The following is a 576,716-nucleotide window of genomic DNA, read 5'->3' as shown; positions in this document are numbered from 1 at the left end:
CTCTTGACCTAGCAATCGTGTTCACAAAAATCCTCCTATAGGCAGCTTGGCACTTACCTCGCAGACACCTGTAGTTACTCAATTTATTTTAGGTGGGAAGGCCCAGTGGTTGATGCAGGGTTGTCTCTGTGTGAGACAGAATCTCGTCTTTTTTTTTTTTTAACTTTTTATTTATTTATTTATTTGAGATAAGCAGGGAGAGCAAGCAGCAGGCAGAGGGAGAGGGAGAAGCAGGCTCCACGCTGAGCAGGGAGCCAGCCGCTGGGCTCAATCCCAGGACCTAGGATCATAATCTGAGCTGAAGGCAGAAGCTCAACCCACTGAGCCACCCAGGTCCCCCTCTCCTGTGCAGTCTTGAAAAGGTAATAAGAAATGTCAAAATATAGGGGAGCCTGGGTCGTTTAGTTGGTCATGTGTCCCAACTCTTGATCACAGTTCAGGTCTCAATCTCAACAGTTTTGAGTTCAAGAAATAACTGGTCCAAGAAATAACTTATACAAGGTGGAATATGATTATATAGAAGAATTTTACTTGAAGGATTTTCTGAGGGGCTTCAGAAGAGATTACAACCTGTTAGGGTGAGATTTTCCTGTGGATCACCTCCCTTGCCTGGCTAATATATGAAAAGTCATTTATGTTGTTACATTGTAATCAGGGTTGAAGATCTCTAATTCTTTCCCAGTTACTCTAGTTTTATTTGATTAGCCCTACAACAAATATATAACCATCACTGAATGACTTGATTAGAGAGCTTGACCTGGGTATTTGTACATTCTTTTTTTGCAGTTAGCACTAATCAGTAGAAATTCTATGTCTCACACTTTGGAATGACATCTCCACCCATACCTACCACTAGGAAACTTGAGTTAGAATGCTAATGGTTAACAAAAGAAAAGCAGTAATTTTTTAAATTTTATTTTTATATATTTTTTAATTTGGGCACTCTTACTGTTGTGAAAGGAGTGTTTTAGTTTAAATGTTAAACTATTAACTATTAAATGTTAAACTATTGTTAAAATATAAGAACTTAATTAGTTTTGGGCAGTGCCTGAATCCGTTTCATTTTACTAATAAATCTTAATTAAATCTTTTTAAAAGTCAACTTATATTTTCTTTTGCAACCTATAGAAATACAACAGACCTTCATATTTGACAGGGTTTCTGTTGATGAGTTTTTAAAATGACTATGCTTATAAAACAACTTCTTTCAATAAAGTTATTTTATAACTGGGTGTAATACGTAGAAGGGTGTGTGTTGGTCCTCTGGGGCTTTTGTGCCCTGCCTGCAAATGTAAGTTCTGGGCTGAGTGATCACATGTTTGGAGTCAGGACTCTGCCTGCTGTTTGTTCTTGGTGATATAACTTGGCTTCTTCCCTGAGAAAGGGGTGGAGATCTTTCACTGTCCTTGCCTTTGGTTTTGGCAACCTTTGAGATCCAAAGCATTTTAGAATTGATTCTTGAATTCAGAAAGCTCAGTTCACACAATAACTTTCTTTAAGAGTATGTCTTGTTTAAGGAGGTGTTTTGCTTATTAAAGTGATATAATTTAAGTCCAGATAGTTTTGGAATTCTGAATTAAGGATTCAAACAATGACATTGTTTTGGTTATTCTCTAAAGTACTATGAATGTGTCTTCTAGTGCTCCTTTTGAGTGTAGTGCAAAGGGCTATTTTTTAGGGCTGGCTCTCTGGTAGCAGCTGCTACTCTGCAAACCTTATTGTTACATTGTTGACCTTTGTCATCAGGAATGCCCCTAGAGAAAACAGACTCCTTAATTGTTTTTCTTAAGCTCTTATGAAGTTTGTGATATGTCCTTTCAAGTTACTTTTGGTTACTTTCTTAAGTATACTTTGTTTACATTTAATTTGGAGGCCCCATCTTTTTAGCTTTATCATAAATTGTCAGTTCTGAGTTCCTGGTAGGTTGTAAAAAAGAATTGCCCTTTCCCTGTTATCCTGTTCTGCAGGAAGCCTTTGTGGTTTAGATTCACAATTTCCCATTGTTGCTAGTTGCTGTTGTCTCCTCCCTTCTGTCCCCTCCCCTCCCCGCAACTCTAGCTCTTCCCTTGGTCTTCCTCATTCCTGGTTTTTCCTTGCCCCATAAATGCCCTTGGGATTGCTGGAGTTTGAACATGTTGTCTGGTAAGTTATTGTCTGTGTGGCAAAACTGCAAGTAGATGGAGGGATTTCGTCTTTGTGTCTGGTCATTCTTTGTGAAGTGTTGCTTTTAACAGCAAAGGTTTAAACTTTGAAATTGAGGTTGTAGGGCTCTCTTCACTTTCAGGAGGGCTTCTGTCATACACTGTTGTTTTTGCTCTTCTCTCCTGTCTATTTCAATTGTTAAGGCTTTGGAACTTGATTTTTATTACTGCTTTAAAAAACATTCTCATAGATTTTCTTGAGCTCATTAAGATTAAAGCAGATGGTATGGGTTTAATATTTTAAGTTTCCTTCAAATGGAAGTATATTTATTTTCAGTATTAACATACTGATAAAAGTAATAATGAAGAAAAGATCTATTTTGTGGCTGAGGGGGAAAGTAGCATTTGCTTCTAGACTCAGAATGATTCTTTTTTCCTCTCAGCAGAATGTTTTTGGCAAAATTCACTAAGATTTTAGTATTATGTTCTTAATTCTGGGAAATGGTTTGCTGAATACTTCAGGATAACAAATGCTTCTGGGAATTATTTTTGGGGGAAGTTAGATTTGTTTATTAGCTCCTGCAATAAAATCTCCAAGATCTATAATCCTTTCGAGAGTAAAATATTAATATTTAGTGTTCAGATTGAGTCGAAGAATATCACCTTAATAATGGACTTTCTTATTTTTTTGGATTGTATGTTTTGATCCTCAACTAAGAAGCTGTACGTGCACACACCTTTGGTTCTCCAAAAGTATTGCTAATTAAAGTCATTTTTATGGTAGACAGTGTAAGGGAAAACTTGTTCGTGGGATGTTATTACTGTTCATTTGAGTCATTTATTCAAGTGATAGGTGTGCTTGTACTATAATGATTTCCTGAGTTTCTATGATGTGGCAGGTGCTAGTTCCTATGCTAAGTACTTTGTATTTACTTCTGATCCCACATAGTAGCATTGTCCCTCTGGGAAGCAGTCATGCATAGGTAGAAGGGACATGGGTTTTTATTTTCTGCAAAATGAGAACAGTCCTTATTTGGCAGATTAGTTGTGGGAATTAAAGGACATGCCATGTGTATGGTGCCTAGCTCAGAGTTGGTTTTCATTAAGTGGTGACTGCTATTATAATTTTATAGTTAAATAACTTGCTGAAGATCTCTCAGTTTTGAGTGTTAGAGCTAGGATTTGAACTGACTCAAAACCTGGAGTCTGGTAGTATGTTTTTGTTTGAGTATTGCAAAGGCTTTTCAAGTAGATTTCAGTGGATCCCTGTCCATTCCTCCACCTCCTGCCCCTGTAGAGTTGGGGTTCTTTATAGATGCCCTTCTTTTCTTGATATCTTCTGTCACCTTCCCAGTCATGTGCTTGGTCTCTCACACTGGAATTGCTTGTGCCATTCAGTACCAGTGTTCTCCCAGCAGTAATGAGTCAAGCCGGTGCAGTCAGTGGCTTCCCTTCCTATTTTCCTCTTGTTGATAGAGCCATCATGCTTTCATTATTGTTTGTGCCAAAAGAATTTGGGTAGTGGTGTATTTATAATGATTCCTAAATAGTGCATAGCTGCAATCATGCCCTTGAATTTAGAAAAATTAGGGGCTTAAACAATTAAGGGAAAAAATTTCTAGCTCTAAGTTATTGAGCCAGAGGACAATACATGGCAACTTCATGCAACTCATAGTTATCATTTTGCCTAATATAGTTATCATTCTGGGGTCTAATTTAATTGCTATGAGTCTCTTTCCTTTAACCCCTGCTGTTACTGGTTTGATGCCATTAGCAGTGTGTTTTATAATTTTTTATTTTATTTTATTTATTTGACTGAGAGAAACTAGGCAGAGAGGCAGGCAGAGAGAGAGGAGGAAGCAGGCTCCCCGCGGAGCAGAGAGCCCGACGCGGGGCTCGATCCCAGGACCCTGGGATCACGACCCGAGCTGAAGGCAGAGGTCTTAACCCACTGAGCCACCCAGGCGCCCCAGCAGTGTGTTTTAGAGAGAATATTCTGTTAATCCTTCTGGCCATAAAGAAGAGTATCTTTATTCCACAGACCTTTTGGAAACAAAGTGTGTGATTTAGGTATGGTATAATTTATACAGTAGATTCAGGGAAGAAATAGAGAGATGATTTATCATTCTTATAACTGAGTTAATCTCTAAACTGAAAAACATGTTTCACAAAGTTTAGTTCTTCATTTATTCTTTTATTTAACAAGTATTGAGCATCTCTTGAGTGTAAGGCAGTGTAACTTCCTATATTGTATTCTAATAAAGTACAGATATATTGGTTAAGTACTGATTAATGAAGTGCCTGAGGGAGGGAATATGTCCCAATTGGTAAGAAGCAGTATTTAGACAATTCTTTGGAAAATGATTTAATATAAATGACTCTTGCTTCCTAATAGGTGTGACTATCATTAGTCTCTATTACTGTAAGTTACCAGCAGAATGGCTTTTTCAAACAGTTTTCCTGAGTGGAAAGGATTACTTATATTAGGTGGCATTGGGAAGATGGGAGTGGGAAAGGGAGTAATATTCCTTATTGAGCAAAATGCTGGATATGTACACAGAACACACATTTGTGTGTGTGTGTGTGTGTGTGTTTTAATTTATTTATTCATTTGACAGACAGAGAAGCAGGCAGAGAGAGAGGAGGAAGCAGGCTCCCTGCTGAGCAGAGAGCCCAATGTGGGGCTCGATCCCAGGACCCTGGGATCACGACCTGAGCCGAAGGCAGAGGCTTTAACCCACTGAGCCACCCAGGTGCCCCTTTTGTGTGTGTTTTAAGGGGATTAGTGGTAGATGAGGTTGGAAATTGTACATGGGTTATTTAAGGCCAAGGAGTTTTGACTATGTTTTGTCACTGAAATTTTCTAAGCTAAACAGTGATAGATCAGAGTTTGCTTTTGGTAGTGTTTTGTAGACAGGATTAGAAAGGTAATGGAAGTCAATACAGTAGTTCATGTAAATTGTATTGAGAATGCATTATTTTTAGATTACATTTGCCCTCATTTTGATGTGGTTGTGTTTGTGCTATCAATTATAGTTTAATGTCATAGGATTTTGTTTTTATTTTTTTTTATTTTTAATTTTTTTAAAAGATTTTATTTATTTATTTGACAGAGAGAGATCACAAGTAGGCAGAGAGGCAGGCAGAGAGAGAGAGAGAGAGAGAGAGAGGAAAGCAGGCTCTCCGCTCAGCAAAGAGCCCGTTGTGGGACTCGATCTCAGGACCCTGGGATCATGACCTGAGCCGAAGGCAGCGGCTTAACCCACTGAGCCACCCAGGCGCCCAGGATTTTGTTTTTAAAGATTTTGTTTATTTATTTGACAGACAGATCACAAGTAGGCAGAGAAGCAGGCAGACAGAGAGGAAGGGAAGCAGGCCCCCTGCTGAGCAGAGAGCCCGATGCGGGACTCGATCCCAGGACCCTGAGATCATGACCTGAGCCGAAGGCAGCGGCTTAACCCACTGAGCCACCCAGGCGCCCTGTCATAGGATTTTTACATTAAGTTTATGTGTGTATGTTTGTGTGTGTAAAAGAGAAAGGAAGAAGGAAGGAGAGAGGTATAGGGGATGGCCAGTTAGGATTATTTACTTTTTTTTTTTTTTTTAAGATTTTACTCATTTATTTGACAGAGGGAGATCACAAGTAGGCAGATGGCAGGCAGAGAGAGAGGGGGAAGCAGGCTCCCTGTTGAGCAGAGAGCCCAGTGTGGGGCTTGATCCCAGGACCCTGAGATCATGACCTGAGCCGAAGGCAGAGGCTTCAGCCCACTGAGCCACCCAGGTGCCCCAAAATTGATTTACTTTTTTTTAAAAGTACACTCTGTGCCCAATGTGAAGTTTGAACTCAAGATCCTAAGATCAAGAGTTACATGCTCTATCAACTGAGCCAGCCAGGTGCCCCCTCCAGCCATCATAATCAGAGCTCCTATTTTGTGTTGTTCCCAAGAATTTTGCATATATAATTTTGTTGAGTACTCTCAACAGATTACCTTTACTGTAGGCAGTAAATGATCTGAAAGTGATGGAGCAGGTTGTGGAATGTAGATTCATCTTATTCTTTATCATTATCATCAAAGCATTTATGTCTCACTAATACCAGGTACTGGGCTAATTATACATGTGTGCATTATCCTCATAACAATCCCATAACTTAGATGTTATTTATTAATCCCAGTTTATTGATCAGGTACCTGAGACTTCAGTAACTGATTCAGTAACTTGGTCTTGATGTTGTAAGTTGTTAGATGGTAGAGTCCAGACCTGTTCCACCTTCTAACTCTGGATCCCTAAGTTGTATAATTCACATTGTGTTCCCTGGGAATGGTACCCCTTGGATGTCCATTGTGAGCATGGTGTTTCCTGAGGTTATGCAATGTAGTTGGCCCTGCAGAGGCTGCACTTTTAACTACTCTGTTCTTTTTACTATCACGCTGCCTCCCTCAGAAGTCATTAAATATCTATACAGCTCCCAGATCCTTATAAGGATGGACTAAGTAGCCTGCAACTATTATTTCTTGATTTTTCAGTCATAGCAAAGTGAAACATATCTTCTTGTTCTTTTATTTTCTTCCCAACTGGTTTTGGGAAATTTGCTGTAAATGACAGTTTTCTAAGTTTTTATGAAAGGAAAAAATAAGGCTTTCTGTTTTTTTATCAGCATACAGTTCTTCTTGTTGTACATGATGTAATAATTTGAAGCTGCCCAAGTCCAACCCTCAGGAAATTGTTCGGGTTGAGTAACTGTATTCACTGGGGAGTTTAAGATAACCAGCCCATAAATCAACAAATAACTTAGCTTTTTTTAAATGGTTGTAGATGCTTATCCATCTTTATTTTCAAGCTTGAATCAGAAGCAAATATTGATTTAATTGGTATATCTCGATTAGAAAAAATCTGCAGTATCTCAAGCTAGCTATGGGCATTTGGGGGGCTCTTTTACTTAAGGAAAGTTAGAATTTATTAGGGTGTTGGGATTGGTTGTTCTAGGTTATTCCTTCAAACAAAAATTTTCTCTTTCAATTAAACTTTTCAATGATTCAGTGCCTATTATATTCAACCTCTGTAAAAAGATGCCCTTAAGGAATATATGTTATAGTCCATGTACACAAATAGCTGTAACATGAGGGAGGATGGGAATGCTCCACATGTACTGGGAGCACAAAAGAAGATGAAATGAGTGAAAATGGAAAGGTGGGAGAGGGAGGGAATCTGGGAAGGCTTTTTTTTTTAAAAATTTTTATTTATTTATTTGAGAGGGAGAGAGAGAGCAGACTCTCTGCTGAGCAGGGACCCCAATGTGGGGCTCAGTCCCAGCACCCTGGGATCATGACCTGAACTAAAGGCAGGTGTGTAACCGACTAAGACATCCAGGCGCCCCCTGGGAAGGCTTTTGATGCAGCTTTTACTTGTAGGATACTTACGACTTTTTTTTTTTTTTTTTTTTAGATACTTATGATTTTTAACAAGAAGAAATGGATAGGAAAGGCGTTGCTGGTGGAGGCAATATTAGAGCCAAGGCACTGAGAAAGTAGAGACAGAGTGTATCATTACACAGAAAAGAATCCAGCTTACTTGGAAAGTATGAGTGAGGGACACATAATAGGTGCTTAGTGAAATGTCTGATCAATGAATGAGTGAGTAGAAGTTGTGGCTGAAAATCGTGGTAAGATCTAATTTCAAACTTTGTGCAGGCGCCAGACATACTGAATTCAATCTACAAATAAAAGTTAATTTTATACTGGCAGAGTATGTGAATATAGAAATATGCAGTATAAAAGTCACAATCATGAGCATGAGTCAATAAGGAAAAAATGCTCTCAAAGTAGGTCCAGTTGACTGCTTTTTTTTTCTTGAAGTTTGCTATTTTTCATGATTTTGCCCTCTTAGTATTAGAATGAAAAGACAAGAAAAAGTTAAGAGAGAGAAACTTGTAAAAAATCCATCCATTAATTTTCCCCTTCGTGAATTAGAAAATTACCATTTTTCTCTAGCCAAAAGAATGCCCCTTCTGGGAGCCATTGAAGATTTTTGAAAAGGGGAGTAATGTGATATTTTAGGAGTCCTGTGGTAGCTATATGTGGGATTGGAGGCTTGGCAGTGAATCAGTAATGTGGTGACTTGGTCCAGAGGTGGTGAGGATCTGAACCTTAGCAGCATCCACAGTGAGAATAGAATGAAAGGAAATAGATATCCAAATCAACTCCCTTATTTCTTTTTTTTTCTTTTTTCTTTTTTTATTAGAGAGACAGAGATCACAAGTCGGGTGGGGCAGAGACAGAGGGAGAGAGAATCCTGAAGCAGACTCCCTACCAAGCTTGAAGCCCAATGCGGGGCTCGACAGGACCCTGAGATCATGACCTGAGCTGAAACCAAGTGTCAACTGCTTAACTGACTGAGCCACTCAGGTGCCCCTAGCCCCCTATTTCTAAATAAAAAATAGTTATCAATTATTAATTTTTTAAGATTGTATTTATTTATTTGACAGAGAACATAAGCAGAGGGGAATGGCAGGCAGAGGGAGAGGGAGAAGCAGGCTCCCTGCTGAGTAAAAAGCCCAACACTGGGCTCATTTCCAGGACCCTGGGACCATGACCCGAACTGAAAGCAGATGCTTAACTGACAGCCACCCAGGAGCCCCAGAAATAGTTATCAATTATTGGACAACTTTCATATCTTTGGTGTCTTAGGTGTCGTCAGTGATTGGTTACCTCTGGTCCAGAGTCATTTCATTGTATCTTTAGGTCAAATGAGTTTAAATTCCACTTTTGGCTTTACTTTATGTAAGATGATGAATTATAGATAATATATATATGAATTATGGATAATTTAGAAAATAGACAAAAGGATAAAAAAATCCATAATTCCATCACCCTAATAATACTTTTTAAAATTTTTAATTAAAATATTTTAAAATTTTTACTTGAAAAATCTTTTAATTTTTTAAATATTTACTTGAATTTATAAACTTTTATAATAGTTTATTTTAGGCAAATCACGCTCTGAGAAACAGGTTCCTAAACTAATAGAACAACCCATTAACTGCTGTGCTGTGTACCCAACATAATGAACCCAGAGGTTTCACAAGAGAGCTTCATTGGCCTCTGGTTTACCAGGATCACAAACTATGTCAATGCCTTCTCTTTTCCTGTAAATCTTAGTCCACCTACCTTTATACATATAGATATTAACCTTCCAAATGCCTCAGTTCCCTGCTGGGCCCAAGGTTCCATCTCCTTCAGTGAATTATTTGCACAATTTAAAGTGGTTTTTTTTTTTTTTTTTTTTTTTTTTTACTTTGAACCAATTTTGGACTTAAGTTGCAGAAATAATTCAGAGAAAGGAATTTTCATATTTCCTTCAGCCAGCTTCCTCTAATGTCATTTTTTTTTAATTAAAGAGTTTTGTTTATTTATTTTTATTTAAAGATTTTTATTTATTTGACAGAGAGATAGCGAGAGAGGGAACACAGCAGGAGGAGTGGGAGAGGGAGAAACGCCTCCCGCCGAGCAGAGAGCCCGATGGAGGTCTCGATCCCAGGACCCCAGGATTATGACCCAAGCCGAAGGCAGATGCTTAACAACTGAGCCACTCAGGTGCCCCAAGACTTTTATTTATTAATCTGAGAAGAGAGGACAAGCAGAGAGAGCAGCAGGCAGAGGGAGAGGATGAAGGAGAAGCAGACTCCCTACTGAGGAGGGAGCCCCATGCGGAGCTCGATCCCAGGACCCTAGGACCATGACCTGAGCTGAAGGCAAATGCTTAACCGACTTAGCCACCCCGGTGCCCCTAATGTTATAAGTACAATGATGAGAACCAGGAAGTTAATATTGGTATAGTACTGCCAATAATTGAAGACCTTTTTCAAATTTCACAGGTTTGTCCACCGGTGTTCTTTTCTTTCTTTCTTTCTTTTTTAAAAAGATTTTATTTATTTATTCGACAGAGAGAGATCACAGGTAGATAGAGAGGCAGGCAGAGAGAGAGAGGGAAGCAGGCTCCCCGCCGAGCAGAGAGCCCCATGCGGAACTCGATCCCAGGACCCCGGGATCATGACCTGAGCCGAAGGCAGCGGCTTAACCCACTGAGCCACCCAGGTGCCCCCTGGTGTTCTTTTCTATTCCAGGATCCTGTCTAGGTTCTCACATTGCATTTTAGGTGTTGTTATTCCTTAATTTCCTGGATTCTTTTTAATAATTTTTTTTTTTTTTATTTAAAGATTTTATTTATTTATTTGAGAGAGAGAGACAGTGAGAGAGAGCACGAGCGAGGAGAAGGTCAGAGAGCGAAGCAGACTCCCCATGGAGCTGGGAGCCTGATGTGGGACTCGATCCCGGGACTCCAGGATCACGCCCTGAGCCGAAGGCAGTCGTCCAACCAACTGCGCCACCCAGGCGTCCCAATTTCCTGGATTCTGTAAACATTTCTGTCTCTCTTTGTCTTTTATAACCTTGATGTTTTTGGAGAGTATTGATCACTTGTTTTGTCAGCTGTCCCTGAATTTGGACTTTTCTGGTGTTTTTTTCATGAGTGGACTGAGACCATATGGTTTAGATAAGAATACTATAAATAATGTTTTGTCTTCAGTGTATTATTACCATGGGATACATGATGTTAGTATATATTATTGCCGGTGATGTGGACCTTGATCTCTTGGTTAAGGTGGTTTCTACCAGGTTGCTCCATGGTAAAGTTACTGTCTTTTCCTTGTAGATAATAGTATCTTGGTGGGGATACTTTGATACTATCATTTTCATAAATGTCATATTCTCTACACTTGAAATTAGTAATGTTTACTTAGAGACATCATTGAACTTTATTATGAAATAAATCCCCTTAAGGAGACCTATCCCCTTCTAAGCTTCCTGTGCCTTATATCTGGTTTCGTCAAAGGATCCCCAGGCTCTGCAGCAACAAATCCTTTCTAGTCTTCATTGATCTCAGCGATATTCATGTCACATTCATAATGAGGTCTCCAATGTTAGTTACCTGTAGATCTCTGAACCTTGTTTACCTCACTGTTTCTTAGGGTGACAGGCTTTTCCTGGCTCAGTGTTCCTCTAAGCCTCATCTCTCTTTATGGATAAGCCAGTTTCATTTCAACAAATATTTGAATGCCTGTTTTGGGTTTTTTAGGAACAGAGGCAGAGAGAAGCTGACTTTGTTGATGAAGAATGCAGTAGGGGATAATTAGAGTGGCTTTGGCTATAGCCTGGTTTATTACTTTGGTCTGAGAAAAATGGCAGCAAATTTTGAGGTACTGGATATACTCTTGTGAAGTAATTGTTCTTTGTATTTCATTAATACAGAGAATAAAATGTTTTTCTAAATTTAATTGGCTTCTGGAGCATTACTTCTAATGCTGGCAATCTTAAGCTATGGTCTTTTAAATTTAGCCCTGTCATTTTTATTCTGTCAGCTGTGGGTCCTCAGTGGAATTATTACAGCGGGCTCAAGAATGAAAAATCCAGGGACACCTGGGTGGCTCAGTTAAGCTGCTGCCTTCAGCTCAGGTCATGATCCCAGGGTCCTAGGATTGAGTCCCGAGAGCAGGGAGCCTGCTTCTCTGCCTCTGCCTGCCACTCTGCCTGCTTGTGTGCGCGCGCTCTCTCTCTCTCTGTGACAAATTAAATAAATAAATAAATAAAATCTTAAAAAAAAAAAAAAAGAATGCAAAATCCAAATGTGCATCAACAGTATAATTTAGCTATTTAGTGCTGTTGAACTTTATACAATGAAAAACACATACTACATGTTACTTTAATTAAAATATAAATTAATATTGCTGAATTTAAAGTAGCTTTTTGAATTACATATTTTCTCAATAATATATACTTTAGAAACCTAGTTTCTGTAATATAACTCATATTACCCAGATATATATAACTCAGATTCTAGGGGCCTGGAAGCTCATATAATTGAGGGGTTCCTGTTTAAGGAAAACATTTTATAAAAGTAAAAATTAGGTATTGGACCTTGATGCCCTGTGTAAGAGATGGAATCTGAAGCTTAATCTTCCCTAGTTTCTTTGTAAATCTGCCTCTAATTGTGGGGGTCTGCAAAAAGGTTAGGACTCAGTTTTCTATCATCTCACACATGGAAAAGTTTTTAGCTTGCTCATAGGAAGCTAGTGTGTTCAGATCGGGAACAATGTGGGACATACAATTTAGTATCTCTACTACACAAGGAAATAATAGGTAATAAGGTAACATGCTTCTTTCCCAATTTTGGCTTCTAGTTTCCTAGAAGTTTACGTGATATTAGAGACAACAAAGGAAAGCAGGCTGTTTTGATGTAGTAAGTTCCAGGAGCTGTGTAGTAATAATGATTAAATAAGTATAAAGAAAATTAAAGGTTAAATAAATACAAATATTTATGTTCAGATTTTCTATTTCTTCATGATTCAGTCTTGGTGGGTTGTATATTTCTAGGAATTTATCCAGGTCTTCTAGGTTATCCAGTTTGTTGGCATATATTTTTTTAATAGTAGTTTCTTTTCTTTCTTTTTTTTTTTTTAAGATTTTATTTTTTATTTGACAGAGAGGGACACAGCGAGAAAGGGAACACAAGCCGGGGAGTGGGAGAGCAGAGACCCCAATTCTGGGCTCAATCCCAGGACCCTGGGATCATGACCTGAGCCCAAGCCAGATGCTTGGGCTGGCTGAGCCACCCAGGCATTGCTTAAATAAATCAAAAGAAAAAGGGGGAAAAAAAAAAAAGAACTTCTTCCCTAGAATCTCACCAGCCCAAAGCTGTGTAATGTCTCTTAAAATGTTTATAGTGATGGTGAGGAAAAGTCAGAAGTTTTAACTGAGTCATATTAATACAAAAATACCTTCCTTGATAAGATAAAACAATTAATTTGGAAAGTTAAGAAATATATAGCTCATACTTTATATATATCTGTAGAGTCACAATTTATAAACAGAAAGATGGATTATATGACAAATGGAAAAAACTTTGATAAACTTTTGTGATACTATGGGTGCTTGGGTGGCTCAAGTCGGTTAAACATCTACCTTTGGTTCAGGTGATAATCCCAGGGTTCTGGTATTGAGTCCTGCATTGGGCTCCCTGCTTTGCAGGGAGCCTGCTTCTCCCTCTGCCTCACCCTTTCTCTTTCTCTCTGTCTCTCATGAATAAATAAATAAAATCTTCAAAAAATTATTTGTGATAATATGTCTGGCAATAACAGATATATGGATATAACACAATTGGCTTCTGACCTCTATCCAGTCCCTGTTCTCAAATGGGGTGCGATAAAACTCTGTACCCTTTAGGGATGGAGGGTAACATAGGTAGGGGGAGGATCATAGAAACATTGGTATAAGGGAAACATTGATCTTAAATAATGGAAAATTTTGGGGCACCTTGGTGGCTGGGTTGGTTAAGCCTCTGACTCCGGATTTGGTCTCAGGTCATGATCTCAGGGTCTGAGATTGAACCCTGCTTTAGGGCTTCATGCTCAGTGGAGTGTCTGCTGGAGATTTTCTCCTTACTCCCTCTGCCCCTCCCCACACTGTGTATGTAAATAAATTTAAATAAATTTAAATTTAAATAAAAATTTTAAATAAATTTAATAAAATTTAAATTAAATTTTAAATTAATTAAAATTTTTAATTAAAATGATTTAATTTTTAAATTAAAATTAATTTTAAATTTTTAAATTAAATTAAATTAAAAATTTGAAATAAATAAATTTAAATTTAAATAAAATTTAAATAGATCTTTTGAAAACATATAGGAGTTAAGTGGGTGCTATATCTTCAGGCTCGGGGTAGTCAAGGAATTTTTTTTAAGAAATTTTATTTATTTATATGAGGGAGAGAGAGAGCGCACAGCAGGGAGAGGGCAGAGGGAGAGGGAGAGGGAGAAGCAGGGAGCTGAATTCAGTGCTTGATCCCAGGACCCTGGAATCATGACCTGAGCCAAAGGCAGAAGCTTAACCCACTGAGCTGCCCAGGCATGCCTGTCATTTCATTTTATAAGTTCTCTTTCTTATTAATGCATCCAGTGACTCTAGGATCATGTAGCATCAAGGTAGCCAGTGTTAAGTGCTGCAGAAAAATTAAGAAGAATGAGGCCTATGGAAAAGCCAGTAGGTTTTGCAATTAGATTTATTTATTTATTTATTATTATTATTATTTTTTTAAAGATTTTATTTATTTATTTGACAGACAGAGATCACAAGTAGGCAGAGAGACAGGCAGAGAGAGAGGGGAAAGCAGGCTCCCCGCTGAGCAGAGAGCCCGATGTGGGGCTCGATCCCAGGACCCTGGGATCATGGCCTGAACTGAAGGCAGAGGCTTTAACCCACTGAGCCACCCAGGCGCCCCTAGGAGATTTCTTTAAATGGAGATATTCCGTGAAGTAAGATTTTGGTGGTGGTGGAGTAAAGATCAGTACCATGTCCTGAAGAGATTGATGGTGAGCATGTAGAGGTAGCAGCTGTAAATTATTAATTGTAGAGACATTTAGCAGTGAAAGGTCCAAAAAAATTTGGGACAGTAGGCATAGGAGTTAATAAATTCAAGGTGGTCTTTTTTGTTGCTGTTTTTGTTTTTCAAGAATATAGGGTATCTCTGTGTGGATGTCTTTAAAGGGAAAAGAACTCATGAAGAGGAAATGTTAGAAAGTAATGGTAATAACAATCATTTATACAGTAATTACTATATGCTAGACATCGAATTAGTACTTTGCATAAATTAATTTTAATTCTTATAATAACAAACAAGATACTATAGATGTAGTTGGGGATTATTGACATATGGAATTGAGGTAGTTGCTCATTGATTTATCAGGGCAATATAGTTTCCTTTTTTTTTTTTTTTTTAGATTTTATTTGTTATTTATTTGAGAGAGAGACAGAGGTAGAGCGAGCACGAGCAGGGAGGAGAGGGAGAAGCAGGCTCCCCCTGAGCAGGGAGCCTGATGTCCTGAGAGCCCACCCCAGGACACAGGGATCATGATCTGAGCCAAAAGGCAACACTTATAGTTTCTTGAGTAAGTTATAAGTAAACTGCAAATTATAAGTAAACCAGCAATATATATATACAAGTTATAATTGAGTAAATTGTAAGTAAACTGCTATCTAGAATAATAGAAACTAGAAACATGAGCCACTTTCCTGGTTAATTGTTTGGATATCTCAGTGGAGTGCCAGTTTGACTTCCTAGTGTTTGTATTACTTTTGGCGTTAATCACTTTTAATGGGGCTACTGTTCCTTCATTAGAAACTCAGATACTCATCATGGTTTTTCCATTTGAATCATTTATCACTTGGACATGGTCATTCTTTGTAGACCTTCTAAAATGTTACACTGTTCCTTGTAGTAGGTTCAACTGTTTGCCTTTTTACAAATAGAAAGTTAAACTTCGTATTTTAAAAATAACTGTAAAAAAAAATTAAATAAAATTCAAATGTTTCTCCAAGCACGTAAATTGTTCTGATATATCCCTTGTCTTATGTGAGGCCTGCTGTTCTTTTTATATAATTAGAGGAATTATTCCTGGTGGCTTACCACTTTGTAGTATCCTGAGGTCCCCAAACCAGAATTTACTTTCATACTTCTAGGCATTGCGGTTTACTCATTCAGTGGAATTCGTTATTCATCCTCTGTTTTGCAAACTTGCTAGAACGTTGGCATGCTTATTAGTAAATCTTAACCAGCGTGTTAAATCTGTATTGTGCCATTGTTTTACAGAGCCCCCAAAACAAAGTTCAGGATGTTTAAGTAGTTAGGATTATACAAAGTAGTAAAAATGTGGAAATTGAACCCATGTCTTCTACCTCCAAGCTTAGTCTTGGTCCCATTTGTATAATATCGTAATTATTCAACATCACTTGTTCTTAGAACAACTAGACATTATACTGTATTTTAAACTCTCCTTTTCATAGAAATAGTATTAAAGCTTTATTCCATTCTATTTTACCCTCATATCTATACTGTTTTGAATTTATCTTTCTCTTTTTCTCCTTTTTCTTTTTTTCAAATTTTAATTTGGGATTGCTAATATTTTCTGGCTATTATCTACCAGCTTAATGATTTTAGTCATTTTTGCATTAAATCATGAATACTGTGTACCTTACAAAGTAATTTCTACATAATTTTAAATTCTTTTTTTTTGCAGATATCAGTTCTCTTTCAACTTAAAAAAATGGCTTAAAACTTACAGTAAAGTTACAAGTTACAAGAAATGGTACAAAGAATTCCCATATCCCTTTTAGCCACATTTACCTGTTGTCAACATTATTGCTATATTTGCTCTACCATTCTCCCTTTCTTTCCATATTTACAAATATTCACATACCCACACCCATATATATATATATATATGATTTTCTTCTGAACCATTTCAGAATAAGGTGCAGACATGCTCTTTTACCTCTAAATACTTGAATATTGCCTAAGAAGTTCTTTTTAAAAATAGGTTTTTAGATTGATGTGGGTAAAACTTTTAATTGACTTTGTCATATATCTTACTAGATGGCACAGTAGAAGAATTATGTTGTTTGGTGTTGGACCTACAACTTAAGTGAAATGTTTTGTCATCAGTATTTCTTGGGATCATTTGTTACTCCCTCGCTTGGCCCTATTCTTTCTGGCTCTCACCTCTAGTTTCTGACACACCTAGAGCCAGTGTGAGAGCTTTTTGCCTTACCCTACATAATGCTGTCATTCAGAGCCTGAGAATCTTTTTTTCTGTGACTGCTTTTTTTTTTCTCTTGGCTCCTTGAACTCAGGGGTATGTATCATAGGGCAGCCTGAGTTTCAGTAAGCTCCTAATGTGGATACTGGAAACCCTACCTGTCTGCCAAGTCCTTTTGGCTGTGAGCAAAGTAGAGGCTTGGTACTTGTCATTCCTTTGCAGCAGTTGAGCTGAAGGAATGCTGCCTGGCTTGTTGAAGTTGCTTAGTAGCTCTGAATGGGGTGTGTATGAGGGTGTGTATAGAGAGTTGAGGGTCTTTTAATCTGTGTGGGAGATACGGGATCCTTCCTGGTGCCATGCTAATCATTAGGGAGTATTTATTGAGTTCCTCCTTATGATTAGCACTATGATAGGAGCTTTTGAAAGTCTAATAAAATACACAATTAAAGTCACAGATTTATAATAGTTAAAAAAATTCTAGTTCTGCCACTTACTAGTTGATTTGGGCAAGTTAAGTCTCACTGCTGTTCTGTAAAGTGGAACTGTTAACACCTCATAATAGAGCTATTGTAAAGAGTAAATAAAGAATGTTAAGTATAGTGTTTAGTATTTGTCTGACACTAGTTAGTATTTCATTTCATACAGTCATTCGGGATATATGACTGATACCATATAAAACAAATAGAGAGTAATAAAAACAAATAGAGAATAATATGACACTACAGTGTGTAGTCAAATACTTTAATTGTGACATGTAGATTATAAATAGTCTGGGAATTTAGAGAAGGGAAAGAACAGTCTTGTGCAACCATTTAATGTTCCTGTGCCTCAGTTTTTCCACTGGATATACTGGGTAGTGCTAGGTGATCTCTTAAAGAATGATTAAAATGCTTTAGCATTTTTTGCTTTTTAGGTGGTTCATTTGATGATAGGAACTCAGGAAGGGAGAAGCGTGGGGAACTGTTGGAAACCAAATTTAATACTTAACATTCTTAATTTTTTCCTTATATGGACATGGCAGCCTTAAAGGAAAGCTTAAAGCTGGAGATAGTATTTCCTTCCAGGAAAGGTGTCTGCTTTGGTATTTCTACCCTGTTGCTTCACTGGCATTTTTAATTAGTTGAAAACTAATGTTGATCAATGAATGGCCACTGATTATGAGTGCCTCAGATTTAATCTGAGAATTAAATTATTTGTAACCCAAATTATCTCTCTGATCCTCTGGCAAAAATAAAACACACAAACAGGGCAGGAGATTTAGTTCTCTAGGACTTGATGTTAAGGACATATGGCTTACTTGCCTTGAGTGTTTCTGTGAGATGGGACATCTTTCCTCAGAATAGAGTCCAGACTGATAACTTGGCCTTCCCCGCCTTTAAACAGGCTTTCATAGCCATGAACATGTAAACGTAAAACACCTTTAAAAATTTCTTTATTTATAATATCTAACAGAAACTGTTCCAATACTTCATCTGGTACATGTTTACTTGGTAATATTTTTGTTACTCTGATTTTGGAAAGTTGGTGTTTTGTTTTTGTCCCAATCAACTTTCTTCTAGAAAATTTCAGAGAAGTTTCCTGTGAAAGTAAATCTGCTTATACCTTTTTTTTTCCTTTCCTCTTTGGCTTCTCCTTTTTATTGTTGTTAAGGTTTTTTGGGTTTCGTTGTTGTTGTTGTTGTTGTTGTTGGGGTTTTTCTTGGGGGGGGTGGTGGTGGGTCATTGTTTGCCAAGGTTTCAAGTTTATAGTGAGAGGTGAGGCAACGTTGATCTTGGCAGAATAGCACAAAGCCAGTAGAGTCATTAAGTGACGCAAGCTTTTAGTTGTTTTTTTTTTTTTTTCTTTTTGTTAAAGCTCTCTGGCAGAGCTGGCTATTCTAGTCACAAAGGAAAAGAAGAGAAGAGACATCTGAAATTCTGGATGGAATGATAGAAGACTTTAGGGGTGTAGTAAAAAAAGAACAGCAGCAATTAGGAAAAAAAACCGTGAATAATTCTAACATATTTCTTAACCTTTGTGGATTTTATGTCAGTTGTTTAGAACTTGAGTTTTTACTTTAGATGATGATGGGACAAGGAATACAGAACGTGAGGAGGGTTGCATTGGATTCTTGCTTATTTGTCTGCTTCTCCTTCCAGTTGGGAAAATTCTTCAGTCTGTAAGAAGCATCATCAACAAGTCTAAGAAATACATCCTACCGTGATCCTGGATTCTGCTGGAGTTGAGGACTACAGCCACTTCACCACTATTTTATGGAGGCAATTCAAGAAAAATAGAAGGACACAATACCTAAGGATTTCTCTGTTTATGTTAGTACTGTGCCATGTTAAATTTTGGGCATTGTTTGGAGCAAGTTGGGGATGGCTCTGTCATGTGGATCTAAGAAGATACCTGAGTTCCTTGAGCTACACAGATGATGTTTGGAAGGTTGTACACTCAAAGTATTTCAACATAAATTCATTGAATTCTGGATTCTTTTTTTTACAAGTCAGGACTTCAGCAGACAGAAACTTTTTCCCAAAAAGATACAAAGCCTTTTCTGAGTTTTCAAGCTAAATGTGAACAATAATGTCTTGGAAAAGAAATTATTTTTCAGGGGGCCGTGGTAGTGTCCAAGGGATGTTTGCACCTCGAAGCTCAACCTCCATAGCCCCCAGCAAAGGCCTCAGTAATGAGCCAGGACAAAACAGCTGCTTCCTCAACAGTGCCCTGCAGGTAAGGGCAATTTCTTTCTTTCTGGTGAACTTTGATTCTTGGTTGCTGGTGCTATGTTTACAATAACTCTTTTTTTTTTTTAAGGATTTTATTTATTTATTTGATAGAGTGAGCACAAGTAGGCAGAGAGGTAGGGGGAAAAGGCTCCCCGCAGAGCAGAGTCTGATGTCGGGATCAATCCCCCAATAACTCTTCTAAATATAATCCTTGATGTCTCTGTTTAAGGTTGGCAGACCGAGATCATTTTTAAGCCTATCTGTGTGATCTTAGGCAAGGTACTTATCTCTTCGAATAATTACATTATTTGTAGGAAAAAGGGATTAATAATGATAACAGAAATAATAACTGTGACTATTACTACTTACCTGCCTGAGGGGAAAGTCCATGGACTAGATGATCTTAATACTTGTTTATTGGTGCACCTGGGTATCTCAGTCGTTAAGCGTCTGCCTTTGGCTCAGGTCGTGATCCCAGGGTCCTGGGATCGAGCCCCACATTGGGCTCCCAGTTCTGCGAGCCTGCTTCTCCCTCTTCTTCTGCCTGCTGCTCCCCCTGCTGTGCTCTCTCTCTGTCAAATAAATAAATAAAATCTTAAAATAAAAATACTTGTTTGTTGACTTTCTTTTTGCTTCCTTTTTTACCTTTTGAGACCAAACTGTATCGCTCTACTTGCTTTTCTCTAGTAAAGAAAGCAAAGTTCTTTCCACTAGTCAAAGACTTCTAGGTATATTACTTTTGTCTTCATTAGAAGGCTCTTAGCATTCAGGCTCTTAGCATATACACTGAATGGAGTCCAGTCTTTGTCCATTTCTTCTTCTCCTTCCTCTGAGCTCTCTTGTAGTGGTTCATGATTGGTGTCTGGTCAGATATGCTTGAACAAACGTAGTGGAAAGTAATTCCCCTAAGGTGTGATTGTCTATACTAGATTTTCCCTTCTGGTATTGGTTGCCACACTAGTGAGAGCAGAATCCCAAAGCTTCTTGTCTGCCTGCCTTCTTTGCTTTGTCATGCACATAGAATGTTAAGTTCATCCCCTTTGGCCTAACTTTCAAGCAATTACTTTCCCTTCTTTTCTCCTCCTCAGAATAAGAGTAAATGAAATTTGCCACCCAAGATAATTATGCTCGGGTAAAATATTAGTGTTATTGTTCAGATGTAATGAGAAAAGAAGTTGCTATGAGACACATCTGTAGTCATTATCTATGTTTTTTTAAATTCTTAACTCTAAGATCAAATGGAGGCTTTTTGTAGAGTAATGAAGTATTTCCTCCCTTTTTTGCCAGGTTTTATGGCACTTGGACATCTTCCGACGTAGCTTTAGGCAGCTTACAACTCACAAGTGCATGGGTGATTCCTGCATCTTTTGTGCTCTCAAGGTAAGGTTTTCAAATCTGTTTCTTCTCACCACCATTAGGCTGTCACATGATCAATATTGAGGTAGTTTGGTTAATCAGAGTGATGCTAAAGAATTTCTTATTAGTGCAAAGATGAATATGATTAGTTTTTCTTGCTTTGAGAAATTGTTACTTGGCTTAGGTTGTCTGTTTTTTGGAAACTTTCTTGTCCATACAGCTCTATTTAATATGATAGGATTTTATTCAAATGTACTTAGACTTTGAGTATTACCTGAAGAGATAATTCTAAATTTTTATTTCGAAAGAATAAACAGCCAGGTATTTTTAGTGGAATTAACTTTTGTCTGTTAAAGCTAAATTTAGCAACAAACTCTTCCTATTGAAAAAAGCCAGTACTAACATTTTTTTATTCCCTGATGTTTCCCATTACCACATTTAATAGATTCATTATACCCATTCGTGACCCCGTTGTCTGACTTCCAAGTTTTTCATTTCTGAATAAAATGAAACCCAAGGATTCAGAGTATGCTGCAATAGAGGAAGAACTAGGTTGTATAAAAGGCTCCATTCTCATTTACTTTATCTGTTGTCCAACATTGAGCTTCTCTGTGTTTTTTTTTTGGTTTGTATGTACAATGGATTATTTATGGCTGGATGAGTCTGCATGAGTTCTGATAAGCATACAGTGTCATTTTTCAGACTCAAGAAGTCATTCTTGGTTTGTGACAGGGATGCTTGAGTGTGGTCATTATAGATTTAATTTAGTTGTTTTTACATCTTGGAGTAAGAACTATTACAAAAATCCAGGAAATTTTCCCAGTTATTTCAGGTGTTCACAACAACTGATTTGAAACAGTTTTTTGAGCAGCATCACTTTGGAGTTTTAAGTCCATGTTGGGCAGATATCTTTAGAAAGAGATGACTGAGTCTTCTGAACATTTTATCGCCTGGGTCACAAATATCTTTTTTCTTTCCCCCTTGGAAGCACTGGAATTTTTAGCAAAATATATGTTATTGATTAATTGGGAGTTCAAATGTGAATTTTAATGAAACCAAATCTTTTACAAATTGTAACATTTCTGACTGCCCATTCCGACAGAAGTCCATCCACAAGAGTATTTGGCTTGATTTTCTGAAGGGCATATTAACATTAAATATCTAATTTTGGGTCAGCAAGAAATATAGTGGTCCTCTGGCCAGCAAATCCAAGAAAAGTCTAGTTCATGGCATTAAAATCCCAAGTAAGGTACTTGCTAGAGAAATTTGAATCCTGGAGAAATCTCTGGTAGAAGAATCTCTTGAAACTAGAAGCTCTCATCTGTACCAGGAAGTAATGATAGAACTTATACGACCCTTGACGTGACTTTGATTAGTCAGGACTGTGTCATCCTCTTCATTGACCAAGGTGGGATTCTCTGATGAACTGGCTGTACCAGTGTTGTTATGTTTTAATTTTCAGAAGTACAAATTGTTATTATGATATAAATTAGTATCATTATAGAAGCCAAATAGATGAAGAAAACCAACAATGGGACTTCATGGGATACCTTCTGAGATACCCAAGTAAGAAAGGAGGATATTTTTCAACTTATGAGGCTGAGGATATATCTTGGGACTCTTTCAGAGAAGCAGTTGCTTATGGCAGATGGGTAAATGGGCTTGGGGAATCAAAGGCTCTGTTTTAGATATTCATAATTCTGAGGAGTTCTAGTATTTTCCTCATCACATCATTGTCTGAGCTATCAATGAGGTTTATTTTCCTTCACTGCTTCTTTTGTTATATTGGGAATATATAAAAATTTTGATGTTTTCCCGTAAAGTGCTTTTCAGTCCCTCAGTGCTATATAAGTATTAAATAATTAAGTTTGCATTCTTTTAATTGTTGTATACCTCATTTGAAAATTATAAATAGACTTATATTGCAAGTGGATTAATTTGACTGTGTGGATGAACTGAACGTGGTTCTAAGAATTGAGAAATTTAAATTTAAATTAGAATAGAATTTAAATTTAAATTTAAATTTAAATTAAAATAGAATAGTCATATTCCTTCATCCAGGAGGATTTCATTTTCTGAGAGAAGAGAAGGAATGTTGAGTGTTTGGAAGAGTAAATCTGGGATGGACCATCAGCACCTGGAATGTCTCTTTTTTGTTCCCTACTTTAATTTAATTTTATTTTTTTTTTTAAAGAAAACGAGATGGGGGCAGGGCAGAGGGAAAGGTAGGGAGAGAATCTTAAGCAGTCTCCACACCCAGCAGGAGACAACCCTGAGATCATGACCTGACCCAAAATCAAGGGTTGGATGCTTACCTGAGCCACCCATGTGCCCCTAAAAATATTTTTATGGAATATGAAATAATATGATTCATCATTGAACTAGATTCTAGTCAGTATAATAAGACAAAAGGATAAACATTAGAAAGCAGCAAAGGTATTATTTACAGATGATATGATTGGCTATTAAAAAAATCTCAAAGTATCTGCTGATTTAGCAGTGGAATCAATAAGAGGATTTAGCATGTTGTTGCCTGTAAGATTAAGGTGTAACATTCAATTGTATTTCTGTGTACTAGCAACTAACAGAAAATGCAACTTAAAAAGAGTTTTTATAATAATAACCAAGTATATAAAGTACATATGAATAAATCTAATGAAAAGATAGGACATTTATATAAAATCTCCACAGAGATCCAGTATAATGAATAATCACAAAATGAATATCTTGTAACAACTCTTTGGGTGAAAATAGAATACTGTCAGTACCATAGACATTCACCCTCCCTTCTTTCTCAGTCATATCTCCGTCTTTCTCCCAGGAGTGGTCACTTTTCTGATGTTTGTGGTAATCACTTCCTTGTTTTATGTGATTAGTTTTCCTACCTATGTATCCATTCTTTTTTTTTTTTAAAGATTTTATTTATTTACTCGACAGAGAGAAATCACAAGTAGACAGAGAGGCAGGCGGAGAGAGGGAAGCAGGCTCCCTGCTGAGCAGAGAGCCCGATGTGGGACTCGATCCCAGGACCCTGAGATCATGACCTGAGCCGAAGGCAGCAGCTTAACCCACTGAGCCACCCAGGCGCCCCTTATGTATCCATTCTTAAACAATCTAATTTAAAAATTATCTGTTTTTTAAAAAATTACTTCACTGGAAATGGAATCATTTTTAAAAGATTTATTTATTTTAGAGAGATAGAGGGAGTGCAACAGCACAGGGGAGTGGAATAAATGGGATGGTCAGAGGGAAAGAGACTCTTAAGCAGACTGAACTGAGCCTGGGTCCATCTCAGGACTCTGAGATCATTACCTGAGCTGAAACCAAGAGTCCGTCGCTTAAATGACTATGCCACTTAGGTGCCCTGTAAATGGAATCATTTTATATAAATTCATGTGTGTGTGTGTGTGTGTGTGTGTGTGTGTGTTCTTCAGTGCAGTAATATGTTTATAAGAGCATCATATTTTTATGTGCAGGTTGACTTTGTTCATCTTCATTTTTTTTTTTTTTTTTAAAGATTTTCTACTTATTGGGTTAAGCCGCTGCCTTTGGCTCAGGTCATGATCTCAGGGTCCTGGGATCGAGTCCCGCATTGGGCTCTCTGCTCAGCAGGGAGCCTGCTTCCTCCTCTCTCTCTCTCTGCCTGCCTCTGCCTACCTGTGATCTCTCTCTGTCAAATAAATAAATAAAATCTTTAAAAAAAAAAAAAAAGATTTTCTACTTATTTGACAGAGAGAGAAAGAAATCACAAATAGGCAGAGAGGCAGGTAGAGAGAGAGAGGGGAGGAAGCAGGCTCCCTGCGGAGCTGGAGCAGAGAGCCTGATGCGGGGCTCGATCCCAGAATCCTGGGATCATGACCTGAGCTGAAGGCAGAGGCTTTAACCCACTGAGCCACCCAGGCGCCCCCATCTTCATTATTATATGGTATTTCATTGTGTAAAGAAACCAGTTTGTTTATTCCGTTGCTGGTAGTCATTTGGATTATTTACTGTTTTTAATTTTTTATGAACAATATTGCCAAGAACATTCTTGTATATATCTACATATGTATATGTACATTTTTTGCATATATGCCCAGGAATAGAATTACTGCATCATAGGATATGTAGATCTTCAATTTTTTTTTTTTTTTTTAGTAATGCGAACTGTCTTCCAGTATTTCCATAAGTCAGTATATTCTGACTGTCAGGTTTGTCCTGGAAGTTGAGAAAATTCAGTTCTGAAATCCTTTTTTTTAAGATTTTATTTATTTATTTGACAGAAAGAGACACAGCAAAAGAGGGAACACAAGCAGGGGGAGTGGGAGAGGGAGAAGCAGGCTCCCTGCTGAGCAGGGAGTGGGATGCAGGGCTCTATCCCAGGACCCTGGGATCATGACCTGAACCAAAGGCAGACGCTTAACTGACTGAGCCAATCAGGTGTCCCTAATTTTTCCATTTCTTAAATTGGGTGGTGGACACATGGGCATTTCTTTATTATTATTTGACTAAATATATATATCATGCTTGTTTATAATTTAAATTATGGTTTTTATTTTTATTTAAAAAAAATTTTATTTATTTGACAGAGAGACACATTGAGAAAGGGATCACAAGCAGGGGGAGTGGGAGAGGGAGAAGCAGGCCTCCCACTGAGCAGGGAGCCCAACATGGGGCTCGATCCGAACCTGAGCCAAAGGCAGACACTTTTTAACTGAGTCACCCAGGTGCCCCAAATGATGATTTTTTTTTTTTTTAAAGATTATTTATTTATTTATTTGTCAGAGAGAGCGAGCACAGGCAGACAGAGAGGCAGGCAGAGGCAGAGGGAGAAGCAGGCTCCCTGCCGAGCAAGGAGCCCGATGTGGGACTCGATCCCAGGACGCTGGGATCATGACCTGAGCCGAAGGCAGCTGCTTAACCAACCGAGCCACCCAGGCGTCCCCCAAATGATGGTTTTTATTATTTCTACTACAGGGGTGCCTCGCAGGCTCAGTCAGTAGAGTGTGCAACTCTTGATCTCAGGGTTCAAGCCCTGCGTAGGGTATAGAAATCACTTAAAATCTTGACAACAGCAGCAAACAAACTATAGTCATTTTAGAAAGCACAAGTAAAGTATAAAGAGGAAGGCTGAAAGTTGACTGAATTGCATCTCAGAGATTGTCATTTCCCTTTATGCCTCTCTTCTGGTCAATGATATTTCTAGTAATAAGTCTTTCCATCCGCTTACAATAAAAAGAATACTTTTTTTCCAGACCCCTGAGTTGCCTCTCTCTCTAGTGTCATCCTATTTCATTTGTTCTAACCTCAGAATATGCTGGAGTGCTGTTTTGAAGTTACTCCCTTTTTGTATAACCTTGAAGGGTCTCCCTATTAACTCTTAAATCACTTAAAAATGTATGATTATAGGCATTTAAAAAACTAGTTTCATACTTTCTTTTCCCTTTCTTTCCTTCCTCAGACACTCTCCATTTCAGCTATGATAGCCAATGGTACGCTCTCTATACCTGCCTCTTAGACGTTGCAGATGTTAGTCACTTTGCCTGGATCCCTTGGCGCCAAATCAGTAACAACAATAAAACAACACATCCCTTTTAAACTCAACCACATCTAGTCCTTTCAGAACTCCAATTCAGAAACTTATCTTCTTACCCCCAACCCCAGAAATATATCTTCTTTTTTTTTAGTTAAAGATTTTATTTATTTATTTGAGTGAGAGAGAGCACAAGAGGGGAGAAGGTCAGAGGGAGAAGCAGACTCCCTGAAGAGCTGGCAGCCCGATGGGGGACTCCATCCTGGGATTCCGGCATCACGACCTGAGCAGAAGGCAATGGCTTAACCAACTTAGCCACCTAGGCGCCCCAGAAATGTATCTTCTTAAGGAAGTTTAAAAAATATTGCCTCTATCTAGACCCATGATTGTGGTACTTAATAGTATTTAGCATAGCTGGATGAGTTTTTGGGAAGGTGGTTCAGCATTTCCTCCCTGTTGGTATTCCTTACAGTGCTTGCACCATAATGTAAACACTTAACTTTTCTGGGTTCATATATATATTTTTAAGTATTTCTTAATTTTAATTATAAAGTTTTGGGTATTTGCCTTTTTCTTCTCTTTTTTTCTTTTTGTCTTTTATGTGCTCTCTCACTCTTGTTCTACTTGAGATTGTCATTGTGACTTTTAGTTTTACACTTTTTTTTAAGTAGGTCTACTTAATCTGGGAGTTTATGCCTCATTTAATTAGGGAAGGGTGAGATGTATGTGTTTGGTGGGGGTATGGGGATTTGATAGTGGGAAGATCTGCTGAAGAGTCCAAAGCCTCGGGTTCTGTCAACAAAGCAGTTACCTGGTATCCTATAATTATAAATTACATTAAATTACTTTGTGGTGTCCCAGTGTGGGTGTAGTTCTATATATTTAAATCCCATTTTTTCCCTCTGCCTCCTATTTAGAAATTAGAGGAATGTTTGGTGAAGCAAATAAGAATTCCTTTTTCCTGGTACTTCGTGTCCTATTTGCATTCTTTAGTGCTAAGGTTTTTTTTTTTCTTCTTTTTTTTTTAAAAAAGATTTTCTTTATTTATTTGACATACAGAGATCACAAGTAGGTAGAGAGGCAGGCAGAGAGAGAGGAGGAGGCAAGTTCCCTGCTAAGCAGAGAGCCCGATGAGGGGCTCCATCCCAGGAACCTGGGATCATGACCTGAGCCGAAGGCAGAGGCTTTAACCCACTGAGCCACCCCAGGCGCCCAGTTCTAAGTTTGAAATGTGAAATTCTTATATCATAGATTTTTTTTTCAAAATAGAAAACTCCAGAGTTCTTGAATTTGAAGTACTGTAGAAGAACTTGCCAGTTCTATAAAGTCAGACTTCTTTATGTTGGTACATAATTGTTTAGCTCTAGAACACAGTATTAAGAACAAGAGGAGACACAAACATGTTCCTAGATGAATCAGAAACTAGCCAACTTTCCCTTAATCTAATGTTTTGGATGAAGGATTTGCCCTTCTGAGTCTAGCTAGAAGATATATATCCCTGCTTTTTCTCCATTTTTTACTTTACCTTGCACCAACCGTTAAAATGCCTTTACTGTTGGTCTTATATGAACACCTTTTATATAATATTTTGCTTTTTCTTCTGCTCTCCGAATGTTTGTCGGTATTTTTGTGCCTTGTGACCTTGGCCAGGTACCATCGTATATGTTGTACCCAGAGCTTACAATTGCTTTTTGGTGGTTTATACATAATATTTAGGATAATTTATTTATTTTGGTTCTATAAAATGTACTAGGTTTTTTTTTTTCTATTTTACTTTATACTAAGTTCCTAAAGTAATTTCAGCCTTGAAATCTTGCATGCAAATTATTAATGATGCTTTCATTAAAAAAGAATTTGTGTCAGTGTATGTCTTCTTACTTTAAACCATAATGCTGATTTAGCAAAGAGAAGCGATTTGTGTGCTGATTACCCTGTTTCTTCTGAATCCACAAATATATTCCCATCTAGTTTTACTAAAAGATATTTCCTGACCTGAACTGTTGTCATGCCTATAGCCCAGAGCTCTTATTTATTATTCATATTGAATCTGCCCTTTTGCCCCCAGCCCCCAGGGTATGATTTTACTTTGGTGTTGGCTTATTTATTTATCTCTGTCCAGGGGAGGAAATCCGTCCTCTGTACTTAGTATGCCACAAAGATTTTGTTCTCCTTCCAGGGATTGTGCTAGAGGCTTTGCAGTGTGCCAAGACGTAGGACAGAGTGTTTTTTGTTATAGGCAAAGGAGAATGCCTCATTGATTGATTAAATTCAACAAATCTTCTCAATTAGTGATTTTTCTTTTAAGAATGCTAGTACAAGGCATCAAAGCCAGGGAATGATGGTGATGGTGAGGGTAGATGGGGAGGAAATAGGTTCTTGTATATAAGGTGTTGTGTAATGTTAGTCTGTATTGGTAGAGCAGTAAGACTTTTGAAAGGGGCAGAAAAATCTGTGTTCTATTGATAGCCCACCTGTTAATTGGGGGGAGATTTGAGAGTGCAGAGAATGAATACCTCAATATATTTTATGTATGTATCATATAGTTGTTCCTCTATTGGGTATTGAAGCACAAGCACAGGAAGTAAAGTGGTGTAAGAAATTACTCATTGTTCATGATCAGTTCACTCCTTTTTTTGGTAGATTATTAGAATAGAAGGTTCTTCATTGTCTAATAGTCATGGTCAGTATCAGAGCAGTAGTAAATCCATTATGCTGGACTATTTAAACCAGGAAATTAGATTTCTTTCTATTTATGTATTTATGTATGTATGTATGTATTTGACAGAGACAGCGAGAGAGGGAACGCAAGCAAGGGGAGTGGGAGAAGGAGAAGCAGGCTTCCCGTGGAGCAGGGGAGCCGGATGCGGGGCTCAATCCCAGGACCCTGAGCTAAAGAGATGCCCAAAGACTAAGCCATCCAGGTGCCCCAAAACCAGGAAATTAGATTTCTAATATGTTCCCTGGAAATTTTAGCTGGTAATAAACAGTCCTCACGTGAAGAAGGTATATCCTTATGTCTAATACATATATCATCTTGAGTTGAACTTGAGTTGAACTTCTTTGTTTTGCTTATCTATGGGATATGAGTGTATATGTGTGGTCTTTTGGTTAACCTTTCTTAGTCTTAAAATCCTAGTAGGCTGTACCAAAATATTCTCAACTAATTTAACCATTGACATAACTTGGATAGTATAAAGTTGAGTCTTTCACCCTTTTTAAAATTTGGGGTTTAGAATTTTGCATAATATTCAAATAGAGGGACATGGCTGCAAGGAAAAACATAGTAGATCGTCATGATTCTTTCCTTTCCACAGTTTATGGCAGAACCTGAAACTTAAACAATCTCAGAATCATTGTGCATATCCAGAAGGGTCCCCCTTTTCATTTCCCTTGTGGGGTAAGTGGTTATGGTATTGATTCTCAAAATTTGATTTAAATACTGTTGGTAATCTCTAAGGTCCTGCAGTTTTGATCTTGACAAAAATTAGCAAATTGACTATTATATTTTGTAAAACCTCACCATTAGTTAATGATTTCCCACTTTAAGCAATACCATCCTCTGGTGAATTTGGCCTGTCTGTTCTGTGGCTCTCTGTCCAGTGTCTTTTTTTTTTTTTTTTAAGAGGTAGGGTTTTTTTTTGGTGTTATTGTTTTAAAGATTTTATTTATTTATTTGACAGACAGAGATTCAAGTAGGCAGAGAGGCAGGCAGAGAAAGAGAGGGGGAAGCAGGCCAGACCCTGGGATCATGACCTGAGCTGAGGGCAGAGGCTTTAACCCACTGAGCCATGCAGGCGCCCCTCTCTGTCCAGTATCTTGAAGTCTTGGTGTTTCTTTCTGTATCTCTGTGTGTATGTGGGTTTCTATCTCTTTTGTACTGGTCGCAGAAATGAGTGTGATAGGTAGCTTATGATGGTCTTAACTTTGCCACTGCAAGTCCACAAAGTATTGGGTTATGGACTCAAAAGAGTGCAAATAAAGCCCATGGGAAGATATGGTATTGGTAGCTGAATGTACTTAAAAGGACTGGTATAGGATATGCAGATAATTACCTAATTGTGAAGTCCAGAAAAGGTAGGTATTTTTAGACATATGGTTCAGGAATCCTAGTAGAGAAACTAACCAGCTGTTCTCTGCCTTTTCCAATGTTGGAGCAAGAGTTTCTATTAAATTGACTGGATATTTGATGATATTAAGGAATTATTATTACCTTTTTCTAAGTGTGGTAATTACATTATGGTTATGTTTTAAACAAAAAGAGTTCTTTTTTTTTTTAGAGGCATGCCCTGAAATGTTTACAGATGAATAATGTCTGGTATTTGCTTCAAAATGATCTGGGAATGGGGTAAGTGGGTGGGTTGTATATATGAGATGAGATTGGCCACAGGCTGATAATTGTTGAAGATAGATAATAGGTACATGGCAGTTTGTTGTGGTATTTTGTCTACTCTAGTATGTTTGAGATTTTCTGCAATAAAATGTTAAAAATCCAATATTATTGTTTTGGGTGCCAAAATGGCAAATATTTACCTATTATTCTCTTCTTGAAAAAGAAAGTTCAAGAGTCCTTTGAACACATAAAACTAGTGAAAAGTTCTCTTTGCTAGTAGTCTTCAAGGAGTAGTAGCTCTTTTATCTTTCTTTCAGAGGATTGTGTTTACAAACAGGCTTGATTGGCCACATTCAGGTTTATAAGTTAAGTCTCTGATTTCCAGGAAGTGTGGAGAAAAGGAGAGCCAAAATAATGAGAGATTTGGGAAGCCCAGGTCAAGAAGAGAAAACCTAAGAACTGAGTTAGTAGCAGTGCATAAAGTATGTTGTGCCTTTGCAAAAGTTATTGTTGGACACCCTTCAGGGATGAGTTGGACTGCTAACTTTCCAAAAACCTAGGGCCCATAAAGCATCAGATTTAGTGATGGCCCTTTTCCTTGATCCCCATCTTCTCTACTCATGACTTCTTTTAGATGTAAGGCTATGAAGTCCTGAGAGAGAAATAAATAGCTGTTCGCTGCCTAAAGACAAAAGTCTGTGTTTTAGGGGAAAAAACTTAAGCAACAGCTGCATTTGTAGATGCCAAAGCACAAAGACTTTCTGTCTTTATGGTACTTTTATCTTATTTACATGGTTTTTACTAATCCAAATAATTATGTGCTCATGTGGATAGAATTGTTTGCTCCATGATCCAAGAGAAATGGGTGGGGAAGCACCTGCTTTTAGTCATTAAAATCTTATTGCTTTTGCACTGCATCCAAGAAAATACTTAACAGACAAAAAGTAATTTGCCTTTTCCTGAGAATAAAAAGGAAGACCTCTTTGGTTTCACTTTGTGAAGAAGAGCTGAGTGAAACCTCAAAGGTGGGTTTTCTCTGTTTATTGAAATGAAACCATCAGGGATCCCATAGGGAAAAGTGATTCCTGGGTTTGGGTTCTTCCTGCCCTTTCTCACTCCCTGCCACAGAACTCAGCAATTGGAAGAATACCAGTTTTTGTTCCTTATTGGTGCTACCACCTGTTCTTATTGCTGAACTAAATGTTCTTGGCTTTCTTTGGTGTGAACAGGATCTCCCTCTGGGAAAGGTGGGAGGAGGGTGAAAAAGGGAACAGGAGGAGGCCCGTTCCAGCCCTTTTGCTCATGTGAGAGGGACACACAGGGGTTAGTGTGCTGCCCTAACAGAGGGGCTTTGTGCTACAGCTTCTTCCAGAGCTGCAGCTCCACAGATGCATGCTGGGAGAGCTCAGGCTGCTTCATCCCTGATACACTTGCTTTTTCCTAACAATAGCAGAGCAAGACTGATAATAATAGTTACAATAAAATAAAGAGGATGCAGGCATTCTGAATACATTCAGATATTCATTGTGTATGGAGACTGTTACCTGTAATTAAGAGATGAGAAAAGTGTATAGTTTAGAGACATGATGACACTGAACACAAGTCGGATTTGTTACTACATATCCACCATGCATGTAGGCAGAGCTCTGACTTTAGATTTCCCTTTCTGTGCTGAAACCTTTCTTAGGTAGTCATGGGAAATCTGCCTCTTTAAGTAAGAGCAACAGAAAGAGAAAAGTTTGGTCCTTCCTACCCAGATTTCAGAGACTGGGGAGGTAGCTTAAAGTAGATGCATTTCTGACCCAAGGTCGGTGGCAGACAGGCTCCTTAGTAACCTAAAATATAATGACAACAACAACAACAACAATGGCAGCTAATACTTAGCATTTATACAGCCAGGCAATAGTCTAAGGTATAGATAGAGATACAGATAATGTATTTAATCTGTAAATAACCGTAGGAGGTAAATACTATTGCTAATCCTCTTTTAAAAGAGGAAACTGAAGCCTAGAAAGTTAAGTAGCTTTTCTAAGGTCATAGAGATGGTAAATAACAGGATTGGGATTATGAACCCATGTAGTCTGGTTCCAGAGTCCATGCTTTTAACCATTACTCTATACCATCTCTCAGTGGAATCCTGTCCTTTCTCAAGCAGGGTCATCTGAACCACAGACCACACAACATGACTGGAGTGACTATTTTAATTCTCTTTGGTTAATAACATAACTACTGCTATGCATAGGAGAGAAGTTAGTTCATTAGGAATTGTTGATGCCTTAAAGTATTATGGCTTAATTCTTGAGGGACCTCAGCTGAGAAAGACTAATGGGGCTGTAGTTGGCAAATATTACATTTGTACAGAACTGTCATGAAGCCAGTTTTGGACTCTGGACAAAGAACCAAACCTCATCCATCCCATTCTCTAGAGATAGAGCCTTTGTTAGCAGTAATATCTTAGCATTAACCATTGAGAATGGCAAGTTGGGATGTGATAATGGTCACTTAGTGTTTTCAGTGGTCAAGCCACCATTACTTGAGAAGCAGTCACTGCTTCTTTGGCCACCTTTTCCTTTGTTTCTCTGTTCCTCTGTTTCAGAATCCTGTAGGTCACTTGGTATAGATATCTAGTTGTCCTCTGAGAATGTTTAACTGTGGACCTAGATCATTCCTTTAGATCTAGTTTAAGGGTCAATGATAGACATTTTTCTATTTCCAGCAACAAATTATGGAAGGTCCTGCCTTGCCTTTACCTGCTCTTAAATATATTTATGAAAAATGTCTAGGTTAATCCAAAATAACTTAGAGTACTTATAAAGATTTCTTCTAGTTCCTAGCTCATAAAACAATACTAAATATGTATTATTAGTACTGTCTCCCCCATATCATATAGAATCCTTTGTAGGGAATAATAGCAGGTTATGTAGCAAATTGTTCTTGAGCTGTTTTGGGGGTAAATGTTCAATGTGTATGAGGAGGAACAGTGTTACTGAGAGAATAGAATGAGGAAAAAAACAGTTCTAACTTGAAGTTAGCAGAATGAGGTTAAATCCCATTTTGTATTACCAGTTATATTACCTTAAGAAAATAATTTCAACTTTTCTAGGTGCTTTTTTATTGGCTTTTAAAAAAGAGGGGACTAGGGATACTTGGGTGTCAGTAGGTTAAGTGTCTGACTCTTTAAGATTTTTTTTTTTAATTTATTTGACACACACACACACAGAGGTCACAAGTAGGCAGAGAGGCAGGCAGAGAGAGAGGGGGAAGCAGGCTCCCTGATGTGGGGCTCGATCCCAGGACCCTGAGACCATGACCTGAGCCGAAGGCAGAGGCTTTAGCCTACTTAGCCACGCAGGCGCCCCAAGTGTCTGACTCTTGATCTCAGCTCAGGTCTTGATCTCTGGGTCATGGGTTCAGGCCCCATATTGGGCTCCCCACTGGGCATGGAGCCTACTTAAAAAAAAGAGGGGACTTAATAATATCTTAATAAGATCTACCCATATCACATCATCCGTCCATCCATCCATCCATCTATCCATCCATCCAAAACTAGTTATTGGTTGCCCTCTATATGCCAGTATCCTTCTAGGTGCTGGGAATAATATAGCAGGGAATTAAAGGACAAAAATTTTCTGTCCTCACACTTAAATTCTAGAGAGTGTTGTCAGATAATAAGTAAGTAAAATATATGGTATTACAGATGTTATAATACATGCCACAGAGAAAAATAAAACAGGTGAGGGTGGAAGGTTTGAGGAAGAGGGGGTGGCGCTTGCAATTTTAAATAGAGTGATCAGGGGATGCCTGGATGGCTCAGTTGGTTAAGCATCTCCCTTTGGCTCAGGTCACGATCCCAGAGTCCTGGGATCAAGTCCTCATTGGGCTCCTTGCTCAGTGGGGAGCCTGCTTCTCCCTGTGCCTGCCACTTCCCCTACTTTTGCTCTCTCTCTTTTCGACAAAATCTTTGAAAGAAAGAAAGAAAGAAAGTAAGAAAAGGAAAAAGAAAGAGAGGTAAATCAGTCAGGAAATACTATATAGTGAGGGTAGTATTTGGATGAAAATCTGATATGTGAGTGGCTGAGCTGCTTATAGTTCAAGTAAAATGAGGACCAAGAATTGACTATTCTAGGTTGATGAGGCCTCCTATTCTTACATCATATAAGTAGGTTTATAAAATGGTCTCGTTTCTGGTCTCATTAGTAAGTCTGAAAAATAACCAAGGGTTTCTTTTTATATGAAGAAATTACTATCAAGAATGTTAAGTAAGTTATACTCTTTGGTGTGTCAATATGTAACACATCATTGAATTTATTGTTTGTCTGGGTGTTTTAGTGAGGATCTGGGCCACGTGATGGCCCATATTGTAGTTTTTATGGAGAATGTCTAAAACATATTCTGGACCATATTCTAGTTTTTGTGGGGAATGTCTAATACTACTTGAGAAGGACTCATCAAGCCAGGTGCCACTTGTTGCCACTCTGTTTCCATTCTCTGGATATCACATTTATTATTGTTTCAGATCAGGTAAAGATGGAGGAGATAGATACATTTAATTACACCAAAATTTAAAAACTGTTCTACATAAAAGACACTAGAAGACTGCAAGAAGATATTTGCCACAAGTCATATTCACAAAAGATCCAGAAAAACTAAATGTAGTTAGAAAGACTCAAATTAACGAGTCTGAGTGTATTAATTAATTGCTGACAAGGAGATGGGGAAATTTATGTATATTCATTTACTGGTAGAAGTAGAAGTTGACATAGCTTCTCTGTAACGGCATCAAGTTAGCGACTGCCAAAATATCTGTCAATAAAGAAATAGATAAATAGATGTCACATAGACATCTGATCAAATACAGTAGAGCAGGGAAAAAGAATGAATTGTGTGTGTGTGCGCGCGCGCTCGTGTGTGTGTATAAATTATGGACAGTTCTCAAAAATAACGCTGAATTTAAAAAAGTAAAAGTGTGATATTTTGTATATAAATAAAAATATACATAAAAGTATACTCTGTATTTAAGGGTATATATATATATATGTACATGTGTATACACACACACATACACAAACACAAATACACAGGTATATAGAAGTATTAAAAAACAGAAGACTGCGCAACAAACTCATGATAGTGAGTAGTGGCTGGTAGAGAGTGGGTGATCTTAAATGGGACTTCATCTGTAGATTTGAACATGTTGAACATGTTGAACGTGTTGTCGTGTTTATTTCTGGGTATTAGACAAGTTGGTCTTTGTTTTATTATTGTCCTTTGAGTAATCCTAAATTAGGAGAAGGGGGCCAAGTTTCATAGGATGAGTCCTCAGAGAATTATTTACCAAACCATTTATATATAAGGTCCTTATTTACTATGGATCTTCCACCTCTGTATCAGAGGAAATGAGGTAACCCTATAGTACATTAACTCATGACAGTGGTCTCTCCTAATGTGTTCTTTTTTTTTTTTTTTTTAAAGATTTTATTTATTTATTTGACAGAGAGAGATCACAAGTAGGCAGAGAGGCAGGCAGAGAGAGAGGAAGGGAAGCAGGTCCCCTGCTGAGCAGAGAGCCCGATGCGGGACTCGATCCCAGGACCCTGAGATCATGACCTGAGCCGAAGGTAGCGGCTTAACCCACTGAGCCACCCAGGTGCCCCTCCTAATGTGTTCTTGATGGTATCACAGTCAGATGGGAGAGCAAGGATCCCTGCTAGCACAGATCATGCCCTTTATTCTGACTCTTGATTTTTTACTTTGTTGCTAACTTCAAGCATGTCAACTCATGGAAAGTACATTGGTTCCATTGTCAAAAGCACGGAGACGCTAGCTTGACAGACTGGGATATGTAGAAGCTTAATAATAACAACACTATGCTTTTTTCCTTTGTCTAACCTCTTCCCTACAGGGAATCTTTAACCAGTTTCAGTGTAGTAGTGAAAAAGTGCTTCCATCTGACACTCTCCGCAGTGCTCTGGCAAAGACTTTCCAGGATGAACAGCGTTTCCAGCTGGGAATTATGGATGATGCTGCGGAGTGCTTTGTAAGTGTTGGCCTCTGGACCTCTTTGATATGAGGTGAGACTGTTGATGGTCTCCATCAAGGACTGGGTACTTTACTGTAGTATTTACTCTGCCCTTGTATCTACAATTAGAACTAGGATTAGAACTAGGAATTTCCGGAGTTTTTCAGAGCTCTTGGGTGTCTCTGCTAATGAAGTAGGAATTGCATAATGGGTTTATTCTTTTTCCTTTGGGTTTAGAGTAGTTTTGTGCTTGCCATTGCATAAAACAGTGGCTCTTGCCTTCAGAGGAGAAGGACTCATTAAAGTACAAATTGCTGTGTCCCACTCCCTTGAGTTTCTGATTCAGTAGTTCTGGATTAGGGTCCAAGAATATCTAGCTCTAACAAGTTTCCAGGTGATGCTAATACTAATGCTGTTGGTCTGGGGACCACTGTACTTTGTGAACTCCTGCATTACTAATAATAATTAAACAGAGAATAGCTGAGTCCCTAACACAAGTGTAATACGCTGTTTAGGTAGCTACGTTGCTCCCAGTGACTTTAGTAGAAGACTCTTCGAAACTCTGGGTTTTAATTCTATCCATCAGCCTTCAAAAGACTGTGTATCCATTTAAAAAAATCTATATTAAAAAATATAGAGTGATCTATATTCCATTACAGGGTAAAATGTCACCAGAATCAGAGTTACTCCTGAGAAACTGGATCATATACTGCTGGTGGGAATGTAAAATGGTATAGCCACCATGGAAAACAGTTTGGCAGTTTCTTAAAAAACTAAACTTGCAAATTATCATATGGTTTAGCAGTTGCATTACTGGACTTGTATCCCAGAGAAATGAAAACTTAAGTTTATACAAAAACCTGTACATGAATGTTCATAGAATCTTTATTTATAATAGTCCCAAATTGGAAACAACCCAATGCCCTTAATGGTGTATAGTGAAACAAACTTTGATACTTCCATACCAGGGAATACTATGCAGTAATAAAAAGGAATGACTGATTTACACATCAACTTGAATGGATTTAAAGGGAATTATGTTGAGGGGGAAAAAAACACAGTATCAAAAGGTTAAATACCTACCATATGCTCCCATTTATGTACTATTCCGAAATAACAAGCTTATAGAGATACGCGAATAGATAAGTGGTTACTAGGTGTCAGAGTGGAATTGGGTGGGTAAGGCTGTAAAGGAATAATGTGAGGGAACCTTGTGATGAAACAGTTTTATATTTTGATTGCATGGTTGTTATATGACTCTATACACGTGAGGAAATTGCATAGAGTTTAGACACAAATAAGTGTATGTAAAACTGGTGAAATCTAAATAAACTCTGTAGACTGTATTGATGTCCATTTCTTGGTTTGGTTATTGTAGTATAGTTATGTAAGATGTTACCACTGGAGGAAAGTTGGTGAAGGGTATATGGACCCCCTACATAATTTTTTGAAACTTCCTATGAATTTATAGTTACTTAAAATTAAAATTTTTTTTAAAGTAGAGGGATTCTTACCTTCCAAGAGGATTATTATTTCTCTGAGTAAACTGCCTACCAATTTGTGCATTTTTCACAAGTATCACTGATACACTGCTTTTGTTTTTTCCCTATTAGGAAAACCTCCTGATGAGAATTCACTTCCAGATTGCTGACGAAACCAAAGAGGATATATGTACTGCCCAACACTGCATCTCCCACCAGAAATTTGCAATGACATTGTTTGAACAGGTGAACCTTATCTCTATCTACATCACTTCTTCTTCAAGAACACTTTATGCTGGGATGTGGGGTATTAGATGGGTGCCAAAACAATTAATGACTGTGGCTGCTTGGTTTTGCTTTTTTACCTGGGCCCAGTGTGTATGTACTAGCTGTGGTGCCACTTCTGATCCACTGCCTTTCATCCAGATGGTACATTACATCTCCACTACTTCCCTTTGGTGAGTCTTAAAGGGTTCTCTGTTTGTACCCTTAGGTACTTCGTAAGTGATTGAGTTTTCACTGATGGCATCCATATAGCTTTTATTTTTATTGCTAAGACCATGCTATATTGTAGGAACTCAGAACAACTTTAAAGTAACCTTTGTTCTTTTCCCTCCTCTCCCAACTTTTCTTAGGTTCAGTTCTGGTCAACAAGGTGGGAGGTGAAATGGGGATTCTATGAGCTTTGGATTTTGGGACAGGCGCTCATTGTGTTTGGGACAGTGAAGCTGGTCAGGACAAGGGCTTTGGTATAGTGGGCATAGTGGGCAAAGGAAGAAAATCAAACATGTGAGTTAGGAGTTTGTATGAATAATCTATTTGATTTAGTTATAACTCTGAGTAACTTCTACCATTATCTTCTACCTTTCCATTCCCTATCTTGAAGCAATCAGGCTATTTGTATGCTGGAAAGACGAGAAAAACCCTCACCAAGCATGTTTGGTGAGCTGCTGCAAAATGCTAGCACCATGGGGGATCTGCGGAACTGTCCGGTGAGTTAAGTCAGGGGTAGAGTTTAGAGTTGGGAGAGGAGCCCTAAGATTAGTGGAATTGAGACAGAGCCAGCGGGAAACATCTCAAACTAGTCTTATATATGTATTTCAGAGCAACTGTGGAGAAAGGATTCGGATTCGCCGTGTGTTGATGAATGCTCCACAGATTATCACAATTGGGCTGGTATGGGACTCAGACCACTCAGACTTGGCAGAGGATGTCATTCACAGCCTGGGTACCTGCCTTAAGCTTGGTGATGTAAGTATTAGTTACCTTTGTCTCTGACTTGGAGTTCATGTATCTTAGTATTGCTTAAGTGCAGTGAACACTAAACACAAAGGTATATCCTAAATGACAAATATTATAGAGTTTTGGACAAGTATACTTATTATATGTGTACACATACATGTGCATGCATGTACCTGCTCACATACCTCCTTTGGGTAGATGGGAAAGGCTTTTAGGAAAAATGGGATTACGTTGGCCTTGAGAGACAGGATGTATAGAGCTTAGCTACTGATAAAAATCAAGCAGTTTATAGAGTTATTATGTGCCCTACTCATTATTTATACCCATGTAGAGTAGGAAGGTGTATTTAGCCACAGGTGGAAATAAGGTCAAAAAAGTGAGGGGCCCTGGGTGGCTCAGTGGGTTAAGCCGCTGCCTTCGGCTCAGGTCATGATCTCAGGGTCCTGGGATCGAGTCCTGCATCGGGCTCTTTGCTCAGCAGGGAGCCTGCTTCCCTCTACCTCTCTCTCTGCCTGCCTCTCTGTCTACTTGTGATCTCTCTCTGTCAAATAAATAAGTAAAATCTTAAAAAAAAAAAAAAAGTGAGCAGGCCTGACTAGAGCTGCTATGAGAGGTGAAGGGGTTAAAGTTGGTGACCTGAGTTTTATAATACAAAATTTACAGTGAGGAACCAATGTCTGTTGAGAAGATAAGGAAGTAGCTTGGAAGAAAATTGAGTGGTTTAGTGGTTTTCTGTGCATCTATTCAGAGAAATAGGGAAAAAGACTTCAAGCCTGTTGTCCTTAACTTTGTCAGCTCCATGCCCTAGTAGGTACAGCCAGGGTTTTCCTTCAGTTCAAGAGAAGAGCCAGAAATTCTGTAGTTTCCTTTCTACTGGTTTCTTTCTCTTACAGTCCTGTGAGTGAGGAAATCTCTTGTCATTCTTGAATGTCACTAAGCTGCAACTAATAAATGAACTGTCTGGGACCTTATTTTAGGTCTCCTTCCCAAGGAATCTCTGTAGGTTATACACAATTAAATCTCCTTTTTCTAAATTTCTGTAGTCTACATCTTCTGTATTGTTCTAGTTTTGTTTTATTTTTATGATTTTCTCACTCATATAAGTTTCTCAAGGCAAATATCCTTTTCTTCACATTTTTTTGTGTATGTCTTAGAACCTATGGCACTGCTAGACATCTACAAATTGAAGTACTGATAACCAGCATGGTGGTATTGCTCCTTTTAAGGGCATTGTTACCCCTTAGTTAGGGTCTCTGCAGGAAATTTATATTTGTGGCACCAGCTGATAAGTAACTTTTGAAACTTGAGTGTTTTTGTTTTGTTTTGTGTTTTTCAACTTTGATTCCTCTTATGATAAGCATCAGCAATAAAATATTATTGAAAGTATGAAGAAACATCACCACCTTACCAGTTTACTGCCACTATCTTTCTTGTGTTTTGTCTTTTTAGGTTCATTTCTTTTTTTTTTTCCAATTTATTTATTTTCAGAAAAACAGTATTCATTATTTTTTCACCACACCCAGTGCTCCATGCAATCCGTGCCCTCTATGATACCCACCACCTGGTAACCCAACCTCCCACCCCCCCTGCCACTTCAAACCCCTCAGATTGTTTTTCAGAGTCCATAGTTTCTCTTGGTTCACCTCCCCTTCCAATTTACCCCAACTCCCTTCTCCTCTCTAACACCCTTTGTCCTCCATGCTATTTGTTATGCTCCACAAATAAGTGAAACCATATGATAATTGACTCTCTCTGCTTGACTTATTTCACTCAGCATAATCTCTTCCAGTCCCGTTTATGTTGCTACAAAAGTTGGGTATTCATCCTTTCTAATGGAGGCATAATACTCCATAGTGTATATGGACCACATCTTCCTTATCCATTCATCCGTTGAAGGGCATCTTGGTTCTTTCCATAGTTTGGCGACCGTGGCCATTGCTGCTATAAACATTGGGGTACAGATGGCCCTTCTTTTCATGACATCTGTATCCTTGGGGTAAATACCCAGGAGTGCAATTGCAGGGTCATAGGGAAGCTCTATTTTTAATTTCTTGAGGAATCTCCACACTGTTCTCCAAAGAGGCTGCACCAACTTGCATTCCCACCAACAGTGTAAGAGGGTTCCCCTTTCTCCACATCCCCTCCAACACATGTTGTTTCCTGTCTTGCTAATTTTGGCCATTCTAACTGGTGTAAGGTGATATCTCAATGTGGTTTTAATTTGAATCTCCCTGAGGGCTAATGATGATGAACATTTTTTCATGTGTCTGATAGCCATTTGTATGTCTTTTTTTTTTTTTTTTTTTAAGATTTTATTTATTTATTTGACAGAGAGATCACAAGTAGGCAGAGAGGCAGGCAGAGAGAGAGAGGGAAGCAGGCTCCCCGCTGAGCAGAGAGCCCGATGCGGGGCTCGATCCCAGGACCCTGAGATCATGACCTGAGCTGAAGGCAGAGGCTTTAACCCACTGAGCCACCCAGGCGCCCCCATTTGTATGTCTTGATTGGAGAAGTGTCTGTTCATATCTTCTGCCCATTTTTTGATATGTTGGCCTGTTTCGTGTTTGTTGAGTTTGAGGAGTTCATTATAGATCCTGGATATCAACCTTTTGTCTGTACTGTCATTTGCAAATATCTTCTCCCATTTTTAGGTTCATTTCTGATGATTAGTATAGACTAGGGAGAACTTTAGACTGAAGAGTGGAGAAACAAGTCAGTACCTCAATAAGAAATGATGGAGTCTGCGGAGAGGTGATTTAAGAGGGTTGAGTATGTGACTGTTTTTTCCATTATCTTCTTTCCCCCACAGCTGTTTTTCAGAGTGACAGATGACCGGGCCAAGCAGTCTGAATTGTACTTAGTAGGAATGATCTGTTACTATGGCAAACATTATTCTACATTCTTTTTCCAAACAAAGATCCGCAAATGGATGTATTTTGATGATGCTCATGTCAAGGAGGTAGGAATATTTAAGCCCTTCTTAAAGTGTTTGGTGGCTGCAACCAAAAAAACTAGGATAATTACTTGTCTTCTTGTCTTCAGTGTTTATTTTCATTGTTTGATGTCTGTTTACCTATCTGTTGAATTTATGAGAGGGTCAGTCTTGTCTTCTCCAAATAGATGGCAAGTTTCTCAAAGATAGGATGGATATATTTTCTGTTATTTTCTCTGACTTCTCACCATGCAGTCAGTACAGTTCTGCGTTTATAGTTGACAACGGGTTTTTTTTTTTAATGTATTAATTGGTTGATTTGAGTGAGAACAGTTTAAAGCCTCAAATTAGGCTAGAAGGTTAGCATGAAATTCAGAATTTCAGAGTTCGTATTATCAGTGGGTAATCCTTTGTCCCAGAGCTGCTATCAATTATTCTCTGATTATTACCTCCCTGAAGTACCTTAACATGTTTTGGGAATAGTGTAGGAAAGAAAAAATGGGGCTATGAGAATATTTAAAGCTGGAAACTTGTTACTGTTTAAGTCACAGAGTCCATGACTGAAGTATTTAAGGTGATCTGTATAAGTTAGGAAGCTTTGTGAGGTAAGATTAGCAGGAGGAGACTCCTGACTATAATTTACAGCAATCCATGGACATTAAGAAGTGTCCTCTACAAATAGTAAAGTCTGTCACATTTCTTGATTGTCTCTGTTTTGCCGTTGTAGTTTTGGGGAATTTATATGAATTCTTTGAGCTTTAGCATTTTTATTTGAAAAATAATACTTGCCTTATAAGATTTTAAATGAGATTTATATGTAAAAAGGATTTTTTTAGTTAAAATAACTTAGTTATAAATGTAATGAACATCTATTATGAAATTAGCACTATGCTAGTTGTTCAGCTCTTAAGAACACACCATCTCAGAATGTGACTGGTTCAAATTTAAGAGAGGGTGAGTGGGGCGCCTGGGTGGCTTAGTGGGTTAAGCTGCTGCCTTCGGCTCAGGTCATGACCTCAGAGTCCTGGGATCGAGTCCCGCATCGGGCTCTCTGCTCAGCAGGGAGCCTGCTTCCCTCTCTCTCTCTCTGCCTGCCTCTCTGCCTACTTGTGATTTCTCTCTGTCAAATAAATAAATAAAATCTTTTAAAAAAAAAAAAAAAAAGAGAGAGGGTGAGTTTAGGGATTTGATTGGATTGTTTCCATGCCTCTCCTGTCACTCTTTTGCACTGCTTTGGCAGTGCTGAATCCAGCTCAAAGCTAAGGCCGAGGTTCAGCTGTCTATTCTAAGCAGTTTGACATTTTATGTCCTGCCATGTGTGAACTCTGAAATGGAATGTCATTTATTCAAAGGCAGTCTGTGAGAGTTTCTGCCTGCTGTTTAGCTTCATAAAAGTGATTTTAATATTTAGATGAAAATTATATAATTTATAGAAATGATAGAATTGCAAATTTCAAGCAAGGGCTTTAATCTGTGAAAAGAAATTGATCACCAAAGCAGCTGAAGTCCCCTCACATAGCATGTTTACCTTTGAGAGCTTTCATTTATATTTGACAACTAAATTGATGTTTCACAGGAATAAAAGTAATTTTATTCATCATTTCTACCTCTTACAGGGTTTTACGCTTTCTAAAAGGATTTAACAACAACAACAACAAAAGATTTAACAAAAAATTTATAAAATTTAGGTCTAAGGTCTCTTTTGTGGTTTCTTTACCCAATTTTTGTCTTTTTGTCATTCTTATTTTCTTTAGAAAAACAGAATGGGAAGATATGTTTTGGATTGTGGATACAAAATATAACTGTCATATTCTTCTGATTGTTTCTGGTTCAGATTGGGCCCAAATGGAAGGATGTGGTGACCAAATGCATCAAGGGGCATTATCAGCCTTTGCTACTGCTTTATGCAGACCCACAGGGTACCCCAGTGTCTACCCAGGACCTGCCTCCCCAGGTTGAGTTCCAGTCATACAGCAGAACATGCTATGATAGTGAAGATTCAGGTGAGCAGTCTAGCTCTTTACTTCTTCCTTCTTCCTTCCAATGTGATCACTGGACAGTTATGACTCATACTTAAATCATGAGCCCAACACAATAGCCTAGCCTATAGATAGAGGATCCGTTAGAGATGGAAAGAAGTGCCAGCTCGTGCTGAAGCCCAAGGTGTGCCAGGCTTTGTTTCCTTCCGCCTTCAAGAATGTTGTTGCCTAAGTCACCTGGCCCTGATTCAAAAGTGAGAAGGCAATTAGGTTGATTTAGCTTGAAGTAATTAGTTTGTGAGGGAGACTCAGTGTTTAACCTTCTAATAATGTAAGATGACTGATTTCTTGCTGTCAATTTAACAATGACTTCAGCAAATTGTTAAGACTGAGAAAAATTTTATGTGTTACTACAAGACTAGTCATTTTGTTTGGGATAAGAGATTTTTGTTTTAAAATGCCAAGTGTAGTAGCAGTATCCTTCAGCCTATGAATCAGATTTTCACTTCTAATTCAACTGTTTGCAACTTAAATCACGTTTTCCTGTAGAAACAATTTGCAGCTTGATGGCTGAAGTCTCAGGATAGCTCAAAGAGGCTTATAATGTATTAGAAATATAACCCTAATAGTTTCGGCTTGTTTTCTAAAAAGGAGGAAAAAGAAATATCCTTTTCATTTTCTAGATCTAGGATTGCTCTGGAGTATAGTTTTGAAAGAGAAGATGCTTGTTCTTGAAATTTTTTCCCATACCTTTTGTGCTTCCCTCCCGCTTAGCATCTGGTGTTCTTCCCAACCATGTACCTACTCAGACCTTTTTCTCCCTTCAGTCAAACACACATTTCCCCTTTTGTGCTTTTCTGAGCAAGTTGTTCAGAGAAAAGTAATCTGATTGAACTAATTTACTCCAAAGGATATATAACAGCCCTAGGGCGCCTGGTGCCTGGGTGGCTCAGTCTTTAAGCCTCTGCCTTCAGCTCCTGCCTACATCAGTCTCCTTGCTCAGCGGGGTGCCTGCTTCTCCTTCTCCCACTCCCCCTGCTTGTGTTCCCTCTCTTGCTATCTCTCTGTCAGATAAATAAAATCTTTATAAGTAAGTAAGTAAATACATAAATAACGGCCCCATAATTTATCAGATATATTAAAAATGCTTACAATGTCAATCAAATTTTTTTTTTTAAGTGACATTTCTGGCAGTGTAGGAGAAAAATGATGGGCTGGGAGGCAACTGGTTATGTATGCCAGGTTGGCCTGGGACTCTCCATCCAAATAGATCTTACTTTTCACAACTTTTTCCTTTCTTCCACTTTCCCCCATAGGTTTTCTAAAAGCCCCACAGTTTTTCACAGTGGCAGGCAAAGTGAGGGCTTCAGCAAGGTAGGGGCAGGAGTGGGAGGAATTGTTTGTATGTCTGGGTTATCTGGAAGTTGGGTGTTGGGAAGAACGGCTCTGGTATATCCTTCTCACTCTTCAATTTAGGAATTCTTGCCTTATGGACCCTTGTTGCCATCCAACTCTTTGCCTTCCCTCTGTCACTGTCCTCTCTTTCCTTACTTTTGTGTATGTGTCTCCTCCTTCCCTCAGGGAGGGAGCCCTCCATCTCAAGTGACACTCGAACAGATTCCTCAACGGAGAGCTATCCCTACAAACATTCCCACCATGAGTCTGTGGTCAGTCACTTCTCTTCTGATTCTCAGGGGACAGTCATCTATAATGTGGAGAATGATTCCACGTCTCAGAGCAGTCGGGACACAGGTAGGGAGTTATACAGTGGACGCTGCTTGCCTGATTCAGTTCCTACATAGAGATTCTCCCAGGGAAAAGAAACTGGGGCAAGTTAGAAATGTTAGTCATGGAAAGGGAGAAAGGCACAGAACTTGGGTAATTGACTGGGATGAAAAGAAGCAACACAACTCTGAATGAAACAATGATAACTCCATTACACATATGCCTATTAACACCAGCATGTCAGTAAGAATGATTGTAATGTGATTATTGATGTGATTGCTTATTTCAAAATCTGCTTTTTGTTCTTACTATATTCTCGATCCCTGTCCTTCTCATAGTTTCCCAGTAACATTTGTTGCCTCGCTCCTCATCATGTTTTCATGTCAGGCATTATCCCAAGTGGAGGGCTTTAAGAGAAGGGGCATGTTTATGGGCATGGCACACTTGCTCATCACCTTGCTGGACTTCATGAAGGACAGAAAAGCAAAAGAAGGAAAGCTAGCCTGTTTGTTACTGTGCTTTCCATGCAGAGAACATTCTTGAACTGTTCTGTTAATCTGTAGAAGAATGTGCCTGTTGTCAGTGGAAGAAATCAGTACAGAGCATGAAAGGAAAAGAAGCGCATAACTCACTGCTGAGATGAAAGGTTTATCACCTAATGCATAGAACAGTGCCCATACTCTTAGAGACTTGGGAATTAGTGAGCTCATGGCTTCAGATTGGTGGTTCCTACTCTGTGCTTGACTTTTTTTTGAGGTTTTTATTTAAATTCCAGCTGTTAACATACAGTATGATACTAGTTTCAGGTATACAATATAGTGATTCAACACCCGTCATACAGCACCTGGTGCCCATCACAATGAGTGGCACTCCTTAATCCCCATCACCTATTTCACCTTTTCTATAAATATTTGTAGTATGTATCTCTAAAACAAGAAATCATTTTTAAAAATGTCATTATCACACTTAAAAATATTAATAGTTCCTAAAAACTAAATAACCAATGAGTGTTCAAAAACACAAGTATCTTATAATTTTTTTAAAATTTTTTATCATTTTTAATGGTTTATGTGCTTTATTCTGAATCCAAGTGAGACCTACACTTAATAAGTCTTTTACATTTCTTTTAAGCTATAGGTTTCTCTATTTTTCCTTGTAGCTGATTGTTGAATAACTAGGTATAGTTTGTCCTATAGATTGCCTACATTCTGAAGTTTGCTGATTATATTCCTAAGGTAAACTCTAGCATGTTTCTCTGTTCTCTGTATTTCTTGTAAATTGGCAGTTGGATCTGGAGGTTTGGTTAGATTCATGTTGAATTTCTTTTGATGACTATTGCATTAGGTGATTACTTTGATTTTTTTTTTTTTTTAGACTGTATTTCTGAAACTGTGAATCAGGGAGAAGCCAAATAACAGGATAAACAAGGCATATTTTCCAGGAGAGTCAGGTTTATATTAAAGGTTTGTGAATGGCCAGGGGTAGGGGAGTGTACTCCCATTGGTGTAACATTTGCAGATTTAGTTGCTCCAAGTGATTTCCTTCTTTCTGAAATCTTTCCTTTGGGCCCGGAGGTAACAAAGGATCAGATAAAAGCAATAGAAGATTACGTTGGTTAATTTCTTGAAAATAGGTAGCATATCACTACCCCTGCTGGTACATGAATTTGTACAAAAATTTTCATATATTAACTTATGAAAACAAATTAGTGCTTGGTGCATTTGAAAACCTAGAGGATTTTCTCTAAATCTGTTTTCTAATTTAATTCAGTTGCTTAATTCACCTTTGGCTTCCAGCATTTTAGATTGATTATATCCTTTATAATCTGACCTTTGCTGTTATCATATCATACATTTACATTCTGTGGCCATGAAGCAGGGCAAGTCATGTAAAAGAGCCGATATCTCCTGGGCTTCCCAGTGATCAGTACTGAGGAATTATGAAGTGTAATCTCTGGGTAAAGCCAGGTTTGGTAAAGCACTCTTTGGAGATGGGAATAAGAATTATTCAAAGTTCAAATGCCCTTCTAAATGATTCACATTTAAAGAAGATTTAGAACTGAATCTTAAAGCCACCCACAATCAGAGCGCTCTTGTGGGCAAAGGCTGGGGAACCTGGGCAATACCAGATGTAATAAAAAATTAGGCTTTACTTAGTATGTGTTGGTAAATGAAAGGGAGGCTCTATCTTTTATTTATTTTAGTGAAAATATGTTGATACATGACATTTTTATACAATCTTTACAACTGTCACCTTTTAAAAATTACCAAGTAATGTGTCCTTTCTGGGTCACTGGGAAAGATTATGAGCAGAATCAAGACTGGTAATTGGTCAGGAGACATTGTCAATTTGCAGGCTTCCATTTAAATACTTGAGCTTCTCTGCATTTATCTGTATTCCTGCTACACTTAAATCAGATAGCCTTGGCCTCTACAGCTTCTGATTCATGGGTATACTAAATTTGTAGCACTATTATGAATCCCAGAGGGAGACTAGTTTCTCAAGAGGATGGAGGTCAGTCTCAGAAACCAGCTTACCCCCATTTCCTTGTTCTTTCAGGACACCTGACTGATAGTGAATGTAATCAGAAACTCACATCCAAGAAAGGATCACTGATAGAACGCAAGAGGAGCTCTGGCCGGGTTAGGAGGAAAGGCGATGAGCCACAGGCCTCAGGGTACCACAGTGAAGGCAAGCCATTCTGCACTGTTTGTCTTTCTTCATTCACTCTGGCAAACTTGTGTCGTACTCCAGACTGGCTTTTCTTTTCTGCTTTCACACTTTGGGGTCTGGGTATCTGTGATCATTTTAAACATTTATGTTTATTTAATTCTTTGTGTTTTTAGGAGAAACACTGAAAGAGAAACAGGCCCCTAGGAATGCCTCTAAACCATCCAGCAGCACCAATAGACTAAGGGATTTTAAAGAGACAGTCAGCAATATGATTCACAACAGACCATCCCTGGCTTCTCAGACCAACCTAGGATCCCCGTGTGTGGGGAAGGGAGGAGACCCGACTGACAAAAAGCCTCCTAGGAACCTGTCTTTACACTGTCGTGACTGGGAAGTAGAGAGTACCAGCAGTGAGTCAAAATCCAGTTCTTCTAGCAAGTATCGTCCAACATGGAGACCCAAACGAGAGTCTCTGAATATTGACAGTATCTTTAGTAAGGACAAAAGGAAGCACTGTGGCTATACCCAGCTTAGCCCCTTTTCTGAGGATTCAGGTGAGGAGATAATTAGGGAAGAATTGGGCTTTTGAATAAAGTTGACTTACGTATTTAAAAAACCTGGATTTTCTGGTATACTTAGCAAGGTACATTTTTATGCTGATGCTTTTGGAGATAGGAGTTCAGTGAAGGAGTAGCTGGAGGGAGGGTTTGGTTATGTCTTAATTTGAAGCCGATGCTAAAAATACCTCCTTTTCCATACTTGTCCTTTGATCCGGATAGCTAAAGAATTTACGCCAGATGAACTAAGCAAGCCACCTGCTTACGACGTTAAAACTGGTGGACCAAGCCCCCAGTATAAGCCCTGGGGCCCCGCACGGCCAGGCTCTCACCTTTTAGAACAGCACCCTCGCCTAATACAGCGAATGGAGTCTGGCTATGAGAGCAGTGAGAGGAACAGCAACAGCCCTGTCAGCCTGGATGCAGCCCTGCCTGAGAGCTCCAGTGTCTGCAGGTATTGTTTGGCCTTTGAATAGCAGCATTGTCCCTTGCAGCAATGTGAGCCACCAGGAGGCTTTTCAACTCACAGGGGTGGAGAAATGGAATTTATTAACAATCAACTTTCTTTCTTTCTTTTTTTAAAAATTGAAATAAAGTTGATATACCATGTATTAGTTTTAGGTGTACAACATAGTGATTGGACAATTCTGTATATTACACTGTGCTCACAGCAATACATATGGTGACCATCTGTCACCATAGAATGTTATTACAATATTATTGACTATATTCTCTATGCTGTACTTTTTATCCCCCATGTGATTGTATCTCTTAATCTCCTTCTGTTATTTCACCCTTCCCCCAACATTCTTCCCTTCCACAACCACCAGTTTGTTTTTGTATTTGTGATTCTGTTTCTGTTTTTTATTTGTTTGTTCATTTGTTTTGTCTTTTAGGTCCCACATCTAAGTGAAATCATTTAGTATTTGTCTTTCTCTGACTTATTTCACTTAGCATAACAGAACCTGCTGGGTCCATCCATGTTGTTGTAAATGGCAAAATTCCATTATTTTTTATGGCTCAGGAATATTCTGTTGTGCACATATACCTTATCTTCTTTTCCATTCATCTCTTTTTTAAAAATTTTTTAATTTTTAGTTTTAAATTTTTTTAAAGATTTACTTATTTATTTGACAGATAACAAGTAGGCAGAGAGGCAGGCAGAGGGAGAGGAGGAAGCAGGCTTCCTTCTGAGCAGAGAGCCTGATATGGGGCTTGATCCCAGTACCCTGGGATCATGACCCAAGCCGAAAGTAGAGGCTTTAACCCACTGAGCCACCCAGGTGACCCTCCATTCATCTTTTTTTTTTTTTTTTAAATTTTATTTATTTATTTGAGAGAGACAGTGAGAGAGAGCATGAGCAAGGAGGTCAGAGGGAGAAACAGACTCCCCATGGAGCTGGGAGCCCGATGCCAGACTCGATCCCAGGACTCCGGGATCATGACCTGAGCTGAAGGCAGTCGTCCAACCAACTGAGCCACCCAGGTGTCCCCCTCCATTCATCTTTTAATGGACATTTAGGTTGCTAACATAGGTTGGCTGTTGAAAATAATGCTACCCTAAACATGGTGGGGATGCTCTGTCAGCTTTCTATGACAACAGCACCCTCTGCTGGAAGAAGGAGCAAAGGCATTTGAGAAAGGAGAGAGCTTGATTATGTGTAAAATTACTCAGTAAATAACTTGTAATGGAAGAATTAGTGAATCAAAATATAGTTCTATGATCAGAGAGAAAATACAGTTGTTATTTATTCTTCCATTTAGCATGGTTTCTTTCTTTCTTTTTTTTTTTTTTAAGATTTTATTTATTTGACAGAGATCACAAGTAGGAAGAGAGGCAGGCAGAGAGAGAGAGGAGGAAGTAGGTTTCCTGCTGAGCAGAGAGCCCGATGGGGGGCTTGATTCCAGGACCCTGAGACCGTGACCTGAGCCGAAGGCAGAGGCTCAACCCACTGAGCCACTCAGGCTCCCCTGCTTTCTTCTTTTTTTTTTTTTTTTTAAGATTTTATTTATTTGACAGAGAGAGGTCACAAGTAGGCAGAGAGGCAGGCAGAGAGAGAGGAGGAAGCAGGCTCCCTGCTGAGCAGAGAGCCCGATGCAGGACTAGATCCCAGGACCCCGAGATCATGACCTGAGCCGAAGGCAGCGGCTCAACCCACTGAGCCACCCAGGCGCCCCTGGTTTCTTCTTTTCAAGAGTCACAGGGATTCTGTGTTTTGTAAGTCAGTGATACTCATAATTCCAAAAGGTAATAATAATGATTTAATAGTGTTCATTGTACCTTATTCCTGGGGCACAGTTTGCTTTATAAATTTCAGGTTTTCATATGCTGTTTCTACTGAGTTGCCACAGAGGCAAATTTCTTAACAGAGTTGCTGTTTGCAAAGAGTGACTATATCTTCTACAAGGGTGTTAGTTACATCCTCATATTTTCCCATTGCTTATCGCTCAGCATGGGATCCAGAACTGTCCAATAACCTATTAAGTTTACACATGAGGGGGTGCCTGGGTGGCTCAGTGGATTAAGTCGCTGCCTTCGGCTCAGGTCATGATCTCAGGGTCCTGGGATTGAGCCGCGCATCGGGCTCTCTGCTCGGCGGGGAATCTGCTTCCCCCTCTCTCTCTGCCTGACTCTCTGCCTACTTGTGATCGCTCTCTCTGTCAAATAAATAAATAAAATCTTAAAAAAAAATTTACACATGAGAAGATGGCTGCAGAGGTATAAGAAAGAGGAAGGCAATTCATATGAGAACTTATGTTTATTAATATATTTAATAAATTTTGTGCCAGATAGTGCTAGATGCACAAAATATAAATGAGGTGAGATAAGATGGGGGAACTACTTTCAGAAATAGTTTAGCAGGTACTTTAACTATATATTAGCTCAATGTTTTATTGTTGTTTTTTAAAAAGATTTTTTATTTATTTAGGACACCTGGGTGGCTCAGATGGTTAAGCATCTGCCTTCAGCTCAGGTCATGATCCCAGGGTCCTGGGATCAAGTCCTGCATTTGGCTCCCTGCTTCTTGGGGAGCCTGGTTCTCCCTTTGCCTCTGCCTCTGCCGCTCTCTCTCTGTCTCTCATGAATAAATAAATAAAATTTTTTAAAGTATTTTATTTATTTTTTAAAACATATTTTATTTATTTGAAGATTTTATTTATTTATTAGAGAGAGAGGGAGCGCAAGCACAAGCAGGGGAAGCAGCAGGCAGAGGGAGAGGCAGGGTACCTGCTAAGCAGAGAGCCTGACGTGGGACTCGATCCTAAGACCCTGAGATCATAACCCAAGCTGAAGGCAAATGCTTGACTGACTGAGCTACCCAGGAGCCCCTGTTTTTTGTTTTTTTGAGGGAATTTAGTTGTAGGAATGTTGCAAGTTATCACCCTTCTGATGTTTTCACTAAACTCTGGTTTGCTTTTGAAGGGATCCAAGTGCTAAGAGATCAGCTGGGTTGGCACCTTCCTGGCGTCATATCCCAAAGTCTCACAGCAGTAGCATACTGGAGGCAGACTCCATAGCATCCAGGAGTAACTGGACAAAGAATCAGCCCTTCTCAGGTAAGCAGAAAGACACTGGATTTCGAGGGCTAGATTTGACTGCCAATTCTATTTGGAAAATAGCCTTATCTGAGCCCATCTGAAATTAGAGGGCAGTTGTATCTTAAATTTTCCATCAGTATGTAAATATGGAGGCATTTGAGCCATTCCATCTTTAGATTTTTCTGTTTTTTGTCCTTCATCATGGCTTGTCTGTTTGTTCTTTACTATTTGGGGAGAGCCCTTGTGGGAATAAGAAGGAACAGAAATATGGTGAACAGTGTCAGTAGCACCTGTAATCCTCAGAAGAATAAGTTCTCAGGTTTTTTCCCTTGGTATAGAGGAAGCCTCATGAGAATGGATTTCTCATTGTTTAGTTCTATGAGTTGAGATGACAAAGGGTGACATGAAGGCTATGGGTGAAACTAGGGAGTAAGTAGGTCAGACCTATCCTTATCCCTGCCTCTATATCCTATCCAGTATTCCTGTTTTCTTTTCCCTAATTGAGTGCCTTATGTCCTTATATTCCCTCCTCCCTTTTTTTGTAAGAGTGCATGGGCAGGGGGAGGGCAGAGGGAGAAAGAGTCTTAAGCGGACTCTACACTGAGTGCCGAGCTCAATCCCATGACCCTGAGATCATGACCTGAGCTGACACCAAGAATCCGATGCTTAACTGACTGTATCACCCAGGTGCCCCTACAAACTCTCTGTTTTACTGGATGTTTTACCAACTCTTTAAAGAGATACTGGAAGTTAAGGCCGAGAAATTGACTTGCTTGAAGATTCCCAATGAATTAGTGGCAACACATAGCTGAGAATGCTGTCTGTTAAGAGCATAGATTATGAATTTAAGCTATTTGACTTTAGTTCAGCTCTACCATTTATCATCTTTGTCACCTTAGGCAAGTTATTTGTTTATTCTCTTCGTGTCTCTGTTTTTTTATTCCTAAAATGTGGGCGATAATAGTATCTATTTCATAGGTTGTCATAAGAATTAAATGAAATAATATATGTAAAAGTACTTAAAACTATCCATCACAGTTTTAAATGCTCACAGTAAATGCTCAACCAAATGTTATTTTTCACATTGTTATTGTTCTAATAAAGCCACTCAATAAGTATATTACCATCATCGTTATAATCCATAGCCCAGATTTCACCCTGAATCTGAGGTAGACAGCACTGTCCAGAACATGAACCCCAAACTGAATCGAGTTCCAAAGGAAAGGCAATGTAGTGGCCATAAATGCAGCAAGTGCCTAGTCTTATTTATGGAAATGTGACAATTTTCTCTTCCCCCTTGCTTATATTTAGGTGGGGAGATATCTTCCAAAAGTGAACTGGATGAACTGCAGGAGGAAGTGGCCAGGAGGGCCCAGGAACAGGAACTTCGAAGGAAACGGGAGAAGGAATTAGAGGCAGCTAAAGGGTTTAATCCTCATCCCAGCCGCTTCATGGACTTGGATGAACTGCAGAATCAGGGTAATTGTTGTGAGCATAGGTTGTGGGTGATGGGGACAGAGAGAGAAGGGAGGGGAAATATTCAGACCTGTAAATTCCTAAACTATTTAGCTAAGTTGTATTTTATTTTATTTATTTATTTTTTAAAAATTTATTTATTTATTTATTTATTTGACAGAGATCACAAGTAGGCAGAGAGGTGGGCAGAGAGAGAGGAGGAAGCAGGCTCCCTGTGGAGCAGAGAGCCTGATGTGGGACTTGATCCCAGGCCCCTGTGACGATGACCCGAGCTGAAGGCAGAGGCCTTAACCCACTGAGCCATCCAGGCACTCCTAGCTAAGTTGTATTTTATCATAATTCACTCATTTTAGTGAGAACTAGGGAAAATAGGTGAAAAGTCTATTAATTGGGAGACAGGCACTGATTTTGGGTTTACCTATTTTTTTTTTTTTTAAAGATTTTTTCTTTATTTATCTGACAGAGATCACAAGTAGGCAGAGAGGCAGGCAGAGAGAGAGGAGGAAGTAGGCTCCATGCAGAGCAGAGAGCCCGATGCGGGGCTCGATCCCAGGACCCTGGGATCATGACCTGAGCCAAAGGCAGAGGCTTAACCCACTGAGCCACCCAGGCGCCCCTTGGGTTTACCTATTGAAAGTCTATAGTTTAGGGATAGTGTATTGTTCACGAAAAATATTTCCCATGATATCTGTAGAAGGTATAAATAAAACTAGTCATAATTCAGAAACAGCACAACAGGGCAGTGGGTGAGCTACATTGATGAGGGAAATTCTGCTTGCTGGGCAGAAATATACTCTTGAAATTGCCCATCTGGAGCTTCAGGGAAGTAAGTCTACCAAATAGGTTCTAAGAACACAAAGCTTGATTGCCTTTTGATCCTCTGATGATTCGTTTCCCAATTTCATACACTTTACAAGGCTTCATCAACTGCCCCACTCTAGTTACTTTTCTTCTTCAATTACTTTAGGATGTCATTTTGTATCAGAGGAGACTAGTCTTCAGAATAGGAGTTTAAAAAGACTGAGGTATATATCTTAATTAGACTCCTGAAACTTAGATCTCTGTTTTTCTTTCTATGAAATGAATTTATTGTTCTTATTATTCAGAATCCCCAGGTGTAACAAACTATGGATACTATAGCAGTGCAAAGAACAGGGGTCAGTGCTGTTTTGGATGGTTGCTTTCTTGTTGACCATTTCCTACTTTTTGTCAACAGAGAAGCTTAGTGGGCTAATTTAGGGCCTATTTGGGGACCATTTTTCTTCTCTAATCCTGCTGTCTTTTGATTTGAGGAAATTGTTGCTTTATATTTCCCAAGGCATTGTATCTGTTTCCAAGTTAGTTTTAAATTTCTAGTTCCTTAGTTGTCCCTATATTTGGATAATTTGGATAGTCTTCCTTTTCATCCTTAAGCTATGTCATGTTTGGGTCTCGGGTTTTTATTGTTTCTGAAGGAGGAATCTTGTCATCTCCTTCCCTTACTTTTTTTCCTTCCTCTTTTAGTTGGGCAGTACATGAAAGTTGAGAGAGAATCCTTCTGGCCACATTTCATTGGCAGTTCTCCGTATACTTTGATTCACAATCTCCTGGAAGAGCAAGGAATGGAGTACTAAGATTCTAAGATAGAATTAAAATCTAGTATGGTGATTGATCAACTGTAGTTTGACTATATGTCTATAGAGAACTTTTTTGTTTTAATGGCTCTCACTACCATCTCTGATTATAAAGATTATATAGATTTAAAAAAAATTTTTTTAAGATTTTTATTTATTTATTTATTTATTTATTAAAAAGATTTTATTTATTTATTTGACAGAGAGAGATCACAAGTAGGCAGAGAGGCACGCACAGAGAGAAAGAGAGAGAGGAGGAAGCAGGCTCCCTGCTGAGCAGAGAGCCCGATGCGGGACTCGATCCCAGGACCCTGAGATCATGACCCGAGCCGAAGGCAGCAGCTTAATCCACTGAGCCACGATTTTTATTTATTTATTTGACCGAGATCACAAGTAGGCAGAGGGGCAGGCAGAGAGAGAGGGGGAAGCCAACTCCCCGCTGAGCAGAGAGCCCCATGCGGAGCTCGATCCCAGGACCCTGAGATTATGACCTGAGCTGAAGGCAGAGGCTTAACCCACTGAGCCACCCTGGCGCCCCAAGATTATATAGATTAAGTCAATGTTAAATATTACAAGAAAACTTTAGGCTGTATCTCTTGATGGATCTGAATCCCAGGTTCTTCTGAACAAACTTAGTACTTCCACAGCCTTCTCATTGCTCTCTAAAAGCCATGGTGATTTAAGGAGTGAATATTAGGGGTTTGGAAGAGCCTTTCTTATCCAGCTGGAGGTAGGTGGAGGATGGGGACATTATGAGAGAAATGCCTCCGACATTTTGATATTTTTTCTTGTGAGCTTGTGAAAACTCATCATTAATCCCAATCGAGGGTGAATTTACAATACAGCTTACTACCAATTTATGGTTATGAGTGAGTAAAAGCCAAGGGGGAACATAAACTTGAGTGTTCTTTTACAAAAGTTGGCCTTACAGTACTTTCTTGATTTTTCATCTGGCACTGTACTTGAACTCTTTTGCGCCTGCTTTGGTAGACATTTGCTTTCACAGGAGGAAGGAGTATTTCATGCTCAGTGTATGGGAAAGTGACTCCTGCAGTCAGCTTAGGAAGGAAGGGTATGATGAGAAAAATACTTATCACTGCTGATGGAACATATGTGCTTGCATACCAACAAGGGTTGTTCAACTGCCCTGGTAGGTGTATTAAGTTTAGGAACTATAGAGCACCTGTACCCAAGAGGTATACTAATTTTTCAGTTGTGGGTGGCACAGAGGGGACTGAATTGATGTAGGAAAGAAATTTTACAGATGGGTTTCCACAGAATGAAAGTGAAGCCACTTTTGCCTTAACACAGCAGTAGAGGTCTCCATGGAGGTCTGGGACATTCTGACACTGGCTGGCAAGATGTATCTTGTTGCACTGTGGAAAAACAGATCAGTTACAGGCATAAGAGTCCACCCTTCTGCTATAGACAATACTTTGGTCTTTTCTTGAGGGTCCTCTTAAGAGCTCTTGGAATTGGAATATGTGGTGGATAATGACATACTCCTCTTTCATGGCCTTGGCATGTCTTGGTTAAGGCAAAAACGATGTCCTACATGTTTCAGAGAATTCTTCATGGCAGTGAAGAGTTAGAATAAAGGTAGATCAAGGCTCAGCAAGGAGCTGTGTGCACTGAAGGGAAACGTCACTACATAGAAAAAGTTGGAACAAACTATAATAAAAATGAAAAGTGCTGGCCCTTTCAGGGAGGAGTGACGGCTTTGAGAGGTCCTTGCAAGAGGCAGATTCAGTGTTTGAAGAGTCGCTGCATCTGGAACAGAAGGGAGACTGTGCTGCAGCTTTGGCTTTCTGTAACGAAGCTATCTGTAAGTAACTCTAACTGCTATAGCTATGGCAATTTTAACTAACTTTGCGATAGGTATCATTAGAGTCATCACTCAGATGGGATGAAAACAGCTTTTATGTCTCCTCACTGTCACTGTCCCAAACTGAGTTCCTTTAGGCTATCTTTGCCCTTCGGATAAGTGTGCCACATGCTGTCACTGTGGCCTATGGATATTTACTGGAATAACTTAAGTCGGAGTCCACAGATGAACTATCCAGTCATGCCTACCTACCTTCTTATCCCAAGATAAAGTTAGACCTCAGATTTGAGGTTAGTCTGCTCTTTCTCTAGTCACTGACTAGGTAGGTGGAGCTTATGGCAAGAGGAAATGAATATATTGACCTCGACTTCCCAGGCCTGTGACTTTGCACCAGATATTTGATTTGTGTTTCTGCCCTGCTTTCCTGGTATGCTGCACCATAAAGTTACAGTGAAGGACTAAGGCTTAGAATTTGTATTTGGTTCTTAAATGTGACCCACAAGAAGCTGTGTTCTGTAAAGACAGATGCAGATTTGGATCTTATTTCTGCTGTTGGCTGTCGGGAAGGGGAAGTTGGGAGCAAAGTGTGGAGACCAGAGTCGGACAGGTCAGTTGCCAAGGACGAGAGTGACAGTCTCTAAGATGGAAGCACCAGTTTCTCTTCCTGACTCATTTTAGTTTAGCTTTTTGTTTGTTTGTTTGTTTTTTTAAATTCGAATTAACCTGTTTGGCCTCCATGGCTTCCATGAATGTTCCTTAGAGCCAGAGAAGCTCTGTACCCTGGACAGTATGTGCATGGTCCACGCCTTGCATTCCTGCTGCATATTTTGAGTTTTACTGCATATCTTTGCTCATTTTTGGTTCAATTTTATTTTTATTTTTGTTTGTGTTTTGTGTTCTGTTTCTGCTATATTTTCTTTTGCATTTTAGCTAAACTAAGACTTGCCCTGCATGGTGCCAGCTCTAGCACGCACAGCAGAGCCCTAGTCGATAAGAAGTTGCAAATCAGTATTCGAAAAGCACGGAGCCTGCAGGAACGCATGCAGCAGCAGCAATCTTCGGCGCAGTCGTCGCAGCCCTCAGCCTGCCTCCCCTCTCAGGGGGCGGCCCTCCCTCAGCCAACAAGGTAGTGCCTGCGATCCACTGTAGTTTATGGACACCAGGGGAGGAAATGACCACGGGTGCTCCATAGTCAGAGCTCTCCTTGTCTTGGTGTCTGTATACAGAGGACAGAGAAGAGTCCTCTGGAAAGATTTGCTTCTCAGGTCAGACATACTGTGGAAAGCTCATCCCACTGCTGGTCCTTTTCTTAATAGTTCATAGAAAGATACAGAAAGTATGGCATAATCAATAGACTGTCCTTATTTCCTGTGGGTGAGTTTGTCCTGGGACTTGTGTAATAACATGATTATTAAATCTGTACATATTATGTTTTCAGACATGGCAATCTGAGCTCTATTGTAATAGAAACCATGTGAGTTTTGGGGGGATTTCAGAGCTTCCTGTCTCTGGTGGAAGCAGAGAAAGCAGTCTTTGCTCTGACTGAACCATAGAGAAGAGACACAAAGATTCCTTTTGTTTTGCTTTGCTATGGGCAGCAATAGGAAAAAACTTCCTGGGGCCACTCATGTAGTTTTCACACTTTAGCTCTTGAATTTGGTTCTATTCAACATACATAGATTTAAGTCAAAACTAATTTTGGCTGTTCATAAGCCTACATAGTTCTCAGAATATAAATATTATAAAAACAGCTAACATTTATTGAACATTTTTTTAAAAGATTTTATTTATTTATTTTTAGAGAGAGCAGGCGAGCAGGAGAGAGCTGGGGGAGTGCAGAGGGAGAGGGAAAGAGAATCCCACGCACACTCCACATGGAATGCAGGGCCCAATGTAGGGCTCAGTCCCACCACCCCAAGATCATGACCCAAGCTGAAATCAAGAGTCAGATGCTCTTGGGACGCCTGGGTGGCTCAGTTGGTTAAGCAGCTGCCTTCGGCTCAGGTCATGATCTCAGCGTCCTGGGATCGAGTCCCACATCGGGATCCTTGCTCAGCAGGGAGCCTGCTTCTACCTCTGCCTCTGCCTGCCATTCTGTCTGCCTGTGCTCGCTCTCTCCCTCTCTCTCACTCTGATAAATAAATAAAATCTTTAAAAAAAAAAAAAAAGAGTCAGATGCTCAACTGACTGAGCCACCGAGGCACCCCGATTTATTGTCCAGGCACTAAGCTAAGTACTTCAGTTCTCACAATAACCTTAGGAGATCAGGACTGTTACTTAGCGATATTTTCTGAAAGAGGAAACTCAAGCTCAGGGAGTATAATATACGTAAGGCACCCAAGATTCCTCAGCTAGTAAGTGGTAGAGGTGTGGACTTCAGATCCAGGTCTGTTTCACTCCATTGGGTCTCCTCCATAAGTATAATGATACGTTCTTCATAATATTGTAAGGGTAACTGGGTGGCTATGACTACAAAAGTTGATAGTATATTATCATTCAAATTTAATGCTAATAGCTAGGATCTTCCTTTTTCTTCTTTTCTCCTACAGTTTACTCTAATTGTTGAATACTGATCTGAGAACCTGATGAGAGATTTGTTTGAATATAAGCAATTTAGGCAGCTAAACTCTTTCTAGAAAACTTAATGCCACTTAATATATGTGAGTAATTGAGGCTTTTATTTAAGTGCATCTAACAGAGTTTTTTAGGTCAGAAATACAAAACAATTAGTAAGAAACCTAGTAAATGCGGTTAATTTCTTAGTCTTACTCCCAGTCTCAAGAGAGTCACAATTCATTACTTTGGGAAAATATCTCAGTGAATAATAAAACCAAATCCACATTATGAAAACACACTTGAAGTGGCTGAATTCTGTATAATCCCATGAACCTGAATTACACTGTACTCTGTAAATGTGCCTTTTGGTTCTTTTGGCTGGTGTGCCTCTCAGGACCCCAGGTATGAGTGATTTCTAGGCTTTGCTCCCTCCATGTCATCTGCATGTGGGATTAGCAATTTTTATTTTTTAATTTACAAGAAGAATATGATCGGAATGGGACTTTAAAGGCAGTGAAGACTATTGACAAGGACTTCCACTTAATATTACTGTGTGGAACTTTGGTGAGGGCATTTAATAAAAAGGATTAATATTACCTAGAGCTTAGGTGTGAGCTGACCATGTGCCTGCCTTCTCTTGTGAACCTCTGAACTGTTGACTCTACTTGTGCTTGTCTTTTTGTTTATTTTTACCATCCCCTTTGTGGATGGCTAGAAATGGGAACCAAATGAACAGATCTTTTTGTAAGTGATCTTGTCATTTAAGGCAGCTTATGACTGTTTCTCTCCATTTATTTCAGTGAACAGCCTATCCCGCTCCAAGTATTGTTAAGCCAGGAGGCTCAACTGGAACCCTGCACGAATACAGAGTTTGGGGCCAGTTCTTTCATCCACTCACCTGCTTCCTGCCATGAGTCGCACTCATCACTATTCCCAGAGTCATCTGCCTTGTCTGCCTCACAGCACAATTCCCCTAGTAGGTCTGCCTCAAACCTTCTGACTTCAGTTGAGGAGGACAGCATTGACCCCTCTGCACTCCACAGGCAGGCCTTACCTAAAACACCAGGGAGGACTGAGAAGAATGCTCATTATGGTTGGGAACCATTGGATATACCAGAGGGTAAGCTGCAAGGCTACAGGGTTGACAACAGCAGCTGTACCAGGTTCCCTCCACAAGAAGGAAGAGGCATTGCTCAAGAACAGCTATTCCAAGAAAAGAAAGATCCTCCTGTCTCATCCCAGGTGATGCCTTGGTCACGCTCAGCTGGAACAGATACCTCTGAGAGAGGAGATGCATACAGCCTAGGCTGTAGTCCTTCCAGTTCATCAGCTCAGCCCAGCCTTCCCCTGTACAGGGCCTGCCACCCCGTAATGCCTGCTGCTTCCTCACCTATGCTTCACTCTCCTGATACTGTGCAGAAAACTAACCAATGCCTCCAAGCCCAAAGCCTCAAAACTTTGTTGACTTCAAAAGTGGATGGAGGCAGTGAGGATCCCTATAAGCCAGAGTTTCCCAGTACAAAGGGGCTTGTCCGCTCACTAGCAGAGCAGTTCCAGAGGATGCAAGGTGCCTCCACAAGGGATGGCATAGGTTCCCAGGATAGAAGTTTGACAAATAGTCTAAGGAAGAACTCTTCCCCTTCTGACTGTAAGCCTCCCTTCCTCCAGGGTCAAGGGAAAGGCCACTGGCCTTGGGCAAAACAGCAGTCCTCCTTGGGTGGTAAGGACAGACTACCTTCCTGGGAAGAGCCGGCTAATTATCCTTCTGTTTCCATGAACTTTGGGCAGCCTAATAGTGAAACTTCTAGGGGAAGACAGCCCAGGTTGGCAGAACGAAGCATGAACCAAGGAAAGCCATTTCAAGTGAGAGATGCTAGGCCTAAGGAATTAGGCAGCAGTGTTGACTTGGGGACTTCCTTGCCTTTAGACTCTTGGGTGAATGTCACGAGGCTCTGTGATTCACAACTTAAACATGGGGTCCCTGGGCCAGGAATGAAGTCCTCCCCCCATGATTCCCATACCTGTGTAGCCTATCCGGAAAAAACCCACATCCTTTTGCATCCACATTGGAACCAAGACACAGAGCAGGAAACCTCAGAATTGGAGTCTCTCTACCAAGCTAGTCTTCAGGCTTCTCAAGCTGGCTGTTCTGGATGGGGGCAGCAAGATGTGGCCTGGCACTCCTTTAACCAAACAGGTAGGGATGCAACCATGGGCAGGGGGAGTGGGGGACATATAAAAGCTGAAAGTGAGAGGACAAGATCAGAAGAGGGATGGTAGTCTGTCCAAATAACATCCCCAGCTTAGGAGGTAGTAGCAGATCTTCTGATTTTATTCATAAAGACTTTAGGACAAGAGCTAGACTTTTTTCTAGCTCGAGTAGAATCATTCATTGTCAATGAATATATGCCCAGGGCTTCAGCAGTATGCAGTGCTAAAGAGTGGTTCATAGGTCTTTGAGAGGGACTCAGAATGAAATAGGGGAGAATGAGAAAAAAAAAAAGTTATCCTTCTATGGCTTAGGAGCTTGAATCCAAGATCCAGTTTCCAGATCCAGCTTGTAAAAGGGATGCCCACATTGAGCCATATCTCCCAATGTGGCATTGCCAGATCATACTGAGCCAGAAATATTAGGTTCTTCCTTGATCTCTTCAGGAACTACCAGGTATAGAATTTTCAAGATTGTATGCCTGTTCACTGACTACCCCTTAGATTATATTGTGTAAAGAATGAAGTCTACACCTTAAGTGGACTTCACAGACGTAGTTCTGGAAACTGAAGACATGAAGAATATATATAACTTTGAGGTACTTGAGAACACCAAAGCCTGAACTGTTCTCCTGGTTCCATCATTAACTGTCAGCATAAATTTGGACAAGTCACTTACTATCCCATGGCCAACTTTTTACCTGTAAAATTAGAGAATGGGTTCAGTGATTTTTTTTTTAAAGATGTCTTCCTACTCTTAAAATGACATATGTGATTCTTGAAATTGAATTCATAGAATTTTATCTTTAGCTTGGTATGACAGTTTCCATAACAGCACAGGTTCCTTGCATGCTGCCAACTGATGTTTAAATACAGCCATACGAGTATTTATTGAGTACCTAGGAGCTGTTCCTAGAAGCTGTTAGTGGGGGGATATCCTATAAATATAAGATTTGGTATTAAGGTATGTTTTTTAGGATATGGATCATAGTGTAGACTTTGCAGTACTGTTTATTAAGTGCTCCCTAGGTACACGGGACAGAGTAGTATGGGAAAAATTCCAAAGAATGAGGAAAAGTTAATACTACCTCAATTAGCTTTCTGTGTGAGGGAGAAAGAATATACAAATGTCAAGTATTTTATGCATCATAATAAACACATATAAAAGAATATATTGCAATTAAAATTACACTGAATGTCAAGCAATTATATTACCAAAAAACCCCAAACAGAAAGCTTACATTACCTAAAATAGGAAAATTTTCATTGTAGATGCTTTTGAAAATACATAAAGTAACAAAAATCATCGATAATCCCACTCGTAATTCAATTAGCTTACTTCTGGCTTTGTTTTTTTATGCGTATGTTGTCGCAACGGGGCCAGCTCAACGAATCGACCAGGTAACCGTGAGGGCTAAGAGGATGATGAAAAAAAGTAAAGAGACAAAGAGATGGGGGCAGGAGGGACACTGAAGATGATGTCCAACAGTGCCAGTTTTATTCCACATCTTACAAGCATTTATAAGGCAGACCAGAATAGGAGGAGTAATACATCAGTACCTCTTCAGATGACCGCAAGTTCCTATAACAGGTTTACATTAACTACAAGCAAACCTCGTGAGGCCAGGTAGTTTCTGCTAAAGGCATTAGCAAGACAATTAACCAGGGAATGGGTTATGGGAGGTGCAGAACCAAAGGACTAACTAAGAACTCAGGACTTTGGCCACATTGTTCCCTCCTGTAGGGAGAGTGTGTGGGAAGTCACATAGGCGAGCGCACGACACATAGCACAGACCCTTTCTCAGTGCACAGTCAACTTTCCCGTCCTTAACCTTGTCAAGGTTTCCGGACTTGGAAGGAGACACAAGTCAGGGCCTGGTTTGGTCCTCGACTCCAACCATGCCGTGGCCTCCAACAATATATACGATATATTTATTTATTGTTCTTACAAAATCATTACAATATATGTATGTGGTTTATTCTCATGATATTTTTAGATTATATTCATAAGCATTTTCCTTTTGAAAAAACTACTTTTTAAGGACTGGCAATATGCTGCATATGAATATACTGTAATACATTCAATCATTTTACTATACTTAATATACTTCAAATTTTTAGATAAATAGATGATGACTATCTTTATATGTAAGTGTTTGGCCACAATTCTGATTAGCTCCTCAGAATAAATTTCCAGAAGGATAATAACTAGTTGAAGGTTATATACATTTATAAGTCTCTTGATATGTACTGGTAAATTAGCCTTCAGGAAAATTATGATTCCAAAAACAATTTGAAAGAGTACCTACTAAACATTACTGTTTTGCTTAAGAGGGAACAAAAATTAATTAAAAAAAAATCCATCTGATGAGTCAGTCCTCAAAATCCTTGTCAAACCAAACTAGCCTTTATTTTTACATAAAGAAGTGATCAGGAGGAATAAATCAGGAAGTAGGTAATGAAGGGAAATGTCAACTAGGATCTTTGTATGATAGAATGTATCTCTAGGGGAGTCCCTCTTTATCTTATTGTAAAACATTTTTTTTTTAAGATTTTGTTTATTTATTTGACAGAGAGAGAGAGATCACAAGTAGGCAGAGAGAGAGGCAGAGAGAGAGGAAGGGAAGCAGGCTCCCTGCCTAGCAGAGAGCCTGATGCGGGGCTCGATCCCAGGACCCTGGGATCATGACCTGAGCCGAAGGCAGAGGCTTTAACCCACTGAGCCACCAGGTGCCCCTCGTAAAGCATTTTTTAAGTACAAAGGTACTTTCTCACCCCAGCTTTATTGATATAATTGACAAATAACATTGTATAAGGTTAAGGTGTACAGTGTGAAGGTTTGACACATAGGTATTGTGAAATGATTACCACAATAATGCTAGTTGACACAACCATCACCACAGATAAATTATAGTTTTTTTTTTTTGGTAAGGACATTTAAGAACTAGTCTCTTAGCAACTTTCAGATAAATAACACAATATTGTTAATTACAGTCACAATCCTGTACATTAGATTCCCAGGATTTATTCATCTTATAACTGGAAGATTATATCCTTTGACCATCACCTCCCCATTTCCCTATCGACCAGATGCTATCAACTACCATTCTGTGTTTCAGTAATTCGTCTCTTTTTAGATTCCACATATAAGTAAGATCATGTAGTATTTGTTTTTCTCTTCTTACTTAAAAAAAAGCTTTACTGATATTTAATTTACATACCATACAATTCACCTACTTAGTATGTATAATTCTGTTTTTTAAGAGTATTCACAGAATTATCCATCCATCACCACAATCAGTTTTAAAGTGTTTTCATCACCCCATAGGGCACCTGGGTGTCTCAGTGGGTTAAGCATTGGACTCTTGATTTTAGCTCAGGTCATGATCTCAGGGCTATGAGATCAAGCCCCACATCTGTGCTCAGTGTGGAGTTTGCTTGAGATTCTCTCCTACTCTATACTCTCCCTCTCGCCCAGCACATGCTCTCTCTCTTTAAAATAAATAAATAAAATGTTTAAAGTGTTTTCACCACCCCGAAAAGAAACCCAGTACCCATTAGTAGTCATTCCCCATTTCCCCTTACCCCTCTCTCCTCCGGCCCTAGGCAATCTGTAATCCATTTTCTGTCTATAGATTTGCCTGTTTTGGACATATGATATAATGGAATTTTACAGTATATGGTGTTTTGTGAGCAGATTAATTTTCATATTATAGTTTCTTTTTTTTTTAAGTATTTTATTCATTTATTTGAAAATAGAGAGAGTGAGAGCAGGAACAGAAGCAGGGGGAGTGGGAGAGAGAGAAGTGGGCTTCCTGCCAAGCAGGGAGTTCGAAGTAGGGCTTGATCCCAGGACCCCAGGACCATGAGCTGAGCTGAAGGCAGATGCTTAATGATTGAGCCACCAAGGTGCCCCTAATTTTGCCATTATAGTTTCTAAAGAATTATATAAATATTGCCCTTGACATATATTTCTAAATTTCATAGGATTTTGAAGTTAGGCAGACATCATCTTAAAAATAACTTTTTGTTATAGAAAATTTCAAATGCATTCAAGAGTAATGAGTTAATGTTACAATAGTCCTCCAATAAGCCAGTACTTATCAGTAGCTTCCGCAGTGATTATCTTAACCATTTATCAACATATGGCCAATTCTGATATAGCTATAGTGCCTCCCTCTCCCCCTACATTTCCCCTCCCTACTGGATTATTTTACTATTTATTTATTTAATTATTTAATTTAAAATGTTTTATTTATTTATTTATTTCCTTAAGTTATCTCTATATCCAGTATGGGGCTCAAGCTCATGATCCTGAGATCAAGAATTGTGCAAAGTAGAGTTGTGTAGAGTCAGCCAGGTACCCCTCTACTGAATTATTTTAAAGCAAATCCCAGACATTTTATTATTCCATGCATAAACAATTTGGAATGCATCTCTAAGAAATAAAGACTTTTTTTTTGTAAGGCAAAACTATAATATTATACCTAAAAAATTAACAATAATTTTAATATAATACAGTAACTAGCCAGTATTCACATTTTTTCAGTTGTCCCATAAATGCCTTTTCATAGTTAGTTTATTTCAAATTAGTATTCAAACAAGATCTACACATTGCATTTTGTTGATTTGTTTCAAGGCTTTATTAGCCTATAAAATTCCGGTCTTTTTTTCCTCTTGTCAAAGGGGAAATTTGGCCATTTGTCAAGTCCACATTCTAGATTTTACTAATTATATTCTAGTAGTTTTAAAAACATGTTCTTTTTAAAAACATGTTCTTCCACCCAATTTTTTGTAATCTGGTAGTTTAGGGGTAGAGGCTTGATTAAAGTCAGGTTCAATTTTTTTCTTAAGTTTTATTGTATTAAGTAATCTCTGCACCCAAGTGGGGCTTAACTCACTACCCCAAGATCAAGAGTTATGCGCTCCTCTAGTCAGACAACCCTCAGTTGTGTTTTCTTTTCTTTTTTTTTTCTTTCCTTTTTTTCTTTTTTGTTAAAAAGAATATCTTAGAGGTGGTACTTTGTATTTCTTCTTTTTTAAAAAAATATTTATTTATTTGAGAGAGTGTGTGTGCATGCATGAGCAGGGGCAGGGGCAGAGGGTGAGTGAGACAGAATCTCAAACAGACTCCCCGCTGAGCAGGGAGCCCGACACGGGGGGCTTTAATCTCAGGACCCTGAAAGCATGACCCCAGCTGAAATCAAGAGTCAGATGCTTAACCACTTAGCCACCCAGGTGCCCTACTTTGTATTTCTTCTTATATCAGGAAGTGTATGAGGTCTAGTAGTTTTTCTTCTTGTAACTGTTGATCCATGAGTAGACATCATCCTAACTCTGTCTTCTAGCAAATCCATATATCCCCTCAACAGTACTTCTTAAAGGTGGTCATCTTCACCTCTGCTGAAGTATCTTTAAAACAACCAGCCTATTCCCTTCAGGAGGTTCCAGCAGCCACCTCCTTGTCTAGTAATCAGACTTTATTAGAAGAACATCACATTCTAACGATTACAGCTGTAATTCTTAAATCTGGCTGCCCATAATAGTCACCCAAGGAGTGGCTTTTTAAAAAACAGAGAAATAATTTTATATAAATGGGATGACAGCACACATGCTGTTTTTATTGCAGACATTTTCTTATTTATTTCTCCTCCTGTTACATAAATTCCTACCTTTTATCCTCCACCTTCTAGGGAATAATGTAATGTGCATATTTTTGTATTTTTCTGTTCATATAATCCTATGTAGACCTACATATACAGTAGGGTTTTTTGCCTTGGGATAGTAATACAGATTCCTTTTTTCCTTTTAAGTTAACAATCCTTCATGAAAATTCCTCCAGGTCATCTAGTTTAACTCAGTTCATTCTTTTTAGTGAGTGGCTGGGAATATTTGATATTGGAGATATCTTAGTGTAAGTCATTCTGCTATCTATGGGCATTACTTCATTTCTAGTTTTTTGGCTGCTACAAATAATGCCTCAGTAAACTGGTATTTTTGTTTCTTATTCCTAGGAGTAGAATTGTTGGATAAAAGGGTAAATCATATTTTCAATTTTAATGGATATTTTTAAACAGGTTTTTTTAGGAGGACTATAACTTTTCAAATTTCCTTCAACAATGTTTGGGGATATTCTCCTATACTTTTTGGGGAAGCCTTTGTTTTATTTATTTTTAAAGATTTTATTTTTAAATAATCTCTATGCCCAACTCCTAACCTAGAGATCAAGAGTCACATGTTCCAGTAACTTAGCAGCCAGGTGCCCCTCCAGGAAGCCTTTTATTTTATTTTATTTTTTTTTAAGATTTTATTTATCCATTTGACAGAGAGAGATCACAAGTAGGCAGAGAGGCAGGCAGAGAGAGAGAGGAGGAAGCAGGCTCCCTGCCGAGCAGAGAGCCCGATGCGGGACTCGATCCCAGGACTCTGGGATCATGACCTGAGCCGAAGGCAGCGGCTTAACCCACTGAGCCACCCAGGCGCCCCCAGGAAGCCTTTTAAAAATAAGTATTCCCAGGCTCACCACAAAGATTCTGATTCAGCAGGGCTGTGGAGAGATAGAGGAATCTGTATTTTTACAGCTCCTAGATGAATCTGAGGTGGTATTAGAACTTCTATACCAGAAAATACTAAAAATAATATTTTAGTTTGGCATTAGGAATATCCTCCTTTAGCCAGATACATGTATTAGGATCAAAATATCAAATCAAGATGTGAATTGGTGATAGACATACATTAAATGTAGGTCAAGGGCATGTGCGTTTTCAGAATGGAAGGCTTAATTAGTTGTATTGGGGCGAGCCCCTTGGGAGTCACATACCCAGTTTGAGCAGTTCTTAATAATCTAGCAAAATTTTTAGGAAGAGATAAGCATTTAGTGATTGTTTAGAATTTAAGCAGTTAATGATTGAGAGAATCTGATGGGGAAATACAAGGGTGTTACATTCAAAATGTCATTGAAGAGTTCTTGTTCATAGTAATAGGAAGTGAAATCAAGAGACTTGAATTTTAATTCTGATTAAACTACTTACTACCTTTCAAACCCTAGAACTCATTTTCCTGTTATATAAAATGAGGAGGTTTGATAAATGATTATTATATTCATCTCAATTTCTAAATCGACTGAAGATAATGTTCCCTTTGTCATCACAGACACTCTAGAGAACAACTGTGTTAGACAGTTTCCTCTGTATATATTATAAGTCTTGGGCACAAGTCCGACAGAAGCAAAGCTGATTGTGTTTAAAAAATTGAAATGAGGCAAGATGGGACATTCAGCTGTCTTTCTACAGAACCCCTTCTGTACAAGTTCTTCAAGGCTTGTGTCCTGAGACCCTTGTTGGCCTATAGGAAGCTATGAATATTCTGAAATTGTTTCTACATTATAGGAGCACATCTCTATTCATTTCAGGAATACATATTTGTTATTTCATGAAAAGAATTCCTGAGAGTTTTTTGTTTGTTTGGTTGTTTTTTTGTTTTTGTTTTTGTTTTTTGCTGTCAGGCTGACATTAGGCTCCAAGATGGCTTCAACTTGTATTTATGTTTTCCTCCTCAGGCTCTGCAGATGGTGTGGGGAGGAGGTTGCACTCAGCCCCTGGCCTTGGTCTCTCAAAGACCCCAACAGCAGAAATGGAGCACAGTCTCCATGAAACCAGCACAGTGCCTGCTTCTGCTTCTCAGGTAGCAGCCTCAGGTCCTACAGTGCTGGCATGGGGTGGTGCGTTGGGAAAGGAAGTGTGGAAAGATATGAGTGGTAGGGTTGGTGGTAAGGCAGGAGCATGGTAATGTGGGGCTGTTGGAAGAGAACAAGGTCTATGATTGGACTTCTTTTAAATGAGAGGAGATTGCCATATGGCCACTACCTTTCAAATATATCTAATTCAGGTTGCTAGTAGTGAGGTCTTACCCTATTTTCTCCCATACCCCTGGGGACGGGGTCTGTGGGAAAACCATAGGTCTGGTGTTTTGTGTCTGCCTGTGTGTGTCTGTGTGTTTGAAGGCTGCACCTTGCCGAGGCCCCAGGAGGGAATATGGGGAGGATGATCAATACGGTGCAGAGAACTTTCACCGCATCTCACGCAGTCTCAGTGGCACCGTTGTCTCAGAGAGGGACGAGGCTCCAGTCTCTTCCCACAGTTTTGTAAGTAGAATCAGGGTCTGTCTATTCAGAGCACCCTCTTTCTTTTGCTAAGATAAAAATACAGTGTAGGTAGAGGGGCAGGGGAAACTAAAAGTTGTAATTTGGGAGAAGGCCATGTGCATTCAGCAAAAATGATGACACAGTCATTACTTTATAGACACACATTTTGTTGGAGCCCAGAGGAATGTCCCTTCGTAGCAGTTATGGAAGGTATATTACAGGGTTCCCTAGGGTGAAAAGAGTCCTGGTAGCCTAGTAGCCTTGAGTCTCAGAAGCAATAGCTGCCGATTGGGTCAAAACCCGTTGCACTAATCAAGGGAAGAGAGAAGACATGGGATGGGATATTGTTTTTGCCTTTTCCTCCCCATTCCAGTATAAGATTGAGTGGGGTCTAGTATGCTTTCATGCTAAAATAAAGCAGGTGCATTAGCAAGAAAAGGAAAGTGATATAAAACAGCCGTCCTCGAGGCTTTTCATATAGAATCAATGCAGTGATCTGTAGGTGAAAGGGACAGGGACACAGAAGTCAGCAGAAATCAATAACTCAAATATTTTCAGTGACTGGGTTTATAAATTATCCCTTTGAGAATTCTAAACACTTGCCCAAGGCAAGTTGAGTTTTGATTACAATGGAGGTCAGGGTGCAAAGCTCCAGTGTGTTAAAGCTTATTCACCAGGTAAGTTCAATAAAAATTGAAAAACCAGTTTTAAATACATGATAAAAAAATTAAATGGTATAAAGGATATATAGTAAAAACTAAGTCTCTGTCCTACTAGGCCTTCAGATCCAGTTTCCCTCCCAAGTAACAGTCATGTTTTTCCAATTTATTGTTCAAAATTTCCTAAACAACTCTAAACACCTTGCCATTCTTTTTGGGTTAGGTGGTTGTTTCTGCCTAGCATTTGTTCTTATGTACTGTTAGTGAATTTAATGGCAGATTGTTATTTTTCTAGGGAGTTGGCTTCCTCTCTCCTGACTTCTATATATCATTAATTTATTCACTGATTCATTCTTTAAAACAAATGCTGTTTGGGCATGTGTTCTAGGTATTGTGCCAAGTGCTGGGGATACAGTGGTGGGTGAGCTAGATGTAGTCCCTGATGTCATTTGCCTTTACAGTCTACCTGGGGAGACAGATAAATAATTATAATATAATAGGATTTAATGCTATGGAAGCATAATAGAAGGGACAACTAAACCAGATTTGAGGGATCAAGGAAGCTTCCTGAAGGAAGTAAAGCAACTATAGCAGGTAAAGGAACTTGAAGCAGATACTCACTGAATCAAAAGCAACTCATTTGGTATGCAGAATTAAATTCTGGGGAGGGAAGGACAGTGTTGACAAATGAGACTGGAAAGAATATAAACAAGAGTCCTATCATGAACCACCGTATGGAGTTTGGGAGGACAGAGAGAAATGGACATGTTGGAAAGCCAAAGAGGAAGTGAAAATCATTGGGATTTGGTGCCTGATTGGATATATGGAGAGGAGAATCATGGAGAATCAACCCAAGAATTATGGGTTGATAATGATGTATTTGAGGGAAGAGATATGTATAATTTTGGATATATTATGCTTGTGATATCTGGTAGGCCTTTGGATGTAACACTTTTAAAGCTTGAAATCAAGATTCAAGAATCATAGCCATTGAAAGAGGAAAAGAATATTGTGAAAAGAGGAGAGAAGCCAGGACATATCCCTGATGAGTATTATATTTAAGTGGTTCATCTGAAGAACCCTTAAAAGAGTGAGGACCAGAGAGATCAAAGGGAAACTAGGAAAGTGTGGCATCACTTTCTTCTGTGCAGGAGAAAGGAATGGTTGTCTATGTCACATACTGAGAGGATTGGCACCTGGTCCTTAGGCTGTATGGTAAATGTCTCTATAATGTACCATGCTGTGGTAGGTACTATGAGCATGGCCTGATGAAATAATTCTGCCCTTTATTGGCTTACAACCTAGTTGGGAAATAAGATATACTGGTATGTAGATTATTTTATTTGATTTATTATTTGTTAGGTGCGTGTAATGTTCCAGGTCCTGTTGAGGGTGCTGGGAATACTGGAGTAAAAAGAAATATATTCTACCCGGGGAGAAAGACAATAAGCAAGAAAACACCAAACAATGTGTAATTGGGAAGAATAGAACAAGGCAAGGGGAGAAGGACTAAAGAGGTAATAGTGGTTATTCTCAGTGGTTATTGAAGGAAGTCAGCTCTAAGAAAATAACATTTGATCAGAGACTTCAGTGATATGATAGTGTGAGCCATGAAGACTATTCCAGGTAACAGAAACAGTTAAGTGAAAAAGCCCCGAGTTGGAATAATCTTGGTGTGTTTGAAGGAACATTAAGAAGGTTGTAGTGAAAAATGGTAAAGATAAAGTGAGAAAGGAATAGTAGAGATAAAGTGAGAAAGATCAGCATTGCTAGCACATAGCAACTTGCAGGCCACTATAAGGAAGTAGCAGGCTTGGAGATAGGAAGATCCGATTGGAGGCTGTTGCCCTGGTCCGCTTGAGCTTAAATATAAAAACTGTAGGTAGAAATGGTATTTCTTGACAAAGGCAACTAGTGGAATCATGGATGAGAAGTGCAAAAGTAAGGGCAATGTCAACATTTGAATCTAGGGGACTTAGGAAAATGTGGTACCAGGAGGTGCAGCTTGGAAGGATGTTGGTTTGATTTTGGACGTATTAGTGTTTTAAGTGTTAAAGGGGATATTTCTGAGACTTTGCCACGAAAATGAGATGAGTGGAGTACAGAACAGGACATAAGCATCAGTGATTACAAACTTGAGTGGCAGAAGACTGGAGTGTAGCAGTGACAGGAGAGAAGGTGGAGTAGTAGAATTCCTGATTATACATTTAGGGAGATACATTTTTAGTTCCCAGTATTTAAAGTGTATAGAATTTTCTTTTTCAGTCTTTGGGCTTTCTGATTTTTCTTTTCTCTTTCTTATTTCTCTATTTTTAAATTTCTATCTCAACCTGATTCTAGTGTTAGCATTAAAGAGTTTGCCAAAGACCTAGATGGTAGGGTTGGGAAGATGAGGGCTATGAGAGAGACAGGTTAATGGAAGAGGATCTGCAGTTCCATGTCTCCAGTTCCTAGCCGTCTAGCGATATTCCTAGAGGGGCTGATGGAAAGAGTGACTGAGTAAATTGGGTCCCTCTATAGAGCTAGGCATATTGGTACTCCAGTTCCCTCCATCTCTCCCTGCTTGCCTTCCTGTGTTTACCCAACCATATCCGACTGTGTGTTAATCCTCATCTTTATGTTTTTTTGTTTTTTGTCTTGTCTCACTATAAGGATTCATCAAACGCGAGGAAAAAGCCTTTGGAAACCGGGCACCGTTGTTCCAGCTCCTCTTCCCTCCCTGTCATCCATGACCCTCCTGTGTTTCTCCTTGGTCCCCAAATGTACCCACCCCAACCACAGTTCCTGTCCCCAGATGTCTTGATGCCCAGCATGGCAGGGGAGCCCCATAGTCCCCCAGGTAACTCTCCCCAAATCTAATTATCATGTGCCATAATGTGGTACCTTTCTAGAGACAACCTAGAAAGATAAAATCAGTACACATATGGGGGCAGGGTGGAGTCCCAAGGTAGGTAGTAAAGGGATATGAACTACCACTTTAAGATCAAACATTGGTCAAGATGAATTGTGATTGAATCATCAATACTCAGTTAATATGGTTGGCTGGTGTAGATCCTTAGTCTAACTACCCAAGAGAATGAACAGGGTCTATCGTGGTAAGACAAGCTTTTAAACAACCAAGAGGAGTTAATATCGAGTCTTTAGGATCTTCCCAAAACAGAAAGTATCATCTCTATTAGCTAGTTTCTCTCCTACTATCCCCTGAGTCTCAGCTGAGGGATAGTCTAGAAGGACAAAGTAAATGGGAGACCTGGAAACACCTTGTATATGGAATACCTATGTGGTGTATACAGACCCAGACAATCTTGGGAAAGGTGGATGGCATCCTTCTGGCTTTCTTTAACCCTCCATAGTAAGATTTGCTATGTTTCTTTCTCACAAAGAGGCTGAGTCTACTTAAAGCAGGGATTCTAAGTGGGAAAGGGAAAGTACTACTGGCATCCAGTGAGTGGAAGCCAGGGATACTGCTAAATATCCTACAGTGCACAGGGCAGGGAGGTCCTCCATGACCCTCCCCCCCAAAAAAAAGTAGTATCAGCTCAAAGTATCAGTAATGTTGAGATTGAGAAACCCTAGTTTACAGAGGTAAATGCCCTGGGGCAGGGTGTGGTAGTGGTTCTAGAACCAAAGGTAAGAGTTGTATTCTAGGTATATGTCCACATTTCAGGGAGGTTTGGATAAGCGGGCCTTCTGGATAGATGAACTTCCTGTTACTCAGTGGAGCAGCCAGGTAGTCCCCCGTGTTTGGCAATTGTTACGGGCATCTATCCCATTAGGCAACATTTAGTGTAGCCTATAGTGAACATAGGAGAGAGAGAAGGCAGCTCTCTGTTCCTAAAGAGCTCAGAGCTGTAATAATCAGGATATACATACATACAGGAGTATACTAAGGATGTTGATGGGTTATAAAATAAAGAATTGAAAGTATTTTTTATAAGTGATTTTTCTTTCTTTCTTTCTCTCTCTCTATTTTTTTTTTTTTTTTTTTTTGTTGTTGTTGTTGTTGGGTGCCTGGGTGGCTCAGGCACTTGGGCGTTCCAACTCTTGTTTTCAGCTCAGGTCTTGATCTCCCGGTCATGAGTTCAACCCCTGCATTGCCTTCCATGCTGGGTGTGGAGCCTACTTTAAAAAAAAAAAAATAGAAGTGACTTTTTAAGATTATGTATTTTGTTTCATTTAAGTAAAGGGGAATTAATGTATAGAAAAGGCATTCCACACTGTGTATGTGGTAGGAGTAGTGTGAACAAAAACAGAGATCTCAGGGACTGAGCAAGAATGTGAGCAGAAACAGATTAACTGGAGTAAAAGTACATATTAAGAAAAGCAGAGTGATGTTTTGGAGTGGTGGCTCTAAGAGTAGAGTTGTTACAGTGAGTTATGTATTTGTAATATTAGGGAGCCGTTCTTCGTGGGGTGGAGGAAGAATTATAGTAGAGTGAGATAGAAGTTATGACAACATTTGCCCAGGTTGGATGTGAGAGACTTGATTTTGATGTATATTAAGAATTTTTAAAAAAGATTTTATTTATTTGAGAGAGAGAAAGCAAGAAAGCACAAGCAGGCAGAGCAGCAGGCAGAGGGAGATGGAGAAGCAGGTTACCCACTGAGGAGGGAGCCCTGATGTGGGGCTTGATCCCAGGACCCTGCAATCATGTCCTGAGCATAACCAACTGAGCCACCCAGGCTCCCCTAAGAATTTTTAAAAATGAAATTAAAAGCAGAGCTAGACTTCTTCCTTCCCATATGTGTATGGTCTTATGGCTACAGGGAGTTGAGAGGAATAGTCAGGAATGTCCTTTGGGAAGGAGAATGGTTTACTGAAGATGCTTTATCTTTGGTTTCTTTTTCTCTTCCCAGGAACTTCGAGGAGTGTCCAGCAGTTTCTGGCTGTGTGTGACAGGGGTGAAACTTGCCAGGGGGTCAAGTACACAGGAAGAACTCTGAACTACCAGAGTCTCCCCCATCGTTCCAGAACAGATGCCTCTTGGGGGCCATGGTCAGACACCAACCAGCATATTGGGGCCAGATTCCTGAGTACTCCAGGGTGCAAGCCTCAGCTGACACACACTGCCACACTACCAGAAAGACGCCAGGGCCTTCAGGTTCCTCATGCTCAGTCCTGGGGGGATATTTTCCATTCTTCCTCTCACCCTCCCATTGTTTACCCTGTGTCTCCACCATCAAGCAGTCTTCATGTACCCCTGAGGTCAACTTGGAATTTGGGTCCTGTTCCTGATTCTCGAGTCCCTGGTCCTCGAAGAGTAGATATGCCCCCAGATGATGACTGGAGGCAAACCAGTTATGCCCCGCAGTCTGGGCCCAGGAGGACAGGGGGAGAGGAGTTTCTGTTTGTTCTAGCGGATGCTCCTGGAAGAGAGCAGATAAGGGCAAGGGCCCTGCAGCACAATAGATGGTAAGGGTTACCTCTTTCCCTTCCTGGAGTCACAGCTTTCTCCATTAGACTGTACTGTGGAGGAGTTAGCACGCATCCCTCCAAGGTTCTGCTAGTCTCATCTCAACATAGAGTTGGCAGTTTCTCCTAGGGATAACTGGAACCCCTAACAAGACCTGGCTTCTTGAGGGGAATATTTGAAATTCCAATTTCCATTCACCTAGCAAAAGGAAGCAACTGCTGTTTAGGGTTTTATTTGAGCCACTTTAAAGATGAATCCATATTACCTTGGACACTAGCCATTCCTTAGGGTCTTAGGGTCACCATTTTATTCCTGGATCCTTTATGCCCCCACATGCACCTGAGCCTTCATCCTCTTTTCCCTACTATACTGCCAACTTCTGTTCTTTGTTTTACCCACCTATCCGTATTACCTGACCTTCTGTCTTCCCCATACCCCATCCTTGGAGGGGCATGTAGCTGTGTGGTCACGGTACTGACCATATCATTCAGGGAAGCCTACCTGCCAGGTATTATGGGCTGTCAGCCTTCCCTGTCCCCCCAAACCTTAGGCCTAGAATTCAGAGCTGCCAACATTAACACTTGTCCTTCTGAACAGATGGAGTCAGGCACACTAACACACCTTCCTGTCCTCAGCAGCAGAGCCATTACTGCCACTTGCTCAGTCACTGTTGTAAACCCTCAGAGTCAGCTAAACTATTTTAGGGCCAAACATACTGTTTTTGTAAAGTATTTTTCATTAATAAATCTTTAAGATAGTTGTATTTAATTCCTTGTCATTTGTCTGATTTAATGCCTTTTGTATGCTCTTGCTCTTTTATATTGGGGGTGGGGGGAAGGCCTGAAGAAGCAAAAAATACAAATTCCCAGTGGCCTGGGGCTCCCAAAGAGAGAGCCATGGCACAAACATACATCTATATATAAGTGTGAGTGTGAGTGTGGCTTTTGATGAAGGTGAGGAGCTAAATAGTTTTAAGGATAATTGAAGGAAATATACTGAAGGTAGGAATCAATGGGCCCCTAAAGTGGAGTGACTTTCCTTGTTATTACTGCTGCTAGTATATTTCTTATTCCTTTCCAGCTTAGAGGCCCTCCGTATATTACATACTTCCTCCTTTCCTCCTTAGGGTGATTTTCTTGGGATTCAGACCCTCTTAGAAACTCACTCCTGATCTATGTACAAGTTTGTGATATGCCTCCTATCCCTTCCTTGTTCTCTTCCCATCGCTGCCCCTTCCCTTGCCTGCATTGTGGAATTTCTGCACTTCTCTGGTGGTTCTCAAATCTTTGAAACAGGTGGTTGTTGACAGTGAAGTGGAATAACTATTGCTCAGAAAGGTCCATTTTCACCTCTGCCTCACTCCCAAATTCTCCCTCTAAAAGATATTTTGTGGGCTCCCTTTACAAAGAATACCCTTTGGACACTTACCTCCTTTTTTACCTTTTACTCCTCTTTTACCTCAAATCATTAAGATTGACAGAAAGAAGAGGTAGAATGTTTTTCTTTGAGGCCTTTGGACCACTGCTTAACATCCTCCATTGTGAGCAGATTCTGAGTACATTTAGTATTCATCAGGAAGATGGGCAGGAATTTCTCACCCCACTTGGATCCTATGCCATCAAGACATAGATCTTAGTGGATACAGTGGCCTCTGTCCACGATTCAGTACATCTCTTACTGTCATACACCTTCTAATGTTGATTAAACCATCAGTCAGTTCTTGTCCCACCATCCCTTTTCCCATGAAGGTCCATCTCTATAAAGTTTCCATAAGTCAGCTGGGCTCAGATTTTGTATGTGCACAAAAGTATCATGTGAAGTATTATAAGAAACAAATTTCCAATTTCCAATTCTCTATATACTCCTCTGCCTTCCAAATCTCTGTTTTCTGAGTGGATCGAGAGGCAGGCTGTGTCCTTTTCAGGTGAATTCTGTACACTTTGAACATCTCTTGGTGTCATCCCTTCCTTTCCCCTTACCTGCTTTTGATTTTGGAGCCTATTCTGCTCTACCTATATTTTAATTCTGTACCTTCAGACTCTTGACAGTTCCAGGCTCCAAACATAAGGGCCAGCTTCTCAAACTCCATTTTGAACAGTCACTTCTCTCTAGAACCTGCAATGCCTTGTCTATTTTCCGGTCCGTTACCAGCCCAAGTACCCAGATTTGGTAGCCAAACTGTTATACATTTTTTTCTCTACTACTAGATTCTAAGGTTTAAGTCTCCCCATCATATCGGGAGCTCCAAGAGAACCAGTGTTACGTTTCCTAGCACTTATTCACTGCAGCTACTAGCAAAAGATAGTCCGCCCTCTTCACTCTCTATTGTTTCTGCCTGCCCAGAATTTTAACCTGATCCCTTGGCCTCGTCCTGTTTCTCTCCCAGCCTCAGTAATTTTGCCCAGGTCCCTAGAGTCTGCCCCGCCCCCGCCCCCGCAAAGCGCGGTGCATGCCGGTCTTAGCCCCTCTGTAGGGAAAGGGTCCGCCATGTTCCCCGGCGGCACCGCCGCTTGGCTCTGGTAGCCGCCGCCCCCGCCCCCAACCCCGCCCGGCCCAGCGCCTAGCCGAGCCCCGGGCCCAGCATGGCCGCCCCGGAGCCGGCCCGGGCTGCACCGCCCCCACCCCCGCCCCCGCCGCCCCCTCCCGGGGCTGACCGCGTCGTCAAAGGTGAGAGGTGGACGAAGCCCTGGGGGCCTGGCCTGAGGAGCTGTGTGTGAGGGCGGGCGGGAGACCGTCCCCTCCGGAGCGGGCCCGGAAGGGCGGGCGAGTGACTGGCTGTCTCCCTTGGGGAGTGGCCCCTGGGCGGGCCCCTGCTGGGCTGGGCTGAATCGGTAGCGGTGGCTCCACGGTCTCTCATGACTTCAGGCCCGAGACCGGGGTTTAGCTCTTGTGGTCTCCTAGCCTTAGGGGTGAGTCTCCTAGCCGCATTGAGCCCTTTTCTTTTTTTCTCCTGGGCCTGTCAGAATGGCCCAGAGGCCGCGATTAGCTTCCTACCCGGCGACAGCTGCACGCCGGGCTTCCCTGGGCGGACCGAGGGGCTTGGAGACCTTCAGCCACGCGGGGCCGGGCGATGAGCAGTCAGAAATCACCTCGGCTTTGGCCCACGCCTGCTCCCCTGTGACAGCCGTCAGCCCGATTCGCGCCTAGTTAGCGCCAGCCGCAGGGGTTCGCGCTTGGCCCTCAGGTGTCACTCCACGCGGAAACTGGGGGAACCATGTGGGATTGGACAAGGGTGAAGAGACAGGCAGGATTTGGGGGACCCGGCTTTAAGTGCCGAATAGATGGAAATAAGGCAGCATAAAAGGAAAACGGCTTGTGGATAGAAAAAACCATTTACTTAGAAAACCGGCCAACACTGGTCAAAGGCCAAAAGGGGTTACCCCTCACCTTGCGAACAAACACCCATAGAAGAAAAAATTAAATATTTCTCAGCTGGGACAGAATTTATGTGTACCCACAACGGATCAGCAGATTAATTTAAAATAGAATACTGAGGGGAAATTGTTGCTTAAGATTTCCATGCTCTCACAGAGCCATCAACTTGAAACACCGATGTGGAGGTGAAAAACAATCTGAAATGGTTATTCTTTACTGTGTAGCTTGGTTAATAAATTGACATCATTTTAGAATAAAGTTTTCTTTGTTGTATTACGTTTCTTTTGGAAGGCTAGATACTTCTTGTTTTCATTCAGCTTCTCAAATATACTGGCACAATGTTTAAACACTGTTAGTCCAGTTTTTGAAATTTGACCAGGTATGTTTCTATTAAAATACTTAAAAACAAGAAAGCCTTTTCCTTTGTGTTTTTTATTTTAACTTTAAAAAAATTTTTTTTAATTCATTTTATTTTTTTAAAGATTTTATTTATTTGACAGACAGAGATCACAAGTAGGCAGAGAGAGAGGAAGGGAAGCAGGTTCCCTGCCGAGCAGAGAGCCCTATGGAGCTCCATCCCAGGACCCTGGGATCATGACCTGAGCCAAAGGCAGAGGCGTTAATACACTGAGCCACCCAGGTGCCCCTATTTTAATTTTTCAATTTGAGCCTCCTTTAATAATAACCCTGATCTGTATCCAGGCTTGTGTAGACAATTTTTTTTTAAAGGTTTTATTTATTTATTTGACAGAGAGAGATTACAAGAAGGCAGAGAGGCAGGCAGAGAGAGAGGAGGAAGCAGGCTCCCCGCTGAGCAGAGAGCCCGATACGGGACTCGATCCCAGGACCCTGAGATCATGACCTGAGCCGAAGGCAGCGGCTTAACCCACTGAGCCACCCAGGCGCCCCATGTAGACAATTTTTAAAAGTTAGTAGTATATCCAGTTGGACCAGGCCTTGGAATGAGCTGAATAAGGAGTTTATGGAATCCTTGTCCTGATAAATCTTTATAAAAAGAGTAGGGGGGAGAAAAAAAAAAAAAAAAAAAGATTGGTAGTTCAGACTGGTTGTCCTAACATGAAATCCCTGAAGTTCTGTGGGGATTGGGGAACAGAGACATGGGCTGCCTCTTCATTTTCTGACTATATTCATGTTGTATTTTCATTCCCAGAGGTACTTTTCACCTTTCTATTAGATAGGACAACTAGTCACATTCCCGAGCAACTTTGTGCTCTCATTATGCTTGTGAATCTTCTTGGTTTTTTTTTTGTCATATATATGATAATGTTTTCCTGTATTGTACTGCTTTAATACAGTAAAAATAAGTTTCCAAACATAAGGCATATTCCCTTAAGGGTGAGTTGTGAATCCAAGATGGTCACATTTGTAGATTATTGATATGGAATAAAAGTCATTTGATTTAGGTAAATAGGAAAGGAGCTTGTTGGTGTAGAAAATTATAGTTAAATAGAGCTCATAGGAGTAACATCTCATGTGCTTATTATATTCTTCACCAAGACAACTTTCATTTCTTTATGGAATTTGTTAGCAGCTGGAATGCCTGATAAGGATCACATGTTTAGAGATGGTGGCCACAGACTGGTTTGCACTGCTCATGGAGTCTCCGTTCTGGCTTCCTCAAAAATTAATGGGAAATACACCTTTTATACAGAATTCTGGTTTTGGATTTTATCTTCAGGGTTCTTGCCTACCTTCTTTGAATAATTGTACAATCATGTTATATTTGATGATAGAGAACACTCTTGTCAGAACATACATGACCACAGTGCTCCTTAAACTTAAGTTCAACTTAAGAAAATCTTGTAAGTTTAGTATGTGCTAATTTTGTATCTGTATCATTTCATAGTAGTAATATCATGGAGACCATTGTTGGTATTGAATACAAGTAGTCTTTTATTCCCTGAACCTTTTCCTTGTTTCTAAATTTTATACTTTTATACTTTTTAGTCAGAAGGCCTGTATTTTATGGTCATGATAGTTTCAAAAGGGCTGTATATCTTTCTGTGTTTAATTCATGTGTCTAAAGTTCATATGAAGTTTGAAATCTTGGAATATTATAGGTGATTCATGTATTAATTTAATTAGCTTTTCACTGACATTAAAATTATTAATGGTGATTCCGTATTGCTGATTATGGGTGATTAGGTTTCCTGGCTAGTGAAAGCATTTTTTTTTTTTTTTTTCCAGATTGTATTTATTAGAGAGCAAGAAAACATGGGAGGATAGGGACAGAAGGAGGGGGATGAGCAGACTCCCTGCTGAAAATGGAACCGATGCTGGGTTTGATCCCAGGACCCCAGGATCATGACCTGAGTGGAAGGCAGAACCCCCCGGGCTCCCCACCAATTTTATTTCTGAGCCTACTCAAGCTGTTGCTGGCTTAGGTCAAATTCTTGTGTTTGAAAGTTGCTGTAGCCCAGTGGTTTAGGTGAGATAGTATGCCCTCTTAAGTATTTCCCATTATACATTTTTCTATTCTTCCACTAAGATAAGTTGGAAATAAGAAAAAGGAAAGAAACTAAGAAAAAGGGCTAATTGTATCTGCATGAGTGCCTTAACTGCCACATCAGCAAAATTGCTATGGGTAATTAAAGCATAAAACCCTGAATTTATGTATATTGCTCTCTCTCCCTCCTTCCCCAATTTACTTGACTTGAATTATCCAGATACTACCCTACCTTTTATTTCCAGGTACTTTAAAAATGTACTTTCTATATAGATGTGGTCTCAGATTTGTAAAACTGTATTGTCTCTTGAGATCATTGAATCTGTTAGTCTTGATAAAAGAATCCACCTTTATCATTTAGAGAGCATTGTCTATATCGTATATGTTCATTTTAGTATGTACACTGTGACTTTCCTTTGCATTCAGTATATTTTCTTTATTTCCTAGGTTATATTAACCTTATCTCTTAAATTATCAGACTTTCAGATTGAACCAAAATGCTGAAGAGTGTGTGTGTGTGTGTGTGTGTTAAGTTTTTAAGCTGATATATTTCAAATAGGCAGCTTTGCAGTTCATTTCTATTCTCTTGCCAGCTGCCCTGCTTATAAGTCTGAGGTCATTTGGCTCAAGTGTTTTCCAGTAGGTAGCTTTATTAGGATTGCTTATTTTCATTACAGATTGTTAGATGACCCACATAGGTCTTTAGGTCACATGGCTACTTCAGTGTTTATTGCTAGTTCTATTTCATCATATTTTAAAACAACTTGAATTTTAATTTTTTGTTTACTAAATGTATTTTGTGGACTTACCTGTCTAAAAAGATAACTCTTGAAAATGATTTTTCTTTTTTCCTTCCACCCCCATTAAACTGTTAAGCATTCTAAAATAAATCTTCAGTACCATGTGTCCTAGAGAAAGCAAAGGAACAGAGAAAATAGTGTCTGTGAGTGTGTGTATATGAGAGAGACAGACAGAAAGAGATGGAGGGAGGAAGGGAAGGAGAGAGAACATTGTGGTAACAAGTCATCTTAGAAGGAAAATGCCAAGGAAGGAATATAGCTGCTCAGTAGTAAGGCAAAAGCTTTAGATTGCAGTTATTGAATGAATTAGCAAGAGCTATTAGGAAAAGTTTGATGAAAAGAATCTTGATTTATTAAATGAGGTGTATTTTAGTACCAATCATATGACTTCATTTTATCATAAAAATGTTTATTTATACACAGATAAAATTAAGTGAAGATAATTGGGCATCCTTCTATGTTATGTAATATTTATTTTGGAACATCATAGTAATCAAATAGCAAATATTTATTAAATGCCTGCTGTATGCTAAAAACTGTAGGGAGACAACAGAAGTATAAAAAAAATGAGGGGCGCCTGGGTGCCTCAGTCGTTAAGCATCTGCCTTTGGCTCAGGTCATGATCCCAGGATCCTGGGATCGAGTTCGACATTGAGCTCCCTGCTCTGCAGGAAACCTGCTTCTCCCTCTCCCATTCACCCCACTTGTGTTCCCTCTCTCACTGTGTCTCTCTGTGTCAAATAAATAAAATCTTCTAAAAAAAAAGAAAAACCGTCTTAGTCCTTGGAGAAAAAAGTATTCATGAAAAGTTATTTGTATATGTCATAAGGGTGGGTGCCATTAATAATTGCCAGATAAGTGACTTGAGCCAGTAAGGGAGTTCAAAGGAGGTACTGATGACTCTGGAGTGGAGTGGTCTAACGAGAGTTTATATAAGGAAGAAGGAGGTCTTGAAGGAAGGGTAGGATTTAAATAGCCAGAGAATTGGGACCATCTATGTGCAACATTTATTGAGTACCTGCTTTGTACCAAAGCATAATAGGCATTGAGGAGACACAATTGAATTAGACATAATTAAGTAAAATTGTCTTGGAGTGCTGGCAGTCTAGTGGGGGAGGCATTATTGCAACTAAATAATATAACAAGGTATGTATGAAGTGCTATTGGAACTGTAAAGAAGAAGTTGACTTTTTCTTATTTGGAGAGAAAGCATCAATGAGAGTATTATGTTTTGAGGTAGGGCTTGAAGGGTGAGTAGAATTTTTCCTAACAGAAGGTAGGACTGGAGTAGAGGAAACAGCAGCAGAAAGGCATGGATGGAGTTTGGGAAAAAAGCTTGAAATTGTGTGCCAGTAGTGTGTAAATGCTTGGCTGTGAGTGGCAAGAGATGACGTTAGAAACCATCTTTGGTACACTAAGTTGAGGAACTGAAACTAAAGCTCTCAAGCAGTATAGCCTCTGGATGATGAAGAGGCTTTGGAGTTCAATAGTCTAGGTTTGAATCCTAGGTTACCTTAATAACCTTTTCACTGTGGACGAGATACTTAATATCACCAACCTTCAGTGTTCGCATTGGTAAAATTGAATTAATAAAGTACTTTTCAGGGTTTTTGAAGGATTAATGGTGATGGTCCATGTAAAGTATGTACCTCAGTGCATGGCGTGGCACATGATTGTCTCTTGCACTTATTGAATCTGTTAGTCTTAGTATAAGAATCCACCTTTATCACTTAGAGGGCATTGTCTGTATTGTGTGTATGTTCATTTTAGTACACACACTGTGACTTTCCTTTGCATTTGATATATTTATTTCCTAGGTTATATTAACCTTTTCTTAAATTAACCAGTGGTAGCCATCATCATATTTATTGAAGGTTTTAAAATAGAAGATTGACCCAATATCTTGGTTTTTGAAATGTAACATGGCATTATATAGAACAAAATATTAGAAGGGGAGAGACTTTAATCAGGGTGTCAGATTAATTATTAAATTTTAGCAAGAGAATTCTGAGTGTTGTAGAGTGGGCAAAATTGAAAAGATTGTAGTAATTCTAGGTGGAGGGGGAGTCCTTTTTCAGCATCTTAGGACCAAAGTAGTCCAAGTGCAGAATAACCAAAGCATGCATTAAGGGAAAGAGAGAAACCATATATGACGCAAATTCTGAATAATTTTAGAAGTAGATATATTGGGGTGCCTGGGTGGCTCAGTTGGTTAGGTATCTGCCTTTGGCTTAGGTCATGATCCTGGGGTCCTGAGATCAAGCCCAGCAAGGAGCTCCCTGCTCAGCGGGGAGCATGCTTCTCCCTCTCCCTCTGCTGCTTTTCGCTATATATGGGCCCATGCTCGCTCGCTCGTGCTCGCTCTCTCTTTAAATATTTTTTAGAAAAGTAGATATATTGGATCAGTTATTGGGTATGCTAACGGGTGGAAGACCAAAACTTTTTAAGGAAAGGATCAGACTAATTTTGCTTTAGGGATTGGTTAAATTGAGCAATTGTAGTTAGAGGCAAAGATTGGAAAGAAATGTAAAAGACTGAAATGGTCAAAGAGGGAAGGATCTTGGAAATGCGTTTGTGGCTACCCCCTCCACCTTTATTTTTTAGTTCTTAAGAAACTACCCCAAAGTTTTGATTAGGTTAATCTAGCAGTGTTTTGTACAAACAAGAGGGAGGGAAAGTAGAACTGAGTTCGGTTTTTTTTTTTAGTTAGATTTCTTTTAGTACACAAAGCAATAAGTACTTGAACTAGCATTGCAGCAATGGAGAGGTAAGAAAATGAAGAAAATTTGAAGAATCAGTAGGACTTGGAGTCTTGGAAGAGAACAATAACACCAAAATTTCAAGTTCCAGTGTGAGAGAGGTGATAACCATGTCAAAAATAAGACATGAAGGGGAACCAATTTTGAGGGAAAGGTGCTATATTAAATAACCACCACAGATTAAAAGGATCCCAAGGGGATACCTTGAAATTTTGAGGACTGTACTGTAGGATTTATTGAATCTTTTTTTTTTTTTTTTAGAGCATGTGGTCAATGCATGGCACCAGAATGGGATTATACCCATTTTCATGATGAGGAAACTTTTGATGACTCTTTGAGCCAGAAGACATTGTCATTTTGTTGGTATAAGACAGATTGTATTGGAGTAGTATTCTGAAGACCTCAATTTCAACCATGGTTCTACCCCTTACTAGTTGAAACACCTTGAGAAAGCCATTTAAGTTCTCTGAACCTCTTTTTATTTATTTATTTATTTATTTGACGCGGGGCAGTGGGGGGGGATAGATCACAAGTAGGCAGAGAGGCAGGCAGAGAGAGAGTAGGAAGCAGGCTCCCCGCCCAGCAGAGAGCCTGATGAGGGGCTCGATCCCAGGACCCTGGGATCATGACCTGAGCTGAAGGCAGAGGCTTAACCCACTGAGCTACCCAGGTGCCCCAAATTTTCTGAACCTCTTATCCCATTTATGAAATGGGGATAAAACCTGCCCTACCAAACTTCCAGGATGCCTCTGAAAATCTTACAGGTTTATGTATGTCAAAGTACATACTTCGTAAACTGCAAATAAAGCAGTATAAATATATTGTCATTGCTATATAAATTAGTGTCCAGATACACAAGTGTTTTAGAAACTATATCATTAATTCAGTAAATATTGATTAATAGCAATGTTTTAATCCCCAGATATGTGGTGATGAAAGACATAGCTCCCTCCCTTCAAAGAGTTCATAAGCACATGGGGGAGATATTTTTACAGTGCAGTTAGTAAGTGCCATGATATAGATGTGGATTATAGGCTATGATATAGGACCACAATGGAAGGGACACCATTAACTTAGTCTGAGAACATGAGGAAAAGTTTTCAAGAATCGGAACACTGAAATGAGGTTTAAGGACAAGAAGTTAATTAAAAGAAAAAATGGTAATAGTGTACCCCCAAACAGGGCATGAAAAAGTAACAGAGATTTTTAAAAAATGATATAATTTTAAAAAGGAAAATAAAGTTTCTGGAGTGTAGAAAGTATCTGGAATGTGAGGTAGTGACAAGATGAGGGTTGGAAATGTAGGCAAGGTTCAGATTACAAGGGATCTTGCATGCCATCTGAAGATAAAGAATTAGGATTTTGTATACTCAAGCCAGTTCTGAAACAAGAGGAGGTTAAGATTTGAATTTTAGAAAGAATATACTGACTGTAGTAGAGTAGGCAAAATTTGAAAGATTGTGTAATTCTAGGGGAAAATATCTTTACTCAGTGTCTCAGGACCAAAGGAACAGATCAGAGAATTATATAGGAGTTATTGGCCATGTAGGGTGAGGAATAAAGGGAATTCTAGGATAATTCCTAGTTGGGTAATTATTGGTAATGGTTTAGAGGGAAAAATCATATCCTAAATTCTGTACATAATAAGTTTGAGATATGTATTGAACATCCAAGTACAGATATTTGATAGTTTACAAAGGATCTGGAGTTTAGGGGAGAGATCTAGACTGAGCAATCTACTTGAGGGTCCTCAAAATGTACATTTTAGTTGAAACTATGGTTATGAATGAGATCACTAGTTCAGAGCAGTTGATAGGCGGGCCAAGGACAGAATCATAGGACACGCATTTAAGGATCAGGTAAAAGACTAGAAATAGACCAATCTGTGACCAGAGAAGTATAAGAAAGTATAAGAAAGACCAGGTGAGTGATTTCAAGAACCCGAAAGAGGAGAGAGTTATAGTGGAGGAATAGAGCAGAAGCCAGAAAAATATGGACTGAGGAAAATAGACGAAAGTGAGAAAATGAAGATCCCCATTGTAGATTTGAACACCCTTTCAAGAAGCTTAATTGTCAAAAAGGATATATATGGCAGAAGCAGGGATGAGTCAGGGTTACTTGTTTGGATTTTTAGATCTTAAAGATGTGTAAGTATGTTTATATGGTCAAAGGAAAGACCCAGTGGGGAGTCAGGCAGAGGAAGCAATAAGACCTTGGGAGGGATGGGGAGGGTGACTGAAGTTAAGAGGTTGGGAGAGTGGGATGCAGGAACCAAATAGGGTGTTTAGTAAAGGACAGGAGGAATACCTCTTCCTTGAAATGGGGAGAAATTTAAAAACACATACTGGTGTAGATGTGGATGGAGAGGAGCAAGAAAGTGAAGTTTGGTCTGAAAGCCTCAATTTTCTCTGAAATTGGACACAAAATTGATAACCGAGTAAGAGATAAGGTTGAGTGAAGGGTTCAAGAAAGAGGAGGCCATTTGAAATCTCCCCTGAGGAGTATGTGAGAGAGAATATTTAATAGGATTGCTGAGAAATGCACATAACTAAGGTGAAGACCATGAATTTGTAGTAGCCATTTTGGGCCATTTTGATGGGCCATTTTGATGACTTTTTATACTAAGCACCCAAGTTTAGAAGCCAACTCATCCAAGAACTGCAGTTTTCACTTGTTGGTGGAATAGGACAAAAGGGCAGACAATTTAGGATGTTGTTTAAAAAGTGGGTAGATGATGGAACACCTTTGAAATTGTAAGAAGCAAAGGAGTCCAGAAGGGAGTTGATAAGGAGGGCTGTCCAGTTTCTTTCTTTCTCCTTTCTTCCTTCCTTCCTTCTTTCTTTCTTTTTTTAGAGATTTTACTTATTTATGTATTTATTAGAGAGAGTGAGTGGAGGTAGGAGCAGAGGGAGAGGGACAAGAAGACTCTTGTGCTGTGCTCCACACCCGATATGGGGCTCAATCTCAGGATTCCAAGATCATGATCTGTGCCGAAATTAAGAGTCGCTTAACAGACTGAACCACCCAGGCACCCCTCCAGTTTCTTAATGAATTGAAGAACAGATGGAGTAATGGGAGTGGAACTGAAAGGATAGGAGGTTTTAATCATGGAGCGAGAGATTGGAGTCCAGAATTTAAGAGGCAGAGCAGTAATTATGGCCAAGGCTGAGGAATTGAAAAACATCTCAGTGCCTTTTTTTTTTTTTTAAGGTTTTATTTATTTGACAAGAGAGAGATCACAGGCAGAGAGGCTGGCAGAGAGAGAGAGGGAAGCAGGCTCCCTGCTGAGCAGAGAGCCTGATGGCGGGGCTCAATCCCAGGACCCTGAGATCATGACCTGAGCTGAAGGCAGAGGCTTAACCCACTGAGCCACCTAGGTGCCCCAGAACATCTCAGTTCTTAAGTTTTACATAGATCATCCCACATGGACTTTGATGATGGGCTTGAGTGGAGAAGGCTTGTTGAAGGCTTGGAAGCCAGGAACCAGAGTTTTGTGTGAGAGTTGACTAGAAGTTTAGTAGATGGCAGGGACAAGGATAAATTAGCTGGAAGGCATGAACCCCAAAGGAGACGATACTTTTTTTCTTCTTTGGAGTGATGAACTGGAAGTGGTAATGTGGAGCTGCACCAAGACCAAAGCCTTCTCTGGTGAGAATAGTAGAGTGTGGAAAAATGTGCAGCATCCATTTTGAAAAAAAGTGTCTGAAAAATGCTGTCCTTCAGGGTAGCTAAGATTTAATTAAGCTAGAGAGATGATAGCATTACATGAAGATCTTAAGAGGGGTGTGTGTGTGTGTGTGTGTGTGTGTGTGTGTAGGGGGAGATCGTTGAGTTAAAAAACATAAAATGGGTATTCAAAATGAAAAGGATTAAGGGGAAGGAGAACTGCCAGAGATGGCCTGGTATAAAAGAAGTACAGAGAAAAATTCAGAAACATAGATGATGGGAGGGACTTTATTTGGACAGTTACCAATAATGGTAATGATGAGAGGCCCAAGTTTCTGATTGATACTTTATAGGAAAGTCTTTCAGTTGACGTAGGTTGCAGGCACTCCACTTGGTGTTGGGGGCCTCATGGGACTAATAATTTGTAGCCTTTGCTTAGAGTTGGGGTACAGGTTTAGTTAATTTCTAGGATCCCTTGCCCAGTAGTAGAAAAAGAAGTATCTGTGGCCTTCCCCCATCCCTGATCAATATGGATCCCTGATTTATTTTTCCAATTGCCTAAATTAAAACTTCCTATAGAGGGCCGCCTGGGTGGCTCAGTGGGTTGAGCCTCTGCCTTCAGCTCAGGTCATGATCTCAGGGTCCTGGGATCGAGCCCCACATCGTCTGCTCAGCGGGGAGCCTGCTTCCCCCTCTCTCTCTGCCTACTTGTGATCTCTCTCTGTCTATCAAATAAATAAATAAAAATCTTTAAAAAAACCCCAAAACTTCCTATAGACATTTTTTAAGCCACTTTACATTAAATCTGGATGAAATTAGCTTGTGGATGTTATTGATTACTATACAAATATGCGCTTCATTCCAAAATTTAGGTTAAAGGGAATTTTCCAACAGACCAGTTATATCAAAATGAATACTACTAAATCAGGTTTTCTGGTGTTGGAAACTTGGTGATTTGTGATTATCTTGTAGCTCTTTAGCTTATTACAACTAATCCTTCTTTTAGGCCACGTTAGTTTTTGACTGTTTACATTATATTTACATATATTTATGTTCTGCTTTTTCCCTATCACAAATATAGAAGAGTAGGAAAAGTAGGCTGAAAATAAGGAGAGGGCACCTGGGTGGCTCTGTTGGTTGTGTTTACCTTCCACGAAGGTCATGATCACAGGGTCATGGGATCAAGTCTTACATTGGGCTCCCTGCTGAGCAGGGAGTGTGCTTCTCCCTCTGCCTTCACCTCATGTCGACCTCTCATGCATGTGTGCATGCAAAAATAAATAGAATCTTTTAAGAAAGAAGAGAAAAAAATATACAGGAAGAAAATCCTAGAAAAGCAGGAATAATTTGCTGAAGATGAATTAGAAATAAAAAGAAAAACCATTTAAAAGCCTGAAAATAGATGGGAATACTTTAAAATGCCTTAGGAATTACAAAACAAAGTAATAGTTGAGAATATTAATTTTTTTTAAAGATTTAATTTATTTATTTGACCGAGAGAGATCACAAGTAGGAAGAGAGGCAGGCAGAGAGAGGAGGAAGCAGGCTCCCCGCTGAGCAGAGAGCCCGATGCGGGACTCGATCCCAGGACCCTGAGATCATGACCCGAGCCGAAGGCAGCTGCTTAACCCACTGAGCCACCCAGGTGCCCCGAGAATATTAATTTTTAATGAAAAAACTTTTTTTTTTTTTTAAAGATTTTATTTATTTATTTGAGAGAGAGCACAAGCAGGGTCAGAGGGAGGAGAAGCAGACTCCCCACTAAGCAGGAAGCCTGATAAGGGACTCGATCCCAGGACTCTGAGCTGGGATCCTGACCGGAGTCAAAGGCAGATGTCAAACAGACCCAGCCCCACAGGTGGCCGAGAAAAACGTTTTTAATTCTCTAGACCGGCAGGGTTAATAATTATCCTCTATTAGCTAAATCCTATTTGGTTGGCTTTCTTTTGCCTGGTCAGATCACCTGCCACAGCTCCTTTCTCCAACTTCCAGAGAGGATGTCCCTTTTCCCTCTTATATCTTTCCGCATGACTTTTCTTATGTACTGACATACCAAAATGTAGTCTTAATGATGAAGTCTTAGAATATAGATGAGGTTCAATGACATAGAGTTTGGAGCTGATGGACAAGAAAGAGTTCTTGAGATGTCTTTGGTGCAAAATGGTGGTTTATTAAAGCACAGGGACAGGACCCGTGGGCAGAAAGAGCTGCTGCCCTGGGTTTGTGAGGAGTGGTCCATTATATACTTGTAAGTTGGGAAGGGGGTTAGGGATGGCAGAAGTCTAAGGAAGTTTGGAAGCAAGGTTTCTTGGACCTTGAGGGGCTAGCCATTGTTTAGGAAGAAGGTTATTGATTACCAGTAATAAAACCTTTTTGGAGACCCTTTAGATACATATCAGTGGGCTTGGGAATGATCATCACACTATCTTAAAGGGTTTAGAGATAAAGTTTTCAAAGTAATTGTTGAAGTAGACTTAGTAGGATCCTGGTTGGGTATAGGGGCCTGTCAGGCTAGGATTGCCCTTTGCCCTTAGGAAAGCTCCAGGTGGAAGCGCTTGTGTCCCTAGAGGAATGTTTCTCTGCCTGTTTTAAGGGCTTGTCAGTGGATAAGGAAATAAAATAATTTTTCTTCTGCCTCTGTTTCCCACATCATTTAGAAACTTCATTTTCTACTTTTAGTGTTGTGTTGTTAGAACAACACTCATCTGTAGTTTTCACCTTTCATTTATGGTGGCAGTTCGGTAAAGAACCCTTACACAATATATCCATTCCTTAAAATGTATCCCAGCTAGTTTTGAAATGTAAAAGTATGCCTTGGGATGCCTGGGTGGCTCACTTGTTTGAACGATTTACCCCTCTGCCTTCTCCTGAGGTCATGATCTCTGGGCTCCCTGCTCAGTGGGGAGTCTGCTGTTCCCTCTCCTTGTGCCCCTCCTCCACTCATGCTGTCTCCCTCAAATGGATAAATAACATATTTTAAAAAGAAAAAAAGCATGCCTTGAGTTGAAGAAGGGGAAGAGCATAGATCTATAGATGATTTACCCATGAGCGAGAAGGCAACGATACTTTTTTTCAGGTGAATAAAGACATTCTGGTTGTTGGTTAAAAAGTGGCAACACCTCAGTGTGAATTGCAGTGGGACATTCACAAAGTGTATGAAAACATTCAGTAACATTGGTGACTGGTTGAGTTGAGAGGATGGGGAATGGTGTCCCAGTTGGGTTTTTAGGAAGTTGTATATTTTGAATAGAATTCAGCCAGTAGTAAAATTGTGTTGTTATTAGAAAGTGTACATAATGTTGAATGCATCATCTTGAACGGTATCTGTTTTCCTGAATAGAGTGATAAAAAAATTCTCTTGGCCTGTTGAGAGAATTATGATTCCATCTTAATCTCAAAAATTCATACTTGAGATATTTAACCTTTTCATTTTTATAATGTCCCAAAGTAACTTGTGATTTCTTTAGTAATCAGTTATTAAAATCTGTAGGTTTTTTTTTTAAAAGATTTTATTTATTTATTTGTTTGACAGAGATCACAGATAGGCAGAGAAGTAGGCAGAGAGAGAGGAGGAAGCAGGTTCCCTCTGAGCAGAGAGCCCGATGCGGGCTCTGGGATCATGACCTGAGCCGAAGGCAGAGGCTTTAACCCACTGAGCCACCCAGGTGCCCCTAAAATCTGTAGTTTTTAAACAGTTGATTTACTGATAGGGTCAAATTTGGTTTATTTACTCTCTGGCTAGAGAAAAAAATAACTTTAACAGAGGTTTTTTTTTTTTTTTTTTAATTAGAATGTAGACATACTATATTTGGGGGAACAGAATGTATTTTAATGTTTTGTTCCAAATGTGGTGAAAAGTAGTGGAAATTAATATGTTCTAATGAGAAAATAAGGAAGTTCAAATTTTATTTATTAAGTGTCAAAGAAAGCAAGAGGAATTGGTGATTTCAAAGCCTTTTAGAATTGGTTGACATCCTTCTGCCTTAATTCTTATTTCACTTCTAAAATATTTTTTAAAGATTATTTATTTATTTATTTATTTGACACAGAGAGAGAGAGAGAGAGAGAGAGCACAAGTAGGGGGAGCAGCAGGCAGAGGGAGAGGTTCGCAGGCTACCCGCTGAACAGAGAGAGCCTAATGTGGGCTCCATCCCAGGACTCTGGGATCATGACCTGAGCCAAAGGCAGCCGCTTAACTGACTGAGCCACCCAGGTGCCCCACTTCTAAAGTATTGAGTTCTTGGGGCGCCTGGGTGGCTTAATTGTTAAGCGGCTGCCTTTGGCTCAGGTCATGATCCCAGGGTCCTGGAATCTAACACCGCATCAGGCTCCCTGCTGGTCGGGAAATCGCTCTTCCCTCTACCACTCCTCTTGCTTGTGTTCCCTCTAGAGGTCTCTGTCAAGTAGATAAATTAAAAAAAAAAAAAAAAAAAAGAAGTATTAAGTTCTTCCTAATTTGTTTTCCTGGTAAACTAGAACATAGTTACTTATTATTCTTTCTCAGGTCATTGATATAATTCTTTTTTTTTTTTGTAAAGATTGTATTTACTCATTGACAGAGAGAGATCACAAGTAGGCAGCAGAGGCAGGTAGAGAGAGAGGGAGAAGAAGCAGGCTTCCCGGGGAGCAGAGATTCCCAGGACCCTGAGATCATGACCTGAGCTGAAAGCCAAGGCTTAACCCACTGAGCCACCCAGGTGCCCCAAAGTCATCGGTATAATTCTAACCCAGGCTCCTGTTTTTAGTTTTTTTTTTTTTTTGTTTAAGTTGAAATGTGAAGAAGCAGTTGGTCCTATACATTTGCAGTCTCCTATATAATAATTGACTATTACAGTGATGATTCTGAAACATCAGGAAAATACTATATACTGAATGCCTGAATATAAAGTGTTTTTTCTAAAACAATTTTTATTTCAGAGAAGAGAGAGCTGCCTTAATTTGAGTCTGTATATAGACTTCTACTATAAATTTCTCTATTTTTTTCTTTATTTTGAAAAACAAAGTACTCTTTGGTAAAGAGCCTAAAACTGCTTCAAACTGATTTTGATTGTATGATAAAGTCACTTGTTGGAGTCAGTGAAAAAGGAATCTAATAAATTTAATATAGTAATTTTTCCTAGGTATATGACCTCAAAATTGTGCTAGATACTATTGAAAATAGACCTTATAGTTCTCCATTCCATTTAACAAATATCAGTTTGAAAGAGTACAGTTGGTAATTAATATATATGGGAACTGTGGCTTGGGATAAATTTGCAGTGATTGCATTTTATGTATATTTAAAAAGTGTGTATCAAACAAATGGAAGTGAAGATTTGCCTTTGAAAACAATGTTAGATGACTCAAAAATGACTCCAATGATAAGGAATACCCTGATGTCAAAGATGTGCATAAAGATTTTGAATGTAGGTGGTTTGTGATTCATGGAGTAGGAGGAAAAGCAGTATTTCAAAATTATCATGATTTATTAATGTTGTTTTAAATGCATATGTGCATCTAAATTAAATTGTATAAGTATTTGACTTTTATCTATAGCTCTAAAAGTTTCTTTTCAAGTTGGCCAGAAAATATTGCTTTTAACTTTCTAGGAAACATGGTAGTTCACCTTATATTTGGGAATTCTTCCTATTCAGGCTTATGTGGTAATAAGTTCACATTTATTGTAATTCATTAAGGTAAAGAGTGTGTAATACGATACGTGAGTTCTGCTAAAAAATGTTATGGCTTAAAGAAAACTTTAGTTATCCTGAAAGAGCTTTTAATTTTTGAGGCAGTTCATTCTCTAATAATTCTCAACAAAGAACATGTTATTATACATAGATTAATAAAAGTATAATTTGATTACTCTTTTTAAAAAACCCTTAAAAATATTAACACCTCTATCCAGTAAATAAAGAAGAAATAAAAACTCCAGCTTTTCAGGTTTTACTTTTATTTACCTAGATCCATTAATAGTTTTTATGTTACTGTATTAACAGTGATTTATGTTTTATTAATTAAAAAAAATTGCAGCTGTACCCTTTCCCCCAACCCATCGCTTGACATCTGAAGAAGTATTTGATATGGATGGGATACCCAGGGTTGATGTTCTGAAGAACCACTTAGTAAAAGAAGGTCGGGTAGATGAAGAAATTGCACTTAGAATTATCAATGAGGGTGCTGCCATCCTTCGGAGAGAGAAAACCATGATAGAAGTAGAGGCTCCAATAACAGGTACACTTGTTTAAGTTTTGGATATTATTTTTTTAATTATACCGTTATTTAGTTGCTCGGATCTAAGGCTGTTTACTTTTTAATCTATGGTATACTAAAATAATATTACAAGGACATTATCTTGAATTTTGAGATAATTTTTTGTAATTTTTTTGGTTTTTGCCTATTTTCAGTGAATAAACATGATCTTAAGTAACCTGGGTGCAGAAGTTGGTCTAACTCGCTTTTGTGAAGGTTTCATCAGTTGTGTTGGCCATAATTCAGTTTGATTCAACAAATTCTTATTTACTTTGCTTTCAATTATTAGGGGCAAATACCTCAGTGTAACATAGCAGTCAATAGAAAGTATTGCATTAGGATGGAGATTTTACTACCACCATTATAAATTTTGTAATCCTAAGACCTACACTTGGCTTCTTAAAGAGGAGCTTTATAAATTTAGGTGAAAATTCTATCACTGACTTCAAATTTCATTATTTTGATTATATCTTGTTCTAGATCTTGAGCACATAAACACTTGGGTACACATCATCCCTATTAGGACTCTTCATAGATACTAAGACTTCCTGCTGAGACCTTTTCTTGATAGAATTTACATTATTTCTTATGTAAAAGAAATTAGAATTTAAGTAAAATTTGTTATTTCAGAGATTTTTTTTTCATATCTAATAATCTTCTTGTTTCAGTGTGTGGTGACATCCATGGCCAATTTTTTGATCTGATGAAACTTTTTGAAGTAGGAGGATCACCTGCTAATACACGATACCTTTTTCTTGGTGATTATGTGGACAGAGGTTATTTTAGTATAGAGGTAATAATCATATACTATCATTTGATTTGCTTTGAAGTGTTACCATAGATGATTTCCATTAATTCCTAGTAAAGTAAGTTACTTAAATTACCTATATTGGGTTCTTTTTAATACCTCTGCTATTCTGAACTTTTTAGGTAAAACTACTACTTATTCTCTTCTGCTTTTCAAACTCTTTTATTTTCTTTGTATTACTCTGTTTATGCAATTATAATTGCCATTTTTCCCAGCAGAAATTATATGTAAACTGAGGGTTCTTTATTGTCCTGTTATCTAGTGGCCCTGAGGACCTAGTGCTATTTCTCTCTCTTGCCCCTAAAGGCATTACCCCATGTGAAAAAAGATTAATTGAATTTTTTCTGATTAAATAAAATACACTATAATGCTTTTAAGACTTAAACCCTAGTGCTTCTATTCCACCTTCTATAGCTATTAAGACCCAAGTCTTTTGTGGGTTGTGAAAGTATTCATTTCTTTTAAAAAACAAGAGGCATTAAAATGACCTGTTGATCATTACTTAACAGCTCATGGTTCTTTTTGCTTCATTTATTTCTCTAATTATATAAAAAAAAAAGTAAATGTAGACCTATTTGCATTTTTTAATATACACATTTCTCTTTCTTTTTTTTAAATGAAAATGTGGCCATATTGTAATGTTGTTCTGTAACTTTTTTCATATATCCCTATACTGTGATGTCTTTCCAGGTCAGTATATATAAATTTATAGAATTTTTAATAGCCACATTGTATTCTATTGAATAAATAAACCACAGTTAAATATTGTTAGACACTTAAGGTGTTCTTAATTTTTTTCCATTACAAATGATGCTTCAGTGAGTCTGATTATTTATACATTTTTGCACACTTGCTGAATTATTTCTGTGGGGCAGATTCTTGGAGTTAAAATTGCTGGATGAAAGCTCTACTAATAGATATTTCTGTGGTGTTGAGTATTTACTGTGTTCCAAGTATATCCTAAGCACTTAACACACATTAATCCTCACAACACTATGACATAAGTACTATTATTTTATCCATTTTATAGATGAGGAAACTGAGGCTTGGAGAAGTTAAATAGCTTCCCCAAGGACACGTTGTTAGTAAGCAGTGCAGCCAGTCTTATTCTAAGGCTATACTCTTTTTTTTAAGATTTTATTTTATTTTTAAAGAGAGAGCAAGCAAGGGAGAGGGCAGAGGGAGATGGAGAGAGAGGATCTCCAGCACACTTCACAAGGAGCTTGCAGCCCGATGTGGGGCTCCATCTTCTGACCTTGAGATCATGACCTAAGCTGAAATCAGAAATCAATCATTTAGCCAACTGAGCCATCCAGGCACCTCCTAAGCCTGTACTCTTAACCACCTTTCCCAGTAATTGAATCTTTACCTGGTGAATTTCCATGCTGGTTCCTGTTGTTTATATCTTCTCCAGTATTTTTAACCTCCTTTCTCAGGTATACTAGGACTCATGGTGAGGAAAGGAGTTCAGTGTTCTGTCTGCTCAAATTCCCTAAGGAATTTTGTTACCTCTGAGTTCTTCTTCCTTTATTCATAGTTCCATCACCACTATACCTCAAACTTTCCTCAAAGCTTCAAGGAAACCAGAAAATGACCCTTCTTAATGAAAAAAATAAGGGCCTTTGACAGAAACAATAAAATGAACAATTTTAGAAAGTTTTTTTGGTAACTAAGCATATTGGTGTTTGTGTCCTTGTATTCGAGTGTTTTGTGGCTGACTCTTTTAATAGATTTTATTTTTGAAAAGGAAAATAATAATCAAAATAAGCAAAAGAGAGAGGTAGAATTTAGTATTTCTCTGGCTTAATTTCTTTTTTTCCTTGTGAAAAAAATGTAGGTGTGAATAGTTATACATTTTAATATACTTAACTGGTTAAAAATAAAGTTTGTTTCCTTTTTGTTTATAATTCTATAAACCAGGCCAATTTCTGTATGAAATATCTTTCCTTTTTTTTTTTTTTAAAGATTTTATTTATTGAGAGAGCACAAACAGGAGTAGGGGGAGGAGGGAAGGCCAGAGACAGAGGGAGACAAAATCCCAAGCAGACTCCATGCCAGAAATGGAGCCCAACTTGGAGCTCTTCTATCCCATGACCTTGAGGTCTCCACCTAAGCTGAAATCAAGAGTCCAACGCTTAACTGACTGAGTCACCTAGGTGCCCTGATTTCCTTTTTTTTTTTAACCAAATAAGTAAAATGTGAGTTTCTTATGTTAAATCTATTTAGAGGGGTACCTGGCTGGCTCAGTTGTAGAGAGTATGGCTCTTGATCATGAGGTTATGAGTTTGAACCACGTGTTGGGTGTAGAAAGTGCTTAAAAATAAGTCTTAAAAAAAATACACACACACACATAAATCTATTTAGAGAAAAGTGTCTGCTATACTGTTTGCTTTAATATTATTCTTATTTATTTGGATCAGTTTAGGTAATAAGTACCTACTTCAGGTAAGGCAGCAAGTATAACCAACAAAATAACATAAAACAAGGTTATTGCCTTCAGAGGGCTGGATGGCATAATGCTTAAGATCAGAGGGTCGGAATCCCGTCTCTATTATTTAAAAGTTTTGTGATTTCAGACAAATTACTTGAACTCTTTGCTTCAGTTTCCTTATTTGTAAAATAGAGATTATATTACGTACTTTATAGGGTTGTTTGAGGAATAAACGAGGAGTATTAAATACATGTCACTTGATACATTGTAAGTACTCAATAAATGGTCAATGCTATTATTTTTGACATGATTATTATTTATTGATATACTTAAGAAGGACACCAGTCTGCTAATTGTTTTTAATAGCAAACAATCTATAAATCTAAAGTAATTACCTAAACAGTTTAAGTCATTCATTCAACAGATATTTGTTACTCTGTTTTTTGCTAGGTACTTTTCTAGAAGTGGAGGGTGAGAAGTGAGTAAGATGACAAAGTCCCCGATTTCATGGAGCTTATATTTTAGTAAAGGACAAAGAGAAAAAGGTAGTAAAGAGTAATAGAGATTGTAAGGACAATAGGTGTAAGGACAATAGGGTTAGAGGAAAATGAGCAAATAAACAACTTAGTTAAATAAAAATAAAAGATAAATTTTCTCAAAACATTTTCTTTTGCAGTGTGTCTTATATTTATGGGTCCTGAAGATTCTGTACCCAAGCACATTATTTCTTCTGCGAGGCAATCATGAATGCAGACACCTTACTGAATATTTTACCTTTAAGCAGGAATGTGAGTACTGTCATGAGAAATATTTTCATTTCCTCAGTATTCCTGTGGAGTGATATGGCTAGAAAGACCTTACAGTATAACAGAAGAATTTTGTGTCCAAACATACAAAGCTTTGAAGATTATTGTTTAGAGAGTTTTTTAGTGTTTAATGGTGTTTTATTCAGATGTTTTCATTTCAGGGTTTCCTATTAAGTTTGATTTTATAAATATATTTAGAAATGGCTTTGGGTTATATAGCTTTAATGTTTAAGTGATTTTTTTTTTCTAACAGGAAGAATAAAAACCAAAAAGAAAAAAATAATTGTTGTTGCATTGGAGATTTTTGTCCCCCAATATTGAAGCTCTCCCATGAAGATTCTTAAATTATTCATCTTGTCCTCATTTCAGATTGTTTCAAACATGCTATTGATGAATTGAAATTCTTAACCTACAGTGTTTACCCTATTTCTCTCTTAAATTATTGTGGCAATGGCAATCTAATAACCAGAAGCAAGAATATTATATAGAGCAGTATTTGACCTTTTTTCACACCTCTTAACTGTATGCTTATTAAGTTAATATTCATGACTACAATAATTCTTAGAGTTAAGTTCTAAAAATAGAAATAATTTCAGAATTATAGAGACTCAAACATGATCCACTAAAGATCATATTACTAGAGACTTCCAGTAAAAAGAGAAAAATATAATGGTGAGTAATGGCAGAGAACACAAAGTCATATAACTTCAGGGATCAGGTGGGTAACCTAAATGAATAGGTTATGAATAACAACAATAAAAGTAATGAAATAATAAAATAGTAAAAAATGAAGTAATAAATGAATAAAAGATGAGACCTGGAAAGTGCATACTTGACCTAAAAGCAATTAATTTAAATTTTTTATTAAACCTCAATGCTGGAAAACAGTTAACAGACTACCAGTTTAGAACCTCTGGTTGCTGTTAAAAGATTTTTCTCGTATTTTTGTGGCTTTTTAAAAATTTAATTTTTAAAATTAAATTATTTGAGATGAGTGAGTGAGAGAGAACATGAGCAGGTGGGGAGAGGCAGAAGGAGAGGGAGAAGTAGACTCCCCACTGAGCGGGGACCCCCCAATATGGGACTGGATCCCAGGTGACCGGAGCCGAAGGCAGACGCTTAATGAACTGAGCCACCCAGGCGCCCCAGATTTTCTCATATTTGAATGTTACTATATTCAAAAGGGGAAAAGGAACTAAGCTCTTTTTTCTTTAGATAATTAATAAAACAAACTACCCACCAAAATTGCAGCAAAAATGTAAAATAGCCAGGAATTTTAATAATAGAAAGGAGCAAAGGGATGTGTATGATAATCTTCTTAAACGTAAATGACAGTTGGATTTAGTGGAGTTTTGTCTCTCTGGTGTTATTTTGGCTTCATGCTTCACTGTCCATTTTAAGCATTCATTGTAGATTAGAGGAACCCCTCTGTTCTTCCAGTATATGAATAAATTATCTTTTTTTTTTTTAATTGGGTGGACCTTGGGTTTTGTTGTGATGTTGGAGTAGTCCTGCCTATAACAAAGTAGTCACTGACTCTTAGAATAAAATAAAGTATTAAAACTAAGCTTTAAGTATACTTCTAATTTAGCCTTACTTGGCCTGTAAAGGTAAAGGGTTGAGATGATTTTAGGGATTTGACTTAATTTATTATAAGTAATATTTTATGATGATCTGCTGCATGCCCAAATTTAGAAGCAGCTAATATTTTGTCTTGGAAGACCAGTACTGCCTCTTTTACTGATTCTCATAGGGCAAGATGCTTGCCTTTTAAAAAAATGATTGTATACAATAAAATTCACTCTTTCTAGTGTTGAGTTCTCAGTTTTGACAAATGCATAGAACTGCCCATCCCCCACAGTCATGATACAGAAAAGTTTCATCATCTCATAAATTCCTTCTTGCTCCCTTTTCATAATCACCCCCATACTCATTGTCAACCCCTGGCTACCACTTGGCTGTTTTCTGTGTCTGTAGTTTTCTTGCCTTGGTTTTAATAGTCAATTTATGTATCTATGTATCTTCAAAATAATAGTAATGTGATTATCAATTATTTTTTCTTTTTCTAGGCAAAATTAAATATTCAGAAAGAGTCTATGAAGCTTGTATGGAAGCTTTTGATAGCCTGCCTCTCGCTGCACTTTTAAATCAACAATTTCTTTGTGTTCATGGTGGACTTTCACCAGAAATACACACACTGGATGATATTAGGAGAGTGAGTATATATTGCAGTTCCAAGGTTGATTCCTATTTATAGTACTTTGTTGGGTAGACAGTAGAAGCTTCAAACTACTCTTCACTGCCAAGATTAGGTAATGGTAAAAAAAAATTAATATACTGATATTTTAAGGAAATATCTTCTAACCATTCAGAACAATGTAGTATGGACAGTATTCAAAGTTGGTACCACTTTCCTGTGTCCATTCTATTCTCACTTTTTGACAAGTTATTTCTGTTCTTTGTTTCTTTCTTTTCTTTATTTCACAGTTAGATAGATTCAAAGAGCCACCTGCATTTGGACCAATGTGTGACTTGCTATGGTCCGATCCTTCTGAAGATTTTGGAAATGAAAAATCACAGGAACATTTTAGTCACAATACAGTTCGAGGATGTTCTTATTTTTATAAGTAAGGAAAAATATCCAAGATTAAACACATTTTAGTTGTTAAAATAGCAGATGTTTCATATAGAAAACCATTATTTTACTTAATTTACTTTTTTCCCCCTACAGCTATCCAGCAGTGTGTGAATTTTTGCAAAACAATAATTTGTTATCGATTATTAGAGCTCATGAAGCTCAAGATGCAGGGTAAGAATTCTGTTTCCCTGGCCCAAATTAACACCTTATGTACAAATCAAACTTAGTAACTCATGATTGATGCTTTACGATGCATATTAAGCTATTTGTTTTACAGCTATAGAATGTACAGAAAAAGTCAAACTACAGGGTTCCCTTCATTAATAACAATTTTTTCGGCACCTAATTACTTAGATGTCTACAATAATAAAGGTAAGATATTGTTGATAAAAAATTGTTAAACAACTTAGCATTTTAATTGACTTTAAAAAAAAAATAATAGAAAAGAGGCATTGTTTGAAACTGTAACTATCCAAATCTTGTTATAAAAAAGTGTAAGATATAAGGGAGGGGAGAAAACAAGAAATAAAAATCCAAAATGTAAAACTTAAATCATATGTAGTAACCATTCCACAACTTGGCACTCATAGAAGCTATCTTACAAAAAAATGTTCTGAATTAAGTCAAGAAACAACACATGATTTTCTCAGACTCCCCTTTCTTAAATCTTTCCCCTTGTAATCAAGAGAATGTTTTCTTATTTACATAAAGCTGTTGCTGCTTTGACCATTTCATGTATTTACACTGTATAGTTAGTTTATCATGTTTCTTGATAACATGGTTTATGTTCACTGATGTAGGTTCTTTTCCCCTTTCTTATTCCCTGCTTTCACCTCTTATCATTGCCCCCTGAAGATTAATAGTTGAATCGTCTTTGATCAGTTCACTCTGACCTCTCAGATATATTCCTCCATTTTTTCTTACATCTTTTTTCTTTATGTGCTGTTCCACCAGTTTCCATTCCCTTTCCTTCTGTCTGGATTTGATCTGTTTATAATAATTTGGTTTCATTTAACTTTGAACATAGCTTATTGACAGATAATGCCAAAGGATCTTAATCTAGTTAAGTGTGTGCCAAGGAAATTGAAGATGAGCTTGGGTATGTTTATGTAGTGCACATTTTCAGAAGAGGAAATTAAGAAGCCATCTCCTATTCTGTCTTGACATGTCTGGAATTCAGTTGACTATGCCATAGTTTCTAGGGTCACTGGAGCAGATGTGCCAGGAGGAAAGAACAGAAGGTTAAAGACTTTTAAAAGTATTAGAGAGATAATGAGGTCATTGCTAAATATGGGTCATGGAGTTCAAAAGAGGAACAGAAGAGTTTTTTTTTAGTTATTGGAGATGATGGTTAAAAGATTAAAACATTTGCCTGAGATCAAATGGTAACATGCTATATAACTTTGATACAGAATATGTTACAAAAACTCAATATTATATTAATTATCCAAAAAACCCTGTACCTTGACTGAGTTGCTCATCTTCAGAAACTACTGTCAATGCAGCCTTTAAGGATTATGCCAGTGCTAAAATATTCTTTTAAATTACAGAATTTCAAATTATAAATTTCAAAACTTCTAGAGAAGTTACCTAATGATGTATGGCTTCATTTTTGAGGAGAATGTATCTAAGTTTTGACCCCATTTTTAAGAACAGAATAGAGGGCTACATTTACCTTTGTACCAATGCTCTAATGCCTCATCCGTAACCTCCCCTTGTCAGTATTACAGGACCTAGTGTTCAGTGCTCAGTTGATTATTGTCTAATTGGTTGTCCTCTGTTAGTTTGATTTAGGGTGCTAAAGGAATCACTTTTCTGAGTATTCAGAAAAGAAACTCAAACCATTGAATCTGTCTTGTCAAAATCAAATGTCTCTTAGTAGTGATTAAGTCTGTATATAGTGTTAATGATTTGAGTGCTTACATGGTATGGATATGTTTGTAATGTTTCATTTCACCTGGAAGGCAATTTTCTAGATTCTCTATTTTGCTTTAAAGCTTAAAACTTAGTATCATTCCTTAATTTCTGATGCTAAATTTAAAGTACTTTTATTTCATAAGGGAAGCAAGCATATTACTTGTGCCTTTGTATTAGCCAGAATCCCAAATCTTGGAATTTAATATCTGCATTTTTGTGCTTTTCATTAAAATGGAAAAAAAAAGTAACCACATAATTATTATATCTACAAAGCATTTTATACTTTTATATACCTTCATGTGAAATAGATCCTCTGATCGTATAACAAACATCTGAGGTAGTCAAGGTGGACATATTAGTCCTGTATTATAAATGAGAAACAGATTAGTTAAATAATTTACCAAGCATTGCAAAGCTAGTATGTGTTGCAGCTTAGATTGGAATCTAGCCTATCTAACCCAGTATTCCATAAAATAGTATAACCAGTGACTGAAATCTCTGTAGTTAATTTAAGATATTATTTCTTTTAATGTATTGAAACATTAGAAAGATACTTGAAATTGAGATGAGTATGTTACCTTTGTGTTATTTGGTTATAATATTTTCTTTTTGGCATTTTAGTGGAGTTTTTTCTTTCTTTTTTTTTTTTAAGATTTTATTCATTTATTTGAGAGAGAGAGTGTGAGAGAGAATGAGAGAGGAGAAGGTCAGAGGGAGAAGCAGACTCCCCATGGAGCTGGGAGCCCAATATGGGACTCAGTCCCGGGACTCTGGGGTCATGACCTGACCCACAGGCAATTGCTTAACCAACTGAACCACCCTGGCAGCCCCAGTGGAATTTTTTCTAAATGAAATAAAACATTTCTTTGTAGTAGTTTCACTTGATTTCCCATATTAAGTGAAATAAATACATTCATACAGTCATAAAAAACTGCTTTTTTTCTGGGTTTGTTTTTGTTTTTTCCTTCATTCCCATCAGCAATGCTTTTCAGGTTGCCTGTAACTAAAAAGATCCTCTTAAATTCCTTCAACTTGTAGGAACTTTTAAACCTAGAAAATTGCTTATTGCCATTCTGTGTTTCCTCTAAAAATTGAGTTTTCACAATTTTGGATATAGTAAAAGTGCATGTTCATCACTGAATTGTAAAGTAAAGCAAACAGCTTAGAAATCTGGAAATTTCATTAATAATAAATAGAGATCTGACTATGCTCTACATAAAAGTGTGTTAAAAACAAAAATGTGTTTTTACTAACAATTAGTACCTGTCTCCCTCTACTAGTCCTCATTCAACTCACACCTTGATTCCCCACTCCTTTAAAAACAGTATTTTTTTTTTTTTTTTTTTGCTTTTATGTGTTATAGAGTTTTGGAGCTAAAGACAAGTTGTTAAATTCACATTCAAACTTATCTTACAGCTGCTGTATTAAAGTATGAAAATAATGTGATGAATATTCGACAGTTTAACTGTTCTCCACATCCTTACTGGTTGCCCAATTTTATGGATGTCTTCACATGGTCGTTACCATTTGTTGGAGAAAAAGGTATTTTTTTTTTTAATGTTTTATTACTGTCACATTTACTCCAGTTTACTACTGGAGGCACATACTTGATAAAGGAAACTGAAGTCTGGTTTCACTATGGGTTCAGCTCTACTTGTGTCAGTGGGTGTGGATATGAGAGCCTCAAAGATATTTTGGTTAGCTGTTTATAGCCCCCATGTGAGGGTGTCTGGGGGACTGGAAGAAGACTTATAAATAGCCTGATGTTGTCTTCAGCTGTTGGGTTTTCTTTCTGTTTTTCTTTAGCTTACATCTTTTATGAAAGAATGGAAGGATGGCTTTGCTTTAGAATGGACACTTTTGCACATTTTAACACCACTTTTGGGGATGTCAGAGTAATTGATAGAAGGATTTAATAACCCTAGTTTTGGGCAGTGTTAGTCATAGCAGTTCTGTACTCTGAGAAAAATGATGAGAAGTTCAGGTTCAAATCTAATACTTCTTCTCCCATGTAAAAAATACGTATACAAATTTAGTGGTAATGCTTTATGATAATTTCTATTAATAATATATTAGTATATATTTAAATGGCTTTTTAAGAGAAATGCTATTTAAGAAATTTGTGGGGGGGTGCCTGGGTGGCTCAGTGGATTAAGCCTCTGTCTTTGGCTCAGGTTATGATCTCAGGGTCCTGGGATCAAGCCCTGCATCCAGCTCTCTGCTCAGCGGGGAGCCTACTTCCCTCTCTTTCTCTGTCTGCCTCTCTGCCTACTTGTGATCTCTTGCTCTGTCAAATAAATAAATAAAATCTTAAAAAAAAGAAAAATTTTTTTTCTAGTTGTATAGAATTTTTAGTATTTCCTTATTTCATCACATTCTCCTTTTCCATTTTAGTGCTGATTTTTCCACAAGGCAATGCCTCAGTTTCCATATCTGGAAAATAAGATTATGAGAATACAGACATGATTATAAAACATTTTGTTCTAGATCCCTTTTTTTTTTTTTCTCACCTCTTCCATGTTACAAATGTTCCTTTCTGTTTGGGATATGTTACTTCTGCCAATGCAGTTTTGGGTTCTAAAATACAGAGTTAATACTTAAACTCTGTATATTAAACAGATTTTTTGAAGATTGCCTCTGGTCTTCATCAGTTACTCAGTAGGTCAACATTAAGCTAATATGGAGATAGAATTACCCACTTTAGCATTTGAGACGGGGGCCAGTAAAGGGCTTAGGTGCAAGGGATGCATTACACTTATAACCTTCTATCTTTGGTGTATGAGAAATAGTTCAATCATAGCATCATCGGGCTAAAGGAAATTTAAGAATTCATCTTGCTCATTCTCCTGCCTTCGGGCTAGACTGCAACTCAACTGTTTTAATGTAATATAAGTAGGGTGGGGGGGGTAAGAATGGGGAGCATAGAAGGAAAATGGACATTTCGTAAATTCTAATTTGATTCTCTAATGCTTCCACAATAAGGAAACACTTCAGTTATTACTAGTCTAAATATTAGTGCTATCAGTGTTTATTTTTTTTTTAAAGATTTTATTTATTTATTTGACAGAGAGAGATCACAAATAGGCAGAGAGGCAGGCAGAGAGAGAGAGGAGGAAGCAGGCTCCCTGCTGAGCAGGGAGCCCGATGCGGGACTCGATCCCAGGACCCTGAGATCACGACCCGAGCCGAAGGCAGCAGCCTAACCCACTGAGCCACCCAGGCGCCCCAGTGCTATCAGTGTTTAAACAAGGAAAGAAATAGAGATAATAGGGGCACCTGGGTGGCTCAGTGGGTAGGCCTCTCTGCCTTTGGCTTAGGTTATGATCTCAGGGTTCTGGGATCAAGCCCCGCATTGGGCTCTCTGTTCAGCAGGGAGCCTGCTTCCCCCAACTCTCACTGCCTGCCTCTCTGCGTACTTGTGATCTTTCTTTCTCTCTCTCTGTCAAATAAATAAATAAAATCTTTTTAAAAAGAAAGAAATAGAGATAATAGCTTCTCTTAACTAATGCACCTATCAAAAACCAGGACATCATAGAATTTTAGAACTAATAGTGAACTTCATGTAGTCTGGCTCCTTTTGAGAGATGAGAAAATTTAATCTAGTTTCTGTGGATATCTCATAAGTGAAGATGGTGAATCAGGTTTCTATATGCTCCTATATTTGAAATCTGCTACTACGTAATCTTTTTGTTCTTTTTTTGCCACTCTAAATCATCTTATAAGATGAGGAAGTATTCAGACCTTTTGACCAGTTTTGTTTTTTTCCTGTGGATCTTCTCCAAATTATTCATGTCTTTCTAAAAATGTGAAGCTCGGATTTGAATATGTACACAAATAGAATCCTAACCAATGTTGAGCACAGTAAGATTTTTTTCACTCTTTGCATATTTTTCCATTTTAATATCTGTTAGTTGTTTATACAGCCTAACTAGTTGATTCTAATGAAAATTTTCTTTTGTTGTGAATAGCAAATGACATCTCATTTGTTCCACTTTGAAAAAGCCAGTTTGACTCTGATCTAGTCTCTGAAAAGCAACTGACCTAAGCCAGAGGCTTCTTTAGAGTCTGATTTAATCCTAACGTTAGATGAAATCTGTAGTTTTTAACCTTTTAGAGGCTTTGCTTTTTTTTAAAGATTTATGTATTTATTTGAGAGAAAGAGTGTGTGTGAAGGTGCATGTGTGCAAGTTCAGGGATGGGGAGAGGGAGAGAATCCTCAAGCAGACTGCTGAGCATGGAGCATATTGTGGGGCTAGATCTCATAACCTTGAGATCATGACCTGAGCTGAACTTGATGTTTAACTTAACCAGCTTAACTGACAGAGCCACCCAGGTGCACCTGGGGCTTTTTATTTCTTTTTCTTTTTCTTTAAAAAAAAAATCCTATGTTGGAAAATTTCCACCATGCACAAAGGCCGGGTGAATAATATGGTGAATTGCTGTGTACCAGTTACTCAGCTCCAACATTTATCAAATCATGGCCAACGTTGTGTCATTTATTATCTCCATCCACTACTCCCCATCCTACACTTTAATTATTTTGGGTCATATTTCAGCTATTTCTTTTATAGCTATAAATAGCTATAAATATTTTATATAGCTATAAATATTTTAGAATGAATCTCTAAAAGGTAAGGACTCTTTCTTATTATTAAAGTAACTACACAAAAAACTTTTGTTAATTTCTTAACACATACCTTTTTGAGAATCTGATTAAAGTTATATGGACTTTTGTCCCAGAAAAATTCATACACAAATACATGTATATTTGTACATAAACATAACATTGTCAGGGTCGTTGTAGATCTGAAGTGAATTGGTAACCTCCCTCAGGTTTACTGATCCCAATTTAAGAACTCTGTTCTAGAGGATCCAATATAGTGTGATCTTCCATAGAAGGTCATACATGTAAGATTTATTCATTTAGTAGATTTTTTTGGGGGAAGTCTGTTTTATTCAAGTTACTAAGGATACAAAAACACAAGTAAGATAGAGGTCTTTACAGGTTAATAGAGGACTTAAGATACATAAATAATAACAAAAATATAATATTAGGTAAGTGCTCCTAGAGAGATACAGTTTTATCGGAATTGAGAGGAGGGGTTGATTATATTTATTGAAGGTATCAAAGTAGCATTTGAACCAAGGCTTGAAGAATGGTGGAATTGGAATTGTGCTGGTAGATAGGGGCGAGAGAATTCTAGGTAAGAGAACTTTCTAAGCCTGAGTCAGAAAGCAAGAGAGTGTAAGACCACTAACAAGTGTTGAGGGGTTTAGATTGATTTACAGTTAAGATGTATGAAGGACAATAGTAGAAAAAGAATGAAAAGTTAAATCAGGACTAGATGATGAGGATCTTGATCACCACGCAGGTTTGGAGCTTTGATAAATGGTGGGAAGCAACTGAAACAGAATATGACCATGATAGTCATTCAGAAAAATTGGTGAAATGGACTGGAAGAAAGACTCAAAATTGAGAGACCTGTTACGAAGCTCCATTAAGACTCAAATGGATATATAATGAAGCCCTGGTAGCGTGAGAAATAGAGAGCAAGGGAAAACTAAAGAGGTAAAATCAGTAAGACTTAACAAGATTGCATGCTGCGGGGGAAGGAATGGTTGAAGATGACTTGGATATTTTAAGTCTGATGATGATATTGCCATTAACACTCTCTGATGAAAACCTGCTATTTTAGCAACCCTTCACTCCAGTTGTAGCTGCTCTTGATCTTCACTGGGATTGCTTGGGTTGGCCTTTGACCATATCATTTTCTTATGTCTGGTAACCAACATACCTTCAGATTCCTTTCTCTTTTTCTTTTTTTTCTACTTCACTTATCTTATAAATCTTATCCCCAGTAAATGCAACCATCCATTTTCTCCATTCAGAGTATAGAGCACTGCTAGAGATACTTACATAGCCTTATGCAGCGGTATCACCCTTTGTTTGCTAGCATTGGCTGAGCTCTTGACAGTACCCCAAAATTCTTAGTGTCACTAGTCTTCTTCCTTTACCCTTAGGATATACTCTCAGTTTAATTTTTTTTTCTCTTAAACATTCTTTTTGTAGCCATTTCTCTTACTCTCAGAAGAAACATATACCGCTAGTGGGAGTTTTCTCCATTTACTGTTCCCTTGCTTTATAAACTGCACTCATCTTGAATTCTGGTCTTGTTGAAGAGGTGACCCTTCCATTTAGAGCTAGAACTACTTCTTCTTCTTCTTCTTCTTTTTTTTTTTTTTCCTTAAGATTTTATTTATTTATTTGACAGAGAGAGAGATCACAAGTAGGCAGAGAGGCAGCAGAGATAGAAGGGGTAGCAGGCTCCCTGCTGAGCAGAGAGCCCGATGCGGGGCTTGATCCCAGCACCCTGAGATCATGATCCAAGCCAAAGGCAGGGTTAACCGACTGAGCCATCCAGGCGCTCCATGGCGGCTAGAACTTCTAACTTGACTCTGGATTCCATTATGCTTCTACTTTTTTAGGAACCTTGTTTCATCTGTTAGGTCTTCTGTGTCTTCAAACTCTCTCTACTAAGTTTATATAAATTGTTCAAATCCATCTGATCTTTATTTTAAAGATAAATAACATTTCCCCCATTTGTTATTTTTCCTTGTCTACTACTATGCTATTACTTTCTTGCCTTTCCTTTAGAGGATGAAAAGTGCTATATGCCTAAAAGCTACTATTTATTATTCATAAATGACTTCTCGTAGTTTTGAAGATAAACCTTAACCTGTCGCACAAGGTCTTTGGATCTTCCCTACTTTCTCTTTAGTCTCATTTCTCTCCTTCTTGTCTTAGTCTCTGTTTCTAGCCATAACACAGCATAACTGATTCCTGAATATGTTATGCTCAATTATGTTTCATGTTTTCCTAATTTGTCTTTATTTTTTCAAAACAGTTTTACTGAGATATAGTTTATGTCCCATATAGTTAACCTGTTTAAGTCCTACAATTCAATGGTTTTTAGTATATTTGTGGAGTTGTACAATGATCATTACAGTAATTTTTGAAACATTTTTATCATCCTTCCCAAGAAGCTCTGTGTCCTTAGCAGTCACTCCCCATTTCCTCCTACCTGTCCTTGCTGGCCCTAGGCAACTGTTTTGCCTAATTTGGACATTTCATGTAAGATAATTTGTGATCTTTTGTGATTAGTATCTTTCTATAATGTAGTCAAAGTTTATCCATGTTTTAGTAATTTGTTCCTCTTTGTGACCAAATAATATTCTATGTATATACCACTTTTTAAAAAATTTAGTCTATTTTTTTTTTAAAGATTTTATTTATTTATTTGCCAGAGAGGGAGAGCGAGAGCACACACACAGGCAGAGTGGCAGGCAGAGGCAGAGAGAGAAGCAGACTCCCCGCTGAGCAAGGAGCCCGATGTGGGACTCGATCCTAGGACCCTAGGATCATGACCTGAGCCGAAGGCAATGGCTTAACCAACTGAGCCACCCAGGTGTTCCTGGATAGACCACTTTTAAAATAGAAAATTTATTTTGGGTGAGGAGGGTAAAGAAAAGTTTAATTGTAGTATAGTTAATAATCAGTGCTACATTAGTTTCAGGTGTACAATATAGTGATCAACAGTCCCATTTACTATTCAGTGCTCATCAAGATAAGTGTGGTCTTAATCCCCTTTACCTGTTTTACCTGTTGCCCTCTCCCCGCTAGCCCCACCAGCCACCTTCTGTCTGGTAACCATTAATTTGTTTTCTATAGTTAAGAGTCTGTGTTTCGGTTTTTCGCTTTTTTTCCTTTGTTCATTTGTTTTATTTCTTAAACTCCACATATGGGTCTTTCTCTGATTGGCTTATTTCACTTAGCATTATAGTCTCTAAATTCATTCATGTTGTTGCAAATGGCAAGATGTCATTCTTTTTTATAAATGGATAATATTCCATTGTGTATATTTGTGTGTGTTTGTATATTTATACTTATTTATCCATTCATCTGTCGAGGGACACTTGGGCTGCTTCCATAATTTGGCTGTTGTAAATAATGTTGCTGTAAACATAGGGGGGCAGGTATCGCTTTGTATTAGTGTTTTTGCATTTTGGGGGTACTCAGTAGTGCGATTACTAGATTGTAGAGTAGTTCAATTTTTAACTTTTTGAGGAACCTCCATACTCCAGCGTGGCTGCACCAGTTTGCAATTACCATTAGCAATGTAAGAGGGTTCCTTTTTCTGTGTGTCCTCACCAACACATGTCGTTTCTTGTGTTTTTGATATTAGCTTTCTGACAGTTATGAGGTGATATCTCCTGTAGTTTTGATTTGCATTTCCCTGATGATGAATGATGTTGAGCATCTTTTCATGTGTCTGTTGGCCATCTGGATGTCTTCTTTGGAGAGATATGTTTATATCGTCTGCTCATTTTTTAATTGGATTTTTTGGGTTTTTTTGGGTGTTGAATTATATAAGTTCTTTATATATACTAGCCCTTTATCAGATATGTAATTTGCATATATCTTCTCTCACTCAGTAGGATTGTGGGTTTAATCTGCATTTCCCTGATGATGAGTGATATTGTTTACCACATTTTGTTTATCCATTCATTATCTGCAAAACATTTTATTACTTCCACTTTTTAACTATTATCTATAATGCTGCAATGAACATTCATGTACAAGTTTTTGTTTGAACATGTGTTTATTTTCGTATGTGTAGAACTGGGAGTCACATGGTAACTCTATGTTTAACCTTTTGAGGTCTGTTTTTCAGAGCAGCTGTATAGTCCCACTGGCATTGCACAACAGTGCCATTTTTTTCAAATTCTTGCCAACATTTGTAATTGTGTATTTTTTATTATAGCCATCATATTGGATGTGAAGTTGTATCTCATGGTTTTGATTTGCATTTCCCTAATGAATGATGGTGTTGAGTATACTTGTATGTGCTTATTGGCCATTTGCTTATCTTCTTTGAAGAAATGTTTATTTAAATAATGTGTTTATTAGAAAAAGAATTTTTTTTTAGAAAAAGAATTTTTAATTGAAGTATAGTTGGCATACAATATTAGTTTCAGGTGTACAGCATAGTGATTTGACAATTTGACAATTATATACATTATGAAAAGCTTATCATAAATATAGTTAACTACCTGTCACCATACAAAGCTATTATAATATTATTGAGTATATTCCCTATGCTGCACTTTTCATCCCTATGACTTATTTCTTTTATAACTCTGGCAGTTTGTACTTCTTAATCCCTTTCACCTATCTTGCCTATCTCCCATCCCCTCTCTGCCAATGATGAGTTTCTTCTCTGTATTTATGAGTCTCTTTCTGTTTTTTAGTTTCTATGCACAAGTGAAATAGCATGATATTTGTCTTTTCTGTCTGACTTATTTCAGTTAGCATAACATCCCATACATTTATCTATGTTGGAGAAGATTTCCATGTTGGCAAGATTTCATTCCTTTTTTTATGGCTGAGTAATATTTCACTGTGTATACATACCACATCTTCTTTAAACTTTCATCTATCAGTGGACACTTAGATTGTTTCTATATATTGGCTATTTAAAATAATGCTGCAGTAAACATAAGAGTACATATATTTTTTTGAATTTGTGTTTTTGTTTTCTTCAGGTAAGTCCTTGGAAGTAGAATTACTGGATCATATAGTATTTGTTTTTAATTTTTTGAGGAATCTCCGTACTGTTTTCCATAGTGACTGCACCAGTTTTCATTCCTCCCAGTAGTACATGAGTTCCCTTTTCTCTACATTTTTGCCAATACTTGCTGCTTATCTTTTTGATAACAAGCCTTTCTGACTAGTGTGAAGTAATATTTCATTATGGTTTTCATTTGTATTTCCCTGATGGTTAGTGATTGTGAACATCTTTTCAAGTGTCTGTTGGCCATCTGTATGTCTTTTTTGGAAAAATATTTATTCAAGTCCTCTGCCCATTTTTTAATAGGATTGTTTGGGGTTTTGGTGTTGAGTTGTATGAGTTCTTTATATATTTTAGATACTAACCTCTCATTGGATATATCATTTGCAAATATCTTCTCCATTCAATAGGTTGCCTTTTCATTTTTTTCTTAAAGATTTTGTTTGTTTGTCAGAGAGAGAGAGAGAGCACAAGCAGGGGGAGCTGGAGAGGGAGAAGCAGGCTCCCTACTGGGCAGCCCCCCTCCATTTGGGACTTGATCCCAGGACCCTGAGATCATGATCTGAGCTGAAGGCAGATGCCCTAATGACTGAAACACACAGGCGTTCTGGTTGCCTTTTCATTTTGTTGATGGTTTCCTTCACTGTGCAAAAGCTTTTTAGTTTGCTACAGTCCTGATTGTTTATTTTTGCTTTTGTTTCTGTTGCTTGAGGAGAGAACTAGAAAAATATTGCTAAGGCCCACCTCTAAGAGTTTGCTGGCTGTTTTCTTTGAGTTTTATGGTTTCGGGTCTGTCTTTTAGGTCTTTAATCCATTTTGAGCTTTTTTTTTTTTTTTTTAAAGATTTTATTTATTTGACAGAGAGAAATCACAAGTAGATGGAGAGGCAGGCAGAGAGAGAGAGAGGGAAGCAGGCTCCCTGCTGAGCAGAGAGCCCGATGCGGGACTCGATCCCAGGACCCTGAGATCACGACCTGAGCCGAAGGCAGCGGCTTAACCCACTGAGCCACCCAGGCGCCCTGAGCTTATTTTTTGTATATGGTATAAGAAAGAGGTCCAGTTTCTTTCTTTCTTTCTTTCTTTTTTTTTTTTTTGGCATGTAGCTTTCCAGTTTTCCCAACATCATTTATTCAAGAGACAGTCTTCTCTATCATGTATTCTTGTCTCATTTTTTATAGATTAATTGACAGTATAAGCATGGATTTATTCCTAGGCTTTCTATGCTGTTTCATTGGTCTGTATGTCTTTTTTGTGCCAGTACCATTCTGTTTGATTATCATAACCTTGAAGTATATGGGCCATTTGTTTATCTTCTTTGAAGAAACATTCATTTAAATCTGTGTTTATTTTTAAAGTGGTTTTCTTTTTAATCTCCTTTTATTTTTTTAATCACTGAGTTGTAAGAGTTCCTTGTGTATTTTAGATGCAAGTTCCTTATAAGATATATCATTTGTAAGTATTTCTCCTTGTTCCTTGAGTTGTCTTTTCACTTTCTTGATGGTGTCCTTTGAAGCATAAGAGTTTTAAATTTTGATGAATTCCACATTCAGAATTTGATGAATTTATTTTTTGTTATTGTTGCATGTGTTTTGGGGGGTCATGTTTAATAAACTGTTGCCCAATCCAAACTAATGATTTTCCTCTATGATATCTTCTAAGACTTTTATAGTTTAACTTTTATATGAAGGCCTTTGATCTTTTTTGTTTTTGTTTTTGAGGGAGAGACAGACAGTTGGGAGGGTGAGGGTAAGGGGCAGATGGAGAGGGAGAGAGAGAATCCCAAGCAGGCTCCATATCCAGTACAGAGCCAGATGTGAGGCTCAGCCTCACAACCCTGAGATCTTGACCTGAGCTAATCTGAAATCAAGAGTTGGACACTTAATCGACTAAACCACTCAGGTTCTCTGGTCTTTGATTCATTTTTAGTTAATATTTGTATATGGTGTATAGTGAGGGGTTCAGCTTCATCCTTTCGCATGTGAATATTCAGTTGTCCCAGCCCCAGTTGTTGAAAAGACTGTTTTTTCCCCACACTGAATTGTTTTGGAACCCTTGTTGAAAATCAGTTGAATTAAAATGTGAGGTTTTATTTCTGGACTCTTAGTTCTGTTCCATTGATCTATAATGACTACTTCATACTTTTTCTAACCTATGATTAGAAAGCCTTATCTGCGCTCTCCACCTGACAAACTCCTATTGCATGATTCGTCTACCAGAAGCCTTCCTTTTCCCTATAGGTCTTTTTGTATAACTGCATTATTATAGTATAGGGTTTATCACTTTACTGTGGTATGTGTGTGCATATATATATCTGCATATAAATAACTCCTTTAGTAGTTAGTAAACTTCTGCAAGGTAGAGACAGGACCTTCTGTATCTGATTTCCAGAGCATTAGTACAGTGCCTGGCATGTGGTGTGCTATTAATATATTTATAGGAGGAATAATAGGAGCAGTATTGAATTTTGTTTTGGATATGTTCATTTCTAGGTATCATTAGGACATCCAGGGGCTAATATTTAATAGGCATTTTTATTTATTAATTGAAACTTGCTTATACCTTTCTTTTTTAAAATACTCATTTGTCAAATATTTATTGGATGCCTATTGTCTATCAATCACTGTATTAGACTCTGAGGTACAATAGTAAACAAAACATCATCCTGCATTTATGAAGCTTTCATTTTTAGTAGGAGAAACATGCAATATAAAATGGCTGAAGATGGTTAGCAATAAAACCATCAGGGAAATCCGGAGACTGAAGGAGAGGTCAACACTAGTGATACAGACTTCGGAATCATCTTCACAAAGGTGATACTTGAAACTGTATAGTTACAGATGGAATGGCCAGGAGCATATAAATCACCAAAAGACTGTGGAGAGAGAGTCTTGAGAATATCTAAAGTTGGGGGGAAATAGTCTGAAATGTAGGAACACCAAAAGAGTAGAACCCTGCAAACTAAGGGAAAACAAAAGGGAAAAATACATAGAATGGTAAAGGAGTAAGCCTAAGAAAGAACCACGGGTTCAGGTTGTTAGTCATTAGTAATCTTAAGAATTAAGTTTTAGGGGACCTGCTAGAGTCCGTTTTTAAAAAATTGAATTCTGGGTACTCCTTGGTGGCTCGGTTGATGAATCATCTGATGGGTCATCCTCCCAGGGTTGTGACATTTGAGCCCCATATCTGGCTTCACACCAAAAGTGAAGCCTGCTTAGGATTCTCTCTCTCCTTCTCCCTCTGACCCTCCCCACCCATGCTCTTGCTCTTAAAAAAAATAGTAATAATAATAATTCTAGAGCTTTTTTAAAACAGTGAAACTGTGCTGTGAGTTTTTTCTTACTCTGTAAGGAAATGCTGTATCCATAGATGAAGAATTTAAATGTATACATTTTGATGTTATTCATGTCTGGGGGGCTTCATTTTTTGTGTAGAATCTCTCTAAGACTTGTAATCCATTAAATTTCTTTCATTTTTAAGACCTTGTGTTTTTTTTTGTTTTTTTTTTTTAAGATTTTATTTATTTGAGAGAGAAAAAGAGAGAACACGTGAGCTGAGGGAAGGGCAGAGAGGGAGGAAGAGGAAGAGGGAAAGAATCCCAAGTAGACTCTGTGCTGAGCTTGGAGCCCAACTTGAGGCTCAGTCTCAAGACCCCGAGGAGTGCCTGGGTGGCTCAGTGGGTTAAAACTCCGCCTTCGGCTCAGGTCATGATCTCAGGGTCCTGCAAGCCGCCTATGGGCTCAGCACGGAGCCTGTTTCCCCCTCCCCCTCTGCCTGCCTGTCTGACTGCTTGTGATCTATCTCTTTCTCTGTCAAATAAATAAATAAAATCTTTAAAAAAAAAAAAAAAAAAAAAAGAGAGAGACCCTGAGATCATGATGTGAGCCAAAACAGAGTTGGATGCTTAACTGACTTCAGCCACCCACATGCCCCAAACCTTGGTATTTTTTTAGTTTCTTCATTCTTGCTCTCAGAATGTATGTCTTCTTGGGTTAAAAATCATTGACCATTGTATGAATAATTGGTATGTGTACTTATGGACAGTTGAATTTGGTCCACTAACTTGTAACTGTTCTTTTTTCTTTTTTCATTTTTGAATAGTGACAGAAATGTTGGTAAATGTTCTGAGTATTTGCTCTGATGATGAACTGATGACTGAAGGTGAAGACCAGTTTGATGGTATGATTTTTCATTTTACTGTTTTTTTATTGTGAAATGGTATCTTTTAACTGCCCAGCTTCAGTACACACTCTTTTGTGATGAAATGTAGTTATTGTTCTCAAATGGCTATGCCAATTGATAAGAGTCAAGACACTTTTTTAGACACTGTTTTAAGATTTTTTTCTTAGCGATTTTACCTTTTTTCAGTTGGTATGGGGAAGATGAATTTTGGGAAAAGGGAAATTTGGAAGAACAGAAGGAAAGGAAAATTGAAAGTACTAAAGAATGTGGTTCTTCATAAATATGGACACTGCTTAGAGGGAGAATAAAAATGCTTTTTGTTTCATTGGTACAATCTTCTTAGTGCATCAGAAACATACCAGAACCCCCAGTGTTGTTGTCACTGTTTTTTTCCCAAAAACTAAAGTAGGCTGTTCCCAACCTATGAGTGGTTGTGTTCTACAAGACCACTTACTGGTTTAATTTGATTTTCAGAAGCATCTTTTCCATAGAAACAAGGTTAAATATGGCTGTTTGCTCTTCTGTAAGCCAACCAGTGCACTGATGTACATTTATAGTATAATTTAATACCATAAAAACAAAATTCCTTTTATTTTTATGTCTTGAAATTTTTATTTAAAACTTTTAAAATATTTTTTAAACTTTAAGTCATTGAGAAACAAAAACGTAAACATCTTAAAGCTGAGAACTATTTATTTCTTTCTTTCTATATGCTGCTCACATCTTTGTTGCAGCATTCTTTTCATAGTTGTAATCCGTATGTAATTGTTTCCATATATTAAACATGGTCTACATTTTGGTACAACTTAATAGCTACATATTTCTAAGTATATTAATATTCCATAATTTTCATAGTTAATCTCGTGTTTTTGTCATTTGCGTTGCTTTCAGTTGTCCTTATTATGAATAGCATGCAATGCATATGTTTATACAATAGTTTTTTTCTTGGGATAAATATCTTGAAGAGAATTATGGACTTAAATATGTGTTTTAGCTTCCTTATTTTAGCTATGAACTGCCAGATTACTTTGCAGAAGAATTGGACCAATAATGAAGTACTTTTAGCAATGAATCCATTGACCTCTTTCTCCACAATCCCAGCTCATTGAGTTTTGGTCGTTTTTACTTATTTTGCTTGGTAGTTACGTAGTAGTGAACTACACTTGGTTTAACTTAAGATTTCTTTGATTTTCTAATGATTTTTAGTTAAAAAAAATTACTGTCTACTTTTTCAAGTGTATAAACTGTATATCTTATTTGACTACTTAATTAAGTCAATCTGAGTAAAAGCTATTTAGAAATTTCTCTGCTTGCAAACAGATTTAATTCTTAAACACTTTTGTAAGCCCATTTGTTAAAAGTACAAAGTGACTGTACAAGTGTCTGCTACTGCCATCTGTTGGTGGCAAGCAAAGATACGCTTTTTTTTGTTAACTGAATAAGTTTTTTTTGGTTAACTGAAATAAATTATACCATTCGTTTTTAGTTTCGATAATAGGCCTTAATGAATAATATTTTTTTATTTTAGTTCTCCTTTTGTTTGTGTGGAAGTTTTAGCTCTACCATATTTCATTGTATTTGTCTTTTATGTAAAATTTTTAAGTAGTTGCAGTTAAATACTTTTTCCCTATTCTGCCACCTTTTCCCTTTTCTCTTGTTAGACTAGGTCTGGGTTCAGACTCTAGTTTCTCATAGTTGTTATATGACCTCAGGCAAATTTTTTAGCTTCTGAGTCTTATTTTTTTTTATCTTCAAAATGAAGATAATGGTACCTACTTCATAATCTTACAGGTGTTGATATAATGACTGAAATAATTTTTGGTTCATAGTTTACTTATTTCTTCAGATAAAGTTTTCTGTTATATGTCAAATTCTGTGAAATATCAAGTAATAGTTTTAATAGGTATCTCATTAAATCTATATCTGCATTTAGGAGGTTTTATTTTATTGTTCCAGTTTTTAGTATATGTGCTGCCAAAGCGGGCACTAGGAAGTTTTAATATTTACTTCTCTAAACTCAGATCAAGATCTCTTGCTCTATATAATTAGTTCATCTACTATAATTACTACATTTAATATATTTAATGTACAGTTATTCCATTTAAAAATCACATAATTTTTCTCTGAAAAAATCTGTTATTGTCAAGTTAAATTAATACTATAGGATTTTATATCCTTATATTATTACAACTGGTGTCTTCTAACATATATTCTGTGTGTGAGGTATATATTATATATTTGTGGGTTTATCTTATGACAACTTGGATCAGCAGAATTATTTCCTACAGTAATTTTTATTTAGTTTTCCTTAACTTTTAAAAATGTCATTTGCATAAAGCTGATACTGTTATTTATTTTTCTACATATTTTTTAATTTTTAAAAATTTGTATCAATATCATTAATAGTGATTTTTTAAAAATGTATTTTAAGTAGTAATGACAGGTAATGATTTAGTCCTCTTCCTATAAAAAAAAATTTCCTTGTTAAGTCTGTTACATTTGGTTTAGATACTTTATACGAGGACAGTGGCTGAATCACTTTTGGGATTCAACCAGGAATATGTATAAAATTTTACTACATTCCAAATGAGATTTTATGTATCTAATTAACATTTTCCTCTCAGTGATAAATCATGCTTATTTATCCACTTGTTATATCATTCTTTCACTCCAAAGATGAATTAAGTTTGCTCATTAAAGAGATTTTGTAGGTGTGTAATTTTGGAGAAGTTAACTTAACTTCCCAGGATCTTTTCATCCATGGATTGAAGGAGTAGAAAGGAAATAATTTTAAAATTTGGTAAGCTGTCATTTATGACAGTGTTTCTATGTGAAAATACACTGAGTTCCAGCTTTGAATACTAGAAATAAATCTCCCTTCACTGCCAACATAGCAGGTATAATTACTCCTCATTTCTTCACCCTTCCATACCAAATATTAGAAGTAGATACTCCAAGAAAATTTTAAGAATATGAATCTGGGAGTTTGTATGGAGGAATGAGAATGGCTTGGGGGAGACCATTGAGGAATGGAGGAAATGGGAGATTAGGGTAGATACTAGGATGGGATAGGGAAAAGAGCTGCTGGAACTGGGTTTATTTCCCTTCCTTAGTCGTATTCCCATATTTCTTTCCCTTATCTCTGTACATCTTTTCTCCTTTCCTTTCACTATGATAGCATGCCTTTCATCCTCTCCTTCCTTGTTTCCTGTTCAGCAGTAGAACCATTCAATGAGCTGGGCACAGGGAGAAATCTGACTTAGAAAGAAAACTTGATGGTGTAGGTATTGTTGTGGAGGCAGAATAAGAGTTTAGCTTTTCTGTGGGGAAAGGGAGAGAGCAGGAATGAAGATATCCCAGTGGCAGGAAGGAAAGAATAGTTTTTGCATATTTAAGGTGAGATTGGGTAAAGGAGTAAGACTTAAGTGATGATCCTTGGTATTCTGTGGTGTTTAATGTATACGTGGAGTTATTTTTAAAGGTAAAAATTTGCCTTTAAACAAAACAATTTGCCTTCAAACAAAACATTCCATGTGTAAGTGCACAGAGCATTCCTTTTAGAGGTATTATTTAATCATTAAAGAAAATTTCTGAACACTGATTTCTGTGATATTTAGAATGCATACTGTTTCTTTCAGATATTTATCTTTTTTCTTGAGTTTGGTAAAGGAAATACAGAATCCACATGTGTTACAGTTTTACTAAACTAAAACTTTGCGTTTCCTGTAATGGAATTATGTATCTCTGCATTAGAATGGAGGATATGGAAAGCTCAAATGAAACATTTCTGCTGCCTACTCTTAGAGCTATTACTTGCTTTGAAGCAGTCTGTTGCTATTTCTGCAAAAATGATGTCCCTCCAGCTCCCAGATTGGATTGGGAACGAAAGCACATACTGTTGATCCTGAGTATGTGCAAAAGTTCTACAATTCAGATTCAAGAAATTATGTGTTCTTGTTATTATGGAGTGTGGGAGGCTTAGCCTTTCCATTATTCTAAGTGGGTAAGATTTTCCATTGAGGTAGTTTATAAAGTTACCTACATTTTTCTGTATATACTACAGATTTTGCAGATGTTGGTGTCCTTGAAGAACCACATGAGTTTGTATATCATTTGTGTCATTACCCTTCACTTAACATACTCCCATGGGTGACACATTTCCTTAGGGGTATCAGTATAAATGTGTGATTGTTGTTTGCCACAGTCTTTTATCAGTCTTATGTGTTTTCACGTGTTTTTTTTTTCTGTCCCTAATTTGTCTACTTTCATCAAATATTATAGTCATTCTGTCCATAATTTCTTCTGACCACATATCTTTTAAGAAATCTTTCCTTTAGAGTCCTACCCAGTGGCATCCCTCTTTTATTCACCAGATCCTACAGTACTACATTTTTCAAATTTCGAATATGAGGGCCTTCATTTTTCTCCCTTTCTTTCTACATTCATTCTTCAGTACCACTGCCAAGTTAAATCTCTATCTTTTTATTTGTCTCAACCACCTTTTCTCCATCATTCACTTCCTTTTTTCTGGACTCTCCATCTGAAGAACGGCTCATATATGGCAATAAAAAAGGTACAGACCAGACAGAGTAACATTGTTTTGAAATATGACTTCATAAGTTATCCTCATGTCCATGTAAGTTAGCACATTCATTGAGTACTGTTTATGCAGAGTCCTTTTGGGCCTTGTGCAAATTTAGTGTAAGTGCTGTCTGAGATAGAATTTGATGTTTTTAGAAGTCATATTCCAAGATATCTGTCTTTCTGTGCATGGAAATATTTTTCCCTCTTTTTCATTCCTCTTGATTTAAAATTTCATTCTTTTGCTTATTTGTAATGTTTTGTACTTTTCCCTGCATGATTAGGGGTGTTTGATTGTCTGTCTTATTCCCCAGAGTAATTTTACTGTGGACATTTACTTTACTATTATGCATGATGTGTTTGTAGACTGATTTAAAATCCTGACTTGTATAGTGTTTTTATATTCCAGTGATTTTTTAAACTTGAAATCAGTACAGTTTACATATTATTCAGTTTTACAGATATATAAATTAAGGCCGAAAATATGAATGTACCTCATTGCAGCCATCCTCCCCTATCCCCATACTCCTCTCCCCCAGTCTAGCTATTTTTAAAATTCCATCAATTTTAAATCAATGTTTATGTTCATTAATTCAAAGAAATCAGACTTACCTTATGTCCTTGGACAAAACCATTAATAAACTTAGTTTTGTCATCTCTAAAATGAGGAGATTAAACTTTGCATTATTCCTAATGTCTCTTCAAATTCTAATGTTCTATGATGCTGGGACTTTTAGTAATTTTTTTTTTTGCATCCTAAAAATAGCTGCATAGTACCATAGCACCTATGCAGTTTTGAACTTGCAAGAGCTGTAGCTTCAGTGCTCATAATACTACCCTTTGGAGCATCATAAACATGGTCATGGAGCCTGTTTTCTCTAAAATATGTCTTTTGTTCTTGTCTTTGAAATTGGATTTCTTTTCTGTTTCCTTGCAGTAAGGTCCAGTCATCATCTTAGTTTTTAATTATATGGTATTTGTGGGCTGCTTGAATTTTAAATGAGATGCTCTACACCAGAAAACTTAACGGTTGTTCAGACCTCTGTATATCCACGGCCCCTTTTAGTCTAGTCTTTTTAGCCTTTCCTTTACTTTCTCCTCAACCATGGTGCTTCTCTATGTGTTTTCATCATGCTGAAGCACAGCTCTAAGGAACCACACTATTGGGTCCAGAGTGATTCTAGTTGCTGTATATGAGATAACAGGACTGGGATGTTGTTGTTCTTTCTGGAGGCCAGGGGAAGGAAGATATAACTTTTGGGTTTTTGCTGAAGATCAAGTTATTATGTTCTATTATTCTCTTCTGTGTTGGTGATAGGCAGTACAGCTAACCCTATAGAGAGGAAACATGAGTGATCCTTTGGCCATGTTTTTTAGGGAATCTTTTCTCATTGTTCACTCTCCTTGTGTCATACTCATCTAGGGATGTAAGAACTTATATATATATTTGCATGATCTTGAGGACATTTAGTCCATGAGGTTAAGATGTGCATTATAATTGATATGCTGGTATGGTCCTTAGTTCATTGTCGTCTGCACAGTAGTTATCTCATACCATTGTTTTTAAACCCACTTTGAACAAGGAACTTACTCTGTCTTAGTAAGATGGGATATTTCCAGCCTGCATGTCAGAGGCTTTTATAACAGAAGCCTATACAGAGTTATTACCAATTCTTGTCTGTTAGTCTGCATGCATAGGCCCTCATGAGAATTAAAGACTATAGGATTGTTACCCTTTTTTCCCCCCTCTGGTTTGTGTTACAAGTTGGGTTCTAGTTTCTTTCCCATTGCTGTTTTAATGACTAGCAGTAGTGTGAGAGTCATGTTTGTGGATTACTTTTCATTTGTATCTGTATCAGACCCCAGTATTAGACCAGTGCTAAGTTAAACATTGAAGGAGTGAGAGGCTTTCTGGCATGAGTTCACCTAGTCTCCTCCATGTGAGCTGGTGGCAGAGGGTTTGATGTGTTAAGATGAGCGTGGTATAGTTAATAGAATGATGCAAGTGTGGATGCCCTAAACTTGAGTCTTTTTTTCTATTTATTCCATTGAAAGTAGGTTCAGCTGCAGCCCGGAAAGAAATCATAAGAAACAAAATTCGAGCAATTGGCAAGATGGCAAGGGTCTTCTCTGTTCTCAGGTAATGATATATTTTCCTGATTATTTGCTTTACAGAAATTCTTTTATTGTACTTTGCTATAAGCAGACATCCAAAAGCAATTTAGTAACATTCTTCTTATAAAGAAGTTAGTTTTACATTTACATAGTGAAGAGGGGTACACAATTCCCTTTGAAACTAGGGTTTTTGACCCTTGTGATTACTATTGCTCACTTTGAGTATGTGTTACCTTTCTGTGATGAAAGCACTAGTTCTACACCTTGAAAATTAGAGTAGGATACGGAGAGGGTACCTTTTAGAGTATGCCTGATGGACTTACTCGTCCATATAGGAAGTTCCTTTTGTTGGAGCCACAATCTTCTTAGGGTGAATTTAGGAAGACTAGGTTTAAAGGCGCATGTAAATGGGTCAGTCCTTAAAAATGTGTTTGCAGGGGCACCTGGGTGGCTCAGTGGGTTAAAGCCTCTGCCTTCGACTCAGGTCATGGTCTCAGGGTCCTGGGATCGAGCCCCACATCAGGCTCTCTGTTCAGCGGGGAGCCTGCTTCCCTTCCTGTCTCTGCCTGCCTCTCTGCCTACTTGTGATCTCTATCTTCAAATAATAAAATTTTTAAAAAAATGTGTTTGCAAAACTGGTTATATCAGACATTTGAACTTTATGCCATAGAAATAACCATATTTTCTTGTGGTGCCTGGGTGGCTCAATCATTAAGCATCTGCCTTTGGCTCAGGCCATGATCCCAGGGTCCTGGGATCGAGCCCTGCATTGGGCTCCCTGTTCAGTGGGAAGCCTGCTTCTCCCTCTCCCATGCCCCCTGCTTGTGTTCCCTCTCTCTGTCTCTCTGTGTCAAATAAATAAATAATCTTTGAGATTTTATTTATTTATTTGAGAGAGAGAGAGAGTGCGCGCGTGAGAGAGAGCATGGGAAGGAGGAGGGTCAAAGGGAGAAGCAGACTCCCTGCTCTGGAGTCTGATAGGGAACTTGATCCTGGGACTCCAGGATCATAACCTGAGCAGAAGGCAGTCGCTTAACCAACTGAGCCACCCAGGTGCCCCCAAAATCTTTAACTTAAAAAAAAAAAAAAAAAGTATTTTCTCAATTGTATGATTCTCCTTGATGATCAATCTCATCATATATTTAATAAAGCTTCTTAGGAAAAACAATATACGCCTCACTTGTAAGGCGTACCCTCTTATCTCAAACATTTAAAATATGGAAGAGAATATCTTGGACTTGAGGAAAATACTTTTGGTAATAACATTGAATGTCATAAATTATTTACATGGCCTAACCTCTGGGCCCCATCTCCTCTTTTAAACTACATACTTTTTTTTTTTTTTTTTTTAAGATTTTATTATTTGACAGAGATCACAAGTAGGCAGAGAGGCAGGCAGAGAGAGAGGGGGAAGCAGGCTCCCTGCCAAGCAGAGCATCTGATGTGGGGCTCAATCCCAGGACCCGGGGGTCATGACTTGAGCTGAAGGCAGAGGCTTTAACTCAGTGAGCCACCCAAGTGCCCTTGTTGGAAGTCTCTGATGTTTTTTGTTATGTCTCTTTGCTATAGGGAGGAGAGTGAAAGTGTGCTGACACTCAAGGGCCTGACTCCCACAGGGATGTTGCCTAGTGGAGTGTTGGCTGGAGGACGACAGACCCTGCAAAGTGGTAATGATGTTATGCAACTTGCTGTGCCTCAGATGGACTGGGGCACACCTCACTCTTTTGCTAACAATACACATAATGCATGCAGGGAATTCCTTCTGCTTTTTAGTTCCTGTCTCAGCAGCTGACACAGGCAGAATACTATATGGTAGGGAGTGTCTGCTTAATAACATGACCAGGGCAGAAAATTGATAGAATAGGTAATAGGTATTACTTTAAACTGAAAATAATGGTCAGTCTCTCAGCTTTCAGTGAAATGATATGGGAACGGCTCATATCATAATGTCTAAATATTTATTTATTTTTGTTTGTCTAATGCACACTTTTCTTTTAAAAGCCCCAGTTTCAGAATGTCAATCAAGGATATCCATATTACTAAAATGGAAATGTAATTCCAAGTTTCTTATTTTTTATTTTTTTAATTTATGTAATTGTATTAGACTGTGCTTATATTTTCAGATACTTAATTTTAGAATTAACAGTCTGCTTGGGCCCCAAACATTACTTATGCACTTCACTTGCCAAAAGATTTTGTGCAAGGTTTTGTACCCTGGTAAATGATGCCAAAGTTTGTTTTCTGTGGTGTTTGTCAAATGTTCTATGTATAATTGACTGTCTGTAACATGCTGTTTTCTTCCTCTGCAGATGTAGCTGCTTTCCTAAATCTGTCTGTCTTTCTTTAGGTTAGCTGTATGTCTGTAAAACTATGTTAAATTAAATTACTCTACCAGACGCTTGTCTGTCTTTTGATGTAGAAGCAACTTTGTAGCACCCTGTTTTGAGGTTTGCTGCATTTGTTGCTGTACTTTGTGCATTCTGAACATGAATGTAACGTTAGATATTAAGTCATTGTTATAAGGGGTTGAACTTAAATCCTGTAAGTCAAAATTGAAAGGGTGTTATTAAGTGTGCCTTTATTTTGCATGAAAATAAAAAGAATTATACGTAAAGCATTCCTGTAATCTGGCTCATTGAATATTTTATATTTAAAAAAAAACTTATTTTTTTGGCGTAAATATTTGTGTAAATACTGGGTTAACTTTTGAAAGCCCATTACATATTAAGTAGAAGAGTGATGTGAATGTTTTAGAGTATACACAAAAACTCAAAGTCCAGATTTCTTTCCCTTGTGGTTGGAAAGCAAAAAATGTGATATGGAATAGATTTAATCTATGTTTTATTGTAGCCACTTTTGACAGCCCTCCAGGGGTCATTGCTCTGTTGAAACAGGCAGGAACAGATCTGATGTTTTCTTTAGTCATGACTAACTTGATTCCTGGTGTTAAAATTAGTGAATTTTTTTAAAACAAAAAATAAATAATTCAAATTTTTGAATAAATTTAAAGTAGATTGACTTTTCACAGTCTCATTTCACTCAGTCTCATATTAAATGCCTAAATAAATAAGCACATTTTTCCTGTAGTAAATAATTTCTCCTTCTAGCCTATACATGTTCTTTTTTATATGTTAGTGTGTTGTCTGCTACCACCACTGGTATATGTGAGAAGTACAGCTATGTTTTAAAATGATAGTTTCAAATTTTCATTCTGAGTGAGGTTTCCTTTTTTTTTTTTTTTTATTAAAAGAAAACCTGCTTTGATTTTCTTTATATTCCTTGCTCTTCATTTTTCTTACTATATTGTAGACATTAGCAAAGTGAGCTAAAAAGAATTTCGCTAAAACTAAGCCCTTAAACATTCAAGAAAACTAGCAAAAATAAGTGTTAATAGAAAAGGATGAACTTTAGTAGTTTGAAATATGTTATATTCTTTCTCTTTTTTGTTCATGAAAGAAAAAAATGAAAGGCCTTATGCTTTAATAAATCTCCAGTGCAGTCATCTCTGTTATCCTTGGATATATTATTACTTTGATGTTATATCTACAGCAAACCTTTCTTTCAGATGTCACAATTAGTACCTGCTAATTACATGCTTTGTTGGCAGCTCAATACTTCTCATTCTTAATTTGCATGCAGCCTGAAGCTCAGTCTTCCAACTTTGACCTTACCTCCAGCTGCAGGAAAGGTTTGAAGGACAGCTTTCCTATAGGGATTGTATTCCCACAAAGAGTGAGTTACAGGACAGTGCTGAGTTTAAGGGGTCTAATTTGGGAAACTAGATAGCTCCTTAGCTGTGCCAGCGATGGCTCTTCATAGTGTGGAGCAATTTTCCTAGCATAATAAGATAAACCCATTTTAAAGCACATAACAAGACTCATACAGAAGCTGCATCTGAGTGATTTAAATTTTTTTTCTAACATCATAGAGACATGTTCTCTGATACGAATAACTCAGAGTTAAATATTACAAAAAGAAGGTTTTCAAAGTCGAATACCTCAGTCCTGTCTTCAGAAAATAGTCCAGTTGTCTTCTCAATAACTTTAATTTAGATTTCTTGAGTGTTTTCACAAACTACACAGCTCTTTTGGACTAGGAATTGATATATCTTATGTACATTTTTTTCAAGGAAATTTATTTGGGAGCTAGCCCTATAATGCTACCTTCACCAGGACATATATGGGAAAATATGTGGCCATCTCTTTAAGTAATGCCAAGTTCTTCTTCATTATTTATCCCATGTAGTATTGAGGAACACAGTTTGTGACAGCACTGAACATAAACTTACTAAGGCCCTGTCAGAATGCCCTATAAAACTGAAAACAAATAGAGGAAAAACAGTGTCTTTCAGATTGAACTTTGCAATTATAAAATCTCTTTCCAGCTTAATGCTTAAGCTTCAAATGACCTTTTATTCAATTTTAAACATTCATGCTTGACATGGTATGCAATTTTGAGTGTGATATGTATTTTGTGTCCTCAAAAGGATTAGGAGCATTTAGAAGCTCTAGAAAGAGCAGAGAATATCATTTGACCCAGAACGTGCTTTCACTTGTAATAGAATGGTTTCAGAAGTATGTTGTTACATTTCATAATTTGAAAAATTTATTAATAGACTTTTAAACTACTGATGCACTCAGATACTAATTCTTACAGTAATATCAGGTTTTATTTTTAATTTATTCCCATATATAATACAAGTTATAAAATATTTCATATAAAATCACTTCTGTTACCGTAAGCTCTTTAAAACATTCTGATAGGCATTTATTTTTTTTACCCATTCAATGTCTAAATTATTAAGAAAATAGTCCATATTTTGAAGAATAGAAATTGTAGGGCAGTTCAAGAAGAGGTGGGTCATTTATCCCAGTTTTCTGTGTGGGAAGATACAAAGAATATATTCCAGGTGTACAGAGCTAGGTTTTTTTAAAATGGTGATTTGTACAGTGGGTATACAATAAGTATGTCTGCTTGGATTTGTGATACAGTTTAACAGTTAAGGAAAGTTAATTCTTTTTTATTAGTGTTCATCCTACTTTTTTTGGGTCCCCAACTCACTTTACTATCTGGTTAAGATTAATGAATTTCTAATTTAGATCTACTTTAATTCCCTAGATTAATCAGCTTTCTTTCACATTAATAACTGCTTTGGACAAAATTTATTATTTCTAAAATTTATTATTTCTAATTGGCCTTCTAGAAGAAGCAAAATAGAAAGGAGGGGCTTATTATTATAAATATTCTGAGTGTGTGCACTTTGGGTAAAAAATGGAGAATTTGCAATATTGTCAGGCAACATTGTCCTCTGCAGTCTTTGATCCTGGTCCTCAGCGTGAGTGCTGTGTACAGTTTGAACCCAGAAATGAGCCAAAAGGATGTTTCACTACAAAATGTCTGACTAAATAATGTTGTGATTCTTTAAATGGGCCAGAGACAAGCTATACTACTAAGAGTGCATTTCTCCCTTATATGACCTATGTATATGTCCATATCATACAGTAATTAGGATTTATTGCCTGTAAGACCTTACTTTTATCTTGATTCCTCTCTTGGTAGATGGGCTTGAAAAGATATATATTGTCCTTTTTATCCTCATTTGAGAATGCATGCTATTAGTACCTGTGGCAGATTTGAGTTCATGATAAACTGTACATAAATAGCTTTTTTAAAAAGGCTATAGATATTAGTATCTTTAGATATTTGGGATACCAGTTTTAGAATAGAAAGGAAGTTCCTGGAAGACAAGAAGGGTCTTTTTAGGTTATCCACAATCAACAGAGCTACAGAACTGTTCTGCTTAGAGTAATTCACCAGGTTTATAGCCCTTAAGTTTCATTGTGGCCGTACCAATGTCTGCAGCTTTTGCTATGCCTTGTGAATTAGAAGCAAAAGGAAAAGCATTACTGACCCTTCTACTTTATATCTTGTGGAACAATTGATAATGAGAATTGTTTCAGTTAGATGGGGGAGGGGGGAGAATCTTCTGTTTGCTCTTCTGCTACAATTCTGCCATCATATTTTAACCATAGAGAATTCCCTTGTGATTGTGATGGATGTGATATAATAAATATGTTGAAAAGTTCTAAGGCCATCAAAATACTGAATTCACAATAGGTAATTAATACTGGAGTGCATTTGCATGGGTGCTGAGGTGTCTGTGTTTATATTAGGTCCATGTGTTCTGTGCTCTGAGCAGTGTTGTCATAGTGCTGTGTGTAAACTGTGCTGTGTCAGGAATTGGGGGATTGGATGGGGCTTTCTAATATGGTTACTATTTGTGTTAAATTGTAAATGATGATGTAGTATGGGATACTGTGATATTTTACGTGATCATTGCCTTTTCTGCTGTACAATATGACCCTTCTCATCTCTCTCATTCATTTTGCATGCCTCTGCTCACTTCTGTACAGCCACAGTTGAGGCTATTGAGGCTGAAAAAGGTACGATCAGAGTCCTTGCGCTGGGCAGAGATCTGTGGTGTGTGGGTGGGCATCAGAGAATGTCCTATGGGTGTGTTTTACTCCTAGTTTGCACAGCCCAAGATGAATCAGACTCACTGACTCATCAAGTTTAATAGTCACATTCCTCTTTTTTTTTCTTTTCCTTTCTTTTCTTTTCCTTTTTTTAAAAATTTTTTTAATTACAAGGACCAATTTCCATAGTGATAATCTGGTTTTTCCCTTTTCCAGTATTGTGCACAACCAGCATTTACCATTCCTGAATTCTTTAGAGTGCAGCATGTTATGCTATATTATTATAGCATTTGAAGTGCAAAGAAAGGTCTATTCTACATTTTGCATGTTTCTATGCTATTTAGATAATTTTTTCCCCAAATGAAACCCCCTCTAGGTATAGGTTTGAGTTGGTTTTTACTCGTTTTCAGTAATTCACCTGAGAGTACAGGAGCTGTCACTCTGATTTTTTTTTTTTTTTTTGCTGTTTGGCCTAGAGTTTGCTGATAATATTTATTCATATATATCATATGTTGGCTTGATATAACATCGCTAAATGCTTTGCTGCCCCAACCATTTATTTGGTTCACATGCACAGACTTTGAGTCCCAGGAATTGCACATATTATAAAGCAACCAGATTATAACCAGTGGTATGGAAATCTTTTGTATGTACAGTTTAATAGTAGAAAAAGCATCATTCCAGATTAAGTGAATGAGAAATTAAAACAATTGGAGGAGGACTGTCATTTACTTTGATTTGGGTTTCCAAAGAACATGCAGTGAATGGCCATTGAATTAAGGAAGACATTTCTTAAAAATATGAAACTGAATGCTTTTTACTATCAGCCAAATACAGATCTAACTCCTGGAGGCATTTCCCACCTTTTTCATTTCATTCTGGTGGTGATAGGGTGATGATACCTTGACCTCCAAGATAGTTCTGATCTGCTAAATTTTAACATACTTTGCCTCTTTCTCCTCCCAAGCCCTTGGTACAGATTTGTATGTCAAGGTTAACCTTGTTTAGCCTCCTCACTTGCCCTTACTCTTGTTGCTGCCTTACTGTGATAGTCACTGGTGATTTTAAGGTCTGAGGTAGGAGAAACTTGGTATAGTAGAAGTCAGACTGAGACCCTGAGACCATTGCCTGTAAGTTAATTTGGGGGCCAGGGAAGGGTTATTTTTGTGAGTTCTCTTTTAAAAGCTATGCTAACACTTGTCATCTATGAAGCTATTGTGTTTATATTTAGGTTTAAAGATTTCACATTTTAAGGGGAAGTCTGGAATGGGGGTAGGATTCAGTTAAAATAAGATTTAAATATTGCTACATACAGCTAATTTCTTTCTTCTTAAAAATCATTATTTATGTTTGTGAAATCTCAGAAATGTTTTTCTATTACTGACTTTCAAATTTGCATTTTGTTAAGCAATACGAGGATTCTCTCCACCACATAGAATCTGCAGTTTTGAAGAGGCAAAGGGTTTGGATAGGATCAATGAGAGAATGCCACCCCGGAAAGATGCTGTACAGCAAGATGGTTTCAATTCCCTGAACACCGCACATGCCACTGAGAACCACGGGACTGGCAACCATAGTGCCCAGTGACCCACGGCTTCCCAGGGACTCTCACATCTCGGGCCCCAAATGGACAGATCACCCCCAGGATCTGGAGGGGTCGGCCAAGCTGACTGTAAATGTCACAGTCCCTCTGGAGAAACCATTCTGCTTTTTGAGACCCCAACCCCCTTCCTGGATGGAGGCTTGAGGGCCCTGGGACATGTGGTGATATCTGATAAGATTGAGTCTTCGCTGCCAAGGTGGAGAGCAGTGAGCAAGGGGCTTGGGGCAATTTCCAGTGGAGGGCAACTATACCTCCATTTATGCTTGTGGTTCACACATTTAAGTTTACAAATGAGATTTCTTTTCCCCTCAGTAGAATTAGATTTTGTTTTTTAACCATGACTTCAAATGCAATCCTAAGAGCTAATGTGGACTTTTTTTTCCCCCCATGAAATGTCTTTAAAGGATGAATTAGCATGGTCTTAAAATACATTTCTGAGGTTACTAAGCTGTATTTTGAATTATGGGCAAAATGCTGAGAAAACCAGTTGGCATTTATACAAATGCTGACCTCAGGTCTATAGTTCTTAAATGTGGCTAATTCTGTAATATAGTCTTGGTATTTTTCAATTATGAATGCATAACCTATTTCTAGGCAGACACTCTTGAACACAAATCCAAAAACTAATTTAGAATCTTTTTTGCCCAGATCTTTTGAAATTTACACCCCAGAGATTTAAGAAGAAAACCTCTAAATTTCAAAATTATGAAGAATTACAGAATTACTCATTTAAGGTACTTTAAAAGAAGTTTGTACATTGTCAAAGTAAATTTTAATTCAAATCATGTCTGTAAAACTTGACGTATTTTGTGTATGCATGTTTTCATTTTGCAAATATTTAATATATAGACCTATGATGTACAGGTACGACATGTATAGGTTACCTAGATGTTATGAGAAATTTTAGTTTATTGTGAGTACTCAAGTTGCTTAAATAGCCACCAGGGTGATTTGCTGCTGGCTTTCTATCATTTTTATGTTTTGATGCAAAGGAAATTTTAAAATGTTCTGGAAGTGTTTTTGATTAAGCAATGCAGCATAGAAGCAATGGTTCTGTTCAATCATTCAGATATTAGTGGAAGCATAAAAGTCAAGATTGCATGTTGAACCTTTTCTTTTGATAGTTACAGAACTGCTTGGTTAAACTAAATGGAACCATGTGCTAATTTTTCACAATTATTGACCTGTATTGATTGCCACTGTAGTTTGGTATTTCCCTTTACTTTGGTGGCCTGCTTCCCTCATGCCCTGGAATACAACTCAGAGCTCCAGGCAGCGGAACCATTTATTGTTTTGTTTGCCAGAAAGTGCACCCTGTATGGTCTCCTGTCTAAGTTGGAAATATTATGCATGTGCAGGACTATTCGAGTATTTTATAAACAGTAGCACACAATAAATTCCATGCATGGGCCGCTGCTCCTATCTCTGTGTTGGGTTTTATTTGGAACATGTAGTCTGATTTGACGTCATGCAAATCAGAAAATCCTGTTAATAGGTCTGGGATATAGCCTTCAGAGATTATCTCGTGGATGGTTCATGGTAATTTGATAAATTGAATTCTTGTCTTCATAAATTTTCTTTTTTTTTTTTAACTTTGGTTACATTTGTCTTACATAAGCATTAATAACTGAAAACTAGAGTACTTTGGTGCCTATTATAGGCCTCCTAAATCTAATATTTAAAATCATTATTTCATTTAACTTTTAGTTGAAAGAAAATGTTACTATGTAGAGTTTTATTATAGTAGTATTGGGAATTTATTGGGTGTTTTAACAATAAGAGAAAGAATATTCATGATACTGTATTTTCTTGCCATCACGTTCCTTTCTTTTCTATAATCAAAATAAGAATGAAATTTTGCAAATTGAGGGAAATTAGGATATTGCTCAACATTTTTTAATATAATCATATAGTGACTTAACAGTTTTCAACAATAATTATAAAAGATGCACCTTACAAAGCATTCATTTAATTTGAACTGTATATACTTGCCTTATTCCAGGTAGCAAACAGAACTCAAATTGTTGATTATTACAGCTTGCAGTTGCTGTATTGTCAGCTTGCATACATAGCAGTCCTTGAACTATCCTTAATGCTACTGTGCACTGCATACCTTTAAAGGTTCTTTTGGATGTTACTGTTTTATGAAAACTCTGCATCTCTAAATTAAGAGCTTAACTAGTATATCTGAGGATATACTAGTTCCTCAGACCTTAGGTCCACCACTGGGATTCTTGGGTAAACATAAAACATCATTAACAAACTAGGGTTGATGGTAAAGATTAAAAAGAAGAAGAAAGTGAGAGAAAGGAACAGAATGCTGAAAAGTGGTATATAGTAAGAGTGGTAGAAAAATCACCCAGTGCCTCACAGACCACTTCCTAACTGTTGAATAAGAACCTCTTTCTAGTCCTTCTTCGTAACTGTGCACCACAGAAGTGTTTTTTAAGGTTTCACTATGAACCTTAGAAACATTTTAAGGCTTTTTAAAAAATGTAACTTATGATGAAAGCAAACTGAAAAGTTCAGATCTTTCTAAATTGTAAATTTGAATGTCTACCAAAGCTAGTAGTAGTGATGGTAAAATATAAATTAATATCCAGTATCAATTTTTTCTATATATTATATCCCTTTATATTCAAAGATGACACTTCTGAGTTAGAGAAGGCCATCTCTGACTTCCTGTGCCTTCTGCAGTTTAGCCATCATTCACAGAACTCATAACCTTTAAAAGTACTGTCAGTTAAATTTGAAATAGGCCTGAAATCTTTGCTTAAAATGAATTGCTCCTGTTTTACTCAGGATTTTTGCGTATTGCTACTGACTTTCTTTCCTCCACAGCTATTCTGAATAATATGTAATGTTTCATTGTATCCTTAACACTTTTACTTTCCCTGTGTGTAGTTAATTTCTACAGTTTGGTGCTCCTTTAGAATCCATCCTCTGCATCTATTCATATGTAAATTTTTGATTTGCCACATTCCAGGACCTCAAATTGACTGTAAGTTGTTCTGTTCCTCAGTTCAGTGATGTTCACAGAGGCAGGTAAGTGACATAGCTAGGACCAGGTATAAGCAGAAAGTCAGGTCTTGCAGTCGTGTAGGACCACTGCCCTTCTGGTAGACTCTGGAGCTTGATAAGTGAAAAGGAGCTCAGAATGTGTAATCAGGTTCCCTGGATCAGCATTCATTGTAGGAAGGAATAAGATGTATGAATTCATTCTTTTATATTTTCTGTTCCTAGAAATTGTGTATTTTCAGCCAATAATATTTTGGTTTTGTTTACTCTATTCCTCTATTTATTCCTCTTTTGAAATAAGTAAGTGAAGTGTGCCTGATGATATTTACTCAGAAAGTACCTTGCTCTCCTTTCAGAGAAAGTGAATTTTACAAATTAATTATTTCCCCTACAATTGATTTCCTTCTGTACCATTAAATGACCATTTGTATTCTTCTATCTTAGGTATTATATTTTGTTTAAGCCCAGATTAATCATTGTTGAGTTGTGTTTGAGCAGTGTTTGTTATACTTAAAGGGACTTTGGGCTTGGGTTAACTCATCCTGGGTCTGGATTGACATCCAGAACTCCAGGAATTCTGTTGATCTGAGCTAGTGCCTACCTTTCCAACCAAATAATGACTTCTGAACTAATCCCAGGATTTTTGTTTTTGTTTTGTTTTTAAATTTTTTTTTTTTTCCTCTGACTCTCTGGGCTGAGAGCAGAAATGCTGCCTTAGTGAGAGAGGTTCAGGAAGCAACAGGTTTCATCTTTCCTTAGCCTGCCTAGCCTTTGGTGAGTTTGGGAGTGTTGACAGAGTTCTTAGCCTTCTTGGCAGAGAAGGAAGGTCAGAAGGAGAGAAGTCCACGGGCAGAGGGCCAGGTCTCTCCTTACCTCGTTAGGGATAGCGTTGTCTGTCTGGTTGGCAGGACACACCTAATCACAGAGCCTCAGCATTTCAGCAGTTTGCAAAGGGAAGTGATATGAGGGGACAGCTGCAAGTCAGCTACAACCTAGATAGGAGGAGGTGAAGCATTTACTTCACTTGGAAGAAAGAGAGAAGGAAGGAAACCGAGGGCTTAGCAGGGTAAGTTGCTTTTCCATCAAACCATCTGCTTGCTTAGTTTATAGTTGAGTAAAACATTTATCACCCCTGGGAGTGTTAATCACTGATTAAGCAGCCGAATGTGCTTCATAATAGCAATATTCTCAATATATTCCTCCTTTTCTCTTTCTCTTTCCCAGCTCCTTCTAAGATCCCCCAATGACTAGAATCATTTCCCCCTTTCCCTACCTCTCCAAAGGGTGAATTAGAGAAAATTAGATGGTCCTTCCTGTTCTGGAGATAGTGAGAAGGTAACTGGTTTGGGTGAAACTTGAGGCTTTTGGTGATGAAGGAGAAAAATGGGAGACCTGGTCTAGGAATAAGCTAATATTGGAGGGAATTTGGAAATGAAAGATAAGAGTTTTTCTAGACCGTGCAGACTGTCTCCTCTTTAGTCCTTAGTGTTGGTGTTTTCTCTCTTACGAGAATAAATTAGAGCCCAAGTTATTGGGGATGGCTAGAAAAAAGTTGAAGCGATTCCTTGTAGGTGAGGTAGACTCTGATATCTGCAAAATTCTGAAAGCTTATTATATATAATTCCTTCCAGCTTCTCCCTGTCCTGTCTGGTTTTTTGCCTTCATTTCTCTCAGTCCTATTCCTTTCCCCTCAAACTTGGAGGATCCTGGGGCTCATTGCAGGGAAGTTAGAACCAGGGAAGCTGGGTCTGGTCCTAGGGTACACAAACTCAGATATGAACCTCATGTAGATACAAATGCACCCTTCTTACCTTACCTTACTCTACCTTCTTCCTAGAAATTTAGTTCATTTGTATCATTAACCTTCTCTAGACACAGAGGAAACTATCAAGGATTCATCACCACCACTCCTCCCCAAACTGATCTCTGCACTTCCCAGCCAGTTCAGCCAACCCCCCAGAGAGCCAAGAGTTAATCTTCCATTGGAGAAAGACGTCTTTGGAAAGGCAGATTGAGTTAGGAAGTACATTTCTGGTCCTAATTGGCTTCCATTGCAGCACAAAAGCTAGTTGAACATCAGGAATATATATTTATTATTACTGCTGGGATTTAAGACTCTTGACCTACCTCAAATCAAAGATAATTTTTCTCTATATCTTTCAAGAAAGATTAATCCATTCTTTCAAGGTTCAAGAAGGTATCTTGCCTAAAGAGGCTGGGTAGCTAGAGCAGAGGAATGCTTCTCAAGTTGCAGTGATTTTGGAAATTGGATGAGAATGTGTAGTGATTAAAAATGGAAAGAAGGAGCGCCTGGGTGGCTTTGTCAGTTGAGTGTTCAGCTCTTGATTTCAGCTCAGGTCATGATCTTGGGGTTACAAGATTGAGCTTCAAGTTGGGCTCTGCACTGAGTGTGGGGTCTGCTCAAAATTCTCTCCCTCTCCCTTTGCCCCTTCCTGGCTACTCAAACAGGCTTGCTCTCTTAAAAATATAGATAGATAGATAGATAGGAAGGATAGATAGATAAATGAAATAAAGCGTATATTTTTTAAAAGTGGAGGAAGAGTCAGGTCAGTTGTTGGAAATGGCGTACTCAGGTGTGAAGGCATCCTTTAGTAAAGGGACATGACCCTTAAATCTTAAAATAATCTATCACCTTGAGGTCTAATTTCTTCTGTATTGGCGAGAATGTAGAAGATATATGCAGATAAGCTTAGCTATTCCTGTTCTGTAGACTCTGAAAATATCCATTTATCTGTGGGATGAGGGGAGAGATTACAGGGGTACAGTGAGAGGATGAAAGAGAAGTACAAAGGAAAATACAGATTAGTTCCCTCATTAACTAAGGACAACAGTTTGCAAGAGCCATGTTGTAAAATAATAGACTTTTTTAAAGTTTTCATTTTAATTCCAGTTAGTTAACATGCAGTGTTATATTAGTTTCAGGTGTACTGGGTGATTCTGGGAAGTTTTTGTTTGTTCTGCCACTTACACCTCAGCCGAATGATGATTCTTGGAGTTTTTTCCCTAACAGATCTGGTCCAGAAGGATTAAATGTCAGACTATTTTTGGAACAAAACCTGATCCCTGATTTGTACTTTAATAGTTACCTTATTCACAATAAAACCAATCACTGTTAGCATTTTTATCCTCTACCATTTTCCTGTCCCTAGAGGCAGTTAATCTGAGGGTTAATAATTTTTTAGCTTCCCCGAGATGCCTGGGTGGCTGAGTTAGTTAAGCATCTGCCTTGTGGTTATGATTTCAGGGTCCTGGGACTGAATCCTGCATTGGGCTCCTTGCTCAGCGGGGAGCCAGGCTGCTGCTTCTGCCTACTGCTCCCTCTGCTTGGGCAGGCACTTGCGCGCACACTATCTTTCTCTGACAAATAAAATCTCTTTAAAAATAATTTTTTAGCTTCTCAATCTCTACAGATACCTTTTTTTATTTTTTAATTGAGCTGAAATTCACATAACATAAAATTAATCCTTTTAAAATGAGCATGTTATGTCATACATTCACATTGTTACGCAACCATGACCTCTATCTAGTTCCAAAACATTTTCACCATCTCAAAAGAAAAATCTATAACCATTTAACAGTCACTCCCCATCCCTCCCTCTTCCATCCAGCCCCTGGCAGCCGTGAATCTGCTTTCTCTTTGGATTTACCTTTTCTCAATATTTCATATAAACAGAATCATGTAACGTATGATCTTTTGTGTCTGGCTTTCAGTTAGCATAATGTTTTTGAGGTTCACCCACATTATAGCATATTATTAGTACTTCATTTCTTTTGATGGTGTCCTATCTGAGAAATTGCCAAATCCATATTATGACACTTTTCCGTATGTGTTCTTCTAAGACTTTATAGTTTTAATTCTTACATTGATGTTATACTTAATAATCAAACTCATACCATTCTATTTCATTAATTCCTAGAGTGTTCCCATCTACAGTTCTATGCTCATGCTCTTCTCTGTGCTTAGAATTCCTTTTTCTGTCTCCATTTATTCAAAGTATTACCATCATTAATGGGTCTGTTCTGACTGCTCTATGCTTTATAAAGTTGTCTACAGCTAACTAACTGAGGAGACTCCTTCTGATCTGCTTTAGTTTCACTTTTCTTACAGGATTTATATACTGCCTTATATTATAATTTACATTTGATCCCTCTTTAAGACATTTACATATTAAGTATATTTTGTGTATGTTTCCCTTATAATATTTTATAAATGATTATATGTGTTTAGCAATAAATATTTTTTGAATAAATGGATGTTTTTATTTTTCCCAATATAGTTCCTTTTGTTTACTCATTCCTTTGGGAAGGAATGGGAGAAGACGAGGAGGGAAAGGAGAAGATCAGAGTTCCTCCTAGGTAGTGGGTAGATAATGGGATTAGTTCTACTTTAAAGCTCAGTTCTTTAGGAAATTTTCCTCATAATTTGCATAACTTGCTTTGACTACATAAATCTTAATATTGTGGTGCTGATTTTGTATTGCATTTAATTTCTACTTCTGGGCTGAGTGCTTAAAAATGTGATGATAGATCTTCTAAAATGAATGTTTTATTTCCCTAGCTAGGTGAGGTTGACTGATTCTCCAAATAGTTGGTAGTTTTGAACAACCAAAATTTCTGTTGCTTTTTCCTCCCTTATTTTAAGTTGATTTTTTTTCAATGCATTAATAATATATGAATATATTCTTAGTATTCAAGAGTCAAACATTACAGATAAGTCTAAAGTTCCTTTTGATTAACCCAGTTCCTATCCCATTATTTCTTTCCCTCCGAGTTAATCATTGTTATTGTTTTTTTTTTTTTTAAGATTTTATTTATTTATTTGAGAGAGAGAGAAAGCATGAGAGGAGAGGGGTCAGCGGGAGAAGCAGACTTGCTGCTGAGCAGGGAGCCCGATGTGGAACTTGATCCCAGGACTCCAGACCTGGGCCAAAAGCAGTCGCTTAACCAACTGAGCCACCCAGGCGCCTCTGTTACTGGTTTTATATGAGCCCTGCCAGACCTTTTTCTATGCATTTACTTATATACATAGTTTATATTTCATGTAGAACTTCATATGTGATACATATATAATTATGTTGATATACAATTATTTTCCTCCTGTTTTTTATAACTGCCTGTGATGATCAATCATCAGTAGATCCTAAGTAAATCTTACTGATAGCTAGGTCTGAGAGACTGTAATGAAAATTGAAAGGTCAAACATATGAAAACACATTGTACTTGTCTAGCTTGCAAAATTTCATTCTATATCTGTTCTACATATAGTCCCAGGTATCAGTGGACAGCCATGGCTCCAAGATCCCGGCAACGAAGGCACAAGAAACCCCCTTCATCGGTGACTCCCATGGTTGTGACCCCACCCACAGTTGTGACCTCTGTGCCTCTGACCCTCTCAAAACCTGACCCTAGCATTGATGCACTTGGCTTCTTCTCCTTGGAGAATAATGTTCCTGGTCTATCCCAGCTAATCCTTCAAAAGCTAAACATGAAAAGCTATGAAGAATACAAGTGAGTGTCTAGCTCTGTGGAAGAGTAATATATTATCTCTGGGAGAAGTGATTTCAGAAAGCAAGAAGGGAATAGAACTTGGGGAATATGGAGCATTTACAATGAGGGAGTTTCTCATCCTGACTTTTGCAAGTTTTATTACTATAGAAGAAATATAATATGCTCATGTGAGAAATAGTGGGAATAGATGGAAATATATAGGAAACAAGGTATAGGTCATGAATGATTCTGGAGATACTCTTTTTCCTATTGCTACTTCTCCATGCCATTTCTGCAGGTTGGTGCTAGATGGGGGTGCTTCTGTATCAGGCTTTGGATTTCGATGTCTTCGAGAAATGTTCCAGAAGATGGAGGACACATTCCAATTCTGTGCTCACTGTAGAGCTCTTCCTAGTGGCCTTTCAGACTCCAAGGTCCTGCGGCAGTGCAAGAGGTGACTAGTTGGGGGCTAATAGGAAAGTCATCCAGAAATCATCCTATTCTAAGACTTCATTGCAGGAGGAAAGGTCTAAGAGTTTTCAGAATAACTTTGGGCTCACTTCTCATTTTGTGGGATCCAGACCACAGAAAGATTAGAAAAGGACTGGGCTCCTGTTTACTTTGGGTGTTAGGGAAAGTCAGACAATGGTCCAGTAGTCCCCCTTATGTGCAGTTTCAAGTTCTACAGTTTCAGTTATGTGTGGTCAACCACAGTCTGGAAGCAGATGACCTCCTCTGGCTATTATCACAAAGTTAATAGCGTAATGCTGAGTCACAGTACCTACGTCATTCACCTCACTTCATCTTACCATGTTGGAGGCATTTTATTTTATCATCTCACATCACAAGAAGAAAGGTCAGTATAGTACAATAAGATACTTTGAGAGAAAGACCACATTCATATAACATTTATTATAGTATAATTATTTTATTATGTTATTGTCATTAATCTTTTACTGTGCCTAATTTATAAACTTTATCATAGGTATGTATATGCAGGAAAATACATAGTATATATAGGGTTTGGTACTGTCCATGAGTTCAGGCATCCACTGGAGTCTTAGAACATTTTCCCTGTGGAGAAGGGAATAATCTGTATAATCTACTGTATAATTTTCTCCACTTCCCTCCTCTTGAGTATTCAATGGATAAGATCCTGTCTGTTCTGGGGAGGTTGGGGTTGAGTCACACCTGTGATAAAAGGGCAGCTGCAAACTCCTAATGTTTTTTTTTTTTTTTTTTCTGTAAGGGATGTAAAAAGTGTGTTGTTCCAGATACAGACTGAAGTGTACTCTGACCCAAGAGAATAATTACATTCCTAGTCTCTCATGCCTCCTCTGCCAAATGTAATCTCCAAAATTGGTGCATTAGCTCTAACTCCTCTCCGTACTTCCCTACTCAGTGATCTTTCTTCCTCGATATAGCAAGTGTCAGTTCCCTTCCCTAGACATCCCCCAATCACCTTTGAGGTGTAGGATCATCTATTTCTGGGGCTAATCTTTCAGGTGCAGAAATGTCTATTACTGTGGTCCAGAGTGCCAGAAGTCAGACTGGCCAGAGCACAGGAAGGTTTGTCAAGAGCTGCGTCTGGTAGCTGTGGACCGTCTCATGGAATGGCTTCTAGTCACAGGTGAAGTGGTGGTGCTGGAAAACTCTGTCACAGCAGTCATAGTTGGTTATACTTGGAAAAAGATAAGAACGCATGTTGTTATGAGGAAAACATGAGAAACTCAGTGGGGCAGTCCTGGTCACAAGTAGGAAGAGTAAATTTTGGAAAGAATACTGAAGCCAGGAAAGGTTTAGGTCACTCTTATCCCTTCTTTCTACAGGTGCTTTTGTCCTACCTTCAGGACCTTGGCCATGCGTGGCTGAAGTTGTACAGGGTTGGGATACCTGGTTTTCTATGCGGCATTTACAGCTAGAAGCTACACTGGATGCTGTACTAGGTAGTCATGCCATGAACACCCTGTGGGCCAACGTAGGACAGCCAAGGCCAGACCCAGATGTCCTGCGGGGCTCTTTGAAGCGGCTGCTGACAGATGCCCTATCACGGCCCTTGACACTGGGCCTTGGGCTTCGGGCCTTGGGGATAGATATTGGGAAGACTGGGGGAAGCACAGTGCATGTGGTTGGTGCTTCCCATGTGGAGACATTCCTCACTCGCCCTGGGGACTACGATGAGCTTGGCTACATGTTTCCTGGACACCTAGGCCTCCGTGTGATCATGGTGGGTATAGACGTATCTGCTAACTTTATACAGAGCACCTCAACTTCCCCCCTGGAACCTGGCACAGTTCAACTTAGTGGCCATAGGGGCCTCTATCATGACTTCTGGGAGGAACAGGTAGAGACTGGACAGATAGCCCATCCAGATTTGGTGGTGGCATTCCATCCAGGTAAGAGTCATTCAGGGGAATACTGGTTGGCTTTTCAGGGAATTTTCCATCCTGATTCTTATATCTCCTCTATTTGGAACCCCATTCATTTGGTCTGATTAAACATACTATGATGACAACCTTGGTTGATCATTAGCCATACATGCCATACCTTGGTTCAGAATTTTCCACTGCAGAACCTGGGGTGGATGGTGGTGGTAAATGAGCACTGGAGGTGAGCAAGGTGAAGGGATGGGTGGACACAAAAAAGTAAATTGCTTAGGGTCTACCTCAGCCTTTCTCTTCTCTATATCCATTTCTGTTATTTTTTTCCCCATAGGTTTTCATGCTTCCCCAGATTTGATGGAGGCTTGGCTGCCCACCCTCCTGCTACTTCGTGATTATGAGATCCCTACATTGATCACTGTTTACAGGTTCCAACCTCTTCATATTTGTGATACCTCCCTCCCTCACTCATACCTCTCTCTGTATAGATGAGCTCATTTCTCTCCCCCTTCCTCATCTTCTGTCTTCTGGTGAGGATTTTCTTCCTTTCCAATCCCCTTGGAACCAAGTCCTATGCTAGTTAATCTGGTACTCAGTGAGACATTTGGGAGAGAAGGATACCCTGGCCTGTCTAGCCTTAGGTAATTTGGGGGATTACTGAGTCCAGAAGTATCAAGTTCTGAGGAATTTCTCTCCTATGTCTCTCATAATTAGCAGAGCAATTTCTTTTTTCCTCTCTCTTTTTTAAAATCTGTCTCCTATAGCCATCAGGAGTTGGCGGCTTCTTTGCAGATTCTGGTGGACCTGGATACACACGTCACTGCCTATGGAGCTAACCCTTTCGCATCCCTCAAACCTGAACAGGTCTATTCCAACCCCAACAAGCAACCAGTATACTGCAGTGCCTACTATATCATGTTTCTTGGAAGTTCCTGCCAGCTGGATAGGACGCAACTGGAAGAGAAAGTAGATGGTGGGGTTTAAATAGCTGAGGCAGATCCTGACCGGACTTTTAGAAAATTGGGAGGTTGTGATGAAAGTACCCTGCTGATGTCAGGTTGTTGCCAACCTTGAATCCACTATATTTTAAACCTTGGCGACTTGTCTAGGTAAAGAATCTAAGCTGAATGAGAGTTCCTATATGATTTGACTCTTTTCTAAGAGATTAGCCACAAGTAGCTTCCAGAGACAGGATTCTAGATTTAATGTGTGGCAAGAAGCCCTAGAATCACTCTCCAGAGCCTAGAATTCCTGACATTTTCCTTTGTGAGAAAGTTGTACCTTTTGACTTGAATCAGATGCTGCCAAGGAAAAGAATGGCACCTTCTTTTTTCTGGAAAAAGACTTTCTTATCCGGCAATCTGGGCTGAAAAATGGAGAGGTGTTAATGACTTTAAGTGGTACAAGAATAGGCAATAGAGAAGTGGCCAGGAACATGAGAGAGATTGTGAGGATTGGCATATTGTTCTATTTCCTGGCCTTTTCTAAGTAAATATCTTATTTTCTTCTTGCTTGGGGCCTTCTAGCCCTAGAGCAGCTTTTTGCCTTGTGTTGTATTTAAATATTCCAGGGTAGGAGCACCTGGGTGTGCAGTCATTGTTGAGTTTCTCACTCTTGAGCATAAACTCTGCTCTGGTCACAATCTCAGGGTCATGGGATTGATCCCTGCATTGGGCTCCATGCTCAGGGAGAATCTGCTTGATATTCTCTCTCCCTGTCCCTCCTCCCCTGCCGCTTGTACTCTCTAAAATAAATAAATCTTCCAAAAAATTAAAAATAAATATCCCAGGGTCTATTGGACTTCAGTTGAATAAACTGGAGTTATTTGTCATTACCTAGTTTATACCACAATAAACTCAGATTGGGGCTTCTTAAGTTACTTGTTTGTCCTATGTCCTATTCACTGGCAAGTATTACTTGTCTAGTCAGAATACCTCAAGACTGGAGGTTTCTCTCTTGCCAAAGGAGTGATTAACACCAGCTCTCTGTTTGGGTCTGCTACTCTGCCACATCATATCTCATGCCATCCTTCTCTTACCACATTCTCAAAATTAGGATATTCCTTAAGTATTCGTTCCTACAGCCTTGCCATGACCTCAGCCTCCCATCCCTAACCTTAACACACACATATATATACTTATTGCCAGTCTGATAGGGGTAATGTTAGAATTCATGTGTTCTGGGGTACCTAGGTGGCTCAATTGGTTAAATGTTTGACTGTTAATTTTGGCTCATGTCATGATCTCAGGGTTGTGGGATTGAGCCCCATGTTGGGTTCTACACTGGGCATGGAGCCTACCTTTAAAAAAAAAAAAAAAAAGAGTTCAGTAAAAACCTTTGCAAAGTTGGAGGACTCACGCATTTCAATTGCAAAGTTTACTACAAAACAATGGTAATCAAGACAGTGTGGTACTTGCCTAGGATAGACCTATAGATATAGATAGATATAAATAGATACTTATATAGATAGATATAGATAGAGCTATATATAGATATAGATAGATCAATGACATCAAATTGATATGCAATAAATAAATTGAGAAGAAATAACATTTATGCACAATTGATTTTTGACAAGAGTAATAAAACAATTCAATGGGAAAAGAACAGACTTTTTAATAGCTGGTGCTGGAACAACAGGATTCCACATGCAAAAGGAGGAAGTTGGACCCTAAGTTCTAACTAAGAGAATTTCTTCTTAGTTAGAGAACTGAGTTCTCTCAATAGCAACTGAAAAATTTAATATAGCATACTAACCAACTAACCAATGTTAACATCAGTTAGTTAGTTGGTGAGCTGAAGTTAGTTTTCAATTCAGTGAAATTATAATATTAAAAAGTTTATTCTGAGGTGCCTGGGTGGCTCAGTCATTAAGCATCTAAGCATCTAACTAACTAGTCAGTAACTAACTCCAGTCCAGCTGAAGTTGGACCCCCCCCAACACACACACAACACACAAAAATTAACTCAAAATGGATCAAAGACCTAAAACTATTCAACTCTTAGAAGAAAACATAAGGGTAAATCTCTGTGAAGCTGGATTGGGCAATGGCTTATTAAATATGATATCAAACCTATAAGCAACCAAAATAAAAATAGATAAATTAGGCTTTATCAAATTTAAAAACTATTGAAAGGACACCATCAAGAAAGTTAAAAGAATGTAAGAAAATATTAGTAATCCACATATCTGATAATGGACTTATATCCAGAATATATATTAAAGAACGGTCACAACCTAACAATAAAAGAACAAAAAAATCCAATTACAAAATAGGCAAATATCTGAATAGGTATTTCCCCAAAGAAGATATACAAATGATCAATAAGCATATGAAAAGGTGCTTAACATCTTTAGTCATCAGGAAATAAAAGTCAAAACCACAATGAATTAGCACTTCATCCATTAAAACAAGGATAATTAAAAAGAGAAATAAGTTTTGGTGGTGTAGAGCAATTGTAACCCTCATACACTCTTGGTGGGGATATAAAATGATGTAGCCATTTTGGAATACCGTCTGGCAGTTACTCAAGAAGTTAAACATTGAGTTACCATTTGATCCAGCCATTATCCTCCTTGGTATGTCCCATGAGAAATGAAATCATGTGCACAAATGATCATAGCTGCATTATTCACAATAGTCAAAAGATAAAAACCCAAATGTCCATCAACTTATGAATGGATAAGTAAAATGTAGTATATCCATGTAATGAAATATTGGCCTTACAAGGGAATTACTGATTCATGCTACAACATGGATGAACCTTGAAAACATGTTCGTTGATGTTCATGTTAAGTGGAAGAAGTCACAAACACCACATAATATATGAATACATTTATATGAAATGTCTAGAATAGACATCTATGAAACCAAAGTAGATTAGTGGCAGCATATGGACGAGGGGGATGAGGAAATTGAGGTAATGGGTTAAGGGTGTGGTTTTATTTTGGAGGTGATGTAAATGTTCTAAAATTTATTCTGATGGTGATATGGCTGAACATATTAAAAACCCTTGAATTGTACTGGGTGGACTAGATCTTCATAAAGCTGTTACCAAAAAAAATTTTTTTGACTTAGTGTAGGTAGGGGTGCCTGGGTGGCTCAGTTGATTTAAGTGTCCATGTCTTGATTTTGGCTCAGGTCATGATCTCAGGGTTGTGGATTGAGCTTGGGCTCTGTGCTGGGCAGAGTGTGCTTGAGGTGCTCTCTCCCTTCTCTTTCTGCCCCTCCCCCCTGGGGGGGAAAATCTTAGAAACTGTAAAAATGGGGAATATTGGCTAAGCATTTAATGCAATGCCTAGCACATAGTTCATACTTAATAAATGATACCTATTGTTAAATCCATACCATTTTAATTTTACACAGCAACATAAACCTTGAGCTAGCATACTGTGTAAGTATTGATTTGATGATGGAAAAACCAATTGGATGTGTCATGGTTCAGACAAGATAATGCGGGTGCCAGATAAGGTAATAGTGTTAGGTCCGTGGTCAAAGGAACGAGACTGATATAAAGCAAAGGTCAAGCAAAGCTTTATTTCGCGCCAAGCATCGAGAATCAAACCGACTGGTTCGGGGCCACCTTTACAGAGAGGGGGGACCCCCCCCAAGCCTCCTCACAGACTAACTTTTATAGAGCAAAGGCCATGTGGTTGGGCCTGGCCACACCCAGGTGGCCAATGAGATTGCAACACACAGAGAAAGCTGCACAGTCATGCTAGGTCACACACGGGTGGCCAATTGAATTACAGTTCACCCCATAGTAGCTATTTGAACTAGCCTATCATCTTGGTCAGAATTGGCGCCCAAAAGGTGCCCCAAAGGTGGGGCCCCCTTCCTTGGTAGCTAGGGAGACAGTATGTGTGCTCCACTGATTGGATGTCTCCACCTGGCCCAACTCATCCCCCCATTCAGGCTCCGTTGTCTCCACCTGACCTGACCCGCCCTTGTATTTGGGCTCTGTTATCAGGGACTGGTCGACTAGTAGAATGCTACTGGTTTCCCCGACTTGCTTTTAAGTAAGTTCCCGGTTGGGGGGCGGGGTAGGGTCAGTTTAAGTTTTACTGCCTAAGCAACAAAATGGCTGTTCAACCGAGATGGAGCCTCCCTTACTAAATAGGCCCTTACAATAGTAGGAGGCATGGAAAGGGAAGAGGTAATTTCTAACAAGTAAATTGTGACATTTTATAGAAAAAGCATGAAAGTAAACTCTATAGGGTTTGGTTATTGATTATGATGGGTGAAGTGTTATAGATCTCTCAGAATCAGATTAGGAGAGAGAAACCACACAGTAACAAGTGACACAAAATTTCCAATTTAGTCATCTGGTGGTGAGAGTACATAAAAGTTGAAATGCCTACCTTCATGCCAACTGCTGAGAAATCTGAGACGGCTTCTGCCCTTAAAGTGCTTCCAATTTAATAGAAGAAGACTGACTTAAGGGAAATGAAAAACCATTAAAAATCCTGTAGGATAGTACTAAATTGAATTCTGTTTTTTTTTAAAATTTATTTATTTAACAGAGATCACAAGTAGGCAGAGAGGCAGGCAGAGAGAGAGGAAGGGAAGCAGGCTCCCTGCTGAGCAGAGAGCCAGTGGGGGCTCGATCCTAGGACCCTGGGATCATGACCTGAGCTGAAGGCAGAGGCTTCAACCCACTGAACCACCCAGGCGCCCCCTAAATTGGATTTTGACATGCTCATCTCAGCAGGTCTATCAGAGCCATTTTTCCTCCAGTATGAGATATAGCTCTGCTTATTTGATCACTTGGCTTGGGTTTTGGTTTTTGCCAAAACTTGGTTTTTGCCTTGGGTTTTGCCGGCCATTCATTTGGGGGAATAATTTTTCTAGAGAATAAATTGGTCCATGTCATTCCCTTGATTCAACTTCTCCAGTACCTTCCCACTGGAACCAGAATAAAATCCAAATTCCTGGCCCACCCTCAAGAGGAAGCTTTTGAGTAGAAAAGCAAGTAGAGTGACAAGTTGGTAGTTCCCAGACTTAAGTGTGCTAGAACCACCTGGATGGTTTGTTAAACAAATTACTTGGCTCCACCCCAGAGTTTGAGTCAGTAGATTTAAGGTGGAGCCCCAAATCTGCGTTTCTATCAAGTTTCCTAGTCAAATTGCTGCTACTTGTATGAGGACCATACTTGGAGAACCACTGTAAAAGCTTAACTGGTTTTTGCTCTGAAATAAACTTTAATAAGTTTAAGATATCGGTCTGAGCCTCTGAAATGACCTCAAACGTTTAATGCTAGTGTTTGTGTCAGCTGTTAGGGCTCTAGTATAAGGGAACCTAGAATCACCCAACGACCCGTCTGGAGTGGTTTTGATTTATAATGCATCTCGAGTTCTGACTGTCTAGGATTCCAGTAAGTTTTCATTCATTTCATAGGGATCTAACAAAAGACACGGTCTTTATCTCAATGAGGACGGTACATCAGAGGCCGAGAGGCTGCACCTGGCCTTGATGGTGCGTGGCCCTTCTCAACCGCCCGTCACAGGAAGGGCTGTGGGATTCCTTAAAACCGCTGTGACTTGAGAGAGCCCTAAAGGGATTGGGAATGGTCCCTGGGGCGGAGAAATGTGATAAAACTGGCTGGTCCAGCAAGAGGGTGCGTCTCCTCCCGCAGGTGGGGTGGAGCGGCGCGGTAAGAGCGGGGCTGAGCCGCGTGCCGCCCCCTCCAGCTGCAGGGGCGTTCCCAGCTGCCGCGGCGATCCTAACGGCTCGGGCGGAGGCCCCTGGCGCTCCGCCTCCCGGGGCCCTCCCCCGGCTCCATCTTGCCGGCGACCAGGGTTGGGCTGTGACGCTGCTCCCTCGGGTCAGGTGAGGAACGGCGCCCCCTACCCTTTGTGTGCCCCTTTCCTGGGTCACCTCGCTCCTTCCAGCTCTGAGGTGCGCCATCTGGGAGATGGCGGGGCCCGGCGTGTGTCCCCGCGATAAGGGTTCCGTAGAGGTGCCTGCGGGCCTCCGGGGCGGCGGGCGTCTCCGCGTGTGGGTCTCAGGATCCTGGCTCCTCTCGCGGGGGCTTTCCGGCGAAGGCGCACGCCTTGGGGTAGACGAGGCGGCCGGCTTCCGTGCCACTCGGATGCGATGTTCGGAGAACAGAGGGAGCAGTGACACCCCGCGCGCAGGCAGGTGGACCACAGGTGGAGGCACTGAGGCCAGAGGATGGCCGTGCTGAAGTGACCTCGAGGAAGGCTGAGTAGGGAAACCAGCAAGGAGCAACGAAAGCTGTCTGGCTGGTGACTAGATTTTCCGGTGACACAGCAAATTTTGGGAAATTTGACCTGTGCTTCACTAGGCCTGGGACAGAATGCGTAAGCCTAAAATTGTACGTTGTCTCAAGTTTATAGTCTTGAAGCTGTTCTAGGAAATAGCATTCCAGATTTGGTTCCTCTTCCCTGAACAGCCGCAGAAGTGTGCTGATATCCGGCCCGTCTGTCCTGAGCGAACACTTCCCATACAGCGTGAGGTGGCCGATGTCCACCATGAAAAGTGACGGAAATGAGAAGTCCTAACTACCTTTAAACACCCTAGTATCTTCTATCTGATAGGAAGCTGATCTGATAATGTGATAATTAGAGTGTAATGAATTACGTCTCAGGCATAGAAGGAGTTTCAAGCACTAGTGGCTGGGAGAAGAGAGAATGTTGGCCACTCCAGATTTAAGCTGCTTTTTAGTCCTCACTGGCAATGGTTGACTACCCTGTCCCTTACTCTAGTTTTTTATCCAAAGACCCTTTATGACTGATTTAAGTCGGCCTTCCCACCAAGAGGCAGGTTTGGGGAAATTGTAGTAGCTCCTGTTGGCCATTTTCATTTGCCCTTTCTGTTTCATAGATCTGCGATAGCTGCTTCTTGTGTTCCTGGGCTTCCTGCCATCTTCAGACTCCTATAGTGAGACCCAACCCTTTTAGTAGCTGACTCACTGGGTGGAGTTGGTTTGGAGAACCAAGAATGATTTCTAGTCTTTTAAAAGTAGTTACGGATGGAGAAAGTTAAAAAGGATATATAAGATTTTGTTTGCCAGTATAGTCTTATTACTCCTTGGTCAAAATGAGTAATTTATTGAGTCACCTTGGAATTTGTTTATTTTTTTGAAAAAGCTTTTTAAATCTACCTTTTGAATAGATGATAAATACACAACTCCAAAAGGGCTAAAAGTACACTGAAAATTGATTTTCCTTCTCAGTATGCCTCAATTGCCTCCTTGGAGGCAGCTACTGGTTTCTACCTTTTTTTTTTTTTTTTTAAAGATTTTATTTATTTATTTGACAGAGAGAGATCACAAGTAGGCAGAGAGGCAGGCAGAGAGAGAGAGAGGAGGAAGCAGGCTCCCCGCTGAGCAGAGAGCCCGATGCGGGGCTCAATCCCAGGACCCTGAGATCATGACCTGAGCCAAAGGCAGTGGCTTAACCCACTGAGCCACCCAGGCACCCCTGGTTGCTACCTTTTTGAGGATACCTTCAGAGATACTCTCTTATACATACAAGCAAGTAAATGTATTTTCTACACTTATAATTGGCAGTTTATGCAGTTTTTACCTTGCCTTTTCCCCCTACTTATTGTGGTTTAGAGATGGTTTCATATATGAGTTAAAAAATACGATTCATAGACCAGGAACATCAGCATCACCTGGAAGAATCTCATGTCCCATCTCAGAAATGAAGCAGAATTTGGGTTTTTAACAAGATCCCCAAGTTATTCACATACACATTAAAGTTGAAGAAGAAAAAAAAAATAAACGTTGCAGAAGTACTGTTTTGTCTAGTACGTTGTTCAAAGAAGGGAGAGAGATTTGAGCTTGGTAAGTCAGGGAAGGGGAGTGAGCCCAGGCGTGAGGGCCAAGTCAGTTAGTAACAGTGGCTGAAGAAAAGGCATTTGGGAATGGTTCAAGTGGTAGAGATTTCACATTGGAGGTTAGATATTGTTAAGAGATAAAGTGAGTAGATAAATTGGAGCCAGTACTAAGAAGACCTGAATGTCAGTTCTATGAATTTTCATGTGATACTCCAGCAGCAGTCTTTGAGGACTTTTGACTTGAAGAGTGATATACTGAGGGAGGAGCATTTCAGGAAAATTTTAAGTGTGAGAGTATATGCAAGGACATAAATAGAAAAGTAATTTTAGTAAAATAAGCACCAAGTGATGAACACCTGGTCTAAGGATATGACCATGAGAACAGAAATTACGGGAAGAGTAGAAGAGGCATTTCAAAGGAAAAAGAAAAACATTGGGTTATTTACTGTACTTAGTAATACGTAATTTAAATAGTGGTACTAGTAACCGGATTTTTTCCCTCAGGTTTTTGTTGAAATCCCAATCAGCCAACATACATACGGTATTAGTTTCAGGTGTAGACTTTAGTCATTCATCACAACACCGTGTGCTTATCACAAGGGCCATCCTCAACACCCATCATCTGTTTAACACCCCACCCTCCTGCCCAGTAAGCATCACTTTGTTCTCTATAGTTGAGTCTGTTTCTTGGTTAGATAGAGGATATTAAGAGTGATCTGGTGGGGAAAAAATGAGTATTTAATTCCACACCAATACTGGAGGTCTCCTAGCTGGCTTCTTTCTTAATATAGTCCTCATTCTTTTTTCATAATTGTCCATCTTACAATTATATCCCACCTTTTGCTTTGCACATGGTAGTGTTCAACTTCCCCGCCAATGTATCCATCACCTTTAAAAACAGTTTAAACCTCTGATCATCCTTTAACTCTCCAGTCTTAGTACAGTGTTTTAAGGTAGATGCTAAAAAAATGATTATTTGACTTTATGTAGATATATTTGCCAGGCATATTGTATCTGATCACCAGTAGTTTTTTTAAAGAAATGGTCAGGCTCTGAAACAGTATTGTTTCGAATGTTTGTTTTTTCCCCCTCTGTTTATTTTTATTGTTTTAGGTTAGTGGTATTTTCTTCAAATGCAAAAGGCATTTACACACATACATAGGTATGTGTATATATTTGTGGCTTTTTTCTTCACCCTGGCTATATTTGTTTTACATGGGCTGTGTTTTATTTATTTTAGTTTAAATTCTATTAGTTAACATACAGTATATTATTAGTTTCAGAAGTAGAGGTCAGTGATTCATCAGTTGTGTATAACATCCAGTGCTCCTCACATCACCAGTTACCCCCCCCTCCCCTCTAGCAACCCTCAGTTTCCTATGATTAAGAGTCTCATGGTTTGTATGAGCTGTCTTTTTTAAAAAAACCTTTATTATGGAAAAATTTAAACATGCAAGAGTGGACAGAAGAGTGTATTGAATACCCACATACTTGTCACCCAGCATAAATAATTCACTCGTGATGATCCAGTTTCATCTATACTCCTGCCCAACCCTGTCATATTATTTTGAAGTGATTCCAGGATATTACAGCATTTTATATATATTCAATGTGTATCTCTAAAAGATCAGATGCTTCACAAAAATCATACCAATATGACAGCTAAATATGTAATAATTTCTTAATATCATCAGATAAATAGGTTATTGTTTGCATTTCCAAAGAGGAATGAGTTCCTTTTGAAGAAAAACACTTTGAATTCATTATTCTTTTTAGAGAGGGAGAGAAAGAATCTTAAGTAGGCTCCACGCCTAACACAGAGCTCAATCTCACAACCTGGAGATCATGACCTGAGCTAAAATCGAGAGTCAGACACTTAAACAACTGTGCTACCCAGGCATCCCTCAGTATGGACTATAATTCAGGAAAACCATAGAGTTGATAAAAGGAGATTTCTCAAAGATTGCAGATAATAAATGAAGAAAAAAATGATAGAATTAGATCTAGGCATTGATTCTCAACCATGAAAAAGAAAGACGGCTGATCATTTATGTGTTCCCTGATAGAAGCAAACAATATTTTCTAAGTATGCCTGCCAAAAAAGTAATCTGATCAACCTTCTAGACCTGACTACAAATTTGTAGTAAGTAAATAACTGTTAAAGATTATCATGGAGAGTCAATTGGCAAAATCCAGATAGAGGGAGATTTCAAGACAAACTGTCAGTTCCTTCAACAAGTAAGCTGCGCGGAAAAAAAAATAGGAGAGGTGAGGCTTTTACAAGAGATTTAAGAGACATGCCAAATGAATAGACTATATGGACCTTATTTGTATACTGATTTGAACAACCAAACTGTGAAAATTATTTTAAGACATTTGGGTAAATTTGAACACTGAGTGGACATCTGATAATAGGAAATTAAATTTTTAAGATACAGTATTGGTAAATAACTATGGCTTAAAAGAGTCTTCTTTTTACAGATAGTATATTGACATATTTATGAGTAAAGGGATATGATGTCTAGGGAATTGCTTTAAAGTGATCTAGGGAAGGGGCACCTGGGTGGCTCAGTCAGTTAAGTGGCTGACTTTGGCTCAGGTCATGATCTCAGAGTCCTGAGATCAAGACCCATGTGGGCTCTGTGCTCCATGGGGAGTCTGCTTGTCCTCTCCTACGCACCCCCACCCCACCCCCCGCTTATGCTCTCTCTCAAATAGATAAAATCTTAAAAAAAAAAAAAAAACCTAGGGAAGGGTACCAGTGCAATAGAATTAACTATGACTTCATAATTATTGAAACTGAATATGAAGGTTATGTGAACTTTCATTATATCAGGTTGAACCACAACAAATTTGTATGTTAAAACAGGATTTCAGTAATGCCATGTAGTTCAATCTAACAGTATTCTAAAATTTTTGAATTTTCCATAATAAACAAGTACAAAATAAAAAACAGTAAAAATACTTAAAAGACAATAGAAATTTGAACACTGACATATTGATGATATTATGGTTTTATTTTAAAAACAGCCCTGTTAATTAAAAAAAGTTATGTTTGTAGGTATATAGAGTGAAGCATGTATAGGTTAAAATGGTAACATGCCTGGGATTTGCTTCAGAAAAATCCAGTGGAGTGATAGGAGATGAGTGAGAGTACTGAGAAAAAAATTGGCCATGAATTAGTAATTACTGCAGCTGAGTGTTGAATCTTTGGGGTTTCTTACACCACTAACTTTCCTTTTGATTAAGTTACAAAAAGGTTTGTGTGACTATGGAATGCTAACTTCCCCCCCCCCCAAAGATTGTATTTATTTATTCGACAGAGCAGGACAGCGAGAGAAGGAGAAGCAGGCTCCCTGCTGAGCAAGGAGCCTGAGGTGGGGCTGGATCCCAGGACCCTGGGATCAGGACCTGAGCCGAAGGCAGATACTTAACCAACTGAGCCACCCAGCACCCCCAGAATGTTAACTCTTAACCATTGTTTCCCATAATGTTGCATCACCAAATAAGGGGATATCTGTGGCACCTGAAAAGCCTTTATTTTAATATGTACATGTTCATTTTAATGTTACCTTCTCAAGAAGCTATCATAAGTTTTCCATTTATGGAAGTGATATGAAGTAATCATAAAATAAATTTAAGTGAAAAATTATTTGGCTTAAAAGATAGTCTGTAAATATTCCACAAGTAATAGTACTAGTAGTATTCAGATATGACAGATTGTGTGGTATGAGGAGAATGAAGTTGGAACACTTACTATGCTTTACTGATTATACTGGTGTGAATGGTGAAACGAAGAAGCATTTTACAAACTTTGCTTATACCTTTACTATCTACCCATTGAATGCCTGACAGACTCTTTTGAGAGAAGGTATAAAACTGTATGACAATATATATCTTCAAAGGACTTAACCCTTACAAAAAAAATTACAGAGGACTTTTTTTGTTGTTACAGAATGTCATACCCAGGCTATCCCCCAACAGGCTACCCACCTTTCCCTGGATATCCTGTAAGTATTGCCACTTTAAACAGTCACATAGCTTGTGTACTCGGAACCAGCATTGTATAAGACTAGTCCGTGACAGATGTTACTGGTTCGCTAGAACAGGGGTCATAATCTCAATTGCCCAGAGATACTGAGTAAAAGAAGTGTGTTGGGTGGGTATTATGGATGAATGAGAGGGCACTTGCCTCACTAAGGAAAGCCAGCAGCTACTCGCTGTAGCCCAAGCCATGGTGGGAGGCTGACTCAGTGTTGCTAATACCCCATTTCTTCAAGTAAAACCTGAAATGTGGATTTGATGTGAAATTGCCTCATCTTTTTGAAGTGGAAAATTAATATTTTTAAAGGTTAAGTGTTGTATGAGCCAATAACATATATGTAAGTTAAATCCATCCCATGAGTCACTGGTTTTTAACCTTTGTGTTAGAAAGTTTAAAATAATTAAGAAGGGCTTGACTCAGCAAATTGCAGTAGATTAAAGGTCCCTGGATTTGTATTTCTGAGACTGAGTATTTGAAATTCATTTCATAAATGTGCTACTAGGTTCTGCCTTGTTGATGTCTGGACTGTGAGGACTAAACTCACAGCTGAGACATTTAAGTGAGAATTATGCATTTCAGTTTTATACTCCCTAACTGTGTAAGGCTTCTTTCTAACTCTGGAAGAATACAAAGAGAGGCCTATGCAGGTTAATGAGAATGTGTGAGTCCTTTAGTAAAATGAATAAATAGCTCTCCTGAATTTATCATAGGAGTGAATGAGAATTATGACTATGTTCCCAGGCTCCTATATCCTGAACTGGACTCTGGCCACCATTTTGTCAGTGTGGGTTAATTTCTGAAACTACAACCCCAACCTCTAAGTGACTTTACACAATAAAAACTTATTTCTTACTACTTTAGTTCCTAGAAATCAGTGGTGGGAAGGTGGGAAGGTGGGAAGGTGGGAGGGTGGGAGGAATCAAGGAGGCTTTAGTCCATGTAGTCTCTCAGGTTCCCAGGCCCCTTCCACACACTGGCTCTTCCATCCTCTAGTGCCATAGAGTCTTCCCCTGGATTCTCTGCTTCCATTTGGCCAATGAAGGAAAAGAGGATGAGAGCATATAGAGGATTGCACAGGTTTTTAGGGGCCAGGCTGGAAGTGGTGTATATCACTTCTGTCTCTGCTCATTCACCAATACTCAGTCATATTCTACTTAACTGCAGGGGAGTCTGGGAAAGGTAGTCTAGCTTTATGGCCAGAGGAGAAAGTTCGGTGAATATGTGACAGTCTCTGCCACTCTCAGACATTGTCTAGTCTGAACTGGGCTCCAAAATGTCACACCCTATGTATGACTCAGGTCAGTTTTCTTCTTTCTTTTTTTTTTTTTTCCTATTATGCAACAGGTTCAGGTGTGTTACAAGAGAGCTGTGAATTCTCTTTAGGGTAGAGAGCTATATCTTTCTCATATTTCCAGGTGCTAGAAAAATGAAGAAACTGATGAGCTTTATTAGTTTTTCTGGAAGCCTTGAGGTTTGTAGAGAGTCTAGTTCTTACTCCCCAATAGAGAAACAGACCCCTCTTGCCTGACACTGAATTTAAGTAAAATTTAACTGAGTTCTGATAAGCAAGTGTCCTGACTGGTAAACTAGTAGAAGATACTGAGACTTTTAGTGGGATTTTTAAGATGTAAAAGAAAATCTAGACCTTAACAATTACTGCTGTTTCTTTTTTTTTAGGTGGGTCATATTTCTGTGTAATCACATTCATTTGAAAAATTTTCTTATTTTTGCAGCCTGCAGGTCAGGAGTCGTCTTTTCCCCCTCCGGGTCAGTATCCTTATCCTAGTGGCTTTCCTCCAGTGGGAGGAGGGGCCTACCCCCCAGCCCCAAGTAGTGGCTACCCTGGAGCTGGAGGCTACCCCGCCCCTGGAGGTTATCCAGCCCCCGGAGGTTATCCTGGTGCCCCACCACCAGGGGGAGCTCCATCCTATCCAGGAGGTGAGTAATGGGTTGTGGCATTAGTGATGATTTGGGTTGCCTTTTTTGTATGGGGTCAGAGATGCTCTTAGCCTACTTTCTATCGAAGATAGTAAGAACCTAGCTGGCAAGATAGAGGGATAAAGGTTCTTAGGGAGTACGAAAGCTGGAAACAGTCTTAAAAATTCTGTTGTGAGGGGCGCCTGGGTGGCTCAGTGGGTTAAAGCCTCTGCCTTCGGCTCAGGTCATGATTCCAAGGTTCTGGGATCGAGCCCCACATTGGGCTCTCTGCTCAGCGGGGAGCCTGCTTCCTTCTCTCTCTCTGCCTGCCTCTGTCAAATAAATAAATAAAATCTTAAAAAAAAAATTCTGTTGTGAAAAAAGAATAAATCTCATGGTAGGGGCACCTGGGTGGCTCAGTGGGTTAAGCTGCTGCCTTCGGCTCAGGTCATGATCTCAGGGTCCTGGGATCGAGTCCCGCATCAGGCTCTCTGCTCAGCGGGCAGCCTGCTTCCCTCTCTCTCTCTGTGCCTGCCTCTCTGCCTACTTGTGATCTCTCTCTCTGTCAAATAAATAAATAAAATCTTTAAAAAAAAAATCTCATGGTAAAAAAAAGGACCAGTATATAACTGTTTGCTTGTTTTTTTTTTTTTTAAAGATTTTATTTATTTATTTGTCAGAGAGAGAGATTGAGAGAACAAGCAGGGGGAGCGGTAGGCAGAAGGAGAAGCAGACTCCTTGCTGAACAAGGAGCCCAATGTGGGACTTGATTCCAGGACCCCAGGATCAAGACCTGAGTTGAAGGCAGACACTTAACTGACTGAGCTACCAAGGCATCATGTTGGTTATTTGTAATCTTAAGAACTGATTAAGTTCAGTTCAGTTAGCATGATTGTGATCTTTAAGACAGCTTTGTTAAAAGGTAAAAAAGCTTAGCACTTCTGTATTATAAGTTATTTACGCAGATGAATGAGATAAAAATTTTGTAATGGAGAAGGAATTGGTAAGTTGAATTTAGACCAGAAGAGACTGCTGTTATAGCATTAATAGCCTATTTTTCCCCACTGTTCTTAGTAGATATTTTCCTAAAGTTGACTCTTCAATCATAAGAACTGTCACTATATTTATTCTTTTTTCTAGTTCCTCCAGGTCAAGGGTTTGGCGCCCCACCAGGTGGAGCAGGCTTTTCTGGCTATCCACAGCCGCCCTCACAGTCTTATGGTGGCAGCCCAGCACAGGTCCCACTACCTGGTAGGTACCAACTATCCAGAGATAAACAATAGTATGTTGTCTTAAATCTTTCAGTTGCCATTGAGAGAACTTAGTTTATGTTTGGGGTAGTCTTCAGTAAACTTTATTCTAAGTACTTCTATAAATAATTTTAAATACATGGTTTTGTGAAATGGACTAATTTGTTGGAAAAGTTTAATCAGTAAGATGGAAATAAGTACCCACTTTTTCAATTACAAAATATCTGTTCCAAAGCCAAAAAAGCAAAACATTTAGAAGCTTCTCTGCTCACTCCCATACCACTCCTAAACTCTCAGAACTATGTCCTGACATCCTTTTCAGATGGAATCAGAATTTAGTTTGCTTTGAGTGTTTAAAGAAAAAAAAGGATTATTTGTTAAATTGTGTAGAACATGAAATGTTTTAAAAGGTTCTTATGACCAAATTTGGTATTCTTTCTGTTTTTTTAGAATTTTTATTTATTTGATAGAGCGCAAGCAGGGGGAGTGGCAGGTGGAAGGAGAGAGAAAGGCAGGCTCCTCTCTGAGCAGGGAGCAGATGTGGGGCTCAATCCCAGGACTCTGGGATCATGACTTGTGCCGAAGGCAGTTGCTAAACCCAGGCGCCCCACCAAAGTTGGTTTTCGGTTCAGTGAACTGTAATAATAAAAAGTTTATCCTGGGGTGCCTGTGTGGCTCAGTCGTTAAGCATCTGCCTTGGGCTCAGGTCATGATCCTGGGGTCCTGGGATTGAGTCCTGCATTAGGCTCCCTGCTCAGCGGGGAGCCTGCTTCTCCCTTTACTGCTCCCCATGCTCGTGTTCCCTCTCACTGTGTCGCTCTGTCAAATAAATAAAAGAGATCTTAAAAAAATAAATAAAAAGTTTATCCTAGTAACTAACATGGTGTGAATGTTCTCATATCTTTTCCATATTCATAGTAGTCAATGCTGTTTTGAAAAATTAAATCTTTTAAGACCTGTTTATTTTATTTTATTTTATTTTTTTAATGTGTAGGTGGCTTTCCTGGAGGGCAGATGCCTTCTCAGTATCCTGGAGGACAAGCTCCTTACCCAAGTCAGGTATTTCTGCTCCTGTCTTTATATTTCATCCAATTTAATTGGATAATGCCAAAGAAGGGCACCACTCCTTTGCTGACATTAGAGATTTCCAAGAAGCAGAGTAGATGGTTTATTATAGTCACTTAAGATTCTAATCTTTGCTCTGGTAGACTTATTGCGCACTTCGGTCCATCTTTTGCTGTGTGTACTGATTTTAAGAAGACAAGTATAGGTCTCTTCCCACAGGTGATGATACTCATAACTTTTCCATAGAGATTCACTTGGGTTCTTGGTATTGGTTTTCTTTTTCTTCTCCCCTTGCTGACAGTTAAAACTATGAACTTGTGTGACTGAGTAATTGGTATTTCTGGCAGTGTTTGAGAAAGTGTGGATTTGTTTTCTCTTTTTACCCTCATAATGTTCTACTCTTTTTTCAGATCAATACAGAATCCTTTCCTTCCTATCCTGTTTTCTCTCCTGTTTCTTTGGATTATAACAGTGAAGTGAGTAAGGTTTTCTAATGTTCACTAATTACTAGGTATCCTGTATGTGCCTTCATTACTTTCTGGTTTCTCATGTATTTGTCTCTCACAGCTTCCTTGAGGACTCAATATCTGATTTATCATTTTGTCCTTTTAGTGCTTGACAAGGCTTTAACCATCATAGCCAATTAATGTTTGTTGAATTGATTCCTTAATAGCCCTGGGAGGTCTCCCATATATCAAATATTTGCCCCATCTCTGTGTAGCCCTTTATTTTAATACTGTTTAGTTTTTAATTGTCTTGTTAATTCTTTTATATTATGCAAGTTACCAGGAACACAAACAGTATACTTTTATGCTTCTCTTTATCTTGATTTTCTTATTTATTAACGTATTATTTCTTCATAAAGATCTATCATTTTCAAACTTTTTTTAAAGATTTTATTTATTTACTTGAGAGAGAGAGACAGTGAGAGAGAGCATGAGCGAGGAGAAGGTCAGAGAGCGAAGCAGACTCCCCATGGAACTGGGAGCCTGATGTGGGACTCGATCCCGGGACTCCAGGATCACGCCCTGAGCCGAAGGCAGTCGTCCAACCAACTGAGCCACCCAGGCGTCCCATTTTCAAACTTTTTTAAAGCTGGCCTGGGAGGGGGGTTACAGAGGTAGAAGCGAAACATGTTAGCTGTTTTCTGGTTTACTTTCTTGATTTAAGGTATTTGAGCTCCAGAGAGATTAAGAAACTTGTCCAGAGCCACACAGCTAGTGAAAGACAAAGCTAAGACTAGATCTAGGTCTTCTGACTCTCAGACCAGTGGTCTTCCTGTCACACAGTGCTGTTGGCTGATACTGTAAATGATATTCCTCCAAAGCACATAGAGAATTGCTTTTGATCCTTTTTAAATCTGTTTTTGATCCTTTTTAAATTGAAATTGATCTTTAATCATATTATAAATCTGTAACTTTACATTTATTTAGTATGTATATAAATATATAATTTATATATAAATAAATAACTATAAAACTTTAGATTTATTATAAATCTGTAACTTTTAGTAATGTATGAGAATTTTAATTTTATTTTAGCTTAAGCATGCTCGTAGTTTTAGAAACATTTTATGACTGAATATAAAAGATTTTCAAACATAAGACACTAAAAATGAAACACACATGCACGTGCAACTCCTGTGTAACAATTATTACCTTAAGATAGAACTAAAACCAGTAGGTGGAAGTTTACTGAGTGGTAGATTTTGGAAGATCTTTTACATGGAAGTGGAGCAGGCTGCCTTGTGAGGAGAGAGCTCCCTGTCACCGAAAGTCCTCATGTAGAGGGTGTGTATGTATGTGTGTGTGTGTTTAGGAAGATGAAAATTTCTGTCTTGTTTGGGCATTTGGGTCAGGTGACCTTTCCTGATTGACCCAAATTTTGTTTTTCAGCAGGAAGGTTGGCATCACATGAATGTTGAAGGGTGGAATTTTTGGTGGCAGATAGTGTGGGCTTTGCTGTGCTGAGAAATTTTTCCTAGTTTGAGTTTTGACCTCTAGAACATAGACCCTGATTTCCTTTAATTCAGTGTAATGGCTGAAGGATAGTATTTTTGATGAAGATTCACTTCAAATGTAGACTTTTAACATAGAATAAGACAATTCCATTTTTTTCCTACAGATGAAAAATGGAGTAGTTTTTAAAAAGATTTTATTTATTTATTTGACAGAGAGACAGTGAGAGAGGGAACACAAGCAGGGGGAGTGGCAGAGGGAGAAGCAGGCTTCCTGCCAAGCAGGGAACCTGATGGGGACTTGATCCCAGGACCCTGGCATTATAACCTGAGCTGAAGGCAGATGCTTAACAACTAAGCCACCCAGACGCCCCAAGATTTATTTATTTATTTATTTATTTATTTATTTTCTTTTCTTTTCTTTTTTTTTTTTTAAATATTTTATTTATTTATTTGACAGAGAGAGATCACAGTAGGCAGAGAGGCAGGCAGAGAGGGGAAGGGAAGCAGGCCCCTGCTGGGCAGAGAGCCCTATGCGGGACTCGATCCCAGGACCCTGAGATCATGACCTGAGCCGAAGGCAGCGGCTTAACCCACTGAGCCACCCAGGCGCCCCAAGATTTATTTTTTTAAGATTGATTGATCGATTGATTTTAGCACACACACAAATGCATATGTGGTGGGAAATGGCAGAGAGTTTTAAGTGGATTGCATGCTATGTGGGGAGCTTGACCTGGGGCTTGATCTTACGACCCCAAGATCCTGACCTGAGCCAAACCTGCGCCAAACCACTACACCACCCAGGCACCCCGTTTATTTGAGAGAGAGAGCCCCCATAGTGTAGGGGTAGGGGCAGAGAGAGAGGGAGAGAGAAATTCAAGTGGACTCTGTGTTTGCTGTCATGACACTGCAGTCACCATCTGAGCCGAAACCAAGAATCAGATGCTTAACCAACTGTTCACCCAGACATCCCAGTTTTTGTTTGTTTTTTGAGAAAGAAGAGGATAACAGAAAATGAGACTCATCAAATAGTACATGTTGAGGGTTAGTTTCTCTCACTGCCTAGTCCAGTGTATTATAAACAAAGGCTTTTTGCCCTACTTAGGTTTTAATGAAGGTGGTTACATCAAAGGAAACTTGCTTAGACTCATGTAAAGGCTTATGTTGAAAAAAAAAATGTATACTTGAATATTTGGAGTTGATAATGGTTTCAGTTTTTTCTTAAAACCACTATATAAGTATTTGTTAGTTCCTTGCTTACATTCCTGGCTTAGAAACTTCAGAGTATGGGATGGTTGTTAGAAAAAAATGTTGGTTTGAGAATATAGGTAAGTGTGAGAAATTATTGACCCTACAAATGTTTGCTAAAAGATGGTTTGTTCCCTTTATCCCCTTTTACTTCGCTCCTGTAGTTGCTGGCATATTGCTGTATTCAGTGAGTATAACTTTAAATGCAGTTTCAGTCATTTTACATTTTGCAGTCATGTTGAATACATCTTTAAATTACATTTGAGAGATAATGAGTTAAATAAAATATATTATTAAAATTCAGTTTTGGGGTACCTGGGTGACTCAGTGGGTTAAAGCCTCTACCTTCGGCTCAGGTCATGATCCCAGGGTCCTGGGATTGAGCCCCTCATTGGACTCTCTGCTCAGTGGGGAGTCTGCTTTCCCCTCTCTCTCTGCCTCCCTCTCTGCCGACTTGTGATCTCTGTCAAATAAATCTTCAAAAAAAAAAATTCAGTTTTGGGGCGCCTGGGTGGCTCAGTGGGTTAAAGCCTCTGCCTTCTGCTCAGGTCATGGTCCCAGAGTCCTGGGATCGAGCCCCACATCGGGCTTTCTGCTCAGCGGGAAGCCTGCTTCTCCCTCTCCCACTTTCTCTGCTGTGTTCCCTCTCTTGCTGTGTCTCTCCCTGTCAAATAAATAAAATCTTTAAAAAAAAAAAAATTCAGTTTTAAGAAACTGTGGTGGGATATCATCTCCCTTCATCCCGTCTCTCTTAGGCCCTGATTTGAATAGTTTAAGAAAACTATTGAATTGTTTCCTAGCTGTGTATTTTTAAATTTTCAAATAATTTCAGACTTAAAAAAAGTTGTAAAGATTGTATATAGGGGGATTCTGAGTAGCTCAGTCAGCTAAGTGTCTGCCTTCAGCTCAGATCATGATCCCAGAGTCCTGGGATCAAACCCTGCATTGGGCTTCCTGCTCCCCCAGGAGCCGCTTCTCCCTCTCCCTCTGCCTGCTGCTCTCCTGCTTGTGTTCATTCTCTCTCTCTGTGTGTGTCAGATAAATAAATAAAATCTTTAAACAAAAAACTGTAGGGATGCCTGAGTGGTTCAGATGATTGGGTGTCTGCGTTTGGCTCAGTTCATGATCCTGGGGTCCTGGGATCAAGTCCCAGGTTGAGCTCCTTGGACAGTGGGGAGCTTGCTTCTGCCTCTGCCTGCAGCTTCTCCTGCTTGTGCTCACTCGCTCTCTCTGACAAATTTTTTTTAAAGATTTTTTTTTTTTAATTTATTTATTTGAGAGAGAGAGACAGTGAGAGAGAATGAGCGAGGAGAAGGTCAGAGAGCGAAGCAGGCTCCCCATGGAGCTGGGAGCCCGATGTGGGACTCGATCCCGGGACTCCAGGATCACGCCCTGAGCCGAAGGCAGTCGTCCAACCAACTGCGCCACCCAGGCGTCCCTCTCTGACAAATTTTTTAAAAGTTGTACATAGAATTCCTGTATACCCTTTACCCAGATCTTCCAATATTAACTAAATACATAAACACAACACAGTGATCAAAATCAGGAAATAACAATGATATAATAATATAACCCAGCTTATAGACCTTATTCAGGTTTTACCAGTTGTCCCAATAATGACCTCCTTTTCTGGTTCAGGATCAAATCCAGTATGAAACATTACATTTATCATCATATCTATTAAGTTTCCTCCCCCCCCATTTTTTAAAAAAAAATATTTTATTTATTTATCAGAGAGAGAGAGCGAGGGAAAGAGAGCGAGCACAGGCAGACAGAATGGCAGGCAGAGGCAGAGGGAGAAGGAGGCTCCCTGCTGAGCAAGGAGCCTGATGTGGGACTCGATCCCAGGATGCTGGGATCATGACCTGAGCCGAAGGCAGCTGCTTAACCAACTGAGCCACCCAGGTGTCCCTCCCCCCCATTTTTATTTTATTATTTTTTAGTAGTCCCTCTGCCCCACATGGGTCTCAAACTCAAGACCCTGAGATCAAGAGTCACATGCTCTACTGACTGAACCAGCCAGGCACCCCTCTTAAGTTTCCTTTTTTAAATTTTTTTAAAGATTTTATTTATTTGACAGAGATCACAAGTAGGCAGAGTAGCAGGCAGAGAGAGAAGGGGAAGCAGGTTCCCTGCTGGGCAGAGAGGCCGATGCAGGGCTCAATCCCAGGACCCTGGGATCATGACCTGAGCCGAAGGCAGAGGCTTAACCCACTGAGCCAACCAGGCTTCACCCTTAAGTGAAACACCCTTAAGTTTCCTTTAATGTGACAGAATTCTTTAGTTTTTATTGTTCATGACCTTCACACTTTTAAAGAGTGCTGCTACTACTACCAGTTATTTTGTAGAAAATTCCTTGGTTTTGGTTTGTCTGATACTTTCTCATGACTAAGGTTAGGTTTTGCCATTTTGGAGGGAATATCACAGAAATGATCTTGGATCCCCAGTGCATTATATATCAGGAGACTTATTCTGTTACTGGAAATGATTGATTTTGATCACTTGGGTCTGCCAAGTTTTCTACTATATATACTGTTACAAACTATGCAAATACCTTGGTTTGTATCATACTTTTAATAATTTTAGCATCCATTGATATTTCTCTCCAGAAACAGTTACTACCATGGCATTTGTTATAATGATTCTTAAATTTCCCCATAGATTTGCATTTTTAAAATACAGTCCCTATTTTGCTTTCTGGTTTATTTCCTATGTCATCAATGAAGAATATTCTACCTCCCAGAATCTCCGATCATTGTTCCCTTTCATTTTGTGCTTTCTTATTATAAAACATTTATTTCATCTTTGATAATGAGGGCCTGTAGAAGAAATCAGAGATATTGTCAAAATTATATTGCCTGGGGGCACCTGGATGTCTCGGTTAAGCGTCTGCCTTCAGCTCATCATGATCTCAGGGTGCTGGCATTGAGCCCTGTATTGGGTTCCCTCCTCAGCAGGGGAATCAGCTTCTCCCTCTGTCCCTCCCCCTTGCTTGTGTGCTCTCAAGTAAATCTTAAAAAAAAAAATTATATTGCTTGTCCGAAACCTCATTGGGCAGCTCAAGGTCTACTTAACTAAAACCCTTATTATATATATATATTTTTAAAGATTTTATTTATTTATTTGACAGAGAGAGATCACAAGTAGGCAGAGAGGCAGGCAGAGAGAAAGGAAGGGAAGCAGGCTCACTGCTGAACAGAGAGCCCGATGTGGGACTCGATCCCAGGACCCTGAGATCATGACCTGAGCCGAAGGCAGCGGCCCAGCCCACTGAGTCACCCAGGCGCCCTTATATTCTTGTCTTTAAATCAAACACTGCTGCTCATCTCACACTATCCAGGGATCGATCTCAAGACTCAGATTTTGGCAAGTTTCACAAGCTTGACTTTCTTCTCTCCTAAAAGTTTGGCATTTAGCTGTTTTTTGGCAGGTAGAGAATAGGTCTTTCTTGCCTGCTCCAGAATGAGCCTTCATAATAAAATACTCATGTCCTTTGTCCTAAAACTTAAACATGGCCTTCTTGACTAAGAGTGGTGACTGGGGAAGTCTTAAGTTGTCTTCTTGACAGCAGAGAGTCCTGACTTTTTTTTTTTAAATTTATATTTCTTCTACTAAAGATTTTGAGTATTTTTTCATGTTTCTTTTTTCCCCAATTTTATTGAGATATGAGTGATCTGTAACATTGTATTAGTTTTGGGTGTACAATATGATGATTTGATTTGATCTATTTTTTTTTAAATTTTATTTATTTGGGAGAGTGCAAGAGAAAGTGGCTGGAGGAGGGGGAGAGGCAAAGGGAGAGGGAGAAGCAGACTCCCCACCGAGCAGGGCGCTGGATTTGGGGGCTCAATTCTGGGACTCTGGGATCCTGACGTGAGCTGAAGGCAGGCACTTAACAGACTGAGCCATCCAGGTGCCCTGATGTATTTTTATATTATGAAATGATTAGCACAATAACTGAGTTGGATTTTGTGCCTTGTGTTTCAGCCTGCTGCGATGACTCAGGGAACTCAAGGAACAGTCCGACCAGCTGCCAACTTTGATGCCATGAGAGATGCAGAAATTCTTCGTAAAGCAATGAAAGGTTTTGGTAAGGAAAACAGGTTTTTAATCTTATTTATAATTTTGATTGATTGAATCTAAAGTACAAATAAGCTTTATATTACAAGTCAAATTTATGTGTCCACCTGTGCACATGGCTCAGTGTAATCTGGCACCAGGCACCTTGTAAGCATCTAAGAGATGTTGTCAAGGAATACCCAGGACAGAGTTCATCCTTACTTAAACATGTATGGTTCTTTCAGGGACAGACGAGCAGGCAATTGTGGACGTTGTGGCCAACCGTTCCAACGATCAGAGGCAAAAAATTAAAGCAGCTTTTAAGACCATGTATGGCAAGGTACATATATTTTTTTCTTTTCTGGCCACAGATAGTGGCCTGTAGACTTTACATTTATGTCAGGTTGGACACTATCTTTTTATTAGTTCTGGTGGTGCGTAGTAGAGATGACTAGATTTCAGACACCACAGGAGTGGTGTGTTCACTATTTCTCTTTAAAAGCCTTTCTAATTTTGGAGTAGTCCTTGATCTCATAGTCTTACTCGTACCTCAGATGATGTCTGATATAGGATAGATGCTCAGTAGAAAGTAGATTTTGGCCATAATAGCATAACTGATAGTAGATAAATTTATATATAAAATAGGTAGATAAATAGTATAATAGAAAAACAGGGGTGCCTGGGTGGCTCAGTGGGTTAAGCCGCTGCCTTCGGCTCAGGTCATGATCTCAGGGTCCTGGGATTGAGTCCCGCATCGGGCTCTCTGCTCAGCAGGGAGCCTGCTTCCTCCTCTCTCTCTCTGCCTGCCTCTCTGCCTACTTGTAATCTCTCTCTGTCAAATAAATAAATAAAATCTTTAAAAAAAAAAAAAAAAGAAAAAGAAAAACAGTTTGGTTCTCAGCCTTCTCTTTACGTGGGATTCAAGGACTTTTTATACAGCCCCTGCTTTTTTTTGGTGTTTAGCATCCTCTACCACTCCTCTCCCTCCCTCTAAACATACCCTGTATTAGGATGCATGCAACTTTTTGTCATTCCCTGCACACATCCTGGTCTTTCATAATGCTGTGCTTCGTATACATTGTTCTCTAGGCCTAGAACACCACTTACTCTTTTGTTTTTCTTCATGGCAAGCACCTTATTTAGGATTTAGCTTGCATCAGCTACTCTGTGAAGTTTCTCTCCTTTCTCAGGGCAGAGTTTTGCTGCCATTTTCACGGCGGTAAGTCACATTTTGTAAAATCTCTGCCATAACTGATCTTCTTGCCTACTCCCTGCAGCAGTGAGCTCCCCTCAGACAAACCATGTCCTCGTCATCTGGGCATTTTGCAGCACCAAGTATAGGAGTAGTAACAAATAGCCACTTAATAAGTATTTCCTGAATGGATGGTCAGTGACAAAATCCAGCAAGATTCTAGGGCTAAAAAGCGCTATTGCTTCTGAGATATGAAGGGGAAAGCTGGATAGCATTATTTTTCCATTTAGATAGAAGTCCTAAAATTTCCTAACATTCTCTGGAACCAGTTTACTTTTGTCAGAATGGGAATAGAGGTTCATTGGTTTGTCCCACTTCGCCTATTCTATGCCTTACTCTCTCTGCCTGGCCCAGGTCCACTTCTTTAGTCTTAAAGCTGATTAAGTGACACAAACTCTAGATTTCCTTACAGTTCCACATCAGATTCACTTCACTAACAAAATTATTTTCCTTGTTATGAGTCTCTTTAATATATACCCTATGCTGTGCTGTCCTGAATTTTCTCCTATATCAGTTTCGAATTAAAACTAATTTCACAGCCTATGTTTGTTTTTGGTTTTTTGTTTTGCGCCCAGCCACCTTTTCTCTTGGCTTCCTGTTTTTTTAAAAAAATTGATTAATTAATTTAAAAGATTTTATTCATTTATTTGACAGATAGAGATCACAAGTAGGCAGAGCAGCAGGCAGAGAGAGAAGGGGAAGCAGGCTCCCTGCTGAGCTGAGAGCTCGATGTGGCGCTCGATCCCAGGACCCTGAGACCGTGACCTAAGCCAAAGGCAGTCAGAGAATGACAAATTACCATATGATTTCACTCACGTGTGGGGTTTAAAAAACAACACAGATGAGCATAAGGGAAGGAAAAATAAGGTAAAATCAGAGAGGGAGACAAACCATCATAAGAGACTCTTAACTATAGGAAACAAACAGGATTGCTGGAAGGGAGGGGATGGGGGAATGGGGTAACTGGATGATGGACGACATCAAGAAGGGTGCTTGATGTAGTGAGTACTGGGTGTTGTATGCAACTGATGAATCACTAAACTCTACTTCTGAAACTAATAATACACGATGCTAATTAATTGATTTTAAATTAAAAAGTAGGGGTGCCTTGGTGGCTTTGTCATTAAGCGTCTGTCTTCGGCTCAGGTCATCTTTCCAGGGTTCTGGGATCGAGCCCAGCATCAGGCTCCCTGCTCAGCCAGGAGCCTGCTTCTCCCTCACCTACTGCCCCTACTTGTATTCCGTCTCTCACTGTCTCTCTGTCAAATAAATAAATAAAATTTTTTAAAAATTAATTATTGAAAAATTAATTTGCATGAGTGTAACAAACTCTAAATGTATATATTTACTTGTTTTTAGTATATACTATTCAAATTTGAAATTTTAGGCTTTCATAAAGCAACTCAATTCCATTTTCCATATTTTTCTTAAAAAAATTTAGGCAGTCCATCAGAAAGGATGACTATCCAACTTTTGTAGCAACATGGACGGGACTAGAAGAGATTATGCTGAGTGAAATAAGTCAAGCAGAGAGAGTCAATTATCATATGGTTTCACTCATTTGTGGAGCATAACCAATAGCATGGAGGACAAGGGGCGTTAGAGAGGAGTAGGGAATTTGGGTAAATTGGAAGGGGAGGTGAACCATGAGAGACTATGGACTCTGAAAAACAGTCTGAGGGGTTTGAAGTGGCGGGGGGGGTGGGAGGTTGGGGTACCAGGTGGTGGGTATTATAGAGGGCACAGCTTGCATGGAGCACTGGGTGTGGTGAAAAAATAATGAATACTGTTTTTCTGAAAATAAATAAATTGGGGGAAAAAAAATTAAGGCAGTAAAATTTGGAGAACACACATACTTAGTTTTTATTTGTAATTAAACAGGATTTAATCAAAGACCTTAAATCAGAGTTAAGTGGAAATATGGAAGAACTGATCCTTGCCCTATTCATGCCACCTACATATTACGATGCCTGGAGTTTACGGAATGCAATGAAGGTACTGTGTGTCATTTACTTTATATATTTTATCCTATTTCAAATGTAAAACCCCACAAATTACGGCAGTTTTGAATTTATAGTGACCGCTAAATCAATACATTATATCATATCATCTGAATATAGAGAGAGCTTTGCTGGTTTGGAGGCCAAAGAAGTATTTGATGGAATAGTAAGATTTAATTACTTCCAGCAGTTTTTTTTTTCCTTCTTTTTTTTTTCAAATTTGTTTTTCTTTTGTACAATTCTCCCTTTCTTCATTTCACACAGGGAGCAGGAACTCAGGAGCGTGTATTGATTGAAATTTTGTGCACGAGAACAAATCAGGAAATCCGAGAAATTGTCAGATGTTATCAGTCAGAATTCGGACGAGACCTTGAAAAGGATATTAGGTCAGATACATCTGGGCATTTTGAACGCTTACTGGTATCCATGTGCCAGGTGAGTATACCATGAATGTATGTTGATAGAGGGAACATTCTTCACGTTCTATGACCAGTGAGCATTCCTTACTACTTTCAGTATTAAACTCACTCGGAATCTTGCCATCGTTATAAGGGGCAACACAGAATCCAACATATAAATTTCTTTGTAGTCACAATTGAGATTTATTTCTGCAGATCTGGCTTTTGTAAGGGATTAGAAATTAACTTCTTTAGGGTGCCTGGGTGGCTCAGTGGGTTGAGCCTCTGCCTTCGGGTCAGGTTGTGATCTCAGCATCCTGGGATCGAGTCCCACATCGGGCTCTCTGCTCAGCGGAGAGCCTGCTTCCCCATCTCTCTCTGCCTACTTGTGATTTCTCTCTGTGTCAAATAAATAAATAAAATTAAAAAAAAAAAAAAAAAGAAAGAAAAGAGGGCCCCTGAGTGGCTCAGTGGGTTAAAGCCTCTGCCTTCGGCTCAGGTCATGATCCCAGGGTTCTGGGATCGAACCCCACATCAGGCTCTCTGCTCAGCAGGAAGCCTGCTTCCAACTCTCTCTCTCTGCCTGCCTCTCTGCCTATTTGTGATCTCTGTCTGCCAAATAAATAAATAAAATCTTAAAAAAAAAAAGGACTTTATATGAGGTGCTAAGTTTCTTTATGCAGAATTTAAAGCCTGGCTACTTTACGAAGTAAAGGGGCCTCTTTCAGGGAGTGAGCAGAGGAATGGCTTCCCAGGAAAATGAGATTTGTATTCTGTGTTTGAGTCCAAAAGCAGTCATCTGGAGAGTTTTTCCTGAACATCTTTCATGTGCTATCTATAGTCTCCCTTTTAGAATATGCTTCTGTATGTTCCGTGTGCCCAGTGGTCTTACAGATATAGCATCTCACCTTCAGGAACACCTCTCTCCATTTTGTTCACAGACAGGCATGGAGACTCTAGAGGGCAGCCTTTCCTTCTTTTGGATTTGTGTTTCTGTTTTTGAGAGAAACCAAATGCCCATCTAAGCTTAGCTCTTGCTCAGACCCAGAGCTCCCTTTCCATCTGTCTCCTTCCTCTTCTCAGGGAAGAGTTTGGTATACAAATTGGCACAGTCTAGCAGAACTTGAGTTATTTATAGCTTCTTCTAAAAAGTTCGTGTGTCCCTTGTATGTATACAGCCAGAATTTACATGATGTGTCATTACACTTGGCTGAAGGAAAGGAGGTTCATGAAGCTTCCATATTATATATTCCCTCCCTTGACTTAAATTCTTGAGAGCAGGGACCTTCTCTTTCTTGTGTCCCTACCACCTAGCACATCCTGTTGGTTCACTTTCTCTGGAGAACCCTGGCTAACAGAGCCTCACACAAAACAAGTGCTCTTTAGCCTTTAGCTGCATGAATGAAAGCAAACTGGAACTCAGTATAACACATATTTATCTTAAATCTCAGCTAAGGAAAATTATAATTTCTTCACTTGAGTGGTAGTTTATATCTCCTAATAGAGATGTTTTTCTTTTCTTTTTCTTTTTCTTTTTCTTTTTTTTTTAAATTAGGGTTTCTTTTGGCTTTTTGGTTTTTTGTTTTTAATATTTTATTTATTTATTTGACAGACAGATTGCAAGTAGGCAGAGAGAGAGGAGGAAGCAGGCTCCCTGCTGAGCCTGATGTGGGGCTCGATCCCAGGACCTCAGGATCATGACCTGAATCGAAGGCAGACGCTTTAACACACTGAGCCACCCAGTTGCCCCTAGAGATGTTGTTCTTTTTGTTTTTTTTTGGGGGGGGGGAATGAAGATATACATGACAAACTTTATGCATTGATTTTCAACAAATTGTCCTTTAAGTCCAAAAGTAACTAGATTTTTTAAAAAGATTTTTATTTATTTACTTGACAGAGATCACAAGTAGGCAGAGAGGCAGGTACAGAGAGAGGAGGAAGCAGACTTCCTGCTGAGCAGAGAGCCCAATGCGAGGCTCTATCCCAGGACCCTGAGATCATGACCTGAGCTGAAGGCAGAGACTTAACCCATTGAGCCACCCAGGCGCCCCCAGAAGTGACTAGATTGTTAAAAAAATTTTCAGTAGAACTTGTATCATGTTTTCCAATTCTTGCCTTCCTCTCTTGCAGGGGAATCGTGATGAGAACCAGAACGTTAACCACCAGTTGGCTCAGGAAGATGCTCAGCGTCTCTATCAAGCTGGTGAGGGAAGACTAGGGACAGATGAATCCTGCTTTAACATGATTCTTGCCACAAGAAGCTTTCCTCAACTGAAAGCTACTGTGGAGGCTTATTCCAGGGTATGAGCTTTTCTTTTGAAGATTTGGCTTCAGTTTTAGGTTGTGAAAATATTTTAACCCCTGTACTTCTTGTTTGCAGGTGGCTAATCGAGATTTGCTAAGTAGTGTTGCCCGTGAATTTTCTGGAAATGTTGAAAGTGGTTTAAAGACCATCTGTAAGATACTTTTACATTTTGCTTTGTTTTGTTTGTAGATGAAAAAGCTTTGAATAGTTGTTTCCATTAAATGATGAAATTAATATAGCCTGGGAATCTGCTTAGGCAGAGGCTGAGCCAGTCCTGTGTTTTTATATATGTAGTTCCCTATGAATGGTGGTGGTGTGATCAGAAAGGGTTATTTGGAATTATTTGGTCTTCATTCTGTATGCCTTTCATGAAGACTGAGCAGGAATTACAGTAGATGTAGCGTTTCCATTGAAGTGAATAGGAAAGCCTTAAGGAACTACAAGTGTGACCACACAAAGCCTCATTTTGAGCTCCCCAAAAAATGTTTTTTTTTTTTAAAGATTTTATTTATTTATTTGAGAGACAGAGCATGAGCAGAAGTGGGTGGAAGGGAGGGAGATAGAGAGAGAGAGAGGCAGACTCCCTGCTGAGCAGGGCTCAATCCCAGAGCCCTGAGATCATGACCTGAGTTGAAGGCAGACACTTGGCTGAGCCACCCAGGTCCCCAGAAAACACCTTCTTAAAAAAAGTTTATTTATAATCTCTCCACCCAACATGGGCTTTGAACTCACAATCCCAAGATGGAGAGTCACACAGTCCACAGACTGAGCCAGTCAGGTGCCCCTCAAAAAACCCCTTTCAGATAGGATCCAATGAGACCCCTTTCCCTTTTGAAATTAAAAAAACAAAAAAAAAAAAACCAAAAGAAAAAAACAAAAAAAAACTTTCTGGTGTTCTTTGAGATGTCCAATGAAATGGAAATTTAATTCTCATAGAGAATATATGACTAAAGAGAGTGTTATTAACACATTGGTATTAACAATTGAGTGTCCTAAAAATAGTACTGTAGTAATTGTAGGTAAAGCAGTCATGTAAAGTTAGTATATTTCTACCATCTGCAGGAAGAGACTTTGCTAAGTTAAGTTAATTTTCCTAAGAGAAAATGTCAGACTTACTCCATTCTCAATTTTTGACTCAAATCTGTTTTTATTTTATTTTATTTTTTTTTAAGATTTTATTTATTTAGGGCGCCTGGGTGGCTCAGTGGTTAAAGCCTCTGCCTTCGGTTCAGGTCATGGTCTCAGGGTCCTGGGATCGAGTCTTGCATCGGGCTCTCTGCTCATCAGGGAACCTGCTTCCCCCCTCTCTCTCTCTCTGCCTGCCTCTCTGCCTACTTGTGACCTCTCTCTGTCAAATAAATTTAAAAATCTAAAAAAAAAGATTTTATTTATTTATTTAACAGAGATCATGAGTAGGCAGAGAGAGAGGAGGAAGCAGGCTCCCTGCTGAGCAGAGAGCCCAATGCGGGGCCCGATCCCAGGACCCTGGGATCATGGCCTGAGCGGAAGGCAGAGGCTTTAACCCACTGAGCCACCCAGGCGCCACTCCTCAGAGCTTTCTTTGTAATGGAGTCTCAGATCTGCTGCTTTTGGAGAGTCAGAGGTGTGGGGACTTGGCTGATTTGAAGAGAATCTTTGAGTTCTTAAGTCAAGACAGGGAAGATGGGGAAAATGATGTCATTTAGGGTCCAGCGTGGGCTTGGGTGAGAGAAGGTACTACTGTACTGAAGGCAGCCGTGATTTACACGTGATTCACTGAGCCACCCAGGCGCCCCACAAATCTGTTTTTTGTACTGGAACGTATCTCCTATCCTTCTGTCAGCCAAACGATTTATTTGATGTCTAGAATTCAGATTTCAGTCATTATTTATTTTAAGTAAGATATTTACCAGGGCACCATTGTCACAGATTTTCTCCCTTGAAGGGGAAAAACACGTAAAGAATCTAAGCTCTAGCTTTGCACAGTGGCAGTATCGTAGCCAATGAGGTTTATCCGAGGCGTGATTATTGCTAATTGAAAACTTTTCCCAAGAATCTAAGCTCTTGCATCTATGGAGAAAAACATGGGATTTATTGGCTAAAGGGAATCCTCTAGAATTAAAGGTATCCTCTCTGCAGCTAGAAAGATGGATGAATGCTAAGAAAAATCAAGATTTCTGAGGTGACTATAAGGAAGGATCAAAGGCAGGGTGGAAGTGATAAATGAAGCTGGAGCATGGATACCTTGTCAAGGCATCACATGTGAAATATCTTTGACTTGCAGTGCAGTGTGCCCTGAATCGCCCTGCCTTCTTTGCTGAGAGGCTCTACTATTCTATGAAAGGTGCCGGCACAGATGACTCCACCCTGGTCAGGATTGTGGTCACTCGAAGTGAGGTGAGACTTTCTTTTCTTATTTGATCCTACTTGATTTTTTTTTTTAAGATTTATTTATTTGAGGGGGAGAAAAAGGGAGAGAGAAAGAGAGAGAAAACGCAAGGGGGATGGGGTAGAGGGAGAGAATCTTCAAGCAGATTCCCCCGCCCACCCTGAGTGTGAGCCCATGGAGGGCTCTGTCCCAGGACCCTGAGAACATGACCTGAGTTGAAATGAAGAGTGACATGCTTAACCAACTGCGCCACCCAGGTGCCCCTGATCTTCACTGGATTTTGAATGTTGTTGATTTCCTAAAGGTTCCTCAGCTGACAATTAGAAAAGATGTTCTCCCTTTGTCACCTCTGGTAGAGGTTATATAAAGCAGTGTTCACTCTCCTCATGCCGAGAGAGAGGATTGGGTTGGAGAAACTAATCACTGTGCCAAGAGATTTTCCTACTTGAGAAGGTCTGTGGAGAATACTGATTTGTATCCAACTGGAAAATGTTTATCTTTTCATTTTGCTAATGTAAAAAATTGTGTGACAGATTAATCCAATTGGATATTAAAATTCTTGAAATTTAGCATGCCTTCTAATTATAAAATTATTTTTAAAACTTTTCTCTTTACCTAAATATACCTCAAATGCTTTCCTTTCTTTGACTTTCTATATTTATTGCACTTCTTACTTGAAAGAAAACATGCCACTAAATTATGGTAGGAAAAGTAAATCATTTTTCAAAAGACAACAGTCATATAGTATTTTTAAAAAACTTTGTGTATCTATACTCAGACCCAAGTTTTCTAAGCATGATCTCTTTAAATCGCAATAAAATATATACAACATAAAACTTAACATTTTAACCATTTTGTTTATTTATTTATTTATTTATAGATTTTATTTATTTAACACAGAGAGAGATCACAAGTAGGCAGAGAGAGAGGGGGAAACAGGCTCCCTGCTTAGCAGGGAGCCTGATGTGGGGCTCAATCCCAGGATCCTGAGACCATGAGCTGAGCCAAAGGCAGAGGCTTAACCCAGTGAGCCACCCAGGCGTCCCACATTTTAACCATTTTATAGTATGCATTCCAGTGGCTTAAATTAAGTACATTGACATTGTTGTACTGCCATTACCACCACAACTTTTTTACCTTGTAAAACTGAAAATCCATACTCATTATATAATAATTCACCATTCTCCTTTCTCCCCAGCCCATGGCAGCCCTTCTGCTTTCTCTTCCTCTGAATTTGACTACTCTAGGTACCTTGTACAGGTGAAATCATACAGCATTTACCCATTTATGACTGGCTTCTTTCACTTAGCATAACTTTTTCAGGACTTATCCATGTTGTAGTATGTGTCAGAATTTCTTTCCCAGGCTGAATAATACTGTTCTGTATGTGTAGACCACCTTCTCTTACTCATCTGTAGTGGACACTAGGATTGCTTCCACCTTTCGGCTCCTGTAAACACAGGTGTACAAATATTTGCTTGAGTCCTTGCTTTTCACTTTTGTGTATGTACCTGGAAGTGGAACTGAAGTATCATATGGTAATTCTGTTTTGTTTTTAGTATATGTGCTGCTGAAGTGGGCACTGTTTTATTTTTTTGAGGAATCACCAAACCTTTTTCTATAGCAGCTGCATTGTTACATTCCTACCAGCAGGATACAAGGGTTCCAGTTTCTCCACACCCTTTCCAACAGTTATTTTCTATGTTTTTTAGAGTAACCTTCCTATCAAATGGTTTTATTTTTTTAATGGTTTTTAAATAACCAGTATTTTGAGGATAATAGATGAAACTGGTACCACCCTTCTTCAGTATTTTTACAGAATAGAGAATCCACCCTTCACTGAGTAATGCCAGCAGGGGTATGAATGCTAGCAGTCAAATGTTTGTCACTTGGTGTTTTTTTCTGCCCTCTGCTTTGATTATAATTAGGCTCTTTTCACTATTAAAGAATAATTCTAATCTCAGTTTTCTTTTAACAGCTTTTTTCTAATATCAAAAATATCTCTTGCATGCAGATTGATCTTGTACAAATAAAACAGACCTTCAGTCAGATGTATCAGAAGACCCTGGGCACAATGATTGCGAGTGACACAAGTGGAGATTACCGAAAGCTTCTTCTGGCCATTGTGGGCCAATAGGAGGGATTTTTTTTTTTTTTTTTTTTTTTTTTTTTAATAAATGAAGCATATCCTTCAGTGATTGACCTGCATGCAGCAGTATCATCCATCACCTAACCAAAAGAGCTTTTTACTAAGGACCGTGTCAGGGTATTGTGCTTGGTTTGCACATGTGGTTACTGCCTTAATTCCAATGTTATTTTTTTCTCTATATACAATCAATTTGAAGCCATATCACAATGATGTACTAATGCAATGGTTGTAAGGCATAATTCACACTGTTCTTATCCTAATCAGGATCCCAAATTGAATAAAAAAATCACAGCAGTTTCCAAGTCTGCATAATAAAGCTGAATAAAAGAAAAAGTTGCAAAACTCTGCCTTCCAAAGCACATGTAGGTCCATTGGACAACTATAGTTGGTAGTATGTCAAAACTGTATTACTTTTTTTAAAGATTCAGCTCTTTGGACCTAGAAGAGTAATTTGCATCTTATTTTACATAAATTGGTATTCTATATTTATAAGCATTAAACTTTTCATGTAGGAAAAGGATGAGTATTGCCTGTAGTAACATTTTAAAAAGGGATTATATGTTTATATGCATAAAATATATAGCCTACCTTTATGTCTACTAAAACTCCCTGAATATCTTCATTGTTCTGTGGTTTTGAAAAAAAAATTATGAAAGACTTAAAGACTTTAAAAACTAGTAACAATTTAGTCATGATTCAAGAAAGTGAAGCTTGACAAATAGGAGGTGCTCAATTAGTGAATGACGCTTATAGTATCTCTGGGAAAATTGGGTCCTAGCTCCTTGGAGTACTTCAGGAGCTCACTCAGTGGTGTAGCAGGATGATTACAAAACCCATTGGCTTATCCCCACTACCATGCAATTACTAATTGAGTATACTGAGCATTATAATAGGTAGTCAGGAGAAATACCAAGAAAGATTTGTAATATGCTGGGGATTCTAAACAAAAATTAAGATACAAAAAACCCTGTAAATGTTAGGTAAGTTCTGTTGAGGATGAGAACCCTGTTCTATGTATGATGCTCCCAAGCACAAAGCAGAAATTTAATACAGAATTTGTGAGTGAGTGTACTGATAATTGAGAAGAACAGTAAATATCAATTGTAGTTCAATGAATATTGTTTTTGTGTAAATACCAAGGGGCATATAAGGTGGTACAAGATACAACCTTATTCTAAGGGAGATAGACCTCTCTCTGTACAGTTGTGGTGAAGGCAAGATACCCGGGTAGAAGGATAATGAGTTAAGATGTATGTTAATTACTTTGAAATAGTTTCATTGAAAAAGTTCAGTTTTGATGTAGATGTTGAAAAAGTAAGAGTGATGGAATTTGGTAAATACGAGAAGGGGGGTAAGGTATTAAGGAAAGAAAAGATAGGAGCAATATATTTTTAAACTTTCTGAAAATTGAGATATAATTCATATACCATTCACCATTTTAAAGTGTACACTTCAGTGGTTTTTAGCATATTCACAAATTTGTGCAGTCATCACCATAATCAATTTTGAACACTTTGATCATCTAAAAAGAAACTTTAGACCTACCAGTAGTCACTCCTCATTCCCTCTCCTCCTGTTCAGCCCTTGGCAATCACCAGCTCACTTTTTTAATATGGATCTGCCCATTTTGGGCTTTTCATATGAATGGAATCATTCAGTATGTGGCCCTTTGTGTCTGGCTTCTTTCAGTTAGCATACTGTTTTTAAGGTTCATCTGCTTGTAGTGTGGGTAAATACTTCATTCTGTTTCATGGCCGAATAATCCACTGTAAGGACATTTTTTTTTTTTGGTCCATGCATCAATTGATGGACATTTGGGTTGTTTTCACCTTTTGAGTCTTATGAATAATGCAGCTGTGAACATTTATGTACAAGTTTTTGTGTGGACATGTGTTTTCAGTTCTCTTGGCTTTAGAACTAGGAGTGGAATTGCTGGATCACATAGTATCTTTGTGTTTAACTTTTTGGAGATCTGCCAAAATGTTTTCCAAAACAGCTGCACCATTTTACAGTCCTGCCAGCAGTGAACCCACCTTCCAATTTCTCTTCGTCCTAACCCAACACTATCATTATCTGTCTCTTTAATTATAGCCATCCTAGTGGATGTGAAGTGACCTCCCCTTGTGGCTTTGATGTGCATTTCCGTAATGACTATTTTCTTGTGCTTATTGGCCATTTGGATTATCATCTTTGGAAAAATGTCTTCTAATACTTCGTCCATTTTTTAAAAAATACTTTGCCCATTTAAAAATTGTTGAGGTGTAAGGGTTATTTATTTATATATTCTGTAGGGTAGAAACTTACATGATTTTGTACTCTGTTCTTTTATGAAATGGTCAGTTTTGTACTCTGTTCTTTTATGAAATGGTCAGTTTAGAGGAGACGGAGGAGAGGCTCAGGAAAACTATTCTATTCAAAAATCCTGGAGACCAGAGGCACTGCCACACACAGGGCCATAGGCGAAAGACACCAGGGTGGTCAGGAGGCAGAGGGGAATGCTTAGACCATGACCTTTATTGGGGTTTCTGAGAAGGCATAGCAGGACAGGGTAAACAGATAAGTATTGGCTAGTTTGAGTAATTTTGTAGCATTTGGGCTACATGAGTGGTCTTTTAATGTCCTCATACCTGGGCACGGGATAATGAAGGCAGAGAAAAATTGCCTCCTGGGGTGAGGGCCTGATAATAGAAGGTATGGCTCTGGATTGGTTAGTTTGCTTATCAAAGCCATGCTCCTTGCTGGAACTTTTGCCAGCTCAATGAATGGGTTTATCAGGGAGGATGTAGTAGCTTCCTAATCAGAAGTTTTTTAAGATGGAAAAACAATACACCAAAAATTATATATCCACTCAATATAGATTTACAAATATTTTTCTCCTGTGCTGTGCATAGCCTTTTTACTCTTTTTCTTTTTTTAACTTTTTTTTTTAAAGTAATCTCTACACCCAACATGGGGTTCAAACTCACAACCCCAAGATCAAGAGTTGCATCCTCCACCAACTGAGCCAGCCAGGTGCCCCTTTTTTACGTTCTTGATGGTGTCCTTTGATGCACAAAAGTTTGAAATTCTGATGAAGTCCAATTTTTTCTTCTTTGATCACTTGTGCTTTCACTGTCCAGTCCAAGAAACCATTGTCTAATGAAAGGGTAACATGATTTACCCATATTGTTGTCTTCTAACATTTTTATGGTTTTAGTTCTTATATTTAGGTCTTTGACATTTTTAGTTCATTTTTACATATGGTGAGATTGATGTCCAACTTCTTTCTTTTGGATTTGGATATATGGTTTTCCAACCATCATTTGTTGAAAAGACTATTCTCTCCCCCGTTGAGTGGTCCAAGCACTCTTGCCAGAAATCACTGTCCATAAACAGTTTTATTTCTGAGTTCTCAATTCCATTCCATTTGTCTATCCATTTATCCTTATGCCTTGATTAAGCTGTACTTAAATACTTGATAAAGTAGCTTTGTAGTAAGTTAGAAATTGGGAAGTGTGAGTCCTCCAACTATGTACTTTTCAATATTGTTTGCCATTCTGGCTCTCTTGAATTTCCATATGAATTTTAGAATCAGCTTTGTCAATTTCTGAAAAAAAAATTTGTCTGGGATATTGATTGCTTTGACTCTAAATCAATTTGAGGGTGAGCAATACATTTGATTGTATTATTGGATGCTATCAGAAATAAATTGGCTGGAAATTACATATTAGCTATTTAGAAATGAGTCTCTTGGAGTAATGAGAAAAGAGTTATTGGGATATGAGTCATTTAGTGGAGGTCTTTGAAACCCAGACTAAAGAGTTAAATATTATAGCTTTTTTTGGCCTCCAAACTTGTTTGTATATGTAGATGATTAAATTCTGATTCTCAGTACTATTGTATTTTCTGTAGCACTGAAGAGCGTCTTTTCCATGTTTCCTTAGGAAGTTGAAATTTTAAGCCAGTCAAAAAAATTCTTTTGAATGCCTTTCCTTGTAAGGACTAAGGAAATTAAGAGTGGCCACTGTTAAGCATTCCAGGAGAATAAAAGAACTAGAACTATAAGGGTTTGCCCTCAGGCGCTCTACACTGTCATTTTTTATTGACAGTGATTAATTATGTTTAAGGAAGTGACACCTGTACTTAACTTTCATGCCTAGGTATCATGAGTGATCCAGTTCCCTAGTGAAGACTTAATAAGCCTCACTTATTACATAAAGTATTTCATGCACAGGGTAGGATGGCTAGCTCAATGCAAATTCATTCATAGCCCTCACCTGGGAAGAAATCCAGAGAGAAATGCCTTACTTAATAGTTCCATAGGACTAATTTTTTTTATTATAACACCACAACCTTTAAGAGATCTTTTCTTAATTTTTATAATTTTAATGGTTATAGCAGAAATAAAATTTATTTTTAAAATTTGACTCTGGTAATTCTATATCCTCAGATGTTTCCATAGAGAGTGGTATGTGTCTGTGTGTATTGAAATAATTGTAAATGTACAGAAGAGTTGCCAAAACAGTGCAAAGAATTTCAATGTCACTTTCACCCAGGTTCTCATATAGTTAACATTTTATTGCTTAATTGCTCACTGTGTGTGTATGCATGCGTGCATGCATATATGCATATATTCTTTTTTTTTTTTCAAAGATTTTATTTATTTATTTGACAGAGAGAAATCACAAGTAGTCGGAGAGGCAGGCAGAGAGAGAGAGAGGGAAGCAGGCTCCCTGCTGAGCAGAGAGCCTGATGCGGGACTCGATCCCAGGACCTTGAGACCATGACCTGAGCCGAAGGCAGCGGCTTAACCCACTGAGCCACCCAGGCGCCCCTTATTAGTCTTTTTCTAGACATTTTGAGGGTCGACAGAGGAAACTACAGATGTGATATTCCATGATTCCTAAACACTCTTGCATATTTTCTGAACAGGGACAGTTTCCTACATAAAAGCAAACCTTGCATATCAGAAAATCAATTTTGGTAAACTACCATTAAACCCACTGAGGCAGTACAAATTTTGCTCACTGTCCCAATAGTGTCTCTCTTCTTTTCTGGACCAAAATACTATCCAGGAATACATTTTGCCTTTAGCTGTCATGTATCTTCATGTCCTTCATATCCAATAGTCCTTTAATTTGGAACAGTTCCCCATCTTTTATGTCTTTGATAGTTTTTTAAAGAGTACAACACATACTTTCAATAGGGTGGCCTACAGCCTAGTCCCTCTGATGGTAGGAATACCACAAAATGATACTTTATTTTTCCCAGTGAGTCTCAACAGGAGGCCTGTAATGTAGACTCCTCCTAACCCTGGTGGTTAACCTTAATCACATGATCTTGTTGGTTTCTTCATTTCACCATTTCTTCTTTGTAACTGATTAGTATTCCAAAATCATGCCAATACCGTGTTCTCCTCAAACCTCCTCCCACCAACTTTAGCATCCACTGGAGACTCCTACCTGAATCATCCACTTCTATAGTGGGTGTCAAATGGTAATTCTCTATTCCCATTATTTCCTCTGCCTTATTGGATTGGAATTGTTAGTTTTCCTTTCTCTTATATCAATGTGAACCTGTAGATTCCTATTTTACTCAATGGATTGTAATCCATTATCAGTTTATTTTGATGCCCAAATTGTTTCTGATTTGGCCAGTGGGAATCTCTCTAAGCTGGCTCTTAACATTGAAACATTTGCAGATATGTTTATTGCTAAAGTTCATCCATGTAGTAGCTGTAGTTAATTTAGACTGTTATGTAATATGCTATTTGTGACTATAGATCAGCTTATTCACTCTTCCATTGAGGGGCACTTGGATTGTTTCCATGTTTTTGCTACTGTATTTTACTGTTCCAGAACTCTACTGTTGAGTTTGAAATCTATTAAAATTTGGGATTAATATCATATACTTCAAGTCTGTTTACTGTATGATGTATAAGTATTGAGCACTAGAAGTGTTTTGCAACAGTTTTGACTGTTTTGCAACCTCACCAACAGTATATCAGACGCTCACTTTAAAATTTCTTTTCCTTCCAAGTTTTTATTTAATTTCCAGTTAACAGTGTAATGTTAGTGTCAGGTGTAGGATTTAGTGATTAATCACATGCAGTGCTCAATCCAAAATGTGTACTTCTTAATACCCATCACCATAACCTATCTCTCTTCCACCTCCCCGCCCCACTCCCATCCAGCAAACTTCAGTGTTGTTTTTCTACAGTTAAGAGTCTGTTTTATGGTTTGCTTTTGTTTAATACCCTATGTTCATCGTTTACGTTTCTTAAATTGCATATATGACTGAAATCATAGGGTATTTATCTTTGACTTATTTCATTTAGCGTAGAGGATCACTGAAAATACTGTTAACCTGCATTTTTCATGGAGAAAGATTTAAATGACTGGTTTTCAAAAATCCCGGTTTACGTAGGGATACTGAAAGAAAAGGGTCGAGACAACAAAATCGAAACTTGGAAAACTTTAGGCTTATGCCAAGGCAAAGTTGTACCTTGGACGAAGTGACTCGGGGAGGGAGGCTGTCGCTCAAGCGCTGTTTCCAGAGCGCAGGCGCAGAAACCTCCCAACAGCCGTTGCCTTCCCCGAAAACTTTATCGCGAGTCTTGGGATAAACTTGTGGTGATTGCCGGAACTAAATTCTCGCGAGAGGTAATTAGTTGCCATAGTTGCGGATAATACTTTTGCGGCGGCCTCAGATTAGACAGCTGTATCACCCCCCAGAAAACCCTCTGCTTCCGGCCTCTCTACAGTGGTCCTGTGACCACACTCCGTTCTCTGTCTCTTCTATTCAGCCGCAGCCGGTTGAAAGCGCAAGGCCGCCTCCGAACACAGGGCACTCTGGTAGGACTTAAACACCCCCCACCTGGCTTGGCGCAGAAGCTACTGCCAACCTCTCAGGCCTCTCGTTTGAAGCCGTGCTTGAACCCCCTTTCCGCTTTGCCCCAGATACCACGCAGTAGGTCCACACTGCACCTCTGTCCCCAGATGACACGCCGTCCATTCTGTCCTTCATCAAACCTGTTTCTGATGTGACTGTTTTCTTGCATTTTCTTTTGTTTTTAAAAATTTTGTTTTTAATCTATGCACTCAACGTGGGTCTCGAACTCGCAAAGCAACAGTCTGATGCTCCACCAGCTGAACTAGCTAGGTGCCCCTCTTGCATTTTCTTAGGAGCAACATGAATGCCTCTTGGGGGCAACAGGAGCCGCCGCCCCTACTCACCCCCACCCCCCAGCCTGACTGCCCTGACCGTTAGTAACCAGCCAGATTTCTTGCATTCATTACACAGTAAATATGCTGCTAAGACCAGGGTTAGTGCCGGGCACTGAGGGACTGTAAATGTGAGTGAGAGATTACTTGTCCTGGAGAAACTGTGCATTCAGGAAAAGCAGTGCACATTAATAACACCATATGTGCCTACATCATAGGTTAAGCAGTTTTACTATTTTAGCGGATATTCACATCAAATGTGAAACATGAGAAGTTTATATTATCTTTATTACAGAAGGTCAAACTGAGGCTCATAGAAATTAGACTTTTGTCCAGGGTCAGGCTAGTGAAGGTCTAATTCATGTGGTAGTATTGAAAAGGAAAGGAGAGTAATGTAAAAGATCATTTCTAATGTGAATTTGACAAAAAAAAATTGTCAGGGTCACTTAGGCCCAGAATGAGACTGGAGACAGGGTGTTGTACAGTGATCTGAGGTATTTGGATGACTGAAAGAGGGAGTACCTGAGAAGAGGCAGAATAAAGCGTGGGGAGAGCAAAGTATTGCCTTCTTTTTTATACCACCAGTCCTAGATAGATGTAGCATAGTGTGTCCTCAGTAAACGTTTGAATTGCCTTAAGTTCCATTTTGAATTGAGGCAGAAAATCTTTCTTAAATATATCCCATTTATTGTTGAAATTGTGTCATTAGTGTTGTAAAATAATTAGACAATATCTCTGACTTAATAAGATATATGTCAGAACTTTTGCTGGTGGACTAACCATTATTCTTTGTGGTTGTTTCTTTCCTGTTATATTTTTGTAAAAGTGAGAGATTAACCTTCGAGGGGAGCGCTTTGTACATTAAAAAAAGAAGGCTATCAAAGAATACCATGAAAGATGGAGGCTGGGGTTGGGAAGTAAGGGAGATGGCATTCCTATCCTCTTTTTCTTAGAATGATTTGTGCTTGATGGGTTAATTATATGTGTAAAGATAATGTTAGCACTAACTGATGGAATCCTTCTTGTGACCAGCTCTGTAAAGCACTATTTAGCAGCAAAGTTTGGAAAGGGTACAAAAAAAGTGCTGGACGATGCTGGACTAGCTATGGCATTTTCCTAGGTTCTCCCCTAGTATTGGTTATGTATTGTAATGTGGGTACTTCTGCAGCTATGGTACTTGAGGGGACAGCTTGATTCATTGTATTTACAGAGACCAAAGAAGACCAGAGGGACTTTGCCCAAGTGCTGCTATGGAACAGGTGTCATCAACAGGCAGACCTGTGCAGATCACAGTGACAGATGGATATGACTTGGTAAATTTATTTTTGGAAATTAGAGAAGTTCTTAGTTTATTCATTTTTCTTGAAAGTATATTTGCCTTTGAGTTCAGGTTTCCCTGTCAAACATCTGTCTGCAGGTTGCCTGAAGATGTATTGGAAGCACCAACAGGAAGAATGCTTTTGCACACTCCTATAACACCAGACCTGCTGGTCTTAACATTGCAGTGGCATTGCTTTCTCAGTTTTCCTTTTTGTTAGACTATATAATCAGCAGGTCACATCACTATGTGTGTAAAATACATGGGAATTTGAGTACTACATTTAATGGGCGAAACAAGAAGTGATTTTTGTTTTTTAGACAGCAGGTCTTTTCTTCTGAAAAAGATCTGAATTCTTCCAGAGTTTCTTTTGTGATTAATTTCACTTGGTTAGTTTAAATAATAAAACTACAATATGATGTAGCTTAAAAATTACAAGAATAATGAAATGGCAAAGTACTCATTCACTATTATGAAGTAAAATAGCTCATTCCAAAACAGGATGTAATGAATGATCTCTGCTTTGTTTTAAAAGGTTATATAAGAGTTGTGTCTATAAGTGTATGTGTGTATTTTAACACACACATATATATATTCATAGGAAAGACTAGAAAATATATTCTAAAATGTTACTGGTGCTTGCATGTTAGAGTGAGATTATAGGTAATTTGTTTTCCTGTGTGCTTTTCTCACTATTTACAATGTTTCACAATATACTTTTATAATCATATAAACATGAAAGTTATTTTTAAAAACTCCCAACATAATAGCATTTAAATAGAATGTTACAGTTAGCTACAACTAGTTTTGTTTAATGACTTTCTACCTACCCCTTTTGTATTTGTGATATAGCTTGTTAGGAAAACATGGAAAATGCTATTTAGTTCAAGTCAAAATGATTTGCCAGATATGTAGGAAAATTCTCTATATGAGTATAATTGTAAAGTCTCTTTCTGTCAACAGAAAGGTTTTAAAGGAGATACTCCAGTTACTTTTATTCGTGCAGAATTCAATCAAGTGATTTTGGGAGACTCTGCAAAAGTTACAGTTTCTCCAGAAGGAACTGCAAAATACAACTTCACGAGCAGTTTTGAATACAGTCCTGAAGGAGGAATTACTTTAGATGACCTTGCCCACAAACCTGTGTTCTGTAAGTCCTTGTGGTACTAAAGGTATTAATTATGTTGAGTATGTTATAAGGATATTCTGAGATATTTAGTAGCTGTTTGGGAGGACAAATGAACACAGCTTACTTTTCCACCTAGGAATAACATGGTATGGTTTCAGTGCTACCTGCTTTTAGCATCGGTCTTCATGGCCTGCTAATTTTAATCAGTTTGTATCAAAGCCCTTTTGACATTTGACTGAATTTTGCAGCCCTTATCTCCTAAGCTGGGTTGGGAGCTTTTCCTAAATATTCCAATATCTAGGGTTGCCAGATTTAGGGGGAAAAAAAAAGGAACGTATATACTAAAAAATTATTCATTGGTTATCTGAAATTCAGATTTAACTGGGCATCTTGTATTTTGCTTGGTAACCCTGTCTGTAATTCTGTATACAGTACTTCTGTACACTTTTTTATTGAAATTCAGGTCCGTATTTTATTTCAGAATTTCTAGTGCCTAGAAATATCTGGGACATAAAAGGTCTCAAAAAGTGTTCGCTCAATGAATGAATGAACTTTTACAGTTTCTAAGAACACAGTATTATTTCTGACATACTTTGTTCTTACACCTATATGCTAGTCTAAGGCTTTTGTTTTAATCTATACTCTTAATTTTTGTTTTGTTATTTTTTTAGTGGCCCATCTCCTGTGGCACCTGCCAAAAACCAGATTCCAAGATCCCAGACCCAGAGAAGTGGGTCCTGGGAATCATACAGTATTCTAGAGCATTGCATTCTAAACTTTTTTTTTCCATAAAAGTCACCTGAGTCTCTGGGAGAAAATAGTCCTCATAGCCCTACCCTAGACTACTAAATTCATGATTGCCAGGGAAGGATCCTGGAGGGAAGCTGCATGTAGGAAAAAGTCTCTGGTGACTCCTGGGAAGCACTACTCCAGAAAAGTGATTTATACTTCTGGCCTACCTGGTAATCAGTCACCCATGGAGGTATCCATCTGATCCACACTATCTAATCACTCTCTTCTACTTCTTTCGTCTTTGCTTTGTGCCTCTCTGTCACTCCCAACCCCAAATAAGGGGAGTCAATGTCCTAATTGCCTTCCTCCCTGGCATGTTAGTTGGGAAAGGCAGAAGAGGAGCATTGTTTTAAACGTGTCATTGAACCCATGAGAAAGAGAGGGCCAGCTTTTTGTTCCAGAAGCAAAGCAGAAACTGAAACCTGGAACTCTTGAACAGTTGGTATTGGTGTGTGGTGGTGTGAGGGGAAAGGGCATTACTCCAGAATCTAGGGGCTTAGGTTTTAGACAAGCTAAGGGGCTTGTTTTAGGTTTTAGATAAGCTAAGGGGCTAGGTTTTAGACAATCTAGGGGCTTAGGTCTTAGACAAACAGAGAACTTGGGCTGCTATAGATGGGAGTTGAGACTGAGACCAATCCCTTTACCACAAGCCAAGACTCTCAAAAAGAATGGACTAGAAAAAAAAAAATCCATGCCCCATCATATGTATCTAGCCATTGAATAGATGAAAAAAGTCTTTCCTAATAAGTAATAATGATAGGGTTATGCCAACCATTAAATAACATATATTTTCTTAATACACACAAGGAACATTTATACAATAAAACTGACCAAATACTAGACAATAAAAGAAGTCCTGCCATATAACAAAGAAGCAACGGCACACAGACTTAGTTTTCTGATCAAAATACAAGTCAGCAAAATTAGAAATCTGTAACAAAAACATAAAAAAAAGAATCCATTTGGAAATTTTAAGGCACACTTATGTCGATTCATGGGACAAAGAAGAAATCATAAGAAAAACTATAAAGCATTTAGAATAAAAAATAGTAAAACACCAAATATCAAACTTGTGGGGAAAAGCTAAAGTAATACTTAGAAATACATTTATGTTCTCAAGTGCCGTCATTAGCAATCAAAAAGGATTAAAAAAAAAACCTCTGGGGGGTGCCTGGGTTGCTCAGTCCGTTAAGGATCCAACCTTTGATCTCAGCTTAGGTCTTGATCTCAGGGCCATGAGTTCAAGCCCCCTGTCTGGCTCTATGCTGGGCGGGGAGCCTACTTTAAAAAAATTAATAAAGTAGAATCTCTGGATATATATATGTTCCCCTATTCCTTTCACTAAGTACAACTGCAAACCTCAGGCTTTTTATGTAAAACAAACATGAGGACTCTGAAAAGTGGAAAGAAGAAGGAAACATGAGACATGAGGAATGACGTATGGTGAGCTGCCTGGGTTTTATTTTTGCCTTGTATATCCCAGACTTGATGCTGAAGAAACCAGCAACCTGGAAACATGAATGAGTGCAGACCAAAAAAAAAAAAAAAAAGAAAGAAAGAAAAAAGAGAGAGAGAGTCCTTTACTCTAACCAAAGACCAGAAAATGGGCAGCCTTGCAAGACAAGAAACTCAGTAACTACTCTGCACCAGCCAGACACCACAAACAAAAAAACGTGACCCCACTCACAATCAAGCTAAATGGAGGACTTAGACTTGTATTCTTGCAAAGCTGAAATTAGGTGCCCCAGCTGGGTGGTGGTCAAGAATACCAGATGGAAGACAGGGCTTCTGTGCTGTCTGGTCATGAACCCTCTCTCTTACCATCAGGTTTTAATGGAGACCACATGGGGAGCCTGGATTTCTGCCCCAATCTGGCAGTAACAAGATGCCATCTACTGTCCACTGGAGTGGTATCAGAGGAAGCCTAAAGTAGGATTGAGACTTACCATCACCTAGTGGTATTGAGTCTATACCCACGGTGGTATCACTGGAAAAGAAGTGAGGAACCAGACTCTCACTCCTTGTTATCAGTAATGAGGAACTGTCTCCCCCCACGCCACGTATCAATAGAGGCTAAGTGGAGTTAATAGTGGGGGATATGGGGAAATCCCCCTCTCCTTCCTCTGTTGGAGCAGTGTTAAAAAAAAATCCAGCTAAAACAGATGGTTTAAGGTCCAGAGTTTCATAACATACAAAAAGTCCAAGATTACATGAAAAATCACTCATCATACCAAGAACCTGAAGATATCAAACTGAATTTTATTTTCTTTGACTATATTAGCATTTTATTTAAAATTTTTTTATTATGTTCAGTTAGCCAACATATAGTACACCATTAGTTTTTTATGTAGTGTTCAATGATTCATTGCAAACTGGATTTTAAAAGACAATCAGTAGATGCAAACTAACACTAAGATAACATGAGAATTCTTAGACAAAGATTTTTAAAAGATTTTTAAATTAATGGATCAGTGAACAATTGAAGACATGCAAAATAGACTCAGCAGAGAAATTGAAGTTCTTAGAAACAGAAGATAATGGAAATTTTAGATCAGAAAAATACAATAACTCTTAAAAAAAAGCTCAGCAAATGGTCTCAACAGCAGAATGGAGGAGACAGGAAAAAATCAGTGAATTGTAAGATAGAACAACAGAAATACCCAATCTGAAGAATATAAAAGAAATAGACTAAGAAAAGAAAAAAATGTGAACAAAGTCTCAGAGGCCTGTGGTACTATGACAAAAGATCTATTGGTGTCATCAGAGTCTCAGGAGAAGAAGGGAGGGGCTAAAAAATATTCAAAGAAGTGAAAGCCAAACCTCACCAAATTTGGCAAGAGACATACACCTACAGATTCAAGAAGCTGATCAAACTCCCAGTAGGATAAACAAAGAAATCCATATTAAGACACATCATAATTAAACTTCTAAAAACTGAAGACAGAACAAAATCTGAAAGCAAAGGAAAACATTTAGAATGTTATCAGTTTGTCATCAGAAACCATGGAGGTCCAAAGGGAATGGCATAGTATTTTCAAAGTGATAAAAAGAACTGTCACCCAGAATCCAATACCTGGAGAAGAGATGTGAAGGGGAAATTAAGACATTCTCATATTAAAGAAAACAAAGTCATTAGCAGACCTACCCTGAAAGAATGACTGAAGGAATTTTTCCAAACAGAACAGAAATAATAAAGAACCTAGTAACACCAGGAGGGAAGAAAGAGTGTGGAAAATAAAAATTTGGGTGAATAAAGTAAGTTTTCCTTCCCTTTGAGTTTTCTAAATTGTGTTTGATGCTTGAAACAAGGTATAACACTGATGCAGTTCTACAGGAATATTGAAAAAACATTTTAGGCAGTTATAAACAGGAAAGGTAAAGGCACATAAAGGGAGGTAGTTTCGATACTTCAACTACTGAAATGAAGACACCTGTAATAGGCTGTAATAAGTAATGTATATAAAATGCAGTACCTAGAGCAATAACTAAAAAAAGTATACAAATAGATACTCTTAAAAGTATTATAGATATATTAAATGGAATTCTCAAGAATGTTCTTGCAGTCCACAGGAAAGCAGAAGACAAATGAAAAAGAGAGGACAAACAACCCCAGCAGACTTAAACCCTAACATATTAACAATTACATTAAATATAACAAGAGACAAGAAGTTGCAGAAGAGTTAAAAAAAAACACAACCTAACTATATGCTATCTACAAGAAGCTCGAAATATAACTCTGTAGTCAGCTATGTAAAAGAATAGAGGGATAGAGAAAGATACATGTGCACACATTCATCAAATAAGTGGAAGTGACTGTATTAGCATCAGATAAAATAGATTAGGCAAAGAAAATAACCAGAGGCAAAGAAGTTCATTATGTAATGATAAAAGAGACAATCCATCAAGAAGACATAGTAATATTAAATATATACATGCACCAAACAACAGCTGCAAAACATGTGAAGCAAAACTGATTAAACTGAAAGGGTGAATAGACAAATCCACAATTATAGTTGGGGACATAAACACCCCTCTCTCAATTTGTAGAATACCTAGATAGAAAATCATCAGGGATATAGGAAAATTCAACAATACCCATCAGCCTACAATATCTAATAAATATTTATTGAACACCTAACAGTAGCAGAATATGCATTCTTTTCAAAAGGCCACAGACCACATATCAAAACCATATTCTGGGTTATAAACAACCTCAACACATTTGAATGAATTAAAATAATGTGTTCTCTGACAACAGTATCAAACTAGAAATCAATAATAAAAAACAGGAAACTCTATCTAAACACCTGAAAACAGAAAGACACTCTAAAGTAATCCATGGGTCAAAGAGGAAGTCTCAAGGAAAGTAAAAAAACAAAAAACAAAAAAAACAAAAAACAAAAAAAAAACCCAAAACAGTGAACTGAATGAAAATAAAAATACAAGGTAACAAAATTTGTGGGACATAGCTAAAGAACTGCTGAGAAAATTAGAATACTAAATGCATACATTAAAAAAAGGAAAAGCCTCAAATCAATAACCTATCATCTCAAGGATTTAGAAAAAGAAGAACAAAATCAAACAGAAGGAAGAACATAATAAAGATAAAAGCAGAAAGCAGTAAAATGAAAAACAATAGGGAAAGATCAATGAAACAAGTAACACACTGGTTATTTGAAAACACCAAAATTGACAAAACTCCAGGAACAGTGGCCAAAAGCAGTGAGTGGGGGGAGAGAAAAGGCACCACAAATTATCTATTAGAAGTGAAATAGGATAACATCACAGATGGTAGACATTAAAAGAATAATAAAGAGAAGAACAACTCTACATACATAAATTTCTTAAGAAAATGGACCAGTATTTTGAAAAGCACAAATCACAACTCATCCTATATAAATAAATAAAGTTGCCCTGTAACTGTCAAGGAAATTGAATTCATAATTTGAAATTTCTGGAACCAGAAAGTCTTACTGAGTAATTCTACCAAAAGTTAAAAATAATAACTAACACTAATTGTGCACAATCTTCCAACAAATAGAAGAGGAGGAAACAATTCATTTTATGATGCTAGTGTTAAACTGATACCAAAACAAGACAAAGACAGTATGCAAATGGAAAACTGGAGGCCAGTATCTGTCATGAATATAGACACAAAATTCTAACAAAATACTAGCAAGTAGAATTCAATAAATAAAAAGAATCATACAACATTATGAAGTGGGATTGATTCCAGGGATCCTTGGTTCAGTATTTGAAAATAAATCAATGTGTTCTACTATATTCATAGTCTAAAGAAGAAAAAGCATATGGTCATATTGGTCAAAACAAGTGACAAAATTTAACACCAATTCATGATAGAAACTGTCAGAAAAATACAAATAGAGGAAACTTCAACAACCTGACAAAGGCTAACATTATACTTAATGGTGAAAGATGGAATGCTTTCCCCCTTAGATTGAGAACAAAAATCAAGATTTGCTCTCACCACTCTTAAAAACATAGAGCTGGAAGTACTAGACAGTGCAATAAAGTAAGAAAAAGAAATAAAAGACATCTACATCTGAAAGGAAGAAATAAATCTGCCCATATTTGCAGATGACATGGTTCTCTATGTAGAAAATATCAAGAAATGTGCAAAACTTCCAGAAAGAAAAAGATCATAGGATGCAAGGTAAATGCACAAAAGCAATTATATTTCCATATACTAATGATAAATACATGGACACTAATACTAAAAATACATCATTTACTGTTGCTTTTAAAATGAAATAGTGTAAACTTAAGAAAACATATATAGCATTTATGTGCTGGAAACTATACACTGTTGAATGAAATTTTTAAAAATCTTTATAAATGGAGGGACACACTATACTTAAGGACTGGAAGACTCAACATAGTTAAGATGTCAATTCTCTCCAGACTGATATAAAGGTGAAATGTAATTCTTATCAAAATCCCAGAAAGATTTTTTCTAGATATGGACAAGACTACTTTAAAAATATATATAGAAAAGCAAAGAAACTAGAAAAATTAAAACAATTTTGGAAAAGAATAAAATAAGGAGAATCACTATATTTGATTTCATGATTTATTATTTAACTACATTAATTAGAATTATGTGCTGTTGGTGGAGGGATAGACACATAGATCAATGGAAAAAATAGAAATAGATCCATCTAAATATGCCTAATGATTTTCTTAAGATTTTATTTTTAAGTAATCTTTACACCCAATGTGGGGCTCATACAACTCTGAGATCAAGGGTCACACACATTACCAGTTGAGCCAACCAGGGACCCTTGCCCAGTGATTTTTGATCAAAGTGCAAAATCAATTAATTAGAGGAGAGGTAGTCTTTTCAACAAATGATGTTAGAGCAATTGAACACCTGTGCGCAAAAAAATGAACCTCGACTTTAGTCTTGTACTTATGCAAAAATTAACTCAAAGTGGATCAAATTTAAATGTGAAATGTAAAGCCACAAAACATTAAGGGAAAAAATGAGATAAACTTCAGGATCTAAGGTCACGCAAAGAGTTCTTAACACCAAAAGCATGAGCTATTAAAAAAAAAAAAGCTGATGAATTGACTTCATAAAAATTAAAAACTCTTGCTCTGTGAAATACCCTGTTGAGAGGATGAAAAGCTACAGAGTGAGAGAAACTATTTGCAAATCACAATCTGACAAAGCAATAGTATCTAAAATACATAAAGAATTCAAGATTCAACAGTAAAAAATACTCCAGACAAACCAATTAGAAAATAGACAAAAGACACAAAGAGACAGTTGACCAAAGAGGATATACAGATGGCATATAAACATATGAAAAAGTGTTCAATATCATTAGCCATTAGGGAAATGCAAATCAAGATCACAATGTGATAGCACTATACACATATCAGAATGGTTAAAATTGAAAATAGTGAGGAGTGCCTGGGTGGCTCAGTGGGTTAAAGCCTCTGCCTTCAGCTCAGGTCATGATCCCAGGGTCCTGGGATCCAGCCCTGCATTGGGCTCTTGGCTCAGCAGGGAGCTTGCTTCCTCCTCTCTCTCTGCCTGCCTTTCTGCCTACTTGTGATCTCTGTCTGTCAAATAAATAAGGAATCTTTTAAAAAAACTGACACATGCCCAATGGTTACAAAATTGTTTAATTATGGTATATGTTAAGCTCTATCTTTAATAGAACGGTTCTCTTAACATAAAAAAGATTAAAAGCAAATGAGTTTGATATTTAACTCAAGAAGTTACTAAAATAACAGAGAACTGCAAAGAATATAAAAAGAAAGAAATAAGAACAAAAATTAATTAATTAGAAAATGAGCACTAGAAAAGAGCTACAAAACAAAACCTCTTTTAAAAGACTAACAAAATAGACAAACTTCTGGCATGATTGAGGCAAAATAAAACCAAACCAAGAAGACAAACAATGTTAGGAAGATAATGTGGCTTTAATACAAATAGAGTAGACTTTTGAAAATTATAAAAATAATATTTTTGAAGATTCTGGGAAGGTAGGCAAGTAGGAATTACCAGGAATCTGTCTCCCACCCACCCAACACTTGCACTGCCATATTCTGTCTGATAAAACTATTTTGGAACTCTGGAGTCTGTTGAAGGCTTGAAACTTATAGGGGAAGATTTGGATGGCAAATTGTGGTTTATTTTGGTTAATTTCAGATCTAAACACAGTAGATGCTGCTCATTCCTCACCTCTCTATACATGTGGCAGGGAGCCATGTCTGTGTTCTTCTAGTAACTTGCACACAGCTTGTTGGAGCCAGGATGAGCTAAAAGGACATGTCCTTCAAATCTTGTGGATCTGTGCTCTGCTGATTGCTGCTTCTGATCACAGAGGTGCAGACAAAGAGCCTATTAGGTGTTGTTGCACCTCTCTCCATCCCATTATTAGTAAGACCCTTCTACTATTGAAACCACCAAGGGATGTAAAGGCAGCATCCTTTTCCCCCCTTACCTTTTCTCTTTTTCTTCATTCAGGAACCACATTAACAAACAGGACACTTAAAAACAACTGCAAATAAGGGGAAAAACCAGAAAGTGGCCATGCATGTCCAGGGAAAGGCTCAGAAAAGACCTGAAAAGACCTTAAATTTATACCTCAGGCTGACCCTCAGCACAGAGACAGCCTACAACAATGGCAAATAAAAATAAAAACAACAAAAGACAGTAAACTCTGGGAAGGGAGAGAATCTGATTTCCAGACTTATCCCATTATTAGATTCAAATATCCAAAGTTCAACAAAAAAATCAAAGGGCATACAAAGAAACATGAAAGTATAGCCCATTCAAATTTAAAAAAGAAATCACAAGAAACAACAGTGTTGGTGAGGTTGTGGAGAAGAAACTCCCGTGCACTGTTAGTGAGAATGCAAACTGGTAACAGCCACTGTGGAAAACAGAATGGAGTCTCCTCAAAAAATTAAAGTAGATAGGGTACCTGGGTGGCTCAGTTGTTGGGCATCTGCCTTCAGTTTTGGTCATGATCCCAGAGTCCTGGGATGGAGCCCTACATTGGGCTCCCTGCTTGACAGGAGGCCTGCTTCTCCCTCTCTCACTCCTCCTGCTTATATTCCCTCTCTTTTTTTTTTTTTTTTAAAGATTTTATTTATTTATTTGAGAGAGATAGTGAGAGAGAGCATGAGCGAGGAGAAGGTCAGAGAGCGAAGCAGACTCCCCATGGAGCTGGGAGCCTGATGTGGGACTCGATCCCGGGACTCCAGGATCACGCCCTGAGCCGAAGGCAGTCGTCCAACCAACTGCGCCACCCAGGCGTCCCGATTATATTCCCTCTCTTGATGTCTGAAATAAATGAATTTATTGCTATCTTGCTGTGAAATAAATGAATAGAATCTTTTAAAAAAATTAAAATAGAATTACTATATGATCCCGTAATTCCACCATTGGGCATTTACCCAAAGAATGTGAAAACACTATCTGAAAAGTTAGATGTACCCCAATGTTTACTGTGGCATTATTTATAATAGCTAAAATATGGAAGCAGCCCAAATGTCCATCAGTAGAGGAATGGGTAAAGAAAACGTGGCATGTATATGTATGTATATGTATATATATATATATTTCAACCATAAAAAGGAATGAAATTTTGCCATTTGCAACAACATGGATGGATTTAGAGAATATAATTTTTTTAAGAATTTATTTTTTTATTTGACAGAGAGAGACAGTGAGAGAGAGAACACAAGTAGGGTAAGTGGGAGAGGGAGAAGCAGGTTCACAGCAGAGCAGGGAGCCCAACATGGGGCTTGATCCCAGGACTCTGGGATCATGACCTGAGCCGAAGGCAGCCGCTTAATGACTGAGCCACCCAGTGCCCTAGAGGATATGATGTTAAGTGAAACAAGTCAGAGAAAGATGAATACCATATGATCTCACTCATATGGATTTTAAGAAACAAACAAAAAAGAGACAAATAGAAAAAAAAAAAAAACAGACTCTTAACTATAGAGAACAAGCAGTGGTTTCCAGAGAGAAGTGGGTGGGAAGATGGATGAAATAGGTGAAGGGGATTAAAAGCATGCTTATCATGATGAGCACTTGAGTAGTGTATAGAATTCTTTTTTTTTTTTTAAGATTTTATTTATTTATTTGACAGACAGAGAACACAAGTAGACAGAGGCAGGCAGATAGAGAGGAAGGGAAGCAGGCCCCCCGCTGAGCAGAGAGCCCGATGTGGGACTCGATCCCAGGACCCTGAGATCGTGACCTGAGCCAAAGGCAGCGGCTTAACCCACTGAGCCACCCAGGCGCCCAGTGTATAGAATTCTTGTATCACTATATTGTACGCCTGAAATTAATATAACAGTGTATGTTAATTATACTGGAATTAAAAATAAGTAAACAAAATTTTTAAAAAATGAGTGTTTCAAATCAACAATCTAACTACACAACATAAGGAACTAGAAAAAGAAAAGCAAAACTCTAAAATCCACAGAAGAAATCATAAAAACTAGAGCAGAAGTGGGCAAAATACAGAGTAAAAAACAACACAGGGAATCAATGAAATCAAAAGTCAGGTTTTTAAGTTTTTATTTTTTTAAAAAATATTTTATTTATTTATTTGACAGCGATCACAAGTAGGCAGAGAGGCAGGCAGAGGGGTGGGGGAGGTAGGCTCCCCACTGAGCAGAGAGCCCGATGTGGGGCTTGATCCCAGGACTCTGGGATCATGACCTGAATTGAAGACAGGCTCTAACCCACTGAGTCACCCAGGTACCCCAAAAGTCAGGTTTTTAAAAAAGGTTATTCATTCCTATGGAGAGAGAGAGTGTGTGTGTGTGTGTGTGTGTGTGCACATGAGATGGGGAAGGGACAGAAGGAGAGGGAGAGGGAGAATCCCCAAGCATACTTCACACTGAACATGGAGTCCAACATGGGGCTGGATCCCAGGACCCTGAGATTATGACCAGAATCAAAATCAAGAGTCAGATGCTTAACTGACTGAGCTACCCAGGTGGCCCCAAAAGTCAGTTTTTTTTTAAAAAAGATCAACAAAATTCACAAACCTCTAGCTAGATGAACTAAAGAAATACTGAGAAGACTCATATAACTAAAGCTAGAAATTAAAGTGGGGATATTACTACCAATTATACAGAAATTAAAAGTATAAGTGAGTACTCTGAAAAATTGCTCATCAACATATTGGATAACCTACATGAAATGGACAAATTCCTACGGACACAAAACTACCAGATTAAAGCAGAAAGAAAGATTTTTTTTAAAGATTTTATTTATTTATTTGACATATAGAGATCACAAGTAGACAGAGAGGCAGGCAGAGAGAGAGAGGTAAGCAGGCTCCCTGCCAAGCAGAGAGCCCGATGCGGGACTCGATCCCAGGACCCTGAGATCATGACCTGAGCTGAAGGCAGCGGCTTAACCCACTGAGCCACCCAGGCGCCCCAGAAAGATTTTTTTTTAAAAGATTTTTTCATTTATTTGACAGACAAGAGATCACAAGTAGGCAGAGAGGCAGGCAGAGACAGAGAGAGGGGGAAGCAGGCTCAGCAGGGAGCCTGATGCAGAGCTCAATCCCAGGATCTTGGGATCATGACCTGAGCCGAAGGCAGTGGCTTTAACCCACTGAACCACCCAGGTGCCCTTAAAGAAAGAAATCTTAATAGAACTATAACTATAAGGAGATTAAATCAGTGGTTAAAAAATTCTCTCAACAAAGAAAAGTCCTGGGCCTGATGGCTTCACTGGTGAATCCTACTAAATACTTGAAGAACTAATCCCAATACTGCTGAAACTAACCCCACCCAAAAAAATGAAGAGTAGGAAATATGTCCCAGCTCATTCTATGAGACCAGTATTATCCTGACACTAAAGCCAGACAAGGACAGTATAAGAAAACTACAAACCAATATCTCTTATGAACATTGATGCAAAAATGCTCAACAAAGTACTAGCAAACCAAATTGAACAGCATACTAAAAGGATTATGCACCATGACCAGTGGAATTTATTCTTGGAATGCAAGAATGACTCAACATAAAACTCCATCCATGTAACACATCAAATAAACAGAACAAAGAAAAAAACATGATATTTCACTTGATAGAGAAAAAGCTTTTGACAAAATTCAACACACTTTCATGAAATAAACAATCAGCAAAGTGGGAATAGAGGGAAACTACCTCAAAATGATAAAAGCCATATATAAAAATTTCTCAATGAACACTTTACTCAATGGTGAAAGACTGAAAATATTTCCTCTAGGAACAAGGCAAGGATTCCTGCTTTCACTTCTTTTCAAAATATTAAAAGTTCTGGCCAGAGCAGTTAGGCAAGAAAAAGAAAGAAAAGACATCCAAGTTGGAAATGAAGAAGTAAAATGACCTCTGTTGCAGATTATATGATCAGTTTTATATATGATTATGTGTAGAAACCTTAAAAAGATTACACACACCCCAGCATAAATAATATAAATAATTTTGATAAAGCAGCAGGATATGGGGCGCTGGTGTGGCTCAGTCAATTAAGTGTCTTACTCTTGATTTTGGCTCAGGTCATGATCTCAGGGGCGTGAGACTGAGTCCCATGTCGGGCTCCATGCCCAGCACAGAGTCTGCATGTGTTTCTCTCTTCCTTTGCCTCTCCCCTCCATTCTCTAAATCAATGAATGAATGATTGAATGCATAAATAAATGAATAAATAGTTTTTAAAAAGCAGGAGAAGGGAGCTGAGGGAAATTGGAAGGGGAGGTGAACCATGAGAGACTATGGACTCTGAAAAACAACCTGAGGGTTTTGAAGGGGCAGGGGCGGGGCGGGAGGTTGGGGGAACCAGGTGGTGGATATTAGGGAGGGCACGTATTGCATGGAGCACTGGGTGTGGTGCAAAAACAATGAATACTGTTATGCTGAAAAGAAATTAAAAAAAAAAGCAGGATACAAATTCAGAATACAAATATCAGTTGTATTTTATATACTAACAGTGAGCAACGTGAAAAGTTATAAATCAATTCCATCAGAAGGAATAAAATACCTAAGAATTAACTTAACCAAGAAGACAAAAGACTTGTACAATGAAAACTACAAAACATTGCTGAAAGAAATTAAAAATGACACACATAAATTAGAACACATTCCATATTCATGTACTGGAAAAGTTAATATTGTTAAAATGTCAATACTACCAAAAGTGATTTACAGATTCAATGCAATCCCTATCAAAATCCCATGTTTTTTTTTCAGAAATAGAAAAATCAATTGTAAAATTAATATGGAATCCAAGAAACCCCCCAAAGAGCCAAAATGATCCTGAAAAGGAGCAAAGTTGGAGGTCTCACACTTACTGTTTTCAAAGGTTACTACAAAACTGGAGTAACCAAAAAAGTATGGCATTGGCAAAAAGACACATATAGAACAATGGAACAAAATAGAGAGCCTGGAAATAACCCCTCACACATATGGTCAAAAGATTTTTGACAAAGGTACCAAGACCATTTAATGAGGAAAAGACAGTATTTTCAACAATAGATGCCAGGAAAACTGGATACCCCTTTACAGAAGAATGAACTTGGATTATTACCTAACACCATATATGAAAATTAACTTAATATGGATTAAGGACCTAAATGCAAAAACTTTCAGAAGAATATATAAGACAAAGCTTCATGACATTAGATTTGGGAATGATTTCTTGGATAAGATACTAAAGGCACAGGTAAAAAAAAAAAAAAGAGAGAGAAATTAGAGGTGCTTGGGTGGCTCAGTTGGTTGAGCAACCAACTCTTGGGTCAGTTTGGGTCTTAATCTTGGAGTCAAGGGATCAAGCTCCCTGTCGGGCTCTGCAGTTGGTGTGGAATCTGCCTGAGATTCTACCCCACAGTGTACCTCCACCCACCCCAGCTCACACTCATTCTTTGTAAAATAAATAAAATCTTAAAAAGAGAGGGAGAAATTGGACTTAGTGAAAATTTAAATATCTTGTGCATCAAAAGACCCATCTATGAGTAAAAAAGCTGCTCACTTATATGATTTGCAAGTCATATATCTGATAAGGAATTACTATTCAGAATATAACAACAAAAAACCCAACCTGATTCAAAAATTGGCAAAGGACTTGAATAGACATTTCTCCAAACATCTACAAATGGCCAATGAGCACATGAGAAAGTGTGCAACATCACTAATCACTAGAGAAATGCAACCCCAAACTATAATGAGATATCAACTCATACCTATTGAATGGTTTTAAAAAAATAGAAAACAACTGTTGGCAAGAATGTGGACAAACTGGAATCTGTATGCACTTTTGGTCGGAATGTAAAATGGTATAATTGCTGTGAAAGCTAGTCATTCCTCAAAAAATTAAAAATAGAATTATAAGTTTTACTTATGGGAATATATCCAAAATAATTGAAAGCAGAGTTTCAAAGAAATATTTGTACACTGATGTTCATGGAAGCATTATTCACAAAAGGTAAAATATGGAAGGAGTCTACATGTCTGTTGACAGAATGGATAAGCAAACTTGTGGCATATATATATACAATTGAATATTTTTCAGCCTTAAGAAAGTCAGGCCTATACTACAACATGAGTGAACTTTGAGTTCAATATACTAACTGAAATAAGCCAGTCACAAAAACACAAATGTTCTATGAGGCACATCATCAAATACTTAGGGACAAAAAGGATCCTGGTGGTTCCCAGGGGGAAGGGAGAATGGATATTATTGTTTAATGGATAGAGTTTCAATTTTAGAAGATGAAAAGAGTTATAGAGATGGATGGTGGTGATGGTTGCACCAAAAATGTGAATGTGTTTAATACCATTGGGTAGGATGGTAAATTTAATATGCATGTTACCACATAAAAAAGACAATAAAAAAGAATATTTTTCAATTGCTTTTGAAAACAAAGATCACAGAGTTTGATAACATACCACATAGGTGTGTTTGTTATCAAATTGTATTATCTTTGCCAAAAATACTGAAGATGAACCTAAGTTTGTAGGAAACAAGAACTGAGAAACAATTTAAACACCATGGGGTGGGGGAGACAAATCCAGAAAACGAGATAGTCTGCAAATTAACTGGCCTGATGTCTTCATCAGTGTCAGAAAAAAAAATGTATCTGAGAGAAAAGACTGTTCTTTTTTTTAAAGATTTTACTTACTTATTATTTGAGAGAGAGACAGCATGAGAGAGGGGGAGGGCCAGAGGGAGAAGCAGACTCCTGCAGAGCAGGGAGCCTGATGCGGGGCTCCAAGATCATGACTGAGCCGAAGGCAGTCACTTAACCAACTGAGCCACCCAGGCACCCAGAAAAGACTTTTCTAAGTGAAAAGAAACGTAAGAAACATGAAAACCATATGTTCTTATCCAAAGAGACCACATGTTGGTATTTGGATCCTAGTTTGAACAAACAAGCTACAAAATAAATTTTGGGATAATTAAGAAATATTAAATGTAGACTGGACATTAGATGAATTAAAGAATTACACTTAATTTTATTATTATACACTTGGTAGATTGATAAAGTTATTGTGATTATGTAGGAAAATGCCATATTTTGAATTTGTATACTTTAGTATTTAGGGGTAAAATGTCATGGTGTCTGTAACTGACTTGAAAGTATTTTAGCAAACAAGAATAGATGAAGCAAATATGACAGCACATTAACTATTGTTAAATCCAGGTGATGGCTATATAGATATTCATTCAGTATATCAATCAATCACTCTATTTTTTAAAGATTTTATTTATTTATTTGAGAGAGAGAGTGAGAGAGGGCATGAGAGGGGAGAAGGTCAGAGGGAGAAGCAGACTCCCCACAGAGCTGGGAGCCCAATGCAGAACTAGATCCCAGGACTCTGGGATCCTGACCTGAGCCAAAGGCAGTCGCTTAACCAACAGAGCCTCCCAAGTGCTCCAATTGCTCTACTTTTTGTGTATTTCAAATTTTTCATAACAAATGTTAAACACATACACTGAGTAATGCTGCAGTGAAAAACCTGGTACATACTTCACATGCTCTATAAATCACTGTAAGGTCAGTACTAAGTCGTATGTTAGGCGAAACGGGAAGACCTAGAACAGTATTTTTCAAACTGCAGACTGCGATTTTCTAGTCATTCCTAAAATTGAAGGGGATCAAGACGAGTGATTTCTTCCTTCCTTCCTTCCTTCCTTTCTTTCTTTCATAAAGATTTTATTTATTTGACAGAGAGACACAGAGAGAGAGGAAACACAAGCAGGAGGAGTGGGAGAGGGAGAAGCAGGCTCTCCGCTGAGCAAGGAGCCAGAGGTGGGGCTGGATCCCAGAACCCTGGGATCATGAGCCTAGCTGAAGGCAGCCGCCCAACAACTGAGCCGCCCAGGCACCCCATGACCAGTGATTTCTTCTACATGAAATAGAATACAAAATGCCCAAGTGTTTTCAGTTAGTAAATAGGAATATTATGTGGAACTTTGTTTTAATTGTTACTTTTATACATATGTGTGTACCTGATTATGTTGTAAAGTCTGTTGTGGTGTTTTTTAAAGATTTTATTTATTTATTTGACAGACAGAGATCACAAGTGGGCAGAGAAGCAGGCAGAGAGAGAGGGGGAAGCAGGCTCCCCGCCGAGCAGAGAGCCTGATGCAGGGCTCCATCCCAGGACCCTGAGATCATGACCTGGGCAGAAGGCAGAGGCTCTAACCCACTGAGCCACCGAGGCACCCCAAAATTCTGTTTTTTACTATAACATGTATGCAAAAAGTTAATAGGTATTTAATATTATTTTTTTAAAAAAATTTATTTTTTATTATTTATTTGACAGACAGAGATCACAAGTAGGCAGAAAGGCAGGCAGAGAGAGAGGAGGAAGCAGGCTCCCTGCCGAGCAGAGAGCCTAATGTGGGGTTCAATGAGGGGCTTGATTCCAGGAACCTAGGATCATGACCTGAGCTGAAGGCAGAGGCTTTAACCCACTGAGCCACCCAGGCAACCCTTTAATAGTATTTTTCCACCAGAAGTCACTAATAATGGGGCCTTCTCAGGTTTCAAGTTATTTTCTCTTAAATCTCTTTGATGATGCTTTGTTTGCTGATTATCTGATGGATGACCCAGACATGTTCTCATTTTCTTTGTTTTGATTTTTCTAGTAACTATGACTGAAGTTTTACCAAAGGAAAAGAAACAGAAAGATGAGAAGACCTTAATTCTTGGTCAGGCTGTGGTGGACCTTCTTCCTTTACTGGAAGGTCAGATGTGTGAGTTGCTCAAAAGTAGATATAGGAAAGCTCATGAAATTTAGTTCCATAGAAGTGCAAAAATTGGCCTCAGTGAATTTGAGGGATTTGATAAAAAGATGAGCACATTTATCTCTGCCTAACCCTTCCTTCTATGGCTTGATTTGCCTTCTCTTTGCAGGAGAGAGTTCATTTGAAACAGTGGTCCCCTTGCACCCGGTGCCAGGCTCGCCTTTAGAACCTCTTCGGTCAGGTGTAAAGGTAATCAGAGTTAATCTCAACTTTCAGCCTGTCATTCAGTCTACCAAGTCTGTTTCTTATAAAGATTCGATTCAGTTGAGTCCAGTTCACCAAGTGTAATCTTTTCACAGTGTTAAGTTCTGGGAAACAAAGATAAATAAATCTAGAGTCCTACTTAGTTGTCCATAATCTCCATGTCATGGGTTATAATCAGTGTGATTAAATAGTGGAGTGGAGCATGTGGGCACAGAGTAGTTATTGGTTACTTGGCCCAGGGGTACTCATAGAGAAAGCTTAACCATGGAAATGCCTCTTGAGCTATGTCCTGATGGATTAAGTTGAATAATATGTGAATGCACCTAACACACTTTCTGGCAAAGTAAGCCTGAATTGGTAGGCTGTGGTCATCTGGTTTGTCTTCCAGGCTGTGTTTTCCATTCTTCCTGGGAATCAGTAGCTTCCTGGGACATTACTTTTGCCACTCTGGTGAAAGTGCACTCACTTTCAGCAGATACCAGAACTGCCTTCTGTTTTGCAAAAGTAAAAGAGAGAGAAGGGCCCAAATGGCCCAACTATTCTGAATGAAGTTCCCTGATTAACCATTGCTGGGAGTCCGTGCTTGTTGATTCTGACCTTGGAGCTGCCATAATCCACTCCTAAATCTGCTGTGGTCCTCTCCCTTTCTTATTTTAGGCTGTGGTTGGTTTCTTCTAGATTGTTTGTTTTTCTGTTTTAATCTTTCTTTCTTTCTTTCTTTCTTTCTAGGATTCCTATAAATTTGTAGTCCACTGATAGCACTGATAGCATTTCTTTTTTTCCAGGGATATTGTAGCATTATTTTTTTTATTGGATATAAAGGTGTAATTTAGTATCTTTCTGTAATTCCATGTGACTTGTGCTAGAAAGAGGTATGTATCTGAGCTCAGTCTGCCTTCACTGGTCCAGTCTCCCTTCTTATGCACTTAGATGTACTTAGGTTGATTTCCCTTACATATCTTTAGAAGAAAAATTAGTCAAATGGATTATTAGTCCTTAGGATGTTTGCTCATAGTATTCCTGTGTTTACTTGTTTTACACATTCAATGAAAAAATATATGACACTTAGTGTCCACTCACTTGAGAATTCTCACTAATTTTATAGTTAAGCATACACTGGTTATTCTTGAGACTCAAAGAATAAAATGACATAAACCTGACATTGGAAGAGTTTCCAATTCATCTTCAAGTATTCCCTGTCTTGACTGAGTGATACAAGTTAGAAAACTTAGGGACGTTTAACTTATCTTTCCAGAGACATATTGATCAGAGATGTCACATTCTTCAATGCCTCTCTTTCTTAAAATCTTCTTCCCTTTGGTGTTCTCTTTTCCCGCTCATTGACTGTACCTTATCAGGTTCCTGCAGCAGACCTCTTTCCTCTGCCTGAAGGTTCTGACCTTGGCTACCTTTTCTTCTTAGACTGTGTTCATACTCTTGGGTTGCAGGGGGGAGGTTATTCATTATTTAACAGTCACCAGTATGAGTGCTTTCTTGGACCCTAAATAAAACCAATGCCCAAATCTGCCTTTCAGCATACCCAGCCTTTTATACCCCTTTTATTCCTACTCTTTGTTGCCTTATAACCTCTCAATGGAACGTTACAAGTAGCCTTGTAACTGCCCTTACCTCCCTCCAGTTTTGCCTTCTCACTGCTTGCCAGGGGACTTAAAAATATGATCACATCTCAACCCCATTTCACTACTATGTAGTTCATGAATTCCCCTCCTACTTACATGTTAAGGTCCAGATTCCTTAGCAGGCAAGCAACAGCTTTTATAATAGGAAGCTCCCACTTGTTTAGTATCATCTCTCAGATTCCCTTTCTTATGCTTTATATTCTAAAATCCTGAACTACTTACACCTGAACAAAATACACCATCCTATTTTAATTCTCTTATATAAACTCTTCTTTTATGTTCAGAATTATTTTTTTTCCTTTCACAACTTACCTAAATTGAAAACTTTTATTTATCCATAAATTTAGGCATCACCATCCCTCCTCCCCAAGAATTACTCACTTCCTCTTTGGTGCTCCTTGGCTAGGGCATTTTATACAAATCTCTATTATAGCACTTATCATAAATCTTGGAATTACAATATGAATCCCATAATAAAAGAGGCCATGTCTCCTTTATCTTATATTCCTAATGTGGTGGTTAAGTGCCTGGCATATAATTAGCAGCCAATACACATTGTATTTTATTTATTTCTTATATGGAATGCTTCATGAATTTGTGGGTCATCCTTGTGCAGGAGACTTGGTAATCTTTGTATTGTTCTACACCAACAATAAACATTTTAAAGTTTCTTTCTGTTGTATCCTGTGTGAAAACATTGAATATATACATCTATATCTATATCTATACCTATACCTATATCTGTATATATACGTGTATATATGTATATATTTGAAAAAATATTTTCTTACCGAAAAGTATATTTCCCGCCCTCACTGCCTGACTTGTCAGGGTGCTGTTCAGCCAACTTCAGGGCCACATGGGGGCCAGTCTGTGATGTACTTTGAGGAGTTTCAGGAAGGGTTCTCCCCTGCCCGAACTTAACCTGATGGTTCAAGGGTCCCTGCGGCTAACATTTGTATTGTGTTTGCGAAGCTCAAGAGTCTCAAGTTTGGGCTGTGCCAGGCAAGGAGAAAAATGAAAGATTTGGGGTTTTTCCAGAAAAAAAATAAAAATAAAAAGCACATTAGCCAAATCAGAATTTCTATTGGATATATAACTTGGAAATTTCTCATTAGTAGAATATGTAATTCTTTTTTTTCCTTAAAAGTTATTTGAGAGAGAGAGAGGGAGAGAGAGAAAGTGGCGGGAGGAGCAGAGGGAGAGGGAAAGAGAGAATCTCAAGCAGACTTCCCATTGAGTGTGGAACCCGAGGTAGGAACCCATTGAGTGTAGGGCTTGATCTCAGAACACTGAGATCATGACTTGAGCAGAAACCCAGAGTCAGATACTCAACTGACTGAGCCACCCAGGTGCCCCAGTAGAATATATAGTTCTTTAGCAATAATATTAATTATTCTTGTTAATGTTGATTTCTAAGCAAATAAAAATGAACAAATTATTTTTCTCACGTCTAATTAAAAAAAAAAAAAAACAAGAGCTGTCTTGATAGCCCTAGTTGGGTATATCACTAACATTGAATCCTAGATAGGTCTTCTAAAAAACAAATGTTTGAGCTTGTTCATGCTACCAAGAAATACTTTCTCACCTATGAAAATGGAAATATATTAAAGGATATGATTTTCAAATATTTAGTAAAAAAAAAGCCCTAAAATTTTATTTTACTTGTTTACTTTAGATTTTATTTAAATTCAAATTAGTTAACATATGGTGTGTTATTAATTTGAGGGATAGAATTTAATGATTCATCAGTTGCATATAATATCCAGTGTTCATTACATCAAGTGCCCACATTAATGACCACCACCCACTACCCTATCCTCCCATCCACCTCCCCTCTAGCAACCCTCAGTTTGTTCCCTATAGTTAAGATTCTCTTATGGTTTGCCACCCTCTCTGTTTTTATCATATTTTATTTTTCTTTCCCTTGCCCTGTGTTCATCTGTGTTGCTTTTTAAATTCCGTATGTGAGTGAAATCATATGGTATTTGTCTTTCACTGACTTATTTCACTTAGCATAATATCTAGCTCCATCCATGTCATTGCAAATGGCAAGTTGTCATTCTTTTCGGTGGCCAAATAATATTTCATTGTATATGTATATACCACATCTTCTTTATCCATTCATCAGTCGATGGACATCTGGGCTCTTTCCATAATTTGGCTATTATGGACATTGCTGCTATAAACATTGGGGAGCAGATGCCCCCTGAAATCCCTGTTTGTATCCTTGGGATAAATACCTAGGTGTGCAATTGCTGGGTCATAGGGTAGCTCTATTTTCAACTTTTTTTTTCCTTAAAGACTTTATTTGACAGAGAGAGACACAGCGAGAGAGGGAACACTCGGGGGCGGGGCGGGGCGGGGGTGGGGTGGGGAGAAGCAGGCTTCCCAGGAAGCAGGGAGGTGAGGCTGGGTCCCAGAACCCTGGGATCATGACCTGAGCCGAAGGCAGAGGCTTAATGACTGAGCCACCCAGGCACCTATTTTCAACTTCTTGAGGAACTTCCATGTAAGGACCTATTTTGCCAGAGTGCTTCCATCTGGTTAAACAATAACTTTGTTGTTTAAAACTTAAACTGTCCCTGCTCCCCTTCCCCTGGGGACTTATTTAAAAACAAGTCCTGGAAACCAGTCCCAGGTAACAAAGCCCAAATACAAGGGTGGGTCAGGCCAGGTGGAGACATCTGATCAGTGAGGGGGGTGGCGCATACTGTCTCCCTAGTTACCAAGGAGTATGGGCCCCACTCTTTGGGCACCTTTTGGGTGCCAATTCTGACCAAGGTGATAGGCTGGTTCAAATATCTACTAGGGAAAATTGTAATTCAGTTGGTCACTTATGTGTGACCTAACATGACCGTGCAGCTTTCTCTGTGTGTTACAATTTCATTGGCTACCTGTGCATGGCCAGGCCCAACCACATGGCCTTTGCCCTTAAAGCTGGTCTGTGAAGCAGAGAGAGGTCACCCTCTCTGTAAGAGGCGCGGCCCGAAACGTTCGGTTTGATTCTTTTTTTTTTTTTTTTAAAGATTTTATTTATTTATTTATTTGACAGAGAGAAATCACAAGTAGGCATAGAGGCAAGCAGAGAGAGAGAGGAGGAAGCAGGCTCCCTGCTGAGTAGAGAGCCCGATGCGGGACTCGATCCCAGGACCCTGAGATCATGACCTGAGCCGAAGGCAGCGGCTTAACCCACTGAGCCACCCAGGCGCCCCACGTTCGGTTTGATTCTTGACGCTTGAGCGAAATAAAGCTTTGCTTGACCTTCGCTTTGTATCAGTTTCGCTCCTTTAATCACGGACTCATTATTGGGGGACCTAACATTCCATACTGTTTCCCAGAGCACCAATACCAGTTTGCATTCCCACCAACAGTGTAAGAGGGTTCCCCTTTCTCTGCCTCCTCACCAACATCTGTTTCCTGAGTTGCTAATTTTAGCCATTCTGACTAGTGTGAGGTGTTATCTATCTCTGTGGTTTTGATTTTTATTTCCCTGCTGCTGAGTGATGTTGGGCATTTTTTTTTTCACGTGTCTTTTAGCCATTCATATGTCTTCTTTGAAGAAATATCTATTCATACCTTCTGCCCATTTCTTGATTGGATTATTTGTTCTTTGACTGTTGAATTGGATAAATTCTTTATAGATTTTGTGTACTAGCTCTTTATCTGATATGTCATTTACAAATGTCTTCTCCCATTCTATAGGGTGCCTTTTAGTTTTATTAATTATTTCCTTTGCTCTGCAGAAGTTCTTTATTTTGATGCAGTCCCAGTAGTTCATTTTTGCTTCTGTTTCTCTTTCTTCTGGAGACATTTCTAGTAAGAAGTTGCTGTGACCAAGGTCAAAGAGGTTGCTGCCTGTGTTCTTCTGTAGGATTTTGCTGGATCTCCCTGTCTCACTTTTAGAACATTCATCCATTTTGAATTTATTTTTTTGTATGGTATAAGAAGATGGTCCAGTTTCATTCTTCTCTATGTGGCTGTCTAATTTTCCCAACAACATTTGCTGAAGAGACTTTTTTCCATTGTATGGAAATGAAATTCCATACAATTTTCCATTGTATGGAAATATTCCTGCTTTGAAGAAGGTTAGTTGACCATATGGCCAAGGGTCCATTTCTGACTTCTCTATTCTGTTCCATTGATCTATGTGCCTGTTTTTGTGCCAGTGCCATACTGCCTTTATGATTAAAGCTTTATAATGTAGCTTGAAGTCCAGGACTATGATGTGTCCAGCTTTTGTTTTCCTTTTCAACATAACTTTGTCTATTTGGGGTCTTTTCTGGTTCCATACAAATTTTAGGATTGTTTGTTTCAGGTCTGTGAAAAATGCTGGTGTTATTTTGATAGGGAGTGCATTGAATGTGTGTTAGGTCCGTTATTAAATAAAACGAGACTGAGACAAAGTGGAAGTTATTTAAAGCTTTATTTTATGATAAGTATTAGAAGTTAGACTGATCGGTCAGGGGAACGAGACTGAGACAAGGTGAAAGTTATGCAAAGCTCTATTCTATGCTAAGCATTAGAAGTCAGACTGACCGGCCAGGGCCGTCTCTGAAGAGAGCAACCCCTCCCCAACTTACAGACTACCTTTTATAGAGCAAAAGTCTGGCCACACATAGGTGGCCAATGAGATTGTAGTCATGTTAGGTCACATGCAGGTGGCCAATTGAATTACAATTTACCCTATAGTAGCTATTTGACCTAACCTATTACTCTGGTCAGAATTGGTGCTCAAGGTTGGCGCCCGAACAGCGGGGTTTACATTCTTTGGTGGTTAGGGAAAAAGTATGTGTGTTTCTTACTGATTGGATGTCTCCACCTGGCCTGACTCATCCTTGTATTCTGGGCCCTGTCAAGAACTGGCCAACCTGGCCTTGTATTCTGGGCTCTGTTAGTAGGAACTAGCTGACCATATTTTACTGGTTTCCCAGACTTGCTTCTAAGTAAGTTTCTCTGGGGGGAGGGAGGCAGGGTCAGTTTAAGTTCTACTGCAGAAACAACAAAATGGCTTTTAACCAAGATGGAGTCGCTCTGACTAAATAGGTCCTTACAATGTGCAGATTGCTTTGGGTAGTATAGACATTTTAACAAAATTTGTTCTTCCAATCCATGAGCATGGAATGCTTTTTGATTTCTTTGTGCCTTCCTTAGTTTCTTTCAGAAGCATTCTATAGTTTTCAGAATACAGACGTTTTACCTCTTTGATTAGGTTTATTCCTAGGTATCTTATATAAAGTTTTTGGTGCAATTGTAAATGGGGTTGATTCCTTGATTTCTCTTTCTGATGCTTCATTATTGGTGTATAGAATGCAATAGACTTCTGTGTATTGTTTTTATATCTTGTGAGTTTGCTGAATTCCTATATCAGTTCTAGCAAGTTTTGGGTGTAGTCTAATTTTTAAAAAGTACTACATTTAAATTACAAAAGTCATCACAGAATATAAACTGGCAAAAAAAGGCAACCCAATGTCACTTGTGTGAAACTACTATTAACATTTCAGTATAGGACCTTCCAATCCCTCTTCTATATGTATTTGTATACATATGTGACCTCAGTAGTAGAGGGGAAAGGCCTCTGCCTTGGGAATAAGATTCTTATCTCAGTTCTAGTTCTAACTCATGGGACCCAGAGAAAGTTATTTGAATCCTCTATGTGGAAATAAACTTGACCTTCTTATCTTGAATAGTGATATGAGATACAAATAAGATAATGAAAAAAAGGGGAGGTAAGAAGGTCTCTGGCATTTTCAAAATGCTGCATAATTTTATTCTTTTTCAGCAGTGCAGTCTTGAAGTTAAAGTGTTTGTGGCAGAACCCTTACTGACCACAGCACAGATCTTAGGAGGCAATCTACTGAAAGTCACATTGGAGGCTGCCTACTCTGTGCCTGAATCTTTCGTTCCAGTAGGGCCTATGCAAAACTACATGGTTGGTCTGCAAGTTCCATCAGCTGGAGAGGTAAAGCCCTATAGCCAGATATTTATATAGATTTAAGCACTCATATGGTCATCTCTTCCTCACCTGCTAAGATTTCATTCAAAGCAAGCTCTATTAATGGCTGAGATTTTTTTTAGGTTTAAAAAAAAATAAAGTTTACTTCTATTTTGTATGTAGATATCTACAGTTTAACTATACATAATAGTATCTATTACATATAATTTATGTCAATAAATACGTATTTATGGTGGAAAATATGTAAAACATTTTTAAATTGACTATTTTTAATGTGTTTCTATACATTATTTTTATGCATATATTTTGTGGATTTTGTACAGTGTACTTAATTATACAAAGCTTTCTCTTAATTTCAGGTTATTTTCTTAGTCCAAATTTCTTTTCTTTCTTTTTTTTAAGATTTATTTATTTATTTTAGAGAGGAGGAAGAAAGAGTGAAAGCATTTGGGAGGAGGGGCAGAGGGAATTGGAGAGGGAATTTCAAGTAGAGTCCCTGTTGATTGCAGAACCTGACAAGCACCACTGGATCTCATGACCCTGAGATTATGACCTGAGCCAAAATCAAGAGTCAGATGTTCAGCTGACTGAGCCACCCAGGTGCCCCCATAGTCAAAATTTCTATGGAGTGATTGTGTTGGATTTTTTGAGGATTTTGGTAGAGATTCCCAAATTGCTTGCTACAAAGGTATATAATTAGTTAATACTGTCATCTGTTTTATTCCATCTACATTTCAGTGGGAATGCTTCAATTCCTCTTCACCATTTAATTCCCACCAGCAGTATAAAGACTTCTAGTTTCTCCATATCCTCATCCACATTTATTATTTTTTGTTTGGTTTGGTGATGATACCTATTCCAATAAGTGTGAAATGGCATCTCCTTTTGTTTTAGATTTGCATTTCCCTAATGACTGATGACACTGAGCTCTTTTTCCACCCCTATATTGCCATTTGTATATTTTCTTTGGGGAAATTTTTATTCAAGTTCTTTGCCCATTTTTGAATCAGGTTGTTTTTTGTTGTTGAGTTTTAAGAGTACTTTATATATTCTAGCTATTAATCAATTTTTGTGAAATTTTTCTCCCATTTTTGATTTTGTTGCAGTATTTTTTTGCTGCACAAAAATTTTAATTTTAATGGAGCTCAGTTTTTCTATTTTTTTCTTTTGTTGTCTTGTGTTTTTGGTATCATGACCAAGAAATCATTGCTTAATACAATGCCATGAAGTTTTCCCCCTGAGTTTCCTTCTAAGAGTTTTATAGTTTTAGCTCTTATATTTAGGCCTTTGATTCTTTTTTTTTTAAAGGTTTTATTTATATACAGATCACAAGTAGGCAGGCAGAGAGGGAGGGGGGATGCAGGCTCCCTACTGAGCAGAGAGCCTGATATGGGGCTCAATCCCAGGACCCTGGGATCATGACCTGAGCTGAAGGCAGAGGCTTAACCTACTGAGCCACCCAGGCACCACTGGCCTTTGATTCATTTTGAGTTAATTTTTGTATGTGGTTTAAGGTAAGGGTACAACTTGATTTTTTTTTGCATGTGGATAATTAGTTTTCGGCATCATTTATCAGAAAGACTGTCCTTTCTCCACTGAGTAATTTTGGCATGCCTTATTTTGACAATTTTTGCCAACATTTTAAAAAAAGATTTTATTTATTTATTTGACAGAGAGGGACACAGCAAGAGAGGGAACACAAGCATGGGGAGTAGGGGAGGGAAAAGCCAGCTTCCCAAAGAGCGGGGAGCCCGACATGGGACTCATCCCAGGATCCTGGGATCATGACCTGAGCTGAAGGTAGATGCTTAACAACTGAGCCACCCAGGCGCCCACCAACATTCTTGTTTTTATGGAGGAGCAAATTTTCAGAGGTCTTTACCATTCTAGAATGCCTCTCCTTTATAAAAGTTTTTAAGCTAACTCAAACCACTAGAATTGTTGAATTATATGTATGACTATTTTAAATTTACTAGAAACTGCAATATTACTTTCCATAGTTATACCAACTTATATTTCCATCAACTATGTAGAGAATACCATTTCCTTCACAATATTGCCAATGCTTGCTATTTTCAGACAGATTTTGCTAAACTGCAGTTTAAAATGATATCTCATTGTTTTAATGTTCATTGCAATTGTTATTAAGGATATCTAGCATGTTTTTATTTAAATGGTGGATTATGTAATTTCCTTTTCTATAATTTGCCTATTTATATCTTTATCAATTTCCTATTGCAAGTATATTTTAGATAAATTATATGTAGGAATGTACCCATATTTTAATCCTTTGTGAGATTTAAGGTTGTTTTTAAAAAGGTATATCACAGGGGTGCCTGGGTGGTTCAGTGGGTTAAAGCCTCTGCCTTCAGCTCAGGTCATGATCTCAGGGTCCTGTGTTCAAGCCCCTCATTGGGCTCTCTGCTCAGTGGGGAGCCTACTTCCTACTTCTGCTCCTCTCTCTCTGCATGCCTCTCTGCCTACTTGTGATCTCTGTCTGTCAAATAAATAAATAAATAAATAAATAAATCTTTTTTAAAAAGGTATATCATAACTCCCATATAGATATAAAATAACAAAGAGGATATAAACCAAAAAGAGCTCAAAGACCTCAACGTGAGACAGGAATCCATCAGAATCCTAGAGAAGAACATAGGCAGTAACCTCTTCGATATCAGCCACAGCAACTTCTTTCAAGATATGTCTCCAAAGGCAAAGGAAACAAAAGCAAAGATGAACTTTGGGACTTCATCAAGATCAAAAGCTTCTGCACAGCAAAGGAAACAGTCAATAAAACAAAGAGGCAACCCACAGAATGGGAGAAGATATTTGCAAATGACAGTACAGACAAAAGGTTGATATCCAGGATCTATAAAGAACTTCTCAAACTCAACACACACAAAACAGATAATTATATCAAAAAATGGGCAGAAGATATGAACAGACACTTGTCCAATGAAGACATACAAATGGTTATCAGATACATGAAGAATGTTGTTCATCACTAGCCATCAGGGAGATTCAAATTAAAACCACATTGAGCTATCACCTTACACCAGTTAGAATGGCCAAAATTAGCAAGACAGGAAACAACATGTGTTGGAGGGGATGTGGAGAAAGGGGAACCCTCTTCCACTGTTGGTGGGAATGCAAGTTGGTGCAGCCTCTTTGGAGAACAGTGTGGAGATTCCTCAAGAAATTAAAAATAGAGCTTCCCTATGACCCTGCAATTGCACTCCTGGGTATTTACCCCAAAGATACAGATGGAGTAAAAGAAGGGCCATCTGTACCCTAATGTTTATAGCAGTAATGGCCACGGTCGCCAAACTGTAGAAAGAACCAAGATGCCCTTCAACGGATGAATGGATAAGGAAGATGTGGTCCATATACACTATGGACTATTATGCCTCCATCAGAAAGGACGAATACCCAACTTTTGTAGCAACATGGACAGGACTGGAAGAGATTATGCTGAGTGAAATAAGTCAAGCAGAGAGAGTCAACTATCATATGGTTTCACTTATTTGTGGAGCATAACAAATAACATGGAGGACATGGGGAGATGGAGAGGAGAAGGGAGTTGGGGGAAATTGGAAGGCGAGGTGAACCATGAGAGACTATGGACTCTGAAAAACAACCTGAGGGTTTTGAAGGGGCAGGGGTGGGAGGTTGGGGTAACCAGGTGGTGGACATTAGAGAGGGCACAGATTGCATGGAGCACTGGGTGTGGTGCAAAAACAATGAATACTGTTATGCTGAAAAGAAGTTTAAAAAAAAAAGGACAATCTGAAGAAATAACCCATATATAAGCAATCAGGAATGTTGAAATGAATTTGCTATTCTAAGCTCACCATCAGCCACAGGGCAATAATCAATTACACCACCACTGAACAAAACATATTTGCATACCTATGGACAACAATAATTTGCATTATTATCAATTTTTAATAAATTAAATATTTATAAAATAGCACAAAGACAATGAAGGATACAGGCTCCTCTGCAGAATCAGATAATCACAGGAGGAAGGGTCTGTTAGACAACACCCAACACTACATTGAAAAGATACTTCAGTAATCTTTTTTGTTCATTTTGAAGCCTTTACAAAATTTCCTGATGTATGATAATTTATTCTGTAGAAAGACTATCCCATTTTGTTCAAGAATGGAACTCTGAAGCTTGGAGGGGAAAGAGAACCTGTTCCCAGGCCCAAAAAATGGCCAATTGCCAACATTCTGGCTCCAGGAGCTAATTACATTCCTGATAGTTTCATTGTTGGTGGGCCCTATGAGGAAGAAGAAGGAGAACTCAACCGCCCCGAGGTGAGATAATTGTGCAATTTTTTGGTGATAAACTAAGTGCACAGACAGATGCCAGAACATTTTTTAAATCACTCTAATTTATGTATATTTGTTTTTGTTTAAACAGTTGTCTAATTCTGATGAAAATGTCTCCTGACTTCTTAAGTTCAACAAACAAAATAATTTATTAATTTCAAATTTACTCTTTATTTTAAATTTATTTATTTATTTTTAAACATTTTTTAAAACATTTTATTTGATAGAGAGGGAGAGCATGAGCAGGGTGAGGGGAGGACTAGAGGGAGAGGGACAAGGAGACTCCCCACTGAACAGGGAGCCTTACTCTATGCTGGATCCAAGGACCCTGGGATCATGATGTGAGCCAAAGGCAAACGCTTAACCAGTTGAAACACCCAGGTGCCACAGATTTATTTATTTTTGAGTAGGTAATAATATGAACATTGGTCATGCATATAAAAGCAAATATATCTACTCAAAGGAAAAAAAGACTCACAAACAAAAATATTTGGAAGAATGAAGTTTCCTTGCAAAGAGTGCAAAGGAGTAAGATTTCAGAAAGACTGATTTACAGACATTAGCATAGTGAAAGGGATAAAAACCGGTTTTCTTTAGGAAGTCTAGATTTATAGGAAGTATTCAAAATCCTATTATTTTCAGAACTAGAACCTGTCAGGAAGACACTATTTAAAAAAAAAAAACTCAGTGTGTAAAGTGTTTATGTATTTGTTTATTTTTACTTTATTTTTAACTATTTTTTTCACTAAGTATATAAAGTGCTTAGTCATATTGAGAGCAGAGAAAAATGTCAGTTTTGCTTTATAAACACACACATATATATACATACATGTATTCTTTCCCTATTGTTTATTTGTTTGTTTGTTTACTGAAATGATGACATACTCACATTTTGAAACTTGCTTTTTAGTGTGTCTTGGTGATTTTTCCACAATGCTACGTAAAGAACATTCTTACTCTTTTTCTTTCTTTGCACTTGCTATATGACATGACATTGTATATGGACATACTTAAATTCAATTACCAGTCTCCTATTGCTGGATGTTTAGGTTGTTGACATTATTCTTTTCTTTTTATTCTTCCCTCCCTCCTTCCTTCCTTCTCTCTTTCCTTCTTCCTTCCTTCCATTATTCTTTCTTCATTTCTTCTTTCATTCTTTCTTTCTACATCCTGTACTTGTAGAGAGCAGAGAAAATGCTGCAAGCATATTTGCAAATGTTTCTTGAATGAGTTAGTAATCATTAGTGGAAACATACAATAAAATAATTTGTTAAATGAAGATGGTTGAATTATTTTAAGTATCTGACTAAATATTTTAAATAGTTGGGGGCACCTGAGGGGCTCAGTGGGTTAGGCCTCTGCCTTTGGCTCAGATCATGATCTCAAGGTCCTGGGATCAAGCCCCGCATAAGGCTCTCTGCTGGGCAGGGAGCCTGCTTCCTTCTCTCTCTCTGCCTGCCTCTCTGCCCACTTGTGATCTCTCTCTCTCTGTCTGTCAAATAAATAAATAAAAATCTCTAAAAAAAAGTGTTGTGATCAAATCCATTAAAAGAATGCCCCAAAGATTGAGCAGGATGAAGTTATGGTACGCTGAGAAAACGAGTTTCTTACTATTTTACAGGACAAGGCATTTAGGAATCAAGCAGAGAGCATAAAGAAAAGGATTATTTGGGACTTGGAAAGTCGCTGCTACCTTGATCCTCCTGCAGTGGTCAGGTAGGAAGAGGAAGGGAATATGTCTAAATACCAAAGATTGTAGGTGGGAAGAAACGTTACTTTTGTTAATTTTACCTATATTTGAGTTAAGGTAATCTGAGAATCTCTCCCATCATATTTGCTAATAACAGAGGCTTTTAGTGTCAGTGGCTTAACCAAGATAGGTGCTGATTTCTTTTCATATAAAACAAATTATGTATTTTTTATATAAACATATAAAAACAAATCCAGAGCTGGTATATATGGTAGCTTCACAGTGTTATCAGGTATCTAGGCTTCATCTTTCTTTTTGTACCACCTTCTTTAACATGTGCCTTCCAACTATCTTCTTTAACATGTCCCTTCCATCTTTTTTTTAAATTTTTTTTTATAAACATATAATGTATTTTTATCCCCAGGGGTACAGGTCTGTGAATCGCTGGGTTTATACACTTCACAGCACTCACCATAGCACATACCCTCTCCAATGTCCATAACCCCACCATCCTCTCCTGACCCCCCTCCTCCCAGCAACCCTCAGTTTGTTTTGTGAGATTAAGAGTCACTTATGGTTTGTCTCCCTCCTGATCCCATCTCGCTTCATTTATTCTTTTCCTACCTCCCAAACCCCCCATGTTGCATCTCCACTTCCTCATATCAGGGAGATCATATGATAGTTGTCTTTCTCCGATTGACTTATTTCACTAAGCATGATACCCTCTAGTTCCATCCACGTCATTGCAAATGGCAAGATTTCATTTCTTTTGATGGCTGCATAGTATTCCATTGTGTATATATACCACAGCATCTTTATCCATTTGTCTGTTGATGGACATCTAGGTTCTTTCCATAGTTTGGCTATTGTAGACATTGCTGCTATAAACATTCGGGTGCACATGCCCCTTCAGATCACTATGTTTGTATCTTTAGTGTAAATACCCAGTAGTACAATTGCTGGGTCATAGGGTAGTTCTATTTTCAACTTTTTGAGGAAACTCCATGCTGTTTTCCAGAGTGGTTGCACTAGCTTGCATTCCCACCAACAGTGTAAGAGGGTTCCCCTTTCTCCGCATCCTCGCCAGCATCTGTCATTTCCTAACTTGTTAATTTTAGCCATTCTGACTGGTGTGAGGTGATATCTCATTGTGGTTTTGATTTGTATTTCCCTGATGCCAAGTGATGTGAGCACTTTTTCATGTGTCTGTTGGCCATCTGGATGTCTTCTTTGCAGAAATGTCTGTTCATGTCCTCTGCCCATTTCTTGATTGGATTATTTGTTCTTTGGGTGTTGAGTTTGCTAAGTTCTTTATAGATTTTGGACACTAGCCCTTTATCTGATATGTCATTTGCAAATATCTTCTCCCATTCTGTCAGTTGTCTTTTGGTTTTGTTAACTGTTTCCTTTGCTGTGCAAAAGCTTTCGATCTTGATGAAATCCCAATAGTTCATTTTTGCCCTTGTTTCCCTTGCCTTTGGCGATGTTCCTAGGAAGAAGTTGCTGTGGCTGAGGTCAAAGAGGTTGCTGCCTGTGTTCTCCTCAAGGATTTTGATGGATTCCTTTCTCACATTGTGGTCCTTCATCCGGAGTCTATTTTTGTGTGTGGTGTAAGGAAATGGTCCAATTTCATTTTTCAGCATGTGGCCATCCAGTTTTCCCAACACCTTTATTGAAGAGGCTGTCTTTTTTCCATTGGACATTATTTCCTGCTTTGTCGAAGATTAGTTGACCATAGAGTTGTCCCTCCTGTGGTCAGCTTCTTTATTCTCTGTCATTTGGTCTTCTATATCACTAATTCTTTCTTCTGCCTCATTTATCCTAGCAGTAAGAGCCTCCATTTTTTATTGCACCTGATTAATAGCTTTTTTAATTTCAACTTGATTAGATTTTAGTTCTTTTTTTTCTCCAGAAAGGACTTTTATGTCTCTAGAGAGGGTTTCTCTAATATCTTCCATGCCTTTTTCGAGCCCAGCTAGAACCTTGAGAATCATCATTCTGAACTCTAGGTCTGACATATTACCAATGTCTGTATTGATTAGGTCCCTAGCCTTTGGTACTGCCTCTTGTTCTTTTTTTTTTTTTTTTTTTTTGTGGTGAGTTTTTCTGTCTTGTCATTTTGTCCAGATAAGAGTATATGAAGGAGCAAATAAAATACTAAAAGGGTGGCAACAACCTCAGGGAAATGTGCTTTAACCAAATCAGAAGAGACCCCAAATCATCAGGGGGGGGATAAAGGGATAAAAAGAAGTTCAGAAAAAAAAATTAAAAAAAGAAAACAAAGAAAAAATATAAAAAAGAAATATATATATATATATATATATATATATATATATATATATATATATATTAGACTGGTGACTAGAACAGGGTCACCCACTTAATTTTGAGAGTATTTTGTTCTCTTAGAAGAAACTACCTCCCCAAATTTTAAAGAATGAAAATTGTATATAAGGGTAAACACGATGAAGGGATGGAATATGCCTATAAAGATGAAGGAAAAAAATTTTTTTTTAATTTCTAAAAAAGGAGTTGATAAAGTAAGTTGGTTGGGAGAACAAAGAAAAAGAATGTGGAGAGAATTTGCTTGGGCTGGAGACTAGAACAAGCCCAGAACTAGATTTAGGGTATATTTTGATCTATTAGAAGAAGTTGTAATCCAAATTTTTTAGAAGAAAAAACCCTATGTGTATACAAAAAATAAATTTAAATACAATGAAGGATAAAGTATGACTATAATAATGAAGGTTCAAAAAAGATTACTTTTTTACGAAAGGTATTGTTAAGATAAACTAGTTTAAAAATGTTAAAAAAGAAAAGGGTAAAAGTTAAAAAAAATTAGCAGAAGAAAAAAATTTTTTTTAAAAATTAAATTAACTGCAAGACTGAAGAATCATGGGGAGAAAGCCACGAGCTCCATGCTTTGCTTTCTCCTCCTCTGGAATTCTGCTGCTCTCCTTGGTAAGTGAACTTGGTCTTGGCTGGATTTCTAATTGATCTTCTGGGGGATGGGCCTGTTGTAGTGATTCTCAAGTGTCTTTGCCTGAGGCAAAATTGTACCCCCCTTACCAGGGGCTGGGCTAAGTAATCTGCTTGGGTTCACTTTGGGGAGCTTTTGCTCCCTGAACGCTTTCCGTAGAGTTCTGGAGGACAGGAATGAAAATGGCGGCCTCCCAATCTCTGGCCTGGAGGAGCCAAGATCTCGGGGCCCCACTCTTCAGTGTGCCCTCAGAGAAAAGCGCTCAATCACTCCCGTCTCCCTGGCCTCCAGCTGTACTCTGAGCTCACCCAGCCTGTGAGCGGTTCAAGGTTACCCCAAGCTGAGAGCTCTCTCCTTGGCTCTGTCTCTGTAGCTGGCTTCCCCGCTCTAATACCTCTGAGCTCTGAGACACTCAGACATCCCCAATCCTTCTGTGACCCTGCGGGACCTGGGGTCTGCTAGAAAGAGCTGGAGTCAGATAAGGCTCTAGTAAAGCAGTTTCCCTTAAAGAGTAGGCATTTGTTATGGATAACAGTCCAGGCATATTTTGAAATGGTTACTTTTCCCTTCTTTCTGACTAGGAGGATTTTTCTCATATCTTCACCATGACTATTTTATGGCACCTCTTGATTTCAAACGAAAAAACTATGGGGATCACCTAAGACTGGGCTTCCAGGAGTCTATAATCCAGCCTCCAGCAATTTGTCAAAATTACCATTATAGTGTTTCCTCCAGTTACTGACTCTGTTGCTTTCTCCTACTTGCACGCTTATCTCAGCTGTGATTCTCTATACTTTCCTGTATCTCCAAATTTCAGAGTGGTGATTTGCCCCCATGAACTTAATTCCTAGATGGAGCTAAGAAAGATCATTGATTTTTTTCAGTTTTACCAGGTTTTTGGTGGTGTTGTTTGTTCTGAGAACAGGAGCAACAGCTTCTAAGTGCTTTATGTGTCAGAGCTGACACTGTAAGTCCTACATTATTTTCACAGGAGAAATAAACATATCTTATACTATTTACATACATGTCTGATTATTTCTTTAGAAAAAATCACTAGAAGTGGAATTTCTGGATCAAAGATTATGAGCATTTTAAGCCTTTTTCTTTATATTGCCAAATTGCTGTCAAAAATGTAGTTTGTCTCTACTAACAGTACAGTAGAATTATTTTTGGAATAAAAAATGATCTACCTAATAAAGATATTTATATACGTGTGCCTATTCCACTACTTTTTAAAAAAGAGTTATTTATTCATTTTGGGGGGGGGAAGAAGAGTGCAAGAGTGGGAGAGAGGCAAAGGGAGAGGGAGAGAAGAGAGTCTCCCAAGCACTCTTCACACTGAGCCCTGAGCCCCATGTGGGTCTCAGTCTTGCAAGGATCAGTCCCATGAGCCCAAGATCAGGACCTGAGCCAAAACCAAGAGTCAATTGCCTAACTGACTGCACCACCCAGGCATCCCTCCATTACTTTTTTTTTTTTTTAAGATTTTATTTATTTATTTATTTGACAGAGAGAAATCACAAGTAGATGGAGAGGCAGGTAGAGAGAGAGGGAAGCAGGCTCCCTGCTGAGCAGAGAGCCCAATGTGGGACTCGATCCCAGGACCCTGAGATCATGATCTGAGCCGAAGGCAGCAGCCTAACCCACTGAGCCACCCAGGCGCCCCTCCCTCCATTGCTTTTTAACGGAGAGGAATACTTCCTTTAAATTACACTAATCTCATTTTTGTATATAATGCTAATGGACTGATTTTTGAATTTCAGTCTTCAGAAGCGAATTGCTGATTGTCGATTTTGGCCTGTAGAGATCACGAGAGTTCCTCTGACTACTGCACCCAAAGGGAAAGCTGCAAAATTTGATAAGGTTAATTTGTTTGCTTAAAAATATTTATATAAGAAAACTCTGGTTAGATCCAACATTTTATTCTGCTTCTAATTCTGATACCAAAGGAGTGTGTGAACTGATGTGACTACTCTCTAGAGTGACCATCCTAACCTGATTTGCCAAGTAGTTTCCTGGTGTTAGCACTGAAAATCTCATATCCTTGGAAACTCTCCTCTCCCTGGCAAATCAGGATAACTGGTCACTCTAGCTCCCCATTGTACACTAAAAATTGTTTAGACTTTATTCCCAGACATCCTATTTCCCTTTACCTCTTTATTATAGTTTTATAAAACCACACGAAACAGCCATTTTTATAGGTCACAGTAGTTAAATATTGGCAATATTTTTCAACCTAATGCATCTTCCTGAATTTCTTTTAGACATGCTACTTATAATATTTCAGCCTGACAATTAGAGTAATAGAACTCATTGATGTACATTATTCTGAAAAGATCTAGCTTTGTGAGCCTATAACACGTTCTCTATCGTTTTATTTGTGCACGTCTGGTCTTTTCTGCTTGTTCATAAACTCTTTGACGGTAGGGATCCTGTCATAGACTGCTTTGTATCCTCCACAGCACCTAGCATGATTCATGGTATATGGGAGATACTTAACAAGTACTGAAATTATTTTATTGATCTTTAAAATAAAGTTTTTTGCATAATAAAAATGCTACTGCTAGTAATTACTTCTCCCTTTGTAATATATAATGTACATTGGCTAACTTTTCTTAAGAACACAATGTTATTACACAAACATAGGACTTCTTAATCTAATTTCTAATTATTATAATATGTGAAATCAAAGAAATGACTTGTAATTTTGTGAGGATTAAATGTGTTTTCTTTCACTAAATTGATTTTTCTTTATTAAAGTTTTCTATGGCAAACCATACAAACAAAAATTGTGTGGTTATATTAATTAACATGTTATTCATCTTTGTAATGGGAGTTTAGATGAAATTAGAGATGACAAATAGATGATGGAAGACTATCATTCATTCTTGTCATCCATGGCAGATATTATTGATTAATCAAAACACTCTTTCTTTCTGAACTCAGGTAAGGATACAGAATCTTTCTCAAAAAAGTAGTCTGAAACAAATCCACCAATTTATAAGAATTTAGGCATAAGTTAAAGTCTATTTGTCATCACTGGTCTGGATGATTTGTAAGGTCCCTTTCATTAATAAAAATCTATAAACTAAAGCTAAAAGCCACAGCTTCTGAGTCTTTAACATTTTTGTTGTTTTTATTTTATAAAGCTTCACTTTTTCCTTAGAAACAACATGGTGAAATTGACTTTTTGATTGAATACGTATATTATCAATTAATTTGAGTATGTGTTGATCTAACTACTGCTTTTACTATTCATTAGCACTGTGATGTGTATTATTTCAGTGATCATGGTATTATTAAACTCATTTTGAATATAGAGAAGTATAGATCCAAAATATCTATGTAACTGGCCCAAAGTCAATAGTTATGTAGCATAGCTAGTTCCTAAAGCCAGGTCTTTGAATGACTAGGTCAGAGCTCCGTATCTTATGCTACATTGCGCTATAGCACTAACAGCTCTCTGGTTTTATTCCTTTAGGCTGATGATGAAGGTCAGCTTTCATTTCATGGTGTGGCTTATGTTAATATGGTCCCATTGCTGTATCCGGGTGTGAAGAGGATTCGGGGAGCTTTTCATGTTTATCCCTACCTAGACAGTACAGTCTATGAAAAGGTAAGAAAAAATTATATAAAGGTATTATCCTAATTTATCCTTTATTTGTGTGTTTATTTAAATCTTTAGCATACACATCTTTGCAATTGAAATTTGGGACTGGTTGCTATACTAAGGTATTAATCTTGCAGTCTGTCTGTCATTGAACCCTAAAAACTTTAGGATAATGAAAAGCCAAAAACTGGAAACAACCTAAATCTCCATCAACAGGTGAACAGACGCCTGGGTGGCTCAGTGGGTTGGGCCACTGCCTTCGGCTCAGGTCATGATCTCAGGGTCCTGGGATCGAGTCCCACATCGGGCTCTCTGCTCAGCAGGGAGCCTGCTTCCTCCTCTCTCTCTCTGCCTGCCTCTCTGCCTACTTGTGGCCTCTCTCTGTCAAATAAATAAATAAAATCTTAAAAAAAAAACAGGTGAACAGAAAAACAAATTCTATTGTATATCTATATAATGAAATGCTACTCAGTGGTAAAAAAAAAGAATGATCTATTGATACCTGCAACATGGATGAATCTCAAATACATTATGCTAAATGAAAGAAGCCAGATAAAAGAGAGTACCTAATGTATCATTCCATTTGAATAGCATTCTAGGAAAATAGTCTGTTGTGATGAAAAGCAGACCAGAAGTTGATTGGGAACAGGAATAGAGCAAGGGATAGATTATAAAAGAATGTGAGGGAAGTATTAGGGATGAAGGAAGTGTTGGTTATCTTGATTCTGGTGATGGTTTCATATGTGTATATATGTGACAAAATTAATCAAATTGTATAATTTAAATATGTAGTTTATTATATTTCAGTTTTACTCAGTAAAGTCAGATACACAATCTTTAGGATAATGAAAGAGGTCTATTATGCTAAGTATGCAAAAACTTAAATCCATGAGCAGATTAATGAGCTACAATATGGTTCTTTCCATTTTCAGGTGTTAAAATGTTGAAATCACTTATCTATCTTTTTTTACCTATCTATATGTCTACATATAAATTGAGAAAAAAATATATATATATACATTCCCCCCCCAAAACCAAAAAGTCAATTTTACCATGTTGTTTCTTAGGAGAAAGTGAGTCTTTATAAAACACAACAATAATAACAAAAACATATTACTGCTTCATCATTATTAGGACAGCTATTTTTCAATGATAGAGTCATGAAAGATCTATCATCTATTTACAAACCAACTGAGTAAGATTCTTTCTATATAAGTACCCTTTAATCAGAAATCACACTTATAGGGCTGTATCTTAAGAAAATAATTTAATAGGATCAGAAACTCCATATTCATAACAACTTTTTGGGATCTATAATAGTAAAAACTAAAAATAAGTTTAAATGTCTAATAATAGAGAAAGGTTTGGTAAATTATTATAAATAAAAATGATAAAATATGTGTCCATTAAAAAAGATAATTGTTAATGTTTTATAAATAGTTAAATGGAAAAATGAAAGCCAAAATGTTACATATAGCATAGATAAAAATAAATTCAAATGAGTTTATTAAAATAGTTAAATGTGAAGAATAAAATGTAGAAGTGTCTATTAATGAAAAGATATGAGTTCAGGGAAGACTTCCTAGGCTTAAAAGCAATGAAAGATAATAAAAGATTAGATTACCAAAAAGGGAATAGCTTCTATATGTAGAAGAAACCCTCATAAACAGAATTACAATGTAACTGAAAAACTGGGGGGGAATATTTGAACACATATCTGAAAGTATTCCAAAATATAAAGAACCTTATCAAACTGATAAGAAAAACACACCAATTTTTTTAAAGGGTGCTGCTTCCTGACGGTGCACAGGAGAAGAATGAGGCACAAACAAGTCAGCTGCAAGAGAAAGGGAGTAGGGGGTGACAGTAGAAAATACTCTCACCCAAACAACTCCGCAGTCCTGTATTTATTAGATATTAGTAATCAACAAAGGAGCTGAAGAAGGCTATACATTAATCATATGCCTTGTAGATAAGAAGGAATAGGAATTATGCATTGATTATAACTCTTATAGATAAGCAAGAAGAAAAGCAGGATATGCCTGGTCAAGCAGTATAAAATTTATAGTTGAGCAAGCACATTCAAAGGGATCATCTAATTAGCCACAAGTGGTCTCTGGAGTAGGGGAGATAACAGAAAAAAGAAGCAGGCAGTGTTCCACCCTGAGAGAGCTGGGCATCCCCAGCTGCTCAGCTTCAAGGACGTATATCATCCTCTCCCCCAGAGGCTTGTTGCCAGTATATGTTTTTCTCAAGGCTATATCTAAGCATGCTTGGTAACTAGTATAATTTCTCATGGGTTATATTTTAAGCAGTACGTTGTTCTGAGGGACAGTTACAAAAGGGCAAAGTACGTGAAACAGCAGATCACAAAAAAGAAATGCCGATGGTGAATAAGTATAAGAAGAAACATTTGGCTTTATCTGTAATCAAAGAATTGCAAATTAAAATAATAATAAAGTATCATTTTACCTGTAAAATTAGACAATTCCTTAAAATATGATAATGCCCATTGATGGCAAAGATATAGTAAAACAACAACTCTCATTCACTGCTAGAAGTGTAAATTAGTGTAAATTATCTACAAAAAAATTTTTTTTGTCAGTATGTATTAAGAAGTTTAGAATACTTAAATCTATTCCCATAGTATTCCCACTTCTATGAGTCTATTTTAAGGGACTAAGTAGAATTGTGTCCAAATTTTACTACATGAGGATATTCTTTGGCATCTGAGGGAAACAGCATATCATAATTGAAAGGTTATAGGCTTTGATGTTAGTCAGCTGCTAGTTTGAATTCTGGAACAGCCATTCACTAGCTGGGTGACTTCAGGCAAGTAGCTAAGTTTCTCTCAACTTTAGTTTATTATTCATCAGTAAAATGTAGTCAAGGCTTGTTTCCTAGTGTTGTTTTACATATAAAATGAGGTAAACTAGTAAGTACTAGGGGTATAGCTGACACATGGACATTTTGATCTTTCATTTTTATTATATCCATATGGTTGGAGAATATTATGTACACATTAAAAATTATCCTTATAAAAATTTTAAAAACATGAGATGATGCATGTGATTGTCTATTAAATTAAAAATAAGGATATAAAATTCCATTCAATATGATCACAACCTTTAAAAAATATGATCATAATTTTAAAATATATAGAAAATATTAGAGAGGACATCTTTCTGTCTATGTCTGAGGGAGTAGGTTGTCAAATTTTCTACCTCTTCCCCCCAAAAGCAGCAGTAAAGCTGGACAAATTGACAAAAAATCATTTCAGCATTCTAGAGATTAACCAAAGGCATCAACAAACTGAGAAGTATGAATGCATGAAAAACTATGGATTCTGAGACATTATTGCTTAGGGCTGCTCCTAAAGCTTCCCTAAGCTTTTCTCTACTCTATTCCTTTGTCTTAATCAGTGCAATGATTCTTCTAGAACAGGATAGGCTGGGAGGACTAACGACTTTGCTGCCACACAAAATTCAAACAATTTGGAGCAGTGGGTTAAGGACTGATGCCTAGTGATGTTGTTGGTTGAAATGGAGATCCTGTAGAGAGCAACCAGTATAATTGTAATGAGAGTCCCAGGAGAGAAGAGAGAGTAAGAGGCAGAAGTGATACATAAAGAAATAATGCCTGATCCAGATGGCCCACAGACACATGAAAAAGTGTTCAACATTACTTGGCATCAGGGAAATAAAAATCAAAACCACAGTGAGATACCACCTCATACCAGTCAGAATGGCTAAAATTAACAAGTCAGGAAATGACAGATATTGGCGAAGATGCAGAGAAAGGGGAACCCTCCTACAGTGGGGGAGTGCAAGCTGCTGCAGCCACTCTGGAAAACAGCAGGAGGTTCCTCAGAAAGTTGCAGATAGAACTATCCTAAGACCCAGCAATTGCATTACTGGGTATTTACCCTAAAGATACAAACATAGTGATCGAAGGGGCATGTGTACCCATGTTTATAGGAGCAATGTCCACAATAGCCAAACTATGGAAAGAACCTAGATGTTGGGGCGCTTGGGTGGCTCAGTGGGTTAAAGCCTCTGCCTTCAGCTTGGGTCATGATCCCAGGGTCCTGGGATCGAGCTCCATGTCGGGCTCTCTGCTCAGTGGGGAGCCTGCTTTCTCCTCTCTCTGCCTGCCTCTCTGCCTACTTTTGATCTCTCTCTCTGTCAAATAAATAAATAAAAACCTTAAAAAAAAACACCTAGATGCCCATAAACAGATGAATGGATAAAGAAGATGCGGTATATATATATATATATATATATATATATATATATATATATAATGGACTACTATGCAGCCATCAAAAAATGCTGAAATCCTGCCATTTGCAACAATGTGGATGGAACTAGAAGGTATTATGCTAAGCAAAATAAGTCAGTCAGAGAAAGACAATTATTGTATGCTCTCTCTGATATGAGGAATTTGAGAGGGGGGTAGGTATGAAATGAAATGAAACAGGATGGGACTGGGGAGGGAGACAAACCATAAAAGACTCTTAATCTCAGGGAACAAACTGAGGATTGCTGGGGGATGGTAGGGAGGGATAGGGTGGCTGGGTTATGGATGTTGGGGATATGTGCTATGGTGAGTATTGTGAATTTTTTAAGATTGATGATTCACAGACCTGTACCCCTGAAGCAAATAATACATTATATGTTAATTTTTTAAAAAAGAAGAAATAATGTCTGGAAATGTCCCATGTTTGATGAATAAATTAATCTACATATTCAAGAGGTTCAAAGAATCCTTGGTAGGATAAGCATACAAAGAAATACAATATAGACATTATAGTGAACTGTTAAAAGACAAAGAGGAAATCATGAATTCAACAGGAGAAGAACAACTCATTGGTTATAGGGGTGCATGAGTGTAGTTAACAGCTGATTTTTCTTCTGAAACAGTGGAAGTCGGAAGGCAGTAGAATAACATATTCAAAGTGCTGAGTGAAAACTCTAGCAATCAAAAATGAAGGCGAGGGGCGCCTGGGTGGCTCAGTGGTTAGGCCGCTGCCTTCGGCTCGGGTCATGATCTCAGGGTCCTGGGATCGAGCCCTGCATCAGGCTCTCTGCTCAGCAGGGAGCCTGCTTCCTCCTCTCTCTCTGCCTGCCTCTCTGCCTGCTTGTGATCTCTCTCTGTCAAATAAATAAATAAAAAATCTTTAAAAAAAAATGAAGGCGAAATAAAGACATCACAGGATAAAGAAATATTAGAAGACTCTGTTACTAACTCATTTGTCTTGCAAGAATCACTAAAGAAAGTTCTTCAGCTTGAAAGGATATGGCACCAATTGCTAATGTGAATCCACCAGAAGAAACAAAGAGCACTAGAAATGGTTAAATTTAAGTTAATATAGGGGTGCCTAGGTGGCTTAGTGGGTTAAGCCTCTACCTTCGGCTCAGGTCATGATCTCGGGGTCCTGGGATCAAGCGCCGCATCAGGCTTTCTGCTCAGCTGGGAGCCTGCTTCCCCCCGCCCTCTGCCTACTTTTCTGCCTACTTGTGATCTCTCTTTCTCTCTGTCAAATAAATAAAATCTTTTTAAAAAATCTGAGTTAATATAAAAGTTTTAGAAATATATTTTTAAAATTTTACTCTTAATTTCTTTGAAAGATATTATATAAAGCATTAATTATATTGTTGAGTATATAACATATAGATTTAATTTATATGATAATGATGGCATTAAGGAGGGAGGGTAGTATGGAACTACAGTGCATTTAAGTCTCTACATTATACCAGAATTAAGTTAGTATTAATGTGGTAGAGATCATGATTAATCAGAATGGCTAAAAATCTCGTGTGTGTTTGTGTGTGTACATACACATGTACACAGATACATATGTGTATATAAATGTATATAAACAAAGGAATTAAATAGGAGCATCACAAATATTTAACATAAAAGAAGGTACTTAAAGGAATTAAATAGGAGCATCACAAATATTTAACATAAAAGAAGGTACTTAAAGGAATTAAATAGGAGCATCACAAATATTTAACATAAAAGAAGGTACTTAAAGAAAGAGGAGAGGAACAAAAAAGATAAGATATATAGGAAACAAAGGCAAAATGGCAAACATACTTGTAAATACTTCAACAATAACTTCATATGTAAATAGCATTAAACACCCCAGTGAAAGGATAGAGATTACTAGACCAAATTTCAAAAAATCAAGAATTGGGTGCCTGGGTGGCTCAGTCGGTTAAGCATCTACCTTCGGCCCAGACTCCTGGGATTGAGCCCCACATCAGGCTCCCTATGCTATGGAGAGCCTTCTTTTCCCTCTCCCTCTGCTGCTTTCCCTGCTTCTGTTCTTTCTGTGTGTCTCTGTCAAATAAATAAATAAAAATATTTTAAAAATAAAAAATCAAGAATCAATGATATGCTATCTAAAAATGGACACACTTAGATTCAGATACACATAAATTGTAGTGAAAGGATGGAAAAGATATACTCTGGAAATGGAAATTGTGAGAGCTGAGTGGCTATATTTATATCAGACAAAAGAGAACTCAAGGAAGTATTACTAACAACATAGAATGGCATGTCAGAAATATCAAAGAGTTGATTAAAAAGAAGATAGAATTTACAAATTTATATACTTATTATATATAGTAAGTATATAAATTAAATTGTATACATACCTAACAACAGAACCTCATAGCACTTCAAGCAAAATCCAACAGAATTGAAATGAGAAATAGATAATCGGATGATAACATTTAGAAATTTCAATATTCCGATCTCATTATTTGGTAGTAAAACTATTCAGAAGATCTACGTTAAACACTAACTTACCATACAACCCAGAAAATCATTTTTAAGAACTTACGCAAGAGAACTGAAAACCAGCACTTACACAAAGACATGTAGGTGAATATTTATAGTATATCAGTGAAACAGTCACTGTAATGAAGGTAATGTAAATATCCATTGCTTGTCTCCTCCAACCAAAGTTTTCTTGTGTTCCCTGTTTTCCTCTCATACCTCTGGCCACTCTTCTCCTCTTTGTTTTTGGTCTGCTTCTTTCATTCAGCATAAATTGTATTTAGATTTCATCCATGTTTTTTAATCAAAAAATATTGTTATGAGATTCTTTTTGCAGTCATTTATCTAAAGTTTGAATTTTCTCATACAAAGTCTTTAGTGTGAACTTTAAACTTGCCCTATTTTTCCAATTATAGTTGGTAGCCCAGTAGTATATTAGATTTTATTTCTTTTTTTAAAAAAGATTTTATTTATTATTTATTTGACAGACAGAGATCACAAGTAAGCAGAGAGGCAGGCAGAGAGAGAGAAAGGGAAGCAGCCTCCCTGCTGAACAGATAGCCCCAATGCGGGGCTTGATCCCAGGACCCTGGGATCATGACTTGAGCTGAAGGCAGAGGCTTTAACCCACTTAGCCACCCAGGTGCCCTAGATAATATTTCTTATACAGAAATAAATTCTACCACTTAAAGTTAATCTGGAATTGTGTGTCAAAGATTAAAAGCTTTCTGACAATAAGAATTATGAAACACCAAAATCAGGCAAAGTTGAAAGGTTTCCTCATAATAACTTAAAATTTTATTTATTTATTTATTTATTTGAGAGAGAAGGCGAGAGAACATGCACAAGCAGGAGGAGTGGCAGACAGAGGGAGAAGCAGGCTCCTTGCTGAACAAAGAGCTGGATATGGGACTAGATGCCTGGACCCTGGGATCATGACCCAAGCAGAAGGCAGATGCTTAGCCATCTGAGCCACTCAGTATCCCACCTCATAATAATTTAAATAATAATATAGGCAGATAACTTTCTATGATGGTCTTACCTGTTCAATAAATACGACAGTCAATAAAGATTTCCATTTCCCCATCTCCCTCTGTTTCTACAATGCTGAAATTATCTAGAAAACTAAATGATGTTAAAAATAATGTGAGTTTCTTTCAAATTTGTCTCATTTGCCTCTGATTCACTGCTTTCTTTTGTTGTTTCTTTTCAGACCAAATGTTTATTCAGCTTGTTCCGGGATACTGGCCATCTTTTGACTCAGAATAATAAAATAGGAGGATTTAATTCTCCATTGTCGAAACCTATTGTTTCTAAGAACCTGAAAGAAGAGAAAACAGTCAAAGAAAAGGAATTGGAAGGAAGGCTTAGGCCTGGGGATTTGGTAGGTTGTTTAGAAGGTGATGATTTTGCTAGTTTTGTTACATGCCAGAGGCTTGCACTGATTTCTTATCTGGAAAATTGCATCAGTTTAGTTTAGATTTTGTTGCAACATAATGATCATTGTTCCTAACACTGTAAGACCATAGAAGAATTCAGTTTTTGAGGTATGTTCATTTTCTTTCAGCAAGCACCTAGTATAAAATCTCAGAGCTCAGATACTCCTTTGGAAGTTGAACCCTTTCCAAGCCACAATCCAGAAGGACAGGTAACTATGCATAAAGAGTTGGAAAATTAAGTATGATATTGTGAAAAATGCTCATTATCTTAGTTACCATCCCATATTTCCCATGACTAGTTTATGGCTTTAGGTAAATTTCTTTGCCTTATTGAGATTCTCTAAAATGAACAGGTAGTACCAGGTTAACTTTAAGGTCCTTTCTAACATTACAAGTTTATGTCTGTCATTAGTCCTACTATATTATGCACTAGGAGGAATGCAAAGATTTATAATCTGCAGCATTTACTCATCTGTGTTCAGGAACTCAGTGGTCTGGTGGATGAAACAGATTTATACATAACTCACCATAATATGGAATTTTGATGAATGCTGTAATAGAGGTACAAATAAAAGGGCAGTGAGGGCTCAAAGAAAACAAATTAATCACTCCTAGAATGGAGCAATCTCAGAAGGCTACATGGAAGAGGTGGCATCTGCTCTAAGTAGTGAAAGATGAAGAGAAAAATTTGCCAGATAAAGATGAGGGGGTAAGCATTTCAGGGCCTGGGAATAGCTTGAGTCAAGGCACAAAGAAGGTAGCAGAATTTGGAGTATATCAATTAATTTAGTGTATGGAGTAGAGAAATGAAAAGAGATTCTAGAAGGAGGTGAGAAAGGAGAGGCTACACTGAGTTGTAGAAAGGCTTGTTGAAAGCCTTGTTAAAAAATTTGGGTTTTATTATATAGGTGATGAGGGACTCTTAAGCCTCATCTTGGAGACTCACATGAAAGGTTTTTAAGCCATGTGGAAATAAGACCTTATATGCATTTAATGGGCCGAACTCTTGCAAGGATGTGGAAAAAAGAGAATGAGTTGGGGTGGGGGCTTCAAATATCAGTTTATAAGTTTTTATTATAGTACAGATGAGTGTTAGTGCCAGTCTGATTTAGGGAAGAGGTCGTAGAAAAGAAAGTCAGAAACTTGAAGAGGGAAGATCTGGAATTGGGAAGTTTGAGGGTGCTGAGGAAGAGAAGCTGAAGATAACTCAGGTTCAAGAGAAAAGTCAAAAGAGAGGCCAATATAAGGAAATGATAAGTTCAGTTTGGGACATGTTGTATTTAGGATGCTGGCAAAATTCTGGGTAAAAATGTCCATCAGGTTGCAGTTGGTAGATGGTGATGTAGACGCTGGGAGTGGGACTATCAGAACGTTATGTGAATATTTCCATAGGATTTGGAAGGTGTGGTGGCAGAAAGAATAGCATTCACTTAAAACAGTTCTAAGAAAAGTATTGAACAAGTTAAACAGCACTTCAGCTAAGATAGAACTTTCCAAGAATAAAATTGAAAATACTTTTCTGCAAGAGATAACCACTGTTACCTTTTCTTTCCAGTTATTTTTCTGTATTAAAAATATTTTGACAGTCAAGATCATGCTATATACATATATTTGTACCTGCAGTTTTCTTACTTGTATTATGAATGTTAGGGTACTAAAATTTGTTTTTATATATCTATTTTTAATGGAAAGAATAAATTAGAGAAAAATATCTTTACAGCAATATATAGAAGCAGGGACATACATTGTGTTGGAGATTCAGCTGGACAGAGCCTTGGTTCCAAAGCGAATGCCAGAGGAGCTAGCCAAAAGGTGTGTAGCCCTGGTTCTTATACTTGTTTTGCAAAAACATTTTAGGTATAAATAAAAGGAATTCAGATTGTCCCCATAAATATAATTTTTCTAGGCTAAGTAGCGGAAAGTTTTTTTTCCTCAGATGAAATTTCTTTCATTACTGTGGTTTTCTTATTACAAAAGCAGTATATGCTCATTATAAAAAAAATAAACATTTTGAAAAAATTGAGTATATAATAATATCTGAGTATAATATAATAATAATCTGAGTATATAAAAACACTCAGATTTTTACTCATCCAGTGATAACCACTTTAAAAAACTGGTACTTATCCTTCTGGAGTTACTGTAAAGTTTCTGTATTATACACACATACCACAAACATACACACCCATGTCACATATAAATAAATGTGATTTTTAAAAATGGTTTTTATATTGTACCATAGTGCTTTGATTGTGTTTCTAGAAAATTATCCATTTCATCTATGTTATTCAATTTGTTGATATACAATTGCTCATGACATTCTCTTATTATTCTTTTTATCTCTATAAAATGGGGAGTAATGTTCCTGCAGACCTAGATAGGAGGCTTGACTTCATCACCTTGAGATCATGACCTGAGCCAAAATCAAGAGTCAGATGCTCAACAGACTGAGCCACTCAGGAACCCCAGTTACAGATTATATTTTTATACATTTTGTGCCTGTTAGCAAAGATTTCTAACTACTATTTTATGCATTTACCTTCAAAAAACAAATAAACAGGAGCTACAAACCAAAAGTACAATAATACTCATTTTCATATTTACCTTTACCAGTGTTATTTCTTCAGCTACCTTCCAGTTACTGACTCGTATTCTTTCATTTTAGCCTGAGAGGCTCCTTTTAGCATTTCTTATAGATTAGATCTTACTAATAGACTCTTAGTTTTCGTTTGTTAATTTTTTCTTCATTCTTGAAGGGTAATTTGCTGTATATAGAATTTTTGGTTGGCATTTTTTTCTTTCAGAACCTTAAATATGTTACCCTAGTACCTTCTGGCCTCCATGACTTGGATTATTCTTATTGACATTATTGAAATTATCTCTTTATCTTATGTGACAAATAACTCCTCTCACTGCTTTTTGAGTTTTTCTCTTGTCTTTGGCTTCTTACGATTTGACACTGATGTGTCTTAGTGTAGATCTCTTCAAGTTTATTCTGCTTGGAAATTGGTGTGCTTCTTGAATGTATAGATTCATGTCTTTCTGGCCCTTTGCCTTTCTCTTCTCCTTCTGAGATTCCCATAAGCTGTATGTTGGTCATACAAATAGTGTATGTTGATGGTGTCCCACATATTTTAGGCCCTGTTTACTTTTTGTTTGTTTTTCTTTCTGTCCTCAGACTAGGTAATCTCAATTATCCTGTCTTCAAGTTTGCTCATTCTTTTTTCTGCCTGACCAAATCTGTTGAACCCTCTAGTAATTTCATTTCAGTTAATGTACTTTTTAACTACAGACTTTTTATTTGGTTCTTTAAAAAATTTCTATCTCTTTATTGATACTCTATTCTTATTTTGTTTATACATCATTTTCCTGATTGTTCTTAATCCTTTGTTTGTGGTTTCCTTTAACTCTTCGAGCACAAGTAAGTTGTTTTATTTCACATCTTTCTGTAGCAAGTCCAGTGTCTGGGCTTCCTCAGGGACAATATCAATTTATTTTTTTATTTCAAAAGAGCCATATTTTTATGTTTTTAAAATATACATCTTGTGATTTTTTTGTTGTTGTTGAAAACTGGACAGTTTGATATTATAAAGTGGGAACTTTGGTAATCAGATTTTCGCCTTCCCCAGGGTTTGCTATTCTTAATTGTTGAAGTTGTAGGTTGTGTTCAGCCAGTATTTTGATTGAAATTTTCTTGAATGGCAGGATCTTGATATAATCATACAAATAAAGATAAAACAAAAAAAATGTTTTTTTTGTTTTTATAGATGATTACATGCTGGAGCATTCTCTTGGGTTTCTTTTTTTTTTTTTAAGATTTATTTATTTATTTACAGAGAGACAGAGCATATGCAAGCAGGGGGAGCAGGGGGACCACATCGAGAGGGAGAGAAGCAGACTCTCTGCTGAGCAGGGAGCCTGAAGTAGGGCTCAATCCCATGACCCCGAGACTGTGATCTGAGGCAAAATCAAGAGTCAGACATTTAAATGACTGAGCCAACCAGGTGCCCCTGGAGCATTCTTTTATTGCTTAGCTAGGCTGTTTATAATTCTGCCTCAGCCTTCACTTCCTGCTTGTACTGGGACTACAGATCAGTCAATGGTGGAAGCTTAAGGTCTTCTCAAGTCTTTTCTGAACATGTATCCCATCCTAAGCATATATATATATATATATAGCTTTCTAAATTCTTCTATACAAGTACTAATACCCTAATTTCCCAGAGAAACCTGCTTTTCTTCCAAGGCCTTAGGTGGTTGTTGTATATCAACCACAACCTTTTGTCCCACAGAGCTATGGGTTTTTTATAATCTTACAATGTTTTTGAGAAATGTGCACCCACTGGTTTTCTATCTTTTCAAGATAGGAGAAATAGTATTGAGTGCCGTATGTCAGTCATTCAAGTAGCCCCAGATAGGTTAAAACAAATGCAGTAACTTGTGAACAAGGACTGCTCTGCTTCTTCAGAATCAGAGCCTAGTGTACCACACTGGAAATGCAGGTTGCCCTGAGCTGGGAATAGGATGAGGCAAGGGCAAGTAAAAATGCCTCTAAGCTTGCCCACTATTATCGTTGCCTTTTTCTTGGTTTTCAGTATTTGTTTCATTGCTGTAAACTCTTGACTGTCTTCCACAGTTCTCGCAGAGTTGGTTCAGACAGTTTCTGATTATTATTTTCAGTGTTTCTACAGAAGGATGGGAGTTTAGAGTTTTTTACTCTATCATTTTGCTGACATCTAGACTTTACCTTTTGATGCGAGGGACACTATGCTCAATGCAGGATGAAAGGAAAGGAGATTATTTATTACAGATATTTTTAAGGCCTTTGATAAATATCCCCAAGTTGCAGTCCAAAAAGTTTGCAGTTCCACAAGTGGTGTATGAGCCTGCTCTTTCTTCATACCTTCACCAACACAATACTTTTTTGTATTTGCTATTTTGACAGGGGAAGATATTTTCTCATTTTGATTTAATTTTTTGAAAGTTTGTCATTTTAATTTTAATCCACATTATAAATGTTTTAGTGAGATTAAACATTTTTTCACATATTAGTCATTTGGAAGTCCTCTTTTGAAAATAACTTGTAGTGGCACATTTATCCGTAATATCAAAAAGTTTAAAAACTTTTAAAAACTTTGCATTTAATCCCTTTCCGAAAATAAGTTGATAATATTTACTATAAATGATATATATAAAATAAAATTGATAATCTGGAAATAGAAAGTTGAAAGCTCAAGCCATGGAAACAAAGAGAAAGAAAGTATTAAATAGAACTTTCATAAATAAGCATCAAATCTTTCTTGTTTAACAAAAAGGGAAGTACTATAAATTATGCGGCTCTAATCCTAAAGGAAGACCCATGCTAGTTCCAAAAGAGATCAGATATCTTCCTGACATTAATTTCTAAAACAATATCTCATTTGAGATCTTACATAGGGAATACTTAGTGACAAAATAAGAGCAAGTTTAATGAAAGTTTTATAGCAAATATAGGTGCAAGTTTTTTATAATTTTTTTAATTGAAGTACAATTGAAATTTAACATTTTATTAGTTTCAGGTGTACAATGTAATGATTAGTTGTAATGATAGTTGTAAAACTGAAATGATTACCACAATAAGTCTAGTTAATATCTGTCACCATGCAGAGTTATACAAAAATTTTTTTTCTTGTGATGAGAGCTTTTAAGGTCTATTCTTTTAACAATCTTCAAATACGCAATACAATATTTTTTTTGAGTTTTATTATTTATTTTTAGTAATCTCTATACCCAACATGTGGCTTTAACTCATGACCCTGAGATCAAGCATCATGTGTTCTTCCAACTGAGCCAGCCAGGTGCCCCTCAAATATGCAGAACAGTATTTTTTTTTATCTTATTTTTTTTTAAAGATTTATTTATTTATTTAAAAATTTTTTTAAAATATTTTATTTATTCATTTCAGAGAGTGAGGAGAGAGAGAGAGAGATAGAGTGCACACATGAGCATAATGGGGAGAGGGTCAGAGGGAGAAGCAGACTCCCTGCTAAGCACAGATCTGGATGCAGGACTCAATCCCAGGACCCTGAGATCATGACCTGAGCCAAAGGCAGATCTTAATGAACTGAGCCATCCAGGAGCCCCTATTTATTTATTTTAGAAAGAGAGAGAGAAAACCTAGTGGGGAGGTGCAGAGGGAGAGGGAGAGAGAATCTCAAGTAGACTACCTGCTGAGTGCAGAGCCTGATGCAGGGCTCCATCCCACCACTGTGAGATCAAGACCTGAGCCACCCAGGTGCCCCTGCTCTTAGACTTTTAAAAAATATATATTTTATTTATTTATTTGACAGACAGAGATCACAAGTAGGCAGAGAGGCAGGTGGGGGAGGAGGGAAGCAGGCTCCCTGCTGAGCAGAGAGTCTTATGCAGGGCTCAGTCCCAGGACCCTGGAATCATGACTTGAGCCGAAGGCAGAGGCTTTTATTTATTTATTTATTAAAGATTTTATTTATTTATTTGACAGACAGAGGTCACAAGTAGGCAGAGAGGCAGGCAGAGAGAGAGAGGAGGAAGCAGGCTCCCCGCGGAGCAGAGAGCCCGATGTGGGGCTCGATCCCAGAACCCTGGGATCATGACCTGAGCTGAAGGCAGAGGCTTTAACCCACTGAGCCACCCAGGTGCCCCTAGACTTTTTAATTAAATATGGTTATTACCTGTGAGTTTTTCTTTGGCTGTAGAGAGGTAAAAGGCATATTTCTCCTCCAAGCTAGACCAAGTGTCAATATTATAGACCAAAGGCAAATTAAGAATGGCAGTGCTAGAATAGTGGACCCAATATTCATAAAAGTTGATTTGCCTTTGGTTCCTGGATGAGACATATATGTACCTAACTGCTGAATCTTTGTCAATGTATATATTTAATGCACTCTTAAACATAAAGAGAAGCTCAATTACATTTACAATAAAAGAAATACAAATTTTAAAACTACCCTGAAATACCTTTTTTTAATTGCAGAAGATCAAAAAAGCTTAATAACTCATTAAGTTCTTGATGAGCACATTAGAAATAGGTCCTCTCATTCAAACTAGTGAGAGTATAAATTGGTAAAAATCCTGGGGAGGACAGTGTCGCAATAGCTATTAAAATACATAAGCATGTGTCTTTTAACCTAGTAACTCACTTCCAGTAACTTCTTTACAGATAAATGTTCTTAGCAAGGCCATTAGTGACTGCTGCATTATTAAATCCAATGGTCTTTTCAAGGTCATTGTGACCTGTTATTAGTGTTTAATGATTCAGTCTTTGAAGCTTTTTCTTTACCAGGCTCTCAGAATACTACACACTCTCGTGGTTTTATTCCTCCTCCTCTGGCTTCTTTATCGCTCTAGCCTCTAAATGTTGGAGTCTCTCAGAGCTCAGTCCTTGGACCCTTTTCAATCTACATTTACTCCCTTGGTTTTTATCTAGTCCCATGGCTCTACCTATCATCTATGTGCTGATGGCTTTCAAATTTGTATATGGACCATGGACCTCTCTCCTGAACTCTGGATTCATACATTTAATTCTCACAAACTCTCTGGTCAGAATCATTGTAATCTCTTACCTGGTTCCCCTACATCTACTATTCTATCCTTCAGTTTATTATTTTTATAAATTAAAAGCTTTATTGAGATATAGTCCACATACCATTCACTTCACCCATTTAAACCATACCCAAACCAGTGGTTTTTAGTATACTCATAGAGTAATACAGCCTTCCCCACAATCAACTTTATAACATTTTTCTTACCCCTAAAAGAAATCTCATACATATTAGCAGTCACTCTACATTTCCTCCCAACCCTCATGCCATCCCCTCTCCCAGAATCCCCCAGCCCTAGGCTACCATGTATCTACTTTTTGTCTGTATAAATTTTCCAGCTTTGGACATTTCATATAAATGGAATCATACAATATGTGGTATTTGTGACTGGCTTCTTTCATTTAACATAATGCTATCAAGGTTTATCCATACTGTAGCATGTATCAGTACTTATTTTCTTTGCTGTTGAATAATATTTCACTATATGGGTATACCACATTTCCCCCCATTCTTTAGTTGATGGACATTTGGACAATTTATTCTTTTTTTTTTGGACAATTTATTCTTAATATAGCCTTCTATACTGGTTGTGTTAAAGTGGAGGTCAACTCATGTAACTAACTCCTCTGCTCAGAAACTACTAGTGACTCCCTGGCACACTCTGAGTAAAAGCCTAAATCCTTACAATGGCCTAAAAGTGCCTATGTATTCATTACGTACTTTGCTCTCACTTTTTCTATCCATTCATACTTGGCTTCCTGCTGTTCTTTACACATGTGAGGCATACTGTTGCAGCAAGGCCTTTACACTTTCTGTTCCCTTCTGCCTGTACTTTCCTTATCCCAGGTATCTACACAACTTGCTTCCTCACTTCCCTGAGGTCTTTACTCAAATGTTACCGTCTCAGTAAGTGTCTTGATGAAATGTGTTTCCCTACTTCACCACCCTAGCCCCCAACATAGTCCATCTGCCTTCCTGCATTATTTTTCTCTGTGGCACATATCACTAAAATATTTATCTTAATAATTGTCTTTCTTTTCCCACTAGAATATAGGTTCCATGAGGGCAAGAATTTTTGCCTAATTTGTTTAATGCTTTATTCCCAACACTTAGAAAAGTGCCTGATGGATGGTAGGCACTCTATATATCTTGAATGAGTGAATAAATAACATTGTCTCTGGAGAGGAAATTGGGTGGCTGGACAACAAGGTTGTCAACAAGGAGACAATTTAGTATATATTATTTCTATACCTCATAAGATTTGAATCTATGATATAATACCAATTAAAATAAATAAAACTAAAATTAGAAATAATGAGCAGAGGTATATAATTACATAGGACCTATTAAAGAAAAATTGAATTTGTATATTTGATTGTAAACTTTAAGGTGGTACTATATACGTCAGCAGGAATCTGAAACTATAAGGAGGAAAAGCTAAGAACTTAATTTCCTCTAGTTTTTGTAAGGTCTCTAGAAAATGGAAGGTAGAAGTTTTGGCATAACTAAGTTGATAGTAACAAAATACATTTTCTTAACACAACATCTGATATCAATATTATAATTTAATGCAGTCATAAATTATGTGTACCAAGAGGACACTTTTTATCCTAGATGAAGAGGAAAGAAAAGTATTCACTTGCCTGTGCCATTTAGACTTCTAAAACTTCATTCTTTAAGAGACTCTATGGAGTGCACTTCATCATAGCACCCATTTCTTGCCAACTCCTGAGTCAAGCAGTCTCTTGAGTGCAGTAACAGTTTTAAAAAATGTGTTTCCTGTCTCACGTTGAGGTCTTTTATCCATTTTGAGTTTATCTTTGTGTACGGTGTAAGAGAATGGTCGAGTTTCATTCTTCTACATATAGCTGTCCAGTTTTCCCAGCACCATTTATTGAAGAGACTGTCTTTTTTCCACTGTATATTTTTTCCTGTTTTGTCAAAGATTAATTGACCATAGAGTTGAGGGTCCATATCAGGGCTCTCTACTCTGTTCCACTGGTCTATGTGTCTGTTTTTATGCCAGTACCATGCTGTCTTGGTGATCACAGCTTTGTAATAAAGCTTGAAATCAGGTAAGGTGATGCCGCCAGCTTTATTTTTGTTTTTCAACATTTCCTTAGCGATTCGGGGTCTCTTCTGATTCCATACAAATTTTAGGATTATTTGCTCCAGCTCTTTGAAGAATGCCGGTGAAATTTTGATCGGAATGGCATTAAAAGTATAGATTGCTCTAGGCAGTATAGACATTTTAACAATGTTTATTCTTCCGATCCAAGAGCATGGAATGGTCTTCCATCTTTTTGTGTCTTCTTCAATTTCTTTCATGAGTGTTCTATAGTTCCTCAAGTACAGATCCTTTACCTCTTTAGTTAGGTTTATTCCCAGATATCTTATGGTTCTTGGTGCTATAGTAAATGGAATCGATTCTCTAATTTCCCTTTCTGTATTTTCATTGTTAGTGTATAAGAAAGCCACTGATTTCTGCACATTGACTTTGTATCCTGCCACGTTGCTGAATTGCTGTATGAGTTCTAGTAGTTTGGGGGTGGAGTCTTTTGGGTTTTCCATGTAAAGAATCATGTCATCTGCGAAGAGAGAGAGTTTGACTTCTTCATTACCAATTTGGATACCTTTTATTTCTCTCTGTTGTCTGATTGCTATTGCTAGGACTTCTAATACTATGTTGAACAAGAGTGGTGAAAGTGGGCATCCTTGTCTTGTTCCTGATCTCAATGGGAAGGCTGCAAGCTTTTTCCCATTGAGGATGATATTTGCTGTGGGTCTTTCATAGATAGATTTGATGAGGTTCAGGAATGTTCCCTCTATCCCTATACTTTGAAGCGTTTTAATCAGGAACGGATGTTGGATTTTGTCAAATGCTTTTTCTGCATCAATTGAGAGGACCATGTGGTTCTTCTCTCTTCTCATATTAATTTGTTGTATCACATTGATTGATTTGCAAATGTTGAACCATCCTTGTAGCCCAGGGATGAATCCCACCTGATCATGGTGGATAATCTTTTTAATGTGCTGTTGGATCCTGTTGGCTAGGATCTTATTGAGAATCTTAGCATCCATATTCATCAGTGATATTGGTCTGAAATTCTCCTTTTTGGTAGGGTCCTTGCCTGGTTTGGGGATCAGGGTAATGCTGGCTTCATAGAAAGAGTCTGGAAGTTTTCCTTCTGCTTCAATTTTTTGAAACAGCTTCAGGAGAATAGGTGTTATTTCTTCTTTGAAGGTTTGGTAGAATTCCCCAGGGAATCCGTCAGGTCCTGGGCTCTTGTTTTTTTGGGAGGTTTTTGATCACTGATTCAATCTCGTTATTAGATATCGGTCTATTCAGGTTGTCGATCTCTTCCTGGTTCAATTTTGGTAGTTTATATTTTTCCAGGAATGCATCCATTTCATCTAGGTTGCTAAGCTTACTGGCATATAACTGTTCGTAATAACTTCTGATGATTGTTTCTACTTCCTTGGCGTTAGTTGTGATCTCTCCCTTTTCATTCATAATTTTATGAATTTGGGATTTCTCTCTTTTCTTTCGGATTAGTGTAGCCAGTGGCTTATCGATCTTATTGATTCTTTCAAAAAACCAGCTTCTAGTTTCATTGATACGTTCTACTGTATCTCTGGTTTCTCCCTCATTGATCTCAGCTCTAATCTTGATGATTTCCCTTCTTATGTGTGGAGTTGGTTTGATTTGTTGTTGATCCTCCAGTTCTTTAAGGTGTAGAGACAGCTGGTGTGTTCTGGATTTTTCAATTTTTTTGAGCAAGGCTTGGATGGCTATATATTTTCCCCTTAGGACCGCCTTTGCTGTATCCCATAGGTTTTGGACCGAAGCATCAAAAAATGGGCAGAAGATATGAACAGACACTTCTCCAATCAAGACATACAAATGGCTATCAGACACATGAAAAAATGCTCATCATCATTAGCCCTCAGGGAGATTCAAATTAAAACCACATTGAGCTATCACCTTACACCAGTTAGAATGGCCAAAATTAACAAAACAGGAAACAACATGTGTTGGAGAGGATGTGGAGAAAGGGGAACCCTCTTACACTGTTGGTGGGAATGCAAGTTGGTGCAGCCTCTTTGGAGAACGGTGTGGAGATTCCTCAAGAAATTAAAAATAGAGCTTCCCTATGACCCTGCAATTGCACTCCTGGGTATTTACCCCAAAGACACAGATGTCGTGAAAAGAAGGGCCATCTGTACCCCAATGTTTATAGTGGCAATGGCCACAGTCGCCAAACTATGGAAAGAACCAAGATGCCCTTCAACGGATGAATGGATAAGGAAGATGTGGTCCATATACACTATGGAGTATTATGCCTCCATCAGAAAGGATGAATACCCAACTTTTGTAGCAACATGGACGGGACTGGAAGAGATTATGCTGAGTGAAATAAGTCAAGCAGAGAGAGTCAATTATCATATGGTTTCACTTATTTGTGGAGCATAACAAATAGCATGGAGGACAAGGGGCATTAGAGAGGAGTAGGGAATTTGGGTAAATTGGAAGGGGAGGTGAACCATGAGAGACTATGGACTCTGAAAAACAATCTGAGGGATTTGAAGTGGCAGGGGGGTGGGAGGTTGGGGTACCAGGTGGTGGGTATTATAGAGGGCACGGCTTGCATGGTGCACTGGGTGTGGTGAAAAAATAATGAATAATATTTTTCTGAAAATAAATAAATTGGGAAAAAAAATGTGTTTCCACATTTCAGCAAGTAAAACTGGGCTGAAATTAGCCAAAAGTACAACTTTGCTGATTTCTGGGTAGCTGGCTTCTTTCCTATCAAATCCATAGCCATATACTGTTCTGTGGTTCACATCTAGGCTTTTACATGAGAGAATTGTAATGCTCAAGCATGATGTGGAAACAAAACATAGATCTCTCCTGTACAGGCCCTTTGGAAGTAGGAATAAGAGAACATAAATCTTCAGATAATAAAGTTTGGTTTTGTTTTTGTCATTTTCTTCGGTACAGAGTCAAGGAAATGATTCCTCCAAGGCCGCCTCTTACCCGTCGGACAGGAGGAGCTCAGAAGGCAAGTGCCAAAGTCACGGTGAAACTATAAGTAATAAAGTGTTGAGTGCACCCATTTGAAAATAAGGCATGGATTCTTCAGTATGTTTTCTAGAGGGGGTGAGAAACTGTAGCTTCACATATTTCTCTTCTGGTTCTTTTTGTGACCAGTGACATACAATGAATAGTGAATAGTGTTTCCTCTTTGGCTGGTAGTCTCTGACTGAAAAGTAAAGGGCAATTTATACCTAAAGCATCATTCAATGTAAAACCCAATCCAGTTTCAGACTTCCATTATATATCTTGATCTCTTTGTGGCCTCTTTACCAGATATTTTGTATTTTGCTAGGCAGTGAGTGACTACCACATGCAGATCAAGAATATTTCTAGAGCTATTCTGGATGAGTATCATAGGATGTTTGGAAAACAGGTGGCCAAACTGGGGAGTAACATGGATAGTGAAACCGTGGAGGAGCAGAAGTGCCTGCTCAGCTATGAACTTAACTGCTCTGGAAAATACTTCGCTTTCAAAGAACAGCTCAAGGTAAATCTTCCTTTAATTGTTCAATGGAGTTTTATGAGGCTTCTTTTCTACATTCCTAATTATTAGTTTTTCTCTGGTCATGTTCAGCTATGCTTCCACCATCCTTGCTGTTGGTGCCAAGAGTTATGTTCCATCTGATAGAACATGAGAAGCTCCACTTGTGCAAAGCCTTGGTTTTAAGTCTTTACTTGAGGCTAGGCCAGAATTTGAGCCAGGTTTCATATTACTGTGGCAGGTAGAAACTCTGTACCTGGTATTGATTCCATGACTAATTCTCTGTCTCCCATCACCTACCTTTCCATAGTCCACAGAATCACTAAGATTTGAGAAATATTTACTTAGTAATAATCTTCTGCATCATAATGGTTAACATTTATTTTTAAAAATTTTTAAAATTTATTTTCAGCGTAACAGTATTCATTGTTTTTGCATCACATCCAGTGCTCCATGCAATACATGCCCTCTCCTATACCCACCACCTGGTTCCCCCAACCTCCCACTCCCCGCCCCTTCAAAACCCTCAGATTGTTTTTCAGAGTCCATAGTCTCTCATGGTTCACCTCCCCTTCCAATTTCCCTCAACTCCCTTCTCCTCTCCAACTCCCCTTGTCCTCCATGCTATTTGTTATGCTCCACAAATAAGTGAAACCATATGATAATTGACTCTCTCTGCTTGACTTATTTCACTCAGCATAATCTCTTCCAGGCCCGTCCATGTTGTTTTTATTGAGCATTTTCAGTACAGTAGGCAAAAATTTTTTAAAAACTATTTATTTCTTTTCAGCGTGAAAGTATTCATTGTTTTTGCACCACACCCAGTGCTCCATGCAATCTGTGCCCTCCCTAATACCCACCACCTGGTCACCAGACAAATTTTTAAATGCTTTGTATTTTACTAATTTAATCCTAACAACAACCCTATGAAGTAGATAGTCTTCATTTTACAGTTGGAGAAATTCAATATTAATTGGCTAAGTAATTTCCCCAAGAGTGTAGAACTAGTAAAAGGTAAAGATGAGACTCATATTCAGGCAGCCTTCTTGCTCCAGAATTCACATTCTTAACTGCTATGCTGGATTGCCTCTCTGTGCACATTTATCATGTGTTCTGTACTGTACATAACAGATACAAAGAAAGCAAATGGAAGTAATAAGGTGAAAAACAACTGATGCCCATGGAGGCGAGGAGCTCTTCTCAGTAGGTGGCATATTCACAACTTAGTTTTATTCCTGGTTCTACCATTACTAGCTGAATGGTCAAATGACTTTACCTCTCTGAGCTTTAATTACTTTGTGTAATTATGAGGAATAATAATAATACTATCTCGTGAAGTCATTATGAGAATTAAATAATATGATACATGGAAAGTGCTTAGTATAAAACCTGGCAATAATGTTAGCTGGGGAGGGGGTACTGTCATGGCTACAGCAATATGTTATTTGTACAGCATTTTAAGTTTTATCACCTACTTGTTATCTTTCTTTGGCTTCTCAATCATTTTCTGAGTAAGATAATAAGACCAGAAGTACACATCCATATAACAAATGAGGAAAATGAGGTAGTAACTTCAATTTTTGAGGTTGTACAGTGGTAGAATTAGAATTCCATTCTCTAGATTGTCAAATCACACCTTTTCCTCTTGTAACACATGGTCACCATGAGACATGTAATGCATAAACCTAATGCTGAGATCTTCTTTAGCTTCATGGCTCTCTTCACATATTCTGCATTGACCATATTAGAGAGAGCGTCAAGAAAAGAAGTCATGCAGAGTATGCTGACTTGGGGAAAATCAGAGACCTGATATTCTAGTAGTTACCAAGGGAGAAATTAATCACTTTCTGAAGTTCTGATGAGCCTTAGACCAGGGCTCAAGGGAGGCCTGTGTTGTCAGTATGGTGCTGGACTCTATAATCAAATGGATGATCTATGTCTCTTACAGCATGCTGTAGTAAAGATTGTGAGAGAGAAGTATTTGAAGACAACACCATTTGAAAGCCAGGAGGAACTGCAGACATTTATTAGTGAGCTCTATGTGTTCTTGGTGGATCAGATGCATGTGGCCTTAAACCAGGTAGGTGCTCAAGAACTAAGAGCCCTTCCTTTTCTTCATACGACATCAGGGTCTCTGAATGATTCCTTTCTTGCTTGCTTCCTTTCTTCATTCAGCAAACATTTATGAGGTGTTTACTCTGTTGCACTGACAAAGATGAATAAGAAACTGCCTAAATTATAAAACTAGTTTTTGGGAGAATGAGGGAGAATAATTCAACTTCCTGGCATAATAACTTTCATAACTGTCTTAAATGTGATGGATAAAAGAAATATATAAAATAAGCTAATTAAATTATAAAACAAAATCATCATTTTATTCATTCTGTGAGCGTGTACAATTTTCAGTTTGCTCTCCATGATTGGCAATCAAAACTAAGAAACATTATGAGCTTTCAGATATTATACCTGAATGACAACGACAGTTCAAACGTGCCTTTTCTTTTCTTTTTTTTGAGAGGGCAGTGGGTAGGGCAGAAGGAGAGGGAGAGAGAGAGAGAGAGAGAGTCCCAAGCAGGCTCCCTGCCCATTGCGAAACCCCCATACAGAGCTTGATCTCACAACCCTGAGGTGATGACCTGAGCCTAAATCAAAGGTTACATGCTTAAACCACTGAGCCACCCAGGTGCCCTCAAACATGCCTTTTCTACTTGACTGTTAGCCTGCTCTTCTCCCATTTGTCTCTTTCTATATATATTTGCACAGCTTGCATATTGTCTTCATTTGCTCATTTTAAAATGTATATAATTGTGGTTTATTTGAAAACAATGGCGAAAATCCAAGTCTTTTTGTCCCCTTGGTCGTCTCTAAGCAGCCATGGTTCCTCAAACCCTCTGTTTGTTTTTCCCTTTACAGTTGCTTTCTGCTCTATCACTATTACTTTTTTCTTTCACCTTGTCTTTTTGGAGGGGGAAGGTGAGGAGTGTCCGATATCCTAGGATTAAGAAAACAATTCTACCTTGAGCACAGATGATTTAGATAAATTGCTTTGAGAATTGAGCATGGGATAGTAATTACTGTTGCCTTGTGCTGTCAAGGAATCCCTATCTAGTAGAGAAGAGAGACATCAAATACAAATAAGTGCAGTAGGGTGAGGTAAGTGCTGTGATAGGGACATGTCCATGGGAGAGCAAGTTTGGGGATGCCTAAAGAGTGGTCAACTTCACCCTGAGAAAGGTGTCAGGAAAGGATTCACAGAAGAGCTGTGCCTTGAACTTGAAGACTAAAAATTTTCCAGGTGGATGTTTCAGAGCATTTGAGTCAGGGAACATCACAAAAGCTTGGAAGATTGGAAGTATGGCATATACAGAAACTGCCTATCATTTAGGAACAGAGGATGAAGTGGTTAAGGGACATAGAAGTAGGAGTTGAAGCCAGGGATCAGTTCCTAGTAGGGGAATTGAGAATGTGGATGGAAGCCTTATATGCTACACAAAGAAGTTTTGACTTTTTCCCTTATTAGCATTTGGAAGCAATAAATTTAATTACATTATAAGTGGAATAATATGATCATATCTACATTTTATGAAAAACGCTCTCATGGCAGTATGTCATATGGGTTAGGTGTGATGAAACTGGTGGTGTTAACCAGTTATTATTTGGTAATAAAGGGGTCAAAGATTCTTAAGTTTAAGGTTCAATGATGGGGTAGCTTATAGTACCATTAACTAGAACAGGAAATACAACACAAGTGAATTCGGTAGGAGGCAGGTGATTGTTGAAATCACTTTTGAACATTGGTTCTTGTGGGGTTTTTCTCAAGAGAGAGATCTGAGCTGGAGAGAAGATTTGGGGAGCCATGAGTATATACAGGCATTACTTGGAGATATCGACAGTTTGGTTCCAGACCACCACAATAAAGCAAATATCACAATAAAGCAAGTCAAATGAATTTTTTGGTTTCCCAGTGCATATAAATGTTTACACTATACTGGAGACTATTATGTATGCAATAGCATTATGTCTAGAAAAACAATTTACGAATCTTAGTTTAAAAAAAAATACTGTATTGCTAAAAAATCCTGACCATCATCTGAGTTTTCAGCGAATTCTAACCACAGATCACAGATCACTGTAACAAATATAGTTAACAATGAAAAAGCTTGAATTATTGTGACAATTACCCAAATGTGACACAGAGGCACAAAGTGAGCAAATCCCATTAGAAAATGGCACAATAGATTTGTTTGACACAGTTACCACAAATCTTCAATTTGTAAAAACAGACAAACAAAAAACCAACCAAAAGACAAAAAAAAACCAGTATCTGTGAAGTGCAACAAAAGATATGCCTTAGATACTAGTTAAAATATGATCATAAATTAAGCTGCTGAGAAAAACATGAGTCAAGAGAGAAGTGAGCTGTCAGTGGAACCCTGTCAAGCAGCAGCATTTAAGGGATGAGTGAGTAAAAGAATGAATGGAAGGAGGGGTGCTTGGGTGGCAAGTCATGATCCCAGGGTCCTGGGATCGAGCCCCGCATCAGGGTCCCTGCTCAGCGGGAAGCCTGCTTTTTCCCTCTCCCACTCCCCCTGCTTGTGTTCCCTCTCTCACTGTGTCTCTCTATGTCAAGTAAGTAAATAAAAATCTCTAATTAAAAAAAGGAATTAATGGAAAGAGATAAGTGAATTGTTAAAAAGGTAAAAGCCAGAAGACAGTGGTATCACAGAAGCTAAGGGGAGATAATTTTAAGAAGAAAAAATAGTCAACAATGTCAAATATTCCTAGGAGTTCATGGGGAAGGAGAATTGGAACTCCAAAGGTATAAACTTCAAATTACAAGATAGACTAGTACTAGTGATGTAATGTACAGCATGACGACTGAAGCTAACATTGTTGAATGATATATGTGAAAGTTAAGGGAGTAAATCTTAAGAGTTCTTATCACAAGAAAAATTTTTCTTTTTTTCTTTTTCTTTTTATTATGTCCATTTGAGATGATGGATACTAACTAAACTTATTGTGGTAATTATTTTATAGAATGTGTCTGTCAAACCATTATGCTCGATGCCTTAAACTTACACAGTGATGTATGTCAATTATATCTCAATAAACTGGGGGAAAAAAGAAAAACAAAATTTGAAAAGTTTTCATTGGGGACGCCTGGGTGGCGCAGTTGGTTGGATGACTGCCTTCGGCTCAGGGCGTGATCCTGGAGTCCCGGGATCGAGTCCCACATCGGACTCCCAGCTCCATGGGGAGTCTGCTTCGCTCTCTGACCTTCTCCTCGCTCATGCTCTCTCTCACTGTCTCTCTCTCTCAAATAAATAAATAAAATCTTTAAAAAAAAAAAAAAGAAAAGTTTTCATTGAATCTGAAAATAAAGAGGTTATTAACTTTCACATAGCAATATCAGTGAGCTAATGGAGTAGATTCAAATTATAATGAACTGTGGAGTAAATGAGTGATTAAGAAGCAGGTGAATATAAATTCAAGAAGTTGTAAGATGAAAGGAAGGGAGGGGAAAGTAGTAGCTAGAAATTATAGAGATTTTCTTTTTAAGCTGGAGATGTCTTTAGCATATCCATAGGTTTGGGAAAAGGAGTCAGCAGATGGGAACAAATTGAAAATAGAAGGAAAGAGAGAATAATTGATGGCAAAGCCCAAGGTATATACAGATAGGAAAGGATCAAGAACAGAGAAGGATGTGATACTTCTTCCTCAGACTGAAAGGAAGGATATATAATGGATGCAGAAATAAATTCTTTCAGTGTGGAGTTCATTAGTTGAGGGATTTCTGGCCTAATGATTTCCATTTCCTCTGTGAAGTAATGTCTTTGCAGACAGTGAAGGGAATAACATTTGAATAAAGAACATGAAGAAGGGGCGCCTGGGTGGCTCAGTAGGTTAAGCCTCTGCCTTCAGCTCAGGTCATGATCTCAGGGTCCTGGGATCGAGCCCCACATCAGGCTCTCTGCTCAGCGGGGAGCCTGCTTCCCCTTCTCTCTCTGCCTGCCTCTCTGCCTACTTGTGATCTCTCTCTCTGTCAAATAAATAATAAAAATAAAATCTTAAAATATTAATAATAAATAAAAAATAAGAAAAAAACATGAAGAAAGAGAAGAATATTTAGGTACTGCATCATAGCATTATGGAATTTGTTGTTGAACAAGGACAACTACATAGATTGCAGAGAGTATGAAAGGTCTTCAGCTAAGGCTGAATGCCAAAGAATCTGTGGCAGCCCAGATATTTCTTTGTGTACACAGTTTTCCTCAGGACCTATTAGCAGCTCTTGTCTAAGACTTAAGAAGTCAGATAGTAGGGTTGTTTTAATTGGGGAGTCTTCAGACCAAGTGCAGAAGAAGGACAAGGTTGCCTGGGACCTGAGTGTGCTGGCGAGAGAATAGTATGAATGGATGATCATGAGGTCCAAGCTTACACACTTGGGAAACATAGGCATATTGGAAATGAAGGAAATAAAGTCAAAGAGCAGTTTTCAGGGGATTAAGTGACCAAAAGACTGAAGGCTTGTAACGTAGATTCTGGGAGTGGAATGTTAGAGATAGAGTATTTCTGGTTTGCAACGAAGTGTGTTGCTGGAGGGATTTGGAGGTCAAGATCATCAAAATTAAAAATAACAAAAACAGAAGCATTATTCCATGATCAGGAACTCTCTTTGGCCCATCTCAAATTTAGCTTTACTCTCTACATCCCTTAGCAACTCTACTTGTTAATGTCACTGATAATATTTTTACTTCTAATTAAAGAATTTGGGGAGGTCTGCCTTGACAATATCTTCTGATCCAGGAGATTACTTACTATCCAGAACTGCTTTCCTGAGTGGGTATATGGAGCATAATATTTTGGGGAGTTTTCTCCTACATTCTGGCGATTTCTAAAATGTTTCCTTTTTGGGATATGCTTACATATCTCACTAAAAGTACAGAAGCAACTTTCAAAGTGTTACGCTTCATCTCCTGTTTTTTCAATGTTTGAAGTCTCTAGATAGTGTTTGCCAACCTTTTTAATGTAATGGCACCTAAAAATGATAATATTTTTCACGTACACTAGAGAAAATGTAAGCTGTTTGAGGTCAAAGGAAGCTTACTTAGAGATTTTTGACTGCCCTGAGGGTTGAGGAGCCCAAATTAATTTTTACTCACTTCTATGAGCTTAGGTTGTTGGTATTCAGACACCTGAGTTTCTCTTTCACCCTTGATATTTCTCTCTTGGCTCACTCTCACTCTCTTACTATATCGCCAAGACTATAAAAAACCCCAATATCATTTTCAACCTTATAACTGGGTTCTCACATCTAGTTTATTCTTATAAGACTCTCTACTTGTAATTGTTTTGTTTTGTTTAATATCTTGATGACAAGACTATGCCAGATGATATCCAAGGTGCTGTCTCAACCATCTATACAAGCAGCGAACAGCTTCGACTCTTTGCATTTGAAGCAGAAGTCAATGAGAACTTTGAAATGGCAGCAGTATATTATGAAGAGGTAATTAAATGTCTTGCCAGTGGTAATTGTTACTATTATTTGTATAATATGGGTATAACAAATAGTTTTTAATTATTTAAAACCCAACAGAACTGATGAAAGGATAGACACATAAATCAATAAAATAGAACCTAAAAATAGATCCGTACAAATGAGGACATTATATTTTTATTATTATTATTATTATTTTCAATTTCTTTTCAGCGTAACAGTATTCATTGTTTTTGCAACACACCCAGTGCTCCTTGCAATATGTGCCCTCCCTAACACCCACCACCTGGTTCCCCCAACCTCCCACCTCCCGACCCTTCAAGACCCTCAGGTTGTTTTTCAGAGTCCATAGTCTCTCATGGTTCACCTCCCCTTCCAATTTCCCTCAACTCTCTTCTCCTCTCCATCTCCCCATGTCCTCCATGTTATTTGCTATGCTCCACAAATAAGTGAAACCATATGATAATTGACTCTCTCTGCTTGACTTATTTCACTCAGCATAATCTCTTCCAGTCCCATCCATGTTGCTACAAAAGTTGGGTATTCATCCTTTCAGATAGAGGCATAATACTCCATAGTGCATATGGACCACATCTTTCTTATCCATTCGTCCGTTGAAGGGCATCTTGGTTCTTTCCACAGTTTGGCGACCATGACTATTATCTTTTTGACAGAGGTGTAAGGAAATTCAATAGAAAAGACAGTCTTTAAAAAAAAAAATGGTATTAGAACTGTTGGTCATCCATATGCAAAAAATAAACTTTGACTTAAGCCTCAAACATTGTATAAAAAAATCAACTTAAGAGGCACCTTGGTGGGGCACCTGGGTGGCTCAGTGGGTTAAAGCCTCTGCCTTCTGCTCAGGTCGTGATCCCAGACTCCTGGGATCGAGCCCCGCATCGGGCTCTCCGCTTAGAGGGGAAACTGCTTCCTCCTCTCTCTCTCTCTTTGCCTGCCTCTGACTACTTGTGATCTCTGTCTGTCAAATAAATAAAATCTTAAAAAAAAAAAAAAGAAGAGGCACGTTGGTGGCTCAAGTGGTTGAGAATCCAACTCTTGCTCTCGGTCAGGTCTTGATCTCAGTGTCGTGAATTCAAGCCCAACACTGGGCTCTAGGCTGGGTGTGGAGCCTACTTAAAAAAAAAAAATCAACTTAAAATGAACCATAGATCTGAATGTAAAACATAAAACTGTAAAAATTTTAGAAAAAAAAAAAAAGAAGAAATTCTTCATGACCTGGAGTTTTGGGCATGATGCAAAAGCATGATCCATAAAAGAAAAATAGGATAAATGGAAGTTCATCAAAATTAAAATGTGTGCTTTGTAAAAGGTAGTATTAAGAGAAAGAAAAGAAAGGTAGATATTGGGAAAAAATATCTGCAAAACATATATCTGACAAAAGATTTGTATCCAGAATATTAAGAACTCCCAAAATTCAACAGTAGAAAAATGACTAAATAAAAATGGGCAAAAGATTTGAAAAGATATTTCACTAAAGAGGACATAAATATGATAAATAAGAACATGGAAAGATGTTCAACATCATTAGCCATTAGGGAATGCAAATTCAAATCACAATAAAGTGCCACTACAATACATTAGAATAACTAAAATGAAAAATGGTGACAATAAGAGGTGCTGGTGGGGATACAAAACAACTGAAACCCTCATACTTTGCTGGAGGAAATGCGTAATGATAAAGCAACCCTGGAAAATAGTTTAGCAGTTTCTACTCCTGGGTATTTACCTTAAAAAAGTATAATCTTAGTGGTATTCCCATGCATTTTGGCCATTTGTAGATCTTCAGAGAAATGTCTGTTTAAGTCCTTTGCCCACTTTTGAGTCACTTTTGTTTAATTTTTGTTGTTGAGATTTAGTAGTTCTTTACACATTCTGAATATTCTTACCAGTTACAGGTATATGATTTGAAAATATTTTCTCCTGTTATGTGAATTACCTCTTTACTCCATTGAGTTTCTTTTGATGTACAAAAGTTTTTTTTAAAGGTTTTTGATGAAGTCCAATTTGTCTTTTTTTTTTCTTTTGTTAACTGTGCCTTTGGTATCATATCCAAGAAATCATTGTGATATCCAGAGTCATGTTATAGTTTTAGGTCCTACATCTAGGTCTTTTTTTTTTTAAGATTTTCTTTATTTATTTGACAGACAGAGATTACATGTAGGCAGAGAGGCAGGCAGAGAGAGAGGAGGAAGCAGGCTCCCTACTGAGCAGAGAGCCCGATGTGGGGCTCGATCCCAGGACCCTGAGATCATGACCTGAGCTGAAGGCAGAGGCTTAACCCACTGAGCCACCCAGGCGCCCCCTACATCTAGGTCTTTGATCTATTTTGAGTTATTTTTTGTATATGGCATTAAGTAAGGGTCCAACTTCATTTTTTACATGTATATGTGGATATCCACGTTTCCTAGCACCATTTGCTGAAAAGACTGTCCTTATATATTGAATGGTCTTGGCCTCTTTGTCAAAAATCATTTGACCATATATGTGAGGGCTCTCTATTCTATTCCATTGTTCTATATATTTATCTTGATACTAGCACCACACAGATTACATAACTTTTTAAGTTTGGAAACCTGGTGTCTGTTTTTATGACAGTACCATGCTGTCTTGATGATCACAGCTTTGTAGTAAAGCTTGAAATCAGGCAACGTGATGCTGCCAGTTTTGTTTTTCTTTTTCAACATTTCCTTAGCAATTCGGGGTCTCTTCTAATTCCATACACATTTTAGGATTGTTTGCTCCAGCTCTTTGAAAAATACCGGTGGAATTTTTATTGGAATGGCATTAAAAGTATAGATTGCTCTAGGCAGTATAGACATTTTAACAATGTTTATTCTTCCAATCCAGGATCATGGAATGCTCTTCCATCTTTTTGTGTCTTCTTTGATTTCTTTCATGAGTGTTCTGTAGTTCCTCGAGTACAGATCCTTTACCTCTTTGGTTAGGTTTATTTCCAGGTATCTTATGGTTCTTGGTGCTATAGTAAATGGAATCAATTCTCTAATTTCCCTTTCTGTGTTTTCATTGTTAATGTATAAGAAAGCCACTGATTTCTGTACATTGACTTGTATCCTGCCACGTTGCTGAATTGCTGTATGAGTTCTAGTAGTTTGGGGGTGGAGTCTTTTGGATTTTCCATATAAAGTATCATGTCATATGCAAAGAGAGAGAGTTTGACTTCTTCACTGCCAATTTGGATACCTTTAATTTCTCTTTGTTGTCTGATTGCTGTTGCTAGAACTTCTAATACTATGTTGAACAAGAGTGGTGAGAGTGGGCATCCTTGTCATGTTCCTGATCTCAATGGGAAGGCTGTGAGCTTTTTCCCATTGAGGATGATAATTTGCTGTGGGTTTTTCATAGATAGATTTCATGAAGTTCAGAAATGTTCCCTCTATCTCTATACTTTGAAGCGTTTTAGTCAGGAATGGATGCTGGGTTTTATCAAATGCTTTTTCTGCATTAATTGAGAGGACCATGTGGTTATTCTCTCTTCTCTTATTGATTTGTTCTATCACATTGATTTGCGAAAATTGAACCATCCTTGCAACCCAGGAATGAATCCCACTTGGTCATGGAGGATCATCTTTTCAATGTGCTGTTGGATCATCTTTTTAATGTGCTGTTGGATCCTATTTGCTAGGGTCTTGTTGAGAATCTTAGCATCCATACACATCAGTGATTTTGGTCAAATTCTCCTTTTTGGTGGGGTCTTTGCTTGGTTTGGGGATCAGGGTAATGCTGGCTTCATAAAAAGAGTCTGAAAATTTTCCTTCTGCTTCAATTTTTTGAAACAGCTTCAGGAGAATAGGTGTTATTTCTTCTTTGAAAGTTTGGTAGAATTCCCCAGGGAATCCATCAGGTCCTGGGCTCTTGTTTTTTGGGAGGTTTTTGATCACTCCTTCTAGCTCATTACTAGATATTGGTCTATTCAGGTTGTCAATTTCTTCCTGGTTCAATTTTGGAAGTTTATAGTTTTCCAGGAGTACATCCATTTCATCTAGGTTGCTTAACTTATTGGCATGTAATTGTTGGTAATAATTTTGATGATTGTTTCTATTGCCTTGGTGTTAGTTATGCTCTCTCCCTTTTCATTCATAATTTTATTAAAATTTTCTTTTGGATTAGTTTGGCCAATGGTTTAGCGATCTTATTGATTCTTTCAAAAAACCAACTTCTAGTTTCTTTGATGCGTTCTACTATATCTCTAGTTTCTATCTCACTGATCTCTGCTCTAATCTTGATTATTTCCCTTCTTGTGTGTGGAGTTGGCTTAATTTGTTGTTGATTCTCCAGTTCTTTAAAGTGTAGAGACAGCTCGTGTATTCTGGATTTTTCCATTTTTTTAAAGGGAGGCTTGGATGGCTATGTATTTCCCCCTTAGGGCCGCCTTTGCTGTATCCCATAGATTTTGGACTGAAGTGTCTTCATTCTCATTGGTTTACATGAATTGTTTAAGTTCTTTGATTTCCTGGTTGATCCAAGAATGCATTCTTTTTTTTTTAAGATTTTATTTATTTATTTGACAGAGAGAAATCACAAGTAGATGGAGAGGCAGGCAGAGAGAGAGAGAGAGGGAAGCAGGCTCCCTGCTGAGCAGAGAGCCTGATGTGGGGCTCGATCCCAGGACCCTGAGATCATGACCTGAGCCGAAGGCAGCGGCTTAACCCACTGAGCCACCCAGGCGCCCCGCAAGAATGCATTCTTAAGCAAGGTGGTCTTTAGCTTCCAGGTGTTTGAATTCCTTCCAAACCCTTCCTTGTGGTTGAGCTCCAGTTTCAAAGCATTGTGATCTGACAATATGAAGGAATAATCTCAATCTTCTGGTATCGGTTGAGCCCTGATTTGTGACTCAGTATGTGGTCTATTCTGGAGAAGGTTCCACGTGCACTCGAGAAGAATGAGTATTCTGTTGTTTTAGGGTGGAATGTTCTGCATATATCTATGAGGTCCATCTGGTCCAATGTGTCATTCAATGCTCTTGTTTCTTTATTGATTTTCTGCTTGGATGATCTGCCTATAACTGAGAGTGGCATGTTAAAATCTCCTACTATTAATGTCTTCAGATCAATATGACTCTTTATCTTGATTAACAGTTTTCTTATGTAATTGGCTGCTCCTATATTGGGGGCATAAATATTTACAATTGTAAGATCTTTTTGGTGGATTTAAGAATTATGTAGTGTCCTTCTGTATCTCTGACTACAGTCTTTCATTTAAAATCTAATTTATCTGATATGAGAATCACTACCCCGACCTTCTTTTGAGGCCCATTGGCATGAAAGATGCTTCTCCATCCCTTCACTTTCAGTCTGGATGTATCCTTAGGTTCAAAATGGGTCTCTTGTAGACAACATATGGATGGGTCCTGTCATTTTATCCAATCTGCAACCCTGTGTTGTTTAATGGGCACATTTAGGCCAAGTATGAGTTCTCCAGTTTTGTTCTTTTTCAAGATTGTTTTGGCTATTCAGGGTCCCTTGAGAATCCATTTAAATTTTAGAGTGTTTTTTCCTATTGCTACAAAAATTATTAAGATCTTGATAGAGATTGTATGGAATCTGTAAATTGCTTTGGGCAGTATTGACATTTTAATAATATTAAGTCTTTCAATCCATATACATGAGATGTGTTTCCATTTGTTTATGTCATCTTTAATTTCTTTTAGCAATGTTTTTTTTTAAGATTTTTTATTTATTTGTCAGAGAGAGAGAGGGAGAGAGAGAGCAAGCACAGGCAGACAGAATGGCAGGCAGAGACAGAGGGAGAAGCAGGCTCCCCGCCGAGCAAGGAGTCCGACGTGGGACTCGATCCCAGGACGCTGGGATCACGACCCGAGCCGAAGGCAGCCGCTTAACCAACTGAGCCACCCAGGCATCCCTCTTTTAGCAATGTTTTATAGTTACTCATTATGAAATGATTTTTTTATATATTTGTACTTAAACTTATATTTGCCATCTCAAGACCATGACAGAATTATTATATGTGAATCTTTAAAATGAACTATAAAATGAATCTATGTTCCTAAGTAATTAGAGGAGTTTATGGTGACTATAACATCAACACTAAGAAGCAATGACTTGAAGATTTAATTTAAAAATTATTCCAATAAGTATTTATTCACCACATACTATGAGCCAGAATAGTGTCTGCACTAGATATTCAGAATTCAGCAGTAAATTTTTAAAATATGACAGTTTCTGCTTTCATACAACTTAGCGTATTTGTGGTTTTATGGGCATAAAAAATATGACATTGTATTACAATAACTTTGGTCCTCCTGGTGCTTCATGTGATAGAGGTTGGTCCGTGAGCCCCAGAACCTGGAACACTGGCTGGACTATGGTGCCTTCTGCCTCCTAACTGAGGACAACATCAAAGCACAAGAGTGTTTTCGGAAAGCCCTTTCCCTCAACCAGAATCATATCCAAAGGTATGGGTGGAAGGGAGATGAAGGATGAGTAGGAACACATAAGCTTCTATATGAAATTGTCTTGGTTCCATGACTGTGACATGGGACCATGCTGAATCATGTTGGTGGTCTCTTCTCAGCTTGTTGCTGTGTGGTGTCTTGGCTGTCCTTATGGAGAAGTATGAGCAGGCAGAAATTTTCTTTGAGGATGCTACTTGCCTGGAACCAACTAATGTCGTAGCCTGGACTTTACTTGGTATGGTATTTTCCTGTGATATGAATGTGTTTTCTTCCATTATAAGGTTCTCCCTTTCTCTTTTCATTCTTTAATGGCTTATCATATAGTTCTTAAACTTTGGTAAAATTAGGAAAATAGAAGTGAAATGTTGCAGTTCTTCAGTCTATGATGGTGGAAAAACCAGTCACATTTATTTCAACATCTTTCTTTCTTCAGGTTTGTACTATGAAATTCAAAACAATGATATTCGAATGGAAATGGCATTTCATGAAGGCTTCAAACAACTTCAGGCACGAACGCTTCAGGCACAAGTAATAAAGCAGAGGAGCACTGGTCCTTTTGAGTACATTGAAGAAGGAGGGAAAGTAGAAGAACACAGTTTAGGTCCTTGGGGAATCACTAATGGTTCTTCTGCAACAGCAATGAAGGCGGAAACCCCAGCAGGTAGGACCAGGAAATGGAGATGATGAGTGGCTATTGAAACAATTACTGGCCTTATGAATAAGGCCTGGCACATAGTAGGTAGTAAATAATTGTCAAATGATTCAGTAGATGGAGTTTTGAGTTATCCCAGAGATACCAGGAAAGACTCCTTTTAATAATTCCTCATTCATATGACTGGAAGTCTGAAGCTATTGCTGCCATTCAGGTTTTTTAATCTTACAGAATTTACTGTTTCTGTGTTCCAATAAGAGTGGTATGATTGTAACAGAGTAAATTTCTTTCATTTTCCCCTCACTTTCTTTTCTAACACTCTCAATCCCTCTCTTGTGATTCTTTTTCTTTTTCTAAGATTTATTTATTTATTTGAGAGAGAGAGAGAGTATGAGCAGGAGGGGCAGAGAGAAAAGGAGAGAGAATCTCAAGCAGACTCCACACCCGGCATGGAACTGGATCTGGGGCTTGATCTTACAACCTGAGATCACGACCTTAGCTGCAATCAAGAGTCCAACACTTGGGACGCCTGGGTGGCGCAGTTGGTTAAACGACTGCCTCCGGCTCAGGGCGTGATCCTGGAGTCCCGGGATCGAGTCCCACATCAGGCTCCCAGCTCCATGGGGAGTCTGCTTCGCTCTCTGACCTTCTCCTCGCTCATTCTCTCTCTCACTGTCTCTCTCTCTCAAGTAAGTAAAATAAAATCTTAAAAAAAAAAAAAAAAGAGTCCAACACTTAACTGACTGTACTGCCCAGGCACCACCACTTCTCTTGTGATTCTTAAGTTTATTTATGTATTTATACATGTGTGTGCGTGTGTGCACATGCACGTGCGTGCATACACACAAACACACACACACACACACACACACACACTCCCCTTTTCCCCTGTTCTTATCATTCTCCTTTCCTCCATTTTAGGAAATTGATCATTCTAATCTGTTTAATATGTGTTTTTGTTTATGTGTTTCTTGTATATGTTATTTTGTTTATATGTTATTGCATATTGTTATTTTGTGTGCATCTAACAGTTTGAAATACAATTGACATTTCATAAACTGCACATATTTAACACATACAGATTGATATATTTGACATCTGAACACAACCATGAAAACATCACTCCAATCAAGTTAATAAACATATCCAAAATCTCCTAAACTCTCCTTGTGCCCATTTGAATCTCTTTCTCTAGCTTCCATTTCCAGACAACTACCAGGCATCTCTCTGTCACCATCAATTAGTTTGCATGTCTAAAATTTTAGAATTCTAGAAAATTTCCACCATTTTCTAGAACTTCTAGAGTTAAATAGGATCATATAGTATGTTTTCTTTTTCCACCAAGCATGACTGTTTTGAGTATAAAACATGCTGTTGTCTATATTAGTAGTTCATCCCTTTTTATTGCTAAATAGTATCCCATTATATGAAGATGCCACAACGTGTTTATCTATTCACCTGTTGATAGATATTTGGGGTGTTTCTAATTTGGGACTACTGAAATAAAGCTGCTATGGATATTTGTCTACACGTATTTTTATGGATATACATTTTCATTTCTTCTGGATAAAATATTTAGGAGTTGAACTGCTAGGACCATGAGTTATTTAGCAGTATGCTTTTAATTTTCTTTATTTTCTATTTTCAAAAATTATTTAAATTCAATTTATTAACATACTATACTATGAGTTTCAGAGACAGAGTTCATTCATTCATCAGTCTTATATAACATCCAGTGCTTATTACATCACATGCCCTCCTTAAGGTCCATCGCCCAGTTACCCCCATCCTCCTACCCTCTGCCCCTCCAACAACCCTCAGTTTGTTTCCCATGATTAAGAGCATCTTATGGTTTGTCTCCCTCTCTGATTTCCTCTTGTTTTACTTTACCCTCCCTTCCCCTATGCTCCTCTGTTTTGTTTCTTAAATACCACATATAAGTGAAATCATATAATTTTCTTTCTTTGATTGACTTATTTTGCTTAGCATAATACCCTCTAGTTCTATCCACATCATTGCAAATGGCAAGATTTCTTTTTTTTTTTTAAAGATTTTATTTATTTATTTGACAGAGAGAGATTACAAGCAGGCAGAGAAGCAGGCAGAGAGAGAGAGAGGAGGAAGCAGGCTCCCTGCTGAGCAGAGAGCCCGATGCGGGACTCGATCCCAGGACCCTGAGATCATGACCTGAGCTGAAGGCAGCGGCCCAACCCACTGAGCCACCCAGGCGCCCCAAGATTTCTTTTTTTTGATGGCAGTAATATTCCAGGGTGTGTGTGTGTGTGTGTCCATTCATCTGTTGATGGACATCTGGGCTCTTTCCATAGTTCGACTATTGTGGGCATTGCTGCTATAAACATTAGGGTGCAGATGCCTCTTTGGATCAAGGATCGTTACATTTATATCTTTGGGTTAAATACCTACTAGTACAATTGCTCAGTCATAAGGTGACTCTATTTTCAACTTTTTGAGGAACCTCCTACTGTTTTCCAGATTGGCTGTGCCAGCTTGCATTCCTACCAACAGTGTGAGAGGGTTCCCCTTTCTCTGCATCCTTGTCAACATCTGTTGTTTCCTGACTTAATTTTATACGCTTTTAATTTTCTAAATAAATGGGGATTTTTCCAGACATCTCTTTAAAAAAATATTTTATTTATTTATTTGAGAGAAAGAGAGAGAGAGAGCACATAAACAGGGGGAGGAACAGAGGCAGAGACTAAAAAAAAAGCAGACTCCCCACTGAGCAGGGAGTCTGATATGGGGCTCGATCCCAGGACCTTGGGATCATGACCTGAGCTGAAGGCAGACACTTAACCAATTTAATTTCACTGTGGCTAGAAAAGACACTTTGTATGATTTGAATCCATTTAAATTTATTTTGACTTGTCCTATGGTCCAGGATGTGATCTTCTTTTTAAAAATTTAATTTTATTTTTTCAATGTTCCAAGATTCATTGTTGATCTATCTTGATAAATGTTCCATATTCACTTGAAAGGAATGTGTATTCTGCTGCTGTTGAGTGTCCTGTAGAATTTTAGTTAGGTCAAATTAGTTGGTTATATGCTCAACTCTCCTATATCCTTGTAATTTTATGTCTTTGAAGTTTTGTTTGAATAATTCTTCTTGCCTCAAGTCACATTTCTTCTAACTCTATAATCTTTGTTTTATGTTTATTTGGATTCCATCTTTGAAAATGATGCTAAGTAGGCATCCAGTTCTATTTTTCTTCATTATAGGAATCTAGTTTTCTCAAAATTATCTATTAAACAACTGTCTTTTCTGTTTTAATTCAAGGTATATGTCTTTAAGCTTTTTAATATGTCTACTGGTCTGATCTTAAAATATTGTATTCTTTTTATTGCTGTAGTGTTGTAGTATGCCTTAATATCTGGTATGTGATTTTCTTCCATTTATCTGCCTTTTTATACCTGACTTACCTATTCATGGCTTTATTTAACTATATAGATTTTATAGTGTTTATCAAGTACATAAACAATCCAGTTGAAATTTTTATTTGGACCCTATTGAACTTATAAATCATTTTAGGGATGATTAACATCTTTGTTATTAAATTCTATTCTACTCAAGTATATGGAAGGCCTTTCCATATCCTCAGATCATCTTCTGTGTACTTTATCAAAGTTTAACATTTTTTGCAATGAGTCTGTTTAAGTAGTTAATAAGAACTTAATAGATACCATTGCTACCATAAAGTATCTTATTTTAATTATACTTTCTCATTGGCTATTACTGGCATTTTTTAATGTATGCTATTGATTTTTATATTTTAGACTTTAGTGTATACTATTGTTTTTTAGGTTGAATTTATATATGACTATTACTTTTATTGATTCTAATAGATTGTGTAATCTATTTTTCCCCTTGAATATGATTATCATATCATCTGCCAACAACAATGATGATAAGGTTACCTTTTCTCTCCCAATCCTCATACTACTCATGTCTTCTTACTATCTCCAATAATATGTTATATATTAATTGTGGTGGTCAACCTTGTCTTATTTCCTATCTTAATGGGACTGAATTTAAAATATGTCAATTAAATATAAAATATGCTGTAAACTTTTTCTAGAAAACTTTTATAGAATTAAGGATGATCCCTTCTAATCCTAGTTTTCAATGAACTTTTTCTTCATTCATAGGTGTTGGACTTTATAAAATTCTTTTTCTGTATCAGTTGAAAAAAATAAAATGATTTTGAACTACATTGATAGATATGCTTTATATTGAACAATCCTTGCATTCAATGGATAAATCCTACTTAATTATAATGCATTCTTTTTTAATATACCTTTGGATTTGAATAGCCAATACTTTATTTTGGATCTTGGCATCTATATTAATAAATAAAATAACCCATAATGTTCTTTTGTCACCTCTTTTATAATCAAGATTATTAGGCAGCTTTTGTTCCTTTGCTATTCTTTATCAACTTACATATGATAGGAATTGATTTTGACTTGAAACATTGACAAAATTCAACCAATAAAACAACTGGGACCTGAGTTTTGTGGCAGGAAAAGGTGTCTGACTACCATTTCATTTTCTTAATATTTATGTTCTTTATTTCTTATTTTGTTATTCATGACATTTTATGCTTTTTAGGAATTCATCAATTTCATCTGGGTTTTTTTAATTTTAAAAATTTTGTATTAATCAGTTACTTTTAATAGACTTCATTTTTAGAGGAGTTTTATGTTCACAGCAATGTTGAAAGGAAGGTTTGGAGATTTTTCATATACCTCTGCTCCTACACATGTGTAGTATATTATTATTATGTGTATGTGTTATTATTAACATTCCTGATGACATATGATGAGAAGTATCTTACCATATGCTTATGTGCCATTTATATATCTTCTTTGATGGGTATATATTAAGGTCTTTGGCCATTTTTTAATCAGGTGTTTATTTTCTTATTATTTAGTTTTAAGAGGTTTTTTTAAAATATAATTTTCTTTTTCTTTCCTTTTTATTTTTTTAGATTTTATTTATTTAATTGTCAGAAAGAGAGAGCACAAGCAGGGGGAGTGGCAGGCAGAGCAGGCAGAGGTAGAAGCAGGCTCCCCGCCAAACAAGGAGCCTGATGTAGGTCTTGATCCCAGGACCCTGGGATTATAACCTGAGCTGAAGGCAGCTGCTTAACCGACTGATCCACCCAGGTGTCCCTTAAGAATTTTTAATATGTTTTTTAACTGAGGTATAATTGACATATTATTTAGTTTCGGGTGTACAATATAATGATTCAACATTTATACATATTGCAAAATGCTCACCACAATAATACTCCTTAACATTCATCACTACACAGTTACAGTTTTTGCTTTTGATGAGAACTTTTAAGATAGCTCTTTTGGCAATTTTCAAATATACAGTAGAGTATTATTAATTATAGTCACCATGCTGTATATTACCTGACTTATTTATTTTTTAACTGGAAGTTTGTACCTTTGACTACCTTCACCCATTTCACCTACTCCTATTTCTTGCCTCTGGCAACCATGAATCTGTTCTTTGTATCTATGATTTCAAGTCTATTTTTTCTGTTTTTGTTTATTTTATATTTCACATAAAGTGAGATCATATGGTGTTTATCTTTGTCTGACTTATTTTACTTAGCATAGTGTCCTCATGGTCCATTCATGTTGTTACAAATGGCAATATTTCATTCTTTTTTATGGCTAAATAATATTCCATTGTATATATGTACACATTTTCTTTATCCATTCTTCCATTGATGGATAGTTAGTTGGCTTTCATGTTTTGGCTGCTGTAAATAATGCTGCAGTGAACATAGGAGGGTGCATATATCTTTTCAAGTTAGTGTTTTCATTTCCTTTGGATAAATACCCAGAAGTGGAATAGCTGCATCATATGGGTATTTCTAGTTTTAATTTTGTGAGGAAACTCCATACTGTTTTCCATAATGGCTGCATCAATTTACATTCCCAACCACAGTGCACAAGGGTTCTCTTTCTCCATATCCTCACCAACACTTGTTATTTCTTGTCTTTTTGATGATAAGCATTCTAGCAGGTGTTAGGTAATATCTCATTGTGGTTATGATAAGCATTTCCCTGATGATTCATGATGTTGAGCATCTTTTCATGTGTCTGTTGACCATTTGTATGTCTTCTTTGGAGAAATGTTTATTCAGATCCTCTGCTCATTTTTATTTATTTTATTTTTGTTTTTTGTGGTTTTATGGTTTTACACAGATATGATGTGCACAACAAGCTATCTGTTCATTTTCTTTGCTGTGCAGCCCGGGGTTGGGATTGGTGACTCTGATTGCCATCTGGGCTGCTCTTTCCACAATTGCTTTGTGGTTCTTGGAGGAGGCATTGTGAACAATCTCTGCACAGTAAGGTTTGTCACACATCAGCTGCACTTCAAGCTCCTTGACTTGTGGACTAGGATCTCCCAGAAGCCACTGGGCAACATGTTGCTCCCATAACCATGCTGGGCATCAAGATCTGGTCCTTGAATCTTCTATGTACCCTATTGTCAATGCCTCTGGGTTTCTGCCAGTTGTGCTTAATTTTGACATATCGGTCTGACTGGTGCCGGATGAACTTCATGGTCCTTTTTTTTTTTTTTTTTTTAAAGATTTTATCTATTTATTTATTTATTTATTGAGATTTTATTTATTTATTTATTTTTAAAGATTTTATTTATTTATTTGACAGAGAGAGATCACAAGTAGGCAGAGAGGCAGGCAGAGAGAGAGGAAGGGAAGCAGGCTCCCTGCTGAGCAGAGAGCCCGATGCAGGACTCGATTCCAGGACCCTGAGATCATGACCTGAGCTGAAGGCAGCGGCTTAACACACTGAGCCACCCAGGCGCCCCAAGATTTTATTTATTTATTTGACAGACAGAGATCACAAGTAGGCAGAGAGGTGGACAGAGAGAGAAGGGGAACCAGGCTTCCTGCTGAGCAGTGAGCCTGATGTGGGGCTTGTTCCCAGAACCCTGGGATCACAACCCGAGCCTGAGGTAGAGGCTTTAACCCACTGAGCCACCCAGGCGCCCCCTCTTTTTAATGATCTTGGGCTTCACCAAAGGTCTGAGGATAGCCATGATGCCCAGTAACAGATGGCCACCACCTCCACAGACAGTGCCTAGGAAGAGAGGTGAGAGGTCCTCTGCTCATTTTTCCTCCCTCTTAAAATATTTATTTATTTATTTATTTTATTGTGTTATGTTAGTCACATGCAGTACATCATTTGTTCTTTTTTTTTTTTAAACATATAATGTATTATTGCTTCAGGGGTACAGGTCTGTGAATCATCAGTCTTACACAATTCACAGCACTCACCATAGCACATACCCTCCCCAGTGTCCATAACCCACCCCATCCCCCAGCAACCCTCAGTTTGTTTCAAGATCAGAGTCTCTTATGGTTTATCTCCCTCCCTGGTCCCATCTTGTTTTGTTTTTTTCCCCTCTCCCTTTACGCCAGGATCCTCTGCCTTGCCTCTCAAATTCCTCATATCAGAGAGAGCATATAATAATTGTGTTTCTCTGACTGACTTATTTTTCTTAGCATAATATAATTCAGTAAAGTGTCAGGATATAAAATCAATGCACAGAAATCAGTTGCATTTCTATACACCAACAGCAAAACAGAAGACAGAGAAATTAAGGAGTCAATCCAATTTACAGTTGCACCCAAAACCATAAGATATTTAGGAATAAACCTAACCAAAGAGACAAAGAATCTGTACTCAGGAAACTATAAAGTACTCTTGAAAGAAACTGAGGAAGACACAAAGAAATGGAAAACATTCCACGCTCATGGATTGGAAGAAATGTCTATGCTACCTAAAGCAACCTACACACTCAGTGCAATCCCTATCAAAATACCATCCATTTTTTTCAAAGAAATGGAACAAATAATCCTAAAATTTATATGGAACCAGAAAAGACTCTGAATAGCCAAAGGAATGTTGAAAAAGAAAACCAAAGTTGGCAGCATCACAATTCCAGACTTCAAGCTATAAACAGCAAAACAGTATGGTACTGGCACAAAAATAGACACATAGATCAGCGGAACAGAATAGAGAGCCAGAAATGGACCCTCAACTCTATGGTCAACTAATCTTGGACAAAGTAGGAAAGACTGTCCAATGAAAAAAAGACAGTCTCCTCAAAAAATGGTGTTGAAAAATTGGACAACCACATGCAGAATAGATTCACACAAAATAAACTCAAAATGGATGAAAGACCTCAATATGAGACAGGAATCCATCAAAATCCTTGAAGAGAACACAGACAGCAACCTCTTTGACCTTAGTGGTGGCAACTTCTTCCTGGAAACATCGCCCAAGGCAAGGGAAGCAAGGGCAAAAATGACCTACTGGGACTTCATCAAGATCAAAAGCTTTTGCACAACAAAGGAAACAGTCAACAAAACCAAAAAATCACCGACAGAATGGGAGAAGATATTTGCAAATGGTATATCAGATAAAGGGCTAGTATCCAAAATCTATAAAGAATTTATCAAATTCAACACCCAAAGAACAAATAATCCAATCAAAAAATGGACAGAAGACATGAACAGACACTTCCGCAAAGAAGACATCCAAATGGCCAACAGACACATGATGAAGTGCTCAAAATGACCTCTGCTCATTTTGAAAATCAGATTTTTTTTTTTTGCTACTGAGTTGTAGGAGATCTTTATATATTTTTAATATTAACCCTTTATCATATATATGATTTGCAAATATTTTCTCCCATTCAGTAGGTTGCCTTTTCATTTTTTTGTAGGTTTCCTCTGTTGTGCAGAAACTTTTTAGTTTTGTATAGCCCCTCTTGTTGATTTTTGCTTTTATTGACTAACAATGTGCATCTTGATTATAATAGTGTTTAAAAGAATCTATAAAGGGGATAAAATTGCTTAGGACTACACACACACATATACACAAATGCATATGAGAACTGGAAAAACCAGAATGAGGTCTTTAGTGCATTTAAGTATTGTACCAATATCAGTTTCCTGGTATTTATATTACACCATACTATAGTGGTATAAGATGTCACCTTTGAAAGGTATTATATAATACCATTGACGGTATAATAAATAGGTAAAGAGTACATGGTACTATATGTTTTACATTTGCAACTTCCTGCGCATCTATAATTATTTCAAAATGAAGAGTTAAAAAAATTCTTACAAGTAGCAATTGAGAGCACTTATGTGGAGTCTCAAAATATAAAGCTCCATCTAAACTGAAGACAACAACAAGAACAACCTTAAAAAGGTAATATTCAAAACTTATCACTTCTTTATTACCTTTCTACATTTTATTATAATCTGTGCTATTGAAGTTATTTATTTATAATTGTATTCTTATGTAGAAATACTATCTAATGGTATTCTCTTGTGCATCTCTTCCTAACTCTGCATTCAGTGATGTAACATTGGTTGCTTGAAATCAGCTATAATAGGAGAATGTATATCATGGAAATCAGCAAACACTATAAACCAGCCTTCAACATATCCAAAAGCCAATTGTTGAACAGCTTATCATTCAATATATAGGAAAACTTAAAGTATTTGTAAATTAAACAATATGCTTCTAAATAACCCATAGATCAAAGAAGTCACAAAATAATTTGAACTGAGTGATAATGCAACAAATCAAAATTTGTAAGATGAACTAAATTAGTTCCCAGAAGGAAATTTGTAGCTTTGAATGCCTCTATTAAAAAAATAAGAAAGGTCTAAAATCAGTTATCTAAGAGTCTACCTTAAGAAGCTAGAAAATAAGTAAGTGAAAGGAAAAAAAATAATAAAGATCAGAGTAGAAATCGATGAAATAGAACGTAGACACGAAGAGAGAAAAGTAATGAGACCAATAGCTGATTCCTTGAAAAGATCAAATAAATAAATAAATAAATCTAATTAGGGGAAAGAAGAGAGAAGATACATAGTACCAATATCAGAAATGAAAGAGGGAACACCTCTGCAAATCTTACAGATATTAGAAAGATAATAAGGAAAATTATTAATAACTTAATGCCAACAGGTATGAATATAATGTAATGTAATGTGAATACCTTGACAGACATACAAAGTATGTCAGGAAGAAAGAGAAAATCTGCATAGACCTACTCTCCTTAAGGAAGTTAAATATGTAATTAAAAAAGAAAAGACAAAACTCCAGGCCTAACCCATTCCTACCATAGACTCAGAAAATACAAAAGAGAATACTTCCCACAGTTTGACCACAGTTATCACTGTGGTATTCAAAACCAGACAAACCCATCCCAAGAAGAGTACACACCAATAAGCCTCATGAACCTAAACACAAAAATTCTTAACAAATATTATTCCATAAAATTTAGCAAGGCAGGCAGAGAGAAAGGAGGAAGCAGGCTCCCTGCCCAGCAGAGAGCCCCATGCGGTCTAGATCCCAGGACCCCAAGATTGTGACCTGAGCCAAAGGCAGAGACTTAACCCCCTGAGCCACCAGGTGCCCCCAGTCTTAAGTATTTAACCACTCTCTCCTTCCTGAAATACATGTGGCATTGCATCCTGCATCTCCCAACAGTTTGGGTTTCCTTTGTTAGCTTCTCTTTCTTGTTAAACTCATTAGAGGTAATCATCTCCCAATAATATGTCTTACTTTCTAAGAGCCAACCTGCACTCAGTTTCCATTTTACTACTGATAGCTCTCAAATTTCTATATTTAGCCCTGACATCCCTCCAGAACCCCGGAGCTGGATTTTTCTACTAGTAAATTCTACTGCTTATCTCCCAAATTGACTTTACATTGCTGTATTAAGCACCCAAGTCTATGATCTTAGTCATCCCTGCTTCCTCTTCCTTTCTAGATTGAACTTCCCCCATCCTTATAACAGGTTAATTCTCAGGACTATCTGGTTCTCTTTCAAAATGTTCCTTGCATCCTCCCTTTAAAACTTCTACTACTCTTCATTACCAAATATCCAGATTGTTGTAACAGCCTTTCTACAAACCTCTTTGTCTCCATTTTGTATTTTTTTATTCCTTGCTTCATAGTGCTGCTAGAGTAATTTTCATAAAATACCACTTTCATTTTCAGATTTTTCTGTTCAAAACTCTTCATTGTTTTCTCCTTTTGTTTACAGAAGAAAAATCCTAGCATTAAAATGTCAGTACAGGGGCGCCTGGGTGGCTCAGTGGTTAAGCATTGGCTTTCAGCTCAGGTCATGATCCCAGGGTTCTGGGATTGAGCCCCACATCAGGCTCTCTGCTCAGCAGGAAGCATTATTTCCCCCCCCAACCCCCGCTTATGTTCCCTCTCGCTGTGTTAGTCTCTGTCCAATAAATAAATAAAATCTTTATAAAACATGTCAGTACAGTCCACCTCCAACCTTTCTCTTAATTTTCTCTATGTTATTCTCAATACCCATTAAAATAATTAGCTCACTACTTTTGTGCTTTTGCCAATAGCATGCTCTCAACCTTAAATGCCTCTCCCCCTTTACCTATCCAACTTCTGACCATTTTTCAAAGCCATATCTTTTGCTCTAGCTGAGGGTGACCTCTTCTGACTGGGAACCAACTGGCAACTGTTCATTTCCTCCCTGGCATTGCTTTTTATTTTTATTCATCAAACATTTACTTATTTGAGAGACTGCAAGACAGGTTCAAGAGCTTCAGCAAGTTATTTAACTTCTCTGTGATTCACCTTGTTTAAAGGAGCATAGTAAGTGTTGTGAAATAAAAAGACTGTACATTAAGGTTTTTAGCACAATCTTTAATACAATTCCTGCCATATAGCCATGTTCAAACATAGCTGCTTATAATGATGATAATGGTGTTTTTGAATACTAAGATGAAAAGAATTCCTGTCCTTCAAGAGTTTTAATTTAATCTAAAAATATATTAACCTCATTTAGATTCTTCACATTCTGGGTTTAGCAAATAACTTTTATAATATGTATTTGTTTGACATCATCATAACTTAGGTTAGCAGCAGGATTGGACTAGGGATTATAGTTATAGAAGCTGAGCTGTCAGTTTAGCTTGCACTCTTTAAATTATTCAGAAATATGAAAAGTCTGGGGCACCTGGCTGGCTCAGTCAGTGGAACATGTGACTCTTGATCTCAGGGTTTTAAGTTTGAGCCTCATATTGGGTGTAGAGATTTCTTAAAAATAAAATCTTTAAAATGTATGTAAAATGTCTACAAAACAAGTCTGTCCATGCAGTATTTAGGAAATATGTTTCTTATGCTTTGAAAATAATTATATTTTTCCTCTTTTAATATCCAATGGAAGAAGGGGTTTTTTTTTTCCTCATTAAAATTTAATCTATTTAGGACCAGGAGCTCCAACATCCATTCTAGATGACTTTCTTGAAGAATCATCCAAACTGCTTTCTGACTCACAAGAACACATTTTACCCACACAATCTCAGGATCCAACTGTTAGCCAAAAACCATCCAATATACTTCTCAAGGAGATACCAGTGAAAAAAGGTACTTAGGAATAAAGATTTCCTCTTGAAATAAGGGCATAAACTAACTAGAAAAGATGAAAACTCTCACGATTACCAAAATGTAATCTTGTTTGAATTTGATTAGTTTGTCATATTGCCTAAGTTCCTTCATATGAGGCTAGACTTGATAATCCGAACTCAGTAGTGCAACCCTTTCAACAGGCAAGAATTTATGTTTAGCTCAGAGAAGTGGCTAACTACAGACTTAGGATTTTTTAACAGTGATTCTTCATTTTTAGAATATCAATAGGTTGTGTTTCACATTCAGGAAGATATGAATACTTCTAGAATGCATTTCATTTGGTTGTAACTTGCATTTGAAACACCAGTAGACTAAGCTTGAGAACTTTTGAGATCTTTGGGAACCATTGCTATAAAGGAATTTATTGCTTTTCAGATTATAACCTCTCTCATATATTAGATTAGAATACTCTCCTTGCTCATTAGTAGTAATGTAGCTCACTGTCTGAGTTTCTGACAATTTTTTCCTTAATATCTAGTCATCTATTCTTTTAATTTAATATTTTCAGAAACATCAAAATGTCAAGATTCATCAACCTTTTTGCATCCTAGCCCTCATGGTGTTTCCCAAACTCCTGCCACCATCTTCATGGAGACCATACGTTTCTTGATGAAAGTCAATGCTGTACAGGTCAGAATATTTGGAAAAGGGCATGTAGATGGAAAGATTTTAGTGAACTACTTATTCAATCCATAGTGACATCTTTCCAAGCTTTAATATGCATGATGCAGAAATCAAATATGCTTCTGAGAACACACTCTAGGCCTAATGGTGTGAACATCCAAATATGAACCACTCTCTACAGAGAGCATCAGAACAGCTCACTGCAAATCTGTTCCCTCAGAATACCAGCAGAGCAAAATTGGACTCTAAAGGCTTATGTAACCTGATGTCAATTTATTATCAGAATTCATATTATGTGAGTGTTGGGGGTTCACAGGAGCATAATCATATCTTTCTTTCTTTCTAGGTAGTAAATGTGGGGGAGTAAAAATACTAAATTTTCTGAATTTGTATAACTGGGCTGGATATGTGACTTGCTTCAGATTTGACTTACCCATACAGATAGAGCTACTCGAGGAGAAGAAGAAGAGCATCCTGTGAGGTCTACCTACCACATGGGAAACAAGAAATATTTCCATGAAACAAGTAGTAGGAAAGAGAGCAAGATCCGGGAACCAGGAGAGTTGGCCCTGTTCCTGCAGAGTATATGTTCCACTTGAGGGTGGCAAGCTCAAGAAAGGGCAAGAATTATGACCTGACTAGGAGTGGGCCACATTAAACAGGAACTTTTAACACATTAAACATTAATGTGTAGAGAAACAGTACACATTAGAGTAGAGAAATGTGTAGTAGAGAAACATTTCTGTATCCCAGATTAAGTAAGTCTCTATCCCCACCACCCCATGCAAAGAGCCAGAAATGTAGGTATAGGGAACAGCTCCAGAACCTCCTCCCACTATTTTTCTAAGAAGCTATAAGTGTTAACGGGAGTTTCTATAGGATAGGCTAAGATGGGAATGGAGGGAGAAGAAAAGTAGAGCTTCTCCCTCTGCTTAGTAAGTACATCTGACTTTATTAAATTTGCAAACCTTATATAGCATTAAAAATAAAGAATAGCCCGAAGTATAAAACTGGCAAACATAGATGAGAGAGTTTGTCAGAAACAAATACGTATGTTTCTAAGATCCTGAGCCTAGAATTTTAGAAAAGGAGGTTTTGCCTCACTAAGTTTCTTCAATAATTGTAGCTTCCTGAAAATGTTAGCTCATGTGTCAGTGGAGTGGTTGATGAAGAGCTTTTGTTTGCTGCATTACATACATGCAAAAATTCATCTAGTTTTTTGACTAGCAAGACCAGTATTTTTCAGTACTGCAGATTTTTATTTTGGAAATGTCTGTGCTTGGTGACTAGGTGAATAGTGAGTAATGGAACCATGATGTGCTGAATCTTTATAATTCACCTCTAACCTTTTGAAGTTGGTAATCATTTCATTCTATAATGTGTTTCTTATTCATTATTATCTGGCATAATATTCAGCTGCAAGAGCTGTGGAACTGACACAATGCAGCTATTATATACTCCTTATAATCTGGTTTTTCCTCATAGTATGTGCATAGAGTGCTTGCCCATGAGCTGTTATGCCCTCAAGGAGGCCCCAGCTGCGAGTATTACTTGGTGCTGGCCCGGACACACCTTCTCAAGAAGGACTTTGCCAAGGCAGAGGAATACCTTCAACACGCAGCCCAGATGGACTACTTGGTAATAACTTTTTCTAGAACCTCTTGAGTATAGTTTGGGGGAGGGGCAAGCAGGCTTTCTTAAAGGTAATGATGCCATATCACAGGTAGATTTCTAGTTACTAGAGGTGGAGGTCTTCAACTTCCAGTAAACTCATCTATTTCCTTCCATTTGTTTTTCTCAAGCAGTTATGAGTTTTGCAAAGGGCAGAGAAAAGGATAAGGATAGCTCTTTAGCTGATAATTGATCTATTTCATATTTTCTGGATTTCTTCTTTTTTTCTCACTGTGAACAGTCTCTTGGTTATGTTTGAATGTTTTCTTAATATTTACCCCAAAGACAAAATAGTTTTGAAAAATGCAAGAAAGAAATGAGGGAGCAGACCTAGAAAAATACCTCCCAGTGCAAATGAATGGCCCTTTTTCTAACTGAGTGCTATTAGAAAAAGAAGAAGGACTTAGTCTAATTTTAAATGTTAAACAAAGATTATTACTGGACTTTTAAATACCACCTCATCCCAAGTACTACTTGTTCTTTATCTTCTCAGAACCCTAATGTCTGGGGCGTGAAGGGCCATCTCTATTTTCTAAGTGGAAATCATGCTGAGGCCAAGGCATGCTATGAGCGAACCATTAGTTTTGTAGTGGATGCTTCTGAGATGCACTTCATCTTCCTGCGACTGGGACACATCTATCTGGAAGAGAAAGAGGTGAGGGACACAGGATGGAGAGCAACCATGTAAAAAAAATCAGGTCATGGTCGGGACCTGAATTCAGTTCAAACATCAACATACATCTGTGTGGACCCAACACAGTAATATGATATTGATACTTTTATATCCAAAGATAAAGTGACTTGACCAACACTAGATAAACTAGTTAATAGAAGTAGGATTCAAATCCAGGCGGTCTAATATTGGAGTCTGTGGTTTTAACCATTATGATACTAAAAAGTTGCATAGAACTCAATAAATGTTATCATAGTTAATATTTCAGGTAACTTTCTTTTATTAGCATTAGTTGAAACATTCTTAGCTTGACTTAACTAATGGAAAATGTCAAAAGAACTTCTTCAACCTTCTTCCTCAACATAAAGTTTTATATTTAATTCAGCTGAGGCTAACTCCATTCCACAGGGAACTCTAACCTGACTCCTTTGTAATTACTCTCCATATTTTAGGAATCACTCTCAAGATCTTCTAAAAGAAACTTTGGGGGCACCTGGGTGGCTCAGTGGGTTAAGCCTCTGCCTTTGGCTCAGGTCATGATCTCAGGGCCCTGGGACTGAGCCCCGTATTGGGCTCTCTACTCAGCAGGGAGCCTGCTTCCCCACCGCTCCCCACCACGTCCTGCCTGCCTCTCTGCCTACTTGTGATCTCTCTCTGTGTCAAAAAAAATAAATAAAATCTTAAAGGAAAAAAGAAACTTTCTGTTATGGAAAATATCAAATACATGGGGCACCTTGGTGGCTCAATCAGTTAAGCACCCAGCTCTCCATCTCAGCTCAAGTCTTGATCTCAAGGTTGTGAGTTCATCCCCTGCACTGGGCTCCTTGCTGGGTGTGGAGCCTACTTAAACAAACAAACAAAAAACACAAATAAATACTAAGTAGACAGAATAGTAGAAATGAACCAATGTGGACCCATCATCTTATATGAACAATTATCAACTCTCTGCCTTTTGATTTTGGGCTTTTGTTTTGACTTCATTCTATTTCTACCCCTAGAACACCCAATTATCTCTCTATTTAAAATAAAGGGATGCCTGGGTGGCTCAGTGAGTTACGTGTCTGCCTTCAGCTCAGGTCATAATCCCAGGGTCCCAAGATCAAATCCTGCATTGGACTCCCTGCTCAGCATGGAGTCTGCTTCTCCCTTTGGCTCCCCGCTGATTGTGCCTTCTCTTTCTCTGACAAATAAATAAATAAATAAAATCTTTATAAAATAAAACAACAGCAGCAACAAGAAGTTGTGATACCTTATAATTTAAGTATGAAGGCCCCCATAGACATAAGGGGAAAAAATCATTATTCCACTGCAGTGAAATAAATAAGAAGTTTTCTTTCTGACATCATTGCAAGCTACATCTGAACCCAGCTTCTGACTTAAATAGTCACTAGGCAAGCAATTTCACTGGGCAAGCACTCTTAGGCTATTTGCTGAGGCTTACCTATAGTTATGTCTCTCATATTGGAGATGGGAGATAAGAAGAGGTATAATTCTTTTGGAAGTTTGTTTCTTGAGTTTTTCTGAATGTTTCCTGTATTACTCAGCACTAAAAAGAAATAAGCTAGGAAACCATGAGGAAACATAAAGGAAGCTAAAATACATATTGCTAAATCAAAGTAGCCAGTCTGGGAAGGCTACCTACTGTGTGATTCCAATTGTATGACATTCTGGAAGAGGCATAACTATGGAAACAGTAAAGAGATTAGTGGTTTTGCGGGGTGGGGGAAGGGAAGTGATGAATAGATGGAGGACAGAGGATTTTTAGGGCTGTGAAAGTACTCTAATAATGGATGCATGTCATTATACATTTGTCCAAACCTATGGAATGTATAATACCAAATATGACTGTGGACTTTAGGTAATGATGATGTATCAATGTAGTTTCATCAGTTGTAACAAAGGTACCACCCTGTTGGAGGATGTTGATAATGGGAGAGGCTATCATGTGTGGCAGCAGGGAATGTATGAGAAATTGCTATACTTTCCTCTTTGTTTTGCTGTGAACCTAAAGCTGCTCTTAAAAAAAAAAAAACCTGTATCTTAAAAAAAAAAAAAATTTAAGGGCTCATTTAACTCAGAATGGTCTTGAGTACAACTACAGAAGCCCTATGACTATCCTAGCAATATAGCATTTGAAACTTCCAGAAGAACAATAGCTTAGTGGTGCTTTCTTTCTACAGTATGAAAAGGCAAAGAAAACCTACATGCAAGCCTGTAAGAGATCACCTTCATGCCTTACCTGGCTAGGACTGGGAATAGCCTGTTATCGGGTAAGAGGATAAAGGGTTGAGACTAGGCCTGTGAATATAGCTGACCTTGATTCCTTGGGCTTCTTAGCATCCTGGGAGTTTGTAATGATGGTGAAAAAAGTTACTTTTCAAAGGTGTTCAGTAAATAAAAAATCAATCCATACTGTAAAAATAAAAGTCTTCAAAATCCCACAAAAAATCTGAACCAGGAAGCTATATAATAAAAAAACTTTATGTTACTTGGTACAGAAGCTCATAATTTTATGATGTTATTTGTAAGGGAAAAATGATATGATAAATGAAGAATTTACTCAATTAAAGAAATTTACTGATGCTTATTAAGCTCTGTGGACCTTCTGTTTCCAGGAGGAGCTGCTTTAGCTTCTGGGAGATCTTTTGCTCCCCACCCCTAAAAACTCTCTAGCCACCCTTTCCTCTGTTCTTACAATCTTTGAAAGAGTCATGCAATGTGTTGTTCATGTCCAATTTCTTCAATGTATTCTTTTTTCTTTTTTATTGTGTTATGTTAGTCACCATACAGTATTCTTTTTTTTTTCAATTTATTTATTTTCAGAAAAACATTATTCATTATTTTTTCACCACACCCAGTGCTCCATGCAAGCCGTGCCCTCTATAATACCCACCACCTGGTACCCCACCCTCCCACCCCCCCGCCACTTCAAACCCCTCAGATTGTTTTTCAGAGTCCATAGTCTCTCATGGTTCACCTCCCCTTCCAATTTACCCAAATTCCCTACTCCTCTCTAACGCCCCTTGTCCTCCATGCTATTTGTTATGCTCCACAAATAAGTGAAACCATATGATAATTGACTCTCTCTGCTTGACTTATTTCACTCAGCATAATCTCTTCCAGTCCCGTCCATGTTGCTACAAAATCAAAATCAAAAGCTTCTGCACAGCAAAGGAAACAGTCAAAAAAACAAAGAGGCAACCCACGGAATGGGAGAAGATATTTGCAAATGACAGTACAGACAAAAGGTTGATATCCAGGATCTATAATGAACTCCTCAAACTCAACCCACACGAAACAGGCAAACACATCAAAAAATGGGCAGAAGATATGAACAGACACTTCTCCAATCAAGACATACAAATGGCTATCAGACACATGAAAAAATGCTCATCATCATTAGCCCTCAGGGAGATTCAAATTAAAACCACATTGAGATATCACCTTACACCAGTTAGAATGGCCAAAATTAACAAAACAGGAAACCATACAGTATTCTTGATGCTAACCTCTCATTTTCTCCCTAGTACCATATTCTCTTCATTTTGTCTTTTTCTTTGGATTATATTTTTAACCTTTCCTTCTCAAACAGTTCTTTCACCATTTTCCCCCTTTTTATTATACAACAGTGGTAACAGCCAAATGAGTTGCCTGTATTCCCTGCCTTCTCTTCCTTATTGCTGTTCTTTTTTAACTATAAAGGTGATACATGTTCATTATACAAAATTTAGAAGATAGAAAATGTAAAGAAAACTTAAAAGTATCCATAATCCAACCATTCAGTGATAACTACTATTAATATTTGAATGAATTTCCTGCAGCCTTCTTCATACATATATGAAAGCAATTTTAATGTATAAAACTGTAAATAATATATTTACTGCTTTTTAATCTTCTTTCTACTTAAGCAGTATAGCACTGATATCTTTTTGCATCACCAAATAGTCTAAAACATGATTTCTGATGCCTTCATTGTGTGCCCTGATTTGGATGTGTAAGTGAATTGACCATGTAATATTTCATACTAACCAGGACACTTCAGAGGATGGAAAGGGTGCTATTAATAATTACACTGGGACACAGGGACTGTCCCAGGTCAACTGGGACATATGATCATTTTTACAAAGGCTGTGTGCTCCCCTGTTCTACCTTCCCAGAAAGAATATAAAACATAGCTGTTAGAAAACTGATAACACTGTCAAAAGTACCAGAAACTAGCTCTACAGACTATTCAACATAAGTCATGCTTCTGCTTGTTTTGAGTACTTTAAATAATATTTTCATTGAGATAGAAACTAAAAACAAAACAAAAATCTTTTTTTTTTAACTTTGTGTAAGTTTTTATTAAATTACCAATTAGGGACCCCCCCAACACACACACAATGTGAACTTTCCGATCCAACATACAAAATAGAAATCTTAATAAAAGATTAAGTTAAGCCTCACCACTAAGATGTCCGAGTAATCCCTATTCCCCATAAGTATTTTAGTCATACTATACCTATGTGTGGATATATCATAATTTTTTTGACCAATCACTCATTATTGGGCATGTTGTTAGTTTCTACTATTACACTATTGTAGATGAAACTGAGATAAACATTCTTGTACATAAATCTCTGTGCTTAATTCTTTTTATTTCCTTAGGATATATCCTTAATGTAGAAAAATTTTGAAGTCTTTAAATTATAGTGTCAATTTGCCTTCTAGAAAGAGTGTATACTGATTTATACCTTGCCAGGAGGTATGAGAGCACATTTCACTGTTACCTCATCAACAATGGGCATTATCATTTGCCAATGCGATCGATACCTTAATTTGCATTTTTATCAATAATGAGGTTGAAATATGGGATAAACATATCTTTTTACTTGTGAATTATCTGCTCATATCCCAGGTCCCATTTACCTTTCATTTCATTACTATCAGGCTTATTACTTTACCACTTTACCCTTACCACCTTACTGGCACTTCTGACAGAAGTTCCCTTAATATCCTAATTGCTAAATGCCATAGATACTTAGATGAATTTCTGGCACTTAACCCTGTTGACTGCTTTCTTCCTGAAGCTCTCTCCTCCCTTGACTTCCACAATACTTCATTCATATCCTTCCAGTTCTATGCCTTCTTCTCTGATACCTTTCTCAGCCTTTTTTGTCAGCTCCCACTCTTTTACCTACCATAATTGTTGGGTCCTCCCAGGTTCTACAGTCAGCCCTCTTGTCCTGTCAGCACATTTATTTACCCTAAGGAAAAAATACATCTACCCCAGTGGCCTAAACTACCACTTGTGCCCTAATGAATTCTAAACCTTTAATGCATAACACTTTTCAAGTTCTGACCCTTATATCAAACAGTGTAATGGACAGCTCCATTTTCATGGTTCCCTAGACACCTTAAAATGTGCATATCTGAAATACAATCTAACTTAACCCTGAAGGATTCTCACATTCCTTAAGCCTACATCTTCTCCTGTATTCTGTGTCTTGGTATATGGAGCTGTAATGAACCTGATCAACCAAGCCAGAAACTTAAACTCTTCAATGGCTACCGCTTGTTTCAGAATAAAATCCACATTCCTTTGAATGAACATATATCATCTGGTGCCTAACTCTTTAGTTTTATCACTTACTTTATTCTCCCTGATCTCTCTCTCTTTTCTCCAGCCCCACATGCGTACTTAAGATTGTTTTCTGACCACACCACACTCTCTTGTGCCTCCAGGCCTTCGTATATGATACTCTTTTTCCTGGAAATGCCTTTCTTCACCTTGTATAGCTAATAGACTCCTATTTATCCTTTAGGACTCACTTTAGTAATATTTCCTCTCAGAAGCTATCCTTTAATTCCAGGGTTCAATTATTCCCATTTTCCTATGTCCCTCCACTAGATCTATATATGCTTTTATTATAGAAATGTTTACTCTGTTTACTATTTATGTTTGGATTTTCATTTTTTTTTACTTCTCTGTCAGTGAACTCTTTGAGAGGTTGTATTTTATCATTTTATCCACAGTACCTAGAAAACTACCTGTCACAGAATAAATCCTTAGCAAGTATAATTGATTAATTACATTGATTGAATGAAATTGGTTGAGTAATGAATCAATACACTGATTGAATATTGAATCAATATCTTAAAAACATTTAAACTGTGGACCAAAGTATGGGCAATGCTGAAAGGCCATTCTTCATTGCCTAGAAACTCATAGTTTCCTTTTCAAAACAGAAAAAATGAAGAGGGACTATATTGGTGAAAGGAGTGCCTTATTTCTTCCTTAGGTGATCTTTCGGAAGATTTTATAAAGCAAACTCACTTTTAGGAAGGAGCAATGATATCCATATGTCCAGAGCTCAGGGAGCATTTTAGAGCCTGAATATTATATTGATTGCTCAAGATCATATTAATAATAACTAATATTAGTATTTTGACAGGTTAATAGGACTTTAACCTTAAGAAAGGGATTCACAATGTAAAGAAAAAAACAACATGTATCTGACATCCTACTGTGTGTGGGGAAATCATAGAATGATGCAGGCACAGTAGTGAATACTTCTGGTTTTTCAATCCTGACACCTGAAGCTCCATGGTTCATGGATGCCCTAATGGAATTGCTGTAGAGGGAAGGAGGAAGAGAGGGGTGTAAGTTGAAAGCCTAACAGGCAGGACTCCAGATTTCTTACTTGCCTGTTTAATCCAAACAGTTCTTCTTTTAACAGGTTCATATATTGGGCTGCAACATACAATTTTGTTTGAAGAGCTCTGAGCTGAAAATTTTAAAAGGAGAAAACTGTTTGTATAGGTCACATTACCAATGTTATTTGGACATAATGTTTTCAACTAAACTGACTCCAGCTGACTTAAGGGAAAACTGCTCTGACTTAACACACTTTTCTTTTTCTGTCAAGCTGGAGGAGCTCACAGAGGCTGAGGATGCTCTCTCTGAAGCCAATGCGTTGAACAACTACAATGCTGAAGTATGGGCGTATCTGGCTCTGGTCAGCCTGAAAGTGAGTGTTTGTTAACCCTACACAGTGCCCTTTTAGGGCAAAGATGTAAGGAAGTGAGTAAGGCAAGAGATAGGTAGATGGCCATTAATGCATGGTAGTTGAGGTTTAATGAGCTTCAGATTTGGTCATTATACTGATGAGGAAGGAGAGGTCCAGTCTGAGAAGCTGCTACTTGGAATGTGCTTAGAAAACCAGTTATAGGGCACCTGGGTGGCTCAGTGGGTTAAAGCCTCTGCCTTTGGCTTGGGTCATGGTCCCAGGGTCTTGGGATCGAGCCCCACATCAGGCTTTCTGCTGGGCGGGGAGCCTGCTTCCTCCCCTCTCTCTCTGCCTGCCTCTCTGCCTACCTGTGACCTCTGTCTGTCAAATAAATAAATAAAATCTTTTAAAAAAATCAGTTATACTGGGCGCCTGGGTGGCGCAGTGGGTTAAGCCTCTGTCTTCAGCTCAGGTCATGATCTCAGGGTCCTGGGATCGAGCCCCGCATCGGGCTCTCTGCTCAGCAGTGAGCCTGCTTCCCCTTCTCTCTGCCTGCCTCTCTGCCTGCTTGTGATCTCTCTCTCTCTCTCTCTGTCAAATAAATAAATAAATAATCTTAAAAAAAAAAAAGAAAGAAAAGAAAATCAGTTATACACTCATGTGTATTTGTCTGGAAGGGAGAATCTAAAAATGAAAGCAAGCCATTTGGACTTGTTGGTCACAGGTGAGCAGGAGTGGGGTGGGCCAGGGCTGATCGCCAACCAGGGTTCTGGGTTAGGTGGCTTCCCTGTGGTACTTTCAAGCAGCTCTGCAGGCCCCAGGTAGGGTACACTAACTAAGCCCAGTCCTGCACATCCCCTTCCTCAAGATGAATGATGTGGTAATCAGAGTCTGGTCTAGGACTTAGGTTAGGGAAGATAAAGGGGGAGCCATGTAAAAGCAGTGATTGATGGTGCAGTGGGATGGCAGATCATGTTAGGAGGCAATGAGCTGTTTGTTGGACAGGTCTCTTGACCTGCCTGAGCTCTCGAGCCTGGGACACTGGTATGCATTCCTTGTATAGTCATTCAAATTATGCTCTGGATCTACAAAAAAATTCATATGTATACTCTGATTTCCCCCTTTATTAGTTATGTATAGCTTAGAAAAGCTATATAAGAATCCACTGATAAAAACAAAGGTGGACTAGGGGCACCTGGGTGGCTCAGTTGTTTGTGTCTGACTCTTGGTTTTGGCTCAGATCATGATCTAAAGGTCATGATCTCAAGGTTGTAGGATCTAGCCCCATGTAGGGCTCCTCATTCAGTGGGGAGTCTGCTTGAGATTCTTTCTCCCTCTCCCTTTGTTTCTCTGCCTCCCCCACTCACTCCATCTCTTTCTAAAATAAATAAATAAATAAATCTTTAAAGAAATAAATAAAGGTGACTATAAAGATGCAAACATAGTTTGCCAACAAACATAAATGGATTATTCAAAAATCTCCTGTAGACTAGAATGGTTTTTCCCAGAGAGCCATTGTTTTAAAAATGGGCCCTACAAAGCATCTTCTTTTTTAAAAAAATTTTTTATTGTGTTATGTTAGTTATCATACAATACATCATTAGTTTTTGATGTAGTGTTCCATGGTTCATTGTTTCCATATAACACCCAGCGCTCCATGCAATCCATACCCTCCTTAATACCCAACACCAGGCTCTTCCATCCCCCTTCTAAAACCCTTCCTTTGTTTACTGGAGTCCATAGTCTGTCATGGTTTGTCTCCTACTCCTATTTCTCCCACTTCATTTCTCCCTTCTCCTAATGTACAAAGAATCTTCTTTATAATTGTGTGTGTTTTTATTTCCTAACAGCCCAGAATACAGGAGAGATAATTTAGATATTTACCTGATACGAATCAGGAAATACATGTTATTTATATTTATATTATATTTAGTTATATTTACTAACCTCCTTCCTGAATTCCTTTTTCATTAGTTTTCATTTCAAAAAAATAAATACACTTTTTAAATGGGAATATTCTTGTATCAGAATATAAGCAAGGTCAAAGACCATCAAAAGAGATGCTCCACTAGCCTTCCTAAAACGTTCCTTCTTGTTAAACTGTTGGCTGAGGGTGCTTATCCTTGACATTTATGAGAGATTAGGTAGGGTGTATTGTGGGAGTTTGTGATAACTCCTTTACCTATAGAACATAACTCTCCCATACTTAAATAACTTGGCTAAATAACTTGTACATCAGCTTAAGATCAAATGTGAAATAACAAGAGTGGCTTTCAGTTTTCCAATGGCCAATATAACATTAAACTGACAGGGAGAATTATGACTATAAGAGAAATGAACAAAAAAATGACCACATTTTATCTTTGGAATAAATATCTTGAGAGATACCTGGGTTTTTACCCCAACTCTGCCACAACTAGCTCTTGGATTCTAGGTAAGTCACTTTAACTTGCCGGACCTCAATTTCTTCATCTTTTATTTTATTTTGAAGATTTTATTTATTTACTTAACACAGAGAGAGAGATCACAAGTAGGCAGAGAGGCAGGCAGAGAGAGAGGAGGAAGCAGGCTCCCTGCTGAGCAGAGAGCCCAATGCAGGGCTTGATCCCAGGACCCTGAGATCATGACCTGAGCGGAAGGAGAGACTTAACCCACTGAGCCACACAGGTGCCCCGATTTCTTCATCTTTTAACTCAAAAGGTTAAATGGACGATTTTGGTATACTTCCCATAGAAACTGCTATATTAAATAGGAAAAAAATTAAGGCTATTTAAGATTTGAATAAAAATAATTAACAAGATTGAACTCAAACACCAATATAGAATACTGCACTTAACAATTAGAGAATATGTATTCTTTGCAAGTACGAATGAATTGTTCAAAAAACTTGACCATATACTAGACTACAAAGAGAGATTCAACAAATGCATATAGATAACACTACAGTGAAATTATAAGTAAACAATTATATGATAGGCCAGATTGGGGCACTGGGTGGCTCATTTGGTTAAGCATCTGCCTTCAACTCAGGGCATGATCCCTGGGATTGAGCCCCACATTGGGCTCCCTGCTCAGCAGCGAGTCTGTTTCTCCCTCTCCCTCTGACCCTCGCCCTGCTTGTGCTCACACACTCTCTCTCTCAAATAAATAAATAAAACCTTTTTAAAAAAAGATAGGCCCGATGACATAGATATGTTTATAAACTTGAATTCATACTTGTAATTAATTCATAAGTCAAGGAGAAAATCATATGACAATTTCTTGTGGAAGATAGAATTCTTTTTTTTTTTTTTTAAAGATTTTATTTATTTATCAGAGAGAGGGGGGGGGAGAGAGCGAGCACAGGCAGACAGAATGGCAGGCAGAGGCAGAGGGAGAAGCAGGCTCCCTGCCAAGCAAGGAGCCCGATGTGGGACTCGATCCCAGGACGCTGGGATCATGACCTGAGCTGAAGGCAGCTGCTAAACCAACTGAGCCACCCAGGCGTCCCGGAAGATAGAATTCTAAAGATGACCCTCCCCCCTCCACTAATATTATTCCATCAAATACATCTATGAGTATTGCTGTCAAGGGATTTTGCAGATGTAATGAAAGTTGCAAGTCAGTTGCCCTTAAAATACAGAGATTATCTGAGTGGGCCTGTACCAAACAGGTGACTCTTAAAAAGCAGAGTTTTTTTCTGGCTGGGAGCAGATGGGGAAGTCATAGAAATGCAAAGCACAAGAAAGATTCAACACACAATTGCTGGCTTGAGGATGGAGAGGGGCCACATACCAAGGAATGTGGATTGCCTCTAGAAGCTAAAAGTACTCCCTACTCACAACCAGCAAGGAAATGGGGGACCTCCATGCCACAAGTACAAGATTGAATTCTGCCAGTAGCCTGTGTATGCTTGGAAATAGATTCCAGGTAAGTACTCAGATCTGCAGACACCTTGATTTTGGCCTTGTGAATCATACCAGACCTGACCTATGGAAACTGAGATGTTAAATATGTATTGTTTTAAGCCACTAGGTTTGTTGTAATTAGTTACACTGCAGTATAAAACTAATACAGGCCTCCCAGTAGATTCACTCCCCCCATTTTTTAAAAGATTTTATTTATTTGAGAGAGAAAGAGAGAGAACATGCACACAAGGTGAGGGATGGGGGGTGGTTAGAAAGGGACAAGATGACTTCCTGCTGAGTGCAGAGCCAGACACGCAGAGCCAGATGCAGGACTTCATCCCAGGACTCTGGGATCATTACATGAGCCAGTCAGATGCTTCCCACTGAGCCACCCAGGTGCCGCGATTTTTTCCCCCAGTTTTATTGAGAAATCATCAACACACGTTCTGGTGAATTTTTATAGTAATGGCCCCCATTTAATTATGCTTTCATGTCCACACCCTTTGCAATGTGATGTTGCCTCTTCTCCCATCAAGAGGTGGAGTCTCTTCATTTCTTCACCCTTTGGAATCCAAGCTGCACTTTCTTTGACCAGTGGAATATGATACAAGTAATATTGGATGAGTTCTCAGAGTCTACGTCTGTAAAAGCTCTGCAGCTACTGTTCTTGTTCCCTTAAAGTCCTGGGATCATCAGCGGTGAAGAAGCCCAGTTAGCCTATAGGAGGCTCTGAAGTAGAACTGAACCATCCCAACCAATAACTAACCTCTATTTGAGTGAGGCCACCTAAGACCTTCGAGCCTCCAGCCAAGTTTTCAGAAGACTAGATCTGCATGAGGGATTTCAGGAAAAGCCAGCAGAAGAAAGGCTCAGATTGCCCAGAGAATTGTGAGAAATAATACATTGTGTTTTAAGCCATTAAGTTTTAGGGTAACTTTTACATTTCAATAGATAATTAAAATGGGAATGAAAAAAAACAAAACAAAATCACTAAACTTTGGAATTATGGGATATAATTAAAGCAATATGGAGAGGATAATATATAGCTTTAAATACATATATTAGAAGGTTGAAAAATCAACAAATTAAGCATTTAAATCAAGAAATTAGTGAAGACCAAAGAAGGGATAATCAAGAAAATAAGGAGTAAATACTTGAAACTAATATAATGTTATATGTCAATTATATCTCAATAAAAATACAAGGAAAGAAAAAAAGAGTAGAAGTAAATGAAATTTCAAACAAGGACATAATAGAATTAACAATATCATAAACTGCTTTTTTTAAACTGGTAATTAGACAAAGCTCAGTGTGACTGATTAAGGATTTTAAAAAAGAAAGAAGGCATAAATAATGAATTTTAGCAATAAAATGGAAACTGAACTGCAGAAAATCAGCTAAAATTCAACCCATTCATGATTCTTAAAAAAGCAAACTAGCTTTTTCTAAAACCCAAAATTGCGTCTTTTAAAATCTATACTATGAAGGGCGCCTGGGTGTCTAAGGCGTTAAAGCTTCTGCCTTCGGCTCAGGTCATGATCCCAGGTTCCTGGGATGGAGCCCTGCATTGGGCTCTGTGCTCAGCGGGGAGCCTGCTTCCTCCTCTCTGCCTGCCTCTCTGCCTACTTGTGATCTCTGTCTAATAAATAAATAAATAAAACCCTTAAAAAATAAAAAAAATAAAATCTATACTATGATATGAAATGGTGGAAAGTTAGAAACATTTCTTTTTTAATTTTTTAAAGTGACGTAGTTTATTTTTTATTTTTTAGTATTTTGATATTTTTGTTTTTTAATTAACAACATATACTGTATTATTGGTTTCAGAGGTACAGGTCTGTGATTCATTAGTCTTATACACTACCCAGTGGTCATTGCATCACATATCCTCCTTAATGTCCATCACCCAGTTACCCCATCCCTCCACCCCCCTTTCCTCCAGGAACCCCCAGTTTGTCTCCTATGATTAAGGAAACTTAATAAACTCTTATGGTTTATCTCACCCTCTGGTTTCATCTTGTTTTATTTTTTCTTCTCTTCTTCTGGCTTGATGATTACAGCTTTGTAATAGTGCTTGAAGTCTGGTGTTGTGATGCCACCAGTTTTGTGGGGCTTTTTTTCTTTCTTTCTTTTTCAACATTCCTTTGGCTATTCAGGACTTTAGTGGTTCCATAGAAATTTTAGGATTATTTGTTCCAGCTGTGTGAAAAACGTTGGTGTTATTTTGATAGGGATCTCATTGAATGGGTATAGCATAGACATTTTAACAATATTAGTTCTTCCAGTCCATGAGCATGGAACGTTTTTCCATTTCTTTGTGTCTTCCTCAATTTCTTTCTTGAGCATTCTATAGTTTTCTGAGTATAGATCCTTTGCCTCTTTGATTAGGTTTATTCCTTGGTTTTGGGTGTATTTGTAAATGGGATCAGCTCTCTAATTTCTCTCTCATTGGTCTCATTGTCAGTGTATAGAAATACAACTGATTTCTGTGCATTGATTTTATACCTTGACACTTTGCTGAGTTCCTGTATGAGTTCTAGAAATTTTCGGGTGGAGTCTTTTGGATTTTTCACATAGAATATCATGCCATCTGCAAAGAGTGAGAGTTTGACTTTTTATTTGTTCATTCAAATGCCTTGCTGTGGCTAGGACTTCCAGTACTATGTTGAACAGCAGTGGTGATAATGGACATCCTTGCTATGTTCCTGTCCTTAGGGGAAAAGCTCTCAGTTTTTCACTATTCAGAATGATATTTGCTGTGGGCTTTACATATATTGCTTTTATGATACTGAGGTATGTTCCCTCTATCCCTGCACTGTGAAGAGTTTTAATCAATAAAGGATGCTGTACTCTGTCAAATGCTTTTTCTGCATCTATTGAGAGGATATATGGTTCTTATCCCTTCTTTTATTTATGTAATGTATCACACTGATTTGCAAATGTTGAACCACCCTTACATTCCAGGAATAAATCCCACTTGGTCCTGGTGAATAATCCTTTTAATGTGCTTTGGATCCTTTTAACTACTATTTTGGTGAGAATATTTGCATCCATGTTCATCAGGGATATTGGTCTGTAATCCTCCTGTTTGGTGGGTCTTTGACTGATTTTTGGATCAAGGTAATGCTGGCCTCATGGAAAGAATTCGGAAGTTTTTCTTCCATTTCTATTTTTTGAGACAACTTCTGAAGAATAAGTATTAATTCTTCCTTAAATGTTTGATAAAATTCCCCTGGGAATCCATCCAGCCCTGGGTTTTTGTTTTTTTGGGAGATTTTTGATTACTGCTTTAATTTCCTTGCTGGTTGTGGATCTATTCAGGTTTTCCATTTCTCTCTGTTTCAGTTTTGGTAGTTTACATGTCTCTAGGAATGCATCCATTTCTTTCAGATTGCTGAATTCTTGAGACCAGACGAAATTAATGTCTCCTACTCCTCTGACATCTTGAACTCCTAAGTCTAGAAACATTTCTTTTAAAGTGAAGTATAAGACAAAAATCCCTGCTATCATCATGTCTATTCAATACTACAGGCATACCTCATTTTATTGTACTTTAAAGATATTATGGGTTTTTTATAAGTAGGAGGGTTGTCATAACAACCCTGCGATAAGCAAGTCTGTCTATCAACACCATTTCCCCAACATAGTTGCTTATTTCATGTCTTTGTCACATTTTAGTAATTCTCAGAACATTTCAACTTTTTCATTATTACATTTGTTATAGTGATCTGTGATCAGTGGCCTTTGATGTTACTATCAAAGTGTGTCCATATATGGTGATAAACTTAATTGATAAATGTTTTTGTATTCTGACTGCTCTATTCGGCTAGCCAAGTTGTGAATGCAAAAGAAGAGTTTCTGAAAGAAGTTAAAAGTGCTGCTCCTGGATACCTGGGTGGTTCAGTTGGTTAAGCGTCTGCCTTCTTAGATCATGAGCCCAGCATCCTAGGATGGAGACCTCTGTCAGGCTCCCTGTTCAGTAAGGAGTCTACTTCTCCCTCTCCCTCTGCCCCTACACCCTGCTCATGCTTTTTTTCTCTCTCTCTCTCAAATAAATAAATAAAATCTTTTTTTTAAAGTGCTGCTTCTGTGAACACATGAATGATAAAAAAGCAGAACAGCCTTATTTCTGATATAGAGAAAGTTTTAGTGGATAGATCAAGCCAGTCACAATATTCATTTAAGACAAAGACTATTTCAGAGCAAGGCCCTAACTCTTTTCTGTTCTATGAAGGTTGAGAGAGGTGAGGAAGCTGAAGAAAAAAATGTTTGAGGCTGTCAGAGGTTGATTCATGAGGTTTAAGAAAAGAAGCCATCTCCATAACATAAAAGTGTAAGGTGAAGGAAGCACCAAGTGCTGATGTGGAAACTATAGCCAGTTATCCAAAGATCTAGCTAAGATAATCCATGAAGGTGGCTACATTAAAGAACAGATTTTCAGGGTGGATGAAAAATCTGTATATTGGAAGACTATGTATGCCATCTATGACTTTTATACCTAAAGAGAGGTCAATGCCTGGCCTCAAAGCTTCAAATGACAGGCTGACTTTCCCATTATGGCATATTTGCAACTGGTTACCTTAAATTGAAACCAGTGTTCATTTACCATTCTGAAAATCCGAGGTCCCTTAAAAATTATGCTGTGTCTACTCTGCCTGTGCTCTACAAATGGAACAACAAATTCTGGATGATATATGTTTACAATAGAGTTTACTGAATATTTTAAGAACACTGTTGAGACCTACTACTCATAAAAAAAATTCCTTTCAAAATATTACTGCTCATTGATAATGCACCTGGTCACCAAAGAGCTCTGATGGAGATATACAATAAGATTATTTTTTATTCCTGCTAACACAACATCCATTCTGTGGATATTAAAGGAGTCACTTTAACTTTCAAGCCTTACCATTTAAGGAATTCAGTTTGTAAGGCTAAAGATGCCATAGATAGTGGATTCTCTGATAGACCTGGGCAAAGTAAATTGAAAACCTTCTGGAATCCAGTATTCACCATCCTCAATTTCATTAAAAACATTAGTGATTCATATGAAGATCAAATATCAACAATTTCAAAGATTTAGAAGTTGACCACAGCCCTTATGGCTGATTTTGAGGGATTAAAGTCTTCACTGGAGGAAGAAAATGCAGATTTGGTGGAAATAGCAAGAGAACTAAAATTAGAAATGGAGCCTAAAGATGTGATTGAATTGCTTTAATCTCATAAAGAAAACTTTCGGGGCACCTGTGTGGGTTAAAGCTTCTGCCTTCAGCTCAGGTCATGATCCCGGGGTCCTGGGATCAAGCCCCGCATCGGGCTCTCTGCTCGGCAGGGATCCTGCTTTCCTTCCTCTCTCTCTGCCTACCTCTCTGCCCACTTGTGGTCTCTGTCTGTCAAATAAATAAATAAAATCTTAAAAAAAAAAGAAAAAGAAAACTTTCACAGACGAGTTGCTTCTTATGATTGAGCAAAGGAAGTGGTTTTTGAAATGAAATCTACTCTGGTGAAGATGCTGTGAGGGTAGTTGAAATAACAACAGAGGATTTAGAATATTATATAAATTTAGTTGATAAAGCATTGGCAGGGTTTGAGAGGATTGATTCCAATTTTGAAAGATGTTGTACTATGGGTAAAATGCCATCAAACCGCACTGCATACTACAGAGAAATCATTCATGAAAGGATGAGTCAATTGATGTGGCAAACTTCATCACTGTCTTATGTTAAGAAATTGCCACAGCCACACCAAACTTCACCAACCTTCACCTTGATCAGTTAGCAGCCATCAACATTAAGGCAAGACCCTCTACCAGCAAAAAGATTACAACTCACTGAAAGCTCAGATGATGGTTAACATTTTTTATCAATAAAGTATTTTAAATTAAGGTACATACATTGTTTTTTAAAATGTGACTATTATTGCTCACTTAATAGACTATTGTAGAGTGTAAACATAACTTGTATATGTACTGGGGAACCAAAAAATTCATTTGACTTGGTTTATTGTGATATTTACTTTATTGTGCTGGTCTGGAACAAAACCTGCAATATCTCTGAGGTATCTATGTGGCGATAACACACAAACACACACAAAAGACACAGGAGGAAAAGGATCCTACAAACTGAAAGATGTAATAAAAAGTTTCACTGCTGAAAGCGTAAACAAAAAAAACAAAGAATGGTGGTTATTGTTGGGGAAAAAGTTGGGGAACAGAGAGGATAGGGACAGGATAGAAGCAAGATCTCTTAATGTATATCTTATTATATCCTTCTGATTTTTTAATAGCATATATGTGTTATCTACTCAGTAAAGTTTAACACAGAAGAAGTGGATTTGCAGGGTTGCTGGATAAAAGATTAATATAAAAATCAACATCATCAAAATCAAATATCATCAGAAACAACCAATTAGAACATCTAACTTAAAAAATCCAATTTAAGGTCTGTATGGATAAAAGTATAAAACTTTATTGAAATGTATAAAAGAATATCTAGTAGAGATACTATGTTCATTAACAGGAAGTTTCAATAACATGAAGTTGAAAAAAATTCCCAAATATCTGATTTAAATGCAATTCCAATAAAAATAATAACAGGTTTTTTAGGAACTTGATCAAGTAACCCTAAAATTCATTTGCCCAAAAAAGACCTAAAAATACCAATGACAATATAGACTAGGTAATAAGGAGTGAAGGTTTTTCTACCAATTACCAAGCCTTATAATGAAGCTCCAATAATTAAAACTCAGTGGCACTAGTGTAGGCATAGATAAGTGGAACATAATTGCTAGACAGTAGTAGACCCACATATATATGGAAACTTAGGTTTTGTTATATTTTGATTACTCAAAAATAATTGGGGTTGGGGCACCTGGGTGGCTCAGTGGGTTAAAGCATCTGCCTTCAGTTCAGGTCATGATCCCAGGCTTCTGGGATCAAGCCCTGCATCGGGCTCTCTGCTCAGTGGGGAGCCTGCTCCCCCCCACCCCACTCTCTCTGCTTTCCTCTCTGCCTACTTGTGATCTCTCTGTCAAATAAATAAATAAAATCTTTAAAAAAAATTGGGGTTTCTTAGGAATTTACCCTGAAACTGTTCCTCCAACAACTAAAAAACTACACATGCATAAGATATTGATTATAGTATTATTGTGATTGCAAAATATTGGAAACAACATACATAGGAGAGTATTTGAATAAACTATGGTATATCCACATAATGGAGTACTATGCTCCTGAAAGAAATAATGGAGAAGATCTCTATGAAATGATGTGGAGTGATTTCCAGGATAGATTGTTCAGTAAAAGCAACAACAACAACAACAAAACCTAAAGTACAAGATTTTCTTTATTTTATTTTTTCTCAAGATTTTCTATAGTATACCACCTTTTGTATAAAAAGGAAGGAAAAAGAAGAAATTATACACAGATTGGCTCATTTGTGCAAAAAAAAAAAAAAAACCACAGGAAGGAAAAACCAGAGATTAATGAGACTGGGTTGTATAGGTCATGGACAGACATAGGGTAGAAGGAAGGTAGAGAATGAGGGGGTGATCCTCTGTACCTCTCTGTACAGAACTGAATTTTGGAACCATGTTAATGTTTCATTTTTTAAAAAGAAATAAAGTCAGTAGGAAATGGGAGATTGTATAATATGATAATAACAACAACACAAAACTACTTCCCATGAATAACATAACACTAACGGTGGGGAAAAGAGAACTAATTCAGTATACTTTTGAAAAACTATTTGAAATATACACTCTCAGACTAAAGAGGAAAAAACCTCTACACAGATATTGGATTTCAGTTAGTAAGCTGCTTTTTTTTTCCGAGTCATTAGTTAGCAGTTCTAAAATTACTAAGTATTCTATGATTTGGCAAATAAGAGATTATATTGTGGGTAACGGGAGCCAAGTTTCTTATTGTTGGAAGAGTTACAAATGTGGAAACCAGGAAGATAGAGTGACCTTGCAGTGGAGGATTAAAATTAAAGATACTGACAAAAGCCCATGATTTGATGGATTTTATATTATCAATTTTTTATATTATCAAATCCATGATTTGATGGATTTTATAATATCTATCTTATAAATAGATATAAGAATCTTATAAATAGATATAGATAGATACAGATATAGATATAGATATAAGATCTTATAAATAGATATTATATGTAGTTGGGGATGCATGGGTACACCTAATGCTCAGGTCTTGAAAATCTAAAATTGGAGTCCATTAAAAGGGGCATTTGTCCAGTTTAAAAAAAAAATAAAGGAATTGTAGGTTTCTTGGGAATGTCTGGTTCTAGAACTTGGATAGGGAAAGTACAAGATGAAACTGGAATATCTTTTTGAATCAAAGTAAAAAGTGTTCAAAGAAAGATTGAGACATATCAAAAAACACATAGGGAAAAAAGAAAAGACTAAAGGACTTGCATAAAGGGGATCCCCCAGTGGCCCTAGTTTACAAATGAGAATCTATGAGCCCACAGTAACATAACTGAACAAATAAATGAATGAAACAAGAAAGCTTAATAGTGGAAGGCCAACTATTAAATGAGTAAGGAATTCAGGAATTAGAAACCACCATAATAATAATTAATGCAGGAAACAGTCATCAATAAATGTTGAAATTATAGATGAATGTTTATGGAGTAAGAAGATATTTACATAGTCTCAAAGTATTTCTCCATGAGATATTTATAAATTACAAAGGGAAACATAGTAAGGTTATAGTAGAAAAATCTGGCAGATAACAATCTAAAAAAATCACCAGTATTACCATCAGCATGTGCCTCCTGATTGGATGCAACACAACAGCATTTTTTATGGCATTCCTGCCAAAAGTTCAGAACCTGATATAATCATGAAGAAACATCAGACAAACACAGATTGAGGAATATTTTACAATTATTGTCCTGTATATTCTTCAGAAATGCTAATGTCATGAAACATAGACTCAAGAAATATTCCAGATTAAAAGAAAGGCTGGGGGCGCCTGGGTGGCTCAGTGGGTTAAGCCGCTGCCTTCGGCTCAGGTCATGATCTCAGGGTCCTGGGATCGAGTCCCACATCGGGCCCTCTGCTCAGCAGGGAGCCTGCTTCCTTCTCTCTCTCTGCCTGCCTCTCCATCTACTTGTGATTTCTCTCTGTCAAATAAATAAATAAAATCTTTAAAAAAAAAAAAAAAAAAAGAAAGGCTGAAGATGAATTTTGAATGCTAGGCATGATGCTAGATTTTATTTTGCTGTAAAGGACATTTGTGGAGGGGGGCTCCTGGATGACATGGTTGGTTAAACATTGGACTTAGCTTTGGCTCAGGTCATAATCTCAGGTCATGGGATTGAACCCTGTGTCAGGCTCTGTCCTCAGCTCAGACTCTGGTTGGGATTCTCTCTCCCTCTCCCTCTGCCCCCTGCTTGTGATCTTTCTCTAAAGTAAATAAATAAATCTTTTTTAAAAAAAAGGCATTTTGGGGAACATTTGGAAAAATCAGAATGAGGTATATAAGTTAGATAATATTATTATATATTATATATATTATTATAATAGTATTGTATTTATACTAATCAGCTGATTTTGATAATTACACTACGGTTGTGTAAGACTGTCCTTGAAAACACATACTGAAGTATAAAATTACATCATTCTGCAATTTATTCTCAAATGGTTCCAGAAAAAGTTAAAATATATACTTATATGTTTGTGTATGTGTACAGAGAAAACTATTCATGTAATCTGTCTTTAACCTGAAATTATGTTGAAAAAATTAAAAAGTAATTCATTAAGATCATGCAAATTAACACCACACTACATATTCACTAGAATGGCTTGAATAAAAAAGATTGACAATACCAAATATTGACAAGGATATGGAGAAACTGGGACCCTCGTACATTGCTGGTGGGGTTGCAAATTAGTACATACACTTTAAAATACAGTTTAGTGGATTCTTGAAAAGTTAAACATTTACTTTCCACATATCCCAGTGATTCCACTTCTCTATATCTAGTTCAGAAAAGTGAACGTATGTCCACACAAATGTTTCTCTATTTCATTGCAGCATTTAATAATAGTTAAAGACTGGACACATTCCAAATGTCCATCAGTGAATCGACAAAAAAAATGTTGTATATGTACACAATGAAGTACTACTCAGCAATAAAAATGAAATTCTGGGGGCGCCTGGCTGGCTCAGACAGTGGAGCATGGGACTCTTGATCTCAGAGTTGTGAGTTCAAGCCCCATGTTGGATGTGGAGTCTACTCAAGAAAAAAATGAAATTATGATATATGTGACAATATGAATGAACCTCAAAAACATTATGCCAAGTGAAAGAAGCAAGGTGCAATAGATTATATATCATTTTATTCAATTTATATGAATTTAGGGAAACTATTGAGATAAAAATAGATCCCTAGTTCCCTTAGGGCCAAGGATGGGAATTGGGATTGATTGCAAACAGGAATGAAGGAACTTTTGGGGAGTGATAGAAATCTTCTAAAACTGATTGTGGTGATGGTTGCACATTTGAACCTTAAAATTAGTGAATTTTATGGTGTGTAAATCATACCTCAATAAAGCTATTTTAAAGACTATAAAGCCCTCCCAAGATGAGGAACAAATGGACTATTCAATAAATACTAATGGAGCAACAGATATTCATATGGAAAAAATTAGTTCACATACACACAGACATCCAGCTGGTATAAAGGCCTAAATCTTAAAACCTTGGCCTGCTTAGGAGAAAATATAGAGAATACCTCTATAGCCTCAGGATGTGCAAGCTTTCTTATGACCATAAAAGCACTAGTCAAAAATAAAATACCATAAGTTAACAACTTTAGAATTGGAAACATGCATAACAAAACACTAAAAACTCAAGGACTTTATTATAAATACTTGCAAATTTTCTGACTAACAATTATAGTTTATATAACTATATAATATAGCTATTACATAAATATGTCCTACAATAAGGGGAAAAAAACCTACAAACAATCTGATTGAAAAATAGCCACAGAGGCGCCAGGGTGGCTCAGTCACTTAAGCGTCAGAGTCTTGATTTTGGCTCAGGTAATGATCTCAGCGTTGTGAAACTGAGCCCTGCTTTGGGCTCTGCACTAGGTGTGGAGCCTACTCGGGATTCTCTCTCACTCCCTCTTCCTCTGCCCCCTGCCTTAAAGTAATTTTTAAAAAAGAAAGAGAAATGGTCACAGGATAGGAACATATAATGTGCCGAAGTAGAAATTGTTAAAGTTAATAACTGTATGAAAAGTTCTGCCTTAGGGCACCTGGGTGGCTCAGCAGGTTAAAGCCTCTGCCTTCAGCTCAGGTCATGGTCTCAGGGTCCTGGGATTGAGCCCTGCATCAGGCTCTCTGCTTTGCGGGGAGCCTGCTTACTCCTCTCTCTCTCTGCCTGCCTCTCTGCCTACTTGTGATGCCTCTCTCTGTCAAATAAATAAACAAAATCTTAAAAAAAATAAGAAAAAAAGTTCTGCCTCATTTGTAATCATGAAAATGCAGTTTAAAATGACAATGTGACAGGGTGCCTGGGTGGCTCAGTTGGTTAAGTGTCTGCCTTCCGCCAAGGTCATGATCCCAGGATGGGATTTAGTGAGCAGGGAGCCCTCTTCTCCCTCTCCTTCTGCCTCTCCCCTCTGCTGCTGTGCTCTCTCAGAAATAAACAAAATCTTTTTAAAAAATGACAGTGTGACAGAAATTCACACCTATCAGATTGGCAAAAATTAGTCTGATATAATCAACATTGATAAGGATTCTCGTAATTACTAGTGGATATAAATTGGTACAACTACTTTGAAGTGCAATATGGTAGTATTTACCCAAATTCATATCTACAACTTGGCAATTTTATTATCTAGATACATTCCTAAGAAAAATACCAGAAGACATGTACAAGAATGTTTACTGCAGCATTTTCCATAATAGCAAAAAAACTTGCCACTCTTTTTGAAATCATTTTGGCTGTTCCAGATCCTCACACCATTTGGACCTCTGCCTCCCTAAGGCAGAAGTGAAACAAAGGTAATGCTGACAGAAAAGGAAGATGTGCTAGAAAATGAACTGAAAGTCCATGAACCTTAGGGGGGAAATCTTTGAAGTGTAGATATCATAGGAGAGTCTTTTAAACACTGAAAGTTTTGTGAACAGTAAAAATTTACCATGAACTAGCACTGTTCGGGAAATTAGACTAGATAGTCACTAAGTTTCCTTCTAGCCTGAACATTCTGTAGTTTCCATATCTATTTAATATTCTGTATTATGCATGTAGTTCCTATTTTTTTATTTCCCATGACATTGCATACTCTAATTTGTTATGCACAAACGTTTTAAGTATAATAGTGAATTCATATTATTCTCCTTTAACTCCTAGGTGAGTGCTTCATGCAAAGAATAACTGGGAGGAATAGTTAGTGTTCTCATCTCATATCCAGATCAGCATGGAAGTAATTCCAGTATCTGCTTTTCCTAATACATAGGATAAATAATAATTAAAAACTTGGACTCTGGAGCCAGGCTGCACTGTTTAAAAACCTAACTCCTCCACTTATTAGCTTCATAATCCTGGGAAATTATTTGTCCTCTCTGTGCTTAGGTTATTTCTACCTGTAAACATAGAATTGTAAATAATGGGTTTTCTCCTAGAGTTGTTTGAGGCTTAGGAATTAAAGTATGTAAAGTGCTTAAAACAATGTAAACAATTAAGACAATGTAAACCACAAAGTATTATATAGATTTTATCTATTATTAACAAAATGGCTTTAGTCCTGAGAGAAGCATGTAACTCATGATGCTTTCAGGGGGAAGAAGAATGAGAGATGGTTATCTTTAAGCTTTTTTTTTTTCATTTTTAAAAATTTTCTTTATTGTATTATTATTATTTTTTTTAAAGATTTTTATCTATTGGGGCACCTGGGTGGCTCAGTGGGTTAAGCCGCTGCCTTCGGCTCAGGTCATGATCTCAGGGTCCTGGGATTAAGTCCCGCATCGGGCTCTCTGCTGGGCAGGGAGCCTGCTTCTCTCTCTCTCTGCCTGCCTCTCCGTCTGCTTGTGATTTCTCTCTGTCAAATAAATAAATAGATAAAAATCTTTTTTTTTTAAAAGATTTTTATCTATTTATTTGATAGAGAGAGAGAGAGATCACAAGTAGGCAGAAAGACAGGCAGAGAGAGAGGGGGAAGCAGGCTCCCAGCTGAGCAGAGAGCCCGATGCGGGGCTCAATCCCAGGACCCTGAGATCATGACCTGAGCCGAAGGCTTAAACCACTGAGCCACCCAGGCGCCCCAATTGTATTATTATTTTTTAATGTAGGCTCCTTGCCCAAGGTGGAGCCCAATGCAGGGCTAAAACTCAGGTCCTTGAGATGAAGACCTAAGCTCAAGTGTCAGATTTTTAACAAACTGAGCCACGCAGGTGCTCTTCTTTAAGCTTTTTGAAACAAAGAATATATGTGTGTATATATATTATGTATATATATATCATATATATGCATCATATATATGAGATATATAGAGATATTTCTATCTATATATCTATCATCACCTATCACCTTTCATTTTCCTGCTTCCTCTTTGAATTCAGAGGTTCTTAATTAAGAAGGTATGGAGTCCTCTCCTTTGGTAGAAATATTTGTGGCAAAATACTTTCCTACCATTATGTTTATGTCATTATCACCAGCTGCTGCTCTTTTTTTCAGGCTGGACGGCAAGTGGAAGCAGAGCAGGCCTATAAGTACACAATGAAGGTACGATGCAGACGCCTCTGCAGTTTTTACTGTACTGAGGTTGGGCAGTTGGGAGGATGCTGGCTTGATTCGGGACTTCAGAGCATTCCATCATTTCATAATGTGAATACTTTTCTAGAGGCTCTACTTATCATCTTTGCCATTATCATAGGGCTGCTGGGGGATTGGAATAACCAAGCCACCCAGGTGTGCCACCCCCCCCCTTTTTAAAAGATTTTGAAAGAGCAGAGCTAGAGAGAGAGAGCACAAGTGTGTAGGTGGGGGAGGTTTCTACCTCTTTAGAGAATTTGGTTTAATGGAAAGACAGATGGCCAGGGTGTGAGTAGACCTGAATTATGGTCCTAGTTTTGCCACTAACTTTACTGTGTTAACTTCTTTGAGCCTCATTTTCCACATGTACACTGAAGGTATATAGGTCAACAAATTTCGTGTAAAGGGCAAAACAGTATTTTTGGCTTTGTGGGCCAAACGGTCCCTATTATGTCTATTACCCTCTACCCTTGTAGTGCAAAAGGAGCCACAGACAACACATAAACAAATGAGTATGGTTGTATTTCAGATAAAACTTTACTTAACAAAATAGCAAGCTAGATTTGACTCATAAGCAGTAATCTGCCAACCCCTGGCCTATTATATTATGAATTACAGTTCATAATTAGTGGCTTAAATAAATAGTTTTATTTTTCTCATCTAGTGAAAAGCCCAAGGCTGGTACCAGAGCTCCACAATGTCACCAGAGACCCAAACTTTCGTTTTCTTTTTTTCCAAGCTCTTTCTGTTCCACCAATCATAGAATGCAGTTCCCATCCTTCATAGTTGCAAGACAGCCATTGTTGCTCAAACCACCATATACATGCTTAAGGCAAAATAAAGAACAAAAGGGAGGAAAGAACAAAAAAGACATGCTAGCTATTACCCTTCCCTTTAAGAAGCAGTGACTTTATGGAGATAAAAGATACAGCATAGGGAATATGACCAATGGTATTGTAATAGTGTTGTGTGGTGACAGATGGTAGCTGTACCTGTGAGCACAGTGTAATGTATAGATTTAAAATCACTATGTTGAACCATAAGTGACTCTCAATCTCACAAAACAAACTGAGGGTTGCTGGGGGGAGGGGGGTTAAGGGAAGGATAGTGGGGTTATGGACATTGGGGAGGGTATGTGCTATGGTGAGTACTGTGAAGTGTGTAAACCTGGTGATTCACAACCTGTACCCCGGGGAATAAAAATATATTATATGTTTATAAAAAAGAAAAAAGAAAAAAAAATCACTATGTTGTACAAATGAAACATAGTGTGTCAACTATACTCATAAAAAATAAAGATGTTTAATTCACATGTACATAGCATTTGATGGTAAAGAAAATCATTTTCAGAGAAAAGTATCTACTTTTGGGTGTGGAGAGGGTGCAGGAGAAGCAATGACCTTGGCCTACATTTCATTGGCCACAATTGGTCATAAGACTACCCCTAGCTCTAACAAAAGAAGGAAATGAAGCTTTTTAGCTGGCTGCATTCCTGCCCTGCAAAGAAATGAAGATTTTGTTAGAAAGAGAGTGGGTATTCAGTAGGCAACTAAATATCTCTACTACACATCTAGAGGCTAAAAATAAATTCAGATCTAGTATCTGTTTTGTGTGTCTTTGATTCCTGTGACTTGCCAAACTGAAATACTGTAGTCAAGATCGACTGGGTGATAATGTGAATTAAAAAAAAAAAAACTTTATTATTAAAGTTATTTAACAAAAAATACACAAGTTGTAAATGTTCACACTACTTGAATTTTCATAAAGTGAACATGTCCATGTAATCAGCACAATGTTCTGAGGTCTTTTAACGGAGTCACCATGAAATAGGGAATAAAGGAAGAGCCCAATTTCAGGCCAAGAAACCATATTCTTTAACTATGGCGCAGTAAATGAAGGGCCTCCATATCGGTATATCGGGCATGATACAACTCCTTCCCTTCCTTCCTTCCTTCTCATGCAGCTGAAACTAAATGATAAGGCCCTGCTTGCAGAAATCCACATGGTACAGGAGGCAGTTGGCTTTGGAAATCCATCTTTCTGACATCCTTCCAGCTGAAGATCTGTGTGGAACTCTGAGCTCCTTTCCTTCCCAGAGAGATTAAACCCTGGACATTTCACCATATGAGGCCTGGGGATGGAAAGTACCATCCCCAATCACTTATTTCCGTTGGCTAATTTACTGGATGGCTGTTACTGGATATTTTACAGGTTGACAATAAACTGGATAACAATAAAAAATGAAAAAGAGTCAAAATTCATCAGTGTGGTTCTGGATTTAATTAAGGTCTACTGAGGTATATATAAGAATAGAATTACTTATTTATGTAATTAAGGTAAAGTGGGTTCATTATTAGGGTTTCTGTTTAAAAGCTTACCAGGTCATTCCTGGACTGATAAGGCCAACTTCTGAGGTCCCTGGCTAGGCTCACTTTCTGGAACTTGAGAATTAAGGCATCAATTTCTAAGGTGGACCTAAAGGAAGACTACTCTGCTGGGTCACTGTATTAGGACAAACACATTAGTTGTAGCCAGACCCTTTGGATTCAGTGAACAGAGCTGAACAGAGAAGTCTGCCCGAGGTGGAGGTACTGACTACCTCCAAGCAAGGGTATCTTCATGGATCTAAATCACAAGGGCTCCAAGAAGAGTCCATTAACTTTAAGAGATGCAAAATTCCTCTTAACTGAGGCCAGTATTCTAAGACTAAAGATGACAAAGGAACATTATTACTTCACTCCTGTCCTGATCACTGCATAGCAAAACCAGGAATCAAGAGTCCTCTTCCTTAATTTTTTAAAGAAGGTGCAGAAAATAGGAGGGAGGTGGGAGAAAGGAGGGAATGTGGGAGGCATATTAATAAACAAGAAGAATGGGGCGCCTGGGTGGCTCAGTGGGTTAAGCCGCTGCCTTCGGCTCAGGTCATGATCTCGGGGTCCTGGGATCGAGTCCCGCATCGGGCTCTCTGCTCAGCAGGGAGCCTGCTTCCCTCTCTCTCTGCCTGCCTCTCTGTCTACTTGTGATCTCTCTGTGTCAAATAAATAAAATCTTTAAAAATAATAAACAAGAAGAATAAAACAAACCCTACATTCATTTATAGTCCGCGTGCAGTCTTAGTTCTAACGCTACTTTAAGAAATCCTCCTGAGGCAACAAGTATCAGGTTCGCCTTGTCCTTTGCTCCCCCAGGACTGGGCGCTGACCACCTCCGTGGACTCCGGAGTAAAACCAGCATCTCCCCCACGTGACTGTGAGCTTCCGAGGGGCAGGACAGCGCCCTTTCAGGTAGGCGTTCTCAGCACTGCACTTTGGCTCTTAAACACGTGCTCAAAAGTTCGCTGGAAGAATGGATTTGTGGAACACTTGAGCACTTTTGGCCACTCCCTGGGATTCGCCCAATATTCCTCACTCCATCAGGAACGCTGAACCCGGTGTAAGCCGAGAACATCCACACAGCCCGACTGGTGCTACCACCCCAAGTATACGCAAACTGCAGCGCGCCTGTTTTACGGCAGTTTAAGGTACGTTAGAGTCATGGCGTTGCATTATGGGAAGTGTAGAGGCGGGAAAGCGGAAGGGGCGGGGATAGAAAGCGGAAGGGGCAGGGAGAGCGGCGTCTTTCCCTCCCTCCATAGGGGCGTTAGGGCTTGGGTGGCAGGGTGGCAGGGTGGTGTGGTCGGGGGTGTTGCAGTGTGGACTTTGCGTTTGTCCTCCGCCCCACCCGAGGCGGTAGAGCTGATTGGTGGCGGGAGGCTGTGCACTTGGAGGCGCGGCAAGTGGCGCGCAGGCCTCGGCGCACGTTGGCCGCACCATGGTCCAGCTCAGTGAGTGACCTTCCGGGTGGTTGCGGGGCCGGGGGGCGTATGGGACCCGATGAAGCAGCTCTTCTAGTTGAGCTGGAGGCAACCCGAACTTGAAACAGCCACACTACCTTACGTTTGTCCCTCTCCTCAGGTTTTTCTCACTTAATCTTTCCTTAAAATGTATGAGACAAATGGCGTTCAGTTTCTAGATAGGTGGCTGAGGGTCCGTCATGGTCACAGAGCTATTAAATGGCAGGCTGGTGTTGCGCGGATTGAGGAGGTAGTCATTTCTGCCTGATGTGCATGAGAGGAGTTTCACAAATACACCATCTAAACTGGGTTGACAATAATTGGTTGGATGCAAGCAAGCCCCTTCAGTTGAGGAAGGGGCTTGTTTTATGTCTCATTTTGTCCATTTTATGTACTCAGTTCTTGTGTCTTAACAACTTCATTCTCTGCAGCTACTGTCCTGTGCAAAGCCTATCGTGGAGGCCATTTAACCATCCGTCTTGCCCTCAGTGGGTGTACCAACCGGCCTTTCTACCGCATTGTGGCTGCTCACAACAAGTGTCCCAGGGATGGCCGTTTCGTGGAGCAGCTGGGCTCCTATGATCCACTGCCCAACAGTCATGGAGAGAAAATCGTTGCTCTCAACCTAGAACGGATTCGGCATTGGATTGGCTGTGGGGCCCACCTCTCCAAGCCTGTGGAGAAGCTTCTGGGTAACTCAGCTCTAACCTTACTTCATTGAGGGGATTTTCAGTTGAAGTCAGTTTCAGGATGATAAGAGTTAAGAATGATTTTCATTACCTCAGGCTGCTTAGGGCTAGGGTGAAAGCTGAAGTTGTGATCTAATTGTCATTTTGACTGGAGATCCCTTTTGTGGACTCTTATATGAGACTTCCTGAGTGAATGGGACTTTGTACTGAAAATGGGAATAATGTGTTGAATGGCTATCTGTCCATTTATCTTTTTTCAAATAAGGACATTAGCGTTAGGAAGTAACATCCACGGTCTCCTTGTAGTAAATGGAAGGGAGGGAGTTGGGGGAAGAGATAGTTTGGCAAGAGAGGAGCTTGTTTTAAATCCATGCTGTAGGTCAGGTCTCTGTTAGACCTCAGCTCTGTGAGGCTAAGTTCCCAGGGAATCATTGGCTTATACCATGTTATAATGAATGGAAATCCTGTTGCTTTTAGGTCTTTCTGGCTTTTTCCCTCTGCATCCCATGATGATCACAAATGCTGAGAGGCTGCGAAGGAAACGGGCACGCGAAGTCCTCTTAGCATCTCAGAAAACAGATACAGAGGCTACAGAAGCAAAAACGAGCTGACTTCAATGAGCAGAGCATTGGGAGAAAGGTCAAAGTTCTCTTAAAACACTTATGCAGAGCGCTTAGTCTTATTAGATTTGGAGGTCAATAAATGGAGTTTTCTGCGTCACCCATGCTCTTCTGGACTGTCCTGAGCTGGACTCAGAGTAATTTGTTCTTTCTGACATAGAGCTGGGTCCATATACTAGTGAGCTTTTTTAGCCTTCATTGAGAAAAGACAGTGGCTCTGGGGTGTGTTGGACTTTTGGGTTGGGCCCTGGATCTATCAGACAACTTTACAGTCTGCAGCCTTGCAATACTTCCCTGTTTGAAAGCCCCCAGCAAGCCTGTCCATGGTCTGTCTGTGCAATTCGTTCCTTAATTATTTATGGTCAACCCACTAGCTCAAGAACACAGTTACTTTGCTTATTTATTTATTTATTTATAGAGTTACTTTCTCTTGTTTGACATATAATCTCAAATTTACAAAGGGAGATTTTTTTTAAATGAGATTTTAGGCTTTAATAGCATACTTTTAGAATGAGAAACTGGAAGAAACGTAATATTGAAAAGTACCTACATACATTCTTAACCCTTTACAGATAGAGGTTATTCATGAGGATTATTAGGTATCATGAAAGGGGGTAAGATTGTCTCCATTTTATTGAAGAGAGATTGAGGTTCAGATGTGGAAACTTGACCAACGCCATCTCTTTTCATTTGGGCAGAGCTAAGATTCATACCCCAATAGGCATATCTGGAGAGCCCTTTCCAATACATTATATTGTCTATGGCAGGGTGAGTGTGAGATGAGCAAAGATGAGGGGTTTTTCAAAAGTCCACTTAAAAAGCCAGTGATAGAATGAGGTTTAGGTGTCATGAGTTTGGTTAACAAATGACTGGCTGTGCCCCAAGCCCAAAATGTCACATCTGCTTCACCAGAACTGCAGGACAAGCACAAATGTGGATCAGAGGATTTTAGTGCACACTCTGGGTGATATAATTTCAAATTCTGGCACAAGACTAGGATATAGAGCTGACAGAGGAGACACTAACTTGTTTTCTGGGTTTTATATATTGAGAACAATTGTCAGCCATTTCATTATGGGGTCAAGACTCTCCCAAGGTTGTCTCTGGTGGGCCTCCCTTGCTTTGAGGGGACTTTGAAGGCAGGGCAGGCTGAGAAGAACTGACTGGATTTGATCATGGATGTGGGAAAGAAAAATGCTATGAAAACCATGGGAACTCTGGAAGTTAAAATAATACACTCTGGAGAGTTTAAGGTTTTTGGATAAGCTTTAATTGGTAGAACAGAGAAGAATGATTATGAAAAGTATTGACTAGTAAAGGGAACTGCTGGGAAATGGGTGAAGGTATTATTTTGATCTATTGGGTTTCTGCTAACTCAAGTATTCACTTTATGCTCTGATCTATCCTTCCTGTGATTTGTGTATACATACTTCCTGTGTGAGCACATCCTGTCCCTAATTTCCAGGTTTCCGTAGCTTTAGCCTTACTTTGGATCTGCTGACACAGTTTCACACCATCTTAGTTGATTACATCAGTTTATGTTGCTGTCACCTCAAATCCAACATGTGCAAACCCAGCTCTGCATTAAAAAAGAAAGAAAGAAAGAAGAAAAGCCTTTGCTCCAGCAGCCCTATTTTTACTCAGATGAGGGTTTGGGTCATGTTACCTTAACCAAAGTAGAAGGTGATTAGGAACTGGAAGGTGAGTGGGTATGATTCTGTAATAAATGTTAGTTTTTAAAAGGCCAGTATTTTGTGCTTTTGGTTTACGCTTTTTTCTTGCGGGAATTAGGTAAAGTGCTTCCCTAGAAGTCCCAGCCAGTAGGTTACAAAATTACCGGTTCTTAAGAGTTTTGCGTACACTTGTCAGGATCACTGAAAAAGAACAAACCTATCTAACAATGTTGAACCATGTCAAATCGCCAAAAGCTGATATTATGCAGTTTTTTTACTTTAAAAAGGCAAACAAAACAGCAGTATGTAGTTTCGATGTGGTATGACGTGCCATATATTAAACGAACTGCACTGCGACTCTGGTGAGAAGATAAGCGCCAGGTTTCTCGAGTAAGGGGTGAAGGGCGTCTGGCACGAGAGCCTCGGGTAACCACAAGACAGGAAGCTCCTGCCGCCGCTCCGATCTCCTTTTAAGTCTTGGTCACGCCCCCGTTTTGCAGCTGCCGTAGAGTGCGACGTCGTGCCACGCCTATTGGGCGCTTTTTATGACGCAGTAGGCCGCGGGGTTTTTTTTTGCGCGGGAAAAGGGGGGCAGTCTGGATCTCTAGGCTGTGTTGCTTGGACCGGCAGTTTCTGTGGAGTTGACGCTCGCCCTCTGTCCCTGCCGGTTATGGGGTTACTGGAGCTGTGTGAGGAAGTGTTTGGTACCAATGACCTTTACCGAGTGTTGGGCGTACGGCGCGAGGCCTCGGACGACGAGGTCCGACGCGGCTACCACAAGGTATCCCTGCGGGTGCATCCGGACCGGGTTGGCGAGGACGACAAAGAGGACGCCACCCGCCGCTTCCAGGTGCGCAAGTCCCGGCTCCACTGGTCGCCTGCATTTTTCTCGGTGTTCTGGCCGCCCGGAGCTTCCCAGGCGGAGTGCGCCCAACATGGCCTGGTGTTTTTCTAATTTTTATTTCTCGAATGATGCGAGGGTGACTTTTTGTTGCTCTTAATCCGCAGATCCTCGGGAAAGTCTATTCTGTTTTGAGCGACAAAGAGCAGAGAGCATTGTACGATGAGCAGGGAACCGTAGATGAAGATTCTGATGTGCTCAGCCAAGATCGGGACTGGGAGACGTATTGGAGGTTACTTTTTAAAAAGGTAGAGGACTCTGGAAATTTCTTTGTGGTGGTTCTCTTCATTCATTCAACAAACGTTTATTGAATGGTTTTAAGGTACTGCATTTTGTGTTGGCGTAGGAAAGAGGAATTTCTGTTTCACCTTAAAATACGCATATGTGCAAGTATTCTTCGGGAGATAACATATCTTTGAAGAATAAGTCTGTTTAACCGTCTAACATAGGTACTTTTACTGAAATGGGTCTTTAATTTCCTGTTGATGTAGAGCAGTTGCAGGGGAAAAGGTTTAATATTTTATAAGGTAATGCTTTATTTTACATATCGACATGTAAGTCTTGAGTTCTGGGAAACTTCCCTTAAATTTTCCTGGTCTGTAGTTCAGTTAGTTGTGAAGGTTGGAATAGGGAAAACTCTGGAAAAGCTTTGGCATAGAAAGTGTGGTTCCTTGCAACAGTTTCGACTGAAGCACCTATTGTACTTGGGACTTTCAACACCTCACTCTAGTTTTACTAGTATACTTTTTATTTAAAATTCTCAGTTAAAGCATATGTCTCTCATTTGTTCAGATATCTCTAGAAGACATTCAAGCTTTTGAAAAGACATACAAAGGTTCTGAAGAAGAGCTGGCAGATATTAAACAGGCCTATTTGGATTTCAAGGGTGACATGGATCAGATCATGGAGTCTGTGCTGTGTGTGCAGTACACAGAAGAACCCAGGATAAGGAACATTATTCAGCAAGCCATTGATGCTGGAGAGATCCCGTCCTATAATGCCTTTGTCAAAGAATCAAAGCAAAAGATGAATGCAAGGAAAAGGAGGGTAAGATTTTGAATGCTGTTTTTTTATATGTCAGTTGATTCCAAAAAGAATGTGAGGGTATTTACAATAATAGAAATATATAAGGTTACTGAGATGAGAGTAAGGGTTAACTCATTTCTTTTCTAATAAAATGAGCCTATGAGCTCATTAAGAGAAACTTTTTTTCCCTAGTATGTTATGCTCAAGAGGATTTTGCTAGGTGGATTGTTTAATTTCATCTTAAAATAACACTGAAACATTCTTTATGTGGCTTTGTCTTCTTGTAGCTTTGTCACAGCTTTCCTCAAGAGAGAAAGTAATGGAGTTCAGATACATAAGGTGGACAATGGTTCTCACTTGATTAAAAGATGGGGAGAGGGTGACTAAAACTTTCCTTTTTTTTTTTTTAAGATATTTATTTATTTGACAGACAAGTAGGCAGAGAGGCAGGCAGAGAGAGAGAGGAGGAGGTGACAGGCTCCCCCCTGAGCAGAGAGCCTGATGCGGGACTCGATCCCAGGACTCTGGGATCATGACCTGAGCTGAAGGCAGAGGCTTTAACTTACTGAGCCACACAGGTGCCCCCTGAAACTTTTTTTGAATTGTGTCTTGTTAATACAGATTTTCTTTTGTTCTTGCCCAGATTGACTCTTGAATTGGACCCAGAATATACATTTCTAAAAAAATGATTTAGTTTATTTTGATGAAAGTGTCTTCCCAAACACACTTGAAGAGGAAAACTTGTAGCTTCTGTGGAGTTGGTTAGGATAGGGATGATGGCAGGGAAAAGGAGCTTAAAGACAGCTAAAGTTCTGGGACACAAGCCTCTGTGTCACTGGTCTTATGGGGAGGACCAGACTGGTACTGAAGTAACCATTGCCTCAACCTGGCTTTCCTGGTGGGAGCTCAGTGGAGAATAGTGTCATATTTTAGGTCTCTGGTGAGTGCCTTATTTTCGGTAGCTGAATTGGAGGTGGAGGTAGGTCTGCAATTTTGATACAAGATACATACAGGGGAAAGCTTGGGGGTGGGGGTGCGCGCATGGAATGTATATCAAGATTATCATTTTGGGGGTGCATTGCTGACTCAGGCAGTAGAGCATCTGACTCTTAATCTCAGGGTTATGAGTTCAACCCTAACATTGGGCATGGAGCCTACTTTAGAAAAGTCGTCATTTTGGCTTATAGGCTGCATCTGTTTAGGCCCGCTCTGACAGTTTTAGCTGGTAGTCGTTTTCTCCAGTGTAGCTGAGCACAGCTGTATCCAATAATAGGATATTAGCTTGAGAAACTTTCTTAGAGTTGGGGGCAGGTGGATGGCATAGTTCTTTAGAGAGACTCTGGCAAACCTAGGGAATGGTATATAGTTTTAAAAGAATTTAATGCAAGGACTAAAAGTAGACAGTGGAAACACTTTTTATTGGAATAACAAAACCCTAATGTATCAGCATCCCAGTATTTATAGAGTGTTCATTGCTACTTAGAAAATTGACTGGGGTTTGGAACCTATTACAGTGTTGTTGCCCTAAAGGAACAAAGTCATTAACCTTTCCCAAGGTATTCTTTTTTTTCCCCCCCTCCCCCAAGGTATTCTTATGATATTTTGGAATCAGTGCCATAGGAAAATTTGGCAGAAGGTGGCTTTGAAATTAGATAAAGAAAGGTTAAAACTGAATTTGTTAGTGTTTATTCTGAGTACTTGGGAGTTTTAAACCAGTTACTCAAAGCTGCCACCAAGTCACATGTAGTTAAAAAGTAGGTTTCCAGGGCGCCTGGGTGGCTCAGTGGGTTGAGCCGCTGCCTTCGGCTCGGGTCATGATCTCAGGGTCCTGGGATCGAGTCCCGCATCGGGCTCTCTGCTCAGCAGGCAGCCTGCTTCCTCCTCTCTCTCTGCCTGCCTCTCTGCCTACTTGTGATCTCTCTCTGTCAAATAAATAAATAAAATCTTTTAAAAAAAAAAAAAAGTAGATTTCCAGAGGAGAGGAATTTGAGATGCCTGTAATCCTGGCAACATTTTTGAAGAAATCCTTGCTCTCCTAGCATTTTGTTTTTATTCTTACCGCATGGTTTAAGAATACTAAACTACTTCTACCCCTAGCAGGTAAAAATGGGGAAAACTTAGAAATGCTTATTAGAATCAGAGATCTACTGCATGCTGTCAGCAGTGTCTTCTTTTAATGAATGACATATTTATGTAATTGTCTTGTTTTAATCTATATATCCCTCAAATTGAAAGGTTCTTACCATAGATTTTCTTTTGGGAAAGAGGGTTTATTTTTAGTATATGCTAGGTTGCCATGGAGTCTAATACGAGTTTCTGATTTAGGCTCAGGAAGAGGCTAAAGAAGCAGAAATAAGCAGGAAGGAGCTGGGTCTTGACGAAGGAGTAGATAACTTGAAATCAATTATTCAGGTAAGCCTGGCAGGTGTTTCTGAAGGTTGTTGCTACTTTTTTCAAGTTCTGATCCCTACTGCTAATACTTTTTTCGTAGTGTATAGTGTTGTATTTTGTTTTCTTCTTTAAAAACATAAGTCATATACTATATTTTCATCCTTTTAAAGTGCATAATTTAGTGGCTGTTAAGCATATTCATCAAGTTATAGAACAGCACTAATAACAGAACATTTTTGTCACCCTAAAAAGAAACTCGTTTCTCATTAGCTGTCATTCCCTATTCTCCCTTCCACCAGCCTCTGGCAACCACTATGTATCTTTGTCTCTAGATAGCCTTGTGTTTTGAAAGCTTGTGTTTTAACTTCTTAAACAGAGCAGACAAAAGGATCGGCAAAAAGAAATGGACAATTTTCTGGCTCAAATGGAAGCAAAGTACTGCAAACCTTCCAAAAGAGGAGGGAAAAAAACGCCTCTCAAGAAAGAAAAGAAATAATGGAATTTTCTCTTCAAAAGTCCTTAGGTGTTAATTGGCGCCGTTGTAGGCAAGATACAGTCAAGATTTGAAGAAAGAAGTTAACCCTGCTCTTGAGAAAAGCTGTCCTTCCAGCCTAAATTCAGCTCTACTCTGTAAACCAAGCAGAATCTCTCAGCCTGATTTTAGTAATCCTAGAAATCCCCTGACATTCTTAGAGGTCCTGAATGAAGGAATTTGGAGATTTTTGTGGGAATGGGGGAGAGTGATGTACTTCCTGGCAGTGCTTGCATCTGTGATCTTCTGTACAAGGAACTCGTATCTAGAATGTGGGTCTGTCCCATATTGCCTTTAGCAGTTGTTTTGCCGCATGAGTGTGCACACAGCCACAGAGTATTCGGAGTGATGTGTGTGATATTAGAACAATAATTCTGTTCTAGCTCTGCCTAGCTAGAATGCTTTCAGAACACTTGGTGGACATCTTTCTTTCAAATATTTGCCAGTTTGCTTTCAGGCTTAATGTTCTTGAATAGATCCTCTCTCCTTTTTGTTTTACACAGCCAGGTTTTGTACTCTTTGCTAGAAGTACAGGAGAAACAGATGTTGAGATTACTTTAAGCATCTTTGTAAGACTTGTATGTGATGAAATAAACAAGATAAAAATGACTGTTAAGTTCTGGGGCCTTTTAAATGATCTCAGTGATCATTTAAACTATGATCTAGAAAAACTAGTGTTGAGAGAAGAGAGAAGAAAAGTAACCAAATTAGCTTTATAGTAGGTAGCCAGATTTAAGTAGTATAAAGAAGTTGTCCTGCCTGTAACTGTTCAATGTCCGTTCTTGGGTCAACAGATCTTGTTTGAACTTGTTTCCTCATCTGTAAAGTGTGAAGGAGTTGGGCTAAATGACTTCCTAGGGGTTCCTTCGGATTCTCTTAACTTTGAAAGGCAGGCCATCTTGATCCAGTGATTTGTTATGCACTCATGTATTGATTTGTGAGAAGAGTATAGAGATGTTTACATATATTTAGTCAAATTGGTATGTACTCTTCGGAATATATGGACATTTGTTGGCAACTGATAACTTAAAGTCTTTGAGTTACAGACTTTTATGCATATGGTATTGAATATATAACAACCCTTCTGTTACTCAGTTTTATGTATGATTAATCTGAGGTAAGCACATGACACATTTTTAGTTTATGATTACAAATAAGTTAAAAAATACTCTTTAATTATATTAAAATATAATTTAATGCAGGTTGTTTGAAGCATCTGTCTTCATATGATAGCATTACTACACTTTGATAAAATAAATATTACCCCTATTTATGATCTTTCGAATTTATCCCCTCTGAAGATTTACAATAAGATCTAAAACTGGTATCATCAAAACTAAAGTTCAGTGACATTTAAATAAAATTAATTTAAGCCATAGTTAAAACCACTGCTGCATTTATGAGTGTCCTCCCAAAAAGGTCCATGGTGAAGTCAGAAGAATGCTGAAGTTCTGTACTTCTGCTCTTAGGATATGTTTATGCTAAACTAATTACCAGAGTTTCTGAAATGTTGAGGTAATGCTGGCTCACTAATAGGTTCTACAAATTTTTGAAGTCTGCTTAGAGTTTAAGTAGAAAATCTGGTAAGTTGAGTATAATAGTTAAAAAAATATATATATGACCACTGAGGTCCTTTAAGAAGAAAAGAAGCATAATCTAGTAGGAAGCAGGCCTTGTGAGGTTGAGCTGTCCTATCTGAAAATATATATACATTATGACTTATATAAGTTAGTTTATACCGATGCTCCACATTTATATCTTTATTTAGCCTTTCCATATCTCTTTGCCTATAAAATTGGACATCTAAAGAGAAAGCTTTAGGAATGACATCTGTTTGATGAGTAACTCGGATTTTTGACAGCTCTGTCTCCTAAAACTGCCTTAAAAATGAGTGGACCTCCAGAAATTTCATACAAGCAGAAGTATTGTGAGGCCGGTGATAATGTTATCAAACAGTTATTTGCTTTTTGTGTATATATAGACTCATAGAATCCTATAATAATTGAGCTGATCATTGTTAACAGACAACATGAGATTTGGGGATAATAATTCATTTGTTACTTCTTTGGGTACAAATTTTAAGTCCAGTGGAATAGGTTAACTTAGGCTGAAAGAAGACAGGAACTGGAGAAGCAGTACCCATATAATTTTTGGCGGATCCTCTTTTTTTCTCAGTCAGTTATACCAGATTAACACTTCATGAAGACGGGTTTTAAGTGGTCTCTTGTATACAAGCTTTGTGTCACAAGATGACTAAACACTGATTCATGAATTTTTCTCACGTTGTTCCTGCAGCCTGAAGCAGTTTCTTCTCATTTCCCCTATGGCCCCTGCCTGCTTCTAGAGACTGGTCCACCTCTGTTCTGAGATTTTGTAGACCCATGTAACTGAGGACCTGTCAGACGAAGGTGACATCATAGAATAACATTAGTAGACATTCTAGATTTGGTAATCTCAAGTTCATATTTAAGGGCTTTTTGGCTTCAATTATCAGTTGGACTTAAGTTTGGAAACTGGGACTAAGTGATAAAGTATATATTCATCAAGGCAATAAAAACCACATTTGCATTATTTTATCATGTAAAACCAGAAAAACTATTAAGATACGAAATCTAGTTTTAGAGAAGAGGCCACTGGGTTCCTGGGTGGCTTAGTTAAGCGTCTGCCTTCGGCCCAGGTCATGGTCCCAGAGTCCTGGGATTGAGCCCTAAATTGGGCTCTGCTCAGTGGGGAGTCGCTTCTCTCTGCCCTTCCTCCTTGCTTGTATGCACGCACGCTCGCTCGCTCTCTCAGATAAATAAAATCTTTAGAAAAAGAAAAAACCATTAGAGAAGAGGCTACTAATTAGAAAGGACTAACATGTCTGTCTGAAATGTTACGACTGTCAACAAGGTTGAATGTAGTAACTCCACTCAGAGGCAGCATTGCTTCTGTATGAGGACTAATCTAAGAAAGAATCCATGGAAAGCATTCAGAGACTACCAAACAATGCTAATAGGAAATGAACAAGAGAATTCACTTGGATGACAGAGATGGTTTACTTTTGATTACTCTTCCTAACCAGAAAGCATTTCAACTGCCTAATACTTTTGCTTTCACCTACAACATAAAAATGACCCTGATGGTTGTGAATATATTTATAGGAAGAATTAAGATATCCTTAAGTTTTCTCCCCTTCTATGAAAATGCACTCTATAGAATATGACTTAGAAATCAAAACATAATGGGATAGACAGACTCCACATGTCTTGATATTTTTGAATTTCTTTTTTTTTTACCTTGGCCTAGCAGGTTAACTGACCGAAGCTAAGGCGCTATGGATTTTGCCTACGTAATAAAACCCATGCAGTGTTTGAATGTTATAAACATGACTTATTTAGCATAAACTTTTTAGATTGGAAAAAAAAAAGTAGTTTATTTTGCCAGAGTGGTGAGAAGTTAATGTATATATCTGGAACTTGGTTCTGAGCAATAGAGGTCGTCTCTGTTTTTCTTATTATCCTATTTCCAAAAGGAATTTGAGGTGATTTACCAAGATGTACGGAAACAAAATACGATAAAATCTAGAAGAAGGGAAAATAAACATAGAAAACACAAAATACGATAAAATCTAGAAGAAGGGAAAATAAACATAGAAAACAAAGGCAGTGTCTTAACATAGCCACGTCATAGTAAAATAAGAGCCATGGTCCCACCTGTCACTGCAGATCCTCTACCAGGTCGGGCCTGATGAGGATACTCAACAGCACACGAATGATGATACTGTGTATCTGGCTGCAAAAGAGAAAAGATGACACACTTTTTATGATGTGACTTCTCCCAAAGAATAATGTGTTAGTAGGTTTACAGGGAAAATCTTAAAATCAGACAACCATATAAATGGCATTGTCTGACAGTCTGAGGGACAAGTTGGCCTAATGTGTTCTTTTTTTCAAGTAAAAAATTCCAAGTCAGAGGCCCACAAAGCCATTTGTTAAAGTGTAAAACATTTTTAAGTTCTTTTTTTAATTTTAAGTTCTAAACTTAGTTAATATGCCTTTAAGAAAATCTTAGTGATTATAAATAATCCATATGGTTTAATATTTTTAAGTATTTATAATTGGCTGCCGAGGGAATTTTATCTAATTTAGACTGTCTGCTGATTGTTTAAAACAACAGAATGGAGCCTTTTCAATAACCTTGAAACACCCATGACTTTACCTCCGTACTTGAGATGTGACTCTCAACATGAAACATTTCAAAATTACCTCAAGGAATTTAAAGATTTTTAGATGTGGCTAAAATACTGAACCAAAAAAAGCTGTCAGTGCCATTCTGCTGGTGCTTCTGGAATAAAGAACATCCCTTTCCATTCCCTGTCAGAGCACTTCAGTCAAGAGATCTCAGGAATTTTTTTCTGGTGAAGCCCCATATATATATTTTTTTAATTGGGGTCACCAAACTTCTTTAGGGGACCAGACAGGAAATATTTTAGGCTTTGTGGCACATATTGTTGCGGCTGTTCCACTCTGCTGTTGTGGGAAAGCAATCCTAGACAGTACATAATAAGTATGGTAGCTCTACTCTAATAAAACCTGATGTACAGCAACAGGCCATTTTTGTGGGAAGCCAAATGGCCCATAACAGTTGCTTGCTGACTCCTCTTCGAGATGAGAACACCAAAGAGCAGAGTGCTAATCTGAAAGTGCCAAGCCAGGGACCCAGATCTGGTGTGCTGAGTTACACTGAGCTACCAGCTCATCTCCCTTTGCGTGACAGCACATTGGGAGAGAACTAGCTAAAGTACGAAACTCTTACTTTATTGTTATAAACATCAGGAAAAAAAAGAAACTTCATCTGTTTAGTTTAATTGCTAAGGCAACCAAAAATTAAATGTTTTATAGGGACTCTAGCTGTAGAATATAATCATCAAGCACTGCATAGCAAATGCTCTGAATCAAATTATGAGATGATTAAAAGAGGTTTTCAGACTTTCTAGGATTCACATGGAGTACGAATCAGCAATGCTCACGTTTCCCTTAAGCTCCTGTTTCAGTGAATCTCTCCCTAAGTAAAGCATCTTGAGGTTTGTTGAGTTGAATAGTGTCCCCCGTCCCCTACCCCCGCCAAAATTTGTCTGCCTGGAACCCGTGAATATGACTTTATTTGGAAATAGGATCTTTGCAGATGTAGTCAAGATGAGGTCATATTATGTTAGGGTCAGTCATAAATTCAGTGATACTTATCTTTATAAGAGGGGAATTTGGACACAGAGACACGCAGGGAAGAAGGCTGTTGAAGGCAGAGGCGGAAATTGGGATTGATGTGGCTGCAAACCAAGGAGTACCAAGAATTGCTGGCAACCACCAGTCAAGAAGAGATAAAAAAAAATCCTTCCCTACAGCCTGGAGAGGGAACATGGTTCTGCTGACTTCTTGACTGGACTTCTAAGCTCTAGAACTGATAGAATAAATTTCTGTTGTTTTAAGCCACCCAGTCTGTGGTGATTTGTTATGGTAGCCCTAGGAGACTAATAGACCGTCTCATTAATTTGTTCTCACCGCTCTTTTAGTGGAGAATTGTATAGTGCTTGAGGCTGGTACAAGGCTTCTAAGTCTTGTATCTGATATAAGGCTTACAAGTGGGCTTCAGATATCACCATCCTGAAAAGTGGCATAGGATTTGAGGCCCCTGGCTCCTGGACACTGCATGTGGCTCCTGTTCCCCAGGCTCTTCAAACGCTCTTGCCACAAAGCAGATGCGGTGGGGCTGAGTGGCTGGCCTACAACTAGGTAAGGTCAGTGCAGGACCTCCAACCTCCCAACTAAGCTTTTTCTAGTACTTGCTTAAGAGTAAAAGGGCCAGTAAATGCACATTAAATGGTAAGGTGATGTGAGCATCTCAACACCAATTTAAAAAAAAAGTCATGACTTCCATCCATCAGTCCGCATCATAATCTGATAGCACTTTTTGGTGTAACTCCCTCAGAACAGTGTGAGAGGAGTTCTGCTGATTTGATGTATTGGAGTTTAACATTTTTTTGCTTATTCTCAAATATCTAATAACTTAATATTTAATGTTTAAATTGTTTAAAATTTGTGACTTACGTATAAAGCATTGTACCGTATTACCTTTTTAAATTCTTTTTGAGTGTCAGAGGCCAGTTAGAATTTCAATAAAATGTACTTACAACACTTGTGTTTATGGTCAAGAGCCTCCGCTTTTATTCTTGGAGTTGATTAAGGGACTATGTGAAATTTTAAGTCTGCCAAACTAGTTTTTTTCTTTCCCCAACTGTCAAGACCAAGAGGAAGTAGGTCACTACCAAAAATGATTGAGTTGTGTTGGGCCTGGAGAAGAAGTCCGGTAGAAGGAGTCTCTCCTGGGGCTGCTGATGGTTAGGCTCATCCACCACCGCACTTCGAGCTCGACTGGAGTCGCCGTGGGTTTTCTGCAGGGAAGGCAAGATTTACAGGAACTGTTAAGTCCGTTTGTAGTTCATCAACCCAAGTAGGCATGGTAACTGTAGGCCAAGCAGCTCCAGTTCCGGTGTCATAAAGTTAGGATTCAGTTTGTACTCTTGACAAAATACAGTATAAGTTAATTCCAGAACAGGGGTCCTGCAGAATTACTGCCCATGAGGTTTTATAAGCACATGGAAAGGCAACAGGAGAAAGACCTACCATTTGCCTTTGTGGCCCCGCGGTGCTCAAGTGTTCCACGTCAGCTGTGCCAATAGGGGGCAGCAGATTGTTTCGGCTCAGGGGCATTGGTGAGGGAGAGAGCGAGTCGGCGGCTACTGGGCTGCAGATCCCACCAGCGAACACCAAGATAAAGGATAAAGTTATAACAATATAAGCAAACTGATTAGAATCAAATAAATGAGGGAGATGAGTTTAATGTCATGCACAGAATGCTTCCTGTATTTTTAAGTAAAGCAATCTCAGTGAAAGGATTTTAGAAAATCAAGAGTTGAAGGGTTGGTTTTCATAATATTTTCTGATTTGGGTTGAAACTTTATCCTGGGCACACAGCAGAAGTCGACCCTTTGTCTCACAGAGAGCTGGTGTTATACTATTTTGGTGTTAACCTATTATGGATTTGTAATTTCACATCTGGTGGAATTCACAGTTCTGGGTCTTTTGGTTGTCCTTTTCACTAATAACAGTAGTCCTTCCTCATCCATTATTTTGTTTTCCATGATTTCAGTTACCCATGGTCACTGGGGTCCAGAAGTACATGATCCTCATTCTGATGTATTGTCAGAAGGTCACGGTAGCCTAATGCTGCCTCACAGTGCCTCCATTGTTAACCTCACCTCATCTCATCACGTAGACATTCTGTCATCAGAATGTCATCACAAGAAGGGTGAGTGTAATACAGTGAGATATGAGAGAGACATTCACATAGATTTTATTCCAGTATACTATTATAATTGTTCCACTTTACTATTAGTTATTGTTAATCTCCTACCATACCTAATTTAGAGGTTCGATTTTATCACAGGTACGTATGTATAAGGAAAAAAACATAGTATATATAAGGTTTGGTACTATCTGCAGTTTCAGCCTCCATAGGGGGTCTTGGGACATAGCCCCTGTGGATAAGGGGAAACTACTGTAATTATAAGTGCCAGGTAAATTTCTTAAACTTTTCTTCCATGGCATTTCCAGCAGTTTTTTTTAGCATTTCTCATACTCAGGACAGTACCTAGAAATCAATGGTACTTTCATGTCCCAGAAGAAACAAGGTAACTTGTTTCCACTTTGAAGAAATTGTCAGAAGGTATGAGGATTAATTATGCTTCAAGAACACTCATCCTCAATTGAGTGAATCTATATCAATACCAGCATCAACACAGTAAAATAGTGGGTAGGTGAGAAGAACTCTGGTGTCCTGACAAAGATTTTTGAGCATTACGGGCAACTCTTTTAGTGAATCTATTGGGATAAATTAAAAATTGAAGTCAAATAACATGTTGGGAAGGAAGTGTAAGGACGTCCATAATTTAGAAGCTGAATTCAAAACATAGTTACAGCCATATTATCTTATACCCTTGGTTATAGTCTTAGACTCAAACATCCTAAGATGTTTTGTGAGTCAACAACTAATGAAAGAATTTTATTTTAAAAAGTAGGCTTCTAAGTGTTTTTTGCGTGACAAAGCTCAGAGTGAATTAAGGGTGGGAAAAGGAAAAAAGAATATGATTAGTGTTATTTCCTAGGAAGTATATTTATTTCCTAGGAAGTATATTTCCAAGGTATATTTTTCCTGGTATATAGACAAGTACTTATCTTAGGTTAAAATGTTATCATTTTTCAATGGAATAAGCAGATCCCAGTGGTACAGAAAAATATTAAAGGAGAGTTAACTTATTTTGGGATGAATTTCACGGAGCACTGAGGAAAGTGTTTGATAAGATACGTAGATCTTATTCCTTCGATAAGTGTCACTGAAGTATTCGAGCCAACATTTTATTGTAGAAGTAAATAGCTAAATAGCTAAGTAAATAGCTAAATCAACACATCTAATACCTGAATTTTATTGAGATTTAACCACATTTCTTTCTCTGTTGGATTTAAACCAGTGTGTATACAGTCCATCATGAGAATATCTAATGACTAGTTTCTAGGCATGTATTTCAACTTTACGTTTAAATTCATTCTCTATATAAAATTATTCTTCATTAGTTTTACCACAGTTTCCCCAAATTCTGCTTTTGAAACCTACACTCGGGATCCTCTGAGTATTTCTTCCACAGGTCTTGGCGTTCCAGCGCGTGAATGGCTTGTGCTGATGGGATGAAGGGTACGTGGTGGGGGATTGCGTCTCCTGGCAGACTGTACTGTGTATGATAGAGCTGACGTACTAAGCTCCAGGGTTCGATTTGGCCAATTTCGAGTTGAAAGAATGGTACTGGATCCAGGTCTCATAAGTAACTTGTCATCAAGATCTCTAGTGGCCAAATCAGAAACCCACAATGAAATCAACATTGCTCTGTATAGGGAAACAAGACTCAAAGGCTTAGACTATAAAATATATTCAAGGGAGGAAAAAAGCAAAAGTAAATAACCTAATTTATACGAATCACATAATCTAGCCTCAGACATGAGAACATGTTCTTAAAAGGACTGCATTTTAGCCATACAGGTAGTTTACTAGAATGGAGACTTGGGGGAGCCTGGGTGGCTCATTTGGTTAAGTGACTGCCTTTCGCTCAGGTCATGATCCTGGAGTCCCGAGATGGAGACACGCATCAGGTGTCCAGCTCCATGGGAGTCTGCTTCTGACCTTCTGACCTTCTCCCCTCTCATGCTCTCTCTCTCTCTCTCAATCAAATAAATAAATAAAATCTTAAAAAAAAAAAAAAAAAGAAAGAAAAAGAATGGAGACTTGGGAAAGCAAGTCCATTATTCACCTGCCATGACAGTCATTTCTTCAGTTACAGTGAAGGCTGACTTGAAGATTCCCTGCTCTGGAGTGCTTCCTGAAAGTTCACCCCAGGGACTGAAGATTCCTACCATATTGGAAGCTGCCTTTGTGCTGAAGGAAAGACTTAGTTGAAAGGCAAATAATTACTGCTTAGGAGCAGTGTGGCGAGGCTCCCACTTGAAGATTAAAATGCTGAGCTCATTGGAGCCTGAGGGGGCGGGTTGTGTTTGGTTCCTTGGAAAGCTGGAGCAGGCAAACCGTCTAGAGCCTCATGCTGTGCAGGGCACTGGGGCTACTGTAGGTCCCTGTCTGCACAAGCAACTAAAGTACAACACTTTTCTATAAGTACTCTGATAAGTAGAATACTACGCCCAAATAGTTAAGAAACTTACTCTGCCCTACAGATTCCAGTTTTTGTTTTTGTTTTGTTTTTTAAGTGGGTACAATACTTGTAAGACCCCTGAGAGACACTATTTGGACAAGGAAATGGAGGGAAAGAGAATTAAGCTCTGCCACATGCTCTTTTGGCTTTCAGCAAGTTCTTCAAACCTCGAGGCCACTTTGCTATCCTGTAGTGCAAAATATACCTCAGTGTTTGGAGGCAAATACCCACCAAGAAATGGAGCTAAACCTTGAGTATTACAAGAGATTGTGCTGGTCTTCCTGCTGTCATAACCATTCACCTGATAGCCTTTTCTTTACACACCTTAACTGCTTCTTGCGACAGAAGCTTTAGCTGCTTCCGGCTTACCTTTGTCTTCTGAACTACTCATTCATTATTCTGGATTCAGTTATCACCTTTAGCCTTGTAACTTCTAGATCAACCTCCAAATCTGACCTTTTCCATATTTTCGGTGAGATGGCTTGGCATTATAAACTCAACATGCCCCAAACCAAATTTATCTTTACCCCACAACAAACTTCCCTTGAGCTTTGAAATCTCAGAGTTGACGTTGGTTCCTCTATTTATATAGAGTCTGATTTCTTTTGCAATATCTCCTAAAATATTACATTCCTTTATCCTTTGGGACAACCCTGAATATAGACTATTAGTAGCTTATGGTTGAACTCCTATATTAGAATCTTTACCTTAGTTCCTCCTGCTTCAATTGAGTCTATGTTCTTCCGCTGTAAAATCTATTTTTCAGATTCCTGACTTAAACTGTGTGCCCCTCAAGTGAAATTCATATGTTGGTGGGAGTGTCAAATGGCATACTTACTTTGGGAAACTTTATGGCAGTTTCTTACAAAGCTAAACATACACTTATCTATCCTATGACAATCTCTACGTATTGACTCAAGAAAAATAGACCATAGGTCCACAAAAAATACCTGCGCAAGAATGTTTATGGTGCCTTTGCATAAGAGCTGCAACCTGGAAACACCCCATATGTTCATTAGCAGAAGAGTAGAAAACAAATTGTAGTGTATTCTTACAATAGAATATGACTTAGCAATAAAAGAAGGTCACATGCAACAACATGAATGGGTCTCAAAAACATGGCATTCAGAACCTTCTAGTCTGGTCACAGCCTTCATTAATTTCATAGTTCTCTTCCTCGTGAATCACACCATGATCTATTTTAATTCTAGAAGATTGTCAGTGATCTTTAGTCAGAAGCATTAAAATTCTGACCTATCCCTTTTCTTAGTATAGCAAAACCGGTCTGCTTTCCCTTCTAAATAGTTTTGTATTTTTTGTCTCCAGACCTTTTCCTACACTATTCCTCCTACCTAGAATAGTCTTGTTGCTCTTCTCTGCTTATCCCAACTCTCATCTTTGACAGAAAAGTTTATACTATAGTTAGCCACCCAAATGTCCCCCTTCTTTGGGACTGTCATGCATTCACTCTGAGTACCACACCCTTGACATTCAGTCACAACAATGCCCTATGTGGTTAAGTCTCTTTTTACCCGCATGTGTCTTCTCTTTCCAGTTACATTATCAGCTCCTTGAGGGTGGAAACCATTTCCCTTAGATGTTTTTACTCCCCAGATATCTCTGGTTGCTTGGTGGGTACTCAATATATGCAGATGATTGACTGATTTAGCTTTCCTTTTATTTCTCAGTGATCTAGGTAAATTTTAGAGTCTATTAAAATTTTACACTTCTTACAGTAGCTTGTCCATTAGGGAGAGATTTCTTGGCTGTAGAGGCATCCCATGAACCAAGAGACCATTCACATTTGGCTGATGACCACTTGCTGCTTGACAGAGATTCATCTATATGTCAAAAGAAAATGTTACTTGTTATTGGTTAGTGAAGACATTTGCTGTGTTTCCCAACTTTTCCAAAACTTAATATTTTCAAATTAGATAGTCTGTGCATTTTTCTCCTATGCCTTAACTTTTATAACGTCTTTGGCCAGTAGCCAAGCTGGGGCTTCAAGTCCACTGTCAAGATGACAAGTCAGACTCCTTTTCTCTTCATTTCTAAATGACAGCAGCTAGGGGAAGTACGATCAACTGAGATGAAAGCAGTTAACAGCCACTCAGGGGAGCGAGAACTCCATTACTATCATTATTTACGTTAGAAAAGAAAACCTAAGAAGAAAAAATATGGAACAAATACAGAAAAAATTAAGAGTAAACTCTGACATAATCTCTTTCACCATCAAACAGTCTTATGCTCTGCACAAACTAATCCCTTATCTTTCACTACCCCTGGGGCAGTCAGCTATCAGTCATAACCTAAGTTCTGAAGACTGTAACTAGCAAGAGTTCTCGCATTAGCAGGATTTAATCTTCCATGGACTGACATTGCCACCTTGGAGTGCTGTTAATTTTCTCTGTAAGGTCATCAGTTCAGTGTGCTTTCTGGCCAGCTCCTCTGCCACAGCATGCATTTGCCTCCTACTTTCTCTCAGGAATATGTGAATTAATGCTTTTTCCCTGATCATTTCCTTGGTCATTCCTTCTTTTTCCTTAGCCAGGAACATTTAAGTTAATTATGCATAATTTAGGCTACCTAACCCATAGTCAGACCACTTCGGCATGTTAGAAGTATTTTATTACCATGAAAGGAACATTAGTTCACCTGGTTAATCCTCCAGTGTGGTAAGATATGGATGGGCTTTGCTGATTTTTATTTTTAAAAAATAACCCATTTGTAAATCCAGTAGCAGAATATCAGGCCAGTAAAACAACAAAGCAAATACTAAGTCTGAGAGTGAAACCCAGGGTTGATGAGCATGGCTCAAGGATTACAATCCCCCTGCAGCGCCCCCATCCCGTTTTGGTTTTTTGTTTTGTTTTTTGTTTTTGGCCAGAAGTAACACTGGGAAACTATCATGTAGCAACTAGATAAATCATTACACAGGGATGAGACCAGGCTCATTAGCCTTCTGTAAGAAATGATCATGTTTATGCTTGTCCACAGACTTCACTGGGACCACTTGTTCCTTACTTTGGTTTGCCTTTTACACCTCAGTTATTAGCCAGTCCTAAACACGCAAAAGGCAGAAAAGTCAACAGATTCAAATATCAAAAATAAAAACCAGGTAGGCTGAGATAAAAGAAAAGGGAGTCAAATGGAGAAATTCAAAGGATAGGATATTAAGGCCACAGAACATCTGAGATTGGTCCCCCTTTCTGTCATATCCTTTATTCTGCCCAGATAGAATTGGGCTAACCACATAGCTGATTATACATTGCATAACTTATGGATGACCTTAAAAAAGAGGGGACTGAGAGGTACCTGGGTGGCTCAGTTGGTTAAGCATCTGCCATTGGCTCAGGTCACCATCCGAGGATTCTGGGCTGAAGCCCCTGCATTGGGCTCCCCTGCTCAATGAGGAGCCTGTTTCTCCTTCTCCCTCTCACTCTCCCCCTGCTCATGCTCTCTCTCTCAAATAAATAAATAAATCTTAAATAAAATATTTTTTAAAAGAGGCCATTTGTTTAAAAAAAAAAAAGCTGACCAGAAATTATCAATCCTAATTTGCTATTAATTTTTTAAAAATTTCTTTTAGAGCGCATGTGTGCACGCACAGGGAGAGCTGGAGGAAGGGGAGGGGCAGAGAGGGGGGAGAGAGAGAATCTTAAGCCGGCCCCAGGTCCAGTGCAGAAACTGCCCCAGAGCTTGATCTCACAGCCCTGAGATCATGACCTGAGTCGAAATCAAGAGTGGGACCAACTGAGGCACCCAGGTGTCCCATTATTAATTTTTTAAACTTAAACTTATCAATGCAAAGAGTCACTGGCTTATTGTGATAAACACATAGCTTTACTGAAAAAAACTGAGTCATAGATAATAAAGGCAAATAACTCTGAGCAAGCTGCTTCTGGCAAGAACAGCCCTAGATTCTCCAGTACATTCCTGTGTAGAGCTTACTGGATTTGAGGTGATGGACGGCACCTTCGACTGTGGCACTCGAGGTAACACCAAAGGTTGTGGTTCACTCAGCACGCAGGGGCTTTCTGAAGCTGCTCTGGTGATTGCAACATTACTCTCATCATCTGAGCAAAGGAACAGAATCTATTAACCATGGATATCTTCAGACCCACAGCAAAACAGTAAAAAAACCTTCCCCGAGAATTCCTAATCTCAAACTAGGCTTCACTCATTTTTGCAGCTTAATTTCATACCACCTGCATGTTTAAAACAACAACAACAAACAGCCTTAAGAAGTTAGTTTAGAATGTTTTCCCAGGCTGATGATGCCTATTGGTACCCGGCAGAAGGAAAAACAAAGATCTTTAGGGCAAAGATATCCAATAGAACACTTGGGGTTAATGGAAATGTTCTACAGATGAACTAATGTAATGGCTTCTGGCCACATGTGGCTCTAGAGCCCTTAAAGTCTGGCTAGTGTTACTGAGCAACAGACTTTTAATTTTTTGTTAATTTTAACAAATTAAAATTTAAATAGCCAAGCAGATTTAGAAAAGGAAAAAAAAAAAACGCAAAGGAGAACTAACATGGCTAAAATTAAAAACAGCAGAATTAATAGATTTAGATATCTGTTGCTGAAGACAGTTTGTGAGCTGGAAGAAAAAGATGTCAAGAACTAATTCTGAATTCAGTGCAGAGGAAAGGAGATGAAAAATATGAACTGTACTCTAAAAAGTTAGTTTTACTATATGGAAACTATACCTTGTTTTAAAAATGGACAAATAAAATGACAGCGAAATATCCTTTGATATTTAAACTATCCATTGAGAGTTAAACATTGATCAGGATACTGATGTGATTGTCAATACAGGAACTGTTAGTGGGCGTATAGAACTGGCACAGTCTTGTTGGATAATTTGGTGTGATCTCTAGTAAATTGAAGATGTATATTCCCTATGACCCAGCAACTCTATTCCTTGGTATATACCCTAGAGGGAATCTTTTTTTTTTTTAATTTTTTATTTTTTCAGTGTAACAGTATTCATTATTTTTGCACCACACCCAGTGCTCCATGCAATCCGTGCCCTCTCCAATACCCACCACCTGGATCCCCCAACCTCCCACCCCCCGCCCCTTCAAAACCCTAGAGGGAATCTTGCACGTGTGTACCAAGAGAAATGTTTAAGATAGTTTAAGGCAGGGGGCACCTGAGTGGCTCAGTGGATTAAGCCTCTGCCTTCAGCTCGGGTCATGATCTCAGGGTCCTGGGATCGAGTCCCGTATGGGGCTCTCTGCTCAGCAGGAGCCTGCTTTCCCCTCTCTCTCTGCCTGCCTCTCTGCTTATTTGTGACCTCTCTCTCTCTCTCTGTCAAGTAAAAAAAAAAGAATTCATTTAAGGCATCATTGGTCATAACTGCAAAACACTGGACCTGGGGATTTGAGCACTTCTTACCAGCAGTTATGGCTCCAAAACTCAACTCAAGATGAGGAATCATGTTTTTGAGTAGAATTAATATGCATTCTGGGTCTTCATTGTTTTTTTTCCAATTTATTTATTTTCAGAAAAACATTATTCATTTTTTCACCACACCCAGTGCTCCATGCAAGCCGTGCCCTCTATAATACCCACCACCTGGTACCCCAACCTCCCACCCCCCCGCCACTTCAAACCCCTCAGATTGTTTTTCAGAGTCCATAGTCTCTCATGGTTCACCTCCCCTTCCAACTTCATTGTTTTTAAATCACTTCCATTATCATCATTTGGTTTACAATAATATACTGTGGTTTCCTTCAGAGAAACTATATCTTGACAAAAATGTCCAGTGAAGCTTGTTTCCTCATTAGCAAATTAGGATTAATAGTAAAAATAATTATCCTTTTTAATTATATTATTATGTTTTTATTTTAAAATATTTTTTTGTAATTTTGATTTTAAAACCAGTCTTATTAAAAGTTTAAAAAGACCATTAAAATAAGTTAGAAAAATATTTATATTTTCTTAGCGTTGTATATACGTCTGGGTTACAGTTGACAAACCTTAATATACCACAAGTTGTCACATGATCCTATGTAGTTTGATTTTGTTTCTCATGTAGGGGTAGAAAAAGTTGCTTTAGTAGCAGGGATAAGTTTGTACTAGCACCCATAGGTTGGCTCTGGGAGCAGCTAGCCAACTGGTCCACACCAAAGCCAAAAAGCCAAGAGTTCTCTTTTAGGAACTATTGTCTATGCTTTAATTTAATGTAACCCATTTATTCCTTATACAACCCTATATTAGTATTGTATTGTTCTATGGATTAAAAAAAAAACCTGAATCACAGTGAGTTTAAGAAACTTGCAGAGGGTATAAAGTTAGTGTCAGAGCCAGAGCTCAAATCCAGGTTTGTCTGGTAACAAACTGCTTTTAACCATTATAGAATATGACTTCTCACAGGGATAAATTTTAGAGCAGGTGTCGGCTAACTATGGCCCATGCATGGACCAAATATGATCCATTACTTGTTTATCTTATTGCAGTAAAACATGTGTAACACAAAATTTACCATTTTAACCATTTTAAAGTATACATTTCAGTGGCAGTAAGTACACGCATAATGCGCAGTCATCATCACTGGTTCCGCAAGTTTTTCATCACCTCAAAGTGAAATCTCATGTCCATTACTATTGCTAGTTTATATAAATAAAGTTGCAACAGTACTTTATTTTCACTGCTGCATAATACTGTCTTGTATGAATGTATCACACTGTAGTGCTATGGGACATTTGGGTAGTTGCAAGTTTTTATTTTCTAGCATGTGGTGCTATTACAGACATTCTTATGTATGTTTTAGTGAGCATATATAGTGCATATGGGGAGATGTACATAACCACCACTTTCTCTCATTCTCATATTGTTTATGGCCGCTTTCAAGGGCAGAGTTGAGTAACTGCAACAGACTGGATGACTGACAAGGACTGGCTCTTACACACAAAGTTTGGTGACTTCTCTTTTAGGGGGTCAACTCACTAAACAATCAGTCCACTAGACATTAGAGATCCTCTAGCTCCATTTCAAGATCAGTTTCTTGAAGTTGGACTTGATAATGAAAATTGAAGGAGTTCCTTTATTTACCACCAGTAGTGTTTATTATTACAGCAGTTCAAATGTAACTATGGACTTTATCATTTATCTGTTATTTCCAAAAACTTAAACTCATATGATATAAATCAGGGTTTTTTTTTCAAAGATTTTATTTATTTATTTGACAGAAAGTGCGCAAGTAGAGGGAGGGACAGGCAGAGGGAGAGGGAGAAGCATGCTCTCCACTGAGCAGGGAACCTTATGCAGAACTTGATCCGAGGACCCTGGGATCATGGTCTGAACCAAAGGCAGATGCTTAACCAACTGAGCCACCCAGGCAGCCCTAAACCAGTTATTTTTTAAAGGGTTTTAGTTCTCGGGGTGCCTGGGTGGCTCAGTGGGTTAAAAGCCTCTGTCTTCAGATTGGGTCATGATCCCGGCATCCTGGGATCGAGCCCTGCCTCAGGCTATCTGCTCAGCGGGGAGCCTGCTTCCCTTCCTCTTTATCTGCCTGCCTCTCTGCCTATTTGTGATCTCTGTCAAATAAATAAAATCTTTTTAAAAAAAAAAAAGGTATTCTGTTGTCCAATTCCAGTTTTATTTATTTATTTTCAAGATTTTGTTTATTTATTTATTTATTTATATGAGGGGGAAGGGGCAGAGGGAGAGGAAGAGAGAAAATCCTAAACAGACCCCCTGCTGAGTACACAGCTCCACATGGGGCTCAATCCCACAACCCTGAGATCATGACCTGAGCTGAAATCAGTAGTTGGATGCTTAACAGACTGAGCCACTCAGGTGCCCCTCCAATTCCAGCTTTAAAGGAGAACTTGACATGCATACAACAGAGTGGCTTAAAGAAGAACCCACATAGACAGGATCAAATGTAGCAAACGTGGAGGAACTGAAACTCTCATACAATACTGAAGAGTGTAAATGGATGCAACCACCTTGGAAATTTTTTGACAGTCCCCACTGAAGTTGTAATAGCATACCTTATGACCTAACAGTGCTACTCCCTAGTACATATGTTCACCAAAAGACATGTACAAGAACATTCCTGTTCCTGACAACACCATATGCTTTCAAATATAAACTGCAAACTGGGGCACCTGGGTGGCTCAGTGGGTTAAGCCTCTGCCTTCCGCTCAGGTCATGATCTCAGGGTCCTGGGATCGAGTCCCACATCGGGTTCTCTGCTCAGCGGAGAGCCTGCTTCCTCCTCTCTCTCTCTCTCTGCCTGCTTCTCTGCCTACTTGTGATCTTTTTCTGTCAAATAAAATCTTAAAAAAAAAACTGCAAACTACTCAAATACCCATTAACAGTAAAATTTGATCTAGCTATATGATAGAATATAACAACAAAACTATCATTCCAAGCAAAATAGTTGAATCTAACAATGTTGAGTTTAAAAAGACAGTTATGAAATGGTATATACTATAGGAATCCATTCTTATAAGTTAGGCTAGGGTTACTCTTAGGGTTGGAGGAGTTCAGTGACTGAAAGAAAGAATGAGAGGGGTTTATGAAGTGTTGGTAATATTCTGTTCTTGGTCTGGTTGCTGGTCATACGTGTAGATTCATTTTTTTAAATGGAAACCTATTTAACATTAGTTTCAGGTGCACAGCACAATGATTTGACAATTATGTACATTTCAAAATGCTCAGTGCAGTAAATGTAGTTACCATCTCTGACCATACAAAGTTACTACATTATTACTGACTATGTTCCCTATGCTGCACTTTTCATCCGATGACTTACTTATTTTATAACTGGCAGTTTGTACCTCTTATTCCCCTTCACCATTTCACCTATCACCCCCCACCCTCTCCTCTGGCAACAACTAGTTTGCTTTCTATGAGTGTTTCTGTTTTTCATGTTCGTTCCTTTGCTTTTTTAGATTACGTGTATAAGTGAAATCATGGTATTTATATTTTTCTATCTTATTTCACTTAACATAATACTTCTTTTTTTTTAAAGATTTTATTTATTTATTTGTCAGAGACAGAGGGAGAGAAAGTGAGTGAGCACAGGCAGATAAAGAGGCAGGCAGAGGCAGAGGGAGAAGCAGGCTCCCTGACGAGCAAGGAGCCCGATGTGGGACTGGATCCCAGGACCCTGCTTAACCAACTGAGCCACCCAGCCGTCCCTTAACATAATACTTCTTAAGACCATCCATGTTGTTGGGAATGGCGAGATTTCATTTATTATGGCTGAGTAGTACTCCACTGTGTGTATATATATCACATCTTTACCCATTCCTCTATCAGTGAACACTTAGGCTGCTTCCACATCTTGGCTGTTGTAAATCAATAATGCTGCAGTAAACATAGGGGTTCATATATCTTTTCAAATTAGGTATTTGTTTCCTTTCACTAAATCTCCAGAAGTGAAATTATGGGATTGTATGGTATTTAATTTTTAATTTTTTGAGGAACCTCCATACTCTTTTCCATAGTGACTACAGCAATTTACATTCTCACCAATAGTGCATAAAAGTTTCCTTTTTCCACATCCTTGTCAACACATCATAGTTCTTATCTTTTTTTTTTTTTTTTAAAGTAAGCTCTATGCCCATCATGGGGCTTGAACTCATGCCCCTAAGATCAAGAGTCACACGCTCTACTGACTGAGCCAGACAGATTCCCCAGTTCTTGTCTTTTTGATATTGGTCATCTGACTGGTGTGAGGTCTCATTGTGGTTTTGATTTGAATTTTCCTGATGATTAGTGATGCTGAGCATCTTTTCATATGTCTTTGGCCATCAGTATGTCTTCTTTGGAAAAATGTTTATTCAGATCTTCTGCCCATTTTTAAATCATATCATTTGGTATTGAGTTGTATGAGTTCTTTATATATTTCACATATTAATCTCTTACTGAATATCACTTGGTAATATCTTCTCCTATTCAGTAGGTTACCTTTTCTTTCTTTTTTTTTAATGATTCCCTTCACTGTGCAAAAGTTTCTTAGTTTGATCTAGTCCCAAGTTTTTTTATTTTTGCTTTTATTTTCCTTCTTGGGGAGACAGATAAAAAATATTACTAAGGCTGATGTCCATGAGCTTATTGCCTATATTTTCTTTTGGGAGTTTTATGATTTCAAGTGTTGTACTTAAGTCTTTAATCCATTCTGAGTTTATTTTTTTATATGCTGTAACTGGTCTGGTTTTAATCTTTCATTATAACTGTCCAGTTTTTCCAACACCATTTATTGAAGAGACTATCTTTTCCACATTGTATATTCTTGTTTCCTTTGTTGTAGATTAACTGACCATATATACATGGGTTTATTTCTGGGTTCTCAATTCTGTTTCATTGATCCATGTGTCTGTTTTTGTGACAGTATTATGTTTTGATTACTGTAGCTTTGTAGTATAGTTTGAATGCTGAGATTGTGATACTTGCAACTTTTTCCTTTCTCAGGATTGCTTGGGATGTTCAGGGATTTCTGTGGTTCCATACAAATTTTAGAATTTTTCATTATAGTTCTATGAATAAGGCTGTTTTTTTTTTAATAGGGATTGCATTGAATCTGAAGATTACTTTGCATAATATGGATGTTTTAACAAAATTCTTCCAATCCATGAAGATGGTTTATCTTTCCATTTATATGTGTCATCTTCAATTTCTTTCATTAATGTCATACTTTTCAGAATACAAATCTTTCAGCTCCTTTATTAAATTTATTCCTATGTGGTTTTTTTATGTAAGTAAGATTGTTTTCCTAATTTCTCATTCTCCTGTTTTGTTACTAGTGTACAGAAATGTAACAGATTTCTGCATATTGATTTTGTATCTTGCAACCTTACTGAACTGATTTATTAGAACAGGTTTTCGCTGGAGTCTTTAGGTTTTTTTTTTTTAAATGTAATATGTCATCTGCAATCTGCAGTTTTCCTTCTTCCTTTCTGATTTGGATGCCTTTTTTTCCTTGTCTAATTGCTGTGGCTAGGGCTTCCAATACTATGTTAAATAAAGGTGGTGAGAGTAGACATCTTTGTCTTGTTTTTTATCTTAAAGGGAAAGCTTTCATGTTTTCACCATTGAGTATGATATTAGCTGTGAGTTTGAGATATATCATCTTTATTTTGTTAGGTATGTTTTTTCTCTACCCATTTAGTTGAGAGTTTTTATCATGACTGGATGTTGGATTTTGTCATATGCTTTTTCTGTATCTACTGAGATGATCATGTAATTTTTATCCTTCATTTTGTCAAAATCCACATTGATTTGTGGATGTTGAACCATTCTTGTATCACTGGAATAAATCCCACTTGATCTTGGTGAATGACTCTTTTAACATAGTTTCTTAAATATTTATTTATTTATTTATTTGGGAGGGAAGGACAGAAAGAGAGGGAGAGAATCCTAAGCAGAATCCCCACTGAGCATAGAGCCCAACACATGGCTCAGTCTCGCAACCCTGAGATCATGACCTGAGCTGAAATTAAGTACCTGACTGAGCCACCCAGGATCCCCTTTTAATATAATTTTAAGTTTCGTTTGTTGATAATTTGTTGAAGATTTTTGCACCTATGTTGATTGGGGATATTGGTCTGTGATTTATTTTTTATTTTTATTTTTTTGTAGTGTGTCTTGTTTTGGTATCAGGATAATGTTGATTTCATAGAATGAACTTGGAAGCATTCCTTCCTCTCCTATTTTTCAAGATAGTTTGAGGGGGATTTTTAAAAAAATTATTTTATTTTATGTATTTATTTATTTAATTTGAGTGAGAAAGAGCGAGCAGCAGGGGAGGGGGAAAGGAATAGGGAGAGAAAGTATCCCAAGCTGCCTCCATACCCAGTGCAGAGCTTGATGTGGGGCTTGATCCTATGACCTGGAAATCATGACCTGAGCCAAAATCAAGAGTCAGATGCTCAACTGACTAAGCCACATAGGTGCCCTGAGAGCAATAGGTTTTAACTTGTCTTTAAATGTTAGCTAGAATTAAGTGTGAAGCATCATGCCCTGGACTTTTCTTGGGAGGTTTTTGTTTTGTTTTGTTTTGTTTTAGAGAGCTGCTGTTTATTTTTTTAAAAATTTAAAAAGATTTATTTATTTTAGAGAGAGCTTGAATAGGGGGAGGGGCGGAGGGAGAGAGGGAATCCTCAAGCAGACTCCCACTGAGCATAAAGCCCAACGCAGGGCTCTATGAACCCTATGAACCCAATGGATCCAATCCTGAGATCGTAACCTGAGCTGAAATCAAGAGTTAGATGCTTAACAAACTGAGTCACCCAGGCACCCCATCTTGGGAGTTTTTTGATTACCAATTCAAAATTTTGTCACTAGTAATTGATCTGTTCCAAGTTTTCTATTTCTTCCTGATTCAGAGAATTGTATATTTCTGGAAATTTACCCATCTCTTGTAGATTGTCCAATTTGTTGGTATGAACTTTTTTTTTTCCTGTGGTTCTATTCTTTTTTTTTTTCTTCCAATTTATTTATTTTCAGAAAAACAGTATTCATTATTTTTTCACCACACCCAGTGCTCCATGCAAGCCGTGCCCTCTATAATACCCACCGCCTGGTACCCCAACCTCCCACCCCCCCGCCACTTCAAACCCCTCAGACTGTTTTTCAGAGTCCATAGTCTCTCATGGTTCACCTCCCCTTCCAATTTACCCAAATTCCCTACTCCTCTCTAACGCCCCTTGTCCTCCATGCTATTGGTTATGCTCCACAAATAAGTGAAACCATATGATAATTGACTCTCTCTGCTTGACTTATTTCACTCAGCATAATCTCTTTAAGATTTTATTTATTTGACAGAGAGAGAGAGACACAGTGAGAGAGGGAATACAAGCAGGGAGAGGAAGAGGGAGAAGCAGGCTTCCCACTGAGCAGGGAGCCCGATGTGGGGCTCGATCCCAGGACCCTAGGATCATGACCTGAGCTGAAGGCAGACACTTAATGACTGAGCCCCCCAGGTGCCCCTGGCATAAAGTTTTTGATAGCAGTCTCTTATAAGATTCATATTTCTCTGATGTAGCTTGTGAGTTCTCTTTCAGTTCTGATTTTGAATCCTCTTTTTTTCTTGATGAGTCTGGCTAACATTGTATCAATTTTATTTTTTCAGAAAAACAGCTCTTAGTTTCAGTGAACTTTTCATGATTTTTTTAGTCTCTATTTCATTTATTTCCACCCTGATCTTTATTATTTCCTTCCTTCTGCTAACTCTGGGCTTTGGTCTACTATTTCTAGTTCCTTTATGTAAATTTAGAATGAAACTTTTCTTGGTTTTTGGGGTAGCCCTGTTTTGCTATAACCTTCCTTCTTAGAATTGCCCTTGCTGTATCCCAAAGATTTTGAACTGTCCTGCTTCCACTATTATTTGTCTCCAGGCATTTTTTTATTTCCTCTTCGATTTTTTTTTGACACATTGGCTATTTGGTAGTATGTTTATCATCCTTCATGTGTTCATATTTCTTCTAGTTTTCTTGTAACTGGTATCTCATTTCATACCACTGTGGTTGGAAAAGATACTTGATAGGATTTAAATATTTTTTTGTTTATTTTAGAGAGGGAGGGATAGAGTGAGCATGAGGTGGGGTGAGGCAGAGGAAAACAAGCAGACTCAGGGAGCTGGACTTGGGGCTTGATCCCAGGACCCTGAGATCATGACCTGAGCCAAAATCAGGACTCAGACACTTAAACAACTGAGCCACCCAGGTGCCCCTAATATGATTTAAATATTAAATTTATGGAGACTTGTTTTGTGGCCTAATATGTGGTCCATCCTGGAGAATGTTCCCTATGTACTTGTTCTATGGATACTCTGCCATTTTTTGGATGGAAGGTTTTGTATATATCTGTTAACTCCATCTTGGGTAATATATCATTCAAAGATAATTTCCTTATTGATCTACTGTCTGAATGATCTATCTATAATGTACATGGGGTGTTAAAGTCCCCTGCTATTCTTGCATTACTGTTGATTTGTCCCTTTATTTTTGTTATGTTTGTTATGTTTATTTTGTTAACAAACATAAAGGGCCACAAAACAAGTCTCCATAAATTTATATATTTAGGTGCCTCTATGTTGGATGCATAGATACTTAGAACTGTTATATTCTCTTGTTGGATTGATCCCTTTATTATGTAATGCTTCTCTTTGTCTCTTATTAAAGTCTTTTAAAGTCTGTTTTTTCTGATATAGGTATTATTAGTCGAGCTTTCTTTTGATTTCCATTTGAATGAAATATCTTTTCCCTACCCTTCACTTTACTCTATGTCCTTATAACTAAAGTGAGTTTCTTTTAGGCAGCATAGAGATAGGCCTTGTTTTTTTATGCACTCACCTAATTTCTTTTGATTGAAGCATTTAGTCCACTCACATTTAAAGTAATTATTGATAAGTATGTACTTATTGTCATTTTGTTAACTGTTTCCTGGTTATTTTTGCATTATTCCCTGTTTCCTTCTTCTTTTATTATTTTCTTCCATTGTGGTTTGATGACTTCCATTATTGTTATTTTTCGATTCCTTTCTCTTTTTTGTGTGTAGATTGGTCAAAGGTTTTCAATGTGGTTACTATGAGGTTCATATATAATAACCTATGTATATACAGTAGTCTGTATTAAGTTGATGGTTGCTTAAGTTTGAACACATTCTAAAAGGACTTGATTTTTACTCCATGTTTTATGTATATGATATCATATTTTACATCTTATTTTGTGTATCTTCACTTATTTTTTGTAGATATAATACATGTTACTACTTTTGGATTTTAATCTTCATAGTAGTTTTATAAGTGATTAATTACTACCATTACTGCATGTTTGCTTTTAATAGTAAATTTTTTTTTCTTTCAAAATTTTTACTTCTAGTTATAGTCATTTTGTTTCTACTTAAAGCTCCTTTAACATTCTTTGTAGGGCCAGTTTAGTAGTGATAACTCCTTTAACTTTTGTTTGGGAAATTCTTTATCTTTCTTTCAATGTTGAATGACTTTGATGAGTAATGTTTTCTTGGTTGTAGGTTTTTCATTTCAGCACTTTGAATATATAATGCCACATTCTTCTGGCTTGCAAAATTTCTGCTGAAAAATTAGTGAATAGCCTTATGAGGTTTTCCTTGTATGTAATGGTTTCTTTTTCTCTTGCTGCTTTTAAGATTCTCTGTCTTTAATTTTTGTCATTTTAATTATTTGAATGCACTTCCTTGGGTTCATCATATGTGAGGTTCTCTGTGATTCCTTGGCCTGAATGTCTGTTTCGTTGTCAAGTTTAGGGACTTTTAGCTATTATTTCTTCAAATAAATTTTATATTCCCTTCTCTCTCTCCTTCTGGGACCCCTACAATGTGAATGTTATTACACTTAGTGTTATCACAGAGTAGCCTTTATCTATCCTCTTTTAGAGTTCATTCTCTTTTTGCTATTTCAGTTTGGTTGCTTTCTATCATCCTGTCATCCAGATGGCTGAACAATTCCTCTACATTCTCTAATCTGCTGTTGATCCCTCTAGTGTTTTTGTTTGTTTGTTTGTTTTTGTTGTTTGTTTTGAGGGTGTGGAGAGAGGAAAAGAGAGAATCTTAAGCAGACTCCATGCCCAGTACAGAGCCTGTTGCAGGGCTCAATCCCACAACCCTGAGATTATGACCTGAACTGAAATCAAGAATCAGATGATTAACTGACTGAGCCACCCAGGCACCCCCAACCCCAGTGTATTTTTCACTTTAGTTACTGTAGTTTTTTATCTGACTGGTTCCATATATATATATATATATATTTTTTTTTTTTTCCCTATCCCTTTCTATCTCACACTCTTCTATCAAGTCTGGTGAGTATCTTTGAACTCTTTATCAGGTAAATTGCTTATTTCCATTTCATTTAGCTCTTTCTCTATTGTTTTGTCTTACTACTTCATTTAGAACCGATTCCTCGGTCTTTGATTTTTTTTGGACTCTGTGTTTGTTTCTATGTATTAGGTAGGCCTGGTTTTGAAAGTTGTTGCCTTATGTAGAAGGTATTCTGTGGTGCTCTTAGTGCAATCTACCCGGTCATAAGGACCAGGTGCTGCAGGGCTGTCCCCTATGTGGACTGTCTGCACCCTCCTATTGTGCTTGAGCCAAGGCTACTACAGGCACACTGGTGGGCAGTGTTTAGTTCTTGAGCAGCTCACTGAGAGGCCTGGTTGCATTCACTGTAGGGGCATTCAGCCCCACTGTCTGCAATGACCCACTGTGACTGCTACAGGTGCGGTATTGGGCAGAGATTGGTCCTGGAGTGGCTAGCAGAGAGACTGATCAGCAGCTACTGTCAGCATGCTACTATCAGCATACTGGTGTGTCGGGTTAGCTTCCCCACACCCCAGGGAAGGCATTGTTTTTTGGGTGAGCTGTTCCTGGCCAGGACTGACTGCCAGGTCTGGTGGCATAGGAGCTGCTTTTGGAGGTGACTGTCAGGTTGGTCATGTTAGGTGGGGTGAGACTGGAGGGCAATGCTGCGGCAGAGCACGTAGTACCAACAAGAAAGGTTTCAGAACTGCCTCCCATGGGTGTCTGGCTATCTGCGTTGGGCAAGGGAAAGGATAATAGTGCCTGCAAGTACTTCTGTTCCCAGAGAAAGCTGCCACACTCTCTGCTTCTCTGGCATATGTCCTAAAATCAGTCAAGAAATCTTCCTGTAGAGATAGGAAGATGGTGGTGGAGTGGGAGGACCCCACGCTTACCTTGTCCCTTGAATACAACTGGATAACTATAAAATCATCCTAAATATCCTAGAAACTGACTTGAAGACTGACCAAACAAACTCTACAATTAAAGGGAGAGAAGTGGTCACATCAAAGAAGGCAGGAAGTATGGAGATGTGATTTAGGGGAGAAATGGATCATGGCTGCTGCAGATGGGAGGGAGTCATGGACGAGGAGAAGGTTGGGAGAGAGAGAGAGGCACACAGAGGAATGCACAGGGAGAACATTTCCCCATAGAGGCTTCAAAAATGAGAGAGGCTGAATTTCATGAGGTCTTGCAACCAGTGGGGCTTAAAGCTTGGAATTTAAAAGGTCAGCAGGCTTGGCTGGGATAGAGCCCAGACTCTAAGAGTCCTGCTCTTAGAGAGAAGGTAGGCAAGGAACCTGGGGACATACAGTATGGAAACAGCAATCTGAAGAAAACATAGGGCACAGAGTGGAGAGATTATTTGCTCTTCTCAGAGTGTGTCCCTGAGGCAATATTCACAGAGACATCTCTCCACTGTTCTCAGAAAGAACAGAGCTGGCCAAATGCCATTTTCTCCCCCTAACCCCAGCATAAACACAGAGCCACCTGCAAGGAGCAGCACAGTGGCTACCTAACTTGCTTAAACTAAGCCCTGTGCTCCAGTTGAGCTGCCCTTCTCAGTCATGCTAACTTCGTCCTAGTGTAGCAGACCCCTCCACCAGAAAACCAGCCAAACCCCTCCCACACCAGATCTCCCTACCAGAGAGTTTTGCAGGGCCTCAGTTCCAGTGGAAGTAGTGACAGGTCTCATTTCACAGGCAGACCAGGGCACATGTAGTTAAAACTCACCACATTCAAGCTAGGGGCCAAACACTGCCCACAGCAGGAAAGGAGAGCCTCTGCAGATGACTGGCTGGAAGGATAGAGCAGCCAGAACATAATAGTACAGCATATGCAGCACACACTAGAGACACTCCATGAAGCACCAGGCCCTGGGCACTACTTGGCCTCTTCTTCATAAGGCCATTACTTTCAGAAACAAGAGACATAATTGGCTTTTCTGACACACAGAAGCAGGCATAGACTTAGACATAATGAGAGGATGAAAGAACAAAATAAGGTCATGTCCAGAGATCTAAGCAAAACAGATATAAATAACGTGCCTGATGGAGAATTTAAAGCAACAATCATAAGGACACTCACTGGATTTGAGAAAAGAAAAGAATGGAAAACATCAGTGAGACTCTGACCACAGAGGTAAAAGAGTTAAAAAGTCATATAGAGATGAAGAGTGCAATAAATGAGATCAGAAACACAGTTGATGCAATGAACAATAGGCTGAAGAACAGAGGAACAAATTAATGACCTAGAGGAAAAAATAATGGAAAGCACTAAAAAGAGAGAAAGAATTAGGCATATGCATAATGGGAATAGACATAGGGAACTCAGGAACTCTATCAAATGTAATAATGTTTGTACTATAGGAGTCCCAGAAGAAGAAGATAGAGAAAAGGGGGCATAAAATCCATTTGATGAAATAATAACTGAAAACTTCCATAATCTGGGGAAAGAAACAGGCATCCAGATCCAGGAGGCACAGAGAACTCCCATCAAAATCATCAAAAGCACACCCTACCCCCAAGATATATTGTATTTAAATTTGCAAAATAAAGTGATAAAAAATATTAAAAGCAACATGATAAAAGAAATCATTAATTTACAAGGGAAAATCCATGAGGCTAGCAGATTTTTCAACAGAAACTTGGCAAGCCAGAAGAAAGTGGCATGATATATTCAGAGGGCTGAAGGGATAAAGTCTTCAGCCAAGAACACTCGATCCAGGAAGGCTATCATTTAGAATAGAGATAAAGAGTTTCCCAGACAAACAAAAACTAAAGGAGTTTGTGACCACTAAAACAGCCCTGCAAGAAATATTGAAGGGGACTCTGTAAATGGAAAGGAGAGATCAAAAGTGACAGTATAGGGACGCCTGGGTGGCTCAGTTGGTTAAGCAGCTGCCTTCGGCTCAGGTCATGATCCCAGCGTCCTGGGATCGAGTCCCATATCGGGCTCCTTGCTCCACGAGGAGCCTGCTTCTCCCTCTGACTCTGCCTTCCACTCTGTCTGCCTGTGCTCGCTCTCACTCGCGCTCTCTCTCTGACAAATAAATAAATAAATAAAATCTTAAAAAAAAAAAAAGTGACAGTATAAAGGAAGGAAAAACAAAAGCAGTAAAAATATTTCTGTAACATCAGTCAAGGAACTCACAAAAAGGATATAAAGTATAACAACATATATCTAAAATGTGGGGAGGAGAAAAAGAATGGGTTCAACCTTAAGTGATCATCAGCTTAATATAGGCTGTTACGCAGAAAAGGTTATATATGAAAAAAAGGTTATATATGAACCTGATGGTAACCATATATCAAAAACCACTAATAAACATGCAAAGAATAAAGAGAAAAAAAATCCAAATATATCACTAAGGAAAATCAGCAAAACATGAGAGAGAAAGACAAGAAAGAATCAGAGAAATGCTCCAGTAAGATCACAAAACAAGTAATAAAATGTCAATAAATACATAACTATTAATTACCTTGAATGTAAACGGTCTGAACACTCCAAAAAGACATAGGGAGTCAGCGGATTAAAAAAACAAAACAAAACCCCAGGCACCTGGGTGGCTCAGTGGGTTAAGCCTCTGCCTTCAGCTCCTGTCGTGATCTCAGGGTCCTGAGATCAAGCCCTGCATTGGGCTCTCTGCTCAGCAAGGAGCCTGCTTCCCCCTCTCACTCTGCCTGCCTCTCTGGCTACTTGTGATCTCTCTCTCTGTCAAATAAATAAATAAAATCTTAAAAAAAAAACAATATGCTGCCTAGAAGACACTAATTTTAGACCATAAAGACACCTATAGATTGAAAGTGAGGGGACAGAAAAACATTTATTATGCAAATGGAATAGTAATACTTATATTGGACAGACTAGACTGTTTAAACTGGACTTTAAAACAAAGACCTGTGGGGCGCCTGGGTGGCTCAGTGGGTTAAGCCGCTGCCTTCGGCTCAGGTCATGATCTCAGGGTCCTGGGATCGAGTCCCGCATCGGGCTCTCTGCTCAGCCTGCTTCCCTCTCTCTCTGCCTGCCTCTCTGTCTACTTGTGATTTCTCTCTGTCAAGTAAATAAATAAAATCTTTAAAAAAAAATAAAATAAAATAAAACAAAGACCTGTAATAAGAGACAAGGGTACTGTATAATAATAAATGGAATACTACAAAAGAAGAGCTAACAATTGTGTATATTGTGCATCCAACATTGGAGCACCTAAATACATAAAACAATTACAAACATAAAGGAACTAATCAATAATATAACAATAGTAGGGGTCTTTAACTTAAATCAGTGGACAGGTATCTAAACAGGAAATCAAGAGGGAAATTATGGCTTTGAATTACACATTGGACCAGATGGACTTAACATATATATTCAGAACATTTCCTTCTTAAACAGCGGAATACATGTTTTTAAAGTATATATGGAACATTATCCAGGATAGATCGCATATTAGGCCACAAAATAGGCTTCAGCAAATACAAGAAAACTGAAGTCATACCATGCACCTTTTCTGATCACAACATTATGAAACAAGTCAAGAAAGACTCTGGAAAGACCACAAATACATGGAGGTTAAATAACATATACTAAATAATAAAGATTAGAGCTGAGATAGGTGACATAAAAACTAAAAAAAAGAAAAAAGAAAAACCCAGTAGAACAGATCAATAAAACTAGGAGGTGGTTCTTTGAATAAAATTAACAAAATTGATAACCTCTAGCTAGATGTATCAAGAAGAAAAAAGAAAGCACCCGAATAAAATCACAAATGACAGAGAGGAAATAACAACCACTACAGAAATACAAACAATTATGAGAATACTATGAACATAACAACAAATTGGATAACCTAGTAGAAATGGATAAATTTTAAAAAAATACAACCTACCAAGACTGAATCATAATGAAACAGAAAATCTGAACACATCAGTTACTATTGAAGGAGACTGAGTAAAAAACAAAACAAAACAAAATCCCAACAAATAAAAATTCAGGACCAGATGGCTTCACTGGTGAATTATTACAAACATTCAAAGAAGAATTAATACCAATCCTTACTCTTCCAAAAAACAGAATAGGAAAGAATTCTTCTTCTTCTTCCTTTTTTTTTTTTTTTTTTGAGGCCAGCATTACCCTGGTACCAAAACCAAGGATACCACAAGGAAAGTACAGGCCAATACCCTGATGAACATAGATGCAAAAATCCTCAAAGAAATCTTAGCACACCAAATTCAACAATATATTAAAAGGATAATATATCAAAAAATAAAAGAATAATACATCATGATTGTTATTAATCTAGGAATGCAAGAATGGTTCAACATCCACCAGTCAGTATGACACACTACATTAACAAAATGAATAAGTATCATACAATAATCTCTACAGATGCAGAAAAAACATTGACAAAATTCAATACTTTCATCAAAAGTGGGTGGGTATAGAGAGAATGTACTTTGCCATTATAAAGTACATATATGACAAGTCCACAGAGAACATCGTGCTCAACAATGAAAAGCTAAAAGCTTCCTCTAAGATCAGAAATAAGACAAGGATGTCTACTTTCACCACTTGTATTCAACATAGTATTGGAAGTCCTACCAAAAGCAGTAGGCAAGAAAAAGAAATAAAAGGCATCCAAATTGGGAAAGAAGAAATAAAACTCTCACTGTTTGCAGATGACATATACAGAAACTGTAAAGATTCTATCAAAAACTGTTAGAACTAATAAATGAATTCAGTAAAGTTGTAGGATACAAAATCAATACACAGGAATCTGTTGTATTTTTATACACTAATAATGGACTATCAGAAAGAGAAATTAAGGGGGAAAAATCCCACTTATAATTGCATCAAAAAGAATAAAATACCTAGGAACATATTTAACCAAGGAGGTAAAAGACCGGTATAGTGAGAACTATAAGACATTAATGAAAGAAACTGAAGAAGACACAAATAAATGGAAAGGTATTCTGTGCTCATAGATTAGAAGAATTAATATTTCTATTAGAATTAAAATGTCTGGGGCGCGTGGGTGGCTCAGTGGGTTAAAGCGTCTGACTTCGGTTCAGGTCATGATCCCAGGGTCCTGGGATCGAGACCTGCATCGGGCTCTCTGCTCAGCAGGCAGCCTTCTTCTCCTCTCTCTCTGCCTGCCTCTCTGTCTACTTGTGATCTCTGGCTGTCAAAAAAATAAATAAAATCTTAAAAAAAAAAGAAAGAAAACCCTAGAATTAAAATGTTCGTACTAACCCCCCAAAATACAGATTCGGAGCACCTGGGTGGCTCAGTGGGTTAAGTCGCTGCCTTCGCTCAGGTCATGATCCCAGGGTCCTGGGATCGAGCCCTGCATCGGGCTCTCTGCTCAGCAGGGAGCCTGCTTCCTCCTCTCTCTCTGCCTGCCTCTCTGCCTACTTGTGATCTCTCTCTCTCTCTCTGTCAAATAAATAAATAAATAAATCTTTAAAAAAAATACAGATTCAATGTGATTCTGATCAAATTTCCAATGGCTTTTTTTCACAGAAATAGGACAAACAATCCTAAAATTTGCATGAAACCATAAAAGACCCCAAATAACCAAAGCAATCTTGAGAAAGAACAAAAATGGAGGCATCTTGCTCTCATATTTCAAACATAGCTATAGCATATACCATATACATAGCCATAGCAATTAAAACAGTATGGTACTGGCATAGAAATAGACACATGGATCAAAAGAACAGAATGGAGAACTTAGAAATAAACCCATGCATGTATGCTCAATTAATTTATAACATGCATACAACAGGGAAAGGACAGTCTCTTCCATAAATAGTTTTTAGAAAACTGGACCAGTATCTCACACCATACACAAAAGCCAATTTAAAATAGATTAAGCCCTTGAACATAAGACATGAAACCACAAAACTCCTGGGGAAAAAATAAGAGGTAAGCTTCTTGGCCTAGACCATGATTTTTTGAATCTCATGCCAAAAGCAAAACCAAGGAAAGCAAAATAAAACATTAACTAAAAAGCTTCTGCATAGCAAAAGGAAAAAGCAACAAAATGAAAAGGCAACCTAGTGAATCAGAGAAAGTATTTGTAAATCACCTATCTGATAAGGGGTATTAATCCAAAATATATGAAAACATATACATGGCCAAAAAATCCAAGTTAAAAATGGGGAGAAGATGTGAATAGACTTTCCCGAAGAAGAAATACAGATAGCCAACAAGTACATGAAAAGATGCTCTACATCATTAATCATCAGGGAAATGCAAATCAAAATCACAATGAGGTATCACCTCATACCAGTCAGAATGGCTATTATCAAAAAGTCTAGAAATAACAAGTTGGCAAGGAAATGGAGGAAGGGAACCCTTGTGCCCTGTTCATGAGAATGTAAATTGGTGTAGCCACTATGGAAAGAAGTATGGATGTTCCTCAAAAAATAAAAAATAGGGGCACCTGGGTGGCTCAGTCAGTAAAACACCTGCCTTCGGCTCGGATCATGATCTGAAGGTCCTGGGATTGAGCCCACATTGGGCTCAGTGAGGAGCCTGCTTCTTCCTCTGTCCACTCCCTCCCTCTGCTCATGCTTTCTCTCAAATAAATAAACAAAATCTAAAGAAAAAAAAATAAAGTGTTTTTAAAAAATTAAAAATAGAGCTACCCACATGATCCAGCACTTCTACCTCTGGGTATTTATCTGAAGAAAATGAAAACACTAACTTGAAAAGATGTATGTACCTCCATGTTTATTGCAGCATTTATTTACAGCAGCCAAGATATGGAAATCATCAATAGATGAATGGTTTAAAATGTATATATACAATGAAATATTCTTCAGTCATAAAAAAGAATGAAATCATTCCATTTGTGACCTTGAGGGCATTATGCTAAGTGAAGTAAATCAGAGAAAGAAAAAGTACCATATGATCTTTCTCATAGATGAAATATAAAAACAAATAAAGCTCATGGATAAAAGAAAGGTGGTTGCTAGAGGCAGGGGGTGGGGAACTGGACAAATGGGTGAACATTTTTTTTTTGTTTTTAGAATAAACTGAATTAAAAATGTTTTCGTATCTATAAAAATTAACAATCAACAGACTCACATTTACATACAGGTTGAAAGTTTTAAAAAATGTTTTTAATGAGATAAAATTCATATAACATAAAACTCACCATTTTTAGCCATTTTTATAGTATACAATTAACTGGTTTTTAGCATAGTCATGATGTTGTGCAATCAGCACCACTATCTAATTTCAGAAAATATCTGTTACTCCAAAGACATACCACATACCTCTCAATTTTCTTCTTCCTCTATCCCTTGGCAACCACTAAACTACCTTCTTTCCCTATGGATGTGCCTGCTCAGAACATTTCATCTGAATGAAATCATACAATATCAGGCTCTTTGTGTCTGGCTTCTTTCACTAAGCATAATATTTTCAAGGTTCATCCATGCTAAAGCATGCAGGATTCCTTTATTTTATGAAAGAATAATATTACATTGCATGGTATATTAGTTACTTAGCCTGCTATAACAAAATACCACAGATGGGATGGCTTAAATAACAGAAATTTATTTTCTTACAGTTCCGGAGGCTAGAAGTCCAAGATCGAGGTGCTCTCTGGCTTGTAGACAGCTTTGTCCTTGTGGGACCTCTTTTCTGTGCATGTACAGAAAGGGAGCTTTGATGTCTCTTCCTCTTCTTATAAGGACACCAACTGTATAGGATTAGGGCCCCACTCTTATGACTTCATTTAACCTTAATTACCTTCCTAAAGGTCCTATTTCCAAACAGTCACATTAGAGGTTAGGGCTTCAACATATAAATTCTGAGGAGGACACAATTCTGTCCATAATATAACAGATAGAACAAATTTGGTTTCTCCATTCATAGCTGTGGACATTTGGGTTTCTACTTTTTAAAAAATATTTTATTTTTAAGTAATCTCTAATACCCAATGTGGGGCTCAAACTCACAACACTGAGATCAAGGGTTGTATGCTCCACAACTGAGCCAGCCAGGTGCCCCTGATTCTACTTTTTGACCATTACAAATAATGCTGTTGTGAACATTCATGCACAGGCTTTTGTGCGGATATGGTTTCAGTTCTCTTGGTTATATTCCTTTGAATGGAATTGCTGGGTTATAGGGTAACTTTATGTTCAACTACCAAATTGTTGAGGAACTACCAAATTGTTTACAGAATGGCTGCACCATTTTACCTTCCATCCAGCATTTTACCTTTCATCCAGCATGAACTTTCCAATTTCTCCGCATCCTCACCAATACTTGTCATTGTCTTTTTTTTTTTTTTTTTAAACATAGCCATCCGATGGGTATGAAGTAGTATTTCATTGTGACTTTGGTTTTGGTTTATATTTCCATAAAGAATGTGATGTTGAACATCTTTTCATATGCTTATAGGCGATGTGTAATCTTTGGAGAAATAATCCAAGTTGTTTGCCCATTTTTCAATTGGGTTGTTTGTCCCTTTGTTGTTGAATTGTACTTTGTATATTGTGGATGCTAGATTCTTATCACATGTTTGATTTACACTTATATTCTCCCATTCTGTAGGTTGTCTTTTCACTTTTTTTATAAGATCCTTTGATACGTAGTTTTAAAATTTTTGATAAAATCCAGTTTATCGATTTTTCTGTCGTTGTTCATGGTCTTGGTGTCGTATTTAAGATTCCACTGCCAAATTCAAGCTCATTAAGATTTACTCCTCTGTTTTCTTCTAAGAGTTTTATTGTTTTAGTTCTTTAATGTATGTTTGTGCTCCATTTTGAGTTGATTTTTCACACATACTGTGAAATAAAGTTTCAAATTCATTCTTTTCCATGTGGCTATCCAGTTGTTTTAGCACCATTTGTTGAAGAGACTATTCTTCTCCCATTCAGTGGTCTTGGCACCCTTGTTGAAAATCAATTGGCCATAGATGTGTGGGTTTATTTCTATACTCTTGCTCCTATTCTGTTGATATAATCTACATATCACTTCTTATGCCGATACCACACTGTTTTAGTTAATGTAGCTTTGTATCAAGTTTTAAGATCAGGAAGTGTGATGCCTTTTTTAGTATTATTTGGGAAATTCACTCAACCTATAAATCTATTTGGGGAGTATTGCCATTTTAATATTAAGTCTTCAAATCCATAAACACAGGATGACTTTGCAATTCTTTAGGTTGTCTCTATTTTCTTACAATATTTTTTTGTAATTTTTGTAGTTTTCAATATAAAAGTCTTACATTTCCTTGGTTAAGTTTAATCCTAAGTATTTTATTTTTTGATACTATTATGAATGAATTGTTTTCTTAATTTCATTTTCAATGATTCATTGATAGAGACTAGCAGAATTTTGAGAAGTATGATAGAGAAACCAAAAATTGCCTTGAACAGACTTAGTAGAAATCTGGATTTGGAGGATGCTGTAGGGAAGGGTTTAGAAGGAAATAAGGAACATGTTATTAGAAACTCAAAGAAAGGAGGTCCTCATTTAGTGTAAGAAAGCTTAGTGAAATGGTCTTCTGTGGTCAAGTGGAAAGAAGGACTTTTAAGTGATGATTCTGGGTATGTAGCTAAGGAGATTTCCAAAGTGTTGAAGGTGAGGCCTGATTTTTTTTCTTGCTACTTATAATAAAACATGAGATGAGGAAGAGAAAGTGAAGGAAAAATTAATAAAGAAATCAATACTTGGGTGCCTGGGTGGCTCAGTGGGTTAAGCCACTGCCTTCGGCTCAGGTCATGATCTCAGGGTCCTGGGATCGAGTCCCGCATCGGGCTCTCTGCTCAGCGGGGAGCCTGCTTCCCTCTCTCTCTCTCTGCCTGCCTCCGTCTACTTGTGATTTCTCTCTGTCAAATAAATAAATAAAATATTTAAAAAAAAAAAAAGAAATCAATACTTGATGATTTTGAAAATTCTGTATCTTTAGATGGCAAAAGAGTTTAATGAAAGAAGGCTATCAGACCCTCAAAATGCTACTGGCAGGAGGCAGTCTGATAAAACTACTTAGCTGCACACTTGAGCTACATTTTATGAAAAAGGAAGGATGACTCAGAAGGTAAAACCAAGAGCCCAGGGCACCTGGTGGCTCAATCAGTTAAACATCTGCCTTCGGCTTTGGTTATGATCCTGGAGTCCCAGGACTGAGTCCCATGTTGGGCTCCCTACTTGGCAGAGAGTCTGCTTCTCCCTCACCCTGCTCTAGTGCTCTCTCTCACTCTCAAATAAATAGATAAAGTCTTAAAAACAAGAACAAAAACCAAGAGCCCAGAGGTTGGAACATAGAGCTGAGAGGATTATTTCTAGGATTGGAACTCCCAGTATTTTCCCAACTGGACTTCAGAATTGTTTGTTTGTTTTAAAGATTATATTTATTTAACACAGAGAGAGAGATCACAAGCAGGCAGAGAGGCAGGCAGAGAGAGAGGAGGAAGCAGGCTCCCCACTGAGCAGAGAGCCCTATGCGGAGCTTGATCCCAGGACCTTGAGATCATGACCTGAGCCAAAGGCAAAGGCTTTAACCCACTGAGCCACCCAGACACCCTTGGACTTCAGAATTGTTATGAACCTTTTTTTACCTTCCATTTCTGCTCACACACCTCTTATTTGGAATGTCTGTGATCCTTTCCCTGGCCCATTACTATATGTTGGATGTATTGGGGTAAGGTAACTGTTATCTAGGAGTGGAATGGCTGGACTATATCATTAGATGTTTATATACCTGTATATATAGCCTTTAGTTTCACAGGTCTATAGATGGAAAGGAATTGTGCCACAGTAATTTTACTTAATGTATTACGGCCAGCAACTTCATTTATATCAGGGCCTGATTTAGATGATAGTATTTTGGACTTCAGAGCCAATGCTATAATAAGATGAGTTTCTTGGAAGCCTTGGGAATTAAATATATTTTGAATGCTGGAGCCCATGAATAACTGGGGACCAGTGGGAAGATTGTAATGGATAGATCTAAGGTGGTCCCTCTGTGATTCATACCTCTTGGTAGTCACACCTTTGTGAAATCTGCTCCCTTTGAATGTGACTTGCTTCAGACCAACAGATTATTGTAAAAACGATGAGATGTCACTTCCATGAATGTGTTATGTTACATAAGCTTCTATTTTGCTAGCTGACTAGCTCTCAGTCTTTCTTGCTGGCTTTGAAAAGGAAAGCTGATGTGACTCCTACAGCTACAAGAAACTAGATGCTTCTAAAAAGGGAAGTGGATCCTTTCCTAGTTGAGCTTCTACAAGAGAACCTAGTTGCGGCCAATACCTTGATTTGCAACTTTGTGAGATCCTAAGTAGAGGACTAGCTAAGCCATTCTTGGGACTTCTGACCCACAAATCTGTGAGATAATAAATGTGTGTTGTTTGAAATTGCTAAGTTTGTGATAAATTTTTTTGTGTAACACAGAAAACCAGAACAACTCTTAAAAAGCTAAATATATATTTAACCATATAATCAGACCATTCCACTCCTAAAAATTTACCTAAGAGAAAAGGAAATGTATATTCAAAAAACTCCTTATACAGTAACATACAGACCAGCTGTACATGTAATAGTCACAAACTGAAAACAATCCAAATGTCCATGAACAGGTAAATGGATAAACAAATTATGAAACAATGGAATACTTGTTAGAAATAAATTGCTAACACACAATTACATGGATGAATCTCAAAATCATCATGCTGAATGAAGGAAGCTGGCTAAAAGTAAATACCGTGATTCCATTTATATGAAACTCTACAAAAGAAAAACTAAACTATAGTGACAGAAAGCACATTTACTGTCACTTGGGGATGGTGGATCAGGCACAGGCAGAAGGGAAGGATTACAAAGGTCATGAACTTTTGGGGGTAATGGATATGTTCATTATATTCACTGTTTTGTGGTTTCATGTTTGTATACATAGGTGAATTTACCAAATTGTACACTTCAAATATGGTTTATTATGTATCAGTTCTTCTTAAGTAAAGCAGTTTTTAAAATGTATTTGCCACTTGCACATTTTTTTTCTCACAAATAACCATATTCAAAGAAATCAGTCTAGTCATCATAGAATGGGCCTTGTTACTCATCCATTCATTCTCAAATATTTTTTCAATATCTGTTAGTGTCTGTGGGAAATGCAAATATGAATCTTTTACACTAAGGAAGTATATAATCTGATAAAATAGTTAATTAGGCTTTGGAAATCATCAATAATTATTTTTTAATATTGTTTTCACAAAGATCCTTACCAGAAGCCAATCCCTCCCAATGACTACGTGTCAGCTGCTCCATACAATTCAGAACCTTGCTCCATACGTCGTCAAACACATAAGCAAGGACATCCTCTTTCATGCAGTAAAATGGAGCAATGGGAGGGTATCCTAATTTCTGTTTCTCTGGAGCTGCTTGTAATTTCTTTCCTTGAAACCCCTCTTCCCTGTAACAGAAGCAAATAAGACTTCATGGTTATTCTTTTTTTTTTTTTTTTTTAGATTTCATTTATTTATTTGACAGAGAGAGAGACAGTGAGAGAAGGAACACAAGCAGGGGGAGCGGGAAAGGGAGAAGCAGGCTTCCGGCCAAGTAGGGAGCTCAATGCAGGGCTTGATCCCAGACCCCGGGATGCTCGATCCTAGGGCCCTGGGATCACTACCCAAGCCGAAGGCAGACACTTAACAACTGAGCCAATCAGTTGCCCCCAAAATTCATGGTTATTCTTTACTGTGTGTTCACCACTGTCCTTTGTGCTTCTTAAGGAGTGTGGTTTGTGTGCCTTTCACCACCACTGACTCAGCGTAAATATGTTAGCAGATGTGTTAAGCTGCCTTGTAATCTAAGGAAGTTCTCAACAGAGGAGAGTGAATCTCCCTCTTTACTCCCACCTTACCCACTACTCTGCCCCCTGCCAAAAAGAACAAGAAAAAGAAGACTGAGACAGAGTGTATATTTTTTAGCTTTAAACAGATAAACACCATCAATTGAGCAATAAGCTATGACAAGCATACAGAAATAATCTTTTTGTTGTAACTGGATACCATTTAGGTTAATATTAATGTAATATCTAATCATGGGCATATAACTGTGCCACATAATTACTTGAGGCAATGATTCATTGGGGAAATAGTGTACTTTTACTAATCCAAATAAACGTTTGGTAGTTGGCTGGAAAGGAAAAGGCGGGGGAGCCAAATAGCACAAAAAGCTACTCTGAGGCTCTTCTGGAGACCGTGCATCTATCTGTAGGCCAGAAACTCTCAGCCAAGTCTTCTCTATCGCGGAGTCCCAACAGCCCCAGTATTTTGGGGGCAAAACTCTAGCTGACAGATGTACTTACTATGATAGATGTATTATAAATTAAGATAAAGCAAATTCTGGAACAGTTGGAGTACAACGAAATATTTTAAGGCCCCTACATGAAAATTATCCCTAGGGTAGCAGAGGTCTCAAGAATTAAATGGGAAGCTGTAAGCAGGAAAGAAGGATGCTAAGATGTTTGTACGGGGCAATTTAAGACTTTCTCCTCTTCTTTTCCCAGAAGAGCTGGCCTGGCTTTAAGTTGTGGAGAAGGCTGATTAGTCTTAATTTTATTTAAATTTGTTTCTTTTTATAGGACATAACACTTTCTTATGATGAAAAAAATTCAAATTATTTTTGTTTTTCAACATTTCCTTAGCGATTTGGGGTCTCTTCTGATTCCATACAAATTTTAGGATTATTTGCTCCAGCTCTTTGAAGAATACCGGTGGAATTTTGATCGGAATGGCATTAAAAGTATAGATTGCTCTAGGCAGTATAGACATTTTAACAATGTTTATTCTTCCGATCCAAGAGCATGGAATGGTCTTCCATCTTTTTGTGTCTTCTTCAATTTCTTTCATGAGTGTTCTGTAGTTCCTCGAGTACAGATCCTTTACTTCTTTGGTTAGGTTTATTCCCAGGTATCTTATGGTTCTTGGTGCTATAGTAAATGGAATCGATTCTCTAATTTCCCTTTCTGTATTTTTATTGTTAGTGTATAAGAAAGCCACTGATTTCTGCACATTGACTTTGCAAATTATACAGAAGGAAATGTATATATGTAGTGAAAAATAAGTTAACATTTCTGTCCCCCAGTCACCATTCCCAGTAGCCAACATTATTTATAGTTTGATCTAGAGAAATAGTTACATTATACACTATGCTGCTCCTCTCTCTCTTTTACTTAACAATGTAACTGGCCCTTGATCCCTATTAATACAGATCAATATGCCTCTTAAAAAATAGCTGCAGGGGGGTGCTTGGGTGGCTCAGTTAGTTAACCATCTGCCTTCAGCTCAGATCATGATCTCAGGGTCCTGGAATCGAGTATCACACTGGGATCTCTGCTCAGCTTAGGAGCCTGCTTCTCCCTCTTTCTCTCCCTCTGCCCCTCCCCTCTGCTTGTTCTCTCTCTCTCAAATAAATAAATAAAAACTTAAAAAAAAATAGCTGCAGAGTATTCCATTAGATATACCCCAGCATATCTAACTGGCCAGTTACTGACCAACCAACTTTTTGTTCTTATAGTCAGTACTGTATTTAATATCCTTGTACGTAGTTCTTTGGCTACATGGCTATTATATCTGTAGGATAAATACCTATAAACAGAATTACTGAGTAAAAGGATATATGCATTCCAATTGGAAAGATATTGCCCACTTTCCTCTAAAGAGGAAAAATCTCCAGTGTTGAAAAAACATACCTTTTTTTTAAAAATTTTCAGCATAACAGTATTCAATATTTTTGCACCACACCCAGTGCTCCATGCAATCTGTGCCCTCTCTAATACCCACCACCTAGTTCCCCCAACCTCCCACCCCCCGCCACTTCAAACCCCTCAGATTGTTTTTCAGAGTCCATAGTCTCTCATGGTTCACCTCCCCTTTCAATTTCCCCCAACTCCCTTCTCCTCTCTAACCAAATATGCCTTTTTTTCCCATTCAAGTAATTATCAAACTTCTTTATTTTTTTTCTCTGCCAGTCTGACAGGTAAAATAGTATCTCATTATAATTTTAATTTGCATTGCTAGTTGCAAATGAGATTGAATTTTATTTCCTTTATTTAAAATCCATTTTCTTGGGTGCCTGGGTGGCTCAGTCAGTTGAGCGTCCAACTCTTGGTTTCAGATTAGGTCATGACCTCAGGCTTGTGGGATTAAACCTCAGGTAGGACTCCATGCTCAATGTAGAGTCTGCTTGTCCCCTTCCCTCTGCTCCTCCCCCCACTTGCACACTCTCAAATAAATAAAATCTTAAAAAAATAATAAAATCCATTTTCTTTTTATGTGACCCATTCATTTTTTTAAAATATTTTATTTTATTTATTTGACAGAGAGAGATAGCAAAAGAAGGAACACAAGCAGGGGAAACAGGAGGAGGAGAAGCAGGTTTTCTGCAGAGCGAGGAGCCCAACACGGGGCTTGATTCCAGGTGCCTGGGATCATGACCTGAGTTGAAGGCAGAAACTTAATGACTGAGCCACCCAGGTGCCCCAAACCATTCATATTCTTTATCTGTTTTGTCCTTGATATTTTCCTTGTTGATGAACATATTAAGGAAATTAAGTCTTTGTGCATGTATAAACTGCAAATATTTTGCCAGTTTGTCATTTGTCTTTTGAATTTATGAAATTTCTATGTAGAAATTGTATTTTATGTAGTTTTTAAGAATTTCTTAAATGACATAGATTTTGTGTTATGATGTTAGAAAGACCTTCCGTATCCCCAAATTATTTTTTTAAAAAAAATCTTTCATATTTTATTCTTCTAAATTTATATTATTTCATTTGCCACATTTAAATTTTTTATATATGTGCAATTTATTTTATTTGAAGAATAAGTTAGGAGCCTTACTTTTTTAGATGATTTTTTTCTATGTTGCATCAAAATCATTTGCTGACATTATTATATATCCTGATTTTGTATAGGTGTTTTGGTTTATTTCTGGGCACTTAATCGTTTCAATTAGAAACATTCTAAAGGGTCAACCACTCTGTCATTTTTAATCACTATCTCAGTGGTATTCTAAAGGGAAGGCTGCCTTTCTAAAAGTCTTCTATGTTAGGGCACCTGGGTGGCTCAGTCAGTTGGTTAAGTATTGGACTCTTGGTTTTGGCTCAGGTCATAAATTCAGGGTTGTGGGATCAAGTCCTGCACTGGGTTCCATGCTCAGCACAGAGTCTGCTTGAGATTCTCTCCCACCCATTTCCTCTCCTTCTGTCCCTCCCCCTACTCATGCATTCACACTTTCTTTCTCTCTCTCTCAAATAAATATATTCTTTTTTAAAAAAATCTTCCTGTGTTACCTGAAAATTAACTTTTATTTATCAGAAAAAGGGAAAGAAATGCCCTTGGGACACCTATGATGCATTTAAATCACATTTTAAATTAGTTAAATCAACTTTTTTTTTTTTTAATATACGTTAAACCAAGGGAGAAGACCTTTGCTTTGAGGAAAAGAAAGAGATATTAGAGACAATTTGAGCTAAGCCAGATGAAGTGAAGGTAAAGGGGACAGTCTCTAGAAAACCGTAAGTACATAATTACTATTCTCTTGCAACAGTGAGTTTGCTCAGTAGTGTTATATATAGAAATCTGGGTTATGTTTAGCTGACACTAGAATTGTTTACACGGAGCAGGAGAGTAAGCATGGCTCAGCGGGAAATAGGTAGAAGTCCAGAATCATGTGAGACAGTAGAAACTAGATCTAATTATAGCCTCATTGCCTAAAATGAAATTCTCACTTCCATATGTGTTGCTCTGACTATAAATTCTGGAACTTTTGAAGGCTTAGAGGAATAGCTTAAGGGGTTACTGTTTGAGAAAGGAAGCATAGAATAAAGAAGAGAGCACTGGATTTAGTATAAGATGAATAAAGTTTTAGGTTTTAGCTTTACCTCAGACAAATAATTTAACCACTCTGATTCTCATTTATCCTATAAATAATATCTATGTCACAGGACTATTGCCAGACTATAGTAAGAATGGATATAAATAAACATTATTAATTGTAAAGTCTGTGCTAAGTTAAGGTTTTATATAAACTATATATATCTTTCAAACATGATTTATGTAAACAAAGTTCACGCCTCTTCAACTAGGTTCTTTTGAAGAGTTTCAGAGTTTCTATGAGTTAACTGGTGATGATTTACAAAAGGTAAAATAAAACTATGAGAAGAAAAAAATTAACTCATTTTAAATGTTTAATCTCAGAAAGAGGCAAATGACATCTGCAGGAAGAAAATACAGAAGGAAGTCTGGTACAAAGAAGCAATAGGAATTTGTATCAATTTAGCACATGAACTCTAAATACCTGAGAAGTGATAGGAAATAAATAATCAAGTGACATAGATCTAATTATAGGTAATATTGGCAGTATACTTTAGAAAAACTAGATATTAATAAACAAAATAGGAGGGGAGTAAATAGCTTTAAAGCCATAATACTCACATATCAGTGTGGTCGAAGGCTAGGTATTCCTCTATTATTCCTTCAGAAAAGATTACACAGTCTTCCTCTTCTCTCTCCATAGAATACAAACTAGGGGATTTGGCAATGGAAGATGCTTTATGAGCATAAGAAGATGAAAAATGTAACTTCTTTCCCCTAATACCAAATCTGGGAGAGGAAAAAACAAATATTAATTATGGACAACATCAATAGTTCTTAGAGCATCTCAGTCATACAGGTTTCAGCTCAAAATCCTGAAGAAAATGAAAACATTAATTTGAAAAGATATATGCACTCCGATGTTTACTGCAGCATTATTTACAATAGCCAAAATATGGAAACAACTGAAGTATCCACAGATAGATGAATGGATAAAGAAGATGTGGTGTACACACACAGTGGAATATTACTCAGCCATAAAAAGACTGAAACTTGCCATTTGCTACAACATGGATGGAAGTAGGGGATATAATCTTAAGTGAAATAAATCAGACAGGAAAAGACAAATACCATATGATTTCACTTAAATGTGAAATCTAAAAACCAAGACAAATGAACAAACCAAACCAAACAGAAACAGACATAAATACACAGGACAAACTGGTTGTTGCTCAAGTGAATGGGATTGGCCAAAACAGGTAAAAGGTATTAAGAAGTATAGACTGCCAGGGTGCCTGGGTGGCTCAGTGGGTTAAGCCTCTGCCTTCTGCTCAGGTCATGATCTCAGGGTCCTGGAATCAAGCCCCACATCAGGCTCTCTGCTCAGTGGGGAGCCTGCTTCCCCCACCCCCACCTGCCTCTCTGCCTACTTGTGATCTCTCTTTCTGTGTCAAAAAAATAAATGAAATCTTTTCAAAAATAAAATGTAAAAAGTCAATAAAAATTAAGAATATTTATTAAGAATTACAACTTTCAGGTACCTCCAGAGGTTATATGCTTATTTCAGTAACTCCATCATAGTCAAAATGCATATTCCTTAAGGACAGGATTTCCTTCGGAGAAAGCCAGTCAAATCTGAGCAATTGTTTTTTTAAATGGCTCTGTTTAACCAAATATTAGATTTAACCAATGTATATTTTGTGTTATTCTTCACACTTTTTTGTGCCTTAGGTATTTTTTAATGGAAAAAAAAGAATAAACCCAAGGCAATTTTCAGCAAGGCTAGTGGGAAAATCTTATTAGAAGACATTTTGGAAATATGTATTAGCAGCTTTAAAATAAACAATACCTGTTGATTCCATCATTCAGTTATTTTCTCTGTTGGGATTTCCTTCAAGGATATGACCTACAAGATTTAGCTATAAAAATTATCATTATAGAATTGTTTATAATTACAAAAAATGAAAACTACCCCAAGTGTTCCAAAATACACAGTTGGGGATTGGTTGTTTAAATAATGAAATAGTCATGCAATGGAACATTATGAGGTCATTAAATTAATGTTGTGGGAGAAAATGGAAGATGTCCACAATAAAATGATAAGTATAAAAAAGATTATAAATACGTAGTTTCATAAAACTCTACACATATGTGGCAGAGAAGGGTAGGTGCTCCCCAATATCCATTCTTTCCTAGTAAATAATGCCAACTTAATTTAGGAGAGCAATACATCCATCTCAAAGACTGCATTTCCCATTACCATGTTAATGTAACTTATGAGATATGAGCAGAACTGTTTTGTGGGATGCTGGGAAGGCTGTTTAAAGAAAAATGGCTTGGCTATAAGAAGTGCCCTTTTGCCCTTCTGCCTTTCCTTTCTGTTATCTGGGAAGTGAATGTCATGTTTGGAACTCTATCAGCCATCTTGGACCATGATTCTTCATATGTTAGAGAAAAACATCCTGATTTAGTATGGTATAGCAAAAAGATGAAAAGAGTCTAAGACCCTGAAAACACCATGCCACCACCGTACTATCTTTAGATACTATTCCTCCAGACTTCTTTTAAAACAGAAACAATCTAGGGGTGCCTGGGTGGCTCAACCAGTTAAGTGTCTGCATTCAGCTCAGGTTGTGATCCTGGGGTCCTGAGATCAAGTCCCACATCAGGCTTTCTGCTCAGCATGGAGTCTGCTTCTCCCTCTCCCTCTGCCCCTCCCCCTGCTCGTGCTTGCTCTCTCCCTCTCTCTCTCAAATAAATAAGTAAAACCTTTTTTTAAAAAACAAAAACTTATATAAGCTATTAAATAAAGTGTACGGTATATAGGAAGTGACTGGAAATGTACGGCTAGACTGTGTAGAAATTTGAGTATTAACTTGGGCTAATTGTTAGCAATAAAAAGTACAGTTTTTAAGAAGAGGAATGACAAGATCCTTGCTTTAGATGATTGCATGGCGGGGCCCCTGGATGGCTTAATTGGTTAAGCGTCTGACTCTTGATTTTGGTTCAGGCCATGATCTTAGGGTCATAAGATCACCTGTGTAGGAGCCTGCTTAAGATTTTCTTTCTCCCTCTCTGCCCCTCCCCCACCCACCACCCTGCTCACTCGTTTGCTCTCTCTTAAAAAAAAATATATATATATATATTGCTGTGGTGGTGATGAAGAAGATAATGCACATCTGACTCTTGGTTTTGGCTTAGGTCATATGGTCTTATGAGTCTTGAGATTGAGCCCCATGTTGAGCTCTGCGCTCAGTGGGGGAATCTTCTTGAAGATTCTCTCCCTCTGCCCCTTCCCCAACTCCTGCACATACATGTGTGCACTCTCTCACACTCTCTCTCGAATAAATAAATAAATATTTTTTTTAAAAAAAAGATAATGTGGTTAAGGAGACTAGTGCAAAAGATAAAACAAGAGCAGACAGGCTGGTGAGTGTCTGGACCACAGCAGGAGGCACCCTGTACTTGGGGATGGAGAGATAGTTAAGAGGTGAGAAACAGTTTGGAGAACCAACACATGTAAATCAGCGGGTATTACTGTTTACAAAAAGTCTCAAATTTGAAACTTAATGTTTTTTAAGTCTCTGTTCTGAAATTCTAAACAGTGATTCTCAAATCCAGCTTACAGATTCATGCCAATTCATGACAACATTTTTACTGATCTACACCAAAAGGAGGAAAATAAGAACAGTGCCCAGAAAGACTGCCAAATTTCCTTTCTTGAAAAGGATTGTTCTTATTTTGAGATTATATACTTCATGCTTTTTTGTGTGTTAATATGTCTTTTCTTTTATAAAATAGTGGTGTTAATTTTTGCTTTTTTTTTTTACCACAACAAACAAAAGCTGTCATGTCAAATGCTAGATACCCAGTATTCCATATGTTATTGTGCTATTGTGTCATTCCATTTGTATTATTAACCAATCATTTCTTTAATCTGTGGTAACTTTTTTTTTTTAAAGATTTTATTTACTTATTTGACAGACAGAGATCACAAGTAGGCAGAGAGGCAGACAGAGAGGAGGAAGCAGGCTCCCTGCTGAGCAGAGAGCCTGATGTGGGGCTTGACCCCAGGACCCTGGGATCATGACCTGAGCCAAGGCAGACACTTAATGACTGAGCCACCCAGGCACCCCCATCATAACCACTTTAAACTGTACAGTTCAGTAGTGTTAAGTATATTCATATTATTATTGTGTAGCAGATTTCAAGAACTTTTTCATCTTGAAAAACTGAAACTCTAATACCCATTAAATACTAATCCCCTCCCCTGCTCCTGGCAATTACCTTTCTACTTTCTATGCTTCTGGCTATGCTAGATACATTATGTGAGTGGAATCTGTATTTGTCCTTTTGTGACTAGCTTTTTTCACTTAGCATATGTCTTTGAGTTTCATCCATGTTGTAGCATGTAAAAGGATTTCCTTCCTTTTATAGTGACATATTATTTTATTGCACATAAATATCACATTTTCTTTAGCCATTCATCTGCTGATAGACATTTGGGTTGCTTCCAGATATTTTGTCAATTGTGAATAATGCTGCAGTGAACATGGTTGTACAAATACCTCTTTCAGATCCTGCTTTCATTTTTCCCCCCACTTTGGATACATAGAGCTGGGAGTGGGATTGCTGGATCATATGATAATTCTATTTTTAATTTTTTAAGCAACTTCCATACTGTTTTTCACAATGGCTACACCATTTTATATTTCCACTAAAAGTGCACAAAGGTTCCAATTTCTCTGTATCTTTGCCAATACTTTTTATTTTCTATTCTGTTAACAGTGGCCATCCTGATGGGTGTGAGGTGATGTCTCATTGTGGTTTTGATTTGTACTTTTCTTATGATTAGTGATGTTGAGCATCTTTTCATATGCTTGTTGGCCACGTATGTATCTTCTTTGGGGAATTGTGTAGTCTAGTCCTTTGTTCATTTTTAAATTGGGTTATTTTATTGTTGTTAAGTTGCAGAAGTTCTCTTTATATCCTGGATGTTAAGCCCTTATCAGATATGTGATTTGTAAATAGTCACTTCCATTACATAGGTTGCCTCTTCACTGGATTGACTGGTTTTTTTTTGATGCTCAGAAATTTTTAAGTTTGATGTAGTCCAATTTACTTATTTTTGCTCTTGTCGTCTATGCTTTTAGTGTCATATCCAGTAAATCATTGCCAAATCTAATAGCTTGAAGCTTTTCCCTTATGTTTTATTCTAGGAGTTATATAGTCTTAGGTCTTACATTTAGGTCTTTAATCTGCTTGGAGTTAATTTCTATATGTGGTGCAAGGTAAGGTTCCAAATTCATTCTTTTGTATCTGGGTACCTAGTTTTCTCAGCACCATTTGTTAAAGTGTCCTTTCCCCATTGTGTAGTCTTTGCACACTTACTGAAAGTCATTTAGCCATTTATACAAAGGTTTTTCTATTCTGTGCTCTCTATTCCTTTAGTGATTTTCAAGGATTACAGTTCTGCATATAGTCATACTTTTTAATATCTTGGTAGGTATTATAGTTAGCTCATTTTTGCTGAGGTATGTATTTAAAATAAAGGTAGATAGATCCTTATGCTACCTTGAAACAGTAATGAGCATATTTTTTTTTCAAGTAGAAATGCCCTTAAACTCATATTCTCATGGTCCTTTTTTGTCTGTGTTTTCTCCTTATGCTACCGCCATCTTCTATTATTTTATGCTTCTGAAATTCCATTTTGACCTAAGCACCAATTTTTTTGATTGATAACATTGTTTTGCAACCATAATATCAGTGTATACATTAATTCATTTTCAAATCATTTGGTATCATATGTTATGCTTTAATTTAGTAAAAAAAAAAACACTGAATGCTAACCATGTTGTAATCACTGTGCTAGGTGTTAAGAAATACAAAGAAGAAAATACTGTATTTCTGTCTTTTTTTTTATTGTACCACTTTTCTCTGGACCAAGAACTCAAGAATAGAAACTGGACCAAATACCTAGTTTAGTGCATTTGACACCTTAAAGAAAGCCAATGTGAGAGAATTAGTGAATGAGAGAGAGAATGACAGGAAGATAGTGAGAGATGTAGGCTTAAGTCAACTATGATATAATTTTATATTTTTATCTTAAATTCAGTGTGAAGATCTTGAAGATTTTTAAGTGGGAGACAGAAAGTATCAACCCTTAATTTTAAAAGGAAAATCAGATATAATGTTGAGTGGCAAGAATGGATATAATTTGAAATATTATTTTTATAGAAAGTCTCAGTCATTTATAAACCTTATTTTGTGGCAAATTGATTTGTTAAAGTGCAAAAAATCAAAATGAATTAGTGACATATTTTTCCATACCTCTTACAGCAAAAAGTAATAAAACAGCAGCAGCACCAAGTTACAGATTTCACTACCCAAATTTTGTTCTCAAATACTCTTAGCCTCTCAACAGAAGTAGGTCTCCTTACATTTCAGCTGATTTTATGTCTTGGAGAGAAAATTAAATATAGGCCTGGAACATCATGCTGTAACCGGAAAGTAAGGATACCGTCAAGACAAAAACAAAAGAACTAGCTTGACATGGCCAAGTTGTAACAATCTGAGCATCAATAGTAATTTTGATTAATTAAAATATATATTTTTCAGTGATCTGAGTTCAAACTGGTACTCAAGAAAATATCAAGTATGGACAAAGTAGTAGTTACATGAAAGTAAATATCATGGATTATGTTTGTTATTGCTTTCCATAAGCAGTAGTATGCTAATGAAGCTGGATAATTTGTTTCATCTAGGTCTATGTCTGTGTATGAAGTATAGATAGATGTTTATCTGTATAGTAAATGAAAGTAATAATTGAAAGCTGTAAGCAAATAGTCCAGAAAAGCAAATCCAAAAATAAGAAGAGCTACTCAGCAGTGGGGTAGCAAGTAGAAAGGAAAGAAAGGAAGCCTGCAGTATGTTGCTGAATGATTTAGTCAGATATCCTAAAAAAAGAGGGACTAATTGCTCAGGCTTGATTACTTATTTCCTTGGAGATGAGTGTCCAAATGGAACTACTACTACTTATAAAATATTATTATAAAATAATAAGGCATAATATAAATATTATGCTAACAGGTAAATATACTAATGACATGACATGAATTATGTAATTTTGGTCAGTAAGAAAGAATATATCATTTCTGTGGAAGACATTACTTGGTAAAAAACTGGGTAAGTTATATAAAAAGAGTAAACTTAAAAAGGCTTATTGAGGGGCACCTGGGTGGCTCAGTGGGTTAAAGCCGCTGCCTTCGGCTCAGGTCATGATCCCAGGGTCCTGGGATCGAGCCCCACATCGGGCTCTCTGCTCAGCAGGGAGCCTGCTTCCTCCTCTCTCTCTGCCTGCCTCTCTGCCTACTTGTAATCTCTCTCTGTCAAGTAAATAAATAAAATCTTTAAAAAAAGGCTTATTGATGTAATGCACGAGGTTTAAATTTAAAAAGAAAGCTCAGTCTAGTGACAAGAAACTTGAATTTAAATCCTTTGAGAAAAGTAAACAAATCCCATTATCTGACTATTTAGTTGATAACCCAGGTCCTATAACCATAACTGGCCTAATGCAGTAATGTTTTACTTTGTGGTCTTTTGAAAAGTCTACAAGTCCAAAAAAACGCATCAAAACTACTGCTACTAAAACTCTTAGCAGATGATTCAAATAAGTAAAACTACAGTTTGGTAAAAAAAAAAAAAATTTAGGAACAACAACAACAAAAGAATTAAAACTATGATATTTTACAATAGATTTAAGGGTAAACATAGGTTTTGAAATAATTCTATTTAGGTTTTTAAAAATATTTAAATTCCAGTTAGTTAACATACAATGTGATATTAGTTTCAGGAGTATAGTATAGTGATTTAACACTTGCATACATCACCCAGTGCTCATCACAAATGCACTCCTTAATCCCCATCACCTATTTCACTCATCCCCCCACAACTCCCCTTTGGTAACCATCAGTTTGTTCTTTACAGTTAAGGGAATGTTTCCCTTTGTTTTGTTTTGTTTCTTGAAATCCACATATGAGTTAAATCATATGGTATTTGTCTTTCTCTTAGTTTGCTCAACATTATACTCTCTAGATGCATCCATGGCAAGATTTTGTTCTTTTTTACGGCTGAGTAATTTTCCATCGTGTGTGTGTGTGTGTGTGTGTGTGTGTGTGCGTGCGCGCGCATGCGCGCGCGCGCCCACGCGCGTGGGCATCGCCCCCATCTTCCTTATCCATTCATCAGTTGATGGACACTTGGGCTGTTTCCATAATGCGGCTATTGTAGATAATGCTGCTATAAACCTCAGGTGCATGTATCCCTCTGAATTAGTGTTTTTATATTCTTTGGGTAAATACCTAGTAATGTGATTGCTCGATCATAGGATAGTTCCATTTTTAACTTTTTAAGGAACCTGCATACTCTTTTCCAGGGTGGCTGCTCTAGTTTGCATTCCCACCAACAGAGCAAGAGGGTTCCCCTTTGGGCACCTGGGTAGTTCAGTTGGTTAAGCATCTACCTTCGGCTTGGGTTACAATTCCAGGGTCCTAGGATGGAGCCCCCTGCTCAGCAGGGAGCCTGCTTCTCCTTCTTCCTTTGCACCTCTCACCCACTCATGCTCGCTCTATCTTGCTCTCTCTCTCTCTCTCAAATAAATAAATAACTCTTTTAAAAAAGAGAGTTCCCGGGACGCCTGGGTGGCTCAGTTGGTTAAGCAGCTGCCTTCGGCTCAGCATCCTGGGATCGAGTCCCACATCGGGCCCCTTGCTTGGCGGGGAGCCTGCTTCCCCCTCTGCCTCCGCCTGCCATTCTGTCTGCCTGTGCTCGCTCTCTCCCCCTCTCTCTCTCTGATAAATAAATAAAATCTTTAAAAAAAAAAAAAGTTCCCCCTTTCTCTGTATTGCTTACCAATAAATACCCATTGTTTCTTGTATTGTTGATTTTACCAATTTTGATAGCTATGGGATGATAGTTCATTGTAGTTTTGATTTGTATTTTCCTGATGACCAGTGATGCTGAGCATCTTTTCAGGTGTCTGTTGGCCATTTGCAGGTCTTCTTTGGAAAAATTTGTGTTCATGTCTTCTGCCCATATCTAAATTGGATCATTAATTTTGGGGATGTTGAGTTTTATAAGTTCTTTATATATTTTTGGACATATCAGATATGTCATTTGCAAATATCTTCTCCCATTCCAAAGGTTACCTTTTAGTTTTTATTGATTGTTTCCTTTGCTGTGCAGAACTTATTTTGATGAAGTCCCAATAGTTTATTTTTGCTTTTGTTTCCCTTATCTCAGGAGATATATCTAGAAAGAAGTTGTTATAGCTGAGGTCAAAGAGGTTACTGCCTGTGTTCTCTTCTAGGATTTTTATGGTTTCAGTTCTCACATTTAGGTCTTTGTTCTATTTTTTAAGATTTTATTTATTTAGGTCTTTGTTCTATTTTTTAAGATTTTATTTATTTATTTGAGAGAGACAGAGTGAGCACAAGCAAAAGGAATGGCAGAAGGAGAAGGATGGGGAGAAGCAGACCCCCGCCAAGCCGGGAGCCCGATGTGGGGCTCAATCCCAGGATTCTGAAATTGACTGGAGCCAAAGGCAGATGCTCAACTGGTGAGCCACCCAGGTGCCCACTTTAATCTATTTTGAATTTATTTTTATGTGTGGTGTAAGAAAGTGGAATAATCCTATTTATGTTTATTTTGCTGTTGTTTAAAGAGTTTGAGGTATTCAAAAGAATTAGCTGTTCTAAATAATATACTAATTACACAACTTAAGCTAATAAACTAATAGTTTAATTTCTGTAAAGAAATTAAGTTGTAATTAATACTACATGTTTAAGAAAAAATCGGTTTTTCAAAATTTTTTCAAAATATCTTTTTTTTTAAGATTTTATTTATTTATTTGTCAGAGAGACAGATCGTGTGAGTACAAGCAGGGGAAGCGGCAGGCAGAGGCAGAAGCTCCCCACAGAGCAAGGAGCCTGATTGTGGGACTCAGTCACAGGACCCTGGGATCATTACCTGAGCTGAAGGCAGATGCTTAACCAACTAGCCCTCCAGGCATCCCTCAAAAAATCTTTAAAGTGTTTCTCAGACTTCTAAATTTTTTTAACCCAGTCTATCTACACTTTATTTCAAGAAGGAAGTGCCTGTATTTAGAGATAAACATAAATACAGAGATAGAGATGAATCTAAATAACAAAAATATCCTTAAACCCTAGGGAATGTCTTACTTTTCAAACAAAAAAATTATACAAAAAAATTCTTATGTGCACAAAAACTATAGTTAATCTTAACAGAATTCTCTGTGCTTTATTAAATACCAACAAGTAAAAAGTTTTTTTAACCCCCTAGTATAACTGGCAGAATGTAACACTTATACATTTGGATACATAAATACTCACAGATTAGAAATACTCACATAGTAGAATCTCTTTCTTGAGAAAGTGTTGCCTCATGTGAAGCTGAAACAACAGAAGGGGATCTAGGATACAGTCCATAACCTTCACTTGGAGTGATTATCTGCCTACCCAGAATCCTTCAAAATAAACAACATAAAGAGACAATTAAGCACCTTCACCTGTCATTCATACAAAATGTAGATATTTTTGGAACAAATTTAATGGCTCTATATAAAAGACTACATACTTAGTCTGATACTGATTAAGAATAATTCTTGGGAGGGGCGCCTGGGTGGCTCAGTGGGTTAAGCCGCTGCCTTTGGCTCAGGTCATGATCTCAGGGTCCTGGGATCGAGTCCCGCATCGGGCTCTCTGCTCAGCAGGGGGCCTGCTTTCCTTCCTCTCGCTGCCTGCCTCTCTGCCTACTTGTCCTACTTGTGATTTCTCTCTGTCAAATAAATAAATAAAATCTTTAAAAAAAAAAAGAATAATTCTTGGGAGAAAATGTGAATCCACAGAGAGAGGTATAGCTCTCTTCCAAAAAATGGAGGTGGAAAAGATAAAGCTAAAGCCTCCCCACCATTGAAAAAATCAAGAAAGCTGAGCAAATATTTGTAATTTTCCCTCTATCCTCTACAATAATCTTCATTAAATCTGCCAAAATGGATGAAAGCCAGCCCAATTTAGTGAAAACTATGAATTATATTCTTAAGAACATGATACTTTATAGATTTTAAGTATAAATTTTAAGTCATAAGTACAGTAATGTGGTTTCTGAGGAACGTTTCCTAACAGCTTATGTCTGCTTTCAAGTATACATAAGAATTTTCTTGTAGACAACAGTGTAAACAAATACATTTTCTGACCCTCTTGCTCAAAAGAAGAGCTGTTTGGACGGCAACAATGCACAGATCTCAGCTACTGGTATAGAAATTGTTTTACTCAGGACAACATAGTGGTAGTTAGGAAAACTCCAAGAAACTTCCATCAACTTGAATTTTCTCTCAACTGAGTCTGTATACCATATGGCCTTATTTAAATTCATTAAAACCAAGCCTATAAAGATTTCAAAATAGCAGCTTTTTTGGATATCTGCTTTCCAAGTTTTAGTTAGCCATGAATACAAGCCAACCATGGGGCTCTAATACCTGAGGTGAGGAAAGCTACATGTCCATTGTTGGCACTCTTCTTGTAGACTCTTAGTATGCACACTCAACTTCTGCTCATATAAGAGCTCGTCAATGGCTGTGAACATTGCCTGGACTTTTTCAGTGGCATTTTGATCAAGTTCCTAGAAGAAAATACCACACCAAAATATTTAGGTAACCTTTTAAAATCATAAAGGTTGAAAGCAATCAAATTTTGTTTTCAATACTTAATCCATTTCAAATACTGTTGAATATCCATGATAGAAAAGCTATTGAATTTTTGTATTTTATAATACTCAGATTTCCCTTATAGTATTATTCAAAGAAAATTTATAGAAATATTTATTTTTTAAGTAACATTTTCTTCATCATAAAAATATTATGTTTATTGTAATTTTGAAAGATCCAGAAAAGTATGAAGAAAAATTAAAATTACCAGTAGTTTTACCAAATATAATGACTGCTAATTTAAGTATAGTTTCTTGGTTCCAGTATTTTATTTTTAGAGCTATCTCAGTCAATCCTATATATTTGACTCTTGAACAACATGGGGCCTGGGGTGCTGATCACCACCTCCCCCCAGATGCACAGTTGAAAATCCATATATAACGTTTGAGTCTCTAAAAACCTAACTACTAATAGTCTACTGGTGATTGGAAGCTTTCCCAATATCCCATATTTTATCTATGTATTACATACTGTATTCTTATCATAAAGTTAGAGGTTATTGAGAAAATCATAAGAGAAAACACATTTACAGTACTGTACTATTTTGAAAAAAATCCACATAAAAGTGGATCCACACAGTTCAAACCTGTGTTGTTCAAGAGCCAAGTTTAGTCTGTATTCTTCAGTTGACAGTTTAGGTTATATCCCTGCCCTCAGTAATTCTTTAGCAGCAGCCATAGGGATCTGCTCATGTTTTCTGATTCTCTGCTTACCCTCTACTTCATCTGTATTTATGCATCCTTTTATACTCTGGTGGAAGAAAAGTTAAACCTTTTTCAAAAGTATAAGATAAGAAATCTGTATTTTCATTCCAAGAATGAAAATCATCTTCTACCCAATTAAAAAAGGCTTGCTAAACAGATATGAAGGTTAACTTTAAAGACTGTTGACCTTAAAAAAAACAAGAGTCAGCTATTTTTTTTTCTATGTAAAGATATTTTTTTCCCAATTTATTTATTTTCAGAAAAACAGTATTCATTATTTTTTCACCACACCCAGTGCTCCATGCAAGCTGTGCCCTCTATAATACCCACCACCTGGTACCCCAACCTCCCACCCCGCCGCCACTTCAAACCCCTCAGATTGTTTTTCAGAGTCCATAGTCTCTCATGGTTCATCTCCCCTTCCAATTTACCCAAAAGCACATACCCTCCCCAATGTCCAAGAGTCAGCTATTTTATCTGCAAAATGAGCTTATTTGGGAATAGCAGAGAAGTGGAATTGGGGACAAGCAAACTTATGGCAAACCACAGGCAAGTCCAGAAAAGAGGAGAGGGGCTTGCTTTTATAGGTGAAAGGAGAAAGCTAAAAAGGTCCATTATGGCTTCTCATTAGCTGAGTGTGGTGGTTTCTCACTAGCTGGGCTGTTGCTGGGTAGGAAGAAATTCTTCCTTCTGTTAGGATATATAAAGTAAGCTTCTTCCTGTTGGGGAATACGAGTTATGGCTTCTTATGGAGGTTGGTAGCGTGTGAGAGATCTCCTTTAGGGCTTCTCAACTCCATGTTTAATAACATTTATTTATTTTCACAGGACTCAAATAATATTCTAAAAATTTCTTACTGTTTTCAAACTCCTGAGGGGGTACAATGGGACTTTACTAGTCTCAGTGAAATTTGTTATTTTTTTCATGGAGGTCAAAGTTCATTATTATAGATAGAATGGGATAATGTTGAGAAAGAAGTGACTAGGCACAATCTCCTAGCAAGATATCTTTTTTTTCTTTTTTCTTTTTTTTTTGCATCGCATGCATTTTTTTTTAATTCTAACTCCAGTATAGTTAACAATAGTGCCATGTTAGTTTCAGATATACAATACAGTGATTCAACAATTCCATACATCACCCTGTGTTCATCATGACAAGTGCAGTCCTTAATCTCCAGTATTCTTTCACCCATTCCCCAGCCACCTCCCCTTTGGTAACCATGTTTGTTCTCAATAGTTAAGAGGCTGTTTCTTGACTAATTTATTATTTTTTTCTATTAAATATTTATCTACTTAAATACTATTCCTCTTGTTGGTATTTGTCTATTAATGCTTTTCCCATTCCTTTATTTTCAAAATTTGGGTATCATTCTGTCTTTGATATGTTTATTTAAATAGCATGTAGCTGGAATTTTAAAATCCAATTTCGGAGACTCTTTTATTACTAGGTGAATTCTATCCACTTTTACTTATTGTAATGTGCAATATTTGAATGTATTTCTACCATTTGTTTTGCGTTTGTATTTATCCTTCTTTTTCTTGTGTTGTTTATTGTCTTTTCCTTGTATTATACTGATTTCCTTATTTTCCCTATTAATTTGGAAGTTATTCATTATGTTTGTATTCTATTAGTAGTTACACTTAAAATTTTAGCATCCATAATCCCTTATTTTTCTAACAAAGTCTGATGTTTTTTAGCATTTTGGTTCTCCACTGAAACAAAGCAAGAACTTTGATCATTTCATAATATATACATATATCAAATCATTATATTGTATATCTAAAACTAACATAAAGTTATTGCAATTATATCTCAATTTTTAAAAATTAAATTTAAAAACAAAAATGGGGGGAAGGAGAACACAGATATGAGCCATGTTGTGTGAGGATAGAATCCACAGAATTTGATGACTGATTTGATGAGAGAGATGGTTAATGAAGATGAATCTGAGCCTCTATGCTGCTGATAGAAAGGATGATGCTAAGGATGCTAGGGATGCCTGGGTGGCTCAGTCGGTTAAGCCACTGCCTTCGGCTCAGGTAAGATATCCTTAACTGAGAAGATCTCAGTGGTCTTTATACAAAGTAACCAATTGGTACCATATGTTTTTTGTTTAACTTTTTATTTTGACCTAATTTCAGACTTAATATCAGGTATCTTTAAAGTAGGAGAGGTAAACACTTGAGACTTCTCAGGAAACAATCTTACCAGTTCTTTCTTAAGCTTTAAGAGCATGTGGATAATGAAATCAATATAAACTGTTATTAAATAATAACCCCCCAAAGTGAAATAGAATAAAGTAGAACAGGATATAAATATAATAGTATTACTCATATAAAGGTTATTACTTTATGGAACTCTGTCTTCTGTTTATGTACACACAGTGAGTCAACTACATGTCAATTACATGTCTTAGTATGAGTTGCAATTTTAAAAGCTTGATGCCACCAATCTAGACAGGGCCCAAAAAGCCATTTTTCTAGTGGAAACCCTCCCTACTTCAGTTTACAGGATTAGAGTACAGACTGGAACAAAAAGGGATGCAGGGGCTTGAGGCATCTTTCATCACTTTGACAATGAATGACAATCCAACTATGTAAAATATATTTTTAAAAATGACTTTGATGTGCTTTAACTTCCCTCTAAGTATTTTTCATGTTTTATTTTGAATATTAGTATTAGTGTTGTTTTTAACACATAAGATGTTATCCGTTTTGGTAACTACTTAGGTTTACCAATACGCTTTGCCAATTACTTTGCTTTCTGTTGCTTCATGTAACCCATTCCTTTCTTCTGCCTCTTTCTTCTTGGTATTATCTATCTTTTAATAGTTCTCTCTCTCTCTATATATATATATAGATAGATAGATAGATAGATATATGGGAAACTCTTGTTCCATAGATGTTTAAAATGTCTTTGTTTTGCCTTCACTATTGAATGCCAATACATCACATATTTATATATATCATTTATCATATATGAGATCTATCATTTCAAATATATGTTACATACACACACACATACATATATACATACAATTTAGCACTACCAGAAGTGTGTGAGCATTAACTTTTCTTCCACATCCTGGCTAAAACTAGGTATTGTTGGTCTTTATAGTTTTAGCAGTTTTAGTAAGTGTGAAATGGTGCATCGTGACAGTTTTAAATTTGTGTTTCTCTAATGATTAATGATACTGAGCATATTTCTATATTCTACTTGGTCATATATCTTATTTCATGGAGATCAAGTCTCTTGCCCATTTTTTTTTCTTTTCATTTTTTTTCCAATTTATTTATTTTCAGAAAAACAGTATTCATTATTTTTTCACCACACCCAGTGCTCCATGCAAGACGTGCCCACTATAATACCCACCACCTGGTACCCCAACATCCCACCCTCTCTTGCCCATTTTTTTCAAATGCTTTGTCTTCCTAATATGGAATTTTAATGTTTTGAATACAAATCCTTTGTCAGATATATGTACTATTGCAAATATTCTCTCCCTATCTGTGGCTTACCCTTTCATTCTCTTGATGGTATATTTGAAAGCACAAAATATTTTAATTTTGATGATGCCAAATTTATCCATTCTTTTAGGCTTGTGCTTTTGGTGTATCATATCTGCATACTGTTGTCTTATACATTTTCTCATATTTTTTTCTAAAAGATCAACAGTTTTTTTTCTCTTACATTTAAGTTTATTATTTTGAATAAATTTTCTATGTGGTGTGAGTTAATCTAATTTCATCTTTTTGCATTTGGATATATAATTGTCTCAGCAAATATTTATGGGAAAAAATACTTTCCCTATTGAACTGCCTTACCATCTTTGTCAAAAATCAAGTGACTCTAAATGAAAGGGTTTATTTCTGAATTACCAGTTCTGTTCCATTGATCATTATGCCTGTCCTTATGTCAATACCACACTGTTTTGATTATAGCACCATTTTATTAAGTCATTAAATATGGTAGTGTAGGTCTCCCAACTTTCTTCTTTTGTACAAGTTTTTTGTTAAGTTTATCCCTCTTATTGTATTGTGAATTAAATTTATTTTTTTTCAGACTTGTTCATGTACAGTTGTTCATGTTCATGTTTCTACAATATGGAGATTCTTAAATTTAGGTATAATTCATATACATGAAATTTATCTTTTTGAAGTGTGCAAGTTAGTGGTTTGGGGTACATTTCCAATGGTTTGTAGTATATTCACAGTTGTGCAACCATCACCAGTAACTAATCCCAGAAAATTTCATCACCCTGAAATGAGACCCTATCTCCATTTCTCTTTCTACCCAGTCCCTGGCCACAGCTAAACTACTTTTCTGTCTCTGGATTTGCTCTTCTGGACATTTCATATAAATGGAGTCATATAATACATAGCCCTTTGTGTCTGGCTTCTCTCACTGAGCCTGTTTCTAAGGTTCATCCATAGTATATTAGTGTATGTGTATTAGTACTTCTTTCCTTTTTATGGCTGTTATAATTATATATCTGTATATTTAATTATATATGGCTGTTATATATTAGTGTATTAGTGTATATGTATTAGTACTTCTTTCCTTTTCCCTTCTTATGGCTGGATAATATTCCACTATGTAAACATGCCACGTTTATAACTGATTTTTGTAAATTAATCTGATATACTGTGACCTTCCTGAAGTTATTTCTTTGTTCTAGCAGATTTTATGGGGGCAGAAAGAGTGTGAAGTCTTCAGGATTTTCTACATCATGTCATCTGCGATTGAAGATAGTTTTATTTAGTCCTTTCCAATGTGGATGCCTTTCATTTCCTTATATTATATTATATTATTATGTTACACTGATTAGAACCTCCAGTACAATGCTGAATAAAAGTGACAAGTGGAACTGGGTATTAACCCAAAGAATATGAAAACACTAATTCAAAAAGATATATGCACCCCTATGTTTACTGCAGCATTATTTACAGTAGCCAAGATATGGAAGCAATCCATGTATCCATCTATAGATAAGTGGATAAAGAAAATATGATATATGTATCTATCTACATCAGATATAGATAGATATATAGGTAGGTAGATAGATAGATCTCCGATACACACACACACACACACACACACACACACAGAGGAATATTACTCAGCCATAAATAAAAATGAAATCTTGCCATCTGCAACAATGGATGGCTCCATGGATGGATCTAGAGAGTATAATGCTAAGTGAAATAAGAGAAAGACAAATACTGTATGATTTCACGCATATGTGGAATTTAAGAGACAAAACAAATTAAGACAAACCAAGAACAGACTCCTAACTATAGAGAACAAACTGATGGTTACCAGAGAGGAAGTGGGTGGGGGCATGGGTGAAATAGGTGAAGCAGATTAATAGTACACTTACGATGAGCACTGAGTAATGTATAAAATTGCCGAATCACTATACTGTACACATGACACTAATATAACACTGTATATTAACTATACTGATAAATATACTGATAAAATACTGATAAAATAAAAATAAGGGGCGCCTGGGTGGCTCAGTGGATTAGGCCTCTGCCTTCGGCTCAGGTCATGATCCCAGGGTACTGGGATCGAGCCCCGCATCAGGCTCTCTGCTCAGTGGGGAGCCTGCTTCCGCCTCTCTCTCTGCCTGCCTCTCTGCCTACTTGTGATCTCTCTGTCCAATAAATAAATAAAAATCTTTAAAAAAAATAAAAAATAAATTAAAAAATAAAAAATAAAAATAAAAATCAATTAAGTTAAAAAGTGGTATCTGGATATCCTTACCTTGTTCCTGATCTTAAGAGGAAAATATTCAGTTTTTCCCTATTACATACAATGTTAGCTGTAAGTTTTTTTAGATGCACTTTGTCAGGTTGATGAATTTCCTTTTTATTTCTAGTTTCATGAGTTTTGTCATGAATGGATGTTGGAGTTTTGTCAAATGTTATTTCTATGTCTACTGAGATGTCATTTTCTGCCCTTTATTTCATTACAATGATGTATTAAATTAATTTTCTCATATTTAACAAGCTGTGAATTCCCGGAATGAATCCCACTGGGTCAGGGTAAATAATCCCTTTATGTTGCTAGATTTGGTTTACTAATAATTTAAAGTTTTTTCTCTGATTTAAGAAGGATATTAATTTGTAGTTTTCTTATGATGTCTTTGTCTGATTTGGGTATCAGGCTAATAATAGCCTCATAGAATGAATTAGGAACTGTTCCCTCTTTTCTGAAAGACTGGCAATATTTCTTCTTTAAATATTTAAATAAACTGTAGAAATAGTTGATTTTTTGTAATTTCTACAATTGATTTTTTATATTGACTTTGAATCTCGTGGCCTTGTTAAACTCTATTAGTTCTAATAGTCAAATTTGTTGTTGAATTCTACAGAATTTTTTGCATACAGAATTCTTGTGATGTCTTTGTCAGGCTTTGGTAGCAAGGTAATATTGGCTTCATGGGATGAATTGGGAAGTATTCCTTCCTCTATTTTCTGAACAAGTTTATGAAAGCTAGTTATTATTTATTCTTTTTTTTAAAGACTTTATTTATTTATTTGACAGACAGAGATCACAAGCAGGCAGAGAGGAAGGCAGAGAGAGGGGAGGAAATAGGCTCCCCACTGAGCAGAGGGCCCAGTTCAGGGCTCGATCCCAGGACCCTGAGATCATGACCTGAGTCGAAGCAGAGGCCTCAACCCACTGAGCTACCCTGACGCCCCAGTTATTATTTATTCTTTTAAGTCCTAGGTAGAGGGACACCTGGGTGGCTCAGTGGGTTAAGCCTCTGCCTTCAGCTCAGGTCATGATTTAGGGGCCTGGGATCCAGGCCAGCATCAGGCTCCCTGCCCAGCGGGGAGCCTGTTCCTGCCCCTCTCTCTGCCTAATTGTGATCTCTCTCTTTCTCTCTCTCTCTGTGTGTGTGTCAAATAAATAAATAAATAAATAATCTTTTTTTAAAAAGTAAGTACTTGGTAGAATTGACCAATGAAGCCGTTTATGCCTAGGTTTTTCTTTGTAGGAAGATTTTTTAATTACTAATTTATTTAATTATTATAGATCTTTATGGATTTTTTATTTGAGTCAGTTTTGTTGAATTTTTCCAAAGTACCAAGTTTTGACTTTATTGATTTTCTCTATTGTTTTTTGTTTTGTATTTTGTTAGTTTCTAATCTGTACGGTTTCCTTCTGCTTCTTTTTTAGTTTCTACAGGTAGAAGCTCATGTTATTGATCCTTTTTCTGTAGGAATTTTTATCTATTTTTGAAAGTTTATTATTATTAGTTTCAGGTGTACAACATGATTCATTATTTGTATATATTGTGAAATGATCACAACTAGATTTATTTATATATTTATTTATTGGAAAAAGTTTGTGTAACTGTTATTTCTTCCACAAAAAATGCATGATGAAGTATTGAAATCACCTAGGCCTACAGCTTCCTCTAAGAGAGTTGTTTGATTCAGTTTCTTCATGTATTTTACAACTATTCAGATTAAAGAATTTGTCCATTTTATCTAAATTGTAGAATTTATTGGCATAAAATTGATCCTACTATTAATATTCTGTTAGTGTCTGTAGGATTTGAGCTAATCTTTCATCTTTCATTCAGGGTATTCGTAATTTGTGTTTCCTTGCTTTTTCTTGACCAGTATCACCAGAGGGTTTATCAATTATTAATCTTTTCAAAGGATCAACTCTTGGATTTATTCATTTTCTCTTTTATTTATCTGTTTTCTATTTCAGTGATTTTTGCTCTTCATTTTTGCTCATTTCATTTTTCTTGGGTTTAATCTTTCCTAGCATCTTAAGGTAAAAACTTAAATTATTCATTCAAAGCTGTATTCTTATCTAAAACAGGTGTTTAAAGCTACAGACTTCCTTGTAAAAAACTACATTAGCAGCATCCACATTTTTATATTTAGTGTTTTTGTTATCATGTTCAAAATATCTTCTAATTTTCCTTATAATTTGATATTTGGAAGGGTGTTAATTTCCAAGTATTTGGGCTTTTTCTAGGTATCTTACTGTTATTGATTTCTAATTCTATTGTGATCAGAGAATATACTCTGTGAGACTTAGTCTTTTGAACAATATTGAGACATTTCACAGTCCACCATACAGTCTGTCCTTGTGAACACTACATGTGTGCTTCAGAGGAATATGTACTCTGTATTTGTTGGGTGTAGCATCAGATCTTTCATATTTTAACTGATTTTTTAAATTTAATTTCTTTTCAGTGTAACAGAATTCATTGTTTATGCACCACACCCAGTGCTCCATGCAATACGTGCCCTCCATAATACCCACCACCAGGCTCCCCCAACCTCCCACACCCCAACCCCCTTCAATATCCTCAGATTGTTTTACTGATTTTCTAATTGTTCTATTAATTACTAAAATCTTTAATAATAATTGTGAATGCACTGATCCCTCTCTTTATCAGTTTTCTTCATCCATATTGAAACTCTATTAGATGTGTACTTACTTAGAATTGTCATGTCTTCCTGGTGAACTGTGTTATAGAGTGAATTGTGTCCTCTTAGTTTGAATTCCTGTGTGAATTCTTATATTGCAGCCTAACCCACAATGTGGCTGTATTTAGAAACAGAGCTTTTAAAGAGGAAATTAAAGTTAAATGAGGTCATAAGCTCTTAACTATAGAGAACAAACTGATGGTTACTAGAGGGAAGGTGGGTAGGGGGTGGGTTAAATAGGTGATGGCGATTAAGAAGGGCACTTGCTGTGTGATGAGCGCAGGGTGTTGCATGTCAGTGTTGAATCACTAAATTCCACACCAGAAACTCATAGTACACTGTATGTTAACTGGAATTTAAATAAAAATTGGAGGAAAAAAGTGAGGTCATAAGGGTGGGGCCCTAATCTAATAGGACTGATGTTCTTGTAAGAAGAGGGAGATATCCGAGATCTCTCCACCTGTGCACAGGCCTAAAAGAAAGGCCATGTGAGGATACAGATTCTTGGAGGAGAGGCCTCACCACAAACCAATCTGGATGGAACCTTGCTTTTGGACTTCTAGCCTCCCAGAACTGTGAGAATGTAAGTGTCTGGTGTTTAAGTCACATAGTCTATGGTATATTGTTATGGCAGCATGAGCTAAGACAGATTGCCTCTTATCTCTAGGAAATATTCTTTCTTAGGACAAACTCCATGTTTCCAGGTTTACTTTGTCCTTTATCAATATAATCATGTCAGCCTACTGTGTTCATGATATATCTTTCTCTATCTTTTAAATTTCAACCTATTTGTGCCTATATATCTGTAGCGCATTTCTTCTTACAGTTGATTCTGGCTTTTTTATCCACTCTCACAATCTCTGCTTTTATTTGGAGTGTTTAATTCTTTTACATTTGTTTTAATTGTTGACATGGTTGAGTTGAAATCTACCATCTTGCTATTTCTTTTCCATATGTCCCTTCTGTTTTTTGGTCCTCTCTTATTCCTTTACTTTTTTCTTTTTCCTTTCCTGACTTATTTGATTAACAAATCAAATATCTGTTAGTAATGCACTTTATTTCCCCAACTGGCCTTAGCTTATTCTTACAATTTTAATGCTTGCTCTAGAACTAATAATACACATTCATAACCTATCAAAGTCTAGTTAAGAGTCAATATTTTACCACTTCATACCTCCTTCTTCATACTTCCCACTTCTCTCGATACCTGACACTTCACAAATGTAATAACCTTAATAGTATAACCCATTTACACTCACACATCCATTCAGCTATATTTGTCTCATCTTTACTTCTTTTTTTTAAATTTTATTTATTTATTTGACAGACAGAGATCACAAGGAGGCAGACAGGCAGGCAGAAAGAGAGGGGGAAGCAGCCTCCCTGAAGAGCAGAGAGCCTGATGTGGGGCTCGATCCCAGGACCCTGAGATCATGCCCTGAGCCGAAGGCAGAGGCTTTAACCCACTGAGCCATCCAGGCGCACCCTCATCTTTACTTCTACAAGTATAAATTCCATCTTGCATAAGTAAGAAATCACCAAAAAAATAGAGTTTTATATTTACCCACTTATTTAAAATTTCTAGTGCTCTTTATCTCTCCCTGCCCAGCATATTCCAGCTGCTTCATCTTCCATGAACTCTGATCTCTATTCCTTAGCACAGTGGAATCACCATGCCATGTTTGGACTCTGGCTCACAAATCCATAGAAAATTACCCCCAATTAGGAGCCAGGGTAAACAGGGGCTCACTTCCTTTCTCTCAGGGACTGTAGATATAACTGTCTGTTATCCAAGAGATACCCAACATGAGGTTTCAAAGTCAAAACAGAATAAGGAAAGCATTAACCTGGGAGGGCACCCTGGCATATGAAATTGGAACCTAAGCAGAGTAATGAGGGTGTCTGTGTAGGAAGATGGCCTATTGTACGGTAAGAAACCAAGAAGGGTGGAGAGAAGGTCTAAGCAGTTTTCCTGACCCTGAGCAGTGCAAGAGGGGTGTTCTAGTTACTATGGCATTATAAGAAATCACTCTAAAACTTGACTTAAAACAGCAACGATCACGTATTATCTCCCCAGGTTTACATAGATCAGGAATTTTTATAGATCATAGCAGGAATGGCTTATTTCTTCTCCACAACATCTGAGATATCAGTTGAAAAACTTGAAGACTTGGACCTGAATTTATTTGAATGCTCATTCATTCACTCAAATATCTGGCAGTTGATGTTGGCTTTTACCTGGGTTTTTCCATGTGGTCTGCTCTGAACTTCCTCACAACCCAGTGGCTAGATTCCAAGTATTCAGAGAGAGAGAAACAGAGGCAGGCAGAAGTTGTTTTACCTTCTGACCTAGAAAATCATGTAGCATCACATTCACTGCATGCTACGGACTGAGGTAAATAAACCATTCAGGTTCAAGAGGAAAAAACTCAATGAAGAAGTATCAATAACTTATAAGAGCATGTAAAATTGGATATATACTGGCATGACTTTTGAAAATAGAGTGCCACCGTTGGTGTTTTCACATGGGGGAGCAGGTTGTTGCAGGGTGTTGGAGCACAAGTTAGATGAAGAGGATGTCCAATGGGAAGGGCAGCCAGCTTGTAATGCTGGTACCAGAACAAAGAGAAAAAGGCTACTGTGTGGGGAGTAGGCAGCCTCACACAGGATGACAGTCCAAGCAGGGTGAGGAAGGTGCCAGGATGGAAGTCAGGACTACATTGGGTGTCTGGCTCTGAGCAGGGTGAAAAGAACATCCAGTGGGTGAAAGGGTGCAGGGGGCAATGACCAGTATAGGGTGTTGAAACATTTGTGAAGTGAGAAGCTATCTCCAGAGGTTAGGAGGCAGTGGCATTAGTAGGAAGCTGGTTACATTCAGGGGGATTTATCAAATAAGTAACTATATTAAGGATAATGGAACCCAGGTTTCTTATTATCAAAGAAAAAACTTGCAAATATGGAAAAGGAAAAAAGCTAGAATGAACTTTGAATAACTTTGAACAACTGAAAAGCAATGGGCACACTTAGAACCCAAATCTTTCTTTCTAAATATGGCACTCAATAAGCCTGGAGTATCTTGTGCCAGAAAGTAAGTAAGTGCTCAAAGAAGGATGAGAGCATGTCAAAATGGCACAGAAGCCAGTATGAAGGGCATTCCACTGGTTAAAAGCTGGGACATTATGAACTTCAAGATAAATAATGATAATGATATATTACAACTCACAGAATGAAATGGGATTCTATGAGTACACTAATGTAAATAAATTCAAAAATTGAAAGTTTGATGAGGAATAGGATAGTAGCTACATAATTTCAAAGTTACTTCTCCAAAAAATACTTTTTTCTTTTAAAGCTTTTATTTATTTAAGAGAGAGACAGGGAGAGCATGAGCAGGGGGAGGGGCAATGGGAGAGGAAGAAGAAGAGTTCCCACTAAGCAGGGAACCCAACTGGGATCATGGTCTGAGCCAAAGGCAGACGCTCAACTGACTGAGCTACCCAGGGGCCCCTCCAGAAAATACTATTAAACAACAGAAAAAAAATTAAGGTGTAAGACATCACACCTTAATTAAGTGATCAGAGTGAACATCATCAATGATGGGACAAATGAAACCATGCATCACCAAATAGAATGCAATGAGAAAAACAAGCTCGTATCTGTGATATTACAAATTGAGGAACTATTCCAGATGGAGACTAAAGAGATATAACAATGTTAAGTGAACTTTTGGCTTAAAGGATATTATTGGGACAACTAGTGAAATTTTAATGGGGGTCCAGAGATTAGATGGTAGCCACATTTCACTGTTAGTTTCCAGAATTTGATGCTTACACTCTGGTCATGTAGTGTCCTTGTTTGAAGGAAATACACAAAAATATTTGGTATGAGGGATTATCATGTCAGTAACTTACTCTCAAATTATTCATGAAAACTAGTTTTTTGTACGTTACTAGTAACTTTCCTGTAAATTTGAGGTTGTTTCAAGTTTTTAAGAAAATACCCTATGTAGCATTTTGCAACTCTGATCTTAAAACTTGGATTTCATTAATTAAGACACAACCTTAAAAACAAAATAATGGATTTCATACATGTGATATCTGCAATGAAGTGTTTGTGTAATACAAGGAAAATATCAACATTCTAACATTCTAAATACTAACTAGAAACCTTAAAAAACATAATCATAGCAATAAAGGTTGATAATAAATGTATTCTTCAAAAAATTATAATAGTTTTCATATGATCCAGTGATTCTACTCCTAGGTATATACCTAAGAATATTGAAAACATGTCTACAGAAAAATCTGCACACAAATATTCATAGCGGCATTATTCATAATAGCCAAAAAAAAAAAAAGCCAATCTAAATGTCCATCAAGTGATGAACAGATGAAAAAAATTTTGGTATTTTTGGAATTATATTCATCAATAAAAAAGAAGTATTGACACATGCTAAATCTTGAAAATATGTGAGGTGAAATAAGCCAGACACAAAAGGTCATATACTGTATGAATGAAATGTCAGAATAGACAAATCCACACAGGCAGAAAGCAGATTGGTGATTCTCAGGGAGCTGAGGGACTGGAGGATTGGGGAGTGACAGCTAATGTGTATGGGACCTCTTTGGGGGGTGATAAAAATGTCCCAAAATTAGTCAATAGTGAGGGCTGCACAACCTTGTGAATATACTAAAAACCACTTCATTGTTCACTTTAAAGGAGTGAATTCTATGTTATGTGAATATCACAGTAAAAAAAATCCAGTGAAAGTTTAATCTAGTATTAAATAGATGAGAAATCTATTAACAAATAAATAATCAGAAGTTTAAAAAACATGACAAAGAATATAAATTTTTCCCAGAGGCCAACATTATCCTAGAACTCATTTCACTTGAAAAACAGGTACTGTACACCTATATAAGAGCAATAAATAGATTAAAAATGGTGATCACAATGACTAGTGGGTGCTCCAGCTACTTAATATGAAGCGATCATGAAATATTAAACATCCTGCTAGGCATGAGATATTTCTATACAACAAATACACCCAAAATGCCAAAATTGCCCATGCTCAGAAATCCTAAACTAGTCAGTAAATTCATAATCCATATGGAAAAATTATGTTCCTGCTGTGTATCATATACAAAAAACAGTTCCAGGTGGATTATAGACTTAAATATAGAAATTGTGAAAGTTATAAAGCCACATACTAGGAAAAGATATTTGTAGTACACTTAATAAAGGATGAGTGTATGATTGCTACTACTAACCAAAGCAGTAACAGTGGCTTAAACAAAGTTTATTTTTCTCATAAAAAAATTAGTCTAGTGGTAGGCATTAAAAAGCTGATATAGTGGCTCCATGGACATCAAGGACTGTTTTCTCTATTGTTTCCATTCTCAGTGACACTTCATGGTCCAAGAAGGCTGCTGTACCTTTAGCCCCAGTTCCATGTTCCAGGCAGGAATTTGGAGAAAAGGGGTAAAATGGAAAAAAAGACATTCCAGAAAGCTTCATCTCCTGACTTTGTACAATTCATTAGCTGCCACTACCTTTAACAGAGGCTGAGAAATAAATTTTCAACTGGGCATAATACCTGAAGTTCTATGGGGGAATGGATATAATGTAGGTATCTGAAAGTCTATGTTATAAACATCTAGAACAGGGGTCAGCAAACTAAGACCAGTGCCCCGAATCTGCCCCACAGCCTGTTTTGTAAATTAAGTTTTATTGGAACAGTCACACCCATTTATTTACCCATTATCTATGGCTGCCTACTCACTACAGTGAGAGTTGAGGGTCCTGACGGGGCCTGCAAAGTCTAAAATATTTCTACTTTATCAAAAAAGTACACTGACCCCTAATCTAAAGATAAAGGTCTCCTATTAATATGCAAACAATAAAAAATAAAAATAAATGGATATGAAATATAAACAGGCAAGTCACAGACTACAAATATGTGCAACATCATGTATGAACTTTCCAAACAATACTGAGCATAAGAAGCCAGATACAAAGAATACATATTGTATTATTTCATTTATATGAAGGGCAAAAATTTAAAAAGCTAGTGAAAAGGGTTAGAATAGCAGTTATCTTTGGGGTTGAGAGAGGGCATCCAGGAGCCTTGTAGGATGCTGAATGCCTATATTTTATCTGGGTACCATCTCTCTCTCTCACACACACACACATTTTCTCTCTCTCTCTCTCTCTCTCTCACACACACACACACACACACATACATGCACTATATGTAAGTTGTGCAATTTTTTTTTTTTCTAACCAACCCAATAGCACAGATACCTTCTTTTAAAACCTAAAAGTCTGGCAAAGATTGAAAAGTTTGGTAAGTCACTGCTCTGGTCAAAAGCAGAAGAGGGGCACCTGGGTGGCTCAGTCATTGAGCGTCTGCCTTTGGCTCAGGTCATGATCCCAGGGTCCTGGGATAGGGTCCTGGGATCGAGCCCCGCATCAGGCTCCCTGCTCAGCGGGAAGCCTGCTTCTCCCTCTCCCACTCGCCCTGCTTGTGTTCCCTCTCTCACTGTGTCTCTCTCTGTCAAATAATAAAATATTTTAAAAAAAAAAAGTAGAAGAAAACAGACTCTTCCATATATGTTCCTGGTGAGACTGCAGATTGGAATAACTTCTAGAGACTAATTTGGCAACAGCTTTCAAAATTACAAAAGCATATATCTTTTGACCAGCAACTCCAGCTCTAAAAGTTTATCCTCAGATATATTCACATTTATGTAAAATAGTATATGTACAGTGTTACAAAGGCAGCATTTTTTGGTAAGAGCAATGAGTATGCAGCCATTAAAGAATAAGTAAATTTTTACAATAATAGATATTTTTCAAAATATACTGTTAAGTGGAAAAACAACCGGAACTAGTGTATACGATAAATTTTATGTAAAAATAAAAATAATTAAAATGTACAAAGTTAGCAAAGGAATCAATTAAATTTGTTAATGAAGAATTCTTATCTGGTTCCTTATTTTAATTCAAGTAACTTTAGTGTTTCGACATTTAAACTGATATTTCCTATTCAACTGGCAAATAGTCATCAAGTCTCAAGGGTTTCCTCCTTTCTTATTGAGAATTTTTATAGTGAATCATTTTTGAAATGTATCAAATACTTTTTTAGCATCTATTGGTTTTATTTTTTTTTCATTTAATTCATCAATGTTAAATATACTACATTTGCAGGTACTGACCCATCTTTGTATTCCTAGAATAAACCTTATTCGATTATTTTTAAAAAATCAACCCCAAGCATATAAAACTAAAATAGAACAGAACTGGGTTATCTACTTTTGTGACCGTTGGCTATAAAATTTTAAATAACAGGCGCCTGGGTGGCTCAGTGGGTTAAGCCGCTGCCTTCGGCTCAGGTCATGATCGCAGGGTCCTGGGATCGAGTCCCGCATCGGGCTCTCTGCTCGGCAGGGAGCCTGCTTCCCTCTCTCTCTCTGCCTGCCTCTCCATCTACCTGTGATTTCTCTCTGTCAAATAAATAAATAAAATCTTAAAAAAAAAATCTTTAAATAACAACTATAATTAGGATAGAAGAGGAAGGTCTATCTTCACATAATTATATTAACTTTAAATTTTAGAATATTTTAAAAGAAATAAACCCAGACTATAAAGTCCAGAATGATTATAAAAAATAAATATAGTTAGCAGAGTAGTATGCCATTAATTAAACTGAAAGGAAGAAAAACACCAAGACAGTTCCAAAGTAAGTAAAATATATAAATACTAATTTCAATTTTAGTATCAGTTGCAACTTACAATAAGAGATTTTACTCAAATAATAAAATGATCAACTAAAGGAAGATCTAAATAAAAGGACTGTATTTCTAGCTAGAATACTATGTTAAGATGAGAAATGATTGAAATGTGTATATAAAGTATTTAGCACAGTGCCTGGCATCTACTAAAAATTCCATAAATTTTAATTCTCTCTACACCTTCCCTAATCTAATATAAAGCTATAATGCTAGACCAATTAAATCCCTGAAGAACATTTTATAAAATTTGAAGCAAGTGAAAATAAAATTCAGCTTAAGATGTAAAGAGGACACAAATACTAAATAATATATGTTGTTTAATGAACACTGGTAGATTTGCCCTAAATATTTTAAAAATACAATGAAAACTACATGACTTTAAATCAAATATAGAAAAATTGTTCAAACAAAATAGGTTCAACAGCATAAAAACTTAGTTCATACCTTACACCATATATTATTTAAAGTCTGCTGAGTCAAAAAGATAAACACAAAATTGTATAAAATGCTATTAAGAATACTGTAATAGTCCATCTTTCTTTTTTTTAAAATTTATTTATTTATTTGACAGAGATCACAAGTAGGCAGAGAGGCAGGTAGAGAGAGAGAGAGAGAGAGGGAAGCAGGCTCCCCACTGAGCAGAGAGCCCAAAGTGGGGCTCAATCACAGGACCCTGAGATCATGACCTGAGCCGAAGGCAGAGACTTAACCCACTGAGTCACCCAGGCGCCCCAATAGTCCATCTTTCTAAAGATAAAATCCTGACTAGTATAGAAATGAAGGTAGTAGAAAGAAGCAGTAGTAGAAATGAAGGTCAAAAGTGAAATGGTAATATTGGATCATTTAAAATAAATATAAATATAAATAAATATCTGCTACACAGTAAATAACAAAAGGAAAGCAAAGGGAAACATTTTTATGACATTCATAACTTATAAAGAAGTATTAATTGCAATACAAAGACAACTAATGGAAATATATAGTTAGTACACTAAAAATCTCACAATAAGCCATCAAATTAATTAATTCCCTTAGGATACAATTTATATTCTTTACTATGGCCTTGTATCATCTAGTCCTGCATGCCTCTCTGATTTCATTTATGGTTTCTCTGCCTGATACCATCCTCCAACCACACTGACCACTTTCAGTTCCATGAACACACCAAATACCTTCCCTTGGAAACATGAAGCTCTTTTCGTCCTTAGGTCTTTTGCACATGCTGCTCCTAACTGTCCGGAAAGTTCTTTCCTCACTCTTCACACAGTAACTCTTTAATATGTAAGTCTCAGATCTACCCTATCTGATAAGTAAATCCCTATCTAAAGTAAATCCCCCCTATAATGTCCTGTTTCAGTACCCTGTCATCTTCCTTAGAGCACTTCTCATCTTTTGTATTTTACTTGCTCTTATCACTCTCCCTCATTAGACTTTAATTGTGTGAATCTCACTCCCCTATATTCCCCAGTACAATGTCCAAAAACAGAGGTACTTTATAAATATCTATTTAATTAATGAAGAAAAACTGAAAATTCAACCATCAGATAATAAGGGAAAGCTCTGGGGCGCCTGGTGGCTCAGTGGGTTAAGCCTCTGCCTTTGGCTCAGGTTATGATCTCAAGGTCCTGGGATTGAGCCCCGCATCAGGCTCTCTGCTCAGTGGGGAGCCTGCTTCCCTCTCTCTCTCTCTGCCTGCCTCTCTGCCTACTTGTGATCTTGTGATCTCTGTCTGTCAAATAAATAAATAAAATCTTTAAAAAAAAAAAAGGGAAAGCTCTAATTATGATATTAGGAATATATTAAGTATTTATATATAACTATTCAAATTTGACAGGTATGGAAGTAGTAAAAAAAATATTTATATGGCATAATGGTGAATGGAAAAGCAGACCACAAAATAGGATGCACATATACAATAAAGTAAGGAAAGTGTATATACAACCAAATTCAAATTACTGGAAAATAATTCATGGTGATAATAATAGATTATAACAATTAGCAGACTTCTGTAAAGAAAAACAAGTTGCTGACAACAATATGGTATAAAGTCAGTATTGTGGAAAAGTGCTTACAAAATAAGTGAAAAAACAGAGCATACCATTGTATGTACACCATGATTACAGCTAGGTCAAATTAATAGAGACAGAAAGAAGACACAGAAATAAAAATATGTATTGCATCAAGGCAATAAATGTGCAAAAAATGTGACCTTAAAATCTTCTTTTAAGGTTTTAAGCTTTTAAAAATAATATTTTATAATGGGAGATAGCCATAAATAAGTAAATAAATAGTCAATCTATCCTCAACACATAATAAATAATGACTAAATAACATTTTGGGTACATATCTTTAGTCCTTTTTTCTAAAATTCATATAAGCAAAAAATATATGTAAACTCAAAATAGAACCACACTATCCATACTATTTTTAATTCTGCTTTTTTTCATTTAATCATATATCATATTCATTTTCCCAGTCTATAGTGGCTTAATAATCAAGTTCCAAAAACAATTTAAACAACAAGTAACATTAGTGGTGGAGAGACACATCAGTGGACTACACAACGCAAAAGCAGACCCATGGCCCAGATCCATACTAACCTGCAACTGTTAAGTCAAACATTAAGCATTTCTAAGGATCAACCACTGTATCCATAAAACAAAGCAAATACTGAAAGAGGGTAAAAACTGATAAGAATTATTAAAATGTAAAGAACCAATCTTCATAGAGTGAAGGAATGAAATATACTTGACAAAAGTGACAGATCCTAACTCCCAGAATAGTCTCCCAGCATTCCATCAGACCGGTAACATACAACTCACACCATAGCCCCAGGAGAAGTCTGAGCTGCCTTCTGTAGAGATCCCTGTGCCTGTATAGCTTGGATAAGCAGATCTTGAATTCCCAGTGTCAGCTGATGTAAAAGGCGATTCTTGTGTGATGTCAGACTCACTAAGTGCACAATTTGGAAGGAAGAGAGAAAACAGAAAAATTGTTATACTTCCTCAAGTTTCTGTAGCAGTAACTACCCAGCAATTTACTAGGTGACAACTATGCATACACATATATCCATAGAAACAAAAAAAAATGAAGAACTTAACATTTAAGCTCATGGAAAAGTCCTAATTCCTATAGAATTGATGACAGTGATTCTAAATAATTCTAGTCATAGTTTACAACAAATACTTTAGCATTCCACTTACAACATCTACCCTTGAAAACGAAAGACATTTCAGAAATATGAACAGTAATGTCTGAACTTGTATGGCACTTTTATAGATGTAATTCCATTTTATCCTCACAACAACCTGGTGATGAAGAACTCAGTTTACCCCCATTTAAAACAATTTTTAAGTTATATTTATTTAAGTAATCTCTATACCCAATGTGGGGCTCAAACTCATGACCCCAAAATCAAGAGTTGCATGCTCTTCCAACTATACTAGCCAAACACCCCAATTAACCCCATTTTAAAGACAATCTGAGATTGAGTTCTAGATATTGAAATTAGGTTTTATGACAATAACTTTTCTGTGACACCACACTGCTTCTCAGAACCCTCTTTGAAATTATAGTATGCTGTTTGTTTGTTTTTAAAAGATTTTATTTATTTGACAGAGAGATCACAAGTAGGCAGAGAGAGAGGGGAAAGCGGGCTCCCAGCCAAGCAGAGAGCCCAATGTGGGGCTCGATCCCAGGACCCTGAGATCATGACCTGAGCTGAAGACAGAAGCTTAACCCACTGAGCCACCCAGGTGCCCCACAGTATGCTGTTTCTTAAATGGTAACTGCAGCTAATACTTATTCATTTACCATATGCCAATCATTGTGCCAAGTTTTACATACTTCATCTCATTTATATTCACAACATCTTTAAGAAATACAACTATTGTAAGTAACTTGCCTGTTGTTACCCAGCTAATAAGTGGCAGAACCAGGATTAAAAATGCTATGTTGGGGCTCCTGGGTGGCTCAGTTGTTAAGCGTCTGCCTTCGGCTCAGCTTATGGTCCCAGGGTCCTGGGATCCGGCTGCACAGAGCTTCCAGCTCAACAGGGAGCCTGCTTCTCCCTCTCCCACTCCCCCTGCTTGTGTTCCCTCCCTCATCGTGTCTCTCTCTGTCAAATAAATAAATAAAATCTTAAAAAAAAAATAAGATGTTAGAGCTCCTAGGTGGCTCGATTGTTAAGTATCTGCCTTCGGGTGAGGTCGTGATTCCAGGGTCCTGGGATGGAGTCAGGCAACAGGCTCCCTGCTCAGCAGGGAGCCTGTTTCTCCCTCTCCCCTCCCCCTGCTTGTGTTCCCTCTCTAGCTGCCCCTCTCTCTCTGTCAAATAAATAAATAAAATCTTTTAAAAAAATAATAAAAATCATATGTTAGACTCCTTCTGAGTCTTGGCTTTTATCTATGTAATAATACTACTTTTCAAGGGTTTTAAGTATGATGTTTCCATTAGCTGTTCCAGAATGAAAACTGAATTGTACTGAAAATATGATAAAAGTTCTTGTTTTGTTTCATTAGTACAAGACTAGATATCAAGCCTAAGCCAAAAAACACTTTTGCCATTATCAAGTGTAATAAGCAAATGAGTACACTTTGTGTTATTACCTTTGGGAACTTGTGTCTTTTTCATGGCTTTCATTGGTAGAAGAAATTTCATCTAGCTGCTCTGGAAGAGGATGATGACTAATAGCATGTTTTGTTATTCCTTTCCTGTGAAAGATTTTTTTAAAAAGTTATATTTCCTGTAAAGAAAAAATATATACTTTTCAATAACTTGACTACATGTTAGTCACCTACTTCCAGCTGCTCTGTGACCGTACCGTACTGTATGGTAGCCCCTAGCAACTAGCAGTTAAAATGTGGTTAGTCGGTGTGGTGAGCATTGGATGTTGTATGGAAGTGTTGAGTCACTATACTCTACACCTGAAACTAATATTACACTGTATTTTAACAAACTGGAATTTATATAAAAACTTTAAATATGTAGTTAGCCAGAAATGAGATGTGTTTTAAGTATAGAACATGGGATTCTGATGTCTCAGTTCAAGAATGTATAATAGAACATCAATAATTTTATCTTGATTACATGTTAAAATGATAGTATTTTGGATATTCTGGGTTAAAAAATACACTCTTAAAGTTAGTTTCACTGCAAATTTAAATTACAGTAAGTTATAACCATAAACCTTTTAGAACAGTTAACACAAAATACAGTTATAACACCCAAGGCGAGCGATGATTTGGAGAAACTAGATGCCTCATACACTGCTTATGGAAATGTAAAAAGGTACAGCAACTCTGGAATAGTCTCATAGTTTCTTTTTTTTTTTAAGGTTTTTAAAAAAATTTATTTATGAGAGAAAAAGAGAAAGAGAGCATGGGGAAGAACAGAGGCAGAGGGACAAGCAGGCTCTGCACTGAGCACAGAGCCCAACATCAAGTTGGATGTGGGGCTTGATCCCAGGACCCTTGAGATCATGACCTGAGCTGAAACTTAACTGACTGAGTAATCCAAGAGCCCCAGTCTCACAGTTTCTAATAAAATGTGTACCAATGTCAGTTTCCTGGCTTTGACACTACACTAGTTACATAAGTTGTGGTCATTGGGAGAAGGTGGGTGGAAGGTTTATGGGATTCTCTGTATGATTTCTGTAATGGTGAGTCTACAATTATTTCAAAATAAAAAGTCAAAAAATTAATTTCATCTGTTTCTACTGTTTTTTAACATGACTACCTGAAAATTTAAAATTCCATATGTGGCTGTATTATATTTCTATTGGACTGAGCTGCTCTAGAGAGTTCAACTTGTACATTGGATTAAATTAAGGGATCAATTATTATATGTTCCAGTCTCAATCATCTATAGTAGACTTTCCTCCCCCACAAAATTCTGCAATAAAATAAGTTTAGGGAACATGATAAGCTAAACAAAGTACATAGGTCTCTTTAGAGTCTTCAGTTTGCAAATCTCTAATACTCTTACCTCATAGGCAAGGAAAGTGAAGCACAGAGAGATTAAGTAACCTGCTTAAGGTCATGTCTATGAAATGATGGAGCCAGCATTCAATTTTAAGTACTCTGGCTCTGAGGCTTCTCAAAACAAATGAATAATTTGAGATTTTAGTGAATTGAACCATTTTTGTATATAAAGATAAAGCTAAGGGCACAGTAAGCAGAGCTTGTACTTGAAATTATTTCTCAAATGGTGGGGATGGATTTGTGCAGAGCTATTTGTACTTCTCTCATTCAATGGTTCTACAACGAAAAACTTGTCTTTGAGACAGTGGTAGTAAACAGAAATGTGGATTCCAGCTACAAAAAAGAAACACAAGTCTGTCAAAGAAATCTGACCATGAAATGATGATTAGATAATACCAAAGAAATACTAAATTTGATCATAGCATTGTTTTCACGTAAGAAAATACTTAGAGGCATCCGGGTAGCTCAGTTGGTTGGGCATTTGTCTGTTTGCCTTTGGCTCATATTGTGATCCTGGGGTCCTGGAATCTAGCCCTGCATTAAGTCCCACATCAGGCTCTCGGTTCGGCAGAGAGTCTGCTTCTTCCTCTCCCGCTGCCCCTTCCCCTACCCCTCCCCCTGCTCGTGTTCTTTCTCTCACGCAAATAAATAAAATCTAAAAAAAAAAGAAAAGAAAGTACCTATAATTTTTAGAGATGCACACTAAGGTATACAGGGGTGAAATGGTAAGTATCTGGGGTTTTGCTTTCTTATTTACAGACGATGAAAGGAAAGGCTGAAAAAAGAGAAGATAGATGAAGCAAATATATCAAATTTTTGATAATTGTTGAATGTAGGTGATAGGTGGTTCATTATATTATTCACTATACATGTATATTTAAAATTTATCACTTTTTAAGTGTTAAGCTGTATGTTGAAGATTGCTTTTTTAAAAAACTCTTTTCAATATTTGTAATTTGGAACTATTAGGGAGAAAACTAAAGTTCCTTCTTCAAAGCAAATTATTCTAACACCTAAAGTAAAAATTGTTTTATTTTACTGTCATTTAGATACATATAATCCCCTTGTGTCTTCATTATTCATATCATCCTGACTCCTCTAGAGAATCATCTTTGAAGAGAGTTGCCTTTAGAGAATAGAGAGTATCAATCAAATCAACAATAAAGAACAAGTAATGTAATTATATTGGAGTAATTTTTTCCACAAATGATTTTTTTTTACTCTCAGAATGGTCAGAATAATTATAAAAGCAAATTTTTAGCTAACTCCTGTTGCCTTTACTGGAAAATTACTTTCTTTTTTTCTACTTCCTAAAAAGCTTGTTATCTGAATTGCCAGGATATCTGTGTAGATATCCTATTATTTAGTAGATAATAAGCTTCTGAAAGGCAAGGAAGGATCACAGATTTTCTTTGTATGGCTACTGTACCAAGTAAAGGTGGGAAAGGACAGGAAATTATCAATTACTGAGGATCTACGATGTGTCAAGCCCTGTGCCATCACTTTAGATAGGCTTTTAGAGAAAGTCTTAGTCCTATATTACAGAAATGGATGCTCAAATATTTATTAATCTGCTGAAAAGTCACATGACTAGAAAAGAGTCTAGTCAGAAACCCAGATTGACTGAAGATCTCGTGCTTGCTATTACCATGTATAGTTAGTATTTACTTTTTAAATATATGGTTGCTAAAATTACATAGCTCCAAGGCAAAAAAAAAAAAAGTAAGTTGGAATTTGAGGATTAAAAAGCCCAAGCTCAAAACCTATTGGTTATATATCCTTGGGATGTGTAACCTTTCTAATATTCCATGTTCTGAAAAACTGAAAGATAATCATCCCCATCGTACAGAGTTGTTGCAAGGATCAAGATGTGAAAGTCTTTTTGAACGTATAAGGCATCAATAAATATACAACTTTATCATTACTTGCTAATTACAACACTTCACCAGGGGTGGGAGGTGGGCTTTTAAGCTTAAATATTTGCTCTCTAGAGCAAAATGATCCTTAAGGATTCTGAAGTTTAACCTCGGAGGTGGGGAAGCAGTATACATAACGATTATGACCAAAGCTTCAGGGTCAGACTGACACCAGGTTTGTGTGCTCCACCACTTTCTGCCTGTATAATCTTGGGCATGCAACACTCTTAAATCTGGGACCTTTATTTGTAGAATGTGCAAAATAATAATCCCTATTCTGTATCCTTGCTGAGAGGATTAAGTGAGCTAATGCATATAATCAGCTTTGCACTGTGCCTGGCACTAGATAAACTGAACTTTTCTCTAGCACTCAGCTATTAGTAACTTCTCGATTTGTCAATGCCCGTTGACAGGCATGAAGCACTGAGGAACCTACAAATGCCGCAGGGGGGCCAGTCCCCGAGTTCAGGAAGTGTAGCCCAGGAGGGCCAAGTCCTAGGACAGCACAAGTGACATGCCCTTAGCTGGAGATGGAGGCAGACCCGGCAGCATCTGTCAAGTCTGGGAGGCGAGAATTCCAATGAAAAATTTCCTTCCCCCGCCCTGGAAACGGAAAAGTGAAAAGCACTAGTTGGGAAGGGTCCCAACCAGAGCGCCCGAGACCCGCCTCAGCCTCCCCCGGCCCCGGCTAGTTTAGCAGAGCAGACCACTCACAGCTCCAAGCTCTGAGGCACTGCCTTCCGAGTGTATCTGGAGATCATCCTCCTCTTCCTCCTCTGCCGCGGAGGGGGCGGGCACGCCAGGGTGGGGGCCTCCGGGCCAGGCCCTCCGGCCGGCTCCGGCCCGGCCCCCTCCCGCCACCTTCCGGCCCCGTCACGCCCCGTCGCCTAGACTCCGGACCGCCGCCACTCCCTGGGTCCCCACCCCTGCAGTCCTCGGCCCTCCCTGCTTCCTCTCAGGGGCGGAAGTGACGAATGCACCGGGGCACCCGCGTAATGCTCCCGTGGACGCACAGCAGTGACGCCACCGGGGTTCCGGGGCCGAGCGAGTCTTTCAGAGCTTCCGCTGGCCTCAGGTAGCCGTGAGCCGTTTGGACTGACCTTGGGCAAGGCTTTGGCAAGCAGCTACTGGCAGCTCCCGACCGGCTCACGCGGTGGGAGGAGCGGTCCAGGAAAGTTCCGCCGCGGAGACTCGTGGGGGAGACCCGAGAATCGTAAGCGGAATTGGCTTCCCTTTGTCGAATGGAGGGAGGGAGTTTAGTCGGAGTAAAGAGCGCTAGACTCCCGCTCAGTCCTCGACTGCGTGGTCGCTTCTGTATGTGCCAGTTTTCTCACTTGTACAGCAAGGAGTTAGCCTACGTGACCTCAAAGTCCCTTCTAGCTCTGACACAGTTTCTTCATAAAATGTGCTTGGCATTATGGGTTGGGTGGATGGAATTATCTGTCCTTCTGGGTTGAGAAGCCAAGTGATGATTTGGACAGATTGGTTAGAAGATGCAGGTTCCTTTCGACCTCGTTTTATTAGCCCATGAGAAAACCGAGTAAGAATCGAACTCGAATTGTGCCTTAGAATGGACCATCCAGTACAGTACCTCCCTTTCCCAAGCCTCATCTGGCCGCAATAGTGAGCGAGTACTTTTGTTGTAAGGGGAAAACCCTTAGAACCTAGAGATACCTACCGGAGTTATGTACCACCACTATCACCAACCCCCCCCCCCCGAAAAAGGGGCAGTTTTAGGACAGCTGCACGATAAAGAACCATGCACAAATTATCTTGGTGTGACATGATAGGACATGAATGTTTTGTGGTTTTGGGTTCCTCTATGCCCTACAACATTCATAAAAAGAGATTTAAATTCTTCAGAGTGAGGGAGATTGCCCTAAAGAGCTTTTAAATAAAAACAATTTAAACTGGGGGAGAGATTTAGAAGTGAGAGTAACACTCTCATTCTACAGTTGAGGAAGAAGCCCCAGAAAGAGAAATTGAGGTGCTCAAAGTGACAAAACTGATTAGTGGCAGAACTGGGACTTTTGATAGTATTTAAACATAAGATGTTACTGTTGTGCTTCTCAAAGTGTGTTTCACACACAAATGTTAGTATGAGGGTAAACTTTTTTTTTAATGTATTTTTTTCAAAACGTTTTTTATTTTATTCTTGCATGCTGTTAGTTAATTTGGGAATGTGATACTCGATTTCCATTTACTGTATTATGTCAGAAGTTCCTTTAATATAATTTCAAGTATGAAAACATAATCTTAAGTATAAAACATCATTACAAGAATATTAAATAGGTGTTACTATTCATACTTGATCAAAGCAAAAAATTAAATTATAGCATCTGGATAACTGAATTTTGGAAAACAATGGAATCATGTCGAATAGTTCAGAGAATTGAATTTTACTTCTACATTATTCTATGTGATTTATATTATTGAAACTTTAAATGTAGTTTTCAAAGAAGAATGGAGGAAAATACGAAGCTTGCTACAGTGGAAGACACTGTGGAGTATCACCTATTCCTGATACCAGATGAACCAAGGGACCCAGAAAAACACAAAGAGATTCTTCAAAAGTATATTGAGAGGATAATGACTCATTTTGCACCTTTGCTGGTCCCCTATATCTGGCAGAATCAGCCTTTCAATCTCAGATATAAACCTGGGAAAGGTAAGGCTCTTTTACTTACTTTGATGTAATGTGTGACTTCTGAGTCTGACAGCAGTGATCTGTAATAGTCCATAGTTTGCTCAGTGTTGTAAGGAGATTTATAACCTGAACTTTTTTGATTAGTGATGCTTGCCTATATTTAGTTAGGACCGTAAACTTACCAAAAAAAATTTTTTTTAATTAGTTTGATGAAAGCTTTCTAATAGTAATTACTTTGAGAACTAATATATACCCAACATTATTAGACTATGGCTGTTTTTTGGAACTTTACTCTTCTGTGCTATAGTATATCTAGGTACCTATACTAGACAGGTTCAGGCATCTGGCTTCCTTAACCATAGCATCCATTAGTGGTTACTCTATATTCCTCGTTCTTGATCATGTTTTCAGTAGGCTGCCTTGTTTGACATAGTTGTGAAACTATGTGGCTCTGCCTGGCTTATAAAGAGAAATAATTGGGCTTATGGCCATTATTTGCTACTCAGAATCATTTTGAAGTTGCTTTACTGCTTCTCTGGGTTGTTCGTGCTTGATATGTGACCTCTGGCCAAATATGGCACTTTTTCTTATCATTTCATATAGCTTTAGTAAAATGGGGCACGAATAGGTGACCACAGCTCTTATTCATGCAGGGTCTTCTTTCAGATCAGGAGTCTGGCATCTTTTGATACTGTCAGTCTAGGTCTCAGTGTAGCGTTTATCTGTTATCTTTTGGCTGGCAGTTGCCAGATGTGTTCCCTGTTGTTAATTTTATTGAACCCTTATTCACTGAAAGACATGTGATATTTATTGACAAGAACATCATCACATTAGCACAGCACGCTAAAACCAACTCCTTTATCTTTTTCCTAAGAAAATAGTTTTTGCCCAATGTTTTCTTGTCTTGCTTAATGATGTTGTTATCTACCTAGTTATTCAGTTTGTTAATAATTCAAAATTACACTTAACTGCTCACTTGACCGTGTTCTATCAAGCACTAAGTCCTAGTGTGGTTACTCCTAAAGTAAGACCCCTCCTGTGCATTTGTTTGACTACAATCTAGACCCTCTTTACCTCTTCATCTGAAAGACCACAGCAGCCACCTGAATAACCTCTGGTTCCTGTATCTCCAGTTCTTCTCTCACACTGATGCCAGTGATCTTTGTAAAATACAAATTTGATCACATCAGTCTTTTGCCCAACATCCTTCACTAGTTACCCATTGCTTCTGGATAAAGTTCAAATTGAAGTTTAATCTATAAAGTAGTGAAAAGTAGACACTAATTGGAGGTTCTCTTAGTTGAAGAAATTTGAGAGATCTGGGGTGCGGAGAAGAGTTGGTTGGGCTGTTCTTCCTACTTTTTTTTGCTGTGGCACCTCTTGGGACACTTCACAGTATGCTTGTTTGACCTTTAGTCTGTTAATGTGGTTGGTTACATTGATTGATTTTCATATGCATTACATTGCATTCCAAGAAGAAATTCTACTTGATCATGGTGTATAACCTTTCAGTGTGTTGAATTCAGTTTGCTAGTATTTTGTTGAGGATTTCTGCATCAGTATACCAGGGATATTGGTCATAGTTTTCCTGTATTGTCTTTTTGTTTGTTTGTTTTTCAATTTATTTATTTATTTTAAAGATTTTATTTATTTATTTGACAGAAATCACAAGTAAACGGAGAGGCAGGCAGAGAGAGAGAGAGGGAAGCAGGCTCCCTGCTGAGCAGAGAGCCCGATGCGGAACTCGATCCCAGGACCCTGAGATCATGACCTGAGCCGAAAGCAGCAGCTTAACCCACTGAGCCACCCAGGCGCCCCTCAATTTATTTATTTTTAGAACCTGTATTGTCTTTTTCTGGCTTTAGTATGAGGGTGATGCTGACCTCCTAAAATGGGTTGGGAGTGTTCCCTCCTCTTCAGTTGTTTTTAAGAGTTTGAAAAGGATTGGCGTTAATTCTTCTTTAAGTGCTGGTAAAATTCTTTAGTGAGCTTTTCTTTGTTGGGAAGTTTTTAATTACTGATTCAATTTTCTTTTCTAGTAACAAGTCTGTTCAGATTCATATTTCTTTGTGATCCAGTCTTTCTTTTTTTTAAAGATTTTATTTATTTATTTGACAGAGAGAGATCACAAGTGGGCAGAGAGGCAGGCAGAGAGAGAGGGGCAGAAATCAGGCTCCCTTCTGAGCAGAGAGTCTGATTTGGAATCCTGACCTGAGTGGAAGGCAGAAGCTTTAACCCCAGGAGGCACCCAGGCGCCCCAGTGATCTAGTCTTGATAGGTTGTGTGTTTCTAGGAGTGTACTCATTTCCTCTAGGTTTTCCAGTCGGTTGGTCTACAGTTGTTCATAATGTTCTCTTATAGTCCTTTTTATTTCTGTAGTATAGGATGTAATGTCGCCTCTTTCATTTCTGAGTTTAGTTACTTACGTCTCCATTTTTTCTTACTGATCTAAGATTTTGTCAACTTTGTAATGTTTCAACAAACCAAATCACTTTTTTTTTCTATTTTTCTATTTTCTGTTTCATTAATCTCTATTCTAATCTTTACTATTTCCTTCTTTCTGCTAGCTTTGGATTAGCTTTTCTTGTTCTCATTCCTTAAGGTTAAAGTTAGGTTGTTGATCTGAGATCTTTTATAACTATAAACTTCTTAGCACTGCTTTCAGTATGTTACGTTTGTTTTCATTTATCTAAAGGTATTTTCGAATTTCCCTTGTAATTTCTTCTTTGATTCATTGGGTTGTTTAAAAGTGTATTAAGTTCTGCATATTTTTGAGTGTTGCACTTGTTTAAGAAACTTCTGCCCCATCTAAATCTAGCTTCCTGATGTCCCTGGAACACTATTATGGTCTGCCATGCTTATATATGTTTGCACATGCTATTCTCTCCTTCTGGAAAACCTACCCCTGTCATTCCTCCAAATGAGCATAGATCAGATATCACATTATTTATGCTCACATTCCCCTCAGTGCATACATCTCTTCATCTTGTTTTGAGATGGCATGGCGGTTCATCTCCTGTTGTCTGGACCCTTGGGTCCTCACAAGCAGGCTTCTTATATCCTGTTCAGGATTACAACCCCAGCTCCTGTATGGTACCTACAGCATGGTCAGTCAGTGTTTGTTTATTTGAATGATTACTTGTATTTTTATGTGCACTGACAAATTTATTTGGTTATATGATTGCTTTTTCTCTTGTTTTTAGGAGATGTTCCTGCTCATATATTTGGCATGACAAAGTTTGGGGATAACATTGAGGATGAATGGTTTATTGTTTATATAGTAAAGCAAATTACAAAGGAATTTCCAGAGTTAGTAGCAAGGTATTAGTTATTTTAATAATCTAAAGGAATTCTCTTGCTGAGACTGACTACTTTTATATCCATTTAGTAAATTTTTTTTTTTTCGGTAATCTGGTGGAGACTACAAATTTGAGACATAGATTTTGAAAGTGACTTTGTGTTTTCTTCCTTTTCTTTTGTAGTTGTAACTTCCTTTAGTTGAGGAAAAAATTAAAGTACATTGGAGAGCTTAACTTCCAAAATTTTTAAACAAAACCTTCCTATTTTAGTTTTTTAAAAATAATTCTCATTATGAAAGACTAAATACATACAGGATGCCTGGGTGGCTCAGTCAGTTGGGCGTCTGCCTTCAGCTCAGGTGGTGATCCCAGGGTCTTAGGATCGAGTTCCGTGTCAGGCTCACTGTCCTTCCCCTGACTCATTTTATCTTTCTCTTTCAAATAAATAAAATCTTAAAAAAAGATCTAAATACAGATGGTAGAAAAATCCAAACAATACCAAAAGGTGTACTACAGTTTAAAAAAAATCATAGGAAAAAAAATCCCATTTGTATGTACATATACATATTTTACAAATTTCTTTACAGTGTCTTCCTCTATTATACCTTAACTGTATATCTTTTTGAGAAATACAGAAAATTTTAACAAAAAATCAGGGAACAATTCTGTTGAAAGCAAAGTAGATAATACTGCATTCTAAATGTATTTAAAATGGGAACTGATAGTTCTCTGCAATTACCAAGTTGTGTCAATAAAGGGTGTTTCACCTAATTTTCCATATATTATGCTCATTTTCCTGTCAGTCCCCAAATTGTATTCTGTTCCCCCAACCTCTTCCCCAGCAAAACAAAAAGAAAAACAACTCTGAAAACATTATTATATCAAAATTTCAAACACGAAAGTAGAGAGAATGCACCTGTATGTACTTGTCACACAGCTTCAACAGTTTTGTAATTGGACAATTGACATGGGTCAATTCATGGACATTCTTACTTCATCTATACCTTTCCCCTACCCCCCCATTACATAGCAAGATTATTTTAAAGCAAATCACCAACAGTATGCCATTTGGTCTTTAAATACTTCAAGATGTAAATATAAGAGGTAATACTTATTTTAAATACTACTGTTATTACACCTAAAAATAATTAGCAATAATTTCCCAATAAATGATAGAATTATAAGGAAACAAACACAGAGATACTCGTTTCTATCTGTACATGCATATTAGGGAGAGAGCAATGCCTTTTGTGTGTGGATTCTGATATTTTATTTTATTTTTAAAGATTTTATTTATTTACTTGAGAGAGAGAGATGCACACACACACAGAGCGTGAGTGGGGGAGGAACAGAGGGAGAGGGAGAAGTAGACTCCCCACCAAGCAGGGAGCCTGACATGGGGCTCCATACTGGGACCCAAGGATCATGATCTGAGCTGAAGGCAGCTGCTGCAGATTCTGATCTGTATATTATGATGGCTCATACCTACACTAGGCCTGTAAAGCCCTTTCAGTAATAAACATTATTGTCCTAGCAGTTTTTTAAACAAATTAGAAAAATGAAGAACTTCCTCTATCTATGTCTCTGACAAATTAATCTTCCTTAGGTGGGGCTCTAACCATTTTCTACCCTGGTTTGAAACCTTTCATTCTTTTTGTGCAGAAAACTAAGTTCATTCTCATTGACTCTGCTTACATTTCTTAAAAATTTATTTATTTATTTATTATTTGAGAGAGAGCACAAGCAGGGGGAGAGGCAGAGTGAGAGAGAGAGAAAGAGAGAAGCAGACGCTCCACTGAGCACGGATCCTGATGCAGGGCTTGATCCCAGGCCCTGGGATCATGACCTGAGCTGCAGGCAGACACTTAACCAACTGAGCCACCAAGGTGACCTGACTGCTAACATTTAAAGCTCTTCACAAAATGATATAATTGTGCTTTTTTTTTTTTTTAAGATTTATTTATTTGAGAGAGAGAGAGAAGGAACAGGAGGGGCAGAGAGAGAGGGAGAGAGAGAATCTCAAGCAGACTCTGTGCTTACAGACTCTGGGAGCCCAACCCAGGAGCCCGACTCCGTTTCACATCCCTGAGAGCCAAAACCAAGAGCTGAGCACTTAACCGACTGTGCCACCTAAGCGCCCCATAACTGTGCATGTCTAGTCTTGTTTTTTACTAATTGTCATTCTCCAGATATCCACCTTAAATAGCCACCTCCATGATTTTGCTTATACTATTCCCTCTCCAAAGAACATCTCTCCTTTCTTATAGCCACCCATTAAAAGGGAAAAAACCTAGAACAGTATATAAACTATGCTACCTTTTGTGTGACAAGAGGAGAAAATAAGAATTTATATTCCTATTAGCTAAATTATGCATAAGGAATCTCTAGAAGGATAAACAAGAAATAACAGTGGTTGGAGGGTAAGAAAGAGGCATATAAAGACAAAAGTAGGAAGGAAACTTTTTCATTGTGTAACTTTTTATGTATTTTTTGAAGTCTTACCTATTCAAAAATTTAAATTTAGGGGCACCTGGGTGGTTCAGTTCTCATTAAGCAGCTAGCTCTTGATTTTGGCTCAGGTCATGACCTCAGTATCCTGGGATCGAGCCCCACTAGGCGCTGGGCCCAGTGGGAGAACTTGCGTCAGGATTCTCTCTCCCTCTGCCCCTCCACCGGCTCACATGCTCGTGCTTTCTCTCTCTAAAGTAAATAAATAAATCATTAAAAAATTAAAATCTTTTAAAAAATTTTAAATTTAAAAAAGTGATAAAAATGAGGCAAAACAAAAGTATCTCTCAAGGTCCGGGTAACTTCCGTAAATGCTTTCCTAATCTTGGCGCTAGGTGATTTTTAAAATATTTTTCATATTTTTGTCTGGTGTTATTTATATACTTACTTTTTCTCCTTATCATCTCCTCCAAATCCTCCTTCAATTTTAGAATCTCCTTCAGTACTTCCTTCAGTGTCTTACGTATTATTTGCTTTATTATAATAACCTACATATAGCATGTACTAAGGTATTTACTAAAATGAAAGAAAAAATATTAGAATAAATGTGTTTTGATTAGTTGAATATATATGCTTTTTGAATGCATAATTGGAATTTCTTTTGCATTAGGATTGAAGACAATGATGGTGAATTCTTGTTAATAGAAGCTGCTGACTTTCTCCCTAAATGGTTGGATCCTGATAATAGTGCCAATAGGGTAAGTATACCCAAATTTGGAAAATTTACAGAGATGAAATCTTGTAACATTTTCCATATGTACCTAGAGTTTGTCAGTGCCCAGAATAAAAATTAAAATGTCTCATTTTGCAGGTGTTTTTCTACCATGGAGAATTGTGCATTATTCCTGCTCCAAGGAAACCTGGAGCAGTGCCCTGGTTACCCACCACACCCCCAACAGTCCCTCAAGCATTGAATATAATCTCAACACACCCAGAAGAAATTTTGGCTTCAGAATCTATACGAGCTGCTGTGAATAGGCGCATCAGAGGGTAAGGAAAATATTTTCATTGTTAGTAAAGGAGTCTTTTGATTTAGTGCAGCTCAAGTCTTTCGTTGCATGTAGAATTTCTTTCAGCTAGTTCATTTTCATTTTGTCTTCGTCCTTCATGAAAGTGGCTAACAGATTAAACTTAGGTTCTGGGGCACCTGGGTGACTTAGTCGGTTAAACATCTGCCCCTGGCTCAGGTCATGATCTCAGGTCCTGGGATTGAGCTGCATGTAGGGTTCCCTGCTCAGTGGAGAACCTGCTTCTGCCTCTCCCCCTGCTTGTGCTTGCTCTCACTTGTGCTCGCTGTCTCTTGCACTCTCGCTCTCTCTCTCTGTCAAATATAAATAAATAAATAAATAAAATCCTTAAAAAAAAATAGATACACTTGCATGTTTTAAAATTAAGGAATAGATACATCTTTTAATTCTCATTCATAGGTGTTAATATTCTAGTCCCAATATTTTTGCATTTATTTACTTAAATACTGTAGCTAAGTATTATCTATATCCATAGATAAAAATTTTGAGACCAGTAGGAATGAAAACCCAAGGGAGCACAATGTACTCTGTGGTTCTAGGGCAGTGGATGGCATTCTTTGACCTATGTGGTACACTTCAGGCTCTATTCACAAGATAGCCTTTACCTAATAACATATTAGTTTGGCCTTTCATATTTGAGTACCTATTCAATATTTAGCACCATTCAGGTGTTTTTTTTTTTTAATTTTTAAATTTTTTTTTTTTAAAGATTTTATTTATTTATCAGAGAGAGAGGGGGAGAGAGAGCGAGCACAGGCAGACAGAATGGCAGACAGAGGCAGAGGGAGAAGCAGGCTCCCTGCTGAGCAAGGAGCCCGATGCGGGACTCGATCCCAGGACGCTGGTATCATGACCTGAGCCAAAGGCAGCTGCTTAACCAACTGAGCCACCCAGGCGTCCCAGCACCATTCAGGTTTTAACAATATAAAATCTCTTTTAACTTTGCTCAGTATACTTTGTACCATTGTTTTAGAAGAATAAACTCTGATTTTTTCCTTGTTCCAAAGAATAGTAGGGTTTTTGTTTTGTCTTTATTGAATAACCTTTTTTTTTTTTTTTTTTTTTTTAAGAATTTTGTTATTTGGGGCACCTGGGTGGCTCGGTTGAGCAGCTGCCTTCGGCTCGGGTCATGATCCTGGAGTTCTAGGATCGAGTCCCACATCCGGCTCCCAGCTCCTCCGGGAGTCTGCTTCTCCCTCTGACCTTCTCACCTCTCATGCTCTCTCTCACTGTCGCTCTCTCAAATAAATAAATAAAATCTTTAAAAAAAAAAAAAAAAGAATTTTGGTATTTATTGTAGACACAGAGAGAGACAGCATGGAGTGGGGGCCGTAGAAGGAGAGGGAGGAGCAGACTCCCTGATGATAAGGACCCCCATGTGGGGCTCAATCCCAGGACCCTAGGATCATGACCTGAGCCAAAAGCAGATGCTTAACCCAGTTAGCCAACCAGGTGCCCCTACTGAACTACCGTAATTCCTTTTCATTATTTTCCACTTTTTCTCTTTTTCTCTCTTCTTTTCAGCAGTTTTTAGTGTATATGGTAGTTTTAACTTCACCTTCCTTGTCATTGTACCTCTTACTCTTGATGAACTAAGACAATATAAGAGGAAGTAAATAGTAGAAGAATTCTAGATGTTTACACATCATGATAAAAATGATTATGGGGCACCTGGGTGGCTCGGTCATTGGGCATATGCCTTTGGCTCAGGTCGTGATCCCAGGATCCAGGGTTCGAGCCCTGCATTGGGCTCCCTGCTCACTGGGAAGCCTGCTTCTCTCCTCTCTCTCCCTTCTCTCTTCCCTGGCTTGTGTTCCCTCTCTCGCTGTCTCTCTGTCAAATAAATTAATAAAATCTTTTAATAAATAAATAAATAAAAATAAATAAAAATGATATGTTGCCTGTCACAGATACCCAGAAAAAATTCAAGCCTCTCTTCATCGCGCACACTGCTTCCTTCCAGCTGGCATTGTAGCAGTGTTAAAGCAGCGCCCCAGATTGGTGGCTGCAGGAGTCCAGGCATTTTACCTACGGGACCCCATTGACCTGAGAGCCTGTCGTGTTTTCAAGACTTTCTTGCCTGAAACACGAATAATGACATCGGTAAGATAGCTCTCTTGGTCATTAAGTTTCTATCACTGGAAAGAGAGTAAAACATTATTCTAATTATGCAGTAGAAAAAACTGGAAATAATTCTATTTCCTCATGGCAAGTTAATATACTTTTTTTCTTTTTTCTTTTCTCCCAACCATGGAGGAAGATTTCAAGAGACTTCATTTCCTATTTTATATCTAAATGTTTCTTAGATAGTTTCTGACCATATTTTTCCTATTTTCTTTTCTTCTTAAGAATAAGATATTTCATTTCTTCCAGAGACTTGAGAATTATTCTTTATCTTCTATCCACCCAAATTGCCATATAATGTAACTAATGAGAAGAATTCCATTAGTGATTACTAAAAAGTAGACAGTAAGGTTGGTTTTGTGGCATGTGAACTGTATCTCAATAAAGCTGTTAATAAAAAATGTTGGCAGTGAATAGGTTAGATCTTTGCATTTCATATGAATACAAGCTCATAAATAAAATTATGAACTGTGAAATGATAGTCAAATTTTTACTTTCAGGAAGACTCATGTATTTTGTGTTCCAATGTCCAGGTGACTTTCACTAAATGTCTGTATGCACAGTTGGTACAACAAAGGTTTGTGCCAGACCGGCGGAGCGGATACAAGATGCCTCCTCCATCTCATCCCCAGTATCGAGCCCATGAATTGGGCATGAAGTTGGTAATGAACCATAAAATTTTATATTCTTCCTTTAGGTAAAAGGGCTCTTAATGGAGTAGTGGTACAGCAAAGGAAGTCTAGAAATATACCTTACTTTTGTGAGAATGTAGTAAAATATGGCATCTTAAACAAGACAGAAAAATGGGGTATTCAGTTAATGATAATAGAACAGCTGTGAAACTGTCTGAAAAATTAAATGTTGATTTCCTCACACCTATCCCAAAATAAATTCCAGGTGGACCAAATACTTAAGAGAGAACATTGAAACCATAAAATTGGAAAGAAAACACAGGAGAATTTTTGATAATCTGAATAGGAAAGACCTTTTTAAGCATGACTTAAAACTTGAAGCTATTAAAAATAAAAAGACTGATAAATTTGATTATTAAAGATTAAACATTTCTGGGGCACCTGGGTGTCTCAGTCAGTTAAGCATCCAACTATGATTTTAGCTCAGGTCATGATCTCAGGGTTGCTTAAAATTCTCTCTCTTCCTCTCTCTCTTCTTCTACTCTTCCCCCTCCTAAAAAAAAAAAATAAATTAAGCTTTTCTATGGGCGAAAGAAAAACCCCATAACTAAAGTCAAAAGATAGTAAACCGGAAGAAAGTATTTAATGTATAGAGAGTTCCTTTAAGTCAATATGAAAAAAATACTAATTAACAAAAAATGTTCAGAAACTGAACAGAGTCCACAGGAAAGGAAATGCAAATGATTTTTAATCTAAACATAAGAAAAATGTTAGCCTCGCTCATAATAAAAGTAATGCAACTTAAAGCTATAAAACTGTTTTCTACCATTCGGCAAATATCAGAAAGTTTGATAGTATATATTGGATTAATGAAAATATATATAGAAGGAGATACTCTCAAACATCATTGATGGGAGTGTGAGTTGATTTAGTGTCTTATAAAAATTTGTGAATATCCATCAGTATATAAATGCACAAACCCTTCTGCTCAGCATTTTTTAACTTCTAGATATTTATCCTCTGTATATTTTAAATGTGTACAAAGATGTATGAGGGTACTCATGACAGCATTATTTGTAGTAGTAAAGATTGGAAACCACCTTAATGCCTATTGGTAGGGGAATAGTTAAATTATGGTCTGCCTATGCAGTGAAATGGTTAACTTTGTATGATCATATAAAATGATCTCCAAGGCATATACCTTAGTGAAAAAGCAAGGTTTAGAACAGTGTATGTTGCCATTTAATGACCAAAGGGATGCAGTAGGATATACAGACACAGACTACACATCTGCTTGAATGAATATATTACTTCTGAAAAGATATGCAAGAAATTGGTAATAGTTTTCTCTAAAGTGATCAGGAAATCTCCGTCTGACTGACTTTGCCATGCTCACTCATTATATTTTTTAGTCCAAGGACAATTAAAATGAAGTGATTCCCTTCCTTCCCTTTCCATGTTTAAGACCTTGCTGAACTCATTTATAATTTCTGTTAGACAAGAAACCTTTTAAATACCTTTTTTTAAGCAAACAAGAGAGTTTAAATTTCTGGTTTTGTAATCAGCAAGAAAAGAAATCTCTTTGAGGAGGATAAGAATGTTTGTATTATTTGCTTTCCCTTTATAATTTTTAGTAATCTGTAGATATTGAAAAACTTGGAAATAGATTTTTCATAAAATTCCAAGTGTTATATAAATGTCCATATGTCCAGTAACCTAGATCTTAAGTGTGGCTGAATGGAAAGAAAGTAACTTAATAATGAAAATTCTGTCTATTTCATCTAGGCTCATGGATTTGAGATCTTATGCTCCAAATTTAGCCCACATTTTTCTGACTCCAAGAAATCCTTCATGACTCCCTCACCACTCTGGGCTGGCTTCCTCGAAAGTCTGAAAAAGAATGATTACTTTAAGGTAGGACTTGCAAAGCATTTGTAAAATTGTACAATCCAGGGAAAATCAAGCTGGTGCATTAGAATCCTGTGGTCCATATTTAATGTGTAACATGATTATAGAAGTGAGAGTTAAAAAGGACCATTCTAATTCAGTGTTAATGAGGGGGTGGCTATGAATTGTTTTCAGTATTTTAGAAAAACTACTAACATTTATATAGAATGCTGAAACTTGTTTGTATCAGAACAACAACTTTGGCAAATCATAAGGCAAACATGAAGACCCCAAACAGAAAAATGAACAAAGACATAGATTTTAAGAATTACAAAAAGAGGGGTGCCTGGTGGCTCAGTGGGTTAAGCCTCTGCCTTTGGCTCAGGTCATGATCTCAGGGTCCTGGGATTGAGACCCACATCAGGCTCTCTGCTCAGCAGGGAGCCTTCTTCCCCTCTCTCTCTGCCTGCCTCTCTGCCTACTTGTGATCTCTCTGGCAAATAAATAAATAAAATCTTGAAAAAAATTATGAAAAGAAAACTGGCACATTTTTCTTAAAATACTCACTCTCATAAGTAGTAAGGCTATATGTCTGAACACAATATGTGAAAAAGTATCTGTATGATATTTAGTGCTATTGAAGGTATAGTGAAGTTAATACTCCTATTCACTGCCATAATGTCGCAAATTGATAGAACTTTAACTGGAAAATAAGTTGCTAATGTGTTCCAGGAGCTATAGAAAGGTTCAAAGGTTCAAACTCAGAACTTTAATTTGAATGATGTATTTTAAGGAAACATCCAAGAAGCAGAAAAATTCGTTAAGAATATAATGATAAAGGAATGGACATTTCTTCAAAGAAGACAGGCCAATGGCCAAGAGATACATGAAAAGATGCTCAACATTACTAATCTTCAGAGAAATGCAAATCAAAATAACAATGACATAACACCTCACATCTCTCAGAATGGCCAAAATCTAAAACATAAGAAAAAACAAGTGTTAAAAATTAAAAAAAAGAAACAACAAGTGTTGATGAGGATGTGGAGAGAAAGGAGCCCTTGTGCACTGTTGGTGGGAATGCAAACTGGTGCAGCCACTGTGGAAAACAGTGTGGAATTATATGATCCAGTAATTCCACTACTGGTTATTTACCCAAGAAAACGAAAACACTAGTTCAAAGGGATACATGCATTCCTATGTTTATTGCAGCATTATTTAAAGCCAAGATTATTTATAGCCAAGGGAAGCAACCCAGGTGTCCTACCAAGAGATGGATAGGTAAAGAAGATGAGAAAATATATATATATATATATAACTCAGCCATAAAAAGCGAAATCTTGCTCTTTACAACAACATAGGTGGATCTAGAGGGTAAAATGCTAAGTGAAAAAAGAGAAAGACAAATACCGTAGAATTTCATTCATGTGGAATTCAACAAACCAAATGCACAAAGGAAAAAGGCAAAAAATAGACTCTTAACTATAGAGAGTAAACTGATGGTTACCAGAGGGAAGGTGGGGGGATAGGTGAAATAGGTGAAATAGGGGAATTAAGAGGACACTTAGTGTGATGAGCACTGAGTAATGTACAGAATTGTTGAATCTATATTGTATATAGATACACTATATTGTATCCCTGAAGCTAATAGAGCACTGTAGGCTAACTGTATTGGAATTAAAAAAAATTTTTTTTTAAAGATTTTATTTATTTATTTGACAGAGAGAGATTACAAGTAGGCAGAGAGGCAGGTAGAGAGAGAAGGAGGAGGAAGCAGGCTCCCTGCTGAGCAGAGAGCCCTATGCGGGACTCGATCCCAGGACCCCGAGATCATGACCTGAGCCGAAGGCAGCGGCTTAACCCACTGAGCCACCCAGGCGCCCTGGAATTAAAATTTTTTAAAACATGGTGATACAAAGACTGTAGCAATATGGAAAGGTGCTTATGATATTGTAGTCTATTTTTGAAAGAATATAAAATACTAAGTATGAATGCCAAAATAAACATACATGTGAAAAGCAGGAGTGGGATTATGTTATGTTAAAGTGGGATTATGTTAAAGTTTAAGTTAAAGTGGGATTATGCTATTTTGGGATCTATTTGTACTTTGTTTTATAAATTAATTACTAATCAATTATTTATTAATAACTAATTAAATATTAGAAAATGGTAGAAAGGGCGCCTGGGTGGCTCAGTGGGTTAAAGCTTCTGCCTTCGGCTCAGGTCATGATCCCATGGTCCTGGGATTGAGCCCCGCATCAGGCTCTCTGCTCGGCAGGGAGCCTGCTTCCTCCTCTCTGCCTGCCTCTCTGCCTACTTGTGATCTCTGTCTGTCAAATAAATAAATAAAATTTTAAAAAAGAATGGTAGAAAATCTTCCAAATTGGAAAGAGGTCCTTAATGGTGAAAAGAATTAGGAACTACTACATATAGCCGAGTGCCCTTATTTGGAGAAACTAGAGTCCAAAAAGGTACATTAGTGACAAAACAGAGATTGGACTCAAGCCTCATGATTCCTGAACAATGTATCACACACTGCCTCCCTGAAAATTGCTGGTGAGCAAATTATTTTAATGATAGCATGTAAATAACGTTCTGATAGGCCTTTTTTTTTTTTTTTTAAGGGACTGATAGAAGGTTCTGCTGAGTACCAGACAAGGCTAGAAATGGCAAAGAACTACTTCCAACTGTCAGTAAACCGATCAGAAAGGTGAGTTCATCGCTACGTAACCATGGCAGCAGAGTGGTGACCTGCTGGAAGTTAAGGAGTTCCTCACTCTTGAGATAGTTGTAGAAGTTGGAGTTGCCGTATTTAAAGAGTTAATGGCAGGATCATGATTGCTGAAGGGGCTGAATTGGGGGAGAGGAGATTTTGCTACAGATCACCAGGTCTGGCACCTGTCATCATCATCATCATCATCATCTAATGGCTAACATTTATTGGTAATTGTAATGTATAGGCCACTTTAATTTGTTATATCTCTCTTACAGTCCTATGAAATAAGTATGATTATTGTTCCCTGTTTACAGCAGAGAAGCTGAAGCCAAGAGAGATTAAGTAGTTTGTCAAAGGTCACACCGCTAATAAGTGACAGATACAGGATTTGAACTCAGGCAGTCTGATAATGAGCATATGCTTAATTCCTATAGGAGCCCTTGGCTGAGTCTGGCTACTTTTAGGTAGGTCTGAACCACAGGATAAAGCACATATTCCTCTTTCAAATCAAATCTCTTTTTTTTTTTTTTTAAAGATTTTATTTTATTCATTTGACAGAGAGAAATCACAAGTAGATGGAGAGGCAGGCAGAGAGAGAGAGAGAGAGGGAAGCAGGCTCCCTGCTGAGCAGAGAGCCCGATGCGGGACTCCATCCCAGGACCCCGAGATCATGACCTGAGCCGAAGGCAGCGGCTTAACCCACTGAGCCACCCAGGCGCCCTCAAATCAAATCTCATTCTGACCTGCCATACATTTCCTGGGGTAAGAAAGAAATGAGCACAAGATTGGGAGGAAGTGGCACCCCTCTTTAAAATTTAATAAAACCGAGGTCTCATAATGGTGGCATAACGTATCTAACTAACCCCTGCCAACTGTAATTATAAACTTTGGTGAGACTATAAGAAACAGTTATTTGAAGACAAAATAGAACAACAAAATAAGGCAAAAATTGAAGGAAATTGGACCTAAAAGAAGATCACAGTAGGTGGTGGTCCACATTATCTGAGTTGTTCCCTGAGGTCACTTCCTAGTCAGTGCAGCACCAAGGGAAAAATAGAGCTCTAGCAGAAAATCTCAGTCTTATTGAGCTCAGGAATCAAAGGTCAGAATTTGAGTATGGGAAAAACTTCAATTTGTGTGTACAGAATTGAATTTGAAGTACTCAAAGCTGTTAAATAACATGAGAGAATACCTTTGTATATATTATGGTTAAAAGGTCCCAAGTTGTATGTGTTTTTCATTTTGTTTTTGGACTTTTTTTTTTTCCAAGTTAAACTTACTGGTTTTGAACTCTAGTCATTTTGCTTGCGTCACAAACATCACTTATTTGTGTAATAGAATGTTCTTTGAAGACTGGTGAAGCAAGGTCGATGCTGAGAGAACTCTAACCTCAGTTGTCTGTGAGGTAATTATGACTTTACACTGGTCCTTACTCTCAGAACTGTCTGCCTGTGCCTTTGCACTCCCATCAGTTTTATGGCAATAATTGGTGGTAAAAGGATTCCTTCTCAGGGTATCATTTCAGAAAACTTGGGAAAGGAGACTAAAAGAGGTGGCCATCGTGGTTAGGAGAATCTACCCTAGATGATTCCCATCTGCGTCAAAGGGCCACTCTGCTTGTGAACTGTTACCTTACAGACGGGTTAAAGAGATGTCAAGAAAATAAGAGAGACTCATGTAGGAGAGTTAGGGCTCCTGGCACAAAACAAGATAGATTGGTGGTTGGGTAGTTCTTTTGAAATAATGAAGTTCGTAGGGCGCCTGGGTGGCTTGGTCGGTTAAATGTCTACCTTCCTCACCAAGCAGGTCATGATTTCAGGATCCTGGGGTCAAGCCCCATGTCAGGCTCCCTGCTTGGTGGGGACCCTGCTTCTCCCTCTCCCCCAGAGCTCACACTCTCTCTCTCTCACTCGCTCGATCACTCTAATAAAGCCTTAAAATAGGTTCATTGTTGTTACAAAATAACATTCACTCATTATAGCAAATACAGAAAGATGTAGTAAGGAAAAATTCATATCAGAAAGTCAACTACTGGGCACCTGGGTGGCTCAGTGGGTTAAGCCGCTGCCTTCGGCTCAGGTCATGATCTCAGGGTCCTGGGATCGAGTCCCGCATCGGGCTCTCTGCTCGGCAGAGAGCCTGCCCCCCCACCGCCTGCCTCTCTGCCTACTTGTGATCTCTCTCTGTCAAACAAATAAATAAATAATCTTTAAAAAAAAAAAAGTCAACACTATTATCATTTTGCTCTACTGCCTTCCATTATTTTCCCCCCATATTCATCTAGTTATTTTTAAAACATTTTTATACTATACAAAAATTTTGTATCCTGTCCATAATTTTTACTCATTATTATCTTACATTTTCCCATGACGTTAAAAAGTCTTTATAAGCATAATTGTTAAGGAGCTGCATAACATTTCAGTAAATAGATATAATTTACCACATTTTTACTACTGGAGAAAGAATTTAAGTAGCTTGTATGTCCAACATTTTATTTTATTTTATTTTTAAGATTTTATTTATTTGACAGAGAGCGCAAGCAGGGGGAGCAGCAGGCAGAGGGAGAGGGAGAAGTAGGCTTCCCACTAAGCTCGATTCCAGGACCCTGGGATCATGACCTGAGCTGAAAGCAGAGGCTTTAACCCACTGAGCCACCCAGGTGCTCCTACATCTCCAAAATTTTAGAGTGTTGCAAAAGAGACTCCCATTCCCAAACCAGGATAACTTCTGAACAGTTTAAAACCAAACTCACAACTCTCTCCAGACCTGTTTTTGAATTCCCAGTGTATTTGGTTTTTTTTTTTAAATACCTGGATTAATTCACAGTACTCACCATAGCTGTGAATTGTGTAAGACTGATGATTCACAGTCTTCTTTGTATCCCTGGAACAAATAGTAATTATATGTTAATAAAAATAGTAATAATATAAAATGGTTGTTTTAATTGACTAAAAAAAAGAAAACATGCAATTAAAATTGTGATGGTGTGATTTCTTAAAAAACAAAAACACAAAACAAAACCTGGATTAGTATCACAGACTGTTTCACACTCTCATGGTGCTGGGAAAACTGGACAGCTATATGTAGAAGAATGAAACTCGACCATTCTCTTACACCGTACACAAAGATCAACTCAAAATGGATAAAAGACCTCAACGTGAGACAGGAATCTATCAGAATCTTAGAGGAGAACATAGGCAGTAATCTCTTCGATATCAGCCACAGCAACTTCTTTCAAGATACGTCACACTCTCTTTTTAAAGTGCTACCGTCCTCCTTATCACCTAAACTTCCTGGCTCTCTTTGGATCCAGACTCTTGATCCTTTTTATTACTATCTTGTGTCTTGCATTTTTCTTTTTTACTCTAAGTAGCTACTCTAATTACTTGTTTCTTTTTTTTTTTCCCCTCTCACTCATTTCTTACTCTGGCAATACCTAAATTTGTTTTCCAATGGCTAGCAACTCTTCACTTCCAATGCAACCATTAGACCCAAGAGAATCCACTTGAAATAAGCTTCAGTCATCTTCAGTCACTCTCCTAAAAATTGTTAGAGATTGTAATAGTGAAAAACTGAACAATGTGTTAGTGTCCATCAATAATAGATAAATGAATTACGTTGTAGTTATATGATAGATTACAATCCATTAGTTAACCAGAGATTAGCTAAATGTACATAAATCTAATCCAGGATTTCTCAGCCTTGGCACTGTTGACATTTTGGACCAGATAATTCTTTGTTGTGGGGGACTGCTCTGTGTATTATATGTTGTTTAGCAGCATCCCTGGCTTCTACCCAATAAATGCCAATAGCACTCTACCCCACCCCCAGCTGTGACAACCAAAACTATGGCCAGACATTATCAGATGTCCTCTGGGGGCAAAACTGTCCCCAGTTGAAAACCACTGATCTAAATAAATAGATTTTGAAAACATGTTGATTGAAAAAGGCAAGTTGTAAATAAGTAGAGTATGGATGCTATATATATAAAAATGTTTAGGACACAAAATGTCATGTGTTTTTTTTTTTAATTTTTTAATTTTTTTATAAACATATAATGTATTATTAGCCCCAGGGGTACAGGTCTGTGAATCGCCAGGTTTACACAGTTCACAGCACTCACCATAGCACATACCCTCCCCAATGACCATATCCCCACCACCCTCCCCCTCCCCCTCTCCCCCCCACCAGCTCCCCTTGGTTTGTTTTGTGACATTAAGAGTCTCTTATAGTTTGTCTCCCTCCTGATCCCATCTTGTTTCATTCAGTGTATGAGAGAGGTATAAGCACGGATCCTGATGCAGGGCTCAGTTCCATGAACCTGAGATCATGATCTGAGCGAAGACCAAGAGTTGGTGTGCCCAACTGTGATACCCGGGCACCCCTAGACTGCTATTCTGAATAAGTTGGTCAAGGAGGCCTTTCCAAGGAGGTTCTGTTTGAGAAAAGATATAAATGAAGTGAGGGAATGAGGCATACGGGTATCTGGGGGTAATAAAATTCTAGGGAAAGAGAACAAACAACAAATATAACAAATACATGCGCGTGTGCACGTGCACACACATGCTCAGTGGACCAGGAGGATTATTTGTGGGAGCAGTCACCTCTGGATAATAATGAAATAGACTGGAACTGATAGTGTTGGTCATCAAAGGAAAAATATTAGCTTTATCTATAAATTTTTAAAGTATGGGCATATGTTGTGTTTAATTTTTTGTGTTAAGGCTAATCAGTCATACCTTTAGACTAGAAGTAAGTATAGCAATATTAAAATTCTAGGTGGTAGGATGTGGACATTTGTTGTATCATTTTTTTCTGCTGTATCTTTTGGACTTGTCTGTATTATTTAAATCTCTTAAAACAAAAATTAAAAATAAAAAAGAAGCCATCAGTGATCACTCACTGCTTATTTCATTGAGTCCAAACTTAGCCATTTCAGGCTCACTGTGCTCTCATTCCTGTCCATCTGTTCAGCTTCGTCTTCGATGCTTTTGCCAGACTGAACACCATTTGCTTTGTGAACATGTTCCTCACTTCTTTGCCTTTATACAAATGCTCATTTTCTCCCTTGCCTGAAATTCCTCTACCCTATCTTACTTGTCAGAATCTTCCCCATTCTGGATGCCTGGGTGGCTCAGTTGGTTAAGTGTCTGCCTTAGGCTCAGGTCATGATCCCAGGATCCTGGGATTGAACCTCACATTGGGCTCCTTGCTCAGTGGGAGTCTGCTTCTTCCTCTCTACCTCTGCCCCTCCCTCTGCTCATGGACTTGCTGTTTCTCAAAATAAATAAATAAAGTATCAAGAAAGCTTTTTTTTTTTAAAAAAGCTTTATTTTGGAGAGAGAAAGAGAGCCAGTGTGAGCAGGGAAGGGGGCAGAGGGAGAGAGAGAATCTCAAGTAGACTCCCTGCTAAGTGCAGGGCTCAATCTCAGGACCCTGAGAACAACATGACCTCAGCTGAAATCAAGAGTTGGACACTTAACCAACTGACCGAACCACCCAGGCCCCCCACCCCATTCTTTTTTTTTTTTCTTTTTTTTTTTAAGATTTTATTTATTTGTCAGAGAGAGAGAGGGAGAGAGTGAGCACAGGCAGACAGAATGGCAGGTAGAGGCAGAGGGAGAAGCAGGCTCCCTGCTGAGCAAGGAGCCCGATGTGGGACTCGATCCCAGGATGCTGGGATCATGACCTGAGCTGAAGGCAGCTGCTTAACCAACTGAGCCACCCAGGCGTGCCCCCGCACCCCATTCTTTAAGGCCTAACTCAACTACTTCCATTGTCTTTATCATTTCTTTTTAACTTTTCTGTAGTTACTGTAATTACCTTCTCCTGGGATTCTTCATAGCATTTGGTCCAACTCTTGATTTCAGCTCAGGTCATGATCTCAGGGTCATGAGATTGAGCCCTGCACACAGCAGGTGGTCTGCTTGAGATTCCCTCTGCCCTTCTCCCTGCTTACATTCCCTCTCTTCTCTTTCTAAGATAAATATGATTTTATACTGTGTAATTTATTACAGTTACTGTGTAATTTATTACAGTTACTTGTGTATTTCTTTTTCTCTCCTAGTAATATTTGCATAATATGTAGCAGGGATAATTTCCTGTCACCTACATGATTTAGCAAGGTATGCAAATCTTTATTTAAATGAATGTAAGTCCATTCCTTAATTTGATTTGCTCCATTCTAAATAGATTAGACAGGTTTCCATCAGTTACACAGGTCACATTGCCATCATAAAATAACATGCTTGGGATGCCTGGGTGGCTCAGTTGGTTAAGCATCTGCCTTTGGCTCAGGTCATGGGCTAGGGGTCCTGGGATTGAGTCCCGCATCAGGCTCCCTGCTCAGCAGGGAGTCTGCCTCTCTCTCTGCCTGCGCTCCCCCTGCTTCTGTTTTCTCTCTCTCTCTGGCAAATAAATAAATATTTTTAAAAATAATAATAAAATAAAATAACATACTCATCATACAGATAATATCTCTGTATTTCTTCATCAGTTTGTTGTAGGAGGACCATAAGTTAGTATCTGACCACTTGATTTCAAGACTTTGCTCTAACTCAGTGACCTTTCAGACATTATAGAACTTCACTGAGCTCTGGTTTTCTCATCTGTAACCAGGATTATTACCTCATAATAGTAATTAGGGAACTGAATAAGAAACTGTATTTAAAGGACTAGCCTAGGGGCGCCTGGGCGTCATTTCAGTGTCTGCCTTTGGCTCGGGTCATGATCCCAGGGTCCTGGAACCAAGGCCTCCATCGGGCTCCCTGCTCAGGACGAGCCTGCTTCTCCCTCTCCCCCTACCTGCTGCTCCCCCTGGCTGTGCTCTCTTTTTGTCAAGTAAATCAATAAAAATCTTAAAAAATAAAATAAAGTGCTAACCTAGCATTTCATACATGCAATATTAATTTTAGTTCATACTTTCTTCTGGGTTTTCTTTTCCTCGTATGTATGCTATCTATAAATTGAAAGAGCTGTACTGTCAACAGCTTCATAATTGTCTTCCATGCTTTCTGCTACAGAACCAAAGGCAAAGCTGAAATGGATAACCTCTGAGCTTCCAAACTCCCATTTCAGTCAAAGCAGTTTTTCTTTCTCAGCTTTACTGAAAAATAATTTGAGGAACAGAATTGTAAGATAAATAAATAAATAAATAAATCTTTAAGAGTACATCATGGTGATTTGATATTTGCACATGTGAAGAGATCTAGTTAATTGGCAGTTCCATCACCTCACATATTTATCTTTTTGGTGGCGCAGTTTGAACATTAAAGTTCTACTCTCTGAGCAGATTTCGTTTATATAATACAGTGTTACAGTCACCATGTTTTACATTAGATCCTTAGATGGTATTCAGAAACTCTGTACCCTTTTACCAGCCCCTCCTTATTTCCCTCACTCCCTAACCCCTGGCATTCTCTTTTCTACACTCGGTTTCTATGAGGCTTACTTTTTTTTTTTTTTGACATTCCACATACGTGTGATACCATGTGGTGTTTGTCATTCTCTGCTTTATTCCATTAGCATATTGGAATCCTTCTTTCTCATATTTCTTCTTTCTCCTTCTTTCTCACATATATTTCTCTGAATAATACATTTGTATATATTATATGTATTTGTAATATAATTGTATTGATTATTATTTTTTATTATTATTATATTAATTATGTACATCTCCTTTATCCAGTCATCCACTGGTGGGCCCTGAGGTGGTTTCCATGTCTTTAGCTATTGTGAGTAATGTTGCAGAGAAGGGAGTTGCAGACATCTCTTCTATATCCTGTTTTCTTTTCCCATATATATATATATATCTCCAGAAGTAGAATTGCTGGGTCAGATGGTAGTTCTGTTTTTAATTTTTTGAGGAGTCTCCATACTGTTTTTCATACTGGTTGCACCCATTTTTCCCACCAATGCACAAGGCTTCCCTTTTCTCCAAATCCTTACCAACTGTCTTGTCTTTTTGGTAATAGTCATTGTGACTGGAGTGAGATGGTATCTCATGGTGATTTTGATCTGCATTTTCCTGATGAAGAGTGATGTTGAGCGCCTTTTCATGTGCCTATTGGCCATTTGTATATCTTGTATTCAGGTCCTCTGCCCATTTTTAAATCAGATTGTTTTTAATTGATGAATCATTGAACACTACATCAGAAACTAATGATGTAGTATATGTTGGCTAATTGAATATAAATTTTAAAAAGTAAATCACATTTTTTGTTTACTATCAAGATGTGTGAGTTCTTTATCTATTTTGGATATTAACCCTTTATCAGATGTATGCTTTTGCAAATATTTTCTTGCACTCGGTAGGTTGCCTTTTCAGTTTGTTGATAGTTTCCTTTGCTGTAAAAAAGTTTTTCTTTGAGCCCTTTTACATTTTAGAGTTCCTCGTAAAATTTTTAAGAAAAAGGGGGTCTATAAAACAATTGTTTAAAAACAAATTAGACTAGATTATTCCTCCCACTTTAAAATACTATTTTTTGTGATTATTTTTCTGAGCTGTCTTATAAAAAGATCTCCATGTTTTTTATTTTTTATAGTTCTCTTGCTATGAGCCCAGGTGAAGAAATCTTAACCTTATTACAGACCATACCATTTGATATAGAAGAGCTTAAGAAGGAAGAAGCTAATCTTCCCCGAGAAGATGGTAAGTGGTGGACCAGGATAGAGCAGAAGGGTTAGGAAAAATGAAAATATTCCACTAAGTCTCACAAGGCCCTCTTCTGAGAGTATGTGCCATGTTCAATGTGGTATGGCAGTGTCATGTTTTCTTCTTTTTCAGATGACGAGTGGTTAGATCTCTCACCAGATCAGCTGGACCAGCTGCTGCAGGAAGCTGCTGGCAAAAAAGATGCTGAGCCAGTTTCCAAGGAGGAAGAGAAGTATGACTTAAGTCAAGTCTCAGAAAGCATGAAAGCTTTCATTTCCAAAGTCTCAACCCACAAAGGAGCAGAGCTGCCTCGGTAATTTGTGTTAGAGTATAAATGTCTGAGTAGCTAGAATGCAGATGTTGAAGTCATCTAGTCATTGCCATTTCCACTCTTGTTTTTCTTTTCAGTAAATGATTTGTACTGCTGTGTTTCCCTCTTTTACTGCCTAGTACCATGATAATTTATCTGGAGTTGTATTTCTAATAGCCTGATTCTTTGCAATTCTTAAAGTGAGTCAGAGAGGCTACTCAACAGATCTAAAAATGTCCATCCCAGAGCTGTGCAAGGAAATTGAGTATTTTATTCTTTAAACTTTTACTCAGAACTTTATGGACTCTTAACATCTAGCTCTCAGCAAACCCATACTTCCAATCAGTCTGCCACCCCCAAGCCGATGGGAAGCTTCACATTCAAAAGAGGGGGATAAAAGAGTTTATCAGAGGAAGAAATAATAACAGAAGAAATGGGGAGTTACATTTGGCAAGTAATAGGAAAATAAGGTATTTGGAATTGCCAGTTGTACAGCAAATATATCTTTATTCGTGTTGATGCTCTTGAGATGATGTTCATGAGAAGATTAAAATTCATGTTCAGTGTTCTCTTTTTAAGAAAGCAGAGATAAGGAGCGCCTGGGTGGCTCAGTCATTAAGTGTCTGCCTTTGGCTCAAGTCATGATCCCAGGGTCCTGGGATTGATCTTCCTGCTCTGCGAGAAACCTGCTTCTCCCTCTTCCACTCCCCCTGCTTATGTTCCCTCTCTCACTGTGTCTCTCTCTGTCAAATAAATAAATACGATCTTAAAAAAAAAAAAAAAAGAAAGAAAGCAAAGATAAGGGGGTGTGGAGGTGCCTGGGTGGCTCACTCAGCTAAGCCTCTGACTCTTCATCTCAGCTTAGGTCTTGATTTCAGGATTATGAGTTCAAGCCCCATGTTGGGCTCCACCCTGAGCATAGAGCTAGCTTGAAAAAAAAAGAAGAGAGAAAGAAAGCAGAGATAAGAAAAGTATGTTCTTACTTTTTTAAAAGTTTAGTTCCTAAAGAAACAGACTTTATTTTTAAATTAACTCAGAGATGTGATTTCTTCTGCTAATACTATCTATCTATCTATCTATCTTGTGGGAGGTGCAGGGTAGGTAGGTCTCTAAATCAGCATAAGCTAAATGTGCATAAACAAAGTGAAATTTTTACTTTTCTTTTTTTTTTTTTAAGATTTTATTTATTTTTGCAAGAGAGGGGCAGATCTTGAGCACAAGAGGTGAGGGAGAGGCAGAGGGAGAAGGAGACTCCTTGCTGATCATGGAGCCAGATGAAGGACCTGATCCCAGGACCCTGGGATCATGACCTAAGCCAAAGGCAGATGCTTACCCAACTGAGCCACCCAAAGCACCCTTTACTCTTATTTCATCAGTCTTTCCCATTTCTTTTGCCCTGCAAGACCATTTAAACTACAGTTTTTCTTGCTGCACTTATTTTGAGATCATATTTCTAGTAGTTTTCCTAAGAATGGCACTGCTTTAAAAAAGAAAGTTCCGGAGAGTTGTGTTCAAGATAAATGGTCTTTCTCCTTTAATCTTTACAGAGAACCTTCTGAGGCTCCAATCACTTTTGATGCAGACTCTTTTTTAAATTATTTTGACAAGATTTTAGGTAAGTTACAGTGTGATATTTATTTTCATTTTGAAACTGTAAGTATCAAGGCTGTTGCTAGAGTACTAGAGCATTGGGTCTCTTGGAAATCAAAGTATTTGCTTTCTCTTGATTATTTTGAATAGCTTTCAACCATGAACTTCTGTGCAGTTGAATGATTTTGTAGAGGATACTTAGCTCAGTGCCTAACATAGTAGCTGCTCATTGAGTATTTGTTGAATGAATGAATGCTGTGTGGCTAGAGATGGTTTCACCTTGGCTTCCATGTTACACTGTTTTTTCTCTTTTAGATTTACAGCACTTAACACCAATAATACAAAGACAAATAGCCCAATGTTAAAAAAATCAGCAAAGGATATAAGCAGGCAATGCCTTGAGGAAGAAATATAAACAAATAAATATTTGAAAATACTTAACTGTTTCTAGCAAGTAAATGTACAATACAAAATAAGAACTTGTTTTTTTGCCTATCATATTACCAAATATTTAAAATATTGACAATATTCCGTTTTCTCAAAGGGTTGAAGAAATGGGTACTATCAAACTGTGAGCGTGGAAGTGTAAGATGTCTTTCACAGGGCAGTTTGGAACTCTAGAAAGTTTATAACCTTTGACTTAGTTATTTCGCTTCCAGGAATTTTTCTCTATGAAAAAGACACTGTGTGCTAAAATGGTGATTATAGCATTGTAGTAGAAAAAAGTAGAACATCCTAAATATCCATGAAGAAGGAAATGGTTAAATAAATTATAGGGGGCGCCTGGGTGGCTCAGTGTGTTAAGCCTCTGCCTTCGGCTGTGGTCATGATCCCAGGGTCCTGGGATTGAGCCCCGCATCGGGCTCTCTGCTCAGCGGGGAACCTGCTTCCCCCACTCCCCTCTCTCTCTGCCTGCTTCTCTGCCTTCTTGTGATCTCTGTCAAATAAATAAATAAAATCTTTTTAGAATAAATAATAGTACAACTGTATTATGAAATATTACACAATCTTAAGAAAGAATGAGGTCCATCTATATGGTTTCACAAAGAAGGACTTGCATGACATATAAATAAGTGGAAAAGCAAACATGGTTCGATGTGTGTGTGTGTATATACATATATATACACCCTTGTGTTTTTATACGTATGTACAGAACTACATAAAGGCTGGGTACCCACCAAACTATTAAAAGATGCTTAACTCTGGGAAGAGAGTGAGAAGTGAGACAATAACAACTCCATATGGCTTGGATATTTATATCAAAATATATTCATGTATTCTGTAGCTTTTAAGTTTTTTAAGTAAAAAATTTTAGTAATCAAATTCATAATAAAAAATAAAGCTATATTTTTCAGCTCAGCCTGTGTACCTTTCTGCAAATATCTGCCCGCAATACCATTTTCCAGAAGAGAGTTTTACAAAGTAATTTATCTCTGTATATTGGTCCTTTTCTGCAGATAATATTTAACTCTTTGAGAGATATAATCACTGATGAAAAAATTACCATTTGGCTCTTTCTGTGTTGGGGTCTGTGTAGGGCCAAGTTCTCATGAATCAGACTCCGATGATCTGGATGAGGAAGACTTTGAATATTTAGACAGTGATGATGACTTGGATCTTAAAACACAGGAGACAGAGGAGGGTGCATCTGTGAAAGGAACTCTTAATAATCTCAAGTCATACATGGCCCAGATGGACCAGGAATTGGCACATACCAGTATCGGCAAAAGTTTCACCACCCAGAAGCAAATGGTACGTGAGTGTTTAACCCCTTCCCCTATCTGAATATCTTAGTATTATGAAGGAGAACTGAAACTGTATTTTATCTTAATTTTTTTTTTATTTTTATCCTCTTATTGGTGATGAATTTGATTTTTTAATTTGAAATAAATAAGAATATAAGATTGCTAATGTTTCCCTAAAAGGATGAAGGATTATTAACTTCTTAGTCCCAAATATAAGCTTATTCTATTACTTATTCTATGTTATCCATTAATTATTTAAAAAAAAACTCATGCGATGTGGTCAGACTGGTTTGTGGTTACATTCTACCACTAACAGCTTACACAGACTTTAAAAAAAGGAAGGAGGGAACCTGGGTGGCTCAGTGGGTTAAGCCTCTGCCTTCAGCTCAGGTCATGATCTCAGGGTCTGGGATCGAGCCCCAAATTGGGCTCTCTGCTCAGCAGGGAGGCTGCTTCCCTGTCCTTCTCTCTGCCTGCCTCTCTGCCTACATGTGATCTCTGTCAAATAAGTAAATAAAATCTTTTAAAAAAATAAAAATAAGAGGTGCCTGGGTGGCTCAGTGGGTTAAAGCTTCTGCCTTCTGCTCAGGTCATGATCACAGGATCCTGGGATCGAGCCCCGCATCGGGCTCTCTGCTCAGCATGGAGCCTGCTTCCTCCTCTCTCTGTCTACTTGAGATCTCTGCCTATCAAATAAATAAATAAAATCTTTTTTAAAAAATAAAATAAAAATAAAAACAGAAAGGATCTTAAATAAATCCAAGTTATTTTCAAGTCTTAATAGTGTTTGTTCTATGTTTTCTTAATTTAGGACCAATTTAAGAATTCACCTTCCACTGATTTTTTTTAATCCTAGTTTTTATACCAGCAGTGTCTAACCTGGACCTAAGAGACATTATGTAAGAGAGTGGACCCTGGAGTCTCGGGGATTAGGGTTTGAAGTCCAGCTCAGCCTCCACTGTGAATATATATCCATTAACCAGTAATCCTTAAATTGTAGAATTAATGTGAGAACTAAATAAGCCAACAGTGAAATCCATATTAAGGCCCTTAATGAGTGTTATTCACCTTGCTTTCATCATCTAAACCACATTTAAACAATAATCACTTCAAATATTGCCCAAACCTAATAGAAACCAAGAAACCATATCTTAAATATATATAAAGCAGTGTTTCTAAAATATTAATATGTATATGAGCCATCTAAAGATCTAAGTAAAAATGAAGTAAAAAAGAAATTAAGGGCCACCTGGGTGGCTCAGTGGGTTAAGGCCTCTGCCTTCAGCTCAGGTCATGATCCCAGTGTCCTGGGATCGAGTCCTGCATTGGGCTCTCTGCTCAGCAGGAAGCCTGCTTCCTCCTCTCTCTCTCTGCCTCTCTGCCTACTTGTGATCTCTATCTGTCAAATAAATAAATTTTTAAAAAATCTTTAAATAAAATAAAATAAAAAAGAAATTAAAGTGTAGGAAATAAAATGCAGATTCGGGTTAAGTTGGTCTAGGGGGAAGCCTGAGATCTTACATGTCTAACAGGCATGTAATCAGCATATTGCTGATTCCTGGGGTGCACTTGGAATAGCAAAGATACTAAGGCCTATAAATCAAGCTACAGTCTTTCACATTCTTTCCCCAACCTGTGAAACCACAGAGGTTCAAGTAACAATTCAAATTCTCGGTGGTTTGAGTCCACAGAGCCTTGGGTTTTTACTTGAAGTTTTTTCATTGGGGAAAAAAAGGAAATTAGTTTCTTTCATTTAGAGAAAAAATTAGGGGCGCCTGGGTGGCTCAGTGGGTTAAGCCACTGTCTTTGGCTCAGGTCATGATCTCAGGGTCCTGGAATCGAGTTCCGCATCGGGCTCTCTGCTCGGCAGGGGGCCTGCTTCCCTTCCCCTCTCTCTGCCTACCTCTCTGCCTACTGTGATCGCTCTCTGTCAAATAAATAAATAAAATCTTTAAAAAAATAATAAATAAATAAATAAATAAATAAATAAAAATAGAGAAAAAATTAGCTTCTCTTCTATTTATTTATTTACTTATTTAATTTTTAAGGATTTGTTTATTTATTTATTTATTTGAAAGAGAGAGAAACAGCACGAGAAGGGGAGGGTCAGAAGGAGATGCAGACTCAGGGAGCCTGATGCAGGACTTGATCACAGGACTCCAGGATCATGACCTGAGCTGAAGGCAGTTGCTCAACCAAATGAGCCACCCAGGCATCCCAGATTTTTTTTTTTTTTTTAAATGTTCATATTTGCCTATCTCTTTTAAAACTCTTAGGCAAGGGGCACCTGGGTTTCTCAGTGGGCTAAAGCCTCTGCCTTCAGCTCAGGTCATGATCCCAAGGTCCTGGGATGGACCCCCACATCAGGCTCTCTGCTCAGCAGGGAGCCTGCTTCCGCGCCCCTCCCCCGCCCCTCTGCCTCTCTGCCTACTTGTGACCTCTGTCTGTCAAAAAAAACAAAAACAAAAAACTCTTAGGCAAGCTATGTCTCCTTAGCCTTGGTTATCTCCCTTGGGCTATTTTAAAACAAGGAAGAAATCCAATTTATAGAAACTTTTCCTAGAAAGAAGTGTGTTAAAAATCTTTGGAACCAAATTCTAATATGTGTATTAAATTGTGAAGTTTATTAGACCTCATTTTTATTTTCTATTATTAAGGATAAGAAATTTCCTTTTTAATTTAGAATTCAGTTTTACATTGTTGCTTGGGTTTTATTGTAACTACCATCTAATCTAATGGCCTATTATCCCATGATGTTGTTTTCTCTCCATAAATAAGGAACCTCTATCCCAGACTACCAGTAATAATTCAGATGAGGAAGATTCTGGTGCAGGAGGATCTATTATGACACCAGTGGATGTAGACCTGAACCTGGTTTCAAATATACTGGAATCCTATAGTTCCCAAGCTGGACTGGCAGGACCTGCGTCGAACCTTTTACAAAGCATGGGCGTACAGCTGCCTGATAACACTGATCACAGGCCCACAAGTAAGCCGATGCAAGATTAGCCAGCACACCTAGCCTCTCTTTCTTTCTTCTTAAATAAATATTGAGTCTCAACTGTGCTCATGTCTAGTTTAGATGACTCATTTAGTTAAAATGTTTCTTTAATACAAGTTTCACAGGCTAACTTCTCTGTAAAACCCCAAATGTTGTCCACTCTGCATAAGTCTTTGTGATCTCAGCTGAGGTACATACAAGGTTTTGAAGTCAGTAGAAGAGAGAAAAATCAAGCCCCTGGATAGCCCAAGAGATGTATACAGTCTGTGTTTAGAACATTAAGTTTATCTTTATTGAGGATTAAAGGAAGAGAAAGGAGGGTCATAGGCAAAAATGAGAAATGAATGAGTTGCTTTTTTATTCGTTACCAGAAATGACCTTGAACCAGGTTCACTCCAGTGATAAATACATTTGTTCTAATATTTTACCTGTTTGTGCTCTCCTGCTTCATGGACTGAGTGGCCCTTTTTATCCTTAGCACCTTCATCACTCATTGCCACATGAATATTGTCCAGCCAGATAGGCCCTGTACCAAAGTTCCTTTTATTTATCTGTCATTTTCAGTACCCCAAGCCTGCCCTCTTTTGCCTCAACTTTCAGATATCCTTGGAGTTCTAAGAAGCAAAGCCCTCTTTCCACTCACTGCCAGGAAACAAAGTTCAATGTCATAGCTCTTCTATGAGCCTCTCTCATCTTTTCCAAAACAACACGTTAATCCAAAAGCAAACAGTTACTCCATGGTAAGTTTGAGAAACTCATAACCAGGAATCCTGCACACTCCCCTTTCTGTCAGTATTTTCAGATTGGGGATGTGTACACATGTGCTCACAAACATACCCCCAGAGACAGACAAGATTGGGAGATGTTTATACACATGGACCCTGAACTGTTTTCTTCTAACCGCAAGATATGAAGAAATCTCAGGACCTCTCTTTTGAGAGTGCTTTTCCCTTCTACATGCTGGTTCAGTTCAGGTCAGGGCAAGCTGCCAACCTAAGAGGACAATCAAGTCTCATCACATACTATCCCTCAACATTTCCTGATGAAGGCACTTTAAGTTCCCCAAAGCACTGATGATTTGCCGGCAATGGCAAAAGCAGTGACCTTTTGGGATCAAAGAGAAAGTCAGCACTTCATCTTGTCTAGTTCTAGAATCTCTTGCTTAGTCCTGTAGACTTTAATGTATGAATAATCTTGGGATCTCTGGCACTTTTGTCTTTTATCACAAATTAGTGCCTGAAATTGTCTGAAGATATAAATCTTTCCCACTCAGTCCTGCTTTCAAACAGACCTAACAGTATTTCCTCTGCCCATCACTTCAGTTGTTGGAACCTGGACTTCAGTATTTATCATACAAATAGATTCCTTTTCTCCCTCCTCACCCTCTGCCCCAGATTCTCACTTTCTACTATTTCCTCACTTCATAAGGCAAAAATGCACATCTGAACCAGGGTGTGGAAATTTATTTTATTTCCTCCAGATTAATTTTCCCCTATGACAAGGTATAGAATGACATATATGAATGATGAGCAATCCTAAATTTAATTTATCCCATAAAACAAGAAATGGTTCACCCTCACTAATCTCTTAGCTGAAGTTATAACACTTAACAGTATGCAAATGACAGTAACCATTTTATATTTAGGAAATAAGACATGGCAAAGTGATCATCTTTTCTTTGGGTCATAAGCTGTCCAAGTAATGGCAAAAGACTTAGTTATCTTAAGCCCCACTGGGATGCAGTTGCCTCAGCAAAACATCACTGCATCTGATTTATTACTGAGTACTCTGAGGAAGACCTTGGCTCCCACTTTCTTCATCCCTTCAGATGACTTAAAGAAATATGACTTTTATTTAAATACCATGTACACAGTAACTACCTGTACATGAGTTTTTAAATGTTATATTGTTCAATTTTTCCTAATTCTATGAGGATGAAAAGTAACTCAGTAGTGGGTTGAGATTTGCTGTATGTCTTCACTACTAAGTTAACATTAAAATTATACCAGGCACATTTTGGCAGTTAGTGTAAACCCAGCATTAATGAGATACATGCCGAAAGGTCTTTGCTTCCAAGACCTCAGCTGAAACGGATGCACAGGGGCCTACTTTCAAACTAATGCTTCAGACTTTCCTCTGATTTTGACATCAGTTTGGCATTTTGATTGCCTATGAATAAGAACTTCCTTAACACTGCTATTAGAGGCATCCTGGTCACCTCCCACTCTGTCTTAGTATGAAGTTGGAGATGGCCTTTGGTTACCTCCCCTTTTATCAACTGATCTCTCTTATGACCTTCCAGGATACTGAGAAGGGATCTAGGTGGCTCAGTCTGGGCTAAGCAGGCAAGGTAGAGCAGGACGGCTTTTCCACCCACTCCTTAATCAGTTGGTGGGCAATGGCTAACTTGGGGGGCAACCAGAATGTCCCGTCCTGTTGCTGAGTATATGGACTCTTTTTCCTCAGGGCTGTGGCCACCTCATCATGACTGAACCAGCCAGCTGCCTCTAGTTCTTTCAAGTTCACCTGGATCTAAAAGACATAAAGGAAAACAGAATGTAAGGTTAGGAGCTACAAAATTTAGAATACTCTCGCCAAAGGTGAGAAAATGTTCCCAGAACTAAGCAGGGCCTCGGATCTACAGGCTGGGAGATGATTAGTTTTAGATACTGCACAGAAGCAGAAGAGGCATAACTAAAAGGAGAGAGTTAAATATATTTTTTAAATAGTGTAAAAGAAAAAAAGTGCCTTTTAAAAGTCCCAGAAACACAAATACCAAAATAGAGTGGTTAATAGTGAGGTGTAATATATAAATAACTTTATTTTTTTTTAAAGATTTTATTTATTTATTTACAGAGATCACAAGTAGGCAGAGGCAGGCAGAGAGAGAGAGAGGAGGAAGCAGGCTCCCTGCCGAGCAGAGAGCCCGATGCGGGACTCGATCCCAGGACCCTGAGATCATGACCTGAGCCGAAGGCAGCGGCTTAACCCACTGAGCCACCCAGGCGCCCTATAAATAACTTTTGATTAACTTTCAATTTAAAGAAAAACATAAAATTACTCCTCTCTAAAGGATAAGGGATAATTAGGGACGCCTGGGTGGCTCAGTTGGTTGGACGACTGCCTCCGGCTCAGGGCGTGATCCTGGAGTCCCGGGATCAAGTCCCACATCAGGCTCCCAGCTCCATGGGGAGTCTGCTTTGCTCTCTGACCTTCTCCTCGCTCATGCTCTCTCTCACTGTCTCTCTCTCTCTCAAATAAATAAATAAAATCTTTAAAAAAAAAAAAGATAAGGGATAATTAATGATTATCAAAGGCACATTGTATCCACAGGAAGCTGAGACAGATGAGATATTATTAATTCTATGCAAACCAAAACACAATAGACTTTGGCAAGTAAGGACCATAATGCTGAGAGAAGGCTCTCTCAGGGATGCTGCAGAAGAGCAAGATGAGGTTGGGTGAGACAACATCTAAAATCCCTTTCACCCAGAAGTTCCTTTGATTTTGTATAACTGGTCCCCAACCTCCTAAGAGACTTGAACAATAAGACCAACCCTGAAATCAGTCATTTAATTTGATATATTTATTGTGTGCCTACTCTTTGTAAGATGCTCTGCTAAGTCCTGCTGAAAAATAAATTGTCACATAACTGAGATACATACAAAGAAGAATGGTAATTGTGTGGCTGCTCTGAATTTGCATGGAGATTGTTTCCTTTATAAGATTGCAAACTCCTTAAGGGAACAAATCCTACATTACACATCTTTGAATAAGGTAGACAATGCCGGACTAGACAGGTGCCTACTGGCCAACGTGGGTGAAGCAAAGGAAATACCACAGCATAAGGGAAGCATGAGAACTTACCTCTGTCTGCCCTGGTTTCACAGTTGCATGACAAGCAATCATGAGTGAGCTATTAGGAAAGGGCCAGTGCTGGGATGCAGAGTACTGCAGTCTTTCCACCTCCAATCCCACCTCTTCTGCAACTTCTCTCCGGACAGCCTCTTCCAGACTTTCACCTATAAGCACTCAGATTAATTCAGGACAGCCCTGCAGCGGGAAGGGTGATACAAATGCCCAACTGTGAAAGGAGCCCGAAACTGGCTCCAAAGTTTCAATGAATTATTCTTGGGGAGAGCCCTAAATCCCTGAGTCTCTACAACAACAGGACTCAAACTGGAGTTGGGTGCTGAACTACAATACTTATACTAGTTACTTACTTACTTAGACTGCAAAATAAGAGTGACAATTAGAGAGGCTACCACTGACCTCAGCTTTAACAAAATTCTAACGCCATGTTTCACCTTTTACAAATTTTACCCCAGTAGACTGAGGAAAAAAAAAAACTATAAATATCTATTGAATTCTGATAAATAAGGTGCATGCTGAAATATTTAGGGAGAAGTGTACTAATGTCTGCCAACTATGAATCAAAAGAATACAATAGATTGAGGGATGGATAGATATGTGATAAAGTAAATGAAGAAAACAAGTGTAGGATCTAGGTGGTAAGTATATGGGAGAGTAACTGTATAATTCTTTCAGGTATGCCATATGTTTGAAAACTTGTCTCATACTGGACAGTTACAATGCCAGAAGGCAGTTTTTTGACTTGTCAGGGAACAGTGTGCTTGAGACTCCAGAACAGCAGCAACAAGATAAAGAAATACCTACTATTGGGCGCCTGGGTGGCTCAGTGGGTTAAGCCGCTGCCTTCGGCTCAGGTCATGATCTCAGGGTCCTGGGATCGAGTCCCGCATCGGGTTCTCTGCTCAGCAGGGAGCCTGCTTCCTCCTCTCTCTCTCTGCCTGCCTCTCTGCCTACTTGTGATCTCTCTCTATCAAATTAATAAATAAAATCTTAAAAAAAAAAAAAAAACCTACTATTGTTAAGCCTTCGTGTCCTCCAGTCATCTGCACATGCCCTAAACTTCTTACCTATGTCACAAAAACCTGCCAAAGCAGAATACATTCCCTTGGGAAAGGAACTCTGGCGAGCAAGCAGGCATCGAGTCCCATCTGACACTAGAGTGATCACCACAGGAGCCATCTAGGAAAAGGGAATGGAAACTTAGACACGACATTAGGGTTTTGGGCCTGTTAATGGGATGAAGGAATGGATAACTAAGGAAAGCCTTTTAACTGTATAGGCTTATATCCCTAGGACAAGCTAGCACACAGTCTTCTTGGATTACAGCCCTTTTAAAGTAGTGCTTACTTGTGGATAATAGATGATCTTATTGGAAGGGCACACACGCTTGCTGCCAGCCATATTCTTCTTGGTGGGCTGCCCACTTCTGCTACAGAACTGATGAGCATCATGCCAACGGAGAAGAGCCTGAGCCTAGGAATACAAAGATAGGCTGATTTCATTTGGAGAGAATGTGAAGCTTATCTGTAATAGGGCTGGGCCTAGTATTTAGAGCAATTCAAAGGGAAGTGCCAATCCCTTTCCAGCTCACCTACTTTAAATGGGTATCACCTGTTTGAACTTTTAAAAAAAGGAAACTATCTGGACATACTCCTCTAGCATCTGAAATATGAATAAGAGAAAGTATGATTCATCTAAAATACATATAATATATAAACTATTATAAATGAATGCACCATGTGCTTAGGACCCAACTTAAAAATAAGATATTTTCAATATTTCCAGTGTAATGCCCCATCGGGTACTCCTCCCCAATAAAGGTGGGATTTTTTTGCAAATAAAAATGCTTAGAGATGTCTTTTTAAGTTAAATGAACAACCAAAAGCACTTTAACAAGTGAAGTCTAAAGCTGTGAGGTTAAGTCCTTAAAGCAATACAAAGTAATTTCTCATAGGAATAACATAATGATGTATGTTATGCTATGGGTCACTAAAAATATCATGAGGCTGATAGATCTGCATGTCCTTGGGAGAACATAGTCCTGTGAAAAAATAAGGGCAAAAGAAAGGAGAATAAGCAATCTCCCTATAGCACATTGTCCTCTGCCAAGGTTTATAGGAAGGACTGTGATCTACCTGCTCAAGAGGAAACCAGATGTCATTCTAGCCTTTGCATACATGCATGTATTCACCCATAAACACTGCTTTACTAAATTCCCTATAGAACTAAGAAGTCAGAATCTACCATGGTCAGCAAGGAGGCATCCTTTGTATTCAGCTGAAAGAGAGCCTTCGTCAGCTCAGTGAAAGAGCCCTTGAGCTCTGTCTCCATTTCTGGTTTCTGTATGGCAGCTAGAAAATGAGAACAGGATGAAATGAAACAAACACTGAACTTTGCTTTGGGGCCCCCCTCAAGTGTTTCCCAAACTCACCTAATAATACTCAACTAGGGAAAACAAAAAATATACAGGTTCTCAAGCCCCAGCCTGGGGATTCTGAACAGCAGGTGAGTGAGGCCCAGAAATCTTTATTTTTTAGTAAGCACTGGGTGATTTCTTATATTCAGGCAAATCTGAGAAACATCAGAGCATAGTATTTCTCAAGATCCTCTTCAGAGTAATAAGAATATTTGCACTAACCACACACTATCCCTGGAAAAGAGGTAAAATGGCACCTCTAAGCTCCTATCTGCACTACATAACAGCATCATTACATTTACAACTAGACCCAGGAGAGAAGGAAAGCCTAGTTGGAACCATGAACCTTATACCAAACTGGTTCCCAAAGGCAGTTCTGAAGACCCTGAGCATGGTAACATGTTTATTCACCTGAGATAAGAATGATGTCATGAAAGAGTTAAGAAATACAAAATGTATAAAGGTACAGAGAATAAAATAATAAACATCTGTGTACTACTACCTAGCTTAGAAAATATTAAAATGTTCTTTATCTTATAAATGATGACAGTAGATGGGTAGTATTTTTTTATATCCTAAATTTTTAAAAAAATCAAGGTTGATAATCTTTGATATTCACAAAATTTTCTTTTAAGTTTTACTATTACATGAGATCCCAAAGTCTGAGCACCACTGGGAAGTACTCATTAGAAATAATGTTCTATACCATTTTGGGAAGAGGAGCTGGTCAGACCTAGATCCAGAGCAAACCATGCTTCATGCTGGTCAGAGCATCCAATCAGCACAGAGTCTTCTATTCTTTGTGTGTCCTGTCCAAACTTTGCCAGGAGCCTTTCCAACTCTTAAGAAGCAAAAGGAGAAGGGAAGAAAACAGAGGTTTTCACTAAATCACCACAGCCATATTAACCTTCTAGGAAATCATCCACTTCAGCTTGAATAGGTATACCTGCTTCTAGCCACTGTCCTGCAGCTAATTAGCTATGTAATCTTGGCCTAATCACTTAGTCTCTCTAGACCTCCATCTTCCCATCAGCAACCTAAAGTGTTTAGACTAAAAGAATTCTTTTTTTTTTTTTTAAGATTTTTATTTATTTATTTGACAGACAGAGATCACAAGCAGGCAGAGAGGCAGGCAGAGAGAGGAGGAAGCAGGCTCCCTGCTGAGCAGAGAGCCCGATGTGGGACTTGATCCCAGGACCCTGAGATCGTGACCTGAGCCGAAGGCAGCGGCTTAACCCACTGAGCCACCCAGGCACCCTAGACTAAAAGAATTCTTGCTGTGTACCACTGTTATCTATGATTGTATCATGAAAGGAGGATATCCCCTAGTTCAAAAGATACATGATAAGCTAATGTATTACGGTGCTGAAAAAAAGTGTCATGCTTAAAATGCTAGAGACCAAATCAGTTCCATATAATTTAGATTACCCTGCATGTGTGGCCTAGGGTAGACTATTCATCCAAGATCCCAGTCTGTGTAAGACAAGTGCTGTGTAGGGAGAAAATATGTCCTCTTGTGCATGAAGGGCATATTTATTTGTTCATAATACAACATATCATTGCTTTCTGTTGGCATCCTGATACACTACTGCACTGCTAGAAACTACCTATCCAAGTATTCAACATCTGGCCCATGGAAGAAATTCACTGGCTTTGTATTTAGAAGTCAGTCGGTGTATAGTGACATCATATAATACTGAATGTTAGTACCTTGAATGCTAAATCCCAGTGCCTTATCTTTATTTACATACACTAAAAGAGTTCCCAAGTTCTCAAATTAATTTTAAGTCACTTTTACTTTTGATCCTTCTAAAAGAAATGAAGTTATGATGTAAATCTTAAATAGTAGAACAGTATGCAGTTCCATGGAGGCTAAAAATCACTGGTTTAAGCAGGGCTGGGCAAATATTTTAGGTTTTGTGAGCCACGTGGCTCTCTGTCACAACCACTCTGTTCTGCCACTGTAGTTGGAAAACAGCCATAGACAATATGTAAATGAATGAGCAAGGCTGTGTTCCAATACTTACAAAACCAGCAGTGGGTTCCAATTTGGACAGCAGATTCACTGACCCCTAGTTGAAGCCAATAGTGGTTCATACCGTCACTAAATAATATATGGGCAACTCAGGTTTATACACTAAATAATTAATTGGTAGAAGTAACTTGAAAAATCTGGACTCTAAAATGGAAGGAGCCTTCTCAGGGGTTTGATATGGATGAAATTCTGCTTAATGGCCACAGGCTGGTCTACTCTATTGGTCCTCTTTGGGCTTACCTAGTAGGCTATGCCGGGGAGCCTGGTATTGGTGTCCAGATTTCTGAAGCAAAGGAGCCAGGCTATGAAAGAGGTAAAATGCTCCTGTCTGCTGGGCTTTTTTACATGCATCATCATCTTCCTTCAGCTCAAATAAATACCTGTATTTTGGAAATAAAGCATTATTAAACTACACTTAGTTACTTGTATAGCATTCATCTTTCAGAATTCGGTTCTTGCATCCCTCTCCTATCAGTTATTTCCTTTTATTTATATCCTAAATTGCTCTTTCCCCTGAAAGACTATGATCTCCTTAAGGGCAGGGTCAGCCTTAGTTCTTTATCTCCAGTAATTAGATATCAAATGGCTCCGTTCAATAAATATTTATTGAATTGAATTTCAAGAGTAATAAATATTTACTGAATTGAACCTCAGGGTACTTTGCCAATATTACGCTGTGAGGCAAGAATTTATATGCAGTGAAGTGAAAGGAAAACAAGTACAGTGATAAAACATAAACCACAGAATACCTAGGGATGAGTGCAGACTTTATTATTATAGATGGAAGAGCCAACACCATACTTTCAGTTAACTCTCTTTCAATCTAGGGATGATAAAGAGCAGACGTTATCTTCAGTGCATTCCTGCTTCCAACACCTAGTCCCCCAGGTGGACACCATTAGCTCCTTATCTCTATCAAAGAGACCACTGGTGGGAAAATGAAGCCTATACTTGACCTACACTTATTTAATAAGTGTAATATCTTCAATGGCCAAAATACAAATGTAGAAAAGATAACATCCTATCATTAGCTTCTCTAGAAGAAATAGTACTGGTTCCAGATCTAAGCTTTTCAAGCACCTTCATTAAAGATTACCTAAGTTTATCCCTTCAAGAACCTTGAAAATCAGGTCAGGGTCCACATGATTCGGGGGTACTATAATAAAGATTCTCCTTCTGGACCCTTAGGAATAACCATTTTTGCCAATTAAAAGCCCCAAACAAACTCAGATTTATGGCAGATTTTGTCACTGAAGTAGGTAATGCAGTTTATAGATATTTCCTGTAGGATCTGCGAGATTTCATAACACTAACAGAGTTAGCTCAACATAAAACTACAAAGGAAAATGATAAATGTGTCCCAGCGACATGTTTAGGAACCTATTTTTGACTGTATGATAAAAGGGGTTACAATGAGCTCTTTATAAACACAAGACCAAAGAAACCTGAGATTTTAATACTCAATGGTATTTTTAAACTTATTATAAGAGACTGTCACTTCCTGGGGCAAAGACTTAATGCATGTCAAAGGAGAGACTTGTGCCACTCAGAAGTTACCAAATATAAACAATAGAACAAACAAAGCTGCCTTCCTAAAAGAACAGTAAGAGTTATACAACCTGTGCTTTACCCTAATGACTCTAAAAAGCAAAGCACCTACAAAAACACTCAGGTTAAGGTCTTAAATCTGGGGCCTCACTGGAACTGGAACTGAGATCCCAAAAGTTCCTTACATTTTCCTTCTTGATCAGGAACACTAATTTTAAAAATTCCTTTTCCCCCTTTAGTTATAATAGTATGGAAACAACACTAAGATTATTGGACAAAAGCTTATTTTCCTATTTATAAAAATCAAAAGTCATCCCATTAAAATCAGAAAATACATTAGCAATTTGTTCAAAAAAGGGAAATCATCAAGAATCTCACCATTCAGAGATGATCACTGTTTACACCTGGGAATTCTTTAAACAATTTGTGTGTACCTGCACATAGATAGGTATATTCAGGATCATACCTACTTGTAGCCTTTTTTCTTTAACATTCTTTTCATGCCATGTTCTTTATTGATAGGATTTCATTCTCATGATTTTTTTACTCATTTTAAAATCACTTTAATACAGTCAGTTTTAGACCATTCAATAATTATACAGTAATTCAGTTATTGTTCTCGGAGTCTCAGCCTGGGAACAGCAAATAACCTACAATAATATAAGTACCACAATTTCCTTTTCTCACTTTTGATCATGTATCGTTGTGTGCTTATGTGCCTTTAAATTCTGGACTGGGCACTCATGTTTGGCAGAGCTTTTCCAGTAGGAGGCCATGGTTATGAGCGCATTTCTTCAGAGGAGTTTTACCTTTGCTTCTGCAAGGTGCCTAGCGGTCTTCGAAGTCTACAACTACTACTTACATTCTTTTCTTAGGTTGGGGTTTGGGGGGCATAACACAGATGGTGCAAATTTAAACCCCCCAAACCATGAGAATAGCTGGTGATTTCAAATTCACAGATTTCAAATTTCCCAGGCTGTGACAAAGAAGTCCTTTACCATCTTCCTGTACTGGAGTAGGGTTTTTGGTTTTGGTTTTTCTCCTAGTCTACCTTTAACTGGTAGTTTAGTTCTTTCTTAGAGGGTGAGAGGTGAAGTAATTAGAATTATCTACCTTATTTTCAGGAAACTTCATGAACTATTACTATTCAGTATAGTTTTTAATTCTATCATAGGGGTGTACCGTCATTTAATTAATTTCTCCCTTCTTGGCCATTCATCCATTCGGCAGTCCTTTAGTGCCTACTATGCACCTGGTATTGTTTTATACATGGGTACCAGAGGGGTACCCATATGCAGAGGGGTACCAGAGTGGGAAAGACAAAGTTCTTATCTTAATAGAACTTAATATTTAAATATGTCAGATATTTTAGTTATTACTGGAAATTTAGTTTAGAATGTTTCCAATTATAAATAATTTGTAATGATTGTCCTTATATGTAAATCTTAATTATGTATCCTTCATCCTCAATATAGGATTTTGAGATATTTATATTTTATAATTTAATGGGCCAAAAAGAGAATAATCAGAGCTCAGGTTGGTCACAACTCACCGGGTCTTAGCGACATAAGTTGACAGCAGCCTAAAATACCAAAAAGATTTTCTCCTGCAAGCAATTCCACAATACAGGGACATTGTCAGGTCCTTAGAGAAAAGAGAAGTTAAAAGGAAAAAAAAGTCATAGTATGCAATTAAAGTAATGAATCACCAAGATGGTTATACTTTCAGCTAGGATAGGATTACTTTTTAATATTGAGGAAAGAAACTGAATAGGAGTCAGGAGATCTGGCTTCTAAATTGCATTTGTTCCACTAACTAGCTATGGGATTTCAACTTTTCAGTACCCCTTTTCTAATCTACAAAATTGCAACCTGGGGGCGCCTTGGGGGCTCAGTGGGATAAAGCCTCTGCCTTCGGCTCAGGTCATGATCTCAGGTCCTGGGATGGAGCCCCGCATCAGGCTCTCTGCTCGGCAGGGAGCGTGCTTCCTCCTCTCTCTCTGCCTGCCTCTCTGCCTACTTTGTGATTTGTTTCTGCCAAAGAAATAAATAAAATCTTTAAAAAAAAATTGCAACCTGTTCCACCTACCTAATAGGTTGAGACTCTGCTATCTACAAAAAATACATTCTTCCTCCTAAGAATTATTGCTAAAAGGTAGCTGCTAAGCCACAATTTACATATCTCTCCTTATATCTAAGCAATGCCAAAAGTAGGTCTTAACAATGCAATGTGAGTGTAAGTGATGTATATCTTTTCTAGGATGAAGCAGTTAAGAAGTGGGTATGCCTAGAGGCTCCCAGGTGGCGCAGTCAGTTGAGCATCAAACTCTTTGTTTCATCTCAGGTCCTGATCTCAGGGTGGTGAGATCAAGCCCCATACCGGGCTCTGTCTTCAACTGGAGTCTTCTTGAGATTCTCTCCCTCTCTCTCTGCCCTTCCCCCCACCTTGGTGTGTGTGCACACTCTCTAAAGTAAATAAATCTTTAAGTAAAAAATTTAAAAATAATAATAATAAAAGAAGTGGGTATGCCATCATCCCCTTTCCTCCTCCTGCTTGTAAGACTCTGGAATGGCAGAACCATTAGATGGAGAAACCTGGATCCTTGAATCACAACATGGAGAAAAGCCACCTTCCAACTAAAGTACTCACACACACACACTTTGGACGATTTATCAGTGAGAAATAAACTTCGGTCATATTAAACAAGTGAACTTTTGAAGTTTGTTATAGCAGCTAGCATTACTCTATCTAAGACCAGGTAAGACTGGGAATGTCTCCAAGTAACTGAAGTAAGTTTCTCAGAATATATGAAAGCCAAAGTCCCACTGAGAATGAAGTAAGAGGAATCCTTTGGCAAGAAAAATATAAAAATCATGGCCATTAAGAAAATATTTCAGGGCGCCTGGGTGGCTCAGTGGGTTAAGCCGCTGCCTTCGGCTCGGGTCATGATCTCAGGGTCCTGGGATCAAGGCCCGCATCAGGCTCTCTGCTCAGCAGGGAGCCTGCTTCCTCCTCTCTCTCTGCCTGCCTCTCTGCCTGCTTGTGATCTCTCTCTGTCAAATAAATAAATAAAATTTAAAAAAAAAAAGAAAAGAAAATATTTCAAAAGGCAGCCATGCAAATCTACATGAATCTAAGATATTTTCTATTTTGTGTGTCTCATTGTGAGAGAAAAAAAATTCTGTATCTTGTGAATCCATTCTGTAGAAGGTGACTCCTATTATTTTTTTTAAAAGATTGTATTTATTTATTTGTCATAGAGAGATCACAAGTAGGCAGAGAGAGGGGGATGCAGGCTCCCTGCTGAGCAGAGAGCCTGATGCGGGGCTCAATCCCAGGACCCCGAGATCATGACCCGAGCCAAAGGCAGAGGCTTAATCCACTGAGCCATCCAGGCACCCCAAGATGATTCCTTTTAAATTGTTTATCAATAACTATTTTATTCCCCGATTGGCAATAAATTCAAGAAGTTCCACTGAAATGAGAAAATCAGTACAAATAACCAGCCACCCTTTTAACTGTACCCAAGGGAGGAAGCTTTGACACTAAACAAATTACTGAGGAACATCTAAAGTTTAGGCTTACTTCTTGGTTGCATAATTATGAATCACTGATGACTAATCCTTGGACAGTTTTGGCTACAATCAGTGTCCTAGCCAAGGGTAAAATATATTTAGCAAACAACATTCAACAAAAAGTATTTATTGAAAACTGACTTTATGCAAGGTCCTTTAAGGAACACAGAAATGTACTGGATGAAAAACCTGTTATCAAGGGTCTTTAGTAGGAGAGAGAAGACAAACAGCTTTCCCAGAAGGCAACATGTGATATGTGGGTTAAAAACCATTTTAGAAGAGTATTAAAAAGCATAATTCCTAGTTTAATAACCTAAAGGCTTGTGTGATATACTGGAAGAAATACATTTACATTTCTTGTACATAGATATGTCCTACATATATGTCTCATGTACAAACTCTGAGAATGTAAACTGATACAGTATTTTGGGGGAGGGGCAAATTGGGAATATGTATGTACATGGTAAATAAACATCGTTTCACCTAGCAATTCCACTTCTATGAAATTATCTTGTGAAGAAAAGGATAGGTATAGGAACATTAACAAGAAGTATGATGAAGGGGAATAATATACAGCTCTTAAAAATAAATAGAAGAGGGGTGCCTGGGTGGCTCAGTCAGTTAAGCATCTGACTCTTGGTTTTGGCTCAGGTCATGGTCTCAGAGTCCTGGGATCAAGCCACACATCAGCAAGGAGTCTGCTTGGGATTTTCTCGTTCCCTCTCCCTCTGCCCCTCTCCCCTACTCTCTCTCTCTCAAATAAGTAAAATCTTTAAAATAAATAAATACAAGATAACAGTGGAAACATTCATATACAGTAACAGGGAAAGATATTCACAATATATGTTTAAGTAAGAAAAGCAAGTAATATTTGGTTTACTACCATATAATTAATTTATAAAGGAAAGGACATAGGGGTGCCTGAGTGGCTTTGTTGGTTAAGCAATCAACTCTTGATTTTGGCTCAGGTCATGATCTGAGGGTTGCGGGATTGAGCCCTGTGTTGGTCTCTGTACTGGGCATGCAGTCTGCTTAAGATTCTCTCTCTCCCTCTCCCTCTGTCCCTGCCTGGCCCTACTTCTCTCCTTCTCTAAAAAAAAAAAAAATGGGAGAAGATATTTGCAAACGACATATCAGATAAAGGACTAGTGTACAAAATCTATAAAGAACTTAACAAACTCAACACCCAAAGAACAAATAATCCAATCAAGAAATGGGCAGAGGACATGAACAGATGTTTCTGCCAAGAAGACATCCAGATGGCCAACAGACACATGAAAAAGTGCTCCATATCACTCGGCATCAGGGAAATACAAATCAAAACCACAATGAGATATCACCTCACACCAGTCAGAATGGCTAAAATCAACAAGTCAGGAAATGACAGATGCTGGCGAGGATGCGGAGAAAGGGGAACCCTCCTACACTGTTGGTGGGAATGCAAGCTGGTGCAACCACTCTGGAAAACAGCATGGAGATTCCTCAAAATGTTGAAAATAGAACTGCCCTATGACCCAGCAATTGCACTACTGGGAATTTACCCTAAAGATACAAACGTAGTGATCCAAAGGGGCACGTGCACCCGAATGTTTATAGCAGCAATGTCCACAACAGCCAAACTATGGAAAGAACCTAGATGTCCATCAACAGATGAATGGATCAAGAAGATGTGGTATATATACACAATGGAATACTATGCAGCCATCAAAAGAAACGAAATCTTGCCATTTGCGACAACATGGATGGAACTAGAGCGTATCATGCTTAGCGAAATAAGTCAAGCGGAGAAAGACAACTATCATATGATCTCCCTGATATGAGGGAGTGGTGGTGCAACATGGGGGCTTAAGTGGGTAGGAGAAGAATCCATGAAACAAGATGGGATAGGGAGGGAGACAAACCATAAGTGACTCTTAATCTCACGAAACAAACTGTGGGTTGCTGGGGGGAGGGGGGTTGGGAGAAGGGGGGAAGGTTATGGACATTGGGGAGGGTATGTGCTTTTGGGTAAATTGGAAGGGGAGATGAACCATGAGAGACTATGGACTCTGAAAAACAATCTGAGGGGTTTGAAGTGCCGGGGGGTGTGGGAGGTTGGGGTACCAGGTGGTGGGTATTATAGAGGGCACAGCTTGCATGGAGCACTGGGTGTGGTGAAAAAATAATGAATTCTGTTTTTCTGAAAATAAATAAATTGGAAAAAAAATGAAAAAAAAAAAAAGGAAAAACAAAAGGACATATACATATCAGTAAACATAAATATATATTTATTTCTATTTTTAAAGTGACTAGAAGTACACATACTAAATCGTTAACAGGATTACCTCATCACAGTCCCAGGGAGCCAAAAGTAATTCTTTTTGTTAGTTCCTTGAATCCTGAGAGCCAAGAGCTATTTGGTTGCACTATTAACTACTATGTGGCCCACTGTCCTTGGCTGCCTGATGTTTTGTCTAGTTTGTTACTAAATTAACCTTAGCCAGTTGTGGATTATCATGGCCTGCTGACTCATGGGATGGTGGTCACAGCTTGTAAAAAACAAAGTGAAGTTCTTAATGTAACTTAGAAAAAACATTAACAATCAAGAGGAAAACCAGACTTATTTCAATTGAGAATTGTACCTTCATTGGTACAATCATAAACCTAGTAGATAAAAATTAAGTCTAGAGGTGCCTGGGTGGCTCAGTGGGTTAAAGCCTCTGCCTTTGGTTTAGGTCATGATCCCAGGGTCCTAGGATTGAGCCCTGCATCAGGCTCTCTGTTCAGCAGGGAGCCTGCTTCTCTTCAAATCTCTCAGCCTGCCTCTCTGCCTACTTGTGATCTCTCTCTGTCAAATAAATAAATAAAATCTTTAAAAAAAATCAAGTCAAATTCCTTTTCTAAATGGTCCCTTGTATATCTTTATACACATCTTATATAAAAACTATAGAGCTTATTGAAAAGTCAAAGAGGAGAAAGTGATTTTCTTAAAAATCAGCTTTAACTGTTAAGTTTCTCTTTGAAATATATAATTTGAATTATAAAATTAACATAATTACATTATAGGACATCTAGAAGACAGAATTGTGAGGGTGTCCATAATATGACCACATAAATATAACATATATTTTCTAATCTTTTTTATATGTACAACTTTTTTTTTTAAGATTTTATCCATTTATTTGACAAAGATCATAAATAGGCAGAGAGGCTGGCTGAGAGAGAGAGGGAGGGAAGCAGGCTCCCCGCTGAGCAGAGAGCCTGATGTGGGGCTCAATCCCAGGACCCTGAGATCATGACCTGAGCCGAAAAAGGCAGCTTTAACCCACTGAGCCACCCAAGTGCCCCCTTACATGTACAACTTCTACATATTTGTAATTAGAGGACACATTTTTATCAACTTGCTTTCACGAAACACATCACAAACAGTTTTCTATGTTTTTGTATAAGCTATATAATATTTTTAGCTGCAAAATAATACATTCAGGTAGACTCATCCTTATTTGGCTAAACATTCCCCTGATTTTAGACATTTAGGTTGCTCTGATTTTAAATTACCAGAAATAAGATACCACTAAATACCTATGTGCTGATATTTTCAGGCTACTTCTTTTAAGTTTCCCAAAGTAGAATTACTGGGACAAAATTTAGTTTAAAATCATATGGCTCTTTCTACACATTGCTGCATTTACAAGATTCGGTAGTGTTTGGCTTTAAAAAAAAAAAAAAAAAAACCCTTCATTTTATATTTTTGTAATAACTACCGAGATTAAAAGTGTTTTAAGAGGGCGCCTGGGTGGCTCAGTGGGTTAAGCCACTGCCTTCGGCTCAGGTCATGATCTCGGGGTCCTGGGATCGAGTCCTGCATCAGGCTCTCTGCTCAGCAGGGAGCCTGCTTCCTCTTCTCTCTCTGCCTACTTGTAATCTCTCTCTGTCAAATAAATAAATAAAATCTTTAAAAAAAAAAAGTGTTTTAAGATTTAATAGTTCTGGTTTCCCTTTTGCAAACTGTTTGATGTCCTGTGCTCATTTATTTACTATGGTTTTGACCATTCTAGGTTTTTAGAATATTATAGTACATTTCCAGCATTTTCCATAACATGATCACAGAAACACAGTACAGGAACCAACTGGTATATGTGTTGCATTTCTTTGTGTACCTCAGTCCAAAAAAAAAAAAAGAAAAGAAAAAAGAGGTCTTTTAACAATGAGGATATGTGAACCGACTTGTAGAATGAAAATATAATTTCTTAAAACTCCACGTTATTTAGAAATTCAATGCAGGGAAAATGTGTTACTTTTTTCTAAATGGTTTGTGATTTTTTACTCTTCTGGAGGTCTTCAGTGTGATGTTTTATTTAAAGTGTACTGGCTCAAGGGCTCACTTTTAGTAAACTTGCTGGAAAACAACTGGTAAACCTGCCATGATCCTCAAATTCACATTACAAACAGAACTGTTTTTGTTTGAATTGGCAACTATTATGGTATTTTATTCCTGATGGCATGCTGGGGATAAAAGTTCACTATTCATGAAATAAGTTTTGGAAGAAAATACTAGCACTGTTATTTTACATTAGATGACAAGCTCAGGCTTGCCTTCTGTTTTACAGTCTGTGCATATCTCCAAACTGAGGAAGGAACAGGGAAGTAAGCACTGAAGAGACTCTGGACTTTTATTCTCCCACTGACTGAATTTGTGATCTGGAGCTGTCACCTAACTCCTTGGAGCTTCCTTTCTGTCTCACTTCTCATAGGGGAGGGAAGGAGAGAAAATGGATCTGAAGTGTATTACAACCATGTCAGGTTTCTACCTTATTTTCAGATCTGTTGGACTGTAAAATCCTTAAAGGGTAGTATCTTCCCCTTTCTATAGCACCCAGCACTGATTCTATCACAATGTAAAACATAATATAGATAGATGGGTGAATGAATGAATGAACAAATTTATCCCATTTTACAAGTGAGGAAGATAAAGCTTTAACTAATCTGAAATCACAGTTTAGACAGTAGCAGTTTCAAGCCCAGGGCTATCTGGCTCCAAAACTCATGTTTTGATGAGAAATACATGGGAAAGCATTTTTCAACATTCATTTATGATTTATGTCTTTAAAAGTACAAGGACGGGGCACCTGGGTGGCTCAGTGGGTTAAAGCCTCTGCCTTCAGCTCAGGTCATGATCCCAGTGTCCTGGAATCGCGCCCCACATCGGGCTCTTTGCTCGCCAGGGAAACTGTTTCCGCCTCTCTCTGCCTACCTCTCTGCCTACCTGTGATCTCTGTCAAATAAATAAATAAAAATCTTAAAAAAAAAAAAAAAAGTACAAGGACTGATAAAGATGAAAGATAATATTGTTTTTACCAAAAATTATTTGATGAAGAGGCAAGGCTGTTAAGATTAACAATATCTCTCACACCTCTGTAATACATAATTCCTACATTTTTTATCCTGTTCATTTTAAGAAGAAAGATTACTTTGTAAAGTACTACAGCATGAAGAAAGGGTCCATCTCAAATCTCTGTGGTTATTCTACCAAGAAGTTTGGTAGAGTTTGAGAGAGCCCTTTTCAGTCAGTCTATTCATTACTGTGGACCTCAGTGGAATGAGGAAATATGCAAAACTGAGGAGCCAAAGGACACAGATTTCAAGGTCTCCTTAAGTAGCTTTATGGTTTGCTTTCTAAAAAGTTTCCTCCCTTAATTAAAAAATAATGCAGGCACAAGGCAAAAAGGTAAGCAAGTTCCGTTTTTAAATGACTCTCCAAGAAAGTACCAGAAAAATACTAGCTTTAGTTAGAATATTAGCTTTAGTTTTAGTTAAAAGGATAGTTCTATAAGTTACGATGCAAAACTGGCCATTCCCTGGTTCCTGCAATAAGGAAAAGACTAAGCTAAAAATCACAAAATGCTGTGACCAAGAGCTTTTTTTCAAGTTTTGATTATGCCTTCCCATAAAATCCCTCCTTTGCTTAGAACCTCAACAGTTTTCTGTTCCGCTGTACTCACTCTGAATTTGGGGGAGGGTGCCTTCCTAGGCCTCAGGAATCAGCAGAAACCAGGGAACTAGCAAGGCTCCTGGGAAGCAGGGCTTTCCCGCCCTAGGGGCCTGTGCCACACTTCCCAGAACACCCTATTGATGCACTCTGGGAAATGTAGTTCTGTTTTCATGCTAGCTGTTAAGTCTTCCAAGGTTAACCATGGTTGTAAGCGTTCTTTTGCCACACTTCCCAGAATTCACCTAGAGATGCACCCTGGGAATTGTAGTTTAATCCAGAGGCATGTTAAAATCCACTACAACAGCAAAGTTAACAGTGAGTGTCAAAAGCAAGATCTAAGATCTTCTAAATCCATTACCAGAAAATCTACCAACCTTGTCTTTGGAGAAGCAGTAAATTCACTTTTTAATAACAAAAAGATAGTCATTAAACCCATCCTAGTACACAAAAGGCATATTTTGCGGGGAAGGAAAGGAGTATTGGGGCAGGAACTAAGCTAACTTTCAAACTTTCTGTCTCTGCCCACTTTAGAACTAGTTCTAACATTTCATGAAATCTGCCAATTGTAAAGGACATGACTGTGTCTAAAGGCGTGTGAGCTTATGTCAGAATGCATCCCTTGATCAACCAGGGCAGGATTCCATAGCACTGAAAGCAGTCTAGCAAAACTACTTTGGTTCTGCTCTTTTCTTGCTTTAAAGTTGCTTGCTTGTAGGAAAAGACAGTTTTGAAGGACCTTCATTCAACATGTATTTAATAAATACCAACCTGGGACTGTTAATAGGCACCAGATACAGCAGGGGTGAAAAACGGAAAATTTCTGTCTTCGTGCAACTTACATTCTAAAGGAAAAAAAACAAGTAAATATACAATGTGTTTGGTTATAAGTGCTGAGGAGAAAAATAAAGCAAGATAAGAGGATTAGAGGATAAGAGGATTTTGCTATTTTATATATGGTGGCCAGCCTTACTGTAAAGGTGATATTTGAGCAAAGACAGTGAAAGAGTTGAGGAAGGAAACCAAATGGAAATCTATGTGAAGAGATTCGTAGACAGGAGAAAATCAGCAGATGCAAAGGTCCTGGGGAGGAAGAGTAACTGGCAGGTCTGAGTAAAGCCTAGGACAAAGCATGATAATCAGAGATGAGGTCAAAGTGTAGCCAAGTATCAGATCACATAGAGCTTCACAAATCTTACAATTCTTATCGAGCCATTGTAATCCTTTTGGTTTTTACTCTGGGAGGGATGGAATGTGACAGAAGAATTTGAGCAGGAGAATGAGATAATTTGACTTACACTGTAAAGGAATTTCTATGTGTGTGTAGGGTAGATTACAGGGGATACTGATTATTAAAACCTGGATGTTATTATTAACATGTAACTTGGCTACATGGGAAGGAAGAATAGTAACTCTGGTTGACCAGCCATTTCTTTTGGGTCTTTCCATTAACACATGAACCCAAGCATTTTATAAGATTGATTCATTGTTCTTAAGGAAGGCGCAGAAAACTTGAGGAATACAAGATTATAAAGTCAATAAATTCCAAAGAGATGGGGAAACATGCTTAGAGGAAGTTAGGGCTCTAATAATTTTTTTTAAAAATCAAAATGACTCTATTTTTAAGCTACTAAGTATAAAGTGCTATATAAGAAAAATAATGGTATGGTCTGAATCCTCATCTCATGTTCCCTCAAAATTTATATGTTGAAATAATAATCCCAATGTGATAGTATTAGGAGGTGAGGACTTTGAGAGGTAATAGGTCATTAGGGTGGAGCTCTCATGAATGAGATTAATGCCCTTATAAAAGAGACCTAATGGGGCACCTGGGTGGCTCAGTGGGTTAAGCCTCTACCTTAGGCTCAGGTCATGATCTCAGGGTCCTGGGATGGAACCCTGCATCAGGCTCTCTGCTCAGCAGAGAGCCTGTTTCCCCCTCTCTCTCTCTGACTGCCTCTTTGCCTACTTATGATCTCTGTCTGTCAAATAAATAAAATTTTAAAAAAATAAAGAGTCCCAAGAGGACTTCCTTGCTCCTTTTACCATGTGAGGATTTGGAGAGAAGTCAGCAGTCTGCAGCCTAAAGGAGGGCCTTCACCAGAACCCAACCATGTGGGCACCCTGCTCTTGGACTTTAGGACTCCAGGACTCTAAGAAATAAATTTTTGTTGTTTATAGGCTACCCAGTCTGTCGAATTTTGTTATAGCAGACCAAATGGACTAAGACAAATAGAGAAGATTTTAACTAGGCATTTACTGTGGTCCAGGTACCATGCAAAGTGTTTCATGAATTGTCATTAATCCTCACATCCTATGAGATAAGTGGTATTATTCGCACTTTGAAAAAACAGAGGGTTAGAAACGTTAGAAAAGGAGAATGAGGAGTGAGTGCTAGTGGGAACAGAGGTTTGGGGTTTTTTTTGAGGGATGAAAATATAAAATTGATTGTGGTGATGACTGTACAGTTCTGTGAGCCCAAGATCGTTCAATAAATTGCATTCTTTAAGTGGTTAAGGTAAGTTATATGTTATTTGAATTGTAGCTCAACAAGCTGTTAAAAATATTCAATCAAATCATTAATTGTGTTAAACCATCACAGTGCATGATTAGTAAATACAGCAAATATGGTATAAATAACATAATTCTTCTAGTGTTTTTAGGTCATAATAAAGTAAAAATGATTGTTCCTCAGACATGTTTAAGTTTAAATCAATGGCAATTTTTAAATAAAATATAATAAACTAATACTTTTTTAAGGGCAAAAATTGACCTTCAAGTGGTTGAATCCCAGTCTAGCTTTTAGTGGTGAAAGTAACAATGTATTTATGTATTACTTATTTTAAAAAAACATTTTTTGGGGACGCCTGGGTGGCGCAGTTGGTTGAACGACTGCCTCTGGCTCAGGGCGTGATCCTGGAGTCCCGGGATCGAGTCCCACATCAGGCTCCCAGCTCCATGGGGAGTCTGCTTCGCTCTCTGACCTTCTCCTCGCTCATTCTCTCTCTCACTGTCTCTCTCTCTCAAATAAATAAAATAAAATCATTAAAAAAAAAAAAAAAGAAAACAAGTACACCTCCTTTGGGAATTAGAAATTTGGTTCAAAACAAGAAAACAGCTGACAGCTGAATTGGAGCTGTCTCTAAAACGACTCTTAATATTAGTACTAGGGTACCTTGTCAGTTAAGATGTGTTTGGTTACTTGCAAATGAGATTTGAAAAAATTCAAATTTACTTTGCTTAAACAATAAGTGAATTTATTTTTTTTATTTTTTTTAAAGATTTTATTTATTTATTTGACAGAGAGAGATCACAAGCAGGCAGAGAGGCAGGCAGAGAGAGAGGAGGAAGGAGGCTCCCTACTGAGCAGAGAGCCCAATGCAGGCCTTGATCCCAGGACCCTGAGATCATGACCTGAGCAGGCAGCGGCTTAACCCACTGAGCCACCCAGGCGCCCAATAAGTGAATTTCTTAATTTGCATAGTTAAAACATTCACCTATAATTTAGGCTTCAGATGCTATTTGATTAAGGTTTTACTCAAACTTTACTTTCAGCTCTGAACTATTTCATGTATTGGCTCGTCCTCAAGTTGGCTTTCATCATGGTAGACAAAGTGCTGCCAGGAGATCTTAGGGCTATTTACTTTTTTGTTACTATCTAGAGAGTATGTCTCCCTTAACCATGAAACAAAAGTGTTGGTCTTCACTCTATTTGGATCAATTTTGGCTACAATCCCCACTTTCTGAACCCCTAACCAAACAATTCCTGGCATCAAAGGAATGTCATGAATTGATCAGGACCTGGGTTAAGTGACCAGCCCTGATTGCTGTGGGAAGACGGATTTCATTTTACTGACGTGAATCAGGCTTATCAGGATGAGGGGCCTCCCCTGATTTTGGAGTCGATAAATTTCTTGGATATGCAGTTAGATTTTATTATTTTTGGAATGTACTGTCTCATAATCTCTGCAGATATTTCTAAAGGCCCATTTCCTTTCTCTTCCCTTTCTGGGACTCCAACTACACATACGTAGGATTTTTGATGCTGTCCCATAGCTAATTTCATTGTTGGTCTAGTTGTTTTTCACTTTTTTTCTCGTTGGTTACTGGCATCCTTTACTTTTCAAAAGTTTGCATAATACCACTTTGCTTTTATGAAAGACCTACATCAGTACCTGTTTTTGCTAACTGAAGGAAACCAGAAGAAGATTTGCGTTTCTATCAAAAAAGTCAAAAAGCAGAAATAGTGTTCAGTGTTTGTTTTGCAGTGAGTTATTTAGAGGCAATATGCACTCTAGGTAAGTGGCACTGCCAAGCTCCTTCCCCCAAAACTACACTCAGCATCTCAGCACCAAGCCACCATAACTTTGTACTGTGTCTGTGAGCATCTGTACTTTATCTTGATTAATTTTGTGCATCTGTTAGCAAGATGTGTCCTAAGATATCAGAACAGCCTAAGAGAGGTTGTTTTTGGGTCTGGGAATGCTAAAAAAAATTTACCATATAAATTAATGGTTATTGCTTCTTCACTTTATGCCATTCAGCTTAGGGAAGGTTTCATAGAAATGTTTTACTTTTGGATAACTGGTGAAACCTGTATTGGTTTGGATAACTTATTCTTCTGTACTCAGCTGTGTTGAGTACACTTATTAGTCCATCAAAAGAATTATTCAGGGTGCCTGGGTGACTCAGTGGGTTAAAGCCTCTGCCTTCGGCTCAGGTCATGATTGGGATTGAAGCCTGTATGGGGCCCCCTGCTCATCGGGGAGCCTGCTTTCTCCTCTCTCTCTCTCTCTCTGCCTGCTTCTCTGCCTACTTGTGATCTTTGTCAAATAAATAAATAACATCTTTAAAAAAATGTTTAAAAATAAATAAAGAGGGTGCCTGGGTGGCTCAGTGGGTTAAAGCCTCTGCCTTCAGCTTGGGTCGTGATCCCAGGGTCCCGGGATCGAGCCCCATATTGGGCTCTCTGCTCAGCAGGGAGCCTGCTTCCTCCTCTCTCTCTCTGCCTGCCTCTCTGCCTGCTTGGATCTCTATCTGTCAAACAAATAAATAAAATCTTTTAAAAAAAAGAAAGAAAGAAAGAAAGAAAGAAAGAATTATTCATCTCTGAATAATGGGATTTTTTTGCCCTAGCACTTGCCTTTGACTCTTAGAATTTTCATCTACCTACTGAAATTCTCCATTTGTTCATGCATTTTGTCCACTTTTTTCACTAGTTAGTTTGAAGTCCGTGTCTGAGAGTTCCAACATTGGACTCACCTCTGACTGCATTTCTGTTGACTACTTTGTCTCTTGACAATGGGTTTGTTTGTGTGTCTCATGGTTTTATAATGAATGCTGGACATTATGTGTAGAACAGTACTGTTTTCTGGTAAGCAGTGTCCGCACCTGACAATGAACACAACTCTTCTTCTGTCAGGATGTTAATGTTGGGAGCTGGATCAATCTAGTTAGGAGCGGAGCTGGGCTGGGGCTTTGTACATCACAGACTTGAAATTCATTAGCAGGAAGATGCTGTTTCCTTGTGCTTAGCATGGGGGCTGGTATTTCAGAGAGTTTCTCTCAGTGTTCCTACTTTCCCCGTGCTTTCTTTTTTTTCTTTTTTTCGTTTTTTTGTTTTGTTTTGTTTTTGTTTTGTTTTTTGTTTGTTTTTTAAAGATGTTATTTATTTATTTATTTGACAGAGAGAGACATAACGAGAGAGGGAACACAAGTAGGGGGAGTGGGAGAGGGAGAAGCAGGCCTCCCACCAACAAGGAGCCCAATGTGGTGCTGGATGTGGGGCTCAATCCTACGACCCTGGGATCACCATCTGAGTCCAAGGCAGATGCTTAATGACTGAGCCACCCAGGTGCCCGCCCTTGTGATTTCAATTGCCCCTGCATTCTTATGTCACAGAGGGACTCTCTCTCTCCACACTCACTGTTAGGCTGGGTTTGTAATAAAGATTTTCTGTGTCCTAGTCCAGTCTCAGTCTTAGGGAGAGTCAGTGTGTCCGGGCTTTGGGAGGTGGGAGTTCTTCAGTCTCCTCTCTGTGGAAGCCAACTCAGCCTGTTATCTATGGCTGATCTTGGGCAAGAGTTTCTGCTCCTCCCTCACCAATAGTGGATCTCAGTTTGTTATCAATGTAGGATCCAGGGTCTAAGAGAATTTCCTGTTTCCCCTGTGAAGATAAAGGGCTTTCTTTCTATAGATCCCCTAACCACAAGTGATCTTTGTCTGTGCCCTGGGGGCCAATAAGTTTGCTACCATTTATCCAGTGGCTTATGGCTTTTGCTTCATAGTATAGAAGAGTCTGAGGAAAAAAGATCTGGGGGTTTTTGGCCCAGTTCCTAGCAGCTGCCAATTACCTCCTTTGTGTCTGCAACATTTGGTGTTCTTCATGATCTCCTGCCCTGCTTCTAATCATTCATCTCAGTACCACTGAGCTGGTGGGAAAAACTTGCAAGTGCAATTTCCTTTTGTGTCTGAGGCTCCAAACTGACATACTAGCCTACACATGACCATTAGCAATTCGTTAAACATTTTGGTGAGTTTTTTCTTACTCTCCCAAAGGTCTAAAGAGTGTGGCCCATTTCTCCTTGGAACTCCAGTTACTTGGTTGCCTTGCAAACTCAGCTATCTGGTGTGCTCAAAAAATGTATGATTTTGCAGATTATCTGGCTTTTTTGTCATTGTGGGAGCAAAATTCTTTGCATTTTTTTTTTTTAACATTCCAAGCAGAAGTAGAAGTCACACCTACCCTGAAATGCTGGGCAGTTTGGAAAGTCTTAAGGTTGGCAACGTGGGGGATGAATTCTAGGTAGGCAGCATACAGTGTTCATTTCAGGTACAAATATAATCAATAAATACAATTCTGGTAATAAGTTTTATAAAGGAAAAGTCTGACTTTGTTTAGGCAGTACATAGGTTAAGATAGACTAAGCAATACTGAAGTTATAAATAAGTTTTAGTGAGTTAACATGATAGAAGTTTGTTTTTCACTCAAGCTACACACAGTGGAGATCGTCAAGGTAGTGCAGTTTGAAGCTTTGTTCATCGTGGCAGCTCAAGAGATCTGTATTGATTAAGTCTTCATCTCGATATGGGCTTCCATGGTGACATGGCTTCTGAGTCTCAGAAGGGACCATGATGAAACATATTTTGACTTTCATACATGTCACTTTCAATGGCCAAAGCAAATTTGTTGGCAACAACTAACGTTAAAGAAGGTGGAAAAGAGGGACTCCTGGGTGGCTCAGATGGCTGAGGGTCTGCCTTCGGCTAAGGTTGTGATCTCCAGGTCCTGGGTTCGAGACCCATGTCAGGCTCCCACTTTGGAGAGGAGTCTGCTTCTTGCTCTCCCTCTGCCTCTCCCCATTCTTGTGCGTGCTCTCTCTTTCCCAAATGAATAAATTTTTTTAAATCTTAAAAAAAAAAAAGGAAGATGGAGAAGAGCAGAACTTTCTGTCTGGGAAAAGTCTTAGAAATATTTGGTGAACCGTACTAAAGAATACTATGGGGAGGTAGCCTTGTCTTGCCAACCAGCAGTAGAAAGACATGTGTAGTTAATGTGTGGCTGACTTAAATTTAGCAGAATTAAATCTAAAGAAGCCACAGATTAATTTTAAAGTAGAATCACAAGTAGATAGAAGTTTCATTTTTATATAAGATTTCATTATAATATGGAAATCTGCTTAATATTGACAAACTATTAATTGGCAGAATAAGTTTGAAACCAGTGATGACCCCTGTCATTTCAAATCTAATAAGATTCAAAATCAAACTCTTCGACCGCTCTGCAAATTTCGCTCACTTTCCCAGCTTCTTTATTTTGGTTGTTGATAACATTTTTCTGGCCATCTTTCCAAACTAGAGACCATGGCACTTTTTTTGTGTAACTAATACAAGCTTGAGAGGCCAATATGAGGTCCTATGCGTTTTGCTATTAAAATTAAAGATCTTGATGCTTCTGTACTGCTTATTGAGAAGACTTTCTTCTTCTCTAGAGTTATCTTCCTCAGATAATTCCCATGCAAGAATGCTTATCCTATGTAAAGGGTCAGTCCTAATTACTACATTCACTTCTAGGGCAGAACATCAGGAAATTTACTCAGACCCTCGGGAAATGTCACTGTCTTCAGATATTGTTTCAGTCATAGTCATATAAGTGATGAGTGTATTAGTTTCTTCTTGCTTCTATGATAAATTATCACCAACTTGATGGCTTAAGCAGTGCAGATTTATTATCTTACAGTTCTGTAAGTCAGAAGTTTGCCGTGGGTCTCACTGGGTTAAAATCAAAAGTATTGGCAGCTGTGTCCCTTTCTGAATTGTTCTAGGGAAGAATCCATTTATTTGCCTTTTCTAGTTTTTAGAGACCTCCCACATTTCTTGGCTCCTAGTCCCCTCTCTCCATCTTCAAATCAGCATTGTAGCAAATATGTCACTTTGCTTCCATCCTCACAGTTCTTTCTCTGATCACAACTGGGAAAAGTTTTCAGCTGTAAAGAATCATTTAACTAAATTGGGCCCACCTGGATAACCCAGACTAAGTTCTCCATCTAAAGGTCCTTAATTATATATGCGAAGTTCTTTTGTCAGGTAAAATAACATATTCACAGGTGCAGGGGAGTAGGATGTGGACATCTTTGAGGGGCCATTATTTTGTCTGCCACAGTGAGCATCCCCACGGAGGCCACATGACTTAGATGGTCTGGCCACCCCATTGCAACCACTTTCCTCAATGTCGCAGTGATAGGATGTTAGTAACTGGAACGGTTTCCAGTTTCAGCTGCATTCATCTCTTGACTTCTGTGTTCCTACTCAGGATTAAACAGAAAGTCCCTATTGCTTCTAGTCCCAAGGCTCATCCCCCATGCCCAGTGAAATGCAGTTACACAGCATTTTCTTTTGTGACAGGTAACTAACACGATATTGCCTCATTATTTAAAAATACTTCAGTGCCTTCCTGTTGTGCTTGTTACAGTACCAAACAGGTCCTGCCTAATTTAGCCTCAGCATACGGATCATCCTGGTTTCTCTCTTGCTTATGGAACTACAAATACACCAGGTTTCTTTTAGCTTCTTAAATGCATCAAGCTTTTTCCTGTCATATGCTCCTCACACATGCTATTCTCTCTCTTTAGAATGCTCTTGTTCACACACTTCATTTGGCCAACTCAGGTCCCAGTTTATATGTCACGTCTTCAGCAACACTTTCCCTGTATTATCTATCTAAATTATGTCCCTACTGTTATTCTTTTCCATAGCACCTTATTTTCTTTTATTATAATTAATATTTATTTATTTAGTGTATTTTTGGTTTCCTTCAAAGGACTCCCAAGTTATATACAGCAGGAATCATATATCACGCCATCCGATAAGATTATAAACTCTTTAAGAAACTGTCTAATTAAAGTTTGATCTTCCACAACCCAACAGGCAGTGTCTTGGACACTGTTGGTAGGCGTTCCATAAATATTTATTCAATGAATCTTGGACTACTTAATCTAGACTCCACTTTCTTTCTCCTCTAATTTACATAGCGTAATATTCTAAAACATTGCTTCCATCATCTTTATCCCTGGGTGAAAAATTTACCCACTCTTACCTATTTTATCCAATTCAACTTTATTATTTCTCCTCTCAAGTAAAGCGTGTAGTATTTTATAATCCTCACCATTCAGTACTTATCTACTCTTTCAAATGATTTCTAATTGTTTCATATGTATGACTGCAATTTGATTAAAACTTCCTTCAATAAGTCTACATTTTCTATTTTGTCTTCCCCTTTTCTTGGAAGTAACCATCATTCAAAATGTGAAATAAAAAACTGATTTATTATTTTCTATGTGTAGAAGCACTACACTTGTTTGGTCCAGTCTCTCTGCTGGTCTTATATGGTATTTTGTGAAAGGTGGAGTTCAGGGATTGACTGACTTTCAAAGATGGGAGTGAGTTGGGTTGACATCAGCTATGAAAGCCCAATTATTCTGGTGGAGAGACTGTTTACAATGGGCTGATTTTCAGAGCTGTGTTCACAAGAGTAAGGCTGTTGCTCTTTGGCTAACTTTAAAAAATGGGAAGTTGTCACTGACTGGCTGGTTTTTTAGAGACTTGTTCAGAAGATTGAGTTACCACCATTGATCTATTAATTGAGTTTAAATTACTTCTGTTCAGGGGTGCCTGGGTGGCTCAGAGGGTTAAAGCCTCTGCCTTCGGCTCAGGTCATGATCCCAGGGTCCTGGGATCGAGCCCCACATCGGGCTTTCTGCTCAGTGGGAAGCCTGCTTCCTCCTCTCTCTCTCTCTGCCTGCCTCTCTGCCTACTGGTGATCTCTGTCAAATAAATAAATAAATAAAAATTAAAAAAAAAAAAAGTAAAATTCTTAAAAAAAAAATAAAAATAAATTACTTCTGTTCATTAGATGTTACCATAGCTATATAATAATATTTTCTAAAAATATGGGACTTTTGATACTTTGTTCAAGAAATATTTAATTGATGAACATATTCAACTTTTTTCAGATGCAAGAAGAGATTGGAGGTTTATAGTATGGCTAGAGCAGTTCTGTTCTAATGTTTGGTCTTTCAAAGGGGAACTGTGTCATTCTTTTTCTGTTCTCCAAAGTATCTCTCATTTTCATTCTAACCAAGCAGGGATGATCAGGTTGAATAGTCATATATGTTGTCCTTTTTGGGCAACCAAACCATATTGATAGGGACAAGTTAGACATTATTTTCAACTTCACAACTCATTGCTGATAACATCATGTAAATTTTTAGGATTGTCGTTCCATTTGGAAGAATCTAAAATTAGAGTGTTTGATATGTGACTTAAAGGAGTTCAGGGCATATCAGTTTTCTTTAAACCAATAATATTCTAACGAGTAGTTGTGGATATCCTTATTCAATTCTAACAGAAAAGAACTCGTTTTACTAGCTAAGCATTAGTATTAATCTTTTATTAAAATTTTATACATTTGGGGGCACCTGGCTGGCTCAGTTGGTAGATCATGAGACTCTTGATCCCAGGGTTGGGAGTCCATGTTGAGTGTAGAGATTACTTATTTATTTGTTTGTTTTTTACACATCCAATAAGTAGAGGGATATCCCACAGATTAGTTTCAGGCTCCCTAAGTTTTATCTCTTCGTCTGCTCCACTAAACTTATAGTTTTGATGATAGAACATAGGACGCATTCAAATGGCTATAAAATGTCTGGCCCCACACCTTCGTTTTACAATGATGGGTGGGTTGGCACAATGGGTGGTAGGAGTATTCTTGGATGCCATTCCTACACTGGGACAGCTGGCAATATTTTAACTATGCAGAGAAGTGACTGTGAGTTACAAAAATATATCCCACTAAACTAAAACCAAATGTATTCTAACTCAACTTCCCTCAGCTAAATTTAAAAAATGCCTGTGAGCCACTCCTACACTGCTAGACAAGGGGAAGTGTGACAGAAGAGAAATCAGTGAGGAACCAATTTGCAGTCTAAAGATTGCAGTTAAAATTTTGTGAACTGTGTGAATATACTGCTAGGGCCTCTTCCAGGGCCTTGGAAAAAGCTAGTGCAAATGAAGTTCCCTGAAGCTGAAGCCTTCTTAGCTTTGCATTAAGTTTGCTTTGGGGTCTGGGGCCATTTTATCTGTAGGGTGGATTGTCAATTTTTAGTCAGCTCATATAGGGTCAGTGGATATGTTGATTACAGTTCCATTTGAGGCAAAGATTTGCCTCTTGATTCAAAGACCTTTAGTCATTTGTTTAGACTAGAAGTTCTCAAATTCTTTGGTCTCATGACCATTTCACTCCTAGAAAGTATTGAGGACTCCAAAAAGCTTTTATGTGGCTCATATCTGTCAATATTAATGGTATTAGGTGTTGAAACAAACATATAAAATATTTATTAATTCATTTAAAAACAAAAACAGTGAATCTATTACATGTTAACAAACATTTTTAATAAAATAGAACTATTATTATTTTTAAACAATTCCTATATTTTCTTTTATGCTTTGTGTCTGGTTTATTTTTAATTTTTTGAAGATTTTATTCATTTATTTCAGAGAGAGAGAGAGAGCAAGAGAGGGAACACAAGCAGGAGGAGTGGGAGTGCGAGTGGGAGAAGCAGGCTCCCCACTGAGCAAGGAGCCTGCCACCAAGATGGATCCCAGGACCAGATCCCAGGATCCTTGGGATCATGACCTGAGCCCAAGGCAGAGCTACACAGGTGGCCTGACTGAGCTACACAGGTGGCTCGAAACAGAACTATTATTTCATTGTTTTGTTTTGTTTTTAAAGATTTTATTTATTAGACAGAGATCACAAGTAGGCAGAGAGGCAGGCAGGGAGAGAGGGGGGAAGCAGGCTCCCTGCTGAGCAGAGAGCCATCTTGGGGGCTTGATTCCAGGACCCTGGGATCATGACCTGAGCCCAAGGCAGAGGCTTAACCCACTGAGCCATCCAGGCGCCCCAGAACTACTATTTCAAAGCAAAAAGCATTTAGTGGGAAGAGTGGCACTATTTTACATTTCCCGAGAATCTTGTGCTCGCTTCAGCAGCACATACATGTTTCTGAGATCTCTATGATGTCTGGCTTAACAGAATTCTCACATCTGCTTCTGTATTCAATCTGTGATATCTGCAGTATCACCAAACATGTAATCTCTGCAAAAGCTCAGTCTCAGTGGGATGTAAAGTCTCAGTGGGATGTAATTTTGATCTTGTGGACCGCCGACTACACTTCGACAACGGCTGAGTTAGACATCATTGTATCTATTGTCTGGATGCCTAGGGCTTCCAAGTACCCACTATTTCTGTATCTATATAATCAACTCCACCTCCTAGGTAAGAGTCAAATGTTAATTATTGCTATGCTTTTTGGCAAACATGGAAAACTTTAATGAATCACAATTCTTCAAGAAGTCATTCTTCCCTTTTACTGACAAGGGTAAAGGGATGTCCTTCATTGTCTGCTCCTTGATGGCAAGGCTTTGTTCTTTCAGGAACATAAAGGCCAAGGCAAATGTTAGACTAAGACCAAACACGACATAGGGTGTCTTATATGGTGTAACAACAGCTAATATTTACCAAGTCCGTTCTGCGTGCTAGGCAGGTACTAAGTGCTTCACATACATTATCTCATTTAATTCTCCCAGTATTCCTATGAGGAACCTACCGTCATTCCCATTTTACAGGGGAAGAAACTGAAATGAAGAGCTTAATGCCCTGCGTTTTACAGGGCTGAGCCAGGGACTAAATTTAAAAAAATCTGTCTCCGGAGTGCGTATTCTTTATCTACTGATAAAGTATAAAGGTGGGCAGAGTGAGATTCGTATAAAGTAACAGTAAAGGTGAAAAAGGCAGGTTTTTAAAGCAAAAAGCCTCCGGGCCAGGACAGCAGAAACACCAAGGATGCACTGTATTATTTTCCACCCGAGGCTTCTTTCATTCTCTACGCTCCCATGTTCCTCTTCTCAAATTTTAGTTATTTCATTGCAGGTGGTTTCGACGCCCAGGCCTGAGGCTGATGTTGAAATTAACGCGTTTAAACAACCTGATGAGAAGGAGCGAGGCAACTAGTACCGAAGGCGACGACGGCGTGGCGAGCACCCTGCGCAGGCGCATCGGCTGCCGGACCCTCCTGCCCGCCCCTTCCCCGCTCCGCCTAAGACTCTGGGGCCGGAGGGGAGTACGGGTGTGGGCCGCGGGTGCAGACCGGAGGGAGGCGCGGGCTGGGCGCCTGCGCAGTCGCCGGGGCGCTGGTGTGATCGAGCTCACGTAGCGAGGGCTGCAGTCGTCTCCTCCCTAGAGCTGCCGTCGCAGCCTAGAGGTTATAAAAGGGCTAACTGGCTCCCTCTACTGCTCAGTCGCGCAGCCCGCGGGCTGAGGGAAGGCAGCAGGTATCCGGCCCCAGAGCAGGCTACAGGGGACTGAAGAACGCACCGTCTCTTGCCGCCCCACTTCCCAGGTGAGAGGCTCCCCCGACTCTGGAGCCTGTGGCTCGGGCCCTGGGACCGCTGTGGCCCTTCTCGGGCAGCTGTGGCGGTCCGCTCCTTGCCCGCTCTGGTGGGATGGCTTGGGGGGCGGAGGGTTCTCCGGCTCCCCACAGCAACCTGAATACCTTCTTTTCTGGAGACTCGGCCCCGCGCCCCCTGGCTGCCCCAGAGGCCCTTCTGCCCTTCTCGGTGCTCCCCTTCTCCCGCTTCGTTGCCGGCTCGGCGCCCCCGACCGTTGGGGCTGCGGCAGCCTCTGTCCCCGCCCCGGGGACCAGGACTTTCTTGAATATTCCTTCCTTCCCGGGGAGGGCTCACCCTGTTGATTTTTCCGAGCGGCTCTCCTACCTGGTCCTCCCTAAAAAGCCGGGGCGGGGGGGAACGCGAGGGCGGGGCGTGGGTTTTTGGCCTCCGCGGCGGCAGATGGTTAGCATGTGGCGGAGTGGAGAGCGGATTTTAAAGCTTAGGGCAGGAGGCGAGGCTCTCGAGGCATTTCTGCCCTACCGAAAAGTCGTCGGGTCCGGGAAGCGGACCTCGTCAGGGAAGTTCGGGCTCGACTCATCTGTTGCGCGCGGGGTGTTGCCGGAGCGCTAGACGCTGCCCGCGGCGCCGAGTTTCGGGCTGCTGGGCTGAGGAAGGCGGCTGTCAGATCACCCAGCCACGGGGGAAGCTCCTCTTCCTTCCCTCATCTTCCACGAATTTTTTTTTAAAGGCACATGAGCTTCCCCCACCATCCCCCTTCTCTTTCTCTCAGCAGAGTATGTGCTGCTTTTTGGAAGTCCACATCAGTTAGAACGAGTGTCGTGGTTGTGTGAGAACTTTGAGTTGGATTTCACGAAAGCCTCCCCAGATGTATGTTTTAAGGGGGAGGGAGGATGGTACCATTTCTCCTATTTCTAGGAGACTGTTTCTCCTAAATAATCAAATGTATTAAGTGGAGTTTAGTTTTCAGACACCGAGATGCCTTCCGGGGAGTGAAGACTCTGGGAATTTTGCGCTGTTTGCTTTAAGAAAGGGATGAAGCAGCAGCAAGCTCTCCTTTTAGGAATTGATCTGAAAGGGCACAGAGACTTGCCAATTTCAACTTAACTGTTTCTGGTTTCTCGGAGAGCGCTGGCTCTCGCACTTTCCCTTGGAATGCCCTCCGCGGGATGAAACAGCCACTACGTGAGTGGGGGAGGGGAAAAGACGTGGCAGCAGTGTTCTTTCATCAGGTTTTTGCTCCTTTTTAAAAAAAACAGTTTCTGGGAAGAAACTTATTCCCCCCTCTTAGGTTTAGATGGGTGAATAGCTTTATGAATGAGGCTAGTCTTTTTCTGTGGTAAATCAGATGAAATAGTAGGAACATTGTGATTGAATTTATAAAACATTTTAGAGGGATTTTTCTGATTGAGTTTCTATGGAGAAAATGGATACCTTAAGCAGGAAATACATTCAAGAAGCTGAAAGTGAACAACTTATAATGTGTTGCCTTCATTTGAAATTTAAATAGGCATTGCGTGTGTTTTTTCTTTAATTTTGGCTTTTAGCCTGTGAATAAAATTTCAGAATCTTAAATAAGAACCTCACTTTCTACCTTTTTCTTTCTGTGGGAAGCATAGGTTTTATCATTTACTTTTAAAAGCCATGTCAGTTTTGATTTTGAAACATTATGCCTTGAGTCCTGCCAGTATCTTAGAAAGCTGATGGCAAGTGCTTCTTGTAGATTTAACTTAGACTAACTAGGAAAAGAAGCACTTTGTCTCTTTTTTTGGTAGATAATGCTGTTTCCTTTGATATCTTAATATGAGTTTTATTTTGAAGTACTTAAAGCCAGGACTTAGATAAGCGGACAATTACATTGGTTGTTTTGTATCTTGGTAACTAAGGTAGTAAACAGATAAAAGAAATATATACAACCTTTAATTGCTGTAGAAAAATTTAGACAGTGTAAAAGACTTTTGAAAAAAGAAAGCTTCATACCACCTATGTGGTCCAGGTTGTTGCAGGTGAACCTTGGCTTTCTGATGACATGTTAACCTTTTCTAATGCTGCAAAGTGGGTTGTATACTGACAAGCAGTATCTCTCATAAGGCTGTTAAGTTCCAATTCCTGCTTTTATTCCAGGGATCCAGTGGTAAAGCTGTGACCCTTCTTTTCTATGGAAGGAAGCCTTCTTTTATTTAGCAATTAATTATCAACTAGGATATAATTACTGCTCTTAGATTTGAGAAGTATACCCTGTGAGATACATAGTAGCAGTTCTCAACTTATTTTGAGGTCATGAAATCTGTTGGGAATCTGATAGAAGATATGGATCCTGGATCAGAAAATGGAAATTTGCACATCTGCATGAAGTATTATGTGACATTTATAGATACTCCCCTCCCTCAGCCTTTTACATCTGTAAACTGGTATAAGAATAAAAGATGTATGAAGTTAATCTTTAAGTACATCTATGTATCTTGAGGCAGTATTTCTTGAATATTTCTGAAAGGGGAACTGAGCTGTAAGTCTGACTGGATTTGAGTATATAGATGGCAGTAATAAAGTTTTGATCAAACAGTTTTAGCAAAAGGTGATAGGTTGGTGGAAGAATTGTTGAATTGCTAAATTGTCTAGGCAATCATACATGATATTGCTTTCCCCCTTTCCCCTCCCTGCATATGTTTTAATATGTCTTTGGTTTTACTCTGAAAGTAGAAAATGCTTGAATGTAAACAAATATAAATTGCATAGGCCCTTGGCATACAGTGAGGACTTGCATCTTTTTTTTTTTTTAAGATTTTATTTATTTATTTGACAGACAGAGATCACAAGGAGGCAGACAGGCAGGCAGAGAGAGGGAGAGGAGGAAGCAGCCTCCCTGAAGAGCAGAGAGCCCGATGCGGGACTCGATCCCAGGACCCTGAGATCATGACCTGAGCCGAAGGCAGCGGCTTAACCCACTGAGCCACCCAGGCGCCCAGGACTTGCATCTTAAAACTTTATCATAATGGTGTGTTTGTATCTACAGTATTTGAATATGCAAGCCAAATAAAGTGTGTATGTATATTTGTGAAAATAGTTAATGCATCATTCATGTTCCTACCCAGTCTATTTATTTGTACACATTGAAGCTATCTTCTCATTGGTTTTCCTCTGGCCAAATATTGTGCCTTAATAAAAACTAGAAGTTCAAAAGACTTCATTAAAATTACTCCAACAATTTTTGAACTTGATATAATGAGAAATATTCCTGTTCCTGATGTTGCTTTGGATGATCAGTATGACTATTAGTATATCTGGTTGGACATTGGCAAAAATACAGTGTAGCAGTCATGCTTCTTACATATTGTCATCTGTGAATGCATACTACCTTAGACCTTTTCCTCTTCCTGCTTAGTGTTTCATATAAATATGTCCATGTTTTGGTAGTTTACATATTTTCCATTTAAAAAGTAATATTGTAATAAGTTAACGTACTCAGCCTTTCTCTCTTGTTAAGCATTTGAGCTTTTTCTCCATGATATGTAGTGCAAAGAGAATGTTCGAATTTAGTGGTTTCTTCTGTCCGCCTGTATAGCTACAGTAAACCAGTAAACTTAAACCAGTTTTTCTTTCTGTTTTTTCCTTTCTTTCTTTCTTTTTTTGGGGGGGGGAGTGGGAGAAACACATAACAATAAAACCTTTTGTCAATAATTTTTCCTTCCCCTGAAAGAATTTTCTAGGGGCATTAGACTGGGCTCTAGAAAGATTTTTTTTAATCTACCTGATAACAACTAAAGCACTTCATATTTTTAAAGTGTTGTTTCATATGTTATGTAATTTGATCCTTAAAATAATTCTGTGAGGTAGTTTTATATCATCCTTATTTTTCAGATGAAGAAACTGAGGCTCAAAGAAGTCAAGGAATTTGCCCAAGAATATAGTAACTTTCAGAACTAGGATTTGTACCCAGATTGTTTGTTTTCTGATTCACATTTTAGTACTTCATTCTTGATAAGTGATCATATTGAGTCTGAGGATGTGGAATGGAAAAAAAATTTAATAGCATATTACCAAAGTATTATAAGGATTTTCAACATCCAGGGTTGAAATAAAGTAGGGTCCCTGGTTAGTATAACTAATTTAATCATTCTACTTAATTTCATTTTAAAAACATTTATAATGTGTCTAGTAGACTGTGGGAGAATCAAAAGAGTAATAAGAAATGTTCCCTAGGATAAATGAAACATGAAAGTTACATGCCTTGCAAGCATGTTACTAACATTTTACTTGATGTTAAATCTGAATAAGCGCTGAATGGAAACCCATATCTAGATTGATATCCTCTACAACCAGGAATTCATCTCTCCTTATTCTAGTATATATGACTTTATTTCATATACCTTTTCCTGAACTTGATGACTTTGGATCTGGCATTAGGAAAAAGAGGGAATTGAAGACTAGAATGAGAAGAGGGAGACTAGGGTTAAGAAAAATGGAATTTGCCCCAAAATCTATATAAATTCCTGGGCAGGGAGCTGCCCAGTGTCCATTAGGGGATAAAAACAAAACAAAACAAAACATTTTTTTTGCTACATGAATGAATATCCAACTAGACTATCCTTGCTCTGTTGAGTTGCCTTTTATGCTTTTCCAAAACAGACTATTTTCTGTGTCTAGATTCTCTATTTTGTTCCACTGATTTACATGTTTCATTGAAAATTCTGCTTTTGGAATATTTTGCCATCACCTCATATTCCTTACTCAAAGTGTAAAAATCTAAGTTTTATGTTTCACGTGTATCCTTAGGGTGATGAAGGCAGTAAAGTTGTCTTATCAGAACTTCCTATGTAAATAAAAAATAGATGAAATTTGTTTTGGAGCAAAAGGGATTGATGTCAGCTAGTAGATCTGGGGAGTTGAACCTTTGGATTTTCTCAGTCTGTCCATGATTTGAATTTGTCTCTTCACTTCAGTGCTACTTTGACTTTGTTTTTATTTTTCTTTCCAGTTTACTTACAGAAATAGAAATGTTCTACTAAGTATTTATTAAAGAAAATGCAGAAGTTGAGTGAAGATAATTGTGGTCTGACCTCTCAGTTGTTAACTTTTTTTTTTTTTTTTGAGTTCTTTAAGTTACTGTATAAAGTTTTAAAGTGTGTGTCTTTATCCAAAATCTTTAAACTTAGAAATTAGACTTTTAAACTTCTCACATATATATTTACCAAATTAGAAAGCAAACCTAGTTTTAAGAGTTTGAATCTCTAATTGCTGCTTTTTATATTACTGCTGGGTTTTTAATGCCTTAACCAATATTAATTGACATTTATGTTATTAGATACAGAATTTCATTACTATAACAAGTAGTTTATACAGCCAAGAGAAGTTACTGCAAGGTCTTTCTTAAAATGAGTAATACATAGACAGTGTTAATATTTGGAAATGCTAGCATTGATAAGCTACAAATCATATATAATTTAGTGATTACTTTTCCCTTTTCCCTTCTATTGCCCTTTGTCCTCTTACTTCTACTCAGATTTTTAAATTACAGAAGTCTGCATCTGTCTGCTAGAAGACTAGGCTGCTGCTTGTTCCTTCCTTCCCACCATTCTCCAAGTCTTTTCTTTTTCCATGTCCCTTGGGACACCTTTGGCAACAAACTCATGTATTCTTAAGTTTTGCCCCATATCCAAAAGTAATGTTTCTTAAGTGTCTTCTATGTGCAAGTATCCTCCTAGGCACTTCCATCTAAATTACTGGTTGTTGTTTTTTTATTATTATTTGCTGGCAGTAAAATTTGACCTAATATTTTGATACCTTTCTTGGCTTATTCAGCTTTTTGTTAAGGGATCACCAAATAAAGGCGGGCATTATTGATGAAGCTTACTAATTTGGGGGCTTTTACTATCACTTTTGATAAATTTTTTATATTTTTATTTTATATTTATATTTTATATTCTGCATCCTGGGCATAAGAATCCTGACCTTTCCCCCCACATTGGGAAATGTATGCATTTCTAAGTAAAGTGTTTGAAATAGTTGAGAGGTATATTATACAGTTTGAAATACATAGTTTAAGAGTCAGTGAAGAATAGCACCATTTCTTTCTCAAACCTTCTCTGTCAGCCTACATTTATTTGTAAAGTGTTTTTGCTTTTCTAACTGAAACAAAATTTAAACATTGAGTTAAGTTCACAACCTTTTAAACTGATAAAAAATTTTTATTTCACTCTTGAATTTTTACATTTTCCTGATTATTCCGTGTAAAGTGGAAACTAGAACTGTTTAAAAGTCATACGCAAATCTAGACATCAATAACTGGGGATTTTCTTTTTTGTTACGCTGTTTTCACAACCATAGGTGTGCTTGCTAGGCAATATAACCATCACAGAAGTAAAGGTGAGGCAGAATACTGGTAAAGAAAAACAAAGCAAATTTAAGTTCAATTTTGAATCCAAATTCCAGTTTAAATCTTTTTAAAAAATGGATTAAAATATTGATTTTAAACTCTATCTCTGATATAGAAGTGGCACTTACTGATTTCTAACCATTAAGCCAAAAAATTACCTTGTTATTTATTTTTCCTATAAAGATATTAACTGCAGGGTTAGACAAACAATTAATTAGGACTCTGGATTAAACAGTAACCCAACTCATACTAACACACAGTGGAATTTGTGTAAGTATTGTGGAGATGGGGGTTGTCTTAACAATTGAGGTCAAGAATGTGATTAGACTTTAAGAATATCAGGAGCATCAGAATGTTTTCTTATGTCTTTTGTCTATCTTCCTCTCTGTATATTTGCTTCACTTTTATTCTTTGCAGATAAACTTCATTTACTCTTTGACCTATATGTCAAAACTTCATCCATTACTTCTCCTGAGCTTTATATAATTCAGGCATTCAAAGAGTGCCCGTGTTTTTTTTCTCAATTTTATTTTCAAAATTTCCAGGAAAGAACTTTGGTCACTTGGTGAAGGAAGAGGTATCACACTGTATTAGGTGACTGATGAAACCATGAGGATGAATTAAAGGTAGATTGGGGCAGTTTCTGGAAGAGAGAGTAGTGGTGGTAGAGGCACCATATAGGCAAAATAGGTGTGTGTTTTTGAAATGATATTATATTCAGGTTCTTTCTGACAAGGAAAACTATGGGATTTGCAAGAATCTCCAAAAAACAGACTATATAGTACTTCAGTTAAGCCCAATATCTTGATTTAGAGCTTCTTTCCAACTAAATTTCAAAATGCTGTTCAGTTGGAATTATACCAGCGACTGGGTTCACTTCTCAAGTACAGAAAGCTGTGGGAAAGCTAGCATGATTCCAGAGTTTTTGTTAGAAAAGTTGGTCATCGCCATTAGAGCACTTGTCTGTCAGATTGTATGTATTTGAGATGTGGCTTACTCTCTTTGGGAGCGTAAGTATGATTGGAATTCATGGTGTTAAGTTAAAACAAATGGCAATTTGCCAGAGGGATTATAGGATAGAACTGTGATATAACTATTCTATTAGTAAGTACTCTTAGTTGTCTTAGAAAATCCATCCTACTTATATGGGAGAGACATGCCAAGTCTTGGTATACACCATATTGTTGTAGCCTGAATTAGAAGCCTGGGTTTGTGTTGGTCTTTTGCATTCATTATAAATACTGTAAAAAAAAAAAAAAAAGTCTAACACAGATGTCAGGAAGACCAATAGTTGAATGTTAGATTTGTATGAGGTTAAGTAAATTTAAGCTGGAGCCCTCTGAAAGAAGATTTGGAACAGTGGTGGAAGGTATGCAGCGACTGGTAGGAGACCTGTGGAAAGTTTTTAGTGTCAGAGAAAGTTTAGGTTAGGATATCAAGCATTCTTTAGTTGGCCTTATTAATTTTAATTTTTAATGACTTATCTGGGAAAGAACAAGTTTTTAAAATGTTGAAATTTTTTTCTTGGAAGATAAGTGTTAGACTGAAAGGCTAATATAATTATTTGCCAGATACCCTGTTCCTGTTAATTCATTAAGTAACTTGTACATAAACTTCAATGAATCCTGATAACTCAAAGTTGTAAATATTTGCAATGTAGTAGAACTGTTTTAAATCTGTTCCCAGGTTTGATTGACCTGTGCGTGTCTGGGATTGGACTTTTTTCTGGGAGAAGGACTGTAGGATAGTTTTGGATAAATATTATACTCTGCAGTTTACTTTTATTCGGGCTTACCTGAGAATATGTTTTCCAGAAAGATTTCTTCATGTCTTTTTTCCTTATAGTTTCTAAAATACAATACTCATGCATATCAAACATGTATAATGTACATATATGTTATAAAAATTAGATAATAAGCACTTATGAACCTACCATCTAACCAAGAACTAAAATATTATCAGTAATGTATCTATAGTGTTTCCATAGTAAATTTGATGCTAGTATAAATTTATCTTTGTCTTTGACTCTCCTTTGACTTTTTTTGAGTCTGGTCTTTTCAGGGAGCTGAGATTCACTTTCCTTCCATCCTCTTTAACCCATTTACATTCTATTTCCAGCTTGTTGGAGGATTTAGAACAGGAGACATTTGTATCTTACTATTTAAAAAGTTTTGTTGTTGTTGTTGTTGTTGTTTTACTTTAAGTAACCTCTGCACCCATTGTGGAGCACAAACTTAACAGCTCTGACATCAAGAGTCTCATGTTTTACTGACTGAGCCAGCCAGGTACCCCTGTATCTTACTATTTTTGAGAAAACTCCGATGTCTTTTAGGATGCTTGATTCTTAGATGCTTATAATGATTTGCTTTGCAAGCTGCTAACTGATTGAAGATGGAAATAAATGGAAGTGAGACATCAGAAGTAAGGAAACCATTGTTTTAAAATCCTGTGATTGATAAAGATATGCCTGCTTATTAACAACTATTTAGTATTAAAAGAGATTGGAGGAGGGGTGCCCGAGTGGCTCAGATGGTGGAGGATCGACTACTCTTGATTTCAGTTTAGGTCTTGATCTCACAGTCTTGAGATCGAGCCCCCTATTGGGGTCCATGTTGGGGACGGAGCCTACTTTAAAAAAAAAAAAAGATTAGAGGAACTATTCACTAGAATAATTAGACATTGAATTATATTTTTCAAAAAATAAATTGAAGTAAAATTTTACTCTTTTAAAGGTAGAAAGCACCGTTTGTGTGATTTTGACGGATGTTTGTATCTGGTTTTTCAAAGTGTAATCCCCAGACCAGCAGCATCACCATCACCTAAGAACTTATGTACAGTATCTACATGTCTCAGACCTTCAGGTGATTCTGATAGAACTAAAGTTTGAGAACCACTGCTGTATAAGGCTGTCTTCATTTGTTTGGCATAGTACTTTGGAGTAATGCTGTGTGGGTGTGAACTTTGTATTGCAAATGATAGAAATCCAGTGTTTTGTAGTTTAAAATTCCTTAAAAAGGAAATTTAGAGGCTCCCTTTCCTGGGTTGGGAGCTGAAGATTATTCGGGTAGCTCACAGATTCAAAGCAATAATTGGAGAATCAGGACTGTGGAGCTTGGAAATGTCTCTGGATGGCTTTGTTCTGTTTATAGATTGCGCGCCTATGTGTCCCTGACAAGTGGGAAACTTGTTATCAGAGGCAGCTCCAAATTCATATCTTATGAACTGAGCCACTCCAGAAGGAGCTGTTTTGTACCATTTCACAAACCCACCCCTCAGATGTTATGTCATTGAATGGCTTAGGCCACATCATATGTCTGTCTGTAAGAGGAAGGGTAGTAGAAAAATGTGCTGCTACTCTGACAGTGTAGTTCATGGCTGGATATTTGGGTTAATTTCATATAAACTTCCTATCTTTGTAGCAGAGAGAGAAATCTGGAGGCTTAAACAGTTTAAAATGTAGAAGAGGCACAAATGTGGATCATACTTGTTAGCTACTTTTTTGTATTAAAGAGGAGTTACCACTTCATTATGGCGTACATAATATGGGAGTTGATGTTTTATTATTACTGTAGGTTTATGATTTTGAACAGAGTTAATTTTTTGTCACTATAAAAGTAAATATACTCTAGGACATCTGGAAAATACAGAGAAATAGAAGAAAATTACTAATGTTCTGCTGTCCAGAAACAACTACATTTTGGTGAATTTCCTCTGTATATTTTCATGCATAGTTATGATCATATTATGATGTTAATTTTTTTCTTTGTTTTGGTCCATATTTATTTACGACTTTCTGTCAGAATAGTGGAAACTTAATCTAATTCAGTAAGATTCCACTAGTGTTGTATGATGTTAATTTATTTTATTTTAAGACTTTATTTTTTTAAAAGCAGTTTTTAGGTTCACAGCAAAACTGAGAGGATGGTACAGAGATTTCCCATATGCCCCCTGCCCCTACACATGAACAGCCTCAACATCCTCCACAGAAGTGGTACATTTGTTATAACTGATTGAATCTACATTGACACATTGTAATTACCCGAAGTCCATACATAGTTTACATCACCCATTCACTCTTGGTGTTGTAAATTCTGTGGATTTGGACAAATGTATGTCCAAAAAATAAATGATGTATTTATCATTATGATATCTTAGAGTATTTTCACTGCCCTAAAAATTCTCTGCTCCATCTCTTCATCCTCCTACCTCCCAACCACAGATATTTTTACTGTCTTCATAGTTCTAGAAGTACATACAGTACATAGCCTTTTCAGATTGGCTTTTTTTTACTTAGAAATACACAGTTAAGGCTTGTCTCCCTCCCGATCCCATCTTTTTTCATTTTTTTCCTCCTACCCACCACCACCATCTCACGAAACAAACTGAGGGTTGCTGGGGGGTCAGGGGATAGGGATAGGGTGGCTGGGTTATGGAATTGGGGAGGGTATGGGCTATGGTGAGTGCTGTGAAATGTGTAAGCCTGATGATTCATAGACCTGTACCCCGGGGGCAAATAATATATTATATGTTAATTAAAAAAAAAAAGAAATACGCATTTAAGATTCTTTCATGTCTTGTCATGGTTGGAAAGCTCATTTCCTTTTAGCATGAAGTAATACTTCATTGTCTGGATGTGCCAGTTTATTTATCCATTTACCTACTGAAGGATATATTGGTTGCTTCCAAGTTTTGGCCATTTTGAAGAAATTTAGGGCTATCCACATGCAGGGGGTGCCTGGGTGGCTCCATGGGTTAAAGCCTCTGCCTTTGGCCCAGGTCATGATCCCAGGGTCCTGGGATTGAGCCCCACATCGTGTGCTCTGCTCAGCGGGGAGCCTGCTCCCCCCGCCCCCCGGCCTCTCTGCCTACTTGTGATCTCTGTCTGTCAAATAAATAAAATCCATGTGCAGGCTTTTGTGTGGACATAAGTTTTCAAATTTGGGGGTTAAATAGAAAGGAGAACAGTTACCAGATTGTATGGTAAGAGTGTGTCTGATGGTTTAAGAGACTACCAAACCATGGTGGCTTTACTGTTTCACATTCTCACCAGCAATGAATGTGAGTTTGTTAATTTTTAAATTTTATGGTTTTTTTTTTAAATTCACAAGTTAAAGGATGTACTTTTTTTTTTTTAAAGTGAGTATGTAACCTCCTCCTACGTGTAAGCACCTCCTACGTTTACTGCAAAGTTTTTCTTTCTTTCTTTCTTTCTTTTTTTAAGGTTTTATTGATTTATTTGACACAGAGAGAGATCACAAGTAGACAGAGAGGCAGGCAGAGAGAGAGGGGAAAATAGGCTCCCTGCTGAGCAGAGAGCCCAAACTCCTCAGCTGAAGGCAGAGGCTTAACCCACTGAGCCACCCAGGCACACAAAGGATATCCTCTTTTTAAGTTCTGTGACATATATAGCACCTTCATTACATATTTTTATATAGTGAATTTGTTAAATTTGATTGTTTGTTTGAAGGACCAAAAATATGGGTCTTTGATAACTGAGTGAACTTTGTTTAACTATTTCTAGTTCTTCTGTGACTTTCCATATTCTTAATCTTTTAGTTTCTATTAATATCTTATGTTTTTCTTTTTTATTTGTATGAGCTCCTTAAATGAGCTCCATTTCCTTTAGTTTCCTAGTTTGTAGTATATAGGGTTTTGTTTTTTGTTTTTTGCTAGAGCATGCATGCTGTCTGTGAGCAGGGAGAGGGAGAGAGAATCTCAAGCAGGCTCCATGCTCAGCGCAGAGCCTGACATGGGGCTCAATCTCAGGACTCTGAGATCATGACCTGAGCTGAAATCAAGAGTCAGACACTTAACTGATGGTGCCCTGTTTATGGGGTTTTTAAAAAACACATATAAGCCTAGATTATTTTGTGTACTTAAATTCCATCTGGCTTTTGATAGGTTATTTGTTTTATCTTATTTAAAGTTTAAAGATTCTTTTCTCCTTTTAGAGATCAGTAACTTTTCTTTTTTGTTATTTTTTGTTGGTTATAGCTCTTTTATCCACATAGAATTGGTTTTCCAGCATGATGTGAGGTACAGGTGTTATTTTTTTCTTTTTTTAAAGATTTTATTTATTTATTTGACAGACAGAAATCACAAGCAGGCAGAGGCAGGCAGAGAGAGGAGGAAGCAGACTCCCTGCTGAGCAGAGAGCCTGATGTGGGGCTCGATCCCAGGACTCTGGGATTATGACCTGAGCCGAAGGCAGAGGCCTTAACCCACTGAGCCACCCAGGTGCCCCGGTACAGGTGTTTTTATTCTTCATTTGATTAATGATTTGAATTTCTGTGAGTTCTATCATTGTTGAAATGCAGTTTTCAAACTTTAGTAATTTCTGTGGACTAATGGTTCTTGATTCATTGAGGGATTTAAGGACTTTGAAAGATGACCAAAAAAAAACCAAACCAAAACAAAAAAACTTGAGTTACAAAATACATTTTAGCTGTGAAAAAATAACCTCTTACCTGACCAATCTAAATCCTCCCATCAGAGTTTAACATTTGGACAGCATTTCTGATTAGCCTTTTGTTAGTAGAGCAAAAGCATTTGTATTTTCTGGAAATAACATTTATTCATGAAGAAAATTATGGTAGAAATCTGTGTAAACAGTGAGAAGATTCTAGACTTCTCAGACAGCCCAGATTTTGAAAAAGCCTTGTGCTTTGGCAGGAGCCCAAGAGAGGAAGTGTCTGCATCTGCTGCATTCTAGAAGCCTTCCCAAAGAGTTACTGTAAAGCAGCCAAGAGAACAGTGTATTTCACTACTGTGTGGTTCTGGAAGTATCTGGAAGCTTGTGGCAAACTTGAGGGAGGAGAATGTTAGTTTCTGTGGTGATCTATTTTTTATTCAAGAAGGGGGAAGGGGTTTTGTTTTTGTATTTTGTTTGTTTGTTTTGGCGGTATAGGGAGCTTTCCAATGTGGACTTGAACCTGTTGGTTTAGGTGAAGTCACTTGGAAAGAGTCAGAAGTGCCTGCTCAAAGAGGAATAGGGAAACAAGAAGAGTAACCAATGGGAGCCTGTTACTGGGGCAAGAAGTTCTGTAATAGTAACGTACTCTTCTGTAAAGTAATAAGGAGGACTTAGAAGTCCACGTATGTGATGGTGAAGGAACAAGAAAAGAGTGCTGTTGGGACATTTGGGAAAGAAGGGTAAAATCTTTTCTGATGGTTAGTTGATATTTGCACCTGCTGTGAAGAATTCATTCTAGAAAAGTCAGTGCTACCAGGGACAAAGAAAAAAGAGGAGCTTTGCTGCCAGCTTAAAAAAAAAATTCCATAGCTGTGTACTAGGCTAAGCATTTTTACATAGAACATAGTAGATAGAAAAACCTCAACACTAGGTCCCTTGAGAGAAATTGCTAGCGTAAATCGACAGGCTGTTTATTCTTTTTGGATTCTGTACAACTTTTAAAAAATAACAGCTTTTATTGAGATATAATTCATGTACCATACAGTTCACCCATTTAATGGTCACGATTCAGTGGTTTTTAAGTACTTTTACTGTGTTCTTCCACCATCAATTACCACAGTCAATTTTAGAATGTTTTCATCACTCCAAAATCTACAACTTTTTTTTTTTTTTAAGATTTTATTTATTTATTTGACACACAGAGATCACAAGCTGGCAGAGAGGCAGGTAGAGAGGAAGGGAAGCAGGCTCCCTGCTGAGCAGAGCCCAATGCTGGGCTCCATCCCAGGATCCTGAGATCATGACCTGAGGGGAAGGCAGAAGCTTTAACCCACTGAGCCACCCAGGCGCCCCAACTTTTTTTTTTTTTTTTTAAAGTAGGTTCCATGCCCAGCGTGGAGCCCAACACGGGGCTTGAACTCATGATCCTGAGCTCAAGACCTGAGTTGAGATCAAGAGGCAGACACTTAACCAACTGAGCCACTCAGGCGCCCTGAAAATGTACAACTTTTAATTGAACTTGTTTTAAAATTGAAAGCCATGTAGGGAAAACATGGAACAAGTTAGGAATTTAAAGGATAAAGCAGTGGCTCTGAAAACCTTTTTTCCCCTTTAAAGCATTCTAACATTTCAGAATGTATTTTGGTAATATTTAAATTAAATTACTTTAATGGAGTAGCATATTTTTATGGGAAATTCATGGGTTAGGTGTAGATAACAGAAAACTTATTTTTCAGGCTATATGAAAGAGTTAGTATCTTTCATTCTAATTATAGTAATAACTAAGGAGAAAACAAACTTGGGTTGAATTTTTAAGCATAAATATCAGGTGATAACAAACCTTTATATTTTTCTTTAAGTAGTTGTATGAAAAGTAAGATAGTAGCTTGTTAATTAAATTATTAAATCAACTTTTAAGAATTACCAACAGTCTATGGGCAACCTTAGTGTCTGACATACATTTTGTTCATAGAAAAAATCAGTTAGGAACTTTTCCTACCTTACTTTTTGTTGTTGTTGCTGTTGTTTTAATGACCCTATTTCTCTTGTAGGTGTGTGGTCCTGAAAAATTAAGTCTTCCAAGATGATCTGGTGTATTTTAATTGTCGGGGTTCTACTTCCCCAGTCTTTGGCCCATCCAGGCTTTTTTACTTCAATTGGTAAGTCTTACTATTTTTTGGTTTGTATTGATCTTGCATTTAAAAAATTACAAGTTTTTAGTTTTTTTTTTTTTTTAAGATTTTATTTCTTTATTTGACACAGAGAGACAGAGAATAAGCAAGGGGAGTGGCAAGGGAAAGGCAGATATGCAAGTGAGAGGAAGAAGCAGGCTCCCTGCTGAGCAATGCAGCTCTATCCTAGTATCCTGAGATCATGACTTGAGCCAAAGACAGCTGCTTACCCAACTGAGCCACCCAGGCGCCCCATTTTTTTAGTGTTTTTAAATCAGTAAAAACAAATACAGTGTATTCCCAGAGACTGAAGCATTGATTTAGTTCCTTTCCCCTACAAGTCTCTGTTTTTAAAATTTAATTTAAAATTTTTTTTCTGATCACAAAAGCAGTACATTTTCAGGTTAAAACTTAAGAAAATTGGGGCATCTGGGTGGCTCAGTGGGTTAAGTCTCTGCCTTTGGCTCAGGTCACGATCTCAGGGTCCTGGGATTAAGTCCCACATTGGGCTCTCTGCTCAGCAGGGAGCCTACTTTCCCCTCTATCTCTGCCTGCCTTTCAGCGTACTTGTGATTTCTGTCTGTCAAATAAATAAATAAGTTTTCTTTTAATTTTAAGAAAATTTAGAAAAGCATATCAAGAAAATTCTTTGTTAATGAGTCCACTTAGATAATTTAATAGTCTTTTTTTAATGCACAGGTACAAATAATACACTGTACATTATTTCATAACCTGCTATTTCCAATTTAAGAATCTATGAACACAAGTTACTTTTTTCTATATCATAATTTAAAAAAAAATCTTTGAAAGTATTACTAAAATAGCATATGGTTAAAGAAGAAACAAACAAAAATACGTAGAATGTAAGACTTCCACATGTCCTCTTTCCCCCAGAAATATTTTTCATGTTTGATATATATCCTTTTTTAAGTTTTCCTATATGCATACTTCATCCGCCTTAAATGAGATGTTTTCCTTCATGCTGTTAACCAGTTTTACCCATGTGTGATCGGAGTGCTAACGAAAACACAAGTATTATATTTTTATTATCTAATTTTGTGATATAAAATGAGGAGTCTTCTTATACCACTATAACTGAACATGGATGCTTTGAATTTCATTTGTAAAATGTACCTTTTGTTAGTGTGGTTTAATTTATTGAATGAAAATTTAATTCTAATCAGTCTCAAGAACAAAAAAAGGTGAGAGCAGAGGTAGGGAAGAAGAAAAAGTAGTGTTGTTTTGTAATTTAAAAACAAATTTTTAGAACAATTTGCCAATATTGTCCAATTTGCAGAATGAAGTAGCTTGAAAGTTAGAATTGGAACACAATTGTTTTTGTTTATTTAATTAAAAAGAAAAAAGATGTTTTCTCCAACATATCTGAGTTTAAAATCAGTTCAATCTTATCAAAGAATGAAGCATTCCTTTTTTTTTTTTTTTTTTAAGATTTTATTCATTTATTTGAGAGAGAAAGCATGAGAGAGGAGAAGGTCAGAGGGCGGAGTAGACTCCCTGTGGAGCTGGGAGCCTGTTGCAGGACTCTATCCTGCTACTCCAGGATCATGACCTGAGCCGAAGGCAGTTGCTTAACCAACTGAGCCACCTAGGTGCCCCAGAATGAAGCATTCTTGATCATTTTAAAATTATTCTAAAATACTTGTGTTGACCAATGTGGGTATTTGATAAACCTTCCCTTCTTCTCCTTCTAGGTCAGATGACTGATTTGATCCATACTGAGAAAGATCTGGTGACTTCTCTGAAAGATTATATTAAGGCAGAAGAGGACAAATTAGAACAAATAAAAAAGTAAGCAAAGGGTTCTACTTATTAGGATTCGACTCCACCTGGATGTTTTTGTTCTAGAACTAAAACATTCTTTGAGTGGAAATGGAAGCCACCTGTCTTAAAAGCTGGCTGAAATGGCTAAAATAGGAGCACTGAAAACAAGAGTTAGGCCTGGGCCAAGAGTTTAGATAAGGATATAAATGGGTATAGGTGTTGAATGACAGTTTCTAAAAATGGTTGCTAATATCTTCTGTCTTCTTCTAACCTCCCTAATTGAGTCATCTTCTAGAGCAGTTTTCAAATTCTATTTATCCTTCACTCCTTTGGTGCCATTCTAGAGATTACAGTGATAAATACGTTAATTATTAATTGATACAATTTTTCCTTACCTGCTAATTTTTTTTTTTTTAAGATTTTATTTATTTATTTGTCAGAGAGAGAGCGCGAGCGAGAGTGAGCACAGGCAGACAGAGTGGCAGGCAGAGTCAGAGGGAGAAGCAGGCTCCCTGCCGAGCAAGGAGCCTGATGTGAGACTCTATCCCAGGACGCTGGAATCATGACCTGAGCCGAAGGCAGCTGCTTAACCAACTGAGCCACCCAGGCGTCCCTCCTTACCTGCTAATTTTAACTGACTCAGGCTCAGAGTTAATCCTGACTTGAGAATTCCTGCCTTTTATTTAGTGAGTAGCTGAGTACTCAGGGTTTTTTTGTCTATTTGTTTTAAAATACAGTTTTTAGATACTGAACGTAAAATTTTGGCGTTATGTTTGATTTAAATGAACATGTTACTGAAGTTCAATTGGGCTAATTTGTATTTTATAACCAATTATTTGGCTTTAAGGGCCTGTGGGGAGATGAATTTTTAGACCCTTAGTAGAGGGATCCAGTCACACCTTTTCTAAGATAGGTTCCATTTACTGTAGCCATTTGAGAGAAACAAAACTAAAAGAAAAAGACTTGTTATATTTTTCTTTTACCAAGCTAGATTTTACCCATAACAGTCTTGCTTTTTAAAAAATTTATAATTTCATTTTAAAAAGAGTTTTTAAATACAGTTTTTACTCATAAACCTCTGGTCTTTTTTCTTAGTGCTTTATTAAGTTGTGTTCTTCCTTATTACGTGTATGTGTGCTCCATTTATATGTCTTATGTGTATAGATGGGCAGAGAAGTTAGATCGACTAACCAGCACAGCGACAAAAGATCCAGAAGGCTTTGTTGGGCACCCTGTAAATGCATTCAAATTAATGAAACGTCTGAACACTGAATGGAGTGAGTTGGAGAATCTGGTCCTCAAGGATATGTCAGATGGTAAGTCAGATGGTAAGACTAAGGAGCCAGAAAAAGTAAGACAATATTGCTGCCGTATGTGGAAATGCCAATACTAATAAATTCAATTCCCAGAACATCAAGTGTTCGGTGTTGTAACTAAATTGTTGCAGGGATATATTTGGTTTGACTGGAGTTAGTCTATATCCTGAATTCCTTAATTTAAAAAAAGAGAATAAAAACTGAAAAACAAATAAGTACCAAACAAAAGTTTATCAATTATTTGACATATAGTTTCATTTCTGAGAGTAATTGTTCCCATTTTAGGATTATCTTCAGATGTCAAAAATTTATGGATAAATCTCCATCATCTCATCTATTGTTCATGTATTAGGAGTGCCACTATAAGAAAAAGTGTTAGCTGTGTTCTATATAGTATTTTGAATCTTAGACTTCTTTTACTTCGACAATAAATTGAAAAACTAAGACTGCGAACAGTAACAATGAAGGTCTTTCTAATTAAAACAAAGTTGTATTTGGAGTATTGAGGTGTTTTAGATATTTTAGTAGCAGACACAGAAAACTAAGCCTGGAGTTTAGGAACTAGAGGGAATATGCTTAGATAAAATACTTGTTCAGTGACTGAAGGTGGAATGAAAAAAAGCAAGAAGAAGGGAGAGTCAACTGAGTTAACTATGTAAATGAAAATACTCCAAGGGTGCTTATGAGTGTTTCTGAGTGGTAAACTATTAGGCAAAGGACAGAAAGCCTCGAGGAGAAAAATTAAGGCAAGCCCTTGTGAAAACTACATTGTAAGAAGGAAATACCAGTGATTATTTGCTCTCTTATGTAGCACCATGACAACATTTTTAAAGTCCTGTATGTGTGTGTGCACACACATATACACATTTATTTATTTATTTAAGATTTTATTTATTTATTTGACAGACAGAGATGACAAGCAGGCAGAGAGGCAGGCAGAGAAAGAGAGGAGGAAGCTGGCTCCCTGTGGAGCAGAGAGCCGGATTTGGGGCTCGATCCCAGGACCATGGGATCATGATCCGAGCTGAAGGCAAGAGGCTTTAACCCACTGAGCCACCCAGGCACCCCTACACATTTATTTATTAACTTAATTTTTTAAAAATTCTCAATTTTTTGGGACGCCTGGGTGGCTCAGTTGGTTGGACGACTGCCTTCGGCTCAGGGCGTGATCCTGGAGTCCCTGGATCGAGTCCCGCATCAGGCTCCCAGCTCCATGGGGAGTCTGCTTCGCTCTCTGACCTTCTCCTCGCTCGTGCTCTCTCTCACTGTCTCTCTCTCTCAAATAAATAAATAAAATCTTTAAAAAAAAAAATTCTCAATTTTTTGATCTTTATGATCTAAGTTCTTTTATAAGGTAAACCTTGAGACTTTGATGTTCTAATCTGTGGTAGTCATTCCATAGTGTTATAATACATATATTTTTCCTCTTTTTTAGGGAGGGGATTTAAGCAACTTTTAAGATTTATTTTGAGTCATAAAAAAATCTGTAAAACTTGTTGTAAAATTCCATGTGGACATTGTGACTTAAAGGATTGGTCTTAAAACTAAAAAATATGCTTGATACGAACTTTAGCCCTCTCCTAGCTAGTTGTTCATTTGTACATTTTCATTAACATAAAAATGCCTGGCTGATCAAATACACACAAAAAAATTTTTGCTGATCAAAATACACAGTTGCCTATAAGTAAGTGTGAGAGGAGGGAAGTTTCATACCTAACTTTTATTTGCAAATGATGACATTATTATTAGAATTTTAAATTATTTGTTTTTGTTTTTTTGGTTCCTTAAGGAGTAGCATCCATTCTCCTTAGGGTAATTATCATAATTATTTTGTTAGTTTGGTTTTTGCTATATTTTATATAAAACCTTTTAAAATTAAAATTAGGGGCGCCTGGGTGGCTCAGTGGGTTAAGCCTCTGCCTTCAGCTCAGGTCATGATCCCAGGGTCTTGGGATCGAGCCTCACATGGAGCTCTTTGCTCCGCAGGGAGTCTGCTTCTTCGTCTCTCTCTGCCTGCCTCTCTGCCTACTTGTGATCTCTCTGTCAAATAAATAAATAAAATCTTTAAAAAAAATTAAAATTAGATTAAAATTAAAGCAAATCTTGGTTGATCACTATATTCAGTAATTTAACAGATCTAAATATATTTTAATAAATGAGCCACTTTATAATCTTAAACATGTAATTAATCTCTCTCCTGCCTCAAAGGATTACACCAAACTTTGTATATTTACATATTTATATAATGAGTGACACATGGAAGAAGAAAATAGAACTTTTTAAAAATGCATACATTTTATTTACCATCTGTTATCCTAAAGTATAATTGGTTGCCAATGGATGTCATTTTCAAATCCATTTTTCAAGCTTAGTGGAGGTTCTTTTGTGTAACTAAAGATTCAGTTTTGTTGATTTTTACCTAATATGATATGATTTATGCAATGACTTCAGACTACTTAAGTGACATTAGGATTTGGGAAGATGGAATAAGTTAGAGGTATTTCAGGTCTTAATGTATTTAGTTTTTTCTTGTTGAGCATGTGGAACTTTAATGGCATAGTAGAAAATTATAATAAAATTAATTTTGAAAAATCCTTGTGAGCACTGAATATTGCAAATTGGAAGTCTATTCTAGAGTCTTTCTTTTTCTTTTCTTTTTTTTTTTTTTAATTTCAAGGCTTTATCTCTAACCTAACCATTCAGAGACAATACTTCCCTAATGATGAAGATCAGGTTGGGGCAGCTAAAGCTCTGTTGCGTCTCCAGGATACCTACAATTTGGATACAGACACCATCTCAAAGGGTAATCTCCCAGGTAAGAATTCTTCTAGCATATATAACATTTATTACCTGGTTGTTCTATTCATTCCATTAGAATGTTAATCCAGAAGAAAACTTTTGCATTTTAAGACTTTTAACATTAATTTATTTCACAGTCTTTGCAGACAAAGACTCTCTTTCCCTAGGACTTAATAGTTGTGGGTAAGTTTATAGCTTGTTACTGTGAAAGCTTAATATTATAGGAACTTAACTTTAGGCATTATTTTGCCTGGAAAAAAACAATCAGTTTTCCTCATGTTTTTCTTTAGAACATCAAATGTTTGTGTGTAAAGTTATAAAGGAATTGATAAAGAGTATATGTTTAGTAATTTAAAAACCAAGACATACCGGGTGTACACAGATTTTTTTTTTTTTTTTTGTACACAGATTTTTAAAGTGATTTTTTTTGTTTTGTTTTTGTTGTTTTTTGTTTTGTTTTTTTTTGTTTTGTCAGAGAGAGTGCACAAGCAGGGGAAGTGGCAGGCAGAGGGAGAAGCAGGTTTCCTGCTGAGCAAGGAACCCAACGTGGGACTTGATCGCAGGACTCTGGGATCATGACCAGAGCTGAAGGCACTTAGCTGAGCCACCCAGGCATCCCTTTTTAAAGTGTTCTATAATGAACATCCTGCTTTATGACCCATTTTTGACAAAACCTTTTATTTAGGTTACAGCTGGTTTCATGATAATCTGCTTTAAAAATCTTTAATTGTACAAAAAGTATATAACAAAATTTGTCATCTTAATCATTTTTTTCTTAATCACTTTTAAATGTGTGGTTTAGTGGCGTCACGTACATCCACACTGTTGTGCACCCATCACCAGCATCCATCCCCAGAGCTCTTTCCATCTTGTAAAACTAAAACTGTACCCATTAAACAATAACTCCCCATCCCGTTTTCCCTAGCCCCATCATTTTGCTTTGTTTCTATAATTTTGACTGTTCTAAGTATCTCATATAAATGGAATCATACAGTAATTGTCTTTTTGTGATGGACTTATTTCACTTAGCATAATGCTCTCAAGGGTCATTGACATTGTAGCAAATGTCAGAATTTCCTTATTTTTTAAGGCTGAATAGTAATACGTCGTGTGTGTGTATATATATATATGTATATATACCATATTTTGCTTATTCTTTCGTCCATCAGCAGGACACTTGAGTTGCTTCCATGTGTTAGCTAGTGCAAATAGTGCTGCTATTAACATGCGTGTGCAGATAGCCTGTCAAAACCCTGCCTCCCATTCTTTGGGTAGATACATAGAAGTGTAATTGCTGGGACGCCTGGGTGGCTCAGTTGGTTGGACGCCTGCCTTCGGCTCAGGGTGTGATCCTGGAGTCCCGGGATCGGGTCCCGCATCGGGCTCCCAGCTCCATGGGGAGTCTGCTTCGCTCTCTGACCTTCTCCTCGCTCGTGCTCTCTCTCACTGTCTCTCTCTCTCAAATAAATAAATAAAATCTTTAAAAAAAAAAAAAAAAAAAAAAGAAGTGTAATTGCTGGATCCTATGGTAATTCTATTTTTAGTTTTTTGAGGAAGTGCCTTACTATTTTCTGCAGTAGATACATTATTTTACATTCCCGCCAACAGTGCACAAGGGTTCCAAATTCTCCCCCTACTCTTCAACACTTGTTATTGTCTTTTTCTTTGATGGTAACCATCCTTATGGGTGTGAGGTGATATCTCATTGTAGTTTTACATTTCCCTATCAGTGATGTTGAGCGTCTTTTCATGTGCTTTGCAGCCATCTGTATTTCTTTCTTGGAGAGAGGTTTATTGAAGTCTTTTGCCCACTTTTTTTTGTTTTTTTTTTTGAAGATTTTATTTATTTGAGAGGGAGAGAACGAGGGGGAGAGAGAGAGAGAGAGAGCACGAGAGAGCACAAGAAGAGGAAAGTCAGGGGGAGAAGCAGACTTCTTGCAAGCAGGGAGCCCAATGTGGGACTCGATCCTGGGACTTCAGGATCATGACCTAAGCCGAAGGCAGTCGCTTAACCAACTGAGCCACTCAGGCGCCCTTTTGCCCACTTCTTAATTAGTTTTTTTGTTGTAGTTGGTTTAGGAGTTGTTTACATATGCTGGATATTAATCCCTTATGAGACACATGATTTGGAAACATTTTCTCCTATTCTGTGGGTTCTCTTTTTACTCTGTTGATAATGTCTTTTTTTTTTTTTTTTAAAGATTTTATTTATTTATCAGAGAGAGAGAGGGGGAGAGAGCGAGCACAGGCAGACAGAATGGCAGGCAGAGGCAGAAGGAGAAGCAGGCTCCCTGCCGAGCAAGGAGCCCGATGTGGGACTCTATCCCAGGACGCTGGGATCATGACCTGAGCTGAAGGCAGCTGCTTAACCAACTGAGCCACCCAGGCGTCCCTGATAATGTCTTTTGATGCGTGAAGTTTTAAATTTTTCATGAGGTCCACTTTATTTTTTCTTTGGTTCCATTTGCCTTTAGGATCATATACAAGAAATTGTTGCCTCATCTAATGTCATGAAGCTTTTCTCCTATGTTTTCTTCTTAAGAGTTTTAGGTCTTACATTTAGGTCTTTTATCCATTTTGAGATAATTTTAACATGTGTTAGTGTAAGGCTCCAACTTCATTTCTTTTGCAGATGGATATCCAGTTTTTCCAGCACCATTTGTTGAAAAGACTGTCCTCTCCCCATTGATTGGTCTTGGCACTCTTGTCAAAAAGTATATGATCATATATGTGAGGGTTTATTATAATCTGGGCCCTCTGTTCTATTCCATTGATCTTTATGCCTTATTAATACCACACTGTTCTGGGACGCCTGGATGGCTCAGTTGGTTGGACAGCTGCCTTCGGCTCAGGTCATGATCCCGGAGTTCCCAGATCGAGTCCCGCATCGGGCTCCCAGCTCCACGGGGAGTCTGCTTCTCCCTCTGACCTTCTCCTTGCTCATGCTCTCTCTCATTGTCTCTTTCTCAAATAAATAAATAAAATCTTAAAAAAAAATACCACACTGTTCTGATGACTGTAGCTTTTTTTTTTTTTTTTAAAGATTTTATTTATTTAATAGGGCATGAACAGGGGTGAGGAGGGGCAGAGGGAGGGGGAGAGGCTGACTCTTCTGAGCCAGAAGCAGGGCTTGATTCCAAGACACTGAGAGCATGACCTGAGCCAAAGGCAGAGGGAGGCAGATACTTAATCAGCTGACCCACTCAGGCACCCCTGAAGACTGTAGCTTTGTAGTAAGTTTTGAAATCTAGAAGTTTGAGTTCTCCAGTTTTACTCTTTTTCAAGATTGTTTTGACTGTCTCTTGAAATTACATATGAATTTCAGGATGGGTTTTTCTATTTCTGCAAAGAATGTCATTGGGATTTTTTTTTTTTTTAAAGATTTTATTTATTTATTTGACAGAGCGAGATCACAAGTAGGCAGAGAGGCAGGCAGAGAGAGGAGGAAGCAGGCTCCCTGCTGAGCAGAGAGCCCGATGCGGGCCTCGATCCCAGGACCCTGAGATCATGACCTGAGCCGAAGGCAGCGGCTTAACCCACTGAGCCACCCAGGCGCCCTGTCATTGGGATTTTGATAGGGATTGTATTTAATCTGTAGATCAGTTTGGATAGTATTGCCATTTTAATAGTATCAGGTTTTTCAGTCCATGAACATGGGATGTGTTTCTACTTATTTATGTCTTCTCTTATTTCAGCAATGTTTTGTGGTGTTCATTGTATAAGTCTTTAACCTCCTTGGTTAATTCCTAAGTATTTTATTCTTAGAATTGTTTTAGTGGAGATGACTGGGCAGCTCAGTCAGTTAAAATGTCTGCCTTTGGCTGAGGACGTGATCCCATGGTCCTGCGATCAAGCCCTGCATTGGGCTCCCTGTGCAGTGGAGTCAGCTTCTCCCTTTGCCTGTCCTTTCCTGTTCTCTCTCTGTCTGTCTGTCTCTCTCAAGTAAATAAATAAAATCTTTCTCGAGGTAATGACTGTTCTGAATTTGGTTGTATTCATTTGTCTCTTTATTCTTTACTACAAACATTGTTGTGTTTTAAAATTTTAAATAATCTGTGTATCTTCCTGCAACCTTTTTCACTAAGTTTTTTTTGAGTAAACTCATCTAACTGCTGTATGGTATTATATGACAGAATTGATTTATTCATTCGTGCATGGATGGACATTTTGGTTATCTCCAGTTTTTTTGCTGTGTCAAACAAGATTTCGGTAAACATCCTTGTTTATGTATTCTTTGGCTAATGTAATGCAAATGTTTCCTTAGGGTATAAGAAGTCAGGGTTTAAGTGCCCCTTGTTTTTTTTGTTTTTCTTTTCTTTTTAAGATTTTATTTATTTATTTGACAGAGAGAAATCACAAGTAGGCAGAGAGGCAGGCAGAGAGAGAGAGGGAAGCAGGCTCCCCACTGAGCAGAGATCCCGAGATGGGGCTTGATTCCAGGACCCTGAGATCACGACCCGAGCCAAAGGCAGAGGCCCAACCCACTGAGCCACCCAGGTGCCCTGAGCCCCTTGGTTTTATCTCTTAAATCTATTTCCCCCACTCCCATTCCACCGATGTAGTTGGAAAAACCTGGTTATGTGTTTTGTGGAATGTACATGTTGGAATTGCCCGATTTTTTTCTTTTGTGTTAATTTGTTACTCTAACTCCTGTATTTCCTATGAACTGGTCAGAGCTTGTCTCAGTTAGATGCAAGTTTTTAAATTAACTCCATAGGTGGCGCTCTGGACTTTCTGTTGACTTGCATGACTAGCCACCCAACATCTCATCACTCTTTTTGTGTGACTGATGAGTAGCTTTGGTGGTGGGAGACTGATTAGTCCATATGAAGTTTTCCATGAGTTTTCTTGTAATTGTTTTTGCAGACTTTGATGATCCTTGCCTAGAACTATTAGGGGTTGAAAAATGGTGATTTTCTTATCCCATCATTCCTTCTACTTTTATTGGCTGGAATTCTATCAGTAAGAACTTTTTTTCAGGAACCATTTTTTTATCCTGAACCAGAGTTTGTATGTGAAGGGCAAGATAAATCCTTGATTGTTATTCTTGTGTCAATTTTCAGAGTGAGTTAATGTCATAATAACTTATAGTAGTGACCAGCGATTTTTATCTGAAGTATCATTACAAACTCATGGATTTTTATATATTTTTATATTTCAGTCCATTATTATTATTCATTTGATGCCCAGTTATCCTATTTGAGGCCAGGGGGATCCTCTTTACACTTGATCTTAGCCAAAAGGCTGAGAAGTGATGGGGGGGTGGTCCTCTTTAGATGGACTAATTTGTCCTTTTGAAATGATCCTGTTATTTTTTGCTATTAAGGAAATTTAATTTTTGGCAGTTTTTTCCAAGCTTATCTTATAAATTTCTACCCCAAAGCAGGAAGAATCAGGCCTTGTTGTAGTGAACCTTGATTCTTTTTAATTGGGAATGATACAGGGAGTGGAGTGTAGCTAGGTTCTAGGGATATCTGTTGCTATTTGTCATTGATTCTAAGTCTTCAGTGGACAGAGATAGGAAATATGTGAGTTCATGTTAATTTCCAATTCAAATGTAAGATTATAGGGTTTATACTTACATCTCTTTTGTGTCAGAACTCCTGGTTCCAGTGACATTAAACATAATTAGTTTTTTGTATTATCCTATAATAGACCTAAAATAATTTCAGAATAACCGTACTTATATTGTTAGTAACATTAAGATTTTTTAAAAATACTTCTGTTTCTCCATAGTTATTCTTTTTAAATTTTATTTATTTATTAGAGAGAGAGAGAGAACAAGTAAGCAGAGAGGCAGGGGGAGACAGAAGGGGAAGCAGACTGCCTGCTGAGCAGAGAGCCTGATGTGGGGCTTGATCCCAGGACCCCGAGATCATGACCTGAGTCAAAGGCAGAGGCTTAACCCATTGAGCCACCCAGGCAGCCCCGTAACATTAAGATTTTGAGTGCAGTTTATTTCTTTGTACTTTTTATCCTTGGAATATAGGTTAGACTGGATGTGATCAGTTAAAATATTGTTTGAAAAACACCTGAAGTAGTTCATTTCTTTCTGTAGTTACGCCCTCAGTGTTGTATAGCTGGGTTTATTCATTTCAGTACTTTTTCTTCAGTTTTTAGGGATTGTTCTCTTTTTATTATTGTTTTTGTTTGTTTCTTTTGGAAGCAAAATACCTAGGAGTGAAATGGCTGGGTTGTATGGCAGGCATATATTTAGCTTTTAAGAAACTCCCTAATTTTTTGTACCATTTTACATTCCTTTCATCAGTATGATTTCTTCTACATATTTCAAACACTTGGTGTATTCAGTCATTTTAATCTTAGCCATATAATGGGTGTATAGTGGTATCTCATTGTTTAATTTACATTGTTATATGTATGTTATAACTGATGACTAACAATGAACATCTTTCCCTGTGTTTATTGGCTAGTCATATCTATTCTTCAGTGAAGAGTCTAAGAGTTTTCTATATATTTTTGGATTAAGTTTTTTATCAGATAAATGTGTTGTGAATATTTTTAACCAGTCTCTTGTCTTTTTATTTCATATTAGTGCCTTTTAAGAGAGCAGTTTTAAATTTTGATTATTTAATTATCAATATTTTATTTTTTAGAGGTGGGGGAGGGACGGGAGAGGGAGAGAGAGAATCCAAGTAGGCTTCACACTCACTGCAGAGCCCCAACATGGGACTTGATCTCACAACCCTGAGATCATGACTTGAGCTGAAATCAAAAGTCAGATACTTAACCAACTGAGCCACTCAGGAGCCCCAATATTTTTTTCACTTATGCATAGTGCTTTGGTATCAAATCTAAGAAATCTTTTTTTCCCCTGAGGTCTGACATATTCTTCTTGTGTTTTTTTATCTAGAAGTTTCGTAGTTTGAGATTTCATGTTAAGCTATAGGATACATTTTGAGTTGCTTTGTATGTTCTAGGCAGTAAAGATTGATTTTTTTTTAATATGAATACTTAATTTCTTGAACAACATTGAAAAGACTTTGTCCATTGAATTGCCTTGGCATCTGTCCAAAATCACTTGGTGTATCTCTTGACTTGATTCTATTCCATTGATTTATATATCTACCTGTAATTAATACCAAACAGTCTGAACTATAGCTTGTGGGTTTTTTTTTTTTTCTTTAAAGATTTTACTTAATTGTTTGAGAGAGCAAAAGCAAGCCCGAGTTGGGGGGAGGGCCAGAGAGAGAGAGAGAGAAGTAGACTCCCTGATGAACAGGGAGCCCAATGTAGAGCCCAGTCCCAGGACCCTGGGATGATGACCTGAGCCAAAGGCAGACGCTCAAACACTGAGCCACCCAGGTGCCCCTGAACTATAGCTCTATAGTAAGTATTGAAATCAAGCAGAATAAGTCCTCCAGCTATGTTCTTTGGTAAAATTGCTTTGGCTATTCTAGATTCTTTGAATTTCCATATAAATCTCAGAATCAGTTTGTCAGTTTCCAAAAAAAAAGTGCCTATAGGAATTTTGATTGGGGTTGGGTTGAATCTTGCAAAGAATTTGGGCAGCATTGTCATTTTAACAATATAGACTTTTTCTAATCCATGAACACATTATATCTCTCCATTTATTTAAGGCAAAGAAATTGGGGTAGGAGACAAGATACTTTGACCTTAAGGTTAAACCACCATGAGTCTAACAGTTACTGTTTGACCATTGGTGTCAAAAGTTGGAACAGGGGCACATGGGTGGCTCAGTGAGTTAAAGCCTCTGCCTTTGGCTCAGGTCATGATCCCAAGGTTCTGGGATCGAGCCCCACATTTGGCTCTCTGCTCAACAGGGAGCCTGCTTCCCTTTCTCTCTCTCTGCCTGCCTGTCTGCCTATTTGTGATCTCTGTCAAATAAATAAAATCTTAAAAAAAAATCCTTTCCCCACTTCCTCTTTCCCCTCCTCTTTAACCCCCCTTAAAAAAAAAAAGAAAACTAAAAAAGATTCCTTTATTTATTTGCAAGAGAGAGACTAAGTGGTGTTGGGGGGTAACTATATGTAACCTGTGGTTACATATAGGTTTTTCCTATATGTAACTACCATTTTAATAGTTTTTCTCTTTCCACTGTTTATTTTTGAAAATAAAAGCAAATGTGTACATATTTCTGTTCCTTCTCAACATAAACACAAAGCATGGTAAAATACTTTGTATACCATGGTGTTTTAATTTATTGATATACCCTAGATATCAATTCATATCATATATAGAAATCTTCATTTCTCTTTATGTCTATATTTTAATCTATTTTTGCGGAGGTACTATAGTTTATAAAATCAGGCCTATAGGATGATCATTTGGTTTGTTTCTTGTCTTTGGCTATTATAAAAATAATGCTGCCAGTATCCTTGTACATATATTTTTATTTTTTGCTAAGTGATCTTTTTTTTTTAAAGATTTATTTATTTATTTGACAGAGATCACAAATAGGCAGAAAGGCAGGCCAGAGAGAGAGCAGGAAGCAGGCTCCCTGCTGAGCAGAGAGCCTATGCGGGACTTGATCCCAGGACCCTGTGATCATGACCTGAGCTGAAGGCAGAGGCTTTAACCCACTGAGCCACCCAGGCGCCCCTTTGCTAAGTGCTCTTTGGAATATTTTTTCTAGAAGTGATGCCACTGAGTCAAAGAATAAATGCATAGGTAATTTTGCTAATAGTGTCCCAGTTTCCCTCCATAATGGTTGTATCATTTTGCATTTTTTTTTCAAGATTTTATTTATTTATTTGACAGAGAGAGACACAGTGAGAGTGGGAACATAAGCAGATAGTGAGAGAGGGAGAAGCAGGCCTCCTGCCGAGCAGGGAGCCCAAATCGGGGCAAGATCCCGGGACCCTGGGATCGTGCCATGAGCCGAAGGCAGATGCTCAACGACTGAGCCACCCAGGCGCCCCTCATTTTGCATTTCTACCAATAATATGTAAGAGTGCCTATTTCCTTGCAGTGTAACCAAAAAAATGTTGCCAATGTTGTCAGACTGAGATTTCTGCCAACCTGATAGTTCACTTTATTTTTCTAAATGATTTATTTTCATTTTAGAGAGAGAGTACACACATGAGAGCAGGGGATAGGGAGAGAGAGAATCCCCAAGCAGACTCCCCACTGAGTGTGAAGCCCAACACAAGACTGGATCCCAGTACCCTGAGATCATGACCTGAGCCCAAATCAAGAGTCAGATGCTCAGGTGACTGAGCCATCTAGGCATCCCAGTTCACTTTTGTTTAGATTGGCTAATATGTATATCAATTTCTTCTTTTTTTCTTTTCTTTTTTTAAGATTTTATTTATTCATTGGACAGATCACAAGTAGGCAGACAGAGAGAGGGGGAAGCAGCCTCCCTTCTGAGCAGAGAGCCTGATGAGGGGCTTGATCCCAGGACCCTGACATCATGACCTGATCCGAAGGCAGAGACTCAACCCAGTGAGCCACCCAGGCGCCCCTGTATACCAATTTCTTTATCATTCTTTCTTGTACCTCAGACTTTCCTTGTAGAATGATTTTCCTCATCTTTTAGGTGTGCTTTGGTGTCGCGGTTGGTGGTGTGTCTGACTCTTGGTCCTGAGATCCAGCCCCACATAGGGCTCTGTGCTCAATGTGGAGTCTAAGATTGTCTCTCCCCCTGTCCCTTAACACACTCTCTCTCTCAAATAAATATATCTTTAAAAAGATGTTTTCCTCATCTTTGAAACACATCCTTAAGAAGACTTTACATATATATATATTACATATATATGTTGGCTTTGGATTCTTTGTGCTTCCTGACTCTCAAGTTTTATGTGCTTTAATTCTGGAAAATTGTCTACTTTCACTATTATTTCTTTAGTGCCTCTCCTATATTCTCTCTATTGTCATCTGATGGGACTCCAACTAGACATACTAGATCTTATTTTTCTTGCTTTTAACTAGCACTTTAATTGTTTTTTTTTTTAAGATTTTATTTATTTATTTGACAGAGATCACAAGTAGGCAGAGAGGCAGGCAGAGAGAGAGGAGGAAGCAGGCTCCCCGCTGAACAGAGAGCCGATGCGGGGCTCGATCCCAGAACTCCAGGATCAAACCAAAAGCAGAGGCTTTAACCCCCTGAGCCACCCAGGCGCCCCTAGCACTTTCTTTCTTTCTTCCTTTTTTTAAGATTTTATTTATTTGAGAGAGAGAGAGTGAAAGAGCATGAGAAGAGAGAAGGTCAGAGGGAGAAGTGGACTCCCTATGGAGCTGGGAGCCCAATGCAGGACTCGATCCTGGGACTCCAGGATCATGACCTGTGCCGAAGGCAGTTGCTTAACCAACTGAGCCACCCAGGCGCCCAGCACTTTCATTTTTATCTCTCCTCTGCTACCTCCTGGGTCGTGTGTCCCAAGGTAATTTATTCAGCTCCCTCTTTATTATTCCCTCTTTTGTTTTGTCTAACTTGTAATTTAACCTGGCCAGTAAATTTTATTTCATTGATTCTATTTATCACTTCAGGAAGTTCTGTTTTGTTTTTTTTTCTCCCACTCCTATCTCCCTGGTCTAAAATTAGATTGCGATGTTGGTTGCACTACTCTGAATATACTAAAAACTGTTGTGTTATTTGAATGAGTGAACTTTATGATATGTAAATTACATATTATTAATGCTGTTGGAGGGAAGGGAAAAGAGAAAGAGCCAATTTACAGGTCCATCTTTATTCTTGTTCATTCATTTTTTTGTCCAGATTATTGGCTAGGGGTAAGGTATTTGTCCTATGGTGATTCCTGCTGTGCTAGAAAATGGCATGCTTCAACTTAGTTGATGTTTTATTTTGGCATGATGGCTGATAACTGAAGTCTTGGGTTTTCTAGGTCCACGACCCCTATTAGTGTGATTCTTACCATGTTTCATTACCTTGTAGATTGTTCCTTTGTTCATAAATTTAGGATGATTCTTGTTTTTCCTACCTCAGAAGCTTGTCACAAATGAAAGTGAGATAGCACTTTGAAAGCTGTATAGTCCTAAATACATATTTTTAAAGTTCTCTTTATTTTCTTTCCTTAGGAGTAAAACACAAATCTTTTCTAACAGTTGAAGACTGTTTTGAGTTGGGCAAAGTGGCCTATACAGAAGCTGATTATTACCATACAGAACTGTGGATGGAACAAGCACTGAGGCAGCTGGATGAAGGCGAGGTTTCTACCATTGATAAAGTCTCTGTTCTAGATTATTTGAGCTATGCGGTATACCAGCAGGGAGACCTAGATAAGGCACTTTTGCTCACAAAGAAGCTTCTTGAACTAGGTATGTTAATTTGGCCTAAACTTCTATATAAGTTGCATATGATAATCATTATATATAAGTGTCAAGCTATATGACAAGATAAATATGTATATAATTCTGATACAGGACTATGTTGCCTTATATGTGTAATGAATATATATAATTCTGAAACATAATTTTCATATAACTTTGGTACTTTTTTTTTTCTTTTTCAAGTCTTTATTTAAATTCCAGTTAGCACACAGCCCAATATTAGTTTCAGGTGTAGAATTTAGTGATTCATCACCTACACACAACACCTGGTGCTCACCACAAGTGCCCTCCTCAATACCTATCACCTATCTGACCCATCCTCCATCATCTCCCGTTCTGCAACCGTCAGTTTGTTCCTCTGTGGTTGAGTCTGTTTCTTGTTTTGCCTCTTTTTTCTCCCCTTATGTTCATCTGTTTTGTTTCTTAAATTCTACTTGTGAGTGAATCATACGTATTTGTCTTTCTCTGACTTACTTCTCTTAGCATTATACTCTCTAGCTCCATACATGTGATTGCAGAGTTTTCATTCTTTTTTATGACTGAGTAATATCCACTTGGGTACTTTTTATTTGTTTAAGTCAAGAGTCTATCTGTTAGACAAATTTTATCCTCCATTTATCTACTAAATAAATGGCAACTCATTTTTCTTAGCTAACACAGTGGCTGTGTTTCTCTGCGGTATACTCTTTAGGAACTTCAAAATTGTACCTGACCTAACAAACTCAGTCAAAAATGCTTATTTACCAGGTTGTCATATTAAATATTAACCAGTTTCCTTTGAGGAATATTTTTTTTGAGGAATATTTTAAAATTGCATTTCATATGTAAAAATAGTGATTTGAAGTAAATAGACTGAAAATATATTTGTCATATTCAGATGTTAGGTAATGCGGTATCCTATGAGGAGTTGGTCACTAGTGTTTTGAACTTGTTTCTCTAAGTATGATCCAGAGACCACGTGCATCAGAATTACTTGGATGCATATTAGAAATGAAAAATTCCTTGATCTCCACCCCAGACCTACTAAATCAGAATCTCTGGGGGTAGAGTTGAATGCTAAAAAGTTCAGGTGGCCTTTGGTCTAAAATGAATCTTTAAAACTTTTTACTAGTTAGTATTTTTCTGAACAGATTAATATGTGTATGTTAGAAGAGGCCAGTTGTTAAAAGGATTGGTCATCGTCATCTGAAAACTTCTGACAGGTTATTTCTTGGTTGAGTGAATTAATAAATTAAGATATTAGTTCAAATACTCTTTTTTCAGTGTTTTGTAGTGATTTTTTCCCTCCTGACTTAAAGAGTCATAATAGGAAATTTTTAAAAATAGAAAAGATATGGAAGAGTTCCATAAGCCAATCACTGGAAGATACCCACAAATTTTGTTTCCTTATAGTATATATTCCCTTTCCTGCACATACTCACTTTTCTTTTTCTCTTACAAAATTAAGATCATATTGTATATTACAGCGTACATTTTGAGCAGTTTCTCAAAGACAAATATTTTACAAATCTAAGGCTAGATATCCTAAACACTTCCCGTTAATACCACAAGTGAAGTTTCTATGTATTGGTCTGTGTTTGTGTGTGTGTGAGAGAGTGTGTTGGTTTGGATTTTTTTTTTTACCCCTCCTCTGGGATGGGTGGAGTAGTTCTCTTTTACCCTACTAAAAGATAGCTTAAAATGATGACTAGCAATTCAGAGGCAGTTAGTGGATTCTGGCCTATTTGAAAATTATAACTTCAATTTCTCTTTTTTCCATCTCAGAATTTTGGAACTGAAATTCTCTTAGCCCTCAGAAGTAGGCTCTGTTCTGCATTTATGATGTATCTGTGGTGAATGTTGCTTTTGAACTGTATACACTCTCTTCCCCATGATTACATTTCAGTCTCAGAAAAATCTTTTCCATTGCTTAAAATAAAGAGAATGAGTCATATTTTAGAATTCATTCAGCATCAAATTGATCATAATTCATTTGGCTGATTAATAAGTTCTAAAAGTAGAATATTTGATACTTTGAAATAAATGGCTGATTCCTTCTCCAGAACTCTTTTTCTTTTCTTTTCTTTTTTTTTTTTTTTTAAAGATTTTATTTATTTATTTGACACAAAGAGAGAGAGATCACAAGTAGGCAGAGAGGCAGACAGAGAGAGAGGAGGAAGCAGGCTTCCCGCCAAGCAGAGAGCCAGACGCGGGGTTCGATCCCAGGACCCTGAGATCGTGACCTGAGCTGAAGGCAGAGGCTTAACCTGCTGAGCCACCCAGGCGCCCCCAGAACTCTTTTTATATAGGGTGACTGTATGTGATTTACTTGGGGCAGTACTGGTTTATACCTATTGTTTTGGTACAATAATTTTTTTAAAAAGATTTTTGTTTAGCTATTTGAGACAGTACATGTGCGAGCAGGGTAGGGGTGACAATAGAAAGAATCTCAAGCAGGCTTTGTGCTGAGTGTGGAGCTGGAAGCAGGGCTCATTCCACAGCCCAGATCAAACCTGACCTGAAACTAAGTGTTGGTTACTTAACTGACTGAGCCGCCCAGACACCCCTGGTATAATAATTTTTATTAGTGCCTCCTTTCACTCTCATAAGTATCCTGGTTTGGACAGTAAATTATATGGTCCTCTATTTTTATATTACTATATTCCGATGCTTGAAAGACTGTAAACTTAACCATGGTCATGCTTTCTTCCTTACCCAATAGATCCTGAACACCAGAGAGCTAATGGTAACTTAAAATACTTTGAATATATAATGGCTAAAGAAAAAGATGTCAATAAGTCTGCTTCAGATGACCAATCTGATCAGAAAACCACACCGAAGAAAAAAGGGGCTGCTGTGGATTACCTGCCAGAGAGACAGAAGTACGAAATGCTGTGCCGTGGGGAGGGTATCAAAATGGTAAAGTGGAAAAGCCAATTGTGTGTATGTGTGAATGTGTGTGTGTGTTTGTACATAGTTCTAGAGAGAATCAGAGTTCTTTTTTAAGCCTATGTGATTAATATTAGAATTAAAGTATTGCGGTATGTTTATTGTGGGTGTCACACTTAATGTGCTCCAACTATTGGTAAAATAGCTTTAGGATAAAGCTTTTGAATCATTATGCTATTTTATTTATTTTTGGTGATATAACTCTTTGCATAGGCCAAAAGAGACTTATTTTTATAAGACGGAGGATCAGATAATTTAAGGGACATGATAAAGTTTTCTTATCTTTTAATGCAAAAGATACTTCTGCAGTCTTAAGCAGAAATAATACACCATCTTAACCTGTCCTATAAAACGAAGAACTCTTCTATACAATAATGTTTTGCGGTTTTGCTCCTATTTGACCTTAACAGGATTGCTTAGTGAAATGTGCTAATCTATTTAAAAAATACTTAAAATGCAGAAAGAGTTTCAGCAGATTTTGAGTTTAACATCTATTTTTTTTAAATACTCAAATGTGTCTATAAATATCCCTTTATTTATTGTATATTTATATTTATGTATTTATAACTCAAGAGTACTAGTGCTTCAGGGTGTTAATAGATAAAAGGCCATAAACAAAAAAGTTCAAGACTGGAGAACTTAGGTTTTTGTTCACCATCCGGGCTTTTCAGAACCTTTTTTTTTTTTTTTAAAGATTTTATTTATTTGTCAGAGTGAGCACAGGCAGACAGAGTGGCAGGCAGAGGTAGATGGAGAAGCAGGCTCCCGCTGAGCAAGGAGCCCAATGTGGGACTCGATCCCAGGATGCTGGAATCATGACCTGAGCCGAAGGCAGTGGCTTAACCAACTGAGCCACCCAGGAGTCCCGTCAGAGCCTTTTTAGGATAATGTACATTATGGATATGTTACACATTGCTTCCCAACATTAATTGATCATGCATGGAACCCTTTTTTAAGGTGTATCATGTGGTACTAGTTTTCAGTTGAATGCAGGCATATATAGAAGGAATTAGTGAATTTTGGAAGTACTTTTAAATGTAAACATTTGGGGCACCTGGGTGGCTCAGTGGGTTAAGCCATTGCCTTTGGCTCAGGTCATGATCTCAGGGTGCTGGGATCGAGTCCCACATTGGGCTCTCTGCTTAGCAGGGAGCCTGCTTCCCCCTCTCTCTCTCTCTGCCTGCCTCTCTGCCTACTTGTGATCTCTCTCTGTCAAATAAATAAAATCTTAAAAAAAAAATAAAATAAATGTAAACATTTGAATTGTGTTTCAAGTTTTTCTCTGCTGCTCATAAACTCAAGCTGGGCTGTACCTTTTGGTATTGGCGACTTCTTGATATTTGAGGACTTAATATTGACAACTTAATCTCTAACAGCAAATGCATAGATCATATCTATGTTGACACTTGAGAACTAAGTTTATGGACTCCTGGAAGAACATGCTTGCTTTTGCTTCGAGTGCTAATGAATAAATACAAGGATAATAAAACTCGATAATAGATTCACGAAACTTTTTTTAAAAATTTCACACCTAAATATTTTATTACATATCTATTGAAGATAAAGACTCAAAAAATAACCGAAAAACCATTGTCACACCTAAAAAAAGAGCACTGTATTTCCATAATACCATACATCTGGTTAGTGTTCAAATTTCCAGTAGTAAGCAGATACTTTATTACCTTTAATAACTTTTTTTTTTTTAAAGATTTTATTTATTTCTTTGACAGAGACAGATCACAAGTAGGCAGAGAGGTAGGCAGAGAGAGAGGGGGAAGCAGGCTCCCTGCTGAGCAGAGAGCCCGATGCGGGGCTTGATCCCAGCACCCTGGGATTATGACCTGAGCCGAAGGCAGAGGCTTTAATCCACTAAGCCACCCAGGTGCCCCAAAACTTTTAAAATCTTGATGTCCTATTTGATGCAAAATACTTGCAGAGTACTGTATTTTTATATATTCTTCCATCAATGCTCTATGTATCCACATGCATGATTATTGTTTCTTTTTTGCATAGGAGCAAGCATTAAAATTATTATTACTCTAATATATTTTATCATTTTCTTAACTTTATGTTTAGACTCCTCGGAGACAGAAAAAACTCTTTTGCCGTTACCATGATGGAAACCGGAATCCTAAATTCATTCTGGCTCCAGCTAAACAGGAGGATGAGTGGGACAAGCCCCGTATTATTCGCTTCCATGATATTATTTCTGATGCAGAAATTGAAATTGTCAAAGATCTAGCAAAACCAAGGGTAAATAATTTTTTTCTCTTTTTTTCCTCGATTTACTCTACTGTGTATCAGTTTTGCCTTTGCAAGATTATAAAAATGATAATTAATATGGCATTAACACCATAGATAGTTTTAGATATGTTGTCACAACATAGTAGAGTTGTAAATAAGCTCTATTTAGTACTAGTTTTTCCTCAGTTTGTTATTAACACAGATAACATACCCTGCTGCTGGGTTTTAAGCACTTAATTATGAAATTTTTATTCACACTGATTTTTATTCACAGATGTTTCAGCATCTTCCTGAAAAAGTTCTGTATGTATTTTCAAACACTTTAGTCTCATAGGCTAATCAAAGACCAACTTTCTTTTATCTTCTATATTTTTATCTGAAAGAATACTTGAAGTATTTTTATTTCGCTTTGGGCACAGTATTCCTGGAAAGATACAATCGCATAAGCATCATGCTGATTTGAAATGAGGACATCATAGTTTTCTGAGTTTAACTCCTATCATTTTTCTTAAGGAAAACAAGTTTAAAAATTTTTTTAAATTTAAATTCAACTTAATTAACATATAGTGTATTATTAGTTTCAAAGGTAGAATTTAGTATTCATTAAGGATATCAATTTAATGTAAATGCAATCCCATAAACTTAGTGCTTAGCATAGAAGTTCTTCTTTTATGAGACTTGGAGAAAGACTACCCTTTTATGCTTTTGCCTTTTTTCCCCATCAACTTGTTCTTAAAACCTGTTTGATCTCATTGTTAGTAATACAGACTGCCATCACTTTTTTTTTTTTCCAAAGATTTTTTATTTATTTGACAGAGAGAAAGATCACAAGTAGGCAGAGAGGCAGGCAAAGAAAGAGGGGGAAGCCGGCTCCCCACTGAGCAGATAGCCCAATGTGGGGCTTGATCCCAGGACCTTGAGATCATGACCCAAGCCGAAGGCCGAGGCTCAACCCACTGAGCCACCCAGGAGCCGCCTGCCATCACTTTTGTAAAGAGATTGTTAAATAAACATTAGGCACATCTGTGCTCTCATTATATAGGAGTTGACAAATTTTTTTCTGTAAAGGTACAAATAATAAATATGTTTTACGCTTTGCTGGCCATACCATGTCACAAAGTCTATGTTGTAGTGTGAAAGCAACCATAGGAAATATATAAATGAGTGTGGCTATATTTCAATAAAACTTTATTTCCAAAAACTGGCAGCAGGCTGATTTGGCACATGGGCTGTAGTTTGCTGATCCTTTTACAAAAATTTAATTATCTGGGTATCTGTACTCAAAATAAACTTAAAGTCAGAATTTTTGTTGCTGTTAAGTTTTACTATTCCAAATTGGTACTTTTTTTTTTTTAACCAAAGATTACATTTTAAGTGAAAAAGACTGGTATAATATGTATAGATACTGTCCAAGGGAATTCTTATAAATCTTTAAAACAGAGCACTACTTATATCACATCATATTCTGTCAGTATCTTTTCAGTTTCTGTTTTAATCCATTCTTTGTGGTCAGTAAACCCAGTAAAACAAAATATCTTGGTAGAATATTTTTTAAGAATTCATTTCAGTTTTAGAGGGCAAGTCTTAAATCTCTGGATTCAGAGGCCTCAGTCTTCAAAGGGGATGCCTTATTTGGATTATTTTAACCAAAAAACTCAATGCTAGTAAAAATTATATACTCTAGTTAATTTCAGGATCATCATTTTTTTTTTGGTTTGAAGTCATCATCTTCACTGTCCACTCTTTCCTACTGTTTTTGTACATTTGTGAGTTCTTTTCATCTGCCTCTGCTAAATCCAAGATTACTTCACTCAATATGTGAAATACATGAACAGATAGGTTGAAGGAAGAAAAGATGGACCTTGAAACAAATTTTGGACAACATTAACCTTTATAAAAGTTCCATCACTAAAAAAATTAAAATCAAAAGTTGGAAATGGATCATTAACTACAGATAGCCATTGAACTGTAGACTTCAAATTTTAGAACACAGTCACATCTTCCAACCACTGAAAGAAATTTAATTTCTAATCTCTTTTGTTTGTGTACCCTTCATTCATGCAAAGCAAAAACAAAATTTAAAAAAACAATACGAAAAGCTAAAACACTAACTGTCTCTCAGGGCTCAACACAAGGTGACTGGAAGTCTGTGGAATTATTTTCTCTTTTCATCCTCCTTTGTAAAAATCCCAGAATTCTGACTGGATAAATGTGATTCAATTTTTGTTTTGTTTTGTAATGCAACTATTTTGATGGTTGGCTTCACAGCTGAGGCGAGCCACCATTTCAAACCCAATAACAGGAGACTTGGAGACGGTACATTACAGAATTAGCAAAAGGTAAGAGATGTGTATGTTGCATATTTTGCCCTCTAATGAGTGTTTTGTACATCCTACAGGAATTTTCATTGAAGGGAAGTAGGTCATTTTCAGTCTCCTGCTCAAGTCACCGCCTATTTATATACGCATGGATAAACTGCTTTGTGTTTCACAGGTCTTTCCCTTTAACTAGAAGTTCTTTTTTTAAATCTTTAATTGGTCTGTTGTTTTTAGGGAATTAATATGCTTTGCATTTCTCTTCAGGTCAGGAATCAAATCTCCAGGAAATGGCTTGATTCTTATTTTCTTTTTCCTTTTTCTTGCCAAAAGGAGGAAAAAAAAAAAGAAAAAGAAAAGAAAAAACAGCAGCTTGGATTAATCTGGGAGTAGTCTTTGTTTATATAGTTCTCTCACAGTCATAAATGCTGCAGTGAATTCACATCATTCTTTATAGTGATTCGTATTGGCATTTGTTCATTCATCTTGTGAAATACCATTGTCATTTGGATTAATCTGTATTCCTCCTGTTGGACTTATTTTAAAAAACTTGCTGACTAGAAAGTTGGCAATGGAAAACACAAGAGTTATGCTTCTGATCTCAGTCTTCCAACTACTATTACTCAAGAACTTATTTGCCTTTTACTTCACCAAAGAGACTTAACAGTTTTATCTCTGAGAGTTTTAAAAAGTAAGGAGACTATTAACTATTCTTTTGTCAGAGTACTTAAAGGACATTAAACTTCTAGATCTGAGAAAGCTCCTGTGAAACCCAGTGCTATGAAGCATTTACATACAGCTTCAAATGATTTTTTTTAAAAAAAGTGAAAGGACAATATATCTACAACAAAAATATGTCAACCCATTTTCTCTTAATTTGGAAGTGGCTTTTCTTATTGCCACCTGTCTAAATGTTTTTGCTGATTTGAAACCATTACCTACCATCCAGACCAATCTGAACTCTTCCAATCACCTGTGGCTTGGCAAAACAAAACAAACAAAAGCCCCAAATTGCCTGCTACGTGAGTAAGTCCTTGTCCTTTCTCTTTTTTTGTAGCTGAGCCGAGCTACAGTACATGACCCTGAGACTGGAAAATTGACCACAGCACAGTACAGAGTATCTAAGAGGTAAGGGAGTAATGGAGAGAATTTTAGTCCTATTTGAACCATTTTCTTTCTTGAGAATCTAATTTTCATAAAACCCTGGTATGGTTTCTAAGACCTAGGCTTTAGGCATGACAACCATGCCTGAATTTTCATTATAGACTAAAAAACAGTCACGGTTATGGGACAGTTAACAGATATCTTCCAGAAGTAACTTACTAGATTTCAAAATGCCTGCTGAGACTCCCCAGACCGCACCTGAAAAGTGAAGTTGTGTTCCCATATTGAAGTTAAGTTCCCAAAGAACCTTCATAGAAACAAGGCCTAATTTAGCTTCTACGGTAAAGCAAATGTTTAAAAATCTCTGGGTCACCAGAATAGCTGTAGGTATTTAGAAAGTGCATGCCTTGAAGGAGTCCATTACAAATCCTTTTTAAGCCAATTGGTTTCACATTCTTTGCTTTTAACAATGTTTAAAGAGAATGTACTTATTAACTGATCACTGAAATAATTTTTAACAGATTACTGTGTAATTCATCTATATAACTTAGAAGCCCACAGAATAAGTGACTTTATTTCAACAGAACTCCTTTTCCATCTACTTATTTATGTAATGGAGATTTCTTAGCTCTCCTAAAAATGAGGGTATTGAAAATAACAAAATAAGCTTCTTCCATTTCATCAGAAACATCTTAATACATTTTCACTTTTTATGTTGGGTAATGATAGTTTAATCACATTATTTAGACTAATGTGTGCTAATGATAATTGTAGTAATTCATTCCAGAAGACATTATTTTTAACAATTAAATCTTTATGTTAGAGGAATTTATATTTTTATCAATTTACAAAAGTATTTTTGTCGTAGACAAGTATAATGTAATAAAAGACTTTCGGGCATAGAATTTATTTCTGTAGGACAGGGCTTCTCAACCTCAGCACTATTGACATTTTGGATCAGGTAATTCTTTGTTGTTAGGGGTTGTCATAGCTTTGTATGACGTTTAGCAGCATCTCTGGCACCCACTAGATGCCAGTAACGCCCTTCATCCCAGTTGCGACAATCAAAAATGTCTCCAGACATTGCCAGATGTTCCCTCGTAGGCAGAATTCCCACCACCACCCCCAGAGACTTCACCTCTCCACCCATGTTGAGAGCCACTATTCTAAGATAAGAATGGAATGAAAATGCAGTTCAAGGGGGAAGAAAAAGAATGATACGAAATTGCCCAAGTACTAAAAAAAAACTTCATTCATGTATTTTTGTTAAAGTGGATCATAGTGACCATCAGATCATTGTGGTATTTAGATTCCACTGGATACATTTAAAGAAGATAATTTTTTAGAAATTACCACTATTTCAGTATGCCATAATTAAATTCTTTGAAACTATTTGATGAAAAATTTAATTGTCAACTAAAAAAATGTGCAGAAAATACATAGATTTAACAACTATTTTAGGTGTCACTGAAACAAAAAAAAATTTTGAACATTATTGCTGTAAGTCATAGCAAAAGTACTTTGAAGGCTGTAGAGAACGCAGTTTCCTTACTCTTTTTGGAAAAGCTGTATGTCCTTCATATGGTAATAACCTTCAGCATGCCCACACATATATCCTGGTTTCCTAACCATGTGGTCCATGCTGCCTGCCCCAGCAAACAAGAAGACATGAAGGAAACTTAACTTCTATCATACGATTTTTATTTCAGGGAGACTTAAGAATTTGTTGAAATTAATTTGAATCATGTTTTGATACATGATTTATAATGTTTCTGTGCATTGTAGTTAACTCTAAATTTCAAGTTAAACTTCGGCTAATTTTCCTCTCTATTACAGAATCTTATTCATGTCTTAAAAAATTAACCCTTGATTTTTTTTAAAGATAAGCCATTATATATTTTATCAACATTACTACATGGTTTTAGGCATTTTTACTGTCACATGGCTTGTTTCTAAAATCTCCAGATTTGGTTGCTTTTAGGAAGCACATAAAAGAAAATTTCATGAACTTAGTTCTTTGGAAGTTCTTTTTGGAAATTTTTTATATATACAATGGGCCTTTTGAAGAAATATCCAGCCCACAGAGTCATTGGACTCTTACCAATAAGGCAAAATAAATTACTCTTGGAAAGGTGATCTGCAGACTTTTTTCCTCAAGAACTAAATATTTCTAAACTTTTTAAGCTTACTTTTAAAATATCCTAATTTTTAACTCTGAGAAGCAATTTTACTGGACTTTTTAGAAAGATACAACCATACTTTATATTATAAATGTCAATAGAAGGCTTTTAGCCACCAGCATTAGAAGCATTAAAAGACTAACACCAGAATAAATTCACCCAATCTCAGCAAAGTATGCAGTGTGTGTGTGTTTGTGTTCCAGAAAACCTAGTAACAGTGGAATTCCACAGCACACTCATATTTACTCCTAAGGAAGATCGTTCAACAAGTCTCTTAAAAATAAAGTATGTATGTTGAGAGAGAGGTCTTAACTGTTAAAGAAGGAACTTGGCCCATAAAATATCCTAAACATTTCATATTTTAACAAGTAAGTTTTTGCTGTTTTGGGAATTTATTGGCTATGCCAAGACATTTTCTACCCATTACTGGAATTGGAATTTTGAAGATTCCTACAAGTGAAATAAACGAGTGTTTTAGGTTGCCTTAAGACATTATATCTCTGAAAAAGGCATCCCAAATGTAAAACAGAAAAATTTATGTGTACTCATGTCAGTTAGTATAGTCCTTTTGCTGTGGGAACATCTGTATTTTGAATGGGCCAGAAGGGAATTTGAAATATCTGTAGTTTGAGAAATTTCCAAGTGATTGCATCATCTTCCGTGGAAGGAAAAATACGTTCCAGCATCCTAGCAGATAGAATTTTATTTGGGTAAAGTATGTGTAGAAATCCATTACTGTTTATTTACTTCATTGCCTCTCTCTGAACTTTCGGTAAGTCATCTCTGTCCTTTCCATTGTTAAAAAACAAACAGACAAAAAAACCTAAAAATGTACTACAGCTTACTAATGGAGATGCTGATAATTTTGGCTAAAGCAGAAAAACGGAATTTTAGTTTTGGAAAAGTAAATATTGAGTTACATGCGCTGAAAAGATAGTTTAGTTATCTGAGCTCATAAAGTCCGGTTAAAGTAATATTAAGGGATATGCAAATAAACAATCTAGTGTGGTAGAAAAAGCTTCTTTGATTCTGGTAGGTTAATTTTAGAAGTGGTTTTCATTTTCTTACTCTGATACACAGATTTCCTATAATATGACATTTTCTTATGCTTAAGACTTAATTTACCCATGTATATAAGGAACAAATATGATATTAAAACATTAATATTTTATAGTATGGGGCAAATACAAATACCTTGGAATATTTCAGATATTTTTTTAAATTGGAATCACATTTAACAACAACATTACCCTCTGTTAGATTGAACAGTGTTTTTCAGATTGAGGTAACTGAAAAGGACAGATCTATGGTATGATTGTATAATTATCCCACTAGGAACCAAAGGGCCAGGATAAATTCCCAGGCTAGATGATTGGCCTTTCTTTGTTTACCATCAAGCACTTGTAGAAGAATTATTGAAAGTTTGCTCGCTGTAACTGGCACTTAGAGTCCTGAATTATTTTTTGCCTTTGGAAAAAAATCACACAGTTTTTATATTAGCTAATTGTAAAATTCAGTTTTCACTTACGTTGGGTTAGAAGAAGAAGGTAGTGCAAATTATATCACTTGCATTTTCCTTTGGAAGTTTTGTAATAAGCTCCAAAACCTCCAAAATGATGGGCTATTTACTTGAACATGATGTCTTTATTCATATATTAGAAATATAATCATGCAGTGTGAGAATGTTGCTCCTTACTCAGAACAGTCCAGGGGTATGTTGGTGACTCTGTTGTTTAAGTGCCCAATTCTTGATCTCAGCTCAGATCTTGATCTTGGGATTATAAGTTCAAGCCCGGTGTTGTGGGGTGTGGAGCCTACTTAAAAAAGAAAAAAAAAAAAAAAAAAGCATTCCAGTGATACTATAAAAAAATCACATAGTAGAAGAAAAAGAAATGTTGAAACATTACTCTGAATGTACTACTTAGACTTGGGATTTCTGTGATTAAGACCAAAAGGAAATTGTCTGTGTTTTCTAATTAGTAATGGAAAATACTGTAACCTTACATTCTAACTTGGTTAAAAACACGGAGTACTTAGAAGAAAGAATCTTGATTTCTGTTGATTTAATTTAATGTAGGAAAAAGACTTCCAAATCCTAAAGAATAGACAGTTAATACATGTTACAGTATCCTCAGTGTCCACTGAACTTTTGAGCAATGTTATAACAATATAAATTCATGGCTAATTTCTTACATTACCTGATATATCTAATAATAGTGTTGAAGACAGATTAGGAGTTGGGATCCAGGTGAATGAAATGTTTTAAACTTATAGAGTTCTCCAGCTAAAGAGAGCCTTATATTATATTTTGGAGAAGATTTCAGGTGAAAGTCAAATTAAATGTAATAACTTTATATGCATAAATAGAGTTTATTTTCCTCTCTAGTGACAGTAACAGAACACAATTAAGATAACACTTTATTTTTTAACCATTAATCATTAACAACTTTAAGTGCTAAGCCTCAGACTTTCCATTGAGATCATTTATGGTATAACTAAAAGTGCAAAATAGGACTTTAAAAAATCTAAATAAAATATTTTTCCTTTAAGATTGGCAAAAACGAAAAAGATTGATACTGGCAAGTATTTTCTGAAATGGGCACTTATAAACATATGGTAAAAGTATAAAATACTTTATGGGAAAACAGTTTGATATCATTCATCAAAATGCAAAAGTCATCTAGCAGTTCCACATCTAGGAGTTTAACCTACAGAGATAGTCCCACAAGTGTGCAAAAATACACAAAAATTTTCATTACAGTATTATTTGTAAGGGAGAAAAAGTAGAAATAACCTTATTTAACCAGTGCTTTATTGGTAGACCTTCATGGTCATTTTGGAAGTAAAGATACTTTATTTTAAAATGAAAAGCAGGAGCACCTGCGTGGCTCTGCTGAGTATTCGAATCTCCATTTTGGCTCAGGTTATAATGTTGGGGTCATGAGATGGAGCCCTGAGTCAGGCTCTGCCCTTGGAGTAGAGTCTGCTTGGGATTCTCTCGCTCTCTCAAATAAATAAATAAATAAATATTTAAAAAGGGGGAAGAAATGGGGGTGTCTGGGTGGCTCAGTCGGTTAAGCATCTGCCATTGTCTCAGGTCATGATCTCAGGGTCCTGGCATCAAGCCTGATGCCGGGTTCTCTGCTCAGCAGGGAGTCTGCTTCTCCCATACTCCGTTCTGTGCTCTTCCTCATTCTCTCTCTCAAATAAATACAATCTTTAAAAAAAAATTTTTTTTAAAAATTTAAAAAAAAATTTTAAAAAAATAAAAAAAAAATTAAAAAAAATTAAATTAAAAAAATTTTAAAAAAATTTTAAAAAAATTTTTAAAAAAATTTTTAAAAAAATTTTAAAAAGAATGAAAAGCAGTACCTAAAAAAAACACTGGAATGGGAATGTAAAGTGATAATAGTTACGGAAAAGAGTCTGTTATTTCCTCAAAAAGCTAAACATAGGGTCACTATTTGATCCAGAAATTCCACTGCTAGGTATATACCCAAAAGAATTGAAAGGAGGGACTCAAGCAGGTACTTGTACATCCATGTTCATAACAGCATTATTCACAGTAGCCAAAAGGTGGAATGCAGGTGTGCATTCATGGATGAATAGATAAACAAAATGTTGTATATCCATATAATGGAATATTATCCAGCCTTAAAAAGGAATGGAATTCTGGTATGTGCACAACATGGATGAACCTTGAGGATATTATACCAAATGAAATAAGACAAAAGGACAAATATTATGTGGTTCTGTTTATGGAAGGTATGTAGAATGAAACACTCGTGCAGAGAAAAAGTGGATTAGAGGTTACCAAGGGCTGGGAGGAGAGAGAAATGGCAAATTATTGTTTAATGGGTACAGAGTGTTTGGGATGATAAAAAGTTCTGAAAATATTGGTGATCATTGTAAAACTTTGTGAATGCTATTGAATTTTACATTTAAAAATTGGGCTAAATGGGGGTGCCTGGGTGGCTCAGTGGGTTAAAGCCTCTGCTTTCAGCTCAGGTCATGATCCCAGAGTCCTGGGATGGAGCCCCACATGGGGCTCTCTGCTCGGCGGGGAGCCTTCTACCCCACTTCCCCTTTCTCTTCCTGCCTCTCTGCCTACTTGTGATCTCTGTTAAATAATAAAATCTTTTTAAAAATAAACATAAAAATGGGTTAAATGGTAAATTGTATGTTACATATTTTCTACCACAATATCTTTTTTAAACTGAAGTAGTGCTTTATGTATTGCTTTAGAAAGATGTCAGAAGTACTTTCAGGGGGAAAAAGTGAATATGTATATTGATGTGGGAGATTGGAAGATGAGTAGATTAGTATTTCTTGAAAAATTCTCTCTGTATATTTGTTTATTCACAGGGAGAAATATTGAGAGGATATGTACCAATTTGTTACAATGTACGGTTTATCTGTGAGGAGTGGGACTAGGAGAGGGATTTTGTATATTTTTGCATTGTTTGGAATTTTTATAAGTATTTTTTTAAATAGCTTTATTGGGAGATACACAAACCATACAGTTCATTGGTTGCTAATATACAGTTAAGTGGCTTTTAGCACAATGAATTTTATTTTATTTTATTTTTTTAAAAGATTTTTTATTTATTTATTTGACAGAGAGAGATTACAAGTAGGCAGAGAGGCAGGCAGAGAGAGAGAGGAGGAAGCAGGCTCCCTGCTGAGCAGAGAGCCCGATGCAGGACTCGATCCCAGGACCCTGAGATCATGACCTGAGCCGAAGGCAGCGGCTTAACCCACTGAGCCACCCAGGCGCCCTTTATTTTATTTTTTAGAAGATTTTGTTTATTTATTTATTTGAGAGTGTGAGAGAGCGCGCAGGTGGTGAGAAGCAGGCAACCCATTGAGCAGGAATCCTGATGTGGGGCTCAATCCCAGGACTCTGGGATCATGACCTGAGCTGGAGGCTTAACTGGCTGAGCCACCCAGGGGACCTCACCACATTGAATTTTAGAACATTTTCATTACCTGAAAGAGAAATTTTGCACTCCTTAGCAAGAAGTACCCAATCCTCAGCTCCCCCCTCTACCCCAGCTCAGCCCTGGGTGACCACTAATCTACTTTCTATCTTTATGGATTTGCGTGTTACTGATTTTTTTTTTTTAAGATTTTATTTATCTGTATGAGAGAGAGCACGAGCAGGGGGATGGGCAAAGGGAGAGAGACAAGCAAACTCCCTGCTGTCCCTGTTGTGCACAGAGCCCAACGCAGGGCTCCATCCCAGAATCCTGAGGTCATGGCCAGAGCTGAAGTCAGACACTTAACTGACTGAGCCGCCCAGGTGCCCTGTTCTGGATATTGCCCACAAACAAAATCATATAACATGTGGCCTTTTGAATCTGCCTTCTTTTACTTGCCATATTTGTAAGGTTCATTGATGGTGATGTAGTTATCTGTACCTCATTCCTTTTCACGGTTGAATAATATTCCACGTATGGATATACCGTATTTTATCTTTTATTCATCTGTTGATAGTTGAGTTGTTTCTACTTTTTGGCTATTATGAACAATGCTGCTCTGAACATTCCTGTACAACTTTTTTTTTTTTTTAAGATTATTTATTTATTTATTTGACAGAGAGAAGTCACAAGTAGATGGAGAGGCCAGTAGAGAGAGAGAGAAAGAGAGGGAAGCAGGCTCCCTGCTGAGCAGAGAGCCCGATGCGGGGCTCGATCCCAGGACCCTGAGATCATGACCTGAGCCGAAGGCAGCAGCTTAACCCACTGAGCCACCCAGGCGCCCCCCTGTACAACTTTTTATGTGAAAATAAGTTTAAATTTCTCTTGGGAATATACCTAGGACTGAAATTGCTAGGTCATAAGGTATCTTTATATTTATCCATTTGAGGAACTGCCAAACTTTTCCAAACTTTTCCAAAGTGGCAGTACCATTTTATAATCCTACCAGCAATGTATGGGTTATTCCAGTTTCTTTACATCCTCGTCAACACTTGTTGCTGTCTTTTCGATGATTATAGCCATCCCAGTGGGTGTGATATGCTATCTCATTGTGGTTTTGATTTCCATTTACCAGTGGCTAATGATGTTGAGCATCTTTCCATGTGCTTATTGCCATTTGTATATTTTCTTTGGAGACTGTTTAGATCATTTGCCCATTTTTAAATTGAGTTGTCTTTTATAGTGGTATTTTTTTTTTCAAGATTTTATTTATTTGACAGAGACAGTGAGAGAGGGAACACAAGCAGGGGGAGTAGGAGAGGGAGAAGCAGGCTTCCCACTGAGCAGGGAGCCCAATGTGGGGCTGATCCCAGGACTCTGGGATCATGACCTGAGCCAAAGGCAGATGCTTAACAACTGAGTCACTCGGGCGTCCCAGTGGTAATAGTTCTGTATACATTTTAATTTTATTTATTTATTTGGCAGAGAGAGAGATCACAAGTAGGTAGAGAGGCAGGCAGGGGGCGAGGAGCAGGCTCCCTGCTGAGCAGAGAGCCTAATGCAGTGCTGATCCCAGACCCCTGAGATCATGACCTGAGCTAAAGGCAGAGGCTTACCCCACTGAGCCACCCACGTGCCTTTTTATATATTTTAGACACAAGTCAGACATTTGATTTGCAGAAATTTTCTTCCATTCTCTGAGTTGGTGTTTTTGCTTTCTTGATGGTGTCCTTTGAAGCACAAAATTTTTTGAGGATACCCAGTTTATTTTGTTGTTGTTGTTGCTTTTACTTCTAATATCATAGCTAAACTAGTGTCTAAGATCACAAAGATTTACACTTACAGTTTTTTTCCTAAGAGTTTATAATTTCAGCTTTTACATTTAGGTCTTTAATCCCTTTTGAGTTCTTTTTTTGTTTTTTTGTTTTTTTTTTTAAAGATATGAGTTAGGGAGCCCAGCTTCTATATTTTGCATGTGGTCATCCATTGTCCCAGGATGGTTTGTTGAATATAACAGATGTTTCTTGCTTTTGTACGTGTGCGCGCACACACACACACACACAACATACATACATACATATATCGGGCTTAAACTCAAGAGCTTGAGTTCAGGAATTGAGCTGAGATCAGGAGTTCAATGCTTAACTGATTGAGTTACACAGATGCCCCATATTTCTGCTTTTATAATTTTAAAAGTGTAAAGTGAAAGACTGGGATGGTAATTTGTAAGACTAGCAAAAGTGAAGGCGTTCTTGATAGCAGGAAGCTTTAGGCTGAAGAGTAAGCATTGTCAAAGAAAAGATTAAAGACAGAAAGAGAGGAAGTAATTGATAAATTGAGTTACAACTTCTTCCTATTCTGACTGAGTTCCTAGTGGAACTAGGAGCTAATCTAGTATGTTAGGGTATCTATCTTTCTGGCTGGCAGCAATTTGACTTAGAAAGGTAGGTTCAAAAGTGTAAAGATCCAATCTCTGTAAGGCTGAAGGATGATGCTTCTGCCAAAGTCTAAGAGAAAAGGTAGGAATAGATGCTTGTGGTAGCAGGGAAGGAAGTTGAGGGTAACAGAAGTAGGAGACAGGTTCTTGGTGGGTGATAGGTTCCAGGATGGAATAGGAAAAAGTCTCAAGATGCATCTGGTTTGAATTTTTGAAAAGATACTTATTTTGAGAGAGAGAGCACGAGCAAGCATGCATGAACAGGGGGAGGGGCAGAAGGAGAAGGAGAGAGAATCTCCAGCAGACTCAGTGCTGAGCATGGAGCCCAAAGCGGGGCTTGATCTCACAACCCTTGAGATCATGACCTGAACCAAAACTGAGTTGGTTGCATAAACAACTGTGCCACCCAGGTGCCCCTGAAATTTTAATAGTATACTTGCCAGTTTTGTGTTGTAGTTATCTATAAAAAATGAGTAGTTTGAGGATTATAAACTTAAAAATCTATCAGATTGTTGCTGGTTAGAAAGACAGGTACACTGACAGACTAGAATAGCTCCCAGTTCTACTAGGAACTCAGAATTTGGAGAAATAAATTCCTAGTATATTTATCTGCTACACCCTTTATAATAGCAAAATTCTTGAATCCCTTCTATTTCTGCTACACTGAGGAATTCTGCTCAGCCAGTCCATATAAATTTGCAAGGGATCACCAGACAAGTAATTATGGTAAAGTAGAATAAATCTTGAATTAGTTCTGAGAAGTCTATAACTCTTCATTCAGCAAATATTGAGCATCTGCTATATGCCAGGCACTGTAATAGGCTCTGTGGATATAATGGTGAGCAAAACCAGGCAAAATTTATATGTATTTGGGACTAGTAGTTGAATGAAGACATCTTACCATAATTAAACAATAAATTAATATACAGTTACTGTGATAAATTCTACAAAGTAAGATATATAGTGCTATAAAAACATAGGGGCAGCTGTCTTCTCCACTTGAGGGGCATGGAGGTAGCCTCTCCCTGATGTGCTCAGTTGCAGGCAGTTGCCAGCTCTGAGATGAATGGTTCTGTGGATACAGCTACCACCACCCTGCACCTTCTGGCTCAAGGGTGATTCACATAGTAGCATCCAGCAGGTGCCCACCGAAGTCACTGTGGTCTTGTTATATATCAAAAGTACTACAAGTATGATTGCTTTTGTGAAGAGCATCTCATTTCCTTATATCAGAGAAAATGTTAAGAATTAATTGCAGAGGAAAATACTTCTTCCCTCTTGGAAGGAAGAATGCCAGCAGGACCTCAGTCTTCTGAGGTAACAAGCTGAAGAGGATTCCCATTAGGTTAGGGTATTTTGACCTTTGCAGCATCTGGGAATGGGGTAGATAGTCTGCAGTAGATGATCCAGACTGTGGTAGATAATGTGTGCTGCTAGACATCTCTGGATCGAAAGACCGTGCTACTGACACAAATGCAAGGCTTCATGTTAAAGGCAGCATTTTACAGCTGGGAGAATAAGATAGAATAAGAATAAGATGGCATTCGTGTGGCTAGGAAATGGAGAAAAGCTGGGATGATGGTGTATCTCTATTCTTTGGGGAGGTAGAAGCACAGAAACTATGACGTGCATCTACAAAGGAAGATACTCTTGAGCTTGTGGATAGTTTCCTTGATGCCAAGAACGGACATAAAATGGAGACAGTTATTGAAAGACTACAAGCAGCATTGAATGCTTGGTCAACAACCACCTGTTTTTGTTTTTTTTAAGATTTTATGTATTTATTTGACAGAGAGAAATCACAAGCAGTTGGAGAGGCAGGCAGAGAGAGAGAGAGAGGGAAGCAGGCTCCCTGCTGAGCAGAGAGCCCGATGTGGGACTCAATCCCAGGACCCTGAGATCATGACCCGAGCCGAAGGCAGCGGCTTAACCCACTGAGCCACCCAGGCGTCCCAACAACCACCTGTTTTTTTGACACATTAGAGACTCATGCTGCTGAGGAAGTGGACATGCGTTTAGCAGCAATGGTGGTGAGACATGGCTAGGTGTAGTTAAGAAATGATGAAAAGCCTATAGCTTCCATCAGATCATTCAGCAAACTACTTATTCTTTTCAACCTAGAAAAGAATTTCTAAGGAATACAAACTGTTTCTCATAGTTTGTCCCTGTGGTCTAGTTTATTTTAATGGTAAAAAGTAGCTTACTTTAGAAACACATATATACACACACATATGTAGGCAAATATGTATGTGCTCGAATTACTTTCTGCAGGTACATGAGTGATAAAAATCTCCATTCAGTGAAATTAAAACTTATTTTAAAATTTATTTCTATAAAAGTTGTTTGAAACTACAACACTAACCCCTACTGAGGGCCAAGTATAGTTGATAGAACTATATAGGATCTAGAACTATAGAACATATAGGATCATGACTTGAGCCAAAGGCAGCTGCTTAACTGACTGAGCCACCCAGGCGCCCCTATCCTGGTTCAGTTCTAATAGCATGTCATGTCAATTTAATGTTGTGATTAGGAAAAACAACTTTTTCCTCCTCCTTCCTTTTCCTCTTAATAAAAATAAAGCAGTTTTGATAGGGAGGAGACAAGAAAGTCTTCTCTGAAGAAGGATGACTAAAATGATAATCTAAAGTCTGATCTTTGCAGAGTGAAAAAGAATATTCTGGGCAGAGAGAAGAGCATGTGCACTAGCCTTGGGGTTAGATGGAACATGTTCTTGAAGAAGTGATGCTGGGGCACCTGGAGAGAGAGACAATATAGTGGGAGAGCCTACAAAGGAGACCAAAGCTGAGCAACCAGAGAGACTGAAGGAATCCTGGAGAATTAGTGAAGAGGAGTTTCAAGAAGGATGAACAGTTAGCTATGACTAAAAGAGCAAATAACAAGGAGAATTTAAAAATCTTGTTAGCTTTAGTAGCACAGTAGTTATGGGTGATATTAGCAAAAACAGTTTTGATGGAGTGGTAAGGGAATGAAGCTAGATTGGAATGGATTAAGAAAGGAAGAATTGGGGCTCTTGGCTGGCTCAGTTGGTCGAACTCTTAATCTTGGGGTTGTAAGCTCAAGCCCCACAATGGGTGTAGAGATTACTTAAAAATAAAATCTTAAAATAGAAATGAAGTCTGTGGAAAAAGCTGCCTTACAGAGGGAGGAAAAAGAGGTTGGTAGCTGGAGGAAGACAGGCCTTGAGGGAAATAATTTTTTTTTTTTTTAAGATTTTATTTGAGAGAGAGCGAACAAGCACAAGTGGGAGGAGGAGCAGAGGGACAAGCAGACTCCTTGCTGAGCAGGGAGTATGATTCGGGGCTTGATTCCAGGACCCTGGATCATGACCTGAGTTGAAGTCAGACACTTAACCCACTGTGCCACCCAGGTCCCCTGAGGGAGAGAATTTTCAATGTTTGTTTGTTTGTTTTTGAAACGTTTTTAAAAAATTTATTTGAGAGAACAAGTAAGCACACAAGTGGGGCGAGGGGTAGAGAGAGAAGCAGACTCCACACCGAGCAGCGAGCCTGATGCAGGACTCGATCCCAGGACCCTGAGATCACAGCCTGAGCCAAAGGCAGACATTTAACCAGCTGAGCCATCCAGGCACCCAATGTTTATTTATTTATTTAAAGGAAGGGAGACTTAAGCTCAATTAAAAGCTGTGGGAGGAATTGGAAGGAAAGCTGATTATGTAGGAGAGAAAAGGGCTAATCAATGATTTATGCTTCCTAAAATGTCAGAAAATTATAGAATCTAAGGCAGAGGATTAATTTCCTCTTTGGAACTAGAATGAAGCGGCCAGATGAACCAAAAGAACAGACAGATGCAAATGTAGGTAGATTGTATGGTTTCTGTTTTCTTTGAAGTAGTAGGGGGTATGTACTGAGAGACTGGGGAAGCTGAGGTGGGTTGAGAGTAGGAGTAGGAAGGTCCCATTTGAAGTTGATATTCTTGAATTATCAGTGGAAACACATTTGTCCTATTTCATGACTTTTTCCAGCAGGGTTTGGTAACACAGATATGAGCTTAGAGAGGAAAATTCATTGAGGATAGTATTTTTGCCAGACAGTTTAATTTAGGCATTTAGCGAGAATGTTGTTGAAATGATGGATCATGAAATCAGGTTGATGAGAGAAGTGAAGAAAGAAAAAGGCTGATAGACCAGGAAAAAAGCATATGCAAAGGAGATAGTTTAATTTGGTGTGACCTTTTTTATTTAGCTGTAGTTCCCATCCATAAAATTCACTCTTTGAAGTGTACAATTCAGTGGTTTTTAGTCTTTTTGTTGTGCATCCTTTACCATTATCTAATTTCCAAACATTCCCATCACCCCAAAAAGAAAGCCTATATTTATTGGCAGTGACTCCCCATTTCTCCTTCCTCTGGCAGCCAATCATCTACTTTCTCTTTCTGTTGATTTGCCTATTCTGGATATTTCCTATAAATGGAATCATAGTATGTGGTCTTTTGTATCTTATTTAATACCATGTTTTCATGGAATTAAACGTATCAGTATCAGTATGTGATTGCTTTTCAGGGCACAGTAATCCATCATACGGATATATCACATTTTATGTATTACCTATCAATTGGTGAACATTCGGATTATTTCCACTTTTTGGCCATTATTAATAATGCTGCTGTGAACATTCATGTACAAGTTTTTGTATGAACTTACGAACTTATGTTTTAATTTCTCTTGGGTATATACCTGGAAGTGGAGTTGCTGAGTCATATGGTAACTGTATGTTTAACAGTTTGAGGAACTGCTAAACTGTCTTCCAAAGTGGCTGTACCATTTTTACATTCCTACCAGCAATGTATGAGGCTTTCTTCACATTCTCACCAGCACGTGTTATTGTCTATCTTTTTAAGTAGGCTCCACGCCCAGCATGGAACCCAACATGGGGGTTGAACTCAAGACCCCAAGATCAGGCTCTGAGCTAAAAGTTGAACACTTAATGACTGAGCCACCCAGGTGCCCCTGTCCACCTGTTTTTCTTATAGTCGTCCTACTGAATGTGTTTTGATATCTTTAAAAATTATTTTTATTTATGCAAGTAACACATGATTTTTTTTCTTTTCTTTTTTTTTTAAAGATTTATTTAATTTAGAGAGAAAGAATGTGTGAGCAGGACGAGGGGCTGGGGGAGGGAGAGAGAATCCAAAGCAGACTCCCCACTGAACATCATGACCTGAGTCGAAATCAAGAGTCATATGCTTAACTGACTGAGCCACCCAAATGCCCCTGCATGAATTTTTTTCTTATAAAATATTTATACTATATAAATCAGGTAAAAACCCTATGACCTCCACCCCAGTCAGTTCTTAATACCTTATGTAAAAAGAAAAATTGTTTTCACTTTGGCGTGTATTTTTACAGAATTTTTAAGAATTCTTAATGTAATAGCCCTGTATAGCCTTCTTACATTAATCCAACTGTGTCCAAAGAAACTCTGTAATAAATGTTTTTTCTTTTCTAACCTTTAACTGTAAAGCGTAGCATTTTTTTAAAAAATTACAACATCATTTAGTAAAAATCGTATCAAAGAAACAGGCCAACTAAATGCTTATAGATAAAGGCTTAATATCCCATATTTTTTGGTTTTTAAAATGATGGCTATTAGTCTTTCTGTATTGAAACGTAATAAGTAATATTTTCTTCTTGTTCTTAGTGCCTGGCTCTCGGGCTATGAAAACCCTGTGGTGTCTCGAATTAATATGAGAATACAAGATCTAACAGGACTAGATGTTTCCACAGCAGAGGAATTACAGGTAGGTAATCACATTATCCTTAAACTACATGCTATCACATTATTTCTTTATGTTTTTTCAGAAGATGCTTCAGATGAGATTTCCTAACATTGTACAGGCACTGGATAGGTATTTTAGGAGAATTTGGAACCCTAAAAGTGAATTTGGAAGCTGAAACCAAGCAAACTGATATTATTGGGAAAAATTAGGATTAGTCTGTGGTCTCTAAAATTTCTTTACAAAACATTAAAAACTGTAACTTTTGGGCGCCTGGGTGGCTCAGTTGGTTGAGCAACTGCCTTCGGCTCAGGTCACAGTCCCGGAGTCCTGGGATCGAGTCCCGCATCGGGCTCCCAGCTCTATGGGGAGTCTGCTTCTCCCTCTGACCTTCTCACCTCTCATGCTCTCTCTCAAATAAATAAATAAAATCTTTAAAAAATAAATAAATAAATAAAAAATAAATAAAAACTGTAACTTTTAAGTATAAATTTATGGGGAATGAACAGTGTGTGATACTATATTAAGCACACTATAATTTTTGTCATTCCTAACTAAACCTGTCAGGTAACCAGGGGCAATTTTTTTTTTTTTTTTAATGTGTCTTTTTCTCTTTTCTATTGAGATAGTATTCACATGCCATAAAATTTACCCTGGTTTTATTATATGCACATGGTTATGCAGCTATCACCACTATCTAATTTTTTTTTCCAATTTATTTATTTTCAGAAAAACAGTATTCATTATTTTTTCACCACATCCAGTGCTCCATGCAAGCCGTGCCCTCTACAATACCCACCACCTGGTACCCCAACCTCCCACCCCCCCCGCCACTTCAAACCCCTCAGATTGTTTTTCAGAGTCCATAGTCTCTCATGGTTCACCTCCCCTTCCAATTTACCCAAAAGCACATACCCTCCCCAATGTCCATAACCCTACCCCCCTTCTCCCAACCACTATCTAATTTTAAGACTATTTCATCACTTCAAAAACTTTAAGCAGTCACTCTCCATTCCCTCTCCTCAATGCCCCTGGCATCTACTAATCTCCTTTCTGTCTATGAATTTGCCTTTTCTAGATATTTCATATAAATGGAATAATAAAATATGTGGCCTATTGAATCTGGCTGATACCTCTTAACATAATGTTTTCAATGTATCAGCACTTTATTTGTTTTCATGTCTGAACAATATTCCATTGTTTGGATATACTACAACTTCATGTATCTATCAGCTGAAGGATATTTGGGTTATTTGTGCTTTTTGACTATAATGACTAATGCTGCTATGAACATTTGTGTACAAGTTTTTGTACAAACATATAAATTTCTCGTGTGTGTGTATGGAATAACTGAGTCATGTGGTAACTTTAACATTTGTGGAATTGCCAAACTATGTCCCAAAATGGCTGCACAATTTTATAATTCCATTGGCAGTGTATGAGGATTACAGTTGTTCACTTGTTCTTATGTTTTTTTTTTCTCATTATAGCTTTCATTTGCATTTTCCTGATGGCTAATGATGTTGAGCATCTTTTCATGTGCATATTTGCCTTTTATGTCTTTGAAAAAATTTTGTTCAAATCCTTTGACTAGGGGTGCCTGGGTGGTTCAGTGGGTTGGGCCTCTTCCTTCAGCTCGGGTCATGATCTAAGGGCCTGGGGTTGAGCCCCGCATCAGGCTCTCTGCTCAGCAGGAAGCCTGCTTCCTCCTCTCTCTCTCTGCCTGCCTCTCTGCCTACTTGTGATCTCTGTCCAATAAATAAATAAATAAAAATCTTTTAAAAAAAATCCTTTGACTATTTCTCAATTGGGTTGTTTGTGGTTTTTATTGAATTATAAGTGTTCTTTTTAGTTTCTGGATATAGGAGCATTATCAGATACATGGTTTGCAAATATTTTCTCCCATTCTGTAGGTCATCTTTCATTTTCTTGATGGTGTCCTTTGGCACAACATTTTTAATTCTGATGAAGTCTGATAGGTCTTTTTTTGTTTTTTGGCTTTGGGATTTTTTTAGTTGCTTACGGTTTCTTTTTCTTTTCTTTCTGTTTTACTAAATTCCAGCATAGTTAACATAAAATTTTATATTGGTCTCAGAAATACAATATAGTGATTCAGCAGTTTTGTACATTACTCAGTGTTCCTCGTGATAAGTGTCCTCTTAATCCCTGTCATCTGTTTTACCCATCCCCACCACCCATCTCCTGTCTGGTACATCTTCTATAGTTGAGTCTGCTTTTTGGTTTGTCTCTTTTTCCCTTTGTTTCTTGAATTCCACACGTGAGTGAAATTGTATGGTATTTGTCTTTCTCTCTTTCACTGAACATTATCCTCTCTAGATCTATCCATGTTGTTGCAAGTGGCTAGATTTCATTCCTTTTTTTTTGGCTGAGTAATATTTCATTGTGTTTATATACCATAACTTTATCCATTCATCTGTCAATGAACACTTGAGTTTCTTCTAAATTTGGCTATTGTAAATAATGCTGCAATAAATGTAGGGGTGCATATTATATTGAATTAGTGTTTTTGTATTCTGGAATTACTGGATCATGTGGGAACTCTATTTTTAATTTTTTGAGGAAGCCCCATACTGTTTTCCACAGTGGCTGCACCAATTTACATTCCCACTGATAGTGTATGAGGGTCCCTTTTTCTCTACAACCTCGCCAACACCTTTTGTTTGCATTTTTCATTTTAGCCATTCTGACTAGTGTGAGGTGGTATCTCATTGTGGTTTTGATTTACATTTTCCTGATGATGAGTGATGTTGAGCACATTTTCATGTGTCTGTTGGCCATTTATATGTCATCTTTGGAGAAATGTGTGTTCATATCTTAAGCCCATTTTTAAATTGGCTTGTTTGTGTTTTGGGTGTTGAGTTGTATAAGTTCTTTTGTATTTTGGATACCAACCCTTTATCAGATACGTCGTTTGCAAGTATCTTCTCCCATTCAGTAGCCTGCCTTTTAGGTTTTTTTTTTTTTTAAGATTTTATTTATTTATTTGGTAGAGAGACACAGAGAGAGAGGGAACACAAGCAGGGGGAGTGGGAGAGGGAGAAGCAGGCTTCCTGCTGAGCAGGGAGCCCAGTGTGGGGCCTGATCTCAGGATCCTGGGATCATGACCTGAGCCGAAGGCAGACACTTAATGACTGAGCCACCCAGGCACCCCTGCCTTTTAGTTTTGTGATTGTTTCCTTTGCTGTGCAGAGGTTTTTAATCTTGATGTAGTCCCAATAGTCTTTTTTTGCTTTTGTTTCCCTTGCCACAAAAGACATGTCTAGAAAAATGTTGCTACAGCCAATGTCTAAGAAATTACTGCCTGTGCTTTCTTCTAGGATTTTTATGGTTTCTGGTATCACATTGGTTCTTTAATCCATCTCAAGTTTGTCTGTGTGTGGTATAAGCAAGTGGTTCAGTTTCATTCTTTTGCATGTTGCTCTTCAGTTTTCCCAATGCCATTTTTTTTTTAAGATTTTATTTATTTATTTGACAGATCACAATTAGGCAGGGAGGCAGGCAGAGAGAGAGAGAGAGAGAGAGGAGGAAGCAGGCTCCCTGCTGAGCAGAGAACCGGATGAGGGGCTCGATCCCAGCCCCCCGCCGAATGCCATTTGTTAAAGAGACTGTATTTCCCATTGCATATTCTTGCCTCCTTTGTCAAAGATTTATTAGCCATATAATCGGTTTATTTTCTATTCTGTCCTCTTGATCTGTATGTCTGTATGTCTGCCAATACCATACTGTTTTGATTACTACAGCTTTGTAGTATATCTTGGTATCTGGGATTATGATACCTCCCATTTTATTACTCTTTTTCATGATTGCTTTGGCTAGGGGGCACCTGTGTGACTCAGTTAAGTGTCTTCTTTTAGCTCAGGCCATGATCCCAGAGTCTTGGGAACAAGCTGCAAGTCTGGCTCCCTGCTTGGCAGGGGCTCTGCTTCTCCCTCTCCCTCTGCCCCTCCCCACTGCTTGTGCTGTCTCTCTCCCTCTCTCAAAATAAATAAAATCTTAAAAAAGAAAAAAAAAAAAAAGATTGTTTTGGCTGTTGGAGGTCTTTAGTGGTTCCATACAAATTTTTGTATTCTTTGTTCTAGTTCTGTAAAAAATGCTTTTGGTATTTTGATAAGAATCACATTAAATCTGTAGATTGCTTCGGGCAGTATTTACATTTTAACAGTATTTGTTCTTCCAGTTCATGGGCATAGAATAGCTTTCTATTTCAGTTTCTTTCATTAGTGTTTTATAGTCCTCTTCAATTTCTTTGAAGTAGTTTTCTGAGTACAAGTCTTTGGTTGGGTTTATTCCTAGCTATTATTTTTGATTAAATTGTAAATAGGACTGTTTTCCTCATGTCTTTCTGCTACTTCATTATCAATGTATAGAAATGCAAATGGATTTCTGTACATTGATTTTGTATCCTGTGACCTTACTGAATTATTAGTTCAAGTAGTTTCTTTGGTTGAGTGTTTAAGGTTTTCTATATATAGTATCATGTCATCTGCAAATAATGAAAGTTTAACTTCTTCCTTACCAATTTGAATGCTTTCTATTTCTTTTTTTTTTTTAATGGTTATCAAATTTTTTTGTTTGTTTGTTTTGTTTTTTTTCCAATTTATTTATTTTCAGAGAAACAGTATTCATTATTTTTTCACCACACCCAGTGCTCCATGCAATCTGTGCTCTCTATAATACCCACCACCTGGTACCCCAACCTTCCACCCCCTCTATTTTTATTGTTTGATTGGTATGGGTACAGCTCCCAGTACCATGTTGAATAAGAATGGAGGGGCACCTGGGTGGCTCAGTTAATAAAACCTCTGCTCTTGGACAATTGTTTTTTGCCAGTTTTCGATTACTGATTCAGTTTAATTGCCAAATCAGGCTCTATTTTATGTTTTTTCCCTAATTTGGTTTTAGGAGATTAATAGTTTCTAGGAACCTACCCATTTCTTCTGGGTTGTTCAGTTTGTTGGGATATAATTTTTCAAAATACTGTCTTACAGTTCTTTGTATTTCTATGGTGTCAGTTGTTATTTCTCTTTCATTTCTATTAATTTGAGTCCTTTTTTTTTTTTTGGATGAGTCTGGCTAGAGGCTTATCAACTTTGTTGATCTTTTCAAAGAATCAGTCCTGTTTTCATTGTTTCTGTTTCATTTATTTCTGCTCTAATCGTTATTATTTTCTTTTTCCTACTGGTTTGGGGTTTTGTTTGTTGTTCTTCTAGCTCTTTTAGGTATGAGGTTAGGTTGTGTATGTGAGATTTTTCTTGTTTTTGAGGTAGGTCTTACTGTAAACTTCCTTCCTAGGACAGCTTTTGCTGCATCCCAAAGATTTTGAACCATTTTCATTTGTTTCCATGTATTTTTATGTTGATTTCTTGTTGACCCATTCATTGCTTAGTAGCATGTTATATAACCTCCATGTATTTGTGTTCTTTCCAGATTTTTTCTTGTGGTTGCTTTCTAACTTTATTGCATTGTGGTCAAAAAAGTTATTTGGTATGACTTTAATCTTTTTAATTTGTTGAGACTTGTTTTGTAACCTAATGTGTGATCTGTTCTGGAGAATGGTTCACGTGATCTTGAATGTATATTCTGTTTCTCCATGTGCAGTTGAATGTGTGTTCTGTTCTAAGGTGGAATGTTCTGAGTATATCTAGTAGATCCATCTGGTCTAGTATATCATCCAGAGCCACTCTTTTCTTACTGATTTTTTTTTTTGCTTGAATGATCTGTCCATTTATGTGAGTGTTAAAGTTCCCTAGTATTATTGTATTATTATTTCCTTTGTGTGTGTTTTTAAGATTTTATTTATCTGAGAGAGAGTGTGAGTAACAAAGAGCAGGAATGAGGGGGAGAGGCAGAGGGAGAAGCAGACTACTTGCTGAGCAGAGAGCCCAACACGGGGCTCCATCCCTGGACTCTAAAATCATGACCTGAACTGAGCTGAGGGCAGATGTTTAACCCACTGAGCCACGTGGTGCCTACCCCCTTATGTTTGTTACTAGCTATCTTATGTATTTGGGTGCTCCCATGTTGGGTGCATAAATATTTATAATTGTTACATCTTCTTATTGGATTGTCCCCTTTATAAAGTGTCCTTGTCTTTTGTTACAGTCTTTGTTTTAAAGTCTGTTTTGTCCAATATAAATATTACAATTCTGGCTTTCTTTTAATTTCCACTTGCATGATAAATTCTTTTCCATCCCTTCACTTTCAGTCTGCATGTTTCTTTAGGTCTGAAGTGAGTCTCATAGGCAGCATATAGTTGTGTCTTGTTTTTTTAGTACATTTTGTTATCCTGTTTTTTGATTAGAGTTCTTGGTCCATTTACATTCAAAATAATTATTGATGGGTATGTACTTATTACCATTTTGTTACTTGTTTTATGGTTTCTTTTGTATTTCTTCTTTTTTTCTCTTCTTTCATGCTTTGGTGGCTTTCTTTAGTGATACACTTGAATTCCTTTCTCTTTATATTTTTGCATATCTATTACCAGTTTTCGATTTGTAGCTACCATGAGGTTTATATATAAAACATCATATGCATATGGCCGTCTATATTAAGTAGATCACTTAAGTTTTTACTCCTCTACCCTACCACATTTTAGGTATATGGTGTCATACTGTATATCCTTTTATTTTCTGAAACCCTTGATTGATTTTTATAGATAGGCTTAATTTTATTGCTTTTGTGCTTCCTACGCTTCTTACTCTGCTTATGGTCTTTCCTTTCCATTCAGAGTCACCCTTTAACATTTCTTATAGGGCTGGTTTAGTGATCATGAATTTCTTTAATTGCTGTTTGTCTGAAAGCTATCTCTCCTTTTACTCTGAATGATAGCCTTGCTGGATAGAGAATTCTTGGCTGCAGGGTTTTTTTTTCTTCTTTCAGCACTTTGAATATATCCTGGCACTCCTTTCTGGCCCACAGTTTTCTGTTGGAAAATCTGCTGGTAGCCTTATGTGGTTTCTCTTTTTATGTAACTGTTTTCTCTTGCTGCTTTTAAAATTCACTGTCACCACCTTCTGCCATTTTAATTACTATGTGTCTTGGTGTGGACCTTCATGTTGATTTTGTTGAGGGTTCTCTGTACCTCCAGGAGCTGGATTTCTGTTTCCTTCCCCGGATTTGGGAACTTTTCAACTATTATTCTTGAAATAAATTTCCTGCTTCCTTTTCTTTCTCTTTTACTTCTAGAATCTGTATAATGCAAATATTACTACGTTTGATGGTGTCACTGAGTTATCTTGGTCTATTTTAATTGATTATCTTTTTTTCTCTTTCCTGTTCAACTTGATTTTTTTCCACTATTCTGTCCTCCAGGTCGCTGATTTGTTCTTCTACCTCCTCTGTTCTACTGTTTATTCCCTCTAGTGTATTTTTAATTTCAGTTATTGAGTTGTTCATCAATGATTGGTTCTTTATGTTTTCTGTCTCTTTGTTGGGGTCCTTCATTTTGTTCTCAAGTCCAGTGAATATCTTTATGACTATTACTTTAAATTCTCTATCAGGTATATTACTTACCTCTCTTTCACTTAGGTCTCTTGTAATTTTGTCCTCTTCTTTCATTTTGTGACTTGTCTGACTCTGTCTGTTCCTGGGTGTAAGTCAGCTATGTCTCCTACTCTGGAAAGTAGTGGCTTTATGAAGAAGAGGTCCTGTAGTTCCTGTAGTGCCCTGAAGTGCAGTGTGCCCTGTTCACCAGAACCGAGTGCTCCAGGGGTGTCTCCTCTGTATGTCACATGCACCCTACTATTCTGGCTAAGCCATGTTTGCCTTTAGTCCAGCCATGTGCAATGTATCTCCTTGACTGTTGTGAGCAGGCATTCATCCCTGTGTTGTTAGTGGGCCATTCTGCGTCTGCTCTGGCCTTAAGTTGAGTCAGAGCAGACATTTGCCAAAGATGTGGTAGCACCAGACTGCAGGGTTCTTTTCTTGTGTTGTGCCCTGAGAAGCTTTTTTCGGGGGCAGGGCCTGCAGTCAGACCAGCCACCTGCTGGGCCACAGTCTGAGGGGTGTGTATCTTCACCTCTCCCCAGGGCAGGAATCACTTTGGAGTGGTGGAGGCCCCAGTCAGGGCTACTTGTACACTGCTGGGCTTGTAGCACTGCTTTGGATGGACTCTGGCTTAGAGTGTATTGGAGAGAGCGGGGGCTCGTGGCACTAGCAAGATCTGCCCCGGTTTGCTGCGGGAGAGGGCTTACACCCCCTGGGAAAACTCCTGCCCAGTCTAGAATGGAGGGGTGGGTCCATCAAAGAGCTCAGGGAATGAGGAGGTGTGTTGTTGGTAAGTTTCATGCAGGTCTGCTGTGTGAGGGGATCTGAAGCTGCCTGGGATGGAGGGACGTGTCTGCAGAAGAGTGGTGAGGCAGGGCTCTCACTGTTAGCAGGAGAGTGTTCTGCTGCCCTGATTCCCACAGGTATCTGTGTATCTAGACTGTGGGAATGAGGGAGGAAATGGCACCTTCTAGCTCTTTTGTTCTTACAGAAGTGTCCCCAAAACCCCTGTTCCTCCAGCACTTGCTCTGAGATTAGTAAATAAATCTCCTTCCTATATACCCCAGGCATTTTTCAGACTGCCTCTTCTATGCTGTATCTCATCTGGACTCTGTTGCATTGTCTGTTTAAGGGCAGGGACTCAGTTTCTTCTAGCCCTCCAGCTCCCAAGAGCTGAACTTGGTGATTTTTAAAGTTCCAATTGTTATGCCCCATTGATTGTAAGAACTTGAGAAGTCAGGCCTGATTTGCAAAGCCAGATGTTATAGGAATTCATCTTATGCATATAACCGTGCATGTCCCCCATGCCTGGGGCAGAGGTCTGTTCCTCTTCCCGCTCCACTCCATTGTGTCCCTCCTTCCCGTAGGCAGCCTCACAGTCTCTTTGGCTCACAGCTATGTCTCAGCCCTTCTGCCCTCTTTGTTGTGGCCTCTTCTTCATATTTAGCTGCCGAGAGTCTGTTCTGTCAGTATTCAGGTCATTTTCTGGGTAATTTACGCTGAATTTGGTATTATCCATGAAACAAAGTGAGCCTAGGATTCTCCTACTCTACCATCTTAGTCCCTGATTGCTTGTGCTTTAGATGTCTAAGAAACCATTGCCTAATGCAAGGTCATAAAGATTTACACCTGTGTTTTTTCCTAACAGTTTTATCCATACATTCAGATCTTGATCCATTTTGAGTCAATTTTGAATATGGTATGAGGTAGAGGTCTAATTTCATTCTTTTCATGTGAAGATCCAATTGTTCCAGCATCATGTGTTTAAAAAATGATTCTTCCCTACTGAATTGTCTTAATAATTTATATGAGTATTAAGAATTAAAGTGCTTTATTTCTTTGCACTTATCAAGAATAGTTTAAACATTCCTTCTCATTGTGAAATGATATAGAGTAAGCATGTTTTCTCTGCGTTTGCAAATTGTCATACTTACAAGTTTGGGTTTTCTACATTTTGTCCTTTGTGCTTTTAATATAAAGTATCCATGAGGGTTTTTTTGGTTTTTTATTGTGAAGATTTCTTTCCGACATTACTTCCTCCAAGACATCTTTCTCCTTTCCATCACAATCAGTTTGCATATGTTAGTAAGTTTGCCTTCACCAAGTTCCTCTGGCTGCATATCTAGAGTTTCTTGAATAGCACAAATGGAAGCATTCTCCCTTGTCAGTTCTTTTTCCTGTGTCCCCATTTAGGTTTGATTTGAATTTTACTTACAGCATCATTAACTTTCCATATCTGTGCTGTACGTTAACTTTTGTTAGCCAGTTCCCTCTTCCAGCTCTCCTTTCTTGTAAAATCTCACATGGGGAGGAAACACAATTACATATTTTGCTGCCTCTGTGTGAACTGAGTAACAGATGTGCAGTGACCAGTCACTGATAGACTTTGACAGAAGTAATAGGATTGGTAATTGATCATGATGTGCAGCTGTTACATAGTAATTTCTGGTCTAAAGCGCTAGCAGCAACATTAGTACTTTATGCAGTTACAGTTAATATGCTGTGGTAACTGAAATTTAAACTATGTTTTTAGGGGTCTGGTGTTAATGATTAGCTAAACATGCATTTTGGAACTATGCAAGGAAGGGTTGTCTATACTTAAATTTGCTTAAGTTGCCATTGATTCATTGGTAATCTACAGCTCCCTTGCTATTCATTATATTATTAAAAACTTTGTATATATCTTTTTCTTCCCTGATCTATGTTTATTCTCATTTGCTTAACCTTCACAGAATTTTTCAAGCTACTTGATAACAGTTTTACTTAGTAGGCTTAGTAGGCTGATCAAACCCAAATCAAATATCCAGAGTAATAATTTACATAGGACTTGGACTTTGCTGTGGGCAACACTCTTTTAAATATATTCTCCTTTCATTTCATCAGCAGTGCTGTTGTAAATCCCATTCTCCTTTCATGTTGTCCTATTAGGATGCAAGGAAGGAGTTAAGGAGGGTATCCTTCTCCTTTACAAATAAGAAAACAGATTGTATTGAAAGTTACGTATATTTGGGGCACCTGGGTGGCTCAGTGGGTTAAAGCATCTGCCTTCGGCTCAGGTCATGATCCCAGAGTCCTGGGATCGAGCCCTGAATTGGGCTCTCTGCTCAGCAGGGAGCCTGCTTCCTCCTCTCTCTCGGCCTGCTTCTCTGCCTGCTTGTGATCTCCGTTTGTCAAATAAATAAATAAAAATCTTTAAAAAAAAGAAAAAGTTACATATATTATAACTAAGAAAGCTAGAACTTACACTCAGACCAGATACTTTTCTTACTTTCTTTTGCTGCTTTACACTGGGATTGTCATTACCAACTGAAATTGTTAGCACCCTCCAGCAGGAATAATTAAGTTTCGTGTTAACCTCCTCCCTCTTTTACCTTAGGATTAAAAAAAAAAAAAAAACTGTAGGAGGAAATTTTATTAAAATAGATTGGGAGCTTCCCAGCAGTTTGGGTTTTGGAAAATAGGAGTCTTGATTTAAACTCCAAAGGAAAGTGTTTAGTAAAAATTAATAATAAAAACCTCAAAACTGTATCCTAGAAAATTTTAATTCTAAACATTTTAATTTTAAAATTCTAACTCAAGTTTTAGTTTATGTATTAGAGGAAAACATGTACCCCAAACATCTACTAAAGAAAAGCATATTAACTAAGGTTCCAAAATAATTATGTAGTAGCTATCCTAGATTTTTATCCTGGTTCCTTAAGAACTCTCATTGATTTAAACTGCTTTGCTTCTCATTTCTCTAGGAGTATGTAACCATGACATATAAGACACCAAAATAGGACTTATTAATTTTTTGAATAGTAGTCTTGATTCTTTTTAATGCGTACTTTGTTCCTCTCCTTCAGGTAGCAAATTATGGAGTTGGAGGACAGTATGAACCCCATTTTGATTTTGCACGGGTAAGTTAAAAAAATGAACGTAGGCATTCTACTGAAGGTCGGGCATGACATGTTAATTCTGTTCTTTTAGTATTAAAAACTTATAGTCTGTTTGCAATTTGTGGAAGTATGGTGGAATAGAGACCCTATAAAACCTTTTTAGCAGTAAAAAACCCTTAGATGCACAGTAAAAAAAAAAAGATACCTTTAAATGCATTGCTGAGCCTGGAAGAAAGTAAAGGAAATTCCCAAAGGCAAAATGAACAAAGAAAACCTAGAAACTAAAATTAGAGTTAAAGGGGGTGGCAAAAAAGCTGAAGCTGAAGGCATGTGCCTCCAAGAGTTGAGAGCTTTGGAAATTAACAGCTCTGTGAGAGGACCTACCACTGTGTAAGCTACTGAACCTTAGAGACCCATGCATAAAACCCGAATCTCCAAAAGGATTATATTTTCAGAGAAAGAATAGCCTTGAAAATAATCTGCTTTGAGTTATGAGCCTTAAGGAGAGTTGGCTGTCATCACCCGGGTTGGGGCTAGGAGTGGGGTGGGGGAATGCAATGTGTATGAGAGCCTTTTCTGGGAGTTTGAAAGCATAGGTGTTCTCCCACATGAACCTTGGATTTGAATTTTCACTACCCTGGAAGAGCAAATTTGTTCAATTAGGTAGTACTCCTTGGTACTCCTCCCTGAAAACAGTCATCCTCATTATAACACCTCAGGAATTTTATTTTTTTATAAGATTTTATTTATTTATTTGACAGAGTAGAGATCACAAGTACACGGAGAGGCAGGCAGAGAGAGAGAGAGAGAGAGAGAGGGAAGCAGGCTCCCTGTTGAGCAGAGAGCCCAATGAGGGACTCGATCCCAGGACCCTGAGATCATGACCTGAGCCGAAGGCAGCGGCTTAGCCCACTGAGCCACCCAGGCACCCCCACCTCAGGAATTTTAAAGATTAGGGTCAGCCAAATATGAACTCTGATATTAAAAAAGAAATCACTGGTAATAGACACCATTGATGAGACTGAAGTACCCAACAGATTTAGATGCCCCCAGGATGTTAGGTACTTCAGTTATCAGGTACAGCATATAAAATAACTGTATAACATTCTTAAAAATAGAAGGATAAATATTAAACTTTCAAAATGATTTAACATATTTGAAAAACAAATAGAAGCTATAGGGAGAAAGAAGTGTTGAAACTTAAAGTTTGGATAAATTAAAACAGGTTAGAGACTGTTGAAATAAATCAGCAAATTAGGATGAATCTGAAGAAATTATAAGAATACGCTGAGCCAGGAAAATTAAAAAATAAAAAATAGATGTAGAGAAACACTGGAGAATAAATAGTATTGAAGCAGTTCGCTAAAAAGATGTAACTTTTCTTTTTTCACATTAAGCTACATTTTATATATATACACACACATTTATATATATATAGAATGTATATATAAATATATATTTATATATTATATAAATTTATATAATATATAAATATATTTATATAATATATAAATATATATTTATATATATAATATATATTTATAAGTATAAATATTATTTATATAATATATAATTATATATACATTCTATATATATATAAAACCAAATCTTAATTAATTAAGCTTTATCATATTTACATGAATTCTAGGGGCACATGAGCGGCTTAGTCGATTAAGCATCTGCCTCTAGCTTAGGTAATGATCCTAAGGTAATGATCCAGGGGTCCTGGGATCGAGTCCCATGTCAGGCTCCCTGCTTGGTGGGGAACCTGCTTCTCCCTCTCCCTCTGCAACTCCCTTGATGGTGCACATGCTTTCTCTGTTAAACAAATCTTTTTTTTTTTTTTTTTTTAAGGTAAAATGAATTCAGAGAGAAATATTTTTAAAAAATTAAATGAATTCTAAGAACTGTCTCAGGTATTTTAATAAACATCTTGAACTTTTATCATTTTAAAATAAGGGTATATTCTTTTGAAACACAACAGCCTTTATTGTGTTATAGCCCTTGGCCAGCTTCAGTCCCAGAATCCTAGATTCTTCTATGTAGGCCAGTAAAGAATATATTTTTAGTTTCTTTCCCTTCTATTTTTTTTTTTTTTTTATTTATTTATTTATTTATTTATTTATTTATTTATTTATTTATTTATTTGACAGACAGAGATCACAAGTAGGCAGAGAGGCAGGCAGAGAGAGAGGAAGGAAAGCAGGCTCCCTGCTGAGCAGAGAGCCCGATGCGGGGCTCAATCCCAGGACCTTGGGATCATGACCTGAGCCGAAAGCAGAGGCTTTAGCCCACTGAGCCACCCAGGTGCCCCTTTCCCTTCTATTTTTAATTATTGAAAAATGTCTGAGAGTCTTGGATGATGGGAAAGAGTATAAAATTCAAGACCTGACATTAGTACAACTAAATTTTTTCTTAGTTTTTTATTTTGAAATCATTACAGATTCTTGGGAAGTAGTAAAGAAATATACAGGGAGATCTCTTGAACCCTTCCCTCAGCCTCCCCCACTGTTAGCATCTTCCATTACTGTAGCACATTATCAAAACCAAGAAATAGGCATTGGCACAAGCCACCAAGCTTATTCATATTTCATCAGTTATATTTACACTAATTTGCATGTATGTGTGTGTGTGCACTTTTACTACATGTGTAGCTTGTGAAGCTGCCACCACAATCAAGGTGCATAATCACTGCCAGACCCTTATGGTACTGCTCTGGAGACGCACATACCCTTCTGCTTCCCGTGCCTAACTGCTGGTAACCACTAGTCCAACTTGTTCTTCTCCATAATTGTATTTCACAAATGTTAAAGGTAATACACAATGTGTATCCTTTTAAGATCCTCTCATTTCACTCAGCATAATTCCTTTGAGGTTCATGTTCTTACCGAATTTAATAATAGTGTGCTCTTTTTATTGCTGAGTACTATCATGATATGGACACATCTCAGTTTGCTTAGTCACTCATCCTTTGAAGGACATTTTGGGGCTATCACAGTCCTATTTGGAGCTATCACAAATAAAGATGTGTGTAAATTTGAAAAATCCATTTTCATTTTTCTGGGATAGCTGCCAAGAGACTGTATTGTATTTTAATTTAGTTTGGGGTTTTTTTTGTTGTTTTTTTTAATTTGAGACAGAGAAAGAGCAGTGGGTAGGGGCAGAGAGGGAGAAGCAGACTCCTTGCTGAGCAGGGAGCCTGAAGCGGGACTCCATCCCAGGACCCTGAGATTATGACCTGAGCCAAAGGCAGATGCTCAACCGACTATATGACTCAGGTGCCCCTAATTTAGATTTTAAAGCCCAGATGTGAATTCTCCAGCCAGATTAAAGTGCTGACTGTCCGAAAGAATGAAAGCACAGTAGCAGTAAACATTTGAATGGCTCATGAGTTCAAAGTAAATCTTAAGGTAAATTTTTTACCCACAGAGAGCAGAGTTCATGAATGTGGCTAAAAGGCCCTCATGTCTTATTTGTTTTTTGGGTTTGTTTTTCAGAAGCAAAACTATAGGCATGAATTTTATTAATGATCTGTAGATAGCCTAAATAATGAAAACCAGTATCTACTAATAAATCTGGGGTTTTTCTCTATAGTGGTCTTATCGAAAGTATTCACTGTGCACATGCTGAGTTGGCATCAACCAATATTTGAGTGCCTGCTCTATATTCTGCACTAGACTTTATAAATGAGTCTTTTGGGGTTTTTGGCATATCCTTTAGCATATTACTGGTGTTTAGTTGCCACTAGAAAATTTGCATTACTGAATTTTATACTATTGAATTCACTGTGTTTTATTCACAGAAAGATGAACCAGATGCTTTCAAAGAACTGGGGACAGGAAACAGAATTGCTACATGGCTGTTTTATGTAAGTTACAGCTGAAATTTTTAAGATGGGATTTTATTACATGACATTTATTTTGATGTGTTCAGGTGTTTGTTTTCCTTAGCCCTTATTTGATGTTCTGATTTAGAGTTTTTACAACTGAGTAATGGGAGGGGTTTTTTGCATTTATAACTTCTTCAAATTGTAATATTAAAGCCTGAATAAGAATGCTAAAATTACTAACAGTCTCTCTACTTGGAAACAATCATTGTTGATATTTTGGAGTATGGACTGTCTGTTAATATGTGTATATAGGCATCTCTGTATATACTCACATACATTTTAAACTTTTTGAATTTTTTGTTGCTGTATGTCAGAAAAAGTTTACAAATCACAAGTACTATAACGATAAATTTTCACAAAGTGAACACATTGATGTAAGCAGCAGCCAATGGTTAAGAGTAACCATTTTCGGGGTGCCTGGGTGGCTCAGTGGGTTAAGCCTCTTCCTTCGGCTCAGGTCATGATCTCAGGGTCCTGGGATCGAGCCCTGCATCGGGCTCTCTACTCAGCAGGGAGCCTGCTTCCCCCTCTGTCTCTGCCTGCCTCTCTGCTTGTGATCGGTCAAATAAATAAATCTTTAAAAAAAAAAAAAAAGTAGCCATTTTCACATTGTTTATTAAAGTTTAAAAACTTAACGATATTTTTAAATTTTTTCTATATGTTTAGGTATATGAATAATCTTAACTTTGCTCATAATATTTGCTCCAGTTCTCTACTGCTTCATATCAATCACCACAAAACTGAATGGATTAAAATAACTTTTTCTCTCTTGGTTGTGCGGTTGAGCAGGCATCACTCCCGGTCGTTGCTCTGGATCTCCCGTGCATTTGCAGTCAGGATGACTGGCACGGGGTTGAGACTGGCTTTGTCCAGAATACCTGCATGTGGTCTGGGCTTCTTCCAGCATGGTGGCTGGATTACGAGAGCGCATATCTCCACAAAAAGCAAGGCTGAAATGCATCTCATTTTCATTACCTACCCTCAGGAGTCAAATAATATTACTTCTCCTGTATTGTATTAATCAAAGCAATTACAAGGTTCAGGGGACAAGGACATAGTCCCTACCACTCGGTAAGAATATCAGTGTCACATAAAAAGAACACGTAAGACAGGACCTATTGGTATAATATTTGGAAAATACAATCTCCTACATTGTTGTAACCTTTGTTAACTTAAAAAGTTGTATTTTCTATCTAGACTTTTTGTTTATTTCATTGCACTTTCATCCCTGTCTCCATCTGAATGATATGAAAATGGCATCTATTTTTGCGGTTTTATCTCACTCCCGACCAAAATTGGTGTGTCTTTGTGCAGTCTCATTTTTTCTTCATTGCTCCCTGACCCCTTCCCCGTGTGTCTTTTACCCTATTTCTTCCATTCTTCATTCCCTCTATTCAACCTACCTTCTCACCTTCCTACGTTATTCTTCCTACGTTATTCTTCTACCCTCCCTCTTACAACTTCATCTGTTTCCAAAAAGATTTAGGATCCCATTAAAAAAAGGATGTAAGTACTGTAATATAACTAAGTTATCACAAAGGGAGAACCAGGGGAGAAGCTGATGCATTGTACAAAATTCATGCAGTGAAATCTTACATACTTTCTAGAGATGAGTTCTCCATAATTGTACCAATTTATATCCCATCTTTATATGTTGATGTTTGTCAGACTGTGATCTGTACATCTTTCACTTATTAGACTGACAGTTCTTGTGCTTTAGTTTGCATTTCTCTTATTAGAGAGGGTGATCATCTTTTCTGGTGTTTGAGAGACATTAAACATTTTTTTTGCTTTTATGAATATTGATACTATATGATTTGGTCCAATATCCATGAGTGCTAGATTTTACTGTTAGATTTTATGTTAATTACCAATTATTGTGTTCTCCTTTAATTATATAGCATTCAATTAGGTTAGTGATTCACCTCCCCCCCCCAATTGTTTTATTATTCCCAGACCAGCTGGACCAGCTACACGGAGTACGTCTTCTGCCGGGAGTGAGCTCCCCAGACCCCCTCGCGACTCCAGCGCTCCCACCCCCCACCTTCCTGCTCCTACCCAACGCCTTTCCATTCCCCTGTCTCCCACCTTTAGTAGCTGGGCCAGGCCCACTCACGCCCCACTTGAGAACCTGCAGCCGCAAATCCTCTTGGCTTGTCTTCTTTGGACCCTGCTAACCGAGAGAGCCCAGATGTACTCCCTCTAGTGCTTCCTCTGCCCCTCCTGACTCAAACCACCCCTCCCCTGGATTGTCCTTAAAAACAAAACAAAAAAAAGGCCATTTAGCACAATTTTTTCATTTCTCAGGTGTTTCATTGCTTACTACTACTGATGTATGTGTCATAGTAAAATATCCGCATTTATCTCACTTAATGCTTTTATTTTTATTTAAACTGTGCCTCATATTAAGATCAAACTCTGTTTTCTTTGCTGTAACATTTGCTGGGCAAATCTTTTTGTTTTCAGTGTTTCTAAGTTCCTTGTTTAATTTTTAATTTTTTATTTTTTCAAAGATTTTATTTATTTATTTGACAGAGATCACAAGCAGGCAGAGAGGCAAGGAGAGAGAGAGGAGGAGGAAGCAGGCTTACCGCTGAGCAAAGAGCCCAATGCGGGGCCCAATTCCAGGACCCTGTGATCATGACCTGAGCCGAAGGCAGAGGCTTTAACCCACTGAGCCACCCAGATGCTCCTCTTAAGTCCCTTGTTTTAGATGTGACTCTTGGATGTAGCATACTTGGGTTTTGCTTTTTGATTCAGTCTTTATGAAGACAATGAAACCATTGTCTCATTTTGTCCATGTGGTTCCTCCATTTGGAAGATTTGTGTTTTTATTCTAGGTTACATTTGAAAAATTTTTAAGATTTTAATTCCAGTATAGTTGACATACAATGTGATATAGTTTCAGACATACAATTGAGTAATTCAACACTTCCGTACATTACCTAGTGCTAATCACAAGTGCATTCCTTAATCCCCATCACCTCTTTAAACCGTCTGCCCCCGACCTTCCCTCTGGTAACCACCAGTTTGTTCTCTATAGTTAAGAGTGTGTTTCTTGGTTTCTTTTTTTTTCCCCTTTGAGTCCACATGTGAGTGAAATCATTTGGTATTTGTCTATGTCTGACGTTCTTCACTTAGCATAATACTCTTGAGCTCTAAGTCATTGCAAATGGCAAGATTTTATTTTTTATGGCTTAATAATATTCCATTGTGTGTGTGTGTGCATGTGTATACACACACAACATCTTTATCCATTCATCTTAAAGTGGATACTGGGGCTGCTTCCATAATTTAGCTATTGTAAATAATGCTGCAATTAACACAGGGGTGCATATATCCTTTTGAATTAGTATCTTCATATACTTTGGATAAATACCTAGTAGGAGCACCTACTATTACTACTCTAGACACTGAAGCTCAGCAATGAACAAATGAAAAGTCCTGCCCCCAGGGAGGCTATACTTCAGTGCTATAAATGCCTAATTATACCCCTGTGTTACTTGATTGGTTTTAAATAATGTCTTTTTACCTCTGTCTTTTTACCTCTGGCTATAAGATATAAAAGATATCCTTATCTCCCTTCCTGGCTCTCTCATTTCTTTTGTTTTTTTTTACTTAAGTATGTAAACCTAAACTGTATCTTACTTTGTTTAAAAACTAAGTAGCATGCACAAACCTTCCTATGTTAGGTAGAAGTCCAGGTGTTCTCCTGTTCCCTGTGGTATCCTGTCTTCCTCACAGGGGCATATTTAAATTTATTATACCAGTGCTTCTAAGATAATACTTCTCTGGAACTCTTACAGATGAGTGATGTTTCAGCAGGAGGAGCCACTGTTTTTCCTGAAGTAGGAGCTAGTGTTTGGCCCAAAAAGGTAAACTTGATTCGTTTATTTTAATTTTGTGGGTCTCTTTATTTTTTTCCCTGAGGAAGAGATGCACCATCAATTTCATGGTTTAATTAATGAATTACATTTTTAAAGGTAGAGATAATGTAAGCCTTACTAGGAAAAATTTACTTACTAGGTATACCAGGTAAAATTTTGAATATTTTTGTGGCACAGTTTGCCATGATTATCTAGAAGTAATGAACAACCAAGGACTAGTACTTAAAAGTTTTCATTTCTAAAATGGGTTCCATATGATATTCTTCCATCTTGCTACTGTAAGATTTGTTAAGCAACTTTGTGATATTAACATTTCCATATGATCACCAGAATTTTGTAAATGACTGTCATATTTTAGAATTTTATTAGAGAAGATACAATGCTGCCATAGATGAGTACTTGCTCACAGGAACAGAGGAAAATTTAATTCCTGCAAAAAGTGATAACCTGCTATCTTATTTAGAGATAATTTTTTATTATCCTCCACAGGGAACTGCGGTTTTCTGGTACAATCTCTTTGCCAGTGGAGAAGGAGATTACAGTACACGGCATGCGGCCTGTCCAGTGCTTGTTGGAAACAAATGGGGTAAATATTTCCTGTATTCTCTTGTGATTTCTCCTAACATTGAAAGGGATTCAGCCACACCAGTTTCTGATTGTAATATAAGTTTGCTTTTAACAGCTCAGAATTCTTATGACAGATTTTAACAGTATTGCAACTTGAATTAAGATAGTATCTTTCCCTCAAGGAGTTTACAATGGTCTCTGATGGAGACAGGCAAATAGATAAATTAGAATATGGTATAGTACACACTAGTACAGAGACATAAACATAATGGTAACTCCTTATAGTTGGGGACACTTCTTCAAATCTTAATTTTAAAATTTGGTCTTGAAGCTAGAGCAGTATGTTTTCCAGGCCTGTTAGAGACGGGGACCAGGACTCATGTGAAGCTAGGGAGACACTTAAGGTCATGCTAGTACAAATGACCAGCCACATGAAAACAAAATAGAAACATACTGTTTAACCCCATAAATCCATTTCAGTATGTGTCACTAGCTCATTTCAAGTATTTAGTAGCAAAATGTGTCTAGTGACTACCATATCAGACATAGCAGGACTAAGAAATAACATCTGATGGTTAGGATTTTAAAAATCTCCCCTGATGATGGTAATGTTTGGCAATCACTGGGCTAGAATGAAGAAAGGCTAGTGAAGGGGAGAACATTTTAGAAGGCTCTTTACCCTTGTCTAAGTGGGCAAGGATGATAGCCTGGACTAAGGCAGCAGCAAAAACTGTTGGAGAGTAGAGAGATTGAGAGATACAGAGATTGAAGAGGTATATAAGAAAAAGTGACAGGGCTTAATGACTGAAAGATTGGAAACAGGAGTTGAGAAAAGGTAAAAGTAATTATGGGTCCTAGTTTAGATGTTTATACACATTGATGCCATGGATTGGGCTTTTGGATATAGGAGGAGTAGAAAATTCCATTTGAGGTACACTGAAAAGCAGTATATCTTGAAATTAAGGAAACTTAATGAGCACATAATAGTAGTGACTGATTGTAGGATTGTTCCTCTAGAGTGGACCTTTTATATTCATTTTTAAAAAGTCTCTGTTAGGATCATATTTTGCAAACAGGTTTAAACCATGTTCTGACTATACCTACATCTTAATTCCAATTGTGTTTCATTTCAAGCCTTTCATTGAACATCAGAAATTTAGGAAAAGCACATACATAGACTATCAATTGAGTTTTCAACATTTAGCAAAGCTTTTAAGAGTGCTTAAGTACCATCTGCTTTCATCTTATTTGGTCTTGAAGTTAGAGCTCATGTAGAAACTTTGTTAAACTAGTTAGATAATAGAGAATCTTAATACATTTTTTTCCTCTCACAGTATCCAATAAGTGGCTCCATGAACGTGGACAAGAATTTCGAAGACCGTGCACCTTATCAGAATTGGAATGACAAATAGGCTTCCCTTCCTCTCCTGTTATACTCTGATGTGTCTGATACACACACTGCCCAGTCTTCACTTTCCAGAGTTTACAATTGACTAACACTCCATGATTGATTTCAGTCATGAACCTCATCCAGTGTTTCATCTGTGGACAATCACTAACTTTGTGGGGTTTTTTCCTTTTGAAAGTAACACTAAATCACCATATTGTACATATAAACCTTTAAAATTCAGTTGGTATCAAAGAGGATAAAACAAGGTAGAGTTAAAAATGAGGAATTTTTACACTTCTGTCTTAAAGAACTTCTTGTTTGGCTAAAGAAAACAGTTTAAGCATCTGATTATAGCATTTCACTACATCTCAGTGTTCAGGGGATAGGCTAGAATGGGCCATGTGATTAAGTATGTGCCTAGGTATTAGGTCTACCTAATCTTATTCTCTGGATCTGCCTGAAGACTAGGAATAAACTAGTCCTCTAATCTGGGTTCCATTTGATGTTTGCCCCATATGCTATTCTAAGTTGATTTTTCTTCCTTCCAGATCTTTTTAAAGAACGTATACTATATTTTCCCAGTCCCATTCTTTTCTCATAGCTCCTCTGTGGTGAATTTAGTCTGGGTTAAAATACTTTGCTTAAACAAAAATTTTTAATACAAAGCCCTGTATAACAACACTGGGTCTTAACTAAAATGATCATTAGCCTGTTTTCCCCCCTTTTCATAAATGATAATTTTGTCCATAAAATTTGCTGTTTTTCTTAGTGCTAATACCTTGCCTCTTATTCCTGCTATAGCAGGGTGATGTTGTTGGCATTCTGATAAAATATTGTGCCTTAGGAGACTGGAAATTTTAAAATGTACAAGTCCTTTTAATGATGAGGGAATTGATACAAAATCTTTTCTAAAAAGCCAAAATGTTTGTTTTTCTCAATTCTGAGATGTATTGTGACAACAATGACCTATTTATGATCTTAAATCTTTTTTTAAAAATGTTTCTGTTTTCTGTGTGGTATTTTTCGTATTTGAATGTGAATGCATGCTATAGTGACAACAGGTGATTTATGTTTTTTTTTGTTTTTAATGTGTAGGACTTGGGTTTATCCCCCTGCACTCTAATGTCACATGGCTATGGTAGAAAATTGAGGCTTTTTGAACTTTCAGATACTTAATCAAAATCAGTTCTCTTCAAAAAGAGCTCTACAACTTTACTATGGTTATGGAGTTATTACACTAATGTTACTTAAGCTTTCTCTTATTCATAAATAAGGTGGACTATAAAGCTGTGACCCTAATGAAGTCTACTAATGACCTTTCAGACTAACTTTTTACATTTCTTATGGTGAATCTTAGTTCATACAAGGGCTTTCTATCCTTTATGCACTATTTAAATATAAATTTAAGAAAGTGTTACTTGTTTGGGTAAGAAGGTATTATTACTTTTACCAATTAAAAAAAATCAACTGTAAAATTCCTTTCTCCCAAATACCCTTTGTTTCACCACCACAACTATTTTGGTAAGAAATATTGAGAATTAGCTTCAGTATTTTAATCTGCTTAGATTTTATGACCATAGATGATTTAAAAAAAAAAAATCATGCTAGAAGCAATGCAAATGCAAAAGTATAGAAATAAAATGGGGGGGTTCAGTGAATGGAAGCTAACCTTTATTACCTTATATGTTTTAGCAAGTAGAATGAAAGTAATACATATTTCAGAAGGAAATGACATTCTTAAAGATTTCCTTATACTCAACCTAAACTCTCCATGAGGATCAATAAACTCTTTTCAGTATTAGATCTTACAGAACCCTCCCATGTTTCATTACCAACTATTTTTCTTTACAAATGGGAAGGAGAAAAAAAATCCTGTAAAAGGTTTTGAGTCCAGTGGTCACTGCAATCTTTTTTTTGATGGTCAACATTAAAACCAGTGAGGACTGCATGCCAGCCCTGGGTGCCCTGGGGCACAGGAAAAAAAACCCATAGTTTAAAAGGAGCAACTAGAATATAAAGGAGCAACCAAGACTACCTGTAATATTATCATTCAGAATTAAAGGAGAAATAGTTTCCCAGATGAAAGTTTATTACTCTAAACCAGCATTACAAGAAATGTTAAAGGACTTTTTAAAAAAGATTTTATTAGTCCCAGAGAGAGAGAGTGAGAGTGAGCACAGGCAGGCAGAAGTGGAGGGAGAAGCAGGCTCCCTGCTGAGCAAGGAGCCTGACCTGGGACTTGATCCCAGGAGTCTGGGATGGTAACCTGAGCTGAAGGTAGCCACTTAACCGACTGAGCCTGCCACCCAGGCATCCCTAAAGGACTTTTCTTTACATGTAAAAGAAAAGGCCATCATATGGTACCATATACTGAACACATGATGGCAGGGTATTAAAAAAGTTCTTTTACAATGTGCTCAAAGTGAACCATCCACTTAATACATATATATTTAGGATGTTATATCTGAACCTCATGGTAACCACAAACCCCAAACCTGGAACCCATATACAAAAAATACAGAGAAAAAAAATCAAACAACACTAAAGAAAGTCATCAAATACAGCAAGAGAAGAAAGGAAGAACTACAAAATCAGCCAGAAAACCATGAACAAAATGGCAATAAGTACGTACCTATCATAATCACTTAGATGTAAGTGGTTTAAATGCTCCAGTCAAAACACACAGGGTGATGGAATGGGTAGGAAAACAAAAACCATCTATATGCTGCCTATAAGAAACTCACTTAAGACTAAAGACCTACAGACAGTGAAAGGATGGGAAGAGGTTCTCCATGCAAATAGAGGCAGCGGGAGGGTGGGGGTGCAGAGAGCCAGGGTAGCAATAAGGCCATTAACAATGATAAAGAGATCAATCCAACCAGAGGATATAATAATTGCAAATATCCATGCACCCAACATTGGAACACATGAGTATATACAGCAAATATTAATAGACATAAAGGGGAAAACTGACAGTAATACAATAATAGTAGGAGACTAACTTATATCAATGGATAGGTCATCCAGGCAGAAAACTAATAAGGAAAGAGTGTCGTTGAATGCCACATTAGACTGAATGGACTTTACAGATACATACAGAATATTCCATGCAAAACCAATAGAAGACACACATTCAAGTGCACATGGAACATTCTCCAGAATAGATCACATATTGGGTCACAAATCTCAATACATTTAAGAAGACTGAAGTCATATCATGCATCTTTTCTGACCACAATGGTATTAAACTAGAAATCAATCACAAGAAGAAATCTAGAATAAACAGATATATGGAAGTTAAATAACATGTTCTTAATGAATGAGTCAACTAAGAAATCAAAGAGGAAATAAAAAAAATACACTAAGACAAATGGAAATGAAAACAATGGTCTAAAGTCTTTAAGATAGAATGAAAACAGTTCTAAAGGGCAATTTTTAGCAATACAGGTGTACCTCAAGAAACAATAAAAAAAAAATCTCGAATATGCAATCCAGCCTTACAACTAAAGGGGCTAGGAAAAAAAGAACAACCAAGGCCAAAGTCAGTAGAAGGAAATAATAAAGATCAGAGTGGAAATAGAGACCAAAAAACAAACAATCAGTGAAACCAAGAGCTGGTTCTTTGAAGCAAAACTAATAAAACTTTAGTCACAGTTGTCAAGAAAAAAGAGATAACCCAAATAAATGATGTCAGAAATCAAAGAGGAAGAGTAACAACCCAACACCACAGAAATACAAAGGATCATAAGAGACTACTACAAAAAAATATGCCAACAAATTGGACAACTTAAAAGAAACCGATTTTTAGAAACTTCCTAAATTGAAGTAGGAAGAAAAACAAATTCCAAACAGAACAATTACAAGTAACAAAAATGAACTAGTAATCAAAAAATTTCCAACAATCAGACAGGTGAATATTACCAAACAATTAATGAAGAGTTAAAACCTATTCTCAAAATACTCCTGAAAAATAGAGGAGGGAAAGCTTCCCAAAACATTCTACAATGCCAACATTGCTCTGATAACAAAACCAAAGACACTACAAAAAGAAGAAAACTACAGACCAATATCCCCTGATGAACATAGATGCAAACATCCTCAACAAAATATTAGCAAACCACAATTGTTAACAATGTATTACTAATAATATATTAAAAGGATCATCCACCAGGGTGCGGGTGGCTCAGTCAACCATCTGACTTGATTTTGGTTCAGGTCATGATCTCAGGGTCATGAGATTGAGCCCTGTGTCCTGCACAGGTTCTGCACTCAGCTTGGGATTATCTCTCCCTCGCCTGCTGCCCCTGTCCCTGCTTGCTCCTGTGCTCTCTTTCTTTCAAATAAAACTGGGATTAAAAGGATCATCCACCAGGTTCAAGTGGGATTTATTCCAGGCATGCAAAGATGGTTCAATATTTGCAAATCAGTGTGACACACCACATTAACAAATACAAAGAAAAATCATGAGCATCTCAATAGATGTATTTGACAAAAACCTAACATTCATTCATGACAAAAACTCTCAACAAATTGGGTTTAGAGGGAATACCTCAGCAAAATAAAGGCTGTATGTGAAAAACCCACAGCTAACATCATACTCAGCCGTGAAAATCAGAGCTTTTCCTCTTAAGATTGGGAACAAGACAAGGATGTCCAGTCTTACTAGTTTTATTCAACATAGTACTGGGAGTCCTAGCCATAGCAATCAGACAAGAAAAATAACTGGCATTCTAATTGGTAAGGAAGAAGTAAACTGTCACTATTTGTAGATGGCATGATACTGCATAGAAAACCCTAAAGACTCCATCCAATAACTATTAGAATAAATTCAGTAAATTTCAGGATATAAAAGTTATATGTAGAAATGTGTCTCTATATACTAATACTGAACTACCAGAGAGAATTAAGAAAACAATTTTATTTACAATTGCACCAGAAAGAATATCTAAAAATAAATAAGGAGGTAAAGGACCTATGCTCTGGAAGCTATAAAACATTTAGGAAAGAAATTGAAGAGGACAGAAAAAACGGGAAAGACATTCCATGCTCATGGATTACAAGAATTAAAATTGTTAAAATATCCATACTACTCAGAGCAATCTACATATTCAATGCAATCCCTACCAAAATGCCAATAGCATTCTTTAACAGAATTAGAACAAATAATCCTAAAATTTATATGGAAGCACAGAAGAATCCAAATAGCCAAAGCCATCTTGAGAAAGAACAAAACTAGTGGTATCACAGTTCCAGATTTCAAGATACACTACAAAGCTATAGTCACTGAAGTAGTATGGTACAAAAGCAGACACATAAATCAATGGAACAGCATAGAGAGGCCAGAAATAAACCCGTTTATAAGGTCAATCTATAGCAAAGGTGGTAAGAATATATAATGTGGAAAAGACAGTCTCTTCAAAAAGTGGTGCTGGGAAAACTGGACGGCTTCATGCAAAAGGATGAAATTGGACCACTTACACCATACACACACAAAAAGAACTCAAAATGGATTGAAACTTAAATGTGAAACATGAAATTATAAAACTCCTGAAAGAAATATAGGCAATAATTTCTTTTACACTAGCCTTAGCAACATTCTTCTAGATAGGTCTTTGGGTGAGGGGGGAAAAAAAAAACAAATACAAACTACTGGAAATATACCAAAACAACAGGTGTTTTTATAGTAAAGGAAATCATTAAAAAGGTAATTTACTGAATAGGAGGATATATTTGTAAATTATATATCTGGTAAGGGATTAATATCCAAAATATATTAAGAACTTACACAACACCAAAAAGACAATGTGATTTAAAAACAGGCAGAAGACCTGAATAGACATTTTTCCAAAGAAGTCATACAGAGGGCCAACAGACACATCAAGAGATCTTGAGGTCACTTGTCATCAGGGAAATGTGAATTAAAACCACAATGAGAGGAAGATGGTGGAATAGGAGGGCCCTGGGGTCACCTCTTGCCATGTTGGCTGTCTAGAGAGCACCCACATCAGCATAAATAACCCGGAAAGCTGGCAGAAGAGGCCAGAAAGTTGGCCCAACACAGACAAGAGGCCACAGTGAAACAGACTGACCCTCTCCAATCGCTCTTGGCAAGATCCCATCAAAGCATTGCCACAAGCCTGCCAGTGTGCAAGCTGCCCAAACAAGGGCAAGCACCACTCCAGAGTGAGTCCTGCTCCAGGGAAAGGAGGAGAGAACCACAGCCAGTCTGACTGTGACTCCAGCAGTGGGCTGCAGGCAGACAGCTGGTCTGACTTCAGGCTCCACCCACCAACAAAGCTTCTCAGGGGGCAACACAGGGATGGTGCCTGCAGTTTGCTACTACTTCATCTCTGGTAAGTGCCTTGTCTGACTCAATTCAAGTCCAGGGCAGCCCCTGACCGGCCCACTAACACAATGGGAACCAGACTCTGCCCACAACAGGCAGAGAGCCATTGCAGGGTGGACTGAAGGCAAATACAGCTCTGCTGCAATGGCAGGACAGCCCTGTAGCAACACACATAGGAGACACACACACATAGGAGACACCCCTGAAGTGCGAGGTTCTGGGGAACAGGAGACATTGCACTGCAGTACCTCTTCTTCATAAAGCCACTACTTCCAAGTGTGGGAGACATAGCTGACTTTCCTAACACAGAGAAACAGACACAGCATTAGACAGAATGAGGAGACAGAGGAGTATGTCCCAAATGAAAGAGCAGAAGAAAATCAGAACAAGAGACCTAAACAAAATGGAGGTGATTAATATATCTGATAGTGAATTTAAAGTAATGCTCATAAAGATGCTAGAATTCAGAAAGGAGTGCAGAACCTCCATGAAATCCTCTACCAAGAGATAGTAGACATAAAAAAGAACCAATTAGAGCTATTGGACTCACTGAATGGAAATAAAAATAGACCACTTGGAAAAAATAGCAAACAAGAGGAAGTAGAAAAACGGATCAGCCACCCGGAGGACAGAATAATGGAAAGTAATCAAGCTAAGCAGGTGAGAGGGGAAATCAAAATGCAGAATAAGAATAGACCCAGGGAACTCCGTGACACTGTCAAGCATAACAGTTTCATGATAGGTGAGCCAGGAGGAGAAGAGCAAGAAAAGGGGGCAGAAGATCTGTCTGAAGAAAGAAAAGCTAAAAACTTCCTGAATCTGAGGAAGGAAAGAAATCCAGATCCAGGAGGCACAGAGAACCCCCCAAGAAAACCAACCAAAAGAGGTCTGCACCAAGACATGAAGTAAATAAGATGGCTAAAATAATAAAGAGAATTTTAAAAGCAGCAAGAAAAAGGAAAGCAGTGACATACAAGGGAAACCCCATATGGTTATCAGTGGGTTCTTCAGCAGAAACTCTGCAGGCCAGAAGGTATTGGCATGATAAATTCCAACTGCTAAAAGGAAAAAATTGACAACCAAGAATACTCTATCCAGCAAGGCTTTCATTTAGAATAGAAAGAGAGATAGAGTTTCCAAGAAAAACAGAAGTTAAAAGTAAAACCAGCCATATCCCTGTCACAAATGATATCATCAACCTGTGGGCCCCAAATCTACAGTCCTGCCACCCTCCTGCCCAAGTCAGCATGCACTGCCTGCCACCTGCTCAATGCCAGTCAGCATGCCTTCGTTGCAGATGCCAACGGCTCAGATGGCACTCTTCCCCTCAAATTCCAGCCCCTGTGCTCAAGTTTGTGCACAAAAGTGGGCATAATTATAACACCGAATGAAGAAACCCAAACAGTGACACTAATTTTGTGGAATATCTAATGGATAAAAGGATTTCACTTTTATGTAGAATCTAAAAAACAAACTGAAGAAACAGAAACAGACTCATAGGTACGGAAAACAAACTGGTATTTGTCAGAGGGAGAGGCTTTGGGGGCATGGGCAAAACAGGTGAAGGGAAACGGGCGATCTAGGCTTCGTTATGGAATGAGTAATCATGGGGATCAAAGGTACCACATAAGGAATATAATCAATGGTATTATAATAACATTGCTTGGAGATAGACCCACACTTGTGGTGAGTATAGCAAAAATGTATAGAGTTGTCAAATCATCATGTACACCTGAAACTAATGTGACATTATCAACTACATTTCAATTAAAGGAAATAATAAAATAAATGAGGGCTAGAACTATCATGGAAAATGTGGAAACCGGTTTCCTCAGCAACTTTAAGAGCCTATCCTTCAAGATACGAGTCTCATCATTTGTTAACTTTAAGCATGGAATTATCACCAGTATTACCAACGTGGAGTTAACTGAAGTATCCACCAAAACTTAAAACAGCAGGATAATTCGATGTGATAACTAGATAAGAAACTAGTAGGATTATTTTTTAAATTATTTTAGGATTCTGTAGAAAGCTAAATGGTAAATACAGTGATGAAAGGAGCAACCAGGGAAATACAAATCAAAATATAATGAGATAGCATTTCACACCTATCAGAATGGCTAAAATTAACACCACAAGAAACAACAGGTGTTGGAGAGGATGTGGAGAAAGAGAAGCGCTCTTGCACTGTTGGTGGCCACGCAAACTGGGACAGCCACTCTGGAAAACAGTATGGAGGTTCCTCAGAGAGTTAAAAACAGAGCTACCCCATGATCTAGCAATTGCTCTACTAGGTATGCAAAGAATACAAAAATACTAATTCAAAGGGATACATTCAAGCTGAGGTTTATAAGCAACATTATCAACAATAACCAAATTACGGAAAGAGCCCAAATATCCATCAACGAATGAATGCATAAAGAAAGTGTTGCCTATGTATACAATGGAATATTAATCATAAAAAAAAGAATGAAATCTTGCCATTTGCTATAACATAGATTGAGTTAGTATTATGCTAAGTGAAATAGGTGAGACAGATACCATATGGTTTCACTCATATGTGGAATTTAAGAAATAAATCATCATAAGAGAATAAAAGAGGAAAACCAAGAAACAGACTCTTAACTATGGAGAACAAACAGGGAAGGTAAGGGGCCGGTGGATAGATTAAGGAGGGCACTTGTGATGAGCATTGAGTACTGTATGTAAGTGTTGGATCACTATATTGTACACCTGAAACTAATATCATACTGTATGTTAACTAACTGGAATTTAAATAAAAAAAAAGAAGCAACCAACCATCTACTTTAGTGAAAATATGATAAAATTGTTACTATAGTATGAGAAGACCGAGAAGAGTTATTGTAAGTAGTAAACACACACATATAAATATGTGAATCAATACATGTGCATACACACACATGATATTGTTGCTGAGAAGAATTTAAATATCCCTACGTAACCAAGTGTTAACTGGTTATATGTACATTCCATATCAGGTATCAACTTAAGTCCATATAGATGAAAAATGAACAATGTATGTGCTGGGACCCATGGGCTTAAACAATTGAATGACTGGATTTCTGACATTAAGAAATTTACAGTGTAATACAAAACAATACAACACAACAAATACCCAATGATGAAATAAGTATAAGTCACTCTAGGATAAATAGAATTATAATTGAAAAAGAAATTGTTAGGAGAAAAGGGAATGAGAATGACTTCTTAATCTGGATAGTCAGCAACATGAAAAGCAATCACTTCTCTTGGCAGTGCTTATTTTACTACAGTTAAAGATGTGTTTTATAAGATATAATATTCGATGACTAATAAAAATGAATGAATTATCAACACTAGAGAGTACCATTTGTTAACTTAACAGATTTATCAAAATAAAATAAATTTCATATTCCTGTTCTCCTGATGGTCTTGGATATTACCCCACAATACTGATAAGTTATGCAAAATTAACTATAGTAGACCTGTAAAGTTCTTGGCTTCCTGCTTTATTAACTTTTATTTGAGGATCTGAAATTTACTTTCTGTGTGAATGCAACATTCAGTTAGATATATGTTTTGATGAAGTAAGATGGATAAGCTATAAAAAATAAACATTAGGAGTAAGGCAGTCTTATCAAATGTAAAAGCAGATTTTTAATAAAAGAAACAGCCAAAGGAGTGGAAGTCATCCATAATCTGCTTTTGAGGTCTTGTTGAATTTCTACTATAGTACTCTTCTGTGAAATTAGTTATATAAAGCAAGATAATGACAGATAAATAAGCTTTAAAATCCAAAAAGAGAAAATCCTCAGATTTTGTTATATGGTTATTCCAATATCCCAATAGGCTCATTTCTTATACAAATTTCTTTTAGGCTAAATAGTTCTAAAGGATTCAGAATAGAGGGGTGCCTGGGTGGCTCAGTGGGTAAAGCCTCTGCCTTCGGCTCAGGTCATTATCTCAGGGTCCTGGGATTGAGCCCCGTATTGGGTTCTCTGCTCAGTGGGGAGCCTGGTTCTCTCTCTCTCTGCCTGTCTCTCTGCCTACTTGTGATCTTTGTCTGTCAAGTAAATAAATAAAATCTTAAAAAAAAAAAAAAGAATTCAGAATAGAACATTTCAAATAGAACACAGAGTTATACGTGCCCTCCTTAATACCCCCACCAGGCTCACCCAACCCTCCATAGACAATGAATCTTGAAACAGTGAAAAAATAAAATGAAGTTAAAAAAAAAAAAAAAGAACACAGAGTTATGTGTACTTTTATATCTCAGGGCATTTTAGAGAAATGAACTGTATCTTGAGTCAATCTTTTCTAGAAAAGGCATTCACTAATTTTAAGTGTAGCAAAAACTCAGAATTATTATTGTAATGTCAGTTTTAAAACCATAAATGTAAACTCCCCTGCAATGTAGGTTTTATGTAGGTTTGAATATATTAGGAGTTAGATTACATTATGTAAAATAACTACATAATGGTTAACTTTAAAAACAAATATTACTTTTATCCTTTGATAGCTACATAATAAAACTTACTGTAGTTGTTAACTATTAGAAGATAAAATAACTTACATTATAGTTGATTTTAGTTATGTTCTATTTTTACTTTATATTTATAAGGGAATAAAATTAAGGCTTTATAACATGAAACACTTGTCAGACTTTTGTTGTAAGATGGGAAAAAAGTGGTCCTTATTAAAAATAATCAGTGTGTCGGAGGAGGAGTCAAGATGGCGGAGAAGTAGCAGGCTGAGACTACTTCAGCTAGCCGGAGAGCAGCTAGATAGCTTATCTAAAGATTGCAAACACCTGCAAATCCATCGGCAGATTGAAGAGAAGAACAGCAATTCTGGAAACAGAAAAACAACCACTTTCTGAAAGGTAGGACTGGCGGAGAAGTGAATCCAAAGCGATGGGAAGATAGACCCCGGGGGGAGGGGCCGGCTCCCGGCAAGCGGCGGAGCAACGGAGCACAAAATCAGGACTTTTAAAAGTCTGTTCCGCTGAGGGACATCGCTCTAGAGGCTAAACCGGGGCGAAGCCCACGCGGGGTCAGCGTGGCCTCAGGTCCCGCAGGGTCACAGAAGGATGGTGGGTGTCTGAGTGTCGCAGAGCTTGCGGGTATTGAACAGGAAAGCCGGCTGCAGAGACAGAGCCAACAGTAAGCTCACAGCTCGGGGTTACCTTGAACCGGACGCAGGCTTGGTGAGCTCGGAATGCGGCCAGAGGTCAGGCAGACGGGAGTTACTGGGCGCTGTTCTCTGAGGGCGCACTGAGGAGTGGGGCCCCGGGCTCTCGGCTCCTCCTGGCTGGAGACCAGGAGGCCGCCATTTGTATTCCCGTCCTCCAGAACTCTACGGAAAGCGCTCAGGGAACAAAAGCTCCTGAAAGCAAACCCGAGTGGATTACTCAGCCCGGCCCCTGGTAAGGGCGGTGCAATTCCGCCTGGGGCAAAGACACTTGAGAATCACTACACCAGGCCCCTCCCCCAGAAGATCAACAAGAAATCCAGCCAAGACCAAGTTTACCTACCAAGGAGTGCAGTTTCAATACCAAGGAGAGCAGCAGAATTCCAGAGGAGGAGAAAGCAAAGCACGGAACTCATGACTTTCTCCCTGTGATTTTTTTTTAGTCTTGCAGTTAATTTTTTTCTTTTTCATTTTTTTCTCTTCTTCTGCTAAAATTTTTTTAACTTTTACCCTTTTCTTTTTTAACTAGTTTATCTAATATATATATTTTTTCTTTTTTATATTTTTCTTTATTCGTTTTCTTTTTTTAAATTCTTTTCTTTTCTTTTTCTTCTTTCTTTCTTTTTGAACCTCTTTTTATCCCCTTTCTCCTCCCTCACGATTTGGGATCTCTTCTGATTTGGTTAAAGCATATTTTCCTGGGGTTGTTGCCACCCTTTTAGTATTTTACTTGCTCCTTCATATACTCTTAGCTGGACAAAATGACAAGGCGGAAAAATTCACCACAAAAAAAAGAACAAGAGGCAGTACCGAAGGCTAGGGACCTAATCAATACGGACATTGGTAATATGTCAGATCTAGAGTTCAGAATGACAATTCTCAAGGTTCTAGCCGGGCTCAAAAAAGGCATGGAAGACATTAGAGAAACCCTCTCGGGAGATATAAAAGCCCTATCTGGAGAAATAAAAGAACTAAAATCTAACCAAGTTGAAATCAAAAAAGCTATTAATGAGGTACAATAAAAAATGGAGGCTCTCACTGCTAGGATAAATGAGGCAGAAGAAAGAATTAGCGATATAGAAGACCAAATGACAGAGAATAAAGAAGCTGAGCAAAAGAGGGACAAACAGCTACTGGGCCACGAGGGGAGAATTCGAGAGATAAGTGACACCATAAGACAAAACAACATTAGAATAATTGGGATTCCAGAAGAAGAAGAAAGAGAGAGGGGAGCAGAAGGTATACTGGAGAGAATTATTGGGGAGAATTTCCCCAATATGGCAAAGGGAACGAGCATCAAAATTCAGGAGGTCCAAAGAACGCCCCTCAAAATCAGTAAGAATAGGCCCACACCACGTCACCTAATAGTAAAATTTACAAGTCTTAGTGACAAAGAGAAAATCCTGAAAGCAGCCCGGGAAAAGAAGTCTATAACATACAATGGTAAAAATATTATATTGGCAGCTGACTTATCCACAGAGACCTGGCAGGCCAGAAAGAGCTGGCATGATATTTTCAGAGCACTAAATGAGAAAAACATGCACCCAAGAATACTATATCCAGCTAGATTATCATTGAAAATAGAAGGAGAGATTAAAAGCTTCCAGGACAAACAAAAACTGAAAGAATTTGCAAACACCAAACCAGCTCTACAGGAACTATTGAAAGGGGTCCTCTAAGCAAAGAGAGAGCCTACAAGTGGTAGATCAGTAAGGAACAGAGACAATATACAGTAACAGTCACCTTACAGGCAATACAATGGCACTAAATTCATATCTCTCAATAGTTACCCTGAATGTTAATGGGCTAAATGCCCCAATCAAAAGACACAGAGTATCAGAATGGATAAAAAAACAAAACCCATCTATATGTTGCCTCCAAGAAACTCATTTTAAGCCCGAAGACACCTCCAGATTTAAAGTGAGGGGGTGGAAAAGAATTTACCATGCTAATGGACATCAGAAGAAAGCAGGAGTGGCATCCTTATATCAGATCAATTAGATTTTAAGCCAAAGACAATAATAAGAGATGAGGAAGGACACTATATCATACTCAAAGGGTCTGTCCAACAAGAGGATCTAACAATTTTAAATATCTATGCCCCCAAAGTGGGAGCAGCCAACTATATAAACCAATTAGTAACAAAATCAAAGAAACACATCAACAATAATACAACAATAGTAGGGGACTTTAATACTCCCCTCACTGAAATGGACAGATCATCCAAGCAAAAGATCAGCAAGGAAGTAAAGGCCTTAAACGACACACTGGACCAGATGGACATCACAGATCTATTTAGAACATTTCATCCAAAAGCAACAGAATACACATTCTTCTCTAGTGCACATGGAACATTCTCCAGAATAGATCACATCCTTGGTCCTAAATCAGGACTCAACCGGTATCAAAAGATTGGGATCATTCCCTGCATATTTTCAGACCACAATGCTCTGAAGCTAGAACTCAACCACAAGAGGAAGTTTGGAAAGAACCCAAATACATGGAGACTAAACAGCATCCTTCTAAAGAATGAATGGGTCAACCGGGAAATTAAGGAAGAATTGAAAAAAATCATGGAAACAAATGATAATGAAAATACAACGGTTCAAAATCTGTGGGACACAACAAAAGCAGTCCTGAGAGGAAAATATATAGTGGTACCAGCCTTTCTCAAGAAACAAGAAAGGTCTCAGTTACACAACCTAACCCTACACCTAAAGGAGCTGGAGAAAGAACAAGAAAGAAACCCTAAGCCCAGCAGGAGAAGAGAAATCATAAAGATCAGAGCAGAAATCAATGAAATAGAAACCAAAAACAAAACAATAGAGCAAATCAACAAAATTAGGAGCTGGTTCTTTGAAAGAATTAATAAAATTGATAACCCCCTGGCCAGACTTATCAAAAAGAAAAGAGAAAGGACCCAAATAAATAAAATCATGAATGAAAGAGGAGAGATCACAACTAACACCAAAGAAATACAAACTATTATAAGAACATACTATGAGCAACTCTATGCCAACAAATTTGACAATCTGGAAGAAATGGATGCATTCCTAGAAACATATAAATTACCACAACTGAACCAGGAAGAAATAGAAAGCCTGAACAGACCCATAACCAGTAAGGAGATTGAAACAGTCATTAAAAATCTCCAAACAAACAAAAGCCCAGGGCCGGACGGCTTCCCAGGGGAATTCTACCAAACATTTAAAGAAGAACTAATTCCTATTCTCCTGAAACTGTTCCAAAAAATAGAAATGGAAGGAAAACTTCCAAACTCATTTTATGAGGCCAGCATCACCTTGATCCCAAAACCAGACAAGGATCCCATCAAAAAAGAGAGCTATAGACCAATATCCTTGATGAACACAGATGCAAAAATTCTCACCAAAATACTAGCCAGTAGGATTCAACAGTACATTAAAAGGATTATTCACCACGACCAAGTGGGATTTATCCCAGGGCTGCAAGGTTGGTTCAACATCCGCAAATCAGTCAATGTGATACAACACATCAATAAAAGAAAGAACAAGAACCATATGATACTCTCAATAGATGCTGAAAAAGCATTTGACAAAGTACAGCATCCCTTCCTGATCAAAACTATTCAAAGTGTAGGGATAGAGGGCGCACACCTCAATATCATCAAAGCCATCTATGAAAAACCCACCACAAATATCATTCTCAATGGAGAAAAACTGAAAGCTTTTCTGCTAAGGTCAGGAACACGGCAGGGATGTCCATTATCACCACTGCTATTCAACATAGTACTAGAAGTCCTAGCCTCAGCAATCAGACAACGAAAGGAAATTAAAGGCATCCAAATCGGCAAAGAAGTCAAATTATCACTCTTCGCAGATGATATGATACTATGTGTGGAAAACCCAAAAGACTCCACTCCAAAACTGCTAGAACTTGTACAGGAATTCAGTAAAGTGTCAGGATATAAAATCAATGCACAGAAATCAGTTGCATTTCTCTACACCAACAACAAGACAGAAGAAAGAGAAATTAAGGAGTCAATCCCATTTACAATTGCACCCCAAAACATAAGATACCTAGGAATAAACCTAACCAAAGAGGCAAGAATCTATACTCAGAAAACTATAAAGTACTCATGAAAGAAATTGAAGAAGACACAAAGAAATGGAAAAATATTCCATGCTCCTGGATTGGAAGAGTAAATATTGTGAAAATGTCTATGCTACCTAAAGCAATCTACACATTTAATGCCATTCCTATCAAAGTACCATCCATCTTTTTCAAAGAAATGGAACAAGTAATTCTAAAATTTATATGGAACCAGAAAAGACCTCGAATAGCCAAAGGGATATTGAAAAAGAAAGCCAAAGTTGGTGGCATCACAATTCCGGACTTCAAGCTCTATTATAAAGCTGTCATCATCAAGACAGCATGGTACTGGCACAAAAACAGACACATAGATCAATGGAACAGAATAGAGAGCCCAGAAATAGACCCTCAACTCTATGGTCAACTAATCTTCGACAAAGCAGGAAAGAATGTCCAATGGAAAAAAGACAGCCTCTTCAATAAATAGTGTTGGGAAAATTGGACAGCCACATGCAGAAAAATGAAATTGGACCATTTCCTTACACCGCACACAAAAATAGACTCAAAATGGATGAAGGACCTCAATGTGAGAAAGGAATCCATCAAAATCCTTGAGGAGAACACAGGCAGCAACCTCTTTGACCTCAGCCGCAGCAACATCTTCCTAGGAACATCGCCAAAGGCAAGGGAAACAAGGGCAAAAATGAACTATTGGGATGTCATCAAGATCAAAAGCTTTTGCACAGCAAAGGAAACAGTTAACAAATCAAAAGACAACTGACAGAATGGGAGAAGATATTTGCAAACGACATATCAGATAAAGGACTAGTGTCCAAAATCTATAAAGAACTTAGCAAACTCAACACCCAAAGAACAAGTAATCCAATCAAGAAATGGGCAGAGGACATGAACAGACATTTCTGCAAAGAAGACATCCAGATGGCCAACAGACACATGAAAAAGTGCTCCATATCACTCAGCATCAGGGAAATACAAATCAAAACCACAATGAGATATATCACCTCACACCAGTCAGAATGGCTAAAATCAACAAGTCAGGAAATGACAGATGCTGGCGAGGATGCGGAGAAAGGGGAACCCTCCTACACTGTTGGTGGGAATGCAAGCTGGTGCAACCACTCTGGAAAACAGCATGGAGGTTCCTCAAAGTGTTGAAAATAGAACTGCCCTATGACCCAGCAATTGCACTACTGGGTATTTATCCTAAAGATACAAACGTAGTGATCCAAAGGGGCACGTGCACCCGAATGTTTATAGCAGCAATGTCCACAATAGCCAAACTATGGAAAGAACCTAGATGTCCATCAACAGATGAATGGATAAAGAAGATGTGGTATATATACACAATTGAATACTATGCAGCCATCAAAAGAAATGAAATCTTGCCATTTGCGACAACATGGATGGAACTAGAGCGTATCATGTTTAGCAAAATAAGTCAAGCAGAGAAAGACAACTACCATATGATCTCCCTGATATGAGGAAACTGAGAGGCAACGTGGGGGCTTAAGTGGGTAGGAGAAGAAAAAAATGAAACAAGATGGGATTGGGAGGGAGACAAACAATAAGTGACTTTTAATCTCACAAAACAAACTGAGGGTTGCTGGGGGAAGGGGGGTTGGGAGAAGGGGGGTGGGGTTATGGACATTGGGGAGGGTATATGCTTTGGTGAGTGCTGTGAAGTGTGTAAACCTGGTGATTCTGTAAACAGGGGACAGACCCGTACCCCTGGGGATAAAAATATATGTTTATAAAAAATAAAAAATTTAAAAAAATCAGTGTTATCTCTTTCACATTCCCTTTTTAATTCTGCAACCATAAGAAAATATTCTATAGAAAGTTAAACTAAGGTAATAATTAAAAGTGCTCTAAAACAGTGCTACTTAGAGTGGTCTGCAGAAGAGTTGCATGGGATTTGTTACTGGTCCACAATAAGATAAGAAAATTACATCAAAATGTTAATAAACTACATTAATAAGTACAAAATAAGTTTAGTTCAGTTGACTTTTTCATAGCTAGATTTTTAGATGAAAAAAGCAGTGTGTTATTTACATTGCATTACAGGTTCTTATCTCAGTGAGGACCAGCTTAAATAGCATTGCTCTAAAGCATAGAAATTGTTTGATTCTCCATTTTTAAGAGCTCTAAGAGTTAATATGGTTAATATGGTTTGCATCTTGTTTGGTATCATGGGAGCAAATTCTGAATGTCTTAACATAATGGAGAAAAACACTTTGGAATAATTATTTAGCTTTGCACATAGTGTATAAAGGAATTAAGAGTATCAAGATCAATGTATTGTCTAGAGGAAGATAGCAGACGAGGAAGTTCCAAGCCCTTGCTTCCCCCTTGGAAACATGAAATAAACAACTAGAAACTGAGTAAGATAACTTTATAGATGTCTAGAGTTCTGAAAACAGCCAAAGGTTTACAATAACGAAGTGAATGCCCAGTCAAGAAAAAGCCACACTCAAAATGATAGGAAATTTTGCCCTACCCTAAAACTGGTGCTGAGTAAGTGGTAGGAAGTAGTTGCCCAATTCCTGGTTTCCTCTCTTGAACCAGAGGGAATGGAGAAGACCTAGTTTGTTTGTTTGTTTGTTTGTTTGTTTGTTTTAACATTCTAGCCTGTTTGGAAACTGTCCAAAGGACTGGTCCACTTCACCTAACTCAGAGTTCAGATAAGGAAAAGCTTACAACCAGAAAAAGCCCCGGGAAGCATCAGACACTGTTAAAGGTGTATGGGGCAAGATATATGTTGGGCAAGAGATTATAGGTAGCCCAATATAATAGAAGGAACCCCAAACAGGTTGGGATGAGAGTTTATGGAAATTAAGAGATTTAAAAGTAGCCATGTATATGGGAAGATTAAAACATACACACACACACACACACACACACAGGCAGGCCAAAATTCACGCTAAGAAAAGACCTGAAGTCTCCACTCCAGGCTGATCCCAGGGATCAGATCTTGTCCTGCTAATTAACCGAAGGTTGTCCTCAGCATGGAGCCATTCAGCAAAACTGGAAGGTGTGGATCTTTTCTCAAGTATCTAATTTTCAATTTAAAAAAAAAAATCACAAAACACACAAAGAAACTGAAAAACATGGTCCATTCAAAGGGAGAAAACAAAAATGGAAGAAACCATCCCTGAAGAAACATGAACACTGGAGGTGTTAGATAAAGACTTTTAAATACTTGTCTTAAATATGCTCAAAGAACTAAAGGAAGTCAGAAAAAATGAGAATATCAATAAAAGGATCAAAATTATAAAAAGACCTGAGCAAAAATTCTGGAGATGAAAAAATACAGTAAGTGGATGGAAAAGTTCATTAGAGATGTGCAACTGGAGACTTGAATCAGTAGAAGAATACATCAGCAAACTTGAAGACAAGTCATTTGAATTGATCAAATCCTAGAAGCAAAAGGAAAAGAATGAAAAAAACAATTATACAAGGCCAAAGGGACTGTAGGGCACCATCAAGCAGCCCAGTATACACATTATGTGAATCCCTGGAAAGAAATTTGCTGAGAGAGCATTTGAAAAAATAACCAATAGTTTTCCAAATTTGAAATTGGGTATGTACAAATTCCAGAAACATAAAGAATCCCAAGTAGGAATAATGACAGTTAAACCCAAAGAGAATGACATTGAGGTGTTTAACCAAACTCTTGAAAGACGAAGACAAGGTGAGAATCTTGAAAGCAGCAAGAAAAAATTGACTTGTAACATACAAGGAAACCTTAGTAAGATTGTCAGTGGATTTTTCAGCAGAAACCTAGGAGGCCAGAAGGCAGTGGAATAATACATGTAAAATTATGAAAGAAAAAATGTTGATCAAGAATTCTATATTTAACAAATCTGTCTAATAAAAATTAAGACATTTCCTGATAAACTAAGGGAGTTTATTACTACTAGATCCATCCTACAAGAAATGCTTCAAGTTGAGAGGCCACCAGATGTTGACTTAGAGCTATAGGAAAATATAAATATCTGCAATAAAGGTAAATATATGGATAATAGACAAATCAATATTATGGTTTTAACACATAACTATACTTTTTCCAGGAAAATACCTAAAAAATCTGTATAATTTGTGTCAATGGGTGCACAACATATAAATATGTCATTTGTGACTTCACTAACAAAGGGGAATGGAGCTGTAGAGGAGTAGAATTTTGTGTGATTGAAGCTAAGTTGGTATCAATTCAAAATAGATTATTATAACTTTAAGATATTATGCATAATCTACATAATGACCATAAAGAAACTACCTATAGAACATATATAAGAGGAAATGAAAAGTAATAAAAATGCACCATTACAAAGAACCAGCTAAGCACAATGAAAGGCAGTAATATAGGAAATGAGGGACCAAGGAAAAAAAAAAAAAACCAAAACAAAATGGCAAAAATAAGTCCACCCCTGTCAGTACTTACTTTAGTATAAATGAACTAAACTCCCCCATCAAAAAACATAAATGGATATAATGGCTTAAAAACATGACTCCAATATATGCTGTCTACAAGAGATTCACTTTACATCTATTTTTTAAAAGATTTTATTTATTTATTTGACACACAGAGAGAGACACACACAGCTAGAGAGGGAACACAAGCAGAGGGAGCGGGAGAGGGAGAAGCAGGCTTTTCCCCCAAGCAGGGAGTCTGATGCGGGACTCCACCCTAGGACTCTGGGATCATGACCTGAGCAAAAGGCAGATGCTTAATGACTGAGCCACCCAGGCGCCCCTTCACTTTACATCTAAAGACACACACAGGTTGAAAGTGAGAGGATGGAAAAATATATTCCCTATCAAAATCCCTGTGATTTTTTTATGGAAATAGAAAAAGCCATCTTAAAATTAATATTGAATTTCAAGAGACCCTAAATAGCCAAAACAATCTTGAGTAACAATAGAGGTCTCAGACTTCGTAATTTCAAAACTTACTATAAAGCTACAGAAATCAAAGTAGTATGGTACTGGCATAAAGACAGAAATACAGACAACTGGAATTAAAATAGCACAGAAATCCTCATAATTCAGCAACAAAAGATTTTTTTTTAAATGGATCAGGACTTGTGCTCGCTTCGGCAGCACATATATTAAATGGATCAGGACTTGAATAGACATTTCTCCAAAGATACATGAATGGTAAGTAACTACATAGAAAAATACTCAACGTCATGACTCATTAGGGAACTGCAACTCAAAATCACAATGAGATACTTCCTATCTTTTACAGTGATTATCACAAAAAACAGAAAGTAGTAAGTATTGGTGAAGCTGTGGAGGAATCAGAATCCTTGTGCTTTGCTGCTGGGTGCTACTGGCAAGTGGTATGGTCATTTCTCAAAAAAAAAAATTAAGTAGAGTTACCACATGAAGCAATTCTATTTCTGGGTACATATCCAAAAGTAATGAAAGCAGGGACTCAAAAAGGTATCTGTACATTCATTTTAATAAAAGCAGATTTTGCTCACAACCAAAAGTTAGCGGCAACCCAAGTATATTTATCAACAGATGAATGGATAAACAATGTGTGGTAGATACATATTTGGCTTAAAAAGGAAGGTTATTCTGTCCCATGCTACATAGATGAACCCTGTAAATACGCTGAGTGAAATAAGACACAAAAGGACAAATATTGTATGATTCCAATTAGATGAAGTATCTAGAATAATCAAATTCATAGACACAGAAAACAGAATAGTGGTTGCCAAGGGCTGCAGCCAGGGATTAATGAGAAGTTATTGTTTAATGGGTACAGCTGCAGCTGGGAAGATGAAAAAGTGTGGCAAGAGATGGTGGCGACAGTTGCACAACAACAGGAATGCACTTAATGTACACTTTGTAAATTTTACTACAATAAAAGGAGTTTGAAAAAAAAAAACTAAAATAGAATTACCCTGTGACCCAGCAATTCCTTGTTTGGGGTATATGCCCAAAAGAATCAAAAGCAGAGATTCAAAGAGATATTCCCATACCCAAGTTCATAGCAGCATTATTCATCATAACCAAAAGGTAAAAGCAATCCAAGTGCATTGACAGATGGCTGGATAAAGTTAAAAAAAATTTTTTTTAAAGAGGACAATTTTTATTTTTATTGTTTATTTTTTAAAAGATTTTTTATTTATTTGACAGAGAGAGACACAGGGAGAGAGGGAACACAAGCAGCGAGAGTGGGAGAGGGAGAAGCAGTTTTCCCACTGAGCAGACAGCACAACGCAGGGCTTGATCCCAGGACCCTGGGATCATGATCTGAGCCAAAGGCAAATACTTAACGACTGAGCCACCCAGGTACCCCCAGAAGGACATTTTTTTTTGTTTTTTGTTTTTTTTTTAAAGATTTTATTTATTTATTTGACAGAGAGAGATCACAAGTAGGCAGAGAGGCAGACAGAGAGAGAGAGGAGGAAGCAGGCTCCCCGCTGAGCAGAGAGCCCGATGTAGGACTCGATCCCAGGACCCTGAGATCATGACCTGAGCCGAAGGCAGCGGCTTAACCCACTGAGCCACCCAGGCGCCCGGACAGTTTTTAAAATAAATAAAAGAATCAAGAAGAAAATGACATTGAAAATAAGCAAAGGAGATCTAACATAGAGATATAAAGAATTTCTAAGTAAATAACAAAGTGAATAGAAAAATGCTTAAAAATATTAAGGAGGGGGGGCACCTGAGTGACTCAGTGGGTTAAAGCCTCTGCCTTCAGCTCAGGTCATGATCCCAGGGTCCTGGGATCGAGCCCCACATTTGGCTCTCTGCTCAGCAGGGAGACTGCTTCCCTCTCTCTCTCTGCCTGCCTCTCTGCCTACTTGTGATCTCTGTCTGTCAAATAAATAAATAAAATATTTAAAAAAATAAAAAAATATTAAGGAGGGTACGTATTGCATGGAGCACTGGGTATGGTGCATAAACAATGAATCTTGGAACACTGAAAAAATTTTTAAATCTTAAAAAATTATATTTCAATAAAACTTTCTCTAAGTGTCTACCATTAAGTTTTTGATTGTAATATAACTGCTTAACATTAAGCCTTTGATTGTCAAGTTATGCGTTTCAAAGACATCTATCTCCAATATCTCCATATCCAACTAAGATATTGCCAACTGTATAATTGTATTTTGCTACAAGCAAAACAGATGGATAAGGAGCCAGGCTGTCCCCACCATCAAGTTCCTCTTTTAGAAATTCCTGGGTAAAAAAAAAAAAAAAAAAAAAAAAAAAGAAATTCCTGGGTAACCTGGATAACCGAACACTTGAGTGTCTCTGCTTTTCCTTTCCCATGCACTAATTTCTATTCTTACACTTGGATTTGCCAATAAAGAATGAACTTATAAACCTCAGGCAGGCCACCTTCAGACCCCAATGAAGACAGAGCTCAGGTCTGGGCTCCTGCCCATTCTCTCTGCCTGTGATTTTGCCATGTAATCCTCAGGCATGCCCTGTACCCTCCAGAATCTGCAAGTAATAAATTTTGTTCTTCTAAGTTTCTGATGGCTTTTGCTGAGGTATACCCTGCAATCCTATTAAGAAGGACAAGGCACCAACACTGACTTCAGTCTAGGAAATTTCTATTGGAGTTTGCCACCACTAATATGGGCTCAGGCAAGTGTCTCAGGCATTCCTAGGTGACAACATTATGAATAGGCTGGGACTGACACAACACTTTCCTTAAAATATTTAAAACTAGGACTGCCTGGGTGGTTCAGTCATTAAGCATCTACCTTCAGCTCAGGTCATGATCTCAGGGTCCTGGGATTGAGCCTCTCATTGGGCTCTCTGCTCAGCGGGAAGCTTGCTTCTCCCTCTCCCACTCCCCCTGCTTAAGTTCCCTCTTTTGCTGTCTTTCTCTCTCTCTCTGTCAGTTAAATAACTAAATAATAGGGGTGCCTGGGTGGCTCAGTGGGTTAAAGCCTCTGTCTTTGTCTCAGGTCATGATCCCAGGGTCCTGGGATCGAGTTTTTAAGATTTAAAAATCTTTAAAAAAAAAAACCAAAAAACTAAATAATAAAAAATAATTAAAATATTTAAAACTATATATTGAAAAAGAACATTGTGTATCTGTGAATAATGAGTCAAAATGACCAACACCAAAACATTCTTGTAAATTATCAGATTTTAAAGGAGGAGAAAATTTCTTTGAGCATTTTGACTTAAAGTCCACATGACTTATAAGCAAGAGAAAATTAGATCATGATCAGATGTTGACAGCAACACCTTTTTTTTTTTTAAGATTTTATTTATTATTTGACAGAGAGAGATCACAAGTAGGCAGAGAGGCAGGCAGAGACAGAGAGGGGAGCAGGCTCCCTGCTGAGCAGAGAGCCTAATGCGGGGCTTGATCCCAGGACACTGAGATCATGACCTGAGCCAAAGGCAGCGGCTTAATCCACTGAGCCACCCAGGCGCCACAGCAACACCTTTTTTTTTAAGATTTTATTTATTTATTTGACAGACAGAGATTACAAGTAGGCAGAGAGGCAGGCAGAGAGAGAGAGGAAGAAGCAGGCTCCCTGCTGAGCAGAGAGCCCGATGCAGGGCTCAATCCCAGGACACAGGGATCATGACCTGAGCCGAAGGCAGAGGCTTTAACCCACTGAGCCACCCAGGCACTCCAGCAATACTTTAATCTCAGAAGAATATGGGTTAATATATTTAAGATAGTCAAGGAATGAAAATGTGAACAAAGAATTTTATATCGGGCTAACTTTCAAGTATAAAAGGCAGAGATAAATCTATGGACATGTAGGAATTTCTATGTTGCTATGATCCCTTCCCAAGAAATCTAGAAAATGAGCTTCAGATATCAGGAAATTATGAAATAGTTAGATATGAAAGGCAATGAATGCTGTGGGATACAACAGCATTTATAGGAAAAGTAACTTTTAATGTTTATAGTAAAGTATGAAAATAGTTTTAAAATCAATGTATTTGCAGTGCAGCCACTCCAGAAAACAGTATGGAAGTACTTTTAAAAAATTAAAAATTTGGTGGGAGGCTGAGTGAGCCTGGTGGTGGGTATTGTGGAGGACACATATTGCGTGGAGCACTGGAGTATAAACATGAATTCTCGAACACTGAAAAGAAATAAAAATAAATTAAATAAATTAAAAATAGAACAACCATATGATCTAGTAATTCCACTTCTGGGTATTCATCTAAAGGGACTAAAAGTACTAATTTGTAGAGAAATAAGTGCCCCCCATGTGCACTGCAGCATTATTTACAATAGCTGAGACATGGAAGCAACCTAAGTGTCCATCAATGGATGAATGGATAAAGAAAATGTGTGGTGTGTGTGTGTATATATACAATGGAATATTATTCAACCATAGAAAAGAAAATTTTGTCACTTGTGACAAGATGGATGGACCCTGAAGACATTATGCTAAGTGAAGTAAGTCAGAGATAAATATTATGATCTAATTTATCTGTGGACTTTACAAAAACAAAACAACAAAAAAACCTGAACTCACAGATATAGAGAACAGATTGGTAGTTGCAGGGGGAAGGGGGGGGTTGGGTGAAATTGGTGAAGGTAGTCAAAAGGTACAAATTTCCAGTTATAAAATAAATAAATTCTGGGGAAGCAATATATACCCTTGTAATTATAGTTAATAATACTGTATTGTATATTTGAAAGTTGCTAAAAGAGTAAATCTTACAAGTTTTCATCATACGAAAAAAATTGCAACTGTATGGTGATGGATGTTAATGATTTATCATCATGATTATTTCACTATATATAAAAACTGGATAAAGTAAAAAAAAATTTTAGGGGTGCCTGGGTGGCTCAGTGGGTTAAAGCCTCTGCCTTCAGCTCAGGTCATGATCCCAGGGTCCTGGAATCGAGCCCCACATTGGGCTCTCTGCTCAGCAGGGAGCCTGCTTCCTCCTTTCTCTGCCTGCCTCTCTGCCTGCTTGTGATCTCTGTCTGTCAAATACATAAATAAAACTTAAAAAAAAAAAAAGTCGCCATCATTTAAAAAAAAAATTTTTAAGAGGACAGTTTTTATTTTTATTGCTTATTTTTAATAAATAAAAATTTTATTATTATTATAATATAATAATTATATTATTTACATAATATATAAATATATAACATATATTTATATATTATACATATTATATTATTTACATGTATAAATAATTTTTAAATAAGTAAACAATTTTTAATAAAATAAACACATCTGAAACTAATATAATCTTGTATGTCAATTATGAAAGAAAGAAGAGAAGAAAAAGAAAAGAACAAAAGAAAGAATTATCAGGCCCAAATGTCAATAGTACCCAAGTTAGGAAACCCTGATCTCAGCAGTCTGACCAAGAACAGGTGATAGAGGGGCACCTGGGTTGCTCAGTGGATTAAATCCCCTGCCTTGCTCGGGTTGTGATCCCAGGGTCCTGGGATTGAGCCCTGCATTGGGCTCTCTGCTCAGCAGGGAGCCTGCTTCCTCCTCTCTCTCTGCCTGCCTCTCTGCCTACCTGTGATCTGTCTGTCAAGTAAATAAATAAAATCTTCAAAAACAAAACAAAAGAACAGGTGATAGAAATGTAGTAATTGTGATGAAGTATTTTCTTGAAGAAATTCAGAGAAAGACAAATACCGTATGATTTCACTCATATGTGGAATTTAAGAAACAAAGAAGATGAACATAAGAGAAAGGAAGGAAAAATAAAATAAGATAAAAATAGAGAGGGAAACAAACTATAAGAGATGCTGAACTCTAGGAAACAAACACAGTCACTGGACAGGCAGCAGGGACAGGGAAGGGATAATCGGATGATGGGCATTAAGGAGGGCACTTGATGTAATGAGCACTGGGTGTTACAGGCAACTGATGAATCACTAAACTCGACCCCTGAAACTAATAATACAGTATATATTAACTAAATTGAATTTAAATAATTTTTTTAAATTCCACAAGTAAAACCCCTCCCCCATTTTTTCCCAAGGAATACTGGAGTTGAGCTTGAGAGGTATACACATCAGATATCATGTTTTTCATCCCATTATTTTTTTCTTAGAATATTAAATCTTAGAATATTAAAGGACATTATAAAAAACATAATAAAATAAATATATTTCATTAGAGAAAGAATAGAGAAAACCCTTATTAAGTATGATGGAAATAATTAGTGCTTAAAAGAAAGTTTAGAATACTTAGTATCCACATTAGAAAAAGAAGGTCCAGGGGCATCTGGGTGGCTCAGAGAGTTAAGCCTCTGCCTTCGGCTCAGATCACGATCCCAGGGTCCTGAGTTCAAGCCCCGCGTTGGGCTCTCTGCTCAGTGGAGAGCCTGCTTCCCGCTGCCCTGCCTGTGATCTCGCTCTCTCTCTGTCAAATAAAAAATAAAATCTTTAAAAAAAGAAGCCTTTAAAAAAAAAGAAAGAAAAAGAAGGTCCAAAATTAATAACCTAAGTTTCTATCTTAAGAAGCTGGAAAAGCCGTATAATGGAGTAATAGTCAGCAACAAGAAGGAATGAAGCATTGATACATGCTATAAGATGGATGTACCCTGAAAACATATATTAAGTGAAAAATCCGTTACCAAGGACAAAATATTGTATGATTCCATATACATGAAATGCCCAAAATAGGCAAATTTATAAAGAACAAAAGTGGATTAGTTGTTGCCTAGAGATTGGGTAATCAGGAAGTGATGCTAAAGTGTATAGAATTTCCTTTTGGAATAATGAAAAATGTTTTAAAATTGACTGATGATGAATACACAATTCAGTGAATGTACTAAAAGATATCAAATTGTACATTTTAAGTTGTTGATTTATATGGCATGTGAGTTATATTTCAATAAAAATGTTTTTTAAAGGTTAGAAAAAGAACAAATTAAATCAAAAGCAGAAGGCAACTTTACAATACAGAGCAAAAATAAATAAAATAGAAAACAGACCAAATATAGAGAAATTAATGAAACCAAAACCCAATTTCTTGAACAGATTAAGTTGATAAGCTTCTAGCCAGAATGATAAAAAACAGAAACAAATAACCAATATTGGGAATTTAAAAAGGGACATTACTACAGTTTCTACAGACATTAAAAGGATAATATTGGAATATGATGAACATTTATATCAATAATTAGACAACTTATATGAGCTGAACCCATTTCTTGAAAGGTACAAATTATCAAGAAGATATGGTCTGAATAGCCCCATATGAAGTAAAGAAATTGAATTAATAATTAAAACCATTACCATAAAGCAAAGATGGTGCCTAGATATCTTCAGTAGTAAATTCTATAAAAAATGTACAGAAGAATATCAATCCTATACAAATCCTTTTGGAAAACAGAGGAAGACGAAAGCTTTCTTACTCATTTAAGAATTAAGCATTACCCTGACTCATAACCACGCAAAAACAATAAAAGAAAACTACCAAGAAAAGCTCCTGTGACCACAGAAGCAAAATATCTTGCAAAATATTAGCAAGTCCAATTCAAAAATAAATAAAAAGGTTAATATTATATGACCAAGCCATATTTATCTAGGAATACAAGGTTGGTTTAACATTCAAACTTCAATCTGTGAAATTTACCATGTACCAGAAGAAGAGAGAAAAAATGATCACATGATTCAGTAGAAGCAGATAAAATTTTGACAAACTTCAATAGCATTCACATTTTGAAAAATAAAGAAGTGCTCACTTTGGCAGCACATATACTAAAATTGGGACAATACAGAGATTAGGATGGCCCCTGTGCAAGGGTGACAGGCAAATTTGTGAATTTTTTTAAAGACTTCATTTACTTATCTGATAGAGAGAGAACGCACAAAGACAGGAGGAGGGAAAGAGGAAGAGGGAGAAGCAGACTTCCCAGTGAGCAGGGAGCCAGACATGGGCTCAATCCTAGGACCCTGTGATCATGACCTGAGCCAAAGGCAGATGCTTGACTGATTGAGCCACTCAGGTGCTCCAAGTGTTCCATATTTTTTAAAATTATTTCCAGTTCAGAAAAAAAAAATAAAGCAAACTAGCAAGAGAGAAACTTCTTCAACTTGATAAAGGGCACTTATAAAAACCTTTACTATCATCAAGTATAAATGGTAAAAGACTGAATGTTTTCTCACTATGTCTGGAATAAGACAATGTTTCCTTTCCCCCCCTCTTACTTAACACTGTGCTATGGCCTGAATGTTTGTGCCCTTCCCCCACCAACTGATATCTTGAAATTATAATCCTAAAACCATCATATTATAATATTAGTTGGTGGTGGCTTTGGGAAGTGATTAGGTCATAAGGGTGAAGCTCTTATGAAACGGATTAGTGGTCTTATAAAAGATTTTACAGAGCTCCCTAGCCCCTTTCACCATGTGAGGACACAAGAACTCTGTGCCCTGGATGAGGCCTCACCTGACTATGTTGGCAGGTCGATCTCAGATTTCCAGCCTCCTGAACTGTGAGAAATAAATTTATATTTTAAGCTACCTTGTCTGTGGTTTTTTGTTATATCAATCCAAAGGGACTAAGACATATTATATGAAGATCCTAGTCAGTGCAATAAGGTAAGAAAAAGAAATAAAAGGTACATACATTGGAAAGAAAGAAGTGATCTTTATTAACAGGTGATAATTGTGTTTGCAGAAAATTGTAAGGAATCTACCAGGAAAAAAGCTTTAAAACTAATACAGATTGGGGTTCCTGGCTGGCTCAGCTAGAAAAGAATGTGACTCTTGATCTTGGGGTCATGAGCTCGAGCCCCATGTTGGGTATAAAGATTACCAAAATACATACATATAAAATAAGCTTAGGGCACCTAGGTGGTTCAGTAGATTAAGTGTCTGCCTTTTGCTCAGGTCATGATCCCTGGGTTCTGGCAATGACTCCCACATTGGGCTCCCTGCACAGCAGGGAGTCTGCTTCTCCTTCTATCCCTGCCCCCTGCTCATGATCTCTCTCTCAGCTTCCTCTATCTCAAATAAAGAAATAAATAAAATTTAAAATAAACTTTAAAAAATTAGTACAGAGGCACCTGGGTGGCACAGCTGGTTAAGTGTATGACTCTTGGTTTCTGTTCAGGTTGTGATCTCAACCTGGGATCAAGCCCTGTGTTGGGTTCCAGGTTGAGTGTGGAGTCTGCTTGGCATTCTCTCTCCCTCTCTTCTTCCTCACCCCCATTCTCTCTCTCAAATAAGCATTTTTAAAAAACTACTACAGATTAACAATAATACAAAATCCAAATTTAAAAATCAATTTAAAATGGAATTTTAGGGGTGCTTGTGTGGCTCAGTCAGTTAAGCCTCTGCCTTCAGCTTAGGTCCTGATCCCAGGGTCCTAGGATTGAGCCCCACATCAGGCTCTCTGCTCATCAGGGAGCTGCTTCTCCTTCCTGCTGCTGCTCTGCCTGCTTGTGCTCTTTCCCTGTGTCAAATAAATAAATAAATAAATAAAACATCTAAAATAATTGAATTTAAAATATATGTAAGACCAAAAATGTTAAATTTAGGATTAAATCTAACAAAATATGTGTGTTAGCTCTGCATTGAAAAAATATTTAAAAAAAAAAAAAACACTGAACAGGGATGTCTGGGTGGCTCAGTGGGTTAGGCCTCTGCTTTCGGCTCAGGTCGTGATCTCAGGGTCCTGGGATTGAGCCCCACATTGGGCCCTCTGCTCAGCAGGGAGCCTGCTTCCCCGCCCCCACCGCCTGCCTTTTTGCCTACTTGTGATCACATTCTCTCTGTCAAATAAACAAAATCTTAAAAAGTAAAATAAAATAAAAAATCACTGAACACTATTTCAAAAACCCTAAGAAAATGGAGATACAGATCATATTTATGATTCAGATGACTCAATATTATTATCCCCAAATTCAACATAATCCAGGTCAAAATCTAAGCAAGTTTTTTTTTTTTTTTCAAATTGACAAGCTCATTCTAAAGTTTATATGAGAAGAATGTAGAAGAAAAAATATTGGGGGAAAAAATGAACAAAGTTGGAAGTTTTAAATGACCTGATTTAAAGTTTTATGAAACAGTAGTTAAGATAGTGTATATTGTCATAAGAATAGACATATAGATCACAGAACTAAATACAAAGTCCAGAAGTAGATAAACATATGTAGTCAACTGGTTCTTGTCAAAGGAGTCAAAGTAATTCAAAAGGAAATGTACAGAATTTTCAACAAACATTATTGGAATAACTGGATATCTATCCATTTTCCTACCTACCACATGTGCCATTATCAAACCTCAGCTGATACCTCACACTATACACAAAGAAAAACTTGAAACAGATAATATACTTGAAAGTGAATGGTAATACTATAAAAATTTAGGAAAATATACAGGAGAAAATCTTTGTGACCTTTGTGTTGTCAAAAATTTCTTAGGGCATAAAAAGCATTAATCACAAAAGAAAAAAATGATTGATTTTACTAAGATTTAATACTTCTATTCTTTGAAATATACTAAAGAAAATGAAAAGATAAGCCACAGATTGGGAGTAAATATTTGCAAGATGTACATGATAAAGGACTTATAGCTAGATTATTAGAAGATAGCCCAGTTTTTAAAAAAAGCCAAATGTTTCACAATCACTTCACCAAACAAGATAAATGAATGCCCCCAAAACATATCAAAAGATACTTAATTAAGACCATTAATCATCAGAAAAATGCAAATTGGAGCTAAGTAAGATACCACTACATACCAAATAAATTTAAAATATTTTAAAGGGCTGACAATACTATGTGTTGATAAATATGTAGAGCCACTGGAACTTTCATATACTGCTGGTGGAAATGCAAGATGGTACATATACTTTGTAAAAAAGTTTCATAGTTTCCTAAATGTAAGAATACTTCGAATATAATTCATAAATTTCACTCCTTGGTATTTATCCAAGAGAACTGAAAACATACCTACAAAAACTTACTTGTAAATGAATGTTCATAGCATTTTTCATGATAATTAAAATCTAGAAATGACTCAGATACACATCCATAGGAGAATGGACAAAGCATGGTATGTCCATTGAATTGAATACCTCTTAGCAATAAAATCAGTGATATATACAACCACATGTAACAAACTCTGAAACATGCTGAGTTAAAGAAGCCGAATACAAAAGAGTAAATATTCTCATTAAACTTTTCCCCTACAATTGTATATAATCTGTAGTGATAGAAAGTAGATTACTGTTTCTGAGAGGCAACAGTGGAATAGGGGTATGGTAGGTGTTGACTAGAAAGAGCACAAAGGATATTTGGGGGTGAAATTGTTCCTTATCATCGTGGTAGTTACTCAGGTGTATTCCTTTGTCAAAACTCTTATACAATGTATTTAAAATATGTGCATTTTATTGTATGTAAATTATTCCTCAGTACGTTTTAAAAATTAGCAAACAACTTGGCACTGCCAACTATACATAAAAAATATCCTAACTAGGTCTCATCTATCCCAAGAGTGTAGGAATCAATATTTAAAAATCTATTAACAAAATACAGTCTTAAAAAATATAATATTAATTGTTGGGGAAAGGTGTAGGACATACATTCCTGATTTAAAACAAACACACATGGGGTGCCTGGGTGGCTCAGTGGGTTAAAGCCTCTGCCTTCGGCTCAGGTCATGATTCCAGGGTCCTGGGATGGAGCCCCGCATGGAGCCCCACAGAGAGCTCCCTACTCAGCAGGAGACTGCCTCCCCCCTCTCTTTGCCTGTCTCTGCGTACTTGTGATCTCTGTCTGTCAAATAAATGAATAAAATATAAAAATAAAAAACAAAAACTTTAAAACTAGAAGTGGAGGGGAACTTCCTTAATTTCATTAGCGGTATCTACTACACACTTCTAGTAAAGTTCACACTTGATTGTAAAAGTAGTTTTAAAGCATTTCAGTTAATATCAGAGGTAAATGCAGATGCAGCTTTTAGGCAATAGACCTGGGCAATGAAAACTTCAACAAGGCAAAATGGTCCATAGTGACTCCCTAGCTGATGCAAACAGGCTTATTAAGTAACCCAGCTTGAACTAGCCCCAGGCCCTAACCAAATCAGGATGCCATCCCACAGTAAGGTCAAAACGCTTGCTAGCACTTCTTTGATTGAAAATGTTTCCCAGAGGATTGCCGGGAAAATGGCAGAGTAGGAAGACGCTAAGCTCCCCTTGTCCAAGGGACATAACTAGATAACTCTCACATGAGTGTAAATAACTCAGAAAATGCCCCGAAGACTGGCAGAACAAACTCCACAACTAAATGTAGACAAGAGCCCACATCAAAGACGTAGGAAGGGTGGAGACGTGGTGAGGAACCAAACAGGCCTCAGGACTCTGTGGGAGGAGTGGACCCACAAGTGCTGAGAGGGGAGAGAAACAGACTATCACAGCAGGAAGACTCCATGAAGATAAAGAATTCCCAAAACATTTGGCTTTGAAAACAGAACTTTTCAAATGGTTCTTACAACCAACAGAACTTAAAACCTGGAATTTTAAAAATCAGCAGGCTTGGCTCTGGGAGAGCTGGGAGGGCAACAGGAAACAAAGTCCCTGCCGTCTCTAAAGAGACAGCACCAAAAAAAGCCTGCAGAGATAGAGCATAGAAGCAGCAGTTTGAAAAATGCCTGAGCATACAGGAGGAAGGATTATTTACTAATCTCAGAGTGTGTCTGGAGGGATAGATATGGTTGGGAAACTCCTCCTCCTGGAGGAGCTGGCAGGCAACACTTACCTTTCCCCACTCCCCAGCATTAACACACAGCCACCCCTGGAAGCCAGTGTAGGGCCACCATACACCACCTAACTTGCTTATACTGCACCCTGCTTCCCCAATTTTGGCAGACCTGCCCCTCCAGCCAGGGTTACCTCAGTCTTGGCACTGTGGGCCCCCTCTCCCAGAAGTCCTGAGCAAACTTTGCTACTATTGTGTTTCCCAAACTAAATGCTTTGTGGAGCCACAGTCCCAGTAGCAGCAAAGTCCCTCCTCCCAGGGGACCTGTGCACCAACCTTGCTAAAACTCCAAGTCCTGCCCCCCCCACATTTGTGGATTTGCCCCCTCTAATCTGCTCTATGTCAGAGTCCATTCCAAGTGGGGCCACAAACCTGGAAATTGTACAAGCAGCCCAGACAGGGCCACCACCACTCTGAAGTGACTCCTGCTCTGGGGAGAGGGAAGGTTATCCACACAAGCCAGCCTGACTGTGACCCCGGCAGAGGGCTGGGGGCAGGCAGCTGGTCTGACTGCAGGTCCCACCTACCAACCAAAGCTTCTCAGGGCACAACACAGGGAGAGCACCCTGCAATTTGGTACTATTGCATCTCTGGTAAACTCCTAGTCTGACGCAACTCAAGCTCAGGGCAGCCACAGACTGATCCACTAATACCACAGGGACAAAACACTGCTCACCAACAGGCAGAGAGAGTCACTGCAGATGACTGGACTGAAGGAAGAGGCAGGTTGGTCAAACAGCAAGGTGCACTGAACACACATAGAAGGAAACACTTCTATAAACAGGGACACCGCACTGCACAACACTAGAGGATCTCTTCTTTATAAGGCCACACATTTCAAGAGTAGGAGACATATCTGACTTACATAACACAGAAACAAACACAGACAGGTAAACAAAATGAGGAGACAGGGGAATATGCCTCAAATGAAAGAATAGGACAAAACCACGGCAAAAGACTTAAGTGAAACAGAGATAATATACCTGACAGAGAATTTATTTATTTATTTATTTATTTATTTAAAGATTTTATTTATTTATTTGACAGAGAGAGAGAGATCACAAGCAGGCGGTGAGTCAGGCAGAGAAAGAGAGAGAGAAGCAGGCTCCCGCCAAGCAAAGAGCCCGATGTGGGGCTCGATCCCAGGACACTGAGATCATGACCTGAGCCGAAGGCAGCGGCCTAATCCACTGAGCCACCCAGGCGCCCCCTGACAGAGAATTTAAATAAAGATACTCATTGGACTTGAGAAAAGAGTGAAGGGCATTCAGTGAGGTCCTTAATAAAGAGATAAAAAAGAATCAATCAGAGATGAAGTACACAATAAATGAAATTAGACGGAATAAATGGTAGACTAGAGGAAGCAGAAGAATGGATCAGCAACCTGGAGGACAGAGTAAAGGAAAGTAATCAAGCTGAATGAAAAAAAATTATGCAAAATAGAACAGACGTAGGGAACTCGGTGACTCCATCAAGCCTAACAACATTTGCATTATACAGATCCTAGAAAGAGAAGAGAGAGAAACGGAGCCAGAAAACTTATCCAAGGAAATAAAAGTGAAAACTACTAAATTCAAGCAAGATCCAAGAGGCAGAGATCCCCCAGCAAAATCAACCAAAGGACGGGCACCTGGGTGGCTCAGTTGGTTAAGCATCCAACTCTTGATTGTGGCTCAGGTCATGATCTCAGGATCATGAGATTAAGCTTCATATCAGGCTCCACCACAGTGGGCACAGGGGCATGGAACCTGCTTAAGACACTCCTCCCTCACCCTCTCTGGTCCGTACATTCCCTTCCCCCTTCATGCACTCTAAATCAATCAATCAACCAAAGGAGGTCCAACCAAGCACATAGTAATTAAAATGGCAAAAAGTAGTGATAAAGAATTTTAAAAGCAGCAAGGGAAAACAGTTACATACAAGGGTAACCCCATTAGACTATCAGCTGATTTTTCAGCAGAAATTTTGCAGGCCAGAGGAGAATCAAATGGCATATTCTAAGTGTTGAAAGGAAAAAAATCTGCAGCCAAGAATACTCTAACCAGCAAAGCTATCATTCAGAATAGAAGGACGGATAAAGAGTTTCCAAACAAATGTCAAATGAATTCATGACCACTAAACCATTCCTACAAGAAATGTTAAAGGGGACTCTTTAAGTAGAGAGGGAAGACCATAAATAAGAGTAACAAAAGTAGGGAGCATAAACACAGCAAAAATAGGGGCAGCTGGGTGGCTGTTAGTTAAGCATCTGACTCTTGATTTCAGCTTAGATCATGATCTCAGGGTCATGGGATTGGCCCTAGGTCAGGCTCCACACTCAGCAGGGAGTCTACTTGGGGTTCCCGCTCTCCCTCTCCCATTGCCCCTCCCCCACCCCAGCATGAGCTTTCACTAAAACAAATAAATTTTTTTTATAAACCAGTAAAAATTCAGGTATACCTGTAAAAATCAGTCAAGAGATTATGTAAAGTATGACACCATATACCTAAAATGCGGGAGGCAAAGGAGCAAAAAAGAATTCAAACTTAAGCTACCATCAACAATATAGGCCCCTATATGCAGATGTTATATACCAAATTCATCCTGAGGCCAGTATTAACCTGAACCAAAACCATAAAAAGCTGCAAAAAGAGAGAACTATAGGCCAATATTTCTGATGAACATCAATGCAAAAATCCTCAACAAAATGTAGCAAACTGAATCAAAAAATACTTTATAAGAACCATTCACCACAATCAAGTGGAATTTATTCCATATACAAGGGTGGTTCAATATTTGTGAATCAATCAACATGACACATTATTCAATAAGAGAAAGGATAAAAACTATATGATCATTTCACTAAATTCAGAAAAAGCATTTTACAAAGTACAACAAGCATTCATGATAAAAATCTCTCAGCAGGGGCACCTGGCTAGTTCAGTTAGTGGTGCATGTGACTCCTGATCTTGGAGTTGTGAGTTTAAACCCCACGCTGGGCTTAGGGCTTACTTTAAAAAAATAAAAAAATAAGTAAATAAATAGCTTCAACAAATTAGGTTCAGAAGGAATATGCCTCAGATAATAAAATCTACATATGAGGGGTGCCTGGGTGACTCAGTTGGCTAAGCTTCTGCCTTTGGCTCCAGGTCAGGATGCTGGGATTGAGCCCTGAGTCAGGCTCCCTGCTCAGTGGAGAGCCTGCTTCTCCCTCACCCTCCAACACTCCCCTCATCATATCCTTGTTCTCTCTTCTCTCAATCTCAAATAAATAAAATGTTTAAAAAAAAATAAAAACTATATATGAAAAACCTACAGCTACTGTCATATCAATGGGGACAAACAGAGCTTTTCCCTTAAGATAAGAAACGAAAGAGTGTCTACTCTCACCACTTTTATTCAGCATGGTACTGAAAGTCCTAGCCACAGCAATCAGACAACAAAAAGAAAAAACATTCAAATTGGTAAGGAAGAAGTAAAGCACTCATCATTTGTAGATGACATGATACTATATATATCTAAACTCTAAATACTATATGTATATGTATAGATACTATATGTATCTAAAACTCTAAAGATTCCACCAAAAAACTACTAGAACTGATTAATGAATTAGGTAAGATCACAGGATACAAAAAATCAATGCAGAGAAATATGCTGCATTTCTATATACCTTAATGCAGCAGAAAGAGAAATTAAGAAAACAATCTCATTTAAAATTGCACCCAAAATAAAAGAATACCAAAGACTAGGGGTGCCTGGACAGCTCAGTGGGTTTCAGTGTCCAACTCTTGGTTTTGGCTCAGGTCATGATCTCATGGTTATGAGACTGAGCTCCAGTTGGTTTTGTGCTGAGCTGAGTGTGGAGTCTGCTTTGGATTCTCTCTCTTTTCTTCCTCTGTTCCTCCCCTGCTCATGCACTTGTGCTCTCTCTCAAAAAAAAAAAAAAAATTTAAATAAAAGAATATCTAAGAATAAACTTCACCTGCATTGAAGCAGGTATATGCAGAGAAGATCTGAGAAAGTCTTAGAATCCTTAGCAAGGATGACAGAAGTTCCTCCTCTCCTGAAGGCATTCATTAAAAACTAGAGGAGATGGGCACTTGGGTGGCTCAGTGGGTTAAGCCGCTGCCTTCAGCTCAGGTCATGATCTCAGGGTCCTGGGATCGAGTCCTGCATCAGGCTCTCTGCTCAGCGGGGAGCCTGCTTCCCTTCCTCTCTCTCTGCCTGCCTCTCTGTGTACTTGTGATCTCTCTCTGTCAAATAAATAAATAAAATCTTAAAAAAAAAAAAAAAAACAACTAGAGGAGATGACCCCTACTTCAAATGTGAAGACAGCAACACAAGACTTTAAGGAACATGAAAATCAAATAAACATGACAACACTAAAGGATCACAACAATCTTTCATTCACCAAGTATTCTAGGGGAGATGGCTGAGTTTAAGGACCCTAAGCACACACCAACCCACATTTACAGCTAGATATCACTCAAGCTGGGTGTATAAACCGAAAATGATCCAAAATGGGCAGAACAAACTCCACAACTAAATGTAGAGGAAAAAAGCTGCATCTGAGAGGTCAGGTAAAGCAGAAACAGTGGTCAGGAGCTGGCTCTAGGAGGGAGGGAGCTTTTGACACAAAACAGGGAAAGCACCAGGGAGCCCACACAGGAAAGACAAATCCTCATAATGCCTGAGGGGCTGAATTCTAGGAGTTTGCATAACTAACGGGACTTGGAGGCTGGAATCTTTTTTATTTTATTTTTTTAAAGATGTTATTTATTTATTTGTCAGAGAGAGATAGAGAGAGCACAGGCAGGCAGAGTGGCAGCAGAGGCAGAGGGAGAAGCAGGCTCCCCGCTGAGATAGGAGTCTGATGTGGGACTTGATCCCAGGATGCTGGGATCATGACTGGAGCCGAAGGCAGCCGCTCAACCAACTAAGCCACCCAGGGCGTCCCGAGACTGGAACTTTAAAAGTCAGATGACAGCACTGGAGCCAGCAAGATGAGTGGTAGCTGAGTCCTCACCCATAAGAGACAAGAGTTCATGGAGCAGCAACAAAGAAGGAATGGTTTGCTTAAAACCTGGGACAAATGGGAAGGAGACCTATTTATTTATTATTATTATTATTATTAAAGATTTTATTCATTTGAGAGGGAGAGAGAGCACAAGAAGAGGGGGGCAGAGGGAGAAGCAGACTCCCTACAGAGCAGGGAGCCCCATGTGGGAGGATCCCAGGATACTGAGATCACGACCCGAGCTGAAGGCAGCTGCCCAACCAACTGAGCCATCCAGGCATCCCGGGGATCTGTTTATATGGCATTTGGAGCATGCTGAGGGACTTCTCCAGGAACAAAGGAGCTGGCAAGAGCCATTTTCCTTCCTGCCCCACCACTCCCAGCATAAACAAAGAGCCACCTGAAGGGGGCAGCACTGTACAGACACTTGCTACCTAACCTACTTGTGTTGCACTGGCCCATGAGAGCTCCTGAGGACTCACCCACTCCAAGACTGCTGGCCTTGGCCCCGGGGTTAAGTGCACATTTTGTTAATGCCATGTGTGCCTTGCCCAGCCACTGCTCTTTGAGGAATCCAGCCTAGGACTAGTGGTTCAGCACAAATTATGCTAACACTGCCACCCCCTCAGAGCTGGACTGCTTGGGTCTCCCTAACACCAGAGAGCAAGCACCGCCAACAATAGGCAGAGTCAGTGCAGACATCTGGACTGAAAAGAAAAGTGACTCAGACAAAATAGGACTCAAACAACACATATAAGAGATGTCCCTGAAATAGCAAGTTTCTGATAAACAGGTGACACTGGAGTGAAGGACACTACAGAATCTCTTCATAAAACCACCACTTTCAAGAGCAGAAGATGTAGCTGACTCACGTCCTAACACACAGAAATAGACACAGCAAGGCAGAGGAATATGTTCCAAATGAAAGAACAGGACAAAATTACAGCAGGAGAGCTAAGTGAACAGAAATGAGTAACCTACTGATAAAAATTTAAAGTAATGACTATAAAGATACTCACTGGACTTTAGAAAAGGGTAGAGGACATAAGTGAGACCCTTGACAAAGAGATAAAAAAAATGACATACCAGAAATGATGAACTCAATAAATGAAATTAAAAATACAACAGATGGAATAAATAGTAGGTTTCAGGAAACAGAGGCACCAAGAGCTTCATCTTCAAGAAATTCTTCAAGGAATGGAAAGAAGGAGGAGCATCTTCCTGTTCCCCTCCTCCTGCCTGCTTTCTCTTTCCCCAGTTGCCTGATG

At 37.9% G+C, this 576,716-nt stretch overlaps 11 protein-coding genes, 2 non-coding genes and 2 pseudogenes across 45 annotated transcripts in view; 12 read left to right on the top strand and 3 right to left on the bottom strand.

Moving 5' to 3' along the window:
• The window catches only part of LOC122899255, a 26,684-nt pseudogene extending 10,969 nt beyond the window's left edge, over positions 1-15,715 (bottom strand).
• The window catches only part of USP54 (ubiquitin specific peptidase 54), a 119,176-nt gene extending 41,670 nt beyond the window's left edge, over positions 1-77,506 (top strand). For 4 of the 17 annotated variants that reach the window (XM_044239796.1, XM_044239793.1, XM_044239795.1 and 1 more), the window contains 22 exons: positions 18,926-19,502; positions 20,786-20,878; positions 36,599-36,733; positions 38,329-38,442; positions 38,572-38,654; positions 39,083-39,188; positions 39,301-39,447; positions 42,248-42,397; positions 44,205-44,373; positions 45,931-46,101; positions 48,634-48,765; positions 48,921-49,301; positions 49,527-49,758; positions 52,729-52,862; positions 54,156-54,323; positions 57,624-57,758; positions 58,689-58,884; positions 61,115-62,511; positions 70,081-70,205; positions 70,525-70,665; positions 73,977-74,163; positions 76,182-77,506. In XM_044239796.1, coding sequence (XP_044095731.1) covers positions 19,356-19,502; positions 20,786-20,878; positions 36,599-36,733; positions 38,329-38,442; positions 38,572-38,654; positions 39,083-39,188; positions 39,301-39,447; positions 42,248-42,397; positions 44,205-44,373; positions 45,931-46,101; positions 48,634-48,765; positions 48,921-49,301; positions 49,527-49,758; positions 52,729-52,862; positions 54,156-54,323; positions 57,624-57,758; positions 58,689-58,884; positions 61,115-62,511; positions 70,081-70,205; positions 70,525-70,665; positions 73,977-74,163; positions 76,182-76,741 — 5,103 coding nt within the window. In that variant the 5' untranslated portion in view covers positions 18,926-19,355 and the 3' untranslated portion in view covers positions 76,742-77,506. Of the gene's footprint in view, positions 1-2,071; positions 2,143-18,464; positions 19,503-20,785; positions 20,879-36,598; positions 36,734-38,328; positions 38,443-38,571; positions 38,655-39,082; positions 39,189-39,300; positions 39,448-42,247; positions 42,398-44,204; positions 44,374-45,930; positions 46,102-48,633; positions 48,766-48,920; positions 49,302-49,526; positions 49,759-52,728; positions 52,863-54,155; positions 54,324-57,623; positions 57,759-58,688; positions 58,885-61,114; positions 62,512-70,080; positions 70,206-70,524; positions 70,666-73,976; positions 74,164-76,181 lie in introns of those variants that run through there. The other 13 variants (XM_044239791.1, XM_044239797.1, XM_044239790.1 and 10 more) reach the window with 13 other exon arrangements.
• A 1,823-nt stretch (positions 77,507-79,329) lies between these two features.
• Positions 79,330-134,641, top strand: PPP3CB (protein phosphatase 3 catalytic subunit beta). Of its 6 annotated transcripts, XM_044239781.1 has the most exons (15): positions 79,331-79,405; positions 95,818-96,018; positions 96,705-96,829; positions 99,952-100,063; positions 102,151-102,296; positions 102,569-102,708; positions 102,813-102,890; positions 102,997-103,091; positions 106,053-106,178; positions 118,364-118,441; positions 122,991-123,017; positions 125,081-125,165; positions 126,710-126,807; positions 131,554-131,583; positions 133,025-134,641. In XM_044239781.1, exons 2-15 carry the CDS (start codon positions 95,868-95,870, stop codon positions 133,201-133,203), a joined length of 1,470 nt encoding a protein of 489 aa, XP_044095716.1. In that variant the 5' UTR covers positions 79,331-79,405; positions 95,818-95,867; the 3' UTR covers positions 133,204-134,641. The 6 variants fall into 6 exon arrangements, with proteins under 6 accessions (XP_044095720.1, XP_044095716.1, XP_044095717.1 ...); XM_044239785.1 differs by lacking the exon at positions 131,554-131,583 and having other exon boundaries at positions 79,330-79,405; XM_044239782.1 differs by lacking the exon at positions 122,991-123,017.
• Positions 134,642-135,711: 1,070 nt separating this feature from the next.
• Positions 135,712-145,795, top strand: MSS51 (MSS51 mitochondrial translational activator). Of its 2 annotated transcripts, XM_044239789.1 has the most exons (7): positions 135,712-137,303; positions 141,524-141,766; positions 142,044-142,199; positions 143,251-143,375; positions 143,575-144,141; positions 144,461-144,554; positions 144,891-145,795. In XM_044239789.1, exons 2-7 carry the CDS (start codon positions 141,546-141,548, stop codon positions 145,108-145,110), a joined length of 1,383 nt encoding a protein of 460 aa, XP_044095724.1. In that variant the 5' UTR covers positions 135,712-137,303; positions 141,524-141,545; the 3' UTR covers positions 145,111-145,795. The 2 variants fall into 2 exon arrangements, with proteins under 2 accessions (XP_044095724.1, XP_044095723.1); XM_044239788.1 differs by lacking the exon at positions 135,712-137,303 and having other exon boundaries at positions 141,211-141,766.
• Positions 145,796-150,865: 5,070 nt separating this feature from the next.
• Positions 150,866-179,279, top strand: ANXA7 (annexin A7). 2 transcript variants are annotated; one of them, XM_044239780.1, is made up of 14 exons: positions 150,866-150,956; positions 156,889-156,943; positions 158,712-158,916; positions 160,036-160,146; positions 161,140-161,204; positions 161,621-161,686; positions 168,403-168,505; positions 168,720-168,814; positions 171,608-171,721; positions 171,991-172,161; positions 174,255-174,425; positions 174,505-174,580; positions 176,693-176,805; positions 178,812-179,279. In XM_044239780.1, the coding sequence occupies exons 2-14, from the start codon at positions 156,890-156,892 to the stop codon at positions 178,932-178,934; spliced, it is 1,467 nt and encodes a 488-aa protein (XP_044095715.1). In that variant the 5' UTR covers positions 150,866-150,956; position 156,889; the 3' UTR covers positions 178,935-179,279. The 2 variants fall into 2 exon arrangements, with proteins under 2 accessions (XP_044095715.1, XP_044095714.1); XM_044239779.1 differs by lacking the exon at positions 161,621-161,686.
• Positions 176,383-176,521, top strand: LOC122901407. Its single transcript, XR_006383477.1, has one exon. It is a non-coding gene; the product is annotated as a U4 spliceosomal RNA (small nuclear RNA).
• A 6,126-nt stretch (positions 179,280-185,405) lies between the features above and the next one.
• Positions 185,406-304,973, top strand: CFAP70 (cilia and flagella associated protein 70). 5 transcript variants are annotated; one of them, XM_044239776.1, is made up of 28 exons: positions 185,406-185,779; positions 187,359-187,461; positions 188,430-188,616; positions 206,027-206,125; positions 206,295-206,374; positions 213,815-213,991; positions 218,125-218,307; positions 219,944-220,038; positions 224,756-224,855; positions 226,474-226,608; positions 234,605-234,775; positions 234,959-235,039; positions 236,551-236,642; positions 247,392-247,452; positions 247,780-247,974; positions 249,917-250,048; positions 255,350-255,475; positions 261,787-261,920; positions 262,040-262,155; positions 262,354-262,581; positions 274,909-275,067; positions 275,618-275,739; positions 277,219-277,371; positions 277,898-278,059; positions 280,258-280,347; positions 284,986-285,087; positions 302,668-302,715; positions 304,709-304,973. In XM_044239776.1, the coding sequence occupies exons 2-28, from the start codon at positions 187,399-187,401 to the stop codon at positions 304,787-304,789; spliced, it is 3,372 nt and encodes a 1,123-aa protein (XP_044095711.1). In that variant the 5' UTR covers positions 185,406-185,779; positions 187,359-187,398; the 3' UTR covers positions 304,790-304,973. The 5 variants fall into 5 exon arrangements, with proteins under 5 accessions (XP_044095711.1, XP_044095708.1, XP_044095713.1 ...); XM_044239773.1 differs by having other exon boundaries at positions 213,812-213,991; XM_044239778.1 differs by lacking the exon at positions 274,909-275,067 and having other exon boundaries at positions 213,812-213,991.
• A 1,371-nt stretch (positions 304,974-306,344) lies between these two features.
• MRPS16 (mitochondrial ribosomal protein S16) lies at positions 306,345-307,986 on the top strand. The gene is made up of 3 exons (XM_044239772.1): positions 306,345-306,568; positions 307,009-307,269; positions 307,744-307,986. The coding sequence occupies exons 1-3, from the start codon at positions 306,556-306,558 to the stop codon at positions 307,875-307,877; spliced, it is 408 nt and encodes a 135-aa protein (XP_044095707.1). The 5' UTR covers positions 306,345-306,555; the 3' UTR covers positions 307,878-307,986.
• An 87-nt stretch (positions 307,987-308,073) lies between these two features.
• On the top strand, positions 308,074-315,018 carry DNAJC9 (DnaJ heat shock protein family (Hsp40) member C9). 2 transcript variants are annotated; one of them, XM_044239771.1, is made up of 5 exons: positions 308,074-310,340; positions 310,568-310,708; positions 311,253-311,507; positions 313,812-313,898; positions 314,254-315,018. In XM_044239771.1, exons 1-5 carry the CDS (start codon positions 310,230-310,232, stop codon positions 314,371-314,373), a joined length of 714 nt encoding a protein of 237 aa, XP_044095706.1. In that variant the 5' UTR covers positions 308,074-310,229; the 3' UTR covers positions 314,374-315,018. The 2 variants fall into 2 exon arrangements, with proteins under 2 accessions (XP_044095706.1, XP_044095705.1); XM_044239770.1 differs by having other exon boundaries at positions 308,074-310,409.
• A 567-nt stretch (positions 315,019-315,585) lies between these two features.
• On the bottom strand, positions 315,586-395,323 carry FAM149B1 (family with sequence similarity 149 member B1). 2 transcript variants are annotated; one of them, XM_044239768.1, is made up of 14 exons: positions 395,197-395,323; positions 391,193-391,297; positions 389,408-389,537; positions 369,396-369,538; positions 368,268-368,384; positions 358,463-358,630; positions 353,246-353,433; positions 328,154-328,278; positions 325,937-326,043; positions 323,119-323,343; positions 321,072-321,192; positions 320,714-320,839; positions 318,105-318,183; positions 315,586-316,804 (listed from the first exon to the last, which is right to left on the bottom strand). In XM_044239768.1, the coding sequence occupies exons 1-14, from the start codon at positions 395,241-395,243 to the stop codon at positions 316,731-316,733; spliced, it is 1,755 nt and encodes a 584-aa protein (XP_044095703.1). In that variant the 5' UTR covers positions 395,244-395,323; the 3' UTR covers positions 315,586-316,730. The 2 variants fall into 2 exon arrangements, with proteins under 2 accessions (XP_044095703.1, XP_044095704.1); XM_044239769.1 differs by lacking the exon at positions 323,119-323,343.
• Positions 395,324-395,519: 196 nt separating this feature from the next.
• On the top strand, positions 395,520-427,049 carry ECD (ecdysoneless cell cycle regulator). Its single transcript, XM_044239763.1, has 14 exons — positions 395,520-395,695; positions 396,933-397,150; positions 400,333-400,450; positions 403,547-403,634; positions 403,748-403,926; positions 405,875-406,067; positions 406,622-406,750; positions 408,506-408,634; positions 411,232-411,317; positions 419,867-419,973; positions 420,109-420,289; positions 421,834-421,901; positions 423,414-423,628; positions 426,400-427,049. Exons 2-14 carry the CDS (start codon positions 396,946-396,948, stop codon positions 426,628-426,630), a joined length of 1,929 nt encoding a protein of 642 aa, XP_044095698.1. The 5' UTR covers positions 395,520-395,695; positions 396,933-396,945; the 3' UTR covers positions 426,631-427,049.
• Positions 427,050-428,070: 1,021 nt separating this feature from the next.
• Positions 428,071-446,137, bottom strand: NUDT13 (nudix hydrolase 13). Of its 3 annotated transcripts, XM_044239764.1 has the most exons (9): positions 446,051-446,137; positions 438,047-438,138; positions 435,187-435,326; positions 433,618-433,752; positions 432,740-432,846; positions 431,843-431,968; positions 431,563-431,674; positions 430,490-430,644; positions 428,071-429,154 (listed from the first exon to the last, which is right to left on the bottom strand). In XM_044239764.1, exons 2-9 carry the CDS (start codon positions 438,127-438,129, stop codon positions 428,960-428,962), a joined length of 1,053 nt encoding a protein of 350 aa, XP_044095699.1. In that variant the 5' UTR covers positions 438,130-438,138; positions 446,051-446,137; the 3' UTR covers positions 428,071-428,959. The 3 variants fall into 3 exon arrangements, with proteins under 3 accessions (XP_044095699.1, XP_044095702.1, XP_044095701.1); XM_044239766.1 differs by lacking the exon at positions 431,563-431,674 and having other exon boundaries at positions 429,070-429,154; XM_044239767.1 differs by lacking the exons at positions 432,740-432,846; positions 433,618-433,752; positions 435,187-435,326; positions 438,047-438,138 and having other exon boundaries at positions 446,051-446,131.
• A 13,723-nt stretch (positions 446,138-459,860) lies between these two features.
• On the top strand, positions 459,861-538,126 carry P4HA1 (prolyl 4-hydroxylase subunit alpha 1). 2 transcript variants are annotated; one of them, XM_044239761.1, is made up of 15 exons: positions 459,861-459,995; positions 474,839-474,946; positions 476,671-476,767; positions 477,905-478,056; positions 480,734-480,871; positions 491,875-492,114; positions 494,828-495,024; positions 497,131-497,307; positions 500,671-500,741; positions 515,935-516,034; positions 527,362-527,415; positions 531,197-531,262; positions 535,090-535,158; positions 535,660-535,756; positions 537,072-538,126. In XM_044239761.1, exons 2-15 carry the CDS (start codon positions 474,871-474,873, stop codon positions 537,140-537,142), a joined length of 1,605 nt encoding a protein of 534 aa, XP_044095696.1. In that variant the 5' UTR covers positions 459,861-459,995; positions 474,839-474,870; the 3' UTR covers positions 537,143-538,126. The 2 variants fall into 2 exon arrangements, with proteins under 2 accessions (XP_044095696.1, XP_044095697.1); XM_044239762.1 differs by lacking the exon at positions 500,671-500,741 and adding an exon at positions 499,567-499,637.
• LOC122900786 lies at positions 510,636-512,062 on the top strand (annotated as a pseudogene).
• A 27,293-nt stretch (positions 538,127-565,419) lies between the features above and the next one.
• LOC122901541 lies at positions 565,420-565,523 on the top strand. The gene has a single exon (XR_006383553.1). It is a non-coding gene; the product is annotated as a U6 spliceosomal RNA (small nuclear RNA).
• The last annotated feature ends 11,193 nt before the right edge of the window (positions 565,524-576,716 follow it).

This window comes from Neovison vison, chromosome 2 (assembly GCF_020171115.1).
Source record: "Neovison vison isolate M4711 chromosome 2, ASM_NN_V1, whole genome shotgun sequence".
Taxonomy (NCBI): domain Eukaryota; kingdom Metazoa; phylum Chordata; class Mammalia; order Carnivora; family Mustelidae; genus Neogale; species Neogale vison.
The sequence above is the reverse complement of the archived record's forward strand: the minus strand, read 5'-3'. Positions and strand labels throughout refer to the sequence as shown.

Bases quoted from the DNA above. Each gene is read 5' to 3' on its own strand.
- PPP3CB (XM_044239781.1), top strand. From the start codon at position 95,868: ATGGATGGGATACCCAGGGTTGATGTTCTGAAGAACCACTTAGTAAAA. The intron at 100,064-102,150 runs GTGAGTACTGTC...TTCTTTTTCTAG, and splicing joins TTTTACCTTTAAGCAGGAAT to GCAAAATTAAATATTCAGAA. The intron at 103,092-106,052 runs GTAAGATATTGT...CTTATCTTACAG, and splicing joins AGATGTCTACAATAATAAAG to CTGCTGTATTAAAGTATGAA.
- MSS51 (XM_044239788.1), top strand. From the start codon at position 141,462: ATGAAAACACATTGTACTTGTCTAGCTTGCAAAATTTCATTCTATATC. The intron at 142,200-143,250 runs GTGACTAGTTGG...CTAATCTTTCAG, and splicing joins GTCCTGCGGCAGTGCAAGAG to GTGCAGAAATGTCTATTACT. The intron at 144,555-144,890 runs GTTCCAACCTCT...TGTCTCCTATAG, and splicing joins ACATTGATCACTGTTTACAG to CCATCAGGAGTTGGCGGCTT.
- ANXA7 (XM_044239780.1), top strand. From the start codon at position 156,890: ATGTCATACCCAGGCTATCCCCCAACAGGCTACCCACCTTTCCCTGGA. The intron at 156,944-158,711 runs GTAAGTATTGCC...TTATTTTTGCAG, and splicing joins CACCTTTCCCTGGATATCCT to CCTGCAGGTCAGGAGTCGTC. The intron at 160,147-161,139 runs GTAGGTACCAAC...TTTAATGTGTAG, and splicing joins AGCACAGGTCCCACTACCTG to GTGGCTTTCCTGGAGGGCAG.
- CFAP70 (XM_044239773.1), top strand. From the start codon at position 187,399: ATGGAACAGGTGTCATCAACAGGCAGACCTGTGCAGATCACAGTGACA. The intron at 247,453-247,779 runs GCAAGTGCCAAA...GTATTTTGCTAG, and splicing joins GGACAGGAGGAGCTCAGAAG to GCAGTGAGTGACTACCACAT. The intron at 275,740-277,218 runs GTCAGAATATTT...TTTTCCTCATAG, and splicing joins TGAAAGTCAATGCTGTACAG to TATGTGCATAGAGTGCTTGC.
- MRPS16 (XM_044239772.1), top strand. The intron at 307,270-307,743 runs GTAACTCAGCTC...TGTTGCTTTTAG, and splicing joins GCCTGTGGAGAAGCTTCTGG to GTCTTTCTGGCTTTTTCCCT.
- DNAJC9 (XM_044239770.1), top strand. From the start codon at position 310,230: ATGGGGTTACTGGAGCTGTGTGAGGAAGTGTTTGGTACCAATGACCTT. The intron at 310,709-311,252 runs GTAGAGGACTCT...TCATTTGTTCAG, and splicing joins GGAGGTTACTTTTTAAAAAG to ATATCTCTAGAAGACATTCA. The intron at 313,899-314,253 runs GTAAGCCTGGCA...CTTCTTAAACAG, and splicing joins ACTTGAAATCAATTATTCAG to AGCAGACAAAAGGATCGGCA.
- FAM149B1 (XM_044239768.1), bottom strand. From the start codon at position 395,243: ATGATCTCCAGATACACTCGGAAGGCAGTGCCTCAGAGCTTGGAGCT. The intron at 368,385-369,395 runs GTATTAGAGCCC...TTTATTTTGAAG, and splicing joins TGTAGCTTTCCTCACCTCAG to GATTCTGGGTAGGCAGATAA. The intron at 320,840-321,071 runs GTAGGTCTTTCT...CCTTCCCTGCAG, and splicing joins CGGGGCCACAAAGGCAAATG to AAAACCCACGGCGACTCCAG.
- ECD (XM_044239763.1), top strand. From the start codon at position 396,946: ATGGAGGAAAATACGAAGCTTGCTACAGTGGAAGACACTGTGGAGTAT. The intron at 397,151-400,332 runs GTAAGGCTCTTT...TCTTGTTTTTAG, and splicing joins CAGATATAAACCTGGGAAAG to GAGATGTTCCTGCTCATATA. The intron at 420,290-421,833 runs GTAATTTGTGTT...TAATCTTTACAG, and splicing joins AAAGGAGCAGAGCTGCCTCG to AGAACCTTCTGAGGCTCCAA.
- NUDT13 (XM_044239764.1), bottom strand. From the start codon at position 438,129: ATGTCCCTGTATTGTGGAATTGCTTGCAGGAGAAAATCTTTTTGGTAT. The intron at 435,327-438,046 runs GTGAGTTGTGAC...TCCAAAATACAG, and splicing joins ACTTATGTCGCTAAGACCCG to GTATTTATTTGAGCTGAAGG. The intron at 433,753-435,186 runs GTAAGCCCAAAG...TTGCTTCTTAAG, and splicing joins TCCCCGGCATAGCCTACTAG to AGTTGGAAAGGCTCCTGGCA.
- P4HA1 (XM_044239761.1), top strand. From the start codon at position 474,871: ATGATCTGGTGTATTTTAATTGTCGGGGTTCTACTTCCCCAGTCTTTG. The intron at 495,025-497,130 runs GTAAAGTGGAAA...CTTTATGTTTAG, and splicing joins GTGGGGAGGGTATCAAAATG to ACTCCTCGGAGACAGAAAAA. The intron at 516,035-527,361 runs GTAGGTAATCAC...CCTCTCCTTCAG, and splicing joins CCACAGCAGAGGAATTACAG to GTAGCAAATTATGGAGTTGG.